The sequence below is a fragment of the Eubalaena glacialis genome, chromosome 13, assembly GCF_028564815.1.
Source record: "Eubalaena glacialis isolate mEubGla1 chromosome 13, mEubGla1.1.hap2.+ XY, whole genome shotgun sequence".
Taxonomy (NCBI): domain Eukaryota; kingdom Metazoa; phylum Chordata; class Mammalia; order Artiodactyla; family Balaenidae; genus Eubalaena; species Eubalaena glacialis.
This window is the reverse complement of record NC_083728.1, coordinates 46,151,048-46,641,716: the sequence shown is the minus strand read 5'-3', so window position 1 is coordinate 46,641,716 and position 490,669 is coordinate 46,151,048. Positions and strand designations below refer to the sequence as shown.

Sequence of the window (490,669 nt, the reverse complement as noted above, 5' to 3'; positions counted from 1 at the left end):
CTTAAAACAATGTCCATGCTCACTACTCTGGAAGTTCTAACCACTGCAATAAAGCAATAAAAATAAAAAGCGTACAGATTGAAAAGGAAGAAATAAAACTGACGGGGCTTTCCTGGTGGTGCAGTGTTTAAGAATCCGCCTGCCAATGCATGGGACACGGGTTCCATCCCTGGCCCGGGAAGATCCCACATGCCTCAGAGCCACTAAGCCCGTGCGCCACAACTACTGAGACTGCGTGCCACAACTACTGAAGCCCGCGCAGCTAGAGCCCCTGCTCCGCAACAAAAGAAGCCACCGCAATAAGAAGCCCATGCACCACAATGAAAAGTAGCCCTTGCTCACCGCAGCTAGAGAAAGCCCACGCACAGCAACGAAGAACCAACGCAGCCAAAAATAAAAAATAAGTAAATAAATTTATAAAAAAAGAAAAAAAACTGACCCTATTTGCTGATGACATGATTGTCTACATAGAAAATCCCGAGGAATCTACAAAAACAAAACCAAAAAAATCCTCAAACTAAATAAGGGAGTTCAGCAAGATCACAGGATACAATGTCAGCACATAAAAATCAATCACATCTCTATATACTAACTATGAACATGTGGAAACTGAAATTAAAAACACAATTGTTCCAAAGAAAATAATATACTCAGGTAAAAACTTACCAAAACATGTACAGAGCTTGTATGCTGAAAATTACAAGATGCTGATGAAAGATGATCTTTTTTTTTTAATGGCTGAAGAGTCTGCGGTGATATCCCCTTTTTCATTCCTAATATTGGCGATGTGTGCCTTTGCTATTTATTTTTGGCTAATCTGGACAGAGGTTTATCAGTATCATTGAGCTTTTGATCTATTGAACAACAAGCTTTTGATTTCCTTCATTGTTCTCTATCACTTTTCCATTTCCAATTCCTGCGGAAGTCTTCCCCCAGCTCTCCAGCAGCCAGATTCCTAGCATGTCCCATTAGTGTGGCACCTCGCCATCCAGTTGGCCACAGCTGCTCTCTTTCACGCAAGGTGTAGACCTCAATCCCAAGGGAGGAAGGGGCTCTTCCACATTTGCTCCTTATTTGAGTGCTGTGCCTCAGCCATAAGGATAGTGGCTGTAACCTACATTTGTGATTCCTGTGTCCTTTAGAGTTCTCTTTTTCCCTTAGTTACCCCCTTATTTGTCAATCCTGTTACTCTAATGCCCTGTTTCAATGATTAATTATTTAAACTTTCTTTGTTCAAATTTTCTCTCTTTTTAAAAAATATTTATTTATTTATTTGGCTACATTGGGTCTTAGTTGCGGCCTGCGGGGTCTTTCGTTGCGGTGTGCAGGCTATTTGTTGCAGTTTGAAGGCTTCTCTCTACTTGTGTCGCTCGGGCTGCAGAGCATGCGTGCTCAGTAGTTGAAGCACATGGGCTCTCTAGTTGTGGCGTGAGGGCTTAGTTGCCCCGCGGCATGTGGGATCTTAGTTCCCCGACTAGGAACTGAGCCCTAGTCCCCTGCATTGGAAGGTGGATTAACCACTGGGCCACCAGGGAAGTCCCTGTTCAAATTGTTTCTGTCTCCTGATTGGATGCTGACACCCAAAGATATTGTGCAAAGGGAATCTACTCACCAGAACCATATTGGGTCCTGAATGATCTTTCTACTCCTTTTTTCTTTTTTTTTTTTTTTGGCCGCACCACGCGGCTTGTGGGACCTTAGTTCCCCGACCAGGGATTGAACCCGCACCCAGTAGTGAAAGCGAAAGCACGGAGTCCTCCTAACCACTGGACCCCCAGGGAATTCCCAATCCTCCTATTCCTAAATCTATATTCCCATGCTCATGAGGCCCAGCTGTCTCACTCTTCCAGATCATGCAGGTTCCCTTGAGTCCTGACCATTCTGGTTACCTATTACTTTATAACAAACCACCCCCAAACTTTGCAGCTTGAAACAACCACAATCATTTAGTTTTTCAAAACTATTCACTTTGCATAGGGCTCAGTGGGGAAGGCTCATATATTCTCCATGTGGCATTAGCTGAGAACTAGAGGATTTGCTTCCAAAATGCCTCCTTCATGTGACCTGCAAGTCAGTGCCAGCTGTTGAGCGGGTAGCTGGGTTCCAAGGTGAGTGAGATGGAGATTCTATCACGTTCTATGATCTAGACTCAGATGTCACATAGTGTCACTCCTCCCATCCATACTTAATTAGTTAAGGCAGTCGAAAAGGTTTTCCCAGGTGAGGGGATATAAACTCCACCTCTTAATGGAGGAGAATGGCAAAGTCCTGGAAAAGTCTGCATGTCCAGAAATATTGTTGCAGCCATCTTTGGAAGATGAGACCTGCTGCACAGGCCACTTAATGAAAATCTCCCCCACACATTAAAAAATATGTATATTACAATTACAGTAAGTGCTCCATTCTTTGAGATCACCTAAATGAGTCTGTAGTCTTTGCAAGCATAAGAGTATAAGTAACAGCCCAAATCAGCAGAGAAAACTCTCCACCCGCAGTTGGACCATAGTAGACAGGATCATTAAGAAGGTCAGACCAGGAGAAAGGTTATACATGCTCCTCAAGGGACTTTAAGTGACTATAGATGAAACCAGTGGTTGTTTCCCAATGTCTGTTCTTTCCATCTTCCATAGTAATAGAATCCTTTAGTTGAACATAGGGCTTTCCAGAATAAGACAATTTTACCCATCCTCCTTTGCAGCCTGGTGTGGAAGCAAATTACAGCTTCTAGGGACCTTCCTTTGAAGTCATCAGACTAGTAAATTTTGCCTCTTACCTTCTGCCCTTCTTTCACCCAACTGCCTGGAATGCAGATGTAATGGCTTAAGTTCCAGCAGCCATCTTGGACCCTGAGGACAAAAGTCCATTATGTAGAAATAATGTTAAGTTCATTATGTAGAAATAATGTAGTCATAATAATAAATAAAAATTATGTAGTAATAATAATAAATCCATTATGTATACTGGTACATAAAGGATGGTAAGCTGGAAGGAGCCAGAATCCCTGAGGACTTTGTAGAGTACAGCCACCATATAATCCATAGACTGTCTTTTTTGAGACATCTATGTGAAAGAAAAATAAAATACTACCTTGTTTAAGCCACTGTTTTCTCAGGTCTCTGTTACTTGCTGTTCTACCTATATCCTAACACAAAGACGAATACAGTGGTGTTGGGTTATAGTCTTTATGGACTATTTTGCCCTATTTTGCAGGTCATTTCTCCATATTCTTAAGGAAACTCTTGATATTACATTATAGTCAGGGTGCTTGCAGCTTGAGAGTGCCAGAATAGGGTGCTCCATCATGTAAGTTTCCCAGATTTCTGGATATGGACATGAGTCAAGAGAAGTGAGACAAACCCCTTAGAAGGCAACTGGGACCCTTTGTTCCACAAGCCCCATTGACATTAGAGTTACAAACTCGATATTCAGCATCTCTGGGTTCACATTATCACTTCATTGAAAAGTTTATGAAAAAGGAGTTGCCAAGAGTAACCAGAATCAGGCACATGGGAAAATGAAAAAGTGTGAATGAAAGTCTGTGCTCAGCCTGAAGTATGGATTCTGCATTACCCCAAAATTGCCAAAATGTGGAGATGAGAACTCCACGCTGTAGACAGTGCCAAAGCAAATAGACTAACAGATTATATTATGTTGAGGAAAGTTGTGAGAAATGCCAGCTTTGGGGTTATGAGCTGTTTCCATGAATTTTTAAAAATTGAGTCATTATCTTTCATACTACACATGCTCTTGTATTGAGTAGCCAGTCTTGAGTTTTTAACCCTTTTTACTAATATCTGAAATTAATGAGAAATGTCTTTTCTTTTAGACTAGTAAGAAATAATATAATCCATCATATTTCAAAAAGTTCATCTGATGAATAAGGTAAGAAATGGCCAAAAAATTACACTAAATTTTAAAAATCTTTTTGGAAAAATCATTAAACTAAACCAAGAATTAGTTAGGAAAGACCTTTAAGTTAGAAATGGAACAACTCTAAAAGATAGAAAAAGTTTAATCTGACAGCAGCTCATTATTTGACGAAAGAGAAACTCTGAAAACAATGATTTGATTTACGTATGTTCTTCCATTTGGATCTATTATAAATATTTGTTCTAGGACAATTTTAGGGTTCTTCTGGAGAGCTCCAGCAGTATCAGAAACCACCTAGGAATTGTTATGTTTCTTCAGATTTCTTTGGATTCAACTGAACCTCAATTCTCCCATCCATTGCCTTAGGATTGTTGCAAGAAACGTAAAAGAATTCAAACTAATGTAAGCAAAAATTTTTTTAAATGTGAAGGCGGATTTTTTATTCCAAGGGCCCTGTGGGATCTCATAGCACTGAATCCAAAGGTGGAAAGCAATCAGTTCTCAGGAAGAGACTGAGAGCAGGAACTAGAGAATGTCCTCAGAAACTCTCCTTCGCGCCTCTATTTTCTTCTGTTCACCTTGTTTTACTCACAATGATACCAACAGGCCTCTCTCCTTAGCCCACTGGGTGAGTGGGATAAGATGACCCTGAGGCAGGAGATAGATGGGCTCCATGTTAGGCATTTACAACTGGCCTCCTGTTTACATTTCTTGGGGGCAGGAAAAAGGTGGGCTTCAAGCCGGACACTTACAACTAGACTCCCGTTTGCATTTCCTGAGACAGGAGCTAGGTGGGCTCCAGGTTAGGCATTTACAATCAGCCTGCTGTTGTCTCCTGAGGACACTTTAAGATAACAATCCTGGCAGGGACAGAGAGGGGGTAAACCCCGTTGGAGTAAAGATCAGGAGGTCATAGATTTCCCGTCCCTGGGGCAAGGGAGACACTGCACATGCGCAGAAAGGCCCCTTGTGGTCAAAAAGGAGGGGCACCACCCCGGAATAGGTGATGCCACGGCCTCCCATAGGCCTCTGGGCTGGGATCCATCTTGGAAAAAAGTTGTGCACGCATGGTGGGGAGGGTCCTAGGGCAGGTCAGGTGTGGAAAAAGAAACCAGATAATTGGTCAAAAGTAAACCCGGAAGAACCGCCCTGTATAAATGACTTAACCGTCTCTTTGCTGTGCTCCTCCTCATTAGGGAGGACGCCCACATCTTTCTCTCTGGTGTGCATCTCTGCCTTGTTTCTGGCTTAACTAAACAGTTTCTCTGTGTGCTTGCCCACTTGTTGTGCTGTGTCTCTAATAATAAACTTTGTGCCTGTTTTTACAGTTTTTACGTCCTTGAGAAATACATTTTTCAATGGGGCAAGGGCCAGGGGAATTTTGCTTCTAGCCTCTAGCTCCTGGTGGACTGGCTGCTAGGATTCCTGGTTTTCATCCAGGCTGCCCAGGTTCAATTCCTGGGCAGGGAACTAAGATTTCGCTTCACGCCATCGCCCACTGCTGTCTCTCCGAGGTCAACCCCATCAAAGTTTCCACATTTTAAGTTACAGGTCCATTTTTTATGTTATTAAAAGAAGAAGGTTTTGCCTTGTGTTCAAGATTCAAGAATGAATTTGGAATTTTTCATTGTGATACTATTAAAATAAAGATAAATTAATCTACATGATTATAAATAAAGATAAATTATATTATAAATATAAATAAAGATAAATTAAAGATAAAGATTATAAATAAAGATTATAAATAAAGATAAATAAAGATTATAAATAAAGATAAATAAAGATAAATAAAGATTATAAAGATAAAGATTATAAATAAAGATAAAGATTATAAATAAAGATAAATTAAATCTACATGATTATATAGAGTGCAGTATTAAGAATAGCTTAGTAAATTTACTTGTGAATATTATATACCAAACAAAACAATTAAAAAAAATGTTTTATACTATTATGAGTTACATGATAATCTAAAAGATGTTCCAAGCACTTGAAATAGCTAAACTACAAAGGATCCTTAATGTCTATAAATAGAGAGGAAAAGATTAAATCTATTGGCAATAGAAGAAGTTTTATCCTCTGTAAGTGAACAGTGATTTTGCATTAAAAATCTGGGAAAATGTATTCACGTGGAATCTTTTTTTCTTTAACCTTTGTCTTGATGGAAAGCAATAAAGTTCTAAACAGATATTCAGCATTTTTAAAGGAGGAACTTCTACATCTGATCTTATTTTTCCAGGAGTTAAAAAAGGAACTTAGACTTTAAGAAGTTGCACAAAATGCTGGTAACAGGAATTGCCTCTGGGGGAAAGGGGAGACTTACTTTCACCTGGATACCTTTGTATATGGCTTTGTTTTACTACACATCACTTTAAAATTTCTTTAAATAGTCCCATCCCTAATAAAGAGAAATGTCTTAATAATTCTGAACTGGACCCTTTTACTATAAAGGACATTATTGGGACGATGGCAGAACTTGAATGGCCTAAGGATTAATTGGTAGTGATGTATCAATGTTAATTTCCTACTTTTGATGGCTGAATTTTAGTTATTTAAGAGAATGTCTTTGTTTGGGTGATGAGGCATCTTGTTGGGAGCTTGCTCTCACATGATTGAGGGACCAACAAATATCTTTGTACTGTCTTGCAAATTTTCTGTAAGTTTGAGATTGTTTCAAATAAAGAATTTTTAAATTATTTTTTAAAAAGTCTAAGTTCCAAATTTCCAGAGAGACAATGTGATTGTGTTCCCAGCTTGTGTTCCCTGCTCACCCATCAGCTATGGTCAACAAGATCCAGTTTCTAAAACAGAAATTGGGGAATTGCTCCAGTGGACGTCTGCTGCACCAGCGATACCTGGGTCACGAGTTTTGTACTGTTGGATTTTTTGGTAACCCATCAGTATTTCTTAATTAACACTGTTAATTAACACTGTTAGTTATCTGTCTCTTTTCTCTTTGGGGAAGTGGGGAGGGGTGGGGACTAGACATGTGAAATACAACAAGAATCCAAGACTAGCTTCAAAGAAGTATCCAATGTAAAACTCCAGGCTGTAGACACAGTGTAATGACTGCTGCTCTCCTGCTGAAAATCCCATTCCAATGACTGCAGTGTTTCACCATAATTGTTTTGTTTGTTTATTTTTACTGAAATATAGTTGATATACAATGTTGTATTAGTTTCAGGTGTACAGCAAAGTGATGTGTATATATATATATATATATATATATATATATAAAACTGAATCATATATATATATATATATATATATTCTTTTTTTTACCTTCTCTTCCATTATAGGTTACTACAGGATATTGCATATAGTTTCCTGTGCTCTACAGTAGGTCCGTGTTGGCTATCTATTTTGTATATAGTAACGTGTATCTGTTAATCCCAAATTCCTAATTTATCCCTCCCCCCCCACTCTTTGGTAACCGTAAGTTTGTTTTCTATATCTGTGAGCCTATTTCTATTTTGTAAATAAGTTCATTTGTATCATTTTTTTAGATTCCACTTATAAGCGATATCGTATGATATTTGTCTTTCTCTGTCTGGCTTACTTCACTTAGTATGGTAATCTCTAGGTCCATCCATGTTGCTGAAAATGGCATTATTTCATTCTTTTTTATGGCTGAGTAATATTCCATTGTGTATATGTACCACAGCTTCTTTATCCATTCCTCTATCAGTGGACATTTAGTTTGCATCTGTGTCTTGGCTACTGTAAATAGCACTGCTATGAACATTGGACACCATGATGTTTTATCAAATTCTCTGCCCTGGACAAGAACTAGCCTTGACAGTAGATAGTTTTATTTTATTTTATTTTTTGTGTCTAATATATATATTTTTTTAATTTATTTTTTATTTATTTGGATTGTTTTTGAGTATTACAAAAATGAGAAAGTCACCAATGTTTCTTCATTAATTCATAGCACTTAGGTGACCATGGGTTGCACTTTCCTCTGCTACCCCATCGCCACTTAGGTTTTCTTTAAGGGCTTCCTTTTCACCTGCCTAGGAGGGCCAGACACCCCTGCACAGCAGGGATTTTCCTGCTCTTGGTTTTTAAAGGAAACTTTTCAGGAAATCAAAATCTTCACTTGCCATGTTTCATCACTACTAAAATATGTTTAAAATTATCTGATATAATCAGGTATGGCCATTAAAAACTACACGCACAAAAAATGTCTTTACAAGGTGGAAAGATCTAAATACCTTCTGAAGTGCTTCCTTCCTGTGACTTAACTGCAGAAAATTTTCAGGCAGTTTCTAGCATTTATATATATTCTCTTCACTTTCAGAAGGATGGGAAATGAAGTAAAAGTAGTGGGTACTTTTGTACCATCCTCAGAACCAAGTCTTTATCGTCCACAGGCCACTAAAATAGTGATCCTGGTCACCCTATTTCTGGCCCTCCATCTTTGGGGCACATGGCAATGAACTTTCCCGTACCTTTTGAAGTTATATGTGGCCATAGGACTTGCTTTGGTTAGTGAAACGTAAGCAGAAAAGAGAACCAATATAGAATCCACTACCTTATCTTCGCCCTTCCCAGGGTCATTCTAAGAACCAGATCAACAGCCAACCCATGTGGTTCATGTAAGAAAGAAACCATATTTTAAGCCACTTAGCTGGGAGTTATTTGTTTTGCAGCATGACCTCGCCCATCCTGTTGGATGGAGATGCCTCATTGCCCCAACCTTGACCCTTTGGGACTCAGTACCCTTCTTCATTCCGGTCTTTTATATGTATCTACAAGGAAGGCCTCTCCCTCCCCTGAGAACTTGATTAATGTTTTTGGTTTTTTGGGGGGGCATCACCTATTTATTTTTAATTTTTATTGGAGTATAGTTGATTTACAATGTTGTGTTAGTTTCAGGTATACAGCAAAGTGAATCTGTTATCCATATACGTATAGCAACTCTTTTTTTGATTCTTTTCCCATATAGGCGATTACAGAGTATTGAGTAGAGTTCCCTGTGTATACAAGGTCATTATTAGCTATCTATTTTATATATAGTAGTGTGTGTCAATCCCAATATCCCAGTTTATCCTTCCCTGCCCCGAGAACTTGATTAATGTTAAAGGTTATCCATTATTTATTATTGTTGTTTATATTAATTCATTTTTCTTATGCTGGCCTACTTGTAAGTTATCTACTGCTGTCACATCAGATTATATCCTTCCTGTTGGGACAACCTTGCTTGTGACTTGGAGTGAGGGGCTACGTTACACTCTGGTGGGCGGATGTTGGGATGTGCTCTCAGTGCTGCATCATTGCAGTACCATATCCAAAGGTTTGGAAAAATAGGACTCTGACCAGACCAGCAGTTAGCTTTAGGATCCATGACAGATAATGGGGGTGCCCACCGAGATGAGTGTGTAGGAACCAGTGTGGTGGTTAAGGGTATAGAATTTAGAGTCAGGAAATCTGGTTTCGAATCCCAGCTCTGCCACTTACTACTAACAAGTGATTTAGGGCCAGCGATTTAACCTCTTCGGGCCTGATTTTTCACCTTCAATGTAGTGTTACTCACAGTACCTTGCTTTTAAGGATTAAATGAAATAATGTTCGAAAATCCCCTTGAATATTGCCTGACACACAGTGATTGTTCAGGAAGTCTTAGCTGTTATTCATCTTATTATTACTGTCACATTCCAGAAAATAATCCCTCCTCCCCCCTCCCCCACCCCAACTCATTCCATTTTGACATAAAATGGGTAAATATTTTCTTGGAGTTGCCCTTGATTGGGAGCATGATTTTGCCATTGGTCAAAACCAGTGCCTCTGGAGGTAATTTTATATGAATCCAAATGTGAAACTGCTGGTCGAACTCATTTAAGATCTTAACTTAGTATTGTTGGATGGTACAAGATAAGAAAAAAAGAAGCTTTACGGGAATTCCCTGGCGATCCGGTCGTTAGGACTTGGCGCTCTCACTGCCGGGGTCGGGGAACTAAGATCCTGGAAGACGCGTAGCTCGGCCAAATTTAAAAAAAAAAAGAAGAAGCAGCTTTACATTTTAGATCTAGAAGCTAGTAATATGGACTAAATAATGGCCAAGGGCTCTACCACTGTAGAAATAAATATTTTGGAAGTGTATCAGAAGTAGCTCTCCCCAGCTCCTTGGTATCCGTAATTCGGCTGGTGAGATTTGGGAGCTAGAAAGACAGATTGCCAGGGTTGAAAGGTCTTTTCACTTATTGTGATTGGCTGTTCTGAGAGCTTGCCTTTCCTCTTTGACCACCTGGAGAGAAGCTCTCCTGGCCTTCTCCTATCTTCAGATGATGCTGATTCCCTCCAGTTCATCTTTGGGCAAAGCCAGAGGTCATTTCTGGTTCAGTTAGGGTTCCTGGGTTACAAGCAAATGAAGAGATTTATTGGCAGAATAATGCATAGCTCGTGGATTCAAAGGAAGAGCTAAACTTTCCAAATGATAGGACCCAGGTGCCTCTAGGAATCTCAGCAGTAGCTTGAGAAACATCTCCCAAGGATGCCGCTGCTAGTTGTCTCAGAAACAGCTGTCTTACATCTTGGCAACTCTACTCAAGGAGCAATTTTCTGGAACAGAAAATGTGATTGGTCCAGCTTGGGTCATGTGAGTCCATCTATCCCACTCTTTTGGACCCTACCCCTCACTCACTGGGGCCAAGGGCAGGTGGGTGAAGGTTGGATCTATTTCTAGCAGGAGAAGGCAGAGGGGCTGAGCAAACCAACCTGAGAGTCCCTTCCTTTCTTTCTTCCTTCTTTCCTCCCTCCCTCTTTCTTTTCTTTTCTTTTCTTTCTTTCTTTTTCTTTCTTTCTTTCCTTCTTTCTTTCTCTCTCCCTCCCTCCCTCCCTTTCTTTCTTCCTTCCTTCTTTCCTCCCTCCTTCTTTTCTTTTCTTCCTTTCTTTCTTTCTTGCTTTCTTGCTTTCTTGCTTTCTCTCTCTCTCTCCCTCCCTCCCTCCCTTCCTACCTCTCTCCCTCCCTCCCTCCCTCCCTTTCTTTTTCTTTCTTTCTTTCTTTTTTTCTTTCTTCCTTTTTTCTTCTTCCTTCCTTCCTTCCAAGCAAAAAAGGATGGGTCATTAGAAAAACAAGATGAAAAATAAGACTATGATGTTCTTCTTTGTTGTTTTTGATTAAACCTCACCAGCACTATGTTGTGTCTAGAGTCACTGATGCAGCTCAGGGAAGCAGTGTGACCAGAGGGGCTTGGAAAAGCAGAGACTACCTGAAAACATTCCCAAACTCCAGAGAAATATTTTTTGTACTTAAATATAGTTTAATGTGATTTTATTATATTTAAAAACATTGTTCTGGGGAGGGTTCATAAGCTTCACAACATTGCCAGGAGGCCACAACAGAAAAAAAGGTCAAGAACACCTTGATCTGGCATGTTGCAGAGGCCTCTCCACCAACTCCCAGGATCCACATGGTGTGCAGGGTCTACAGCAGCCCCCCGCTCTTGTCCTAAGCCCAGGCCCGTTGCTGAATGTGTAAGTCAGACATGCAGGATTATAAGATTACAGGTCAAAACCACAAGAGGCTTTGATTTTTAAAATAACTGAAAGAGATGAGACAGAGATGAACAGCTCCACATGATTTCTATCACTCTCGCCTTCTGAAATTAAACACATTGTTTCCAATTAATTGTGACCAGTTGGCTTTTGTCTTCCTTTTATACATTTGGGGATTCCAAAAATAACCTCACTCAGCAACACTGACACACATTTTTAATAACCAAGGTGGCTAAAGGACAAAATGCCTGGCTGTGTGATGTCCCTTTGGTGTGTGACTTGGAAGTCCATCCCGGGATTTCACCCTTTTTCCCTGTGTCTTTGGCAAGGAGGGAAGAATGGACAGGGTAGAAAGGAAGGAAGATGAGAAATGGAACAGCTTATCAGCTGTTGGCATTGATGGCATTGACTTTTTTTTTTTTAACATCTTTATTGGAGTATAATTGCTTTACAATGGTGTGTTAGTTTCTGCTTTATAACAAAGTGAATCAGTTATACATATACATATGTTCCCATATCTCTTCCCTCTTGCATCTCCCTCCCTCCCACCCTCCCTATCCCACCCCTCTAGGTGGTCACAAAGCACCGAGCTGATCTCCCTGTGCTATGTGGCTGCTTCCCACTAGCTATCTATTTTATGTTTGGTAGTGTATATATGTCCATGCCACTCTCTCACTTTGTCACAGCTTACCCTTCCCCCTCCCCATATCCTCAAGTCCATTTTCTAGTAGGTCTGTGTCTTTATTCCCGTCTTGCCCCTAGGTTCTTCATGACCTTTTTTTTTTTTCTTCTTAGATTACATATATATGTGTTAGCATACGGTATTTGTTTTCCTCTTTCTGACTTACTTCACTCTGTATGACAGACTCTAGGTCCATCCACCTCACTACAAATAGCTCAATTTCGTTTCTTTTTATGGCTGAGTAATGTTCCATTGTATATATGTGCCACATCTTCTTTATCCATTCATCTGTTGATGGACACTTAGGTTGCTTCCATGTCCTGGCTATTGTAAATAGAGCTGCAATGAACATTGTGGTACATGACTCTTTTTGAATTATGGTTTTCTCTGGGTATATGCCCAGTAGTGGGATTGCTGGGTCGTATGGTAGTTCTATTTTTAGTTTTTTAAGGAACCTCCATACTGTTCTCCATAGGTGAGCATAGAGTCAGAGGCAGATTTGCCAGGCACCTTTTGTGTCACCAAGGCCCAGCAGGAAACTATTCATCTCAGATGGTTCAGATGAGGAGGCCTCACCAGGGAACAATCAAGGGGCAGGAAAGCACTCAGAGCAAAGCAACAGTGGGGAGCTGTGACCTGCCATTTTCTGGAGGGTTGCGGGGAGGAAACGGAGTTACAGGAGCTCAGGACAGAGGAAGCCACGCAGCAGGGACTTGTCCCTGGTGAACTGCTGGTGTGGAGACAAGCCTGCTCCTAACATTCGTGGAACCCAGGCCGTTACAGACAGGTTAATGTTCAACAACCAGCTATCCAGGAAAAAAAATAGCCCTGATTTGTAGTGTTCGCTGATTTACCTGCTGTAAATACACCCACTATGACGATTTCAAGCTACCAACCTGATGTCAGAGAACATGGAATTGGGAAGAGATGCCTACAGTTGGTTACAGATCCGTGTGAGCTGCTCCAGCACACCACTGGGCTGGGGGGAGTGCCATGGGGCCCACATGCCATACACCTGAATATTTAAAAGTTACAAAGCAAGATTACACACTATGTGTGTTCTGCCCTCCGACTTTGATAGTCATAGTAAATATCCATAGGAAAGATCCATATTAAATTGATCCTAGTGCACCATTGAGATTTCGTGTATTAGCTAGGGTTCTCCAGAACCAATAAGATGTGCATATACAATAGAGAAATATATTTTAGGGAGTTAGTTCATATGACTATGGAGGTTGGCAAGCCCACAGTCTGCAGGGCAGGTCATCAGGCTGGAGACCCAGGGAAGAGGCGAGGTTGTGACTCAAGTCTGAAGGCCGTCTGCTGGCAGAATTACCCCCTTGCTCGGGGGAGTCAGCCTTTTGTTCTATTCAGACCTTCCACTGCTTGGATGAGGCCCACCCTACATTAAGGGGGGTCATGTGCTTTACTCAAAGTCCAGCCATTTAATGTTAGCCTCATCCAAAAACACCTTCACAGAAACATCCAGAACAGTGGTTGACCAAGTATCTGGAAACCGTGACCCAGCCAAGTGGACACAGAAAATTAACCATCACATAGCTCCTTAAGATGGAGGCACTCATTCTGGGAGGATGAGGTGCTGACAGCTCACAGCTGAGCCCCTCTCCGGGCACTGCCCTCTGCTGAAAGGGGCTCCCTGTCCAAAATCACACCACACCCTCCCCACCCAGGGTGTGTCGAGGTCTAAATGCCAGGCCCCTTTGCCTCGAGTTGGGACAAGACTAAAGGGCCAGCCCTGATACTGAGCTCCCCGTTGGGTCAGCTGAAGTGTCATTTGTGACCGCGTCCAGTTCAACTTCTCTTTCTGCCCAATCCTATCTCCCCCGCAGCTGTCCCCCGAGTGCCCCCCAGTAAACTTCCTGCACACAAATCTCCATTTCAGAGTCTAACACAGCCTGCTTCCTCTAACTCAGGGGTCAGCACGTTACAGCCTGCAGGCCAAATCCAGCCCACTGCCGTCTTTTGTAAGTGTTATTGGAATACAGCTCTGTCCGCTCATTCATGTGTTACCTATGGCTGCTTTATACTACACTCAGTAAGAGCTGCAACAGGAACTCTCTGGCGACAATGCCTAAAATATTCACTATCTATCTGGCTCTTAACAAAAAAGTTAACAACTTGCCCCCAAACAGCAAATATACCTTTATAACCACAAAATGAAAAACACGTGTAAACCTGTTGTTTTCATATAACTGAAAGTCAACAAAGTATTAAAGACAATTAAATTTAATTATGATTCCATATGATTGGTCTTGTGTTATGGCCAGGAAGGTTTGGATGAGTAATAAAATAAAGATACAATCAATTTATAAAGTATTCCCTATATATATTCCATAAAATTAATTTCTATCTTAATTTCAGCAAACTCACTATGTTTTATTATCTAGATTTCACATAATTTATAGTTTGTTGATAGTAAAGATTAAAGGATTAAAGCTAAAATACAATTGTACTTAACATGTCAACAAATTTTCATAAAACTTGCAAAGTAAATGTAAAATAAAAATTTTAAATTATTTTTTCATATTTTGCTTCAAAAACGTTTTGTTCTAGAAACTTCAAAATGTGTTATATTTCAAAAACTAAATGAATTATTAATTACTTTCAAAATTAAAGAAAAACCGTATAAAGGTCAAATTCATATTGAACGTTTTTAAGTTTAATAGAACCTTTAAAAATACTTTTATAACACAAGACTATTCGCAGTTTTAACATTTGACGTTCATCCAGTTGCCAAATGTAGAGAATCAGTATCATGCCTCACTCAGGTGACATCTAGGCTGTATATACACAACATGAAATATTCCTCGGCCACCAGGTGAAAGTGTTGTAAATACCATCCTACAAATACAGAGCAGGAATTGGAACACCCAAAGAGAAGCAAGAAAATACATACTGAGCACTACCAGAAAACAATACTTCGTTATTCAAAAACCTATTGCATTTCTAGGAGGAGAAGAATCTAGCAAGTTAATTAATGTGTTTTTTTTAACCTAAGGGCTCTGCCATCAAATTCTCCTGCACTTCAAGCATTGTCTGCACTGATGGTAATGCTCTCTCCCAAGAAACAGAGGTGCCCATGTGTCTTTTAATTTTTTTTTTTTTTTTTTTTTTGGCTTGTGTCTATGACCTGTGTTGCTCTATGAAGTATCAGGCCCCTGGGTCTGGGACTCGCCACTATTCCCTGGGTCTAAGGGCAGTACTACCAGTGGCTTCCATTGGCAAAACCCAACCAGAAGCAGCTACAAAGAACTCCCGTCAGCAAAGGCCAGATTGCCAGGCACAGAATAGGGCAGGGAAGGGTGAAGAATGGATGGAGTGGGGGTGGGGTGGTGTGGGCGAACACAGAATATCCTACAGCTATTTACCCTGTAGAGCTAGTCTGTGGGCCAGTGGAAATTGTCATATATGTCACCTCTGGAACGTGTGCTAAAGGTCATTGACCTGATCCTATTTCATGCTTCCATAGTAACCCACCTCTCATCACAAGAGAGTTGAGCATTTAGGTTATGTGTCACTTCAACTCATTCCCAAACAAGACTTAGACTTTTATTCATAGCAGAGTTAACACAAAAGGCATCCAAAGCCCTCACCCAGGTGCAGGGTTGTATGGTTTTTATTATTCTTTCTTTTACTATATAATAAAATCATAAATCGCAACTTTGGGGATATGAAGATAAACAGATTTTTACGGCCACAGAGTATGTTGATTTAAGAAACAGTAGTGACCTGGTTCAATCTTGTGGATTTGCCAAATCGGTCTGAGAATTTCTGAGGTCTTTCCAGAAGAGTGCCTTACCCAACTGGAAGTATTTTCTCTACCTTATATATGTGGAGGGCAGGGAAAAGATTATTGCTTCACTATCAAACAAACATTCTTTTCTACTCAAATGGTGTTCATTTCCTGAAGGGGAAAAGAAAATTAGTATTTATGAAATGTCTACCAAGTGATTCATGAGAATTTACTTTTATTGAGTGTCTACCAAGTAAGTTAATATTTATTATGTCTAAAAAAGCATCTCCGGGGAGAGAGAAATAAAGTCAATCAGCCAGGGTGGAGGGTCATCATATACTCAGCCCAAAGCCACTGTTTGGGTTGATTGGCAACATCCTGCCTAACAAGCAATTGGAGAGAGTCGGGCATCAAAGAGAAATGAGATGGAACAGAATAGGCAGAAAGCTATAGCCATGAGCCATCACGAAACTCTGTGGACAAAGTGGCTGCCAAGTTGTCTTTCCTGTAGTTGAGACCCTCAAAGTTCCCTGGCATCCTTACATAACTCCATCTCTCTTTTTATATATATATATTTATTTATTTGGTTGCACTGTGTCTTAGTTGCGGCAGGCGGCTCCTTAGTTGCGGCTCTCTGGCTCCTTAGTTGTGGCATGCAAACTCTTAGTTGCGGCAGGCATGTGAGATCTAGTTCCCTGACCAGGGATTGAACCCAGGCCCCCTGCATTGGGAGCACAGAGTCTTAACCACTGTGCCACCAGGTAAGTCCCCATAACTCCATCTTTACTTGAGTTAGCTCGGGGAGATTTCTCTTCCTTCCTACTCGTTGTTTTCTGAGACAGTCAAGTGGTGTCAGTTCTTAACAACTTTGTTGATAATTTTACCCATGACATGTGGGTTTATTGAAAACACCCCATTTTCACACACACACACAAAAATTGTGTAAGTCATTCTAGGAACAGATAAAACTTTGCCTTTAACAGAATTCTCAGTCACTTTCCTTGGATTCTGTACAATGAATCTAATTTCCTATAGTTTTTCAGATGCGAAAATAATAGTGAATAAAGCTGAAAAGTTAATTTAAATACCTACCTGTTTCCACTTTAGGGCTATTACAAATAGTACTGCTATAAACACTCTTGGTGTCTCTATGGTGGACATGCACAACGGTTTCTGCTCGGTACATACCAAGAGGGGATATGCTGGGTCCCTAGAGATACATGTTTTTAGTTACATCCCTCAGAGCAATGGAAAGTGATGAAAGCAGCCCCAATAATGGACAGAGGACAGGTGGTTAGCTTCACAAGCCTTGCCGGACTCTTGAGAGAAGCTACGTGAGGATAGGATTTAGGCTGATGCAGAAAAGATACAACTTTTTAATTTTTAAATTGTGAAACTTCACCAGGAGAAGAGATTCAGGAATCTCAGAACTGAGCTCTGCCTGGAACAACCTAAGCCTCACTTCATTTCACTGTACATCATAACATCCAAATTCACCATCAGTAGGTCCCATTATATTTACTTTTTCTGCTTGGAAAATTTAGAGCTGGGTGTTTGGCTCTCAAAGTCTCTTTCATTGTTTGCTTTAGCATCAGATTTTGCTCTGGAGAGCAGAAACTATTTTTCATAATTTATACCTTTCCTGAGCTTTTTGGGTCAAAGATCATAAGCTGGGAGTTGGCAACACAGAACTAGAAATACCATCTCTATTAGGGTTGCTGTGGGGTTCTGGAGACTCTGTGCTTACCGTTGGGTTTTATTTCTGTACTGGGTTCTATTTCAACATCCAAGCGTGCATTAGGCAGGATAAGCTGTTCACTGAACATCTCTGGAGGCACCAACATTTTTTCCTTCTGAATATTTTTCCTTCTGTATAATATTCATTCTTCCCTAAAAGACATCAAGCAGCCGCCCAAGAGAGCACAGTCCACTGATTTTTTAATAACTCTGAAAAACAAGTAGAGTAAGCATTTTTCTTCCCATTTCACCACGGGGGAAACCTGAGACTCAGAGAACTTATGTAAGTTTCCCCAGATCACACAAATAGTTCATGGCAGAAGTGGGATTAGAAGTTAGGACACCTCTCTCTTTGTACTAAACCACTGTGAAATGCCCCAAAACAGCATTCAGGCATGCTGGGTCCAGATTATCTCACCAAGCTACATCACTAGGCACGACCGTTTTGCCTAAATCAGCCGTATTATTTCACAATATTCATTAAGGTCTAACCATGGGCAAGGTACTGAGACCCATTTTAATAACTGCTCAAGGTGAGCCAAACCATCATCAAACTGTCATGTTCATAGACACAGTGATATCCGATCCCTCCCACAGGTCAGCTTCATTAGCTTCTCATGGGTGATAGTTATCTGTCTGGGTATGTTGGAGTCCTATTTAACAAAACAGCAACATTTCTCTTGAAAGCGTTTTTAGAAAAATGTTCCTTGAAAGTCCTTAAGGAAAGTTACCTTTGAAAATCCTCCAGAAACACGCCACATTGGAGACTGACCTACTCAATAAGTGCTGCTCTGTCAGTTCTTCCTCTAGCCATTCTGTTCCTTTTGTTGAGTACGGGTTACAGCAGTGGCTGGCGTAGGGCCATCTTAATGAAATGCATACTAGAATCATATTATGCATGGTGAGAGGTTCACACCTTGGGAGGCTGAGGGAAGAGTTTTCACTCTGGCATCTCCAGTAGAGAGTGGATTGGTGGACAGAGCCATACAAGCTCTGTTACTGTCCTCTTGTATAAGCTAGGTGTCCATGTGATGCAACCCCTCTGTGTTCAACCTCTCCCTGAAACTTAGGCCACTCTTTTCCTCTCATTCCTCATTCCAAGAGGATGCCTTAGTTAACGTTTTTTGGCTATAAGTAGCAGAAGCCAATGTATATAGATTAAAAAGGAGGAATTATAAAGATGTAGAGGTGTCTGGTCAAACAGGAAGATGAACATGATGAACATTAATTGGTTCCTTTCCCACTTCACTCTTGCCCACTTGCCTGTAGTGCCAGGTTTCTGCTTAGGGATCTGTGTGAGTCTGGGGACACTGACCTCAGCTCAGTCTCTAGGGGTGGGACACATGACGTAGACTCATCCAATCAACATAGTCCATCCTACTTCCCACCCCACTTGCCACAGTGACTGATGCAGAGATGGGCATGTGACCTATGTCTGTCCAGTCAGCAAGACTCAGGGGAATTTAGTGGGAATTCTGGATCTCTTTCCTTTTGGATGAAAGAAAGAAAGCATATAGCTCTGAGGGCTTGTGGTGACCGTCTTGATCTTGTCATAGAGAAGAGATGCAAAAAAGCCAGGTCCTTGGGGATACCATTGATCCACTTTATCAAGCCTTACCTGAAACATGTCTCTGTCTATTCAATCATATAAAGCAAGAAAATTTCTTTCTCTCTCCCTTCCCTCTCTTTCTCTTTCTCACTTTAACTCCCTTTCCCTCACCTCCTCTTGCCCTGCTTCTCCCCCTCCTTTTTGTCCTCTCCTCTCTTTTTATTCTTTAGACCATGTTCACCAACCCTATAGCCAAACATGGTTCCCCCAAATGACTGATGGTTCCTAAATTCACCTCAGTTCAAGTAAACAAGCCAGATGGAATTAGAATATCTTCTACCAAGGTCACATTTCTGGGAGTCAGGTATTTGATTGGCTCAATCCATAGCAGCCCCGAGGGAAGAACAAGAGAGTAAATAGATTTAAGAGGCAGAAGGAGATAACAAACTCCACTGTTTGATCCACCATGTCAGTTACACGGAGGGAACCTGGACAGAGCTCACACCAAATGTGTATCCTAATAAACCAGGTGAGTCAAAGACCCCAAGATTAAAATGAACTGAAGGTGATGAAATCTGTTTTTAAGTGGAAGATAGGCTGTCAGAAGATAAATTCTCCAATTACTTGGTTTTTCTTCAACAGAAATCAGATGAAACAATGTTCTTTTGAAGAAGTGTATGCAGTGAAGATTTCATCAAGTAAACCAAAGGCAATTCCTAGAAGCCTTTTGAAAAGAAAATCTGAAATTCCTATGACCACAAGAGCTAAAAGATGGATGGCAGGAAGCAAATGCTGAGAGAAGAGATAAAGAGCAGCATTTGTGTTTGGGGACTTCTGTTCAGATGAATCGCTAAAAATGATTACCCAATGATTTAGGAAAGATCTAGTTTTTAAAGTTTTAAGTCTTTCACAAACAAAGTGCTATGAATTTCTTTAAATCTGGCACATGCAAAAAGCTTCTGATTCAAGCCTCTGTGTTATGATTATCCAGTTGCGGTGGCAGACACAGCTCTCTGCTTAGCTGAGCTCATTCTTCTAGTTCAGAAATATTTCAGATTCTTATTTATTTCAAGTTTCTTGGGGACAGGAGAGCTTTGAGCTTCAAAAAATTTCACTTGGCTTTGTTTCAAAAAGGTATTCTTAATGAACAGATGTTTTTCCCCCATAGATCCAAAAGACGGCATTTTGAAAGATATTTTAAAGTTCATAGCAGTCAGGATTCTTTTAAGTCGACACAAACCCAACCCAGTCCAGCTCAAGCACAAAAGAGAATCTACTCATGTATCCGAGAAGTCTAAGTTTGGGTATGCTTCAGGCATGAACTTATATTTTAATGTCTATCAATAAACATGAACAAACATCAAGAATTTAAGTGTTTAATACATATACACCCATGTTCATAACAGCACTATTCAATTGCCAAAAGGTGGAAAGAGCCCAAAGATTTCTCAACAGATGAATGGATAAACAAATTGTCATATATCTATACAATGGAATATTATTTAGCCATAAAAAATGAATGAAGTACTGATACACGCCACAACATGGATGAAACTCAAAACCATTATGCTAAATGAAATAAGCCAGGACTTCCCTGGTGGCGCAGTGGTTAAGAATCTGCCTGCCAATGCAGGGGACATGGGTTCGAGCCCTGGTCCGGGAACATCCCACATGCCGCGGAGCAACTAAGCCCGTGCTCCACAACTACTGAGCCTGTGCTCTAGAGCCTGCGAGCCACAACTACTGAGCCCATGCACCGCAACTACTGAAGCTCGTGCGCCTAGAGCCCGTGCTCCGCAACAAGAGAAGCCACGGCAATGAGAAGCCTGTGCACCGCAACGAAGACCCAACACAGACAAAAGTAAATAAATAAATAAATTTATTTAAAAATAAATAAATAAATAAATGAAATAAGCCAGACATAAAAGGACACACATTGAATGATTTCGTTTATATGAAATATCCACAATAGGCAAATTTATAGAGGCAGAACACAAGATGGCCAGAGGCTGGGGGAAGGAAGAGATGGAGAGTAACTACTTAATAGTCACTGGATTTCCTTTTGGGGTGATGAAGTGTTCTGAGCTAGATAGAGGTGGTGCTTGTACAACACTGTCAAAGTACAAAATACCACTGAATTATTCCCTTTACAATGGTTATTTTTATGTTGAATGAATTACATGCCAATAAAAATGAAAAGTAAAGGGAAAGAAAGCTTTTAAAACAGATTTTGGGTGTTCTGCCCTTAAAAATTAGGTTTTTAATAATTAAAAAATACTATCTACTGGGATCATACTGATAGTAGTGCTCTTATGTTAGTTTACCTCTTTTTAAAAATTTTTAGTTTTGACATAATTTTAGAGTAAGTTTGCAAGAATAGTGTAAAAAACTTCCATATACCCTTCACCCATATTCCCCAGTTGTTCAAATGTTACTGCATTTGTGAACTCAGAGACACAGAGAGTAGAGTGGTAATTACCAGGGGCTGGGGAAATGGGAAATGTTGGTCAAAGGGTACAAACTTCCAGTTACAAGGTGAATAAATGCTGGGGATCTAATGTGCAGCATGGCGACTAAAGTTAGTAATTCTGTATTATATACTTGAAGGTTGCTAAGAGAGTAGATCTTAAATGTCTTCACCACCACCATACACAAAAAAGGGAATTATGTGATGTGATGGAGGTGTTGGCTAAAGCTTTGGTGGTAATCATTTTGCAGCAAATAAGGGTATCAAATCAAGCCATAGTACACCTTAACTTACACAAGTTATATGTCAATCACATCTCCCATTAAAAAATTTAAAAGTTTTTACCACATTTGCTTATTTTCTGCCTATCTATCTATCTATCTATCTGTCTATCATCATCATCTATCTACCTATCTGGTATGTGTGTGTGTATGTATGTATGTGTGTGTGTGTATTTATATATGTACATATATATACATTCACAGTATTATTTTATTTTTAAGGAGGCCTGCAACTCTGATATTCTATGATTCTAGGTATAATGGTGGAAATTGGGGTAGAGGTGCAAATAGGCCTGAAATCCTCCATAAATTATAACCCAGAGGCAATGGCCTCCGGTTAAGTGGACCCTAGATGCTGTGGTTTTGCGTAAGAGTAGTGGAAGGGGGGAGGGGTGAGAAGGTTGAGGGGAAGTTCCTGGCCATCTGAAACAACTTTGCAAGTGATGGGTCACTGCCAAGATGAGTGCTGGGGACCACCAGCACATGAAACAGAGGACGTGACGGCACCGGGCCAGCTCCCTAAGTAGAGGAACCTGCTAATCAAGCCACCAGCCCCACCTGCCCACATTTCTGGTTCTTCTTTGGACTGTGTTCGCTGTCCTCTGCTTTTGAAGATGACACCACCAGGAATGCTCCCCAGCTGGGGGAGCAAGTGTCACTGATAAGACCAGCGGGGCCCAGCAGTCTTCCCATACTAGGAACATCTGGCGATTCCTCTTTGTTTGGGGGCTGTGGTTGCCACTCACAGTCTCGTGTTAGGTGCAGTCAGTTTTTAGACTTGTGGAATGGCTCATTAAGAGGCGTCTCATCTCTCATCCTCCCATGTGCAAGAGCCTCTCTAAGCCACAGTAAATACTTTTCCACCCAACACAGTTCTGTGGGACTCTCAGTTGTCATGTGGGAATATATTCCAGCTTCAGTCACATTAATGCGGTTTATGTAATTGATTCTATAAATGCACACATACTTTCAGCTGTTTTTAAAGCAAGACAGTGTGTGTAGAAGTTCTTTATCCTTTTATCTGCAGAATCCATTGAGGAGGACATTTTCGGAGAGTTATCTTTAAAATACACAAAATTGTGTACAGAATAAAATGAAGAGCTTAACAACATTGCTTCAGGGTGAGAGTGCTTATCACAGATTTTATGTTTGCAAAAGTACTTCATTGTTTACTTGAGTTTAAACCACTTCAGCCAATCAAAATTCAGTTATGTCCTGGTCACAGGCAGATCACCCAGAGAGATTTGAGTTTACCAGCATTGGAAAGGTGTTACTTTCTCCACTTCAGCTCTCCTAGAAGCAGACTCTGAGACAGGAATCTGAGTGCCAGTAGTCTATCTGGGATGAGATCTCAAGAGATGCAGATGGGGGTGTAAGGAGGGAGACAGGGAAGGAAAGGAAACAAACAAAGCACAAGTCAGTTGATAGGCAGGTTACCACTGTGGACAACTAAAGCTTAACCTTACCGGGGAAATTTTGGGGACAGCACAGAAAACTACCTTACAGGGATCCCCCAAGGGCTGAGGGAGCTGGAACATTTATATACTTGAGGGCCACTCAGGGGCAAATAGAATGGGGCAGAGCCTGGCCTAGCTAAGAAGACTTCTGGCAAAGAGATTGAAATGCTGGTAGTTGGAATTCAGATGGCCCTATATTAGGATAGAAATGCTGGAGCGAATATAATAGTATCTGCCACTATGAGGTAGGCAGGGTTTATAGTTTTACCATCTTGCTACTTGGGAAACAAGTTTAGAAACATTTAGTGACTTTCCCAAGGTCTCGTGGTATACCAGTGTTCTTCTAACTACAAGTTCTTTTTTTTTTTTTATAAATTTATTTATTTATTTTTGGCTGCGTTGGGTCTTCATTGTTGTGCGCAGGCTTTCTCTAGTTGTGGAGAGCTGGGGTTACTCTTTGTTGCGGTGCAGGGGCTTCTCATTGTCGTGACTTCTCTTGTTGCGGAGCACGGACTCTAGGCGCACGGGCTTCAGTAGTTGTGGCACATGGGCTCAGTAGTTGTGGCTCATGAGCTCTAGAGCACAGGCTCAGTAGTTGTGGCGCAAGGGCTTAGTTGCTCGGCGGCATGTGGGATCTTCCCAGACCAGGGCTCAAACCCCTGTCCCCTGCATTTTGGCAGGCGGATTCTTAACCACTGCACCACCAGGGAAGCCCCTAACTACAAGTTTTTTATTGAAAACCCAACTCAAACTGGCACAAGCAAAATAGACGTATATTGATGCATGTAACTAAAAAGCTCAGGGTTAAGTCTTCAGGTTCAGCTGGATCCAGAAATTCAAACCACGACATTAGCACCATAGCCTGGCCATTCTCTTCTGTGTATATTTATTCATTAAATATATTAAATATTTATTTCCAGAAATTAAACCACAGAAGTGGTTGACAGGACAACTTATAAACACTGTAACTCAACTGATAAAGTAAATTACCTGTGGACAAATTTTAAGTTAATTTAAAATAATTAAATATTAGTAAATAAATAAATAATAATAAAATAATATGAGTGTATATATGTCTACAAGTTGAGGAATTGTGATAAGCTCAGAAATTCAAATGAATCTAGGCAAAAAGCAGACAATTTTGAAAAAAAAAAGTATCTTATTTCCTATCAAATTTCATCTGAGACCTCACAATTCTAGTGCCTTCTTTGGTATTTCAGCAATGGCTTAGCTGTTCAGAGTCTCACCACGGGATTTTAAGCGGTGCCTGTGTACACGGGTGGTGTGTCACATCTTCTGTCTTGGACTGTGGTTATCCCACTCCAGTGGACCCAATCAATAGCTATTTCAGGATGCTACCACCGTACAATCTCTATTCATCCACCCCAGACAGGGGGTGTGGTCCTCACCCTGTCCCAAGGCAAGAGTGTCAGGGCCCCCCAAATAGAGCCTTGGCTAGTAGGATTCAGCAGCTAACTGGAGGGTGTTTGCTGGTGATGAGTCCAATGGAGAACAGCTGGACTGTCAGGTTCTAGAAAACCCTGAACAGAAGAACACGCAGTCAAGTTAATTCTCGGGAAAGTGGGAAGAGGTGCCCTCAGCACGTCAAGAAGTAGGGAACCCAGCAGCACAGTTGAAACAAGAATGGGGTGAGGGAGTGTTCTGCAGGCTGGGTTCCCTGGGAAGCGGACTCTGAGATGGAGTTTAATGGGCAGAATGTTTACTGGGGAGTGGCCTTGGGATCAACGCCTGAGAAAAGGAAGGGAAAGAAGCAGACGTGGACAGAAGGCGAAGTCGAGCTGCAGTGTGGCACTAATGACAGACTCAGCCAGTCCATGGGAAGCTCAGATATAAGAGCGGGTCTTCAGGGTTGTCCTGAGTCAAGCTGAGATGGCCGGGCCTTTGTGCTCCGGCAGCGATTTGTCATTGGATGGGAGCTGCCCCTGGAAGGGGGGTGGCCCGGGATAAGCCAGCTCCTTGCCACTGAGAAAATCCCTGAGGCAGGAGGAACCCAAAAATATATCTCTGAGCTTCAGATCTCTGCACGCCACTGCCAACTTGACATCTCTTTCCTGTCTCAAAACATGTGACAAGATTGAGAGCCAGGAGTGGGAACACGAAGAGCAAGATGATGATGGTGGCCGTAGACAAGTCACAGGAGACGGAGGCCAGGGTATCAACACTTCTGTCACCCCTTTCACAGTTTTATCAGGGGCTGATTGTCATCCTAGAAATGGCTCCTTAATAAAGAGTGGATCCCAGACCTTCAAATGCTCCTGAGACCTGCAGTCTTCCGCCCAGCACCCCCCATGAGTGCACTCCTCACATTTCACACAGTTCTGTGGATGTTTTCTCCTTTTGCTTTGAAAGTCGATCTTCTTCTTCTTTTATTACATAGTTCAACGTTTATGAAAAGACCTTTAGGAGTTAATACCAGACCAATGTAATTTAAAGCTCTCAGAGCCAAAAGACTTTGGAAGAAAGAGTTTCAGGCCTTTGAAGCAGAGGTGACAGCCAGTAGCTTCAGCTATTGAGATTTTCTTGGGTAGGAAGACTCTGGAATACTGGAATGAGACTTACTTCCTCTCTCTCTCCCTCTTCTGTCTGAAAATTCTTCCATAGGTCAAATATTGAAATGGAGCAGACTTCAAGTTTGATCCCCAAAACTATGCTTTATCTCCAAAAATTTAGAAGTAGGAAAAACAAAGAGAAAATCTTCAGAAGAATAAAATTGTGCATTTGTGACGTTGGAAAGAGTATGGGATTGGAAGCCAAGAGACTTAGGTTTCTGATCCTGATTCTGCCACTAAAAGTAGCTGTGTGACCTTGAACACAACACTGCTGTTTTCATGGCCTCTTCTATAAAAGGGAGGGGTCTGGTTATCAGCAAGTCCCCCCCCCACCCCCACCCCCACCCCTCCACTTGCTTCTTTTTCTTTTCTTTTCAAACTTGTCAAACAGTTTTATTCTTGGTTCTCCTTTATCCCATTAAGTTTACTCAGTGGAGCTGGGTTGAATTCTGTCCCTGGATGAAAACTTTGGGCAGCCAGAATGACTTTTCTGATAACTTGTAAGTAATATAGTTTCTCAGTCTAACTTTCCTTTTAATGCTAAGATTCTATTATTTACATAATAGTGAGTAACAAAAGCACACATTGCAGAGTTATGTTGAAGTCAACCAGGTGCTTCCATATATAGTAATTCATTTGAGCTTCACAAATATTAACAGGTCTATAAGGGTAGACTGGGCAGAGAGTAATAGTTTTCCCCTTTTGCTACTTCAGAAAAAAGTTTAGAGACATTTAGTTACATAGTGTGTCAGAATTCTTTCAGTTGCAAGTTCCTTCTAAAAACCCAATACAAACTAGCCCAATCAAAAATGAAAGCTTATTGGCTCGTGCAACTGCAAAGCCCAGGGATACCAGGAGTGGTTCACCTGTCTCTTCTCCGTAATCTGATCACTCGCTTCTGTGCATATTTTTCATTAAATTAACAAATATTTATTGAACACTGCTATGTGTAAATCACTGTTGTAGACACAGGGGGTGGAGTGAATGAAACACTGTTATTTAGAACAGTGACTAACACACAGCTATGTTCAAATAAATTTTCATGGAATTTACATTCTTACCTACAAGGGAATATTCCTAGGACTTACCATCTACTGGAAGAAGAGGGTGTAAACAAAAACATAAATAATGTGTGTTATGTCATGTGGTGAAAAGGACTATGAAGTAAGAAAAACATGGTGTGGCTGAGCCATTGCTACAGCAACCTGCCCACAACAGGGTTGCCGTAGCGATGGCTGGATTAAAACAGTGGGCCAAGAAGATGTGAGAGGAGGCATGAGGTATGTTCGATATAGATAACATTTCTCAAACCTGTCTGCCTGAGGATCCCATTTTTCAAATGGTGACTGCCATTGACCCATATGCCAATGTGCAGAACACACCTGAGGGTGCATAGGTAGCTACTAAAGACAGTGTTATATCTAAGCAGTGATAAAAACCACCATCGCTCAGTTATCATGCCTGATTTCTTCCAGACTCTTCATTCTGACATTCTCGCTGAGCCCGTCTTAGCATTGATTGAGCATCTAAATGGAACACACCTCTACAGAATCTCCCTTCCCCATATACATGCTAGTCTGCCCTTCTGCCTGTAAGGATTCCAGCTTGTGGTAGACAGAGTTAACTGCATACATGGTCCCCATTTCTCCGTCTCTGCTCCTAACAGCATCCCATGTGTGAAGTGGTGACAGCGGTTCTACTCTCAGCTCCAGAGGTGAGCTATGATTGGTTTAAGGCAATCAGTGCATTCCATATTCTAGTCCTAGTGACTGGGTTAGAGACCACTGTCAGTAATCTGGATGTGGGTAAGAGAGTATGTCACCCCAGTTGTTATCGGTAGCCACCCTGTGACCACAGAGAGAAACAACCTTGGGATGAAACCAACACTGAGGGAGGTAGAGTTAAGGTAGAAAGACCCTAGAAGCCCTGGGTCAGCCAGCCCTTGCCTGAAGTTCAACTTACCTCCAGATTGCTCAGTTACATGGACCAATACATCTTCTCTATGGCTTGAACCAGTATGAGTTTGCTGTTTCTGTTGTTTGCAACTAATTAAATTCTACTTGATTGCTTCTTTGAAAAGGATGACTGAATTTCAGACTCAACCATATAAGCTTTATGAGATGAATTGCATGAAGCCTTGTATTTCAGGATATCCCTAAACTTTAGAAGAAATTAATATTTATTTGGCATGGTTTCACCATTTTTCCCTTAGCACATGTTTGCTCACAAGGGCAGAACCCTAATACCCTTCCAGAATTTGGGTTGGAGAAGTATGAAGGGGAGAGGCCATACTTTAAGAATAGATTTCCCAGTTTGAAGGGCATTCTGCAAAATAATCGGCCCAAAATAACTGACTCTTCAAAATTGTCAAAGTCCTGAAAGATAAAGAAAGATTGAGGAGAATGGTTCAAGATGGCAGAGTAGAAGGAGGTGCGCTCACTCCCTCTTGTGAGAGCACTGGAATCACAGCTAACTGCTGAACAATCATCGACAGGAAGACACTGGAACTCACCAAAAAAGATACCCCACATCCAAAGACAAAGGAGAAGCCACAGTGAGACAGAATGCATATATTTTGGGCCAAAATAAAATAAAATCTATCAATTATTAAAAAAAAAAAAAGAAAGATTAACTGTTCTAAACTGAAGCAGACTAAGGAGACATGACAACTGAATGCAGATATGATCCTGGACTGGATCCTGGACCAGAAAAAGGAGATTAGTGGGACAATTAGCAAAATTTGAATAAGATATGTAGATTATTTAGTAGTATTGAATCAATGTTAATTTTCTGATTTTGATCATTGATCTGTGGTCACATAAGTTGTCAACATTTGGGGAAGCTGGATGAAGGATATACAAGCATCTTTGTACTATTCTTGCAATGTTTTTGAAAGTTGGAAATTATTTCAAAATGAAAAGGTTAAAATTGTTTTAATTAAAAAAATAAATAAAAGGTTTGGAGTGGCCCTTTATTAATGCACTGATTAGAATTTCCACTGTCATGATATTTCATGAATACAGAGAGTGTATGGGTCTACAAAACAGCCCTGGAAATCCATGCATTTGTAAGACTTGGAATTCACAATTCTACCCTGGAAGATGCCAAACTGAAGGCAGATCTATTTCTTTTATGATGCCTAATTAAGGATCTCTGACCTGGTCTTGGAAGAATGCAAAAAATGTTTTGGTTTGAGAGTAAGACAGATGTCAATCCAGAAAATTTTTAAAGCAGGCAGTTGTTCAAATAAGACTTTAAGTCTCAGCTTGGAGAGCAAAAGGATTTGACAAATAAATGCAGAGAAGGCTCATCTGAGTGTGTTGTTCTGGCACCCACGAGCGAGCTGTAAGCCAACATTTAGAATGGGTGAGCATGGAAAATAGATTTGGTAAAAAAAGAGGATGATTCACGCACCAATAATAATAATGATAAATACTGCTGACAAGGAACTTTTAATTAGCAAATGGAAAATCAGCCCAAGACACATATGCTGAGTCCCTTAGAAGTGAGGTCAGAACAAATTCTTTTCAAAAATGGGAACATTTGTAGTAGCTTCTGGCCCTGAAGTCTACCATCTTGGGGTTGTTTTGTTTTGTTTGTTTGTTTGTTTGTTCTTCAGTGTGGAAGATAATGTTCTCCTCTCTTTCAGAGGAAATCTAATTACTTTCCCACTGAGTTAACATGAAGATTACTCTGAAATGCATCAGAAAAATCACTGCACAGTGTATTTATTTCTTTCTCCAAGTAAAAGAAGTATCTTAAGTTTTATTTTTTGGAATCATTAACTATGGATCTGATTCATACTCCGCACTGAAAAAGGAAGCCAGGACCAAATTCTGGGAAGTGAGCTCAATCAAAAGCCTTAATTCAGAAACTTGTTTGGAGGCCTTCTTATCCTAGAATGAGGCATTGACTGGAATGGAGGGAATGATACTCTCAGGACATTTATGGGAGAGAGACTGAAGCTCTCTGTGTGATGCCTCTACTTGAATTTCTACCTCAGTGTTGGGCCATCCTATGTTAGATTGGATCATCTCTGCTTTCACCTTTTTTCTACTTTCTGATAGAAAATTCCCTTAAATTCCCTCTTCTACTCCCTGTATTCTCCTACCTTCTTCCTTTCTCTTCTTCTCTTGTCTCTTTACTTCTAGGATCCATGACCTTGGTCTTCTTTGCCATCATCTGTAGACTTTCATTTTGCATGATTCTAGGGAATAAGATGCTGGGAATAGGGAAAAAAAAAAGGTGACAACCAGTAAGCCTTAAAAGTCTCCTTCCACTGAGGCTTTTTGGACCCTCCAACTCCAACTGCAGGTCCCATCCAAGGTTTGGTGTAATCTGTAATCTAAAAACATTATCATTTGTAACATTTCCCTTGAGGGCCAATGCTGGTTTCCAACATGGCCCCACCACTTGCTTAAGTCAAAGCCCCAGTTACCAACCTCCTGGAGGGCCTGGGGTTGATTATACCATTGTTCTTAATTCTTCAAGGCTTATAATAAGATTTATATATTGATGCCTTTGCCAGGTGACTTTCCAGTGCCTCCCAGCTGAATAGACAAAGTATACCACCCATCCATCATCTTTGAGCTTGGCCATGAGACTCGCTTTGGCCAGTGGAATGTTAACGGATATCATACAAGCAGAGGTGTTAAATTTTTTTTTTTATTGAGGTATAGTTGATTTACAACATTATGTTAGTTTGTGGTGTAGAGCATAGTGATTCAGTTATTTTTTTATGATTATATTCCATTATAGGTTATTACAAGATATTGAATATAATTAATTCCCTGTGCTATACAGTAAATCCTGTTGCTTATCTATTTTATGGATAGTAATTTGTATTGGTTAATCCCATACGCATAATTTGTACCTCTTCCTCAATCCCCGTTTGGTAACCATAAGTTTGTTTCCTATGTCTGTGAGTTTCTGTTTGTGTATAGATTCATTTGTATTATTTTTAAGATTCCACATATAAGAGATATCATACAGTATTTGTCTTCCTCTGTCTGACTTACTTCACTAATTATATTATTCTCTAGGTCCACCCATGTTGCTGCAAATGGCAACAGTTCATTCTTTTTTATGGCTAATATTCCATTGTATGTATATACCACATCTTCTTAAGCCAATCATCTGTTGATGGACACGGGTTGTTTCCTGGTCTTGGCAATTGTAAATAGTGCTGTTATGAACACTGGGGTGCATGTATCTTTTCAAATTAGAGTTTTCATTTTTTCTGGATATATACCCAGGAGTGGGATTGCTGGATCATATGGTAACTCTGTTTTTAGTTTTTTAAGGAACCTTCATACTGTTTTCCATAGTGGCTGAACCAATTTACATTCCCGCTAACAGTGTACAAGGGTTCTTTTTTCTCCACACCCTCTCCAGCATTTATTATTTGTAGACTTTTTGATGATGGCCATTCTGACCAGCGTGAGGTGATACCTCATTGTCATTTTGATTTGTATTCTCCAGTAATTAGCAGTGTTGACCATCTTTTCATGGGCCTATTGGCCATCTGTATGTCTTCCTTGGAGAAATGTTTGTTTAGGTCTTCTGACCATTTTTTGATTGGGTTGTTTGTTTTTTCTGTGTTGAGATATATGAGCTGTTTGTATGTTTTGGATATTAACTCCTTGTTAGTAACATCATTTGCAAATATTTTTTTTCCTGTTCAATAGGTTGTCTTTTTGTTTTGTCAATGGTTTCCTTTGCTGTGCAAAAGTTTTAAAGTTTGATTAGGTCCCATTTGTTTATTTTTGCTTTTATATCTTTTGCCTTGGGAGACTGATCTAAGAAAATATTGCTACGATTCATGTCTGAGAATGTTTTGCCTTTGTTCTCTTCCAGGAGTTTTAAGGTGTCATGTCTTATATGTAGGTCTTTAATCCATTTTGAGTTTATTTTTGTGTATGGTGTGAGAGAATGTTCTAATTTCATTGATTTACTGGTAGCTATCCAACTTTCCCAACACCATTTGTTGAAGAGACTGTCTTTTCTCCATTGTATACTCTTGTCTCCTTTGTCATAGATTAATTGACCGTAGGTGCGTGAGTTTACTTCTGGGCTCTCTATTCTATTCCATTGATCTATATGTCTGTTTTTGTACAAGCAGAGGCTTTAAATGTGCTCTCATGGTTTGACTTGGTCTCTTGTGCTTTTGCCATCTCCATGAGCACATCCTAGTTAGCTGTTGTTTCTAGAATGAGAAACACATGGAGCAGTCCTGAACTTGACCTGCAATCTGGAGCCAAGCTAAGCCAATTCACAACCTGGAGCAGAATTTCCCCAGCCAACTAGCAGACCAATGATTGTGAAAAGTAAGAATTCATTGTATTTTTTGTTGTTGTTGTTACACAGTATTATTTCAAGAGTAGCTGATTGATACAGGGGCCTCTAGTCCTCCCAGTAATGAACATATTCTTAAGCTTTACCTCTAACATTTGTCATTGTGTGGATTTTCATGGGAGGCAAGCCCTCTCTGACCCCTCCCCTTCCCAATAGCAATAACAAAGTCATGTGATTTGACTCAGCCAGTCAGATGCTGTCCCCCTCCTAGAGCCTTAAATCTGGAGTAAGTGATACAGGTAAGAAGGAAGAGTTTAAAATTAGTTTCTTTGGTGGAAGCAAGGAGTGACCAGTGGGAGTGACCTCATAACCACAGACTCTTTTTCCCTTGGTTGTTGCTCATTTTCAAAACTTCTTTATCAATTCTATGAGCGATCAACTAATTTCTGACTAATTTCTTTTCTGCTTCAGTTAGATCTTTGTATTTTTTGCAGCCAAAATATCGGACTGGTACAAATAGCTCATCTGAAATATAATCATTTGAGAACATAGAAGGCTTTTACATTTATTTCTAAGGCTCTGAAATCTCTGGAGCCCTGGAAGCTTTTCACCCCCCTGAAAACTGTATATTAATGATTCCATGAAACTCTACCAAGTTACCTCAACAAAGAGTGTTAATCAGATCCATAATTTTGGGAAAATCTTTCTTCCTCTAGACCTACATTAGCATTATCTTTCTAGAAGAGACCAGATTTTTCAACACAAGGAGTCTAGTATGCCTTCATAAGTGGCTCTTTGGCTTAAGCAAGGGGGTGGGACCAGGTTGGAAATCAGCACTGGTCCTGAAGGGAATGATTCAAATGATAATGTTTTTGCGTGGAGGTTCCTCAAAAAATTAAAAATAGAACTATCATAAGATCCAGAATTTCACTTTTGTGTGTATATCTGAAGGAAACAAAATCACTATGTTGAAGAGATATCTGCATCCCCATGTTCATTGCAACATTATTTACAATAGCCAAGACATAGTAACAACCTAAGTGTTCACCTGTGGGTGAACGGATAAAGAAGATGTTATTATTCAGCCACTAAATAATTCAGCTGTTAAAGAAGAAGGAAATCCTGCCATTTGCAACATGGATGCATCCTGAGGGCATTATGCTTAAGTGGCATAAGTCAGACAGGGAAAGACAAATACTTACTTGTGGAATCTATAAAACACACACACACCCCCCAAAGCACAAAGCCATAGAAAAAGAGATCAGATTTGTGGTTACCACAGGTGGGAGGTGATGGGTGGGGGAACTGGTACAAGTTTCTAGTTATAAGATAAATAAGTACTGGGGATGTATGTACAACAGGACGACTATAGTTACCACTGCCATGTGGTACATTTGAAAATTGCTAAGAGAGTAAACCCTAAAAGTGCTCATCACAAGGAAAAAAACTTCTCTTCTCTCTCCCTTTGTCTTCCTTGTATTTATATGAGATTATGGATGTTAGCTAAATTTATTGTGATAATAATTTCACAATATAAGTAAGTTAAATCATTATGCTGTACATCTTAAACTTATAAAGGGCTGTATGTAAAAATTAGAATTCAAAGACCCAGAGTCTTGGCTTACTCTCTGTGAACCTCAGTTTCCTTATGTATAAAATGGACCTAAGAAATTGGATAGGAAAAGGTTTTTAAACCCCAAACGGCTACACAGAAGGAAGTTGCCTAAACATATATCACTGTACCCATCTCCTCAATGAGAAAAAAACAAGGAAAAAACGCTATGGAAAGATTGATTGCTAGTGGCCGTTTCTGGCAAGTGATGAACATTGCAGTAAGAACAAAAAAGAAAATACAAAACTTGGGCTTCTTGAGGTTTTTGGCTTGGCCCCCAGCTAATCATGGTTCCAAGTGCTGGCCGGTAAAACAACACAGTCACACTGAGTTAAGCTCTTTTGCGATGTTATGGAACATGCGTTGGAAAGAGCAGGCTGGGGGTGTGATGCACCTGGGACTCCCAAGAATGTTGCAGAAGCTCAGCCAGGAGAGGCCGCTGAGGAGTTCCAATCATGTAAACGGAGTGATTATGTGAACCAACTGTTTCTACTTGGCTGGACATCAGAAAAATGGCCCAGCTAGTATGGTGGTGAAGGTGGTATTCGTGCAAATGTAGACTTAGGCTGAGTGACTTCTCCTCGGAAGTGCTGCCAGGCTCTTGGTAAATCATATAGCCTCAGACAGAGTTTGGCTATGTTAGCTGTTTTTGTCTTCTTGACTGCATCTTTCCAAAATAAACTCTCCTGTAGAACTACTTTAATGAATGAATGTGTTACTACAAACTAATGATGGAGTCATATTTAGAGCCAACAACCCCTTTCCTGATACACCCGCAGTTCCCGAAGCATGGCCCCCAAACCTGCAGCATCAGGGTTACCTGGGAACTTAGAAACGCAAATTCTCAGGTTCCATCTCAGAATCAGCAACTGTGTGGGTGGGGAGGGGTCCAACAATGTGTGTTTTTATAGGCCCTCCAGGGGATTCTGACTCACACAAAAGCTTGGGAAATACTGCCCTACAGCATCTCCTTTGGCCTATTCAAGAGCAGAGCTCCAACAATTCTGCCCTCTTCTCCGACTTCATCAATTTCTCCCTCTCCATTGGAGCTTTCCCATCAGCACACTTATTCATGCTGTTATTTTTCCTTCTATAAAACAGACATCTTCTTGACTTCACTTCTCTTGCTATAGCTTCGTTCTTTGCTTCACTTTAGTTCGGATAAACAAAGCTCTTCAAAAAAACTGTCTGCGTTTTCTCCCGGTCTCCTTTAAACCAACTCAAATTAGGTTTTGCCACGAATGCTCCAAGAAACTGCTCCAGTCAAGGTTAACCGATGACCTCCAATGCTACAAAGTCTAATAGACAACTCCCAGTCTGTATCTTTCTTGATCACTCCCTCTTCCCGGGAACATTTCCTCACTTGGCTTTCAGGTCTACCCACTCTACTGGTGTTCCTCCTACCCCATCGACTCCCTCTCAGTCTTCTTTGTGGGTTCTTCCTCATCCCCTTGGCTTCTTTAATGCTGGATGCCATTGAGCTAACTTTTTGACCACTTCCCTTCTTTATCTTCACCCTCTCCCTTAGGGGGGTCTCATTTTTAGTCTCGTGACTTTAAGTAGGAACTATGTTTATGACTCTCCAATATATATTTCCAACCCAGAAATGTCTCCTGAACTCTAGACTCATAAATCCTACTGCCAAGCTGATAGCTCCTCTTGGATATCTATTAGATAGAGCAAAGCTAACGTGTCCCAACTTGACCTTCTAATCTTCCCCTCCCCCACAGTCTTCCATCCACAGTCTGCCACATTTCAATGACTGAAAATGCCATCCTTCCAAGAGAAGCTTGGAGTTATCTTTTATCCTGCTCCTTCTCACATGACACACGTGTAGTCTAACGTGAAATCATGTTGGTCCCACCTTCAAAATATAACCAGAATCTGACCACTTCTTAGCACATCCACTGCCACCACCCTGGCACCAGCCACCATCAGCTCTCACTTAGATATTTGAAATCACCTCATGAATGGTGTCCCTGCTCTTCCATTGCTGCTCTACAGTTGATTCTCAGTGACTAGAACAGTTCATTTAAAGCATAGTAAGATCATGTCACTCTTGGTCTTAAAGTCATGTAATGGCTCCTGTGATATTGTGACTTTTAAGAAATATATACTTGGTCTTCATCCCCTTCCTAGAACAGAGCTCCTAAATCCCTTGGAATTTCCTAAGTGGTGAGACCAGTCCCTAAAGGTGGCTTTTCTTAGGTCAGTGAGGTGGCTTTTGGAAAGCACCTGAGGATGGGGGCAGGTTTCCAGGGGAATCAAGCTCGTGATTAGAGGGTTGGAGCTTTCAGTCCCACTCCCCAGCCTCTGCGGAGGGGTGAGGGTCTGGAGGTTGAGTTCAATCACCAGTGGCCAATGATTTAATCAATTTTACCTATGTAAAGCAGCCTTCATAAAAACCCGAAAGGACCGGCTTCAGAGAGATTCTGGGTTGGTGAACACTCCTTGGGGAGAGGGGCACACCTGGAGAGGGCGTGGAAGCTTAACAACCTTTCCCACATACCTTGCCCTGTGCATCTGACTGTTGCTGGGTTATATCCTTTTATAATAAACTAGTCATTGAGTAAGTAAAACATTTCTCTGAGTTTTGTGAGCTGCCGTAGAGAATTACTCAAACCCAAGGAGGAGGTAATTGGAGCCTCTAATCTACAAGCAGTGGGTCAGAAGAACATGTAGCAACCAGCACTTGCAACTGGTGTTTGAAGTGGGGGGAAGGCAGCCTTGTGGGACTGAGCCCTTAACCCGTGGGATGTGACACTATCTCCGGGTCAGAATTGGGTTGAATGGTAGGACACCCAGCCATTGTCAGAGAATTGCTCGGTGTGGAGGGAAAAAAAACCACACCTTGTATTTGAGTGCAGAATCATAGCTCTCTGTTTCATTCAGAATCAGAGTCCTCCCCTCAGTTGCCCCGGTGTCTGTCTCCTAACTCTCTCCCCACTTGCTCCTGCTCCAGTTACACTGATCTTTTTTTTTTTTTAATTTTTTTTTATTGAAGCATAGTTGATTTTATTTATTTACTTATTTATTTATTTTTGGCTGTGTTTGGTCTTCGTTTCTGTGCAAGGACTTTCTCTAGTTGCGGCAAGTGGGGGCCACTCTTCATCGCGGTGCGCGGGCCTCTCACTATCGCGGCCTCTCTTGTTGCGGAGCACAGGCTCCAGACGCGCAGGCTCAGTAGTTGTGGCTCAAGGGCCTAGTTGCTCCGCGGCATGTGGGATCCTCCCAGACCAGGGCTCGAACCCGTGTCCCCTGCATAGGCAGGCAGACTCTCAACCACTGCACCACCAGGGAAGCCCCAGTTACACTGATCTTGCTACTCCTTGAACCCTCAGGCTTCTTCTCGCCTCTTGGCCATTGGACTGGTTGTTTCCTGGGTCTGAAATGGCTGGGACCCTCAACTTATTGAAGTCCTTTTTTTTTTTTTCTTTTGGCCTCACCGAGTGGCTTGTGAGATCTTAGTTCCCCGACCAGGGATTGAACACAGGGCCATGGCAGTGAAAGCACTGAGTCCTAACCACTGGACAGCCAGGGAAGTCCCCCTTTGAGTCTTTTTTCAAATGTCACTTTTTAAAGCGAAGCTGACTTTGTCCACCCAATGTAAATGGTAGCACCATGACTCCATGTCAAATATCCTGCTCTTTTTTTTCTCATTGCATCTACCATCTTCATCATATTATATTATTTACTTATCTAGTTTATGGCCTGTCTCCCTGCACCAGAATATAAGTTTCTTCATCACGGATGAATCCCTAGCTCCTAGAGCAGTTCCTGGCACATGCTCAGCACTCAATAAATATTTATTAATGTACAGTTAAATCAGTAAATGAATGAATATGTGAGTAAATGCATGTGGAGTTATTTGGGGCCTTGGTGATACTGATGTCATCACTCCATGTCTTTGATCCTAATGTATCTTGTCCAGAGGAGTTGGAAATTTCCCTCCAGTTGTCCTAAAGCCATCTGGATTTCATTTTTTATTGCTACCATCATGGAACATCACATCTCCAAAATCTCAAATTAAACAGAATATAAAAATGGAAGGGGAAGCAGAAAAGGAAGCTGGGCATCCCACCTGTAAATTGCAGGGGCAATGAACACTTCTAAGCTTGAAAACATTCACGGTGGTTGATGTGAGAGGCCAGAAGAAAGTGATAGCACTTGAAACCTGACTGCCGTCGAGTTGAGTAAACAGAGGGTCAGGGAAAACACAGAAGACCCTGGTGACAGCCAAAAAGAATGGCAGGACATTTAAAATACAGGTCAGGGGAGTCAAAACTGAGTGAATGAGAATTATGGCTGTGACCCATGAGTAGGTTTTATAGTTTCATCAGAAGCTGTATTGAACCTGGAAAGCAGATGGTATATCAGTTTCCTATTGTTGCTGTAACAAATTCCCACAAATTTAGTAGCTTTAAACAACACACATTTATAATCTTATGATTCTGTAGTATGAAATGGGTCTCACTGGGCTAAAATCAAGGTGTTAGCAAGGCTGTGTTCTGTTTTGGAGGCCCTAGGGGAGAATCTGTGTCCTTGCCTTTTCCAGTTTCTGGAGGCCGCTCACACTCTTTTGCTCATGCCACCCACCCCCGTCCCCCCTTCCATCCTCAAAGCCAGCAATGGTCATTCAAGTCTTTGTCATACAGCATTACTCTGACATTGATGCTTTTGATTCTCTCTTCCACATTTAAGGACCCTTCTGATTACATTGAGCCCATCAGGGCAACCTAGGATAATCTTATTTTAAAATCAGCTGATTAGCAATCTTAGTTCTATCTGCAATCCTATTTCTCCTTTGCCTTGTGTGATATTGTGATTTTTAATAAGAGATGTACATTTGGTCTTTGACGCTGCTCCTGGCACAGAACTCCAAAACCCTTGGAATTTCCTAAGTGATGAGAGCTCGAAAGGTGTCTTTTGTTATTTAATGAGGCGACTTTTGGAAAGCCACTAAGGATGGGACTGGTAACCAGAGGAGCCAACTGTGTAATTAGACAGTTGGAACTTTCAGTCCCAACCCCCGGCCTCTGGGTGGCCAATGGATAATGATTTAATCAATCATGTCTATGTAATGAAGCCTCCATAAAAACTCAAAAGGTCAGGGTTCCGAGAGCTTCCGGGTTGGTGAACACATGGAGATTTGGGGACAATGGTGTGCCTGAAGAGGGCATGGAAGCTCCATGCCCTTTCCCCATACCTTGCCCTATACATCTCTTCCATCTGGCTGTTCCTGTGTTACATCCTTTTATAATAAACTGGTGATCTAGTAAGTAAAATGTTTCCTGAGTTCTGTGAGCTACTGTAGCAAATTAATGGAACTTGAGGAGGGGTTGTAGGAACCTCCAATCGACAGCAGGTTGGTCAGAAGCACAGGTGACAACCTGGGCTGGCGATTGGCATCAGAAAGTGGGGGGCAGTCTAGTGGGACTGAGCCCTTCACCTGTGGAATCTGATGCTATCTCCAGGTAGCTAGTGTCAGAACTGAGTTGAATGACAGGACACCCAGCTGGTGTCTGGAGCATTGGTTGTTGGTGTGGGGAAACCACCACACCCCAAACACATACATGTTGGAATTGGGGGTTTAGACCCCGTTACCTTGTAAAATAAAATATTCACAGGTTCCTGAGATTAGTACATTAGACATCTTATTCTACCTACCACAGATGGTATCTGAATCACAATAGTCTTTTGTTTATTTGATTAGAAATGAGTTCTAGAAGAAACAAAGACCAGCCTGGACAGCTGCTCTTTATCCCTGTTTCTTAGTAATATTTATTGGATGGATGACTAGAGAGAAGAGTGGGATTAGAGGTACTTTGACTGGCAGCTTCCCACAGGAGTGTTTAGGATCTTTGGGGCGAAATAAGACCACTTCCTACAACTTCCTATCTGCCATTATGTTTTATGTTTGCAAACCTTAAAGATAAGTAATAGAGACTAGAAGAAAATGATGTCAATAATCAGATAACAGTGTTTCAGAGTTTCTCAGTGAATGTTGTTGGATTTGGGTTAATCTACAGACAGTTTTCTACTGGCCTACTTTCCATGGGTATAGCTGATTTGCATAACTTTCCAATCCATCTTCATTAGGTTTCTCTCTTTCCCAGCTTCCATGAGTGTTGGTTAATAACTTAGGAATAAACATTGAAATGCAGGAGGGATTTCACACACTTGTCATTGGTGACACCTTCCCCTGGACTCTCACACCGGCCCTGACAGAAGATAACGTGGGCCCTGGGTCAGACGACTCTGTCATTTACACTTAACCAGAGGTCCCCTTCTCCATGCCTACTGTGTGCCCAACACATAATAGGCCTTCCACAAATATTTGTGGATTGATGGATTGGGGCAGATGAACTTCCTGTCAGGTATGTGTGGTTCTTCAGAAGCAGACCCTGAGATCAGGATTTGCGTGCAAGTAATATGTGAAGGAAGGACTTCCAAAAGAAATAGGTGAGGGAGTGGAGGAGGCAAGCTGGGGAAGAGGGAGAAGCCAAGCAAAGGAGTGATTTCAGGCAGAGCCACAGCTTCTGCTTGATCCCATGGGGAGGCTCGAGAGCCAAGATTATACCTCTGAGTTTGTACTTTCTCAAGGGAAGGAGCTGGGCTTTTCTATTCCAGTACCAGCCCTTGTTGGCCAAAGGCCACCCTAGGAGGATGAGTGGGCCCCCAGGCACTTGGAGCTCTCAGCAAAGTGGGCAAAGTGGCTCCAGCTGCCCAAGGGATGGGCTCTGAAGAGAGTCAGACCAGCTGGCTGGTAAAAGCAAGAGCACAGAAGCCAAGGGAGGGGCCCAGAAATGGTTAGAGACCTCGGAGGGTACCACCAGCATTCACCATGGCGTCTTCCGGCTCCACAGTTGTAGAAACATGGCAACGTGTTCACGTTTGTTATGTGCAAAAATTCACAGTTTGAGCGTTCTGAGAGACACCCCTGTAATACATTTGTCTTTAATAAATATGGCTTTGTTCCCAAGAAATAAATTTTTCCAGTGGTAAATCTGGCTTTAAATGACCATGGTATATATAATTTCTGCATTTAAAAAATTCCATGTGGTTGTTTCTAGGGATATTTGGACTTTTCTATTCCAATTCTACTATGCTATACTTGTAGAATTGGACTAGAAAAATGCAGTTAACTACATACTAGATCCAAATGTCCTCCCGATCAGTCATGGTATTAATTTCGTTTAATATTGATGTTTTGGACATTATTCATGGCATGGTTAAAAAGCCATAAAAATAAAACTTGAAGCATATGTTCCTGGGCTCATTTCTGAACAAATATCTCTACAATTAAAGAAAAAAATTACTGAAAATAAAAGAAACTAAAGAGGCCCATCTCCTCATGATCCTGGAACCACTGAGGGCAGAACAGTCCCTCAGATTAAGACATTTCACTTATAAAGCTTTAAGTTAATCTGGCTTCCACTGAGAGCAGGTCAAAAAGGCACTTGAAAGCAATGCAAAGTGTTGGTTTTGGACCATTTTAATGCTAAAACACATATTTAAACCATTTACACAAGATAAACTAACAGTTTTTTCGGCCAAGGGCCTGCCAATTAGGATGTTAAAAGAGCAGGCATAAGAAACCATGAGTTGTTTGGGATGTAATTTGAGCCTGTTCTCTGGACCAGCGTAATTGTGAAAGACCAGCATGTTCCTTTCTAGGACCAGGTTGTTTCTGTAGGCTTATGGGGCTTCTGTGTGTCAAAACTACTCTTGGAGCTGTTTATCTTTGTGTAGAAAGTGACTGGCAGGGTTACTGAGATACTGTTTGGCTAACAGAGTTACAACGAGATGTAATAATTCAATTCACCTAGAAACAGCAATGACTGATTATTAAATGTACCACAAATACTTCCAGTCCTAATGAAGATGTTGATGTTGATAAGGATAATGAGGAGGAGGAGATGGAGGATACTTGGCCAAGATTCTTTCTGTTGCTGGAGTACCCTGAGGGCTTTGAACTGGCTTTTCTTTCTGCCTGAATCTTGTTCCTCCAGATGGTGTCATGGTTGGTTCCTTTCTTCATTGAGGTATAATCCAAAAGTCACCTTCTCTATGAGGCTTTCCTAGGGTTGATCTAGTATTGTTTTCCCTGATACACAGACATGCACTATGACATTCTCTGCTTTATTTCCTTTATAACACTCATCACTAATGTTGTTATATTGTCCACTTATGCTTTTACTTATTTATTGTGGATCTCCCCTAGGCTCACCACTCTCATTTATGGAGGCTTCTGATTCACAAAACAACCACTTTCTCTTCCCATCCATGGTTTCATCGTGTACCATGAGGGGCCCTTGTACATGCATGTGGACAAGACAGCTTGCCCATCCAAGCCCCATCCAACACACCACCATCCCTGTAAACGCTGAGATATGGCACAACAAAAAGAACTGGTTGCAATTTACTTTGAAATTTATTTTTTTTAAATAGATAGGTTTATGTCCGGATAGAGAAATGGCTAGATATGTGATAAAGCAAGTACAGTGAAATGTAAATAGTATTGTAAAATCTAGGTGGTAGATATACAGGTGCTTGCTTCTTTTTATTTTTCAAGTTTTCTGTATGTTTGGAAATTTTCATCATACAAAGTTGGAAGAAACACAAAGAATAAAAGAACTGGTTTGGAAGTCAGGAGAAGTCAGGAGTCAGAGTTGATTGGGTCCCAGCTCTGCTATTCACTTGCCATGTAACCTTGGACAAATCTCAAACACCGTGAGAATTATATTAAAAAAATAGTTTGACTATCTATTAGTCAGGACTCTTTTGGTTGGAAGGGACAGTAAGCCATCTCAAACTAACTGAGAGAGAGAGAGAGAGAGAGATTGATTGGCACATATAACTGGGAGGGAGAGGCTTCAAACCAGACCATTTGAAATTTCTCCCCATCTCTTGACTCTGCTTCTCCTCATGTATTGCCCTTAGCTCTTCCAACTCCAGATGGACTTTCTCCACGCAAAGGGAAAGGGAATGGCCACAGATTTTACCTCTTTCAATTTAATAACTGAACATGTAAAAGAGGATCCTCTCTTCAAAAATCCATAATATAAGATTCTAGGGAAGAATTTGGATTGGCCTGAAATGAGTCATGAGCCTAGACTTACAGCCCCAGGTATAGTATGTAATTAGCCGGGCCTGGGTCACATGTTTGTACCTGGGTCAGGCTGCCAGGGCACTGACTGGAAGACCCAGCAAAGCCACATAAAATGGGGGGGATCAGTTTCCATAGTCCAAGGGACGTTATTACCAGGGAGAAAAGGGAAGGGATGCTGGTGAGAGAAAAGAAAACAAATGCCCACTATAGCCTGGCCCCTCTAAGGAATCTTTTAGAGCTAATATTTTGTAGGTGCTGATCAGACTGCTATGTACCTTATAGATGCTCAGAAAACCTTTGTCAAATGAAAGAATATGTAAAAAGAAAAAAGAAAAAGCCAGAAAAATGACAAATTATTTAAAATGTTAGTAATGGGAAAATTCTTTAGATATCAGTTAGCTTAACTCCTTCATTTCACAGATAAAGGAAAATGAGGCCCCAAAAGGTTAAGTGATATTCCCAAGGACATGTGGTTACATCTATACCCTAAGTTTTTTTTGTTGTTGTTGTTGTTGTTTTTATTTATTTATTTTTTATTTTTGGCTGTCTTGGGTCTTCGTTTCTGTGCGAGGGCTTTCTCTAGTTGTGGCAAGCGGGGGCCACTCTTCATCATGGTGCGCGGGCCTCTCACTATCACGGCCTCTCTTGTTGCGGAGCACAGGCTCCGACGCGCAGGCTCAGTAATTGTGGCTCACAGGCCTAGTTGCTCCATGGCATGTGGGATCTTCCCAGATCAGGGCTCGAACCCGTGTCCCCTGCATTGGCAGGCAGATTCTCAACCACTGCACCACCAGGGAAGCCCTGGTTACATCTCATACTCAAGCATTCTGATCCCCACCCTGCCTCTCGGTCTCTCTTTAAAGCATTCCTATTTCAAACAGATTCCTTTTGCCCTCAACTCTCAATAGATGAACCATCAGCTAATACCACCCAGGCATCTTGATAGCAAAGAAAATAGAGACTAAAAATTACAAAGAAAAGGAAAAGAAAAAAAAAAAAATCCACCTTTGTTTAATTGTTATTCTGATGAGTTAAGCCTTGGATTCAACACAGGCAGGCTCTCCTAATAGAAAAGAAGACAGATTCATTGGCTGCTCCCACAGTCAGCTTGTGGATAAAAGTGTGTTTATACAGCTGGATGGATCTAGAAGGAGCCAGGGCTGAAAATAGTCAGTGAGCAGGCTGATGGCAGGTGACAGCTGGGAGCATCTGTTTCCCATCAGAGACCCTAGGCTACAATCGTTCTGTCCTCTGACCCCTGGGCCCACCTTCCCTGGAGGCCTGGGTGTGTTCCCAGGTCTCAAGGTGCTGACAGCCAATTCACTTGCTAACACATCCTAAGGATGCTCATGGGTTAGAAAGCTCTGGTCTGGGATTTGGAAGGAAATCTCAGAATTCAGATTGGATGGATCAAGTTATTTATGTTCAACTACTAAATCACACTTTAATTCTGTCGTAGAAACTGTCAGAAAGAACAGGTCATCTATTTCCTTCCCCTTGCCTGTCCTTCTTTCCTTCCTTCCTTCCTTCCTCCCCTCCTTCCAATTTTTAGCTAAGCGGGAATATTGGAAGAGACTGCTACCCTTAATTTTTTGTAGAAAAGCAGAATTATGCTGTTCCTAATTTTTCTACAGCAGTTAGCCACCTTGGCCAGCATCTTGAAAAATATCTTGAGTCCTGTCTGCAAAATGAGCTTCATAGAAATGAATATTAGGCTTTGATGGTTACCAAAAGGTATGACTGGATGAAGGAGGTCAGTCTTAATTTGGGTTCCCCTGAATATAGACCCTGAGAGAGGATCAAGTGCAGGAAGTTTTTGGCAGGTGGTTTAAGGAAGTGGAAGTGAGGGACTATGAAGACTGAGGCAGGGAGGCAGGAAAAGCCAGTGAAAGGATGCTTCATCCATTGCTGCTGTGGGCAACCCTGAGAACTCTGAGAAGCTTACAGAATGCCTTCCAGATTGGCCTGAAGGACAGAAGGCTGGAGCCTTTAAACAGCTCTTTGGTTGAGTGTTGCCCCTAGGGGGTGTTACTGCCTAAGCACTTCCAGGGTGTGCTTGAGCATCAACTCAGAGCAAGCTACTGCAGCATTGGAAGTGACCCTGGACCAGAAAGCAGAAAGACAAGGAAGCTGACAGTGCAAGTTGCAGCTGCGTGCCGGAGATGAACTCAGAGTCAGCCAAGGAGATGAGGTACAGACACCAGAGGCATCTGCTAACAAAGTATGAGCAGCCAGAATAAATCCAGATAAACTATGGATTAATTAGTGATTGGAATATGGGATGACTTATACTATTCTCTCTACTCTTTCATATCTTTGAAAATTTCCATAATAAGAAGTAAAAAAGAAAAAGTGAAGCTTAACATAAAATTTCCTCCAATGTCATCCTCACACTTAAGAGAAACATTGGAATAGAAGCTAAATAACCTTGATTTCCCTGCCACCCACCCCTAATACTGTTAGGTGCATTCTTCCTTGTAAAGATTATAAAGGAAGGAAAAATGTTATTGGTTCTAAACTATATAAAATAATACGGGTTAATAGTTCCCAACAAACGATATGCTTTAAATTTGCTGAAACAGCATTGAATTTACAGAAATAGACAATATTGCATAGGTAGATAGTAAGAAAAGAAAACCATAGGGAGGGGGAAGATCCTGACTGGTCCTATTATTTTAGGCAAAGTTACACTCAGAGCATCCTGGACAATGAGTGTATTTTGTTTTTTGCAGTCTAGCATTCATGTCTCCTGCTCTCGGAAACGTTTCTCAATTTCCTCCCCTCATTTTGTGCAGTTTTTGTGGGATTATGAGTTTGAGGATCTTGTCTTCTCTTGGACAAGGTGTGAACACATGATCCAATTTATGCCATATATATGTTTTATCCTGGAATTTAAATCTTGAAGAAAGAGACACAAGTAGCAGAAATAGATGAAGTTGATTCATCCCATGGTTGTCCCTGGAAAAGCTTGTCCATTAGCAGTTGCTAGGTAGCTAGAACTTTTCTGGTTCCTATCTTTTCTGAGAGTTTTCCCTATGTTTCTGTGAGCTACCCCATCCATTTAATACATTCATTTTTTGGCTTTACTTAGCCAAAGGGGGTCTTGGCCACATGCAACCACTGAACCCTTACTGAGTATGGCAGTTTGTCTCCAAGAATGCTGCCCTCAATCCCATCCCCCTTTACAGGCATGGGCCATTGCCCCCATCCAAAGGTGGAGGGAGTGGCACACTCCTTTAAATCAGATCCGGCCTTTGACTGGCCTTCCATGTGGCGTTGTGTGGCACTCTGCTGGTTCTGGGTCTCATTTAAGAGGACTGGCAGTGCCCACTTCCTTTTTCTTAGAATGCTCATGCTCGGGAAAGTCAGTTGCCATGTATGATGTCCAACTGCACTGTGACCTCCATGTTGTGAGGAAGCCCAAGTCACACAGAGAGGCTGCAGGTGGAGAGATGCCCAGCCAGTGTCCAGCTGTTCCAGTTACACCAGCCCAGCCATCAGACATTGAGTGAAGAAGCCTTCAGGTGACTCTAGCCTCAGTTGCCATATAACTACAACTGCATGAGAGACCCCCAAGTGAAAACTGCTCAGCTGACCGCAGTCAACCTCTAGAACTATGAGCATTAAGAATGTGTTCCTAGGTATAACAAAAGACACGTACTAGGATGGTCTTAGCAAAACGATTTGTATTAGTTTCCTAGGACTGCTGTAACAAAGTAAAACAAACTAGGTGGTTTAAAACAAATCTGTTTTCTCACAGTTCTGGAGGCTAGAAGTTCAAAATCAAGGTGTCAGCAGGGTCATGTTCACTTTAAGACTCTGGGTATGATCATCCTTGCATTTTCTAGCTTCTGGTGGTAGCCTTGATCTCAGACATTCCTTGCCTTGCAGCTGCATCACTCTGATCTCTGCCTCTGTCGTTAGGTAGGAAGTGTCCATTTTATTACACTTATAGATTCTGTGGTCAGAAATTCAGACAGGACACAGTAGGGATGGTTTATGTCTGTTCCCCAAAGCCTGGGCCAATTTTCTGGCACTATGAACGAGAGATCCTTTCCTCCATTTTCCAACAATGTCCTCCTTAGCTTTTTCTGAGCCCTACTGCAGCTTCCTCAAGGCCTGTTAGGCTTCTGCTAACGTTCTCCTGTAGGATCCTCTCCCACCCTTGCTGCTTCACAGAGTCTCAATGCCAGTGCCATATGGTTTACTTTTGTTATGTTATTATGTTGTTTTGTTATGACAGATTCCACTTCCAAGTAACAAAATCTGTTCCAGTTAACTATTGCCGTGTAATAAATTGTTACTGTTACAATGTAATAAACTTTCCCTCCTAGCGCTAGAAGTCAGTGGTAGAAAATTAACAAAGGAAAAGCTACACAAGAGCTGGTAAGCTGTGGCAGTGCTGTTGGAGCCTGTGATCAAGTACTGGTAGAAGTATAAACATAGACGTGTAAAACAAAAACAATTTTATTATGCTCACGGGTTCTGTGGATCAGGATTTGGAAAGGACATGTGGAGATGGCTTGTCTCTGCTGATGACGTCTGCAGCCTACACTGGGAAACACACAAACCACCTTCCATAAGAACAGAAGGCTGGAAGTTAATCCAGGATTAGGGACTGGAATCTTCCAAAGGCCCATTCACTTACTGGTCCAGCAGTCAGTGCTGGCTGCCAGCTGGGACCTTATCTGGGGCTGCTGGTCACAACATCTACACATGGTCTCCTCGTGTGGCTGCTTGGGCTTCCTCAGAGCATGGTGGCTGGGATTCAAGAGTAAAGTATTCCAAGAGAGAACCACAAACTGCATTGCTTCTGTGACCTTTCCTTAGAAGTCACCTAGAGTCACTTATCCTACAAGTCAAAAGCCAGCCCAGATTCAAAAGGAGGGAACATAGACACACCTTTAGATGGGAGGGGTAGCAATATGCAAATATGATCATTGTCACTACTCTGTTCAAAATGATATAGTAGCTGCCCACAGACTACAGGCTAAAATCCAAACTCCATAGAATGGCATAAGGTCTCCATAATTTATTCCTCACATAACAGCCAGTACTTCCTTCCACTTTATGATCCCTTAGTTATGAGCTCTTTAGAGTTCCCAGAATTCAGTCTTTTGCAGGTCTTTGTGGTTTTGCATATGCTGTTCTCTCTGCTTGAAATGCTTGTCTCTTCTTTCCTGACTCTTCCTTCCCTATTCTTGTGCTTTCTCAAATACTTTTATATGTTACATCTGTTATAGTCAAGTACTAATTTCTTACTCATTGCACTTATTATTATACAATGCCAATATGCTAAATATTTTACATGCATTATATTAATTACTCTTGAACAATCCCATGAAGTAGGTTGTTACTTCCATTTTCCAGATAAGAAAAACAAAGTTAGGAAAGGTTATGTAACTTGTTCAATGTTAGGCATCTAGTAAGTGGCACATCCAGGAGATAGACCCAGGTTTATTTGATTTCAAAGTCCTTCCAAATAACTACTATCCTATACAGACTAAATTTATAATAATTGTATCAGCAGTTATCTGGCTTTTGGTCTCAGGACAACTTTGTGCTCCTAAAAATAATTGAGAATGTTCCAGATATTTTGTTTATGTGGGTTATATTTATTAATATTTACCATATTAAACATTAAAACCAAAATATAAAACAATATTTTTGTTTAAAAATAAAAATAAATCCATTGCATGTTAATATAAATACCATATTTTGATAAATAACTGTATTTTCTGAAAACAAACAAAAAAAGGTAGAGAGAAAAGTGTTCTCTTTTGCATTCCTGCAAATCTCTTTATGTCTGGCTAAAAGAAGCCAGCTATATTCTCCTTTCTGCCTCTGAATTCAATTTGATGTGATATGTTGTGCTGGTTGAAGTATGTAAAAAAAAATCCAGCCCCCCACAGACTGTAGCTGGAAAAGGAAAGAATATTTTAATGGCCTTATCAGATAATTGTGCATACTCTTTGTTGGATAGTACACCAAAACTGGACAGGTGGTGGTTTTTTAAAAGTTAGTTGCAATATGAAATTTGAAATCCTATCTATGAAATTTTTGCACATTTTACGCTTGTAAGAGAATGAGAATAGGAAGATAAATAAATATCTTAGTATTATTATAAAATAACAGTGTGATACTAATGATCCCCTGACATGGTCTGGGGACCGAACATACACACACACACACACACACACACACACACACACACGCACATATGCATATATAAGATTTAAACTGTACATTATCTGAGGACAAGTTGGCCTCTTTTATCCTTATATATGTACACCTGTGGTGGTATAGCTGCTTCGTTTTTATTTTTTTGAATTTTATTTATTTTTTATACAGCAGGTTCTTATTCGTTATCTATTTTATACATATTAGTGTATACATGTCAATCCCAATCTCTCAATTCATCTCGCCACCCCCTCCCCCCACCGCTTTCCCCCCTTGGTGTCCATACGGTTGTCCTCTACATCTGTGTCTCTATTTCTGCCCTGCAAACTGGTTCATCGGTACAGTGGTTTCTTGATGGTGTCACCTTTGGGGCTGGGTGTGCTTGGCTCTGGAATTGACTGTTTGCTGACCTCTCTGGTCCTCCATTCCTTCTTTCAAGCCTTCACACCCTCAGCACCTCTCATGTATAATGCATAAGATCTAATTATCTGTTCAATACATGAATGCCTGTATTATATAGAATTTACCTTCCAATTGCACAGTACCAACTTATTTTCCAAATTTTAATAACAGTTACTCCAAGAGCAAACTGGACATTTTTGGTTTATTTAATACCATTGTGTCATTTATTTGAGAAAGAAGTTTGAGCCTTTGCATACTTTATAGTAACAAGCCTGAACTTAATGTTTGGTTTTTTTTTTAAGTAACATTTATTGATTACTTATTATGGGCCTGATACTTTCCTAAGTACTTCACATACCTTATTTATTCCACAGAACAGCTCTATGAGAGATTCTATTATTTTTCTCATTTTACAAGTGAGGAAACTGAGTCACAGAAAGATTGAGTAAATTGTTCAAGGTGACTCAGTTGGTAGGTGGTAGGGCTGAGATGTGAACACAGATTCTCTTGCGTCTAGAATCCTTGCTCTTAACCACTGCACTACCTCTGTCTATCCTGACTTAAACACGGTTTTTTTCTTATTTAAACCACTTACTTTAATATAGGGTCCTACATTCCCTTTTAAATCTAAAATTCTGTTTTTATAGATAACTTTCACAATAGACCTTTTTATGCCCTTTTATTTTTGTTCATAGAGAAAAATATTAGCAGAAAAATATGTTGGAGAATACAAAAGTTAATAAAATGAATTTGGAATCACTAGCAGTTGAAAAGTCTTTCTTGTACAATTAACACAAATGTTTATCTAGGAATCCCAGGGGAATCCGTTCTGGGGTCTCCCATACTAGCCCCAAATTGCCTTCTGACTCTCATTCTTTTTTTTTTTTTTTTAATATTTATTTATTTGGCTGCGCCAGGTCTTAGTTGTGGTACGCTGGATCTTTGTTGCCACATGCGGGATCTTTGTTGCGTCCTGTGGGATCTTTAGTTGCAGCAAGCAGGATCTTTAGTTGTGGCATGCAAATACTTAGTTGCGGCATGTGGGATCTAGTTCCCTGACCAGGGATCAAACCCGGGACCCCTGCGTTGAGAGCACGGAGTCTTAGCCACTGGACCACCAGGGAAGTCCCCTGACTCTCATTCTTGTTTGCTGGAGGTACACATCTTGATTGCTTCCCCTCTTCTGAGGCACTCCTTCCATCACCCTCCCCAACCCACCTCTGCAACTAGGCTAAAGAGAAAGTCCCTCTGGTTCAGTGGTTCTCAAATTTTAGTTGTGTCTGATCCACTCAGACAGCTTGTTAAATCAAATTGTTGGGTCCCAAACCCAAAGTTTCTGATTTAGCAAGTCTGGGATAAAGCTTAAGAATTCACATTTCTGCTATGAGTCCAGGTGATAGGACCACACTTTGAGAGCTATCCAGAACTACTCCTTTCAATCTCTGCTTCCCAAGACAGGTTTAATGGTGGTTATGAAATGGAGCAGGACCCTATGGTCCTTGCCCCCATGTCCTCAGCCTGCCTTTTGTCTGTGGAAAAACTTTAGCTGAAGAATAAGTTTAATCAGAGAAATGAGAAAATGCAGAAACAAAGGAAAACAGTCAAAGGAGACCAAATAATAATAATTTAGTCATTAAGCATAGTCAGGAACCTTTAGTTCCTTCTCAAGGGCTATAGATAATATTCTGAGCCGTATCCTGTGAGCTGTCTTGTACATACTGAAACCCCCGCCAGGTGGAAGAAGTTGACTACATGATGACCAGACTGTAGCCATGACATAAGCTGCCACAATTCCAAGAACTGGCCTCAAGGAGATGGGAACAAACCGACCCTGTAACTGAAGACTGACTGTACTTAAAACAATCCAGATGAACACTGGTCAGATCACCTCATGGTTAACTTCAAGATGACTGCCAGAGCTGACTGTGCTGTTTCTGCATGTAGCCCCCTCCCTCACTGATTGTCAGTCTGGGTTAGTTGGCCTTTGGACAGGCGTTGCCCCCGGCCCCGTTTGCCGACATCCGACATCCAAAATAAAGCAAACTTTCCTTTCCACCAACTTTGCCTCTTCTTTATTTGCTTTTGGGCGGCAAGCAGCCGGATCCCACTTTCGGTTACAGTTACATGGTAACTATTCATGTTAATAGTTACAAGAAAACATTAAAGAGATTACATAATGTTACTAGGTCTTGGTCTTAGATGCTAGAGGCTAAAAGAAAGGCCACCCACATTTTCATTCTCCCCAGGGCAAGGCTAGCCCCTTCCTCCCACATGTAATCCAGGCAGAACTCTAGTTTTCCCTACTGTGGGGGGTGGGGGGTGGGCTGCAAGGATTGAATGAAATTAAGCTCTTAAGTGACATCTCAATAAATGATGACTAGTTTAACTTCATTCCGCATCACATCGCTAGTCTGCCAACCACTCAGATAAGAGGATCACATCCTTCCGGCTCATTAAGAGGCGGGGTGAGGAGAGAGAGGCAACGGCGCCTGCGCAGCTCACAACGAGGCTCCAGGTGGTGTCCTCCCTGCACCTCCGCGACCAGGTGAACCACTCGGGGGCAGAGGGAGGAGACCGAGCAGAGTGTGGGCGCCTGCTTCCGGCCACGTGGTTATGCTCACGGCCAATGGAAAAGCTTGACGTCACCCTCGCTTCCTCACCCTGGCAACGGGTGGGTGACTACTTCCGGTGCCGTGAGGGCTCGGGGCTGACGCGGGTGAGTGTCTCTCTTTCTCACGCTGTCCGCGCTCTTGCCGCCGACGTGCGCTGCCTCTGTCCGGGCGCCGCGCTCTCGCTGGGACGTCCTCTCCGGGGCCGGGTGCGGGCGGCGCGCAGGATACCCCTTGCCGGGGGCGGTGCTGGAGGAAGGGACTCGGGACGTCCCTCGTCCCCGAGTCTCGGTCGCGCGTGGGGCCCGCGCCGGCCCCTTCCCAGCGGCTGCAGCTTGGCGGCTTCATTCCCTCTCCCGGGAAGGGACTGTCTGTGTGTGGGGAGGGAGTCCTTGCAGTCGTTCGCCCACTTTGCAGTCTCGGGCTGCGGTTTCTCCGAGTTCGAGGCTCGTAGAGACCCGAGGGTGTGCGTCCTGGTCCTGCGTGGCAGGTGGGGGAAAGCAGCCCTATAGTATAATAGAGGCCTGGTTACTCCCGCGGAACGTTAGCATTTACTGCTCAGGTGGAGAAGGAAGAGGAAAGGACCAAGAAGATGGAAAAGGAGCAACTGGAGAGGAGGGTGGAAAACAGGAACTGGAGGTGCCCTGAAAATAGAGGGCATCGTGTTTCCGGAAGGAAGGAGTTCAACTTGATTCGCCTCTGTAGGGGAGGGGAATGAAAGGTATTTTGGGGACCACGTGACTGAGATCATTGTATACTAAGCTAAGGAATTTTCATACACTTGGGAGTTTAATAATTTGCTGTTTTGTTTAAATAAAGCTTTCCCCCCACTTATAAAAAGCAGTGCATGCTTACTAAAGAATATCTGGAAAATGTAGAAATATTTAAAAAGAGATCATCTGTGGTTCCACCAGCCCCAGCCCAACATTTTGATCTCTTTCTTTCTACTTTTTTTTTCTTTTGGCTGTGCTGTGTGCCTTGTGGGATCTTAGTTCCCCGACTAGGGATTGAACCTGGGCCCTTAGCAGTGAGAGCACTGGGAGTCCTAACCACTGGACTGCCAGGGAATTCCCTACATTTTTAAAAACAGCATATTCTTAACCTACTTAGGATCATGGTGTATATGTATAAAATGTGATTTTAACTAAAAAGCATGTTTTGTACATTGTGTCTATTACATGGATTTTTTTGAGATATAATTCATAAAATTCCACCCTTTTAAATTTAAAGTTCAGTGGTTTTTAGTATATTCACAGCGTTGTGCACCCATCTTCACTATCTAATTCCATAACTTTTTCATCACCTCCAAAAGAAACTCTGTACTGTTATAGTTACTCGCCATTGATCTCCCCTCCCCTTGTTCCCCCAGCCCCTGGCAACCACTAATCTACTTTGTGTCTATGGATTTTCCTATTCTGGATACTTCATGTAAGTGGAATCATATAATATGTGGCTTTTTGTTGTCTGCCTTCTTTCACTTAGCATAATGTTTTCAAGGTACATCCATGTTGTATTATGTATCAGTACGTCACTCCTTTTTATGGCTGAATAATATTCCATTATATAACTATGCCACATTTTGTTTATCCATCATCAGTTGATAGACATTTGGATTGTTTCCACCTTTTGACTATTATGAATAATTCTGCTATAAACATCCATGTACAAGTTTTTGTGTGGACGTATGTTTTCACTTTTCTTAGATGTATACCTAGGAGTGGAATTGCTGGGTCATGTGGTAACTGTTTAACTTTTTGAGGTACTGCCAGGTGTTTTCCAAAGTGGCCTGCACAAGCAGGATATGAGGGTTCTGATTTCTCCATATCCTTGCTAACACTTATTGTCTGTCTTTTTGATTATAGCCATTCCATTGGTTGTGGAATGGTATCTTGTGGTTTTGATTTGCATTTCCCTGATGTCTGAAAATGTTGAGTATCTTTTCTCTGTGCTTATCGGCCCTTTGTATATCTTTGGAGAAATGTCCGTTCAATTCCTTTGCCCATTTTTAAATTGAATTAAAAATTTTTTAAAGAAATTTTAAAGTTGTATGAGTTCTTTATATAGTCTGGACACAAGTCCCTTATCAGATTGCAATATTTCTTCCATTTTTTCCCATCTTGTGGGGTGTCTTTTCACTCTTGAAGGGTGTCCTTTGAAGTACAAAAGTTTAAAATTTTGGTGAAGTCCAATTTATCTGTTTTTTTTTTTGGTTGTTTGTGCTTTTGGTGTCATATGTTAAAACCACTGCCAAATCCAAGATTATGAAGATTTACTCCTATGTTTTTTTTTTCCCTAAGAGTTTTATATAGTTTTAGCTCTTACATTTAGGGCTTGATTTATGTAGAGTTAATTTTTATATATGGTGTGCAGTAGGAGTCCAACTTTATTCTTTTGCATGTGGCTATCCAGTTTTCCCAGCACCATTTGTTGAAAAGACTGTCCTTTTTCCATTGAATGGCCTTGGCACCGTTTTCAAAAACCAGTTGATCATAAACACATAGATTATCGTTTTCTTAACTATTTCTCTATGTTGGGTATTTAAGTCGCTCCCAGATTTTTGTTTTTCTAAATTATCCTATGTTAAACACAGCATAAAAGGCATAAAACCTTTTCTGTATTTAAAATTATTTTGGTAGAAAATGTTCTCAGAAGTGGAATTACTGGGTCAAAGATGAAATAAGTATGTTTTGGAGCTCATTTAATGAGGCATTAAACCTTCAATCTCATGATGTTAAGAGCAACAAAATGCTTCTTTGTTCATCAGTTGCTATAGCTTAAGGGCTGGATTTCTCTAAAAGCCTTTCTCTGTAAGATGAATGGATTCCATGACTTCCTTCCTCCTTCAACTGCTTCTAAAAGACTGAGTAAATCTACAGTGAAAAACTTCAACACCAGAGGCATACAGGACATGTGGTAGTGTTCTAAATGGCTTAAAGGGGAAAAAAAATAGTGTCATCACATGCAGTAGGAAAATGAAACAATCTTTGAGAGAAATAGGGTCAAGATTTAGACCTTAAATCAGTGCCATAAAAGTCCCTGAAGCAAAAAAAGTGTTTTATTCTGAGATTCTCTTCTGCCCTTCATAATCAAGTTAATTTAGATTCATCTTGGTCCCAGAGACAGTGAACTTAAATCTTTTCTTTTTAGTAAATAGTACCCAGTTAAAAAAAAAATTCAAATATGAAATGTTATTAGGAGAAAATCAAGTTTCCCTTTCATCCTTGCCCCTCCCTCTTCTCCAGTCTCCCAGTACTCTTTAGAGGAATCCATGGTACTATTATTTGTGTCTATATAGACTAGTTCATGTATAGAGTATCTCTGGGGAGCGGGTATATACAAAATTATATATTTTAAGGCTCTTGATACTTTCTGACACATTCCTTTTCAAAATGGTTGCATCAGTTTATGATGGCAATACAGTGCTAATTAGATTTCTTTCTTCTTTTTTTTTTGTATTTCTTTGAATATTCTTTCTTTAATATTGGATATCCAGTTTATATTTCCTTTTTTATGTATTGCCTGCTCATGTCTTTTGGCATGCTGTTTGTCTTGATTAGCATTGTCCTTTATGAGATTTATTTTGGCAGCCTTTTGTAGATGGTTGTTTTACGACAGCCTGGATTTGGGGAGAAAAGTTAATATGCTTTTTGTAATGCTTATGCTAAGAGGTATGTGAGCTGAACAAGGGTCAAGGCAGTAGGGAGAAGGAAGTTAAATGCTTGAGAAGAAATCTATAGGATTTGGAAACTGGGCGCAGTCCAAGATGACTACAAGGTGAGTTAGAAAAGGATGGTATATATTTGATGTCAATCTTTGGTCATGATTTATTTTTTTACTCCTTAGTCTTAACTGTAGAGATCAAATACTAATTTTATTTTTTTTTAGTTAGGATTATCTGGGGTTTGTGTGGCACTAGAAGTTAAGATCCAGAAAAACAAAACCAAAAAAGACCTCTTGGGCCAGTATATATATTTTTTTAAAAAATTAATTAATTAATTAATTTATGGCTGTGTTGGGTCTTCGTTGCTGCGCGCGGGCTTTCTCTAGTTGCGGTGAGTGGGGGCTACTCTTCGTTGTGGTGCGCGGGCTTCTCATTGTTGTGGCTTCTCTTGTTGCGGAGCACGGGCTCTAGGTGCACAGGCTTCAGTAGTTGTGGCACGCAGGCTCAGTAGTTGTGGCACACGGGCTTAGTTGCTCCACGGCATGTGGGATCTTCCCAGGGCAGGGCTCGAACCTGTGTCCCTTGCATTGGCAGGCAGATTCTTAACCACTGCGCCACCAGGGAAGCCCGGGCCAGTATTGTTGATTGGCCATGTTTTTGTCTATTCCTTCTGTAGGTGGGATGAGTGTTGAGAACCTTCAGAATATGGCATTTCTCCTCTTAGTGAAGGTTTGAAGTGGGATCTCATAGGCGTGCCCTATTTTGGGACTTCGACTTGGCTAGTTACCTGTGTTCTCATAATTAAATAAATGTATAAAAAAGCTTTTTATTTTTGTAAGTAATGCATTCAGATGGTTCAAAATCAAAAGGTACACAGTGGTGAACAGTGAAATTGCCATCCCTCCTTTGTCCACCAGTCACCCAAATCTTCTGGTAACCACTATTATGCTATATTTTGATATATTCTTCCAGATTGTACTTTGCATATATATATTTAACTGTATATTTTTCTCCCCTCCCTCAAAATATGGTACTGCATATACTTTTGTACCATGTCTTTTTTACTTGCTAAAATGTCTTCAAGACTGGTCATTTCATATTTGTATATTTGTATATCAAGAATATCATTTTTTCCAAGAGCTGCATATTTGTATATCAAGAACTGGTCGTTTCATATTTGTATATTTGTGTATCAAGAATATCATTTTTTCCAAGAGCTGCATTTATTTTTAAGCACTTCCATCAAGACATACTGTTGGTCCATATCTTTCCCATTACAGATAGTCCTTCAGTGTGTATTTATAATTTTGGTTTATTTTGCCCAATTGCCCCTGGTGAGTTGTGTTAATTTATGCTGCTACTAGCAATGTATGAGAACTCCTGGTTCCCTATATCCTCAAAACATGGTGTTATCTTACTTTTTTGTTTGTTTGTTTGCTAGTCCAATGATATGTGAGTGTAGTTTTAATTTGCATTTTTCTTCTGAGTGAGGTTTAGCATCTTTTTTTTTTATATAAATATATTTATTTATTTATTTATTTTTGGCTGCGTTGGGTCTTTGTTGCTGCACGCGGGCTTTCTCTAGTTGTGGCGAGTGGGGGCTAGTCTTTGTTGCAGTGCTTGGGCTTCTCATTGCGGTGGCTTCTCTTGTTGCAGAGCATGGGCTCTAGGTGTGCGGGCTTCAGTAGTTGTGGCACGCGGGCTCAGTAGTTGTGGCTCGCGGGCTCTAGAGCGCAGGGTCAGTAGTTGTGGCGCATGGTCTTAGTTGCTCCGCGGCATGTGGGATCTTCCCAAACCAGGGATCCTGTGTCCCCTGCATTGGCAGGCGGATTCTCAACCACTGTGCCACCAGGGAAGCCCGGTTTAGCATCTTTTGATCTGTTAGACTGTTATATAATTTTTCTGTGAACTGGGATTTGCCCACTTGCCCCCCGACCCCTTTTTGTCTTTTTCTTTTTTGAGACATTTGTTGGAATTCTGTTAGGAAGGTCAGACTTTTAATGGGTTCTGAGTTAAACAAAAACTGATATTGGAGTAGAAATTGCTTCATTTCTAATTGAATTAAAAATATTCCAGTAACCTTTGGGAGTTGGCGGCCAGAGTTGTACATTGGATAGCCTGTCTACTTCATTTCCTTTCCCAGTCCAGCAGAACTTTGGGGCCAGCATTTTTGGAGGAGTTTATTGAGATGACATGGTTTGCTAAATAGAAAAATTTCCGATAGTCTCTGAGGGATGGTAGATTGCTCAAGAAATTGCATATTGATTCATCTTCCACATTTTATTTTTTTCAGACAAGCTTGAGAAGCAGTGTTTTTAAATCTCTCACATGTATTAGGAGTGCCTATTACATCAAACCTTATTCATTGTAAAATGTAGATGTTCTAACTTGTTATTCATGAAAAAAAATGCATCTGATGACAGTGAGTCAGAGTAAGTTTTATAGCTCATACTGCTTGGATATGGTTTCATTTGAACTGAAGCTTTGAATTTTCCAAAACCTTTGTTTTCACACAACTATGTTTGTGGGACAAGTGGGCCCAAGCTCATTTCATGGCTAGGCCAGACCTCATGGCAGGTATAGACTGGCAGATGAACTGCTAATCATTTAAATTGACTTCGTCATCCGACGCAGGAATAAATAGTAACCTATGTCAGAGAAATAACCAAAGTCAAATAAAGGTAATTGATGCAGATCCTTGTGAAGTCGTTGGAAGAAAATCCATCCTCAGGGATGGAGCTACCACCTGAAACAAAAACAAAAACAGGCATTTTAATCCAGTTATTTAATTAACCTCAGCACTCTTTTGTAATCAAAATTTATGAATATATGTAAACATTTTAATACAACAGCATATATATGTGATTTAAAATTATTTGTCCTTTAAATGAAATGACATATAATAAAAATTAAATGAACTCTTTTTAACCAGGAATTAAAGGAAGTTAAAATACCATATTGCAGTGCTTCACAGACCATTTCTGGTGTGAAGGACCAACTTAAAAATTTCTTTCAATCCTTTGTTGACCATTTCTTTTGTAAAATGAAAAAAACAAAACAAAAAACCACAAAACCTCAAAACAAAACAGAAATATGGAACTGTGAATGAAAGATAAAAGTGAAAGCTTATATTTTTATTAGATGTAGCAGATAAAATTGTTTCAAAAATATAATTATAAACAAAACATGAGGAAATAGAAAAGAATTACAAAAACTGTACACATTGTTTATTGAAAATGTGCATGTAGATGTAGAGAACGGACATGTGGACACAGGTGGGGAAGGGGAGGGTGAGAAGAATTGGGAGATTGGGTTTGACATAAATACACTACCGTGTGTAAAATAGATAGCTAGTGGGAACCTGCTGTATAGCACAGGGAGCTCAGCTCAGTGCTCTGTGAACACCTAGATGGGTGGGATGGGGGGGTGGGGTGGGAGGGAGGTCCAAGAGGGAGGGGATATAGGTATACATATAGCTGATTCATTTAATTATACAGCGGAAACTAACACAGCATTGTGAAGCAATTTTACTCCAACAAAGAAAAAATAAGGCAATTAGTATATGAATAAAATAATAATCTCTTGCAGACTGGTAACAAACACTGGTCTGCAGACCACACTTTGGACTAGTTGGCTAAGTCACTCTTTATGTTACTATTTATGTTTTCTGTTAGAAAAGACTTGTGCTCCTCCTTCCCCATTTCTCAATTTAGAATAAGGTATACATTTTTACCTAACAGTGTGAATCTAGGTGTTTAAGTAGTTTCAACCACATGACTCTGGGATTTTCTTCAAATCTCTGTCGAGTTTTAGATGATCCACTTTTCCCCAGTCTGAAGTGTGTCCTGCCATCGTTATTGTTATTAAGCCAAGATTGCTAGAAGCTTGTGAATTTGTGAGAAAAATTGGAAACTTTGTGGTTTAAGTTGCTTGTAATTTGTTTTATTAAGTTTTGTATTTTATCATTTATCTTTTGAGAACCTCAGAAATAACGCTTTCATGAAAATTAACAAGTATATGCGCAAGTGTTATTTTAATTTCTTGGTTTAGTCATATAATTTTGTTAGCGTTTGTCTTTTGATTGAGCTGTGAAGTATTACACTGTTTTTCTTAAGCGGTTCTTCACAGGCAGATGTAAATCTGTATGTTGCTTCATTTCTTTAAGTAAGCAGCAATCTATAGCTCTTAAATGTTCTCACCACACACAAAATATTGTAATTATGTGAGGTGATGGATGTGTTAACTAACCTTGTTGAGGCAGTCATTTTGCAGTATATACATGTATCAAGTCATCATGTTGTACCCCTTAAACTTATACACTGGTGTATGTCAATTATATCTCAATAAACCTGGAGAAAAAAATAAGCAGCAATCTAGGCTTTATATCAAGGCTCAGTGATGTTGCCAGCACTGCCTGTGGTTCTAGAATGTCCCAGAGGTTATTAGCATTTGGTTTGGAGGGAGTAGAAAGTGATATTTAAGTTATGTTGTGGTTTTCTTTAATGTAGATAAAATGAAAGAAAAAATATCTTTGGACTCAATATGAAGTCTTTTTACAACAGTTCTTTTGTTTATGTGACTTCAAGCAAGTGCTGTCAGTGGACAGAGAGATTTAAATTCTAACCTTTGTGTATTCTTTGTATTACCCAGTTAAATAACTTTAAAATTAGGTTTTTTTTTTTTTGAAAGTTATCTGTGCACAAATTTGTATGTCATGTGTGTGTTAGTGGAAAGAAATGCAAACCCTCTTTGCCTGTTTTCCTTTAGAGTAATTCCTCTCCTGCAGTTACTTTTGGATGGAAGTATGCTCTTTTCCCAGTAGAAGATGGTAATCTTGGAGAATGACCATGGAGAAGGGGATGAGTTCTGGAGAAGGACTACCTTCCAGATCATCTCAGGTTTCAGCTGTTAAAATAACAGCTAAAGAGTTGGAAACAAAGCAGCCCCATAAAGAGAAGCGAGGGGGCTTTGTATTGGTGCATGCAGGTAAGCTCTAAGTGGGTGAGTTGGAAGATGAAAATAATGTTTTTTTCCCTTGCCTTGAAGTACACCAGGAATTGAATTTCATATCTGGAGGAGGCAAACTGCCAGAGGAGCTGGAACCAAAGAGATTGACTTCGATAGAGTGAGGGCCTCCCCCTAGCTCCCCACTTAGAAGATCTTATAATGATGGTTCTTCCTTTGTCTCTTTCACTCACCTACTCTATTACTTACTTTTACCCCATATTTAGGTATTGTTAAAACCAGACACAGTAATTGTTTAAACTCTGGTTTGTGTTTTTAAAAATAATGCTGCTGAAAAAATTTTATTGACCCCATTTTTGACTTTGTCCATCTTAGAGTATAATTTACACAGTCTTAGAGCTAGTTTGCCTTTTTAATTTTATAAAAGAAGAACCTTAAAACCAGACAGATTAAGTGGCTTCAGCCACATGGCTAGTTCGTACAAGAGCCAGGCTGAGACACCCTGAAGTGAGCCCTTAAGTCCCAGTATAGTGTTCTTGGCACTCCATCAGCCTGTAATCTCTACTTCAGAGTACCTTGAAGACAGACACAGTGAGTTCAACCCCTGAGTCCCCATCATCGAAGCCTCTAGGGTTTCTAAGCAGTGCAGCCCTACCTAGGTCTTTTTTTTTTTTCCCCCCCTTTTTCTTTAGTCATTTTTATTTGCCTGCATTTAGCATCTAAAGTTCATGACCTCTGTGAAGGAAGAAGGAATGGCTGGGTCTCTTTTTAACTTTCCTCAGACAGTCAAGCAGGATGGCAGCAAGATTAGCTTTGATATGGGGTGAGGAGTGGAATTGTTTCTTCTTGTCAAACTGGTGTTCTTCCTGGTCATTAACTTTTGGCTATATCTAAACTGCACAGACAACTCGGGAAGCCTTATAGAATCGAATCCAGAAGAATCTAAAAACAAAACAAAAACCAGGTTCAATTTCCTTTTCTTTCAAATGACTTTTCAAAGAAGTGAGGTAAATTTACAGAAACAACTCAGATTCCTAGCCCAGTGTTCTTTCTACTACACCATGGTGGTGGTGCATCTTTCACAGTACCCAGTGAGTTATTTCATTCAGAATGAGTATTTGAAAAATGTCCAAGAAAGGCCTGAGATGTGTAAAAGCAACACCATGGAGCTTTTGATTAGTTGGAAAGGTTTGCTTTCTATGACAGTCATTGTGGCCTCCCCACTGTCTCAGACACACACCTGATGGCAGTGGCTCTTAGAGAAAGTTGGTGCCGGGGGCCAGCTGTAATGGGAGGAAATCTGGGTTATGACAGGAAATTGTATGGATGAAGGGTGACCTTCCCCTTCTAAATTATTAGAAGTTCAGATAGAGTGATTGATTATGCAGCATTATATATCTTGTACATTTAAGGGACAAAATTTCAATTCCAGTGTAGAGATTTTAAAAGTTTTTTTTTTTTTTTTTAGCACTAAAGGAGACTTGCCCATGTTTTAGTCATTTGAGTAGTAGATTCTTGCTTTTCCCCAGATCTGTATACTACCTATGTTTTACCTAATATTAAAAAAGATAAACACTTTTTAACCTTAAAATTTTAAAGATGAAACATATTTAATTAAGTGGAATGTCAGTGTCATGTGCGTGAAGAGAAAATAATTTAAACACAGTGCAAAGAAAACCCAGTGTGATTAAATTTTAGTTAGGTTCTGTTGCTTGTCAGCTGCTTAGATCCTAAGCTTACCTTTCCTTTGTTAAGTAGAGGAATTAGCAAGTGTTAATCAGGTATTAAAGATCTCCTGGAGTCATGCTGAGATGGTTTTCCCTATTCTAAGTAGAGGATTGATATGTTAATGCTATTAGTGCTGTTATCCACACACTAAAGTTATCTATTTGGCTATAGTATCCCATGTTTTGGGAAACACTGCTGAAAGTTTGGGGCCTGCTAAGACAACAGACCTGGGATCATTTATTAGAGAACCATGAAGAGAGTACTGTTAAATATTGGCGCAGGTTCTGTGAAGTTTCAGAGTTTGCTTGAGAAATGGGACTAGCATTTGCGTGTTATTATGGATTCGTGTTGTTTGGGCATCTCTTCTGTTCTCTTGGGTCCCTTAACCATAGCTTCTTGGGCTAGTTTTTTGTCTCCCCTGATGAAAGGTGGGTTAAGTTCGTGTCATAGTCTGCAGTCTCACAGGAGAAGCCCTGAGGCTTAGAGATGTAGTTCTTTTTTTTTTTTTTTTTAACATCTTTATTGGAGTATAATTGCTTTACCATGGTGTGTTAGTTTCTGCTTTATAACAAAGTGAATCAGCTATACAGAGATGTAGTTCTTTAACCTTCCCTACTTTGGACTGGGATGGGAGCTGAGGGGGAGGTTCAGAAAAAGATAAAGAACTTTGATTAAGGGCTCTTGTCTTGGTTTCTTTCTTGTTTAGATTATTCTCAAATCCCTAACTAATCAAGTATTACTCCTTTTAGGGAAACAAATTTCAGAGCCATTCTCTTGAGGAAGTTGCTGGGTGTTCGATTAAGAGACAGGGACCACCAGGATTTCTAATACGCAGTTGTGAATATACTATCACTGAGATTTCAGAGACACCCTGAGCTACATTCCAGGGGTGAGAGGATGGAAAAGTTTGGGTAGGAATGGTGATATTGGTGGTGGTTGTTGACAGGTGGGGTATAACACCCCTCAACTTCAAGTATTATTCAGAAACTACCTAGTTTTCTGAAGTCACTCTTAAGAATTCTGGCAGGGACTTTCCAAAGGTCAACAGAGAGGAACTTAGAGGGACTCTGTCCTTGACATTGACTGGGTTATCAACTCCAGCTAAAAAAACTCCTAACTTTGGAGAAGTTTTTGAAAGGAGAGGTGACCTTGGTGAAGCTGCTCTGGGGACATAAGCTATTTCTGGTGCCTCTAGTAGGAAAATAGCTTTTGAAAGAGGAGATAAGGCATGGTATTAAAAAGGCTTATGGTGCAGAAAGAGAAGCTGTTAGGTTTTTAAGACTCCATACACTTAGGACAATAGTTTTATTGTCACTAGGAGAGCATCAGTTTATATGAGCTATTTATATAATATAAACAAGGTCTCTGATATCTTAATGACAGTTAACAATTGATTGTTTTTTCACTACAGGTGCAGGTTATCATTCTGAATCCAAAGCCAAGGAATATAAACACGTATGCAAACGAGCTTGTCAAAAGGTATGAAGAGAATGTATTCTGTCTGATTGAAACAGTTTAGTTTTGACCAAAAGCAGCTTTACCTTGAAATTCAAAATTTTAAGGTTTGGTTTATAAGACAGTCTTTGGTTTGGACCACAAAATAATTTTGCTTGTATTTGTGGGGTCTTTTTTTGTTTTGTGTTTTTTATTCTCCAAATCATGTTTAGATCTTTTCCTTCCTTTCTCAGATCAAAGTCTGTATTTTTGGAATTGTGGGCACATAATCATATATCTTTTAATCTTTGAAACGGCACTGAGCTCTATAGAAGGAGTAGGGAAAACAGCTCAAAGGCAACCAATGTGTCTTTCTATGAAGGGAAGAAAAAAAAATTAAAATGGGTGTTCTTCTTAGGGAGATTATCCTGTACTTTTTCCTTCTGTTTTTCCATCACGTAGTTTTTATCATAGCAAATTCATTGTCATTCCTGAGTTTAACTTTGCCCTTGTACTCAGTTGTGCTTTTTTTTTTCCATCTTTGGTTTTTGAGGTTTTGCTAAATTGTTGAATACTTAATGTGGAGGCAGGAATGGACTCAGAAGAAATATTGTTTGTTTTTATTTTGATCCTGACTGTATACTCTTGTAGGCAAACCTTCCATTACTTTTTATGCAAATAGAATGTTAATTGGACATTGCATATCAAGTAAATAGGGGTCTCTCAGCTCTTTTCATTTATATTTACATACCATTTAAAGAAGATTATACTTTATTAGTGATCCAAGATTTTTCTTATGAATGGAATCTCATAAATGAATAAGAATATTTGGTTACAGGGATTTCATTTTTTTAAAAAAATTTATAGTAAAGGTAAATATTCTTTAAGCTATTTTATATTACTTTATCTTATTTTTCAAAGTGTGAAATCTTTTTGTTATCTGAGAAGAAATGGTTTTATAAGAATATAGTTCTGTATATAATACATTTAGAGTGTGTAACCAGCCTCCTTAATTTACACAACAAATGAACTTCTTAAAAGTTTCATGAGGAATACAGTGCTTAGTTTTTGATCTTTGTTGACTAAATCGGAGCTTCAGTAATTCATTTAAAAATCAGTCTTCCTTCTCTTTCTTTCCTGTCTTAATTTATACCTAAGAAGCAAGGTGATTTTTGTGACCTTTACTCTCTATAGATTATATTACAAAAGAATATGGTATGTTTATCTTGATGTAGAATACCTTATAGAATCAGAAGTGCTTTTGTCAAATGTATGCTCCATCTAAGGATTCTGAAATGCCTCTGTGACTGAGAGTAACTACTTTTTATAGTTAGGGGTAGAGAGAGTAGTAATGGTGGGATGAGAAATTGTTAGCTTAGTCTGTATAAAATATGAATTCAAATTTCAAAATGGAATTCATATAATTTCTGTGGCTCTGTGAATTGCCCTGTGATGAATGAAGCCCTCTCACTTACTAAATTTCTTGTACTTTGTATTTAGTGGCTAAATTTATTCATTGTCTTAATTTGAATAATAGTAAGTGAGCTATATCATAAATTATCCTGAATAATTGCTTATTTTAAATCTAAGTCGTTTATTTCTTGAGGTATGGAATGGAACTCTGGTGATCAATTTTTATTAACTCTAAATGTCTCCTACACTTCTTCAAGCCTTTGGAAAGTTTCTGGGTATGTTTAAGAAGTTGTGGTTTTAAAATGAATAATCTTGCCCCTTGGTTTCATAGGCAATTGAAAAGCTACAGGCGGGTGCCCTTGCAACAGATGCAGTGACTGCAGCCCTGGTGGAACTTGAGGTATTTCTTTTCTCTGTTTCATTTAAAATATTTGTGAGTTTATTCTTAAATGACATGAAACTGTTGTTTAGTCAACCATCAATTATATGACCAGCGTTTCTCAACAATATTAACAAGGTATGAAAAAGCCTGTGATTTTGTTAGATTGTTCTCATTGGAGACTTCTCCGAATAATATTAAAAAGTTGGTTAAATTCATTTTTCCCCGGTTTTGTGAGATTCATGAATACAAGTTACTGGTGATTGGATGCTTGAATTTCCTGAATATTTTCAGAAGAAAAATTCCTGAAGTTAACACCTCCTGAAAGTAATATATGTTCTGTTGTTTAGAAAACAAAAAATTCCAACTGTCTAGAAGTGTCCAAAGTGGAGGAGGATGTTTCCTCACAAACTTAGCAGTTGGATATATATCCTGAAGCTGTGCTCTGTGAGGTGTCTTGTCCAGTGTGATAGGTTGGTGGTCTCCAGTTAATTGTGGACATTGAGGAATTCATTGAGGAGGTTCTCAAGTTCGCTGTAATCCTTTCTCCTCCAGAGTGAGGGTCTCTTAATTCTCTTAACCTGGAACCCTGAGGATGAGTTTGTCCAGGGGATACTGAGGGCTTCAGAAGACTGACTTCTGTTGCTCAAACTTAGAGAAGGTAGATTAGTGTAAGTCAGTTTAGAGCAGCGGTCCCCAACCTTTTTGGCACCAGGGACCAGTTTCGTGGAAGACAATTTTTCCACAGACGCAGGGAGGGGAGGGGATGGTTTTGGGATGATTCAAGCACATTACATTTATTGTGCACTTTATTTCTATTATTATTGCATTGTAATATATAATGAAATAATTATATAACTCCCCATAATGCAGAATCAGTGGGAGCCCTGAGCTTGTTTTCCTGCAACTAGATGGTCCCGTCTGGGGGTGATGTGAGACATTGACACCCGAAGTGTGTTGCTCATGTCCAGTCTACTTCGTAAGATGCAGCTTAATTGTCACTTGCCACTCACTGATAGGGTTTTGGTATGAGTCTGCAAGCAATTGATTTATTATGGTCTCTGTGCAGTCAAACCTCTCTGCTAACGATAATCTGTATTTGCAGCCGCTCCCCAGCGCTAGCATCACCACCTCAGCTCCACCTCAGATGATTAGGCGTTAGATTCTCATAAGGAGCGTACAACCTAGATCGCTCACATGCGCAGTTCACCATAAGGTTCGCGCTCCTATGAGAATCTAATGCCGCTGCTGATCTGACAGGAGGCGGAGCTCAGGTGGTAATGCGAGCGATGGGGAGCGGCTGTAAATACAGATGCAGCTTCACTCGCTCACCCACTGCTCACCTCCTGCTGTGTGGCCCGGTTCCTAACAGGCCATGGACCAGTAGCAGTCCATGGCCCCAGGGTTGGGGACCCCTGGTTTAGAGAACAGTGAACAAATAGTTATTTGCTTGAGAAGATTACTAGGGGAATCAAATAAGACATGAAGATAAAACAGGGATGAGTTTGAGGGAGGAGGTGTTAGAGTAGACTGTCCCAAATTGACTGGATTAGGCTCTCATATCAGGACACCTACCCTGACAGGCCAGGCCTTGCTTTTACCTGTGAAGATTGCCCAGGAGTTTACCAAAAGTCCTAGACATGTTTTCTGTATATTCCCCTGGTTAATTGCAGAGTTACGCTTTTAATCGTGCTCTGTAGATTGTACTCTATCTTGTTAACACTTTGAGCTTGGTCCTAGGGTATGTAGTCAAGAAAGGTGAATATATATGGTGGGCACCAGTTCCACTGTAGTTTGGTCCCTGAGGTGTGTGACTTGGGGATATGTGGTCTCCTTCCTATTGAGACTGATACATCTTTTTTTTTTTTTTTTTTTTTTTTTTGAAACATCTTTATTGAAGTATAATTGCTTTACAATGGTGTGTTAGCCCCTGCTCTACAACAAAGTGAATCAGCTATACATACACATATGTTCCCATATCTCTTCCCTCTTGCATCTCCCTCCCTCCCACCCTCCCCATCCCACCCCTCTAGGTGGTCACAAAGCACCAAGCCGATCTCCCTGTGCTATGCGGCTGCCTCCCACCAGCTATCTATTTTACATTTGGTAGTGTATATATGTCCATGACACTCTCTCACCCTGTCACATCTCACCCCTCCCCCTCCCCATATCCCCAAGTCCACTCTCTAGTAGGTCTGTGTCTTTATTCCCATCTTGCCACTAGGTTCTTCATGACCTTTTTTTTTTTTTCCTTAGATTCCATATATATGTGTTAGCATACTGTATTTCTTTTTCTCTTTCTGACTTACTTCACTCTGTATGACAGACTCTAACTCCATCCACCTCATTACAAACACCTCCATTTCATTTCTTTTTATGGCTGAGTAATATTCCATTGTATATATGTGCCACATCTTCTTTATCCATTCATCCGATGATGGACACCTAGGTTGCTTCCATGTCCTGGCTATTGTAAACAGAGCTGCAATGAATATTTTGGTACCTGACTCTTTCTGAATTATGGTTTTCTCAGGGTATATGCCCAGTAGTGGGATTGCTGGGTCGTATGGTAGTTCTATTTTTAGTTTTTTAAGGAACCTCCATACTGTTCTCCATAGTGGCTGTATCAATTGACATTCCCACCAACAGTGCAAGAGAGTTCCCTTTTCTCCACACCCTCTCCAGCATTTATTGTTTCTAGATTTTTTGATGATGGCCATTCTGACCGGTGTGAGATGATACCTCATTGTAGTTTTGATTTGCATTTCTCTAATGATTAATGATGTTGAGCATTCTTTCATGTGTCTATTGGCAATCTGTATATCTTCTTTGGAGAAATGTCTATTTAGGTCTTCTGCCCATTTTTGGATTGGGTTGTTTGTTTTTTTGTTATTGAGCTGCATGAGCTGCTTGTAAATCTTGGAGATTAATCCTTTGTCAGTTGCTTCATTTGCAAATATTTTCTCCCATTCTGAGGGTTGTCTTTTGGTCTTGTTTATGGTTTCCTTTGCTGTGCAAAAGCTTTTAAGTTTCATTAGGTCCCATTTGTTTATTTGTGTTTTTATTTCCATTTCTCTAGGACCTGGGTCAAAAAGGATCTTGCTGTGATTTATGTCATAGAGTGTTCTGCCTATGTTTTCCTCTAAGAGTTTGATAGTGTCTGGCCTTACACTTAGGTCTTTAATCCATTTTGAGTTTATTTTTGTGTATGGTGTCAGGGAGTGTTCTAATTTCATACTTTTACATGTACCTGTCCAATTTTCCCAGCACCACTTATTGAAGAGGCTGTCTTTTCTCCACTGTATATGTTTGCCTCCTTTATCAAAGATAAGGTGACCATATGTGCGTGGGCTTATCTCTGGGGTTTCTATCCTGTTCCATTGATCTATATTTCTGTTTTTGTGCCAGTACCAAACTGTCTTGATTACTGTAGCTTTGTAATATAGTCTGAAGTCAGGGAGCCTGATTCCTCCAGCTCCATTTTTCGTTCTCAAGATTGCTTTGGCTATTCGGGGTCTTTTGTGTTTCCACACAAATTGTGAAATTTTTTGTTCTAGTTCTGTGAAAAATGCCAGTGGTAGTTTGATAGGGATTGCATTGAATCTGTAGATTGCTTTGGGTAGCAGAGTCATTTTCACAATGTTGATTCTTCCAATCCAAGAACATGGTATATCTCTCCATCTATTTGTATCATCTTTAATTTCTTTCATCAGTGTCCTATAATTTTCTGCATACAGGTCTTTTGTCTCCTTAGGTAGGTTTATTCCTAGATATTTTATTCTTTTTGTTGCAATGCTAAACGGGAGTGTTTTCTTAATTTCACTTTCAGATTTTTCGTCATTAGTGTATAGAAATGCAAGAGATTTCTGTGCATTAATTTTGTATCCTGCTACTTTACCAAATTCATTGATTAGCTCTAGTAGTTTTCTGGTAGCATCTTTTGGATTCTCTATGTATAGTATCATGTCATCTGCAAACAGTGACAGCTTTACTTCTTCTTTTCCGATTTGGATTCCTTTTATTTCTTTTTCTTCTCTGATTGCTGTGGCTAACACTTCCAAAACTATGTTGAATAATAGTGGTGAGAGTGGGCAACCTTGTCTTGTTCCTGATCTTAGTGGAAATGGTTTCAGTTTTTCACCATTGAGGACAATGTTGGCTGTGGGTTTGTCATATACGGCCTTTATTATGTTGAGGAAAGTTCCCTCTATGCCTACTTTCTGCAGGACTTTTATCAAAAATGGGTGTTGAATTTTGTCGAAAGCTTTCTCTGCATCTATTGAGATGATCATATGGTTTTTCTCCTTCAATTTGTTAATATGATGTATCACGTTGATTGATTTGCGTATATTGAAGAATCCTTGCATTCCTGGAATAAACCCCACTTGATCATGGTGTATAATCCTTTTAATGTGCTGTTGGATTCTGTTTGCTAGTATTTTGTTGAGGATTTTTGCATCTATGTTCATCAGTGATATTGGCCTGTAGTTTTCTTTCTTTGTGACATCTTTGCCTGGTTTTGGTATCAGGGTGATGGTGGCCTCGTAGAATGAGTTGGGGAGTGTTCCTCCCTCTGCAATATTTTGGAAGAGTTTGAGAAGGATAGGTGTTAGCTCTTCTCTAAATGTTTGATAGAATTCGCCTGTGAAGCCATCTGGTCCTGGGCTTTTGTGTGTTGGAAGATTTTTAATCACAGTTTCAATCTCAGTGCTTGTGATTGGTCTGTTCATATTTTCTATTTCTTCCTGGTTCAGTCTTGGCAGGTTGTGCATTTCTAAGAATCTGTCCATTTCTTCCAGGTTGTCCATTTTATTGGCATAGAGTTGCTTGTAGTAATCTCTCATGATCGTTTGTATTTCTGCAGTGTCAGTGGTTACTTCTCCTTTTTCATTTCTAATTCTATTAATTTGAGTTTTCTCCCTTTTTCTCTTGATGAGTCTGGCTAATGGTTTATCAATTTTGTTTATCTTCTCAAAGAACCAGCTTTTAGTTTCATTGATTTTTGCTATCATTTCCTTCATTTCTTTTTCATTTATTTCTGATCTGATCTTTATGATTTCTTTCCTTCTGCTAGCTTTGGGGTTTTTTTGTTCTTCTTTCTCTAATTGCTTTAGGTGCAAAGTTAGGTTGTTTATTCGAGATGTTTCTTGTTTCTTGAGGTAGGCTTGTATTGCTATAAACTTCCCTCTTAGAACTGCTTTTGCTGCATCCCATAGGTTTTGGATCGTCGTGTCTCCATTGTCATTTGTTTCTAGGTATTTTTTGATTTCCCCTTTGATTTCTTCAGTGATCACTTCGTTATTAAGTAGTGTATTGTGTAGCCTCCATGTGTTTGTATTTTTTACAGATCTTTTCCTGTAATTGATATCTAGTCTCATAGCGTTGTGGTCGGAAAAGATACTTGATACGATTTCAATTTTTTTAAATTTACCAAGGCTTGATTTGTGACCCAAGATATGATCTATCCTGGAGAATGTTCCATGAGCACTTGAGAAAAATGTGTATTCTGTTGTTTTTGGGTGGTATGTCCTATAAATATCAATTAAGTCCATCTTGTTTAATGTATCATTTAAAGCTTGTGTTTCCTTATTTATTTTCATTTTGGATGATCTGTCCATTGGTGAAAGTGGGGTGTTAAAGTCCCCTACTATGATTGTGTTACTGTCGATTTCCCCTTTTATGGCTGTTAGTATTTGCCTTATGTATTGAGGTGCTCCTATGTTGGGTGCATAAATATTTACAATTGTTATACCTTCCTCTTGGATCGATCCCTTGATCATTATATAGTGTCCGTCTTTGTCTCTTGTAATAGTCTTTATTTTAAAGTCTATTTTGTCTGATATGAGAATTGCTACTCCAGCTTTCTTTTGATTTCCATTTGCATGGAATATCTTTTTCCATCCCCTCACTTTCAGTCTGTATGTGTCTCTAGGTCTGAAGTGGGTCTCTTGTAGGCAGCATATATATGGGTCTTGTTTTTGTATCCATTCAGCCAGTCTGTGTCTTTTGGTGGGTGCATTTAATCCATTTACATTTAAGGTAATTATCGATATGTATGTTCCTATTCCCATTATCTTAAATGTTTTGGGTTTGTTATTGTAGGTGTTTTCCTTCTCTTGTGTTTCTTGCCTAGAGAAGTTCCTTTAGCATATCTTGTAAAGCTGGTTTGGTGGTGCTGAACTCTCTCAGCTTTTGCTTGTCTGTAAAGGTTTTAATTTCTCCATCAAATCTGAATGAGATCCTTGCTGGGTAGAGTAATCTTGGTTGTAGGTTTTTCTCCTTCATCACTTTATTAGCCCCCTTCAGGCTGTGTTCACGCAGCCAACCCCAGTCCTCTCCCTGGGATCCGACCGAAGCCCGCGCCTCAGCTCCTAGCCCCCGCCCGCCCCTGCGGGTGAGCAGACAAGCCTCTCGGGCTGGTGAGTGCTGCTCGGCGCCGGGCCTCTGTGCGGGAATCTCTCCGTTTTTCCCTCTGCGTCCCTGTTGCTGTGGGATCCGCGCTGATAGCCGCGGCTCGCGCCCGTCTCTGGAGCTCGTTTAGGCCTCGCTCTGAATCCCCTCTCCTTGCGCGCCGCGAAACAAAGAGGCAAGAAAAAGTCTCTTGCCTCTTCGGCAGCTGCAGTCTTTTTCCCGGACTCCCTCCCGGCTAGCACCGAAGCCCGAGCCCCAGCTCCCAGGCCCCGCCCGCCCCGGCGGCTGAGCAGACAAGCCTCTCGGGCTGGTGAGTGCTGGTCGGCACCGCTCCTCTGTGCGGGAATCTCCGCTTTGCCCTCCGCACCAATGTGGCTGCGCTCTCCTCCGTGGCTCCGAAGCTTCCCCCCTCTGCTACCCGCAGTCTCTGCCCACGAAGGGGCTTCCTAGTGTGTGGAAACCTTTCCTCCTTCACAGCTCCCTCCCACTGGTGCAGGTCCGTCCCTATTCTTTTGTCTCTGTTATTTCTTTTTTCTTTTGCCCTACCCAAGTTCGTGGGGATTTTCTTGCCTTTTGGGAGGTCTGACGTCTTCTGCCAGCGTTCAGTGGGTGTTCTGTAGGAGCAGTTCCACGTGTAGATGTATTTCTCATGTATCTGTGGGGAGGAAGGTGATCTCCGCGTCTTACTCTTCCGCCATCTTGCCCCTCCCTCGAGACTGATACATCTTATACCAGCTCTACCAATCAGTAGCCACAAGTCCCTGGGCACCTCACAGACTCTCCTTGACTCAGTTTACCCATTTATAATACGGGGATGATAATTTCTACTTTACAGAGTCGTGAAGATTGAGTTAACGTACGATAATCACTTAGAACAGTATGAGGCACATAGTAAACACCTCGTAACTGTTGGTAGCTATTACTATTGTGAGGTGCTTTGGAAATTATATATATGAGTTGAATATTTATGTTAACTCTTTACATTGTCAAAGGAAAGTTAATTATATGTTGTGGGTAAAAGGGCAAAAGTGACACAAGGGAGAAGATTGACGTGCTTACCACCAAATCTTACCTTTACTCAAAACACACACAAGGAAAGCTTCATCTAACTTAATTCAGTTATTAATTGCAAATTACTCTTCTTTGTGTAGAAGACGATGTCCTGAGGTTATAGGTGCATGGAGCCCGTGTGGGTCTGGGGAAAGAAGATTAATGAATAGCTGGGTATATATTGTACCATAATGGCAACTATGAATACAACATTGAGTAAAATTAAGTTTTCCTTTTTCTTTTCATCTTAGAATAACTTTAATTTTCTCAGGTCCTACTTATATCATGCCCAATATTTCATTACATTTTTCCCATAATGAATCAATCCTACTTTTAAAGAGTTTACTTATGTATACTTAATAATGATTTAAAATACATTTTGGAATGAGTTACATGTGAGTAAATGAGCTTTATAGTTTTGAATGATGACCTGTGTTTTTTAAGAGTGTGGATATGAAGGTTTTTAAAAAAACAAATGTGTTCTCTTATTTTGATTGGACTATGTTATATGGCCTGAGTGAGTTTAGTGTACTTTCCTCCCTTTAATTATTAAGTTTGGGGAAGAATTTCAATGAACTATCTTGAAAAATTCATTTTTATGTGGGATCTTTGATTGAAATATACGTCAGTAGTTTAAAGGTTAAGGCTACACTAACTGGAGGAATTTGCCTGAATCTTAAGAATTATGTTGGAAGTCATGCATATACTGCCCCCTGCAGTTTCAGTCACCTTGTGTAATTGTGATTCATCACCTTTGAATAGGGTGAAGTCTTCAAATAAAGAGTTTAATCAAAGAGGTATTGTAATAGTTTGAGTCAATGGAAAGATATATAAAAATTGGATTCTTGTGTTTTCTGTACTTAGAGAAATATAAGTAACAATATTAAGTCCTTTCAGCCAACTGAAAATTCCCAGAGAGTCTGATTTATGCTGTGTTATGTTTAATTTGAGAGTAACCACTTATCTTTAGTTTTGATCAATCTATTTAGTAGAGCTAAGTTTTGTCCTAATTATCAAATAGATATGGGTGATCGTTATACCTTTGTCTTTTGACTTTGGGATATACTTTTGACTTAAAAAAAACCATACTTTTTAAACTTGTTTGTTACATTATTACTTAGGCAGATAACTAAAATTGGTTTGAGTTTCCTGAGGACTTTACTAACTGTAGATTGAAATGACTGAAATGGTTTAATGGCCCTTATTGGCTAGAAGGGGTATCTGGCCTTGTATTTTGGAAAATATGAAAATTTGCATTTACCCAAATAGTGAAAAGTACACTGACCTCAACTTGTTGCCACGGAGGTGGAAGAGACAAGGTGAAAGAAAAGAAAATTTATAATAGAAAAAAATGTGTTTCGGTGGCCTCTGTAACTTATACAGGCCACTTAGACAAATCATTTTTGAGCTTTTCTTGGAATCCCATTCCCTTGTGTAGTTTCATTTTTCTCATCCACCAGGACAGACAAGTGGTGTTATCATAAGACTACAACTTCTGGACACCAGAGGGAGTGTTCCCTTCATTCAAATAAGGGGTGGGGGGCATGCGCGTAAGTTCCTGCCAAGTAAACTGACTAGCTTCTCCCTTTGGGGTTTTGGGAGGGAAGGTGGTCACTTGTATAAGAGGTGTTCTGCAGTGTGGAGTTGAAAATGAGATGATGCCAAGGTGCATTTTGTTTATCTTCAAAATGTGGTGAAGGAAATGGAAAGGTCAGTTTTATAGATCATATTTTAATAATTTATTGTTAAAGTGATTTGGTCCCATTGTTTCATTTAACTATTTATAGTTTTTTTGAGATTCTTTTTATAACTGATGGGAGAGGGACTTCTATCAACCCTGATTTCCCTCACAGCAGAGAAGATAAATTTGTGAAACAATTTGATCTTCATACTTAGGGCTGTGCAATTGGAAGACAGTTGTTTTCATGCCTGCTTTTGAAATAGTTTTGGTTTGGGTAGTGACAGTAGATTTAAAATTCTAGACCATAATTGTGCACATTTCACATGTATAGCTTCTGATATGAATTTCTTATGTGAGAAAATTAGATATAGATCTGGGTGAGTCATGATGCCACTGCTAAAGTAGAGAGCGTTTCATAGATTCTGACAGAAAATGAACTCATAAAATGCTTACTGAAGTGCCCTTTGCACATCAGTATATTTTTCTTAAAAAGTACGAAGATGTGCTTTAAAAAGTTCTAATAAGGAATAATAGGTGAAATATGACTGACAAACTTTTGAGAGGTTACTTGTCGTTTTGTGAGGAAACTGATGAATCTGGCTGGCTGGCTGGTGTATCCTTTGAGAGATTTTGGTTAATTCATTTTGAAAACTTATTATTTTGGTAGGTAGAATACTATGCATTAGCAATAGTGATAGATATAGCTTTTAAATTTCATATAGTGAAAGGTAAATTGCACAGGCTCCCTTGTTAAAAATGTTTTGTTGAACTTATGTTATTCTAAGTGGACCCTGCTGTTCTTTGTTGACTTGCTTCATTCTTTAAGTCTTCGTATGGTCGGGGAGGTGGTAATTCATGGTTGAAACTTGTTTATTGTCCAAATGCTTTAGCATTTAAAGGGCAGTTTATATTGGGCACAAGTTTTTATGTCTGCTAAAAACGGTCCATTGTCTTTGGATCTCTATATAATCCAATATGATGCTTGCTTATAAACTCTAGAAATTCCTTTAAAAAGTAACTTCTTATCCAGATGGCTGATAGTTTGGGATGTGAGAGAAAAAATGTAGGCATTTGCATTACTGTATATTTATATTATTATATATAATATTGTTATGCATTTATCTGACCTCTACATCCTGAGATGTAGAGCCAGCTCTGCATGCATTTCTATAAAGCAGGGATCTCCAGAATGTCATCACCATTGAGTAGTCTGTTGTTGGTGGACCACAGCCCAGGCCTCTGTGCAGCTGCAGGATTAGGCCACACACCCTTCCCTTGGCCTTATACTTCTGGCTGGAATTGTTTGTGTGCCTCAGGAGGAGAGAGAACACCTAAGGCCTGCCAGTCCTTGGGATGCTTAGTGGTCATGAAGATGGTGTGGCTTGCTGCTGGCATATGGGCATATCTAGGATGGGAGGGAATATTGGGAAGGTCTGATATAACCCCCTTTCTCTCGCCAAGCCTGTAGCAAATTCAGTTGTGGGGTTTCTTTGTGATTAGATGCTTAACCACACCTGCTCCCTACCCCACTTCAGTGTTTGGTTTTTGCTGCAAAAAAGTAGGGGCATCTGCTTTACACTCATTTATGTTTATTTGAGAGGTTAAAAATTATTTAAATAAATGAGCATCTTTGTTCTTCTGCACATTTTTTTGTTTTGCAGAAATCATCTTTTCATATGCAAAGGGTAGCTGAGTATTTCAGTGGTTCCTTGCTTCCTCCTCCCCTGCCCTCCTCTCCCCTCCCCTCCCCGACAGGGCTGAACGCATTGGAAAGATAGCTCGATGTATTTAGCTCACATATACACAAGTGCCCATTAACCATGTGACTGAGGAGTCTAATTTTAGACCTACTACCCCTGAAAGTCTCATTTTTCTCTTCCATTGACAATATCTTTTATTCTCTGTAATGGGGAGGGGGTTCCTGTTTTTAAGTATGCGAAGCAAGGAGTTTTACCTTTTCTACTTTGTAGTACTTAAAATGTTTTCATTGCCTGACATTTGGATTTTGACTTCGGATGCTCTTTTTACTTTTTTTTTTTTTCCAACTTGGTATCATTGATTATTTCAGTCAAAGACCCTATTTTGCTGTCTGTTTAGCAGTATTTCCAGGGGTGCTTCAGTATTTCTGTGTATTCCAGCTGTTTATAGAGTCTTTATATTTCTCTGCATTTTTTTTTTTATTTATTTTTTTTATTTTTTGAGGTGTACACACACAGTTACACTTCACGGAGTTGCATCCAGCCAAGTGTCCATGTTCTTCTTGTGAAGAGGCAGAGAAAAATCACCTCTCCCAAGAATTTCCACCTTCTGACCAAGGGAAATGTGTCCTGAAGAGCTGTACGCAGATGGGAGGCAACTTGTTTGCTTGTTCTGCTGCTATAGAGCATTGAGTTAATTAGAAGACAGGCTGTGGGTGGCCAAGTGCAGACAAAGAAGCACCAGACAGAGCCCAGTTAGCCTGGGGCAGTAAAAGTAAGTTACACTCTTTTTAAAACACTTTTTGAGTACTGATGCTGATTCTTGCCTTTAGTACTAAGGGGCAACTTGTAACTTACTGTTTGTGTTTACACAGTAGATGCATCTGTTCTTTTCCTCAGACCCTAGAAACTAAACATGCTCTCTAGCACAAAGTACCCACTTAATTAAGAGAAAGCAGTGATTTTTTTTTTCTTTTAACTTTTTTTAGAATAAAAAGAGAACTGAATCAGTTATTACATTTCAGATTAATTTTTACACCGCATCAAAACTGTGTATTAGTTTTTGGCCAAGTCAAAACACTTAAGTACAGAGCTTGTTATGTTACAGAACTTTGTACTGATGGGAACATGAAAACAGTTTCACCTTTTTCTAGCCATTTCTTGATGAGCTCTGTGGAACTTATCAGATGAATTCATCTTGGCTGAATCTGGTAGAAGGTATGGTCTGAGACCAGACTTAGCAGTTCCTAAGGAGCTTGTAGCTTTATGTATGAGCCCTTGTTTTGCTCTGGGAGTTATTATTCTCCAAGAATATACTACATTTTAGAATTCAGCTTTGAGCTACTTAAAGCTACATTTGGTAGTGTGGTGGAATTGGTGGTAATTCTGTGTTTTGGTTATGTGGCAGCAACTTAGACTTTTGGATTGAGTGTAAAATGTCTTCTTCTAAATTAATAGAGATATTAGATTCATTGGCCCTTGGATTTATAGTGCTGTGATTATTGAATCATTTCGTATGTGTCGAGTGTGTGTGTGTGTGTGTATGTGTGTGTGTTTGGATCTATATCCTTTGGGGCATCAATTTTATAATCTAACATCTACTGGTTTTTTGCTTTTGGTAATGAAGGGCTAGGCTAAGAAGATTTTTCTGTGCTCAGCAAAATCACAGGCTGATATCATGAAGGTCAATCTGAAAGACTGCCTTTGATTTTAAGTCTTTGTCTATCTCTCAAATGTAGGACTGTATTCAGAATCTGGAAGGGAATGAGGAGGAACTTAAGTTATATAATTTTTAGGAATCTCATCAAGATCGTATCCTAAATCCTGCTGCAAAGCAGAACAAAGCATTACTTCCGTTTTTTCCCCGCTCATTCTCTCTGTCTACCTGCCGTCTAATTTTTATGTGTACAGCAGGCTTTACCTAAGTGTTAGAATAATGAAGGATTGCATCTCACTATAGCAGAGCAAACAGCTTAAAATGGAATCCTAGGCATCCCAGTTGAGAATAGTGCTTTGGCCATTCCCGCTGCCAGGGAGTTTTTACTGGCAGTCATTCCCACTCAGGGTCCAGCCTCCTGCACGGTACGCTCATTTCCTGACAGTTCATGACATGCGTATAACATAGGGTATCAACACTATAACATTTACTAGCCTTCTCAGAAAATTCTGAGTGGGGAACTTATTTTTGTTTTCCTCTTTTGGAGTATGTGCAGATGTTAACATTTTCTAGTGGGTTGGAAATCTTTTAAATAAAAAGCATAGTTATAAGTTACTACTTATAAGTTAGTGACACCCCTCTCACCCCTCCAATCTACCATGTCCTCACTTCACATTTGATAGAAGGATGGTTTACATTATTATAATTCCGTGGCCTGTTGGGTTCTTTCTGAGTGATATTTCCATATTATTGTCAACGTGGTTAAAAGGTATAGTTATTTAGGTTGAAGGGAAGTATAAGTAGATGCCAAGTTTGGCTTTACTAGAGAAACAGCTACATTTGTCTTTTTCTCTTGTAGCTCATGTGGAAAAGACAATTTCAGGTACCCTTTGTGCTAACCTCCTCCTGGACATCGTAAAGAATCCAACTAAAACAAAGTTTAAAACTATTTCAGATGTGCAGGTCTATGGAAGCCAGTATTTTATATTAGAGATTTGTGTTATGTTTGACAAGTAACTCTTTGTACTGCAATTCTGTGGCTTTCAATTAAAAAAAGAAAACCCATGAAAATAAACTACTGTGATGTGATTTTTCTGCTTAATTTTGCTATGTCTTTATTTGCAAATTAGGCAGATTAATAATGGAAAGGAGGTGAATACAGGTAGGCAGTGCTTTTTTATTAAAATACTTTTAATAATAAATTAGAGAAAAAACGTGGTTCTGTTTTTTGACAGAATATTGCATGCCAGATCAACAAATGCTCTAATGAACAAAAGCAATATTTGATGCATTTATCCTAACATTTCTATTCAATAGAAGAGCTAGGACACTTCAAGAAGAGCATTAAAAAGTCTTAGTTCCTAATACATATGCTGTTGTGTGTTAGTTTTTTTTTTTTTTTTTAATATAAAGTATGTTTTTTTTGTGTGTAATTGATCAGTTAAAAAAATGAACTGTCACATACTAAAACTGGGTATTCAACATACTATATTTGACTCAACTGTTCACAGAGTGTGATGCAAACAAATGTTCTCTCAACTTACATCCAGCATGGCTAAAATATTACTTTAACACATGTTAAAAGTAGAGCACTGTAACTATTTGGCTAGATACAATTCCGGGCTGTCTGAATTGAGTAATTTCCTCAGGCATTCCAACTTTGATCAACCACAGCACGAACTTTTAGCATGTCTGTAAAGCAGCCAGTGCATCTATAAATATGTCCCGAGGTAGAGAGAAAAGAGAGAATGCCAAAAAAGAAAGAATACTTTCTGTCGTTAAGGAGCAGTTACAGAATGAAAATGGAAAGTTTTTTGTTTCCCTAGGAACTCTTTTTAGATGATTGAGCCTCTGATGTCTAAGTATACCCTGTGCTTCTGTATTAATGAATGAAAGATACTTCATTTGGGCCTAGTAGAAATGTTTTCTGGTGAACTCTGCTGAAACGTACTGGTGAGAGTTCATTTATTCTTAAACTTTCCAGTCTTTATTAATATAGTATTCATTGGCTAAAAACCTAAACATAAGCAATAGCATGTATCTCAGTAAACCATGTCTTAATTGTTTATAGCTAGTATTTGGGTGAAAATATTCTTATATGACCCTGTTTTAGAGAATAACTCTAAGAACAGGCAGCGCCACTGCAGAAGTAATCTCTTTGCTTTCACCACATGGAGGAAAATAGGTTTTTCTGGGTTTTATCTTCAGTGATCTGGAAATGAATCTGCAAATATCTACTGGTTTCTGTACACAAACTAGGATAATTTATAATGGTAAATTGCCCTCTTGGACACAGCATGCTTATATCACATGGATGTAACTTCCTTGGAGATATTTGAAGGTGTAGTAAACAACTGTTTGCAAACTGGGTGTTAAGTTGGATAATTTGGCTTGCTTCTTTCTGACCTTGTTTTCTGTAGTCCTAGGATAACAGATACCATGACCTCCAATTAGCTCCAGTTGTGAAAATTCTGCTTTTTAGGTCAACATTGTACCACACATCAGGAGGAATCCATCATCTTGTAATTTCTATGTTGCAGATCTCTTCTTATTGTCCACAATGTCCCATTAGTCAGTCATGGAAAACACGGTTAATCAGTTAAGTAAAATTTACCAATAGTGGAAAAGTTTTATTGTAGTTTCATACTCTTTTCATTGAGTGTTTTTTCAGAACTAGACAAAGGGTAGTATAGTTCGTAGATTTACACCCTTTAAGCACATTCCCTGTATCCCAAAAGAGGTGCAGAGAAGTGGTGGGCAGGCAAGTTGGGGAGGAAGATGGAGAGGCAAGGCCTGGGTGAGCTAATGTGACTTTCAGAGGCAGGGACTTGAACGGATTGCTAAGTTGGTTACCTTGTTGCTGTTTCTTTGTTTACCCCAAATTTCTGAATGCCATAATTTCTTCAAAATTGAATACTTCTTTAATTTCATGAGCCTACTGCTTTGAATTTAAAATCACTAAAGTTCACGCTGAGAACATGAGAGCCAACTTTTACAAAAACTATGTGATATTTGGTATCCAGTTTATAGATAGGTTCTCAGTATCCGTTAATTATTTTACCTGATTATCTCTTTGTCAATTTTTTTTTTTGGTGTTACTCAACATTGATATTCCCCTCACCCCATGTAACTATATAAATTTTGTGTGTGTTTGGGTGTTTTTGGTTTGTTTGTTTTGCTCCAAATTACTAGCTCCAAAGAGAATACTGTGTTTTTTCTCATCATTTTGACAATGGCAATTCACCATTGTATAAAGTTGTAGATGAAGTTGTCTATACTAATGGTGATCAAGGTAGTCTTGAGAAAAATAACATGATATTTCATCATTCTTCTTGTGGATTCTGGGTAGAAAGCTTGTCTGACTCATTTTGGAGAAGCAAAAAAGTATTATAAATTCCAGTTGTCATAATATAAGTGTGTTGACACAGGGTAGTTAGTCTACAACACAGATTAAATGGCTTACTTCTGTATTTATCATTCTTCTTGTTTAAGTAGTAAGAAGTACAAATATTCAATATTTTCAATATTCAACAAGGCATGAGAATGAAATCATTATCTGTTGTTGGGACTGGCATTTGTGTCAAAGAGCTGCTTTGCCTGAAATCTGTATTATGTGGAAAACTGAAGACTTACCAAAGCTGAGAGTTTGTATCTGGAGAAGCATGAGACCTTATTAACCTTTACAAAGTGAGGTTGCAGAAGAGACAGTTTACAGATGTGTGTTGATTGGTCCATAGACAAATTCTTAAAAATTGGAATTTGTTGCCAACATTTAAAATCAGGAGACTCATAAAAACCTGGATTTCTAACTTCTTTTGAAAATAAGTGAGATCTGGTCACATGGAACATGCATTCTCTGAGGGTTGCAGTCTGCCAGGGCTGAGCGACAGCTGCCCCTTTTGAGTATAGGAAGCTGTGTAACTAAAACTATTTTTCAGCTCAAGGTACAGATGAAAATAAGGCTTGGACAGATAGGCCAACTTTTGTGTTGTTGGAAGGCCTGAGAAAATGAACTGATGATTTAATTGGCCTCAGTTTTTTGCTCTAGAGTTTGCAAATTGTTGCAACGGGGATTTCTACCAAAAGTAAGAATGAGACTGGAATGAGCCTTGATTTGATTTTTTAAAATTGGAATTGGACTAAGGTATTAACTTATTATTTTGAAAATGAACTTCAAATCAGACTAAAGACTTTTCAAAAAATTTCCCACTGAAGTAATTTGAACCAGAACCAAGGTATATCACTCCAAAGAGTTTGAGCTGGAGCAGAAGCAGATCAAAATACTCTGTGACCTGGCTAAGCATGAACTAAATTGTTCCTTTATTTACTTCTAGTTCCAGAAGTAAAATATTATTTTCAGTGATTGTGGTGAAGAATGTACCAGAAATGACCATAAGTACAAGCATGTTGCACTGATTTCTGAACTTTGTCTTGCTAACCTCCTAAAGGATATTTAGCTTCCAACATCATTTGTCTTATCTTGATTCCATTAATTCTTGATGGAAAACATACTAAGAAAAACCATTGATTTGTGCATAATATTTGTGGCTGCATCTGTGATGATTACCTGGAAACTTTTGTATGTCCTTTTACCATTGACTCACATTTTATTAATCTTTTTTCCAATTCATATCATTTTTCTCCAGTAAAAGTTGAATCCTGCTTCCCAGAGTGGTTAGCTTTTGTAGCCTCTCATGACTCACTTGTGCTTTCTTTCTCTCCACCTCCTCTGTGCTGTTGCTCACAGATGCCTTTACAAGCCTCCTCAAGGTAGGGTTCAAGGAGAAAGTGAAGTTAAGCAGCTTGTGGAGTTCATGTGGATTGGAGTTTCTCAAGGAGAGGGCCATGGTCCAGCTGAATCAGAATCACTTGAGGTAGCTTGTTCATAAAAACAAAACAAAACAAAACAAAGAGTCCCTACCTTCACCCCACATGACCTAGGTCAGAATCTTTGGGGACAGCAGTCTGGAAATTTTCATTTTTCTGATTTTTTAAAAAAAACTTTTAGTTTTGAAATAATTGTAGATTCACAGCAGTTGTAAGAAATAATACAGAGAGATCCCTTGGGTCCTCTACCCAACACTGATAACATTTAAAAAAAAAATTTGCCATTAATCTTTTATTTAAAAAAATTTACACTGTAGTTTCAAAACTTTTTATTAAAGTGTAGTATACGTATAGAAAAGCATACACATTTATGGTACAGGGGCAGCTCCTTGAATTTTTTGGAGTGAACCAGCACCCAGATTAGGAAACAACATTTGCAGCCCTCCAGAAGGCCCCTTCTGCCACTTCCAGTCACTCCAGGGTAAAGCCTGTTCTGAAATGGAATCATGCAGTACGTATTCTTTTGTGTCTGCCTTTTTTTGTTTAATTCATAGAATGCAAAAGGTGAAATTGAAAGAACACAAAATTAGTCATTTTAAAGTAAATAATTCAGTGGCATTTAAACATTCATAATATCGTGCCACCACCAACTCTGTCTTGTTTCAAAATATTTTTCACTCCCCAAAGGGAAGCCTGTACCCACTAAGCAGTTGCTCTGTATTCCCTCCTCCCCAAATCCCTGGCAACCACCAATCTACTTTCTGTCTCTCTGGATTTACCTATTCTGGATATTTCATATAAATGGAATCATACAACATGTGACTTTGTGTGTCTTCTTTCACTTAGCATAATATTTTCAAGGTTCTTCCACATTGTAGCATGTATCAGTGCTTCATTCATTTTTGTGGAATATTATTCAACACTATTCATTTATATACCACAATTTGTTTATCCATTCATCCATTGATGGACACTTGGGTGGTTTCCATTCTTTTGCTGTGAATAGTGTTTGCTATGAATAGTGAACAGTGTTCCTGTGAACATTCCTGTACAAGTGTTTTTTTATCAAGTTACTGGGTCATATGGTGATTCTTTTTTGGTGTGTATTTTATTTATTTATTTATTTTTTGAATTTTATTTTATTTTATTTATTTATTTTTTTTAAAGATATGGAATACATCAAGTTTGAAGAATGCAACTTCCTTTAATATCTTTTAATTTATTTATTTTTATTTATTATTTATTATTATTATTTTTTGGCTGTGTTGGGTCTTCGTTTCTGTGCAAGGGCTTTCTCTAGTTGCGGCAAGTGGGGGCCACTCTTCATCGCGGTGCGTGGGCCTCTCACCATCGTGGCCTCTCTTGTTGCAGAGCACAGGCTCCAGACGCGCAGGCTCAGTAGTTGTGGCTCACGGGCCTAGTTGCTCCGCGGCATGTGGGATCTTCCCAGACCAGGGCTCGAACCCGTGTCCCCTGCATTGGCAGGCAGATTCTCAACCACTGCGCCACCAGGGAAGCCCCTATTTTATTTTTAATACAGCAGGTTCTTATTAGTTATCTATTTTATACATATTAGTGTATATATGTCAATGCCAATCTCCCAATTCATCCCACCACCACCAACCTTCTCCCCGCCCCACTTTCCCCCCTTGGTGTCCATACGTTTGTTCTCTATATCTGTGTCTCTATTTCTGCCTTGCAAACCAGTTCATCTGTACCATTTTTCTAGATTCCACATATATACATTAGTAAACAATATTTGTTTTCCTCGTCTGACTTAATTCACTCTGTATGACAGTCTCTAGGTCCATCCACGTCTCTACAAATGACCCAGTTTTGTTCCTTTTTATGGCTGAGTAATATTCCACCGTATATATGTACCACATCATCTTTATCCATTTGTCTGTCGATGGGCATTTAGGTTGCTTCCATGACCTGGTTATTGTAAATAGTGCTGCAATGAATATTGGGGTGCATGTGTCTTTTTGAATTATGGTTTTCTCTGGGTGTATGCCCAGTAGTGGGATCGCTGACATATGGTAATTGTATTTTTAGTTTTTTAAGGAACCTCCATACTGTTCTCCATAGTGGCTCTATCGATTTACATTTCCACCAACAGTGCAAGAGGATTCCCTTTTCTCCACACCCTCTCCAGAATTTGTTGTTTGTAGATTTTTTGATGATGGCCATTCTGACTGGTGTGAGGTGATACCTCATTGTAGTTTTGATTTGCATTTCTCTAATGATTAGTGATGTTGAGCATCCTTTCATGTATTTGCTGGCAAGCTATATATCTTCTTTGGAGAAAATTCTATTTAGATCTTCTGCCCATTTTTTGATTGGGCTTTTTTCTTTTTTTAATATTGAGCTGCATGAGCTATTTATATATTTTGGAGATTAATCCTTTGCCCGTTGATTCGATTGCAAATATTTTCTCCCATTCTGAGCATTATCTTTTCTTCTTGTTTATAGTTTCCTTTGCTGTGGAAAAGCTTTTAAGTTTCATTAGGTTCCATTTGTTTATCTTTGTTTTTATTTCCATTACTCTAGGAGGTGGGTCCAAAAAGATCTTGCTGTGATTTATGTCAAAGTGTGTTCTTCCTGTGTTTTTCTCTAAGAGCTTTATAGTGCCCGGTCTTACATTTAGGTCTTTAATCCATTTTGAGTTTATTTTTGTGTATGGTGTTAGGGAGTATTCTAATTTCATTCTTTTACAAGTAGCTGTCCAGTTTTCCCAGCACCACTTATCGAAGAGACTGTCTTTTCTCCATTGTATATCCTTGCCTCCTTTGTCATAGATTAATTGACCATAGGTGTGTGGGTTTATCTCTGGGCTTTCTATCCTGTTCCGTTGATCTGTATTTCTGTTTTTGTGCCAGTACCATGTTGTCTTGATTACTGTAGCTTTGTAGTATAGTCTGGAGTCAGGGAGTCTGATTCCTCCAGCTCGATTTTTTTCCCTGAAGATTGCTCTGGCTATTCGGGGTCTTTTGTGTCTCCATACAAATTTTAAGATTCTTTGTTCTAGTTCTGTAGAAAAATGCCATTGGTAATTTGATAGGGATTGCATTGAATCTGTAGATTGCTTTGGGTAGTATAGTCATTTTCACAATATTGATTCTTCCAATCCAAGAACATGGTATATCTCTCCATCTGTTTGTGTCATCTTTGATTTCTTTCATCAGTGTCTTATAGTTTTCTGAGTACAGGTGTTTTGTCTCCTTAGGTAGGTTTATTCCTAGGTATTTTATTCTTTTTGTTACAGTGGTGAATGGGATTGTTTCCTTAATTTCTCTTTCTGATCTTTTGTTTTTAGTGTATAGGAATGCAAGAGATTTCTGTGCATTAATTTTGTATCCTGCAACTTTACCAAATTCATTGATTAGCTCTAGTAGTTTTCTGGTGGCATCTTTAGGATTCTCTATGTATAGTATCGTGTCATCTGCAAACAGTGACAGTGTTACTTCTTCTATTCCAGTTTGTATTCCTTTTATTTCCTTTTCTTCTCTGATTGTTGTGACTAGGACTTCCAAAACTATGTTGAATAATAGTGGTGAGAGTGGACATCCTTGTCTTTTTCCTGATCTTAGAGGAAATGATTTCAGTTTTTCACCATTGAGAATGATTTTTGCTGTGGGTTTGTCATATATGGCCTTTGTTATGTTGAGGTAGGTTCCCTCCATGCCCACTTTCTGGAGAGTTTTTATCATAAATGGGTGTTGAATTTTGTCAAAAGCTTTTTCTGCGTCTATTGATATGATCATATTTTTTTTTTTTTAAACATCTTTATTGGAGTGTAATTGCTTTACAATGGTGTGTTAGTTTCTGGTTTATAACAAAGTGAATCAGTTATACATATACATATGTCCCCATATCTCTTCCCTCTTGCATCATATGGTTTTTATTCTTTTATCCTTGCATCCCTGGGATAAATCCCACTTGATCATGGTGTATGATCCTTTTAATGTGTTGTTGGATTCTGTTTGCTAGTATTTTGTTGAGAATTTTTGCGTCTATATTCATCATTGATATTGGTCTGTAATTTTCTTTTTTTGTAGTATCTTTGTCTTGTTAAGGTATCAGGGTGACGGTGGCTTTGTAGAATGAGTTTGGGAGTGTTCCTTCCTCTGCAGTTTTTTGGAAGAGTTTGAGAAGACTGGGTGTTAGCTCTTCTCTAAATGTTTGATAGAATTCACCTGTGAAGCCATCTGGTCCTGGGCTTTTGTTTGTTGGAAGATTTTTAATCACAGTTTCAATTTCAGTGCTTGTGATTGGTCTGTTTATATTTTCTATTTCTTCCTGGTTCAGTCTTGGAAGGTTATACCTTTCTAAGAATTTGTCCATTTCTTCCAGGTTGTCCATTTTATTGGCATAGAATTGCTTGTAGTAGTCTCTTATTATGCTTTATATTTCTGTGGTGTCCATTGTAACTTCTTTTTCGTGTCTAATTTTATTGATTTGAGTCCTCTCCCTCTTTTTCTTGATGAGTCTGGCTAAAGGTTTATCAATTTTGTTTATCTTCTCAAAGAACCAGCTTTTAGTTTTATTGATCTTTTCTATTGTTTTCTTTGTTTCTATTTCATTTATTTATGCTCTGATCTTTATGGTTTCTTTCCTTCTACTAATTTTGGGTTTTGTTTGTTCTTCTTTCTCTAGTTCCTTTAGGTGTAAGGTTAGATTGTTTATTTGAGATTTTTCTTGTTTCTTGAGGTAGGATTGTATTGCTATAAACTTCCCTCTTAGAACTGCTTTTGCTGCATCCCATAGGTTTTGGATCATCGTGTTTTCATTGTCATTTGTCTCTAGGTATTTTTTGATTTCCTCTTTGATTTCTTCAGTGTTCTCTTGGTTATTTAGTAACATATTGTTTAGCCTCTATGTGTTTGTGTTTTTTACGATTTTTCCCCTTTAATTGATTTCTAATCTCATAGCATTGTGGTCGGAAAAGATGCTTGATATGATTTCAATTTTCTTAAATTTACCGAGGCTTGATTTGTGACCCTAGATGTGATCTATCCTGGAGAATGTTCCACGTGCACTTGAGAAGAAGATGTAATCTGCTGTTTTTGGATGGAATGTCCTATAAATATCAATTAAATCTAACTGGTCTATTGTGTCATTTAAAGCTTGTGTTTCTGTATTAATTTTCTGTCTGGATGATCTGTCCATTGGTGTAAGTGAGGTGTTAAAGTCCCCCACTGTTGTGTTACTATCGATTTCCTCTTTTATAGCTGTTAGCATTTGCCTTATGTATCGCGGTGCTCCTATGTTGGGGGCATATATACTTACAATTGTTATATCTTCTTCTTGGATTGATCCCTTGATCATTATGTAGTGTCCTTCCTTGTCTCTTGTAACAGTGTTTGTTTTAAAGTTTATTTTATCTGATATGAGTATTGCTACTCCAGCTTTCTTTTGATTTCCCTTTGCATGGAATATCTTTTTCCATCCCCTCACTTTCAGTCTGTATGTGTCTCTAGGTCTGAAGTGGTGTCTTATAGACAGCATATATATGGGTCTTGTTTTTGTATCCATTCAGCAAGCCTGTGTCTTTTGGTTGGAGCCTTTAATCCATTCACATTTAAGGTAATTATCGATATGTATGTTCCTATTACCATTTGCTTAATTGTTTTTGGGTTTTTTTTGTGGGTCCTTTTCTTGTCTTGTCTTTCCCACTTAGAGAAGTTCCTTTAGTGTTGGTTGTAGAGCTGGTTTGGTGGTGCTGAATTCTCTTAGCTTTTGCTTGTCTGTAAAGCTTTTGATTTGTCCATTGAATCTGAATGACATCCTTGCTGGGTAGAGTAATCTTGGTTGTAGGTTCTTCCCTTTTATCACTTTAAATATGTCAGGCCTCTCCCTTCTGGCTTGTAGAGTTTCTGCTGAGAAATCAGCTGTTAACCTTATGGGAGTTCCCTTGTATGTTATTTGTCATTTTTCCCTTGTAGCTTTTAATTATTTTTCTTTTTCTTCAATTTTTGTCAGTTTGATTACTATGTATTTCAGCATGTTTCTCCTTGGGTTTATCCTGCCTGGGACCCTCTGCACTTCCTGGACTTGGGTGGCTATTTCCTTTCCCATGTTAGGGACGTTTTTGACTATAATCTCCTCAAATATTTTCTCGGGTCCATTCTCTCTCTCTTCTCCTTCTGGGACCTCTATAATGTGAATGTTGGTGCATTTCATGTTGTCCCAGAGGTCTCTTATGTTGTCTTCATTTCTTTTCATTCTTTTTTCTTTATTCTCTTCCGCAGCAGTGAATTCCACCATTCTGTCTTCCAGGTCACTTATCTGTTCTGCCTCAGTTATTCTGCTATTGATTCCTTCTACTGTATTTTTCATTTCAGTTATTGTATTGTTCATCTCTGTTGGTGTATTGTTTAATTCTTCTAGGTGTTTGTTCTTTAATTCTTCTATGTCTTTGTTAAACATTTGTTGCATATTCTCGATCTTTGCCTCCATTCTTTTTCTGAGATCCTGGATCATCTTCACTATCGTTATTCTGAATTTTTTTTCTGGAAGGTTGCCTATCCTCCACTTCATTTAGTTGTTTTTCTGGCATTTTATCTTGTTCCTTTATCTAGTACATAGTCCTCTGCCTTTTCATTTGGTCAGTCTTTCTGTGAATGTGCTTTTTGTTCCACAGGGTGCAGGACTGTAGTTCTTCTTGCTTCTGCTGTCTGCCCTCTGGTGGATGAGGCTATCTAAGGGGCTTGTGCAAGCTTCCTGATGGGAGGGACTGGTGATGGGTAAGGCTGGGTGTTGCTCTGGTGGGCAGAGCTCAGTAAAACTTTAATCCGTTTCCCTGCTGATGTGGGGCTGAGCTCCCTCCCTGTTGGTTTTTTAGCCTGAGGCAATCCAGCACTGGAGCCTAGAGGCTCTTTGGTGGGGCTAATGGCAGACTCCGGGAGCGCTTATGCTAAGGAGTACTTCCCAGAACTTCTGCTGCCAGTGTCCTTGTTCCCGCGGTGAACCACAGCCACCCCCCGCCTCTGCTGGAGACACTCCAACACTAGCAAGTAGGTCTGGTTTAGTCTCCTATGGGGTCACTGCTCCTTCCCCCTAGGTCCTGATGTGCACCCTACTTTGTGTGTGCCCTCCAAGAGTGGAGTCTCTGTTTCCCCCAGTCCTGTTGAAGTCCTGCAATCAAATCCCACTAGCCTTGAAAGTCTGATTCTCTGGGAATACCCCTCCCGTTGCTGGATCCCCAGGTTGGGAAGCCTGACGTGGGGCTCAGAACCTTCACTCCAGTAGGTGGACCTCTGTGGTATAATTGTTCTCCAGGTTGTGAGTCACCCACCCAGCAGTTGTGGGATTTGATTTTATTGTGATTGCGCCCCTCCTACCATCTCATTGTGGCTTCTCCTTTGGCTTTGCATGTGGGGTGTCTTTTTTGCTGAGTTCCAGTGTCTTCCTGTCGATGATTGTTCAGCAGTTAGTTGTGATTCCAGTGCTCTCGCAGTAGGGAGTGAGCGCATGTCCTTCTACTCCGCCATCTTGAGCCAATCTCTCCCATGTGCTAATTCTGTGTTTAACTTTTTGTGAAATCAGCAAACTGTTTCCACAACAGCTGAACCATTTTACACTACCAACAGCACTGTACAAGTGTTACAATTTCTCCATGTTCTTGCTGGCACTTGCTATTTTTTGTTTTTGTGATTATAACCATCCTCATGGGTACGAAGTGGTACCTCATTGTGACTATGATTTTTATTTCTCTATGAATAATGATGTTGCACATCTTTTTACATGCTTGCTGACTATTTGTATTCTTCAGGTAAAAATGTCTGTTGACGTCTATTCAAGTCCTTTGCTCATTTTATAATTGGGTTCTTTTTTGGTTGTTGTTATTGAAAGTTATAGGAGTTCTTCATATATTCTTGATGCTATACTACTATTGCATTTCTCTGTCAGTCTGAAATTACATCAAATTAACACTTAAAAGGAAAAATATATTGTAACTACCCCTGTGGTTTTTTTGTCTCCTCCTTATAGCCCTCTTGCCATGCCCAGTACTTCCTATTTCCTGTCCTGTTTTGTTTTTCTTCATCATATTTACTGCTATCTAATATGCCGTCTAATTTACTTAATTTCTTATTGTCTGTCTCCCTTGGCTAGAATTCTGGCTCCATGTGGGCAATGATATTTTTCTGTTTTGTTCGTTTCTGTATCCCCGTGGGTTAAGTCAGGGATTAAGAAACCATGGCCTGAAAGCCAAATCTGGACTGTTTCCTGTTTTTGAATGACCTGCAAACTAAGAATGGTTTTGCCTTTTTTAAATGGTTGAAAAAAACTCCAAAGAAGAATAGTATTTCATGACACCAAAAAATTATATGAAATTCAAATTTCAGTGTTTATGATGAAGTTTCATTGGAACACAGCCATGCTCATTCATTTGTGTATTTTCTCTGGCTGCTTTTCATGTTACAGAGGCAGAGTTTAGTAGTTGTAGACTTGTCTCTGTGGCCAAGCCTGAACTATATAACATACCTGGCTCTTTACAGAAAGATTTGCCTGGCACATAGATGAACAATAATTTTTTGTTGAATGAGTGAATGAATGGATCTTAGCCTATACCACTACAGAGGAATCTAAATTGGAAATCTTTCAGCAATCCGGTCTTGAAAATTTGAGCTTAATTGGCTGCTTAATAAAAATATCCTCAATGATTGTTTGGTAATACATTTTCATTGGCTTCTATTCATCCTGTAAATAATGAGAATTGATGATGAAATACCAGGGAGTTTCTAATTGTTAGGATAGTGTCAGGTAGGATAGGTTTATTGTACAATTTTTACTAGTGTTAGTTTGAAAAAGACTATAACAACATGGAGTATACATCCTGTTTTTATTATTCTATTTAAAAATGATTCAAGAAATTGTTTCAAAAGCTGTTCCGTTTTTTTTTTTCTCATCAGCTTTAGATTAATAAAACTACCTGCTTATTAATGAAGGCAGTAATAAAAATAATTTTGATATCTTAGCATACTTAATTTTGAGTAAGAAAGTGTATTATCACGTAATTTCATTCTACTGTTGAATTTGCCCTTGATTAACAAGGTATGAATACTAACATATTAGTAATTTCCTGTAAATGTCTAACTTCTCCTTAAAGGAAGATTGGAAATTGGACAAACATAAATCATTTTATATAAAAATGAATTTACAATGTGCCAGTCCAGTTTTTGTACAACATTTGAAAACTAAATTGTTTGCATCTGTAAGCGCTGTTAATAGGGGTCTCATAATAGATCCCCAAAGGTACAGTATACCCCATAGCCTTGCAAACAGTTCTTATTTTATGTTTTCAGCAAAGGACATTAAATGGGTAATACAGGTTGTGGTTTAGAGTGAAAGAGTAATGCTTTGCAGATCTTTGCCTTGGCTCGGTGTTTCCAAATTTCATTAATAAGAAAGGGTTTCCATGTCATGGTGGGTGTGTAGCTCTTGATTCGCCTCTTGGCTTTCCTGCCCTCTCTTTGCTGGGTTAAGCAAAGTGATCTTGCTTTTTAAAGCTTTGTCTCCTTTGAAAGTTATAAGTAAACTTAAAAAATATTTTGCTTTTAAAATGTTATCTTTTAGAAACTGAAAATTCTGTTGCCTGAATTTATTTCATTTCTCTTGTTTCAACTGTGGAAAGATTGGATTCTTAACACTCTACTACATTTTTCTGGCATTTCTTTATAGCACTAACCTGTAGGAATCAGTAGGTATCAGCTTGCTTAAGGGCTTATAGTTCACAGTGATCAGTTATTCTATTTATATCTATTTGTAATTAACCCCTATTCATTCTGCAAATATTTATTGACTACCTACTGTGTACCAAGCATTACTTTAGACATTGGGATACAACACCTAAAAAGACAAATTATTGTACTTACAGGGCTTACATTCTATGGGGAGAATTAGACAATTACATATAATGTCAAGTAGTAAAAAGTACCATAAGGAAGAATAAGATAGTAAGAGAAAAAATCATTGGGGAAGGTTGGGGAAATGCTAAGTCAGTATGGGGAGGACTGACCTGCCCAGAGATGTCACATGAACAAGATGGGGGAGAAAGCCATGCAAACAAAGATGTCGGGGAAGGGAGTCTTGGGTTTGAAGGGAAAGTCTCTTCTTATCCCATTTTATTCTTCTTTCTAGTACTTACCATCATGGGATATCAGCTATTTATACATGCAGACATACATGTATGTGTATGTTTCTATATACACACACACACACGCAGTCTTTATTTACTGACTCTTTCCCCTACTATAATTGCTCACTAAGCTCAGCATTTCAAAATGTAAAAGCCCTCAGGTGGGAGTGTTCCTCTTGTGCAAGAATTACAAGGAGGCGTGTGGCTGGTGCATAGTAAGGGAGAGGAAGAGAGGGGCCAGATCACGTAGGGCCTTGTAAACCTTGGAAAGTAAGACTTTAGATATTATTCTAAAGTATGACAGGAAACCATTGCAGGTTTTTGAACAGGGGAGTAAACAGGATTTTAAAAGGATCGCTGGCGACTGATTGGATATAATGATTGCTAGTTGTACAAAATGATTCAGCTCAGAAAATCAACAACAAATGACCATGTAAAAAGCTTATGTACATTATAAGGAGGAAGTTAGTATATGGGGTGGTCAGTTTATACTGAGTGATAAGTACAATTTTTTTTCAGTTTTATTGAAATATAATTTATATACAACAAAATGCACCAATTTTAAGTGTACAATTTGATGAGTTTTGACAAATGTAACTACCAATGTAACTACCAATACAATCTTGACATATAACATTTCCGTCACCCCCAAAATTCTCTCATAATGCCTGTCTGCAGTGGATCCCCTCCTCTCAGCCACCCCTGGCAACTACTATCTGCTTTTTTCATAATTTGGCCTTTTCTAGAATTTGGTATAAATAGAATCATACATTATGTGGCCTTTTGTGAGTGGCTTCTTTCACTTAGCATAATGCTTTTGAGATTCATCCATATTGTTGGGTGAATTAGGAATTTGTTCCTTTTATTGCTGAATAGTATTCATTGTATTGATACATCACAATTTGTTTATCCATTTACCAGTCGATGAGCATTTGTGTTGTTTCCTGCTTTTGGCTGTTCTGATTAAAGCTGATATGAACATTTTCATTCAAGTCTTTATGTGGACATATGCTTTCATTTTTCTTGGATAAATAGTTAGGAGTAGAATTGCTGGATCTATGGTAAGTGTATGCTTAACTTTAAAGAAACTGCCAAACTATTTGCTATTTTTATTCTTACTAGCAGTGTATGAGGGTTACAGTTGCTCTACTTTCTTGCCAAAACTCACTGTTGTTGGCCTTTTAAATTTAACCATTTTAGTGGTATCTCGTGGTTTCAATTCGCATTCCCTAATGACTAATGATATTATGCATCTTTTCATGTATTATTTGCAATCTGTTCATGAAATTGTTTGCCCATTAAAAACTTTGGATTGTCTTACTGAGTTGTATGATTTTTTTATATATACTGGATACAAGTCCTCTACCTTTATGTTTTGTAAAATTTTTCTCCCAGGCTGTGGCTTGATTTTTTAAAATAAAATTTTAATTTTAGAACAGTTTTAGATTTACAGAAAAATTGAGAAGCTAGTACAGAGAATTCCAGTACACCCAATACCTCATCTTCCCCATCTTCCCTATTAGCGTCTACATTAGTATGGTACATGTTTCACGGTTAATGAACCTGTATTAACACATTATTATTAACTAAAGTCCATACTTTATTCGGATTTCTTTAGTTTTACTTAAAGAAATAGTTTAGTTTTAATGTGAAAATCTTTTTTTGTTCCAAAGTGTTTTTCACCTTAGATTATATTTTTCATCTCTAGAAGTTTGATTAATTTATTTTTTCATAGCTTCTTTTTCTTCTTATCTTCATGTTTTCCTATACCTCCTTGAACATATAGAGTATGTTTGTGAAAGCTAGTTTAACATTGTTAGTTAACATTAGAATTGTTTGCTAGTTCTATCGTCTGTCATTTATAGGTCTGTTTTAGTGTGGTAATTTCTTCTGGTTATGAGGCATAGTTTTCTGCTTTTTTGCATGCTGGTCATCTTTGGTTTTTTTTAAACACTGTGCATTTTACATCTTTGGGAGTTGGATATTGTAGTATTTCTTCAAATATTGTAGGACTTTGTTCTGGGACACTGTTGTGTAAATCATTTTGATCCTTTTGAGGCTTCTTTAAAACCTTGTTAGTGCGAGTCTAAAGTAGCCTTCTTTCTAGGGCTGATTTGGCCCAACTCTAGACGTTACCTGAGACTTTTCCTGATGTCCTCACTCTGGCTGATGGGAACATGACTTATTCTCTCCTCTGTGTGAGCTCCAGGGATTGCTCAGCTTACTCTTTTCCAGAGGTTCTTTCTTTGGCCTTGGTAGCTTCCTCACAAGTGTATGTAGGCTAATACTCATTTAAAGTCTCAGGGTCCTACAGGCCTCTGGCATTCTCTCTGTGTAGCTCTCTCCTCTTTGGACCCTGTGCTGCATATTCTAGCCTTCCTGGACTCCGTGAACTCATAACTTTGTCTCCTCAACTCTGGAAGAATGTTGGCTCTTTTTTGGGTTCCTCTTCCCTGTGCTGTGGTCTGAAAAGTATCTCTAGGAATTAAGTGGAGGCACCTGATTTGTGTCTGTTTTTCTCAGGATCACAGTCCTGTGCTGGCTATTGAATGAAGTCTGTTTCATATATTTTGTCTGATTTTCTAGTTAGGAGGACAAATATGATCCCTATCATGCCTTCATAGTCAGAAGCAGAAGTTCAGTAGACACACTTTTGAAGTTATAAATGTATTTTGAAGTAGGAGAAGTATTTTTGAAAAAAAATTGCTTCTAAGATATCCTTTAATTTTCTTATATCCCTTTTTCTTAGGTTTTTAAAAAAATTTTTATTTATTATTTATTTATTATTTATTTTTGGCTGTGTTGGGTCTTCGTTTCTGTGCAAGGGCTTTCTCTAGTTGTGGCAAGCGGGGGCCACTCTTCATCGTGACGCGCGGGCCTCTCACTATCGCGGCCTCTCTTGTTGCGGAGCACAGGCTCCAGACATGCAGGCTCAGTAGTTGTGGCTCACGGGCCTAGTTGCTCCGCGGCATGTGGGATCTTCCCAGACCAGGGCTCGAACCCGTGTCCCCTGCATTGGCAGGCAGATTCTCAACCACTGCGCCACCAGGGAAGCCCTCTTGGGTATTTTTGAAATGTCAAATTTAAACATCGGGCAAGAGTCATTTTTAGAATAATTTAGTTCACTTTGTGATTTCTAACTGTATTATATTGAAATTAATTTTGTAGAGCTTATTTGCTGATATATCCCATTTTAAAGATTGTTGAAATGGCATATATACTGTTACGATCTTGTACATATATTTTGGGAATTACTAAATATGGATGCTTTAAATTTTTCTCACATTTCAGTTCCTTTCTCACATACTTTGAAAGATATATGTGATTAGGCAAGGGAGGTTATGTAGAGTAAAAAAAAAAAACCCTTGTAATATGGTGGTAATTTACTTGTGCTTACTTGTACAATCTCTCTGTTCAGTGTCACAGAGGCTTCTGACCTGGGTCTTTATATGTTTGGATATATGGGTTCAGGCTTTTGAGTACGAGCCACCCGCTCTTGCTTGGCCCTGCAGTAAACCTTTCTCTGCCGCTCCCCCAATATACATACATACATACATACATACATACATATATATACATATATATATATATGAAATAATCCAGGGCAAGGATTCATTCTTTATCTGTTCTAAATCATAGTCCTTCTTTAGTTGTGATCTCTTTCCCAAGATTTAGTTGTGAATTGATTTAGGTTGAATATTAACTTGGAAGACCTTATTCAAACTCGTTACACTTAATTACGCACTTTCTTTCCTTCATCTTATAAAATGCCCCGTTTTTATTAATGGTTTTATTTACCTCTCAAGTTTGGAAGTTCTGGTCCTTTTCTCTCTCTTTCTATTTCTTTTTACCTGCTGCTGTCATCTCATATCAAGTGGTTAATGTTTCAAGCCTGCATTGTAAAATAGCCTCCAGTTTGGTCTCTCTGATTTCAGTTTCCTCCCCTTCCTTTTCATATATCAATAATATGTGAATGTCAGTTTATGTTTCCTTGGCCAATATACTCATCTTGACTTTTTCTTCTACAGAAAGCTTGAATGGCTTCTCATTATTTTCCCAATCAAGTCCAGATTCTGATGAGTGGCATGGAGCAATCTCCATATTTGGCTCCAGCCAACCATGTTTCCTAAATGTGTCTTCTGTGACTCTGACACTTTACGGCTGCCTACGTGTTGCTCCCTGCATATCCATCAAGTGGAATTTTCTAGCCCCCTGACCAGTCTTTGGTTTTGTTTTACATCCTTCAGGAAGTCTGCTATTAACTTCTTCATCTCATTCTGGGCCATTTCCTTTTGAATCCTCAAAGTACTTATTGTTTGTATCACTCACTTTCTATTTAATTATACAACCCTTTTGTTGTTTTCCAGTCTGTGATCTTACTTCTAAAATTCTGTGGACAATTAGATTTTCTAACTGCATTAGAACAAAAGCCCTGGACTCAAATACCTGACCCCTTTGCTCAAGTTATAGGTACACATTAGGGAGATCTTAATGTTGTGGTCTGTTTTCCTTGGATCCAGGAAACTGGGGACATTTGTAGATAATTTTGGGCATTTGGTGATCTTTAGGTTGGTAAAAATTGCCCTGGTTTCCTAGATAATATTGGTCTTAGCTTAGAACATAGTTAATTTTTCTGTATTGACTATGATTTCTGACTCAGATATTCTCTTGCGTTTGGATATCTAGTTGTCCCAGCACCATTTATGGAAAAGACTATACTTTCTTTTTTCTTTTTTTTTTAATACTGTAACTGAAACTTTATTGTATATATATTTTCACTTACTAAATTGCTGAACCCAGTAAAGTAGTATTTGTTTTCTGCTTTTTTAAAAAAATTAATTTTTATTGGAGTATAGTTGATTTACAATGTTGTGTTAGTTTCTGCTGTACAGCAAAGTCAATCAGTTATACATATACATATATCTACTCTTTTTTAGATTCTTTTCCCATATAGGTCATTACAGAATACTGAGCAGAGTTCCTTTTGCTATACAGTAGGTTCTTATAAGTTATCCTTTCTTTATTGAATCGTTTTGGCATCCCTGATGAATTGACCATAAGTGTAAGGCTTATTTCTGGACAATTCTATTGCATTGATCTATATGTCTATCCTTAGCTATATGTCCATATCACACTGTCTTGATTAATTTGTAGTAAGTTATAAAACCTAGAAGTGTGAGCCTTCAATTTTTAAAAGAAAAAAAGTGTTTTTCTTTTAAAAATTGTTTTGACTATTCTTAGTTCCTTGCATTTCCATATGAATTGTAAGATTAGTTTGTCAATTTCTGCAAAAAACGGCAGCTAGGATTTGATAAGGGATTGTGTTGAATCAGACCAATTTGGGGAGTATTGCCATCTTAAAGATATTGTCTTCTGTTCTATGTACATTGATGTCCTTCCATTGATTTAGGTCTTTAATTTTTTTAAAACATGTTTTTACTGTACACCTCTTACACTTCTTTTGTTAAATTTATTCCTATTTTATTCTTTTTGATGTTATTGTAAATTGAATTGTATTCTTAATTTCATTTTCAGATTTTTCATTACTAAGGTACAGAAATGCAACTGATTTTTGCATATTGAGCTTATATCTTGCAATCCTTTTGAACTTTTTTATTAGTTCTAATAGTTTTTTAGTGGAGTTTTTACGATTTTTTGTATACAAGATCATGTCATCTTCCAATAGAGGTAATTTTACTTCTTCCTTTCTAATCTAGATGCTCTTTGTTTTTCTTTCTTGCCTAATTGTCCTGTTCAGAATATCCACTATAATGCTGAAAAGAAGTGGTGAGAGTGAACATTGCTGTGTTGTTCCTGATCTTAGGGGAAAGGGTCTTTCACCATTAATTATGATGTTAGCTCTGGACTCTTGTAGATGCCCTTTATCGTGTTAAGGAAGTTCCCTTCTATTTCTAGTTTGTTGAGTGTTTTTCTCATGAAAGGCTATTGGATTTTGTCAAATACTTTTTCTCTATTAATATGATCATGTTTTAAAAATTTGTTTTATTCTTTATTTTATTAACATGGTGTATTACAATGAGTTTCAGATATTAAACCAAACTTGCTTTCCTGGAATCCCTCTTGTTCATGGTGTATAATCCTTTCATATTTTGCTGCATTTGCTTTCCTTGAGGATTTTCGTGTCAATATTCACAAGGTATATTGGCCTGTAGTTTTCTTTCCTTATGATATCTTTGCTTTGTTTTGGAATCAGGGTTGTACTGGTATCATACAATGAGTTGGGAAGTGTTCTTTCCCTTTCTAGTTTTTGGAAGAGTTTATGAAGTGTTGACATTAATTCTTCTCTACGACTAATGGTATTTTAATGTTTGTTTTTATCTTTTAGGATTCTCCTTTTACAAATGCAGGAATGGGGTCTAATCTAAATCTCTTGGGTGAAATTGAGTGTGATGCCAGCATAATGGATGGAAAATCCCTGAATTTTGGAGCTGTTGGAGCACTGAGTGGTATGTGAACATTATAACACATTATCTCTATTCTTAGAAAAAAACTGAATATTACCATTTCATTCCTCCTAAAGACTTAGCTCAGTTGTTTTCGTCATTCTTACTTGGAATAGTGTTGAAAACAAACATTGTTTTCTTTTACGGAATTTAAAACAGAAAATCTTACCTACAGGTAGAAAGAAAACAGTGAAATAGCTTATGTCCAAGTCTTTGGTTAGAGTTTGATCATTTTCCTCCATCTCCTCAAGAGATTACAGACATGTAAAATGGAAGTTAGCATATTCTATTAATTTCGCAATTATTTGAATACACAAATAATATATTTTTATTGTTAAAAAATTCAAATGACATAAATAAAATTTACCTTTGATCTTCCAAATCTTTCCTTCCAAAACTCTCCTTAGGAGGTTTAACCAGTAAAATAATGTGCATTTATCCATATTTATATGTAAGAGAAACATAGTTTTGCACATATTTTTAAAAAATCAATGTACATATTATTTTGAAACTTTCTTTTTTTCTTTAAATAGGATGTCTTGGAGATTTTTTCCACATCAGTACATATAAGATATAAATGTTTTGTAGTTTACTTATTAAAACAAAATATACATGAAGGGCACAGATTTTTAAAAAAAATATTTTATTGGAGTATAGTTGATTTACAATGTTTTGTTAGTTTCTGCTGTACAGCAAAGTCAATCAGTTATACATATGCATATATCCACTCTTTTTTAGATTCTTTTCCCATATAGGTCATTACAGAATATTGAGTAGAGCTCCTTTTGCTATACAGTAGGTCCTTATTGGTTATCTATTTTATATATTATATTGTGTATATGTCAATCCCAATATCCCAGTTTATCCCTCCTCTCCTTCTCCCTGGTAACCATACGTTTGTTTTCTACATCTGTGACTATATTTCTCTTTTATAAATAAGTTCATTTGTACCATTTTTTAGATTCCACATATAAGCGATTTTAAGTATAAAACTTCATTAATTTCTAGGTGTATATAGCCATGTAAACCACCACCAAATCAAGACATAAAACATTTCCATGTCAAAGTATAGAACATTTCGAAACTCCCAGAAGGGTTCTTTACGCCTCTTCCTAGTTTATACCTCTTGTACTCCCCTCCTACCCGCTCCCCCTTGTCCATTAATTCTGACTTTAGGCACCATAGATTAATATGCCTGTTCTTCAAATTCCTATGAATGGAATCGTACACCTCTGTGTCTGGTTTCTTTTGCTTATTGTTATGCCTGTGAGATTGATTTATGATTTGTGTCATAGTAGCTTTTTCTTTTGTGTTAGTAGCATTTTATTGCATGAATATAAAATAACTTATTCTCTTGGTGGATATTTAAATAATTTCTAGTTTTTGACTGTTACGAATAAAACTCCAGTGCATATTTTTGTGCATGTCTTTTGGTAGACATATGTACTTATTAATATTTCCCTTGAGTATAAACCTAGGATTTGGAATGGTAAGTTTAGGTACGTATGTACTTTGCTTTAGAAGATACTGTCAGACAGTTCTAGAAAGTAGTTGTTACAATCTATACTCCACAATGTATGAGCATTTCAGTTACTCTGCATCCTTGCCAATGTTTGATATTGGTATTCTTTTTAAAATTTAGTCATTTTGATATGTGTGTAGTGGTATTATTGTTTTAATTTGAGTTTCTCTGGTGACTAATGATATTGAGAACCTTCTCATATGCTTATTGGCCATTTAGATGTCCTTGTTGTGCAGTGTGTTCAAGTCTCTTGCATACTTTTTATTGGATTATTTTTTTTATTGATTAGTTGGAGTACCTTATATATTTTTCATACAGATCCTTTGTCAGATACATGTATTGTGAATATCTGCTCCCAGTCTGTTGCTCACTCTTCTAATGAAGTTTAAGTTATCAACCTTTAATGTTATGGTTAATTTTTATTGTATTTTGTTTAAGAAATCTTTGCCTACCCAAAGTTTTGAAGGTAGCTTCCACTGTTTTCTTTTAGTAGTTCTATTGTTTTTAACCCTTCACATTTAGCTTTCTTATCAAGCTCAGATTCATTTTAGTGAAGTAGGAACTGAAATTAATTTTTTTCCCTGTTATGGATATCCAAATGGCTCATTGCCATTATCAATAGAAAGGACAGTTCTTTCCTCATAGAATTGTGTTGGCAAATCAGGTGACTGTATGTGTAATGGTTAGTTTCTATACCTTCTATTCCATTAATCTGTCTATTGCCAGTCCCACACTGTCTTGATTTCTGTAGCTTTATATTGTATTTTGATAATTTGATAGTGTAAGACTTCCAACTTCCTTTTTCTTTTTTTTTTTCCTTAACAGTTGTATTGGCTATTCTTTTTTTTTTTTTTTTTAATAAATTTATTTTTGGCTGTGTTGGGTCTGAGCTTTCTCTAGTTGCAACGAGCGGGGGCTACTCTTTGTTGCGATGCGTGGGCTTCTCATTGCGGTGGCTTCTCTTGTTGCAGAGCACGGGCTCTAGGCGTGCAGGCTTCAGCAGTTGTGGCACATGGGCTCAGTAGTTGTGGCTCACGGGCTCTAGAGCACAGGCTCAGTAGTTGTGGCGCATGGGCTTAGCTGCTCCGCGGCATGTGGGATGTTCCCGGACCAGGGCTCGAACCCATGTCCCCCACATTGGCAGGCGGATTCTTAACCACTGTGCCACCAGGGAAGCCCCTGTATTGGCTATTCTAAGTTTATGGCATTTTCATAAAATTTTTAGAATCAACTTGTCAATGTCCATAATAAAACCCTGCTGAGATTTTGACTGGTATTGCATTGAATGTATAAAACCATATGTGGACAACTGACATCTTAACAATATTGCATATTCCTGTTCATGAACATGAAATATGTGCATTTGTATAAATATTATTCATTTCTTTCTCAGCAGTGTTTTATGGTTTTTAGTATAGATGTCTTATACACCCTTTTTATTAGATTTATTCTAGATATTAAGTTTTTTTGATGGCTATTGTAAATATATATTTTAAAAATCAATATCCAGTTATTTTTGTATTTAGAAATACAGTTGAGTTTTGTGTATTGGACTTATATTCAGTGGCCTTGATGACTTCACTTATTAATTCAAGCAATTAGAAAAATAGATTCACTTGTAATTTCTGTATACATAGTCACATCATCTTTGAATCATGGCAGTTTTTTTTTTCCTTTCTAATATTAAAAAATTTTTTTTTCTTGCATTATTGTGCTGGATCTGACACTCGGTACAATATTAAATATAAGCGGTGATAGTGTACATCCTTGCTTTGTTCCTGGTCTTAGAGGGAGAGCATTAGATATTTCACCATACTGTGTGCTGGTAGTTGTAGGATTTTCATAAATGCTCTTTATCAGATTGAGGACGTTTCCTTCTAGTCTTAGTTTGCTGATAATTTTTATTTTAAATGGGTTATTGAATATCATTAAGTGCTTTTCTGCATCTTTGGCTTTTCTTTTTTATTTTGTTAGATATGATGGAATTTATGGTTGATTTTTGAATGTTAAACCAACTTTTCATTCCTGGCATAATGTCAGGATTGTAATTTTTTATCTTTTTCACATTCCACTGGATTTGATTTACTGATGTTTAAGATTTTGACATCTATGTTTATATAATAGATTGGCTTTAATTTTACTTTCTTAAAATATTCTTTTTAGATTTTGGAATCACGTTATGGCTGGCCTCATAAAATGAGTTGGGATTTTTTTTCCCCTCTATTCTTTGAAAGAGTGTGTGTACAATTGGAATGGTTTTTAATTGTTTGGAAAATTCATTAATTATTTTGAATCATTGGAGTTTTCTTTGTGGGAAGTTTTAAATAAATGGGATTCAATTTCTTTACCAGTTATAAGATTATCTATATTTTTTCTTATGTGTGTTTCCCAAGGAATTTGTCTTTTTCATAGGAGTTGTCAAATTTATTTGCCTAAAGACTTTATTGACTTCCAGTTTAATGTCACTGTGGTCAGAGAACATATTCCGAATGGTTCCAACCCCTTGAAACTTTCTGAGACTTGCTTTATGGCTCAGCTTATGGCGTATTTTGATGAATGTTCCATGTGTACTTCAAAAGAGTATTCTGCAATTGTTGGGTGTGTATTCTATGTATGTCAACTAGGTCAGTTTACTTATTCATTGTTCCAATCTTCTGTATCTTTTCTGATTTTTGTTATAGGTAAGAACAGCATTTCAATTAGTTTTAATTTCTTTTATTATGAGATTTTATTGGTATTTAATGAAATTTCATATTTTTAAAGGCCATTAGCATTTCTCTGTGAACTGTTTATACTTCTTCTGTGGCTTGCCTTTTACCTCTGTTTATAATGTGCTTTATCATATTGGAATTTAAAATTTTATTTGTCAAACTTATTACTTTCCCTTTTGTGGCTTTTGTATTTTGCATTTCGTAAGGTTTATCTCACTCATAATTGTAACTACAGTCACTTACATTTTCTTCAAATACATGTGTAATTTATTTTTCATTGGCTTCTTGAATGCATTGTTTTTTGATCAATTTCTGAATTGATCAGCAAGTTGTCCCTGTATAATTTATTGAATAACAACAGTAACGATAATATTAAGTACCATTTATTGGGTGAGTATTACATACATACCATGTGATGTTCTCCAGTAGTTCATGTATGTTAAATCATTTAGTTCTCACGATAACCTTCTGAGGTCAGTACTCTTATCCCCATTTTATAGGTGAGGAAACTGAGACACAGGAGAGATTCAGTAGTTTGTCCAAGGTTACTGTATCAGTCTGGGTCCAACTAGGGGACAGAAACCACACAGCAGTTTAAACAGGAGAAGCTTAATGTAAAGGGCAGAGGGAGACTACCCAGGTAAGGATAAACTTGGAAGGGAGTTCAGACCTCACAGAAAAAGGTGTGGCTGCAGCTGACTGTTTGACAGCCCACTTTTTTGCTGGGTTACCCAGGCCACAGTCACTGTGAGAGCAGAAACAATCCTGGGGGCCTCAGGCTGATAGGTGGGCACACAGAGGCCAGGAAGCCATGGGAATTAAACCTTTGTTTGCAGGATGAGGATTGGGCTTTTGGCTCCCTAGACAGCCAGCCCCACAGGATGCTTTGCTATGGGGCTGAGGAGAAGGTGTGGGGATCAGTGACTTGAGCTGGGCCTGGTCCTGTTCTTTCTGGGGCTGTTAGCTATGCTGCTGTGGCCTGAATCAGGAGATGGGGAAAACATGGTAGCCAAATGCTGGAGAAAGCTGCACCCCGCAAGCACTTAGCACTGGAGAGAACCATGTGGACCAGATAGTGAGAATAACTGGTGCTCTCCTGGAGCCTGGCTGGCAGGCCACCTTTTCCTCCTGCACTGTGTCTCCAGTGCCCTCTACTGACAAAGCTGACCCGTGTGCCAGCTGGCAAAGGAAACATAGTTAAAAGGCCCATATCCACTTTCACCCATAAGGCAACCAAGGGTGAATTTATAGCTGAGAAGCGATAAATTGATAGCTGGTTTATAACAGTCTGACTCCCATCACTCTGTGTTCTTTCCACCTGTCATAGATAGTCCATCCTTTTCCTATTCATTTGAAATACTATCTATATCATGTATTAAATATCCACATGCACATGTGTTTGTGTCTCAACTTTAGCTTTATTCTATTCCATTGATATATTTGTCTATTTTGTACCCAAACCACACTCAATTAGAATAGCTTTTAATAAAAAATGGTTATTTTGTAAGGTGAATACCTCTTCATTTTTTTACAAAAAGTTTTTTTCATTTTTTTTCCTGATGAATTTAAGAGTCAGCTTGTCATGCATCATAGAAATCCTTTTGAAGCTTTGATGGAGAATTTATAGCTTTGAATTTGTAAGTTAATTTGGTAATTATTAATGTTTTTACAATATTGAATCATCACATACAGAAATAAATTTATTTTAAGAGCTAGTACAGAGATCTAAGCTTTTCCTTTCTTTGATACTTTATACATTCTTTGGGGGGGCAGAGAAGTTTTTGGTGTTTAGCTAAATATCTAGTTTTGTTTTAAGGCAATCTGGTGACCTTAATTTGAGGGTGTTTTTAAAATTTTTTTAAATTTTATTTTTGGCTGTGTTGTGTCTTCATTGCTGCACGCGGGCTTTTCTCTGGATGCAGCGAGCAGGGGCTACTCTTCATTGTGGTGCACAGGCTTCTCATTGTGGTGGCTTCTCTTGTTGCGGAGCACGGGCTCTAGCCACGCGGGCTTCAGTAGTTGTGGCACACAGGCTCAGTAGTTGTGGCTCGCGGGCTCTAGAGCACAGGCTCAGTAGTTGTGGCGCACGGGCTTAGTTGCTCCGTGGCATGTGGGATCTTCCCGGACCAGGGCTCGAACCCGTGTCTCCTACATTGGCGGGCGGATTCTTAACCACTGCGCCACCAGGGAAGCCCAATTTGAGGTTTTTAGTCTCTTTGTATCCCACTTCTGTTTTTGTTGTTGTTGTTGTTGTTAATAGTGTTCTGAAAGGCATCCACGGGTTAGTGGTTAAGGGCATGGTCTCTGGCATTAGCTGCCTTTGTTAAAATCTCAGTGTGTGATCCTGGGCAGGTAACTTAACCTGTGCAAATGTTTCCTCAGTAATCAGATAGGGTTTATAACTGTACTTATGTGATAGAGTTGAAGGATCAGTTAAATAATCTGATACATTTAAGGGTTTGACACTGGGCCTGGCGCATACTGGATCCTAAGTTTCTGTCACTGTCTTCTGTCATCATCATTGTCATGTTTGTCATTGTCATTGTCATGCTAGCAATTTTTTTCATGCTAATACTTTCTGTCCTATTTTTCCTCCTAGGTAAGCACCCTTTTCTCACTGTTCACATTTTGTTTTCCCTTCTGGAAACAATCCAAACCATATTTTAAGTCTCAATCTTGTATATACTTGGCCTCTTCTCCCCACCCTTACCCATTTGTAGGACTTTCTCTTTATTCTTTCTTGCAGGTGAGATTTAAAATTTTTGGCCATTAATTTTTCTCCCCAAGGTAAATTTGAAGCTGTTTGTAATCATGTTTATTCTTTAGAGGAAATTCATGGTTTTGATAATAGATGCCAAATTTTCAGTTTATTTTTTAAATTCTATACTGAAATCTATTAAAAAGGAACTTAATTTAAATTTGTATTATTGCAAATTCAGTCTTTGCTGCTGTAGCACATGACAAAATGAGAATATATGTTTTATATTTGTTCTTATATCTATAAGTATTCATATATTTGTTGATTTGATCCTTATTTTTCATGATAATTAATGGTTTTCTTTAGTATATTTAAAGAAAGTTTTCCATGATATTTAAAAGTTGTCGTATTGAAACAGCCACAGAATTGAGTGGGAAACTTGAAGACTTTTTGACTTCATTTTCTGCCAATTTTATTTTATAGGAATCAAGAACCCAGTCTCAGTTGCGAACAGACTCTTGTGTGAAGGGCAGAAGGGCAAGCTCTCAGCGGGCAGAATTCCTCCCTGGTAACTGCTTTGTTCTTCGACTTTCCCTGGGTCTTTGGTCTTTGGTGCATGCAGTGTTTGAAGGCTATTTTTATCCACAGAAGGCTGATGCAGTTGGTTACACACCAGCAGTAGCTTGCCTTTGAGAGGAAGACACGCTTTGTTCTGTGATCTTGGAACATTATGAATACTTGATAAGCTCCGGTTAGAATAGAATATTCTGGATTAAAGCAGAAAAGAGATCAGTTAATTTTAGGTTTTGTAGTCGATTATAGAGATGCTTTTGCTGTTAATAAGTGTTCAACTGGGGTCTTTTTATTATAAAACTTTAAAGTATCTTACATGTTTGAGACCAGAGTCTAAACTCATTTTTAATTTTGAGAAGTTCTTAGAATAAAAGTATGTAATTTTTCTTTTCTGGAGAAACATATTGTGACACTAAAATTAGTAAAATTACATCTTTTCTCCAGCATTAACATATAATTTTCATTAAAAGAAACTTTGAACTTTTCAAATATTTATGAAAGTAGAGAGAACATTTGAAAGAGCCCTCATGAACCTACCATCTAGCTCCAATAATTAACAATATTTTTGCCCTTCGTCTATCTCATGCATCTCTTTCCTATAGTGTTTTAAAGTAAATCCTCACCATCGTATTTCATCCTTAAATAGTTTTGTAAATTTCTCTGTTTGCAAAATGTAATTACCATCCTGTTAACATGCCTAATAATATTAACAGATATGCCTCAATACTGTCTTATACTCAACCATCTTATACTTCAGTACTATATGTGTTCAGCATACCTGAACACATTAAAGTTACATTAATACCCTCTGTTGAAAGTTGTGACAGTGGTACTATAGAAATCACTTTATTTGACTGTTATAATTTCAAGTCATAGAAAATAAATTAATATAGTTTTGAAAAATCTTGAAACCTTTTACCCAAATATATTCACGATATCCCTGTTTCCCATGTCAAGAAAATGAAACATGTTAAGAAATGTTAAGAAAATGAAACATTACCAAGAGATTTGAAGCTGCCTAGACTGGACCCTTTCTAATGGCATCCTTATCCATTTCACTGTCCCATACCCTTACCCTGACCCCATCTCTGGCCCTGCCCCTAGGTAACAATTGTCCTCAATTTTAGCTTTTCTCATTCTCATATATTCCTTCATAGTATTAAACATATACAGTACAGGCATACTTCGTTTTATTTGGCTTCACAGATGCTGCATTTTTTTACAAATTGAAGGTTTGTGGCAGTTGTACTTCAAGCAAGCCTATTGGTGCCATTTTTCCAATGGCATTTGCTCATTTCATGTCTCTGTGTCACATTTTGGTAATTCTCACAATATTTCAAACTTTTTCAGTATTATTATAGTTGCTATGGTGCTCTGTGATCAGTGATCTTTAATGTTATTCACTACTATGACTTGTTGAAGGCTCAGATGATGGTTTGCATTTTTTAGCAATAAACTGTTTTTCAATTAAGGTATGTACAGTGTTATTTTAAGCATAATGCTATTGCACACTTAATAGAATATAGCATAGTATAAACATAATTTTTATATGAACTGGGAAACCAGAAAATTTGTGTGACTTGCTTTATTGCAATATTCACTTTATTGTGGTGGTCTGGAACTGAACTTGCAATATCTCTGAGGTATGCTGGCACTCTGATTTTCTAAGTCTATATAAACATGTACATAGATATACAAAAAAGTTCTGGAAAGAAGGTTACCAGACTCACCATAACTACCTCTAGGAAGGAGAAAGGAGGGAACAAGATGAGGCAATTGTCAAAGGGGATATGTGCAATATTTTTATATTTTACGAAGATAAAATATATGCGAAAAAGTGATGGCCATCTCTGTATTAAAATTGTATCATAAAGTGATCCTACAATTGTCTGGAACGTGATCTAATTTTCTCACGTACATAGTTCTTCAGCTTTATTTTTTGTTTTCAAAATTGCTTTGACCATTTTAGGCATTTTGCATTTTCATGTGAATTTTAGAATTAGCCTGTCAATTTCTGTGAATAACCTGCTGGAATTTTGATTAGGTTTGTAACTTATCCATTTTTTAAGGTCTTCTTTAACCTCTGAACAGTGTTTTATAATTTTCAGTGTACAGATTTTGCACAGTTTTTATCAAATTTATACTTAAGTATTTCTTTTTGATGTGATAAATTGCATATTTTAAAAAGTTAAATACCAGTTGTTCCTTGCCAATATAGAAATATGATTAATTTTATTATATTGATATTCTAGCTTAGGAATTTGCTAAATTCATTTGTTCTCATACTGTTTTTACAGATTCCATAAGATTTTCTACATAGATAGTTCTGTCTTCTGGGAATAAAGATAGTTCTTTAAGTAATAAAGATACTTTTTCTTTCTAATGTGGACTCCTTTAGTTAATTTCTTTTTCTTTATTACACTGGCTAGCACCTCCTATGCAATGTGAAATCAAAGTGTGAGAGTAGACATCCTTGCCTTGTTTGTAACCTTAGGGAGGAAGCATTTGTTCTTTTACCATTAGGTATGATGGCTGCTATAGGTTTATCATAGATGCTCTTTATCGTGTTGAGAAAGTTCCCTTCTTTTCCTAGTGTGCTGAGAGTTTTTAATAGGAATGGGTATTGTACTTTTTCAAATGCTTTTCTGCATCTGTTGCAATGATCTTATAATTTTCCTTATTTTGTCAGTTAATATAGTGATTGGTTGATTTTCGATGGTTAAAGCAACAGTTGTATTCCCGGGATAAACTCCACTTGGTTATAATGTATTATCCTTTTTATATGTTATTGGATCCAATTTGCTAACATTTTGTAAAGAATTTTTGCATCTATGTTTATGAGAGACATTGGTCTGTAGCTTTCTTGTAATGTCTTTGGTTTGGGTTCATTTTGCTTCTTGAATATGTAGGGATATATAGTTCATCAAATTTGGAAAATTTTTGGCTATTACTTCTTCAGATATTTTTTTCTGATTCCCCCTTCTCTTCTATCTTCCAGGATTCCAATACATGTATATTTGACCTCTTGTAGTGGTCCTACAGATCACTGATAATTTGTTTACTTTTTCCATTCATTTTTCTCTTTGTTTCATTTTGAATAATTTCCATTGCTGTTTTCAAGTTCACTAATTATTTTTTGGCAAGATCTAATCACCTGTTAATCCCATCCAGTTTATTTTTCATTTCTGACATTATAGTTTTTATCTCTAGAAGTTCAATTTGCATCTTTAAAAATGTCTTCTATGTATCTACTTAACATGTTTCATATTTCCTGTAGCTTCTTGAGTATATGAATACAATTATAGTAACTGTTTTAATATCTTTGTTTCCTAATTCTGTCATCTTTGTCATTTCTGGGTTGTTTTCAATTGAATGATTTTTCTCATTATAGGTTACATTTTCCTGCTTCTTTGCATGTTTGGTAATTTTTTATTGGATTCCAGACATTGTGAGTTTTGCCTTATTTTGTGTTGGATATTTCTGTATTTTAATTCTAGGATGCGGTTAATTTATTTAGAGGCAGTTTCATCCTTTCAGGTCTTGCTTTATACTTTGTTACATGCAACTAGAGAAGCATTTAGCCTTTAGCTAATTTTGCTTTGCTGTCGGGCAAAACCTTTCTGAGTACTATAACAGATGCAACTAGAATGAGGTTTTTTACTTTGGTGGGAACAGGAGCTGTTTCTGGCCCTGTGTGAACTTGGGGATTGCTTCCTCTAAAACTTCCATGTTAGTCTTTCCCAGGCTTTGGATGATTTCCTCTTACACATACACTGATCTGTACTCAGCTGAAGACTATAGGGGGACTCTGTAGATTTCTTGAGTCCTTTCTCTGCACAGCTGTCCCCTCTCTGGTTCTCTGCCCTGTGAACTCGGCCACCTGGGCTTCTCTGGATGCCCAGCTCTCTGTCTTCAACTCAGAGAGACTGCAGGGCTCTGCCTGAGTTCCTGTTCCTGTGCTGTGGCCGGAAACTCTCCAGGCAGTAAGCTAGGGCAATCATAAGGTTTACCTTGTTTGTTTCCTTTCTTTAAAGCATCACTGTCCTGTGCTACCTACTGTCTAATGCCTGAAAACTATCATTTTCTGTATTCTGTCTGATTTTTCTTTTCCATTGGTTCAGGCAAGAGTGTAAATGTATTCCCTGTTACTCCATCTTGTCCAGAAGCATAAATCTCTCACATACCTGCAAGTTCACAGTATACCTGCAGTAGTTTAAAAAAACCCAAATTCCCTGAGTATCCTAAATAAATAAAACAAATTTATCATGTTTTTACTTTAAGCTTGTTTACGCACAACCCTAATAAGTCTAGTTATCTAATTTCTATAATGATAATAGCTAAAATTTATTGCAGTTGTACACTATGAGAAGCACTGTTTTATGTGGTTTGCGTGCATTATCTCATAAAATCATTATATGATTTATGAGGGTAACATACATTTTGCCAACAAAGAAACTGAGTACCATACTTGACACTGTTATGCTATTAAAAATTTATGGAGTCTGTCCTTATCACATTAGAAGCAGCAGATTAGAACCCATAGAGTAGAATCCTTTTATAATAGTAAGAAATAATGTTTACACCCATTTAGTTATTCATTCACTTACCCATTCCTTCATTCAGCAAATATTTTTTGTTTACTTCCTGTACGCCAGGCATAGAGGTAGAAGAACTATCAAAAGCAGATGGAGGACTTAGAAACTGTGGTCTCTGGTGTCATCTGTTGAAGAGGCAGGTGACTCTATGGGGGCAGCAAGGCACTGGGTGTTTTCTAAGAAGTCTTTAAATAAAAAGTTCATCTGTCTATGTATCTCATTGAGGAAGACAGGGAGTGTATTTGTTTCAGCTGTATCTAAATTCTGTTAGAGTTTTATAAACTCTTATTGCTTTGTTAGAAAAACCCTCAGCAGAACTTTAGGCAGAATGGTATTTCTATTAGCTGATAATTTTTTATGTTTTAATTTTCTGGTTATTGCCACCATGATATGATGTATTATTTAAGTATTGGTGTTTGGTCAGATTAGTAGAATATTTGATATCCTCATAAATTTGGTGGGCCTACTATCATAAACTGTGTCGTATTTTCCTAAGTTTATTTTATTTATAAAAGTAAATAAATTTTATTTATTTTTACTCTTTCCTCCTTCATTATGATAGGGTACAACTTTGATAGGCATAGCCATCTGGAACAGGGGTTGTCAAACTGTGGCATGTGGGCCAAATCTGGACTACTGCCTGTTTTTTGTAAATAAAGTTTTATTGGAACACAGCCATACCCATTTGTGTACATATTGTCTGTGGCTGCTTGTGCTCTGCAAAGGCCAAACTGAGTTGTTGCAGCAGAGACATCTGGTCACAAAGCCTAAACTGTTTACTATCTGGCCCTCTACAGAAAAAAAATTGCGGACTGCTACCCTAATATGTTATAGAATAAGTTATAATTTTTGGAAATTATGTTTCTTTTGGTGAAAAAGGGAAAGCTAGAAAAGCATTGTTGCTCATTAGACGCTCAGATTTTTTGAGATGCAAATTTAATTTTTGGTACATTGTTTATTTAAAAATACTATTCAATCTACTGTATTTCATAAATTCATTGATTTTAGTACCTTTGTTGTATGAATGTGAAAAGAAAATTTAAAAACCTATAGATTAAAAGAAACATAAGAGAGCTATCAACTAATCAGGAGGTATGGATGGGTTAGTTGGGTTCCCCTTCAAACAAAATAGTTTAAAAGGCAAAAATAACAATAATAGCAAAAATTTTATGAGACAATCAGGGAAATGTGAACATCGATTGAATAAACTATTTTGATTCTAAGGATTTATTGTTAATTTTTTTAGGTGTGAATTGGTTATGTTGTGGTTATGTTTTTTTAGAAAGTTATTTTTTGAGATGCATGCTAAAATATTTATATTTGAAGTTATATGATATCCGAGATTTGCTTCAAAATAATCTGGGTGGGAGTATAAATGAATGAGATTAGCAATGTATTAACAACTGATGAAAATGGGTGATGATCCTTTGGGTTCATTACACTATTCTCTGTAATGTATATGTTTGAAAATTTTTGTAATAAAAATTTTAAGAAGAGTTAAATCCTTATTATTTAATTTGGTCATTACGTGTTATTTCCACATACAGCAGGTTCTCCCTTATTTGCACTTTATGTGTTTGTAAGCTTTAAATAATCAGTAGCCACCAAATTGGTGGTCTTTCTTCAGTTCTGTGTATTTATGATAAAGAAGTAATAGGTAAAATATATAGAAATCCATTTTTAAGTCCAAAGAAGCAGCTATCATTTTCTCCTATATCTTTCTCATCCAGCATAATGCATTTTAAGCAGTTTTGAGAGCTTTCTGAATCACTAAATTGCACATTTTTAGACTGACTACATAGTGTCATGGTTTTTGAAAATTTCCCATCCATGAAATTGTAATTGACCTCACTGTGTTTTCGGGTGTTTGGCTATGCTGGCACTTCAGTAGCTCAGCTTGCTGAAGGTTTTAATAATCCCACTCAGTGCTGGTCTCAGTAGTGTTGCTTTTGTTTCTTAACACTTTAGACTTGCTTTAGTGTAAATTAAGGAGAGCATAACACAAGGAAAATGCTGTCCGTTAGAGAATTTTGACACGCTAGTTTATTGTTGAATATCTTGCCAATGTTTATCTAATGCTTAGTGTGCTTCAGGCACTGTTCTAAATGCTTAGCATATATGGATATCAATGAAAAACAAAGATCCCTGTTGTTGTGAAGCTTACAGTTTATTTGAGGGAGATAGATATAAACAACAGAGATAATATCATGAGTTATAAAGTATATGGTATGTGAGAAGGTAGAAAAAAGAAAAAATGTAAAAAGGACAGAATGAGAGGGATTGGGAGTACTGGGTAGAGGAGTGCAGTGTGTAGGGTACAGTTTTAAATTGGCCTCATCAGGGAGATATGTTTAAACAGATGGGGAAATTTGCCATTTGGGAAATAAGGAAGATCCTGACAGGGAACAGTCAGGGTGAAGGCCCTGAGGCAGGAGTGTCCTTGGCATGTTTGTGTTTTGTAAGAGGCTGGAGCAGAGTAAGCAAAGGGGCAAGAGGAAGAAGAGATGAAGGGAGGAGGGAGCAGAGAAGACCAGATCACTTGGGAGCCTGGAGATCCTGGTGAAGGCTCCAGTTTTCGTGCTAGAGTCCTCAGGAGGGGTTTCGCAGCATTTTGAGAAGAGAAATGTCACTACCTGACTTGTGTTTTACAAGGATGTCACTGGCTGGTGTGTTGAGATTAGACTGGGGCAGGGGACGGAGCAAGGCGAGCATGGAAGTGATGAGGCCATTGCAACACTGCAGGCAATAGATGATGGCGGCTCAGACCAGGGCGGTGGCAGTGGTGAGAAGTGGTCAGATGCTGGATGTGTTACCAAGGTGGAATCGATGGATTTTTCTAGTGAATTGAGGTGAAACTTCTGTGAAAGCTTTCTCCTTGGAGAGTCAGAAGAATATTTGAGAAAAATTTGAATTGGTGCTGCATTTAGTGTTCTGGGAAGAGATTTTTCATTTTTGATAGTGTAGTTTTTAGCGAAAGCTCACGTAGCTTTTTAGCATTTTAAAATGATTTCAAAAGCAGTTATATGCCATTTTGTGTGACGTCAAACTACCGGACAGGTAATTTTTGGTAGTAAGGAAAGGTCAGGATCTCAGAATTCTTATCCGTAAGATGGCATCCAAATATTCACCTTCCTGTGAATATTGTACAATGCCTAACGTATTTAAAACCTTGCATAGCAGACAACGGCAAACTAATTTTTTTTTAAATTAATTTATTATTTATTTATTTATTTATTTATTTTTGGCTTGTTGGGTCTTCGTTTCTGTGCGAGGGCTTTCTCTAGTTGCGGCAAGCAGGGGCCACTCTTCATCGCGGTGCGCGGGCCTCTCATTATCGTGGCCTTTCTTGTTGCGGAGCACAGGCTCCAGACGCGCAGGCTCAGTAGTTGTGGCTCACGGGCCCAGTTGCTCCGCGGCATGTGGGATCTTCCCAGACCAGGGCTCGAACCCGTGTCCCCTGCATTAGCAGGCAGATTCTCAACCACTGCGCCACCAGGGAAGCCCCGGCAAACTAATTTTATTTAGAATCAAACCTATGAATGATTAAGAAATGAAAAATAAAACTAAGCTTATGTTATAAAATACTTTCGATTCCAGATGCTGGGATAGAACCCCAAATGACGAATGGGAGTGCTGAGAATACTAGATTCAGCTCCAAACTTCTGTCCTGATCATTTAATTTAATACTTTAGCATCTCTTTTACGTCTTCACGTGAAGAGAGTTTATTTCTTATATCAAAGTCTTTTTCTAGCAGAAGGAAGTGCTACAAATGCTGTCAGGACAGCTCAACTTGCATCCAAGTTCCTACCTCAGTTATTCTTCCATTTTCCTTTATGTGACAGCTTTTCTTTGCAGTTTCTTTGCAGTGGTCTTCATTTGATACAGGAATAGGAGGAACTTTTCTATTTTTGGAGTCCTTTAGCATTTTTTTTAAAAATGGAAGTTTGAAGAGGTATTCTTGTTGGCTCTCCCTCCTCTCTTTTTTTTAATGCTCCCTCCATTCTCACCTTCATATATACTGGAAAATAGTTACTGGGCTTAACCAATTTGTTTCTCATTGGAACCATTTGGATATGTTTCTGAGTATCAACTTAGACTTTCTTCTTCTAATCTGTCATTGATCTTCTTATGAACAGTCAAATCTAAAGACTTCAATATGTATTACTTCGAGTTTTTAGTGTTGGAATGATTAGAGGAACAGAAACAAAAAATAGGGAGCAGGAAACTAATGAGTAGGCACTAGTTCAAGGAATCCATTACTATCTGGCTGAGAGCTTTAAGAAGTTGGCTGTGGAAAGAGATGGAGTGATTGATTATTATGGTAACTGCTTGCTATTACTGTGTTAGGGAATGGGGTGGTTAATTATCCTGCATGCTATTTGAAATCTTTGAAAGGAAGTCTTTTACAGTTAGCTAACAGTATCCTTTTATTCACTTTGTTATGTTAAAACTTGCAGTTTGGGACTTAAAAAAATTACTTTTGGGACATACCACACTGCTTTATTTACCACAGTAAGAATGATTCTGACAGCCATATATATATTTTTATTGCATTGAGGCTTAGAAATGTAAGTGCATATCATTGTGTTTGGGCATCTCTGGGTGTACCCCACTCATTTTGGGTAGATCCAGGTGTTATACTAGGCAGGAATACCAAATCTGAAGACATTCACTTAAGCTTTGACTCTTAATCTGATGAAATAGATCTTGTACATAAACTGAGAACCACAGTTGAGCCAAGATAAATCTTAATATTTTCCACTGGGAAATCAACTATTTTTACTTCTTATGTTACATTTTGCCAATTTTTACTGGTTAGTTATTGCAAATGATATTGTACCATTTCCACTTGTAAAATTTCTAACTTGGGGAAGAATTAAAAGAATTTTTTAGGCATATAGCCATTTTGAGGTATTGCAAAATTTTTTCAGTTGCCTTACTATATTACTTATATTACTTTATTGAATATGTAGGAGAAGATGACACAATGAATTTTTAAAAGAGTAATTTTTCTGTTATTAGCTTTTTAGTTGGAGAAGGAGCCTACAGATGGGCAGTAGATCATGGAATACCCTCTTGCCCGCCTAACATCATGACCACAAGTAAGTAAAAACTTTTCAAAATTAAGCTGTATTAACATATATACCTGAAAGTGTTACATTGCTTTTGATTCATATAGTACCTATATTTAAGGAAGAAAGCTTGTATGTTGAAATATTTTAGTTAAAAGATAAATAGAAAGTTATTTGATTTTAAGCCACCTTTATATTCTTGAGGTTCCCCCACTCCTGCTTTCTCATGCTTTTAAAAAAATTTTTGGCTGCATTGGGTCTTCGTTGCTGTGCGTGGGCTTTCTCTAGTTGCGGTGAGCTGGGGCTACTCTTCATTGCGGTGCGCAGGCTTTTCATTGTGGTGTCTTCTCTTGTTGCGGAGCATGGGTTCTAGGTGCGCGGGCTTCAGTAGTTGTAGCACTACTCAAGGATGAGCTGAGGAAGGCCTATCTAGGTACCAAGTGTATGAGAAGGAAGAACAAAAGTGTGACTGCAGAAGAGGTAAGACTGAAAAAACACTTATCATAACTATGACAATGGGATACATGTGCTTAATCTATGAAGAGTTTTGCCAGATTAAAAGTCACACGAATACATGTGATACCCCAATAGAAAAAGGTCAAAAGTCATAAATAGATAATATAACATAACTAATAGGGACATTCAAATTAAGATGAGTACATGTTAAATCTGTTCCCGCTCACTTGGTGAAAGAGTTAAAAAATATTGTATTACTGCTGGTAAGTGTGTGGTAAAATGAACATAATACACTGTAGGTACAAATGTAGATTGGCAGAACTTTTGGAGGACAGCTAAGTAGTATAGATCAAAAGCGTTAAACCCATTCTGCTTCTAGGAACTTGTCATTAGAGATACAGGCATAGATTTATGTAGAAGGGTAGTCAGTGAGCATTATTAAGAATGTAAAAAAAATTCTATTATATATAAAATAAGCTACAAGGATATATTGTACAACACAGGGAATATAGCCAATTTTTATAGTAACTATAAATGGAGTATAACCTTTAAAAAATTGTGAAATCACTATATTTTATACCTGTGACTTATATAATATTGTACATCAACTACTTCAATAAAAAAAGGGAAAAAAAGAAAAACATAAAAAAAGATTATTAAAAAATTTGAAAAAGACTTACGTCCAACACAGAGGAACGTGAGTAAACTATCACGTGGTCTTATAATGAAATGTTATGAAGTAACTGGAAATTGTTATAAAGACTGATCATGATTAAATCTAATAATGACTTAAAAAAGTGAAAAAAGAGGTTATAAATATGTATATATGTGTGTGTTATATGTCTATCTTAAAAAAGAAATCATGGCTACGTATTTATGCAAAAAAAATAGTAAAAACATATGCTACTTGTCTTTTAAATTTTTATCAAGTAATCTATGAATGTAATTTAAATAATCAAATGAAAAAGTGAGGAATCATTAGCTCCAAGGAAACCAAGTTGTATAAAAAAGAGATGATTACTTATCATAGCAAGTGTCTAATAAGGACCAGCTCTTAGTAACATTATAGTCAAAATGAATTCCATACTGCTGCAAGTTGTAATATTGAGAGCCTGGAAGGAGGAGAAATGTGTGTGTGCAGGGAGGCAGGGAGTGTGAGAGTCCTGGATCCTCGCCCTCGCCGCCACTAATGCTGCCTTAGAGTCTCCCCAGTGGAACTTGCTGTGGAGCTCTTATATCAGGCACACAAATCAGCTCATCTGCCAATTCCATCTTGTTTTTCCTTGGAGGCAGGCCACCTGGCAACCTGGGTCTAGAGTGGGCGCTCAGTAGGCCTGCTGTGCAGCTGTCATCTGGTCTTCACCTCCCCATCACTTTGGAATTCCCATTTCCTCTCTCCAGTATCAAATTGTCTGTTTCCGAATGTCTTTTTTTTTTTTTTTTTTCTTGTTTTACTCCCTCATTTGGTATATGTAAGGTGGGAAATCACTTTCGCTTAGGTTTCTGAAGAAATTGCTCTGTCTTCTGATTTCCAGTCTTGCTATTATGCAGTCTGCTGGCACTTTGATTCCCAGTTTTTTGTGGTGTCTTTTGCCTCTTTGGAAGGAAGTTCTTATTTCTTATTTCAGTGGTCTTATTACCTCAATGATAATATTGGGATGGGTCTTTTTTTACTTATTATACTGGGTACTCTTTTGGACTCTCCATCTGGAAATCCATGTGCTTTGGGGAAATTTAAAAAAATTTGTGTAATAATCTCTCCCCCTATCTCTCCTCTGTTATATTTTTCTAATTTCTTTGAATTAGATGTTGGATCTTGTGCTCTAATCCCATGTATCATTTTCAAAAGTTACTTTTTCTCCTTTTAAAAATCTCTGTCATAGGCAGAACACTGTATGACATAAGTCACAGCAAGATCCTTTTTGACCCAGGTCCTAGAGAAATGGAAATAAAAACACAAATAAACAAATGGGACCTAATGAAACTTAAAAGCTTTTGCACAGCAAAGGAAACCATAAACAAGACCAAAAGACAACCCTCAGAATGGGAGAAAATATTTGCAAATGAAGCAACGGACAAAGGATTAATCTCCAAGATTTACAAGCAGCTCATGCAGCTCAATAACAAAAAAACAAACAACCCAATCCAAAAATGGGCAGAAGACCTAAATAGACATTTCTCCAAAGAAGAGATACAGATTGCCAACAGACACATGAAAGAATGCTCAACATCTTTAATCATTAGAGAAATGCAAATCAAAACTACAATGAGGTATCATCTCACACCGGTCAGAATGGCCATCATCAAAAAATCTAGAAACAATAAATGCTGGAGAGGGTGTGGAGAAAAGGGAACACTCTTGCACTGTTGGTGGGAATGTAAATTGATACAGCCACTATGGAGAACAGTATGGAGGTTCCTTAAAAAACTAAAAATAGAACTACCATATGACCCAGCAATCCCACTACTGGGCATATACCCTGAGAAAACCATAATTCAGAAAGAGTCATGTACCAAAATATTCATTGCAACTCTGTTTACAATAGCCAGGACATGGAAGCAACCTAGGTGTCCATCATCGGATGAATGGATAAAGAAGATGTGGCACATATATACAATGGAATATTACTCAGCCATAAAAAGAAATGAAATGGAGGTGTTTGTAATGAGGTGGATGGAGTTAGAGTCTGTCATACAGAGTGAAGTAAGTCAGAAAGAGAAAAACAAATACAGTATGCTAACACATATATATGGAATCTAAGGGAAAAAAAAAAAAAGAGGTCATGAAGAACCTAGTGGCAAGATGGGAATAAAGACACAGACCTACTAGAGAATGGACTTGAGGATATGGGGAGGGGGAGGGGTGAGATGTGACAGGGTGAGAGAGTGTCATGGACATATATACACTACCAAATGTAAAATAGATAACTAGTGGGAAGCAGCCGCATAGCACAGGGAGATCAGCTCGGTGCTTTGTGACCACCTAGAGGGGTGGGATAGGGAGGGTGGGAGGGAGGGAGATGCAAGAGGGAAGAGATATGGCAACATATGTATATGTGTAACTGATTCACTTTGTTGTAAAGCAGAAGCTAGCACACCATTGTAAAGCAATTATACTTCAATAAAGATGTTGAAAAAAAAAAAAAAAAGAATATCCCATTAAAAAAAAAAAAAAAAAAAATGGATTTGTGCAGTCTCACATATGAAAATAGATCTTAATTGATGACCGTACAGAAAGTAGTAAAAGCTCAATATTTAAGATAATCCCATGTTGTCAGTTTGTAGTATTGTGTATTCTTCATGACAATGGGTCATATTTAGTTTTTCCATCAATTCTCGGAGGATTTAAATATGTTTTTGGCTCAAGCATAAATTCAACTTGCATATTATTAAGTAGTAAAACTAAAAGAAATGATCTGCTAATACCTATATGATGGGGATCATTTTATATGCTTTCAATGTACAACTAGCTTCTGTCATACACAGATAGCAATTCTCTGCTAATTTATACACCTTAAAACTCATTTGGAAATGAAAATGTCCCTGTAACACACATCTCAGTGTAATTCATGGTGGTCAGCTTGTGAGAGTGAGGATGAACAAATAATATTTTATAAATTTCTTAACATTCTCCTTTCTAGTCCAGGTCTCTTTACAACAATTACGTGGCTTTCTTTTAAACAAAATATTTCTACCATTAAACTATTTAATCCTGAAAAAAAAAAAAAAAAAAAAAAAATCTCTGTCTTTTGTCCTGCTTTTTGGGAAGTTTCTTCAATTTTATCTTCCAAATCTTCTAATGAATTTATAATTTTGGTTTTCATATTTTTAATTTCTAGAGATTCATCTGTGATTAATACTTTTAAAACATGGGGTTTTGTTTCATGAACTCAGTATTTTTACTCTATCTCTTAGGATACTATGGTTTAAAACTTGTTCTTATCCACTGTTTCTGCTTCCTCTGTCTTTGTGTTTGTTTCAGACCCTAATACATGTTAGCTAATTTCCTCAACTATCTAGTGACCCTCTGCGGTTTTCATATTCATGAGTGAGTTACCTAAAGACCTGTTGGCAGCTTTGTGTGTGAGGGCAGGTCTGTTTGACCTCAAGAGGGGAGGCGTTGATCATTTCTCTACACATTTTTATTTTGGATTAGACAGAGAAATCGTCCCAGCTCTGGCAAGGTAATAGCCAGTATTCTGGTACAGAACAAGGGAAGGGGCTGGAGGTGTCACGGTGCCTTTATCAGACTTTTACGTCAAACTCAGTTTTAGGTAGAGCCCCGTACCTGCTCCCAGATGTGCTTGGTGTCTGCTAATTTGGCGCCCATCTAGTTCAGCCTCTCCACGTTTTCTGCAAGCACAAGGAGGGGATTTGGGCATCTACATGTTCCTTATTGACATTTTCTGCCCATTCTCCTGTTTTTAGTGTCAACCTGGCTTTCAGAGACACCAAGTGCTTTCTACTTTGAGCTCTCTTGATGTTTCTTTGGCAGGAATTAGTTTACTTTGGCCGAGATTAGTTTGCTTTGTGATGTCTTGGCTAGTGGGCATTGGGGTTCATCTTCCTCCGCTCAATTAGTTACTGTTTGTCCACTTGCTTTCTATGTTCTAGAACTGTTGGTATCTCCCTTCTCATTATAATCACCCCTTGTGTATGTCAGTCTTTTCCCCCACTTAAATTTCTTTTTGGTAAAGTTTTAGTAGGGCATGGAGGTGAATTCATGCATTCAGTCTGCCAATTTTACTTCAGAACATTTATATAAAAATGTGTTAGAAAATAGTACTAGATTTTTTTTCAGGATGGAAAAATTATTTTTGACTATTTTTTATACTTGTAATAAGAAAAACATATTGTGCCGTAGATTTTTTTTATGACTTATATAACCAATCAACAAGAAATGTTCTCTGAATAAAGCGTTTGAAAGTTAAGTGATATATTCTTTTTTTTTTCCCAAAAAAGAATGGCTCTGACCTATGGGGAATTTAAAAGGAGAAATTATAACTATCATTTAGATTAAAAAAATTTTAAATACCATCTTATACTCAGCCATTTGTTTAATCCTCAATAGAAATAAAATGGTATGTTGGTGCTGGTTAATGATAATGTTTTATACTTGATTACCTTTTGGGGGGCATAATTTGTAGGTTTTTATTCCCCTTCAGCTTTTAGAATGTCTTTCTAAGGTTTATTCTAAGTTTATTACACATTTTCACATGTGCTTACATATTTCATTCCTATATGTAGATTTGAATTTCTTTCTGGCATCTTTTCCTTCAGCCTGGAATGCTACAGATTTTCTGGTAATGTGGTAGATGTAGTGGTGAAAACTTTTCTCAGCTTTCATTATCTGAAAAACATCCTTACTTTGCTTTTACTTTGAAAAGACATTTTTGTTGGATATAGACTTCTAGGTTGGCAGGTTTTTTCCTTTTAGCACTTTTTTTCTTTTTTTTTTTATTGTGGTAAAATATTCATAACATAAAATTTACCATTTTAACAATTTTTAAGTGTATAATTCAGTGGTACTAAATACATTCATAGTGTTGATTAACCATCGCCACTATCCATTTCTGTTTTTTCCTCAATCCAAACAGAAACTCTGTACCCGTTAAACAGTGATTACCCATCCCCCTCTTGCCTTTCCCTGGTAACCTTTATTCTGCTTTCTTTGTCTATGAATTTGCCTGTTCTAGGTCCCTCCTCTAAGTGGAATCACATAATATTTGTCATTTGTGTCTGGATTATTTCACTTAGCATGTTTTCATGTATATTGTAGCATGTATCAGAATTTCCTTCTTATAGCTGAATAGTATTCCATTGTATCCTTTTAGCACTTTTAAAGATGTTAGTCCATTATATTCTGGATTCCATTGTTTCTGCTAGGAAGTTAGACATGATTATTATTGCTTCCTTGTGTGTAATGTGTCTTCTTTTTTCTCTGACTGTTTTTTAAAAATTGTTCTTTCTATTTATTTTCACCTAGGTATGGTTTCCTTTGTGCTAGTTTTATTGTGCCTGTTGAATCTGAGGGTTCAGTTTTTAATCAAATTAGGAAAACTATTGGACTCTCTGCTTCATGCTCTCCCTCATCTGTTTCTAGGACTTCAGTTTCACTTATATTAAAACATTTGATACTGTCATGTGTTCCTGAGGCTCTGATTTTTTTCAGTCTTTGTTCTCTGTGCTTTCTGTATTAGTCAGGATTCTCCATAGAGACAGAACCAATAAGATACTTATCTATCTATCATCTATCTATCTAAAGAGATATTATAAAGAATTGGCAATCATGGAGGCTGACAAGCAATTATGGAGGCTGACAAGTCCCAAGATATGCAGGGTCAGTCAGCAAGCTGGAGGCCAGGAGAGCCAATGGGGTAGTTTCAATCCAAGTTCAAAGGCCTGAAAACTGGGAGGGTCAATTGTATAGTTCCAGTGTGAAGGCTGGCAGGCTTGAGACCCAGGAACAGCTAATGTTTCAGATCAAGTATGAAGGCAGGAAAAAGTTGATGTTCTAGTTGAAAGGCAATCAGGCAAGAGGAATTTTCTCTGACTCGGGGAGAGTCTGCATTTTTGTTCTATTAAGGCCTTGAGCTGATTGGATGAGGTCCACTTACATAGGGAGGGCAATCTGCTTTACTCCGTCTATCAATTTAAATGTAAATCTCAACCTTATCAAACATATCCTCACAGACACACCTAGAATAAAGCTTGACCAATATCTGGGCACTCTCTGGCCCAGTCAAGTTGTCAAATAAAATTAACCATCACACTTCTATTTGTTTGATTTCTGTTGAATTGGTCTTTGAGTTTATTGATCTTTCCTCCTGCAGTATCTAATTTGATATTAATCTGATGTTATGATTTAAAAAATATAAAATACTATGTTTTCAGTTTTAAAGTTTCCATTAAAAAAACAGCCTTCATCTTTGTCTTGAAATTTCCCATGTCTTCACCCATTATATCCATTGTTGGCATATTTATCATTGTTATTTTGAAATCTTTGACTGCTAATTCTAAAATCTAGGTAATCTGTGGGTCAGTTTCTATTGATAGATTTTTTTTTTCTTGACCTTGGTCACACTTTCCTGTTTAGTTGCATGTCTCAATTTTTTAAAAAAAAATTACACCTTGAGCATTGTGGATGATACATTTTAGAGACTATGATTTGTTATCATCCTTTGAATGATGTTGAGTTTGTTCTAACATGTAATTAAATTATTTGCAGTTCACCTTGATATTGTCACAGCCTGGTTTTTGGCTTTGTTAAAGTGAGTCTATTTCAGTTTTTTTCTTAATCCCAGAGTTGTCTCTTAGTACTAGTTTGTGGTCTTTATTCCTGAGATATGGCCTTTCTGGGGTTTCAGTGGAAAGTCTCAAACTTTAAATTTTGTCTCTCCTACAGTGGGTATTTACTAAAACATCTGTTCACTTTTCAGCTGTTATTTTCCTCAGTGGACTTTACGGAATCTTGCATCCTGTATGAATAGTTAAGGACTCATTCAGGATTTGAGGGGACTTTTACATAGATTTTTGGGCTTCCTTTTTTGTGGATTTCTCCTTTCCAGGATTCTTCCCTTACTTTCCAGTGGCTTCAGTAGCCCCAGACTCCTTCATCTCAGGCCAGTAAGACTGTAGTTTTCTACCTGAGCTCTATTTTCTGTGTATCTCACAGAGTGGGGAGTGCCTCATGGGGAAAGCTGTTTGAATTTGGATCTCACCCAGTGTGTTTCTTTTCTTTCAGTGGTTGAATCCTCTCCTATTTCTGCCAGCTTTTGGTCACTTGCCTTCAAATAGGCTTTTTTTTTTAGTTTGAAACTTCTGCCCAGAGTTTGTAATTATTATTGGTCTGTAGGTTAGTCTCATATAAACTATTCTTTCGTTACCAGGAGCTGGAACTGATGTTTTGTAAATGTGTACTATTAACAAATATAATAATAAAAATAATATTAATTAATAAATGTATCTAACCATTGTATTTATTACTTTTTAATTGTGTGGTAGAGGAATAAGTTATCTTCTTTTTTTTAGTAAATTTATTTATTTATTTATTTTTGGCTGCGTTGGGTCTTCGTTGCTGCGTGTGGGCTTTCTCTCTAGTTGCGGCGAGTGGGGGCTACTCTTTGTTGCGGTGTGCGGGCTTCTCACTGCGGTGGCTTCTCTTGTTGCGGAACATGGGCTCTAGGCGCGCGGGCTTCAGTAGTTGTGGCATGCGGGCTCAGTAGTTGTGGCGCACGGGCTTAGTTACTCCGCGGCATGTGGGATCTTCCCGGACCAGGGCTCGAACCCGTGTCCCCTGCATTGGCAGGCGGATTCTTAACCACTGTGCCACCAAGGAAGTCCAAGTTATCTTCTTAAATACTGAAGCATTATACATAAACCTGGTCTTCCTTTTTACTTCCATTCCCAATCCCAGACTCCTGCTCAGTCTGATAACCACAGTTACTTGTTTGATTTGCTTCTCTCTGTTCCAACAGAAATGTTGGAATATATAGTATTCCAACATATATAGTTGGAAAAGAATACATAGTATTCTTTTTTTTTTAGAATTTCACTTTTATTTATTTATTTATTTATTTATTTATTTTTGGCTGTGTTGGGTCTTCGTTTCTGTGCGAGGGCCTTCTCTAGTTGCGGCAAGCAGGGGCCACTCTTCTTCGCGGTGCGCAGGCCTCTCACTATTGCGGCCTCTCTTGTTGCGGAGCACAGGCTCCAGACGCGCAGGCTCAGTAGTTGTGGCTTACAGGCCCGGTTGCTCCGTGGCATGTGGGATCCTCCCAGACCAGGGCCCGAACCCACGTCCCCTGCATTGGCAGGCGGATTCTCAACCACTGCACCGCCAGGGAAGCCCCAGTATTCTTTTTTAAATAGATAAATGGTATCATACTGTAGTATCTTTAGTAAGTTTGTAGATAAGTAGTATTATAACATGGCTTTTAAAAATATTTTTTGTAATGCAGCAAGATGTATTTTGAAATCTGTCCATGTTGATATACATAGATGAATTAATTTTTAAACTGTTGAATAGCATTTTACCATATTTATTTAGCTGTTTCTTTATTGATAGGCATTCAGGTTGATTCTAGATTTTGCCATTAACATTGATAATTCCATGAATATTCTTGTACACATCACTTAATATATACGTGTTCTATTGGGGTAGATAGTTGGAAGTAGAATTGCTGACTCATAGAGGATGTGCATTTACTGTTTTGCTGGCTATTGCCAGATTCCTAAGAGGTTTGCTGTCTACTTTTGAGAAGTCTGGCTTTGTATAGTTGGTGCCATTGATGACCACATAGTAGCTCAGAGGACAGACTTTAGAGGCCTTTATGTGACCAGGGGCAAGTTACCTCCAAGACACTTTTCTCATGGAGACGTTGTGATTCCTTGAGGTAATGTATCAAGAATTCTTACTCCAATTTTTGGTGCATAGAAACACTCAGACGTTGACTATTAATATCATTCTCACTGTTACTAATATGTTGGATGTGAAAATGATCTTGGTGATATGATTTCATCGGAATTTAATAGGCTTAGCACTTTAGCACTGACTAATAAGATGATTTTAGTGATTGATCATATCTGGAGTTAGGCGTAACCAGTAGAGCAGTGGTTTTCTACTTTGTCTGCACATCAGAGTCACTGGGGAGCTTTGAAAAATTCAGAAGCCCTGGCTGCACTCAAAATCAATGAAAACAGCAACTCTGTAGATGGGACCCAGGCATCTGTAGTTTTTAAAGTTTTGTAGGTAATTTCAATGTGCATTCAGTTTTCAGAATGTCTGAGATAGAATGTGTACATTCTTTTGAATTCTTCCAGAAAATTCATTAAAGTTGAAATTGAAAGGAAAGTAATTTTGTTTTCCTTTGGTAAAGGACAACCTTAAATAGTTTGTGCTACAAAGTTGCTACCATCTGTTCCTTAATTTTCAGCTGTTTTATGCTTTGATTGGACCTGGGATACATCTTTAAATTAAGTAAAGAGTAGATTAAGGACGTTATTCTATCCTTTCAATTTATGGGCATGATTCCACCACAAGGAATCCTATTTTCTTCTTTTCTATTGGCTAGATTGTGTTCTTACAGTTTTTCTGCCTTTGTGTAAGGTACTTTGAAAGACAACATGATATTAAACATACTTTGTAATTGTAGAGTTTTATCATAACTGGTATATGATATATCAACACTTAATTTCATATGGCTAGTTAATATGGCCAGTTATGCTGTTTCAATTTTTTTATTTTGAAGTACTTATAAATTCACATGCAATCCTAAGAAATACAACAGAGAGATTCTATGTGCCCTTTGCCCAGTTTCCACCAATGGGAACATCTTGCCAAACTACAGTACAATATCACATTCAGGATAGTATTGACGGTCAAGATACACAACACTTTTATCACCACAGGGATCTCTCATGTTGCCCTTTTATAGTCTCCCCCACTCACCTCCAACCTTCACCCCTTCCTTGACACCTGGCAGTTACTAATCTATTCTCCGTTTGTATAATTTTGTCATTTCAAAAATGTTATGTAAATGGTATCATATAGGATATGAGTTTTTGGGAATTGGCTTTTTATCACTGAGTATAATTCTCTTGAGATTCATCCAGGTGGTTGTTCTTATCAATAGCTTGTACCATCTTATTGCTAAACAGTGGATGTACCACTGTTTGTTTAATCATTTATCCATTGAAAGGCATCTGGGTTATTTCCAGTTTGGGGCTATAATAAATAATGCTGCTATAAATAAATATTCATGTGCATTTAAAAAAATTTCGGTAAAATACACAATGTAAATTTTACCATCTTAAACATTTTTAATGGTACATTTCGGTAGCTTTAAGTATATTTACATTGTATAAGTATGACTACCATCCATCTGCAAAATCCTTTTCATCTTGAGAAACTGAAACTCTGGACTCATTAAACACTAACTCCTTGTTTCCTTCCACCTGGCCCTTGGCAACCACCATTCTTAGTTCTGTCCCTATGAATTTGACTACTCTGGGTACCTCTTATAAGTGGAATCATACATTTTTTTTTTCTTTCGTGACAGGCCTATTTCACTTAGCATGATGTCCTCAAGGTTCATCCAGGTTGTAGCATGCATCAGAATTTCTTTTTAAGGCTGAATAATATTCCATTGTATGTATATACCACATTTTGTTTATCATTTATACATTGAATGGGTTGAAGCAACTTGAGTTGTTTCCAACTTTTGGCTATTACACATAATGCTGCTATGGACACAGGTGTACAAATATCTGTTTCAATTCTTTTGGGTACCCAGAAGTGAAATTGCTGGATTATATGGTAGTTCTGTTTTTAATTTTTTGAAGAACCACTGTACTCTTTTCCATTGCAGCTACACCATTTTAAATTCCCAGTAATAGTGCACAAAGGTTCCAATTTCTCCACACCCTCATCAACACTTGTTATTTTGTTTTTTGTTTGTTTGTTTGGTAATAGCCATCCTAATGGGTATGAGGTGGTATCTTGTGATTTCAGTTTTCATTTACCTAATGATTATGCTGTTGAGTATCTTTTCATGTGCGTTTTGGCCATTTGTATATCTCCTTAAATGTCTGTCTCCAAAAAGGGAGACAAGGACTAGCCTTTTAAATTCCCTGGAGGTCACTTCAGCTGGAGGGAGAGGCATTGCAACAATGGCTGTCTGCTTCTGAGTCTGTACCTCTGTGACCAGAACCAGCAATCAGAGCACAGATTCTGGTATTTGGAGGAGAGGGTCTTTATTACCCACTCTGACTCTCACAAGCTATGTGCAAGCTGCTCTAGGAGTGTATGCCCAGCTGCCTGCCACAGGGTTGGGGATGGAGTGTGGGGAGGCTACTGTGCGAAGAGCTGAAGTTGACCCAGATTAACCACAGTTTACAATGAAGCTTTCCCCTGGAAACCTTCCTCTTTAATAGACTCCAGAGTTGTATAATACTTACATTAGACAGATTCTAGCAGGCCAGTTGTTGTCTAGGTGGGGAGACAGATTCCTGGTGCTTCTTACTCTGCCATCTTCCCTCTAGCTCCAACTTATTAATTTTATATCAGACTATTCTGATTCAAGGTTATTAATCCTATCTGTAACTATTTGCATATACTTTAAAATTTAAAAAGATGCCATTTATCATTTACCTTTGCATATGATGTCTTTTGCCTTGTAGACATTTTAAATTTTATGTGGTTTTATCAATGAACCATCCTTTTGATGGATTCTGGCTTTGATAACATTCGATGTAAAATATTCTACTTTAATGTTAAAACGAGTAAAAATAAAAAATGAAGTCTCTCTCAAAAAAGACTGATATAAAAAGACTGGTATTTATGCCTACTGTGTGATGGCTTAATCTTTTTGGACTTCTTTTTTTAGATTTTATATGTTTAAATCATTAATACTTATAAGGTTTCAGTTTTGTGTGTAGTGTGTGGTAGGAATTTAATTTGTGTTTTTTTCCCCAAATAGGTAATGTATTGTGCCAAGAAAGTTTACTGAATAACATATAGATTTCCCACTGGTATGAAAAAGCAGTGTTATTCTCAAATTCTATTAGGATATACATGAGTTTGTTTCTAAACTTGTTGGTCAGTTCCATTACTTTTTTTTTGTCCATTACTACACTATTGTTCTTAGACTTTGTCTTGAGGGCAACTCTGGTTCCTTTTCCACCTAATTTTCCTAACATATTTGTTTTTCCTTATTTAAAATTTTCTTGATTAATCTTAAAGGTAATATGTTAGAGTATCTTTGTTATTTTCCCACTGTTATTTTGATTAATTTACATCAATGTGGGGAAAATTAATATGCACTTAAAAACACTGTGACACTTTAATTATTGTTTTACTACAGTCATTTTCATTTAGATTTGCCTGCACATATATTCTTTTCTTTGCACTTAATTCCCCACCCCTCTCCCCTACCTTTTTTTTTTTTTTTGTCTTTGAGCTTTCACTTTGTATTATTTTGCCTGTTACTGAAGAACACCCTTTAATATTTTCATTAGTACAGGTCTTGCTGGTGATGAATTTGCTCATTCTTGTTCACCTGAAACTATTTTTATTTCACCTTCATTTTTGAAGGTTAATTTTACTGGATATAGTGTTCTGGGTGAGCAGATATTTCCTTTCAGTGCATTGAAGATAACCACCTTGCCTAAATGCACTTGGTATTGGGGTAGAGGGTAGGGGTGGACTTGTTTGGTTCTAGCTCAGCCTTCCTGTGGGGATGTTGGCCCTTTCAATCCCTAGCTTGCTGTGGGAAGTGTCTCCTATGAAACTCCCGCCTTTAATGGACTCTGGGTTTGACTTATGCCTCTCCTTGATGCCAGGGAATCAAATTCAGGTGTGCAAGTGTTGGCAAATGCTCACAGTGCAATAATAATAGCTTTAGTCTTCAGTTTACCCCCAGAAAAGCTTGATACTTTTTATAAGGTTTTTAATGCTTTTAAGGTGGTGTTTTTCATATATATATTTTCATATATATTTCATATATATTTCATATTTTATCCAATATTTTTGATAATATTTGGTGGGAGAATTGCTCTTAAGAATTTAGTCTGCCATTATCAGAAAACTTTGGTAATCTTTTCAGTGTTATATTCCAGTTTGTAATTTCTCTTGTCAGCTGAATCTAATTGTTTAAATCTGTATATCAAGTCTTAAAATTCCAGTTATTGTATTTTTTATTTTTAGAAGTTCTGTTTGGTTCTTCTTCAAGTCCGCCTGGGAATTTTATCATCTTTTCTTCCTTAGTTATATTTTCAATATCTTTTTTTATGTCTGTGAGCATAAACATGTTTTATATTCTATATATGATTACACTAGTATCAGGTCTTTGCTGGTTGGATTATACTTTCTGATGTTTGGCTGACTTTTATTTTTTCATTCTTGGTGATTTATTTCTCATTCGTCTTATGAACTGTTTTTTTAACTATGGGCTCATATTAATTGGAACATGGGAATTCTTTGAGGTCTGGGTGAGCTAAGGTGGGTTTTTCCAGGGAGTATTTGCATTTGCGTTTAATGGGTTTTTGGAGCATTACATCACCGAGATCATTTTTGGTTTTTTGTGTTTTTCAGGCCACGTAGGTAATACGAATTCTCCTAATTCTGCTTGAACTTTTTTTTTTTTTTAATTTTATTTATTTATTTATTTATTTATGGCTGTGTTGGGTCTTCGTTTCTGTGCGAGGGCTTTCTCCAGTCGCGGCAAGCGGGGGCCACCCTTCATCGCGGTGCGCGGGCCTCTCACCATCGCGGTCTCTCTTGTTGCGGAGCACAGGCTCCAGACGCGCAGGCTCAGTAGTTGTGGCTCACGGGCCTAGTTGCTCCGTGGCATGTGGGATCTTCCCAGACTAGGGCTCGAACCCGTGTCCCCTGCATTGGCAGGCAGATTCTCAACCACTGCGCCACCAGGGAAGCCCCTGCCTGAACTTTTAAATATTTTTTTATACTTTAATGTTATATAGATATGTATTTTGTTCTTATAATTCTAATTGTTCTTCAAGAGCAGCCCCCGCCCCCACCCCCACCTTGTGCGCTCATGCGCACACACATGCGCGTACACACACCCACACCCACACATGCGCGTACCCACACCCCCCACACACACATGCGCGCACACACCCACCCACACACACACATGCGCGTACACCCACCTACACACACACATGCGCGTACACACACCCACACCCACACCCACACATGCGCGTACACACACCCACACCCACACCCACATGCGTGTACACCCACACACCCACACACACACATGCGCGTACACACCCCCCCACACACCCACACCCACACACACCCACAGAACAGAACTCCCCTTCCCAAACCAGCCAAGTGTAACAGGACTTTTCTTCTCTTATGTTTACAGCCAAGGCTGTGACTTACAAGTTTCCTGATTCTTTGCATATTGCGGCATTTTCTAGTTTTCCCTTTCATTGGGCATATCACCCTTTGGGGTTCCCCCTTTTTATGTGGATGATCTCCAATACGTTTTCTCCTGCTGCATTGTCCCAAGTCTCAGCTCTTGTCTCTTATGCACAGAGACCTTCAAACCCAGGGCTGGCCATGGCATGCGTTTAGCAGACACTCCTGGAGAGCATCTACCTTCAGAACTCACTTGTCTCTCTGGATTTGGCCTTTTTCTTAATTTTTTTACTTTAGGTTATTTTTCTTATTCCCTCCCACCTCAGTGTACACTGAAAAGACTTTATAAAACCCTTTATCCAACATTCTTAAGGATTTTGTCCTGAGGAGGCTCTTCAGGATATCTCATCTGCCCCATTGCCCTAATATTTTTCAAATGTTATCTTTAATGTTTCTTTTATAGGATTCAGTTTAGCTGCATTTAAAAGAAACAAGAGGAAACTAGAGCTGGCAGAAAGGGTGGAAACAGATTTCATTCAACTAAAGAAAAGAAGACAATCAAGTGAAAAGGTCAGGAGGTGTTTGAAATATTAATAATTAATGTATCATAATGATATATTTAGTCTGCATTTAGATATATAAGCCTCAGAATAGTACAACCCGGTAGAAATATAATGCATGCCACATATGTACTTTTTAAGTTTTCCAGTAGCTGCATTTAAAAAAATTAAAAGAAACAGGTGAAATTAATTTTAAGACATATTTTATTTAAACCAGTGAATCTAAAATATTGCTTCAAAAATGTGATCAATGAAAAAAAATTACTAGTGAGCTAGTCTATTTTCTTTTTTTTTTGTATTAAGTCTTCCAAAAGCAGTGTGCATTTTACACTTACAGCACATCTCAATTATGACATTAAATTTTCATTGGAAATGTGGTCTGTATCTATATACCATAAAGTTAACAGTTGAAAAAGTAGGTTTACATAACAGGTTACATTACAAACATACTTAAGACTTTCCAGAAATTGAATTGAAACTCTGTTTTAAAATTAAAGTTTATTAAAATGTAATAACATTAAAAATTTAGCTTCTCATTTGTCCTCACCACAGTTTAAGTGCTCAGTAGCTCCATGTGGCTCGTGGCTGCTGTTTTGGTCCTTGCAACTCTGGATGAACATGGCTGTTTAGGGGATAGAGTGTTATAAGGAAATGTATATATTGGATTCATGTAGGTTTTTTTGTACATTCTAATTACATGTCTCTGTTTCTTGTTCTTATATTTTCTTTGTTTGCATTTCATGCATTTGTGTGCCATCATGAGTCTGTGGGTGGCATTTCTTAGGTGTTTTGGGGGATAGAAAAATTAAAAACCATAACATTCATGCTCAAACTATGGCTTAGGGGTCCGTTAGCACACAGTTCATGATGGAGTTCTCTTGTCACATCGTCATTTGATATAACTTGGCATCTCGTTAATATTCTTCATTGATAAGTCCTATAATTGCTTATGTACTGGCTAATGCTTTCCGTCATAGCTATATATGGTTTATTCACATATGAATGCATACTGAATCTTCTCTCATGGTGATAGATATTTTTCCACTATGTTGCCACATGGGACAATTAATCAAACATTTTGGTCCAAACCTTTTTATTTTTCTGCCAGAGAAGAGTGGAAATTTAGGAGGCAAATGAACAAATGAGTAGGTAGACCTTGGTGAAAGTGGCTAGTAGTGTGGTTGTGTTTCTTTGGTTTTTGCATCCCATGTGATATCTGAGTAAGCAAATTTAGGACTTCTGTTCTTTTAAAAAACTGACAAAATTTGCATACAGTGAGCAATTTAATCATTTTTATAAATATATATATATATGCCCATGTAACCCATATACCTATCAAGATGTAGAACATATCTGGTTCTTTTGTACTTCCTTTCAGCCATTCTCTAGCCTTTATAGGTAACCACTGCTCTGAGTTTTATCACCATAGATGTTTTGTGTTGCTCTTGAACCTTATATAATTGGAATCATACAGAATGTACTCTTTTCTATTTGGTTTCTTTCACAAAATGTTTTTAAGACAGTGTGTCACAGGTTTATTCTTTTTTATTACTGAATAATATTCCCATTTACTGTAAGTTTATCCATTCTCCTATTGATGGACATTTGGTTCATTTCCAGGTTTGTACTTTATGAATAAAGCTGCTATGAACATTCTTAGACAGGTCTTTTTTTCAGGGACATCAGTTTAGGGTTTTTATGCATCGAAATATCAGTTGACCTCATAGAGAATAGCTTCAGCTGGTCTTATTCAGAAGATTCATTTTTTTATTCAGAAAATATTTATTAAGCAGCTACTCTTGGTGCTGAGCTGGGTAGTAAGAAAACTGTGGTGAACAGGATGGAGGTTATTCCTGCTCTAATGAAATTTTACATTTTAGTGTCTAGAGACAGAAACATATAAACGTACAATCAAGTAAGATAATTACCATGTTTGATAACTGATATAAAGGAAAAAAAAAGCACAAGATGATATGATACAAAGTAACTTGGATATGAGCGATGGAGGGGAGACTCAAAAGAGGACTCCTTTAGTTAGGATGATCAACAGAGACCTCTCTGAGGGTGTAACGTTTGAGGCGACATCTGAAAAATGTGAAGTGAGTTTTATGAGAAGTCAGTGGAATAGTGTTCCAGGAAAAATGAACTGCATGTGCAGTGGCCCTGATGGGGACTTGGCATATCAGAGGAATGGAGAAGAGGGGCATTGTGCCTAAAGCAGGGTGGGCAAGAGGAGGATGGTATGATCTGAAGCTGGAGAGGAAGGTAGATGCTGGCTCCTTGAGGAGTTTCCACTTTTGTTTCATGAATAATGAGTTATTGTAAAAGCAGAGAAGCAACACTGCCTTATTCACATTTTACAGAGTTCTTTCTGGCTGCTACATGGAGAACAGGGGGAGGCAAAAACAAAAGTGAGGAGATTAGTTACAAAGTTATTACAGTTGGGAGATGGTGCCATATGAACTGTGGATGTTAGGGATGGAGATGGAGAGAAGTGAATATATCCAGGATATATTATAAGGGCTCCTAGAAAGACAGGAATTACTGATGCCTTATGGAGAGGGGATTTAAAAGTTTTAGTTTAGTCATAGTGTATTGCCATTTACTAAGGTGGGGCAGGGAGCTGGAGAAAGTATGGCTTCAAGGTGATGGAGGTGGGAAGTGGAAATCAAGAACTTTCTTAGTCCATGTCCCCTTAATGAACTCAGATTAACCAGTGCTTTTCATTTTCACGATAAAACATATTATCTGATGCCAAGGCACCCTAAACACGCAAAGGTAATAGACCACTTTTAGTGTGCTATGTTCCTCTACTCCTTTCAGTTGAATTTTGTGCCACGACGAGCTTCATTATGCTCATTGTTTTTTATCATTTTATCCTTTATCATAATTCATCGTCTCTCATAAAGTGATGAATATTGAGTTTAAAAAGAGAGTTGTCTGCTTGCAAACTGAGAAAATTGTTTGTTTGAAAACTAACTTGAAAAGCAGAGTGGGTCTATAAAAAGTTGCTGTAGAGTTAAGTATGGGCAAACCAGCTGTAAAAGATTGAGAAAAATCGTAAAAATCTAGAAGCTTTGTGCATTCAGATTGTATTGTGTTGTTAGTGTATTTATACTCTTGTTCTATTTTTAGATAAAGTAAAACTTGAAATCATAGGACAGTCCAGGGTGTTATAGGAAGATGATATGGAACATTTGTATGTAGGCTCACATTCAGAGAAAGTCTTATATGAAAAGATTGGCTAGCGAATGAATGAATTGGTTTTGTGTTTTAAATAAAAAGGAAATATTTACAATATGTGTCCTTCTTTATGATTCTGTCCTTCACCCAGAGAATATTCAATTTTTGAAAAATTTAAACAACCACTCATCAACCTGGTTAAGAGGATTTGCAATAAAAAGCTAGATGTGGCAGCAGGAAAGATTAACTGTGGAGTTGGTTATATGCATCTGAAGCTTAGGGGTAGGTCAGGAGGGAGATTCCCATTTGGCAATCATTGGCATCAAAAGGAATATGAATCCACGTGGCCAGATGAGCTCACTTAGTAGGAGTGAGTGAAGATAGAGGTCTGAAAACTGAACCCTGGGCCAGGCCAACATGTCTACGTTGGGAGGAGGAGAAACCAGCAAAAGAGAAAGATGGAGCAGCCAGTGGGGCAGAGGGGCCACCAGGAGAGTGTCTGGGAAGCAGAGAGGAGCGTTCAAAGTCAAGCGTCACCTGGGTCAAGTGCTGCTGACAAAACAGGTAGGAGGACAGAGGACTGGCCACTGGACTCGGCACCTGGAGACTTTGGACCTGGATGAGGACAGTTTCCATGACGTGGTGGATTGTAGAGCAGGTGGAGTGGGTCCATCAGGGAGAACAGGGTGGAGATAATTCTTTTGAGAAGTTTTGCTGTGGAGTGGGGAGGGAGAGGTGGGGAGATGGGGTCAAGACACCGTACCACTGTCAGTTACCTTCTGTGAATTCACTGAGTAATTTCACCTAGGAAGGCTCAGTTTCCTTATCTTTAACTGAAAATAGTGATATTCTGCTCCCGTAGCAGGGCTGTTAGGAGGAACAGATGTGTTAATGGATGTTCAAGTGTTTGGTGACTGTCACTGACTGAGACACCATCGTTTTTGCCTTTGCCATTGTTTGCCTTCATCTCAGCCAAAAAAGAAGGGAAACTGCTACTCTGGGTGCTACTCTGGGTGGAATCTTGTAATGGAGAAAGGGAGGGTGGTAATGGAGGTCACTAGTAGTGGGTGGAGAGGTGGAATTCAGGCATGATTCAAATGGAGTATTTTAGACCCCTGAAATGACAGGAAAATATTTTTAATATTCAGAATATATGAACTTTAATGTGTACAAAGCACTGTGTTTGACTAGGACCCAGCTTCTGCTTTTAGGGAAGGATGCGGGCCACAGGCTTTGTTTTGCAGATGTTTGCTGTATAACCTTGGCAAAGGTAATAAAAATGCTCCGAGAAAGAAAAGACCACCAGATAAGGAGCCAATGGTGCAGAAAATTATAATTTTTGAGAGGAAGTGTAGCAATTTTTTAGAGATGTGACAGGAAAGGACAAATAGCTATTTTCTAAATCAACCTGTATTTAGTTTATTTCTCCCTGTCCTGTGTGTATAGTTTCAGCATAGTTCTGGTTAGCCAGCATTGACTAAAGCCTGGAACTACTGTGTGTTGTGGCTACATAAAAGAAGCTGTGAGTTGGGTATATAAATATAATAAAAAGAATAGAGTTTTTGGTAACTTTCCTAATGTTCACTTTTTTGTTACTCAGTGCTGAAGGAGATAAATATTGTCTTGAAAGGAGTATACAGTAGAATAAATATTTTAAAGCCTGAAAATAAAATAAATAAATTTAGCAGTTTTTGTTGCATTGATATTTCTCATTTTTCTTAAAAAAGTAATTGATTGTCCAGACATTATCACAATACTAATAGAAATCAGAATTAAAGCAAGAAGAATATTTAATCAGCTTGCTACCTCAATTAATTAGAGTATTTCTGTTTTTCTTCGTCTTTGACCATTTACATTTGACTTAGTTTAAAATAAGAATGGTTAATTAATGGAATGCTTTTGGCTGCAAACAACAGAAAACCTGATGGCGACTTAGGAAATGCATATTTGTCCCCCTGCTCCCTGGCCCTCTGCCTCATAATAAAAAATTCTGGAGGTGGGCGGGTGCAAGCATTCATTAGCTCGGGTTTCCAATGATGCTGGAGCCAACATATCTGGGATTTCTCTTGGCCCTTTTCTCTCATGCCTTTTGTCTTATGGATGGAATATAGCTCCTATAATTTTAGGTGTCACATCTGTGTTCAAGGTGAGAAGAAGGTGAGACCATGGAGGGTGTGGGCGGGGAGACTAGTGTCAGATGTGTCTGTCACTTTTTAATCTGGGATGCAAAAGTTTTCCAGAATCTCTCTCAATAGATTTCTCTTTAGTTGTTTTTTTGGGGGGCAGTGGACAAGGGGCACAGTTTGGTCACATGGCTATTCCCAGTTGCAAAGGAGCCTAGGAAATTAAGTGGATTTTCCTCATTACTATCTCATAGCTCATGGCTTGCTGCTAGACACATTGTCTTCCCCCCCAAAATTAGTTGTTTTGTTGTCAAAGGAAGGGGAGGAGAGTGGTTATTAAGAAGGTAATCTACAGTGTGTAGCGTAAATGGAGAACTTTCTTTTATCGTCTTCTTCTGCACAATTAATATGTCCCTTGTTGCTACAAACCAGTAGTGGGTTAAGCAGCTAATCTCCCCATAAATCAAATAAAACACATTTTGTCCTCACTTTCAGAATACATGGGTTTTAAGATACAATATTAAAAAATAAGGAATAAATTCTGAGTAACTGTCTGTTCTTAATAATTGACATCTCTGTTTCATCCATGCTTTTTTGGTGTGACTTAGAGGGAAGACATGCTGGAGGAGGAAAAGATTATTATTTACCTGTAGTGCTGTGTAATATAAAAGTAGTAGTTATTTATGCTCTGTTCCACTCCCCTATCTGGGTAGACCCAACTGTTCTGGATTTTTCTTTACTTCTTTCTTTCCCTTGCAGTGTATAGATAGTCCACACTTTGCATGGTAGTGCTGGACCATAAAAATGACTGTGCAAACCAGAACTGTGCAAAGGGACCTTAATGGCAAAAAATTACACTTTTTCCATGACCTTTAAATATTTTTGTCAAAACATTAAAAACTCTTTTACTGGTGGTTATAAATGTGTAGAGAAACAAACAAAAAAGTAATTAAAATGAATATTTATTTAGTACACTAATTTAAAACATCAGAATTAAAGTAGGTTTTTTCTGTCTAAAAAACCCTTTATCAAGAGTAGTTTGAACGGTGCTTGCTTTCCTGTCATGTAAGTTATGATATGGAGTGAGCATCTGTTTATGTCATGGTGAATTGTCAAACTCTTTTTAACTTTGGATCAGCTTTCAACATTTTATCCTTTGCTCTTTCCATGTTGTACAGTATCTCTCAGCATTCCTTTTATGTCATCTTTTTTGCCAGTGTCACTTCTTCTGGGACATCTTCATCCTTTTTGTCACAACTACATTCCTTATTTATGTTGACAGGTTTGTCTTCACTAAGTTCCTCTGACTGCAGATCTTGAGTCTCTTGAACGGTGGCAGTGTTGAAAATTCCTACAGTCAATTATTTCTTCCATAACGTCACTTATTTTTTATTAGAATTGCACTTCCAACATTATCACTTTTTGTTTCTTTGCTTCACTTTCATCTTAGTTGGCTAGTGCCCTATTTTGATTATCGATATTTGTAAAATGTCATGTGGATTTATCACTGGGAGACAAGGAGGTAACACAACTACACACTTAGCTGTCTGTGCACAGTGACCCATCCGTGACAGACGTTGAGTGAAACGACATGATCGGTCACTGATCATGATGGGCATCTAACGTTTACATAGTTTACATAGTGATCTTTGAACTAAAGACCTAGTAGTGAAGTTTATACTTTATGCAATTACTCACAGTTACTATACCATGTAATTGAAGTTTGGACCAGGTTGTTGAGTGACTGGTATTATTTAACTGAGCTGTGGTAACTGACGTTTGTCTGTGTCAGAGCTAGGCAAATCGAGAACTGTGTTTGTGAAAAGGAATGGTGCGGTTCAGCATGCTCCTCTGTCCTTTGTAGTTCCCACACATGGGCATCTGCATTCTCCCCTGACAGGATTGCCACGGACTCTCATTGTTGTTAGAATATTTATCAATAATTCTTGTGGTGTACGTGATGAAGTGATGACACGTTTTAAGTTTATCTTTTGTTTTGATACAAAAAGTAAAAGGTAGTTGTGTTAGTATTAAGCATTTTTGAAAAAGAAAACTTTCTTTTGGAATGAAGTGCTAATAAACTCATCGGCCAATTGAGGTTCTTAGCTCGTGCTACAGAACTGACTGAATTGTTACATAACCTTGTTAGATAACAGAAAGAGTTGCTACAAAGAGGAGATACTTTGGGAAAACAAACAGACCCAATGCACAGGATAATCTAGATTTCATAAATATCAGTTTCAAACAGCTAGCCCTGGATATTACTAGAAGGGACTCTTTTATTCTTAGAGTATTAAAAGAGGTTGGGGGTATTGTTTGATCTAGGCATTTTTGATGTTTCAAGCCTTTTTTTTCCTCTTCATTTTTCACAAGCATATTGTCGAAATAGTTTCCATGTCTTTTTCTTTAATAACAGAGTTTACAGTTGGAGGTACATGAAATTCTTTGCCTTCTCCCACCACTTTTATGAAGTAATTTAAGTTTTCAATTAATTTCATTGGTTTTTAGGTAAAGCAGTACTTGTATAGGGTGGTGAAATGAAAGATAATCAGACCTTTTCCATTGTGTGAATCTTTCATTCTTCAATTTCTAATGAACAAGTTTAGAAAATCTTGTAATGCTTTATACAGTGTTGTGTGTTGAAAACCACTCTAAAGAGATTCTACAACTTTTAATTTTGTGTTCTTTAGCCACCACATAGGGACATCAAATTGGCCACATGTTTCAGAAAGAAAATGTTGGGCCTTGCGTTGTGTGCTTCACATAAATATATTCTATTCTTTTGAAGTATATTGTGGGTAACATTTTTCCCTTTTATCCACCATCTTGAAATTATTATATAAACGCTTAACTGTATCATACTAAATCACTGTTATTTTTTGGGTGAGAGGTAGGTTAAGATCAAAGGAAATAAATGCACAAAAAACAACATGTTTTCGTCAGATTGTTCTATTTGTACTTGTGTACATTTTGTGTATTATATGTGCAGAGGAAGGAGTAATTAGTCTTTTATAGACATTTACTTGATCTGGAGTCTTTCTGTGTTTCTCAAAAAGATGGTTAATGCATAGATATATGAGTAAACAGAAGTAAGAAACTTCTTTGCCTTCTCTTTTACATAAAGAAATATACTTTATATATTTGTGGATTTTTTTTTTAATAAAACTGTAAATTCATCCTGTGGAGTGATTATCTTCCATTTGAAATTATTTCTTTGAATTGTAAGTAATATATTAAAAATTATATTTTCCTGTCCTAAGACTATCTTGATTACTGATTAAGCCTATAAGACTTAACATGTAAATCAGTAGGTCAGTAACTTAAATACTTATATTACTAGATTACCACCACCTCATGCATTTATGTAGGTTATACAGTCTGATGACCATTATTCCTTTGCAATATAATTTGATGGGGTTTGTTTATTTGTTTATTTATTTATTTATTTTTCCATTTTCTTAAATCACTTTTTATTTTAATTAATTAATTAAAGTGAAAGCAAGTTTATTTAGAGAGATACACGTTCGATAGGCAGAAGGCAGACTCTTTTTAAACCTCTTTTTCAACTTGGAAGTTGGTCTTTTTTTTTTTTTTGAATTTTATTTAATTTATTTTTTTTATACAGCAGGTTCTTATTAGTTATCTATTTTATACATATTTGTGTATATATGTCAATCCCAATCTCCCAATTCATTCCCCCGCCACCATGGGGTTTCTTTAAATGTCTATGGTTTGCAGCACTTTTTGTCAATTCATCAGTTATCCAAATCCAGAACTTTCAACCCCTGATAGCTGGACAGTTGCAGTATTTTTTTTTTTTCTTCTGTTTCAGAAAAAGTTTCTAAGTTCTCATATAAAGATTCAATAGCTAGTAGGTTGGATTTCTTCCCGAGTCTTCCTTAAACCCTTACGAAGCTATGCCTTAAATTTATACTGAGTTTTAAAGTTATAAGTGAGATAAGAGTGAGGCAAGAAATCTGTTAACAGACCTTAACTGCTGTTTTTATTTTGTAAGGGAAGTAACCTGTGGTTTTCCAGACTTGTTATAGGTTGACATCATATGTTCAGACTTGTAAATCCTCCCTCCACTTTTACTGTTCATCAGCTCTGTAGAGCCTCCTCTAAATTTTGGTGTTTAACAGAATCAATGGAGGGGAAAAAAGAGCATTCCTTCATTATCATTGGGATAATCTCAGCTGATCTTGTATATAATGTGCAAATCACCATATTATAGCTTTCCTAAAAGGAAGTGTCTCCAGTGAATGGAATTTCATTGGAGCTACAGATAGAAGTCTTCCTGTCTGGGAATTGGCTCAGACCATGATGTTAAGAGCATCAGATTCTAAGTCAGAACTTTTAAATATGTCCTCATATGATATCACCATGTACTAATGACCTGAGTTGACCCATCACAGATGTAGTGGTGTTGACACATGTGTAGCTAATAAGGCCAGCAGAGTAGACCAATACATGAGAAGACAAATGTGTATACACACACACACACACACACACACATGGATCAATAACAAGGATATTTTAAGATCAGAAGAGAAGACCCACTGCTTAATTAGGTTGAAGGAAAACTGTCTGGAGTTTTCAAAGGCCTGATTGGCCCACCTCTTCCATAATCAGCCTAGAACATTTTGAATAAAAAGTCAGATGCCAGAAACTATTCAGAATTCAAGACCTGGGCTGGGATTACTTGAGGAGTGGAGGAAGTAGGGCAGGCTGAAATGGGGTACAGTAGACCAGGATTTCTAGTCTAGGTTTGCTGTTAACTAGTCCAGAGACCTTGGGCAAACATGGAGTCTCTCTAGACTTCAGTTTCCTCAGCAGTAAAGTCAGCATGCTGGATCAAGTGATTACCATCATTCTTTCCAGCTTGATAATTCTCTAATATATTATCATTGGCAGCATGGAGTTTGTCCAAACCTCTTGATCCTCTCATTGAGAGATCCTTTATTTTAGTGTATGCTAAACCTGGCCGGCCATTATCTTCATCTGGGTAGTTGTAAAACTCAGTTTTTAGGCTCTACTCTCAATATACTGATGAACATCTGCAGGGGTGTGTGAGGTATTGGGCCAGCATTTGAGACTCATTGCTTTTTCTACCTATTATGTCACAGTGGGCCTAGAAAAGCACCTGCTTAGTAATCATTGCTTAAATGAACATAGAACGTTCTAGAGGAGTTAGTACTTATATACATGATTGCATTCAGTTAATAACTTCATGTCCAGTCTTATTCATTTAGCTCTCCCGAAGGTACCCTAGAGCTCTTTTCTCCTTTCTCCTTATTCCAGAATTTGTCTCCAGGTCATTGTCATTTTCCACAGGTACCTGACACAGTGCCCATTTAATGAAACTGTGTTTGAATGGATGAATCTAAGTTTTTATTACCACCCCCCTCTTCAGTCCCTGAACTGTTCCAGTTGCTTATTATACATTTCATGTCATACCTTAGCTCAGCATGTCTAGAATCAAGCTTCATCACTGTCTCCTGGATGACTGCAGTAGCATCGCAACCGTCTGCTCTCGCCTTTCCAGTCAGTTCTATACCCAGCATTTGTGGAATCATTTAAAAGTGCAATTTGATTTTGTCATGACCCTGTTTAAACTCTTCAGTGACTTCCAGCTGCTCTTAAGAATAAAGTATAGGCCCCTTAACAGAGCCCACAGGACTCGATAAGAGCAGGTGCTTGTCTTTCTTTTCAGTCTTTTGCTCTTTTACTCTCAGTCTGGGTCACACTGTCAGGATTCTGCCTGAGTCAGGTCCTTTGTCCCTATGATTCCAGATCCCAGGAATATTGCCTCTCCCCCTCCCACCTGTCATTTAAACTGTCGTGCTGCTCCAGCTGCTTCTCTGAGTGTGCTTATTTGATGTCTTTCTCTTTCCCTAGAGTGCAGGTTCCAGGAGGACAGGGATTATATCTGTTTTGGTTGCCACGGTTTCTCAGCTTGGCATATAATAAGTACTCAATAAACATTGGTTTAATGAATACAGGCACTATTTTTTGTTTTGTTTTGTTTTTGCTTGCTTCTTTTTGATATATTTACCACCCTCAAGTCTATACCTTTTTACCTTGATGGCTGGATGGTTTCAGTATCTTTATAACTGGCTTCCCTGGTTCTAGCCTTTTTCCATTCCTCTTTCATTCTGTGTATTATCCCAGGATACATTTCCTTAAAAATACCTTCACTGGTCTTGTCCTTCTTCTGAGAGAAACTTTAATAGAATCTTTACTATCTGTAGATTAAAACCCAAAGTTTTTAGAACTGACTTTATGAACCCTCTTGAAACTTGAGCCCAGCCTACTTTTCCATTATTTCTCTTCTGGAATAATCTTTTTTTCTCTTACCGACTACATTTCTGTATTTGATTTTTCATGGAGTTGCTGAAAGTTCTTATTTCTAAGTTTTGCTCATGTCTCTTTCTCTTTGTGGAATAAATGATAATTAATAATGGAATACCAGCCACTTCTCCACCTACTGAGATTCTAATCCAAGTCCTTCTTTAAGGACCAGCTCAAATGCCACCCAGATCAAAACCAATTCCTTTCTTCTACTTAGTACGTGTAATGGGCACTCAATAAATGCTTGTTGAATTGAATTATCTACTACCTTTGACATTTTGAGATTGGTGTGTGATTATTTTATCATATCTATGCAGGCATATGGAAGCATGAGCATTTTGTTTTTTTATCCTTATCACAGTGCCTAGAAACAATGCCTTTACTCAGTTAATATTACTAACTTAAACATCTACAGTCAATGATTCTAATGTTAATTTTGAGAGAGCAAAGTGTGTTATTTTCTTTAATTGTAAGTCTTATGGTCTTTCAAGATAAGTTTGAATCTTTTATTTGCTTCAAGCATACATTAGTTCAAAACTATGTCTCACTTTTAACAATAAGCTTATATTTGGGGATATAATGAAAGAAGAGTTTGGTTATCTGAAATATTACTATTGATAATAATATTATTGAGTAAGTGAGGGAAATGATTGTTGGGAAATAATTTCTTAGAAACAGCTCACAGTTGCAGCTGACCATTCCAGAGGTGAGTCAGGAAGTGTCCACAAGGGGGCGTGCCCATCTAGCCATCTAAAGAAACGTGACCAAGTCCCTCTCCTGTTATGCAGGTAAAAATGCCTGTTTTACAAATGTACTCCTAGACCATGTCTCTTTTTCTAGGAAAAAGAATAGACCTTCACGATGACCAAAATTCCTACCCATTTTCTAGCACCTGTTTATTTTGGTGGTGTGATTTTCCGAGGAGGGACAGGGGACAGAATGGAAATGGGGATTGCCTTGCAAGCTAAGACAAGTCTATGATGCTTGTGATTGTGCTTTTTTTTTTTTTTTTTCTGTGTTGAGAGCATTTTTATTTTACAAGCATTGCCATCTCTTCTGTGGTCATTGTATGTCGTTTGCTCAAGGGATAGGCAGTGCTCCATTTTCATTGCTCCATTGATTTGTGTCACCTGAGGTTATGAGGAACTAGCAAGTGACCTTGAGGAGTGCACAGGCTTCGAGTGGAGTTTCTACCAGAGGTCATGGCCTCATGGGATCTTCAGTTTTTGTTTTTGTTTTTTTCCAGTACCTATCTTACCTTGACTTCAACATTATCACCAGCAAACATTTATTGAGTACTATCTATATACAGATTTTTAAGTAGGCTTTAGGAGTAAATAGAGAGGCCCTGCCCATTTGGTGCAGAGGAATTAAACAATAAAGGGAAATCATACCATTTGGTATGTGCTAGAAGAATGAAACCATCCGTGAGAGCTGCAGGGATTAGCAGGATGGATAAATTACCATAAGCACATGGTAGGCTTTATGGAAGAGGTGGAATTTAAGCTGGGGCTTGGATAAAGAGTAGGGCTTACATAACTGTAGAGAGAAAGAGAAAGTCCTAGTTTAGAAGAAGCCTGTGAGAAGCACCACAGAGTTTCTTCAGGACAGTGGTTTCAAACCCAAATGCTTATGGGGGCCAGGCAGGTAGCCTAAATATGTGAGACCATCTAGAGGTGTGGCGGGGATGGCAATACATGTTCCATTTTTAGGTATTCAAAAACCAAAATGCGCAACACCAAAAACAGTACACTTTGCTGGTCAAACCAAGCTCTGGTTTTGACAGCCTGTAATCCCCAGTGGGGGCATGACAGCTGATAGGATTCAACTGTCCACAGAATTTAGCAAAGTAAAATAGACCATAGAGGAAGTAAGTACACAGGCAGAGCTGCCCCTGAACGTCTGTTTGCACTAACTGTACTTAGAAGCAAATGAGGAGAATATTTTGAAATACAGTATGTGTGAGTGGGGCCTGTCCTGGTGGTTATTTGCATTAAACACAGGCTTTTGAGTGTTGGGAATCTCTGAAAACATCATTGCGGTTAATTTGTTTTTTTTTTTTTTTTTACAGATGTAACTTTATTTATTTATTTATTTATTTATTTTTGGGTGTGTTGGGTCTTTGTTTCTGTGCGAGGGCTTTCTCTAGTTGCGGCAAGCGGGGGTCACTCTTCATCGCGGTGCGCGGGCCTCTCACTGTCGCGGCCTCTTGTTGCGGAGCACAGGCTCCAGACGCGCAGGCTCAGTAGTTGTGGCTCACGGGCCCATTTGCTCCGCGGCATGTGGGATCGTCCCAGACCAGGGCTCGAACCCGTGTCCCCTGCATTGGCAGGCAGATTCCCAACCACTGCGCCACCAGGGAAGCCCCCATTGCGGTTAATTTGAATGGCGTTAGGATTTCTAAGATATAGTACTGTCATGATTAGTTTAGATTGTATTTTACATCCTAGAATATACTTAGCTCCTTCCTACTCTTTGTAATTCTTTGATTTATCTCTGATTTCTAATAAGATTTTAATCTGTTGAGGAACAAAAAGAAAATAAGTATATGGGCATTTTTTGGCTCCTTTTTGCTTTTTAATATGCTGATCTTTAGTTGTTATATATTTATGATTTTGAATAATAATTTTTATTTTTGTGAGTATACTCATAATTATACGGTCAAATGAATATTGCTTTAGAAGTCTCATATCAAATAAAATAACTTATTACTGTGTTATTAAAGTCGGTGTCAATTATTCTTCAATCTGGAGAGGGTGGAACTTAAATCCAGGTTAATGACCCATCCCAATTGTCATGGTGTTTCATTGGCAGGAATAGACTCCAGATTGTCCAGGTTACCTTCGAGTCCTTTATCTGTTATTCCCCACTGCTTTAAGACTCAGTTCAAAGGCCATTGGAGCTCTGGAATTTAAAAGAAAAAGTGTAATTTTATCCCGAGAAGGTAAATGTAAGCTCTGAAATGAAAGACCAGAGGTCCAGACCACGGCCAGGTGTTCCTGGAAAGAGCCAAATTGGACAACTAAATTGCAAAAGGTTGCCTGCTCTTATTAAAGAGACTTTGTTGCTGTCTATTTAATTAGCAAGGTCTTAGCTCATTTATTTATGTGTTTTTTAATCTGCCCAGGTAATGACATTCATAGCCTATTAGTGTGTGTGCTGGTAGCGTGTTGTGCTATCTATGTGGTTGAAGTCCTCTCATATATGCGCCTCTATGAAGTGAAACTGCCAAATAATCTCAATTCCCTCCTTCTCCCTTGAACATGTTTCCCAGACGGCAGTGACTGAGTTTAAGATAGTGAAGGATGACCAGTGGAAAAAGTGAAGTTAAGACTCAAATATTGTACGGGTATTAATTATTTAGAGCTTTTAGGAAAGCAGTCTGGAATTAAAGAAACTGAATTGGTTAGTCAAAAACGAGGAGTGTGATCTGGTGCCAGATGATTGATTTAAGGGGTTGGGAAGGCAGTAAAGAAGTGTTACCAAAAGAAAACATTGAACGGTGGAGTGTGTGACCAATATAAAGATATATCATTTCTTTATAGATAAAGTGAGAGGCTTAGTGTTTGATGGTAAGAGCCTTAGAAGTTTGTTTTGAACAGTAGACCAAAGGGCATGCACAACGTCCTGAAATAAAGATCACTTCCACATTGTGAGAAACGAGTCTGGACTTTAGTTTGGTTACTATGGGACCAGCGAAAGATTTCTCAGCAGTTGTTTAAGGATGTCATTTTGAGACAGAACCCATTTAGGAGTGATGTGCAAAAGCATTACATTCAGGGAAGATCTAAATATGAAATAATCAGAGAAACGTGAGGTTATAGGAAAACTACTTTGGATAGGCTGAGTCTGGATTGTGCATAAAAATTGAGCAAGATGCAGTTTCAGAGGACAGGAAGTTTGAGTTATTGATGAGGTTCAATGAAAAAGTATTTATCTTATGACACTTTGTTAGTTGCTGCTTCCAGGTGGAAGGGGGGGAAGACAAGCCACCAAAGAGCTTAGAACAAGCCAGTGTATAAAAGTCTTCCAGACAGGGGTTTAGGTTGTACTTTTAGGGCCAGGGCCCCCGTGTGGATGGGAAACGATTCAGGAGACCTTTTCTGGAGTTACTGAGGCCCTGGGACTTGAAGAAGGGCAGCATTTTGATGTGGGGCAAGGGTCGGGGAGGAGAGAGCAATATTTGCACTGGATGAAGTGCAAGTGAGTCAGGATGCCACCTATAGTGTGGAGTTTAATAGTATCTGCTGTTACTCCGGAAGAGACAAGGCTCATACTGGAGGAGAAGGCAGGAGGGCCGGGCCTTTGCTGAGGTTTAAAACAACAAGTTGTTTTGGCACAGAATCAATTTTGCCCTTCTTTTTCCTTTTTATTTATTTATTTATTTATTTATTTTATTGCTTTTTGGATCTTTTCACCTAATGTTTATTCCTCTTTCATTGATTTTTCATCTTATCTCTGTTTTTTCTCCTCGTGTTTATCTTATTCTCTTTCTAACTTGTTTAGTTGGACACTTAGCTTATTAATTTTGTTTCCTTTTCTAATACTAATATTTTGGGTATTAATTTCCCTCTAAGTGCCACTTTTACTATATCTCTCATAAGTTTTGAAATGTAATATTTTTATTATCATTCATTATTAAATATTTTTGTTTCTATTTAGATTTCTTATTTGATCCATAAGTTATTTAGAAGTACTTTTTTCTTTTTTAATTTTTAAATTTTATTTGCTTTATTGACTCCTAACTTAATTGTATTGTAGTTAGAGAGTGTATTCTGTTCGATAATGTTTCTTGAAATTTGTTGTGATTTAGTTTATGGATTAATGTATGGTCAATTTTTGTAAATATTTATTTGTGTTTGAAAGGAATGCTCCACTCTAATTGGTACAGAATTCTGTGAATGCCTATCTAATTAAGCTTTTTAATATGCTGTTCAGATCTTTTATTTCTTACTGATTATTATTATTATTATTATTTTGGTCATTTGACCTATTCATAGTTGAGAGAAATGTGTTAAAATATCTCATTGAGAGGTATTATGGTTTGCTGATTTCTCCTTGTTGCTCTGTTTTTGCTTTACATACATTTGAGGCTATTTTTTATTTTAGGTACATACAAATTTAGAATTACTGTATCTCCCTGGTGTATCTAAACTTTCAGTATTTATCACATAGAGACACTTTAGTTCTATTAACTTTTTGTCTTAAAACTTAATTTTCTTGATGTTAATATAGCTACATTGTTTGGATTGGTACCCGCTTGGTATCTCTCTCTGTTTTCCCTGTCCTCTTACTTCCAGCTTTTCCATGTCCTTATTTTTCAAGTGTATCTCTGATAAATAACATATAGCCAGATTTTAAAACCCAATCTTGACCTTCTAATAATAACCATTATTATTTTTAATTAATTTATTTATTTTTGGCTGCGTTGGGTCTTCGTTGCTGCGCATGGGCTTTCTCTAGCTGTGGTGAGCGGGGGCTACTCTTTGTTGTGGTGCATGGGCTTCTCATTTTGGTGGCTTCTCTTGTTGCGGAGCATGGGCTCTAGGCATGCGGGCTTCAGTAGTTGTGGCACGTGGGCTCAGTAGTTGTGGCTCGCGGGCTCTAGAGTGGAGGCCCAGTAGTTGTGGCACACAGGCTTAGTTGCTCCGTGGCATGTGGGATCTTCCTGGTCCAGGGCTCGAACCCGTGTCTCTTGCATTGGCAGGTGGATTCTTAACCACTGCACCACAAGGGAGGTCCCTAACCATTATTATTTTTAAAGACAATATTAATTTTGATTTACATGAAGTTTTGCCATTTTATTTGCTTACCTATTCCTCGTTTCATTCCTGAATGTCCTTTTCCTTCTTGGATTACCGTCTTAGTCCTTTCAGACCGCTATACCAAAATACCATAGACCGGATGGCTTACAAACAATAGAAATTTATTTATCACAGTTCTGGAGGCTGGGAAGTCCAACATCAAGGCATAGGCAGATTTGGTGTCTGGTGAGGACCCACCTCCTAGATGGCTATCTTTTTGCTATAACCTTACATGGCAGAAGGGACAAGGGAGCTTCTTGGGCTTCTTCTAGAATGGCATAATCCCATTCATGAGGGCTCTGCCTTCATGACCTAATCATCTTCCAGTGCCCCACCTCCTAATGCCATCACCTTGGGGATTAGGATTTCAACATGTAAATTTTGGAAGGACACATTCGGATGACAGCAGTTATTTTCCTTCTTCTTAAAGTATGTCATTCATTTGTTTATTCATTCATTATTCAACAGGTATTTATTGAGTGCTTAAGAGGTATCAGGTACTTTTCTGGGTGCTTAGCATATGTTAGTGAATAAAACATACAAAGATTTAAAAAATTTATTTCTTTTTTTTTTTTTTTTTTTTTTAATTTTTATTAATTTTATTTATTTATGGCTGTGTTGGGTCTTCGTTTCTGTGCGAGGGCTTTCTCTAGTTGCGGCAAGCGGGGACCACTCTTCATCGCGGTGCGCGGGCCTCTCACTATCGCGGCCTCTCTTGTTGCGGAGCACAGGCTCCAGACGCGCAGGCTCAGTAATTGCGGCTCACGGGCCCAGTTGCTCCGCGGCATGTGGGATCTTCCCAGACCAGGGCACGAACCCGTGTCTCCTGCATTGGCAGGCAGATTCTCAACCACTGCGCCACCAGGGAAGCCCAAAAAATTTATTTCTTTATTTTTTTATTTTCTTTATTTTTTTGGCTGTGGCGGGTCTTAGTTGCAGCACACAGGGTCTTCGTTGAGGCATGTGGGATCTTTCATTGCGGTGCGGGCTTCTCTCTAGTTGTGGTGCCCGGGCTTCTCTCTAGTTGTGGTGTGCAGGTTTTCTCTCTCTAGTTGTGATGCGTGGGCTCCAGGGCGTGTGGGCTCCAGGGTGCGTGGGCTCTGTAGATTGCGGCACGCGGGCTCAGTAGTTGTGATACGTGGGTTTCAGTTGCTCCGCAGCATGTGGGATCTTAGTTCCCCAACCAGGGATCGAACCCACGTTCCCTGCGTTGGAAGGAGGATTCTTTACCACTGGGCCACCAGGGAAGTCCCTAAAACATACAAAGATTACTGCCTTTGTCAAGCTTCCAGTCTTGGGGGAGATTGGCAGTTTAAATTATATGAAAATAAATGGTATATTTTAGAAGATGATGACATGTTATGGGAAAAAGATAAAGTAGAGTCAAGAAAGGAAGATTAGGAATGCCTATGAGTAGGTGGTAGGGAGGATTAGAAGGAGGGCAGTTTGCAGTATTAAATAGAATGGTCCTTTAGGATTTCATTAAGTGCAGGTCTCTTGGTGGTAAACAAATTTTATTTTTTTATTTATAAATGTATTTATTTTATTTTTGTTCCTAAAAGGTAATTTTGTTAGGTACCCACTTCTAGGTTTATAGTTACTTTTCTCTGAGTACCGTGAAAATACACCACTGCCTTCTGGCTCCCATTGGACTTCGGGAATTCTGCCTTCATTCTGTTGTGGTGAGCTTTCCTTTCTATCTGGCTCCTTTTCTCTCTCTCTGGCTTCCTAGAGATCTGGATTCTTGTTTTTCATCAGTTCTAGGGAAATTTGAACTATTTTCTCTTTAAATATTTTCACTTCTCTATTCTGTCTATTCTTTCCAGTCGGGCATACTATAGTAAACTATACTATTTACTATCTCTTTCATATTTTCCACCACCCCCACTTGCTTACAATTGCAATCAAATGTGTATTAAATGTTATATAAATATAACTGTATTATACTATTAGGAAAAAGCTGAAAAATTTGTTCATGACCTGACGTTTTGAATTCTTGGTTGTGTACTTTAAAATAGATACATCAGCTGTTGATTTCTTTTTTTAAGGTAAAACTTACAAACAGCAACACACACACAATCTTAAGTGTATAATTTGATGAATTTTGATATGTGTATACAACCATGTAACAAGATATGATATTGCTACTACTCTAGAAAGTTTCCTCATACCCCTTCATAGTCCACGCCTCCTTCCCAAGACAAATATTTTTCTGATTCTTTTTCACCATAGAGTAGTTTTACCTGTTCTAAAACTTCAGATGAATGGGATCATATATTATGTACTCTCTTGTGTCCAGCTTCTTTTACTCAGCATACATCTAAAAAATTATCCATATTGTTGTACATATCACTAGTTCTTTTTTATTGCTGAGCAGTCCTCCGCTGTTGCCTGTATCACAGTTTGTGTACCCATTCCCCTCTTGATAGACATTTGGGTTGTTTCCAGGTTTTGACTATTGCAGTTTGACTAAGGTGCTATAAACATTCTTGACAAGTCTTTTGTCATGTATATTTTGCTTTCTCTTGGGTAAATATTTAGGGGTGTAGTTGCTGGGTCATAGCTAGGTGTGTATATTTAATTTAGAATTAAATTTTTTTTGATTTAGAATTTTAAAATTGTGATTAATACTTACTCCAGAAAAACAAGAAGCCAAATTAGATATATTCATCATTAATTTTTAAACTGATTTTAAGTCATTGAGATGTATTCTATAAGTGTTTTTATCAAATGGATGCAATTTAATGATCTAGTTAATATTATCTTAAGGAACTTGTCAGAATTATCATCATTCTTAAATTCCTTAATTTTTATTTCAACTCCAGTATATCTTAGGTTGCTATCCTTAACCAGTGGTTCATTATGAGTTCAAATTAAATAATATTAATTAAACAACATATGAATAAGAATAAAAATGATTTAAAACTGTGTAAAGCTATCGTGGTGGTTTTTACTGTTCAATTGTGTAATAATCTAAGTCACGAGTATGTTCATCTGGTCTCTACCATCACTTACACGGGCTCACTCAACATGTACACTGAGGCTCTCAAACGGTTCCATTTTGAAGAGAAAAAAGTCCATAATTCATTATTTGTAAGATTATTAAAAAAAAAACCTGAGATTAGCCACCAGAACACTATATAGGAATTCTGCCAGTTGGAAAACATTGTCCTTTGAGAGTCTGGAATTTTGGGGTAATCCTCTGGAACTTTGTTATGATATGAATTTATAATTAAAGCTGTAATCCAGATATATTAAAGCCCCTTAAAAGCATTGTTAACACACTTTATTTTTATTTTGAACTGAAAAGGTTTCTGTTTTCGGTGTTGTGTGATTTAGGGAATTAATAACAGATTTTTATATAATATAATTTTTTTCTCTGTTGTAGATATGTTTGGCAGTAATTATATAGTGCTGCAAAAATTTTAATGCATATTTATTAAGCAAAGAAAATAAAGGATTATTTAAAAATAGACATTATGACTGTAGCTTACAGAAACATCATTTGTAGTATTGGACGTCAGAAGGGTGATTTTCTGAAGGGTCACTGGATATTCTTATCTCCAAATTTTCCTTGGTTTCAGCCAAGCCAGACACATGAAAGTAGATAATTCTAGCTAAATTGTACTTCTTTTACACACACAGCTGATATACTCTGAGCCCACAGTGGCCCCACTGTAGGGGGCTGGTTTTAGGAGATAGACCTGGAGCCAGATCTAAGTCTCTTGTAGCCAGAGCTATCGTTCCATCTTTAGGATGCTCGAAGGTGGTAAAGCTTTATGCTGAAGTTACTGTGCTGTCACAGAGGGCGTTAAGTCAGCTGCGTTTCTCAAGTGGAAGCTCAGGCCAATCATAATGCTGCTTTCAGCCTAACAAAGGTATACCGGGAAGGTTTGGTATCTTTAAAAAAAAACAACAACGTATTATTATTGTATTAGGATAATCCCACCATACATCAGTTTCAGGATGCACTTTTACACTTGAGCTATTATTCTTATATTTTAGCTATTTGATATTGGAGTAATTCTGTACAGAAGAAAGACCAAGTTAATGAGATAAGTAACTGATAGATGGTGTCTCTTGGCAGGTTTCAGAGTTAAGAGTGTAGGTTAGAGGCTTAATTTTCACGTGGAAAGTACCTACATTTTGTTCTGAGGGATTTATTAGTTTACATGTGTTACTTAATTTAATTCGTACAATAACTGTGTAACAGCCATCTCCAACTTGGAGCAAGAAAAATGAAAACTTTTGACATTAAGCCCAACAGAGTTTACTAGATCCTTGGTTACTTCAAGAAAGTTTTATTTCAGTCGTTTCCATAACACATGCAATCTCTATGCCAACTTTATATACATGTGTTTATTCCGATGGGAACTATAGTTTATGCCATTGCTTTTTAGTCACAATTTTATCTAAAAAATTAAGGCAACTAGCATGTTTCAGTCAGGGACAATAGGTCCATGTGTATCTATGTGGCGCATGTACTTCTAAGTATTTATGGAGTGTAAGAGTATAATAGCAGCTCTATATAATAACAGTCATTTGTGTGTTTTTTAGCCTTTCTTAGATTTCATTCTTGTACCAACGAGCTCTGTGAAATTATTATAGCCAAAATACCAGCGTGTGTCTTTCACTCAATTTATCTGCACTTCATAAAAATGCTTAAATGTTATTTCATCATCCTTCAAGTTGCTTTTCAGTATGTGAAATCTATGAACTAATTCTTGAATATTTATGAAGTAATTCTGATTTTTGCAGGTGTTGCAAGCCATTAGGAATATTTAGCTTAATTTGGAACAGGATTCTCTATTTTTCGCTTGATTTTTCATTTTTGAAAAACAAGTTGCAGTAAATCCATCTCTGTATAATCCTTTTGTGTCTTTCTGTAGTAGTTTGGTTAGGGATAAGAGTTATAGTTCACGATATCCTGATCGAAGTGCTAAGAGAATTGTTTTACAGATAACGTATATCATCGTGTATATGTTATGTGTCCCCTCAGTAAAATTCTACTGTATAGCATGTTTGAGTAGGATCAGCAGTCACAGTTAACAAAAAAAGAACTAATAAAGAATACCCTTTCCTGACTTCGTTGTTGCTGTTTTTGAGGAAAGTTATTTTACAGTGCTTCTTTATTTGCATGAGAGTTGTCTATTTCTAAAAGAACCAGCAAGATTAATAAGATCATACTTTAAAATACCTTGTAGTGTGTTCATGGTGTTATGGTTGTGGTGATATGCTGCCAGTTGGTAGTTGAACAAGATAGAGCTTGAATCTTTTATGCTGACATAATGTTGGTCTTAGGTGGTTTAAGTTTCTCCTTCAGCAGATTTGTGCCTATGAAGTTATTTGCCTTAGAATGAGTAGAGCAGACATCTGGCTGATAATGACCTTGTGGGATGCTGTCAGACCTTGTTTCTCAAAGTAGGGTCCATGGAGCAGTAACATCAGCATCAGCAGTACTTGGGGGTTTTTAGATGTACAGTCGTGACTGATTCTAGATTCCTCCATCAGAATCTGCATTTAAACAGATTCTCCAGTTGATTTGTATGCACATTAAAGTTTGAGAAACCCTCCTGTAGATGACGTAAGACTTGGCATCTGAACAAGAAACAGTCTCTATCTGGGGTTGCAAGGATATAAAGATTTAGGAATTATTTCTTAGAAAAATGAAACAAATGTTCATCTTAAAAGTACATTTGTCTTTAGAATTATCTCTCTTTTCTGGAATAAAATGTGTCCAATGCATTTCTTTACTTTGATAATTCCATCTTATCTACCAAAGAAGACAGACTCCACTTAGTCTGTACCAAATGAGTAAACCTGATTATTGTTAATCTTCCCTAAGATAGTGTCATTCTCTGGCCTTGTATGAAATTGAATCTTGAGAAAAGGAGATGGAAGACTGACGTTAGAATGGCAGGGCATGTATCGTCACTTACTGGGCTTGGTTTTGTTACACCAGGGATACAGATGTGCTTTATTTACTCCAAATTTATTTTATTTTTATTTTTAAAATTTTTATTGGAGTATAGTTGCTTTACAATGTTGTGTTAGTTTCTGCTGTACAGTAAAGTGAATCAGTTATATGTATACATATATACACTCTTTCTTAGATTTCCTTCCCATTTAGGTCACCACAGATCATTGAGTAGAGTTCCCTGTGCTAAACAGTAGGTTCTCATTAGTTATCTATTTTATACATAGTGGTGTATACATGTCAATCCCAATCTCCCAATTTGTCCCACCCCTTCTTCCCCTCTTGGTAACCGTAAGTTTGTTGTCTACATCTGTGACTATTTCTGCTTTACTGATAAGTTCATCTGTACCATTTTTCTAGATTCCACATATAAGCGATAATATACGATATTTGTTTTACTCTTTCTGACTTACTTCACTCTGTATGACAGTCTCTAGGTCTATCCATGTCTCTGCAAATGGCACTATTTCGTTCCTTTTTATGGCTGAGTAATATTCTATTGTATATATGTACCACATCTTCTTTATCCATTCCTCTGTCGATGGACATTTAGGTTGCTTCCATGTCCTGACTATCGTAAATAGTGCTGCAGTGAATATCGGGGTGCATGCATCCTTTCAAATTCTGGTTTTCTCCAGCTATATGCCTAGGAGTGGGATTGCTGGGTCATATGGTAGCTCTATTTTTAGGTTTATAAGGAACCTCCATACTGTTCTCCATAGTGACTGTACCAATTTACATTCCCACCAACAGTGTAGGAGGGTTCCCTTTTCTCCACACCCTCTCCAACATGTATTGTTTGAAGATTTTTTGATGATGGCCATTCTGACCGATGTGCGGTGATACCTCATTGTAGTTTTGATTTGCATTTCTCTAGTAATTAGTGATGTTGAGCATCTTCTCATGTGCTTTTTGGCCATCTGTATGTGTTCTTTGGAGAAATGTCTATTTAGATCTTTTGATTGGGTTATTTGTTTTTTTGATATTGAGCTGCATGAGCTGTTTGTATATTTTGGAGATTATCCCTTGTCGGTTGCTTCGTTTGCAAATATTTTCTCCCATTCTGAGGGTTGTCTTAAAGAATAAGGATGTCCTGAATGTCTGCTGTGTGCAGAATGAAACAGTGGATCAGACCTTTCCTCAGAGGTTTACAGTCAGGTTAGGAAACTATCCTTAAAAGTCAGACAACCTACCACCAGAAGAACTGTGATATTCTGGGATATGGCCATGTTGATCCACTGGCTGGTCTTCCCCAGCTGCTGTTAAAAGTGAGAGTAGAGACACAGCACGCATTTCAGTCAGTTACACCTGTTGTATCAAAGTAAGTACTGTCATAGTGGAACAGTATATTTAAGGGGAGTTAGAATTTAGAGCAAGAACCAAAGAAATGCAAACATCTAGATATACCTTCTTCTAATAGACTTAATATAATGTTCATTGTGGCATACTCTGCCTCTGCATTTTCTCGTTTGCTTTAAGGAAAAATCTTTTGTTTTCATTCTGCTTCCAATATTTCAAAACTCCCTTCAATGTTGCTCAACTTCTGAGGTGGCCTTGGGAGCCCATTGACTTTTCTGGGGCTAGCCTTAGTGTGGTGTTTCAAAAACCACTCAGGCAGGTACCCCCTCAGCACGAATGATGTCTTGCTCAGTAAGTAGTATGAGCATAAACCACACAGGAGGGAGAGCTAGTCTCGTTGAACATGGGCTTCTGCCTGACTCTTTCATACAGACTTGAGTGCTAGGGTGAGGGTAGGGGTCTCAGGTTCTGGGGCACCAGTGCCCTAGTGTAAGAATACCACCATGACTGACATGAACCTAAAGACCTGTAGTAGCCCTCCTTTTTAATACATAAAAAAGATAATTTTTCATGAAACTTTGTTCCCACTTCCTTTACTTCTGATCTTTATCCAGCAGTGTAAAGTTTGTCTGCCTTGCACAGGTGAACCAGAAATCTTTGAGGTAGGAGACAGCTGCTTGTGGTCACTATATGTGAAATGCCTTAAGCATGTGGGACCTGGAACAAGACACAGAAACACAAAGATGCCTCCCAAGAATGTGCAGTTTTCTGCCATATGATTGGCAACCATGTTATTAATATAGCAGAGAAGGGAGCTGGCCATTAAGTTTCTCACAAGGAAGGAATTATAAAAGAAAATTGTAGCATGGTCTACACCAAGACTAGAAATGTCACTCTCTTCATTTATTGTGCTGAATATATTACTTTTAGAAATTTGTATATAATATTTTAAAAATACTAATAAGGACATTTATTAGTTCACTTACATCATAGATCTTTTCCTCTATAAATTCTCAATCGTGAACTTAATTCTTGAGATTAAGGAGACACAGCGATATACTGTAATTTATATTAAATTGTTTTTTTCTTCCTCCCTTAGAAAGGCACATTAGGCTGATTATTAGAGAAGAGCAACCAGACACCCTTGGTTCAGGATCTTACAGTGGAAGATAAGTTTTGACTTGAACTGGATTAAGTGGCAACTTGATAATAAATAATTTCAGGAGATTGCTGAATGTTCCGGTTAAGGATTAGCTCAGATTTTGTTATGTCATGATTGTCCTGACAAGTGCTGTGTGGTCACATCATTGTCACACACTGTGCTTAGCGAATGCTCCGGCCACTTTTGCTCTGCAGGAGAATGACTCGGGCACTTTGGACACGGTGGGCGCTGTGGTCGTGGACCACGAAGGGAACGTGGCTGCTGCCGTCTCCAGTGGAGGCTTGGCCTTGAAACATCCAGGGAGAGTGGGGCAGGTAAGTGATTCTGGGGTTTTTAAACTAGCTTTCCAAGTCGAAACATGGAATTTTCTAGCCCGCAAGTTTTTGAACCAGTAGAGATATATTTTTTTTTCTTTAGAAAAAACAAATGATTATTGTTCTTAACACTTATGTAGTATAAATCATCAAATACCTGTTCAGGATTCTTTCTAAAATTAAAACCTATCTCACAGTAATAGGGTTCTTCCTGGTCTTTACAATTGGTAATCCTATGTTTGGCTACTTTCAGCAGGCTAGGTACTGGCCCGGGCGTTTATCAGACATTTAATAAATGTGCATCCATTTCCATTTTCTTTCTTTGTAAATGTCATTCTCTTTAGGATCCAGCACCTGACTATATGGCTGCTTGCTTTCCAGGTGGAAACACAGTTTTAGAGTTACATTTTGTATTTCCTCCATTCAAGGAACAGTAACATTTTGACCCTCTAATCCCTCCTCTGATTAAGCATTTCAGCTATTTTATAGACTGACTAGTAGTCCAAGTCACCAACACATGATACCACTTGAGAAATCGAGATAGAAGGGTCTAATTTATGTGCAACTGGCTCATTCCCTGTTCACTTGTGTATCTTCTTCACCCCTGACTCCCCATCTCCATCCAGCCTTTAGTACCCAACTGAGAATGAAATTTAACAATCCATTTGATCTAATAATCTTGCTGAGAATAAACCAATTTGGCACATTACTTACAGCCTTAATAAATATTTGTTGAGTGAACAAATGAATTGGACACCCTCACAGAATCTATTAAAGTTGTTGCACAGGGTGCGTTTAAGCTCAGTGCTTGGATCTCGTGTTGCATCTGTAGCACCGCTTGGCATGCTCTGTGTGCTTTGTCTCTCACGTTTGAAGAAGAGTCAGTGTCACAGTTGCTTTGGACACGGTGGTTAGCTAGTGCTTGGAGCAGAGTGATCTGCTTCGTGGAGGACATCTTTGCAAAGCCCCAAGTGATGTTCCCTGATCTGCCCTTTATTGTGGACAAGCCACTCACAGTCGTATGGTGGGAAGGGGAAGGGAAGAATAATTAATTTTGTGCTACTCTTTGCCTACCATACAAGGGGATTTAGGAGGAATGATTACTCAACATGTGGAAATGCTTTGAACTCAGTATAAAAAGCCTTTGTCTGGTCATGGTATTTTTCCACATTATAAAGCCCTGTGTATTTGTCAAGTTTGGAATAAGAAAACCAAGCTTGGCATATCAGATCTGGATGCCTCGGTAGAGAAAGAGAGAGAAAAGCCAGCAGAGGCGCCTTCATTGCATTGCAATTCCCATGACTTTCTTACTGGTTTTTGTTTGATTTCGTTAGCAAAATAGCAACAACAGAACCAAGGATAGTGCTGGACTACATTAGCGGGATATTACACCGAACCCTGGACGTGGGGTTGCCCTGGAAAAAGAAATACTGTAAAACTTAACACGTACACATTTGAAAGTTGCTAAGAGAGTAGGTCTTAAAAGTTCTCACCACAAGAAAAACAATTCTGTAACTGTGTATGATGACGGATGTTAACTAGACTAATTGTGGTGATCATTTTGCAATATATACAAATATTGAATGATTATTTCGTACATCTGAAGCTAACATAATGCGTGTCAGTTGTACCTCAATTAAGAAAAAAAAACCTTACATACTGATTTGCCCCACTTGGCTGGTTTATGAATGCATAGCTTGTGAGAGCTGATAAATCAGGAACGGGTGTGGAGGAGTAAAGAAAGGTGCTTACAGGGAAACACAGTTGCTGAATCGTGTTATATTGCTCAGATCGAGGAGAAGCAATAAGCCTAGAAATATGCAAGCATCAGATGGGCGGTAAAGAGCCGTTCTTCTTGATGATCAGGACAGAATGAAACAAAATGCTCAAGCAAACTATTAAAAAAAGCAAAGATTAATTATTTTTTTAAAATGTGCTGAAACTAGCTATTCTTATATACATTTTAAATGCACAAGTAACTCTTTAAAAATTTTAGCATATTACCCGTATCACCCAGCTGCTGAAGTGGCAATTTGAAGTAGAACTTGTTTGCTTCCTCAGTTTATCGTAATAGTTAGAATTTACAAACGGGACACGAGAGAGGAATTATTGTCATTATGTTCTACTCGCCCCCAGCCCTCACCCTACCCACACACAAACAGGCAGTTGAGTTTAGGGGCTAAGAGTGTGGATTTGGGATTTAGGTAAAACTTTATTCTGACCCCCCCCCCACCCCGCTCTCCAGTCCCCTCCCCATGGACAAGTTACTCAACGCCATTAAGTTCTACTTTCCACAACTACAAAATGGGGATAAATAGCTGCCTTACAAAGTTCGAGAAGGTTAAATGACATAATGCATTTCAATTGCTTATCATAGTACCTCCTAATAACAGCTGCAGCTGCCGTTTATTAATCACTGGCTCTGTGCAGCAAGTGTGTTAAATTCCCATGATCCTACAAGACTGTGAGGTGGGTGTTTTTATTACCCTCATTTTATAAAAGAGGAAACGAAGACCCAGAGAAGATTAAGTTATAATAATATCATCATTTGTATGACCTACTTTTACTGCATGATAGTAGCTTCGATAAAATTTTACTCCTAAAAAGAAGGAAGCCTTTTGCTGTTGCTCTTGTTTTTAAAGATCTGCTTAAGGTTGTTATGTTTTAGCCAAAGGAGTGGATAAGAGAGGGACAGTCTCTGATTCTTTCTTTTATCTTAGCCATCACTGTCTCAGCCCAACCAATTTCAGAAGGTTAAGAAGGAAGACAACTTTAGGTCATGAAATTGAGGAGAGAGAGCATAAAGGAAATTTTGCGTAGAGAGGAGAAACAAGAGTAAGAATAAACTTCCTTTTCATGGCCTCCACTGGGCTTCTCAGGGGTGTCCTCTTGGCCATATTTACTATTTTTTAGGTGCAGACTCCTGGTCAAGATAATTGTGGGAAATGGAAAGGGCAATGGGCTAAGATCCAGGGTTTCCAGTGAAGGAAGAATGGGCCCTTCCACGGAGGTCACATGTTCTCTGAGACTTCGGCTGACCCAACACCCAGCCTAGGTAGTACCAGTGGAATGGCTTATCCCACAGGTCTGCCATTTTATTCTGAAATCCATATGTTGAATTAATTCCATAGAGCTTTTAGTTGCCACACTCACCCATCTGTCTTGTGTGTTTTAGAAGCATGGTGTTTTCAATATGCCTGCCATATCAGGGGTGTTGTGTTCAGTTCTTGGTTCTACTTTTAAGAGGGGTATTGTCATTGACAGTGGGGGATGGCAACTGTGGATCACACGAACATGGTCCGACTTCATCTCCAATTATCCTGGACCCTGGATCATTTCTCAAGGAGGGTCATTAGGGAAGTGGGGTGGGTGTGTGCATCTCAATGTCTTGGGGAGCAGTTCACAAATTCTTTGAGAGAGAAAAGAGAAATCAGGGCATTAGAATAGGTGTTTTCAAAAATTTGGAGAACTTTAGGGGAAGGTTAAAGTATTTCCAGAGAGTAGACCTAGGATTGGTGGGTGGAAGTTAAGGAAGCACTTTCCACCAATGGAAAGTGTCCAGAAGGGGTATATGTTCCCACATGAGGTGGTGAGGTTCTCAGTATCAGAAGTGCCTGGGATATTTCACGAAAATCCCTGTTCTGGGTAGAATATTAGAGCAAAGTAGTTCTGAAGTCCTTGTAAAAAAGAATAAAATATCATAGAAAGCTGAAGTCTGTCTGGTCACCATTCTCAGTCTAAGCTTCTTCTTCCAGTCCTCACAAGTGAGTTTCTAGAATATAACTGTGCTATTTTATGGGACTATCTTTTGCCTTCATCAATCACAGAGAATGCTGAATGTCTTGTAGTTTGCTGTTTTGTTTTTTTTTTTTTAACTCAATAGGTTTCAGAGTTTCTTCTGTAATAGTTCTTAAAAATCTTTTTAAAGAAACTTAATCCTTTTCCACATATTGCTATGCCAGTGTTTATTTAGCCATTTCTGTACTGATTGAATTTATGTTGTTTTCAGTATTTCATTCTTATCAAACAGGTGATAATGAACATTCTTGACCATGCCTCTTGTATTTCTCTGTAATAGCTATCTAAGGGTTTTTCTAATTCTGCTTCTAAGGAATGGAACAGTTATCAATTGTGATTCCCCTTCCAAAGGCAGAGAAAATCATTGTGAATATTGAAGAGGTGAATCCAGACATTCTGGGTGGCACTGTTGGAAACAAAATAGGAATGATTGTCACACACTTTTATAAAACCACAGCAGCTTATTGTGTTCCTGGTGGTTTCAGACATATACATTTTTTCCACCACCTCACAAAGCAATTAGCTTGAACGGGCCTTTTTGTCTCCTTTCTTTCTATCTGGCAGAATCTAGCACAGTGGTGAGCAGGTACTGGGCCCTTCGGTGCATACCTGTTTGCAGTTCCTGTTGTGCCACCCCGAAGGAGGCAGGGAAAAGGCACTAAAACCTAAAGCAGCGTTTGCTAGAGCGTGGCAGGAGGACCACCCGCGTTCCGGGCTCCTAGGCCCGGGTTAATGATGCTGGTTCCTGGGGCAACCTCCAGACCATCAGGGTATCTGGGAACCAAGGTTCCTATCATCATGCTCCCCAAGAAATCGGACACACACCTAGTTTGACAAGTGTTATTTTAAGGCAACCACAGTGATTTCAAGGGGCCAGAAGAGCAACACCTGACAAACTACAATAGAGGGAAGATTTTTCAGGGAAGGAAAAAATTACTGTTGATGAGACTAAGAAACTTTCTTTTGCTATTTTCTGAAAAATTTTAGATTAGTACCTAGCTGAAAATATAGTTTTGTTAATGTTAGAACCATTGTTTGGGTAGGTCTTATACAACCTCTGGTTATCGCTCATTTGCTATACATCATTATTAGATGAGGCTTTATTAGATGGGTATGATTTCTGTCTTCTGTTGAAAGCTAGTAATTACGTGTAATAATCTTAAAATCTTGTATTTATCTATTTTTCCCCCCAGGCTGCTCTTTATGGATGTGGCTGCTGGGCTGAAAATACTGGAGCTCATAATCCCTACTCCACAGCTGTGAGTACCTCAGGTATTTGCTGCTTTCATGACCATTTTTCATAACTTCAACCTTGTAGGTCATTTAATGATTGAAAACTATAGTTTTATGTAAACACAAAGCATGTGCTAAGACGTCACATGGATAAGAACATTGATGCCTGAAAAATCTTTGATATTTGGGAGCTTTTGAGAATTGTTTTACAACGTAAGTATCACAGTATAAAGGCTTTGCTAACATTTTCAATACAACTTTGGAGTTAACTAAAATTTAATTGTATTTTTAATGGATTTTTTTTTCTCTCATGACTCATGATAGTACCAAATTCAGGTCAAAATGATATAAAAGTAGCAAGGCATTTCAAAAACTAAGAGGTCATTTCTTGAGTAAAATGTTGACATAAAACTTGCAAGGTGTGTTTCAAACTGTGTAGTTTATGACATCTACACTTTTGATAAAATGTAGGTCCTTTTTTTGTATTTGTATTAGAAGAGTCATTTTCATTTAGAAGTGTGTGTGTGTGTGTGTGTGTGTGTGTGAAAGTGAGTGTATGTTTGGGGGGAGTCGACTTTTTAAAAAATTTTTATTGGAGTATAGTTGATTTATAATGTTGTGTTAGTTTCAGGTGTACAGCAAAGTGAATCAGTTATACGTATACATATACCCACTCTTTTTTAGATCCTTTTCCCATATAGACCATTACAGAGTAGTGAGTAGAGTTCCCTGTGCTATACAGTAGGTCCTCATTAGTTATCTATTTTATATATATTAGTGGGGAGTGGATTTTAATGGGCAGAATGGTTGTTGTCTAGACCCAGGTTTTCATATGCTTTTGCCAGACGTACTTGAAGCTCTTCATGTAGTTGATATGCATGGTTGACATAATAATATTGGTTCATCCCCTTTGCTGTGCTGTCTCTCAAGTTACAGTCCTAGGCCTTTCTCCCCGACGTCCTCAGACTTTATCAGGAGGCCGGTAGACATGGCTGCTTTTCCTTTCTTTCTCTGTTCAGTTTCTTGCCACATTGTTTTCTGTCCCACCGCACTGACCACCCACCCAATCCAAGAGCCCTCCTCTCCTGCTCACTCTTGCCTCTCTGTGGTCTCTGGCACAGATGACTCTTTTCTTTCCATCTCTAGCGTAGATCCTGAACCTCTCTTGGTTTGTCCTGCTTCTCTGACCTGCTCCATCTTGTCCTTCGTCACGGACTCTTCCCATTGCTAATGACCCCAGTGTGGGCCTCCGCCGGCTTTTCTTCATCTCACTGTGTGCTTCCTCTCGGTGATCTGGTATTATTGCTGTTGTTCTCATGATTTCAGCGGTTATCTTTTTTTTTTTTTTTTAAAGAAAGTACTCGAACTGTGTTTTTTCTTTTTTTTTTAAAATTTATTTTTATTTATTTATTTTTGGCTGTGTTGGGTCTTCGTTTCTGTGCGAGGGCTTTCTCTAGTTGTGGCAAGTGGGGGCCACTCTTCATCGTGATGCGCGGGCCTCTCACTATTGTGGCCTCTCTTCCTGCGGAGCACAGGCTCCAGACGCACAGGCTCAGTAGTTGTGGCTCACGGGCCTAGTTGCTCCACGGCATGTGGGATCTTCCCAGACCAGGGCTCGAACCCGTGTCCCCTGCATTAGCAGGCAGATTCTCAACCACTGCGCCACCAGGGAAGCCCAGCGGTTATCTTTTAACATATTGGCTTCCACGTCTATCTCCACTCTGGACTTTTCACTTGAAGTCCACCTGAGTTCCTTCTGCCTTCCTGTTGGATACGTCCCTGTGGGTGTCATGTGTGCACATGAGATTCAGCAGCTCAACTGAACACCTTGTTCCTTATTCCCACGCCTTGGCCATCTTTCTCCTGTATTCTTTTTCTCTTTTATTGCCATCACTATCCTATTTGGTCAGACTTGAAATCTTGGTACCATTCTCATATTTGTAGCTTCTTTCCATTTCTACTGACCTGACCCTGTTATTTCAGACACCCAAGCTCCTGCCCGCCTGTTGTAGCAGCCTCCTGACTCAGATCCATTATTTGCATTGGTGGAAAAATTTGATTTTGAGCCACTCAGGTGAAGTCCAAACACAGATTAATGTTGAATCTAAACCATGCTAATATAATAGACAAAAAATTGTTTTTCAGTCTCTCCATTTTGAAGAAGTGAGCATAATGTAGTAATATGAGTTAAGTTTTAATTTAATATTGCTGGCACATGAAAATCTTTACACATAATACTTAGGAATTAGCTTGTGCATAATGAAGTATGGCCCATGTCTATGGAAAATTGTATTTGAACAAACCAAAGTCTAAAATAGGTAATTCATTGTTTCATTTTTATTTTCCTAAAGAAATATCAGTTGGTATCATGTGTTGTGTTGACTTTATTTTTGGTCAGTATGTGGTTCATGAGTTGGTTTGTTGCTATTTAAATGTTAGGAGACCTGAATTCTACTTTAAGCTGGAATCCTGAGTGCCTGTCTCACAGTGTCACTTTGGAAAAGAAATTCAATCTCCTTGGGATTGTCCACCTCCCTTTTTAAAATTTGGTGATGTGGAATAAGAGCACATAAATCTTTATAGATTTGATTCTATGAAGTAGATTGCAGTGGGTGGGTAAAGTTAAAATTGTAAAATTAAGGTCTTTCTCCCTTCCCCTTGAATATTTCCTTCTTTGCCCATCTTGTATCCACTGAAGATAGTTTTATATGACTAAAGATAACTTTAGGTTTCCAGTTTATGATATCTAGTGTAGCTTTTTAGCTTGGATGCCCAGCTCATCATGTTACACCCTTCTTAAGTTTAAGAACTAACCATCATCAGCCTACAGAACCTGAGGATAATAGAGCAAGTCTCCAGTTCCTTCTATCTGTGGGACTTTGTGTGATTGCTTCGCCCTTGTTTCTCCTGGGGCTGTTGCTATGAGGTTGACGATGGAAACACATGGCAGAGTTGGGTGACCAAGTCAGAAGAAAGGTGGAGCACAGAATTTTGCAACTGTTTGGTCAACATAAAAAAGACGTGTGCCTTAGGCTGTTGCAGAAAATCCAGAGACCTGGCCTACATTTTAGGTTTATAGTTCTTGGAAGGTGATAATTGAAAGACAGAGGGAAGATAGTTAGTTATGCTCAGGGTAGGGCTCTCCTAAGGCCAGACAGGCGATGTGGTCATTAGCCTGCGGGATAAACTCCAGCATCTTGTTCTCATCACGGCGGGGAGGAATGAATGGAGAGTGGGGAAGAGCGTAGTGGGGCAGGAGCTGACCTTGCAAACCCTGACTAATGTTCCTGCATCTTGGAGATTTGCCGAGCTAGGGAGGTTCTTGTTCAGACTCTTCCACTCACTGGCTGAGACATCCTGGCAAGGAGTTATTTGTACCACAGGAATAGTATCTATCTTAATATTTATGAGGATTTAATGAGCTGACGTATGGATCTCTAGAACTTATTCATCTTACACACCTGAAACCTTATGAATTTTGAATAACACCTCCCCATTGCTCTCTTCACTAACTCCTGGCAGTCACCATTACCCTCTGCTTCTATGAGTCTGACTATTTTAGGTACCTCATATAAGTGGAATTGTGCAGTGTCTGTCCTTCTGTGACTGGCCTGTTTCACTGAGCATAATGTCTTCTGGGTTCATCCATGTTGCCATATATGGTAGGATTTCCTTCCTTTTAGAGGCTGAATAATATTCCGTTATATGGGTATACCACATTTTCTTTTCTTGCTCATCTGTCAAGGACACTTAGGTTGTTTTCATATCTTGGCTATTGTGAATAATGATGCAGTGAACACGGGAGTGCAGGTACCTCTTTGAGATCCTGATTTCAATTCTTTTTGATAAATACCCAGAAGTGGAATTGCTGGATCATATGATAGTTTCATTTTTGTTTTTTGAGGAACCTTCATACTGTTTTCCATAGTAACTGAACCATTTTACATTCCTACCACCTGTGTATACAGGTTCAGATAACTCCATATCCTCACCAACATTTATCTCTTGTCTTTTTTTTTTTTTTTAAACATCTTTGTTGGAGTATAATTGCTTTACAATGGTGTGTTAGTTTCTGCTTTATAACACAGTGAATCAGCTATACATATACATATATCCCCATATCTCCTCCCTCTTCCGTCTCCCTCCCACCCTCCCTATCCCACCCCTCTAGGTGGTCACAGAGCACAGAGTTGATCTCCCTGTGCTATGTGGCTGCTTCCCACTAGCTATCTATTTTACATTTGGTAGTATATATTAGTCCATGCCACTCTCTCACTTCGTCCCAGCTTACTCTTCCCCCTCCCCGTGTCCTCAAGTCCGTTCTCTATGTCTGCGTCATTATTCCTGTCCTGCCCCTAGGTTTTTCATAACCATTTTTTTTTTTTAGATTCCATATATATGTGTTAGCATACGGTATTTGTTTTTCTCTTTCTGACTTACTTCACTCTGTATGACAGACTCTAGGTCCATCCACCTCACTACAAATAACTCAATTTCATTTCTTTTTATGGCTGAGTAATATTCCACTGTATATATGTGCCACATCTTCTTTATCCATTCATCTGTCGATGGACACTTAGATTGCTTCCATGTCCTGGCTATTGTAAATAGAGCTGCAATGAGCATTGTGGTACATGACTCTTTTTGAATTATGGTTTTCACAGGGTATATGCCCAGTAGTGGGATTGCTGGGTCGTATGGTAGTTCTATTTTTAGTTTTCTAAGGAACCTCCATATTGTTCTCCATAGTGACTATCTCTTGTCTTTTTGATAATAGCCATTTTGACAGATGTGTGGTGATATCTTGTGGTTTTAAGTTGCACTTCCCTAATGACTAATGATGTTGAACACCTTTTTCATGCACCTGTTGGCCGTTTGTATGTCTTCTTTGGAGAAATGTCTATTCAAGTCCTTTGCCCATGTTCTAATATTGTTTTTTTGCTATTGAGTTGTAGGAGTTTCTTATCTATTTTAGATATTAACCCCTTCTCAGAAGTATGGTTTATAAATATTTTCTCCCATTCCGTAAGTGTCCTTTTCATTTTATTGCTTATTTCCTTTGCTATGTTGAAGCTCTTTAGTTTGATGTAGTCCCACTTGTCTGTTTTTGCTTTTGTTGCCTGTACGTTTACTGTAATATCCAAGAATAAAATATACCAATGTGAGACACATACACTAGGGGGAAAAAGAGACTGCCAGTTATATTATGACACATGGCTTTCTCATCACTTAACACAATGGCTGTTGCTTTACAAGAAACTATAGAATTGGGGGTATTCTTCCAACGAGAAATATTTGCTTCCCTGGTAACAATGTCATGCCCCTTTGCTATTTCCATGCCTTCCTATGTATACAATCACTTTTGGTTTGAATCGTGTATCATACCGTAATCCTTTTGAAGACATTATAAATGGCAGTTACACTCAAAACACGTAGTTCCAACATGGCACACAACTCAACCGAAGGGTCAACAAATGGGAACAGCTGACCTCTAGAGGCAGTGATGGCTGTGTCACAGCTGCAAGCTGGAGGACAGCCATGGGAGGATGCCATCAATTACAGTGCACCTCCCGATTTCCAAAAATTTAAAATGTGAAAAAAAGTGTGCTTTTCTTATTCTCAGCTTTTTTGTGAAAATAAATAATTAGTTTCAAGCTTTCTTTAAGTGGTGACATAAGCTCTTGAGAAAAGGGGGCTTGTGGGACTTCCCTAGTGGCTCAGTGGTTAAGAATCCACCTGCCAATGCAGGGGACACGGGTTCGAGCTCTGGTCTGGGAAGATCCCACAGGCCGTGGAGCAACTAAGCCCGGGCACCACAACTACTGAGCCTGCTCTCTAGAGCCCGAGAGCCACAACTGTTGAGCCCGTGTGCCACAACTACTGAAGCCCAAGCGCCTAGAGCCCGTGCTCCGCAACAAGAGAAGCCACCACCAATGAGAAGCCCGCGCACTGCAACGAAGACCCAATGCAGCCAAAAATAAATAAATTAATTAATTAAAAAAAAAAAAAGAAAAGGGGGCTTGTGGGTGTATTTGTGTTTCCTGAGTGCCTGGCACAGGGCTTTGCACTTAGTAAATGCTTAATAGACAAATTAAAATTTAAAAATGTATATGCATGGACAATATTTTATTATAACCATCAAACTTGCTAAGAGACTGGAACATAGTTATTCCAACCATTAAAAAGAAAGAATAGTTATATAACGTGGTGGAAGTGCTAAATTACCACACAATGGCAATCATATTACAGTAAATAAATGTATCAAGTTAACATGTTGTACACCTTAGATTTACACAATGTTATATGTCAAATATATTTCAATGAAAAAAAAAAAACGGAGATGTGTATGTGATTCTTCTCTCTTCTAGAGGGATTCTTGTCTTTTCAAAAAGATTATTCATCATGGAATTTCTTTAACTAGCATTTTAAAATTTGATTTAATTTGACAAAACCAGATTCACACATAATTTTTCAGTAACACATCGGATGTGTAACGTAAGATACATCTGTGGTGCTTCTCTGGCTGTGGAAAGGAAGAGCAGACTGAGGATCAGAAGGAGGAACAAGCACGAGATGAAGTTTATGCTCTGCTGACCTTAGCATTGGTCTTCTCTTACTTGTCTGTACAGTCTGGTTTTTTTCTTAAAGAGAGACAGTTAAGTCCAGGGGTTTTATGGCAGCTGAGTAGAGATCAGAAGACACAGGCTTCTGCATGGAGAAAGGTCTGCTACCCAATAGGAGACCCAGTGATTTCTGATTTTCTAGGTTCTTTGATTTTCCAGGTCTTGGCTGATCCAGAAAATCAGGGTAGTGAGGGTGTGGCCATGGCTTGCTAAGAGTAGCTTCAAAGGTGGATGGGATAAAAAATGCAAAGAATGAGGCCAGGCTCTTGCTTTGATATTTCTGAGCCAGTGATTGGAGTCTCCTCCTCAAGGGCTGGGAGGTATGTCACCCCTTCTTGATTCTTCCACCTAACAGGCAGCCACAGGTCTTCCTCTGCCCCTCTGTGGGAGATTGTCTAACGAGTCTGTGCTGCAAAGCTCCTTCCGAGGTTCCTTTGTCAGGATGGCACAAGACAGCCTTCCTTGCGAGTCACATGACACAAGAGCCAATGGGACACCACTGCTGGGACATTGACATGTGCCTTGTGGTCACTGCTGTCTGGGGGCCCAGATGGGATGGGGAGGCAGGCAGGAATCTGTGCTTCTGCTTCCTTTGTAAGAGTATCCATTATTTCTCCTTAGTACTCTCTGTATGTCACAAGCGCTCTTGGTGGCTTAGTCTCTTGATTATCATGAATTAGATACTGGACCCTGGACCAGGGTCTACTCTGGACCCTGGGTGCAGGTCACCTAGGGGTTTGGCTTCCCTTCCAACACTCTCTTCCCTGTTCTTTTAGCAACTTTCAAGGTGACTCTTCGAGGAGCTCTCTGTACTCGAGGTCTGTTATTTTTCTTAGTTCTTTCCACTCATTGACTCTTAAATATACTTTAGTCAGGCGTCCTCCTCCACCACTCTACTGACGTGCTCTTGTCAAGATTAACAATCACCTCCAAAAGCCAGTGTCATCCCTTAGTCCTATAAGCAGCATTTGACACAGTTGCTTGAATGACTTGCTTCCCCGGAAATACTATTTTTGATCAAACTCAACTGGTCTTCTTCCTGACTCACTGGCTGCTGCTTCTTAGTCTCCTTTGTTAATTTTCTCATCTTCTTGACCTCTCAGTGTTGGAGTGCCCTGAGGCCTAGTCCTTGACCTTTTCTTTGTCTTTGAATACCCACTGCCTTGGTGTTCTCATCCAGTCCAGTGGCTAAGTACCATATATATGCTGACACCCACATTTTTATCTCCACCCTGGGCCTCTCCCCAGAACTCAGTTTTTTAACGGCTTGTTCAAAGCCCCCACCTGTATATGTAATAGGCAAGATATTGCCCTCTCTGTCCCCACCTGATTCTTCACACAGCAAATGGCACCTCCAGCCTCCCATTGGTTCAGGCCAAAATCTTAGAGTCATGCTTGACCCTCTTTTCTTTTATATATCACCCAATCCACTCCAGCAACAAACCCTGTCTACTCTCCTCTCTAAATATATTTAAAATCCAATGACTTCTTAGCACATTCACTGCTATCGGCAGATTCAACGTGCTGCATCTCTAATCTGGGTTATTGCAGGAGCCCCATAGCTAGTCCCTTGTTTTCTGCTCCTTTTCCCTTTTATTCAGTTCTCAACAACTCTTGAAGGAATATGTTCAAACCTAACTCAAATCATGTGTCATACCTCCTCTTTGAACTGTCCAACGTGTCCCATCTTACTCAGAAAAGCCGAAGCCCTTACGCAGGGCCCGCAAGGCCTTATACAGGGTGCTGCCCACCTTCCCCTCAGGCTGCAGCTCTTGCTTTTCTTCCCCTGCTCATTCACCCGCTTTGCTGTGCTTCAGACATGCCAGGCACACTCCCACCTTAGGGCCTTTGCCTGAGTCCTTCCTTTCCCTTTAACTCTCTACCCTTCGTATCTTATGCCCCTGCCCCCACCTCATCAACTCTTGATTCAGATAATTCACCTTCTCACTGAGATCTTCCTTGACCACCCCATCCATGTAACTCTTCCCTCAGCCAACATTCCCTATCCCCCTCCCATGTTTTTTTTTTTCCCACAGAATGTATCATGTCTAACAATTTATATCTTTTATCTGTTTATTTTATCTTTGTTTTCTACCCCACTCTACTATGAAATTGCATGAGGGTTGGGATTTTCCTCAGCTTTCCTCACTGATGTGTGAATGGTGCTCATCAGATAGAGCCTCTGATGTTTGTTGAATGAATTGATGTGAATGAATATGAACAAATAAATACATTGGGCTGGTGTCTTAGTCAGCTCAGGCAGCTATAACAAAATACCATAGACTGTGTGGCTTAAACAACAGACATGTATTTCTCAAAGTTCTAGAGGCTGGGAAGTCCAAGATCGTGGGCCAGCAGATTCAGTTCCTGGTGAGAGTTTTCCTCCTGGCTTGCAGCTGGCCAGCTTTTTGCTGTGTCATCACATGGTGGGGAGAGAGTGAGGGGAGAGAGAGAGAGAAAGAGAGAGAGAGGGAGAGACACACAGACACAGAGGGAGGGAGGGAGAGAGGGAGCACAAGAGGGTGCAAGCTCTGGTCTCTCTTCCTGTTCTTACAAGGACACTAATCCCATTATGGGGGGGGGCACCCTCATGACCTCATATAACCCTAATTACCACCCCAAAGACACCATCACCTTGGGGGTTAGGGCTTCAACATAGGGATTTGCCGGTGGTGGGGGGGCACAACAATCAATCCATAACAGGTGGAGTGCATTAGGTCAAGCCCAGATGAGTCAGGGCTGAGAGGAAGGTAAGTGCAGGGTTGAGAGCAGTGTGTTCTGATGAGAACAGAGGATCCCTGAAGAAGAGGGGTGAGTGCAAAGTGTGCGGATCTTAACTTGGGGTCTTATTGGGTGTTCTCTGGGTGGCCTTGACTAAGTATTTAAATTTTCTTTTGTATGAAGTGGGGACCCTTTTGAGGAGGGAGATGCTCATTGTTTTGGAAGGTAGATGAAGACAGAGCTTTTGTCTTTGAGTTCGGTCTGGAATGATGAGCGGTGATTCAGACAGAGAGAGGCGAGAGTGGTCAAGGGGTTCAGTACGCTGCTGTCAGTTCTGCTGGGTGGGATCCAGGCTCTTCAGCCCACTCTGCCTCCTTTATATGCCTTCCTAGGCCGTTCTTTCTCACTTACATGGCTGACAGCGTGGCTTCTCAGAAGCTTCTTGTCTTTATGAAACAATAAACTTCATAATCTTTCACACTCGACAAGATTCTTAGAGGGCAGCCACTTAGGCTGAAATCATTTGGGTTTTAATATGTCGGGTTGGGAATGATACTGTGAGAAATCTTTTTATGTGATTTATGACTTCTAGATGTGAGCATAGATAAAACCCTAATATATTTGTAAACATCATCATCTTAAAAGCACTTGACTCTTTGGACTGATTGGTTAGTGTGGGTGGGGAAGAAATATTGTTCATTTACAGATAACAGAGTAGATAAACTCCCAGCACATTTCCCAAAACTAGTTATGTGAGCTGAGAATTCTATTCCAAGACTGTTGCTTACTCTAATTAAGTCTCTTCATATCTGATGAAATATTAATATATTATTTCCTGCTTTTTAGATAACTAAGGTCACTGATGGTTCTGAATTTTGCTAGGTTATTTCCTAGGAAACCAGTTCAGTGTGACAGCTTTGGTTATCATGTATCTTGGATGTTTTAAATGAGTAGATTTTCCCCTGATTGTGAAATAACACATGGTCATTGAAAAGAAATTGGAAAATGCAACTGATAATTTTGCTGTGCTGTGATAGCGTGTTAATATTTTTTGATAGATTTTTGATAGATAAAACAAAAACGACAGTATCATTTAGCTTCTGTTAGTCTTTGTCCCTTTATATTATATGACGAACATTTTTATGATTCGTTATATATTCTTCAAAACATAATTTTAAAGGATATGAAGGATGTCTTTCCCACATAACACAAGTTCAGGCATTTTGCTTTTATGGAAGAAGACTTGTAACTGCTCTCAAGCTATTTTAGAGGCTCTTATCCTGTGCTCTAGTGTCTGGGTGTGATAAAGAAGACAGTCCCTGTCCTTGAAGGACGTGAAATCTATGGCCTTACTTGATGATACAGGGAAGTTTCTTGCCAGTATAGAAGTACATTGAAATACTGGCTGTAATAAAGGCTTGCTGCCCTGAGCCAGGCTCTGCTGCCCTGAGCCAGGCTTTGCTGCATCCCACACCTGAGGGACGTGCCCCACAGTGCCTCCCAAAGGGACCTCAGTGCACCTGGCCACCTGACTCTTGTTGCCGCCATCAGTACCTCTCCCTTCCTGCCACACACCCTCTCTCCAATGTCCCACCCAAACCTGTTGCTTTTATGCTTAGCACCACCCATCACACTCATACCCCCGCTGAAATGTCTCTGGCGCCCCAGGAGAGCTCAGGACATCATGAAGAAAAGTCAGTCTTTCTCTGAAAGACGCTGTAGACTTGGGTTACTGCGGATCAAGTGAGCTCCAAGATGTTCTTTTGATGTTTGTACTTTCTCAGCTTTTTTTTTTCTTTCTTTTCTTTTTTTTTTTTTGGCCAGATACTTATTTTGCATTGCTTTGTTGTTGTTTGGTGAAAGAACAGACTTCTAATTTTAAAACCCAAGGTAAAGAAATGGTAGAAACAGAAGCATAAGATCAAGTGATGGGTTAAAATGCCAGCGCTCTGATCCTTCATGTAACTCTCCCTTTGATTGTTCTCACTTGAAAGAATGCCTTTTCCTTCCCATTGTCGAGCACTACCTGCTGTCAGTCGGAGAGGGAGGAAGTCGAACAACTTGTCAAAGCCTTTCTGAGCTGCCTTCATATGGTTCGCAGAAACAGAGCTGGGTTTTCATTTCTTCTTTCATTCAACAGGAGTCCCTTTCATGTTTGCAAATTGAAAACGCGTGTTTTTCAGTGTGGAGTGAGGCTGTGTGTGCCCTCTGGCACACCTGTTTCTCATTTCCTGACTTGAAAGCATAACCCATCAAAAGGAGCAGAAAAACAATTTCTTTCTGACACGCTGCTTCGTGTTCCTTACTGGACCGAAGGCCTTCGTGGCTTTGCCATCTTCATTCACTCTGTAGAAGGTTCTCGTTAGAGGCAGAGTTCTCTCAATACCAGCAGCGCCTTTTATAGCACAGGGCTGTTTGGGGTATTATTTTGTTGTGGTGGTGGTGGTATTTTTGCAGCTCAGGAAATTTACTTGAAATAAGATTTATTTTTAAAAATACACAGAAAGGTCCTAAAATTTTTTTAATATTAAATTTAGCTGGGCAGTATATGTTGGAAGTGTCTATGTAAGCTGATAAGTGAACTGATTGGCCGGGAATAGGGCTTGGTGAAGCATACGAATGTTTAAATTCCAGTACACTGTTTAACATAAATCAAATATTTCCAACGCATTACTTCAGATTTGTGTGTACTTTAAAGTCCTGCCAGCTTAAATGACTGTGAGGCACAATATGTTGACTTTGAGTTTTGTAAATTGATAATTTGTTGCTATGAAGGTTGTACATGGTGTAATTCATCACTTTCTGAAGGTACATAGTATGTCTGATGTTGCAAGCTGTTATGAAAAAACGATGCTCAGGGAATTCAGGCCTTTGGCTCTCAGATGCTTGAAGCTGGACCTTTGGTTCCTCTTAAGGTTTCCCTGGACATTTTCAGTGTAAGGCACATGGTTGTTTAGACCCAAACTTTGGTTTAGGCTTTCTATTTCTGAGAGTTATTTGGGATAACAATCTTAATGATGTATCTTCAGAAACAGTTTCTCAGGTTCTTTTTTTTTAAACAGCCATTCTTTTCAAGTTTAGTAAGTATGAATCACCTGTTAAAATGCAGATTATGATCCAGTGGGTCTGGGAGTCTGCATTTCTCATAAGCTCCCAGGTGATGCCAGTGCTGCAGGTGGATACATCATACTTTAAGTAGCAAGACACCATTTTGATGGGTGAAGTGATGCTGTCCCCAGCTGTGCCTTGCCTATAACACTCACCCCATACAATTTACCAGTCTCTTCTCTCATCGTGTTCTGGTGGATCTAAAGCTAAGGAGATCTGATGTATATCCTTGACCCTAGGTATCCCTGAGAGCTTTAACAGATAGTTAACGAGTGACCATATAGGCTAGCATGGATAGAGACCACTGAGTCAGGATTATGGTGCTGGCAGGAATGATATTAGCTTTCCTGACTCATCTGGGATACACCTAACCCTGATACAAATTAACCAAGTTCCTGTTGCAAACAGAAGTGGATATAACAACCTGCTAACTCTAAAATGTACTGATAGAGGGGTTAGAAAGACAGAATGCTGAATCAAATGTGTTTTATTTTAACCAGCTCTGTCCATGGTGGCTGGTTAATTTGGGCCAAAAGATTTATTGTTGAATCATGGAGAAAAAGTGGAGACACTGAAGTGTAAAATGTAGAAGCAGTCAGTTTGCATTTTTATTAGCTTGTTATTGAATACATGTCATGGTTCTCATTAGTGAATCACAGCATGATTGAGCCCATAGTATAACACGTCATGACCAAAGGATACCTTACGTTTTTATTTTCAGAATGTTTTGTTCATGTCATGAAAAAGTACATTTACTTGTTTCTTGTATTTGTTTTTGGCTTTGATGAAAAAAAATTTTTTTAGCAAACATTGGCTAGTAGAAAACATGGATAGTCATTTAAAAAAATATGAGTTAGACAGGAAAGAATTAGAGAGTTCTTAAAAATTCCAGAGTTGTTATTTCAGGTCTGCATGGACCCACATTGAATGGAAGAGCAGGTGCACTCCAGAGGCGGTTTTGGGGTGTGGGATATCATGGGCTTGGAAATCAGACTTGGGCTGGAATCATAATGGAGGGAGCAGGTTGGAAGGGTGTGTCCACATGCTCCCACCAGGGCTGGAGCATCTTTCTTTATGGAGGAGAGACATACAGATATGCTAATTATCATTGATGTTATCACTTTGTACCATTGCACCTCCTGTTAGTTGGGATTCAGTGTTGTATGTTTTGTAATACTGAGGAGTTCTGTTTTCCCCATCTATTTCTCTGTATTCTAGCCGTAAATGAGAAAGTTTTCCTTGTTCTTCATAATTTCCTGGTAAATTGTATGTGTTATAATCTATCATAATAATCATTGTTTACTAATATTGATGATAGAATAATAAGCTTCTGATTGAATTCTGCTAGGATGATGTGATGATTTGTTCTCAGAAATACAGAAGAATATTTGCCCGATGTAGGTAAGATAGCTAGTAAAATTCATGTCAGAGGACAGTAAGGATTTAAAACTTACTGAGATTTCTTGCGTATGAGTTCTTCCTTATCCTTAAAATTTAGATTTGCCTCTGCTTTACTTGTTAAGCTTTCTGTATAATGTTAACATAAATTTAGTGGAATATAGAGACATAATATTTTTTCTATTAAATTTTTATATTTTATTTATTTATTTTTGGGCTGCGTTGGGCCTTTGTTGCTGCGTGTGGGCTTTCTCTAGTTGAGGCGAGTGGGGGCTACTCTCGTTGTGATGCATGGACTTCTCATTGCGGTGGTTTCTCTCGTCGCGGAGCGTGGGCTCTAGGCGCGCGGGCTTCAGTAGTTGTGGCTCATGGGCTCTAGAGCACAGGCTCAGTAGTTGTGGCGCACGGGCTTATTTACTCCGCAGCATGTGGGATCTTCCCAGACCAGGGCTCGAACCCGTGTCCCCTGCATTAGCAGGTGGATTCCCTGCACCACCAGGGAAGTCCGAGACATAATATTCTTAATGGAAATATTTTTCATATGTTTGTCTTACACGTCTTCATTCATCTGATTTGTCTTATCAGTTTTGATTTCATTTCACATCTTAGTAGCAATTCCTTCTTTGGAGCCTTTCACATTAGAATTGTAGCCTGTTTGCATCTGGAATAAGCATTAGCACAACAGACTTGAGTTTGTGCACAGCCCTGGGCTTTCCTCAGGACAACTTTTGTAAGTTAAACCCTGCCCCTGTCGTCAAGTTCACGGATATGTTTCAGAACTCACTATGTGCGTTGCACAGGTAAGTTTTATTTTGATCTTCAAGTCTGGGCAACTCTCATTAGCAAGTCCTCGATATCATCATTTACTTCATTTCTTTATATCTGTCTTTGTAATATAAACAATTTAGCACAATTTCTTGAGGAAAGAGTGCATGTTTCTCTTTCTGCTCCTGTTCAGAATGCCTTCCATCCTTATCACACCTGGAAAAGCCTGGCTCATCCTTCAAGGTTGAGCTCAAGTGTCTTTTCTTTTCTTCAGCCTCCCTCCTACCCTCTCTGCTTCCCTTGCCCAGTCCAAAGATTTACTCCCTTCGTGGTCAGTGGTGCCATGAGGTAGCGCATGTACCATTTATGGTTGTTCCCCTTTATAAAGCCTGAGAGCTCCTTGAGGAAGAAGCTGGTGCCTTAGAGATATGGTTGGTACTCAATAAATGTCTGTTGACTTGAACTCAGTAACCCTTTGCATATTTTGAAGAACTGTCAAACAGATTCTGATTGGCAAAATGACTTAATTGTTCCACATTGGAAAACCAGGGCTAGTGCTCCTGCTTGTTTAAGAGCTTTAGATATTCATGCTGAGGGCTCTGCTCTAAAGAGAAGGGTGGTCTAATTTTAGTTTAGTTTAGTTTTGATAAAATCCATTGCAGTTTTCACACCCTTCCATGATTGTGGTAATTAGAGTACTTTGAGCTCTAGGTAACAGAAATCACTACTCAAACTGGCTCAACAACATGGAGTGCAGTGGTTTCACAAAGGAGGAGGTTCCAAGGTAGGTGGACTGCAGGGTTGGTTGGTTCAAGGCTCCATTGCTGACATCAAGTATCCAGTTCTCCACGTCCCTTGCTTGCTATGCTGTCATCATTGCTGGCCTCTTCTTCAGGCTGATGGCAGAATGGCTATTGCATTGCCAGAAAAACTCATCACATGAAATCTCTTGAGGAAGGAAAAACAATCTCTTTGTGTAGCTCTCTTCTAGGAGTGAGGAACACTTCTCAGACGCTCCCCAGCTGTCTTTTCGCATTTTGTTGATTGACTAATGTTGGGTCACATGCCCATTCCTGAGCTACTCACTGACAAAGGGGATTACCCATGAACGAGTCATGAGCACAGGACATGCCCTTAGGTCATGTTCATGACTGTGGGCAGGGGTGGGGGTAGAAAGCAGAGCAAGATCAGTATTCTGTTAGGACCGGAGAAGGAAATAAATGCTGTGTGAGTGACCACCAGTATCCTGCTAAACTGATCACTTGTTGAGCATTTACTACGGTCAGGCACTGTGCTAAGTACTTTTTACATAATGATTCTCATTTTCAAATGAGAAAACTGAGGTTTAGAAAAGTCAAACGGTGCCTGAGTGCCGAAAGAATCTAAACAGTCTTCACTCAATGACAGTAGAGAAATGTGAAGAAGTAGAGGGGCCAAATAGAAATGTAATCAGCTATTGTTGTACTAGAGATGGTATAGGTAGGTATCTAGAGAGTTAAAAACATGTAGTTATCATTTAAATCTGTCCTTACCAAAGCTATGCCTCTTGCCATTATTTTTGGCCAACAGAAAGCTGGCTGTGGAAAATGGATGTTTTTGTTTTGAAAAATCAAATGCAGTAGATTAAAACAAAAAAAAACACCATGCCACCACAAAGTTTGTTTATATCTTCATTTCACTCAAATTGAATAGATGAAATGGGATCTGGCTGTTTTCATATTGTTTATGTTCTGCTTTGCTTCTTGATTCTGGGGCAGGATTCCTGGTTCTGCTTGAATCTGTGTGCCTCTCAAGTATCATTTGCAAGATTATTGTGGAAATTAATAAAGAGAAAGTATTTCTGTTCAGTAAGCATTGTAATTGTCCTGCTATGACATAATACAATGCTATTTTATTGGCATTATAAAATACCTTTCAAATGTGTGTTCTTGGAACCTCAGTCTACTTTGTTGTTCTTTTTTAGTCCAGAGGGAAGGAAAGTGATTTACATAAGTAATCACTGTAATATTTTATTTATTTTTATAAATTTATTTATTTTATTTTACTTATTTTTGGCTGCATTGGATCTTCATTGCTGCACGCAGGTTTTCTCTAGTTGCGGAGAGCGGGGGCTACTCTTCATTGCAGTGCTCGGGCTTCTCATTGCGGTGGCTTCTCTTGTTGCGGAGCATGGGCTGTAGGCGCGCGAGCTTCAGTAGTTGCAGCACATGGGCTCTGTAGTTGTGGCGCACGGGCTTAGCTGCTCCGTGGCATGTGGCATCTTCCCGGACCATGGATCAAACCCATGTCCTCTGCATTGGCAGGTGGATTCTTAACCACTGTGCCACCAGGGAAGTCCCTACCACTGTAATATTTTACATGAGGGGTCATGTGAGGGTCTTACTTCTTTTCATCTCATTTAATATAAGGGCAAAGTTAGATGCTTGATCTATGTTTCATTTATGTGTAATAAAAGGACCTATGTAAGTAAAGTACATGAAATCAAAGTAAAGTTGTTTTTACTCAATGAAGCTATTATATAAATGTCACGTGTGTGTGTGTGTGTGCGTGTGCGTGTGCATGGACAGGAATTGCACAGAGGACTGGGGAGTGATGTTGTATCCTCTGATGGATAGCTGCTGATTTTTGTTTCAGCCATCATATTGCAAAATATTAGGTTCTTAGGTGAGATTACTCAGTCTGAACTAGCAATGTGTAGCTGTTTAGCTACCTATTGCTCTTAAACAAATCACCCCCAAACTCTGTGACTTAGAAGAATAACCCTTTTCTTATTTCTTATGATTATATGTGTTAACTGGTTCTCAAGTGGATGGTTCTTTTGCTGGTTATGCTTGGGGATTCTCATGTGGCTGCATTCAGATAGTGGTTTAACCAGGTGTTTGGTGGGCACAGCCAGAAGGTTGGACTCAGCTGGTTTGCTGGGGTGTTTTGGCCTTGCTGGCTACCCATGTAGTATCAGGGCTAATCCTGCTCTAATGTGGCCTCTCCCTCAAGGCAGCTAGGTTCTTACATGGTCGCTCAGGACGCTCAAAGTACAAAAGCAAAAGCTATCAAGCCTCTTTAGGGTTTAGGCCTGGGACTGGCATTGCGTTAGGTAAAGTGAATCACAGGGTCAATCCAGATTCATCGTGGGAGGGGATTGCATATGAGTGTGAATACTGGGCAGCTTTGTTCATTGGGAGCCATCTTTAAGACTAACTACCTTAATAACTGTTTTTTTGGAGTAACCATTCTCTTTGAGAACCTAAAAACTATGGACTCTCTCCCTAGAAACATGCATGTGAACACAGTTACCTGCATAAGTGTACACACAATTCTAGAAAAATTTCATGGAATTCCTAGCTGGACAATCCATGATTGTCCAGGTAAGTACCCCCAGTTTAACTTATGCAGTTTAGGAATTTATGAACTCTTAAGGTAGTGATTTAAATAGTAACTTAATTATTTTGAAATAGCTGCATAAAATTCTATTCTATGATTGTTTTAGTCTCTTAGAATGACCAGTGCGTTATTTCCTGTTTTTTTTTTTCTGTTCTAAAAACAGTGATTTTCTTGTACATAGCTTTTGTATACTATAAATTCCTAGAAATATACTTTATGACTCAAAAGGAATGGCCATTTTTAAGGATTTTGGTGGATATTGACGAATTGTATCTTTTTTTTCTTATTAAGAAATAAGTTTTTAAAAATTGCATTATTGGATACATATAAAATAATGTATTATATATGTAAGTTATGAAACAAAATGAAATCAAATTCCTTGAACTTATCATTAGCTTAAAAATGAACACTAGTAATAGTACTGTATCCTCTTCTATTCTTTCCCAAACCCCTGCATCTTCTCCAGAGATAACTACAATCCTGAATTTTGTGTATCTTTTTTTTTTTTGCTTAAAAAAAAGTTTAATCACATATGTGTGTATCTCGAAACAGTATATTGTTTAGTTTTATGATTTTTTATTGAGCCATAGGAACATGGTATTATATGGTGTAGTCCTCTGTGATTTACTTCTTTCACTAAATATTATGTTTCCATAGTATTTGTCCATATAGTTGCTCTGTAAAATTAAAAAAAAAATTTAACTTTTAATACTTCATCGTGTATTGACAAATTGATACTTTTATTATTACAAAATATTCTTTATCTCTAGATAGTCTTCTTTGTTTTGATGTTTACTTTGCTTAACATTAATATAGTCACACCAGCTTTCTTATGTTTAGTGCTTGTCTGGTATATTATTTTCCACCCATTTTACTTTTAGTCTATCTTGTCTTTATATTAAAGTATGTTTCTTATAAACAAACTGGGTCCCTCCTCTTTTAAAGTTAATGCACATTGATAATCTGAGCCTTTTACATGGAGTGTTTAGTCCATTTACACTTAATGTAATTATTGATATGATTGGGCTAAATCTACCATCTCGCTTTTTGTTTTCTATTTGTTCTTTGTTCCTCTGTTCTTCTTTTCCTGTTTTCCTTTGGGTTATTTTTAATATTTCATTTTATTTTTCTCTATTAACATTTTGTTATACTTTTGTGTATTATGTTTTTTGTGGTTGCTCTAGAGATTACATATGCATCATTAATTTACCATAGTCTGCTTTAGAATAATAATATATTACTTCACAAACAATGTAAGATTCTTTTAACAGTATAAATCCATTATTTCTTTCCCACCCTTTGAGGTCTTGGCATATATTTTAATGTCCATATTATGTTATAAATGCCACAATATCTCATCATTATTTATTTTTGCTTTAAATAGTCAGTTGTCTTTTAAAAAAATTTACACCCACGTACACACCCATATACACACCCACACATGCCTAATAGCTTTAAAGTTTTTTTAAAAAAATTTACCCAAGTAGTTTCTCTTTCTGGTACTCATTATTTCTAACATCAGTCTTCTGCTGGTATTATTTTCCTTAGAATGCTCTTTAGTCTATTTATAGTTCAGATCTGCTGGTGATGAATCTTCTCATCTTATTCTATCAGAAATGTCTGTATTTCCCATTTATTTTTGAAGGATATTTTCTCTGCATAGGGAATTCTATATTGACTGTTTTTTCCTTCAGTAATTAAAAATGTCATTCCATTGTCCTTCTGCTGTTTCTGGTGAGAAGTTTTATGGTTGTCCCCTTGTATGTCTTTTTTTTTCCTGCCTCTTTTTAATGTCTTATCTTTGGTTTTCAACAGTTTGATTATGATGTCCCTAAATCTGTTATTTTTTGTGTTTATTCTTTTTGGGCTTTGCTGAGCTCCTTGGGTTATTAGGTTGATGTCATTTGCCAAGTTTGGAGGATTCGCAACCATTATATCTTCAGATATTTCTTCTGTCCTGTTCTCTTTTCTGCTTCTGGGATTGCCATTGTATGCATTATCCTGTAGATATGGAGAGCTTTGTTCCATTTTTAGTCATTCTTTACCTCTCTATGTTTCAGTTTGGATAATTTATTATGACTGTTATTAAGTTCACTGATCCTTTCTTTTGCTATCCTATTCGCTCTTAAGCCCATTGAATGCATTTTCAGTTTTGATACTATATGTTTTATTTAAAGTGTTTCTATTTGGTTCATATTTGAAGATTGTCTCTGCTGAGATTTCCCATATTTTTATGAAAATTTCCACCTTTTCCATTAGATAGTTACATAAAATAATTATTCTGGTTAGTTTAAGGTTTGTATCTGATAATTCCAGCATCTGGGCCATTAGTAGTCTGCTTCTGTTTACTGTTTCTTCTCTTGTTTATAGGGCATGTTTTTGGCTTTTTCATTTATCTCATAATTATTGATTGTATGCTAAACATTATGTTTGGAATACAGACAAGACTGAAGAAAATATTTGCCACTAAAAAGGGACACACTCCTTTTTACATACATCTGCAGTGTTCTTCGTAATTGAGTTGGGGCTGGGTATTCTTGCAGCAGTAGATACAATTCACTCCTGGCTTTCGATATTTCAGTGCTAGTATTAGGATTTACCATTAGGCAGAGCTTGGGATCTGAATACCAGCAAAACTCCTGATATCTCTTTATGTTATTTATTGTTCACCTGTCAGCTTTTGGAATCATGGGGAAACTTCTCTTTCTCTCCTTCTCCCTCTCCCTCCCCCTTTCCCTATCCCTCCTTTTTCTTTCTTTCTTTCTTTTTTTTTTTTACTGCCTTGCCTTGGGTGATAGCTCTATGCATCCAGGTAGGCGGAGGAGGCTGTCTTTTAGCTTTCCTGTTCTGTTCCCAGCCTTCAGCACGCTTCTGCTTTACACTTAGGGAGGACCTGTATGCCTGAGGGTGTGGATATCTTTCAGCTCCCCAGTCCCGCCCCAGGAAGCCCTGCTCTTGGTGAGGACCTACAGGAAGGAGTCAATGAGTGAAATCAGATTTGCTCAGTGAACGGGGCTTCTCTGGATTCTAATTCATCCTGTCAGCCCACATGTGGTCATTTAAAGTTTGTTAAATGAGTAGTTCAGCTAGTTTCTCCTTAACCTCGTCTGTAGCATTTCTCCTTTCCCCACTGCTTTCTGGGTGATAAAAAAGCCATTGGCCTCTTCTGTCATAGGAAAGGCTTGTCACTTTTGGGAACTTAGTTCATATTTTTGCATCGTTATCTCTCTGAGTTTTTGAAAAACTGTAGTGTTGTAGCTTAACTGGCTTATTGGTTCTCGTTGTTAGGGTGGCTCTTGTTGGCTTTTGTTGTTAGGGTGGGAGTGATAGACTCTTGCAGATTTCTTCGTCTTAACTAGAAGTGGAAATTCAAGTGATCAGTTTTGGTGGCTTGCAAGACATAGTAAAGAGCTTGGAACCTTTTTATTCTTTTTGCTGGTAAAATTGTTCCGTCTCTTGTCAATGGAAGCCGCTTTAAGCTGGCTTCTGTGGTCTTTGCCATGACTATCTTTGATAGCTTCCTTGCTTTTCAGTAGAACAAGATGCCTCAGGCTCCTCTTGGTCACTTCTTTAGCCAGACTCAGAACCAGTCATTTTCCCAAGGATCACTATTTCTTTTTAACCGGAAATGGTATGATTCTAATATGATAACCTAATTTTATTATTTTCACTGTAATTTCCATGTTAGCCTCTGGGTAATGATATTGTCACTGTTGCCTTTCTCACATGGAGTTCATGGTCTCAGCAGTAAATATTTTTATTGGAAATCAAAATGAAAGTTTAGCCTACTGGTTTATAACTATATGCTTGTAGATTTTTAAATAAAATGATAGCTGTGTGGGTTCTTAATCTGGGGTTTGTGGACCCTATGGAATCTATGCATGGGTTTTCGTGGAGAATTCTGTGTATTGACTGAAACTGTTTAATTTTAGGCAAAGATGTATCTTTTTTCCTCGTAACTTGGGGGAAATTAGGAAGCATTATCTTAGGTAATTGAATAAAATTGTAAATAAATTTCTTGGCTAAAATAAAAAGTTAAAAAGTAATACAAGTGTGTGTATTTCCTTCTTTTACTAACATTATTTCTTAGTAATAGTGTCAAATGAAAACCTTGAAAAATGCTAAATTTTATATTGTCTATTTATTTGCCTTTTGCTACATGTCTCATTTGATGTGGTCTACCTATTTCGCTTTTTCCTTCTTTTACCTGCTTATATGATGGTTATGCTAGTTGGTGGTAGGAAAGCTTTGGGACCATTTCTTTATTCTTATTCCTTAATTTCTACTCTGATGTAGACAAATGAATATGATTACCATTTTCCTTTCCACCTTCAGAACTTTTATGTCTTTCTCCAATCTCAGAACCACCCTTGATGCTGTGTTGAGTAGAGAAAGGGATAAGCAATGACTGGTGAACAGATTTAAAACTTTTTTTCCATCTTATTTCACAAGGCCTCTAAACACTGAATGTTGTTTTTAAAATCTGAGTACAGCTTTGAAACTGATGAAATGATTTATATATTGCCTCTCTTTTGTACAGAGGAATTTACTGAGATGTAACATCAACTCAGACTTCCCTTTTCGGCTTTTAAAGAGGCCCTGGCCATTCAAATCACCCTCATAAATCACTTCTAAATTTTGTCATTAGGAAAATTATTAATTAAATGTTTAATATATTGGCTGGCTTAGTAGTTATAGGTTAAATTTACAGTATAGTATAACTGTCTTGCTTATGTTCTTTCTGTCTGTGGGCTTCATACTACATATATAATCAATATGCGTGCTGAAATATTTATTTTACATTACATCACATCTACATTATTGTAGATGTTTACAGCTATGTCTTGGCTTTTTTTTTTTTAACTCATAAAATGCACACTATGGTTTTGATGCAAAATGAAATCTCCAATTTTAACATTATTCCTTTGGGACTGTTTAGTGATTGTTTTTAGGATGTCATGGTTAAAATTGAGGGCTATCTACAGTCCTAAGTATTGGTATCAGTATTTGTTGTGCTACTTATCTGCAGGTAATTATTATTTTGATCTTGATCATGGATTCAGGTTTTTGAGGCTTTTGAGTTTTCTTTGCTTGTATCTCCTTTATTTGCATGCTGATATTAGCCTTATTTCTGCAGTGGTGGACTATCTTGAAACAAGCATATTAGAGTTACAAGACTTGGATTTTAGACTCTTAGCTCTTCCACTTCACTTTTCTTATTTGTCAAATTGGGATGACAGTACCTTCCTTGCAAGTTAATTGTAGGGCCTTTAAGTGATGACATTTGTGAAAACCCCAGGTACACGGTAGTTGATCAGTTAATGGTGAATCAGTGAGTCAGTGACTTTTTCTCTTCCCCCTTAAAAAAGAAATAGATTAAAAAAATAATCTAACTGTACTATTTCATGAATTAACAGCTTTTTAAAAGGGTTTTCTCCTAAGTGGTCAGTTCATTGCAAGCCTCTTAACTAAATTTTACCGAAAGTTATTGAAATTCCAAAAGTACTTCCAGCTATAAAATTTTGTCCTGAGGAATTTGAAATCATTTAAGCTAAGCCATCTATTTTTTTTCCATTGAGGAAACTGAGATACGGAGATCTTAAGTGACTCATTTCAGGTTCCACAGCTGGAGGTGGTTCCCCTCACCTCCCTGATGGAACAGAAATCCAGATAGAAGATGTACAGGAGCAGCTACTGAACATGGCAAACAGTGCTGCTTCTGTGATGGCTGCTGCTCTAATGAAGTTCTCAAGTGGAGAGAAGTCTAATGCTCATATATGTAGTATGTTTTCCAGACAAATTCAATAGTAGCGATAGGGGCTCCAACGTAGCCAAAGAACACCACTCCTGCTGGGGTGATTTTTCTGATTCTTTCTGCTGCCTGGGACCATGTGTCCCTGGTGCCCTGATTAGAGTGTTGTATTTAGATAACTAAATTGAGAAAATTTAGAGCAGAAAGCAAGATCCTATTTCATCATCTGTATTCATGCTCATGAGTATTGGATAAGTTCCCACACTGAGATGTGACTTTGACAAAGAGAGGGGCCCAGGGAAAGAAGAAGTGACTCAAGCTTTGGGGTGGGCACCTCTATGTTGTTAACCACAGATCTCTGACACTCTGCTGTGACAGATTGGATCAAGGATTTTCACACTCATTTTTTTTTTTTGAAGGTTTTTTGTTTGTTTGTATGTCTTAGTTTCTTTGAAATAGGTTTCAGTCTATGAAAATATTTGCATTCGCAAAACTGGAATTCTTCCCATTTATGCAACTGCTTCTTGTTCAGATAAATCTTTTGTGGTTTGGTTATACCTTCTCAATAAAATTGATACTAATAAATAAATAATATAATAAATAATAAATATCAAGCATTTAGTATATTTAGCATATGCCTAGCACTGTGCTCTACATGAGAGATTTTCCTGTTTAATTGTCACCATTCTAGTATATTTTTCTGTATTTTAAATAATTATGAAAGGCTAAAGCACATATCAATTGCATCCTAGTTTGTAAGAGAGGTCTCTAGGAGATAGTTGTAAAATTGGTTTTTCTATTGGTTATTTATTATTTATAAAAAAAAAATCGGAAAAGCCTGAGTTGTTTTTGATTATTGTAAATATCCAAAGTATGCTGATGGGTTACAGGTTAGAGAGAATTGAATACTGGGGAGACACTAAATGTGTGTTGGTGACCATACCGTTTGGACTAGGCTGGATCAGACATCTTCCCTACTTATTCCATCTCTTTATAAAGCTCCTTATGTTTTCTTCTTGTATGTAATGGGTTCCAGGTTTGATAGCCATGGGGACACTGTGAAGACTGAAATCACGTGTGTTCTATCACTTTTAAGGCAGCCCTCTCTTTAATTTCACAAGACAGACTTGAAAACCAGAAGTAACCCAACTCCAAAATTGGCAGTAAATCCTCTGACAGGGAAAAGGTGACGTACTGTGTAATAAATTCCTTTGTTGAAAAAGAGATGTTGCAATAGTGGAAACTGAAGTACCAAATGTTTCCTTTTAGATTTGGAAAGGCCTTTCCTCATTACTTATCTGTCCCTGTGGACTTCTAACAGGGGATGTGTTGAAAGATTTTTCAGATGCCCACTCACCGCAGGGAGAGTGAGTGGCAGCATTTATAAGATGACATAAATACTTGAAAATCATCGGTAAGCCTTGGAGATGTGTAGTGTGCCAGGAGTACTGAACGTGAGCTTTTATTTCTGCCGATCCTGCTCTGGGATGCAGGCCGCCTGGGAATGTGGGTTATTTCTCTCCTGTGAATGCAGCTTCACTCTCCCTCTCTGGGGGTCTTTGTAACAGAACTGAGGTTAGAGTGGTTTAGAAGAAATAAAGTCTCCAGAAGAAGAGAAAGATCTGTGGGATTAGGATTTATACTTCAAAATCCTAATCTCATTTTGAGGTCCTCTGGAGGAATTATATCCTAATCCTCTACCATTTAAATGGTCCATTAAAACCCTACATTAAAAACTTGACACATAAGGGCCTTTTAATTTTCGTTTTGTAATAATCTGGCTCATGCCCACCACTGCTGCCACCACTAAATGAGATGAAGATAAAACAATTAAAAATGATCTTGAGATGCAAGGAAGATATATCTTAAATGTCAGCCAAGAGTTGGTAAGTTTTCATGTTTCTCTGTCCTTATTGCAAATGCTTTTCAGTTTGCCACTTAACCTTTTGGAACTAAAACGTGATTTGACAATATGACTTTATTGGGCTATTATGTTACATATTTTTAATTATCTTAATTTGGAGGCTGCATCTGTCACTAATGCTGAAGTGAAAATACCAAACGTGTGACAGAGGGCGGATGAAATAAAACACCTGGAGCATTCTTCACGAACTCAGATATAGGGCAGTGAAGTGTATGGGACCAAATCCCATAATGGGAGACCCTGCCTTGCCCTTTACTATTGTACCTGAAGAGAAAGTATGGTGAATGCAGGAGTGTAACATTGATGTTGGGCATCGAACCTCTCGGGAAAAGAAGATAGGCGTTTATTACAGAAATTGGGAAAAATAACAGAAGGAATGCATAACAAACAAAAATTGTGCATAACCCATAATCCCTGGATAACCACAGTTAAAATGTTTCCTACCAAACTAAGTGAAATCTTTATCATATTATTTGTTTTGTTCTGATAATAAAAGTTTTACCCATGTGATCATTTTGACCCTAGGTGAGAGCTCAGCTTTCTTGGAAGCAGCAGCTTTCAGAATTGCAAGTCAAAGGCTAAACTCCTCTTTAAATGTATTCTAGGCTCTCAGTGATGATTGTCAGGCTAGCTGGGAATCACCTTGTTCTAACAGAAACAAAATACAGAGAAAAGGATGAGGAGAGACAAGAAAGTGATAGCTAATGGTTTTTCGTAAGGCAGTCATTATCCATTGCAGTATGAAGTGCTTACTCAGTGCCCAGCCCCACGCTGAATGTTTTACGACTGTTGTCTCATTTTGTCCTTGAGAGGTAGTTACTACTCCCGTTCCCCATTTTCACAGTAGAGGAAACTGAGGCTTAAATAAAGAGTCCCAGACTCACTCAGCCAGATTCAAACGTCAGTCTGACTGCCGAATAGAAAATACTGACCCTTACTCTACAGGACTTTATGGCCTTAAGGTAGGGAGGGGTGTGTGTGTGTGTGTGTGTGACAGAGGGAGAGGGAGAAGGAGAGGGAGAGGGAGAGAATGAATGAGAGAATGAGAAAATTGAATACATAGAACACAGAAGGCGCGACCCTGCTGCTTAACCCACAATTCTCAGGTTTTTCCTTTAGTAAAGATACAGAAGCTCTTCTGTAATGTAGGCCAGAGTGTTCACTAGAGAAGTGATGGCATTGTTGGAAACATCAAGATGAGGAAAAAACAAAGATACTCTATTAACTCTTCTAGTTTCCTCAGAGTTGGCAACTTTTTCTGGATTCTAAACAAACCCACAAATAGGCACTCTAACGATGGCCTCCGGAAGTGGTTTCACGTGGCTCAGGGAAGTGGTTGTCTTTTCCATGGATAAAAGGGGCTCTTAAATATCTAAGACTCCGTTTTCAGGCATCATAAGGATTTATTTTAATCAAATCAGTCTTATTTATTCAAACAAATTAAAAAGAAATTTGGTTTTTGGTAGAAATTAAACATATCACGAATTTTCCAAAATAACCCAGTTAAGATAAATGTTATCAAGCCAAATAATCTTTTTCATGTCTTCCTGCTAATGGTGTCTGATAAATACATCTACATGAACTTATCAGAAATTGTATTTGACTCAATACAAAGTTGTATGTTTGAATGGAAGAAGTCGTCTTCTTTCAATGTAACGTTTTCTGAGCCATTTTCTTTCACCAGCAAATGGCTGTCTATATAGATTAAGAATGTATTTGGTACATGTCTCTTTTTGAATTATGGTTTTCTCAGGGTATATGCCCAGTAGTGGGATTGCTGGGTCATATGGTAGTTCTATTTTTAGTTTTTTAAAGAACCTCCATACTGTTTTCCCTAGTGGCTGTATCAATTTACATTCCCACCAACGCATATATATGGAATCTAAAAAAAAAAAAAAAATGGTACTGATGAACCTAGTTGCAGGGCAGGAATAAAGAGGTAGACATAGAGAATGGACTTGAGGACATGGGGTGAGAGGGGGAAGCTGGAGCGCAGCAAGAGTAACATTGACATATATACACTACTGAATGTAAAATAGTCGGCTGGTGGGAAGCAGCAACATAGCACAGGGAGATCGGCTCAGTGCTTTGCGATGACCTAGAGGGGTGGGATAGGGAGGATGGGAGGGAGGCTCGGGAGGGAGGCTCAAGAGGTAGGGGATATGGGGACATGTGTATGCATATGGCTGATTCACTCTGTTGTGCAACAGAAACTAACACAGTATTGTGAAGCAATTATACTCCAATAAAGATCTATTAAAAAAAAAAAAAGAATGCATTTGGCCCCAAATGTCGCTTGGTGGTTGAATGGATAAGCAAAATGTGGTATGTACATACAGTGGAATATTATTCTACCTTAAAAAGGAAGGAAATTCTGAAACATGCTACAATATGGATGAGCCTTGAGGACATTATATTAAGCGGATTAAGTCAGTCACAAAAGGACAAAAGTGTATGATTCCACTTACATGAGATACCTAGAGTAGTCAAATTCATAGAAATGGAAAGTAGAATGGTGGTTGCCAGGGCTAGAGGGCAGGAGGGATGGGGGTGTTGTTGAATGGGTACAGTTTCAGTTTGGGAAGATGAATAAGTTCTGGAGATGGATGGTGGTGATGACTGTACAACAATGCGAGTAAAAATGCCGCTGAATTGTACACTTAAAAAATGATTAAATGGTAAATTTCCTGTTATATATATATTTTACCAAAATAAAGAAAAAAAAAAAAGAATTCATTTGGGCTTAAAATGAGAACTCAATTATAGTGGCTTAAACAGATAGATTTTGTTTTCTTTTGTTTTAAATCTCATGTAACAAGAAACCTTGGAGGAGACTGGGTCTGGTCGGGCTACCCAGCAATGCTGTCTGGTACCTGGGTCTGTCCTTTGTCTCCCACCTTCCTCAATGGGTAGGCCTTCCTGCCCATGAATGTCACCCCCTGGTCACAGGATGGTGGCTGCACCTCATTTAGCTGTGCAGGTGCAGGCATGGGAAGTTGGATTTAGTCAGATGTTGCAGAGACATTTAATGTAGTGCTCCCCGAATATCCATACACTCCTCTGTGTTTCACAGCACCCCCCCCCCCCGCCCCCACCCCGTTGCAGTTGCCTGAGACCGTGTGGCTATTTCTGGCCAGTGGACTAGAGTGGAAATGATATGTGTGACTTCCAGGCTAAAGCTGTGAAGTGGCCCTGGGTAGCCCTCTCGTTCTCCTGGAGGGGGATATGATCCAGGAGGTGCAGTTGTAGATGATGGAGACTCCATTAGCCTGGGTTTGTTCCTGAGTGACTGTTGGAAGCACATTCCCTGGTGACCCAGGTACAACTTATAACATTAATGAGAAATTATATTTTTGTTGTGTTAAGCCACTGAGATTTGGGGGTTGTTTGTTGTTGCAGGCTCGTATAGTTATTCTGACTGATACTCCAGCGTGGGCTTTTGCCAGATAAGTTTGATGAAGTGAGCAAAACATGGAGGCTTTCAGGAGTAAGAGAAAGGGTATAAGTTGATGAAGCATGGAATTTTAGTTGGATAAGGAAGGAAGTGAGGATCTAAGGGCAGTGAGGGATAGTTAGAAAGCAGCAGAATTAATGGGATGGCACTTTTTGGTGAGGTAGAGGGAATGTTGGAATTAGAGTAGTCAAGAGATGAGCTGGAAAGATAGGAGGGGTGGGATGACTGCAGCTGAGACTATGGAAAAGTTAATGTTATTGATTATGGCAGAATCGTGGGAGTGAACTTACAAGGCAGTGTGGATAATTTGAAGAGAGGATTTCAGAAAATCCAGAAGCTAAGGTATTGGGTAATACCTAATATTTTAATATCTAGTAGGTATTAAAATCAGCAAGAACTTTGACAAGGTATAGTGTTGCGCAGCGTAGAAGTAAGCTGGGAGCTTAAATCTCAAAGAAACGAGTTTGTAAGTCTGAAACTGTTTCTATTCACCCTCACTCCACAATGGTAGTTTAACTGATTCTAGGTTGACAGGTTTTTTTTCTGTTTGTTTATTGCCTTAGCATCTTTAAGATATTAGCCTTCTGGCCTCTTCTGTTGCTTGGGAATATGTAACTTACCAGTTAAATTTTTAAATTAAAAAAATTTTTTTTGGAGATCACCTTTTTCTTTGTGATTAGTTTTTTTTAATTTTTTATGTTTTATTTATTGCTTTAATACAAGTGCCTAGAACAAGTACCTGGCATAGAGAAGATGACATTAGTGGCTTTGGGGATTCCTGTTTCCTCCTTTTCTTGGGGACTTAAGGAGTGGGGGAGGGGTGCATAGTCCCTGGTGCCGTCTGCTCACACTGACACCCACGGCGATGGCAGTCACTTGGACTGGGCTTTGAACATCAGCCGGGCAGGGTGCTGCAGAGGTGTCCCTAGGTCCCAGCTGTATGACTCCTTCAGGTCTGGAGGGCCCCTCTGTGACTTCCCCGCTTCTTTCGGGGACACAGAAATCATTTGGTTGCTCTCATGCATGAGAGGGCACAGCAACTCTTCAAGGCTGCCCATATGCCCAGGTGCTTGCTGAGACTCTCCTTACAGGGCTCTCTCTTTTTTTAACATCTTTATTGGAGTATAATTGCTTTACAGTGGTGTGTTAGTTTCTGCTTTATAACAAAGTGAATCAGCTATACATATACATATATCCCCATATCTCCTCCCTCTTGCGTCTCCCTCCCACCCTCCCTACCGCACCCCTCTAGGTGGTCACAAAGCACCGAGCTGATCTCCCTGTGCTATGCGGCTGCTTCCCACTAGCTATCTATTTTACATTTCGTAGCGTATATATGTCCATGCCACTCTCTCACTTCATCCCAGCTTACCCTTCCCCTCCCCGTGTCCTCAAGTCCATTCTCTACGTCTGCGTCTTTATTCCTGTCCTGCCCCTAGGTTTGTCAGAACCATTTTTTTTTTTTTTTAGATTCCATATATATGTGTTAACATACGATACTTGTCTTTCTCTTTCTGACTTACTTCACTCTGTATGACAGACTCTAGGTCCATCCACCTCACTACAAATAACTCAATTTCATTTCTTTTTATGGCTGAGTAATATTCCATTGTATATATGTGCCACATCTTCTTTATCTATTCATCTGTCGATGGACACTTAGGTTGCTTCCATGTCCTGGCTATTGTAAATAGAGCTGCAATGAACATTGTGGTACATGACTCTTTGAATTATGGTTTTCGCAGGGTATATGCCCGGTAGTGGGATTGCTGGGTCATATGGTAGTTCTATTTTTAGTTTTTTAAGGAAGCTCCATACTGTTGTCCATAGTGGCTGTATCAATTTACATTCCCACCAACAGTGCAAGAGGGTTCCCTTTTCTCCACACCCTCTCCAGCATGTATTGTTTGTAGATTTTTTGGTGATGGCCATTCTGACTAGTGGGAGGTGATACCTCATTGTAGTTTTGATTTGCATTTCTCTAATGATTAGTGCTGTTGAGTATCCTTTCATGTGTTTGTTGGCAATCTGTATATCTTCTTTGGAGAAATATCTGTTTAGGTCTTCTGCCCACTTTTGGATTGCGTTGTTTGTTTTTTTGATATTGAGCTGCGTGAGCTGCTTGTTAATTTTGGAGATTAATCCTTTGTCAGTTGCTTCATTTGCAAAGATTTTCTCCCATTCTGAGGGTTGTCTTTTCATCTTGCTGATGTTTTCCTTTGCTGTGCAAAGGCTTTTAAGTTTCATTAGGTCCCATTTGTTTATTTTTGTTTTTATTTCCATTTCTCTAGGAGGTGGGTCAAAAAGGATCTTGCTGTGATTTATGTCATAGAGTGTTCTGCCTATGTTTTCCTCTAAGAGTTTGATAGTGTCTGGCCTTACATTTAGGTCTTTAATCCATTTTGAGTTTATTTTTGTGTATGGTGTTAAGGACTGTTCTAATTTCATTCTTTTATGTGTAGCTGTCCAATTTTCCCAGCACCACTTATTGAAGAGGCTGTCTTTTCTCCATTGTATATTCTTGCCTCCTTTATCGAAAATAAAGTGACCATATGTGCGTGGGTTTATCTCTGGGCTTTCTATCCTGTTCCATTGATCTATATTTCTGTTTTTGTGCCAGTACCATACTGTCTTGATGTAGATTTGTAGTGTAGTCTGAAGTCCAGGAGCCTGATTCCTCCAGCTCCGTTTTTCTTTCTCAAGATTGCTTTGGCTATTCGGGGTCTTTTGTGTTTCCATACAAATTGTGAAATATTTTGTTCTAGTTCCGTGAAAAATGCCATTGGTAGTTTGACAGGGATTGCATTGAATCTGTAGATTGCTTTGGGCAGTATAGTCATTTTCACAATGTTGATTCTTCCAATCCAAGAACATGGTATATCTCTCCATCTGTTTGTATCATCTTTAATTTCTTTCATCAGTGTCTTCTAGTTTTCTGCATACAGGTCTTTTGTCTCCTTAGGTGGGTTTATTCCTAGGTATTTTATTCTTTTTGTTGACAATGGTAAATGGGAGTGTTTCCTTAATTTCTCTTTCAGATTTTTCATCATTAGTGTATAAGAATGCAAGAGATTTCTGTGCATTAATTTTGTATCCCGCTACTTTACGAAATTCATTGATTAGCTCTAGCAGTTTTCTGGTGGAATCTTTAGGATTCTCTATGTATAGTATCATGTCATCTGCAAACAGTGATAGCTTTACTTCTTCGTTTCCGATTTGGATTCCTTTTATTTCTTTTCTTCTCTGATTGTTGTGGCTGAAACTTCCAAAACTATGTTGAATAATAGTGGTGAGAATGGACAAGCTTGTCTTGTTCCTCATCTTAGACGAAATGGTTTCAGTTTTTCACCATTGAGAACGATGTTGGCTGTGTGTTTGTCATATATGGCCTTTATTATGTTGAAGTAAGTTCCCTCTATGCCTACTTTCTGGAGGGTTTTTATCATAAATGGGTGTTGAATTTTATCGAAAGCTTTTTCTGCATCTATTGAGATGATCATATGGTTTTTCTTCTTCAATTTGTTAAAATGGTGTATCACATTGATAGATTTGCATATATTGAAGAATCGTTGCATTCCTGGGATAAATCCCACTTGATCATGGTGTATGATCCTTTAATGTGCTCTTGGATTCTGTTTGCTAGTATTTTGTTGAGGATTTTTGCATCTATGTTCATCAGTGATATTGGCCTGTAGTTTTCTTTTTTTGTGACATCTTTGTCTGATTCTGGTATCAGGGTGATGGTGGCCTCACAGAATGAGTTTGGGAGTGTTCCTTCCTCTGCTATATTTTGGAAGAATTTGAGAGGGATAGGTGTTAGCTCTTCTCTAAATGTGTGATAGAATTCGCCTGTGAAGCCATCTGGTCCTGGGCTTTTGTTTGTTGGAAGATTTTTAATCACAGTTTCAGTTTCAGTGCTTGTGATTGGTCTGTTTATATTTTCTATTTCTTCCTGGTTCAGTCTCGGAAGGTTGTGCTTTTCTAAGAATTTTTCCTTTTCTTCCAAGTTGTCCATTTTATTGACATATAGTTGCTTATAGTAATCTCTCATGATCCTTTGTATTTCTGCAGTGTCAGTTGTTACTTCCCCTTTTTCATTTCTAATTCTATTGATTTGAGTCTTCTCCCTGTTTTTCTTGATGAGTCTGGCTAATGGTTTATCAATTTTGTTTATCTTCTCAAAGAACCAGCTTTTAGTTTTATTGATCTTTGCTATTGTTTCCTTCATTTCTTTTTCATTTACTTCTGATCTGATCTTTATGATTTCTTTCCTTCTGCTAACTTTGGGGTTTGTTTGTTCTTCTTTCTCTAATTGCTTTAGGTGTAAGGTTAGGTTGTTTATTTGAGATTTTTCTTGTTTCTTGAGGTAGGATTGTATTGCTATAAACTTCCCTCTTAGAACTGCTTTTGCTGCATCCCAGAGGTTTTGGGTCGTCGTGTTTTCATTGTCATTTGTTTCTAGGTATTTTTTGATTTCCTCTTTGATTTCTTCAGTGGTCTCTTGGTTATTTAGTAGTGTATTGTTTAGCCTCCATGTGTTAGTATTTTTTTACAGATTTTTTCCTGTAATTGATATCTAGTCTCATAGCGTTGTGGTCGGAAAAGATACTTGATACGATTTAATTTTCTTAAATTTACCAAGGCTTGATTTGTGACCCAAGGTATGATCTATCCTGGAGAATGTTCCATGAGCACTTGAGAAGAAAGTGTAATCTGCTGTTTTTGGATGGAATGTCCTATCAGTATCAATTAAGTCCATTGTGATTAGTTTTTAATATTTTCTCTTTGTCTTTCTTCCAGCATTTTTCACTATGGTATACCTAAGGATAGATTTGTTTTCATTTACTTTTTTTGGAACTCTGTATGCATCTTCAATTTCAGGATTTCCTTATAGCTTAAATTCTGGAAACTTATTTATTATTTCTTCAAAGATTAGTGCCCCCTCCCCCATTCTTTCTCTTCTCTTTCAAAATGTCTATTAGTATGTTGGATCTTCTCATTTTATACTTTAGGTTTCTTAACTCCTCATTTTCCTTCTCTTTATCATTCTAGGCTGCTTTTAAGTTTTTTCCCATGGATATATATTCTAATTCTCCCTCTTGCATTGAGTTTTAATCAAAATTTTTTTTAACATCTTTATTGGAGTTTATTAATTGCTTTACAATGGTGTGTTAGTTTCTGCTGTATAACAAAGTGAACTAGCTGTATCTATACACATATCCCCATATCCCCTCCCTCTTTCGTCTCCCTCCCACCCTGCCTATCCCACCCCTCTAGGGGCACACAGAGCACAAAGCTCATCTCCCTGTGCTATGCAGCTGCTTAATTTGAAAACTTTTATTTGATTCCTTGAAAAATCTGTACACCCCTCCCAACCCCTGGCTCCCAGATTGCCCTGTTTTTTAAAATGTTGATTTCCTCTTTTATCTTTGTACTACAGATTGTTCTATTACAAGCCTGGTCAAACTATGATCTGTGGGCCAAATCTGACCCATGGCCTATATTTGCATGCCCAATGAACTAAGAATGATTTTTAATTTTTTAAAGGGTTCTTACAAAAATAAAAGGATGTTTGACAGAGATCATATGTAGCCTGCAAAGCCAAAACTGTTTACTTATCTTTTTTCTTTCTTTTCTTTTCTTTTCTTTTTTTTTTACAGAAAATGTTTGTCAGTCTCTGTTCTATTACCACCACTTCTTGGTTTGGTAATCCCTCTGTTTTTTGCATCTGCCCATTCTGTCTTATAAGTGTGTGTGTGTGTGTGTGTGTGTGTGTGTTTTGTCATTTTTTATTGTGAATTCATCTTTAGTGTGGGTTGTGAAAGGTTGAGGATCCACACAAGAGAGGAAATGTATTATAATTTTTTTCCTGATAATATGGGTTTTTTGTATACAGTCTGGTAACCACTGCTGCAATCACTACATAGAACATTTCCATCACCTCAAAACATTCTTTTGTTCCCTTTCACAATCAATTCCCCAGCCCCAGCCCCTAGCAATCACTGATCTGCTTTCTCCTGTTAGAATTTTGACTTCTCTAAGTTTTCATGTAATGTAGTTATAGAGTGAGTGCTGTTCTGTGTCTGGCTTCTTTCACTCAACATAATGATTTTCTGATATTCACCCATGTTGTTGTGTTTATCAGTAGATTTTCCTTTTCATTGCTGAGTACTATTTTAACATATGAATATATTATAACTTGTTTATCCTTTCACCTGCTGATGGGCATTTGTGTTGTTTGTAAATTTTGGCTATTGAGAATAAAGCTGCTATGAAAATTCAAGTGCAAAACTTAATATTTTTCTTGGATAAAGTACCTAGGAATGAGGAACTATGGTTTTAGTAGTAAGAAATATTTATCTTTCCTATGTCAATTACCCTGGAAAAAATGAATAATACAAACATTTCTTAGTCATATTTCATAATAAAATTTATCAGCACACCTGTTGTAAGACAGTTGGACTCATACATTTTCCACCTCTGAAGAGTCACACACTATCATACATTCAACATATTCCAAGATAATGCTTACTAACATGTAGGAGGATACTGTTGCTTACAAACTTCAATATATTATGAATAAAATGCATTCATGTTATATATGAACAAAGAAGTCTTATTGATAACTCTGTTGTGATATTCTCTTTAGAGCAAAGGTAAGAGTTGCAAAATCTCTAATTTTAAAAGAGGATGATTTCAGTTAGTCCATCTTCAGTGAAATATATTTATAAACTGCCTACATGCTTCTTACACTAGTTATGTCTGCTTTAATTAAGGAAGGAAAATGTTCCTCATTTCCCAAGTGAGAAACATTTCCTAAAATCACAACATCCCCAGGGTTGTTCTTAGTCTAAACCTCCATATAGAAATGTCTGGAATAGAAATTTTTAAATATCAGAATCCAAGTGTGTAAGTTTTCACATTCAAAAGTGCAGAGAATCTCAACATCAACAAACTATATTTCTACAAAAATCAAAATTACAACTTATATATCCCTTATTTAAATAACAGTGATGTCACTTTAGAGTTAACTGTAGGTAATCACTGGATTGTAATGCATGCAGAGATTAAGAAAATTTCAAGTGTTCCTAAATATCATTATAAAAATGAATATTTTACATTATGTAAAATTATGATTATTATGATCTCTAGAGAAAGATATATAAAGATTATGAACAAGTAAACTTCAATAATGACAAAGTAAAATTTTTACCTTCATTTCCAGTTGCTTTCTAAAATTACTAGTGAGTCTCAACCTCATTGAATTAATGAAAATAAAATGTATCCCATGACAGATTTTTGTGGCAGAACCTAATCCTTTAAAAAACATATGAAACAAAAATAGCACGAGAAGTTTCTGGGTACAGATTATAATATTTAGATCCCCTCAACCAATTCTTGGAAACTCAACGTCATTGTTTGTAAACGAGTCATATAAAATGATTCTAAAAGTATAAATGAGTTTACATCGACCAATTGACTCTGACAAGCTGCCACCCCACCACCTACCACAGATAGCATCCAACAGAAGCTTGTGGTGCTTAAAACACATTTCACCACCTGCCAAGGAGGCAGACTCCACGGTGGGGAAGACTGGAGCTGTAAGACACAGGTGACTAAGTGCCACACAGTGGCAGTGGTGCTGGCCAGTGGAGCAGGGGTACGCATTGTGTATCCCCCAGACCCCAAGAAGGCTGCTCTGCCTGCATCAACGCACCCTTGTATGGCACAGAACTTCCAGAATTTTAGTTTCTGTGGAGTTCTCTGAGGACGAATGCGTGTACTGCCATCAGGCAGTTAGAGGTAAAGACATCAAGATGCTTTCAATCCTGGATCCTGGAGTGAAGAGGCTAAACTTTGTACCCCGATTGTACAGCAGGTTAAATTCTACATACTATCCTCTCCGGAGCTGCTGCCACAACTTCTCCTGGTGGGTGAAGAGTCATCACAGTGCTGTTTCACAGGGGGAATGTAAGAAGGAATGACAGCCTGGGCACAGCTCCGCACAAAGCGAAACACCTCCTCCTTGGAGGGAGAGTCAAGGTCATCAAAAAAGATACCCCCAATACCCCTCCGCTCCCCACGATGGGCTATAAAAAAGTCATTGTCACATCATTTTTAAAATTTTGGGTAGAGATCTGCACCATGTTGGTCACAAGCCTCCTTTAGAGTCCCATGAAAATGGACCGCATCCTCTGGGTTCAGGTATGTTGGGGTAAGGTCACATCCACCAGCAAACCACCACTGCTTGTTACCTACCAGATCAAGACATGTGATTCTGATGTGGACTTTGAGATGCCAAGGAAATGTATTATAATTCTGATGTCTGGGTATGGGGCATACTGGAGTCTCAGTAATAGGAAACACACTAGGAAAGAGTGAGCTGGGACTGGGCTAAGGTTTGGGATTTGAGGGAGAGACATGGCCATGGAGGTTGGCTCTCAGCAGGCTGTGGGAATGTCCAGGGTTTCTGATGAGTCCAGGGTTCTCAGCTAAATCCTCAAGGTTGGTCTGTAGAGCACACAGTCAAGGCACTGGCATCTGGACTGGCCAGAATGGCAGTTAACTGAGTGTTCAGTAGCCAGTCAGGGGTCCAACACCTCTGGGGAGATCTGACAACATGTAGCAGCACCTCCGCCAACTACTGTGTCCTCTGGTTCTAGCACCAAGTAGGTGCTCATAAACAATCTGTTGTGTGAACAGATGGGGAAAGAAATGAAAATAAAGTTCATATTTTGGGGACTGATAAGTACCAGGCAGGAATCTGCTTCCAACCTTTGCCCTAGACTCCTAACCAAATAGGAAGAATCTGGAGAGATACCTCTAGTGGTGGTTTTGTAGATTCCTTTGGGATTTCTACATAAACAATTACATCATCTGCAAATAGGAGCAGTTTTGCCTTTTTCTTTCTGATCTTTATGCCTTCTACTTCATTTTCTTGACTTAGTGCAATGGCTCGAACCTCCAGTATATTGTTGAATAAAAGCGATAAAAGCAGACATCATTGCCTTGTTCCTGATCTTAGGGAGAAATAATTCAGTCTTTCACCATTAAGTATGAAGTTAACTGTAGGTTTTTTGCAGATGTTCTTTATTTCTAGAAATTAATAATTGAATTTAGAGGCTTGATCAGATTGAGGTGTAATTTTTTTGGTGTGGGGCAAGACTACAAAGGTGTAATTTTATCAAGGGACATGTAATATCTGTTTGTATCTTTTTGTGATATTAGCAGCCATTGACGATTGTTGCCTATAGCAATTATTAAATTACAGGTTACAAACGGTTATATTCTAATTTTGTTAATTTCTTCTTCATTTATTAACTGGGATACTACTATGGAGAAAATTTTCCTTCATAAACCTTCTGGTTACCCTGCTACACAGTTCCTATAGGAAGGACAGAGAAATGCTTGATTGTTTTCTTTCATTTATCCATTTTCAGAATAGTGAATTGGTTCCATAGCATCTCCCAAAGGTGTTTTTTTTTTTTTTTTAATAAATTTATTTATTTTTGACTGTGTTGGGTCTTCGTTTCTGTGCGAGGGCTTTCTCTAGTTGCGGCAAGTGGGGGCCACTCTTCATCGCGTTGCGCGGGCCTCTCACTGTCGCGGCCTCTCTTGTTGCGGAGCACAGGCTCCAGACGCGCAGGCTCAGTAGATGTGGCTCGTGGGCCCAGTTGCTCCGCGGCATGTGGGATCTTCCCAGACCAGGGCTCGAACCCGTGTCCCCTGCATTGGCAGGCAGATTCGCAACCACTGCGCCACCAGGGAAGCCCCAAAGGTGTTTTTAAAACATAAACTATGAATTCACTATGTGTTTCAGTCTGTTTAGTCATTCTTATTGGTGATAAATAATTGTGTACTTTTCTAAGTTCTTTTAGAATTTGGTATTTATCACTTTTCCTCTAGGTTTGTAGTTAGGTCTTCATTCTTTGTATAATCCATGTCTTCTGCTAAGATCTGACAATATAAATACACTCTTGCTTGCATGATTAAGGACAAAAGGAAGATGTATTGAAAGACTTATTTCTAATATCTATGAATAAGGAATGGAACTGTTTGCCTCTGAGTCACACTTCAGCTATATGGCAGCATACTCTAAGAAACCTTGGAATTTTGTGGATAAAACCATAGAAATCAAACTTTTCTTTGACTGGGACCTGCAGAACAAGCTTTTGGTGTCAAGGCTCTTATGTTAAAGGTGATATATGTCAGAATAGAAGTCATAATTTTAAGTTTCTTGGAAAAAAATCAAGCATTGGAAAACCCTATATATTCTTGTATAACTACAGAGGAAAAAGTCTTTCTGACACATACTGTGTATTTTTGCTGTAATGTTAACTTCATGTGGTTTAGCTGTTTGCCTTGAGGCATGTGTACATAACCTTCTGAACACCCATTTAGCTTATAATATGCCAGTTTCCTAACAATTATTATTGTTCTAAAGTATAACATTTCACTGTTCAACATCAAATACGTACACAAAGGGAATTAAAATTTATGGAGTTTCCTGAGCTTACACAGTGTCTCTACATAGTAAGTGTCGAAAATGGTTTCTTTTCTATTAGCTTTATTTTAATTTTTCCCCTGATTATAAAAATAATATTGCAAACATTTAACAAAATAGGGATCACCATAATCCTGCCCACAAAGTAATATATTAAATTGGATACTTAGATGAATATCTAAGTGTAGATACTCACAAAGATCTTGAAGGATATTTACATTTACTTTACCAAAAAATACAGGGAAGTTATTTCTGACAAAACATAGGTGATTTAAAAAAAAAAAAAAACTTTCACAAGTTTTGAACAGTTTGTATTTTTGGCAATGAGTGTATAATGTATGTGTATACATAATATACATATATGTGTGTATACATACATGCATGTGTATATGGGGGGCAGAGGAAGGGAGGGGGGAAAGGAGGAGAGGTGTACATATGCAGAGAAAATTTCTGAAATGAATGGCACCAACATGATTTAACAATTACAGATAATATTTTTAAGGGAGATTTGTTGTTAGTGCCTAATGTCTGTCACAGTACATACTAGCCAAACAGAAAATGTGTGTTATATCAGCTTGTGTTGGTTTAAGTTTCATGAATTTAAGAACTTTTGATTAAAATATATTCACTACCATATATAAAATAAATAACCAACAAGGGCCTACCGTATAGAAATTATAAAACAGTTTTTTGTGGTTATCCAGCAATGGAAATGAAACAGAACCCTAGGTGGTTCCTAGGTAGAGAATCTAAATTCCTGTATTATGTGAATAATTCCTATGAAAAAGGGGTTTCCTTTTATTTTTCTTTGTTTCCTTTTAAGATTAGACGTGTGTTTCTTTAGTTTCTGTCAAATCTCTTTACAAAAATTACTAGATTGCTCGTAGAAATCATTTCATCCCTCACTGAATTATTCTCCAACATAACTACTTCTTCAGTGGTGCATAAGGGTGTTTTAATGCTAGTAAGACAAGAAGGATGTTTAGTACTGCCTTCCCTCAACCGTTCTTGGTTTCCTTGGCTTTGTAGGATGTGGAGAGCATCTTGTGCGCACCATACTGGCTAGAGAATGTTCACACGCTTTACAAGCTGAAGATGCCCACCAAGCTCTGCTGGAAACTATGCAAAACAAGTTTATCAGTAAGTATAACATTAAGAAAATTACTTCCTTGTAAATAGAGGTTGTTCCTCTGAGCTGTAAGCTTCATGAGTCAGGTGCCACGTTTGTATCGCTAGACCTAGGTCCAGGGTTTAGCGTGGACTTAGACCCTAAATTAACATTGGCTGTGAAAAGAAATTCCATCAAAATAGCTACTAGTGCATGAAATTTACCATATAACCAATGTAATGCCCAAGTTGTGAGACACTGTCCAGGATTAGAGTCATACACAGTAGAATAAAATTCTACTAAAACAAAATTCAAGGGACAACCTCATTTAAAAGTTTTTCTGTAATACAATTTGACTCTTTTTAAAAAGAAGTTAGTGCTGTATTCATGAATCCAGTGCTGCCACACACAGTTGTCTAGGGTTGAGTTGAAATCTGGCCTGGCTCCATTCGCCAAACCCATATAACCTGATGTGAGGCTGCATCTGCTTGGAGGAAGGGATGGCTTTTTCTAATCTGTAGGAAGATTTTGCGTAGCCTTGCAATGGCCCTGTAGATAACTGTTACTGTGGATTAAAACTATTTGACTCGGGTTTTTCCCATTATTTAACATTGAGCTTACCACTATGGAAAGGCTTGTGAAGTTGTATAAAAAATATAAAATGTAGTTAAAAATAAGTTAGGGGGACTTCCCTGGCGGTCCAGTGGTTAAGACTCCGTGCTCCCAAGGCAGGGAGCACAGGTTCGATCCCTGGTTGGAGAACTAAGATCCCACATGCCACACAGCATGGCCAAAAAATAAAATAAATAAATGAATGAATGAATGAATAAATAAATAAATAAAATTGAATTAAAAAAAAAAAAAGAAGCTTCCTCTAACTCCTCCCAGCAACCCTATCCCATAAAAAACAACAACAAAAAAAACCCCAAAAAACAAGTTAGGGTAATAAGCCATGAACACGTAAATGAGGGGAAGAGTATCACAGGGTTAATCTGGGGGGTGTCTCCACGTAGAGAATCAAGACAGGATAATATAAGGTGCTAATTATGTGGTGAGGACAACACAGACAAAAGCGTAGGAAGAAATCATCCGAAAAGGATTCATGGATGACGAACTCCTAGAACTGGCCCCAGGAGGCCGGGAAAGGTGGGGAAGAAAGGAGTGTGAGCACAGACATGACAGTGGGGTTAGGCATGGTGAGGGCTCGACACCTGCATGACTCTTACCTGGAGGGAAGTGTTCCTGACCTGCAGCGGGGCTGGATCGGCCAGGTGAGGCCAGGTCCCGAGGGCCTTAAAATCTCTGTGTAGGAGTTCATGTTCGATCTGATAGAAAGGAGAGAACCCTTATGTATTCTTAAGTTGATCAATAAAATGATGTTTTAGGGGAGGGTTTATAAAGTAGATCTCAGGTTGTCCAAGACCATCTCTATAGGAGACCAACATTAGGGGCTGGGAATGGTCCAGGCCATGGAGAGGAAATGGTGATTTTGAGGGAGGGGTCCATGGAGAAAGTGGAAATATTGATAGATTTTGCTGCTAGGAGTATGTAGCCCTCTGGGTCCAGTCAGGAGGTAGAAGCCATACATTAGGTTAATCAGGAGGAGTTTAATATAAGGAATTGTTAACTGTGATGAAAGAGTAACTGGAGGCTGTAAGGAAGCTCTCTGTGGTGCCCTAGAGCTGAGAGTGTCCAGGGAAGGACATGCTTGGGAGGGGCTCAGACCTTGTTGGGGAAGGTGTGGTTCGGCAGGTAGCAGAGAAGTTCACTGGTTTGGCCTGGCTGGGACTGGTCTGGAGTTGCTGGGCAAACAATAGGCCACCCTCCGGAGTGCAGTGTAGATGGGGAACAGATAATCAGCACCTGGTGGCTTGGTATGCCGTGGGAGCCCGGCATCAAGGGGGCGTGCAGAGGACACAGGACTGCAGGGCACACAGGCCACAGGGCCCCTGCAGAGGGGACGACTGCTCAGTGTGTGACCACCTGGGCCACAAGGGCTGTGTGCAGGCTGTGCAGGGCCTGGCCCAGGGAGTCCTGATGGGCATCTGTGTGTAAACACCGGGGACCTCTGGTTTCCATGTCGACAGGGCCCAGCCTGCCAGGTCACAGCAGGGCTGCGTCCTGGGCCTGTGTCTGGGGCAGACTTTACCAGATGTCCCACACCTACATTGACTCTTCTCCCCAGCCCATGGTGGACAGTGCAGGAAGGGTGCCTATTGTCACTCTTTTAATGTTCTCTAACTCGGTTTAATGCCTGACTCCTTGCCTTCGTTCTGTTAGTCCTCTCCATGTAAGCCTGGTCTCTTTTTACATGGCACTTTATATTTGTTTTGCTGCCATTTTGTCTTCGTTGGGTGGCATCTGGATTCCAGGGACTTTGTGTCACTGTGGAGGGACCATCTGGCTCATGGCCGCCCTCTTCCCTCTGTTGGCTTGTGCTGGGATGGGGCTTGCCTTCCACCTCCCCATGGGTCACTGGCCTCTCTCCCTGATGAATTCACTATGGTGTCCGTGGTCTTGTTGTAACCTCTGGCTTCTGCAGTACACATATCATCCACTGACAGCAGATGCTAGTGGTAATGGGGTCAGGTGGTCTGAAAAAATAGAATAATAAGGGGATTGTCAAGTCCTCTTGGCCCAAGCATATCAGGCTACTTTTCCACTCTATTCCTAGAGAGCCTTACCGGCCTGAGGGTGGCATGGCAATGGGCAACGTCCCTACCTGGCTTCCTGTTCCTTTAAGCCTCATCTGTTCTTGGGTCCTCTGAATCTAGGGCTTTGTCACTGGCTTCTCTTTTTCTTCCACCCTCACCAGCTTGGGAAGAGGAACAGAAACCTATACCAGGAATCAATGCTTTTCTTCTAGTTTTCCCAAAAATGTCAAGGTGTCCAGTCACACCCCTACCCCAGCCCTACCTTTAGGATACTGGTGGGGACCTGGCTAAGCAAGGGTTGCCCCAAACTATTTGCCAAAATTTAGGCTTTACCTATTTAAAACACTTTTCATCTCAAAGCTGTCTCTACTTAGAACTTATGAAAATCCACTCAAGGATAAAATATAAGTTTTATAATATAAGCATGCAACTGATGGGATAGATGGGGCATTCCAGGGATGGGAATTAAACTGAATTACTGGACTTCCCTGGTGGCGCAGTGGTTAAGAATCCGCCTGCCAATGCAGGGGACACAGGTTTGAGCCCTGGCCCGGGAAGATCCCACATGCCGCGGAGCAGCTAAGCCCGTGTGCCACAACTACTGAGCCTGCGCTCTAGAGCTCACGAGCCATGACTGCTGAAGCCCGTGCACCTAGAGCCTGTGCTCCTCAACAAGAGAAGCCACTGCAATGAGAAGCCCGCGCACCGCAACAAGGAGTAGGCCCCGCTCGCCGCAACTAGAGAAAGCCTGCACGCAGCAGCAAAGACCCAGTGCGGCCAAAAATAAAAAATATAAATAAATACATAAATTTATTAAAAAAAAAACAAACTGAATTACTTCCTCAGATTTAAGCATTGTTGCTTAGGCCTTTAATACGTATCATGCCCTCTTAGGAAAGATTTTTAGGGTAGAGAGAGAAAGAAAAACAGATTATAGGCAAGAAACAGCTGGATTTATCTGAAGGAAGAACAGAGTGAATAACTAGAAAAAATTTCAGTATGAAGAGATTTTGTACAGGTGCTTTCTTCCAGTTATTTGACCTGAGGTCATGAAAACATAAATAACGGTATGAACTACATGCATGCTGGTAAGAATTGCCTGATGGCAAATTGTGAGCTGAGGAACACGTTAGGAATGGACTTTGAGGTCTGCCTTGGGTGATTTTTCAGAAAAAGGTTGATGATGTTCATGTTACTACATCTTCAAATATATCAGAATCAGCCTTGGGTCTTCTTGTTCTTTTGTTTTAACAATTACCATCGTGGAATGCTGTTTTTAAGGGAAACCTTGGCCTGAACAGCCTGTGTAATTTATGTAATTTGCTATTAGTTGCCCAGCTATACCAGTTTTCACCAGAGGTGAAAACTCAACACTCAGGAGAAGTTCACTTCCTGGGAACCCTGCGATGGGTGTGTGATGACGGCACATGGTAGTTTTCTCCTTGTTGAGAGTGACCTGAACTCTTTACTGTGTCTGAAACCACAGATTCACTAGCTAGTTGGACATCTCCAGATTTGGGTCCATGCTGAGGAGTTCCTGAGCTCCACCCCTTTCTCTTCTGATGCTTTGTTGTTCTCTCCTTTGTATAACTCCCGAAACTCCTCAGAGAGTTGGGCTGTAGTACTTCATTTTTCCACTGAATCCCATGACCTAATGCATATTGAACACTCATCTTAAAAATTCTGGACTCTTGGAAAGGGAATCAGAAATTTCAGAACTCATCAACCCTGCTCACTAAATCGTTGAAGAAACTTATTTTGCAATAGTTCAGTGACTTGTCCAAAGTCACCTGGTTAGTCAGTGAGTGTTCATTCTGCAAGGTCACATTGCCTCTCCCCAGCCCCTTTTTAAGCAAAATAAAATGTGGAATACAGAAAAACAGTGTCCTGGGAGTTAAGACAGCTGGGTTCCACTCTTAACTCTGTGTCTGACTCACTGAATCTATCAAGTTACTGAAGTTCTGTTTTGTTTTCTCAAAAAAAAAAAAAAAGACAAGAAACAGTTTCTAAATTCCTCCACCATGCTAAATTTTATGAATTCTGTACCGTATTACACCTGTAAATATGTGGTTCTTTTTAACCAGGTGATTTGGAATTGGAAAATCAAAAATTTCTGGGACCACTTGGGAACTATCAAGAAGCATGGATGATATTTACAAAGTGGTTAGAATGAAATAAATTGAATTTACCAGGGACCTGGATGAGAAGCAAGGTCTGGTTCTTTCCTGTTTTAACAGTGATGAAATTAGTTGTTGGTTTTAGGACAAGCCTCTTTGTTCTCAGTTTCCTCCTGTATAAAATGAGGGGGCCTAGCTCGATGGTCCCCAGAGTCCTTTCTAGCTCCAAAATTCTATTTGGTCCCTGGTTTGTTCACAGGCCAATCTAAACTGTGTGTGTGAAAGTACAGTTGTAAAGCAATTTAGTCCTTAGTTGAAACTATAAATTAAAGCTATTAAAGGTAGATCGCAAGCTTCTATTGAGGTGATTTGGTCAAAATCCTTTCTGGTGATGGCTGTGGTAAGCTAGCCACCACTGCCTTGGTTTTGTGGAAAGGCATCATGATACTCTTCCTTTCTTGCTTCCTTTGTTTTTTCTTAAAAAAAAAAATTTGCATAAATAATATATCTAGAGATTCTCATTGCAGTGTATACTTAGAAACATTTTATATAATAATCAGGACAGACTTATTCCAAGACTCCGGTGGTTCTTCAGTCACAGTTCTGGTTTTCCTGCCCAGGCACTGGTTCCTGTGGCGGTTTCTGCTCATGAGGCTCTGCTCTGGTGCTGTGATTCTCTATATATGACTGTCTGTCTCTCCAACTGTAGGGGAACTTGTTTACCTTGTGACCTCACTTTTCTGACGGATCTAAGAAGAGTTGTTGATTTTTCAGTTTGTTCAGCTTTTTACTTGTTAGGATAGAGTGGTGACCTCTGAAGTCATTACATGCTGGACCAGAAACCAGAAGTCTCCTCCACAGTCTTTTTCCAATGGTTATTGTCATATTAAAATTTTTTTTCTACAATCAAGGATTAAAAAAAATGGTTTCCAGTTTTAATTTGTCTTGTTCTGATGAGTAAATTTTCAAATATAACTTGGCCTTTTATATTAATGTGTGAATTATCTGCTCATAGCTTTAGACCATTTTTCTGTTGTACTGTTTGGGTGATTTTCTTTTAATTGACATTTAACTTTTATTAATGGTAAAATTACCTTAAATAAAATATTCTAAAATGACACAGCAATAACCATTTGTACAGAATTTTAAAATAACCCTGTCTTTTTGAGTGGTGTTATGTTTGATAACTGTGACCTTCTGCAATAGTAAGGGATTTAAAAAAAAATAATTTTACACTATGATTAAATAATTTGTTTTTATGTATTTTTTCTAAAGTAGTCAGCAACTTATTAAAATAAAGATTTTTCCAGTTTTTTTTTGTAGTTTGAAACAAACTCTGAAATTATCTTAAATGTAGGGTTCTTTTAAAAATCTATTTTTGATAAATGAGGCTTTAATGTGATAGAGTAAAATTGAAAGACATTTTGAAGATTAAAATGTTCTTGTTTCCACTTGTATTACCATTATGCCAAGATCCAGAGCTTTGGTTTGACTTAATGTAGGAAGCATAAAACAGAATAACGAATTTGTGCATTTTTTTTAAAAAAAACCACTGTTCCTGTAACATACAAAATCCATAAAAATGGGTACTGTAAAAATAGTTCCTTAATAATACTTCATGCTAACCAGCTGATTATAGACTGAATGCTTAATTAAGTAAGGAAAAGAAATAAATAGATTTCCTTTTTAGTTGTGCTTTTTAAATTACACACACACACACACATAGACACACATATAAGAGCTCTTACAATGATTCAGATGTGACTTTTCCTATTCATAGTTATTTTTGAACAAACTTGGTTTCATGAATTATTCTTTTTTCATGCAAACTGTGGCTGCATGTGTGGTATGTGAACTTCAGGGTGGCATTATAGCTTCCTACCCAGTTCTCAACAAGTAATGTCATAGTACTTTTTTAAGGTGGTTTGGCTCTCTACTAAATATAATGGTTGATAAAATGTTATCTGTAAAAATCAAATTTCCCTTTTCTTCTCTTTGAATTTCTAAGCTAACTTGTTGGTATCATCAACCTACAGTCTATGTGACTATTATTGAAAAATTCTATGTGGTATATAGTATTACGATTAAAAAAAGAAGCTTTTGCTCTATGTTCTTTTATTTTATCCCTTTGGAGAATGCTTACACTCTTTCTGACATCATAGGTTTACCGTCAAATGCAGAATGCCATCAAAAATTGAGATTGAAGGCAGTCCACTCTTATGGTTTTCTGCCAACTTGAGAAATTATATTTGATAAATATTTTCTTTTAATGACCAAGTTCTTAGCTAAAACCCTGATAATTCATAAGCATTAGCTTTGATAAGAGGAACAAAAGTACATTGTCATTACACATTTTAACTTCTTATCTGAGGTCATATATTATTTTTCATGAGTTTCTTTATAATTTAGAAAACTTAAAATATATACTGGTCTCTTTACCAGTGCATTTTTGGATTTTTACAAGACTTTTCTCCTATTCTTCATGCACATTTCTTTTTTTCAAACACTAAAATCTTTGTCCTAAGAGTACTTATTTTTTTTAAGCCAATTCAAAAAATCAAAGATGTTTCTCCTTCATTATCATAAACATTGTGATATATAGCCTGTTGTACTCACATGTCCAAATTGCAAAATAAGGAAAACAATAAATTAGGCATCCCAAAGCATTATTTATCACTAATTCTTGGGCCTTAGGGTTTTATAAATACTTTCAGAATTTTTAACGTGTTTTTATTTAATAAATATTCATGAAAGTCGTGAATGTACTTTGCTGGCTACTGTGACAGATACACAGATAAATACACCATATCAACCTTACTGTCAAGGAACTTGCAATCTAGGAGAAGAAAAAAGGCAAATGTACAGTAAATAAAAAGTAAGATGCAATAAGTTTCATACTAAAGTTCAGGAAATATAGGGGACTTCCATTCCTGGCAGTTTCATCAGATGGAGATCCTGGAACCTTTGACTGCAAATAATCTAACAATGCTGGACAATATATTAATGGCAAAATCACGTATTCAAATGAATGGGTGAGAATCTTCGTTTAAGATTGTCCTGGTTATATGAAGCTCCCAGGGGCTTGACAGAAGTAAATGAAAATCCTTCCTGAAGCAATACTCTTTCAACTCAGATCTCAAAGAAGTGCTCGACTATGAATTCAAAATAAAAGCTTAAGTTAAAATGAAACACACATGAAGTAGAGTTACCATGAGAGAAAGTATGTCAATAGAAACTTTAACCAGACTACCAAAGACTTTAGGTATTAGAATCACTAGGTAGAAAATATGAAATAAATATTTTAGACATTGCTGTTTTTAAGTAGGTATAATCATTTCGGAAAAATATTCATGAGAAGTGGAACACGTGCATGCCCCACAACCCAGAAATCCTAGTCCTGACTACGTACATGTGCCCTGGGTGACACACACAGGAACATGTACAGCATGGCTTTTTCTTAACAACAAAAAATGGAAACCATTCTAACGTCCATCAGCAGGAGAATACTGTGTGGCAGTGAAAATGAATGGATTACAAAGACACACATCCATATGACTAAACCTTAAAATCATAACACTAAGTTAAAAATACAGTTCGCAAAGGACTCTGCAGTCAGTGTTGCCACCATTAATGTAACTTTGCAAAACCAGACACTATTTCATTATACATGCACATATGGTAAAACTATAAAAGAGAACAGGAAGTTATTGGAAAATAATTCAAGGTAGTGGTTTCCTTTGGGAGAGAAGTCCTAGGGAGTCTCAACAGTATTAGTAGTGTTGGATTTTTCTAGTCGTTCGGTGGATTAATGGACATTTGTTCTATTAATATGCTTCATAAATCATATGTTCCATATACTCTTTTTGTGTTTTATGAAAAACTTCATAATTAAACTCTTAATATGATAAAGTAGGAAAAGCAGAGTTCAAAAGAAGCAGAGGAAGAGGTGTCATATCTGGTAGATCGAGGAGAGTGTCATGAATGAGGTACCTTCGGGAGGGAAAATCTAGGACTGGTTTTGTGAGCAGCAAGTGATCTGATTTAACAAGTGGACAGAGTATATTAGGGAGAGTGGTGTAATTATAAATGAAAAAGAAAACCCCCAAATTGGACTTACTGTAATGGAGAGAGCCACATAAGGCTTTGGCAGTGGAGTGTTACAGTAGGACGTGGGATGGATTGGAGGAAGGAGGCCCTTTAGGTGAAGCTACTAATTTGAAGGGCATGGCAATTAGAGAAGCAGAACTAGAGTGGATCAAAGGAGAGTCAGGTGCCAGAGACTACTCTCAAAGAGAGAATCCTTGAGATTCTTGATGTTGACTGAATGGGATGGATGCAGTGAAAGAGGCATCAAAGTAACTGGAGTCTGTTTTTTTTTAAACTTTTAATTTTATATTGGAGTATAGTTGATTAACAGTGTTGTGTTAGTTTCAGGTGTACAGCAAAGTGATTCAGTTATACATATACATGTATCTATTCTTTTTCAAATTCTTTTCCCATTTAGGTTGTTACATAATATTGAGCAGAGGTCCCTGTGTTATACAGTAGGTCCTTGTTTTGAGTCTTCTGGACTTGGAATTACAAGGCCAATAAGAAATTATAAGAATGTCATGCATGGAACATTGGACATGTAGAGAGCATGGGGTTGATTTTGACTCCTGTGTTGGCATAGAGGTGTTTGTAGGCAAGACAGTCAGTTGGATATATGGGCCTGGAGCTTGAGAGGGAAGTTGAGACTCTGGGCTTGTCTTCGGAATTTATGGTGTCTTTCACAGAATGAATGATCCCGCTGAGGAAGCCAGATCTGCTTGCACATCATCTCCTCAAGGAGGTCTGTCCTAACCACCCTGCCTAAAATTTTAACTTCTCTTACTCTGGTTTATGTTTCTTCTTGGCACTTGTTTTATTCTGTACTTTTTTATTATCATCTATCTCTCTTCAGCACGGCATAAACTCTATGAGAGCAGAGATTTTGACTGTTATTTTCCCCCATTTCTGTCTCCCCAGCAGCTAGAAGAGTGTCTAGCAAAGAGAACATTTGTGGAATGAATGAATGAATGAATGAGAAGGTAAAAACCTTAGAGGGTGTCTGCCTTCAGGGTGGGTGGAAAGAGTATCCTGTGAGGAGATAGGAAAGAGGGAGAAAAGATGCGACCGAGGAGGACACTCATCTGGAAGCCAAAGACAGAAGGAATTTTTTGAGATAACCAAGGAGTTTCCATGTGTTTAGAGATATAAAGGAATATCAAGAAAAAGCTTTTAGGTCTAGGCATTTGGAGGGTATGAATCAACTTTCAAGCATGTGCAGTGGCAGGGTAAGAAAAGAACTTCTCTCAGCAGCTGGAAAGAAGGAGGACCAGAAATGATGGTCTTTCAGCCTTGGTGACAAGCTAGATGGGTTAGACTTCCATAGATGACTGGCATCGACAACTTGGCATGTAAACTATGCACCAATAGCACACAAACTTACTGAAGAACAATACTTTGCCTTTCATCTTTTTTCCTCTTTAACAGGAGTATATCTCATGGAGGGTCACCAAGTTGCAAAATCAATCATATTTTTTTTTCCCATGTGACGTAAGATACATATATAGAATCCCAGAATATCTTTAAGTGTATAGAGATTTTACAAATCAGAATAAACTTGAGTGAGTGGAGTGGGGACAGAAGGAAAGATAGCAAGTGACTACAGGGTTGACAGTCATTTTAGAAATGTGTGTGGTTTTCTAAGGGCCTTCAGGAATGTTCTTTAGGAAGCTAATGGCAGAATTGAATGCTTTTTGCTTGTCTCTTTTTGGGGAGTTGTTGTGCTGAGCTCTGAAATACCTCTTAGAGTGACATCCTTTTTTTTTTTTTAATAGAGGCTTAAGAAATAATCATATATCTCATTTAAAACAATGTGCAGAAAGCTTGTGCTGTAAGCTAGGAGGTTGGAGAATAGGAAGAGTGATTGGTTAGATTATACTCAGTGGAATTGTTGAAAGTGGTAAGAATCTGAGATATTATTTTCTTTCTTTGGCTAGAATGAATGGGTAAAACTCCCATTTATTGACCCAGGTAATCATCATTTGAAAATAAATAGTTCATCTGCTTGTTAAATTGAATAACTCCCAAATTTGTGTTTTCAGTGTGTGTTGAGTGTCATAAAGAGAATCATCACAATTTCCAAGAAACCCAGAGGTTACATTCTGTGATGTGGCTTATGCCTTGTTCCTAAAGGAGAGTCTTGAGATAAAGCTGGGTCATCCTGTCCTAGGGAGCTCAATCATTTTTCTCTTCTTCCTCTCCTCTTACAAATAAGAAAAAAAGAAAAACTTGTGATTGTATTAAATTACTAACAGAATTGATCAGCAGCAGATTAACAAAATGGACTTATCAGAATAAGTGGAAGTGGGTAGCCAGCAATAGATGTGTGACTTTGTAGGGCTTTGTGCATTCACAGCCTACGTTGGTTTTCTCCCTCTGGCCTAGGTTTCCTGTTTACACAAGACCCTCTAGCCTTCTCTTTGAGCCTGGAAATCCCATATATTTTGGATACTTGCAACTTTTGAAATAGCAGGGGATGACTGTGTCAACAACAGCAAATGTGTTCTTACTCAAGCTTTTTGGGAAACAAAGAAAAGACCATTTCAATTAGCTACCAAATTTTGATAACTGGAAATAATTTGGTAATATTATTTGGTTGGAAAGCAACTAATAAGCACAGTACTAAAAGCGGAAAAACAAAACAAAACAAAACAACTCTGTAAGCAGTGTCACGTTACTTTTAAAAACCCCATAGTTTTGTTGCTGGTCTATTTGATTTCAAAGGTGTCCAGATTTAGGGACTGTGGACTTGATTATAAAGGTTGGTGCCATCACAGAATTAGGAGCTGCTGAGCTACTCACAATACGTACTTTATTTTGAATTTTATGTTAAAAGATGTTTATGAAGTATTAGGATTTAATTAAAACCACTCAAAGAATTTGTTTCATCCCATGCATGCTGAAAAAAAAAAAAAAGAAAAAGAAAGATCTTTGTTTCCATATCAGAATTCTTTGTTTTTCCTCCAAAGGGTACTGATTAGGTGATCAAAAAGGGTTTTTGTCTGTTCCTTGCGCTGTGAGCACATGGAGAAAAATCACTAATATTAGTTACAGTAAACTCAGAGCACATAATTATAATGTTGCAAGAAGGAAAGGAAAATTAAATCATATGAAGCTGAAGGCTGAGTTGTACATATACTGACTGATTAGTTTGAATAGGGCTTAAGTTACATTTGGTGGATGTAGGTAAAATAAAGAAATCCATAATTGTTATAATAGATTTTAGAATTGTTTCTATGGTTGTGAAGTTGCTTCCCCTCACTGTAACCTAATTTTTAAAAGCCATCAGATATTTGAGAGTAACCATGATTTTTGAGCCTGTGAGAACCACATATTCGTGAGGGAAGACTAGAGTGCATGTAAACAACATTATTCTGAACCTTCTGTGAATGTGGTAAAACCCAGTCCATTCATTAGCATTAATCATGGGCAGCTCATGCTGAGGGCTTCTCACGTGGACCATCTGAGGCTCAACAACACTGATGATTTTCTGGTATTTACCTCATTTCTGGGTTGATTTTCAGTTTCAGATTGGGTAAGCTCAGAGTATCTTCTCTGTTTATTTGTTTTAAGTAGCAGATTTTTATTTATTTAAAACACTTAAATCAAGTAGCAGGCGTCATTATTTGAATTTGTGATAAGGAATTCTGTAATTGTATTTTGGGGGTAAATTTGGAATGGGTTTGCTGTTAGTCTGTGTGTGCGTTTTAGAGGGTTTTTTTATTAAGGTCAGAAACAATCCTGCCTGTCTTCCTTCCCTTCTTTTCTTTTTTTTTTTCCTGTAAAATATAATGCTTTGAAGAGCTCCTTGTTGTATTCCGTAACTATTTAGATACAAAGATGCAAAACAAACGGCCATTTTATAAATATAGAAACCTATATTTAAAGAATCGGAACCAAATACCAAATGACTGATAACCAATAAAAATAATGTAGTTTGAAATTAACTCCCTTTGGTTGAATGATTTTGAAGCAATAGCTTTTAAACAAAAATGTTTGGGAGTGATTAGCCTTTGATTTTTAAAAAAAATCCTTTTTAAGACGATTGGAGAAATTTTAATAGACTAAGTGATAGTACTTATTATTCATAAATGTTGTTTATAAATACTAAAACTTTATAAACATTAGTCTTATTAATTAGAATTATTATTAGTTTTAGATATAATTATTTTTATTATTATTATTTTATTTTTTTATTGAAATATAGTTGATTACCATGTTGTGTTAGTTTCTGGTGTGCAGCAAAGTGATTCATATATATATATATATATATATATGTGTGTGTATATATATATATATATATATTCTTTTTCATATTTTTTCCATTATGGTTCATTACGGGATATTGAATATAGTTCCCTGTGCTACACAGTAGGACCTTGTTGCTTATCTTTTTTATATATAGTAGTTTGTATCTGCTAATCCCAAACTCCTAATTTATCCCTCCCTCACCCGCTTTCCCCCTTTGGTATTGGTACGATTTATATAGGAGAATGTTTTGCCTATGTTCTCTTCTAGGAGTTTTATAGTTTCATGTCTTATATTTAAGGCTTTAAGTCATTTTGAGTTTATTTTTGTGTATGGTGTGAGGGTATGTTCTAACTTCATTGATTTATGTGCATCCGTCCAGCTTTCCCAGCACCCCTTGCTGAAGAGACTGTATTTTCTTCATTGTATATTCTTGCCTCCTTTGTCATAGGTTAATTGACTGTAGGTGTGTGGGTTTATTTCTGGGCTCTCTCCAATACCACGCTGTTTTGATTACTATAGCTTTGTAATACTGTCTGAAATCGGGGAGGGTTATGCCTCCAGCTCTGTTCTTTTTCCTCAGGATTGCTTTGGCAATCCTGGGTCTTTTATGGTTCCGTATAAATGGATTGCTTTGGCAATCCTGGGTCTTTTATGGTTCCATATAAATTTTAGGATTATTCTAGTTCTGTGAAAAAACACATGATAATATTATTGTGGTTAGGTAAGAAAGTGTCCTTGTTCTTAGGCAGTATCTTCTGAAGTATTTAAGATGAAGGGTTGTAATGTTTATCATATACAAATGGCTCGGAAAAAAGTATTTATGACTGTAATGCTTTTGCACTGAAGGCTGATGGTGACTGTGTGGGGTAATTGACTTTCTTTGTAGGAAAGCTTTTGAAAAAAGTAGCAAATCTTTGAGACTTAAGTTACAACAGAACTGTTTACTATTTAACAAAGCTGAGGGAACAGAACTGGTTTGTAGATGCTGAGAAATTAATTAAAATTATAACATAGTTCATTAAACAGATGAAAACTTATATTTAAGGAGAAATATACAGAAAATAAATGTGTTTAACTTTTAGATGTGCATTTATTTGACAGGAGAATTAAATTTTAATAGGGAAGCACATAAATATAAATATATGACTAATAGGTTAATGTTTTATTTTTGGATCTATGAAAAGCCCTTAGTATTTCCACTTCTCAGCTTATGCATCCAATCTAAAATCCATTATATTGTCACATTTAAAAATATTCTTAAGGCAGGCAATAAAGAATATAAACTGTCAGGGGTAACATTTCATTAATCACCTCTACGTGCTAACTTATGCACCCTATCAGAGTACACACACAGAGTGGCACACACTGTGGGCTGGCTTGTCCTGTAGTCATTCTCAACTTCCTTTGCCCTTCCATGCCTCTACTACATAGACTGTAAAAACTATTTACATTTTAAGGCTCCCTTGCATCTAGGAACAGCCATACAATATGGGTAACAGCCATACAATATGGGTCAAACCAACAAGACACAAGCATCTGTTTGAGGGTTTCTGGGAGAGCCTTTTGTCTTCTTGATGAAAAGGGCTGACATCACCTCTTTTCCCTTCTTCCTGTCCTGAATGTGAATGTGATGCCTGGAGTAAGAGCAACCATCTTGTAGCCCTGAGGAGACAGATCGGAGAATCACAGAAATCATGGCCTTGACACTGTAAACTTGCTGCTGCAAATGCAAAAGCCACTTTCCTCCAGACTACTTGTTCAGTGGGAAAAGTAAACCCCAAGTTGTTTAAGTTACAGCAGGTCTGGGTTTCTGTTAGTTGTTGCTGAATACACTCTGTATCTGTGAAATGGAGAGTGTGTTGAAAATATGGCCACTCATTTATTTTATGTGTGTGTGTGTGTTTGTGTACAGCTACATACATATATACATCCTTACATACTTAAATGAGGGGGATGCTCTTGTTTGAATACCTATTTGGTCACCTTATCCATTGTCTGTTTTTGCTAATAGAATTATGAATTTGCTCAAATGTTGGATGGCCGTGTGCTTCATGGTGCCCACCATGAGGCTGGTAGGGGATGATGGGGTAATTGTTATATTCTAGCCACTACCTTATGTGAACACAGCTATTGTGTTAGACTATTAAGCTTAGAGTTGATTATTCTGGCAGCCAAGTGCGTCAACCTCTGTGGTTAGTTAATAGAGATCTGTATGACCTGGTGGTATGTTTGTCCTTCCATAAGGTTTATGCTGTATTATCCCATCAGTCTTTTATTTATTTGGTGCAAAGGTAATATGTTCACAGGGTGCAAATTCAAAAGATACAAAAGGATAAACAGGGAGAAGTCTCTCCCACACTCTGTCCTTCAGCCAACCTAGCTCCTCTTTGTAGAGGCACCCAAGGTACTTATGTATCCAACCAGGGAAATCCCATGGATTTAGGTGTAGACTGGTGTGAGTGTTCTTTTCTTGCCTTTTACACAAACGGTAGCAATCTCTATACCAATCCTTCACTTTCCTTTTTTCACTGATTATATCTAGGCACTCCTCTCTGAATCAGTGCCTAAGAGTTTCTTTATTCTTCTTAACAGCTGCATAGTAACCATTGTATATGGATGTGTCATAATTTTATTATCCAGTCACCTTTTAGTGGACGTTTAGGTTGTTTCAGTCTTTTGCTATTGCAAACAGATGCCACAGCAAATGACCATGTATATGTCAATTTATCCAAGTCATTTAAAATTTGAAATGATATGTATATTGTTACTTTAGAAAATTATTTCGATTCTTAAAGATCAGCAGAGTGAGGAGGTATGACTGGAACAGGGTTGGGGGAAGAATGAGGCAAGTTGTTTTTGAAGGAACATGAAGGGCCTGTTAGTCGTCCCAGGAAGGTGGGGCACAGGAGAGCCTGTCTTTGCTGTCTGGGAAGATTGCAATCTGAGGCCTTTTCTGGTGCTTATCACAGTAACAGATGTTTTAAAGATTTGTATAGGTTTGGATGGTTTTTCTATTTCTTATTTTCTTTTCCTTTTGTATCAGTTGCATTTATTCACTGATTATAATAATCCTACATACTTATATAGCACTTTATACTTTTCAAAGACGTTTCAAATGCCCTGCTTCAATCCATCTTTTAAAACTTAAAGCTAATGTTGTATAAGTTATCTTCTTTTTGTACATGATTGGAAAACTCAGAACCAAAGGTCATGTGTCAACCTGCTGACCTGCATCTAGTCAGAGAGCTAAGCCTGCAACCCACATCTCTTAATTTCCTGGGGTAGGCACACACACAAATGATATGTGTGTGTGTGTGTGTGTGTGTGCGCTAACGCGCATGCGTGTACACACTTCAACACTCCCCTCCCCGTGTCTTCTGATGTCAGAGCCCTTGTTTACTGGGAGGAACCATTCAGACCCCATTTGGGTGGGGCTGACCCATCTCTCCTGCCACAGGGGTGAGCCTGTAACCCAGTTTAAAAAGATCAGAATAGTCGTCCTTCTGGCTGTAGTGGTTGGTTCAAGGATGAGCCCAGTACCCAAGTCAGGCCGATGAGAATCCTGCCTTGGGCTTTTCTGCCACAGCTCTGTGGAGGAACCATCTCTTTCTGCTTAGGTTGCAAGTGATAGGATGAGCAGTGTGGCTCCAACCACGTCTGAAGCTAGATAAAATCTCCAGAATTCCAAGTTATTTGAGGCTGGGAAATGATCTTTTGGGGATAGGAGCAAGGCTTGTCTAATTCACATGTCGTCTACTTTGGATGAAATCGCATTTTGTGTCTTTTATTCTGGGAGAAATTTACTCTGAGGGGAGCGGCATGAGAGGAAGGCTACCGAAGTGGGGGTCAGGGTCAGTTCAAGTCTCTATTCTCTTTTAGGGTCTTGGATAATTCATTTTCTCTCTTTAAAAGCTACTTATAGTGGCTTAACCAAAGATTTATCTTCTCTCTTTAAAAGCCTTCCTTTAAAAGCCACTTATCATGGCTTATCCGGAGATTAATTTTTCCTCTCATCGTAAGACATCCAGAGGGCCTGCCCCACTGTGTCTTCCACGTTCCTGCCCTCTCTCCTCTCCTCCTGCTCTGCTGCCCTTAGGGTGTGGCTCTCACCATTCCCTGGGATCACATTTGCATTTTAAATAGGAAGAGGGGAAAAGGGTTAAGAGCAAAAGGAGTGTGTCACCTGCGAATTAAAGGACTTTTCCTAAAAGGCCCTCTACTCAACTTCTCTTTGTGTCTTCTTGGCCAGAACTGTGTCCTGTGGTCACTTCTAGCTACAGAGAGACTGAGAAATTTCTGAGCTGGGCCCATCACTGTCCCCTCAATAAAATTGGACTTGTTTTAATTAGAAAGAAGGAGAGAATGGATACTAGGTATACATCTACTGTCTGCCACAGGGGTTGGATTAGATGATCCTTGGTCTAGATGGTCCTTTCTAGCTCTAGAAGTTATGAAGTCTGTTTAATAAATTCTGGGAGAATTGGTGGTTAAGGCTTTAATGCTCAGTGCAGCAGATCTAAAAATCTACATCAGGGTTTGGCAGACTGTGGTCCACAGGTCAAATCCTGCTAGCCACATGTAGAAAAAAAATTTTATTAAAACACAGCACCACTGATTGGTTTACATACTATCTATGACTGCTTTTACATTACAGTAGTGAAGTTGAGAATATTTACTGTCTGGGCTTTTACAGAAAAAGTTTGCCAATCCCTGGCCTAGATGATCCAGTAGAGCCCTTCCATCTTGATAGTTGCAAAAACATGCATTTATTTATTCATTCAGTAAGTATTTGAGCATACACTACATTTTAGGCATTAGACCAGGCCCTGGTGGGGGGTGTATAGAAATGAATAAAGCAAAGTCCATATTCTCATGGAATTTACATTTTATCAAGTCAGGCAGATAATAAATACATAGTAAAACTTACAGTCTATGGTATAGTAATAAGAGCTACAGAGAAAATGAAGTAGGAAAGATGGATAGTGAGTGCAGGTGAGGAACTTGAGGTTTTTAAAGAGACATTTAAACAAAAATCCAAAGGTGAGGAACAGCCATGTGGCAAATGAAGGGAAGAACATTCCAGAATAGCAGGTGCAAAGGAGGTTGCAGTGTGTCTGGAGAGGTTGAGAATATCAGGGTGGCCTGAGCAAGGGGGAGAAGGGTTGGGGATGAGCTCAAAGAGGTGGCTCGGGCCATCATGTTGGGACTTACAAGCCATTGTATGATGGGAGCCATAGAGAGTGTTGAGCAGAAGAACAGCGTGACCTGACGTACATTTTAACGCGGTCATTCTAGCTATGGTGCTGTCAGTAGACTGTGGGGGTCCAGAGTGGAACCTGGGAGACCAGTCAGATGCTATGAGGCTATATTGAGCAAGAGACTGTAGTGGCTTAGACTGGAGTGATGCTGGTCGAAGTGAAAGAATTGGTTGAATTCTGGTAGGTTTTACAGGTAGAGCTAACATGATTTGCTAATCAGTTGATACAGGGTGAGGGATAAAGAGAGTCAACGATAACTTGGTTTTTGGCCTGGGCAGCTGAAGGGATGGAGTTTCTTCTTATTGATGTGGGGAAGCTTCCAGGAAGTTGAAGGCTTGGGGCAAAGATCAGGAGTTTCAGGTGATGCTCTTTGAATGCGCAAGTGGAAGTGTTGATTAGGCAATTGCATATTCAAGTCTCCAGTTCCAAGGAAGGCCTGGGCTCAAATAAATGGGAGAATCAAGAGTGTGCAGATGATATTTTAAGGTGATGGACTACATGAGGTCGTCAGAGGAATGGAGGTAAATAAAAGAAGATGTTGAATGGCTCTGGCATATTTCAGAATTAAGGTCAAGGAGATGAAGAGGAACCAGCAGTGAGACTGAGGAGGAGCAGCCGATACTCTTCCTGGAGAAAGTCTAGGAGTTTGTGAAGTCCTAGAAGTCAAGTAAAGTAAGTGTTTCCAGCAAAAAAGAGTGATCAGCAGGTTAAATGCTGCTGACAGGTAGTAAGATGAGGCCCTGGGGATAGATCTTTGGCTTTAGCACCCTGTGTAGGTTGTGTGGGTGACCTCGCAAAGAGGGTTTGGGTGCAGTGATGGGAATAAAAATCTCAATTTGAGTGGGTAAGGAAAGAGAATGAGAGGAGAGAAATAAGAAATAGTGAGCACAGACGAATCTTTCAAGGAATTTTTCCTTTCTTAAAAGGAAGAAGAGAATGAAGTAACAGCTGGACAGGGAAGTGGGTTTTGTTTTGTCTATGTAGGAGACAAATGATATGTTTTTCTGTATAGGAGAAATTAAGAACAAGTCATCTAGGAGAATGATCCAGGAGAGAGACAAAAGAATGCTGTGTGTGTTTGGGGAGGGTGAAGGTGGGGGGTGAATCACTGTTGTGAGGTCCTGGGGTGAGTGGGAAGGGATGGACCTAGTGAATGGGCAGAGCTGATGACCTTGAACAGTTTTTATCTGTAGTAACCAGAGGAAGTCCCTGTGCCCGAATCAAGGGGTTGTGGGAGCTTGCCGAGGTTCTCTCTGGTTGCTTCCATGTTTCTCAGGGAATTAGGAAGCAAGGTCAACTGCAGAGTTAGGATGGAGGAGGAGATATTGGAAATTGGAGGAGAAATGAGAAAGTATAGGTCGGTACTTGGGAAATGTATGATGAGTACTGGGCAGCATTAAAGGCCCAAATTGAGGTTAGTGCTCATGAATTTAAAGAGAGTGCTTAGCATGGTACCGCTATTCTTCAGCCAAATTCAGCTTATGGATGCAGGCATGGGGTAGGGTTTAATTATGGTTGGAGTTTTGCCAGGGGAGTGTAATGGGCAAGAGTAGACCACGATAGCTGATTCTGCAGGGAGTTAATGATCATGATGGACCATGGATGTTAGCCCACTTAAGGACCAAAGTGAAGATTTGAGGCTGTGAGGGACAGGTTGAAAGATGGTTGGAGTCTGGGTACTAGAGGGTGTGCACTGAAAAGTCAGGGGTAGTGGTTAGTGAGATGCTTGCTTGGCAATCACAAGGACTAGGGTACGATAGCGGGAGTGAGTGGCTGACATTGAGTAAAGGGCAAGATGATTGGGAGAGAAAAGGTCGAGGAATTGAGAGGTCAGAGAGTTGGAAGCATACCCTCCACACCATGAAATCACTGGGAATTAGGGCAGGATGGGTGTCAGAGAAACATTGATCCAGGGGCATAAATCTTTGAGGAGTGATGGGGAGTGACCTCTGGGGGCCAGTAGATGAACTGCCACATGGACGAGTCTGATGACAGGAAACTCAGATCCGGTTAAGGGTCTGTGGGCAGCCCTGAGGAAGAAGGAAGACACTCCCCTGCTCCAGGCACAACATATTTTATTGTTTCCACAAAACTCATTTATGTTAGCATCCCTTTCAAACCTTGTACACCCCAATAAGTGTGGAAATGCCAGCTGTTTGTCACAATTAAAACAGAAAGGAAAATGCACTGTCCTCTGAACCCACACGCACTAACATTATATGTTGGCAAGTCAACCTGCACGTCCTCAGATCTGCTGTTTTTTGTTGAGCTGTGGCATTAACTGACAAGAACATGAAACAGCCACAGGGCTCAGGGGTCCTGGGCCGGAGCCCAGCTGCATGGGTACAGCAAGTGAGTGGTTTGTCTCTTCTTTAGCCCAGAAATTGATGCATAAACTTAAGTATGAAAATGGAAAATCTGAATCACTAGCACTGCCCCCTTTCCTTCAGGGTGTTCATTATCAAAACAGCATTGTTTACTCGACTGTCTGCGTAGATCTTGCTCTGTTGAAAATGGCTCTAAAATAGGTGTGCTGTTTTGAAACGTCTTGGATTGACTGCTGTTTCCTGCGTCAGCCCTTTGGTTGCTCACTACGATTAAGGTTTTGTGCCACCACTGACCGGGCTGTCTTTAGTTGTCTGTCTTGGTGGAGATGCATAATTGAAAATGTACAAACGAAAACATGCCTCTAGCTTCTCTTCAAATTTAGAATTTTGTATGAGTCTCACAGTGGTACTTCACTCAATTTCCATGTTGTTGGACAATTTTGTGGGTAGAGGATCTTTTTGCTGTTTAGTAATTCTCTCCTTCTGGGAAACAGGTCCAAAATAGACCTTGCTTATATGGAATTCCCCCAATTCTTAGAGTGACATTTTCGTGTTTATCTCAGCTTATTAACATAAGCTTTATGAAATTGTGAATGTGTGTCTATCTGTGTCTCTGGATAAACTTGCTAATCTGTAGGTGGAGTTCCCAATATTCATAAGAAAAAAATCTCAGCTTTATCCCAGAGTATTATTGGCTATTTATGAAGTTTTGATACTTTCATATATTCATCTATGTATATTTATACAGAAAAATTATATAAAACTGTTTTCTTCATTTAATTTTAGATTAATTAAACCCTTCAAGTAGATCTGTAGTATGGTTTCCTGGTTTTTTTTCCTTACAAAAATTCTATTAAAAAGTTGTTTTTGAACACAAAGCATTTCTTATTGATTGATAATTTCCTAAAGCCATCCTATTATATATACACCATTCTGTTTTTCAAATTTTATTTATCTGGATGATGGGGTTTCTCGATGTAGATAACTCATAGAACTCCATTTTCAATTTTTATCCCTCTTCTCCTACGTTAAGGACAAAAATATAAGTTTTCCTTGTGGGTTATATTGCTCATTTCTTTCTACTAAGTACCTACTTTTGTTTTGGGCCCTTTTCTCATTACAAAGCTTTTAAATTTTATTTTATCTTATTTTATTATTTTATTTTATTAAAAATTTTTTTCTTAGAGGTACTTAGGTTTGGTGGTTTCCTGCCATCCTTCTATAAATTAAAACGAAGATGACTGACAAATTAATTTGGTCTTTCAATGCCATTGATGTCATATGAATTCTAGTAGAGATACTTTTACAAATATAAATTAAGGAAAGGAGTTAAATTTTTTTGTTACCTTTGCTTTCTTTCTAGCTGTTATGTAATGGTAAGATTTCACTCTCCAAAAAATGTTTTAAAAGATTAAAAAATTTACAGCTCTCATTTTTGCCTATCGGCCGGTCTTTAAGACATTTATGGTTTACTTCTGCAGTTCCTTTTTTCATTTTACTTATTAGACCTCTAGTAAAAGGTTACCCACAGCCCAAGGCTTCTAGGCAGGTGTAGACTGTAAAAATCCACAATTAAATCAAACAGGGCAGCTAAAACTCCACACTGAAGGTGAAAAAAAAAGTTCAGGGCTTTATTTAGTAAAGAAGGACATGCTGAAAAATAGATCTTTCCCAGCTGCTAAGGTTAACAAACTAGAGCTGTGCTGAGTGGGGCCAGGGAGGGAGTCCAGAGATGAGCAAGGCCATGATGGATGGAAAGGGAAGGACTCAGAGCCTTGGACCAGGGAAGGAATTTCACAGGAAGCGGTGGACCGTGCTGCGCCCAGGATTCTCTGACAGCTGTCCTCGGGGCACTGCCATTGATCTTGCATGATGACGAGGGGACATGTAAATAGCCTGATTGAAATGACACGTTGAGGTCAGGGACCCCTTGCACGTGTTCCAGTGTGGTGCCTGGGCCTCCTCGTGGGGAACAGTGACCCGGGTGCTCTCCTGGCAGAGCGCCTGCCTTGCGTCCCCAGAGCGCTTTCCTCTTGTCCCGCTTCTCCTCTAAGCAGCATCTGCGGCAGCGTGTGCTCAGCCTGATGGGGAGGGTACGGGCCATTCAGCCGCCTCTCTGGGCCCAGGGGAAGGGAGGCCGTCCAGGGGCACAGGTAATCTCTCCACGCACATGGAGGAACTCTCACCTGGACCACACCAGCCTTCTCCGCAAGCTTCCTGTCTCTTCTCTTCTCCTGACACCACCCCCAAGCCTGTCTGTTCTCCACAAGGCAGCCCGTTCCAGTTTCTTCTCTAGCCCTTTGACGGTCCTCCACTGTAAAGAGGGTAAAATGCAGACATGACCTCATGGCCTCTGTGATGTGATTCCTGGTTGTCCCCTCAGCTTCGTGCCTGGTCACTCTCCTCCCTTGCTCGTCATGCCGGCCTCCTTGGTCTTCTTTTTGTTCTTCTAAATTCCCAGGTTCTTTCATACCCCAGGACCTTGGCACACGATGTTTCCTCAGTCTCGAATATTCCTCTTCCCAGTCTTTACCTGGTTCCTTTCTCCTCATCTTTTAGTCTAAATTAAAATGCCACCTGCTCAGAAAGGCCTGTCAACAGTGGGTTCTGCTCGCCCTCATTAGTCTCCATCTCATCCCCTCCAGTGTTTCCTCTGCGGCACCGTCACAACTGTAATATCGTGTGTATATTTACTTGTTTAGCCATCACCCTGCTCAGCATGTAGTCTCGCTGTGAGCTAGGACCAAGTGAGTCTTGTTTACCACTGTAATCCCAGCACCCAGAATAGGGTTGAGTATATAATGCATGGGTATGCAATAAATCCTTGTAGACAAATGAAGGAAAAGTAACAGTGATATCCACACACTCTTATAGATGATAGGTCATCTTTTGGTTGTCCCCCGTCCTTTTTCAGTATAGCCTTTTTTATTTTCCTTAACCCAATTCCTGCGTGCAACACTCCCAGCAGGAAGGGAACGCTTACTCAGCTCTCGCTGTGGGAGCTCTGGGTGGAGCTGTGCTTGCTTGACTTTTTGAAACAAATAAAAATATTGTTGGGGCTCTGTCCTTCGAAAGTTCTGTCCCTGGTTAATGTGACCACTGTCATCAGCTTGAAGTTCTTAGAGATGACACCAACCTTCTTGACTTTCTCGGTCACCGATTGCTGCCTCTTATAGCTGTCGCCTCATCCTTCTCTTTTGCTACACGACCCCACAGATCTTTCTCTTCCTCTGCTGCTCCCATTTCAGCAAGTTGACCAGTTCTGGACACTGTGGTTCCTTCACACTCCCCCACCCCCCGCCCCCTGATCTTTTCAGTTTAGTAAGTTTGCCCTGTTTCTCCCACCACATAGTCCCCTGGACACTCTCTGCACCATTGTCCCTTGGATCTCCAGGCTCTGCTCCTGTCCTTCCTCTTTGCTCCTCTTATTAACCTCAACTTCTTGATTTGGCAAAACTGCCCTCTGTGTCCAGACTCAGTGGTCTCTTTCCCCCGGGTTGCCTGTGCCGGGGCAGCATCCCTCCACACGCTCATGACCAAGCAGCCGTTCAGCCTTTCTCTAGGCCTTAGAACATCTGGCAGATATTAACCTGCTGTATTCTGAATATTCTGTATTCTTCTTTCTGACCTTTCTCAGGGTTCATCTTGTCCAAATAGTGAAGAGCTATGACCGCTCATTCTAGTGCTTGCTTGGTGCCATGATATTGATCCAAGTTTGACCCATTGTCCAAGGGCAGATTTTTTCTCCTTTTCCTCCACCCTGAGGCCCTTTTCTAATAAAGTGAGTGTGCCTTTATCAAGTCCTAAACCATTTAACACAAGGCCCACTATTGGGCTATTCATTCATTCATCTAAAAAGTATTTATTGATCACCCGTTATATGTCAGACACTATTTTAGGTCATGGATGGTGAACAAGATGTTCTAGTTGCCATTGCATTCTAGTGGACACATGTACATATTTATAGTGTGTATGTAGTATAAGTATTTATATATATGAGTCTGTCTGTATAAAATTTAATATATACACTGTTCTCTAGCTCTTATCTAAGTAAATTGTATCTCACCAACAGGGTTGTAAGTTTTTCAGAAACAATTTTTTTTTTTTACTATTTTGTGTACCACACTGCTTGGGAGAATGCTGAGTACAGAGTAGGTATTTAGTATGTTCAATAACGTCACAAAAAATGGAATACATAGACAAATACATTCAAGTGAGATACAAAACCTCACATACTATTGCCTTGATACAATTACGGTCTAGCCTTCTGTGTAAATCCCCTCCTGTTATGGGTTCAAGATACAGTAACTCAGTATATATGGATACATGACAACTTCATTTATAGTTCACAATGTAAACAGTGAAGTGTTTCTAGACCTACAGTCGTAAACTCAAGCACTAATAGACAGTTGATAACATGCATTTGTAATTATCTAACTGTATACCCTCTCAATACGGTAACAAATATAAAAAATATTGAGGCATCCAGAAACTTGATAGGAACTTCAGTATCAGCAGTCACCATTTGCTAAGGGAAAACACACTCCTGTGTGTCTCCTCTGCTCTCAGTGCTTCACTTCTGCCACTTCCGGTCACCAAATGTGTTGCGGGGTTAGTTCCCACATCAAGCAATTCTCTGATTCTGTGGACACCATCTGAGTGTCCCACAGTTGAACTCAATTTTGACACTCTCTACCTGGAGATAGCATCACATCCCACAGGTTAAGGGTTCAGTCCCACAGGATCGAACCTCTCCCACCCACTCCAGATGCCAGTCACAAGTCCAGGCTGTCACCTGTGTTTCTGACCCACAGCTGAAAATTCTGAGGTTCTCACCACTGCCTCCTTGGGATCTCTTAATTTGCTAGAGTGGCTTATAGAACTCAGGAAACAGTTTACTTACTAGGTTACTAGATACAGCTTTTGATATAAAAAGATATAACTCATGAACAGCCAGGTGGAAGAGATGCATAGGGCGAGGTATGTGGATCTTCCGTGTCTTCTCTGGGCTCATTGCTCTCCTGGTAACTCCACGTGTTTGCCAAACTGGAAGCTCTCCAAACACCATCCTTTTGGGGTTTTATGGAGGCTTCATTACATAAGCAGGATTGATTAAATCATTGCCAATTGGTGATTAATTCAACCTCTAACTCTTCTCCCTGCCCTGACATGGAAGGTGTGGGGCTGAAAGTTTCAACCCTCTAATCACATGGTTGGTTCCCCGGCAACCAGCTCTCATCCTTAGGTTACCTAGGGGTTTTTCAAGAGTCACCACATTAACGTAAACTCTGGTGTGGTTGAAAGGGGCTTATTATGAATAACCAAAAACGTTCATTTCACTTTTATTGCTCTGGAGCTATTTCAGGAACTGGGAACAAAACTAAATATTGTAACAAAAGATGCACCTATAGCTCTTACATAGGAAATCACAAGGGTTTTAGGAATTGTGTGCCAGGAGACCTGAATCAAGATCAAAATATATATTTCTTATTATATCAAAATATCACAGCATTCTGTCAGGCTTTCCAGACAGATACTGTATGAAGTCATTCTTCCACGGTAAGCTAGATAGATTTATTTACTTAAAGGTAAAGTTTACAAGAGCACAGCAAAGTAGTTGCTACATTAAACTGACTCTAAGTTTGAATTAAAAGCATGATGGGAAGCCTCAATATCATGTGCTTCTGCACAGTCGGTGAGCAGGATCTGACCTTACAAAGTAAAAGTGAACAAAGTTTGTTCATAGGGCAAAACGGCATATGTGAGGAAACAACTCCGAGAAGGAAAAACTCACAAGGAACAGCAACAGATGAGTGTATAATGTTGTAAAGGTCTGTTGTCCTTTGATGGTCTTTGTGCAGTAATGGGTGGAGACAGTCCCCTGCACTCCCAAGTGCTTATCTGCACTATGCTTATCTGCATTATTTGATCACATCTTTGTTTACCAAGTCAAATGGAGATACTCAGAAAACTATAAGACACTGATGAAAGAAATTGAAGACAACACAAACAGATGGAAAGATATACTGTGTTCATGGACTGGAAGAATTAATATTCTTAAAATGAACATACTGCCCAAGGCAATCTACAGATTCAGTGCAATCCCTATCAAAATACCAATGGTATTTTTCACAGAACAGGAACAAATAATTTTAAAATTTGTATGGAAACACAATAGACCCCGAATAGCCAAAACAATCTTGAGCAAGAAGAATGGAGCTGGAGGTATCATGGTCCCTGACTTCAGACTATACTACAAAGCTATAGTAATCAAAACAGCATGGTGCTGGCACAAAAATAGACACATGGATCAGTGAAACGGAATAGAAAGCCTAGAAATAAACCCACACACTTATGGTTTATGACAAAGGAGCCAAGAATATACAGGGGAGGAAAGACAGCCCCTTCAATAAGCGGTGCTGGGAAAACTGAACAGCTACCTGTAAAAGAAGGAAATTAGGACATTTTCTAACACCATATACAAAAATAAACTCAAAATGGATTAAAGACCTAAGTATAAGACCAGAAACCATAAAACTCTTAGAAGAAAACATAGTTGGTACACTCTTTGACATAAATTGTAGCAATATTTTTTTTGATCTGTCTTCTAAGGCAAAGGTAACAAAAGCAAAAATAAACAAATGGGACCTAATTAAACTTAAAAGCTTCTGCACAGCAAAGGAAACCATCGACAAAACAAAAAGACAACCTACTGAATGGGGGAAAATATTTGCAACTGATATGACCAATAAGGAGTTAATATCCAAAATATGTAAGCAGCTCATACAATTCAACATCAAAACAAGCAACCCAATTAAAAAATGGGCAGAAGACCTGAAAAGACATTTTTCCAAAGAAGACATACCGATGGCCAACAGGCACATGAAAAGATGCTCAACATTGTTAATCATCAGAGAAAGGCAAATCAAAACCGTGGTGAGATATTACCATACACCTGCCAGAGTAACTATCAAAAAAGATCACAGGACTTCCCTGGTGGCGCAGTGGTTAAGAATCCTCCTGCCAATGCAGGGGACACGGGTTCAAGGCCTGGTCCGGGAAGATCCCCCATGCCGCGGAGCAGCTAAGCCTGTGCACCACAACTACTGAGCCCGTGCCTGTGCATTCCCTAGAGCCCATGCTCCACAACAAGAGAAGCCACTGCAATGAGAAGCCTGCACACCACAACAAAGAGTACCCCCCGCTCGCCACAACTAGAAAAAGCCCACGCACAGCAACAAAGACCCAACGCAGCCAAAAATAAAATAAATAAATAAATGTATAAAAAAAAATGTCACAAATAACACATAGTGAGTATGTGGAGAAAAGGGAACCCTTGTACACTGCTGGTGGGAATGTAAATTGGTGTAGCCACTGTGGAAAACAGGTTTCTCAAAAAACTAAAAATAGAATTACCATATGATCCAGCAGTTCCACTCCTGGGTATATACTGAAGAAAACGAAAACAATAATTCAAAAAAATATATGCAATGTTCATAGCATTATTTACAATAGCCAAGATATGGAAGCAACCTAACTGTCCATCCACAGATAAATGGATAAAGAAGATGTGATACCACACACACACACGCACACACGCACACTGAAATACTGCTCAACCATCAAAAAGAGTGAAATTTTGCTATTTATAACAACATGAATGGACTTGGAGGGTATTATGCTTAGTGAAATAAGTCAGAAAGAGAAAGACAAATACTGTATGATATCACTTACATGTGGAACCTAAAAAATAAACTAGTGAATATAACAACAACAACAAAAAACAGACTCACAGATATGGAGAACAAACTAGTGGTTACCAGTGGGAGTGGGGATGGGGGAGGGTAAGATAGGGGTAGGGGATTAAGATGTACAAACTACTGTATGTAAAATGAATCGTACAGCATAGGGAATACAGCCAATATTTTATAATAAGTATAAATGGAGTATAACCTTTAAGAATTGTGAATCACTATGTGGTACACCTGAAACTTATATAATACTACAAATCAACTATACCTCAAAAAAATAAAAAAATACTAGCATTGTCCTCCTGAAGCAAAAGGCCTTGCTCACGAACACTGGTGCCTTGGATTATATTGTAAATACTATATGGTATTTAGCACAAATGGAATCTAGAATTTCATGAGCAATAACTTTACCCAGAAAAATTTTTTTGCACGTTTTAAACACTTTTGTATACTTACGATTGATTAGTGAACTTAAAGATTTGCAAATCCAGAGTATTTTCACTTCCCTCACAGACAACTTGCCATCCAGTCTCATAGAATTGAGGGGTATTTGTTTTGTTTTGGTTTTGTCTCGTTTCGTGTGAGCAGGCCGAGGGTTGCTGAGAATGATTTTCTTGATTTGGGAATATTATAGATGGTGACTATAGCCTGCAGTAAATCTGATAAGATGGATCAGAAGAATAAGAACTGACCATGGAGAAAAAGTAATTTGTTGATTTTTCATACCAAGTTTACATCTCAGAAGACGTTCTGTAAAGATACTTACTTGATCCTTTTAAACTATAGAGAGGTGTGCTTGCAGATTTTGTTTTAGGGGTACCATGTCACATTTCCTTGTCTAAAATCCACATGGCCCCAGCATTTGTAGGTGTCAAGAATGTAACTAACACCATCTGTAGGCTTTCCTCAGAGAAATTTATTAGGACACCCTGACTCTAAGCAAAATCACAATTAATTTTATTAAAGTATGTTCATATGAAAATTCCAGTGACAGTAGGAGGCAAGAATACTAAACAAGTCTATTTTTAAGGTCATATGAAAAAATCACATGAAAGTAAAAAAGAATATTGTGCAAATAATGAATAATGGGAAAATAATGAATAATGAGAGGAAAATAATGAATAAGCAGAGGCCCAGTCAGGTAGAATATACTATAAAACTATAATAAAGCCAGTTGGTATCTGTATGGGAATAGTTTCATCAGTGGAACAAAGGACAATCTAGGTGTAGATGCACATATGTATGAGAATGTAATATGTGATAAAAATGCATTTCAAGTCAGTGGGTAAGAGATGAATTTTACAACAAATTTATATTGGTCAATAAGGCAGGATCTCCACTCCAGTCCTTACACCAAAATTAATTCCAGATGGACTGAAGTTTTAAATATAAAAGCTGAAATTTTAAAGCACTAACAGAAAACATGGGCAACTTATTTTCATAATTTTGGGTTACATAAGGCCTTTCTGAAGAACTCCCAACACAGAAGCCATAAAGGAAAATGACTGATAAATTTGACCACATAAGCATTAAAAACTTCTCTATTACCAAAAAAAAAAAAAAGTCATAGACAAAATCAAAAGATATATGATAAACCGAGGAAAAATATTTACAATACATATGACCAAGGAATTTAACAAATTAGTAAGAAGAAATCCAAGAACCCAGTAGAGAAATGGGTAAAGGAAATTTTCGGTTTGGGATTCTGTTTGTTTTGTACGACAGAAACCCAGCTATAGGGGCTTAAAAGGGGGCTTTCCTTTTCTCACCTAAGAAGTCTGACAGCCCAGAGGTGGCACAGTGGCCACACAGTGCACCGGGGGTCTAGACTCTCTTCCTGTTTGGCTGTCTTTATGGGTGGCTTCATTCTTTGTTCCACCTCTAGGCACCACATCCGAGGCAAATGGCAGCAGCCAATAAGATACATGCTAATCAGGTCTGCCCTTTAACAAGCTCTGCTAGCAACTCTGCCCCTTAGCCTGCCAACTGCAAAGGAGTTTGGGAAGCTGGGCAGACTTCTGTCCCAAACAAAATTAAGGTTTGTCTGAAAGGAAGAAAGGGAGAATGGCTAATGGGTAGGCAACCAGTTGTGTGTGTCACAGATCTGAAAGCAACTCTCAGATAAGGAGATACAAATGGCTCATAGACATTGAACATTTTTCATAATTAAATAAATGCAAAACAAGCAACAATCAGATATCATTTTTCATGTATAAGATTAGTAGTAATCAAAGAATTTGCTGATGCCTAGTTTTGGTAAGGTTATGGGGAAATGGGCACTCTCAAACACTTTCCTATGCATATAAATCTTCTTAGAAGGCCGTTTGGGAATCTGTAGCAAGTAATTTCAGTGAATATGCTGATTGATTCATCAACTCTACATTGAGAAGTATATCCTGTATATTCATACATGTATGAAAGGTAAATGTCCAGATGTCTACTGCAGCATTATTTGTAATGGCAACAAACAAACAAAACTAGAAATGACCTAAATGCCCACCACTAGGCAACTAATTAAAGAAGTGATAGCATATATGTCCAAGAGTATAGTCATTGTTTAAAAGGGTGAGCTAAATTTGTGTGTGCTGATATGGAAGGATCTCCAAGTTAAATTATTGAATTTTAAAAGCCAGAAACAGAATAGTTTATGTAACATGGTCCAATTGAGTGAAAAATTGAAAAACGATGTGTGTGTCAGTATGGATAATTTCAGAAAGGCTATACAGGGGGCTCTTGGTGGTACTCACCTCTACGGAATGGCACTGCAGTAAGGCATGCTTTCATTTACAGTCAGTGTCTGCGGGGGGGTTTGGTTCCAGGACCCCCTGGTGATATAATCCTCAAGTCCCTTGTATAAAATGGTGTAGTATTTGCATATAAACTTATACACATCCTCCTGTCTGCTTTAAATCATCTCTAGATTACTTATAATATGTGATATAGTGTAAAAGCTATGTAAATAGGTGCTGGAGTGCAGCAATTTCAAGTTTTGGAATTTTTTTTTTCAAATATTTTTGATCCACGGTTGAATCTGTGGATGTGGAACTTGTAGATACAGAGAGCTAACTGTATATTATTTTGTTTGTTTGTTTGTTTGAGTATTTAGAATCTGTATGTATAGTACATTTTTTTAAAGTACAATAATAAATTGAAAATGTGCCTTTTGTCAGGGGAGAGTCAAGAGAGTTAATAACCAGTAGGGACACCAGCCATTAACAATCAGCTGAATACTAGCCCTTCCTTCTCTTGACTTGAAATGAGGAATACCCTGGTGGTCTGGCATGATTATATACGGGGATAGATTTCTTTACTACATTGGAAACATCATTGCCCCAAGGCCCTGATACCTGTATTGCTGTTTTCTCACTTGCTTAGGTTTTTTTTTTTTTTCCTTCAGATGTCTCGCTGGTCATTTATTTATCATTATCCCAGGACAGAGAAGCTATCCCTGACCATCCTGATTAAAATGCTGTCTCCCTGTGTACCCACCATATTACTGTTATCTCCCCTATGCTGCTTGATTTTCCTTTCTACCACTGGTGGTATTTGTTTATTGTCTGTCATATCATAGATGACTTGGTGTCTTAGTCCAGTTGCGCTACCCACACAAAATACCACATACTGGGTGGTTTATAAACAAAAGAAATTTATTTCTCCCAGTTCTGGAGGCTGGGACTTCAAGGTCCGGTGGCCCGTATTGTCAGGTGAGGGCCCTCTTCCAGGTAGCAGACTTCTCATTGTATCCTCACATGGCCAGAAGGGAAAGGGAACTTTCTCGGGCCTATTTTATAAGGACACTAATCATGTTCATGAGAACTCTGTTCTTATGACCTACTCACCTCCCAAAGGCCACACTTCCTAATACTGTCACATTAGTTATTAGATTTTCAACATATGATTTTGAGGGGACACAAACATTCAGACCATGTTGGATACAGACTTTGCCTTAATCATCATGTACCCAAGGCCCCATAAACAATGCTTGGCACAAGGTTGATTCTTAAATATTTTAAAGTGAATATTTACAAAATATGAAGCATTTGTTGAATGGATGTCGTACTTCTCAAATTCATGGCTTCTAGTCTAGCACTAATAAGAAAGTATGAACTGCGCCACCCACTGTACCCTCACGGAGGACACTTTACCTGGTCTGGACCCCTGTCTTCTGCCACTATCACCATTTCTGCCTTGCGACACTCCTGGAGATGGAAGTTCTGGCAGCTGTAACTGGTGGGAATGGTGTTCTCTACAACCCCCAGCAGCTTGGAGGGACCCCGCAGAGTCTGAGGGCAGAGGATCTTTGTCTTACTTGTTAACGTTAACATGTAAAGTTCTAGGACCAGGGCTGGTAAACCAGCCCTTTGGCTTCCCCTCCCGTGAGTCTTCAGTTCTCTGTAGGCTGCTCTAACCTGCTTCTCTGTCAGGGATTCACATTCTCCTCCTGTCATCGTTGCTTAAGGGTGAGTTTGTGGAATCCTTGATCCTTCCACATACAGGTAAAATGTTGGGCTGGAATATTCAGAAAAAGAAGGTAACCCCCTGATCCTGCTTGAATTGCTTCGTGATTTTTGAAGTATGTTGTCTTTTCTCCTCAGCTGAATTGTTCCCTTGAGGACAGAAACCTTGTGTCAAATTAAAAAAAAAAAATCTCCTGTCATTTCTAAAACAGTATCAGGTGTGTACATCCTATGTTTGGTTAAACCAACAAGCAGAGGCTTTAATGGAATCCTTAATTTGGTTTCTTGCTCCAAATCTTTGTGGCAGAATCAATAAATTTATTCAAAGACTGAATGTCTCTCTGATATGTTTAGGTTCTGATTATAATTTAGAATTTTCTGTTTTGAAATAAATTGACTTTTCTTGTATTTCAGATTTTGTTAGGTAAGGGATTTCAAAAGGGTCATTGGCCACACTTAGCTCTCTTCAGCTCAACTCAACTAAACCCAACTCAGCTCTCCTCTCTAAGGAGTTCAGTTGGAGTCTTTAAAACTATGCTTATCACCAGAAAACCACACATAATGATGACACTCTAGAGCTGTGGTAGAGGTGGGTTTTTGAGGGCAGGTGTGTCCTCAGGGTTTGTAGTGAGAGGATCTGGATCAGTCATCTGGTGCCTCGCTCCCCTCTTCCGGAACCTTTGTGTTTTCGTAGGTCATTTACCTTCCTGTGCCTCAGCTTCTTCCTTTCATTCCTTCGGTTTCTCATCTGCCAAATGAAGGTAGTAATAACTGTCCCATTGGGATTTTTGTGGGAGCAGGAAAGGAGAGAATGCAGTTAAGTTAATGTACGTCTTATAGGATGATGGCAACAGTCTTGTAGACGTCTCCTCAGAGGTAGGATACAGTGGCACTTCATTAATGGCACTGTCACCTCTGAACTTAGGTACTAGCTCCTCTCGTTATGTTATGTGGTCTTCATGTCATTCTGCTATACTTCACATCCATGAAAGATATGGTAACTGAAGTGCATCTTTAAAGGAAAGGTCCTTGATCTTTCAGGAAGTATAAACTGTTATCCTGCTTTTGTGTCTAAGGAATATTTATAATCTCTCTTGTTTTTTTGAAGTTAGAGGTATATGTTTTCAGTAGGGAACATTCATTATTCCCTAGTCCATTTTCTTTCTCACTTGACCTCCACACAAACCATGTCTCTCTCTCTCTCTCTCTCTCTCTCTGTCATTGTATCTCCTTTTCTCACTATATGTATAATTCCTTGAAGAGAAAATGCCATTCAAGTGGTTTGTCATCTAGACTTTAAAAAGAAGAAAGCAATACACAGAACTGTATTTAAAAGACAGAGATTCTTTGTTAAATGTGATGGGAAGGCAGAAGAATAGCAGCTGCCTTCTGGCTACAAAATTACTCTCTTGATAGGTTCTCACATGTTGAAGAGGAAGTGTTGTATCACGTTTTGCAAAAGGAGCTCCAATGTTTTAGCTTGCTGGCACCCAGTAATGGCTGGTTGCTGCTGGTGGGGAGACAGGAATCTTTAAAACTGAAAATACTCCTGCCCGGTAGAACTGTTAGAGACATTAGAGGTTACTAGTCCAGTCTCTCAGTTTTTCAGACGAGGGAAGAAAGCATGGTTCAGAGAGATAAAGTGGCTTGTCCAAATTCGAGTAGACAGCACCAATCTCCTGGTTGTGTAGCCCAGTCTTCTATCCATTTGTGTTTTGTGGACATCTGTGGATTTGTCTGTCCATCCATGAGCCCACTCCACTGGACTCTTGGATAAAGTTGATTGCTCTAGGCTTAACCCCTAGGCAAAGCCAGGCCAGTCAGATTTCCCTATCTTTCGAAGTCTGATGGCCTCTGAGAATGTGAAACCTGATAAAGAGAGGAAGTCTCTCTGGTGGTGAAAGTTGTATCAGGTATACAGCTCTGGACCTATCCATAGATGGCCATTACCATCCATACAGAAGAAGCCGTTTCCAGCTGTTCCTGAAACCCATCACATCCCCACCCTTCCAGAAGTTTGTTTTTTTTTTTTCCTCTTGGATTTTATGAGCCAGTGAATCCTCCTTTTTACTTAAAATCATTCTAATTGGGATTCTGGCACTAACAATCAAAAGAATATGGATTAATATTCCCGCTAACTTCTCTACTTTAATACAGGGATTTTCTTTTCCAATTTCTTCAAATTCTTCATTCTTAAAGATATGGCACAAATACAGTAAGCAGGTGTCTCATTTGTTTACAGTCTGGATTTACAATCTTAATGAATATCCAGATACACACATTTGATCACAGTGAATATGTTTCTTACCATCTGTAATTATAATTTCATTCCATAGTAGTTATAGATTTGGGCATTTAAAGAATCAATTTGAGATATTTTAGTAGGGTGAATGAAGCTTAATTTTTATTATTTCTTTGTTTCTATTAATCTTCTTTACTTTGTGCACCTACTTGCACATGGAACTTTGGATTGTCTTAGTTAATTTTTGCCCCCCCCCGCCGCCAATTCCCTATTTGATTATAGAAAGCACTTATCACAGAGCCCAACATGTCACTCTATGTTAATTTTTCTTACTGGGAAGAACAAGAAAGTGTTTCCTTTTACACAGACACTGTTTAACATTTTAACTTGGGAAACTGATACTCTATCACCACCACCATACTCGATCACCACCACCATCCAATCACCGAATGTCAGTTGAGCACTAGTTCCAGCTGATGTAGGAGGTTAACCAGGTAAGTACAGTAATAGATCTTGTTCAACATGATAATCTTTGAGAACCAGCGAAATGCTGAAGTGTGCTCCTACCCTTAACATTACTACCACCAAATGTTTAAATAGCACCTCAGAGGTTACAAAGTTAATATATAAATTCAACCCTCACAACAACCAAGAAAGATATCTTTTAATATCCATGATTTATAATTGAAGAAACTGAAGCATAGAATTTTTTTTAATATGTCTTGCTTAAGACCACACAGTTACTACCTTGAGAGTCAAAACAGGGGTTTTGGTCTGAGTCAGTGTCATTTTTTTAAACACCACAGTGATAATATGAAATCTGACTACTTTCCATGAAAATTTTGGAATCTTCAAATATAGTACTTTAATCATTGTTTCATTAAATCTTTGAATGAATGCATATCAAGGGTGAGGAGCCCTGATTTAAGCTTCCATGGTGCCCAGGGGCCCTACCCCCTTTGAGCACGCATGTACTGTCTTGCCATCTTTGATACTGCACTTCAGTGGTGTAGGCAGGAATGTGTGTGTGTGTGTGTGTGTGTAGGTTGGGGTTAGGGGAAGGTGGTGAATAAGTAGAAGTACTCCGTTAGTCTCTAAGAGGGCCTCAAAGGTGAATCAGATACTCTCACCCCAAAGAGCTTGGGTCTGTATACAAGGCACTGGAGCTGAAGAATAGATTTCAGTTCATGGAGGGGAGGAGGAGGGAGCTGGGAAGGACAGTTCACAACAATGGGCCGAGGGGGAAGTCTTGGGGAAATGGAATATAGGAAGTCCAATTTGGCTGGACCACATGCTGTGCAAAAATAATAGGGAGATAAGGTTGGGAAGAGAGAGGAGGTCTGGGCCCGGCTAAGGAGTTTAGACATTATTCCATGAGCAGTTGGGAGTCATTGAAAATTTCTGAATGGTTTAACGGTATGATCATAGCTGGGGTGCGTATTTCTTATTAGAGTAAACTTTGATGTCAGTTTCCCATGCCCATACCCATCCTATGAACAGCCATATTGGTTCTGCTTGCAGAACGTATCCCAGACCCACCCTCTGCTGACCATCTCCACTGCCACCAGGCTCACCCAAGCCACTGGCATCTCACAACCAAGCTCTTTTAGTGGCTTCCTGCTTCCACACTTGCCCTGCCCATCTGTTCTACACAGCAGAGTAACCTCCTACAAACACAAATAAAAACACCACTGACCTGGTTAAAGCCCGCTGTCATCTTTTCATCACACTTGGAATAAAATCCAAACTCCTTGCTGGGCCTTCTCTAACCTAATGTGAGGTGGCCCCGCTTCCCTCTGAACTTAGATTCTACCCTCCCTCCCCCTCCTTCACTTGGCTTTGCCACTCTAGCCTCCTTTTATTTCCTGAACTTCCAGACTCCTTCCCACCTCTGGGTATCTGCATTTGCTGGTTCATCCGCCTGGAATGTTCCTTCCCCGGATCTTCACATGGTTAGCACCTTATCAAAGATGCCTTCCCCGACCCTTGATGTAAAGTATTAGCCCCAGTCATGCCCAACAACACTTGCCTGGATTCATTTTCTTCACTGCACTTCCTACTAACTGGCTGGATTTCCTTGTTGATTTGTGACTTTATTACTTGTCTCCCAATCTGCTCAACTCGATGTGAGCAGATACCTCATTTGTTCACTGCCGTGTCCCCAGTGCCCGATGAGCCCTGGCGCATCGTACACATTCATTGAATTAATTTCTCTAAGAGGTGAGTGACTGGATCAGGAAGGACAAGGAGAGTGCATGGGGTCCTGTCGGTGGGAATGACGGGGCGGAGGCAGGCACAGGCGCACCCACAGAGAACTGACAGGACTTGACATGGTTTGAAGAGTTGAGTCATTGGAGAGGGAAGAGGTAGAAGGTTCTGAGCTTGGGTGAGCTGTGAGGACCCCAGGAGAAGTGACCAGATTTGGTGACAAAGGAGCAATTGTAGAGGTGCCAAGACTTTGAGTGCAGGTGGGGTGGAGCTCTCCAGCAGGCGGTTGGGACGTAAGCTTATCCAGAGTTTCCTGTTCCTGAGAGGCTTTGCTGCAAAGCAGGCAGAACCATGGGCTTCAAGAGACAGGGGGGGAAGCCTTCCTGCTCAACTGTGGCGTGGCTGTGACTTGTCATTGAACCCCTCTGAACCTCAGGTTCTTCATCTGTAAAGTGATCATAAAATGCCTTCTCGGGGTGGTTCTGAAAATTAAACTACAGAACATGAAAACATGGAACTAGGGCCTGACACAGGGTAGTTTCTCAGTGACTGTTAATTCCCTGTCTCCTTTCCCTCTTGTCTAAGAGGCTGAGGAGTAAAAACTTTACCCTAGTTCCGCAGTATAAATCTGTGTTGCTTTTCTTTGCAAAGCAATGTGTGTGTGTGTGGTTTAAAAAGACAAGCAGTACCCCCAGGCTTACACTGAAAATGAGTAGTTCCCTGTCCCAACCCTCCACAGCGCCCCCGTTTTCCTCTCCCTGGAGGCTACTACTTTTAACTCTCTTAGCTATTTTTTCTCAAACTTACATCTATAATTCAATATAACATGCTTATACTACTATTTCTTGATTTTTCAATTTTAAATATTATTTGGATATCAGATTTAGATGTTATCATCTTCACTTCAGGGAAGGCAAGGACTTAGTAGTTCCTTTATACTTCCAACTTCAAACCTACACTCACCCACACAGGCCTTTTCTCCTCTTAATGTATTATATCCCTATTTTTCAGTTCATCAGTATCGCGAGTTTGTATTTTTTACTCTAGCTATTGACATCTGAGCTACATAGTGGGCTGTGATTCTATTTCATTTCCTGTAAAAATTTTTATTTCTTCTGCAGTTAATATTTGCCTCACTTTTTTTTTTTTTTTTACCAATCACTCTTTCATTCTCAGTCTTCCCACAAAATCTGAAACATTTCTTCTCAATAATTTCAAATGCGACATGTATCTTGTATGTTTAATTTTTTCCCCTCCTTGGAAATACCTTTCCAGCTTCCTCTGGCTTTCTGCTGTTTTGGTCTGTTGGCTTTCCAAGCCTGTGTGTAGCCGTGCTTCACCCAGGAATACTTTTGTCTTGTTTTGGATCCCCTGTTTGCAGCTCTTCTTTTCTTTCTCATTATTTTGCTCCTTCATTTTGCTGAGGCACATTCATCCTACAGCTTTCTGAGAAAGAGTGCACAGGAGGTGAATTCTTTGAGACTTTGTTGAGCTTTATTCTCCTTTCACGCTTGATGGACATTTTGGCCAAGGGTAGAATTTTAGGTTGGAAATAATTTTCTGTCAGCATTTTGAAGATAATACCTCCTAATCTTCTAGTTCCCAGTGTTGCTGTTGAGAAATCCGATGCCATTATGATCCCCTTGCCTTCCCTGTGATCTTTTTTCCCCATTTGGAAATTTTTAGACCTTTCTCTCTTTCCTCAGTATTTGATATTTCATAGTGATATGTCTTCATGGCACTCTTTTTTTTTTTTTCCCATGAGTTGTGCTGGGAGGTTCATGAGCCTTTTCAGTCTGAACACTCATCCTTCAATTCTTGGAATTGCTTTTTAATTATTTTTTGAAATTTCTTCCCTTTCATTTCTTTTATTTTCTCTCTTTGAAATTCCTCTTATTCAGATATTGGATCTTCTGGCCTGTTCTTCTGATTTAAAATTTTTTTTTTCTCTCATTTCTCGTTCTGTCTTTTTTGTGTTTCTCTTTTTTCTTTTTCTTTTTTTTGGCTGTGCCATGCAGCTTACAGGATCTTAGTTCCCCGACCAGGGATCAAAACCGGCCCTCGCAGTGAAAGCGCTGAGTCCTGACCACTGGACCACCAGGGAATCCACCTCCCCATTTTTTTTTTTTTTAATTGTTCTTCTGATCAAAGTGTTTGCCTAAGTTTTCCCTCTGTTACGTTTTTGCTTGTTTGCTTTCTGTGTTTCCTGGAGGCCTAATGGAAACAAGTAGTGATCCTAGGTTGTCTAAGTACCAAGAAGCTGACCTGAAAACCTTCTGTGTATGAGTCACACTTGTCATCTGGAAGCCCTCCCCATAAGGCAAGGACAAGCTACGTTTTTAGGTTCTCTCAAATAGGTCTTTACTCTTGAGCTGGTTGGAACTGAGATTGGAAATACTCTTGAGACTGGAAAGGAATTATCCAGTCTCTTGCTTGGAGGATATCAGCCTACCTTCTTGCATCCTGAGAGCCTGTGAGTGAAGGGAGCTGGTTATTTCACTGTTTAACATAAAGGCTCCCCTTTAGCCCCTGTTTTCAGCGTGGAGCCTCCCGTCTGCCCTGGGCTGAGCCTGATGACCCCAAGTCTCAAGTCCCTCTGGTTCAGCATCTCTAGAGAGTAAATGTCCTGCTTTCTCTAGGGTTAGGGAGGAGTAACTTCCTCTCTAGGTAGGAATCTGGGGCTCGAGGTCAGGGGTCGGCAAACTTTTTATGAAGGGCCAGAGAGTAGATTTTAAACTTTGTGGGCTACACTGTGGTCTCTACCACATATTCTTCTCTTCCTCTTCCTTCTCTTTTTCTCTCTCTTAAAAAAAAAAAGTTTAAAATGTAAAACACTCTTCGCTTGCAGACAGCACAAAAACAGGCTGTAGAGCAGGCAGGTCATAGTTTACCAACCCCTGATCTAGAGGATCCTTTGGGACACTCTCACCCAACCATCTTTATTCCAGGCCCACCCTGCACCCCTGCCTTCAGAAGAACTTGATGCCTCCAATTTCTGGTCCTTTTTCGGTTTTATGACAAAACTGGATGGCTTCTTACAGGTGTCCCTCGACTCCAACCAGCCTCCCTGCCCCCCCCCCCCACCCCCACCCATGGAAGCTTAGGTTTCAGCTTTCCCAGGTCCACTAGGTGAGCAACTGCTTGTCTGTCTTCTTTCTGTTTTCTAAAAGGTCAGTTTTTTTCTTGTCTCTCTCTCTGTCCTTATTAGGCCATGCCTTTTTTCCCTTCCCTTTCCCCCAGTTTACTGGGATTTGAGAAAGGAGTGGAGATAAATGCATGTGTTTAATCTACTGAGTTTAACCAGAAGCTCCCCCCAAATCCAATTTGGTTGGTTTTTATTTTTATTACTTTCTTTGATAGTGCTTGGACTCATTTTGCATTTGTTCTCCACGTGCTCACTTGCTATGCCAGATGTTCGAAGAAGATGTCCTTGGGGAGGAAAAATGAGGGGTTTTAAAAAGCAGCGTTCCTGAAATGCTCACAATGGTTTAGTTTGTGTGAGATCTCTGCGAAGCATGGTTGTTTCTAACCACCAGACTCTCATGATAGAAATACAGTTTCACCCTTATTTGTGTGAACCATCAGGAGCATTTTTAAATATCTGTAATAAAGTTTGTGGCTTATTGTTTAAAGTTGAATTTAAGGTAGTAAATCAAAGCTTTTGGTGGCATGCCTCTGACAGCAGGGAGAGCCTGGTAAGTGATCCCTAAGAGCTGATCAAAGGGAGCTGCTGAGCATTTTTTCCTGTATTTGTGTTTTGGGCCTTTAATCTGGCAGCGTTTCCAATTCCATTCTGAATACGGTCATGCACACTTCACCCCCAGTCAAGTCTTCTTGGAGGCATCTGGCACTGTCTTTGCCTGTTCGGGCACAAGCCTGCCTTTGCTATCCCGCCTGTACAAGGTACGAACAATGGCGAGTGTCAGAAAGTGGGCATCTTTCAAGAACTTATTCATACCACACGTTTGTTCCAGTAATCAAATGAAAATTGAAAGGGAAAAGAGTAAAATTAACTGAAAATGACCACTAGTCATTTCTGCCTAGGCTCACCTTTCCTGGCCAGCGAAGACGGCGTGCTCGGAGGAGTGATTGTCCTCCGATCCTGCAGATGTTCTGCAGAGCCTAACTCCTCCCAAAATAAGCAGACGCTTCTGGGTAAGTTAGACAAACACATTACGTGGGTGTCTTTCTCTTTCATTTTTTCCAAGAGATGGAAAGATTTATATCCTTAAGTCGATCATTTTAACCTATGGTTGGGCCAGGTTGCTCTATTGATATGTAAACATCTCTATTCCACTGCCCTTTTTGCCTAGGTCAACATCTACAAGGTGAATATTCATTTCGGAGTATATGCTTATAGCATATTTTTCAAATGGACTTAGCACCTAGCACCTTTACTAAAGCCCAATATTAAGACTATCGGACCATGTATTTATCCCCTGCCTTATTTGACAGAGCGTTTGAGATGACCCATAACAATATACACAGTAACATAGAGAGAAGCTTCTTCCTGTTCCCCTCCCCAAAAGGAATCAGAACCATGTGAAGAGCTACTGGCCTAGAAGTCCACCCTGGCTCCATGGCTTATTAGCTGTGATGCCTTTGCGCATCATTCTCACTGTTCTATGCCGCTTCCTCATCTGTACAATAAGGATATCTGCCCTGCCCTTCTTATGGAAGGGTCCCATGAGTATTTTGCAGATTTGCAGATGTCCATCCAGATGTGTGATTTCGTGTCTAGCAAAGCATACCAGTGGGGATGGAGCCCAGCCCACCCTCCGTTTGCCATGGCACAAACTTGTGGGGCTGCCTCTGCCCATGGGGGTGCCTTTTTCTAATTCATTCATCCAGAGGGGCGCACTTTAAAAAATCTGCATAAAGGTGCCACATATGCTAGCAGGGAGCCCTATATGTTATTTTTTTTTTAGTTGACTTTTTAATCGAAGTGTACACGCAGAAAAAATTGTTAACTACAACTGCATGGCAAATATTACAAACTGAACCCACCCATGTGACCAGCATCTAGATAAAAAATAGAACTTTACTGCAACCCTAAAAGCTCCCACATAACCCCTCCCAGTCTCTACCCCTTTCAAAGTTAACTACCATGCTGACTTCTAACACCATGATTAGTTCTATTTGATTTTATATTTTGTATAAATGGAATCATAGAATATGTATTCTTGGTGTCTAATGTCTTCAAGGAAATGTTAAACCTGTTAGATTCATCTGCGTTACTTGTGACAGTAGTTTGTTCATTTTCATTGCTGTATAGTATTACATTACGTATGGTTATAGCACTCTGTAGTTATCCATTCTTCTCTACATATTTTTTTTTATATATATATAAGCACTACAAATCATTCTCAGGGATGTGGTACTTCAGCTCTTTGTGTAAAGTTCCTTTTATCAAGTATGGTTGGTACCTGATCTGTATTGTATGATTGTTGTGAATTGCTGTAGTACAAGTCCCTACATATCTTGAGGTTTTATAAGTCTGTAAAATAGAAGACTGAGCAGTTCTTATGAGAATAAAAAGTATTTTTTCTATAAAAGCCCGAAGAACTTTCATAAAATCTCTCCTCTCATTTGTCAAAGAAAAAAAAAAAATGCACTTTTATAGCAAATGCCTCTTTCTCCACCTGGACTCTCATCACCAACTTCATTGTTTTTCATGCTATATTTTCTTTCTCTTTCCATCCACTACACTTAGTACCCAGGTTGCTCCTGGCAAATGTTTTGTTTGTTTGTTTGTTTGTTTTTAATGGCCATCGTTTGTTAAACTGAGGCAAGCAGCCACTTGCTTCTTCGGTATCTTAATCATTGTCAAAACCTTTGAATATCTTCCACAGTTAGGTAGCAGGGAGTTTGCTTTTAAAATATGCAGAGGAGGTACCTGGGCCTTCCATAAAAACTCAGAATAAGTCTTTAGTACTGGGAGGCAGGGTGGGGGACAGTTATTAAAACTGCTTCATAGACTGTTGCTAGAATAGAGTTTCTGTACTTTACTGAGCCTGGACTCTTGTCCATTCAAGTTAATCCTGAAAATTGTAAGGGTTTTTTTTTTTGGTTGTCCTTTCATTTTTGGTGGTGTAGTATAGAAATGCATATTTAAGGATAAGTCATAGAATTTTAGCTCATATTAAATAGTTTTTATCACCAAGGTAGTAATTTATAAACTGATTCCTACTCTCTGTCTCAAGGAGAAGAATGAAAACTGTCAATTTATGAAATAAGTGAAATCTTGCCATTTGTTAAAGTTAGCTAGAGGGACTGATGTTTGTGAAGTTTATCTACTAAAACCTGGTGAACTTAGGCTCCTGTCAACTTATAGGTGCTACCAATGACGTGGGTTTTTACATATTTTGCTTTAAGAAAGTTACATATGTTCAGTGGGTGGTGAGAAAGTAAACGTGGAACAGAAGGATAGAAAGAAGATGTGAAAGTCACCTTTGCCACCCAGTTCCCAGAGCCGCCAGCTTCTGATTCTGGTTCTTCTCACGGGATTCACCTTCACTCTATAGAATGTGCTTATGCTTCTGTTTCTCAATCAGTAACTAGTGACTCCTTCGGGGGAAAAAATTATGAACATAGCTCATACCATTCCCCACCACCTTTCCACATGACTTTTTTTTCTTTCATTCATTCATTCATTCATTCATTCATTTATTTATTTATTTATGGCTGCGTTGGGTCTTCGTTGCTGCACACGGGCTTTCTCTAATTGCAGCGAGCGGCGGCTACTCTTCGTTGCGGTGCACGGGCTTCTCATTGCAGTGGCTTCTCTCATCATGGAGCACGGGCTCTAGGCACGCGGGCTTCAGTAGTTGCAGCACGCGGGCTCAGTAGTTGTGGCTCACGGGCTCTAGAGCACAGGCTCAGTAGTTGTGGCACACGAGCTTGCTCCGCGGCATGTGGGATCTTCCCGGACCAGGGATCGAACCCGTGTCCCCTGCATTGGCAGGCGGATTCTCAACCACTGCGCCACCGGGGAAGCCCCTCCACATGACTTTTGTGAGAACTCTAACTTGAAGTCGTATATTTATTATATTTTATTTCAACTGTAATGCACTATTTCTTGATTCATCCACTTTCTATCATCTCTGCCAACCATCCCTCACCCCTTGGACTATGTAAGTTTCCTTTCTCTTCCTCCCTGACTCCCAACCCTCACCTCAACCTCTAGCAACCATGCCATTATTGTCATAGATAGTAACATTTGCATTCTGTCCTACAGGCAGCTTGCCTTCTATGCTCTGATTAGATATTGATCCCAAACAGTGACAATTAGTACCAGCATTGACAGTATCAAGATTATATAAATATTATTCACTGCAGATTCCAGTAGTGGAAGATTAGACCCATCAGAAGGGAAGTGTCTGCCATAAGCCTCTGCCTGTAAAGGGAGAATGTTTCAAACATCAAGCTCAAGTGGGTTCTCCTGTGCTTTACCAAGTTAATTGCTCCAGATCAGGCCGCAACTTAATTTGCTTCATGTTTGGACCATGACTTCTCATTTATCACTTTATAAAACTCTCATGAAAGTATAACTTCATAAACTCGTGGTTCCTTAATGTTTGGTAATATCTAGTAACCAGGAGGCTCAGAATCTTTCTTTCCTACACATCCAAATAAAACAAAACAATTCCCCAAATTAAAATTAAAAAAACAACACACAAAACACTTAACTGCTGTATATTGTTCGATCACTTTTTTTGTCCCAAGAATAGTATAATCAAAACAATCTCTAACTTGAGCTTTTTCCGTATTCACTCTTTTCTGAAAATCAATAGCATTTCCATTACGCCACAAAAGCAGTTTCAATCAGACCCCATCGCTACTTGATGGAGTTTCCAGGAAGCCATTACCCAGCCTACCCTCTTGACAAATACATCAATTACAAGGGCCCCAGTGGGCTGCTTCTAGAGTGGGATGACTCAAATACATGCCCTTTCAAGGTTTGTCCTTTGTTTACTGATTCATGAATACAGTTGGAGAATCTCAGGTAGAGAGGAACTTTCAAAGTCCTCTTGTGTGACCTCGTTATGTCCATAAATTGTTCGAGAGAGATGGAGCTTAATTCCTCTCCACTTGTGACTCTCTTCCAATATGTCAGAGTGACAATGTGTGACTTCTGAGGCGAGGTCAGAAAAGGCAGTGGACCTTCCTTCTCGCTTTCCTGGTTGGATCACTCACTTCACGAAAGACCAGCTGCCATGTCATGAGGACACTCAAGCAGCACCAAGGAAAGGCCCCTTTGGCAAAAAAACTATGACCGCCTTCCAACAGCCAGCGAGGTGCTGGGGCTTCCTGCCAACAGCCTCAGCTCCGAGTGAGCCTGCAGATGCCTGAGGCCCTGGGCAGATTTCTAGACTGAAATCTCATGAGATCCTAAAAAAGAACCACCCAACACAGCCACTCCTGAACTCCTCATCCACAGAAACTGAGATAATAAATGTTTATTGTTTTAAACCGCTACAGTTTGGGGTAATTTATGTATGCAGCGATAGATAACAAATAAACCTTTTAAATGCTTTCACTGCCAAATGGTCCTCTGGTTTGTCTAAAGAACTACAGTGACAAATCAGGAGCTCTGTCGCATCTTTAGGCAGCTCAGGCTGTCAAGACTTCCGTTTGCATCAGTGATTCCACTTCTCTGCTTTGGGATCCTCTTGGACAAATGTGATCGGTGCCCTTTTACTTTGCAGGCCCCTAATCACTCTTTTGCAGACTGTCTCCTAAGCCTCCCCAACCTCTAGGCTCCCCACCTCTATCTGTCTCCCACCTCCATCCTGCCACCAGACGTCTCTCCCTCTATCATACATCTGTAGTGGCCCAGAGAACCTGACCACGGGCTCAGAAACAGGGGCAGTCGGGGGAGAAGCAGGCTGCCCTGAAGCAGAAAGAGCCAAAATGAGGACCTGACCGAATTGTGGCTTAGAGAGCCACACCAACCCCAGGATCAGAGGGATGGTGGCCAAAACAAGAGCCGCAGAAGTATATGTAACTAGTGTAATATAAGTTTAAACTAAATGTTGAATAACTTTCTATGTATGCTAAAATAAAGCAAAGCATGTATCTCTTACTATCGCTCCCATGTTCCCTACATTTAATTCTTCAATGAGGAAACACACACACGGTCACACTCACTCCTACCTCTGCTGGACATTTCCCTAGAAGATAGATGGGAAATGCGCAAATCACTTGCTGGGAAAAGCCCTTCCTGATCTGGCTCCAGAACATGCTTTCAGTGTCATTTCCTACTAGTCCTCCTTTTTCTCCACTCATCTCCGATGACCTGAGTTCTGGCAACTCCAAATTGCTTGGTCTTCTTCCAAAGGGTCATATTTTTCCCCCAGTAACTTTCACATGCTATTATTACCTGTGCTAGGAAAGCCCTGAGCTAATTACATTCCTTCTTTAAGACCCAGGACAGATAGGAATCTCGTCAGAATCCTTTGGAAGCCCTTTCCCCAGGTGATTTGTTCCTTCCTCGTGCTCTTTTTGCAACATATAATTTCTGTCCTTTGTAACAGTCACCATGACATCTTAGACATGTATTAAAATGTCTGCCCCTCCCTCTAGGCCAGTACTTATTAACCTTTTTTTTGGAACTCAGTTATTTGAAAGAAATAGATCACAGGTCTTTGAGCCCCAGTGACTCACATGGAGGGTTTCAGAGGTTGGAAATATCTTAAAGAAGTTTCCTCTGTCTCTGAGCATCACACCACCAGATTGTGAATCATTGGAGTGCAAGGACTGGGTCATATCCAGCTTTGTACCCACCCTCCATTGTAGGCTCCCAGGAATTATTGGAGGAATAAATTAAGTGCCACATGGAATTTCTTTCGCGATTATTTAGCAGATATTTTTAAAGAAATTGACCACTATTCCAGAAAAGTGAAATGTCACATAAAATATCCTCACATGCTCTTAACAAACAAACAATATGGGTCGGAAATGTTGGATAATGATGAGTGTCGGGGAACAAGAAGATTTGGAGACAGTTTAAACGGATCCCAGAAGACAGCCTTTGCAAACAGCCTTGTAAAAGGACAATTTGGACGAGAATGTGTTTGCAACACCCATCCCACCAACTCCCACCCCCCAGATCATGAGATGCTGGCAAAGCCCAGCCTACAAATCACTGCTTTAACACAAAGCAAATGCTTGTTCCTGGAATGAAACAGCTGAAAATCATTAATTTTCTCTCTGCTTTTAGAGAAAAAAAAACAATATATTTTTACCTGCTAAAGTACAATTACATGTTTTCCAGGCCTCTACAGAAGTGCTTTATTGAGGCTGCTGTATATAGTATGGTTAATAATTGTGTAAACAAAGGCATATCAAGCCTTCCAGTGGAAAAAATTAATTCTTTTCCATTTTAAGCTTATGAGTCAATACAAGTAATTAGAATATATGCAAATATATGGCATGAACAACCCATCTCACTGTATGGGTGCATTTTTTCCCTTGTAGCTTGCCCTCACTGTGCTGATGGGAAGCCTGACAGACCCTGTGAAGTTCAGAGGTTCCTACCTTAGAGTGGTTAATAGGAAGCAGTGAGTATGAGGATCAATGCGAAATAGACTCCATATATTTAAGGAAAATCTTAAGCAATTCAAGATAGGAGACATGGGGCTAGTAAGGGTGAAAACGCTGTATGTTCGGCCAGCGGCCTTCGCTCCAAGCCTGTCTGTGTTGCAGGCCTGCTTGCTAAATAGATTGAAGGCCCACAGTTCAGCTCGAGCTTGGTCATCTGATGAGCACACGTAATAATCGTTACTTTCCCATCAAGTCACCCTCACCTCACTCAGGGAGTAACTTCAGGTTCTTTGCTGCCCAGGAATATGTTCATGGTATTGATAATTAAGTTTTGTACATGATATTGTTTCTGCTGTCCAGCTACTCCTTTTTTTCCCTGGGTTTTCATCTTTATTGTGAAATGTTTCATGTATTTTTAAAAGAATGTAATAAATTTGTAAGTTATAAAGGATAATAGTGAAATGAACACCTGTGGACCCACCACCCAGCTTAAGAAATTGCCCATTACCCATATCTCTGAAGCCCCCCTGTGGGCCTGTCTGAACTTTATATCAATGTTGTAGCAGGTGATTTCTTCTGTGAGAATTTTTGCAGTTTCTTAACATGATTACCTGAAAGGATAATGAGTCCCTTTATCATTTTAGACTTAGCTCGATCAAATCAACTGTTCTTCAGTTACCAATGAGAACTGAAATGGGCATTCTCCTCCCTTCTTTTCAGATCAGGCAAAGTTCTTTATCCAGTATTCTTCTTGTCACTGTTATGAAAACTTGCCATGATTTAAAAATAAAAATTGTTAGATTGAATTGATGCTTCCTGGAACATTAAAAAGATAAAAGGTCATTTTACTGTAAGTTAAAATTCCAAACCGCCTTTTGATTTTACTGGCATTAAAATTTTGGTGAGCACATATAAACACATGTACTTCAAAGGAGCTTCGTTCTTGGGGCCCAGCAATATCCCTTATTTCCATTTCATGGCACATGCCACCACGAGCACTTATGACTAGGCATTCTGCTGGGCTTACACGATCATAAAAATAACCCTCAAAGAGAAGGCAAATTAGTTATTAGACTGGTAGTGGGAAAAGAGGTACTTACTGTTGGTTACTGATGTTAATACCTTGTCTTAAAAATATAACTAAAACTTTGTTCTGTAAGAGGGTCCAGTGTCATGGTTGGAAGCTTATTTCTTTAGCGCTTCAGCAATGCTTTGGGATTGTTACATCTTCGCTATAGTCTTAAGAGATAGGCTGACATTTTGGTTCTTATTTAAGGATCAGATGGAAAGAAGCGAATTAAGTAACATTCTTAGATGCAAAGTGAATAAGGCAGACATGATATTTAAACTTTTCAAGAACTGAGTTGCATTAACCTGTTGAGGTAGTGCTCTGAGATTTATATTTTTCAGAACTGGTTTTCATTTTTAAAATACAAAAATGTTGATTACAAAAAGCTATCATTTGCTTTGTTTGCTTTATAACAGAACTTTTCTTCTGTTAAATATTACTAATACACTTTAAAAAAATTGGAAATAGATTTTCATCTGTAATTTTTTTCTTCATCATGAGAAGTATACTTCTAGCTATAATCTAACTATATAGTATCTTTTTTTTTTTGCCACAAAGTTTTCCATCTGAAATAAAGAATACAAAGATTTATGAGCAGAATTCTAGTGATTATGTAATTCTTATTACTTTGGTTCTCCTAAAACTCTCAGGAAAACATTTTGACAAATTTTATAGTCAGTTTTCATCTGCTCAAAATGTAATGTAGATCACCTTAGTATGAAACAAATCCTAAAAAAAATTTGTTGAATGAATGAAATCATGTTTCAATATAACTTGTTTCACTGAATGCTTTTCTCTTCAGCAGAGAACTTCCAAGTCCCAGCCATTGGCCACTTATTTCGTCAGTTTCTAATACAATAAAATGATAAAATAGGAAGAGAATTGAAATGTCCTTTGGGGCTTGTTTTACTCTTTGACCCACGTCCCTCTCTTCCTTTTTCAGTCAGCATCTTTCTTAAGTCTTGAACAAATGGAGTGAGCCTTGGAAAGAGGGAATAATTATTTTCTTGGCTTAGCATAAGTGGAGTTCTATAGAACTCCATCCCCATAGCTCCCCAGACAGTTCAGTGGTGAAAGTTTTTCAGGGCAGCAAGCCAACTCAAAGCTACTTCATGGCCATAATGGGACATGCATTATATGAATCTTAAGGATTCCATGTCAGGACAGTAAAGCATCCTTGAATGAACCCCCTACTGGGTTATAAAGAACCTCACCACCCGGGGGAAATCTGCAGAGACAAGAAGAAATTGTTCTATTTACAGTTCCTCTTCCTTCCCATTTTAAAAATGAATTTATCTTTATTTAATAAGGAGTAACTTAAACACTATGCAAAATGTCCTAGGGTAAGCCATTTGACCTAGGGCTAAGGAGTGGCAGCTGACTTGGCAACTGCCCAGCCCAAGACGGTTCTGATTTTAGAGTTTTGTTTTCCTTGCAAGAAAGTCTGGGATATGAAGCCAGGCAGAGAGGTTTGAAATGGGTGTGGGAGCCAGTGCAGCTGGGGGTTGTTAACAACAATTGGAGAACAACTTTTTTTTTTTTTAAAAATGGTGGCTGAGGGCTTCTCTCTGGTCAAAAAAAGAGAATCTGTTCGAATAGAAAAAACTTGCTTTGCAACTCTGGTAAGGAAATTTTGTTTGACTTAATTTAAACAGGATGACATGTGACTCAAAATGTCTCAGGCAGTGGGGGGACCCTAGACTGAAGTGGGGCTGCTCTCGGACATTATACCCCTAGGTGAATTCATTTGTTCCAAAGCATTAAATACAACTTTCCAGACAGGCTGGCCTCTAAGATTATGTACAAATCCATTCCAACTGTCCCTGTAAGGCCATTAACTTGCCATTCTTGAGGAACACACGTACAGCACATCCACACCTAATCTGTTCTCTGGCACTGGAACAGGATCAGTAGTGTTGACGGTTTTTCACATCGTGCTGTTGTGTTGGTACATGATGTGAAGTCACTTGGTGGAGAAGAATCCTGCCAAATCCCCGTGTCCATCTTTCATATGTTAAACCCATAGCTTTAGGTGTTCTTAATGTTTTCTGATGGAGGTCTTTTCATGATCTGGACATTTCCAGTAGCCTCACCATCCCTGGGCTTTGGCTTTCTAAAAAACAAAAGCCTTTTTCAAATCAGTAGTTGAGGTGTAAATAGTCACCAGCCACTACCAAAGGAGCGTGGTCATTACCGAGAGGCCAGGGCTTCCCTAAATGGAAATCAGCTTGAGCTTGACCACACCAAACACTATTTCAGACAGCACATTCACAGGCTCAGACGTGCCACTCCAGGCCACTCATAAACCCTGCACGTTGCTTGAGTTCGTGGTCCCCTACATGTAATAATTACACAAGGAAAAATTCTGGTACTATGATATAGCATCTGCCCAGTTTGTATTATTATTAGAATCGTTTTTTAAATACTGTTCCATAAAATTCAATTTTTTAGTGTAGGAGACAATTTTAGATTGAAAATTAAGAAATAAATTATAGACTTCTAGATATCACTGATGGTAAGAAATGCTACTTTTGTACTGAGTAGGGTTTAACATTTTAGTTTTTCTTCTATGTAATTGTATTTGAGCAAACTTTGTACTACTTTTTTTTTTTTTAAACATCTTTATTGAAGTATAATTGCTTTACAATGGTGTGTTAGTTTCTGCTTTATAACACAGTGAATCAGTTATACATATACATATGTTCCCATATCTCTTCCCTCTTGCATCTCCCTCCCTCCCACCCTCCCTATCCCACCCCTCTAGGTGGTCACAAAGCACCGAGCTGATCTCCCTGTGCTATGCGGCTGCTTCCCACTAGCTATCTATTTTACATTTGGTAGTGTATATATGTCCATGACACTCTCTCACCCTGTCACATCTCACCCCTCCCCCTCCCCATATCCTCAAGTCCATTCTCTAGTAGGTCTGTGTCTTTATTCCCGTCTTGCCACTAGGTTCTTCATGACCTTTTTTTTTTTCCCTTAGATTCCATATATATGTGTTAGCATACTGTATTTGTTTTTCTCTTTCTGACTTACTTCACTCTGTATGACAGACTCTAACTCTTGACTAGGTTTTAATTATAAATTGACTTAATTAAACAATTTTGAGAGATCTTTGTGAGAGAAGCTTTACCCTTGAGACAAATAAATGTTTTCTTATTTTTAAAAACTTATGATGGTTTTGGCATTTTTTATTTCAAATGGAAATAAGTATTTGCTTTGTTTTGTTTTGATAGCTCTTTGAACATAGCAGGTTTCGTTCTATATATATGTGGCCAGTATAAATTTAAGTAGGGGTTTATTCATGCCCCTTCATAAGATTTGTTCATGTTTTAGGGAGTCACAAGACATGAAACAATTTGAAGGCATCCAATCGGTTTCACATCATAATAAAGCATTCTCATGAAGGGCAATTAAAAATATATGGTAACATGTCATTATGTCAAATTTCAGTGTATTTCAGAATGTCATAATCTAAACAGGGAAGAAATTAATTCTTCATAGATAAATTAGATTAACAAGGTAATTGAGATTCCTAGGTGTATTTTTTAAAAAATAGGACATAACTGAGAACAGGGCAAAATTCAAAAGTTTCAGAAGGGATGTATGGTGAAAAGTAGGTTGCCCCCCTCTCAACTTCCTTAATCACAAGTTCCCTCTCTAGCGGTAACTGCTGTTGCTGCTTCCCGAGATTTTCTTCCAGAGACATCTCATGTATTTACAAACATTGTCATCCATGGTGCCCTTTTATTTTCTTTCACAAAAATGGCAGCACCATCTTTATATGTCTTTCTCCACCTTTCCTTTTCTTTTAGATAAACTATATATTTTGCAGATTAGTGTTTTTTCCAACTGTAGCATGTCACATTAATGAGGTCTAATTTAGTGAGTCACGAGCAGAATTTTTTAATTGTAGTGCATAGAATATAAAGAACCCATGTACTAAGTGACAGTGTGTGGGGCTTTTTTGGTTTTGTTTTGGTTTTACTGTGGTTCATGGCAAAAAGTTTGAAAAAACACTTAGTGTGGATGGTTCCATATCATCCATGTAGAACTTTCTCTTTGTTCTTAATTACTTGAATAGTATTCCATTGTATAGGGTACCATTGTTCTTCATATATGCTCCCACCAAAAGGCAACCATGCTATTTCCAGTTTCTTCCTAATTAGAACTACTTCAGTGAATCTCTGTGTAAAGATGTTATTTTGTACATGTAAAGGCATATCTGTAGACTAAATACCTAAAAGTAGAATTGCTAGGTCAAAGGGTATGTCGTTTTGAGAAAAAGAGTCTATTCTCATTATTTGCAGATTCATATTTGTGAATTTTCTTACTTTCTGAAATTTACTTGTAATTGAAAGATCAATACTCCTGGCACTTTCCCAAGTCATTTGTGGGTATGGACAGAGTGGGGAAAAATTTGAGCTGGAAAAGTAGCAAAACTTACGGATTCATGAGATGACAACCGATAAAAAGAGCATAAGGGACAGCATTATTGTGAGGCTGAAAGCCAAAGAAATTCATGGGCAGGTCATCCAGGGTCAGGAAAATGTTAAGCTCTTCTTGGCTAGTGTATTATTATAAAGAAATACTGCATAAAATTGATTAGTTATAAAAACATATATTAAATAAGATGTCTTTAAACAGAAACACACATAAAATAAGTTTACTTATCGATTGAAAATGCTGTGACCAGAGACTTGCAGGAGCCTAACCCTGTATTTCCCTTGGGAGCGGTGGCTCAGTATTTGCTAATTCAGTGTTTATGGTGAATTTATAGAACATAACTACTGCAAATTATAAGAATGTATTTCCATATGGTCATACTCACACCGTTATTATATGAGAGTGCTCCTTCCTCAACCCCCAGGTAACATAATGCTGTTTTAACCTTTTGGTGTCTGATAACCTGAATGTTGAATTTCTTGTAGTTTTAATTTTCATTTCTTTTAGTAGGAGAAATGTAGAACATATTTTCACGTTTTAGAGTGATTCATATTCCCTTTTGTTCATATCCTTTTTGCTTTCTCTTTGGATATTTGTCTTTTCCTTATTGATTTGTAGCAGATCTTTATATACTAAGAAAATTAGTCCTTTTTCTATAATATGAATTGCAAATATTTCCCCCAGCTTGTCACTCATCTCTTGACTTTTTTCCCATATGGCAAAAGGTAATACTGTAAACATTTTTAATTTAGTCAAATGTATTATCTTGTTACAGTTTTAAAAGCTTACTTTAAGAGATATTTAAGAGTTGTGTTTGTGTTCGATGCTGTATGATTCTAAATCCTTTTCAAGCTGATTAGATTTCAGAGTGAGAAAGCAATGGAGAATCACAGGTTTTAGAATCTAGAAGTCCAGTCTGAGTCCTAGGTTCTGCACTTGCTCAGATGGCCTCAGCCATGTTACCTCCCTTCTCTGAGCCCCAGGTTCCCCATCTAGGCTTTGCCGAGGTCCACTATGAAAGGCAGTGCCTGGCGGATGATAGATTCTCAATGTTAGTTCCTCTCCTGCCTCCCTGAAGTCCTCCACCAAGAAATAATTTGTTAAATTATTCATTAATAATTTATTAAATTATTGAGTTGACATACACTAAAAGAAATAAAATAAGATTTCTTTTCAAAAGCATTTTATAATTTAAATTTTAGACAATCCTGCTGAGTTTCTGAAGTCTGAGGCTGAATGAGTGACTGATTTGAATTTTTGGTACTAAAAATAATGTGTCACATGAAAAGCTGCTCGACATCACTAATTATTAGAGAAATGCAAATCAAAACTACAATGAGGTATCACCTCACACCAGTTAGAATGGGCATCATCAGAAAATCTACAAACAACAAATGCTAGAGAGGGTGTGGAGAAAAGGGAACCCTCTTGCACTGTTGGTGGGAATGTAAATTGATACAGCCACTATGGAGAACAGTATGGAGGTTCCTTAAAAAACTAAAAATAGAATTACCATATGACCCAGCAATCCCACTACTGGGCATATACCCAGAGAAAACCGTAATTCAAAAAGACACATGCACCCCAATGTTCATTTCAGCGCTATTTACAATAGCCAGGTCACGGAAGCAACCTAAATGCCCATCGATAGACGAATGGGTAAAGAAGATGTGGTACATATATACAATGGACTATTACTCAGCCATAAAAAGGAACGAAGTTGGGTCATTTGTAGAGACGTGGATGGATCTGGAGACTGTCATACAGAGTGAAGTAAGTCAGAAAGAGAAAAACAAATATCGTATATTAATGCATATATGTGGAACCTAGAAAAATGGTACAGATGAACTGGTTTGCAGGGCAGAAATAGAGACACATGTAGAGAACAAATGTATGGACACCAAGGGGGGAAAGTGGCCGGGGTGGTGGTGGTGGTGTGATGAATTGGGAGATTGGGATTGACATGTATACACTAATATGTATAAAATGGATAACTAATAAGAACCTGCTGTATAAAAAATAAATAAAATTCAAAAATTCAAAAAAAAAATGTGTCAGTACAATGCACCTCCTTTGTTTGTTTGTTTGTAAAAAGAGTGAATGAAGACTGAATTTCTAGACATTGAGTTACTTTCTTTAAGAACTCCTAAATTCTGTATCTAGAAACTTTATTGAACACCTTTCAATAGAAAAATATTTAATGTGGTCAATCAGCACACCCAATTTATCCTGTTTTGTAAGTCTAAATTTTTCATGTGTTACATTTCCTTAAAGCAGGCTCTATTTTTAGAGAGAATAATGCAGTTTGAAATTGTCAAAATTGTGTCTTAAAAAAATAATGTGCAGTGTTTTTATCCTTCCCTTTCATGATTAGATTGACTGTATATTTCCGTGTATTTTTCTTGGCTAATTCATGAGCAGTTACCACCTTAATATTTGGGGAATAAGGAGAGTGCTTATTGGGGAATAAGGCTTGAGTGCCTTTGCTCTATTAGGCAATTCAGAATATCCCAGACCTTGCTCTGGACTTCAAGGTTTTTGAAGTTCAAAGCAGATGTGTTAGGAAGAAAAAACATCTGGCAAAGAGAACTTGCTTCATTGCGTGACGCTGTTTTCCTGCACTCATCAGCGGAGCGTCTGTGGAGCAGGTTGGCAGGTTTGAGAATTAATTAATGATGAGGGAATGAGCCACTCTATGAGGAACTCAGTGTCGCCCCTTCTGCTTCTTCCTTCCCCATGTGTCTGGCAAAGCCTTCAGAGTCTAGGACCGCTGAGCCACAGTTGTGTCTCAACTCACACACTTGTCTTCAGGCTTAATTAGCTCAGAGATGTAAACAGATGGATGGCCCGGGACCCAGAGGGTTGGTGTTGAGCAAGGCAGTTTTATTACTGGGGACTTTTGAAATTTTTGTGAAGTGCATCAAAACTTTAAAAATGCCTTTAAAAAAACTTAGAATTTTGAAAGTAAGTACTTGAAGGTGACAAAGCTTTGTGTGTATCTCAGTATTTTTCTTTCTGTAACTTTTAATTTATATATAATTTCAAACTTACAGAGAAGTTTCGAGAACAGTGCAAGTGACACCCGTGATTTCTTTACCCAGATTCACTCATTTTCATTTCCTCCATTTGTTTTTCCATCTCCACTTCCTCCTTCCTTCCCTCTTCCCTTTACACACACACACACACACACACACACACACTTAAACATGTACATTTTTTTTTCTGAATGACTTGAGAGCAAGGTGGAGAGATCCGGTGTCTTTACTCCTAATACTTCAGTGCTTATTTCTTAAGAACAAGGTTGTTCTTCTAAATAATCACAGTATAGTTGTCAAAATCACAGAATTTAATATTGATGCCACACTGTTACCTAATCCATAGTCCATTTTCAAACTCCATTAGTTGTGTCCCTTCAAGCACCCCCTGTCCCCATCCAGGCTCCATCCCAGGAGGACACATTGCCTTTAGTTGTCATGTTGCCTTTGTCTTATTTATTTATTTTTTTGGCCACACCACGCAGCTTGTGGGGTCTTAGTTACCCGGCCAAGGATTGAACCCAGGGCCTTGGCAGTGGAACCGCTGGACTGCCAGGGAAGTCCCTGGGATGCCTTTAAATGGGAATAGTTTCTCAACTCTCTTTGTATTTTTTGACTGACTTTTTTTTTTTTTTTTTTTTTGATTTATTTTATTGATTGATTGATTGATTGCTATGTTGGGTCTTCGTTTCTGTGCTAGGGCTTTCTCTAGTTGCGGCAAGTGGGGGCCACTCTTCATCACGGTGCGCGGGCCTCTCACTATCGCGGCCTCTCCTGTTGCGGAGCACAGGCTCCAGACGCACAAGCTCAGCAGCCGTGGCTCACGGGCCGAGTCGCTCCGCGGCATGTGGGATCTTCCCAGACCAGGGCTCGAACCCGTGTCCCCTGCATTAGCAGGCAGATTCTCAACCACTGCGCCACCAGGGAAGCCCTTGACTGACATTTTTTGAAGAGTTCAAGCCAGTTATTTAGTAGTGTTCCTATATCAGATTTGTGTGGTGTTTCCTCATGCAATTCTGGTTCTGCATTTTTGGCAAGAACACCACAGAAGTGGCAGTGAGTCTCAGGAGGCACGTTGTGTTGATTTGTCCCTTAATTGATGATGTTAGCTTCCATCGTTGGATTAAAGTGGAGTCCATGGGTTTCTCCACAGTGAACTTATACTTTGCCCCTTTATACTTCATAAGAATTTTGTGGAGAGATCACACTGAGATTATGTAAATAGCCTGTTCCTCTTCAGATTCTCCTAGTTTTAGGAAGTGTGATGGCTTTCTAACTCTGTTGTTTCTTCTGTATTTATTAGTTGGCATTCTGCTACAAGGAATTGCTTTCTCTTCTCCCCCATTTTATTTATTCCTTTATGTGTTTGCATTAGTATGGACTCGTTGGTTTTAATTTTGTTCAGTGGTGGTAATTCTTTACTGTTATTATTTATTTTGATACTTAGATTGACTCAGATATGGCCAGTGTGAGTCCGTGCAGGCTGACCCTGGGTCCTTTTGATAAGTCCTCCTCATTCTTTGAGCACTTCCTTATTTTCTGGCACAAAAAGATGTTCCAGATTCATTTAATATTTTCTCTGCCCCAGCCTTGGAATCAACATTTCTCCAAGGAATCCTGGTTCCTTTTCATGGAGAATGGTATTTGAAAACCTAGACCCTGGGGGGGGGGGTGTGTGTGTCTGTGTGTGTTTTAAAGGAAACTACGTTATAGAATATTATATTTACTAAATCATTGTGTACTGTATGTATGAGTGTGTGTGCATGCATGTGTGTTGTTTAATGTTACAAGTTTCAAACAGAAGAGCATTAATTTTACATGTAATAATCATAAGTTTTGACAAGTAAGAAATACATTTTTCATTTCACAGTAAACGGTATTACACGGTTCTGAGTACTAAATCATCCTGACATTTATGAAGGAGCGAATGAAAAGTAGGGAGCCCGAGTGTGTTAAATATAAAGCTATCTTTAACTGTTGTATTAAAAAGCAGAGATTTATTTTCCATCTGTGATCTGAATGTGCCTATTTGTGTTCTCTTCCATGGCAGTGGAATTTCTGTGGAGCCACACGACGGAGAGCATGTGTGTTGGATATATGTCAGCCCAGGATGGGAAGGCCAAGGTAAGCGGGAAAACGGGGGCATAATTGGAAAACCTTGCAGCCACCGTGTGAACCTCTAACCAGCCAAGTGGACACAATGGAATTTTTTCAGCCTCTCTTGGCGGTAGCTCTGTGATCTTTATGAGAATCTGATAAAGAACAGTTAACGGTTCCAAAGAAAACTAGCAGATCTTTCTTGCTTTTCATGATGGAGCAGGAGAGATTAGGACAAACCTTTTATTTTTTTTTAATCTTGTTCTTCTTCATCCACTGTGAATAATTGGAAAAGAAGAAACTGGGGATTGGAAAGAGAAAATGGGTGTGCCACTCATGGCTGGCAGGGCTGGGTGATTTTGCAAGGAGGATGGGAATAGCTAAAGGAGACCGAGGCAAAGTTAGCTGAGCACTTGGACCACACCCTGTGTGTGTGACGGCAGAGATGCCCAGCGTCCTTGCAAGGACTACCTGGCTCGTGCTCCGGTGTGGTCTGACACGGCGTCCTCATGGCAGAGTCAAAGGTCTGTGCCCCGTGTGCCACGCACCCTGGGCCCTCATCCCCCAGTGAGTCACAACATTCACAGAGAATGTCCACGCAGCGCCCCTTGAGTCGCTTGGCTTCCTTGCACTCAAGAGGGGTGAGCCTGGGAGTCAGAAACATAATTTGTGGATTTATTTTATACTGGCCTCATGTTCTTCTTGTTCATAAAATTTTTAGGAACAGCTGTGGCATATGATGTTTACTTGGCATTAAAGTACCTCAATTAGAAAGCTGTAAAGCCTCTCTTTCAAAGGGCATGATTTATTTTACACATTTGGAAATGCAAGTAAGGAAACTTCTGATGTAAACTGTCTGATACAGATGGGATCATTAACAAATTAAGGCTACAAGTAAGAAAGAGTAACTTCTTGCTTATTGGTCATATAACACCCATCCAGGCTGGCCTCTGAATATTACCCAGCAAGCCAGTAGCATCACAGGGCTTTGTGAGGACAGTGTATGAGAGCTTTGTTCCATAGTACATAGAGAAGAGAATTATAATGGCTCCTTTTTAAATGGAATTAAAAAAGGTGATTTAGAGCAACAGCCAGCTCTACCCACCACCAGTCCCTCCCATCAGGAAACTTCCACAATCCTCTTAGATAGCCTCATCCACCAGAGGGCAGACAGAAGAAGCAAGAAGAACTACAATCCTGCAGCCTGTGGAACAAAAACCACATTCACAGAAAGATAGACAAGATGAAAAGGCAGAGAGCTATGTACCAGATGAAGGAACAAGGTGAAACCCTAGAAAAACAACTAAATGAAGTGGAGATAGGCAACCTTCCAGAAAAAGAATGCAGAATAATGATAGTGAAGATGATCCAGGACCTCGGAAAAAGAATGGAGGCAAAGATCGAGAAGATTCAAGAAATGTTTAACAAAGATCTAGAAGAATTAAAGAACAAACAGAGATGAACAATACAATAACTGAAATGAAAAATACACTAGAAGTAATCAGTAGCAGAATAACTGAGGCAGAAGAACAGATAAGTGACCTGGAAGACAGAATGGTGGAATTCACTTCTGCGGAACAGAATAAAGAAAAAAGAATGAAAAGAAATGAAGACAGCCTAAGAGACCTCTGGGACAACATGAAACGCAACAACATTCACATTATAGGGGTCCCAGAAGGAGAAGAGAGAGAGAAAGGACCCGAGAAAGGACCCGAGAAAATAAGAGATTATAGACGAAAACTTACCTAACATGGGAAAGGAAATAGCCACCCAAGTCCAGGAAGCACAGAGAGTCCCATACAGGATAAACCCAAGGAGAAACACTCCAAGACACATAGTAATCAAATTGGCAAAAATTAAAGACAAAGAAAAATTATTGAAAGCAGCAAGGGAAAAATGACAAATAACATACAAGGGAACTCCCATAAGGTTAACAGCTGATTTCTCAGCGGAAACTCTACAAGCCAGAAGGGAGTGGCATGGTATACCTAAAGTGATGAAAGGGAAGAAGCTACAACCAAGATTACTCTACCCAGCAAGGATCTCATTCAGATTCGATGAAGAAATCAAAAGCTTTACAGACAAGCAAAAGCTAAGAGAATTCAGCACCACCAAACCAGCTCTCCAACAAATGCTAAAGGAACTTCTCTAAGTGGGAAACACAAGAGAAGAAAAGGACCTGCAAAAACAAACCCAAAACAATTAAGAAAATGGTCATAGGAACATACATATCGATAATTACCTTAAACGTGAATGGATTAAAGGCTCCAACCAAAAGACACAGGCTTGCTGAATGGATACAAAAACAGGACCCATATATATGCTGTCTGCAAGAGACCCACTTCAAACCTAGGGATACATACAGACTGAAAGTGAGGGGATGGAAAAAGATATTCCATGCAAATGGAAATCAAAAGAAAGCTGGAGCAGCAATACTCAGCTGCATATCAGATAGAATAGACTTTAAAATAAAGAATGTTACAAGAGACAAGGAAGGGCACTACATAATGATCAAGGGATCAATCCAAGAAGAAGATATAACAACTATAAATATATATGCACCCAGCATAGGAGCACCTCAATACATAAGGCAACTGCTAACAGCTATAAAAGAGGAAATCAACAGTAACACAATAATAGTGTGGGACTTTAACACCTCACTTACAGCAATGGACACATCATCCAAACAGAAAATTATTAAGGAAACACAAGCTTTAAATGACACAATAGACCAGATAGATTTAATTGATACTTACAGGACATTCCATCCAAAAACAGCAGATTACACTTTCTTCTCAAGTGCGCACAGAACATTCTCCAGTATAGATCACATCTTGGGTCACAAATCAAGCCTCCGTGAATTTAAGAAAATTGAAATCATATCAAGCATCTTTTCTGACCACAACGCTGTGAGATTAGAAATGAATTACAGGGAAGAAAACGTAAAAAACACAAACACATGGAGGCTAAACAATACGTTACTAAATAATCAAGAGATCCCTGAAGAAATCAAAGGGGAAATCAAAAAATACCTAGAGACAAATGACAATGAAAACACGACGATCCAAAACCTATGGGATGCAGCAAAAGCAGTTCTAAGAGGGAAGTTTATAGCTATACAAGCCTACCTCAAGAAGCAAGAAACATCTCAAATAAACAATCTAACCTTACACCTAAAGGAACTAGAGAAAGAAGAACAAACAAAACCCAAAGTTAGCAGAAGGAAAGAAAGAAATAATGATCAGAGCAGAAATAAATGAAATGAAACAAAGAAACCAATGGCAAAGATCAATAAAACTAAAAGCTAGTTCTTTGTGAAGATACACAAAATTGATAAACCATTAGCCAGACTCATCAAGAAAAAGAGGGAGAGGGCTCAAATCAATAAAATTAGAAATGAAAATAGAGAAGTTACAACAGACACCGCAGAAATACAAAGCATCCTAGACTACTACAAGCAACTCTATGCCAATAAAATGGACAACCTGGAAGAAATGGACAAATTCTTAGAAAGGTATAACCTTTCAAGACTGAACCAGGAAGGAATAGAAAATATGAACAGACCAATCACAAGTAATGAAATTGAAACTGTGATTGAAAATCTTGCAACAAACAAAAGTCCAGGACCAGATGGCTTCACAGGTGAATTCTATCAAACATTCAGAGAAGAGCTAACACCCATCCTTCTCAAACTCTTCCAAAAAATTGCAGAGGAAGGCACACTCCCAAACTCATTCTATGAGGCCACCATCACCCTGATACCAAAACCAGACAAAGATACTACAAAAAAAGAAAATTACAGACCAATATCACTGATGAATATAGATGGAAAAATCCTCAACAAAATACTAGCAAACAGAATCCAACAACACATTAAAAGGATCATACACCACGATCAAGTGGGATTTACCCCAGGGATCCAAGGATTCTTCAATATATGCAAATCAATCAATGTGATACACCATATTAACAAACTGAAGAATAAAAATCCTATGATCATCTCAATAGATGCAGAAAAAGCTTTTGACAAAATTCAACACCCATTTTTGATAAAAACTCTCCAGAAAGTGGGCATAGAGGGAACCTACCTCAACATAATAAAGGCCATATATGACAAACCCACAGCAAACATCATTCTCAGTGTTGGAAAACTGAAACCATTTCCTCTAAGATCAGGAACAAGACAAGGATGTCCACTCTCACCACTATTATTCAACATAATTTTGGAAGTCCTAGCCATGGCAATCAGAGAAGAAAAAGAAATAAAGTAATATAAAGAAATTAAGGATGACATAAACAGATGGAGAGATATACCATGTTCTTGGATAGGAAGAATCAATATTGTGAAAATGACTATACTACCCAAAGCAATCTACAGATTCAATGCAATCCCTATCAAATTACCAATGGCATTTTTTACAGAACTAGAACAAAAAATCTTAAAATTTGTATGGAGACACAAAAGACCCCAAATAGCCAAAGCAGTCTTGAGGGAAAAACACGGAGCTAGAGGAATCAGACTCCCTGATTTCAGACTATACTACAAAGCTCCAGTAATCAAGACAATATGGTACTGGCACTAAAAGAGAAATATAGATCAATGGAACAAGATAGAAAGCCCAGAGATACACCCACGCACCTATGGTCAACTAATCTATGACAAAGGAGGCAAGGATATACTATGGAGAAAAGGCAGTCTCTTCAGTAAGTGGTGCTGGGAAAACTGGACAGCTACATGTAGAAGAATGAAATTAGAATACTCCCTAACACCATACACAAAAATAAACTCAAAATGGCTTAGAGACCTAAATGTAAGACCGGACACTATAAAACTCTTAGAGGAAAACGTAGGAAGAACACTCTGTGACATAAATCACAGCAACTTATTTTTTGATCCACCTCCTAGAGTAATGGAAATAAAAACAAAAATAAACAAATGGGACCTAATGAAACTTAAAAGCTTTTGCACAGCAAAGGAAACCATAAACAAGATGAAAAGACAACCCTCAGAATGGGAGAAAATATTTGCAAACAAATCAATGGACAAAGGATTAATCTCCAAAGTATATAAACAGCTCATGCTGCAGCTCTATATTCAAAAAACAAACAACCCAATCCAAAAATGGGCAGAAGACCTAAATAGACATTTCTCCAAAGAAGACATCAGATGGCCAAGAAGCACATGAAAAGCTGCTCAACATCACTAATTATTAGAGAAATGCAAATCAAAACTGCAATGAGGTATCACCTCACACCAGTTAGAATGGGCATCATCAGAAAATCTACAAACAACAAATGCTGGAGAGGGTGTGGAGAAAAGGGAACCCTCTTGCACTGTTGGTGGGAATGTAAATTGATACAGCTACTATGGAGAACAGTATGGAGGTTCCTTAAGGAACTAAAAATAGAATTACCGTATGACCCAGCCATCCCACTACTGGGCATATACCCAGAGAAAACCATAATTCAAAAAGACACCTGCACCCCAATGTTCATTGCAGCACTATTTACAATAGCCAGGTCATGGAAGCAACCTAAATGCCCATCGACAGACGAATGGCTAAAGAAGATGTGGTACATATATACAATGGACTATTACTCCGCCATAAAAAGGAATGAAATTGGGTCATTTGTAGAGATGTGGATGGATCTAGAGACTGTCATACAGAGTGAAGTAAGTCAGAAAGAGAAAAACAAATATCGTATATTAGCATATATATGGAACCTAGAAAATGGTACAGATGAACTGGTTTGCAGGGCAGAAATTGAGACACTGAAGTAGAGAACAAACGTATGGACACCAAGGGGGGAAAGCGATGGGGGTTGAGGGTGGTGGTGTGATGAATTGGGAGATTGGGATTGACATGTATACACTGATGTGTATAAAATTGATGACTATTAACCTGCTGTATAAAAAAATAAATTTAAATAAAACAATAAAAAGGTGATTTATGGGTTTAGAACAACACTATCTAAAAGAATTTTCTGTGTTGATGGAAATAATTTATATTTATATTTATATTGTGTCGTCCGATATGATAGCCACTAGACACATGTGGCACTGAGCACTGGAAATGTGGCGAGTATGCCCGAGGAACAGAATTTAAAATGTTGCTTAAATGTAAATAGCCACATGTGGCTAGTGGCTACCATACTGAACAGCACCGGTTTAAAGAAAGAGTGGAAAAGTGGCTCTCTAAATAAATATTTTCAAAACATTCTTTTTTTCCCAATGCCAAAACGGTTCCAAAATATAAAATAAGCCTGATAAGCCATAAGAATCCTTGCCCAAGAATAGCTTGCAGCCAGTTAAGTTTCTCTCACCCTTGACTTGTTGAATCTGAGCTAAAATTGCTTTTTAACAGAATAACATGGAAGAGGTGGACTTCAGTAGTTGAGCTGGTCTGAAATCTGTCTGGTGGGGACGGTCAAGTTATTAAGTCCCGTTTGCAGAAATGTTCCTGTTATCCCTGCTGGTGGCCTGTGGAAGACACCTTGCTATTTAACATGAAATATGGGAAGAAGGAGAGTGGAGAGTCCTGCCTTAAGCCCAAAGATATTTGGCTTCCATTTGCATCGCTTGACATCTGGTGGACGTGGTTTTCATATTGCTGGTAAATTCTCCAGCTGTGGTATTGATGGGCCAACAGATACAGCTGCTCCTCTTGCCTCACTTGTAAATTATGTGTTCGACCTTCCTTGCAGAGAGTTCATCCCTTTCTCTTTCTTTCTCCTTTGAGCCTGTGGCTACAAATGTTTTCCCCCAAAAAACCAACCAAACAAAAAAACCCCAAAACACTAAAGCTTTGGTTGCTGAATTCTATTGATAAAAAACAAACAAACAAACAAACATCTCTTCTGTCATAAAGCCTGGAATTTTATTGTATTGCAAGTATGACAAAGTTATAGATCAGAAGCTGAGCTCAAAAGAGGAAAGAGGGGCTATAGCAAAGTTTATATTCTTTTTAAGAGAGCAAGCCTTTGGCCTACCCCCTGGTTTCCTGATTTCTGTGAAAGAATTATTGAATTAGTGGCATACCCATTCAAGCATGATGATGGGTTTGTGAAACATGCTCTCATATGATATTGCAAACCACAGTAGCAAAATGAGAAAGAAGGCATCTTTATTTTATTTTACTTTATTTTATTTTTGGCCGTACCATGTGGCATGCAAGATCCTAGTTCCCTGACCAGGGATCGAACCCATGCCCCCTGCAGTGGAAACACGGAGTCTTAACCACTGGACCGCCAGGGAAGTCCCAGAAGGCATCTTCAAAAACTGAAACAACAACAACAACATTTTTTTTAATTTAAAAACTACTTCTGAAAAGTTTTTTTTGGTTTTTTTTGTTTTTAATTTGCCCTGCTTTCCAAAAATTGCCTTCTTTCTGCTTGTTACCAAACTCAGAAACTAAAGCCACTGGGCCATTTGAACATTTTATATAAGCTAACTATGTTTAATCCAGGTTAATACCTTGAATTAAAGTTCACCTCAAAATTGTACTGCTTTGAAAAGGCTGGATAATAACTAATATCATTATAACCAGAATCCATATATAACTTGAATAAATAGAGGTAGGTTGTTTTATAAGTTTCTTTCTTTTTTTTTTTTTAATAGAATGTTCTTGTAGTTGTATATCTTAATTTAATTTCTAAACCCCTTCTGTAGCATGAGTTAAAGAGATTTCTTTTTATTGAACCAAAATTAGGGCATTGATACCAGTTGGATTTAAAAATCAGATTGCCTGTATCCTACCCAAGATAGCAGACAGTTAATGAATGGTTTTTAATAAACACCCAGTGTGTATGGACTACTATAATAAAAACAGATGTTAACATTGGCATGGAACTTATTCAGGTATAATAAGTGAAACCTAGGTTTCTTTTACTATGTAGAGGTCATTTTTTATAACACAGTGAAAATACTGTTATAAAAATTAAACCTTGAGTAGGAGCAGGCTATTTTATGGTCTTAAGGTGTTTCCCCACAGATTCTTATTAGTTGCAGGGGAAAATAATAAGTACATAATGGAGAAACCAGGCAATAACTTGACCATGTGATCAAAATTAATGTCGTGAGTGAGGGGCAGATGGACATATCATGTGCCTCTGGATGTGAGAACCTGAGAAAGACACAACATCACTTTTGCAGTATCCCATCTGGAAGTGCACAGACTGAATCTAACCACAAGGAAACATCAGACAAATTGAAAATGAAGAACATTCTAGGAAGAAAGAAAAAGGGGACTATATTCTTCAAAAATGTCAATGTCATAAAAGACAAAGGCTGAGGACATGTTCCAGATTAAACAATGTTAAAGAGTCATGACAACTAGTATATGCAATAACTGGTCCTAGGCTGGATCCTATATGGGAGGGGAAAAATGCCAAAAATGTATTTTTAGGTCAATTTACAAAATGGGATATAGATAGTAGAAAATGTTGTATCATTTTAAAATGTACTTGTTATAACTATACTGTGGTATGCAGGGAAATATTCTTACCTTTAGTACAAACTGAAGTGTTTGGAGGTAAAGGGCCGATGGGTATTGTATATATATGGCCCTTCCTCCCTAGATACTTGCTTGCCATTTGCAAAATTCTAAATTCTACATTGCAGATTAATAAGCATATATGTTGCTATTCAGTTTTTGGTAGGATTTTTGCAACCCCAAATGTAGTATCTACCATGCTTTGTTTTTATGAAGATAGTTTCTGGGGCTTTTAAAAAATCTCAGTAAATGTCTGTGTACAAGGGACAGCACGGATGAGATTTCTGAGAGCTTTTTAGTAGGCTTAACATGTGTCTCAAGGAAAGCCATGGGAGGAAGACTTAAATATAAAACATGAGGTACATGGGACTTCCCTGGTGACACAGCAGCTAAGACTCTGCGCTCCCAATTCGGGGCCCGGCTTCGATCCCTGGTCAGGGAACTAGATCCCACATGCATGCCGCAGCTAAGAGTTTGCATGCCACAGCTAAGAAGCCCACGAGCCACAACTAAGGAGCCTGCCTGCCGCAACTAAGACCCGGTGCAACCAAATAAATTAATTTAAAAAAAATGAGGTCCACAAGAGGGAGTTACCAAAAGAAGTGAGAAAAAGACTTCCACTTCCAATTAGGATGAAGAAAGTCACAAGAGACTGTTGCGCCTACTCCCAATAATGAGAATGAGCTGGATAAACTATAAAGTCATAGATTTTAAAAATTATCCCAAAAGCAGAATATGGTAGAAAAACTTAAACGAACTAAATTCCAGAAAGAGATAAGCCTTTCCTAGGAGAGAGAAAAGCTCTGACTGCTTCATCCCTGGCAAAGCAGCAGGAGGAGGGTTTTTTTAAAGGTGTCAGCAAGACCATCTATAAAGAGGCAGTGTGATATAATAAGAGAATGGGCTTTGGGGTTAGCCAGACTTGGATTTCCATCCTGAAGCCCCTGCTTTGTAACCTGGGGCAGGTTGCATATCTGACCCTTGGTTTCCTTATCTTTAAAGTGGGAATACTACCGATGCTTTCCGAGCATTCTGAATATTAATTGAATAATACAACTAAAGTGCATATAATAGAGCTACATACATTGTGATGGGTGATGGTGGTGGCGGTGGTGGTAGAAGTGGTAGAGAGTTTCTCAGGGCTGTCACCTTGCAGCTCCGCAGCCTCATTTACACTGTAACCGTGTTCCCAAACATGCCGTGTCCATTGCCTACCACAGGAGTGACACTTCCTGGATTTTCACCCTGCTTTCCTGGTGGAGATGGTAGGGGTTATTACATTTTGACAAAATGCAACTCTAGCTTGTAAATATAAACCAACTGCCAAGTGAGTTCAGAGATCCCAGAAGAGGAAAAAAAATTGTTTGAAGCTGCAAGAATAGACACACACACATACACACACACACACACACACACACACACACACACAACCCTGCAATTCAGGCCAATATGGTAGTAACGGAGCCCTTTCAAAAAGCTTTCTGACTAGATGTCTACCAACTTGACAGCATCACAAACTTAGACTTTTAAATGAAACCTAAGTTGCCTGCAGCATTTCTGATAAGCTCACCTAACTGAATAATTTTCCCTTTAAAAGTAAGAGGGAAGAATATTGTTTACTAGCTACTGTTGAGTATCTCTTATGTGAACGCAGGCAGCCTTCTCAGATTCCTCTGAGCTCTAGACAGTGGAACACCTTTGGGTGTGTTGACCATGAGTTCCTTAAAAGGGACTTTAGTTCCACGATAGTGGCCAGTGACACTCAGTCACTGGGTGGATATACTGGATCATATTGTAGATTTATGAAGAACCACTTAGACACAAGTTGGCCTTGGTCTAAGCCAAATTTTAACTGCTTCTGATAATCTAGTCCCCATGTTACTCAACAACTGAAGGAGTCTGATCCCTGGCAGGAAGCCCACTGCCCCGAGATGGTGTTAGGTGCCGCCAACAAGCTATGTACTAGGAAAACATCCCAGACAGCTAAATTTGGCAAGTGTGCTTTATGGAACAGAAGGAAAAGTGGCTAATCAGTGATTTTACTTGTACCTTTTAAGCTTGCCCAGAATTTCAAATATAGAAAATTGCATTTCTTTTCCATGCTCTTAGGACTTCCAGGAGGATCCCGTTGGGTTTATTTAGAAAGTTCTTTAGACAAACAGGAGACGATTGTAGAAGGTTGAGTATGTGAAAAACAAACTTTAAGACCCAAGTTTCCTCAGCCTCAAGTTTAGTTCTAAGAGTAGTTGGTAATTTTATTTTTGCCTAATTAGTCTTATGCCATCAGTTTCTTCCAAATGATTCATTTGACATAGCTCCAAAGCAATACATAGAATAAACACAAAGAGGGAATTCACTATGTTGGCAAGAGCATAAATCTTCCCAGAGGTATTAACCATATTTATCCAAATAAATCTCATTTTAATCATGGTGTAGGGTTAGATCTCTGCAAAGATACATATGTCTATTGCTTGGACTTGTAGACATTCCATGTTAGTTGGAAGGAAGTGAATAAACCTTTTTTTCTGGTTATAGCAACATAGAAAATAATGAAAACATTAATTTCTCTACCTCTATATACTTACATAGCCATCAGCTTACATAGTTCACATCAGGTGTGAACTTAACATTAGAATGTGACCTTGTTACCTTCTAGTACCCAACATTTTAGGTAAGTATGTACCTTCCCAAAGCAGACACGTGCCTGCATTTTACACACAGAACAATGCATAAGTGTGAGATGTAACTGAGACAAGCATTCATGAGAATGGTCGGCCTTATTACCCACAGTGAGTAAGTAATGGTTACAGGATGGTCATTTCTTTCTCTTGGTTGAAAAGCAGTGGACAAATGATGAAAGGAATCTTTTCTTGTTTTTTTTTTCAATCTTAAGATAAAAAAGGCCATAACCTTGGTCATGCCATTCTTGTTTCTTGTTAACTTTCTAACTTGAAACAAGGTATTGGTTTCTTTGATTGTAAAGATTCAGGATCACCCATTGATTTTATGTTGTAAGAACTTATATTATTTTCTTAAGTAGGTGAGTAGTGATGGGAACTGAATCTACAGGTATGCAGTCAGTATACACGGAGGTACTAATGGCCCCGCAGGGCCCTGCACACATGGACATTCATTCCATAGATACGCCTTCTATGAGTGGCTCCCTGTTGAGGTTGAGGGTAGAACTTTGAGTCCAGATGGTTGTTTGGATACAACATTTTATCCCCACTCTCCCTCCTCCCCAGTAACCTGCAGATTTGAGCTCAAAAGCTGAATTCATCAGCAGATCAGCCTTTTTAAAAAAATTGAAAATGTTTACATAAAAAATTTGAACTTACATAAAATAGAAATTTTGAATAAAATTTTTATACAAGATTTAAATGTTTTAAGTTTTACGTAAAGGTACAATTTTCTTCCTCCTGGCTTGTTTTCTCTCATAAGAGTAGATTTGGCCACACTGGGACCCACTTCCTACATGGCCGTGATTAGTTGGACCCAAGTGGTAGCCACCCTGTTTGGTGGGGCCTGGACATTCCACTCTGACAGTCCTACACCTGGCCTGTTTCACTTACAGGCATCGGAGACTGACCCGTGTTGTAGATTTTGAATGCTAAGCAAAGTCTATCTGCTGGAATACATTTTTATTCCAGTACCATTCATTCAAATAATATAGTTTCTGTCTTCTTTAAAGCCTTCATCTTGGAGCGTCCATTCTGTCTAATCCTAAGGATTAAACTTCTTCTCTGATGATTATCATGTATGATTTTTATGTCTTATAAGTAAAGCAGTGCTGTAAATTGGTGAAACTTTAACATTTTAGTAATAACTAATTGAGACATTTGGATACGGTTGAGCTACTCTCTCTATTTGCATTCTTTTCAAATACTTCTGGATGCAATAAGTGGTACGTATGACGATTTACTTTTATGCTCTTGAGCTGTCATCACTGCACTGTACGTGTTTGGGCTACACCGTCTGCTGCAGTGTTGAAGGCATGAAAAGAAACTTAATTTAGAATGAGGGTTGTGTTAATGCTTCGCTATTAGGAGATGCTCAGGGTACTTGGAAACAGCTTTTTCTTCACTTGAAATAGAAAATTAATCGTATTTTGAATGTACCTCCTGTAACAGATGAAAACCCCAATAATCCCGATTTCTTCCATTGATAGGTTTTGTGGATATTATGGTAAAATTTTGAACAGTTAGAACCTGCTAACAGTTAGAACCTGCCCTGTTAAAAATGGAAGATCTTGGCAAAACAAGCTCTTACTAGGCAGTTAGTAATAAGCCCCAGTAGCCCCTGAATAAAACATGCTTCCAACCCAAATTTCTACAAACTTCCAAAGCCAGGTCAGACAGGAAGGACCTGGTCTTTAAGGTGATAACCTCTTAGGTACAACAAGTTCCTGAATCTAGCAATTTATGTTTTTGTTCAGTAGGCCATACTTGGGGCAAAAAAGAAATAAATATAATCTATAAGTTTGTCACCATCAAAGATGACAAAAATTCATTTCTTCGTAACCTCAGTTAATCAGTATTAGAGCTAATCAGGGATTTATTACAGTGATTAGTAATGATTAACTGGGAAGGAAGCCTTGATTCTTTGGCTTTGAGATTTTAGCTATTAGAAAAACTCAGTTTACTTAGGAGTACAGTTTTGATGAAACATAGCGGCTCATTTTTTAAAACGAAATATTTATTAAACAAATGCTATTGAGTGCCTATTATATTCAGGTACTTTCCTGGAAACATAATAGTGAACAAAAAAGCTAAGAATCTTTGTACTCCTGGCCTGACACACTAGTGGGGAAAATAATAACCAAGATAAATAAGGCATATAGTATGTCTGTGATAAGTGCTAAAAAGAAACGCGAAGCTGGCAAGGATTTTAGGAAGTACGAGGGTTCCGATGTTAGGCAGGTCTCACTGAGAAAGTGACATTTGAGTAAAGCCTTGGAAGATTTATGGGAGCAAGGTAAGAACGTCCCAGCATGGAGAACAGCAAGAGCAGAGGCCTTCAAGCAGGAGTGAGTGTTCCGGGTGTGACAGAGGGACAGTCAGAAGGCTGGTCTTAGTGGGACAGAGTAAGCCATGGGGGACCAGACCACGTGGGTTCTTACCGGTCACTGTTGGGATCTGGGCTCTTCCAAAGCCACTGGAGGGTAGTGAGCAGAGGAGTGACAATGTCTGGCTCACATTTGAAGAGGTGACTCCAGCTGCTGAAAGGGAGGCAGAGTGGACGGCTGTTGCCACCGTGAGTGACGATAATGAGTTCGACTAGAACGTTAGCTGGGCAGGCGGTGAGAGCCAGTTTGCTTCTGTGTCCATTTTAAGAGAGAGCCGACAGGAGCTGCCGATGGATTGGACAGAGGCACGGGGGAAAGAGAGAAGGCAGCAATGAGAATGGAGTTGCCATTTACCAGCGGGAGGAAGAAGGTGAGGAGGGAGGAAGCAGGCTTGAGGGGAAGTAGAAAGAACTCAGTTCTGGATGTGTTCATCTGGAGATGCCTGTTAGGCATTGAATGGAGATGGTCAGTGGGTGGTTGGATATATGTGTCAGGAGAGAGGACTAAGTTGAAGATGCATATTTGGGAATCTCAGCATATAAATGCTTTTTTAAAACTACAAGGCTAGATGTGATCACCAAGAGAGGGACCACAGCCAGGAGAAAAGATTTCTGAGGAATTGCTGTGTTGATAAGTCAGAGAGGTGAAGAACCCAACAAAGGAGACTGAGAAATGGCCGTAGAGGCTGGTGGAGAACCAGGGGAGGGTGGGGTCTTAGAAACCAAGGAGAGAAACTATTTCAAGGCCAAGAGAGTGATCAACTTTATCAGATCCTGTACTCTGGGCCCATGAAGTTAGGTCTGAGGACAGACCACTGGATTTAGCATTCGGAAGTCATTGCTTACCTTGTAAGAGCCGTTTCAGTGCAGCGGTCAAGGCAGAAACCTGAGTGGAGAGGGTTTAGAGAGAATGGAAGGAAAGAAGCTGCGGAAACAAGAATAGAAAAGTCTTTTAAAGAACGTTGCTGTAAATGGAAGCAAAGAAATGAAGTGGCAGCTGGAGGAGGAGGTAGTTCTGGAGAGTTATTATTCTTTCCTCTTTCTCCAGTGGAACCAGATGCTTCACTTTATGTCCAGAACACTGCACAGATAATTTTCTACAAAATGAATTGAGGAAAAATGGCCCAACTCTTGAGTCCTGGGGTACCCCAACATTTAGTGGCTGGGGAGGTGAGGAACTGAGGTCTCAGTATTAGAGTAAAAGAGAAGGGAGGTTTCATCACACTCTCTATAGGAGTTTGGGTGCAGCTGGCATTGAAGGACGGCATCCGTTGACTTTTGGGACAAGCTGGCTTACAGAGTCTGCAGGTTCCTTTACTGACGAGTGTCTGAACTTCACGTGCTCACGTGCCTGGCTGGCTCTAAGAAAAGTGGGCTGGGGCTGACATTTGACCAGGCTCCTTTTTTTCAGAGAGCCTCTCCCAGGACCAGCAGAAGCCAGCCTGGGAAGCTTTGCCCTCTCTCGTCTCAACACCTTAATAGTTCTTTGGTGTCGTGTGGGTCAGATCAATAAGAAGTCAGGAAGCAGATGGTTTTGACGAGGAGAACTTTCTTCAAAGAGTTTGTTGGCGGTTTTTATTTTTACCCCTCCCAAATTCCTCACTGACAGATCAACTGAAATTCTCAGGAAATAGTCCATTACACAAATAGTAGTTTCACTCTTTATGGTAGTTTCAACATTAGCCTTTCATTTCTTTTCAAATACAAGATGCTCTTTTCAAGCTATAGTAAAATCCGTGTTATCTGGCAGCTTACCAACCAGAAGACTGTTACTGACATTTTGGGTTTTCACTCAGTACAAATCATCTGGATGCTGAGGCTTCCCCACCAGGTTCTCCAAGAAGGGGCCACCTGGTTGTCTTTACCAAGGACATGGCAGCCCAGAGTTTACCGTTATAGGAGCGAAGGTAAACCCCCAGCCTCCATGCTGCACGTGGGCCTGCAGGGCTCGGCTAGATCTCCTCTTAGCTTCACACCTCTTGCTCCCATTAGCCCCTCAGAAAGAAATATCTGAAATATGAAGTTCCTTATGTAAGGTGGCACAGCTACCAAGAGGTGGAGCCAAGATTCAAGCCAGACAGTCTGAACTCCAGAACTAAAGCTTCTAAGCACGTAGTTGTCGGGAGAGGCCTAAGCTGGAGATGTTTATGTGGGAGTCTCAGCATATAAATACTTTTTATAAAACTACAGGACTGGATGAGATCACCAAGGAGTGACCACAGATGGGAGAAGAGGGGCCTGAGTCCCAGGTAACTCCCATGCATTTAGGGTAGGGATATGGGGTGGGGGGACCTGTAAAGGGGACTGGGAAATTGTGGCCATAGAGGTTGAGGAGAAACAGGTGACGGTGGGGTCCTGGAAACCAAGGAAAGGAGGCATTTCAAAGAGAAGATGGTGGTCGTCTTGATGCAACTGCTGGGTCCTGCACGGACAGTACAGCTATTTTGTTCATTCTTTTTTTTTGGCAGTGCTCAGGAGTGACGTGGGGACACAGCCATGCCTCCCAGAACGGGTCTTGAACAGTTAGAAAGGACATAGATTAATTTCTCAATAGATTATGTTGCTGCATTAAACACTCACTAAATCACTCTGCTGCATAATTAAGAAAATACAGAAAAATGACAGGGAGAAAAAAAAAATGTAATCCTGGCCCTGAATGAATCCTTCTGGAATGCAGTGAACTGCCCCACATTAACCACTGTTAACATTTTGATATAGTTCCTTCGGCTTCTGCAATTGTGATTTTTTTTTTTTTTTTACACAATTGTGATTGTTTGGACTACATGGAATGGCATATTCTGCTTTATTCTTTTTTAAAATCAATTTTTAATAGAAAGATAGTCATGTACCTCTTTGAACATTTGAGAAAAAGGGTAAAGAAAATTTTAGAAATCAGAGTAAAGACTATAAAAGGTCTCCACAGTCTCAGAATGCACCATTAACGTGATTGTGTCAGAGGTGTGTTTCCATGTTGTCTGTATGACACGTCTACTGTCCCTCTCACTGCCTGCCTCCCTCCTTATCCAAAAGATAGCCTAGGGACAGGCTTTGTTCCTGCAGAGATGGGGGTGCAAATCCTAGGGGCGAGGGTGGGGTGAAAATCCAGCCTCCTGGCCTCCACCCTCAGATACTCTGATGTACTGGGTCTAAGTAAATGGTCCTAACACCACTATCTAAGAGCTCCACTCTTAAGTTAGTCTGGGTCTAAAGAGAAGGTGATACAAGTCCTAGGACCAATTGGGATTTCAATTACTTGTTGGGGCTGTTTTAAAAAAAATCTATAACCTGAATTCTAGGAAAATTTACACATGTTGGGTTTTTGGAAAAAAATATGTAAACAGCATTTAGAGGGCCATTCTAACGCAAAACTATAAAGAATGTTAGAATCAGAAAGAACCCCCAATATAATTGAGTCGAATTTTTCATTTTTATCTACGAAGATGCTGAAGCCCAGAGATCTAGTGACCCCCAGTTCAGAGACTCTCCAGTCCGTCTGCAGCAGAGTTAAGGCTCAAACCCAGTTCTCTGAATCCCAGAATCATCCTGAAATTTTTTGGTAAAATGTGTGGCAGTAGCTTTTCTGAGCAAGCCCTATTTCACCCTGAAAAATAAAGTTGTGTCTCTTAACAGAGCCTGATTTAGAATCCTTCACGCTAAGGCTTTGTGGGAGTAAAGAGAGCCCTAAATTTGGGGTCCAAAAGCTTTCATTCAAGTCTCAGTTTTTCTACTTCCTCTGGGACCAAAAGCAAACCACATAACCATTCTGAGTCTGGCCTTTTTTCCACCTGAAAAATAGGTATAGTGTACCTCTGTCTACCTGAGAGGGTATTTTGAGGCGATCTCATCGATGCAAAGGCACTATGGAAACTAAAGCATTATGCAAATCTAGGGGCTTCCTATTTTTATTAAGATTTTACAAGGAACTAGTTTCACAAGGAACTGGCTTCCGCATCCTACAGAGACCTAATTGCCTTCAGAGCGAGATCCATGTGTGTTTCATTCTTCTGTCCCCTCATAATAAGTGCAGAATAAATATTTCTAAATAGCGGAGAGCTTTTATCACCTTTAGCAGAATGGAATATCCATGATAATTCTTCACGTAAGTGGTGATATAATAGGTACTGTGGGCTTTCCCTGTTTATGTGGATGCCTTCACAGGGCTTTTAAGATAAAAATAAGGGGCAGCGTTGTCTGATGTTGCCTCTGAAGTGTGGTGTCGTTGCGTGGTAAAAGAAGTAACAAAAGTTGCCGAGAGACTGGAACAACATACTGTTCTCATCAGACCGCATTTTCGTCTTATTTTAAGGCTCCTTGGACATGATATTTCTATGTGAGAACAGTAGAACTTTCCCTTTATGTAGACTTGTTTCAGGACTAACAACGAAATCTGCCATAATGCTGTCTTTGTGCTTTGTTCACTTTTGCCAATGGTCTTTTATGGCATCCTTGTTCTAAATGTGGAAAACAAGGTAGGGGCGACATGGAGTAAAATAACTAACATATGGCATTAATTTTTCAATCTGTTGATATTTCTGATTTGTTGGGTTGAACTTGGGAATTACATCTTCACATTGCTCTGGCCCATTTATTACTTTCAGTTTAAGACAATGATGGGATAGAAGTAAAACGCTTGTTTTTAGACTCATTCACAGTGTATGCAAAAGCTAAAGGAAGTCAGTGTCAGAGAAGGTTAAACTTTGCGAGGCTCCTCTAGAGACCGTCTAACCCAGAGTCCTCGTTTTACAGCTCTGAGATTTTCACTGATTTGCCTGATATCACACAGGCTAAGGAAGTGAGCACCCAGATCTTTTGACCTGTAGTTAAATGGGGTTTTATTCTATAAAATATACACATTATTCTGGATTATATTAAGCAGGTTCATGTGAAACTGTCAACTAGTTGAGTACATCTGCTTTCAGGATGAAGTCTGAGACCAAACTCTATTTTTAGAGCAGTAAACTACATTCCAAGCTTTAATGCTGCACACAAAGAATGCTCAGAATATTCTTATTCACAAGTTGTGTCTCCTTGAAAGACAGCTCTTGAAAGCAATGGGGAGGGAACTTCTGGGAAAAGGATGGGGGTTGGGGATAGTGTCTCGGGACTCAAGTCATTAAGGAAAAAAAAAGCCCATAGTAGAAACAAAGCAATAAAAACCAACCAGACACACTTCCTCAGCAATCCTCTCTGGAATTGGTCATTTAAGGTCTATCACGTTTGTGCCAGTAAAAGAAAGCAGAGAGTGACTATTGTCACACCAGGTAAGAATTCACTATGTAAGGGCACAAGGTGTGCTCAGCCAACGTGCCACCTCCAGCACCAACTCTACACACCCCGAGTAGCGCAGTGATGATGCAGAAGACAAGCTGAGCCTGCAGCTAAATGGATCTGTATTCTACAAAATATACACATCATTCTGGGTTGTTTTAAGGAAGTTCATGTGACACTGTTAATGGATTGAAAAATATAAGTTACCTAGGACTCAACAATTTGAAAAATAAGGCAGAATTAACAAGAGAAGGGAAAATGGTAGGGAAAGGAATATCTGTCTCTTCGGATATTCATGGTAAGTTGTAAGATTGAGTGTGAGACACTCTTGTCCCGCTCTCCAGGAGGGAAATTGCCCTGCAAACAAGGTAGCCCTCCTGCTTTCCATATTCCTCTGAGTGCTGAATTCTGCAGTTTCATTCATGCAGCAGGACGCAGCAGACCCGCCAGGCACGCAGCCCACACCTGACCGCTGTCGAGTTGCTGCTGCCCCCGACCATCTCTCTCTGAGAGAGGATAATGTGCATGTAGTTGTTGAGATGAATGAACAGATAATGTCACATCATATTATTTCTACATTTTGTGTCCGTCTTGGGAAATACATAGACTTTTATTTTCAGAGTTTTAAGGTTCACAATTTCAGTGTCACTTTGAGTGTTTGATTTATACAAATCTCTTCAAAAATTTATAACAGACTTACAAGCTATAATCAAAAACTACAAAACATAAAACTAAGAACTATAAAATGTCTAATTTGCTGTTTGCTCTCTTTCATTTCCTAAATCCTCATTAAAGAAAACAAAATCCTCTATTGGCTTAGCAAATATACAGAGCCCCTTCCATGGGCCAAGCCATCTTTTAGGTAATGAGGGAACAGCAATGAACAGATAAAACTCCTCGCCCTTGTGGAGCTTTTGTCCCAGTGGAGGAGACAGGCAATGAATGGGATAAAGGAGCAAAATGGATGGCTGGTTAGATATGGTAAGGACATAGGGAACGTTGAGGCAGAGAGGGTGGTAGTGAAATTCAGGTGAGTGGCCAGTGTAAACCTTCCCCAAAAGGCGGCTTTTGAGTAAAGATCTGGCAGAAATGAGCAAGTGAGCCACCTGGGCATTGGATGGAAGAGCTTTCTGGGCAGTGAGAACAGCACATGTAATGGCCTTGAGGCGGGAATGTGCTGTGTGGTTGAGGAACAGCGAGGAGGCCAAGTGGAGACGGAGAGGAATGAGCCAAAGGAAGGGCAGGAGGATTTCAGCCAGAGAACGAATGCAGCCCACAACATATGGGGCATTGTCGGGTTTTACTCTGTATCTATTATGGACTGAATTCTGTCCCCACCAAATTCTTATCTTAAAGCCCTAACCCCCACTGTGATTATATTTGGAGATGGGGCCTTTAAAGAGGTGATTATGGTCAAATGAAGTCATAAGGACAGGGCCCTAATCCAATAGGACGTCTTTATAAGAAGAAATGCCAGGGATTTGCACACACAGAGAACAGGCCATGTGACGACACTGGGGGAAGACAGCCATCTGTGAGCCACACAGAGAGGCCTCAGAAGAAACCAGCCCTACTGATGCCTTGATCTTGGACTTCCAGCCTCCAGAACTGTGGGAAAATAATTTTGTTATGGAAACCCTAGCAGACTAATATGCTGTGCTAACCCTCGATTATCTTTGAGAAGAGAACTTTCTGCTAAAGAGTAAAACTGATCTTGAGCAAACTTAACTAGTTTAACTGACAACAATACTCATTTTGTGTCAGCCCAAAAGGAGCTACTCATCCTGCAGGTACTATATTTGACTTAAAACAGGAGAGCCTACAAATTAGTCATCAGAAACACAGCTAGCAAGTCAGTCCAGCCAGTTTTTTTCATAGTGGCAGTTTAAAAGCAGCTCTCAGAATTCTTTTATTTTTGTCTTTTAAACATAGAAGAGTTCGCCTTTGGCTGGTGTGAATGAAGAAGATGCTGTACCTTCTTCTTCCATCCCTATTTTTTCCCCAAAGTGTGCTCCCTCTGTAATCTCTTACCATCTTCCTTCAAACAAAACTGCCTTCTTAACATCACAAAAAATGATGAGGGGAAAGCATTTGGCTGCTTTTGGAGGTTTATTATTCTGAACCCTGAAAAGGAAGAAAAAGAATCAAGTGTTTATCCTTCCTTTCTTATATGCACTTTATTGTGGAATACCAAAAAGTTGAGAAAGTTCTTTATAGAAGAATTCCAGCTATTAACGTATTGACAGTGATAGAATTAGGAAACCACCCGTTGGTAACTCTTGAAATAATGGAGTCTAGGCAATGATTATCAGTGGCTGCTAAAACTGTTGGAGAAGCTGATTGCGAGGTTGACAGGCAAGGAGACAGGAAACACAGCTTAAATTTGTCTCCCCATCTGGGGTTCAGTCAAAGTTTTATGAGTTAGGGGAGGAGGATTGGTGTGCAGAAGCACTGGTGGGGCAGGATTTTATTTTTATTTATTTATTTTTTCACATCTTTACTGGAGTATAATTGCTTTACAATGGTGTGTTAGTTTCTGCTGTATAACAAAGTGAATTAGCTATACATATACATATATCCCCATATCCCCTCCCTCTTGCGTCTCCCTCCCACCCTCCCTATCCCACCCCTCTAGGTCATCACAAAGCATCGAGCTGGTCTCCCTGTGCTATGCAGCAGCCTCCCACTAGCCATCCATTTTACATTTGGTAGTTACGTCAATGCTACTCTCTCACTTCGTCCCAGCTTCCCCTTCCGGTGGGGCAGGTTTTGATTGGAGGGCTTTGGAGCCTGGCCATTTATGGTAAGGTGTGGTAGATGGGCTTCAGCACTGGACCTTCCTGGACAGCAGACCCTTTGCTTCTGAAAGGGCCCTGGAGTTCAGGTTCAGGTCAGGCCCTGGTCCTTGGAGGGGTGGGGGGAACAGCTTTGGTTCCAGGTTGTTTGAGGTCCAGATCTCCTCTACGTGCTTCTGCTGCATGACTTGAGGTTTTGTTCTGTTGTCTCTGAAAAACAACTCAGTATCTTGTTAGAAATAGGATAGGCCCAGTCTGGGACTGATTCTATGGTTACAAAACCATCAGGCAAAGGTTGATGGGAGGATCGGGCTGCCACCATCTGAACCCAATGGACCAATAATAGTAACCGCACTGAAAGATGATCACAGATGTTAGGGCCATCTGAGCACACAGCATAGGCAGAACACAGCCCCACCAGTGGGAAGTTGTTGCCGAAAATGCCCTTCTAAAGAAGGTAGCTGCGACTTTACTCTGGTGAGGGAATGCAAGGGTTGCCAGATTTTTCAAGAGCATCTAGAAATCAAGATGCTTGTATGCAATTTCCCCATTTTAAAATATTTTCTATTAATATTATTAGAAGTTGGAAACACTGTGTGGCTCAAACCAAGCAAACTTGTCAGCTCTCCCTTACTCAGGCCCAACACTGCCCTCCAGTCCTATTTGCCGTCCAGTGCCATGGCCTCCGGAGAGCCTGCCCCACCTCCTTGATCCACATCCATGCTCGCTCTCTCTTGACTTCATTAGCATTTGTGGTTGGGTATCTGTGATACTGTGATTTAGCATAAGAAGTACATATTTGTTCTTCTTCCAGGGTTCCTGACTCACAGCTCCCCAAACCCTTGGAATTTCCCAAGTGATAATAGCAATAAGAACATCTTTTGTTATAATATTTGTTCTCTAGTCCTCAGTTTCTGAAATCATTTCAGAGCCGTAAAGGTGAAATGGGTATCTTGTTACTCATAGCAAGCCCCTTTCAAGCACACCTGGGTTTATTTTAATGAGGTGACTTTTGGAAAACCCTAAGGTAACCTGAGCTTGGGGTCTAGTTACCAGGGGAAACAACCGTGTGACTAGAGGGTTGGAAATTTCAGCCCCACTCCCTGACCTATGGGGAGGGGAGAGGGACTAGGGATTGAGTTCAGTCACCAATGACCACTAATGTAGTCAATCATACCTATGTAACAACACCTCCATAAAAATCCCCCGAAACACAAGGTTCAGAGGGCTTCTGAGATGGTGAACGTGTGGAGATTTGGGGAGTGGTGCCTTCAGAGAAGTCATGGAAGCTCCAAGCCTCTTCCTACCTTCCTTGCCTATGCATCTCTTCTCTATCTGGCTGTTTCTAAATTATATCCTTTTACAATAATGTAAACTGTTTTCCTGAATTTCGTGAGCTGCTCTAGCAAATTAATCAAACCTGAGGAGGGGGTGGTGGGAACCTCTCATTTATAGCCAATTTATAGCCATGGGCCAGAAGTGCAGGTGACAGCCTGAACTTGGGATCGGTATCTGGCATGGTGGGGAGACAGTCTTGTGGGACTGAGCTCTTGACCTGTGGGCTCTATCTCCTGGTAGATGGTGTCAGGACTGAGTTAAATTGTAGGACACCCAATCAGTACCCGCAGAGTTAATTGCTTGGTAGTGTTGGAAAACACACATTGGAGTGTTATACCCTCTGAGTGTATGGTCACGTGCCTTTGTTAATGGTTTTCTAGTCATCTCATATGGCCTTACTTGTCTTCCCAACAACATGACATGTTCTTAGAAGGTAATTTGACAGTATTCGACCACTTTGGTTTTCTCTGTAGCATCCAGGCATGCTGAGCTGATTGTTTTTGAGCCATCGAAGATTAATGATACAGCAAGCAGGTATATACAAAGCCCTTAGTAGTCAGTAAATACTCAGCAATTGTTAATTATTGTATCAGTGAGAGCAAAACAGCAGCATCAAAAATATTGGCCTAAAAATGTCCATTTTCTTCAACCTTACCTTTTAGCATGCAGCTAATTTTTCATTAAAATATCTCTTTCTATATTTGAAGACTATCAAACATTTCAAATAGAATTACCCAATTCCGGGACATCAAATAATGTGTAATAGATATTGTGCTGCATAATGTTTTGTGCTATGGCTATGTGTCTGTTTGAATAATAAGAATCTGATGTGTTGACACGTGCTCTCATTGCATGCAGCCTGTCAACCTGATGACAAATGCTCTTACAGTAAGTCCCCTACATATGAATGAGTTCTGTTCCGAGAGCGAGTTCGTAAAGTCCACCTTGTTCTTAAGTCCAACAAAGTTAGCCTAGGTACCCAACTAACACAATCGGCTAGATAGTACTGTACTATAATAGGTTTATAATACTTTTCACACAAATAACATAAAAAAACACAAAAAATAAAGAAAACATTTTTAATCTTACAGTATGGTACATTGAAAAGTACAGTAGTACAGTACAACAGCTGGCATACAGGGGCTGGCATCGAGTGAACAGGCAAGAAGAGTTACTGACTGGAGGAGGGAGAGGAGGTGGGAGATGGTAGAGCTGAAGGATCGTCAGCAATAGGAGATGGAGGGCAAGCTGCAATTTCACCCACGCCTGACGTTGATGGCACAGGTTCTGCTTCCTTGCTGGATTCAATTCTACCTACCCTCTTGCAAAAACGATCCAGTGATGTCTGGGTAGTAGCTCTTTTTTTCTTGTCATAGAAGACACAGAGGCACTGGATTGCATTCTGAACGGCTGCTGCAGCCTTCTTGTACCATTCTACGTTCGGGTCCTGTGCCTCAAAAACTAACAGTGCCTCCTCAAATAAAGAAAATCCCCTTGCCATTTCCTGCATTGTGTATCTCTTTGGTTCGCCAGAAGCATTGCCACCAAACAACAGAGTTAGCCTATCCTTTGCTGCTTTATAGCTTGGCATCAACTTTTCCTCCTTACTGATGTAACTTTGGTCTGGCATCCTCTTGCAGTACAGTCCTGTCTCATCCACATTAAAAACCTGCTCAGGTAGATACATGCCTTCATCAATAATTTCTCGAAGCGTTTCAGGAAATTCCCAGGCAGCTACCAGGCAGCTACCGTATATGCACTTGCTGCCTCGCCACTTACTTTTACGTTGTGAAGGTTGGCTCTAGCCTTGAACCGATGAAACCAGCCATGGTTGGCATTAAAAGATGCGCCCTCTGATTCTTCACCATGTTTCTTCTTCAAGTCTTCATAAAGGCTTTTGGCTTTCTCTTGAATCAACATTAAGCTGAGCGGGACTCAACACTGATGCTGATCCTGCATCCACACACTGAGAAGTTTCTCCATCTCCTCCATCACTTTTCCACGCTTCTTCAATATTATTGTTGACATCATCGGCACAGCAGACTTCACATATTCCATGATCTTGTCCTCATTCTTCAGAATCGTGCCGATGGTTGAATGATTCATGTTATAAGAATGAGCGACGTCTACCATCTTTTCGCCTCGCTCCACTCTCAATTATTTTCACTTTTGTTTCCATTGTTATCGCTTGACGCTTCTTAGCAGTACAAGCTACATCACCGCTGCTTTTACACTTGCTTCTGGACATCCTGGGCTTGAAATAAAGATACTATACTACAGTACTCTATACAGTACTGTACAGTAAAGTACACAAAAACACAACCACTTGTAGAGGATGCACGCATGTGACAATGTACGCCAGACGCATGAACTAACTTATGTGATTACATGCGAACAGACGTTCGCATCTTTGAAAGTTCACAACTTGAAGGTTCATATGTAGGGGACTTACTGTATAGCTATTTTAGAGGTGGGGTCCCGAGAAGTTAAGTAACCAGCAGAGGTTACATAGCTAGTAAGTGCGGAGGCCTGGATGGAATCATTGTTAAAGATAACTCCAGCTGCTGTAACAAGCAAACCCCAGAATATATGTGTATTGTTGTTCAAACACAATAAGAAGCATGTTTCTCATTCACATAAAATACAAATTGGGGTTTCTGATTGGCAGAGGGCTCTTATCCAAATTATGATTCAGGGTCCCAAGCTCCTTACATCACCTAGGCCTCAGGTCATCAGAGAAAGCGCATGGAGAATGGTTTGTAAGATTTTCTGCCGGGCCTGGTAGTGGCACACATCACTTCATGTGCTATTTCTCATTAGTTCCAAATTCCAATAAAAGTACACTGCTACTTAAATGGTTTTAAAGACACCTTGTTAAGGTCTTATGCTTGTAGGACACCCTAGAGTCTGCACAGTCCTTACACACCCAATATAAAATACTTTATTGCACTTTTAAATGCTGGCATACAAGTTCATCGTAGACAGTGGTGAACTGTCCACAGACATTTTTAGGCTCAAGGAATTCAAACCCACTTCTCCAAAAGAACTTTTAGAGATAAACACTCATGTAAAATATTCTCTTAAACAGCCCCCACTGTTTATAATATGATTTGATGCTCCATTGAAATTTCCACAGAAAGCTTCAAATACATCTTGGCTCAAACTTTTTCAGGCCAATGTTACTTATTTTCCGATGAGTCAGAAGACCATGTTGATTGATGAAACTGGTGAAGTGTTGACATACATTTGGATGGTTAACCATTCTATTCCCCTCAACACCAAAATCATGCCAGTGTGTTTTGTAATTGCAAAATCCCCCTTGACTAGATGATAATTTAGGGAAGCAGTAATCCTGAGAAGTTAATCTTAACAACTTGTTTGTCTGGTTGAGCATTTCTGTCTTATGTAAACAGCTCAATTTATACAAATCTCAATGTATTTTTGAAGTATTTTGCCCATGTACCCTTAATAAATATCTCAAGACCTTTGTCATCTTTTCCAGTTCTTTTTTCTTTTCCTTCCTAACTCTCCTTGACACTTTGTGGTTTAGCTCAGTTTATTTAGATGTTTTTCTGTCATAAACTTGGTGGGGATAGGAGTGTTAGAGGTAAGTTTGGATTGGCCATCTGTGTTTTTGTAAATCTCAGAGGATTGCTATCAAGTCCCCTGGTCTGTGGGACAGCAGTTTCTTCTTTCTAGTCCTGGGTGTTTTTCATGCTCAGCAGAAAAATCAGTTGCTTTAAGACTGACATCCCCCTGGTCAAGTTGCAGGCTGTCTGCTTGGACATATGGTCGCTCTTTGATCTTTTAACAATTAATTTATTCTCTGTTGCCTCTGGTGCCTGGACCACCAGGCCTGCCAGGAAGTCTCATTGTATTCTCTCTGAATCTCTGGGAAACGTGAGGATGGAGTTTCCTGTGAGCTTCACTTTTAGGGACAGATATCTTAAGTAACCTGATTGGAAATTTTCAACCTATGTGTGAACAGAACCTGGTGTTACTGTTTCTCCATTGGGGTCTGCATGGATTCATTCCTAGCTAACCCCTTCTGTTAATGCCATCTTATAGAATACAGTTCTGGACCAGGAAGAAAATGGTCATTTCTGCTTTCTTCTTTTTTTTTTTTAATTGTGCTAAAATATACATAACATAAAATTTACTATTTTAACCATTTTGGGTGTACTATGCAGTGGCATTTAGTACATTCACATTGTTGTGCAACCATCACCACCATCCATCTCCAGAACTTTTCACCTTCTCAAACTGAGACTGTGTGCCTATTAAGTAATGACTCCATAATTCTACCTACGCCCAGCCCGTGGCAACCACCATTCTGCTTCCTGTCCTGTGAATTTGACTTCTAGGTACCTCATATAAGTGGAATCATGCAATATTTGTCTTTTTGTGTCTGGCTTATTTCATTGAGCTTAGTATCTTCAAAGTTGATCCATGTTGTACCATGTGTCAGAATGTCATTTCTTTTTAAAGCTGAATAATATACCACTGTATGTATAGACCATGTTTTGTTTATTTCTCTGTTGATGGACTTTTGGGTTGCTTCTACTTTTTGGCTATTGTGAATAATGCTGCTATGAGCATTGTGTACAAATATATGAGTCCCTGCTTTTACTTGTTTTGGGTATATACCCTGAAGTGGAATTGTTGGATCGTATGATAATTCTATGTTTAATTTTTTGAGGAACCACCATATTGTTTTCCACATTCTTGATCCCTGTCCTGTCCTAGCCTTGTGACTGTTTCGTGGCTGAGGAGGGTGAGATGAGAGATGAGATAGACTAAGGGGCTTCTCCTCTCTCAGGGATTGTCTTTGTTTAGAACTTTTTTTTTTTAATCCGATGAATGATGCCTGAGGAAAAAATTCTTTGACCTCATGTTGATGAATCCCTGAAAGAATAAAAGGGCCCCATCAACACTGAGCCCTGGGAGTTGTGGATCTGAGCGTTTTGTGCCTGATGTGACAAGGGCTGCTGGGTAGCAGAATCAAACAACACGTTCTCTTCAAACTTCTCCTGCTAGGTTAATAAGACATCACAAGAAATGAAAGATCCACAAGTGTGTCTTACTGTGGACTTCTCGGGTATAATATATCCATACTTATAAGATGTAATAAGATGTACTAAACAGCCTTCAGATGCAATAACAATGCCAGATTCTGGGACAGGGTGCCCAGAGGCGTGAGCCTGGCGACGAAACTCAGTGATACTCACCTCCCAGGAGATGCCACATGGACTGCCTTGCCCAGCTCTCCACCCCAAAGTTGACGGGCCTCCCTCCTGGAGGTTACAGGTGGCTTCCTGCCTTGCGCACAGAAACACTAAGTACCCAGAGAACATTTTCTGTTCTCCAGAGCTTTCCAAATTGCTGACTTATGTCAGCTCCTCTAATGGGAATTGTGCAGTGAGACCCGAGAACAGTACCCACCGTCAAACTAAAACCAGGTAGCTTACCTGTTGCTCCATCTAAAGCATATGCTTGCTTTATTTTTGGTTGCGTGAGAGGATGTCAGACCCACCCCAGGCTTGGCCACCTCACCAGCTGCATCCAGCAAGTTCGCTCTGGGACTTGAACTCCCTTGGGTTCAGTCCTCAGGAAAAGCTTGTGTGGAGAAGCAGAATCAGAGAGGATTACCTGAAGGATATACAGTCTCTCTGTTCTTCTTAGAAACTCCGACATTTATCTATCCCCGGATTAAGCCAGATCATCAAAAAAAGGAATTCCTGGCTGACGTGGTTCTGACCCCTTGTGGAAGAGCTTTTCCTGCTGGCCTCCTTTGAGTGATGCTGTAATGCTCAGCCCTACAAAACTCCTTGTTATACAACCGCTGTCTTCACTCATCCACTATACACGGTACCTGCTGTGGGTGAAGCCCTACAAGAGGAATGGCTCCTTGGACTCTGTGCCGGGAACGGTTTTCTCCTTTGAGCGGTTGTTTTGTGTGATCCCGTTATACCATGTGGACCCCTGTCTGGTTTTGGCCACTGGGAAGCTCTGAGACAGGGCAGCAGTCTGCCTCCAGCACGGGGACAGAACTCAGGCTAGATTTTGTGTCTTAACTCACGCCTGTCTTTAACTCATTTTTGTAAGTTCTTATTTTTCTTTTTTTTTCATTGCCTCATTTACTTGAGGTTGTTGAGTGATCTGATTTTTGTAAGCTATTTAAATCCTTTAAGGAGTAAATTGAGGGAATAAACATGAATCGGGTATTCTTAGTTGCTTTGAATGTTTAGAGGACAAAATGTATATCAACTGGTAGTTTTCAGGTAACTGGAATATGCTCAATACAGTTGGCCTTAAAACCACTCTTGTTCTGAGTGTGAGTAAACTATAAGCTCTGTGCTCCTGGGGGCCTGGGCTGTCCCGGTCTCTATCTCCAGCTACCAGTGCTGTTTGGCAGGTAGTAGGTACTCAGTTAATATCCCCTGAGATTTGGACAAACAGGATCTGTCTGCACCTGAGTTACCTGCCAGCACAGCCTGTAGATGCTCAGAAGCAAAGAGAAGCCAAGATGCTCTGGTGTTTTCTCCGCCTTTGTCGCACGTCAGGGCGACACAGCTGGCACCTCTAACAGTCTTCCGTCTCTTCCTCTGCAGACTCACATTTCCAGACTCCCTCCTGGTGCGGTAGCCGGACAGTCCGTGGCGATTGAAGGTGGGGTCTGCCGCCTGGAGAGCCCAGTGAGCTGAACCTTCAGGCTGAACACAGAGCATCTGAGCGGCATTTCAGAACCCGAGCTTCGCAGGGTTTTAACCGAAGTTGGATGTTTTATCTCCCTCGTTTTATAATTCCTGTCGCAGCCTCGTGCATCGCTCGCGACACTAGTGCTGCTGTAGTTAGCGCTTGGTGACACGTGCGTCTTGGGCAGATGAGCGGGACTCTGTGTGTGTGTGTGTGTGTGTGCGCGTGTGCGTGCGCCCGTGCGCACGCGCAGTGCATATGCTTGCTTCTCCTTCGATGAAATAGAAACTCCTCCTTATTGTGTAACCTCAGACCAGGAATGATTAAATCATCTTCCCAAAATGTGTGCTTTAACTGTTTACAAGTAAAACCTAAAGTTGCAGGAAATATTGTTGATTTCACAAAGAGGTACCAACTGTCTTTGATATAACGTGTCGGAACTGCAGAGTAAATCTACTTGTTGAAATGACTGACAGTGGCCATGCTCCATTTGATAACAGTGCTAGTAACAAAGTGTTTTTATTTGTTAGCCAGTTTAAGTGGATCCTATGGTAACTTAAACTGTTGTTCTCATCCCTCATGTGGGGCATTTTTCTTTAACAAAGAATGGTTTCAGTGAAACAATCTAGCAGAGAATTAAGGTCAGAACCTTTTTAAGTAATAGTCTTATTGATAAGGTTTGTACTTCTTTCCTCAAGCTTTTCTAAGCTTAAATACTGCATAGCTTCGAGCTGTGTGTACTATATTATGAAAGAATATGTAAAGAGAACATACAGTAATGCACAGTCCTTAATTTGTGTATAATGGAATGTTATTTACAATGTAACACTGTAAATAAGAAAGCAAAATTTATGGGAAAATTCAATATTATCTTTGTTTCTTGTTTAAATATATTTTTAAGATAAAGGCACAAAAATAAAAGAAACATATTACTGGGTATAGTGTGTGACTCCTCTTCTCAGACTAATAAATTATCTTTTGAATCATAGATTGGAGAGCCATTTTTTGTTTGTAAAGTTACTTCTTCCGGAAATCATACCTTTATGCCTCTTGCTGTGGTTCTGAGTATTCAAAATTCAGTTTCATCTCTATGTAATTAGGCTGGACACCAGCAAGATGAAAGATGAACTTAGTACACGATTGAATGGTCAATACAGAAGTCCCTAAAATTTTCATTGTATTTTGATAAAAAATAACCAAGGGAAGGAATAAGAACACTTTGCTTTGAGAAATGCAGTGGCATTCAGTGGCAGCTGAAAAGTCAATGGTTTCAGTTGATAAATTGCTTCTAAATGTTATGTTTAGTGATTCTGGAGCCACATAAGAAAACCAAGACTTTCCTTTTGATTTTACATGTAAGAAGTAGCTATTAAAAACATACTAAAGATAGACTCGCTCAGGGGGATGAAGTTCCCTGCACCATATAATCATGGCTCTGGGCAGTAACTGATAAAGCCCCAGATGAAATTATACACTTGACATCGATGTATGGGCAAATTATAAAGGAAAGACAACCAAAATGGAGTGGGTGTAAATATGAATGCTTTGGGAGTTGCTGACTTATATTCCTCGTACAGGCAATTACATTTGTCTCGCTGTGTTCTCGTAGACAGGTTGGTGCCGTGGTATCTGTTTCTCATTCTTAATGAGGCTGAGAACTTAGTAAGAGATGGGCTGGCTGGTGGGGAGCCTTTGGCTTCAAAAGCTTTCAAAGACCTGTTACCTGTTGGCAGGGTTTTTTCAGGAACTGGATTGGATCACATAAAACTATCAGGACACTTTGGAGTCTGAAAATCATCTGACCTATTTCACCAGGAATGCCATTTCTTTCATCTCCTTTTGACTTTATTCTGTTCATATTTAAAAGTTTGGGCTTGTTAAACACCCCTTTTATGAAGAGATTAAAATGGTCAGTATAAAAGAACACAGCCCCTCCAAAAACAGTTTGTTAGGACTTTAGTCTCCAATTTCTAATTTTTTTTTTTTTTTTAATTTAAGGAATATTATGAAACCAGGAGGAAAAAAAAGTCGAAGGGTCATGGAGGCAAGAAATCTTAATTATAAGATCAGATGTTAAAGAAGAGATACTGGAACCAGAAGGTATTGACAGATATAAAATCAACTTCGTTTCACACAAAAGTAAGAAAGATAGAAACAGATAAGAATGTAACCTCATTCCCTAGCCTGGCCTGTATCACCAAGACTCTGAAGCTGTGTCTGAAGATGCCCACTTTTAATGTGGATGATCCTAACTATAGGCCTGTATTCTATTTCATTTTAAGGCCTGAGCGTTGGATGTTTGGTTCTCTTGGGTACAGTTAAGCCTGGCCTGGATTCCTCAAGGCTGTCGCTGTGATCCTGCTCTGAGTTTGGAAACAGGGGTGTCTTCCGCACTTGGTGAGGAGGCGGAGGGTGTGTACTCTACCGTAAGGAGTCCCTGTGCTGACTGACAGGTGTGGCAGCCTTGTCTGGGCTCTGTCCTCGCTTGTCACCTCTGCCACCTCTCCCTGCTTCCTGTGTGTCTGCCTGTGACGGGCCCTTTCTTAGCGTCTAAATGCCTCTTCTAAATGTGAACTTGAACGCAGATGCCAATGTCTGTTAGAACTGTGTATGAAGAATGTATAAACAAACCCCTGATGCTAGTCTGAGATGCTTGTCTGTGAGCAAAATGGATGAGTTTCAGTTTATAGACGTGAGGACATCTCTTTTGGTTGCTCAAAAGCCTTTTGTGCCGAATTCTTCATCTTCTCCCATGTTTGAGAGTGGTGATGTTCACACCAGTTACCTGAAATAAGTAAGGTTACTCTGTTGTAACAGATGGAGGGTGTGAGGGAAGGAAGAAAGGAAGATTTAGAAAAGTGCTGGAACTATTCTCATATCTTGAAATTATATTTAATTATTGTGAATTTTAAAAAATCTGGTCATGGTTATAAAAGCAATCCATTCTTATTACAAAAACTTAGAAAATAAAGAAAAGCAAGAAAAAATTTAACTCATAACCCCACTTCCCTAGAGACGACAGTTATTAACACTTTAGCTTGTAACCTTTAGCGTCTATTCTTTTTTTTTTTCTTTTTTGGCCAAGTCGCGAGGCTTGTGGGATCTTAGTTCCCCGACCAGGGATCAAACTCATGCCCCCTGCAATGGAAGCGTGGAGTCTAAACCACTGGACCACCAGGGAATTCCCTTAGCTTCTATTCTTAAAGACTCTTCTCATATATAAATTTTCTGTGCTTTTAACACAAAAATGGGATTGTATTGAACCCCCAAGTGGGGTTATATAACCTTCAGTTTTCACTTAATAATGTCATGGAAAGCTGTCCAAACCTATAGGGTTACACATACCTCATTTACTGCTTCCCCATACAATGCTGGTTTAGCTAATTCATATATGAATATGAATACATATATTTTATCCTAAAACTTTTATAAACTGATCACAGTTCTGACTGTACATTTTCAGCATCCATTCTCTGAGGCCACAGGTCCATGCAATGAGCACTGAGGTAAGGTCTTAGCCAACTCAGCAGGTGTCCTGGAACAGGTCACTGTCATTGCCCATGGATCTTCTGTTTCACAGAGCCCCAGACAACTTTTACAGGCTCACATCTGCACCTCTGTGCCCGAGGACTTTCTCTGGAACCGTGGAAAGCTGCTCTGTCCCCCTGCACGCAGCGGGCCAGAAGTCCAGGGAACCAGCGCCCCCAGAAGCAGCTCTCAACAAGTGATGAACAGAAGTTGGTGTATAAATGTACAAGGAGCTCCCTTGCTCCTTGGGTGGGGTAATTCCGAGGCATGTGTTGCACACTGTTTTTGAGAGATTTTAAACTTCAGTTGCCCCCTGTGGTCACTGACTTATAAATGCACCTTGTATTGGCTTTCTTCCCTTCCCTATACACTTCCCCACCCCCAACCTGTGTTTCCTGGAATCATCTCCCAGATGGACTACTTGCTCTCGACTCCTTGTCTTAGGGTTGCTGCTGAGGAACTTGAAACTAAGCTTCATTCTGTTCCATATGCTTTTGGTCATGAAGCCTCGGAGGGCCTTCATACTCTGTCCTGCGGAGGGTAGACTCACTGGTCGCCAGTGCATCCGCTGCCACGCCCCCACCCCGGGGACTCTCCTCCTGCCTGTGCTGCTCATGATCTGTCTTCATCCGTAACATCCGGTGGACATTCTCCAGGTGATAAGGCTGGTAGTACCACGAAGGTGGAAGTTTATGACTAAGTCAGTGCTGACAGTCATCAGACCCCTGGAGGCGGGAGAAAGCTTTTAAGGAGGTGGGAATGAACAGAAGCTGAACAGCAGCAGGTCGTCATGGGTTGATGGATGCCTTAGGGGAGATGGCCTGGAATTGTGTTAACGGTAATTGGAAGAAACCATGGCCAAAGGTGTGTTATGACTTGAAGAGACCAAAGCAGTGTTGTCAGCGTCCCTGTGTTGTGAACACATCTACATGTTGACCAGGCTATAACAACCTCATATGACACCTGTTTCCAAGATGCCATCTCTCAAGCCTGGATATCCTTAACATAATTTTATGGTTAAATTTCTTTTTCACATTTCTTTTTTTTAAATTGAGGTATAGTTGATTTACAATGTTGTGTTAGTTTCAGGTGTACAGCACGGTGATTCAGGTACACATATATTCTTTTTCAGATTCTGTTCCCTTACAGATTATTACAAAATATTGAGTATAGTTCCCTGTGCTATACAGTAGGTCCTTGTTGGTTATCTATTTTACATATAGTAGTGTGAATCTGTTCATCCCAAACTCCTAATTTATCCCTCACCTTCCTTTCCCCTTTGGTATATGATTAAATTTTTAAGCATTGCCTCCTAACATTTTTCTTAAAACAAAATGTTTATTAAGTCAAACCCATCAACTTTACTCTGACATAAACCCTATAATTGCTCAACATTGTGAATCCCTTTGTGCCGTGATGCCTCAACTCCTTGCCCTGCTTAGGGTTGCAGTGGTGGGTCACGGGGTGGAGGATCTACAGAGGGATGATGGATGGAAGCCACTCCTCCCTCCCAGGAACTGGCCCAAGAAAAGGTTGAACCCAGAAGATAAGCCTTTGTGTGTACGGTGAATTTGACTTTAGCTGGTAAATGTGGGAAGGAGGTGTGGGTGGGTGAATGTCGTGGGCTACAGGTGGGAGTGAGTGAGCAGGAGGTTGGCAACATATACAAGCAATCCTTTTACATTAATATTTATTCTGGGAGAGTTAGAATTCTTAAGCAATACATTGCCTTTCCCCAACACTTCATTTGCGGAAAATTCACAAGGTATTAGCCCAGATGTGTATCATCAGAGACCCACAGGCTAACCAAATTGACCAGACAGTTTTTCTTTTCCCACACGCTGCTGTCTCTGAAGTGTACGGCCACAGGAAGGATTACATCGAAAACTGGCAAGGGCCTTCCTCCAAGGCTGCACACTCAGCTTCCAGAAGCCCATCAGCCAAGCCCAGGGCGGTTCTTCGTGACCAGTTGTGGAAAGCGGGAGGGAAAGCAAGCACCGTGGTTTTTCCTTTACATGGTAGAGTCGTTGAAGCCCTGAAACCACAGTGGCAAAGCCAGAAAAACTGGGCGAGGGTTTCTCTACCTCAAACTGCCATGGGGGTTTCACTGATTGTCAACAGAGCTTCAGAAGCTGGAAAGAAAAGAATCTAAACAATTCCTTTACCCTCTGCTGTGGCTATTATCTTGAAGATCCAAAGAGTTGCTCCTAAAATGGCCTTTTCTGGCCTTGGAAAATCCAGCAGTGCTTCAGAGATAGAGGATATTGTTCTTCTACTCTATTAAGAAAAAACAAACGTTCTTTTCCATTTAGAAGTAGTAAGATTTTAATCTTTCCACCCAAGATTTCCCCTCAAACCTGTTAACTAGCTGCCTACTCCATCTAGCTAATGCTCACTCTATTCTTCTGGATACTCAGACCAAAATTCTTGGGTTCTTTTTTTCACGTATCACAGAATAACAAACTGCCCCAAACCTGAGCAGCTTTGACAACAACTGTTTTATTTGCTCACAACTCTGTCAGTGAGACTTGGCTTCTCTGAGTGGTTTTCCTGCTACTCTCACTGGTGGTCACTGGTGTGCTGAACTTAGTTAGAGGGCGAACTGGGGGCTGGGCCAACTGAGCTTCCTTCCCCCATCTCAGCTCAGGGCCTCTCCTTCGGCATGAGGCCTCTCAACATGTTCCTTTCAAGACATGCTACATCCAGGTTCCCAGCAACACAAAAGCAGAAGCTTATTATTATTTTTTTATAATATTGAGCTGTATGAGCTGTTTATATATTTTGGAGATTAATCCTTTGTCCGATGATTCGTTTGCAAATATTTTCTCCCATTCTGAGGGTTGTCTTTTCGTCTTGTTTATGGTTTCCTTTGCTGTGCAAAGGCTTTTAGGTTTCATTAGGTCCCATTTGTTTATTTTTGTTTTTATTTCCATTACTCTACGAGGTGGGCCAAAAAAGATCTTGCTGTGATTTATGTCAAAGAGTGTTCTTCCTATGTTTTCCTCTAAGAGTTTTATAGTGTCCGGTGTTACATTTAGGTCTCTAAGCCATTTTGAGTTTATTTTTGTGTATGGTGTTAGGGAGTGTTCTAATTTCATTCTTTTACATGTAACTGTCCAGTTTTCCCAGCACCACTTATTGAAGAGACTGTCTTTTCTCCATTGTATATCCTTGTCTCCTTTGTCATAGGTTAGTTGACCATGGGTGTGTGGGTTTACCTCTGGGCTTTCTATCCTGTTTCATTGATCTATATTTCTGTTTTTGTGCCAGTACCATATTGTCTTGATTACTGTAGTATAGTCTGAAGTCAGGGAGTCTGATTCCTCCAGCTCCGTTGTTTTCCCTCAAGACTGCTTTGGCTATTTGGGGTCGTTTGTGTCTCCATACAAATTTTAAGATTTTTTGTTCTATTTCTGTGAAAAATGCCATTGGTAATTTGATAGGAATTGCATTGAATCTGTAGATTGCTTTGGGTAGTATAGTCATTTTCACAATGTTGATTCTTCCTATCCAAGAACATGGCATATTTCTCCATCTGTTTATGTCATCTTTAATTTCTTTCATCAGTGTCTTATAGTTTTCTGCATACAGGTCTTTTGTCTCCCTAAGTAGGTTTATTCCTAGGTATTTTATTCTTTCTGTTACAATGGTAAATGGGAGTATTTCCTTAATTTCTCTTTCAGATTTTTCATCATTAGTTTTTAGGAATGCAAAAGATTTTTGTGCATTAATTTTGTATCCTGCAACTTTACCAAATTCATTGATTAGCTCTAGTAGTTTTCTGGTGGCATCTTTAGGATTCTCTATGTATAGTATCATGTCATCCGCAAACAGTGACAGTTTTACTTCTTCTTTTCCAGTTTGTATGCCTTTTATTTCTTTTTCTTCTCTGATTGCTGTGGCTAGGACTTCCAAAACTATGTTGAATAATAGTGGTGAGAGTGGACATCCTTGTTTGCTCCTGATCTTAGAGGAAATGATTTCAGTTTTTCACCACTGAGAATGATGTTTGCTGTGGGTTTGTCGTATATGGCCTTTGTTATGTTGAGGTAGATTCCCTCCATGCTCACTTTCTGGACAGTTTTTATCATAAATCGGTGTTGAATGTTGTCAAAAGCTTTTTCTGCATCTATTGAGATGATCATATGGTTTTTATTCTTCAGTTTGTTAATATGGTATATCACATTGATTGATTTGCATATATTGAAGAATCCCTGGGATAAATCCCACTTGATCATGGTGTATGATCCTTTTAATGTGTTGTTGGATTCTGTTTGCTAGTATTTTGTTGAGGATCTTTGCATCTATATTCATCATTGATATTGGTCTGTAATTTTCTTTTTTTGTAGTATCTTTGTCTGGTTTTGGTATCAGGGTGATGGTGGCCTCGTAGAATGAGTTTGGGAGAGTTCCTTCCTCTGCAATTTTTTGGAAGAGTTTGAGAAGGATGGGTGTTAGCTCTTCTCTAAATGTTTGATAGAATTCACCTGTGAAGCCATCTGGTCCTGGGCTTTTGTTTGTTGGAAGATTTTTAATCACAGTTTCAATTTCAGTGCTTGTGATTGGTCTGTTTATATTTTCTGTTTCTTCCTGGTTCAGTCTTGGAAGGTTATACCTTTCTAAGAATTTGTCCATTTCTTCCAGGTTGTCCATTTTAGTGGCATAGATTTGCTTCTAGTAGTCTCTTATTATGCTTTGTATTTCTGCGGTGTCCATTGTAACTTCTTTTTCATTTCTAATTTTATTGATTTGAGACCTCTCCCTCTTTTTCTTGATGAGGCTGGCTAAAGGTTTATCAATTTTGTTTATCTTCTCAAAGAACCAGCTTATTTCTATTGAACTTTGCTATTGTTTTCTTTGTTTCTATTTCATTTATTTCTGCTCTGATCTTTATGTTTTCTTTCCTTCTACTAACTTTGGGTTTTGTTTGTTCTTCTTTCTCTAGTTCCTTTAGGTGTAAGGTTAGATTGTTTATTTGAGATTTTTCTTGTTTCTGGAGGTAGGCTTGTATTGCTATAAACTTCCCTCTTAGAACTGCTTTTGCTGCATCCCATAGGTTTTGGATCGTCGTGTTTTCATTGTCATTTGTCTCTAGGTATTTTTTGATTTCCTCTTTGATTTCTTCAGTGATCTCTTGGTTATTTAGTAATGTATTGTTTAGCCTCCATGTATTTGTGTTTTTTACGGTTTTTTCCCTGTAATTGATTTCTAATCTCATAGCGTTGTGGTCAGAAAAGGATAGTTGATATGATATCAATTTTCTTAAATTTCCTGGGGCTTGATTTGTGACCCAAGTTGTGATCTATCCTGGAAAATGTTCCATGAGCACTCGAGAAGAAAGTGTAATCTGCTGTTTTTGGATAGAATGTCCTATAAATATCAATTAAATCTATCTGGTCTATTGTGTCATTTAAAGCTTGTGTTTCCTTATTAATTTTCTGTTTGGATGATGTGTCCTTTGGTGCAAGTGAGGTGTTAAAGTCCCCCACTATTATTGTGTTACTGTCAATTTCCTCTTTTATATCTGTTAGCAGTTGCCTTATGTATTGATGTGCACCTATGTTGGGTGCATATATATTTATAATTGTTACATCTTCTTCTTGGATTGATCCCTTGATCATTATGTAGTGTCCTTCATTGCCTCTTGTAACATTCTTTATTTTAAAGCCTATTTCATCTGATATGCGTATTGCTACTCCAGCTTTCTTTTGATTTCTGTTTGCATGGAATATCTTTTTCCATCCCCTCACTTTCAGTCTGTATGTGTCCCTAGGTCTGAAGTGGGTCTCTTGCAGACAGCATATATATGGGTCTTGTTTTTGTATCCTTTCTGCGAGCCTGTGTGTTTTTGTTGGAGCATTTAATCCATTCACGTTTAAGATAATTATTGATATGTATGTTCCTATTACCATTTTCTTAATTGTTTTGGGTTGTTTTTGTAGGTTCTTTTCTTCTCTTGTGTTTCCCACTTAGAGAAGTTCCTTTAGCATTTGTTGTAGAGCTGGTTTGGTGGTGCTGAATTCTCTTAGCTTTTGCTTGTCTGTAAAGCTTTTGATTTCTCCATTGAATCTGAATGAGATCCTTGCTGGGTAGAGTAATCTTGGTTTTAGGTTCTTCCCTTTCATCACTTTAAATATGTCATGCCACTCCCTCTGACTTGTAGAGTTTCTGCTGAGAAATCAGCTGTTAACCTTATGGGAGATCCCTTGTATGTTATTTGTTGTTTTTCCCTTGCTGCTTTCAATAATTTTTCTTTGTCTTTAATTTTTGCCAGTTTGATTGCTATGTGTCTCGGCGTGTTTCTCCTTGGGTTTATTCTGTATGGGACTGTCTGCACTTCCTGGACTTGGGTGGCTATTTCCTTTCCCATGTTAGGGAAGTTTTCAACTATAATCTCTTCAAATATTTTCTCGGGTCCTTTCTCTCTCTCTTCTCCTTCTGGGACCCCTATAATGCGAATGTTGTTGCATTTCATGTTGTCCCAGAGGTCTCTTAGGCTGTCTTCATTTCTTTTCATTTTTTTTCTTTATTCTGTTCCGCAGCAGTGAATTCCACCATTCTGTCTTCCAGGTCACTTATCTGTTCTTCTGCCTCAGTTATTCTGCTATTGATTCCTTCTAGTGTATATTTCATTTCAGTTATTGTATTGTTCATCTCTGTTTGTTTGTTCTTTAATTCTTCTAGGTCTTTGATAAACTTTTCTTGCATCGTCTCGATCTTTGCCTCCATTCTTTTCCCAAGGTCCTGGATTATCTTCACTATCATTATTCTGAATTCTTTTTCTGGAAGGTTGCCTATCTCCACTTCGTTTAGTTTCTTTTTCTGGGTTGTTATTCTTTTTCCGAGGTCGTGGATCATCTTCACTATCATTATTCTGAATTCTTTTTCTGGAAGGTTGCCTATCTCCACTTCGTTTAGTTGTTTTTCTGGGTTTTTATCTTGTTCCTTCATCTGGTACATAGTCCTCTGCCTTTTCATCTTGTCTATCTTTCTGTGAATGTGTTTTTTGTTCCACAGGCTGCAGGATTGTAGTTCTTCTTGCTTCTGCTGTCTGCCCTCTGGTGGATGAAGCTATCTAAGAGGCTTGTGCAAATTTCCTGATGGGAGGGACTGGTGGTGGGTAGAGCCGGCTGTTGCTCTGGTGGGCAGAGTTCAGTAAAACTTTAATCCACTTGTCTGCTGATGGGTGGGGCTGGGTTCCCTCCCTGTTGGTTTTTTGGCCTGAGGCAACCCAACACTTGAGCCTACCTGGGCTCTTTGGTGGGCCTAATGGTGAACTCTTGGAGGGCTTACACCAAGGAGTACTTCCCAGAACTTCTGCTGCCAGTGTCCTTGTCCCCACGGTGAGCCACAGCCACCCCCTGCCTCTTCAGGAGACCCTCCAACACTAGCAGGTAAGTCTGGTTTAGTCTCCTATAGGGTCACTGCTCGTTCCTCTGGGTCCTGATGCACATACTATTTTGTGTGTGCCCTCCAAGAGTGGAGTCTGTGTTTCCCCCAGTCCTGTCAAAGTCGTGCAATCAAATCCCGCTGGCTTCAAAGTCTGATTCTCTAGGAATTCCTCCTCCCATTGCTGGGCCCACAGGTTGGGAAGCCTGACGTGGGGTCAGAACCTTCACTCCAGTGGGTGGACTTCTGTGGTATAAGTGTTCTCCAGTTTGTGAGTCACCCACCCAGCAGTTGTGGGATTTGATTTTATTGTGATTGCTCCCCTCCTACCGTCTCACTGTGTCTTCTCCTTTGTCTTTGGATGTGGGGTATCCTTTTTGGGGGGTTCCCATGTCCTCCTGTCAATGACTGTTCCGCAGTTAGCCGTGACCCCAGTGCTCTCACAAGATGGAGTGAGAGCACGTCCTTCTACTCCACCATCTTGAACCAATCTCCTCACTTTCTAATTTACCATGTAACTAACATATTTGTTTGGTTTATGTGTCTTCCTCCATGTGAAAGTATGCTCCCTGAAAACAGGGCATTTTTGTGTTACTCATGCTATCCCTCCAGCACCTGAGACAGTGCCTGGCACATAATAGGTCCTCAATAATTATTTTTTAAATGAGTAAATGAGGGCTCCTCATGGTGACATGGAAGAGACAGTGTGGAGCAGTGTAGTAGTTTTCTATTGCTCCCTAGAAAATTACCACAAACTTAGCAGCTTAAAGCAACACAAGATTATTATCCCACAGTTCTGTCAATCACAAGCCTTTGGTTGATTTCTTTTCTCCATCTCCCATGGGTCAAAATCAAGATGGTGGCAGGGCTACATTCCTTGTGAGAGGTGCCAGGGGAAAGTTTGTTTCCAGCTCATTCAGGTTGTGGGTAGGATTCTGTTCCATGAGGCTATAAGTATGAGATCCCCATGTCCTTGCTGGCTGCTGGCTGGAGATTGTTTTCAGCTTTCACTGACATTCCTTGGCTCCTGGCCCCCTTCCTCCATCTTCAAAGCCAATGACAGCTGGGTTGAGTCCCTCTCATGCTTTGAATCCCTGACTCATCTCCTTAGCCCTGTCTCTCCCACATACTTCTTCTGGCTACAGCAGGGATATGGTCTCCACTTTTCAGAGCTCTTGTGATTAGATTGGGCCCAACTAAGCAATCCAAGATAATATCCCCATTGCAAGGTCCATACTGTAATCACATCTGCAAAGTCCCTCTTGTCATGTAAGCGACATATTACAGGTTATGGGAATTAGGGCATGAGCATCTTTGAGGGCCATTATTCTGCCTTCCAGAAGCATTAGAAGTGCAGTGAACTGAAGGAAGGATATCAGATGCTGGCCCTGGCATGCTAACCTCCTATGTAGTCTTGAACCAGTCCCCTAAATTCTTGGGGTCACAGTTTCTTCATGTGCCAAATTAAGGATGTTGGATTAAATCAGAGCTCCCTAGAGTTTAGACTTCCTTAAAAAATAATGGGTCTGGTAATGCTGAGCCACAATGATGCCATAGTTCCTCCAGCCTCCTTCATACCTTTATATGACCTACTCTGAATACCATGTTTTTTACTTGCTTGTTAAGCAAATGTCTAAAACTTTGATATACTGTGTTGAAATAGATGCTCTCAAATATTGCTGGTAGAAGTATGTAATACAGCACTTCTGAGGGCAATTTGGCAATATCTATCAAAATTACATGTGGATTTACCCTCTAAATCAGCAACATACTTCTGGGAATTTATCTTATCAATACACCTACACACATACCAAAATGACATATGTGCAAGGATATTTGTTGCAGCATGTTTGTAATAGCAGATTATTGGGGATAACCCATACTTATTATAAAGATGTTAAATGAACTGTTATTTATCCACAGAATGGAATAGTATTAAGCTGTTGAAAAGGAAGATGAGTTTCTCTTTTTGGTGGCGTGGAAAGATCTTCAGGATATATTAGATGAAAAGGGCAAAGCACAGGTTAGTGTGTATAACATCCTGTCTTTGGGATAAGAATTAGGACAAAGACTATATATAACTATTTTCTTATATTGCATACATAAATTCTAGAAGGATACATAAGGAAGAAAGATTGATATCTATAGGGGTAACAACTCTAGGGATGAGGAATGGAGCAAAGAAGGGACTGGATGAGAGAAAACATGTTAATGTAACTGATCACCTTCTGCTCTAGTCTCAGGAAGGCCTCTTGCTCTTGGATATGCTCTTCTATCCTCCCACTTTTTAAAAACTTTTTATTGGAGTATAGTTGCTTTACAATGTTGTGTTAGTTTCTGCTGTACAACAAAGTGAATCAGCTATACGTATACATATATCCCCTCTTTTTTGGATTTCCTTCCCATTTAGGTCACCACAGAGCATTGAGTAGAGTTCCCTGTGCTATACAGTTCTCATTAGTTATCAATTTTATACATAGTATCAATAGTGTATATATGTCAACCCCATTCTCCCAATTCATCCCACACCCCTGCCCCCCCGGTATCCATACGTCCGTTCTCTAGACATTTGAGTGAGGATTACCACCATTTGTGACCTGGCCTCATCCAGCTCCCCTGCTCAGGACTGGTCCTGAGCAGCTGTCCAAATCAGATGCCCTGGCCAGACCAGAATCCTTACCAGACGCAAAGAGTGGATTCAGAGTCAATTACCAAAAATCTCTTCCATTGCCTCAGTGTTTGGTCATATTTTCCATGTTTTACTTTAATTTCATTTGATTCATGGTTACAGTTAAGGGGCTAATGGCAGCTGGTTGACTCCAAAAATATGAAACTATTATTTAGGGCAATACTGGCTGTAAGATAGATAACCCCCCAAATCTCAAAGTCTAAATATGATAAAGCTTTCTTGCACAGATGAAGTCTAAATGGCAGCCATCCTCCAAACAGTGATTCAGGAACTGAGGTCCTTCCATCCTTTGGCTCCAAAATATTCCATGCATGGCTTCCAAGGTCTCTGCAGAAAGGGAAAGGGAGAGGCTCATGTCTAGAAGAGTAGACATGAGAAGAAAGGGTTGGGGCACATGAAGCAGCAGGAAATGTGAATGTGAGTATCTGAGCAAGTGTCTTCACTGGAGCTCAAGGACTACACGTCTTTCATCTCTTCTATTTTTTAAGACCATTTTTATAAGGATATTGATTTCTGCATTTAGAGTCTTAAAACTTCATAGCTAGACAAGGCAACAAAGATCATTTAGTAATTACCAACAATTAATATTTTAAAAGTTCTCAGAAAGAGAATGTGATGTGCCCCAAATCACAGGGGAAATAGACTTCACCAATATAGTGTAGCCGTTTCACAAATCAAATAAGCAATCAAACAACAGCAAAAACAAACCCCAGAGAGGGGAGAGAGAAATCAGTAAGCAGAGTTGCTATATCATCTAAAATGTCCAGTTTTCAACATAACATTACAAGACAGCAAAAAGGATAGGTACATGTGACCTAGCCTTGGAGGGAAACGAGCAACAGAAACTATCTCTGAGGAGGGCCAGATGTCAGATTTAACAAAGACTTTAAAGTAGCCATCACAAATATGTTGTGGACTGAACATTTGTGTCTCTGCACCAAATTCAAAATTTGAAATCCTAGCCTCTAATGGTGATGATAGTAAGAGGTGGAGCCTTTGGGAGATAGTTAGGTCATGAGAGTGAAGCAATCATGAGTGGGATTAATGCTCTTATAAGAAACTTGAGAGAACTAGTTTCCTCTCTCTGCTCTTTGCAATTTGAAGGCACAGCAATAAGACAGACATCTGCAAACCAGGAGGAGTGCTCTCAACAGAATCCAATCACGCTGGCACCCTGATCTTGGACTTCTCAGCCTTCAGAATGGTTAGAAATAAATGTTTGTTGTTTAAGCCACCCAAGACAGAAATGCTCAAATAACTGAAGGAAACCATGCTTGAAGTAGTAAAGTGAGGTATGAAGACAATATCTCATGGAATAGATAATATCAATAAAGAGAGAGTAATTATAAAAAAAGAACCGAATGGAAATTCTGGAGTTGAAAAGTACAATGACTGAAATTTTTTAAGAAATGTATTAGAGGCGCTCAACAGTAGATTTGAACTAGCAGAAAAAAGAACTAGCAAACTTGATAGATCGATAGAGATTAGACAATGTGGAGGACAGAGAGAAAATGAAGAGTAAAGATCCTCAAGGAAATGTGGGACACCTTTAAGTTCACCTGTGTATGCATAGTGGAAGTATTTGAAGGAGAAGAGAAAGAGAAAGAAGCAGGAAAAATGTTTGAAGAAATAGCAGCTAAAAACTTCTCAAATTTGCTGAAAAACTTTGATCTACACACTCAGGAGGCTCAACGAACTTCAAGTAGGATAAATGCAAAGAGATCCACAAATAGACACATCATGATAAAAGTGCTGAAAGCCAAAGACAAGGAGAACACCTTGAAAACAAGAGAAAAATGAATTATCTCTTATAAGGGAACCCCCAGAAACTTAACGGCTGATTTTTGATCAGAAACCATAGAGGCCAGGAGGCAGTGGAACAGCATATTCAAAGTGCTTAAATAAAAACTCTTAACAAGAATCTTATACCCAGCAAAATTATCTTTCAAAAATGAAGGTAAAATTAAGATATTTCCAAGTAAACTAGAGAGAGAGAGAGAGAAAGAGAGAATTTGTTGCTAGCAGACTAGCTTTACAACAAATATTAATGGAAGTTCTTCAGACTGAAAGCAAGTAAACCCAGATGGAAATCGGAATCCACACAGAAAAACAAAGAGAGTCAGTAAAGGTGATCATGTATTTATAAAATACAGTATAAGTGCATATTTTTTCCTTTCTTCTATTACCTGATTTAAAAAGCAAGTGTATAAAATAGTATGTTAAGTAATTGCATTGTTGGACCTAGAATGTATAATGTAATATATTTGACAGCACAAAGGATATGAGTGGGAGCAGAGTTGTATGGAGTAAGAAAATGAAACCAGATGGTAACTTGAACCCACAGGAACAAATAAGGAGAACCGAAATGGGTAAATCAGAAAGTAAATGTAAAAAATGTGCAAATATACACTTGCCCTTCTTTCTTATTGCAGCTTCTTTAATAGATATAAAATTATATTACATAATAATTATAATGATGAATTGCATTTGCAACATCTATAGATGTAATATATGTGATAATAATAGCACAAAAAGGGAGTATGGTAAACAGAGCTATATAGGAGTAGCATTTCTATTTCTTGTTGGAATTATGTTAGAATAAATTTGAAGTTGATTTTTATAAGATATATATGGTAAACCCTAGACCAACCACTAAGAAAATAATGAAATAAATAGTGAAAAAGATCATTAAAGGAATTAAAATGTTACACTAGAAATAGTCAATGAATGCAGAATAAAGTAGTAACTTTGCTGTACACCTGAAACAGTGTAAATCAACTGTACTTCAATCAAAAAAAAATAAAGCAGTAAATGAGGAATAAAGGAACAAAACAGACATAAGACATACAGAAAACAAAAAATTAAATGGCAAATATAGATTTAACTGTATCAATAATAACATTAGACAGCTCAATATTAAAAAAACAAACAACCCAATCAAAAAATGGGCAGATGACCTAAATAGACATTTCTCCAAAGAAGACATACAGATGGCCAAGAAGCACATGAAAAGCTGCTCAACATCACTAATTATTAGAGAAATGCAAATCAAAACTACAATGAGGTATCACCTCACACCAGTTAGAATGGGCATCATCAGAAAATCTATAAACAACAAATGCTAGAGATGGTGTGGAGAAAAGGGAACCCTCTTGCACTGTTGGTGGGAATGTAAATTGATACAGCTACTATGGAGAACAGTATGGAGGTTCCTTAAAAAATAAAAATAGAATTACCGTATGACCCAGCAATCCCACTACTGGGCATATGCCCAGAGAAAACCATAATTCAAAAAGACACATGCACCCCAATGTTCATTTCAGCACTATATACAATAGCCAGGTCATGGAAGCAACCTAAATGCCCATTGACAGATGAATGGCTAAAGAAGATGTGGTACATATATACAATGGAATATTACTCAGCCATAAAAAGGAATGAAATTGGGTCATTTGTAGAGACGTGGATGAATCTAGAGACTGTCATACAGAGTGAAGTAAGTCAGAAAGAGAAAAACAAATATCGTCTATTAATGCATATACGTGGAACTTAGAAAAATGGTACAGATGAACCAGTTTGCAGGGCAGAAATAGAGACACAGATGTAGAGAGCAACATATGGACACCAAGGGGAGAAAGTGGCGGGGGGGGGTGGGTGGTGGTGGTGTGATGAATTGGGAGATTGGGATTGGCATATATACACTAATATGTATAAAATGGATAACTAATAAGAACCTGCTGTATAAAAAAATAAATAAAATAAAAAAAAATAGCATTAGATGTTGTATTAGTCAGGGTTCTCCAGAGAAATAGAACCAGTAGGATAGTGCATATCTGTGAAAATTATTTTTCATAAGTAACTGGCTCACACAATTATGGAGGCTGACAAGTCCAAATCTGCAGTGTGGGCTGGCAGACTTGAGACCCATGAGCCCCAGTGGTGCAGTGCCAGTCTGAAGGCCAGCAGCTTGGAGACCAAGCAGAGTCAATGTTGCAGACGAAGTCTGAAGGAAGTCTCCCAGGGAATTCTCTCTTGCTCGGGGAGATCAGTCTTTTTTGTCCAATTCAAGACTTCAACTGATTGGGTGCAGTCCACCCACATTATGAAGGATAATCTGCTTTGCGTTCACCAATTTAAATGTTAATCTCATCCAAAAACTTTGCCTTTCAAGTTAACCCATAAAATTAACCATCACAGATGTGAATGGATTAAACAATCTAATCAAAAGGCTGAGATTGTCAGACTGGACTGAAAAACAAGATCTGATTATCTGCTGTCTACAGGAGACATACTTTAGATCCAAATATACAAATAGGTTAAAAGTAAAAGGATGGACTAAGATATATCATGCAAACAGCAATCACAATGCTTTGAAACTAGATTGGTTATAATAATATTGTCTAATATTATTGTCAATAATAATATTAGACAAAATATACTTTAAAACAAAATATGTTATTAGAGATAAAGAGGAGAATTTTATAATGATAAAGGGCTCAATCCATTAGGAGTTTATAAAAATTATAAACATACCTGCACATAGCAGCAGACCCCGAAAATACATGCAGCAAAGCTGACACAATTGAGAGGAGAAGTAGACAATACGATTAGAGTCAGAGACTTCAATACCCCATTTTCAATATTGGATAGAACAACTAGGCAGAAGATCAGCACAACAGAAATAAAACAGAACAACTTTATTTCAACAGAAATAAAATACTCAAATAACACTATACGCAATGTGCACCTAACAGACATTTTTGGAACACTGTACCCAGCAATAGTAGCATACACACTCTTCTCAAATGCACATGAAACATTCTTCAGGGTAAACCTTATGCTTGGCCATATGTAGATGGCTGTCTTCTCTCTGTCTTCCTCTGTGAATATCTGTGTCCTGAGCTCCTCTTCTTATAAGGACATTAGTCATATTGGATTAGAGCTCTCCCACATGACCTCATTTTACCTTAATCAATTTTAAAGGTCCTATCTCCAAATGCAGTCACTTTCTGAGGTACTGGGGGTGAGAGCTTTGACTTATGAATGAATGTTGTGGGGAACAATTCAACCCATAAGACATTATAAATAAACATTTGCTTGTTTGAGTGAGGACCCCTTGTAAAGGAAAAAAAAAATCATTGTTCCCTGGCGTTAATATAAATTATTTTAAAATGATGCCACTTGTATAAACATAAAACTAGGTAGAAACTTCTTATGTGTATAATCTTTTATAATCATAATCCCAGTAGATTTCCAAGTGAATACAACAAAATCCAAAATCAATAAAGTTCACATTAACAATGATATAAGATAATGAATTATATTACATTGTTTTTTGTTATTGTTTTACCTTAAATCATTATTTAACTTTGGTTACTGTGGTTTTTAGTTCTAAAATTTCCATGTGTTTTTTCTTTATATCTTGTTTCTTTGCTGAGACTTTCTATTTTTTAATTTTTTTTAAATTTATTTATTTATTTTATTATTTATTTTTGCCTGTGTTGGGTCTTTGTTTCTGTGGGAGGGCTTTCTCCAGTTGCAGCAAGCGGGGGCCACTCTTCATCGCGATGCGCGGGCCTTTCACTGTCGCGGCCTCTCTCATTGCGGGGCACAGGCTCCAGACGCGCAGGCTCAGTAGTTGTGGCTCACGGGCCTAGTTGCTCTGCGGCATGTGGGATCTTCCCAGACCAGGGCTCAAACGCATGTCCCCTGCATTGGCAGGCAGACTCTCAACCACTGCGCCACCAGGGAAGCCCTCTATTTTTTATTCATTTTTTCAAGCATGTTCCTAGTTGCTTGTTGAAGCATGTTTAAAATAGCTTCTTTAAAATCTTTGTCAGACAATCCTAACATCTTGGTGTTGGCATTTGTTGACTGTCTTTTGTCATTCAAGTTGAGATCTTCCTGATTCTTGGTATGAGTGGTGTTTGATTGAAACTTGGGTATTTGGGATATTATGTTATGAGTCTCTGGATCTTATTTAAATCTTGTCTTTTAGCAGGCCTCCTCTGACACCACTCTGGAGGGAGAAGGGGAGCACTCCCTTATTACTTGCCAGATGGAAGTGGAAGAGTCCAGGTTCCCCACTCAACTGCATTGACACCCATGGGGGAGCGGCTCCTTATTACTGCTTGGTGGGGGTGAGAGTTCAGGCTCCCACTAGGTTTTTGCAGACACCATGCCAGCTAGGATGGGAAGGGGTACTTTGTCTTTACTCCCTAGAGGAGATGAAAGTCTCTAGTGCCTGCTTGGCCTTCTCTGACACCACTTGGCAGAGGGGGTATTGGGACAGCTGTCACAGCCTGATGTGGGTGGAAATCTAGGCTCTCCCGTTGACCTTCACTGGAAAGAGTGGGATTGGAGATGCAGACATTTAACCTGTGATGTTTGGCTGGAATAGAGCAGTTATTGTCTAAAAGTTTCCTGTTTTGCTAGGCTGCCCCTTTTCTGGTCCATTGGAACTGAGAGAGCAGACTTTTCTTGGGGCTCGTTTTGTCTGTGCCCATTGGTGTTTCTGGGTTGCTTGCTTCTCCAGGACCCAGTCTGGACACATGAGGCAAAGTGAAAACCTGGCCAACTCATGCCATGTTGTTCTTCAGGACCCCAGGTCCCTAACTGGTCTGACTTCTTTTCTCCACCTTTCCAACTTTTCTTATTTTTTTTTTTTATACATAATGTCCCATTTTTTTTAGCTGTACTTAGTGGAAGAAATAGGGGAAAGTACTACTCCATCTTTCCAGAAGCAGAAGCACTGATTTTTATTATAGAAGCATTTATTTGTAAACTGAATATTTCACTAGTTGACTTGATTCTCTTGCTTTTGAACTTGATAGCCATCATCTAAGTTACCAACACTATTGGCATTATACTTCCTTTGGATAATAAACTTGTCTTTACCTACCCATTATTCTTCTAGCCAATCCACTTAAAAGACACCCTGGGAAATTATGATTTAGGTATTTCATGAAAAATTCCTAGTTGAGAGTTGACCACTCACTGCATTTACTGCTGACAAAGATTGATGCATAGACTGCTCTATGTACCATCTCTGGTCAACCCTAAACAATAAAGATAATACCACTCCGGCTATTGTTTACACGCAACGTACCTGATCATGCCTCAGTCCTCCCACTTTCTCTTTTCCAGCTACGCAAAATCTTTCACCATTACTACAACCTCAAATACAAATGCAAATGAAGTTGCCTTTCATGAATTAGTTGCAGGGTGATCCTGAATATGTTTGTATTAATTTATTTTAATTTGTCATCAAAATGAAAAAATTTTTAATTGCAAAATTCATTGAATTCATGGGTTCTGGAGGCTATATCTATAAATTCACAAGAGCCCACAAACTCTAGTTTGAGAAACTTAGGGCTTGATTATTTCCAAATCTAGCTGGTTAATGAGAAGAGTTACAATGTACTGCAAGCTAGCCTGCAGGTGGATGTTAACTATCGGGGCACATGGATGGGGGAAAGGGACAGGCAGGCACCATCTGGCTGGTGGAGGAATGATGATGATAATACGTCTGTATCATTCGCTGACAATCCTCCTCTGTATCCCTGGGCACTATCATTTCCAGTGTGATTCAGCTGATTTCCAACTACCAGTATCTGCATCTCTGTGCCAAAGGGCTCTCTCCAAAGCTACATGTGGCAGGCCAGAACTGCCAGGGAATTAACACTTCCTGGAGCAGCCCTCAGCTCATGATTCTCAGGATATTGGGGTATTCATCCTCACTCTGGAGTGGGATATCGTTAAGGCTTGTGTTTGCACCATTGCCCAGAATGTCCATTTGGTATTTCCAGTTTCCCACCGTGGTGACTTCCTCGCTAATACATCCTTTATTGGCTGCCTTCTCTTCCTGTCTCATATCCCCACCCTCAGTGTTTCCTGTACCTCCCAAATAAAGTCCTTGCACTCAAATTCTTATCTCAGGGTTTGCTTCTGGGAGAAAAGCACTTTTACTTATGATACCTCGTTTGACCCGTACAACAACTCTGGATGATAAGAAGTTAGATTACTCAAGAACTGCGAAGGAATGTGAGGCCCATATTCTGTTTTGTTCTTTTATGTGTCCCAAGAACAGCACCTGGCACATTACAGATGCTCAATAAATAATTGACGAATAAAGGAAGAAACTGATGCTCCTCTAAGTAATTTGATCAAGTTGCCAGTGAGAGAGCCAGGACTCCAAACACAGTGCTCTCTCCACTCTACACTCAGGATCCTGTTCCTAACACTCTTGTCTCCGATCATGGTTTGTGGTGGAACTTAAAGATGATTTAAATATGCCAGTATCATCAGCCGGTTCTAAACCATAGCAATGTCAATGTTTTCAGGGTTGGTGGAATTGATCTGTTAGTGAAAATATCAAAGATATTTATGGCTCGAATTGCCAAGTCTGCTTGTTGATATCACACAGACATTTGGGATCACATCATTCCCACGGTGGCCCTCTGGAGCAACACAGCCTCATAAAATAGAGGCAACTAGTCTTTTTCAGCTCCAAAATAGTTAAACACATCCTAGTCCAAGCCTTGTTTTTATGTTCTCCTCATCAGTGGTGTGAACATCTTAAAGTCACTTCACTTGGAGGAACCTCATTCTTTAATACTCTAATTTGAGCTTAAAAAATCATTTTATACCTCCTTTATGCATTCTAATGAGTCCTGTAATAAATGGACATTTGTAGGTAAAACCATATGCGGGAGTAGAAACAAAGAAAAAATATCCATTGCAGTTGGCTATTAGATTAGATACTAACTCATTAATCAAATTTTACTTAAATCCTGCATCTTCCCCCAAATGAATGGTTATTCTGTGAAACCATTTTGATCCCCGGGCACTGCTTTCCCTAAACTCCTTAGAGTCATCAGGCACATTAAAGGATATCCGATTTCATTGGTCTAAGCTGAGTGATCGCAATTCATCAAGGCATGAAAAGTCTGTCCAGTCTTGTGGAATATCATTAAATGGTTCAAGGACGTTTCTAATCTTAATGATGGCCAAGGGGGAACAACTATTATGATGATGAATGGGAATGAATATCTGGAGAAAGTTCAAGGCATGTTATACTTACAAAGACTAATACACGTTGTTTATCTAAATCATCCAACTGATTAAAGAAACACACAAAGCCCAAGACAGTTAAAAGCAGAGAACCAAATAGGGTTTGACCTACCCTGGTATATTTATCGCTGACCATGTCATGCGTGTAAAATGTATTGCTCCACCAAGATACTGTGTATATAAATTGGGAGGGTCTTTTGAGGCTGATGTTGAGTAACATAGGCTGTCCAGTTTATTGCCTGGCTAAATATTTATATAAAATGAGTTCATTGATGGTGGGGAAGCCTCCATAAAAGGAGTCTTTCAATGTTACTAACTGATTAGCTACAACGCCCATGGCTTAGCAAGAGCTAGGTGGTGGTAACTTAGGTACTTTCGCTCCTAAAACCAATTCCTGAGCAGCTTAATGTTTTTAATCCCTGACCTGAGTTAAACATTTTTGTGTGTATGGAGCCAAGTAAGGCACTACCCTCTTGGTTCTAAGAGCAGTTCAGAATCTGCAAGGAAAGGGAAAATGCTTTTCGGTACACATCCAGAAGAAGAATGCTCTTTGGAGCCATCTCTTGCTGGGAGAACATGGCTATTAAATGCACACCATTTTTAGCACGGGGCAGTCAGTGCTGGGTTAAACGAGGGAAGACTCATTTCATATCATAAAGGCCAGAGAAAAAAATCTCTTACGCACGGGGACTTTGTTTTGGCTGACCTTTCCCTGGGCAGGAGGAGGAAAAAATCAACCATATAGGTGGCTGGGAGGATGTTGGGCCATGATCCAAAGACTTAATCATAGTAAATATCTTTTCAGTAGTTCTGGGAGAGGTAGATTATAGGGCTGAAATAGTGCAGCCATTGCTTAAAGGATTGTTTAAAGATAAGCTGGAACAGTACAAGACTTAGAATTAAAGACTTTCTTCACTTGAAATCTGACACAGCTCGTACTTCTGGTTTTCCTCATACCTCCCTGGTTTCTCTTTCTCTGTATTCTTTCATGGTTTCTCTTCACTTCCTGTCCTCTGAACATTGGTGGTCTCAGGGCTTGGTTCTCAGCCCTCTTGTCTCCATAGATGATCTTATTGAGTCTGACGGCTTTAAATATCATGCCTCCCAAATCTCCAGCCTGAACTGCACCTGAACTCCAGACTATTGACTTGCATCTCCACTGTGACATCTAATAAAGCATTTTCAGAATATGTCCAAACCTTTAGTTTCTGTCACTCCATCCCCTGACCCCCTCCCCCAGAATTCACCATTTCAGTTGAAATTGTTCTCATTTACTCAGCTGCTGTGTTAAAAATCTAGAAGTTGTCTGTTTTTTTTCTTACCTCCACAAAATATATTCTGAACTGCGGCATAAGGAGTAGGCTAACTTAGAAAGATGCATTCTAATTTGGTCTTGGGAGATGTAGTAGGTAGGGCATCTGATGAACAGCAAACTACTCCAGGTCACTTCACATCCTTTTTTGTTTTGAGGGGCATAGGTATTTCAGCAGAGATGCCAAATTGGCCCATCTCAGGGCTCAGATCTGTAGACTTCAAATCCTGGGTCTTTGTTTTCAAAACTAGGAGTTTCAGTCCAGATCTATTAAGCTCACAGGCAGGAATACAGGGCAAATTGTTGTATGTCAAGTGGATCTTTGTTATCTGTCCATCTTTGGTTACTGTAGGCACAAAAGATGTGAGGAGAATTGATAAGACCAAATCAGCACCTGCCCCTCCCACAATGGCCATGGCACTATTCATCTCCATCTTCTGGCATCTTTTCTTCCCTAAGAAATTGTCTCCCCTTCTTAACCTCACTTCACTCTCAGCTCACTGCTGTCGAGAAGACATGGCCCGTCCTCTGCAGACTCCCAGACCAGCATTTTCGTATTTCTTACTTCATTTTTCATAATCAAACATTTTATAATGAAGAAATGGAATTCTTTACTTAAATGATGATGAAAAACATTTCTTTCTTATTAAAGGAACTAGAAAATTAATACATTGATATACTAGAAAATTTTTAAAATATGGACAAAGAAGAAAATTAAATTTCCTTACAGTCCCATCACTGAGAAATAATCACAACTGTTAACATTTTAAAAGGTTTTCCTTTCATTTTTTTTCAGTGCATTTATATTCAGAATAAAAAATTGTCCCAAATCTTATATGGAATGGAACTTTTTTGTGAGTTATTATACACACAACTTCTCATGGGAAGAAACTGGCATTCGTAGTAAATTGCATAAGCAATTTTCTGATGGATTCTGATGGGATTGAGAAACTCATCCTCCCAGTTGACTTTCAGCTGACTGTCAGTAAATATTCTACAGATCTTTAACTAGACAATTTTTCTTTTTGTATCTGGTCATAACAATGATTATCTAACCATTTCTTTTCTTATAAAATGTCTCCATTAAGAATAAATCCTTGAATTAGCCTGCTATAGTTCCTTTTCCTGCAGCAGGATTGTCATAAAACTTTGGCGTATGCTCTTAACCAAATTATCTTAAAAAGTTTTTTTTTTAATTACCATACATGAGACCATATTGCTTTGTAATAAGAATAAATTATTTTAACACCAATTATATATTCCCCAAATGCTCTGCCTCAAAACTCTGGATGTCCTGTCCACGGGAGATACCTCTGGTGGATCCTATTTTGAGAAGGCGCAGGGAATGTTCACTGGAAATCAAGTAAACAGTACACACCTTGAGAAGCAGCACTGTGCTATATTATACTTTTATCCCAGGAAAAGAACCAAATGCCTACTGCGAGGGTAGTAAGTATAGACACTAATAGGTCATAGCATCATCAGAGGGACCATGACCAAATTGCTAGAATGGTCACAGCTAACACTTACATAGCTCTTAGTATATGAAAGTATACTTTAACTCTTAGAATAAAAGCACTTCATTCATATTAAATAGTTTAGTCCTCATAACAACCCTTGGAGGTAGGAACTATATGTTCCAATGGAGAAACTAAGGTACAGAGAGATACTATGACTTTCTCAAGGTGATATAGTTAATGGCAGAGCCAGAATTTTAATCCTACTTGAGCCCCCATGTCCTAACCCTCTACTGATCCTCAACACCATAAAGATAAAGGCCAAGAGACCCACATTCTTACTCTGCTTCCATCCTGCTTTTGACCAGCTGTGGACCCTTGGGTGTGCCATTCATCTATTCCACAAATATCTGTTGAGCACCTACGTAAGAGACAGTCTCCAAAAGGGGCTGCCATCAATTCCTTCCCTCTCTGTATATGCGTTTTGTTTCTCCTCCCTTTGAATCTTGACTAGCCCAGTCACTGCTTTGACCAACAGAATGAAGCACAAGGGAAATTATAGGACTTCTGAGCCCAGGCCATGAGGGGATTGGAAACTTCTATTTTCTTCCTCTTGGAACATTCCTTTTGGAACCCAGCTGTCCTACTGTGAGGAAGCACAGCAGGCACATGGAGAAGCCCATTTAAGATAGCTTCAGTGAGGCAACTAGCCAGCAACCTGCATCAAATGTTAACTGCGTGAATGAGGCCATTTTGGACCTTCCAGTTATCCCATTGTCTGAGTCATTATCATGTGAAACAGAAGAACTAAAAGGTGAACCCACAGAATCGTGAACAGTAACGTAATGTTTCAACAGCTAAGTTTGGGGCGGTTAGTTAAGCAGCAACTGATAACCGAAACAACCTACTATGTGCTTATGACACCTCATCTTTAAAATGTGGACATTAAGACCTATCTCACTGGTCTTTCAGGAATGCTGATGAAGTAGAAAATTCCAAGTATAATTGTACAAATGCAGTATGGAAACTTCAGCCCAACATTTGAATATGTATTTTTAATTATACCCAAAGAATACTAGACAACAGATATGTTGTCTCTTCTCTTTGGTTCTCTTCTTATTTGAAACATATTTGCTTTCTTTTCCATTCTGTGAAAGAGAAGTGGCCAGAAGAAACCAAATAGTTATCTGATCCTGAAGATAAAGGAATTGATGAGAATGCTAATGAATTCCTAGCCTGATAGGGGTGAATTTATCCTTCAGCCTGCAAGGCTTTCCTTCTCCATTTTCAGCCTCTTACCTGGCAATTACTCATTCCTCCTATCTCAGCCTGAGGGGCTTAATCCTTTGCAGATTTCTCACAGTAGGCCCATTAAATGCTTCTTTGGCACCACACAGCCTTCGTTTACAGCACTTAGCACAGTTTATAGTCATTCATATTTGTGGAATTAGTTTATTAGTGTCTCTCTTTCTTACTTTATGGAATGAAAACTAAACCTCTTTATATCTCCTGGTTCGTAGAACTCAAAAAGAAAATTGAATGAATGTATAAATGAACTGGAAAAGGGGCTACCAGAACAAAACTGCCAAGCCAACAGCTGTGGCTTTACAAATATAATTGAAAATCTGCATGTGTTTGTCAACTGCCAACTCCCCAAAAGACCACATCAGTACTCCGTTGATCAAGCAAAGTTGTTTAGTACTTACTGCCATAAGGGAGAACCCCACCTTGACAAAGTTTTAGTAGTAGCTTAAAAGGGACTGGTCAAGGGCAGATATGTATAGGTGAAACAGGAGGGAAGGGGGCAGGGCACAACTTTTAAAAGGATGACAAAGCCATAAGACATGACATAAATGGTTAGAACCAAATAGGTCCAAGATGGAGGACAAGACTTCCACTAGACTTTGAACCTCAGTATATGCTCATTGTAACACATCAGCACGCTAAATGACACACCCACAGGTGCCATGACAGTTCCAAGGCTGACCATAAAAGGTCAACAAGTGGGTGGTGGCCCAATTCCTGGAAATCCCCACCCCTTCTCCCAAATAGCTGGAATGCTCCTCCCACTCATTAGCCTATGAAATTACCCACCCCTATAAAAACTGTCAACCCCAAACCCTGGTGCCTCTCGCCTTCTGAGATGGCCCACGCTCTGTCTATGAAGTGTGTTTCTCTCTAAATAAATCCACTTCTTACCTATCACTTTGTCTCTCACTGAATTCTCTCTGTGACGAGACATCAAGAACATGAGTTTCACTGAGTCCTGGGACCAGGTGTGTGATTTCAATTAAAAGACCATGGGGGAGACCTTCAAGATGGCAGAGGAATAAGAGGTGGAGATCACCTTTCTCCCCACAAATACATCAAAAATACATCTACATGTGGAACAACTCCTACAGAACACCTACTGAACACTGGCAGAAGACCTCAGACTTCCAAAAAGGCAAGAAAATCCCCATGTACCTGGGTAGGGAAAAAGAAAAAAGAAAAAACAGAGACAAAAGAATAGGGATGGGACCTGCATCCCTGGGAGGGAGCTGTGAAGGAGGAAAAGTTTCCACACACTAGGAAGCCCCTTCACTGGCAGAGATGGGGCATGGGTGGGGGGGAAGCTTCAGAGCCACGGAGGAGAGCACAGCAACAGGGGTGCAAAGGACAAAGCAGAGAGATTCCCACACAGAGGATCGGTGCCGACCAGCACTCACCAGCCTGAGAGACCTGTCTGCTCACCCACTGGGGCAGGTGGGGGCTGGGAGCTGAGGCTCGGGCTTTGGAGCTCAGACCCCAGGGAGAAGACTGGGGTTGGCTGCGTGAACACAGCCTGAAGGGGGCTAGTATGCCACAGCTAGCCAGGAGGGAGTCAGGGAAAAAGTCTGGACCTGCTGAACAGACAAGAGACCATTGTTTCTGGGTGCGCGAGGAGAGGGGATTCCTGCTCCGTGTGCCCACAGAAGACAGAGCACTGCCTAAGTGAGCTCCAGAGATGGGCGTGAGTCACGCCTATCAGCTCGGACCCCAGAGACAGGCATGAAACACTAATGCTGCCACCGCTGCCACCAAGAATCCTGTGTGCAAGCACAGGTCACTACCCACACCCCTCGGGAGCCTGTGCAGCATGCCACTGCCAGGGTCCCGAGATCCAGGGACAACTTCCACGGGAGAACACATGGCACGCCTCAGGCTGTTACAATGTCATGTGGCCTCTGCCACCGCAGGCTCACAGTGCTTTCCAGTTATTACTACCGTACCCCTCCCTCTCCCTGGCCTGAGTGAGCAAGAGAGCCCTAATCAGCTGCTGCTTTAACCCCCTCCTGTCTGGGTGGAGAACGGACACCTGAGGGCAGCCTACATACAGAGGTGGGGTCAAAACAAAGGTGAACCCCAGGAGCTGTGCAAAGAAGAGAGAGGAAAATTTCTCTGTGCAGCCTCAGGAGCAGCAGATTAAATCCCCACAATCAACGTGATGAATGCTCCATCTGTGAAATACTTGAATAGACAATGAATGTTCCCAAAATTGAGATGGTGGACTTTGGGAGCAACTGTAGACTTGGGGTTTGCTTTCTGCATCTGATTTGTTTCTGGTTTTTATGTTTACCTTAGTGTAGTTTTTAGTGCTTGTTATCATTGGTGAATTTGTTTACTGGTTTGGTTGCTCTCTTTTTTTTAAAATTTTTAAAATATATATATATATTTTTTTCCTTTTTTCTCTTTGTGAGTGTGTATGTGTATGTTTCTTTGTGTGGTTTTGTCTGTTTAGGTTTGCTTTTACCATTTATCTTAGGGTTCTGACTTTTTGGGTTTTTTGCTGTTGTTTGTTTGTTTTCTTTTTATGAGTGTGTTTATGTTTCTTTGTGTGATTTTGTCTATTTAGTTTTGCTTTTACCATTTGGTTTGGGGTTCTATCTGTTCGGTTTTTTTTTTTTTTCTTCCTTTTCTTCTGAGCCGTGTGGCTGGCAGAGCCTTGGTGCTCTGGCCAGGTGTCAGACCTGAGCCTTGGAGGTGGGAGAGCCAAGTCCAGGACGTTGGACAACCAGAGACCTCCTGACCCCATGTAATATCATTTGGTGAGAGCTCTCCCAGAGATCTCTATCTCAACACTAAGACCCAGCTCCACCCAAAGGCCAGCAAGCTCCAATACTGAATGCCCCATGCCAAACAAATAGCAAGACAGGAACACAAACCCACCCAGTAGCAGAGAGGCTGCCTAAAGTCATACTAAGTTAACGGACATCCCAAAACACACCACAAGATGTGGCCCTGCCCACCAGAAGGACAAGATCAAGCCCCATGCACAAGAACACAGGCACCAGTCCCCTCCACCAGGAAGCCTACACAAGCCACTGAACCATCCTCACCCACTGGGGACAGACACCAAAAACAACAGGAACTACGAACCTGCAGCCTGTGAAAAGGAGACCCCAAACACAGTAAGTTAAGCAAAATGAGAAGACAGAGAAATATGCAGCAGATGAAGGGGCAAGGTAAAACCCCACCAGACCAAACAAATGAAGAGGAAATAGGCAGTCTACCTGAAAAATAATTCAGAATAATGATAGTAAAGATGATCCAAAATATTGGAAATAGAATGGACAAAATACAAGAAATGTTTAACAAGGACCTAGAAGAACTAAGGAGCAAACAATGATGAACAACACAATAAATGAAATTAAAAATTCTCTAGAAGGAATCAATAGCAGAATAACTGAGGCAGAAGAATGCATAAGTGACCTGGAAGATAAAATAGTGGAAATAACTGCTGCAGAGCAGAATAAAGAAAAAAGAATGAAAAGAAATAAGGACAGTCTCAGAGACCTCTGGGACAACATTAAATGCAACAACATTCGAATAATAGGAGTCCCAGAAGAAGAAGAGAAAAAGAAAGGGTCTGAGAAAACTATTTGAAAGATTATAGTTGAAAACTTCCGTAACATGGGAAATGTAATAGTCAGTCAAGTCCAGGAAGTGCAGAGAGTCCCATACAGGATAAATCCAAGGAGAAACATGCCAAGACACATATTAATCAAACTCTCAAAAATTAAATACAAAGAAACAATATTAAAAGTGGCAAAGGAAAAGCAACAAATAACATACAAGGGATTTCCCCATAAAGTTAACAGCTGATCTTTCAGCAGAAACTCTGCAAGCCAGAAGGGAGTGGCAGGACATATTTAAAGTGATGAAAGGGAAGAACCTACAACCAAGGTTACTCTACACAGCAAGGATCTCATTCAGATTCAATGGAGAAATTAAAACCTTTAAACACAAGCAGAAGTTAAGAGAATTCAACACCACCAAACCAGCTTTACAACAAATGCTAAAGGAACTTCTCTAGGCAGGAAAAACAAGAGAAGGAAAAGACCTACAAAAACAAACCCAAAACAATTAAGAAAATGGTAATAGGAACATACATATCGATAATTACCTTAAATGTAAATGGAGTAAATGCTCCAACCAAAAAACACTGACTGGTTGAATGCATACAAAAACAAGACCCATGTATATGCTGTCTACAAGAGACCCACTTCAGACCTAGGGACACATACAGATTGAAAGTGAGGGGATGGAAAAAGGTATTCCATGCAAATGGAAATCAAAAGAAAGCTGGAGGGCAATACTCATATCAGACAAAATAGACTTTGAAATAAAGACTATTACAAGAGACAAAGAAGGACACTACATAATAATCAAGGGATCAATCCAAGAAGAAGATATAACAATTGTAAATATTTATGCACCCAACATAGGAGCACCTCAATACATAAGGCAAATGCTAACAGCCATAAAAGGGGAAATCAACAGTAACACAATCGTAGTAGGAGACTTTAACACCCCACTTTCACCAATGGACAGATCATCCAAAATGAAAACAAATAAGGAAACACAAGCTTTAAATAATACATTATACCAGATGGACTTAATTGATATTTATAGGATATTCCATCCAAAAACAGCAGATTACACTTTCTTCTCAAGTGCTCATGGAACATTCTCCAGGATAAATCATATCTTGGGTCACAAATCAAGCCTTGGTAAATTTAAGAAAATTGAAATCGTATCAAGTATCTTTTCTGACCACAACACTATGAGGCTAGATATCAATTACAGGAAAAAAACTGTAAAAAATACAAACACATGGAGGCTAAACAATATGCTACTAAATAACCAAGAGATCACTGGAAGAAATCAAAGAGGAAATCAAAAGATACCTAGAAACAAATGACATGAAAACACGATGACCCAAAACATATGGGATACAGCAGAAGCAGTTCTAAGAGTAAAGTTTACAGCAATACAATCCTACCTCAAGAAACAAGAAACATCTCAAATAAACAACATAACCTTACACTTAAAGCAATTAGAGAAAGAAGAAGAAGAACAACAAAAAACCCCCCAAAGTTAGCAGAAGGAAAGAAATCATAAAGATCAGAGCAGAAATAAATGAAAAAGAAATGAAGGAAACAATATCAAAGATCAATAAAACTAAAAGCTGGTTCTTTGAGAAGATAAACAAAATTGATAAACCATTAGCCAGACTCATCAAGAAAAAAAGGGAGAAGACTCAGATCAGCAGAATTAGAAATGAAAAAGGAGAAGTAACAACTGACACTGCAGAGATACACAGGATCATGAGAGATTACTATAAGCAACTATATGCCTATAAAATGGACAACCTGGAAGAAATGGACAAATTCTTAGAAAAGTACAACCTTCCAAGACTGAATCAGGAAGAAATAGAAAATATGAACTGACCAATCACAAGCACTGAAATTGAAACTGTGATTCAAAATCTTCCAACAAACAAAAGTCCAGGACTAGATGGCTTCACAGGTGAATTCTATCAAACATTTAGAGAAGAGATAACACCTATCCTTCTCAAACTCTTCCAAAAAATTGCAGAGGAAGGAACACTCCCAAACTCATTCTATGAGGCCACCATCACCCTGACACCAAAACCAGACAAAGATGTCACAAAGACAGAGAACTACAGGCCAGTATCACTGATGAACATAGATGCAAAAATCCTCAACAAAATACCAGCAAACAGAATCCAACAACACATTAAAAGGATCATACACCATGATCAAGTGGGATTTATCCCAGGAATGCAAGGATTCTTCAATATATGCAAATCAATCAATGTGATACACCATATTAAGAAATTGAAGATGAAAAACCATATGATCATCTCAATAGATGCAGAAAAAGCTTCTGACAAAATTCAACACCCATTTATAATAAAAACTCTCCAGAAAGTAGGCATAGAGGGAACTTACCTCAACATAATAAAGGCCATATATGACAAACTCACAGCCAACCTCATTCTCAATGGTGAAAAACTGGAACCATTTCTTCTAAGATCAGGAACAAGACAAGGATACCCACTCTCACCACTATTATTCAACATAGTTTTGGAAGTTTTAGCCACAGCAATCAGAGAAGGAAAAGAAATAAAAGGAATCCAAACTGAAAAAGAAGAAGTAAAACTCTCACTGTTTGCAAATGACGTGATACTATACATGGAGAATCCTAAAGATGCTACCAGAAAACTACTAGAGCTAATCAATGAATTTGGTAAAGTAGCAGGATGCAAAATTAATGCACAGAAATCTCTTGCATTCTTATGCATTAATGATGAAAAATCTGAAAGAGAAATTAAGGAAACACTCCCGTTTACCTTTGCAACAAAAAGAATAAAATAGCTAGGAATAGACCTACCTAAGGAGGCAAAAGACCTGTATTCAGAAAACTATAAGACACTGATGAAAGAAATTAAAGATGATACAGATGGATATATATATATATATATATATGTATATATATATATATATATATATATATATATACACACACACATACACACATATACATATATATATATATATATACCATGTTCCTGGATTGGAAGAATCAACATTGTGAAAATGACTATACTGCCCAAAGCAATCTACAGATTCAATGCAATCCCTATCAAACTACCAATGGCATTTTTCACAGAACTAGAACAAAAAATTTTACAATTTGTATGGAAACACTAAAGACCCCGAATAGCAAAAGCAATCTTGAGAAAGAAAAACGGAGCTGGAGGAATCAGGCGCCCTGACTTCAGACTATACTACAAAGCTACAGTAATCAAGACAGTATGGTACTGGCACAAAAACAGAAATATAGATCAATGGAACAAGATAGAAAGCCCAGAGATAAACCCACGCACATATGGTCACCTTATCTTTGATAAAGGAGGTAAGAATATACAGTGGAGAAAAGACAGCCTCTTCAATAAGTGGTGCTGGGAAAACTGGATAGCTACATGTAAAAGAATGAAATTAGAACACTTCCTAACACCATACACAAAAATAAACTCAAAATGAATTAAAGACCTAAATGTAAGGCCAGACACTATAAAACTCTTAGAAGAAAACATAGGCAGAACACTCTGTGACATAAATCACAGCAAGTTCCTTTTTTGACCCACCTCCTAGAGAAATGGAAATAAAAACAAAAATAAACAAATGGGACCTAATGAAACTTCAAAGCTTTTGTACAGCAAAGGAAACCATAAACCAGACGAAAAGACAACCCTCAGAATGGGAGAAAATATTTGCAAACGAAGCAACTGACAAAGGATTAATCTCCCAAATATACAAGCAGCTCATGCAGCTCAATGTCAAAAAACAAACAACCCAATACAAAAATGGGTGGAAGACCTAAGTAGACATTTCTCCAAAGAAGACATACAGATTGCCAACAAACATATGAAAGGATGCTCAACATCACTAATCATTAGAGAAATGCAGATCAAAACTACACTTAGTTATCACCTCACACCAGTCAGAATGGCCATCATCAAAAAATCTACAAACAGTACATGCTGGAGAGGGTGTGGAGAAAAGGGAACCCTCTTGCACTGTTGGTGGGAATGTAAATGATACAGCCACTATGGAGAACAGTATGGAGCTTCCTTAAAAAACTAAAAATAGAATTACCATATGACCCAGCAATCCCACTACTGGGCATATACTCTGAGAAAACCATAACTCAAAAAGAGATATGTACCACAATGTTCATTGCAGCACTATTTACAACAGCCAGGACATGGAAGCAACCTAAGTGTCCATCGACAGGTGAATGGATAAAGAAGATGTGGCACATATATACAATGGAATATTACACAGCCATAAAAAGAAACAAAATTGAGTTACTTGTAGTGAAGTGGATGAACCTAGAATCTGTCATACAGACTGAAGTAAGTTAGAAAGGGAAAAACAAATACCATATGCTAACACATATATATGGAATCTAAAAAAAAAAATGGTTCTGATGAACATAGGGGCAGGACAGGAATAAAGACGCAGACTTAGAGAATGGACTTGAGGACATGGAAAGGGGGAAGCGTAAGCTGGGATGAAGTGAGAGAGTAGCACTGACATATATACACTACCAAATGTAAAATAGATAGCTAGTGGGAAGTAGCTGCATAGTGCAGGGAGATCAGCTCGGTGCTTTGTGACCACCTAGAGGGGTGGGATAGGGAGGGTGGGAGGGAGGCGCAAGAGGGAGGGGATATGGGGATATATGCATACATATAGCTGATTCACTTTTTTGTAAAGCAGAAACTAACACACCATTGTAAAGCAATTATACTCCAATAAAGATGTTAAAAAATAAATAAATAAAAAGACTGTGGGTTCAAGTCCCAATCTGGCTTTAGCTGGGTTTGAATCCCAGCACATGGGTTCAAGTCTCAATCTGAGTTTCACAGTTTCATAGGGGCTTAGATATATTTTGAGTGGTTTAAGGCAGGCTTTTAAATGTGGGGATTCCAAGTGGGCCAGTTTCATGATTTAATAGAGACTGATGGACACAGAAAGGTAAGGGTTCTGGAACAAGTCATGCTTTGATAAACAAGAGGTTCTGCTCCCGGGAGCAATCTTTTGACCTGAGAAAGGGGCTGGTTGAGTAAACCATTGTTTAAAAATAAATAGATTTTCAGGAAGCTCCTGGAGCAAACACTGAAGACATTTACTGGGCAAGAATATTCTGAAATGAATAGTAAAGTCATATTCATGTAGGTTTAGTTCTGATAATTAAGTTATGAGGCTGCTGGCAGCTCCCCAATCCCCAAGCCCATTGTCCTAGGACTGAGTATAGAAAGGCAGGTGATTTCTCTGACCTTTATGTGCTGAATGAAGAGATGGTGCTTTATAACAATTGCACATACCGTTGACTGTTAAATCTGGGAAAATCTGTAGGCATGCCTGGGATACTAACTGCTGCTTTCCCACTTCTTGAATTTAAGGCATAAAGCCTTATTATTTAAAATAGTAGCATCTTGGGAATCCCCTGGCAGTCCAGTGGTTAGGTCTCGGTGTTCTCACTGCCGTGGCCCCGGTTCAATCCCTGGTTAGGGAACTAAGATCCTGGAAGTCACATGGCCAAAAAAAAAAAAAGTAACATCTCAATAGCCTGAGGTCGAGAGATATGGATTTGTGATGCTTCTCTCTTTTTGTCCTTTCTCTGACTTTATTTTTTGATTCATGGTTGCTTTATAGGACAAAGTGTTAGCTTTCCTGTCAGAAATCCAGTGGGAATGAAGAATGAAAGGAAGTAGCAACAGCACGTTAGTATAACAGTGGATGATTCTAAGGAGGTCTGATCATTTAGGGAGCAGTAATTGTTGGGTTACGAGCATGTTTGCATATGGTATCAACATGGCTACTTTGCTGCCAATGTGAGGAATGGTGAGGTCTCCAGAAGACTCTTTGGGAATGGGGGATGTCCTTGGCCAAGATAAACAGGACTAGGAGGTTAGCAGGAAGGAGAGCAGAAACAGTTACACAGAGGCAGTTAAGTGCAGCTAAGTTTTCATTTCCCTATCAATCAGATCCCCAGTTACATCAAGAACCATTCACTGGAAGACAGAGCCAGTCCATAAAGCATTCCAAAGGCACCATCACCATCACATTATATAGAATTTGTGGCCAAGATTTGACACACCAGTGTTGAAGGAAGCAAGCTGGGGCTTGTGCAATTCCTCAGCCACATGTATGGCAGGTAAGGATGTAGGAAAATTTCTGGCCGTGGGAAGTAAACATCTCACCTCCGAAAGGGTGCAGTCTTGCAAACATCATGAAACAAAGGCTCAGTATTGTGAGTTGAGCCAAGAATTTCCCAAAAGGGAGGGGGGAGCTTGGGCATGGCTTTTCTTCTCTTCCCTTGTGTAGTATCGTCGCATCATCTGGGGGTAATGTGTGCAGAAGGGAGCCTTTAGAAAGTTGGTTGTGCTCCAATTTATGGTTCCCCTCAGCAACTAAATCTTTGCTCTCTGATCTATAGCCCAGCAACTATAATTCCTCTCTTCCTTTTTGAAAGTTATTTTTTTCCATAAAATATATGGTCGTAATTTTAAAATTAAATACTATGCTCCCAAACAGCAGGGGCCTTACCCCTTTCTACCCCACAAGTCCTGTTGCCCAAGACCCACTTTCATTTCTTTCAACTGTTTCTTCTGGTATTTATCTCCATTCACTTATACTCCTTCTGGATTTATTCATTTTAGACCCTGTGAGTTGACTCCTGCTGTGTTGAAGACACAATACCTTTATACACTCCCTCCCCCTTTCCTTTCTCCCTATTCTCATAATTACACCACAATTTTTAGCTCAATCGTCACTGTTTATATGAACATGATTGGTAAATATTGTTTAGCCCGCTAATATGGTTCAGTTTTCTCCATCAGGTTTGTTAATGTCCACTGATAGTTTTTTTCCAAAAGCTCAAACATATCTGATAATTTATCTAGTCTCCTTTTTTTCTCTGAAGACTCCCTGCCAGACCCCTCTGTTCTCCTGTTTTGATACAGTCTTTGGGGCTGCTGCACAGTTGTTATCCTGGAATTTTTCTCCACCATCACCCTGTGACCTCCCTTTCTGGATGCCCTGTTTCTGGATGTCCTGTTTCTTCCACTTGATTGGCTTACTTCCTCCTTTTGTATAATTATCTTCTCTAGTGGTTTCCTAAGAGAGGGCACATGGAAGCAATTATTTTTCAGTTCAGGGATGTGTCTGAAATGTCTTTATTCTCCCTCTTAGAATTATTTATAATTTGGCTGCATATAGATTCCTGGTTGAAACTCGACTCCTTCATTGCTTCTAGCATACGTATTTCTGTGACTAGTCCAAAGCAAATTTCATTTCTAATCCTTTGTAAGTGATGTCCCCCCCTCCCCACTCTGGGATAGGTTTTAGGATCTTCTCTTTATTTCGATGAGCCACAGAGTACTGGTCACTCAGTGGCCTCTTTCAATTTCAAAGCACGTTCTTCAATTATGGAATTTTTCTTTTATTATTTCTTTGATAATTTCCTTCCCTCTTTTTTCTCTAAGTCTCTGGAATAACTATTACTTGGATCTTGGGTCTCCTAGATTGATTCCCCAGGACTCTTCTCACTCTTTAAGAGAAATCTTTTCCTATCTGTTCTTGAAAGTTTCCATCTACTTTATTTTCTAAATCTTCTACTGATTAAAAAAATTTTTAACCATCTTATTTTAAATGTATAAGAGTTCTTCCCTATAAAGCATTCTCAATGAGTATACATGCAATGAATTTTGGATTTTTCATCTTTCAAGATATTCCAGTTTTCTGTAACTGCACTGCTCAACACAGTAGCCGCTAGCCATATTTGACTCTTTAAAGTTAAAATAATTTTTAAAAAGTTCAGTGTCACCCAGTGGCCACATTTCAAGTGCTTCCTAGTCACATGTGACTAGTGACTACACCACTGGATATCACAGATAGAAAACATTTTCATTACCAAATGTTCTCTTAGATAGCACTGTTCTATGATTACACAAAGCCTATTCTTTTTTATTGAGATATAATGGATACATAGGCATACAACATAATTTGTACTAATCCTACTTTTAAATTAAAAAATCTTTTTAAAAGACTTTTTAAATTAACATACTCTAAAATTGACATTTTTTGTGTGTGTACAGTTCAGAGCTTTAATACAAGTACAGATAAAAGTAACCATTACCACACATACACACTACTATATATAAAATAGATAACTAATAAGAACCTACTGTACAGCACAGGGAACGCTACTTAACACTCTGTAATGACCTATATGGGAAAAGAATCTAAAAAAGAGTGGATATATGTATACATATAACTAATTCACTTTGCTGTACAGCAGAAACTAATACAACATTGTACATCAGCTATACTCCAATAAAAATTAATTTTAAAAAAAGTAACCATTATCACAATCATGATACAGAATAGTTCCATAGCCCCCCAAATTCCCTCATGCTACACTTTTAGAGGCAAATCCTCTCACCATCCCCAAACACCCACTAATCTATTGCCTGTTCCCCTTGTTTTAACTTTTCAAGAAAGTAGTCTAGATAGTATCATATAGTATGTAACCGTTTGAGACTGTCTTCTTTTGTACACCTTAGTGCCGTTAGGATTCATCCAATTTGTTGCATGTACCCTCTTCAATGCTAAATAGTATTTCATTACATGGTTGTACCAGAGTTTGTTGGATGGTTCACAGATGTCTACTGAAGGGCATCTTGGTTATTTCCAGTTTTGGGAGTTTATGAATAAATCTGCTAAAATGTGATCAGGTTTCTGTGTGAATATGTTTTTATTTCTCTAAGGTAAATATCCAGGAGTAGGTTTGCTGTGTCATATGTTAAGTATATTTTTAATTTTATAAGAAACTTCCAAACGATTTCTCAGAGTGACTATACTATTTTGCATTCCCAATAGCACTGTATCCAGTAGCTCTGAATCTTTGTTAACATTTGGTATTGTCTTCTTCTTTTTTTTTTTTTTTTGCCATTCTAATGTATATTAATATCTTATTGTGATTTTAATTTGCAATTCCTTAATGGTTAATTATATTTTGCTTCTTTTCAAGTGCTTATTTACCACCTTTATATCTTCTTTGGAGAGGTTCAATTTTTTTTGCCCATTTTGAAATTAGGTTATTTCTTTTCTTACTGCCGAGTTTTGAGAGTTGTTTATATATTCTGGTTATAAGTGCTTTGTCAGATGTGTGATTTGCAAATATTTCTCCCAGTCTGTAGCTTGTTTTTTGTTCTCTTAATAGCATCTTTTACAGAGTAAAAGTTTAAAATTTTGATGGTTCTGATTACTGTTGCTTTATAATAAATCTTAAAATTAGTGTGATTTTCCAATTTTATCATTCTTTTTCAAAATTGCTTTGAATGTTCTAATTGCTTTTCCATATAAACTTTAAGGCAAGTGTTACTATACTACAAAAGAAAATCCTAATGGGACTGAGATTGGAATTTAGTCAAATCCTTAGATCATTTTGGGGGAAAATTAACCTCAGTTATGTGCGTCTTTCAATCCATGGATGTGGTATGTTTCTCTATTTACTTAGATCTTCCTTTGATTTCTCTCATTAATGTTTTGTAATTTTTATCACACAGATTATACACATTTTTAGAGATTTCTACATAATTATGTCATTTTTGGAGCTATCGTAAATTGTATTCTTAAAAAAATTTGATTTCTAATTCTTAATCTAATATGATTGATTTTTAAAGTGTTGCTCTTGTATACTGTGACCTTGATAAACTCATTTATTTATTTTTAAAAATAGATTTATTTATTTATTTATTTATTTATTTATTTATTTATTTATTTATTTATTTATTTATTTTTGGCTGCGTTGGGTCTTCGTTGCTGCCCACGGGCTTTCTCTAGTTGCAACAAGCAGGGGCTGCTCTTTGTTGCGGTGCGCGGGCTTCTCATTGCGGTGGCCTCTCTTGTTGCGGAGCACGGGCTCTAGGCGCGCAGGCTTCAATAGTTGTGGTGCGTGGGCTCAGTAGCTGTGGCTCGTGGGCTCTAGAGCGCAGGCGAAGTAGTTGTGGCACACGGGCTTAGTTGCTCCGCGGCATGTGGGATCTTCCCGGACCAGGGCTCGAACCCGTGTCCCCTGCATTGGCAGGTGGATTCTTAACCACTGAGCCACCAGGGAAGCCTGATAAACTCATTTATTAGTTGGAGGAGCTTTTTTGGTAGATTCCTTACAATTTTCGACATAGACTATCATCTTATATGTGAAAGGGCAGAGTCTTCTTTCTAATATCAGTGTTTTGGTAAGAATCTATTGAGAGATCAGATAAAAAACTCAAGTCATGTGAAACAAAGCTGGGTTTTCCTTACCCTTTTTCATTTCTATCTTCCTGTTTTAAACTCCTTCTGGATTATCTGCATGTTCTCCCTTCCACACCCCCAATCACAGCGACTTTTATATAAATACTCTGCCAATGAAATGGTCTTATGGCCAAAGATTTTTAGTGACATGGTCTTTGTGAAACATTAGCTATTCTAAAATTGAAATCAACTTTCCAAGGTGTTCCTAAGGGCTTATCACTTCATACCCAGCAACCCCCTCGAATAAGTTATTCCATAAAGTTACTTGGTGGTAAATGTTGCATCTTTAGCACCAGTGATGATAAAATGGAACTGGAACCCGACATCTCAGAGGCCTCATCAGGGACTTCTGATAAAGGAATGGGGAAGCATTAGTCCCAGGATGGAGACAGCCTGTGGAGCCAAGGAGGAAGGAGGCTGCCAGTTCTGCCTTCTCAAAAGGCCCCCGGAACCAAACCACAGCTGTTGTCTTCCAGACATAGAGGTTCCATCATTTGTTTATAGGAAAATGGTCCTCCCACCACTGGCTGACCCCTTAAGGATGTTTCGAACAGCTTAGCCCACACAAATGACAGGCTGAAGTTAACTGTACTGCTCTAATTGAGGACTGTCAAAAATACCAACACGCAGGAGGTGGCACTTGATCTGCCATGGGTCCAGAATTGTCCTAGGGAATAAGAAGGAAGGTGAGAAAAATATTCCTCGTGTGCTGCCTTAGCTTACACATGTTATGTCATTAATCTGCCAACAAAATAGGAAACAACACTGTTGCTCAGAGCCAAATATAGAGCCCAGGCGCCATGTCCAGAAGTCCTAAAGACAAGATGAAGGGAGTCTTTTAATTAGGACCGACCAGCCATAACAAACCTATGGAGACAGAATACATGCTCCGTGGCTTGCACTACACCACCCATACAGCGGTGTCCGAAGCTAAAAATTCACTTTATGTGAGTGAAAAGAAAAAAACAAGCCAACATGAAATCCATTAGGCCCCTAGGGATGGGTTGACTTGCCAAGTTTTTTCACTAGTAAAGCACAGCTATGCAAAGACTCTGTCAAATCCAATCTCTCTGCCTCCTGGGCACTACTGCTGTTCTAGGGGGGCTTCCTAGGAGTGACCAGAGCTGTTTGCAGGAGCCAGGTTTTTATTTTCATCAATAAATACCCACCAACATGTGGCCACACCTGAACTTTTGATGTGCTACAGCCACTTTATCTTTTTTTTCTAATTTTTTCCTCTATTGAGATATAATTGATATGGGACATTGTTTAAGATGTACAATATAATTATTTGAAACATGTATATATGACAGAATGATTACCACAAGACATTTAGGTGTTCTTGGTGATGTTGAGGCAGGTCTAATCCATCCACTGATCCACGGTTACGCGACATCTACCATATGCCAGCTACTCATCTAGGTGTTCAGAATACAAAGTGGTATAGAATATCGATGTCCCTGCCCCAAGAAGTTCATAGGCTTACCCTTTTTCAGAAGCCATATTGTTCCTCCCATCATTCATTCATGCCACAAATCCTATTTGTGATACAGCCATTTTATCTTAAAATTTAAAGTAACTTTTATTTTTTTTTCTTACTACTAAAGCAACATGGAGATACTGTAGAAAAATAAGAGGATACAGAAAATAGTAGACAAGTTGTTGTCAGCATTTCTATATGTATCCTTTTTTCTGGGGTGGGGGGAGTATTTTTTTTTATTAATCTTTACTGGAGTATAGTTGATTTACAATGTGTTAATTTCTGCTGTACAGCAAAGTGAATCAGTTATACATATACATATATCCACTCTTTTTTTGATTCTATTCCCATATAGGTCATTACAGAGTACTGAGTAGAGATCCCTGTGCTATACAGTAGGTTCTTACTAGTTATCTATTTTATATATAGTAGTGTGTATATGTCAATCCCAATGTCCCAATTTATCCCTCCCCTGCCATATGTATCCTTAAGACCAGGGTTTCCCAACATTGGCACAACAGACATGTGGGGAGGATGATTCTTTGTCGTGGAGGGCTGCCCTGAGCCTTGTGGGATGTTTAGCAGCATCTCTGGCCCCTACCCCCTACCTCCTGGATGCCAGGAGTGACTCCCTTCCTACTCCCCAGTCCTGTTGGAACAACCCAAAATGACCCCAGACATCACCTGTCTCCTAGGCCCCAACAGCCTTAGGCTATTCCATGTTTCGGAGTAGAGTTTGTTGACTGAATTCTACCATTCACACTTTTCCCCTCTGGGGGTCTAGTTGACACTTATAAACACAGGGAACTGAGCCAAAATGGAATCAATGTTATCGGCTTTATTAATTACTGAAGTTGAGGCAACTGGACCCTATGTGATCCTGACTGGTTTCACTCATCCAAAGCAATCTGAGAAGCTTGGGACCAGAAAGAGGAGGCCTGGTTGGGTCTCTCTAAGGCAGGAAATGAGCCTACGGCCCATGTGGGAGCACGTCCGAGAGGCTAAGAAAGGAGGAGGCTCTGTTTTAGGGTTTCGAGGCAAAATGACCCCCATCTACTTGTGTGTCGACTTGGCCAACTGAGATAAGCCACTCTCTCTAGGATGGGGGTTGGTGCCAAGGCTGGGTGCTGCCTCTTCAGAGCTGTTGAGAAAGCCGCAGAGTTGGAGGGGCCTCCTGTTTTATGAGTCAAGGCAGGAATGTGGGGGGCAGGCAAAGAAAACAGAGTTTTCTTTCTGTGAAGATATAAATACACATACATAGTTTAAGAAAAAACAGTCTCACACGGTACACAATGCTTTACAACCTTTTTGGTATCACACTATATACTTTTCAGTTACCATAGCAACACCTCTCACCTTAAGTTATTTAAGACATAATATTTTAAAAAAATTTTTTAATTTTAATTTTTTTTTTGGCCATTCCACGTGGCTTGCAGGATCTTAGTTCCCTGACCAGGCATTGAACCTGGGCCCTGGCAGAGAAAGTGCCGACTTTCTAACCACCAGGGAATTCCCTAATACATAATTTTAAACGGCTGCATATTGCTTACTTATATATAATGTTTTTAGCCAATTCACTTTTCACTTTTGACTTTTGTTGTTTTCAAACTTCTATTATGAACACGAGCATCTAAGAGGTTAAGACTGCACATTTGTCTCTGATTATTGCCTAAGGGCAATAATTATTAGATTATTAAAGAAACAGAAGCATTGGTTCAAATGGCATGTATTGCAATGCCCTCCTGGAAAGGGACCCCAAATTATATATAGCTTGAGGAGCTAAGATAACGGGAGCATAAATAAAGAAAGGGCGAGTTAACAGATGCACTGCATATTTTTCTGTCTTCTCTGAAGTCCAGATGACTGCTGAAGTCTGGGGCCCCCAGTTTCAAAGGTTTGAGCCCCGGATGTGGGATTTGCTGCCCCCCAGCCGCCAACAGCTCTGATGTCCCTGGGAAGACTCTCCTCTCCCATCCCCGGGTACATGTAACTCCTGGCATAGTGCTGTGCACAGAACTCTGTTGTCTTCGGGATTTGGCATCCCTGAAGAGGTTAGGTGCATTTTCATTGGCTGTGATCTCAACTGGAGAAGGCTGTTGTGTACTGTAAATATTTGTAATTTACTGTATATCATGATGTTTTGACATCTTAGAAAAATCTTTTTGACTGCCCCTCCCTGGGCTAGCCAATTCTTAGAGATAGCAAAAGACCGAGCCAAGAACATGCCCTTCATACGCAAACTAACCAGTCCAGAGCTCTACCCAGCCCGTGCATCCCAGGAGGGTGCCTTAATCATCCCAGGGCCAGGGCCAGGTGCCAGGCACCTCGGGACCACCCTTAAAGCCCAAAGCCTGCTGGAGAAATTCAAGCTAGCCAGTCCTAAACAGCTGACCCTGCCCTGCCTTGCCTTTCCAGCAGAACCCCCAGGAAAGGCCATGACCTGAATGTTCCCCTCATTCTTGTCTTCTACCTCCTGACCACCCTGGTGCCTTTCCCACGTGGCCCTGCGTGGATGCCATGCCTCCTGTCTCCAGGATCCATGAGTGTAATAAACTTTGGCTTTTCCTGAGCCTCCCCTCTGTGTCCTCTCGGGGCCGTACCTGCTGACCATCTCATAAACGAATATACGACACAATGGCGCAGGACAAATCTTCAAGCTTTATGAAGTGGATTCCCAAGGCTTCCAGTCTTGAGTTGTTGGGACTAGTTGTCAATCTTCCAAGAATCCAGGCACTGACATTTTTATCTTCGTGTCTCCAGCCTGAGGATCCCATCAGGAAGAGCTGCTGGGCTGCACCCACACAATCCCTTCTGCTCTGGAAGTTCCTAGAAAAGTAACTTTTAACCAGGGTGGATTTTAAACACTAGTACCATTTAAATACTGTCTAGAATTCAAAAGCTCACTTTGTTCCAGGAGACTTTGTATCTTTCTCCTTCATCTCTCTCTCCCTCTTCCCCAGCTTCAACATGACCCCCAAAAGCGCCTTCTAAGTTGTGAAGCAGGAGACTGCCAGATTGCCAAGAGTAATATTTGTGTTTGGAAGCATGGCCCCCGTGGAACGGCAGTAGCCCTTGAGCTGCCTCCAAGGTTTCTCTTAGCCAGCGTGTTGGCCAAACAGTCCCGCTCTTCATTCGTTTTTTTAAGTTTGGGAGGGAGCTGAGTGTTTTCATGGGAAGAGACGGACTAGGCACTGAGGAGGCGGTGGCAGCGGTGCGGGTCCGTCCCCTGGGCCCTGCGCAGCATCCCCAGCTGCCCCCTTCCAACCCACCTCTGGCAGAGTCAGGAAAACCCGCTGGGTTTGTGGAAACCGTGGAATGGATGGGGTTGGCGCACTAACAGAAGCCCAGTGTTCCACGCACTGTGAACCCAGTGCCAAGGTCCATCCTCCAGAGACACTGACGACTCTGTTCTGCAAAGCACCAGCCTTGCGTCACCCATGGGGAGAAGGTGCGTGCTCGACCTCCATCTTGCCCAGTGTGGACCCGCCAGGGAGCGGGGCCAGAGCCCCGACACGGACACACCAGGGTGTTCAGCTCAGGAAGGCAATTCGTCTTTCTCCTGGCACACTGTGGAGGTCAAGGACGCCTCACGTTCTCATAGGGAAAGACGAGGAGGGCACGGTCAGCCCTTGGACGCTGCCTCGTGAGCGGCTCCTGGGCCCCATCCTGCCACGGTGGACTCCAGGGCCCAGAGGCCTCCTGGGTCACAAAGGGCAGCCCAAGTGGAGAAAAATCAGTCAACAGAATTCCCTACATTCTGATTACTGCTATTAAAAAAAACAAAAAGGACAAATCCACAAATGAACTTATTTACAAAACAGACATGGAAAACAAACTTACAGTTACCAAAGGGGGCAGGGGGTGGGGAAGGGATAAATTAGGAGTTTGGGATCAGCAGATACAAACTACTATAGATAAAATAGATAAATAACAAGTCCTCTGTATAGTACAGGGAACTATATTCGATATCCTGTAATAAACTATAGTGGAAAAGAATATGAAAAAGAAAAAAAACCCATATGTGTACAAATAAGGACTAAGCAGAAATAAAAATAAAAATTATAACTGCAGTTTCTTCCTTTTTGGTAATGTGATTATATTGTCTTCACAATTTAAAAAATAGATGGAAAGGAAACGACTCAAAAATTTTCACCAGGGCTTCCCTGGTGGCGCAGTGGTTGAGAATCTGCCTGCCAATGCAGGGGACACGGGTTCGAGCCCTGGTCTGGGAAGATCCCACATGCCGCGGAGCAACTAGGCCCGTGAGCCACAACTACTGAGCCTGCGCGTCTGGAGCCTGTGCTCCGCAACAAGAGAGGCCGCGATAGTGAGAGGCCCGCACACCGCGATGAAGAGTGGCCCCCACTTGCCGCAACTAGAGAAAGCCCTCGCACAGAAACGAAGACCCAACACAGCCATAAATAAATAAATAAATAAATAAAAGACTTTCTATTTCACTGTCTTTAAAAAAAAAAAAAAAATTTTTTTTCACCAGGTTTTCTTTTCTTTTCTTTTCTTTCCTTCTTTCTTTTTTTTTTTATTTTGTTGAAGTATAGTTGATTTACAATGTTGTGTTAATTTCTGCTGTACAGCAATCACCAGGTTTTCAATGGTAGAGTCGGGGCAGGTTGCAGGCGTCCAGCCCGGTGAGTGTGTGGAAACACCTGTGAGCCAGGGGAGGTGCCGTGTGGACTGGAGTGGGTGGGGGCGCTTTGACTGAACACACTTACCTGTGTGAGGCCTGATCTCCTTACATGGATTCGAGGGCAGTAGACTCTTGGAAGACTTAGGGCCTCTACTGTGCCTCAAGCCAAAAGAATCTTGGAGACGTTGTGGCTGTTTCCTGGGCCTGCCGTGGCCCATTAATCATGTCAGCTGCTGAGAGAGCCTGGAGGGGGGTGAACGCAGGGCCGGCACAGATGGAGAGGGACATGGGACGCTTGGAGACGACACGGCCCTGGGGAGACAGGAGAGGAATAAAAGATGCTGGAGAACTTGGCCTCAACAGACATCCTCTCTAACACTTGGTATCGACCCCATGGGCTAACCTCACATTTTCTTCCCAGGAGATTGGATGTTACCAAGTGTAGCCAGGAGATTGTTGAAAGAATAAAGCTTTCATTCCAGAAAACCTCCCCTGGACACAGAGATATCTACTGGCAGATCTTTCTGCTAAATCCTGAGAATCTCTGATTTATCTGCGAATCTCCCCCATCTCTCCTCTCCCAACTTCCCTTCCCATTATGTAGACCCTAACCCTTCTCTTTGCCTCCATTTACTTGGATTAACTGCACCCTTTTATCAGAATCTGAAAAGTCTAACTCTAAATTTTGTGTTGAAGGAAACTCTGGGGATCCAATCTGGGCAGGTGTATGTATATTCCAGACACTGTAGACTTGAGGCCATCCCCAAGACCTGCCCCCACCAGGGCCTGGAGGTCAAGGCCAAGGGTACTTCTTGACCTTCATAGGTCATGCTTCTCCCTCTCAGGGGGAGATTCCTGCTAGTGTCACACAACCAGAAAGTCCATTGGATACCAGAAAAGAGGATATTCCTTAAAAAACAAAGAAAGACGGAATCAGCCTCGCTGGAGCAGTTGAGAAAAGGGAGGAGTAGGACATCCCCAAGCAGAAGGGCTAAAGTGCGAACATTCCTGAGTGGCTGGTGATGTGGAAGTGTGCAAAGCTCATGGGCAAAGCTAGCCTGGCTCTCGTGGTGGCTCTTGGAGCTGCCCACTTAGGCTTGGGAAGCCTCCTAGGTTCTGGATTCTGCAGGAATGGATCCTATTTGTTGGGGTCCCTAGTGTCTTTCTCCCTCCAGGCTGGATGCAACCATCTGCTGGGAGACCTGGGCAGGTGCTCAGCAAACTGAGTTGCAGGTGAAGGGAAAGGGTGTGAGTGGGAGGAGGGGGGATTGCAATTCACCGAGGCCTGGGGAGCAAGAAAACCTGATGGGGGGGGGGGTCCCGCATCTCAGGACCGGGCTGAGCCATCCTCAGATCAGAAGGACATTCCCACTAAGTAGGGCAAGGAACCACAGTTGCTTGGCCCAGATCCACTGCCCCCAGGCTAGGGTGCCTCAGCCAGCAGGGAGAAATGCACAGAAAGAAAGCAGACGTGTTTCTTTCGTTTGTGACCTGGTCCAGGTATGGTTTGAGGAGCCTCCTTGGTTTTTTGATTTGGAAACTTTCCTGCGGGTGAGAACTGAACTTAGCATTGTCTCTGGAGCTAGAAAACAAGTACTTGGGGAATGTAGCCCAGCAGGGCCATTTCCCAAGAGCCACGCCGGGCCTCCTGCAGGCGCTGCTGAGCATCTGCCCTCCGGAGAGAGATGAATGAGGTGCCCACACTTGGTTTTGGTGGAGGCTCTGGCTTCCTCATGTGGCCTCCAGGCAGGTCTGATCCTGGCCTCCTGCCGGACCTCATTTAATACCTACGTGCGAGCAGAGAGGAGTGATGGTGAAGTTTCTCATTTGCCCACACACGCAGGGATGCCACCACGCAGGACTCTGCCTGAGGGAAGACAGGCCAGGGAAGGGATATTTGCCCCCCACCACCTGGGACCCTCCCTGACCCTGCAGCATGTCAGCCGTGTTGCAAGATTTCCTTCCGAGAAGGCCCTGTTCTTAGAGCTTCTGCCAGCAAAGCTCATGAGCGCAATTTCCCCCTCTTCTTGAGACATTCCTTCCTGCGTCTCTGCAGCCACAGCCTCGGGCTTCTTCTTGTCTAGGCCCCAGATGGCGAGAAGTGACCCAAGCTGGGTGAGCACCCACGCCCAGCACGCACACGCCATCAGGAGGACGCTGTCGGGAGCACGCGACCCCGCTCATCCTCCTGCAAAGGGGCCCGTGGGTGATTTCATCAAAGGGACATTCCAAGGCTCTCTGCCCCCTTTCGTGTCACTTGTGCAATCTCCAAACTTGAAAGCAGAGGAAGAGTGAACCAGATATTGTCATCTGAGGGCCAGAATTCCGCAAATCCATTAGGCTGGGAGTGTCTCTGACCAGCTGGCGAGGTGAACTCGCCCTGTCCCCCGGGCAGGGCAGGGGAACACCGCTCAAGATTTTGACTTGCAAAACCCTGGCTGTGGTGCAGCTCCAAGCACCTCAGAAGGACACCATCGTCTTCTTATTTTGAAAGGGCGGCCTTCGGGGCCCCGAGGAGCCTGCCTCGGGTCTCTGCTGACTCTGTCCCAGGTTCCAGGACCTGTGACCACAAAGCAATGCTCCGTCAGAGCTCCTCTCAATCAACGAGGTGGACAGAACTGAGCCATTCTCCTCTCTGAAAGAAACATCCTGGAAATAGCTAAAAGTCAAACCAAACACAAAAACAAACAACCCTTCCAGACCTGCAATCTGTGTCCCACTGGAAAAACAAACTGTCTGGGTTTTGGGGCAGAGAAAACTTGAGAAGGCTGGCCCACATGTGTGGCTCCGGAAAACTGGCCGAATGTGGTCACTGATGGTTAAAAAGGCCACACACCCTTCCTAACTGTGCATGTGAGTTTGAGCTCCTCTCATCCGGGGTTGGGTCTGTTTCCTCACCCGCTGAATCTGGGCTGGCCTGTGACCTGCTTTGACTAATAGGATATGGAGGTGAGCATGTACCAGCTGTGAGCTTGGGCCTTGGGTTTTACATATTTTCTCTTTCTTTTATGATCACCATGTGAACGAGCCCCAGCCTGCTGCAGTCTGAGACACGTGGCTCATCACCCAGCTGCCTGACCCACAGCCATCCAGCCCCTGACATATGACTGTGGCCCTTCTAGAACCACCGGCCCCCAGTTGACCCCCCTCACTGGATCCCATACACATGGGAGAGTCTAGTTAAGCCAGCCCAGATGAGAAGAACCATCCAACCCATCGTAGAATTCTGAAAAATAATTAAATAATAAACGGTGTTTGTTTTAAGCCACTAAGTTTTGGGGTGGGTTGTTAGGTAGCAAAAGCAACTGGTACACCCACTAGGTCCATCGTCAGGAGAAGGGTGGAGAGAAGAGGAGGTGAGAGAAAGGACTTCAAAGAGGCGGTGGTCATGGCTGTTTGCTGAACCTGTTCATAGATGTATCATCTCCTTTGCCTTACCATCAGCCCTAATTTTACAGGCCAAGTTCAAACAGAACAGACAAGTTGCTTCAAGTCCCATAGAAAGTGCAGATTGAAGGCTCAGCCTGAGGTCTTCTGACCTGTCCAGTGACCTTTCTAGTACTTGTACCATAGTTGGACAGTTTGCTTAGTGGATTTGCTCCCCAGCCTTAGAGTCCGACAGACCCCAGTTCAAATCCTGGCCCTTCTCTTCCCCAGAACCACGATCTTAGGCACATGATTTAATGTCTCAGACCTTCTGTTTCCTCATCTGCAAAAGTGGGATAATGGCACTGGCCTAGCAGAGAGGTGGGAAGGAATAATATTCATAAAGTATTTCTTATACTTAATGTTTAGCACAAGGAGTGGTGTTATTATGTCACTTCTTTGGGCCACAGCCTCTATTTTTCTCAAAACTAAATTTTCTGGTACATACCAATAGCGATAGTCAGAGGCTGGCATCTTTGATAATTACATATTTCCTTAGTTTCTCATCACCTTCTCCTGCTACTTGGCCCGTGTTAGACTGTTATACTGGTGACTCCCAGTGAACAATGCCTCCCAGTACATACAGACACACAGTGGCAATATTGCAGGTTTAGTAAAGACCACCACAATCAAGTGAATACAATAAATTGAGTCACACGAATTTTTTGGTTTCCCAGTGCATATAAAAGTCCTGTTTACACTAACTACAGTCTCTTAAGTGTGTAATAGTGTTATGTCTAAAAAAAAGCAATGTACATACCTTAAAAAAGATTTTATTGCTAAAAAATGCTAACCATCATCTGAACCTTCAGTGAGTTGTAATCTTTTTGCTGGTGGAGGAAGGTCTTCCCACCCTGATGGCCACAAAGGCAGACACACACCAGATCCACATCAACCATGAATGAATCGGCAGCAAACAAACCAGTTTATAAGAGGAGAGGTGCTTGTTCACAATAGCCAAAACATGGGAACAACCTAAATGTCCATCGACAGATGAATGGATAAAAAATATGTGGTACATATATACAATGGAATATTACTTAGCCATAAAAAAGAACAAAATGATACCATTTGCAGCAACATGGATGCAACTAGAGATTATCATACTAAGTGAAGTAAGCCAGAAAGAGAAAGACAAATACCATATGATATCACTTATATGTGGAATCTAAAATGTGGCACAAACGAGCCTATCTACAAAACAGAAACAGACTCACAGACATAGAGATCAGACTTGTGGTTGCCAATGGGATAGGGGTCGGGGGAGGGATGGTCATCAAAAATATGCATAAAGCATCTTACATATGAGCTTCACATTCTCAAGGTCACATTATCTCATTTAAATCTCAAAACTCCCTTGAAATATTGTGAATATATTATTCCTGTGTTATAGACAAGAGGACTGAATTCCCAGGAAGTTAACTTGTCCAAAGTCACACCTAGTAAGTAGTGGAGCCAGAATGGAATTCGGCTCTGTGTGAATACAAAGTCTAGTTTCTGAATTACTGTGCTGTAGAAAATTGGTTCTTGTATTTAAAAACCAAATTTGAGGTGTGCTCACCCAAGCAAATGAAAGGTATTGGAAAAGGAAAGATGAAGGTATCCTATTTCTGGGGGACTAGGAAAAGTTAGCATGCTTATTCTCTGGTTTGTGATGACATTTTGGGAAGTGCCTTAGTCAGATCAGGCTGCTATAACAATATACCCTAAACTGGATGACTTAAACAATAAGCATTTATTTCTCACAGTTCTGGAGGTTGAAAGTCTGAGATCGGAGTATCAGCATGCTTGAGTTCTTGGTGACGGCCCTCTTCCTGGTTTGCAGATGGCTATCTTCTTGTTGTATCCTCATATGGCAGAAAAGAAAGCTCACTAGCCCCCCTGGCTTCTTCTTATAATTAATTCCATTCACCAAGGCTCCACCCTAATAACCTCCCATAGGCCCGACCTCCGAATACCATCACATTGGGATTAGGGTTTTAAAATATGAATTTTGGTGAGACACAGACAGTCACTCCATTGCAGGAACCAAGTCCTACCTCACACAGTGATGGGCCACGGGGCCACCAGGCTCTGTCTGGGTGACCTGCTTAGGAAATGAACCTTGCTCTGAACATGGTTGACATCTCAACTGGCTTTTAGAATTGACCTTGGGCAAACTCCTGTTTATCTCCAAGCAGTAGGTTTGAGTATTTGCTGGAACTCCCTGGAGAAAACCCAGCACATCATATGACTGAAAGAGGGAAGTATTTGCAGCCACAATACTTGAATTTAAGTCCCAACTACTTCCTGAACAACTTCAATCTCTTCTGCACTTCAGGTTTCTTTCTTTTCTTTTTTCTAGATTCATTGAGATATAATAGACATGTAACACTGTATTAGTTTAAAGTGAATAACATGATTTATGTATTTGCAAAATGATCACCACAATTAAGTTTAGTTAACATCCATCAACTCACATTGTTAAAAATTTTTGTTTCTCATGATGAAAACTTTAAGAGCTACTCTCTTAGCAGCTTTCAAATATAGAATACAGTATTGTTAACTGTAGTCACAGTTTTCTTACTTTCAAAGTGGGGATAAGAGGGGACTTCCTTGGCGGTCCAGTGATTAGGACTCAGCGCTTTCACTGCCGTGGGCCTGGGGTTTGGTCCCTGGTCGGGGAACTAAGATCCTGCAAGCCGCGTGGCACGGCCAAAAAAAAAAACCAAAACAAAATGGGGGTAAGAGTGATGAGATAATGAAAGCTAAGTTGCCATAAGAACATCAGTTGTTATTATTTTTATTATTACACAAGTAAAGTTATTACTGATGTTGATTTAAATGGCAAATTTGAAAAGTTTTGGGTTAAACAAAAAGACATGTATTTTATCTCTTTCAAAATGAAAGCCCTTAGAACAATGTATGCTGATAAAATGAAGCTTTTTCTAGGTGATTGGGTGTACCATTTAGGAATACTGCATGTAGCAGAAAATGCAATTAACAGTGGCTTAAATAAATCGGCAGTTATTTTCCCACTTGATAAGGAGTCTGGTGGTGGGAGGTTGCTGGCATTGGTTTAGTTGCTCAATGACGCCCAGGTGCCCACTTTGTCACCCTTCACATATTGGGTTTCATCCTCATGCTGACTGTCTCAGGGTCCCAGGATAGATGCTGCAGCTCCAATCAAGGGAGGAAGATGGGAGAATCCAGAGTTTTCCCAGAAATTCCCTTAGGAGGTTTTTTTTTTCTATTTAGGTCTCATTGGCTAGAAATGTGACATATGACCACCTAAGTTGCAAAGGAGGCTGGATAATATTTATCTTCTTTAGACTCTGCCATAGAGGCATCCAAGTGAGAAAGTGTTGGCCTAACAAACAGACAGTGATCCCACAAGAGAAATTTGAGTATTTCCTTTTCTTAAACAACTTTTTGCTCCTTTGTACTTCCTGATATTTACGTAACAGACACATTTCATGTTTTTATAACAAGAAAGAAACTGCTTAGGGCTATTATTTTAAAAGTAATCAAATAAGAGACCTCAACCTACTGTTTTCCTATTGGGCATGATGTGGGAAGGGCTTGATTACACACATATTGCCTGGCTGTGGTGTCTCCTCTTATCTTGCAAACCAAGCAGAAGATTCATGTTCAACTCTTGTAAAAGGTTGACAAACCACCACTTGTGACTTTGGGAAACAAGGACCGTGTCTAATTGAGTTATTCGCTATTACACCCTCTGCAGATCTCTTTTTGGACTTGTTGTTCTCTTATATGCTCCAAAGTTCACATATAAGGAAAGAACAAAGTTCAGAGACACATGGAAACAAGTTCAGAAGCCATAATGGCCAAATGTTAAACTCTGGTCAGGATGAGGTATGCAGGAAAAGTTTATAATCAAAGTTGGTTCCCTGAATAACTGTTATTGACAAAGTGGCTGGTAAGCAAGAAAAGAAGGTGACAAATGATGGCACCCGGAGATGTTGCAACCTGCAACATGTTACAGATTAGCTGGTGTTTTCCTTGCCCATGAGACCAGTGTTAGGGAGAGGGGGAAAATGTGGCTTGATTTAGAGCTGATGATATCATGTGTCTCATCATTGGAGATCAAAAGAAAGCTTGTCTATAAAACACTGCTAATGAAATTGGAGCAAAGGGTAGGCTCTTCCCTTGGGTGTGTCAAAGGGAAGTTTTGCTCTGCACCGGGCCAGCGGGATTTGAGTTGGACTCCGTTCTCTGGGATGTGGTCGTGGCCACGTGACCTCATGTTCAACCCCACCAGCCTTGAATTCTGCAGTTATCAATTATGTGTAATCAGCCCTTTTAATACTTGATGATTTGGGGACCAGTCGGTTCTTTTCATTTTCTATGATGTGTGACTAGAGACTGCAGGTACTTTTTTTGTATTATCCTAGAAAGTGACACGTGTGTGTGTGTGTGTGTGTGTGTGTGTGTGTGTGTGTGTGTTGGTAATGCTGGAGGGGGTGGGGGAGTGAGGAGAAGCAACTGACTTTCATATTCTCACTCTGTAAGGCCAGATTTTGAACAACCCACCTGTGATGACTTAGTATCTTTTTCCTGAAACTAGAAACTAATACATGGAGGGTGAATTGACCTGCATCTTCTTGGATAACTTGAGGAATGCTGAGGGTGCTATAAATTCAGGCAAGTCCAAGAAGTGAATGTCACTGTCTTTGCAGTGTGGAATTAGTGTGAAGGAGGACCAGATATCTTTAGCATGAAACCCCAGTGAAAGAAAACTCTACTGTACCCTTCAGCTCAGCAGAACTTCCGCCAGGTAGAACTTCTTATCCTGCGTAAGGACAAATTTTTTCTTAAATACAGTGGGAACCATTGGCCCTGCTCAGCCACCTTCCATCAAGTCCCACGTGCCCGAATTTCCAGAGAATTCCAATTTCTAACACCACAGAGGCACTGAGAGCTGTCAGAGCCACACTCAGAGCTTAACTGAAGCCCTCACGTTTCCTTTCCTTCTGGCCTCTGGTTACTGAGAACACGTGCTGAAAATTGCTGTCCCACTCAAGAACTGTCAAAGGTAATTGTGTTGCACAAAATTTCCCGAGAAGCATGAAATAATATGGTTACCACCTGGCGACCAAGTAATAGAACCTGTCTGATGAGGCCCAAGCCCGCCACATGTGTATATGCCAGTGTCTGCCTGGAAATCACGACAGCAGAAATTTGTGAGTAAGACAAAGACGTGTATCAGAGGTCTCTTAGTGGCAATTTACGATACGAATCCCTGTGTAAAGGGCAGTTGTCAGGTCACCAAATCCGGTGAGGCCTGAGGCTACAGGGGTGGCAGCCTGGGGGAAGATGGGGGGAGAATTCAGCACCTCGGGAATGTGGATCTTTGTGAAGCAAGTAGCAGTACTGACTTCAAAAGCAAGGTCTGACTTGGCTATTCTCACAGCTGGCAGTGACTTTGGTATCTAAGAAAATGAAAATCGAAGACTCAGGAGGTAGGAGGCCCTGGAGGGTCTGTCTGAGTTTCCCACCCCCTCCGCCCTTTGCTTCTGACACCAACTATGCCTGTCCAGATGAGCAGGAATCTTTTTTCCTCTTAAAACTCCCCAGACCAGGAATTCCTTTTCATTCTTGGTGGCCATTTTCAGAGTCTCATCCTCCTTGAGATGGTTTTGCCTTAACTTGAATTTCGAAGACCCCAAGATACTCCCCAAATACAGGTGCCTCTATTTGTATGGCAAAAACTCCGCTGACCCCCCAAATTCACTCACAGATTTCTTTGGGAGAATCTAGTTCTGTCTGAAACTGTCTTTTTTTTTTCCCTTTGGTCAGAAATTGTCCTAATTTGAGTCACATACCCAGTGTCAGCACCCTAATTCTGTAGTCAGGGTGTGGCTCAGAAAAGACACATTGATACCAGGAATTTCCAAACATAGGATGCCGGTCCACAGTGGAACCATCCTGACATCGTTATAAAGTCAACCAATGTTAGGAGTACCTGCTCTTTTTATCTTTTGGTGATATTCACGGTTGAGCTTTTGAGATACAAAAAAATTCTTGCTTCTCAAGCAGTCGCTAAATTGAAAACAGGACTGGCTACATAATTATGGGGCCCAGTGCAAAATGAAAATGTGAGGCCCTTTTTTTTTTTCCCAAAAAGCAGGAAAAAAGCTTTTTCCTTTCTTTTGTGGCCTTTTTCTCTCAACCTCTCATGGTGTTTTTTCTTTGCTGTTTTAAAGTCACACTCCCTCAGGCATGGGGATACTTGTGGGGTGAGTGTAGTAATCTCTTGGCAGGGGTCAGGGAACAGATAGCAAGGAACCCACGTCAGGGAAGTGAGGAGGTGCCAGGAGACATGCAGCACTGTCCTATCAGACTCAGAAGAGACAAATTCAAAGATAAAATTATTAAGATCTAAAATTATTAAGATCTAAAATCCACAACATTAAACCCCAGTGTGAGGTGGCCTTCTGAGTTCAGAGCCCTGTGTGACTTCCCGGGTAGCACAGACATGAAGCCGGTCCTGGTTGAAACTCATTCTTTCTCAGGATTGCAAAAGCCATGACATAACTCAATGTCCATCTGGACCCTTCTTAAATAATGACTGTTTGATTGCCATTCTTTTCTATATAATCTGTTTTTAGTTCCTGGAAGCTTTTCACCCTACTGTTCAGACATTTTCCACTTGTGCACTTTGGTGTAAAATTTTCATCCTTTATTGTCTAGAATCTTCAGAGAACCCTTTCAGTAGAAACCTATGTCTTTCTGTTTTGGGAACTTGTACTGTTTCTTTGATAATTTTCTCTTCTCTCTTTTCTTCCATTCTTTTTGCAACGCCTATTGGTGGATGTTGGGTTAATCCTCTAATTTGCTTTCCTTTCTTTTCTTAGTTTCTATTTCCTTGACTTTTGGGAATTCTCTTCTCTCTGGGAATTTTCCTCAACGTTGTCAACTTTCTATGAAGTTTAAAAAATGTCTGCAAACTTTTTTTTTAATTTTCAAGGGCTTATTTTTTGCTTTAATTGTTTACTTTTCATAGCAACCTGCTCTTTTTGGATGAAATCTTTCTTTTCTTTTCTATTTGAGAATATTAATATTTTCAATTTTTTATTCATTCCTACATTAATTCTGTTCCATTTCTTTTCCTCTTTGAAATGAGGTATCTTAGGTAGCTTCAGAATAGTAGCTGATCCCCAGGAGGATCAAGCCATGGTTAGAGGGTTGGGACTCTTAACTTCACCCTCTGACCTCTGGGGAAGGGAGAGGGGCTGGGGATCAAGTTCAATCACCAATGGCCAATGATTTAACCAATCATGTCTATGTGATGAAAATTCCGTAAAACCCCCTAAACCACAGGATTCAGAGAGCTTCTGGGTAGGTGAACACATGAAGGTGCTAGGAGGGTGGTGTGCCCGAAGAGGGCATGGGAACTCTGTGACCTTCTCCCCATACCTTACCCTGAGCATCTCTTCCATTTGGCTGTGCTGAGTTGTATCCTCTATAGTAAAGCACTAATAGTAAGTAAAGTGCTGTCCTGTGTTTTGTGAGTCGCTCCAGCAAATTATCAAACCAGAGGAGGTGATTGTGAGAACACCCAATTTATAGCTGGTCAGTCAAAAGTACGGGTGGCCTGAGACTTGTGATTGGCATCTACAGTGGGGCGGTCGTGTGGGACTGAACCTTTTAACTTGTGGGATTGGACCTTAACTCCAGGTAGATGGTGCCAGAACTGAATTGAGTTATTGGACACCCAGTCGATGTCAGAGAGTTGGAGAAACGGTGTTGGAAAAGACACCATGTATTTCGTGTCAGGAGGAAGAATACTGCTCAGTCTGTATTCAGAAGTGAGGCACGATGATTGGTGGCACTGAGACCGTGGATGGGGAAACTTTACCCATAGGGTAAACTTTACCATATGATAAAGTTTACCATAAGGTGATCAGGATGTGAATCACTGGTTCATTGAAGAATTCCCAAATGTCGTCATCTGTAGGTCGTTTCTCTGGGCTGTTTAGAGGGTAACCTGTATCTCCTGTGTGTGTGTGTGTGTGTGTGTGTGTGTGTGTGTGTGTGCCTGCATGGGTAAAAGGAGCTCTGGAAGCCAGGTGGGGAAGGGGGGTTGGGGCATCCACAGTATGCCACACAGACTTTTACTTTACCCTTACTTCATCTCTGCATTTCTCGGGGCCTGCTGACCAAGTCCAGCTACTTTGAAGAATAAATCTCCAACTTTCTGCCCCGAAGCAAAGAAAGCATACTTGCATGGATGCACATGATGGGAGAGGAGACGTTATGGGCTCAACCACGCTATGGGCAGACTTCCAACAAATGCCCTTTTCCACATTGGGCTTTATTCTCGCCTTCCTTTTAGAATTTTCATTGCTTATAAACCCTGAGCCACTCAGAGTTTCTTCAGGGTGAAGCAGCTCTGTTCCCACTTGTCTGCAAGCAATTGGCTTTCTCCTTTCTTCTTTCTGCCAAGGTAATTACCATTCCTCCATCCATTTCTCACCTTCCAAAAATTTGTTGAAAGCATTTATAACAAATTGTCTCTCCTTCTTTTTAACCTTGTTGAGTAATTTGTTTTTTAAAATTCCTTGGCTGTCATTTTAATAAGATTTGGGTAGGAAGAAAAGATAGTCATTTTCTATTCCACTATTTTCAATCAAGCATTTCCTTTAGAAATCTTTGTTGGAATTGAAACCCATGCATTAAAAGGTGAATCCTTGCTGTTTACCAAGTGAAATAATAAACAATCTGGAGAAATATTTAATTTCAGTCAATTACTCATAGTCTGTTTATGCTTATTTAAATACAATTCTAATAATCTTGGCTATTTAGCTTTTAGTAGACTAGAAACAGAATTATAATAGAAAGTTAGATCTGAATGTACTATCAGTCATATATCCTGATAGTATCGAGAATAGCTGGCAGACCAAAAAGTGACAGAAAACTTATAATAACAAGTAAAAATAACACATAGTAGTACAACAGTTTTTATAAGTACAAACAGTCTTACACATTTCAAAAGGCATACCTGCACTAAAGTGTAACCCTGAGGCCATCCTTCTATGACAAAACCTTCTATGGCTCCCCATTATATGTAGATATGTTTAATATTCTCTCACTGTTTCATATATTGCCAAACATATGACCCGAGGTTCCAACAAAACACCCTGCTCTATTTCACACTTGGGAATTTCCATTTCCTACCTGTGAAATTCCTGTATGGCACACCCTTTCTTGCTATCACAAGTCATCCTTCAAGACACTTTTGAATCCCATAATGTTCTCTCCCTCTCCTTCTGTGTCCCCATGGTACTTGTTTAGATTTATGTAATAGCACTTGCTGTGTTTTGAGAGGAAGTTTAAACTTATGCATCTGCCTTACCTCTCCAATTGGATCATAAAAACCAAATAGCAGGGCCATTGCAATGGACTGACTGTATCCCCCCAAATTTCATAGGTTGAAACTCTAACTCCAATGTGATGATATTTGGAGGTGGGGCCTTTGGGAAGTAATGATGTCATGAGGGTGGAGCCCTCATCAATGGGGTTAGTGCACTTATAAGAAGAGGCTGGTGAGCTAGCTCGTCCTCTTTCCACCATGTGAAGATACAAGGAGAAGTTGACTGTCTGCAAACCAGGAAGAAGGCCCTCACCAAAAACCTCACCAAAACCCACTGGCACCCTCAGATTTCCAGCCTCCAGAACTGTGAGAAATAAATTTCTGTTGTTTATAAGTCACCCAGTCTGTGGTATATTTGTTAGAGCAACCCAGACTGACTAAGACAGCCATTAGTCTTGGCATAATGCCTTGCCTATAAATGCTCCTGAATAAATGTTTGTTGAATCCCATTGAAAGTATGATAACTGATGTTTGACATGACAATCCTTAGTCCTCTAGGAAAGGTCAAATAGAATCTGAATACTCTTTTAAAAGATTTCAAAAATAAAAATGACACAAGAAATATATTTGTATAATGTATAAAAGGTATATTACCTTTAATATATCATAAGATTTATTTCTTGTTGATAGAACAATGAGGTACTGTTTTCCACGTGGACTACAATCCAGTTATATCACCAAGCTGTTTAAGTTTGAACGTTATAGCTTGCATATGGAACATCAACTATGTCTTTTTGAAAGGAGGCAGGGTAAAGGGGTTGTAGCAGGTGAAAAAATGTGAATATTTTCATTTCAAGATGTTTTGGAGAGCAGCTATGTGCTCCTTGACATAACTGACCTGTCCCCAAAATGTTTGGGATCAAACCCTATCTTGCTATTGACTCATGTTGTAATTTCCAAGGTGCTTTTATCTTGGTTTTGGATTGATCTTTGATTAGGTGTGACTCCTGACACATTTGCTTTAAATTTCTCTCTCCTCCCCTGTCAAGCGGTTAATGATCTCAAAATATCACACTGGATTCTGCAGATTTCCCAGGAGGTCAAGTGTGAGTAGAGCAATAAAATAAGTAAAAGATACAGAATCATCTTATTGGCAATTTCTACAACACCCATGCCAGGCTAGATTCATGGGTGTGTGACTCGGGCAGCTGCATGGGTCTGGGCTTCGAAGGGCCCCACGCTTGGTTGAATGCTCTGCTGTTGCTATCTTGACATTCTTAATAATTTTATCTTTTAACCCGTGTAAGTGAAGTCTGGCAGGGTAATGGAGCATGTACGTGAGCAGAAGAGGTGTGTACAACATGTGGGTCTCCTGTTCATTCCCATAGAGTGTTTGTGATGGCCCGTGAGCACAGAACTCTGGTGGGCCCGTGATGCATGGGAGTTCAGCTAGACTGGAAGCATGCATGTCTACAACATACAAAGCAAGTCAGAGCACCGACATCCTGGGAGGCTACACTTGCCGTTCAAACCAGAAGCTGCTTAGAATGCATAAAGAAGAAAATGGCATTGTAAGAAACATGCATGATCAAGAAATCTTATCACATCCTCTATTAGCCAACTGCATATGCTGAACGTGACATGAAAGGGAAGGGAAAGGTTGGACAATGTATAGCTCCTTTTCCTCTTGTCCTTCCTAACTCATCAGTAAGCCCCAAACAGAGACTGTAGGTAGAACGTGAGTATATGAAGAAGTGAAATTAAACGTTTGAGTTAGTTTTTGCAGCATTTCCACTGTTCTGATAAGAATGAAATATATACACATGTACAAGTTATGAAATGCAAAATGTGTAATTTTGGTGATTCTTCACACAGGTTAAATGCTCTTATATTTGTACTTAAAACTGGTGGTGTGCAATGAAAAGATGAATGGTGAAATTCATGCTAATGACTTAAAATTTCAATTTAATTTTTCTTTACTTTGAATAACATTAAACAGCAAATAAAAAACACCATGACAAGTCAAGAATTATTGTGGAAGAGAGGGAAACACTTTATAGCTTAGTAGCTTTAATGGCACTTTTTCCCTGCTTTTTGAACAAGGACCCTACATTTTCATTTTGCACCGGGCTCCCCAAATTACGTAGTCAGCCCTGTATACAAGTATGGACTTTGACCCACAAAATCACAGGCTAATGCAATTTTGAAGTAAGTGAGCTCTGTCTCAAGAACTACAAAGAATACTGTCAGAAGTTGCCCAGGATAGGATAACATTTTTTGTGATCTCTAGGGACACAGTGAATGAGTGTACAGTTATGGCCATGGCCCAAGGGAGGAAGTAATGTGGGGAATTACCTTTATACTCAGATCAGCCCACTCATGGTCAGGAAACATGTCCCAGCCTCATTACCTTCAGGGAGTCCACCAACCATTTGCACCCTGACACCAACTAACTCCAGTTGAAGACCAGTGGCCCTTCATTTATTCCACAAATACGTGCTGGTCATAAACCATTGTATGGTGAACAAGAGAGCCACAGTCCTGGTCCTTGTGGAATTCACAGACCCGTGTCATGGAATGTAGCCAATAAAGAAGTGAGAGTAAAGTAAAAAAAAAAAAAACAAAAACTTGAAAGCACAGTGGAGTTTCCTATGTACAGGAATTTGTATTCATCATCAGGGCTCTCTCTTTGCAAGTGACCAAAAGAAAAAAAAAAAACTGGCTTAAGCAAAAATTAAAAAGTGTAGGTTCATACAACCCAAGTCACATGAACTATGGGCGGGCATAAGTGATTCTCCAACAGAAAACAGAATCAATTTTATCAGAACAGGGGGACTGGATATTCCACTACAGACTCTTTAAATAATTTTTTTTGATAATGTAAGTAATCACTCCTGTTTCTATGGGAATATGTGCTTTAAAATGTGGGCATGGTGGCTTCTCATAAAGCAGGAAACTCCTGAATGTTCTTGTTATTTTGGGCTGTGTTTTGAGTCGGGAGGACACTGGTTTGTTGGGAATATCTGTCTGAGATGTGGGTAAAATGTCTTGGAACACTGAAAAGGTTCAGTCAAAAGAAGGCAGGAGAGTAGAAAAAGAGGATTGAGGAAACAGAGGAATAAGGAAACAGAAGAGACAAACAGAGAATTAGTAGGTATGTAAAACATAACAAAAATGAAAATACAACATATCAAAATTGTGGAATGCAAATAAAGCAGTTCTTAGAGGGAAGTTTAAAGCATTAAATGCTTATACTAGGAAATAAGGGAGGTCTCAAATCAATCCAAGTTTCAAGGTTAAGAAAGTAGAAACGAGGGCGAGGAAAACAAACTCAAAGCAGCAAAAGTAAGGAAATCATATAGATCTGAGCAGAAATCAATGACACTGAAAACAGAAAAGCAAGAGAGAAAATTCATTAAACCAAAAGCTGGTTCTTTGAGAAGATCAATAAAATAAAGCAACTCTAGCAAGACTGTTAAAGGAAAAGAGAGAGAATACAGAAATGACCTATGTCAGGACTAAAAAAGGTTAATACAGACTCCACAAACATGAAAAAGATAATAAGGGAATACTATAAGCAACTCAATGCACTTAAATTCTACAGTCTACATGAAATGAAGAAATTTCTCAAAACCCACAAACAACCAAACTCACCCAAGATAAAAGAGATGCCTGAATAGTCCTATAACTAGTAAATCTACTGAACCCATAGTTTAAAAGCTTCCACTAAAGAAAATTCCAGGCTGGATTTTTCTCACTGGCATAGTCTACTAGTTATTTTAAGAAGACATAATCCTAATTCTATAAAATCTCCTCCAGAAAACAAAGGAAGAGGCAACACTTCTAACCTCACTTTATGTAGCCGTTATTATTCTGATACCAAAATCAAAGACATTTGAAGAAATGAAAACTACAGACCAATATCACTAATGAATACAGATGCAATGATCTACAAAAATATTAGAAAATCAAATTTAGCAATGTATATAACTAATTGGGGCTTTCTAGCAAATGCAAAGCTGATTCAATATTTAAAATTAATCAATGTAATCCAATGTTTTAACAGTTGAAAGAAGAAAAACCACACAATCATATCAATAGATACAGAAAAAGCATCTGACAAAATTTATCATTCATTCATGATAAACAGTCTTAACAAACAAGGAATAAAACAAACATCTCCAACTTGAGAGTGATATTTTACAAAATCCTACAGCTAACATCATATTTAATGGATAAAGACTGAACATTTTTCCTATAAAATTGGGAACAAGGCAAAGATATATACTCATATTATTCCTCTTCTACATTATCCTGGAAGTCCCAGCCGTTGCAATAGCAAGAATGAGAAATAAGGGGCATTCAGATTGGAAAGGAAAAAATAAAACTGTCTCTATTTGAGAGGACACGATTGTCTATGTAGAAAATCTCGAGGTATCTCTAAGAAAAAGCTCATAGGACTAAGAAGTGAGCTTAACAAGGTTGTGGAATATACGGTGAACACAACCAATCATTTTTCTATATACTAGCAATGAACAACTGAAACTGAACTGTGAAAAAAAAAAGGGTTGTATTAGTTTGCCGTGGCTGCCATAATAAAGTACCATAGACTTGGTGGCTTAAACAACAGAAATTTATTTTCTCACAATTATGGAGGCTGAGACCAAGGTTTTGAAGGTGTTGTTGGTTTCTTCTGAGGCTTTTCACTTGGCTTGTAGATGGTTATCTTCTCCTTGTGTATCTTCACATGATGTTCTCTGTGTGTGTTTGTGTTCTAATCTCCAGTCCTATTGGATTAGGGTCCACCCTAAATACCTCATTTTAACTTAATTACCTCTTTAAAGACTCTATCTCTAAATACAGTCACATTCTGAGTTACTGTGAGTTGGGACTTGAACATATGAATGTTGGGGAGACAAAATTCAGCCCATAACAATTACTCAAAACAATAGCTCAAAAAAAAAAGAAATGCTTAACTTATAAACCTAAAAAAATGTGCAGAATCTGTATGCTGAACACTTCAAAATATTATGAAAGAAATCAAACATGTCCTAAATAAACGGAGAGACATATCATGTTCATGGATTGCAAGATTAAACGTAGTAAAATGTCACCTCTACCCAAGTTGACCTATAGATTTAATGCAATTTTAATCAAGATGGCATCAGGATTTTTTTGTAGATAAGGACAAGCTGATTCTACAATTTATATGGAAAACTAGAGGAATTAGAATAGCCAAAAAAAATTCTGAGAAAAAGAATAAAGTTGGTGAACTCAACCTGATTTAATGATTTACCTTAAAGCTACAGTAATCAAGACCGTATTGATCTATAAGATCAACAAAGCAGAATAGAGCACTTGGAAAAAGACCCTCACAAGTAAACTCAACTGATTTTTGACAAAGGTGTAAAGATAATTAAAGGGAGAAAGGATAGTTTTTTCAACAAATGATGTTGGAATAATTGAATATCCTATGCAAAAATGGGATCCTTAACCTAAAACTTACACTTTATAAAAAAGTTGACTCAAAATGAATCATAGCTCTAAATATAAAATGCAAAACCATATACAAATTTTAAAGAAAACAAAAGAGAAAATCTTCCTGACCTGGGTTTTGACAAAGACATCTTAGACATGACACAAAAATCTCAATAGATTAAAAAAAATTGACAAATTAGAATTCATCAAAATTAATAACTTTTACTTTGCAAAATATACTCTTAAGAAAATTAAAAGAAAAACTACATTCTGAGAGAAAATATGTGAAAATCACACATCTGACAAACAACTTGTATCTGGAGTATATTAAGAACTCTCAAAATTCAACAGAAACAAAAAACCCTTTTTAAAGATAGGCAAAAGACTTGCAAAGACATTCCATTAAAGAAGTTATATGGGAGGCAAATAAACACATGAAAAGATGTTCAACATCATTAACTATTAAGGAAATTCAAACTAAGAACATAATGTGGTACTACTATATACCTATTAAAATGGCTAAAATAAAAACTACTGACAACATCAAGCATTGACAAGGATGGATGGCAAGGGGAATGCTCATATACTGCTGGTGGGGATGCAAAATGGTATAGTCAGTCTGGAAAATCATTTGTTAGTTTCTAAAATGTCAAACATAGACTCCCGTATAACCCAGCTATCTGACTACTAGATATTTACCCCAGAGAAATGAAATCTTTTTATTTTATTTTTTTGAATTTTATTTAATTTATTTTTTTATACAGCAGGTTCTTATTAGTTATCCATTTTATACATATTAGTGTATACATGTCAATCCCAATCTCCCAATTCATCACACCACCCAGCCCCCGCCACTTTCCCCCCTTGGTGTCCATAAGTTTGTTCTCTACATCTGTGTCTCTATTTCTGCCTTGCAAACCAGTACATCTGTACCATTGTTCTAGGTTCCACATGTATGCGTTAATATACGATATTTGTTTTTCTCTTTCTGACTTACTTCACTCTGTATGACAGTCTCTAGATCCATCCACGTCTCTACAAATGACTCAATTTCATTCCTTTTTTATGGCTGAGTAATATTCCATTGTATATATGTACCACATCTTCTTTATCCATTCATCTGTCGATGGGCATTTAGGTTGCTTCCATGACCTGGCTATTGTAAATAGTGCTGCAATGAACATTGGGGTGCAGGTGTCTTTTTGAATTATGGTTTTCTCTGGGTATATGGCCAGTAGTGGGATTGCTGGGTCATATGGTAACTCTATTTTTAGTTTTTTAAGGAACCTCCATACTGTTCTCCATAGTGGCTGTATCAATTTACATTCCCACCAACAGTGCAAGAGGGTTCCCTTTTCTCCACACCCTCTCCAGCATTTGTTGTTTGTAGATTTTCTGATGATGCCCATTCTAACTGGTGTGAGGTGATACCTCGTTGTAGTTTTGATTTGCATTTCTCTAATAATTAGTGATGTTGAGCAGCTTTTCATGTGCTTCTTGGCCATCTGTATGTCTTCTTTGGAGAAATGTCTATTTAGGTCTTCTGCCCATTTTTGGATTGGGTTGTTTGTTTTTTGAATATTGAGCTGCATGAACTGTTTATATATTTTGGAGATTAATCCTTTGTCCGTTGATTCGTTTGGAAATATTTTCTCCCATTCTGAGGGTTGTCTTTTCGTCTTGTTTGTAGTTTCCTTTGCTGTGCAAAAACTTTTGTTTCATTAGGTCCCATTTGTTTATTTTTGTTTTTATTTCCATTACTCTAGGAGGTGGATCAAAAAAGATCTTGCTGTGATTTATGTCAAAGAGTGTTCTTCCTATGTTTTCCTCTAAGAGTTTTATAGTGTCTGGTCTTACATTTAGGTCTCTAATCCATTTTGAGTTTATTTTTGTGTATGGTGTTAGGGAGGGCTCTAATTTCATTCTTTTACATGTAGCTGTACAGTTTTCCCAGCACCACTTATTGAAGAGACTGTCTTTTCTCCATTGTATATCCTTGCCTCCTTTGTCATAGATTACTTGACCAGAGGTGTATGGGTTTATCTCTGGGCTTTCTATCCTGTTCCATTGATCTATATTTCTGTTTTTGTGCCAGTACTATATTGTCTTGATTACTGTAGTTTTGTAGTATAGTCTGAAGTCAGGGAGTCTGATTCCTCCAGCTCCGTCTTTCTTCCCTAAAGACTGCTTTGGCTATTCAGGGTCTTTTGTGTCTCCATACCAATTTTAAGATTTTTTGTTCTAGTTCTGTAAAAAAAATGCCACTGGTAATTTGATACAGATTGCATTGAATCTGTAGATTGCTTTGGGTAGCATAGTCATTTTCACAATATTGATTCTTCCAATCCAAGAACGTGGTATATCTCTCCATCTGTTTATGTCATCTTTAATTTCTTTCATCAGTGTCTTATAGCTTTCTGCATACAGGTCTTTTGTCTGCCTAGGTAGGTTTATTCCTAGGTATTTTATTCTTTTGGTTGCAATGGTAACTGGGAGTGTTTCCTTAATTTCTCTTTCAGATTTTTCATCATTAGTGTATAGGAATGCAAGAGATTTCTGTGCATTAATTTTGTATCCTGCAACTTTACCAAACCCATTGATTAGTTCTAATAGTTTTCTGGTGGCATCTTTAGGATTCTCTATGTATAGTATCATGTCATCTGCAAACAGTGACAGTTTTACTTCTTCTTTTCCAATTTGTATGCCTTTTTATTTCTTTTTCTTCTCTGATTGCCATGGCTAGGACTTCCAAAACTATGTTGAATAATAATGGCGACAGTGGACATCCTTGTCTTGTTCCTGATCTTAGAGGAAATGCTTTCAGTTTTTCACCATTGAGAATGATGTTTGCTGTGGGTTTGTCATATATGGACTTTATTATGTTGAGGTAGTTTCCCTCTATGCCCACACTCTGGAGAGTTTTTATCATAAATGGGTGTTGAATTTTGTCAAAAGCTTTTTCTGCATCTATTTTGATGATCCTATGTTTCTTCGTCTTCAACTTGTTAATATGGTGTATCACATTGATTGATTTGCGTATATTAAAGAATCCTTGCATCTCTGGGATAAATCCCACTCGATCATGGTCCATGATCCTTTTAATGTGTTGTTGCATTCTGTTTGCTAGTATTTTGTTGCAGATTTGTGCATCTATATTCACCAGTGATATTGGTCTGTAATTTTCTTTTTTTGTAGTATCTTTGTCTGGTTTTGGTATCAGGGTGATGGTGGCCTCATAGAATGAGTTTGGGAGTGTTCCTTCCTCTGCAATTTTTTGGAAGAGTTTGAGAAGGATGGGTGTTAGCTCTTCTCTAAATGTTTGATAGAATTCACCTGTGATGCCATCTGATCCTGGACTTTTGTTTGCTGGAAGATTTTTAATCACAGTTTCAATTTCATTACTTGTGATTAGTCTGTTCATATTTTCTATTTCTTCCTGGTTCAGTCTTGAAGGTTATACCTTTCTAAGAATTTGTCCATTTCTTCCAGATTGTCCATTTTATTGTCATAGAGTTGCTTGTAGTAGTCTCTTAGGATGCTTTGTATTTCTGCGGTGTCTGTTGTAACTTCTTTTTCATTTCTAATTTTATTGATTTGAGTCCTCTCCCTCTTTTTCTTGATGAGGCTGGCTAATGGTTTATCAATTTTGTTTATCTTCTCAAAGAACCAGCTTTTTGTTTTATTGATCTTTCTTATTGTTTTCTTTGTTTGTATTTCATTTATTTCTGCTCTGATTTTTATGATTTCTTTCCTTCTACTAACTTTGGGTTTTGTTTGTTCTTCTTTCTCTAGTTCCTTTAGGTGTAAGGTTAGATTGTTTATTTGAGATTTTTCTTGTCTCTTGAGGTAAGCTTGTATTGCTATAAACTTCCCTCTTAGAACTGCTTTTGCTGGATCCCATAGGTTTTGGATTCTCGTGTTTTCATTGTCATTTGTGTCTAGGTATTTTTTGATTTCCTCTTTGATTTCTTCAGTGATCTCTTGGTTATTTAGTAACATATTGTTTAGCCTCCATGTGTTTGTGTTTTTTTACGTTTTTTTCCCTGTAATTGATTTCTAATCTCATAGCGTTGTGGTCAGAAAAGGATGCTTGATATGATTTCAGTTTTCTTAAATTAACTGAGGCTTGATTTGTGACCCGAGATGTTATCTATCCTGGAGAATGTTTTGTGCGCACTTGAGAACAAAGTGTAATGTGCTGTTTTTGGATGGAATGTCCTATAAATATCAATTAAATCTATCTGGTCTAATGTGTCATTTAAAGCTTGTGTTTCCTTATTAATTTTCTGTTTGGGTGATGTGTCCATTGGTGTAAATGAGATGTTAAAGTCCCCAATTATTATTGTGTTACTGTCAATTTCCTCTTTTATAGCTGTTAGCAGTTGCCTTATGTATTGAGGTGCTCCTATGTTGGGTGCATATATATTTATAATTGTTATATGTTCTTCTTGGATTGATCCCTTGATCATTATGTAGTGTCCTTCCTTGTCTCTTGTAACATTCTCTATTTTAAAGTCAATTTTATCTGATATGAGTATTGCTACTCCAGCTTTCTTTTGATTTCCATTTACATGGAATATTTTTCTATCCCCTCACTTTCAGTCTGTATGTGTCCATAGGTCTGAAGTGGGTCTCTTGTAGACAGCATATAGATGGATCTTGTTTTTGTATCCATTCAGCGAGCCTGTGTCTTTTGCTTGGAGCCTTTAATCCATTCACGTTTAAGGTAATTATCGATATGTATGTTCCTATTACCATTTTCTTAATTGTTATGGGTTGTTTTTGTAGGTCCTTTTCTTCTCTTGTGTGTCCCACTTAAAGAAGTTCCTTTCGCATTTGTTGTAGAGCTGGTTTGGTGGTGCTGAATTCTCTTAGCTTTTGCTTGTCTGTAAAGCTTTTGATTTCTCCATCAAATCTGAATGAGATTCTTGCCGGTTAGAGTAATCTTTGTTGTAGGTTCTTCCCTTTCATCACTTTAAATATATCATGCCATTCCCTTCTGGCTTGTAGAGTTTCTGCTGAGAAATCAGCTGTTAACCTTACGGGAGTTCCCTTGTATGTTATTTGTCATTTTTCCCTTGTTGCTTTCAATAATTTTTTCTTTGTCTTTAATTTTCGTCAATTTGATTACTATGTGTCTTGGCATGTTTCTCCTTGGGTTTATCCTGCCTGGGACTCTCTGTGCTTCCTGGACTTGGGTGGTGTTTTCTTTCCCATGTTAGGGAAGTTTTCAACTGTAATCTCTTCAAATATTTTCTCAGGTCCTTTCTCTCTTTTTTCTCCTTCTGGGACGCCTAGAATATGAATGTTGTTGCATTTAATGTTGTCCCAGAGGTTTCTTAGGCTGTCTTCATTTCTTTTCATTCTTTTTTCTTTATTCTGTTCTGTAGCAGTGAATTCCACCATTCTATCTTCCAGGTCACTTATCCGTCCTTCTGCCTCAGTTCTTCTGCTATTGATTACTTCTAGTGTATTTTTTGTTTCAGTTATTGTATTTTTCATCTCTGTTTGTTTGTTCTTTAACTCTTCTAGGTCATTGTTAAACATTTCTTGTATCTTCTCAATATTTGCCTCCATTCTTTTTCCAAGGTCCTGGATCATCTTCACTATCATTACTCTGAATTCTTTTTCTGGAAGGTTGCCTATTTCCACTTCATTTAGTTGTTTTTCTGGGGTTTTATCTTGTTCCTTCATCTGGTACATAGCCCTCTGCCTTTTCATATTGTCCATCTTTCTGTGAATGTGTTTTTTGTTCCACAGGCTGCAGGATTGTAGTTCTTTTTGCTTCTGCTGTCTGCCCTTTGGTGGATGAGGCTATCTAAGTGGCTTGTGCAAGTTTCCTGATAGGAGGGACTTGTGGTGGGTAGAGCTGGCTGTTGCTCTGGTGGGCAGAGCTCAGTAAAACTTTAATTGGCTTGTCTGCTGATAGGTGGGGTTGGGTTCCCTCCCTGTTGGTTGTTTGGCCTGAGGTGACCCAACACTGGAGCCTACATGGGCTCTTTGGTGGGGCTAATGGCGGACTCTGGGAGGGCTCATGCCAAGGAGTACTTCCCAGAACTTCTGCTGCTAGTGTCCTTGTCCTCACCGTGAGACACAGCCACCCCCCGCCTCTGCAGAAGACCCTCCAACACTAGCAGGTAGGTCTGCTTCAGTCTCCTATGTGGTCACTGCTCCTTCCCCTGGGTCCCGATGCACACACTACTTTGTGTGTGTCCTGCTGGAGTGGAGTCTGTGTTTCCCTTGGTCCTGTCAAAGTCCTGCAATCAAATCTTGCTAGCCTTCAAAATCTGATTCTGTAGGAATTCCTACTCCCGTTACTGGACCCCCAGGTTGGGAAGCCTGATGTGGGGTTCAGAACCTTCACTCCAGTGGGCGGACTTCTGTGGTATACATGTTCTCCAGTTTGTGAGTCATCCACCCAGTAGTTATGGGATTTGATTTTATTGTGATTGTGCCCCCCCCGATCATCTCACTGTGGCTTCTCCTTTGTCTTTGGATGTGGGTTATCTTTTTTGGTGAGTTCCAGTGTCTTCCTGTCGATGATTGTCCAGCAGTTAGTTGTGGTTCCGGTGCTCTCACAAGAGGGTGTTGAGAAATGAAATCTTATGTGCCCACAAAAAACTGTACATAATTGTTTATAGCAGTTTTTTTCATAATTTCCAAAACCCAAAAATAACTTAAATGTCTTTTAATGGGTGATGGACAAACTGTGACATATTCATGTGATGGAATACTACTCAACAATATAAAAGAATGACACACTCACACACACACAAAACAACTCGGAGGAATCTCAAAGCATTATGCCCAATGAAAGAAGCCAGTTGCAAAATGTATCATGCTTTGTGTTTCTATTTACAAGACACTTCAAAAAGACAAAACTATAGTGATCAGTGGTTGCCAGGGGCTGGTAGGGTGGGGGTGGAGGAAGTGGCCACAACAGGTGTTAAGAGAGTTTTTGTGGGGTTGATGAAACTTTTTTATCCATAAAGAAGCCTCCATTTCAAACTGCTGGGTTTTCTTTGAAGGTGAATGTTAAATACTTGTCTCTTAAAAACTTCTTTTAATAAGCAGCTCTATGAGTAGCTCATGGCAGGTAGGAGAAAAATCATGCCCAAATTCCCAGTTCATCAAATGAATTATGAATGAATACATATTAATCACACTTCAGTGTTTTGATGCAGGTGGGATTCATTGAAGGGCTGATTATTTTGGATCTGGCTTCTCCTGGAGGGAGTTTTGTCCTCTGATGGCAGCAGAGGGGTTTTGTCCACCGACATGTCTCTGGGGACAACAAGATGACTATTTCAGGAAACAGCTTGGGGAGCAGTGAATTCCACTGGAGCCCTCCGACCCCATCTCTTTTCCCATAGCAGACCTGTGAGCCCTCTCATAGCATCTAATCACAGCTCTCTTCTGTCTTGTTTGGGAATCAAAGTGACAGGTTTCTCCCCATTTTATTTATGGAGACAGATATCAGAAGAGCAAGCAAGCAAACAAGAGCTCTAAACCTCAAGCACAAGGTTTACATATGTTGCAGATTTGCGTTCCCAGTACAGATGTGCAACCTTGCTTTTCAGAAGGGACCTGAGACCTCTAACCCCTCGCTAAGAACAAAAGATAATAGTCTCAGTTGTGGTATCACATGTGTTTCCCATGAGAAGGGAGACTCTCTAGGGTCACCCCCCAGTGGCCGGGCTGTCCTGTGCGCACCCCCTGGTGGTCACTTAGATGGAGTGTCTCTCTGTTCCTTGCCTCTAGCCGCTCTCAGGCTGGAACCCTGGTATAAAACAAAGAGAAACATTCCGATTTATTTATTTGGAGTAGCAAGAAAGAAATAGCTGACCACCAAGAGAAGAAGCAGCAGAAAAAAACAAAGTATCATCTGACCAAATGGTGTTAAGTGTGATCATCAGAGCTAGGAGTCCTTGCGTTTTCTTCAGCTCCATGAACAGGACTCTTTGCCACCCCCTGCCCTTGTGCTTTAGTTTTCTCATCTGGAAAACAGGAAATTTAAACTAGGTGGTTTCTAAGGGTGCTTCCGGCTTTAAATTGTCTATTATCTAACATATGTATATATGTGTTTAGGGGGTGTCTTCTGCAGAGGTGTTGGATGCTATTTCCACCACCTGACTTGGCACCAGCCAAGAGATCAGTGCCTGGAAAATTGAAGAAAATGGAAAGACATCTTGTAGATATCTCTTTGACCTCCATCATCCAGCCCTTTCTACTTGTGGCAGCTCACACTTTCTGATGATTTGAGCTAGATGATTGTGATTAGAGCATAATTAAAGCCAATTGAAACTTAGTTTACTTTCTTCCAAAAGGCTCTCATCCAGTCATGATGAAAACACACTAGTCTTCAGAGAGAACTGAGGATGTAAGTCTAAATCCAATGCTCCTGCAAAAAATGTAGACAAGACCCTCTTTGCACACCTTTGGATCCTGTCCATCATTTTAAGTCTTCATAAGTCCTGAAGTTAGAAGTTATATTTTACAGATATGCCTCACATTTACTTACATTTCACAGAGAGCGAGGCAATTGATCCCTACAATGCCCAGTGTATTTTTAATCCAGTCACCTAATCGCTCTCACCTTTCATCTCCTTACCTGTGAGTTGGGGCCGTGGAAGTCAGAGATAGCCCATGGGGACATGCTTTGTAAAGTGTTACACAAGCTTTGGGGAGTGGTTTTTTTTTTTTTTTTTTTAATAATTCTCCTGTGGTTTCTTATAGTGCTTTTTTTTTTTTTTAACAACAGCCATTTATTTATTTTTTATTTATTTATTTATTTAAAATTTACTTATTTTTATTATTTATTTATTTTTGGCTGTGGTCTTCGTTTCTGTGAGAGGGCTTCCTCCAGTTGTGGCAAGCGGGGGCCACTCTTCATTGCGGTGCGCGGGCCCCTCACTATCGCGGCCTCTCTTGTTGCGGAGCACAGGCTCCAGACGTGCAGGCTCAGTAGTTGTGGCTCACGGGCCTAGTTGCTCCGCGGCATGTGGGATCTTCCCAGAGCAGGGCTCGAACCTGTGTCCCCTGCACTAGCAGGCAGACTCTCAACCACTGCGCCACCAGGGAAGCCCCTGGGGAGTGATTTTAAAGCTGATTTCACAGCCAGATCCCAGAGATGGTGCCTGAAAGTTGCACTGTTTTCCTACAGAACATCAGTCAATTACTTCACATGTTTCTTAGCTTAAAATGATAATTCCTCTTCAGTGCAAATTGTTGTCCTTATTAGAAGGAAGAAACAGAAAACATTTCTTAGAGAAAAACTCATCCTAAAAGTGATGAACTGACCACATAGAAACCCAGAAAGGCTCACAAGAAATAATGCATTTCTCATCAATTTGGCTATTAAAAAATAAATTTTGTCCAGAGGAGGGGACAGAAAAAGGTTTTTCCATTCTTTTATGAGGAAGCCTCCATTTCACGCTACTGTGGTTGAAGAACAAGGTTTTCTCTCAAGATGAATGTTAAATTCTCTTCTAAAATATTTATTTTAATAATCAACTTTAGGAGCAGTCCACAGCATGTGTAAGAACAATAAGCTCTTTCCACCTTTGTAGTGTGATTCCAACTTTCCTGTCCTATTTGAGCCACTGTATTTCTGAGAAGTGACCCCATTCCCTTTGGACCAGTCCCCAGTCTCCTCAGCACCTATCTTTTCAGCAGGCAAGTCTTAGTGTGTCTCCTGCTTTATGTGAATACACCTCCCCTCGACCATGCCCATCCCCTCCTCCTTTTGACCAAGGAAGATTTGGGGACCATAGCTGTGCTTCCCATGTCACAGTCTGATTGCTCCCCCTTAGTGCCTGCTTTTCCTCGGAGTTGTCCTGACACAACGCCTGGCAGGTTGGGGAAAATGCTTGTGACAAGTGGCCATGTACCTTTCAGGACTTTGATGGTGGGTGGCAGGGAATCTATGCAGAGAAATGAAATGGTGCCGCCTTTTCCCAGAGTGTACACCTAGTTGTTCCGAGGAGCCAGGAAGGACTGTGGCTTCGCTAAGCGTTTTCTGCCCTGGCTTTATCAAATGTTGTCTCTTCCTACAGTAATCCCGGGGACTCTTTTCATCCCAAGGTTTTATTCCAAATGGAATGTTAAGAGGGTTCAGATGTGGAGAGACAGGTCAGGGCGGTGGGGGTAGGGAGAGGTGTGAGCTTGTCCAGATCTGTGGCTTTGCCAGAACTGTTTTTAAGTTGACACAGGGCTAAATAAAAAGCCCCCTGGCTTTGATCTCAGGGACTTCCTGGGTAGACTGTCTGATTAGATAAAGATCACATCTCCAGCCCCACCCCCATCATCTTTTAGGCAGTAATCTAAGCTCTGCAGCCATTCCTCGTCCTGGGCTCCTGTCTCTTTCTCAAAGTATGTCTCTCTCTGTCTCAGTGGGTTCCTTCCTGGGTCTTGGGTTTTTCTTTCTGTTTGAGCAGGAAAAGAAGGCTGAGAAAATAGAGCACTTCTTCTCCTTTAATTCTTCTTAAGTTGTCTAGAAACAAAGCAAAAGCTTTGTTCGAGAGCCTCATATGGACCTCGTCTGGTCCTGGGCATCAAAGGGAATTGGTCTCTGTGTGCAACATGGTCAGCTGCTGGGATGCTATGGAGAGAGTGAGTTGGCAGGTGGAGGATTTGGAGAGAGAAATACCATCAGTCCCTGCACTGGGTTCATCAGTCAAGACAACAGGCTGTGAGGGGTGTGGAGGAGAATGTCTTCTCTGTGACTCTTTAACCTAGAGCTGGTCACCCAGGAGATGCAACAGAAACCATCTTTGACGATGATGAAGTAAATTGCTCTTAGGAGTCGGGCAATTTTAAGAAATGCTTGAACCTAAAAGCTACCAGGTTGAAAATCTTCTAGGCTGGATCACAGCTTTTTAGCTTTGTTCAGAGGAGAATCTCTTTATGACATTAAAAAATGAGACTTTGCACAAGAGGATTTGCGCTTTTAATATTTTATTTTACTTAACCATCTCTGCTGATCACTGTCTTAAGTGAGACACACACACACACACACACACTCACAGTTTACATAATATAAATATTAGCTCATTAAACCTTCATGACAACCCGATGAGCATTTGCTGTTAGCATTTGCCAACAGTTCCATTTGCTAATCATATTTGATAAACTAGGAAACTAAGGCACAGAGAAGTTAAATATCTTACTCAAAGTCACACAGCTAGTGGGGCAGCAGATTAAGGATTCAAACTCAGGCAGTCAGGTCCAAGAATCTGATTCTGCTGCCTGCCCACACCCCCCTACTCCCCAATACACGCACACTTAGAAATTCACTAAGAAAGCACACATGGATAAAAAAGTTATGAATTTATGATTTCAAGAATATTTTAAAATATTTACATACACATGAAAAATAGTCACATTTTTATGTGGGAGGCAGTTGAATGTAGCGATTTATTCATCAGCTTCACAAACATTTCTTTGACAGCCAACCAGGCCCTGGGCTCAGTGTTGGGGTTTGAATGGGGACTGGAACGTGGTAGGTCCCTGTGTTTAACTTAGGCTTCAAGACACCAGGTCTGCGCCAAGAGACAAGAATCACGTTTACGCTGCAACATTACTGAGGGCTTTAGGTGCTGTGGGGCCAGGGTTCTGGAACTTCCTGGAAAAGAGCATTTCTCTCCTTGGATCCAAGCAACCATCATCACTTCCCCAGAGAGAAGCCCAGCTCCAGGCGGTGTGCTGCAGAGGGACCCTTTACCTACAATTGTCACCTTCAGGGTTCATATGGTTAATGCACCTGTGGCAGAAACTGCTAATTTTCTCTTCAGCATCTTCTTTATTCATCATAGAATCCCTATGCGTTAGCTGGGGCACATGGCTGCCACACATGAAGATGGTATTTATTCCCCATTATCTCTTGCAACTAGGTGTGGCTGGATGACTAAGTTCTGGTCAATGGGATGCAAAGAGAAATGGTGTCTGCAACTTCTGGGAAGTCCTGTTTTACTTCTTCCTCTTTTTTGCTGACAGGAATATGGACGTGATGGCTGGAGCTTGGGACGTCATCTTAGACCATGAAGTGAAACTGCTGGCATAGAAATGTAAAACAGTGAGATTGAGGGATCCTGGACCCCATACCTACCTGGGACTATTTTCCTCCTGATGTATTTTTCACAAGAGAGGAATAAAATTCTATCTTATTTAAGCCATGGTTACCTTGTTTCTCTCTAACCTAGTGCAGCTAAACCTAATCCTAAATGGTATAGCATCCCTCTTCATTAACATGTGATGTGATTTTATTCATTTGAATCTTTCTAAAGCTACGTAGTATCCGCCCAATATGCTTTCATTATGTTTAAATTAACAGAGTTGAGTTCTCGTTTTCAGCCTTGAGCCCCAACTGGTACCATCTGTCTCTAGGTTCTGCCTTAGGGTTTGCAAACACAGGATGATGCCAATGATTTTAGGGTTAAAACACCTCCTTAAACACAAAGCCAGTGTACCACACACAATTCTGCTAGTGAAGTCTGAACTCTCTTGGGAATTTGGAAAGTAGTTTTGCTCTATCATCCTTTCCAAGGATTTGTCTTCGCTCCTAGAAAAAAGACAACTTTGTTTTCAAGAGCCCCTGAGCCCCTCAGCAGTGGTGTTGGGTGAGTGGGGTGAGGGCTCTCACTGCAGGGCCAGATTAGTGGGGCTAGTGGTCCAAGTACGGGTCACTTCCCATGGGAAGGGGAGCCCCGGGCCCTTTCCCTGCAGCGCCACCTACTGCTACCCCACCAGCTTCTGACTTTGGGGACTTGGGCCACCTCCTCACAGCAGGCTGGGCAGATTTTCTAGCCCCCAATCCTTAGGTGGGGTTTTTAGAACAGCCAGTGCTTTCACTGGAAGAGCCCTGAACCATCTCCATGTGAACGATGCTGGTGAGAGAGCCCCTTCCTCTAAGCCGACTCCAGCCAGGCCCGTGCCAGGCCCCCTGCTGGGGCCACAGGCCAGGGGACGACAGGCCTTGATGCCCTTGTGGGCCTCTCCCACATCTGTGTGTGTGTGTGTGTGCCCACGCGCGTGTGTGTGGTAGGGAGGGGGTTAACTTGTGGTGATCAGTTTTCTGTAGATAACACTTAACCCCTTCATATCTTCAGGCACTATAGCACGCTTAGAACTCTGAAAACCAGCCCTCTTTTTTTTTTTTTTGACAAATAGATGAGCTAGAATGTGGGATGTTATTTTCAAGGCATGTTTCAACTTTTTTTGCCTTTAGTTCTCTCTTCTCTACTCTGTGCCTTGTCCATTTCTCCTCTCCCACTCTCCGAGGGACTGTTCCCTGTTAGGATTAAGTGAGGCTCAGTCCTCAGCCCTTGGCCTCTGGGAGACCCAGACATGCTGTGGACCGGCAGTGCCTGGTATTCCTATAACTTCCAGTTTCTGACTGGAAGCAGAAACACCTGCTGTGCGGGGCTCATGTCTGGTTCACCCAGCAGAAGCCAGAAGGTGCCCATAGTCTAGTTCTTACCCTGTTTGCCTTTCTGCAGTTTGATTTTCAGGGGAGCAGCCTGTGGGAGAAATCTGTGGGCAGACTTGAGTGCTGAGGCCACGATGACCTGTGGGATGGGCGGCAGGAAGGCCCATGGGGGGCAGGGGCCTCTGCTTGAACTTGGAAGGTGCTCAAATGAGAATCAAATCTCATTGGCTCACATTCCAGCCAGAGGTTGGTTTGGTGCAGGCAGGATGGGGCAGAGATACCATCTCCAAGTTTGAAGCCCAAATGGTGAGAAGAAAGATGGATTTGGAGCCACACACCCAGGTTTAAATATGGATCTACGTGTGAGATGGAGGGCGCATCTCTCCAGGGTCCTCAGGGTCCTCACCTGTGACATTTGTAAAAGGTGATGGAGGTGATTTCCCACTCTGGTATCCAACACGAAAGAAATGCTCAGTAACCGGGCGTTTCAGGCTCAGGTGGGAGCCCATGGCTCCAGAGCTGGCGATTTTATCGTCTCCAGGCTCCTCCTGGAGCAGGGCAGCAGGGGGAGTGGAAACGGGGGCTCAACTAGGCGGGACAGGCTCAAGGCCTCCGTCCAGAAAATGCTGGATTTGGGACCAGGTTCCCAGTCCAGGGTTCTGTTTACCCCAGAACATTCGTGTGAGAGAGGAAGGGAGAAGTCGGCAGAGGAAGGAAAGTGGGAGCAGGTGAATGCAGCATCCCAGCCTCAGCATCATTGCCGTCAACCCGCACAGCTGGCCATCTCCTGCTACGTGTGTGCACCCACAGATGCCAAGGGGTGTTAGAGTCATGAACGTGTAGGAAGTCTTCTAAACTCACCACTTCATTTAGTTTTCCTTCTCAGTTTTTTGCTCCTCTTTAGTAATTAGTTTTTTTTTAAATTTTTTAATTTAATTTTATTTATTTTTTTATACAGCTGGTTCTTATTAGTTACCCATTTTATACATATTAGTGTATATATGTCAATACCAATCTCCCAATTCATCACACCACCACCACCACCCCGCCACTTTCCCCCCTTGGTGTCCATACGTTATATCTCTACTTCAGTGTCTCAATTTCTGCCCTGCAAACCAGTTCATCTGTACCATTTTTCTAGGTTCCACATATATGCATTAGTATATGATATTTGATTTTCTCTTTCTGACTTACTTCACTCTGTATGACAGTCTCTAGATCCATCCACGTCTCTACAAATGACCCAATTTCGTTCCTTTTTTATGGCTGAGTAATATTCCATTTTATATATGTATCACATCTTCTTTATCCATTCATCTGTCAATGGGCATTTAGGTTGCTTCCATGACCTGGCTATTGTATATAGTGCTGAAATGAACATTGGGGTGCATGTGTCTTTTTGAATTATGGTTTTCTCTGGGTATATGGCCAGTAGTGGGATTGCTGGGTCATATGGTAGTTCTATTTTTAGTTTTTTAAGGAACCTCCATACTGTTCTCCATAGTGGCTGTATCAATTTACATTCCCACCAACAGTGCAAGAGGGTTCCCTTTTCTCCACACCCTCTCCAGCATTTGTTGTTTGTAGATTTTCTGATGATGCCCATTCTAACTGGTGTGAGGTGATACCTCATTGTAGTTTTGATTTGCATTTCTCTAATAATTAGTGATGTTGAGCAGCTTTTCATGTGCTTCTTGGCCATCTGTATGTCTTCTTTGGAGAAATGTCTATTTAGGTCTTCTGCCCATTTTTGGATTGGGTTGTTTGTTTTTTGAATATTGAGCTGCATGAGCTGTTTATATATTTTGGAGATTAATCCTTTGTCCATTGATTCGTTTGCAAATATTTTCTCCCATTCTGAGGGTTGTCTTTTCGTCTTGTTTGTAGTTTCCTTTACTGTGCAAAAAATTTTAAGTTTCATTAGGTCCCATTTGTTTATTTTTGTTTTTATTTCCATTACTCTAGGAGGTGGATCAAAAAAGATCTTGCTGTGATTTATGTCAAAGAGTGTTCTTCCTATGTTTTCTTCTAAGAGTTTTATAGTGTCCGATCTTACATTTAGGTCTCTAATCCATTTGGAGTTTATTTTTGTGTATGGTTTTAGGGAGTGTTCTAATTTCATTCTCTTACATGTAGCTGTCCAGTTTTCCCAGCACCACTTATTGAAGAGACTGTCTTTTCTCCATTGTATACCCTTGCCTCCTTTGTCATAGATTAGTTGACCATAGGTGCGTGGGTTTATCTCTGGGCTTTCTATCTTGTTCCATTGATCTATATTTCTGTTTTTGTGCCAGTTCCATATTGTGTTGATTACTGTAGCTTTATAGTATAGTCTGAAGTCAGGGAGTCTGATTCCTCAAGCTCCGGTTTTTTCCCTCAGGTTTGCTTTGGCTATTCGGGGTCTTTTTTGTCTCCATACAAATTTAAAGATTTTTTGTTCTAGTTCTGTAAAAAATGCCATTGGTAATTTGATAGGGATTGCATTGAATCTGTAGATTGCTTTGGGTAGTATAGTCATTTTCACAATATTGACTCTTCCAATCGAAGTACATTGTATATGTCTCCATCTGTTTATGTCATCTTTAATTTCTTTCATCAGTGTCTTATAGCTTTCTGCATACAGGTCTTTTGTCTCCCTAGGTAGGTTTATTTCTAGGTATTTTATTGTTTTTGTTGCAATGGTAAATGGGAGTGTTTCCTTCATTTCTCTTTCACATTTTTCATCATTAGTGCATAAGAATGCAAGAGATTTCTGCACATTAATTTTGTATCCTGCAACTTTACCAAATTCATTGCTTAGCTCTAGTAGTTTTCTGGTGGCATCTTTAGGATTCTCTATGTATAGTATCATGTCATCTGCAAACAGTGACAGTTTTACTTCTTCTTTTCCAATTTGTATTTCTTTTTCTTCTCTGATTGCCGTGGCTAGGACTTCCAACACTAGGTTGAATAATAGTGGCAAGAGTGTACATCCTTGTCTTGTTCCTGATCTTAGAGGAAATGCTTTCAGTGTTTCACCATTGAGAATGATGTTTGCTGTTGGTTTGTCATATATGGCCTTTATTATGTTGAGGTAGGTTCCCTCTATACCCACTTTCTGAAGAGTTTTTATCATAAATCGGTGTTGAATTTTGTCAAAAGCTTTCTCTGCATCTATTGAGATGGTCATATGGTTTTTCTTCTTCAATTTGTTAATATGGTGTATCACATTGATTGATTTGCATATATTGAAGAATCCTTCCATCCCTGGGATAAATCCCACTTGATCATAGTGTATGATCCTTTTAATGTGTTGTTGGATTCTGTTTGCTAGTATTTTGTTGAGGATTTTTCCATCTATATTCATCAGTGATATTGGTTTGTAATTTTCTTTTTTTGTAGTATCTTTGTCTGGTTTTGGTGTCAGGGTGATGGTGGCCTCATAGAATGAGTTTGGGAGTGTTCCTTCCTCTGCAATTTTTGGAAGAGTTTGAGAAGGTTGGGTGTTAGCTCTTCTCTAAATGTTTGATAGAATTCACCTGTGATGCCATCTGGTCTTGGACTTTTGTTTGCTGGAACATTTTAAATCACAGTTTCAATTTCATTATTTGTGATTGGTCTGTTCATATTTTCTATTTCTTCCTGGTTCAGTCTTGGAAGGTCATACCTTTCTAAGAATTTGTCCATTTCTTCCATGTTGTCCATTTTATTGGCATAGAATTGCTTGTAGTAGTCTCTTATTATGCTTTGTATTTCTGCGATGTCCATTGTAACTTCTTTTTCATTTCTAATTTTATTGATATGAGTCCTCTCTGTCTTTTTCTTGATGAGGCTGGCTAAAGGTTTATCAATTTTGTTTGTCTTCTCAGGGAAGCAGCTTTTAGTTTTATTGATCTTTACAATTGTTTTCTTTGTTTCTATTTCATTTATTTCTGCTCTGATCTTTATGATTTGTTTCCTTCTGCTAACTTTGGGTTTTGTTTGTTCTTCTTTCTCAGGTTCCGTTAGGTGTAAGTTTAGATTGTTTATTTGAGAATTTTCTTGTTTCTTGAGGTAGGCTTTTATTACTATAAACTTCCCTCTTAGAACTGCTTTTGCTGCATCCCATAGTTTTTGGATCATCGTGTTTTCATTGTCATTTGTCTCTAGGTATTTTTTGATTTCCTCTTTGATTTCTTCAGTGATCTCTTGGTTATTTAATAACGTATTGTTTAGCCTCCATGTGTTTGTGTTTTTTTACGTTTTTTTGCATGTAATTCATTTCTAGTCTCAGAGTGTTGGGGTCAGAAAAGATGCTTGATATGATTTCACTTTTCTTAAATTTGCTGAGGTTTGATTTGTGACCCAAGATGTGATCTATCCTGGAGAATGTTCCATGAGCACTTAAGAAGAGTGTAATATGATGTTTTGGGATGGAATGTCCTACAAATATCAATTAAATGTATCTGGTCTATTGTGTCATTTAAAGCTTGTGTTTCCTTATTAATTTTCTGTTTGGATGATGTGTCCATTGGTGTAAGTGAGGCGTTAAAGTCCCCCACTATGATTGTGTTACTGTCGATTTCCTCTTTTATATCTGTTAGCAGTTGCCATATGTATTGAGGTGCTCCTATGTTGCGTGCATATATATTTATAATTGTTATATGTTCTTCTTGGATTGATCCCTTGATCATTATGTAGTGTCCTTCCTTGTCTCTTGTAACATTCTTTATTTTAAAGTCTATTCTATCTGATATGTGTATTGCTACTCCAGCTTTCTTTTGAATTCCATTTGCATGGAATATCTTTTTCATCCCCTCACTTTCAGTCTGTATGTGTCCCTAGGTCTGAAGTGGGTCTCTTGTAGACAGCATATATATATGGGTCGTATTTTTGTAACCATTCTGTGAGCCTGTGTGTTTTTGTTGGAACATTTAATCCATTCACGTTTAAGGTAATTATCGATATATATGTTCCTATGACCATTTTCTTAATTGTTTTGGGTTTGTTTTTGTAGGTCCTTTTCATCTCTTGTGTTTCCCACTTACAGAAGTTCCTTTAGCATTTGTTGTAGAGCTGGTTTGGTGGTGCTGAATTCTATTATCTTTTGCTTGTCTGTAAAGCTTTTGATTTCTCCATGGAATCTGAATGAGATTCTTGCCGGTTAGAGTAATCTTGGTTGTAGGTTCTTCCCTTTCATCATTTTAAATATGTCATGCCACTCCCTTCTGGCTTGTAGCCTTCTGCTGAGAAATCAGCTGTTAACCTTATGGGAGTTTCCTTATATGTTATTTGTTGTTTTTCCCTTGCTGCTTTCAATAAATTTCCTTTGTCTTTAATTTTTGCCATTTTGATTACTATGTGCCTCGGTATGTTTCTCCTTTGATTTATCCTGTATGGGACTCTCTGCACTTCCTGGACTTGGGTAGCTATTTCCTTTCCCATGTTAGGGAAGTTTTCAACTATATTCTCTTCAAATATTTTCTCGGGTCCTTTCTCTCTCTCTTCTCCTTCTGGGACCCCTATAATGCAAATGTTGCTGCGTTTAATGTTGTCCCAGAGGTCTCTTAGGCTGTCTTCATTTCTTTTCATTCTTTTTTCTTTATTCTGTTCTGCAGCAGTGAATTCCACCATTCTGTCTTCCAGGTCACTTATCCGTCCTTCTGCCTCAGTTCTTCTGCTATTGATTACTTCTAGTGTATTTTTCATTTCAGTTATTGTATTGTTCATCTCTGTTTATTTGTTCTTTAATTCTTCTAGGTCTTTGTTAAACATGTCTTGCATCTTCTCGATCTTTGCCTCCATTCTTTTTCCAAGGTCCTGGATCATCTTCACTATCATTATTGTGAATTCTTTTTCTGGAAGGTTGCCTATCTCCACTTCATTTAGTTGTTTTTCTGGGGTTTTATCTTGTTCTTTCATCTGGTACATAGCCCTCTGCCTTTTCATCTTGTCTATCTTTCTGTGAATGTGTTTTTTGTTCCACAGGCTGCAGGATTGTAGTTCTTCTTGCTTCTGCTGTCTGCCCTCTGGTGGATGAGGCTATCTAAGAGGCTTCTGCAAGTTTCCTGATGGGAGGGACTGGTGGTGGGTATAGCTGACTGTTGCTCTGGTGGGCAGAGCTCAGTAAAACTTTAATCCAGTTGTCTGCTGATGGGTGGGGCTGGGTTCCCTCCCTGTTGGTTGTTTGGCCTGAGGCGACCCAACACTGGAGTCTACCTGCGCTCTTTGGTGGGGCTAATGGCGGACTCTGGGAGGACTCATGCCAAGGAGTACTTCCCAGAAATTTTGCTGCCAGTGTCCTTGTCTTCACCGTGAGACACAGCCACCCCCCACCTCTGCAGGAGACCCTCCAACACCAGCAGGTAGGTCTGCTTCAGTCTCCTATGTGGTCACTTCTCCTTCCCCTGGGTCCCGATGCACACACTACTTTGTGTGTGTCCTGCAGGAGTGGAGTGTCTTTTTCCCCCAGTCCTGTTGAAGCGCTGCAGTCAAATCCCGCTAGCCTTCAAAGTCTGATTCTCTAGGAATTCCTCCTCCTGTTGCCAGACCCCCAGGTTGGGAAGCCTGATGTGGGGCTCAGAACCTTCACTCCAGTGGGTGGACTTCTGTGGTATAAGTGTTGTCCAGTTTGTGAGTCACCCACACAGCAGTTATGGGGTTTGATTTTATTGTGATTGTGCCCCCCCTATCGTCTCATTGTGGCTTCTCCTTTGTCTTTGGATGTGGGGTATCTCTTTTGGTGAGTTCCAGTGTCTTCCTGTCGATGATCGTTCAGCAGTTAGTTGTGATTCCAGTGCTCTCGCAAGAGGAAGTGAGAGTACGTCCTTCTACTCTGCCATCTTGAACCAATCTCAGTAATTAGTTTTAAATATGTCACATATACAGAAAATAATGTAACAGTTTCACTTTACCCAATACTCAGATTTAACCAGTATTAACATTTTGCCATATGTACATATACATGTTTTAGGTTATATATATGGTTTTATATTAGGTTTCTTTTTTAAAAAAGAAATAAAATATTATCCGTAAAGTTTCTCTCCTTCCCCACCCACTCACTGTCAGCCATCCCCAGAGGTAACTGTTATCTTGAGGTTGGTTGTTAGTCCTCCCATGCATAATTAAAACTTTAATTCCCTGTGTCAGTGTCCAGTCATAATACAGTAATTTTTTGTGAATTTTTAAATGATTGAAGACTGTATAATACTTTCATATCCATTTGCAATTTGCTTTTATACACATTATATTTTTATGACACATCTGTGAGCCTATGCCTAGCTCTAGATCATTTAATAGCTGGATGGCATTCTATCCTATGAATGTAACATGGTGTATTTGTTCATTCCTCTGTTGGTGAACAATTTTACTTATTTCTAATTTTTTAAAAAATTTTATTATTTTTTTTGGTTGCATTGGGTCTTCATTGCTGTGCGAGGGCTTTCGCTAGTTGTGGCGAGTGGGGGCTACTCTTCATTGCGGTGCATGGGCTTCTCATTGCTGTGGCTTCTCTTGTTGCGGAGCATGGGGTCTAGGCACGTGGGCTTCAGTAGTTGTGGCATGCAGGCTCAGTAGTTGTGGTTCCTGGGCTCTAGGGTGTAGGCTCAGTAGTTGTGGCACACGGGCTTAGTTCCACCACAGCATGTGGGATCTTCCTGGACCAGGGCTCGAACCCATGTCCCCTGCATTGGCAGGTGGATTCTTAACCACTGTGCCACCAGGGAAGTCCCTCTTATTTTTGATAATAGAAAAAAGACCCTCTGGAGGGAAATTAGTGAATTTTGCTACATTTCAGCTTCAACTCTACTAGGTATAGTCAAATTATTCTCCAGTTTACATCACCACAAGCAGAGGTGATAAAGAGTTTCTGTTTTCACACCCTCTTGCCAACACTTGGTATTATCAGACTTGTTTTTCTAAATAAAATGTGGCCACTCTGGCTTGTTAGTTACAATCGCCATGGTTAATCATGTCCTCATCTGTCCCCATAGCACCTATCACAATGTATTATAGTCATCTGAGTTAGTCACCCCCACGGGACAGGGTTCCTGTCCGTCTTTTTTTTGTATATCCAGTAGGTACCCAGCAGGTGAATGGTGACTGGCACACACTTACTTAGTGTTCAGTACACATGTGTTGACTTAAATATAAGAATAAAGAGATCAAAGAACAGAACAGTCAGGGAAGACTTAGTGAAAGGAGTAGAACTAATATTGGTCCAAGAACCAGAACCTTCAAACACTCCTGGATAGAGTGTCAACCAATGTAACCACTTTGGAAAACCCTGGAGCAGTATCTGCTAGACTGTGCATGTCCTCTGACCTACCAATTTCACTTCCAATAGAAATGTTGTGTGTGTGAGCCCCAAAGACACACCCTGGACTGTTCATAACAGCACTATTTGTAAGAGCTCCAAACCAGCAACCACCCACATGCCCACCCGTGGTAGAACGGTTAAATAGACATGTGCCATACTTGGCAATGATGGGCATGCAAGACCTATAGCTGCAAGGAGCAACGTGGGAAAATCTTACAATATGATGTGGAGCAAAAGGTGACAGATCTCAAGGAGCATATGCTGTGTGATTCCACTGACTTGAAGTTCAAAATCAGGCAAAACTAATCTAGTGCAGAAGTTGATACTGATTACTTTTGGTGGGAAGTGGGTACTGACTGGAAGGGGACAGAGTGCTGGTAATATTTTATTTATTTATTTTATATTGGGGTAAAATTTACATACGATGAAATTCAATTTTCTTAAGTGCACAATTCAGTGAGCTTTGACAAATGCATACAGTGGTGTAGCCACCACCATAGACAACACTTAGACCATTTCTATCATCCCCGAAAGCCTCTCATGAGCCTTATGCTCCATTTCTTGACCTTTGTCACAGTGTTGGTTACATGTGGTTGTTCACTTTATGAAAATTCACTGAGCCATGCACTTATGATATGTGTGCATTTTTTTCTGAATGCATGCTTTATTGTAATAGTGTTCGAAGAGCATCTTTAACAAAAGATTGGCTACAAAAATGGCAACTGGCTGCAAGGTGGCCAACTGGGTGGCAGAGGGGATGGGAGAGGAGCAGTCAGGAAGGTGACTGGGCTGTGCAGTGTAGAAAAAGCAGTGAAAGGGAAACAGTGAGTCTGCAGTTTTATCTCAAGCTTTAGCTTCTTACCTTTGCTGCTGGTAAGTGGTGAACCAGCCTTTATATTTCTAGCACTGGATCACTGCCCTCCTCCTTTTTTTTTTTCTCTTTATAATATCCTGTAATAGTAGGAGGGAGAACTCAACAGTGGCTCAGAGGCAGGCTTCTTCCTGACTCAGAGGAGTCCCCAGGAAAGGGGACTTGAAATGTTCCTCTCAGAAAGTTCTACCCTCCACAACCAATCAGCATAGGACACCTTGCTCTCTTCTGACTGGAGGAATCCTGGTCATGTGACTTTAAGTCATGAGGTCTTTGGAAATCTCTTCTTGGTCTTGTCTGGGCAGGACCCAGCCATCCCTGAGGGGAGATTGGAAGGCTCTGTGGGGTCAGGAGCATCATTGGTGTGGGTCTCTCCAATCCCCTGTTTGTGAAGATCCCACCTTAGTTACGTTAATAACAGGGACAGTGAGTTATTTTAGAGGTTTCAAACAGACTTTCATCCTGGGTTTTTCTTTTCTTTTCTTTTCTCTTGCCTTTCTCCTTCTCCATTTGTTCAGCAATCCAAAGATTAAAAAAAGAAAAAAAAAAAACCCAACTCCCCAAACAAACCAAAAACACAGCCAAGCGGGGTCTAAAAGGGGTTACAGCTAACCAAATAGAAACTCCCTGGCTAAGGGTGTAAAATTTTTAAATGGTGCTTTTCAAGATCTGCTACCATTCCCGGTCACTAAAGAATTAAAAGTTTACTTCACTTAGACTGTTCTCTTCCATAGCAAATAAACCTAACATTTAGCCATGACCTTTGTGAAAAAATAACTTAGGAACTTGCATAGAAAAGAGAATTCCTCTTTCTTTTTTAAAAGTCAGGCTTGAAATTTTTATATACTTTGAGTCATATTCTTGAAGCAATTGGCTGATTAGTTCAAGAAATGTTACCTTCCCAATTCAAACATGACATTTTGAAAATCATCCATGAATTACATGCCTCGGGAATGAAAGGCTTTTCTGTGCCATTTAAAAGTTGTTTTTGTTTTTTTTCATTTTAAGGGCAATCATGAATATCTATAAGGGTACATTTATGACTCTCAGAACAGATAGAAAATTAGCAAAGTCATAAAATTTTTACCCAGCTTTGCTATTGCAGCTGTATCTCAATCCAGTCTCCCACCAATTCCCCTGCCACTAAAATGGTTAAGGATGATGTTATTTTTGCCATTACAGGCAAGGCACTGGTCTTTGTATGTTGGCTTTCTAAATCTCTACATGAAGGTCTGGAAAAAAAAGGATCTGTTCTTCTGGTTCAACAAAAAGTTGCTGGTCCCATAAATTTGTTCCTGACAAGTCTTACCTTCTGGTCCCGGAAAATGCCCCTCTTCTTCTAATCCCATAGAGTAAACCAATGCTAAACCTCAGAAAATCAACTGGCTGTAAGCTTTCTGCCTTCATTTACACTACTGTATTCAGGATCTGTAGACATGGATGTATGTTTCTGTATATACCCACCCAGTAATTACTGAGGCAAGCCTTTAATTTGTCTGAAACCGTGCAGGCATAATGGTGACAACCCACACATTTTTCCATTGGAAATTGTAAATGGATGACAAAGAAAGAACCCAGGCCACCCCCCACCCCCCGTCCCTTCCTGGGAAGCTTTTTCATGACTCTTTGTCCATCAGGCCAGAATCAACTCAATGCTCATGGGTTGTTGATCACTGTCGCTCAGATAATTAGAACAGTGCTACTCAAAGTGTGGTCCTTAGAGCAGGACTGGTCTTTAGTCAGCAAGGAGATGAAGTCAAAAATTAAGAAAAGACGTTCAGAAATGTTTAGAGGTATTTGGTGGAATCCTTTTCTGCCTGTTGAACCTAATCATAAAAACTGGGGGTTTATCTTTATTTTGTAAAAACTAAATGGAATTGAAATCTAATAGAGTTTCTATCTCTGGCCAGGCTGAGAGTGAATTTTCTTTTTTGGAAGAGCTGTCAGCAACACAAAACCTCGTCTCACATGAGCTCGATGGCAATAATATTACTATACACTTATATTTGAATAACGAACTTATATTTGAATATTAAAGCACGAAGTGATGTCTTGGTTTGGGACCACTCAGAAGCAAATCCAGAGAGAAGGATCTGGGCAAGTAGCTTATTTGGGAGACAATTCCAGTGAGCGACAGTAGGGGAGTGGGGAGGAAAGACAGGGAAGGGAAGGAGGCCAGTAATTGGCGTGTTAGCAAGCAGGTCCCCACCGAGGGTGGCAGGACCTCAGTCTCACTGGGAACTCGGGAATGGTATAAAACACGCTTCAGAATTGCCCCACTCGAGGGATGAGAGAGATGGGGTATTCATCCACCAAGGTCCTGTTAAGCCTCCTGGGAGGCACTGTTCACTCCCTGGCACTTCAGCCCCATCTGTGCGAGCTGCGTGGCCCCTGGTTAGAGAAAACCATCAGGGAAGGACTTGCAGGAGCTGCCAGTTGAAAGTTGAGCTGGTCTAAATGAGATGAGAAGGATCGCTCCCTTTGATCACTAACTTTGGGCCCATCCAGAACCCCTTTCACTAACTTTCTCTCTTGCCTTGTGTAATTAATTAGTTGGTGGTCTACCTATGTGGCAGAGACTGATCGGGTGCTCACACAGCCGATCTCTGCTTCCTGGGCCCTCAACTGGACTCCATTTCCCAGTCTCCCTTGTAGAAGAGTGTGGCATGAAACAGCTGTACTTCCCTGGGCCACCTATATAAGTCATTGCCCATATTCTCCCTGCTCTTTACTCCTTAAGCCTCCTGGAATAGAGATGACCCGCAGGGCACCCTAGAGGGTCAAGCCTTGAAGATGGAAAGTTTGGGTCCTTGGGTCATCACTTAGAGGAGAGCCACTTGACCAGAAACATACCTTTAGAGGTTTTTGTGTTAAGCCATTGTGATTTTGAGGCTTATCTATTACAGCAACTAGCATTACTTTAAATAATGCAACATACACATGTGATCAAATAATTTATTTTTCTTGATATCACTTACCATTATTTCAGATTATGTACTTATTTATTTATCAGCCGTCTCCCCTCCACCAGGAAAACTTGGATTTGTACACTGCTGTATCTCTGGCATCTAGAACAATGCCTGGCAACTAGTACACGCTCAATAAATATTTCTCCAATGACTCAACACCGACGCACATGGTACATGACAGGCCCTATGCTAGGAACTTCATATCTCTTATTTTATTCTCTGAACAACTGTATGGGGAAACTGGAATACACGCAGGCTGATTAACTTATCCAGTGGTACCCAGCAGGCAACTGAGGGAGCCACGATTGGAATCTAGGCAGTCTGACTCAACCCTCAAATTCTTCCACCCTCTGTACCTTGCCTGATGACATCTGCCAGGTACAGAGCTAGGGGCTGGGGGTGTAGAAAGCATGAGACATGGCACCTGCCCTTCAGGTCGACCCAACAGGTGACAGTTTGCATGGGGCTTGAGTGCAGCAGGGAAAACAGACCAGTCTCATTCTTAACCATGGAGCAGGCTATCTTCTAGAAAGTTAGGCTCTGCTACTCAGCCAACCTGAGCAAGGGCTCAGATACAGGATTCAAATCCTCTTATGGAATACGAGAGAACTGAGCAGACTATACAGAGCTAAAGCCAGATCCACTGTCACCAATGCGAGACACGTAAAGGGTGGTGCAGGGACATTTGGTGGATTTGAACAATTGGAGCAAAGGCAGAGTGAGTCGGAGGCAAAATCCTGATCCTGTGTGTTGGGAAGAGTTAGGAAGAGAGTTGAGTAGAGGGTGAGGTTAAGAACACAGTCTTCAACCAGCTTTGCCATGTACAGAGCCTTATGACTTGGGCAGGTTAGAAAACCTTGTTGGGCTTCTTTTGCCTTATCTGTAAAATGGATGTAACCTGCTTGCCTCCCATGGTAAAGTGATTAGCACAGAGGCACAAAGTGTGTGCTCAGGAAGGGTGGCTGGTATCGTACCTATTCTTTGATCCTTGCTCCCTGGTCTTAGGGTGGGGAAATCTACCCCCTGGCCACTGAGCTACAAAGATGGACAGGCTTGGAGACTAATCATGGTGGATAATAATTGAATGGGGTGAGGAGGATGCCCAGCTCTTCTGGGGCCCTGCCCTCATCCTTCCCATGTGCGGCCACTAGAGGGCCTTGGCTTCTCTGTCTGCCACTATTGGCTTGCTCAGACGTGGCACCTGAGAGGCCCAGTGGGTCACTAGAAAAAGGGATCTCTTTCCAAGGAGCAGCAAAGGAGCAAAGCATTCGATGAGAGGCATCTGTAGAGCAGTTGCTGAGGGGTCCTATAAACAGGTGCTGCAGGTGAGGGGGCAGACAGCCTACTCTGCGGTGGGCAAAGTTGGCCCTTGCTCACATGATCCCCTTTCCATGAAGGAATTACCCAGGGTTACCCTGGGGCTGGCTTGGGGCCCTATAGTAAATGAGATACATCTGCATAGAGGCAGGTTATAGTTCAGCAAATTTCCGGAGGGGTGGCACCATCTGGATGATGGATGGGAAACTAGCGGTGTTCTCGGTAGGCAAAGAGCCCAGGAGCCCTCCCCAGCTCCCAATTCACCCCACCTTCCAACTCTCAGTTCTTTATGTCAGGAAGGTCTGATATAAAGAGGCAAATAGCCCATTGGAAACATGGCTCATATCAGTCATTCTCACTGTATTAGGAAACAGCTTTAATTTTCCATGCTAAATCCTTAGCAAAAACACCTTAGACACAACTCCGTAACTTGCCGTTCTTGTCCCTCTGGCTCATCACTGTAAACATCCCAGTTTTCGGAAAACACCAAGCTCTTGCGTAGTTCCTTGCCTTTGCCCATACTGTTTTCTTACTCCAAATGCATCTACTTGCCCTCCCTCTTCTCTGCTTTGTGAAATACCACTCCTCCATTAGGTCTAGCAGGTACTTCCCTGATTCCTGCCTCTATTTTCCCAGAGTACTTTCCACTTACCCTTTATAGAACACTTATCAGAGGGGGTTATTGCTGTACATTTTTGTCTCTCCTGCTCACTAAAATGAGCTTCTCATGTGATTCATCTCCAGCTCTGCTTGAATACCTGTCCTGACAGGGTACTCACCATCCCAAAGGCAATGCATTCCATTGCAACCAACTCTTTTGGCAAAAATGGTTTTCCTATTATTAGGAACCAAATCTGCTTCCCTGATACACGGACCTACTGATTTTCTCCTTACCAGTTCAGTTGCCTAAACTTCCTTCAGGTGTGAATAAGGATTCTCATTCCATAATTAGAAATAGGTCTTAAATATAAATATCCTGAGAGTGGGCAATACATGGATAACTCATTCTAAAGTGTAAATGACTGATAAGAGCTTTTCCATTAAAACAAGATTTTATTATGAGAACCTAAGGGTAGGCTGATATAGTAGATAGAGCACTGGACTAGGAAATGAATGATAGATCCAATGTGATCTGTTTTTTTCTGAGCTTTGGTTTCCTCATCTGGAAATGGAATAATTTGCACAATGAGGAGTTCTACTTATTACTGTAATTGCAGAATTTTGTCTGGAAGCAGTCCCACTCACCTGGGCTGTCTTAAGCCTTTGCTCTGGCTTGGATTTCTTAGCTCTTTCTTAGCTCTGGGTGGGCAAAAATTTGCACGTGTATCATCGAGCTCTAGCCTCCTGGGGGCAGGGTTGATATTATTGGTGCCAAAGATGCTATGACTTATACCACCCACCATCAAATCAATCAATGAGCCTTTTATTCTACGTGGTTTGAACCTTCCTCTCCCCTGCCTTGAAGCCCTGCTTTACCAGGGCTATTTATGGAATTCGTATCATAAATATTTGCAGGTAACACATTTACTGTAGGTAACACATTTTATTATGATTTTATTATGTAATCTCTTTTCCTGGAGTTTTGCAAGTAAAGATTGCATAAGAACCAACTTTTTATTAGTCCTAAGTTCCACCCTACAGAACCAGGCCATATTACAATTGCTTGATGCACAAGACTCAGTGACTCAATAAATACTTTACAAAAATAATGTATTTTTTTTCTTTCTTAAAACATAAAAAAATTAGGTTTTCCTAGACTTGAGTTCCTCTCCTTGTTTTTATATTTATTTACTGAGACTATATTGTGGAGAAAAAAATTGTTAAGTTGGTATTAAAATAAAATAGATGAAATGAAGTTCATGATTTCTCCCCATTTGTTTTGCATTTTTTCTTTGGAAAAGTGCTACTCCTTGTTTTTATGTCTGACCTTCCTGTAGCCTTCTGAACCTATTAAGGCATGAGCAGAAATTCTATTCTGGGGTCTTTTAGTAGAATCATAGCATTGTGTTAATACTGGCCTTTGTTTTAAAGTCCATTTAAAACCAGGCCTCAGATTTTCTCCTAAAATACCCATTTGACCCCCACTCCCTACCCAGGCTGAGGCAAGGGCATTTTGGAAGCTGAGACTTCATCAAGGTACCTCACTGGCTAACTAACACTTGGTTTCAGGTGGGTGTTTCCTTGTTTTGATATCTTTCTGTTGAATTCTTTATTTTTAAAGAAGTCATTACTACAAAATTCCCTTTCTCTTCCATCTCCCTAAGCCCCTTTCTGAACTCTCACAGAAGTGATTAAATAGTTTCACGATGACAACTCCAGAGAAAAGGTGACGTATAAGTCACATTCATATTAAATAAGTTATATATAAAAACTGCTTATCATGTTTACAACTTCGTTCTCTTCGCCCCTTTGCTTCTCTCGGAAACGCTGGATCCGGGGTGTGAGTTGAATCCCACCTGCTATGACCTCCAGGTTCTTCTTCCAGCTTCTTTCTCCCCATCCTCCTGAGGACATCCCCCCTAGGAAGAGTTCCAAGGAAGCCATTGGCATTGAAGAGGCAACGGTGGCTTCAGATGGCAGTCACAAGGGCCTGGCGCACACCCCTAGTGTAACTTACGGCAAATACTCACGTGGTATATGTACATATACATGTATGCGGGTAAGAGGGACTCTGTGCCAGGTGGCGGATCAGTGCAGTGCGTTTGTGTCATGAACAACAGAGGTGGTGTCTCTTTAATACTCTCTGGCCTCTTGAAACTGCTTGATATAATCTTCGTCCGAGGGGCTCTCTGTGCACTTCTGTCCGTTGTTTGGAGGCCGGGCCTCGTTATACCTGCTCCAGTCGCCCTTGCAGATAATCCAGGGCAGGATGTCCACTTTGTAGTGGAGCTCCGCTGAGAACTCAGTGCTGATGAGATTGGGCGTCCCCGCCCCTTTGCCCCTGGTGATGAGCTGCATGTTGTCGCCATAGCAACAGTGCTGGGCGGCCAGTGTGGTGCTCTCCAGGGACAGCATGGAGCGAATGCAGTACCGGGCCGTGGGCTTGTAGATCTCCAGCTTCTCCTTGGGCCCGCTGGCATCCTTCCAGCGGAAGTCCTTGCGCTTGATGCGGTCGAAGATGTCGGCCGTGCTGTAGGCCACCTCGGTGGGGTAGGAGCAGGGGCAGCTGGGCAGGTCGTTGATCACCTTGTGCATGTACTTCTTTAGGAACTCGCTCTTGCAGCTCATCCAGCGCTCACAGCTGTCCGTGTCTGAAACGGGCCAGAGAAACCCTCTGATCGCATGCAAAACCGGCTGCCTGATGACTTTAAAGTCAACCTCTCCCTTCCCTGACTGGCAGCCCCTGGAACCCCCAGGCCATGGGTGAACACGATCATGGCCCTTGAACTTGGGAACTTTGTTCTCGGCCCCACCAACTCCTTAATTTATATTATGAAAACTTTTCACATACATAGAAAAGTGGAGAGAATATACGTATACAATGACTACCCAGATGCCATCATCTAGACTTAATCATCACTGTATTTCCCTCATTAAAATTTTTTGTGGAAAGATATGATATTATTACCCCTAAGTTTTAGTAGGCGTCTACAAAAAAAGGAGGATAATTAAACCATATTTTCCATGTTTTCCTAGATAACTGTAACCCCATTTTCACCCATAACAAAATGAACAATAATTCAGAGGGCCATTTTGAATCTTCTCTCTAAATAAGCGATGAGTGGCAGAAAATGCCTCAAAGGGATATTTGTAGGACTAAGTTTTATTTCTGCCACTCACTGACTGTTTTAAACTAGGCTAGTGGCCTAACCTCTTAACCTTAGGCAGGAAACCGTTACATGCAAATCCCTATGAGAAGAGGTCTCAAAGAGGAAGAGGCTGGTGGTCCCTGCTTTTAGGGAATTTAATATCTAGGCCAGAGGACACTGACCTGTAGACTTTGAGCCAGAACCTGCCCCAAGAGGTGTGTAGTGTTTGGCCTTACAGTATTAAAAAATATTGAATTAATTGCCAACATTTAAGAATTATGTGATGCCACTTATTAATGTAGATTCCTGGTTTCATTTGAAAAACCCAAAGATAGGTTGACGTCAGTCCTGCATTGCCTTGTGAACAGGTAACCAGTGACCACTTCTTGGTCAAGACAGGAGGTCCCCAGTTCACCACAGTCCCTACCTGATCTCGTCACTCATGGGTGTTCGCTCTTGGTCCCTTAGTCATGAGAGTTCAGGACCTCTGGTTTAGTGAATGTCTCAGTTTGTGTTTTCCCAGACCCTGAGACAAAGATGCCAGTGAAAATGGTTCTTTGGGAAGTGATTCTGGGAAACACCAGCAGGGAGCAGGGAGGTGGGACAGGGAAGGGAGGGTGGCAATATGGGATGTGGATCAAACAAGTAACCACTGTAGAAACTGCAGCATCTTCCCCTTGGACCTGGGAAACCCATCCAGTGACAGGGTGGAACTTTACCCAAGCCCCGTGATTCTGGGAAACAGCCAAGGTTAAGACTTTCCCCCACCCTTGCGCATTCTGGAAAACCACTTACTGTAAGAACCCTCTTCCCCGCAGGACTTGGTAAGACTCACAGCTGCTGCCTTGTTTACCTATGACAAAACCAGACACAGACCCTCCAGATTCCCTTTCTTGGTCTCATAAATGATTAGCTAAACTGCTCATTCCCAATCAGAACAAAACGCATCCCAACTAAACTTTAGTTAATATTCTCCCCTTCTTTCAAGCCCCTGAACTTTTTTTTTTTAACTTTTTATTTTGTATTGGAGTAGAGCCAATTAACAATGTTGTGATAGTTTCAGGTGCACAGCAAAGTGACTCAGCCATACATATACATGTATCCATTCTCCCCCAGACTCCCCTCCCATCCAGGCTGCCACATAACATTGAACAGAGTTCCCTGTGCTCTACAGAAGATCCTTGCTGGTTGCCCTTTTTAAATATAGCAGTGTGTACATGTCAACCCCAAGCTCCCTAACTAGCCCTTTCCTCCACCCTTCCACCCCTGTAACCATAAGTTCATTCTATGAAAGTCTGTGAGTCCATTTCTGTTTTGTAAATACGTTCATTTGTATCATTTCTTTTTAGATTCTGCATGTAAGCGATATCATATTATATTTCTCAAGCCCCTGAACTTTGACCTACCCTCTGCCTGGGCCAGCATATAGCCTCTCCTTAGGGGTCCCTACCGAAAATAGGCTGGTCTCAGGGCAGAACATTCACTGATGCCCTATCTGATCTCACCAGCCTTCCATCCCACTGCCTCATGTGGGGTTCTTCTAACCTTATTTACTCCTCTGTAAAAGAAAACCTTTTGCCTAACCCTTGAGATGCTTGCAGGCCTATAGACACAGTGTTTTCTCTATTGCAAATAGGCCCTTTCCCTTTTGCAATAATCCTTTGAATACAGTCTTTGAAGAGAGATGTTTTATTTTATTTGGCGGGGATCTGGGTATTATCCACCAGTTCCCATCAATCACTGATAGGGGGTTGCTCCTGGACTTCTGGATGACCGTGGATTCACGGGCTGGTGGCTCTGGGGGCCAGAGCACGCCGTCAGGCAAAGAACCACAGGGGCTGCTGGGGTGTAGGGACGTGGTGTGGGCAGTGGCAGGTTTCCCACCGCGTGTGGCTCAGGAAGCTGCAGCGGGTAAGATGAGCCATATCTAAGGCCTCCCGCCATGGTGGAATGTGGGGTGCGTTAAGGGGGCCAAAGCAAAAAGTCCCACCGGTGCTAAAAAGTGTCATTTCTATCAGTGCAAGTCAGGGGGTGCTTCAAGGAGTGTGTGACACCGGGCTGGCCCTGGGGCTCTTCAGGGCTGCATGTTGGCTACAAGTGTCCTGCTCAGAGCTCCGGCAAGGAAGCCTGCTGGGGGCACTTTGCTGCCTGGTGGCCTCCAGCTGTAGCTGCCGTGGATCTGCCGTGGTTTTCACATCACGTTGTGCTCCCCCGGGGCTGCTCGCGGTCGATGACTGAGCCTGGCGCGGGTGCTGCCCAACGGGGGACCCCTTTGTCAGGCAGCCTTTGCTGGGGGTCCCCGTTGGCATGGCCGAGACTTCCTCAAGCTGCTCTGAGGCCCTTGCTTCCCAGTCCTCCTTCCTTCCCTCCCTCCCTTTGCAGGGGTCAGGCCTGCATCTTGGTCTGAAAGCCTTCCCTGCCTACTCCTGCTGCTTCCCCTCTATCCTTCCCGGGCGCTTCCCCAGTGACTCTCTGGAATGTCCAGTCCCATCTCAGAAGGCTGGACCTGACTCAGACTGCATACAAGAGCAGAGATGGGGCCGGGGGAGGGGAGGGCCATCCAGGCTGGTATTAAGTGTGCAAGCCACAGTTATGCAGAAGAAGTCCGGGGGCAGGGTACACGTTCAGTTTCCCTGGAGCAGAGGCTATAGGGAAGGAAGGTTGTTAGTGTCAGGTCATGGGGTCTTCAGTGTGGTTTAGGCTCGTTTCAGAGGGCACTAGGGAACCACTGAAGGTTTTTGAGTGACGGTGAGCTCTTCACTGAGCTATGCAGTAGGAAGAAAGATTCAGTGCTGATGCCAGTTGTAAGAGCCCAGGTGAGATACTCTGGGAGGGAACAGCGGGTGGGATCAAGAGTAGTCGGGGAGGTAGGGCTGCCAGGCCTTGGTGGGCTTGGGGGGAAGGGAGGAAGGTATCAGAAGTGACTCTCCAGCTCTGACCCAGGTGCCTGGGAGGCTAGTGGTGTCATGAGTGAAAATCAAACGGTCGGGCTTGGGGGGCAGCTTGCAGGGGTGCTCAGGTTTCTCTTGAGGGATATGAGAAAGAGAGAGCTGGGGCACCTCCCAGGAGCTCGGAAAGGCCTGGCCTAAGATGAAACGCCTGGGCTCTTGTGCCAGACTGCCTGGGATCGAATCCCAACTCAAGTATTTAGTGGCTCTGTGACCCTGAGCAAGGTATTCTACCTTGCTGTGCTTCAGTTTTCTCATCTCTAAACTGGGTATAAAAATTGCACTGATCTCAAAAAGTGCAATGAGGATAAAACCAGAGGGAAAGCAGGGAGTACACAGAACAGGGTTGAGGATGCTGCCTGTGGGGATGGGCTGAGTGCTATGATTCTACCCCGAGAGCCCCTGACTGAGCAGTTGCATAGAGATTGGAGGGTCCATCCTGGGAAGTGTGTGTCTGCAAGCCAGTGGGGGTCTCCCTCAGAGGGCAGGGTTTTCAGAAACAAAATTCAGCGAGGCCCCAGAAAATAGCTTTGTATTTTTCCTCCAGAGTAGAAGGTCATCATAATTCATGTACAGGACATAGGTCCTTTGACTTATTTTTTATCAAATTTACATGGAGTATTCAGTGTGAACGTTCTCAATGCTTTACAAGTATTAACTCATTTCACTCTACAATAGGTCTAGGAGGTAGGCACCATTACCTTAGACCATTTTACAGATCAGAAAACTGAGGCAGAAGTAGGTTAAGAAACTTGACCTTGTGCTAGTCAAGCATTTCTCATCTCTGCTGGGCATCTTCCATTTGTCTTCTACATCCTTATTCCACATTTTTCCTTGCCATGGAAGGCTGCCCTGTATGCACCAGATCTGTGGGCTCCCTGAGCCCTGGTTTCTAATTGGGGCGAGCCAATGGCGGGACCGGGTCAGGGACCAGAGGGAGGGAGGAGCGAAGTCAGGGTATTGTTCCGGAGGCTCCTCCCTCACTGTTACAGGCTGGCTACCTCCTTCTGGGAGCCGGAAGTGCTGTCAGGCAGCCCTCTCTACACAGTGGTTCTGGGAACCACTCCTTCCCCTGGTCCCTTCAGGCCAGTGGGTGGTAAGGGCTCCCCACGCTTGCCAGCCCCAGGGTTCTGTACAAGCCCTTCTTGGTTTCCATCCACCTGCTCACACCTTTGCCAAAAGGCCCTCATCAAATGCTCCTCTATTACCTGATCTGCGTGTGAGCCTTGTCTGCTCCTGCCCAGAACCTGCCTGACCCGCCATCCCCCCTCATCCCTGTGTGTCCTCAGCTGTCCATTGGATGCAGCTGGTCCCATCCCCTGTGAAAGGGCAAATAGCTGCCTGCCTGTGGGGTGAGATATGGGGGGAGGCCTGAGACGCTCTCTTCCCCAAAAGCCCATCTTGTTGTTTTATCATTTTATGCAAAATTCCCGCAAATAGTCTTTAATTTTTTTTTTTTTTTTGGGTCAAATGCATTGTGTGTGCAGAAGGCTTCTGCTAACGGCGTTTTGGTTGCACGTGAAGGACTGTGATGGAAACCCCGGGCAACAGAATTTCCAAACTGACTCCAGTGTGGCTGAGGAGGGCAGAGTGAAGAGGTGAGGAAAGGGTTTTGGGGGGTGGCAAAAAGAAATGGGGCAGAAGGAGTCTCACCGCTCTGTAATATAGAATTACATCTAGAAGCACGTGGAGCTATTTTTATTCAGCAAGCTTTCCCCTTGCTGAGTAGACACTTTCAATTTTGTTTGGTCCACGTTCATTGTACTTGCTCTAGCATTTTCAAGCAGATGAGTAGCAGGGTGTACCAAAGGGTTACGAAAGATTCACGTGGCGGGGAGTGAGATGGGGGAGGCATAATGTCGAGAAAGTTCCCATTCTCTTCCTTCCTCCCCCCCGTCCTTCTGCTGGAAAACTGACATCACCGTATCTTGATTTTACTGGGGACACTCGGTGAGAGTTGGGAGAAGAGATGCCCTGAGGCTCGAGGCCCGAGCGTGGACGGATCCCGAGCTAGGGGCAGGGCGTCCCGCCCGCGTGCTATGGATGCTGCGTGGCTGGCGGGGCAGACACAGCAGGGCTGCTGGGCTCCATCTGGTGCAGGGGGAATGGGGCGGCTGCTCTCTCTTGCTTGGTGTATATTCAGCGAGCAAGAAGTATGCTGAGAAAATTGGACCCCGTAAGAGGAAAACGAAACATTTAAATGGATCCAAGGATGGCACGGCAAAGGCAGAAGGAATCTCCAAAATGCTAGATCAATATTTGGATGGAAAAGAAAAAAAAAAAACAAAACTTTCCTTACCAACTTCGAACAGTTTGGTGGCATTAAACTCTTCACTTCCCGCAAGCAGACTCACTTCGGTGGCAGCTGTCCTGAAGGTGTCTTCGATTCCTAAACACAGACAGGAGCTCATTTTCCCTAGTTATATGGAAAAAGTCAGCCCTCCACCCCCTACCCCACCCCACCCCGCCCCACTGGCAAATAAAAAAAACAAATACACTTGAATAAAGCCTTTTTTGTATTCATTACTACTCATGGGCAGAAACTTGCCAACAGAGGAAACAGTAAAAAGCAGGTAGAGAGCATAAAATATATTAAAACCCCAGATACCATTTGCAGCGTGAAATCAGATCCAAATGTGCCTGAATGTGCCTAAGGAACTCATTCCTTGGGCCTAGGAATGGGATTTTGGGCGGTGCGGGACATGCGTCAGGATGGCTGTCTATCTAGAGGTGTCAGGATGGCAAACTAAACTAGAGGCTGTAGAGAGTAGTGGTTAACAACTTGTCTCGTGGCCAACACCCGTCTTGAGGACTGACTCACTGGGTCCAAATCATTACTAGCTGTGTGACCTTGGGCAAGCCCTGGAACATCTGTGTGACTCAGTTTTCACATCTGTAAATGGGGAGGACCTATGACCCACCTCATAGTGCTGAATGAGTTAAATGAGTTATGTGTAAAGAAAGCACATAGAGTACCAAGTGGTAAGTGTTGGCTGACATTTTCCCCTTGAATATTTGTCTAGTTCATTTTGAGGATGCAGCGGTCCGTAGCTAAAGACCAGATCTCTCATATGCTGGGACTTTTAGCATTGCTGATGATGTTTCAAAAAGAATAAGCTGGGGGAGCGATGAATTGGGAGTTTGGGATTAGCAGATGCAAACTATTATATATAGAATGGATAAACAACAAGGTCTTACTGTGTAGCACAGGGAACTATATTCAATATCCTGTGATAAACCATAATGGAAAAGAATATGAAAAAGAATGTCTATATATATATGTAAAACTGAGTCACTTTGCTGTACAGCAGAAGTTAACACAACATTGTAAATCAACTATACTTGAATGAAATAAATTTTTTTAAAACCCCCAAATTCAACATTTAAGAAAAAGAATAACCTGGGCTTGTTATTACTTGCTCTGAGCGACTGAACCTAGCTTGCCTCAAACTTCCTGGCTCCCTCCCCTCCTCAAATGACTACCCCCACCCAGGCTTCCTTTGCAAACAGGAATCCCCTGTAAATGGGGGCAGTCAGGAGAGGAAGGAGCGTGGAACGTGGATTATTTGTTGGAGAACCTTGACTGTCTTGCTAAGCATGCGTTGATTTCCTTTAAGGGGCTCTCTCTGGTTTTATGTGAGGCCCCTAGAACTTATTTGTATGGTCAGCCTAAGGGACAAACTTTTACAGTGTAATCACTGCCAGGCCAGGGAGATGGCCTGTTCCATGAGTTTTTCCAGTAGACCTGAGAATCAAGACACCAAAAAAGGAAAGAGATCCTGCAAAAGGAGATCCTTCATGTTCAAGGGAGCCCTGAAAAGCTGGAAGAGTCAAGAACAGAAAGGCAGAAAGGATGGAAGGAGGGCAAGTTCAGATGAGAAGAAAATGTATGAACAGGGCTGCTGGCCATGCTGCTCTCAGTGGTGAGAGAAAATGAGAAGGAAGCATTCAAAATGGCGGCAGGGAAGATACCTGCTATCAAGATATCTAGGTCTACTGCTTTAGGTCTGGGTGCCAGCTCTGGGAGAGAAAGCAACAAGCAAGCCCGCCCAAGCCCTGACATTAAATGCTGTCTGTATTCACGTGTGGCTGAGCCCGATACCCTTCCCCTTGACAGAGGTGTAAGAGTCTAATGGTTAAGAACATGGATTCTGGAATCAGACTGCCTGGATTCAAATCCCAGCTGGACCACTTGCTGCCTGTGTGACACTAGGCAAGTTAGCCTGTGTGCCCCAGTTTCCACAGCTGCCAAATGAGTACCATCATCAATAGCTAGGTCATGAGGTTATTGTGAGGATTAGATGAAGTAACACATGCAAAGACCTTAGAAATTTGCTTGATACTTAAATACTCAAAAAGTCCTACTCTTCATGAACCTTGTTATCATTTTTTTCCCTTCTTCATCTTCCCAATCTACACCTTCATCTTTATCTTCATTTTCTTTTGTTTCATCTTATCTTCATCATCATCTTCTTCTTCCCCTCCTTCTCTTCTTCATTTCTTCCTGCCTTCCTCCTCTTCTCCCTTCTCATATTATTATTATTTATTGGTTTATTTCTACCCATCCAAATCCCATTCCACCAGACTTCTAACTCAGCTTCATTATGGTGAACACTGGAAAGATCAGGACAAGCATCTTGATGGTTGTTCCACTTTTGGAAATCCACCTGCATGGCTGACGGGGGCTAGAACTGCCTCTTCTCATACCATCAGCCCTGTTTTCTGCATACACCCCTTTGCTATCACACACATCGCCAATCTGATCTCTCTCCGCAGAAATCCCTTTGCTCTTCCACTTTTTTGTTCTAAATCTCAGCCTGAGAGATTTAGAACAGAGTTTCTAGGGGTAGAAAAAGGAAGTCTGGGGTGTGGGGATCAAATGTTCTGCCTCTGAAATTTCTTTCGGAGGAAGCCATCTGGAGTGTGTGATTTCTTGGAAGAGCCTGAGATAGTATTTTAGGCTGGTTTTCTACCTGACCATGGGGAACACATGGTAGATGGAAAACTATAGACCAGGAGTTGGTAAACTTTTATGTAAAGGGTCAGAAAGTAACTATTTTAGGCTTTGTGGTTCACATATGGTCTTTTTTTATTGAAGTATAGTTGATTCACAATGTTGTGTTAGTTTCAGATGTATAGCAAAGTGATTCAGATATATATACATGTATATATATATATATATATATATAATTTTCCGTTATAGGTTATTACAAGATATTGAATATAATTCCCTGTGCTATACAGTAGGTCCTTGTTGTTTATCTATTTTATATATAGTAGTTTGTATCTGTTAATGCCAAATTCCTAATTTATCCCTCCCTGTTGGTAACTGTAAGTTTGCTTTCTGTGTCTCCGAGTCTATTTTTGTTTTGTAAATAAGTTCATTTCACATACGGTCTTGGTTGCATATTATTCCTCCTCCTCTCTCTCTTCTTCCTCTTCCTCCTTCTTCATAACCCTTTAAAAATGTGTGGGCCATACTGACATGGGCAGTGGTTTGATAACTACTGCTATAGACACTATTATTTTTCACCCCAATATGGCCTCTCACCAAGTTTGTAATTAGTTAAGTTTTAAAAACACTGACAATGCAGTTTAAAGTGATACTTAACTGCCAAGTTGCCCCAATTTGCTCCCTCTAGAGCCTTCAGCAACTCCCAGGCTAACACATGGTTTTTCTGTAGACAGCCATTAAGCCTCTGGTCCTGGCTTTCTTATTAGACCATGAACGCCTGTCTTCATGTGTCTCTTTAAGGTACAACCCATCCCACATCAAAGGCTCAAATTAACCAGAGTCCCTCCTTTAAATTAAGTACATGGTGGCATTGTCTTCTAAGTCACAGTTACTGCAATTGTGTATAAGGCTCAGAAAATCCATCTTTTCATCCACTAAGCTCATTACTTGTCTCTTGTCCCAGTCTGGTCAGAATTCTTAGGAAAATGGTTGCCCTGTAAGAAGTCAATTTCTATAAGTTTTTAAATATAAACTAAAAGCTTCCCCAGACTCACAGATATAGAGAACAAATTAGTGGTTACCAGTGGGGGGGGGGCGGAAATATAGGGGGCGGGGGGGTGGTAGGTACAAACTGTTGGGTATAAGCTAAGCTACAGGGATGTATTGTATACAACATGCAGAATATAGCTAATATTTTGTAATAACTGTAAATGGAGTGTAACCCTTAAAAATTGTATAAAAAAATAAAATAAAAAAAAAGCTGCCCTTGAATGTGGAGCCACACCCCTGCGTAAACCCACCTGGGCAGTTTGGACGGTCACACGTCCTAGATTCCGTTGCAGTGCACGCGTAGCCACAAGACCTGGTCCGTTTCTGGTTGCCGTTCCCACAGGTGACGCTGCAAACAGACCAGAGACTCCAGTCTCCCTCACCGTCTGTGGAATCTGGAACAGAACCAGGGAGATGGTCACCAGCCTTGGCCAAAGAGTCCCCAAATCTCCCCCATTGAACTGCCAGCCAACTGTCCATTTCTGACATTCCCACCGTTAGAGGGGGCCAGATGCCAGCTGGAGTCGAAAGCCTATGGCTCTAGGGTTCATTTTAGGGATTAGCTTAGTAATGGCAGGGACTCTGTCTGAGGTTTTGGGCACATGGCCAGGGCCTGCCCCCTAGAAGGTGCCCAATAAGTGCTTGTTGAGAATGTGTACATTCACAGAGTGTGGAGCCATGGAATAATATGGTAGGGATTTTCCAAAATGACCACCATCAGTTCCTTCACACACAAAGAGAGGAGTCACATGAAGGGCCCCCAAAACACTACACATGGGAATGAAGCCTTCTTGGACTTTCCAGGCACTTCTCAGTGGACAGCTGAACTCAGCTGATGCCATTGGCAGTAGAAGAGATGCCCAGTGGGGCCCCACCTGAACTCCTGAGCCACAGAATCATGAGAAATAATACACTGCTGATGTTTTAGTCACCAAGTTTTGGAATGGTTTGTTATGCAGCAGTAGATAACTGATACATAATGGTAAAGCTAGAAATGGTCCTTGAGGTCATCACTCAACATCCATTCAACAAATACTGAGCCCCTATTATGTGCCAGGCACAAATCAGGGTATGTGAGATATATCATTAAATAAAGCTTTCAAAGATCTCTGCCCTGTGGTACCAATATTTTTGTGAGAAGATTCAGACAATAATCAATAAACACAAAAAAATGAGTAAATTATACAATATATCAGAAATCGATGAGTGGTATGGAAAAAGGAGAAGTGGATCAGACTAGGGGGGCCTGGGAGTGTGAGAGCCGTGAGACAGGTTGGTATGTTATCTAGACTAACTTCCTCTTTTTAAAAGTAAGGAAACTAAGTCCTGGAGTGCTTGGGTGACCCATTCAAGGTCATAAGGGTAAGAGGAAGGAAAGCTTGGGCCCTAGTGCTAAATCTTTGATCTCTAAAGCTTGACCCTTTCTGCAGCATCTCCCCTCTGAACTACTTTTTCCTGCTTTATCCAAATCTTCCTCCAGACTTGGGGCCTCTGCCAGGGCCAAGCACAGAGCCCCAGACATGTGCCTTGCAGGGAAGGGGTCCGCTCTGCTCAGAACAGGTCGCGGTGATTGTTATTACGAAGGCCTGGCAAGAATGCAGTCCACACATGTTTCTACCTGAACCGCGGGCCCCGTGCCAGGCTCCCAGGCCGTTGTTTACAGGGTGATCACACTGAATGCCGCTCAGGCAAACCCAGGGCCACCGAGTCTCAGCCCATCATGCAGAGTTGGTGGGGGGATTCCTGGTCCTCTTCCCGAACCCAGAGCCAAGAGTCTGCTCACACCTCACCTGCTCCCAGGGGCCCCATCCGTTTCTCCCCACTTCCCCAGAGGGATTTTTCCAAACTTTGATTTCCTTCTAAGACATGGTTTTCCAACCACAGGGCCAAGCAGATGTTTGAAACTACTGCCTCTTGTGAGGGAGGTGGGCCTGCTTCCCCCCATCAGCGGCCTCCGTCTCTCCCATCTCCTCCTGGGCATCAACGCAGTGGAACTGGACAGACCGCTGAGGAGGGAGCCGTGGTTACTCCCTCCCAGACCTCTTGGTAAACTCTGCGAGAACACGAGGGATGTGCCTGGAACAATCACAGGATAGCACTCCTGTCAGCCGGTGTATCCATGTGTAGTGGGTTATACGCTCACGTGAACACACTCAGGGCCTCCTGTGTGAATCACCTGTACCAGATTTTGTTAAAGGGAACAACCACCAGACCAAAAAGTCACCAGTAAAGATGGTACTGTTTTTAGACTCATAAGAAGGGGGCAGTGGGTCAGTCGGAAAAAGCTGATTAAATCACACAGGTAGAGTCCATGTCACCTGTGGGGTGGGTACCGGCCTAAGACATGATTCAATGATGCCAAGAGGTGTCCTGCTTGGCTCAGTAGAAGCAATGGGGCCTCAACCATCTAGAAATTTCTGGCGACCTTTCCTCCCTGTTGCAATAATTTTGGGAAATATCATCCCTGAACTTTGAGATTTTAGCATTAAACACACCATTTTGGAATCTCTGCTGGAGGTAATTTCTTGTTTTGGTTTCTTGGATCTGAATTACTGAATGCTAATACTGTGTCTGATGATGTGAAAAATGACTTCCATAATTCTTCTCCCTGTATCCACCCCCTTGGTTACTACCTTTTCACACCAACCCCAGTCTGGGCCATGTGACTTGCTCTGGCCAATGAGAAAATAGCAAATATAATGCAAACAGAGGCTAGAAAAGTGCTTGTGCATTAGGGCTTGCCTTCTTACTGTAGAGAAGTCTTCCACCACCACATGAAGAGCCCGGACTAGTGTCCTGGAAGGTGAGGGACCAGAAGGAGAGAGGCCCAGATATCCCAGCACCCCCCGCTGTCCAGCTGGGACCCCATCATTGTGAATGAAGCCATGCTAAACCGTGCGGCCCCAGCCAAGCCAGCCCTGGGCAGAACAACAGTCCAGACAATCTGCAGACTCTTGAGAGAGAAGACATTTGCTCTTTTAAGCCACTAAGTTTTAGGGGCGGTTTCTAAAGCAGCAAAAGCTAACTGTCACAAATACACTATAACAACCCTCCCTATGCTATGCTCTCTGGATGGCTAGCAGACCCTGGAACCATGACGGATTTATTACTTCACTAAGTGGCTGTCTCCGTGTCTTTATTTTATTTTATTTATTTATTAAAAAAATTTTTTTTTCTTTTTAAAGACCCAAATCACATTTAATGAGATTAAAAACTACTAAACCTGAGGTTTATTTATTTTTTTTAATGGATAGGATTAATGGCAGATTCAACACGGCAAAAAAAAAAAAAGATTGGTAAACTTTAAGACATAACAATAGAAACTATCCAAAATGAAACAGGGAGAAAAAGATGGATTAAAATGAACAGAACATTGATGAATTGTGGAACAACCTAAAGCATACAAATACACATGTAATTATAGTCCCCAAAGTGGGAGGGCAGGGGTGGAAGTGGGGGTAATAGAAAAAATATTTGAAGAAATAATGGCCCCAAATTTCCCAAATATAATGGAAACTGTAGACCCACAGATCCAAGAAATGCAACAAACCCCTAGCACAAGAAACATGAAAAAGACCACACCAAGGCCATGTCTTTATTTTAAATGCTCACAAAGCCATTTATTTTCCAAACATTTTAAAATACTGGTCCCCCAAAGTTAGGCACAGAACATGTATACAGCCATGTGGCTGATCATTTCTATTGGGCTAGCAACGAAGTGAAACAACCTCTTGGGGAAAAGTGGGCACGTCAGCCCATTCTCCGGAAGTGTCTGTAGCATGCAGCCCCCGATGAACACCCCATCCAAGCCCCTCCTCGTGGGGATTTCTATCTGTTTAATGTGTTTGCAGGAGAGAAAGGGAATTTCTGACTGGGGGACACAGCTTTGAGGGCAGTATTCCTTTCTGCTATAATAAAATAAGCCTGTTCTCATTGGCTCACCTACCAGCGCATCACTCAGAGCAGAAGATGAACTTGAGCAGCAGTAATTACAAAGATGACAACAAAGACAGCGGAAAACAGTCCCTGTGAACATTTACGTGGTGTTTGGACAGCCCCTATCTGTGACATCAAAGAGCTTGGTGAGGGCAGAGAACAATCCACAGGGCAGTGGGCTGAGGGCTGGGTTACAGGGATGTTGTTTGAAATTTTAAAGTGGTCATTATATACTTTCAGGGCACTAGAGTTCTGTGGGCCAGCTATAGTGTTTGGGCAACTGAAATGACTTGGGTCTTGGCTCGGCCACTGGAAAGCCTCTACCCTAATCCTAGATGATAGTGGCTGCCAGTTATTGAGGGCCTGTCTTAACCAGCTCCTCTGTCTACACACCCTGATTGAACTCCTATAACAATCCTGCAAGGTAGGTAGAAACACTCTCCTTTTATGGATAAGGAAACTGAGGCTCAGAGAGGTTAAGGTACTTGATTAAGGTCACACAGCTCAAACTTGGCAGAGCTGGGAGTAGATCTGAGATCTGCCCACTCTGGCCATATTCTGTTCTATATCCTGATATTCCAGCAACTTTGATTCCGGCCCCAGCAGCCCTTCCTTAAGATACTCACTTATGTGGCCATAATTTAACATTACAAAGAAGAACCCTTGCAAAAAATCACTGTGGGATCTATTAAAATAAGACCATGACCGGTCAGAGAATTGCAAAGGACTGAGTCCCAGCCCAGTTACACTAAGCCGTGTCCACCTGATTTCATTATGCAGGTTATTCAGAGCAATCTGGGGAATGGTATACTACTATGTGAAAGAAAAATATTTATTTGGACTCTTTCTTTGCCCTGGATGATACCTTAAGTATCTCAAACACATACCGTCCAAAGTTGAGCTGACTCAATCACAAACTAGGTCTAACTATCTTCTGTTGTGTATTTTATAATTTATTCTAAAGATGCTGTTACGTGCTACTTATTCATCTACGATTTTTTGAAATACTCTTTGGCCACAGACATTTACATTCTTATTAAAAATCCTACCTTCAAATATTTGAGATCAACATCTTCCACTAAGCCCAGTTCCTGTGGCAATTGTAGCTGGTCTCAGACGAGGAAGCAAGTCCTCAGGTTCAGTGACGTGCACTGCTTTGCCACTGCATGGACCTCACCTTCCTGGGCTGTATATTCTCTCCTTGTATCCTCCACAGCACCCGACACAGGGATAAATACTTAGAAATTGCTCTATACTTTCTTGTTGATTGAAATAAAAGAGGACTTAGCTCATCTGATGCTGTAAAGAATTCTGGAAATCACATGTTCCCTGTGAGTCAGACTGAGAAGCAGTAATTATTCATCCACGTTGCAAATGCTACTGAGTTACTGTAGCATGTAAGCTACACACCTACGGTCTCGCTTCTAAAAGTGTGGTCCAAGGGCCAGCAGTGTCAGCTTCACCAGGGCTCCTGGCCCTTTCCGGCATCTACGGCTTCAGAAGCTGCCTTTACCAAGAGCCCCAGGTGATTTGTGTGCACATAAAAGTTTGAGAAGCACTGCTTTAGAGGTATCATAAGGGACAAGATTTTCTTTATAAAGTAGCAATCCTGATGTCTAGTCTAATGATGGTGACGTTACTAAGAGAGACTCTAAAATCATCAAAGATGGGAGTTTCTCCATAACCCAGGGATGCTGTAAGATCCAGATGCAGGGCACTCACTCCCCAGGTATTATAGATCTAGAAAGCTGGGGTGAAGTTGGCTCTGGTAGCCACAGTAACTGCCCCAGCAGAAGCAAATTCTACCCTCAAGACTGAAATGGAGGGAGTATTCTTAATGTTCATAAATTTGGCAGAATATATTCTGTGAAAGCTTTAGATGAAAAAGTTGTTTCTAAGTGGTGGTCTTCAAACTTTAGTAAGCATGAGAATCACCTGCTGACCTTGGTTGAAAAAAGAAAGAAACAAAGAAGCCAAGAAAGACCCCAGGTCTCACTCCTGCACATTCTGATTCAGTAGAAGGACCGTAGTGACCCTTGACCTGGAATGCACATTGGAGTCACCCACAGAGCTTTAAAAAACACTGATGCTTGGGCCCCACCCCCAGAGATCCCAAGTTAATTGATCTAGAGAGAAGTCCAGCCATCGGGATTTTTAAAAAATTGCCTAGGTGAGTATGAGAAACCATACTAAGAAACACTGGTGCTTTGGACCCCACTGTTCCAGATCAGAGCCTGCTGGAGGGCTTGTTCAAACAGATTTTTGAGACCCACTCCAGAGAGTCTGATTCAGTAGGCCTGGAGTGGGGTCTGAAAATTTGCATTTCTATCATGGTCTTGGGTGATGCTGATCAACTGGCTTGGGAGCCACACCTGGAAAACCACTGGTATATAGGGAAGGGGCTGGGGCCCAGGATGGGTGTTAAATTTTAACAGGCAAAGGAGGGATTCTGAGGTCCAGGGTCTGACCCCCACTCAGAGAGACCTTGTTCCATGTGGTCTGGGCAGACAGGTTCAGCTTTACTCCTGAACCCAGGTTCAGTTCCACCCTGGCCTTTTCCTCCCATTCCTATCTTCCAATCTAACTGTTCCTTTCTAAATACACTTTACTGTCCTAAAAGATGTGCTATTTATTTATTTTTCCAGAGAGGCAGAATAACATAGTAGTTAAGAGGACAGACTCTGGACCCAGACTGTCTGAGATGGATCCTAGGTCTTGACCCTTGAGGTCAAAGTTGCTTAACTTCTCCAGGCTTCAGTTTCCCCATCTGTAAAATGGGTCCCTGCCTCAGTGAGCTGATTAAATGAGCTAATCTGTGAGAGCTGCTATGAAGAGGAACTGTGAAAGGCAAGTGCTGTAGAAAGGTTGGCTACTGTTCCCAATCCTTTGTCTTGGAAAATAAATTGGACTTCTTCTGCGAAAGGAGAAGGTTTTATGAGCCTCCTGATTGGGTGGGGTCTGGGAGCTCTCTTTCTGCTCCCCTAGCATTTGATGTATATCTCTGCTGTGGCACCCTTTGCTCTATCAGTTAACTTTTCTCCTTTTGTCCATAGATAGGTGAGATGCTCTTTAGGGAAGGACTGTGTCTTAATCATTTTTGGATTCCCACCACCTAGCACAGTGATGGGCATAAGACATGTTCAATGTCAGTTGAACAACTAAATGATGTGGCTGGGAAAAAAATGGTCTTACTCTTTTGGAAGTTGCCTAGGATCATCTATTAGCAGGTAGAAACAACTCTCCAATATACAACTGGTCTTTTTGCTGAAAAATGGGGGTAAGGGTGAGAATGCAAATGGTGCTAGACAAGTCATCCTCATAGAGTGTTCGCTTAAGTCTGCTAAGGCTGAACCACAAGAACATCACGATGGTGGATGCATTTGTAAGATACCAAATACTCATTGTAACACAAGGCACACTGCCTGATTCCTCATGAAGCCTGGCCAGATGCTTTCTGAATCTGTTTCCTCTTCATCTAGGACACACAGAAAACATTTCCCAGCCTCCCTTGCATCTACATGGGGCCATATGATGAGGTCTTGCAGATAGAATTTGAGCAGATGTGATGTGTGTCATCTCCAGGCTGAAGGGGTTAAGAGCGTGTGTGCCTTTTCTAGGCTCTATCTCTCTACTGTCTGCCAGCCAGATGCAGAGCATCCAGTGGATAATTTGCAGGCCCTCACAGTTGGTGGAGCTTCAAGATGGAAGGAGCCTGGGTCCCTGAATGACTGAGTGGAGCAGAATTCCCCTGACCCTGTCTCCCATCCCAGCTTAAGTGAGAAAAGAACTTTGATTATTTTAAGTCATTGAACTTAGAAATTGCTTGTTATCTCAGCTATCCTATTCTAAAAGCAGGGGAAACTGTAAGTCCCAATTTGGGGTCTTGAAATTTATTGGTGGGGAGGCCTCGCTTTGACAACTCGTGACATACATGTCCATGAGGGTTTCCAAGGGCCACTCCACTGCCTACGATAAACATAACACAGTTGCCTGGTCAAAGGAGACAGCGGGGTACATCTCTTTTACTAAATTGATTTTTAGTATGAATTTTTACAGTCAAACATATGAGGAAGTGAACTCAGTGATTTTGTCATTTTGGAAAAAAAGAAAAGAAAATTTTTGGGAAAAATAAGGCAGAACCTCTAAGACCCCTAACTGAAAAAAAAAATTCTCTCCTAGGATAATTGGTATTATTTTAAAATTATAGTCTTTCTAGAAAAATGTGGCTTTGGGGGCCTCTCAGGGCTTCTGTGGACAGAGCGGACAGAGTCTGTATGAGGTCTGCCTCATTGAAGACCCAAAGCCACATACTGTAAATGGGGTTTTGTTTGGCTCCACGTCCGCTGGGCCTCATCGTCTCATTTATTCTCCCCACCAATTTTATATTACTGGGTGGTAGACTCACCATATTCTGGCTGCTCTGTGGATTCAAAAGTCCGGTGGCCTGGGGCCGGACGGTCCCACCCCCCAGGGGGGTTGAGGAAGTTGCTGTCGTCTGAGGTACTGTCGTACTTGTAGTCCTGGTCCCCGCCGTTGGCCCTTGCCAAGGACAAGGACCTCTGCCACCAGGCCCGCCAGTCGGGGGATGGGACTGACCAGCTGGGCTTATTCTCCGGATGCTGATCTTTATCTGCTTCAGAGTCAGGACCGTCCACCACCTCTATGGTGACCTGAAGAATTCAGAACAGGCCAGGGTCAATGAGGAGTCAACAGCCTCTAAGCCGGGTGACCCTTGGAAGACAGTCTGAGAGGATGGAGGGAAATGTGCATCCCTCACAAAGGAAAGCTGAGGCTGCACGGTGACACAGAATGGAAAACCTCCAGGGACGCCCAAAGGAACTGATGCACACGGGCCTCGGGTTGGGAGGAAGCAATGCATCACTAGGGTCCCTGATTTACTGACGACTGTGTTGCTGGGAAGCCTTTAATTCAAGGAGTAAACACGTACCGTGTATGTTCTTGAAGTGGCACAAGAATAATTATAATGAAACTGAACACTTACTGAGTACTAACTCTGCACCAGGGACTGTTTTAAATGCTCTACATATATTAATTTATTTAATCCTCAGAACAGCCTTATAAGGTTGGTTCTATTGATTGGCCCTTGTGGCTGCTGATCTCCAAAGATGTCCCCGGCAATTCCTCCCATTCTGGTATGTGTGTGCCACCCCTCTCATCAAGAGATGGAGTTTGTTTCCCCTCCCTTTCAGTTTGGGCTGGCCTTGTGACTCACTGTATCCAGTAGAATGTGTTAGGTGTGACAATGTGACAAGCCTTACCAGGTCTTGCAATTTCCATTTTCATTCTCTTGGAATGTTCCTACCATTACGTACAGAAGCCCAGCCTAGACCACTGCTCACAGAGCCACCATGTGAAGAGGCAGGGCACACAGAGGAGATCAAAGAGTCCTCTCAGTCACCGGCCAGCTCTGAGGCCCCGGTCTTGTGTGGGGGGCCATTTTGGATCCTCCAGCCCAGTTGGGTCACCCTGGCTGATACCACGTGGAACAGAGGCGAGCTCTCCCGGCTGAGCCCTGCTCAAACTCCTGACCCACAGGACCGTGAGCAATCCAGTGGTTGTTGCTTTAAGCTATTAAGTTTTGGAGTGGTTGCTAGACAGCTTCTTATAGACAGGGAAACTGGCACACAGAGAAGTTAACAACTTGCCTAAGGTCACACAGCTAGTAACTGGCAGCCATGGGTAGTCTAGCTCCAGAGCCCATGCTCTTACCGACTTTGTCGTACTGCCTCTCAAAAAGTCAGTCACCGAGGTAGTGTCCCCTCCTGTGACCAAGTGAGCAAAGAGGCCACTGATGCTGGTGGGGCTGGATGCCACAAGTCGTGTAGAGATGTGAGCACAAGGTCCTCAAGGTCCAGGATGTCACAGCTGTGAGTTTCACTCATCCCCTAGTCCAGACCCAGCACGTACTCCTTAACCGACCCTCAGGGTCAGAGCAGATAGTCCCAGAGTCAAGGTCAAAACTTGCTCTTGGATTTATGGAGCCTAGTTTGGAAGTCACGGGGCTGAAAGAATGCAGCTTCTTGGCTCCGAGAGACAATCAACATAGAGAAACTTGTTTAAAAAACATAATAAAAGACTCCTTGGGTTCCTTTGGACATCGCATAGCTCTTGCAACACCCCCTGGATGAGTTATGTGCAAATGAATAAGAAACATGCGCTCCAAGTAATCAGCGCAAGATGTACTGGGCAGATGCTTTTCCAGTTTTGCCCTAACCGGACATCTGAGAGATTTGCTGACATACTCTGCCACATTGCACCAGGTCGTGCCAATCCCTGAGACAAACAGACCCTTCCTTTTGTTTTAGGAATGGGAAGGTTTGAATTCTACTTGCTTTGACATTGAAAAGAAGTTGCCCAGCTCATGGTGGGCCTCGGCTGTGGCCTTGTGTGGTCCAGACACAAAGTTAAGGGTGTGGCCCAGACAGAAAGTTAAGGGTGTGGCCTTCCATCCCAGAGTATACTTGGGCCGTGGCAGGCCGAGTGCATCTCTTCCTCTGGTGTGGGATGCCTAGAAGGGCACCACTGGCTTGCTTCCATGCCACCACCATTACCCCAGTCTCATAAGCATCCCTTGCATATTTGTAAATAATTATGGAACGTTTAGTAATCCCCGAAAAGGAAAAAAGAAAAGAAAGAATTACATCATTTGCCTTGTATCATCGCTGTTTGCTGGAGGGATGGTTGTTGGAAAGGGATGGGGACCTGGACCCACACGCAACGCTGTAAGGGCAATGCGGAAGAAATACACAGCTGGGCTGCGCAGACCCGAGCTGGGCAGTGACGCGGTGATGCCGAGCCTTTGAAGACATAACCCTTCTCCTCTGCAGTCCAGGCCCCCTGTGCCTGCAGACAGAACAACTGAGCCGCAACAATCATCTGCAAGGCTATTAAGGGTTTTGGAGGGGAGAAGCTGCCAAGAGCCAGGCAAGCCTGCAATTATGGTAATGAAATCAGATTCTGGGTAGGAGATAAGGGGGAATGGGCTGGACAGTTTTGGTATTCCATTTGTATCCAGACTGGAGTCAAAGGGATTGCCTAAACAAAACGTGCCCTGCAATTTCTCCAAGCTGGGAATCAAAACAATTTCATGTTTTAAGCTATTACCGTCAGTATGATTTTTTTCCCCCCGCAAACTACTGCTCAGATCCAAACAAAATAGATTTGTTGCCTGGCCAGGCAATGAGTAGCAAAATATGAATTTACTCCAAAAACTATATTGATGACTAAATCTCATCAGTTTAGAGGTTTCTTTTTCCCCTTTCATTTTTAGCCACTACTCCAACTGAATTAAAAAAAAAAAAAGAAAACAAAAAACACACAAACCTTAGGATCCACCCTTCCCTGCAGTTAAGAATATGGAAACCTCATACAGACATCAAATGAAGAAATGTAATCTTGAGCCTGAAATTTCATAGGCATCCAATTAAAAAGACTTAATGAGCACGGTCATGACTTCTCGAATGGTGCGGATTAGTTTTATGTTTCCTGTTGCTCTTATTATATTTACATGTTCTTTAGCATCAAAGAATCTGTTCCTAAAAATGTCTTGAACAATAATAGGTGTGATGAGCTGAAGGTGTGGTAGTGAGCACAGCAGATTTCCAAGCTGATAGATCTTACCATGCTTTTGCATCCTTAATACACAGAATTGAAGCATCTTTAGTACATTGGTTTCTTCTGGACTTTTCTGTACCATGAATCAAGATAGTAAAAGAAAGAGAATTTTTCCAAAAGACCCAACTCCAACTTCTGGCAGAATCTTGTCAGCTCTAAGAAAGAGAGTCTAGAATAGGTGCCAATTTGGAGAGTTCCATCCAAAATTAGGAAAGGAGGATAAAATCCTTTGCAATATTACCTGTTTCTTTCTTCTTCTTGAGAGTTTAAACATTTATTAGAAACAAACTCTACTCTTGCTCTGAAAAGCACTTTCCACTGGGAAACTAAAACAATTCTTAGTCTAACTGATAACAAACTAATGACACTGGGAATACAGAAGCCTTGACCTTCTGAACTCAGGAGAATCTTCTAGAAGCTTCTAACTTGGTCCTCTAAGCCTTGAGAGCTATGGTGACTAGGCAGATTTGGGTTCGTATTTATTTCCCAGAGAGGAAAATGAGGCCTGGGAGGTGAAATGATTCCTCAAAAGCACAGAGCATCCGGGGACAGGACGACAGTCTCCAGCAAAGGGTTAGACCCCCGATTATGTACCCCTTATTCCTTGACAATTGCAGAAGAAAGAACACAAAGGACTAGGAAGATATATAATCCCTCCCTCTCAGACCCACTGATGCTCTAAAAACAACTCTGGCAGCTCCAGTAAGTGTGGTTAATGCTTTGAGATTTGCAGCGTGCTCGTTCAAATATCAATGCTTGTTCTACACAAGTTAAACCCACATTTCAGGCATAGAAACTGCCCGAGAGAATTCACGTTCCTGAGGTGAACAGCAAGAAAGGTGGAGAGCTGGACTCAGAACTCCTGATTCTTAATTATTTTATACGTTTCCTCTGTCATCTTCATGCTCACTGACATCACCAACCAGCATCCACCAGTCTGGGGAACCTTCCCATATTCCTGTCTCTGTGCTGAGTGCTTCACATGGAGGATTTCATTTAATCCTCACAACAACCCTACTACTACAGAGTATTGTACTGCAGAGGTACTACTCACAGGTTGTGTTATCATTCCCATTGTATAGACAAGGAAACTGAGGCATAGAGAGGTCGAGTAACCTGCATGCAGCCATAGAGGCCAAGCCTGGTCAACAAAACAGTGGTACCAGAGCCCAAGGGCAGGTTGGTGTACTCTAGCTCATGATAGGGACTGCAGGGCCCCCATGAGAATCTGGACAATACCGGCTTGTCCCCCGGAGTGTGTGGGCCCATCTCTTGGGCACAGAGATTTCTTGGTTCTTACTTGGCCAGGCCTGCCATTCCAAAAGGATTTTAGGAAAAACGGAGGAGGGGAAATCAGAAGTAGAGGCACGTACAACACCTGCAGCCCTGGCCAACTCATCTGATTGTATCAAGAAGTCTACGGCCGTGTAAATAAGTCTGTGCGAGGGGGAAAAAAAGGCCTTTAGATGACTATTTTTGAGTCTCCCTCAATGGAAGAAAAGAAATAAATACATTGGTTGAAATGAATACAGATCTCAGATTGACCCAGAAGAGAGAACTATTTGGTGGTGAATAGCCACTGTGGTCATGAATTGATGCAGTGAGCCTAATAATGAGTTTATTTTAGAGACTTCTGTCTTTGCTATCTGACCATCAGCTGCAGACCAGAAACTTAGCCAAGGATACCAAAGTTCAAGTTGAATTTCTCCTGGGAGATTTACTTTCTTTCCTGAGTGATTTATTTATTTATTTATTCGTTGCCAAAACCCCCAACTTCTAGTTTTGTTTTAAATTTAATATGGAGATTGGGTTCAGGAGTTGGAGGCTATTTCTTTCTCTTCTGTGCATTGTTGTTGTTTTTTTTTTTTTTTTCCCCCTCACTCACTTCCACAGCCTGAAGCCAGTCTTCAAATGGAGAGCCCAATCCACTTGGGACAGAGGCCACCTGGCTTCAGGGGTTTAAAAAAAAAAAAGCTCTAAAAAGCTGGGCTTTTTAAAGGATTTCCCTTCCTAAAAGTCAAGAGGCCCAAGAGCTCAGCATTGTCACTTTGGAAAGGTGTGGGCGGTTTGGCAGGGGGGGGACAGCAGACCCCAGCCTTGGAGCGTGGGAAATGCTTGCAGACACAGGGGGGCTGGGGGAAGTTCAGAGAGAGGGGTATCAGATTCCTGGGCAGCTCCCGGCTCCAGTGAGGGCTGGCTAGGTGGGGGTGAGGGGCAGGTTGCCAGGGGATGGGGGGAGACCAGGCCAAGGGCCCCGGCAGCGGAAGCCGACCCACTGATATGCCTTCACCTGTTTTCAGTCCGCTCCCCAGGGAGAGACAATGCTTGGACGGCCCGGGGTGACCGGTGGGACTGTCTGCTTGGCTGAATCGGCCCTGTGTCAAACCAGTGGATTTCAACAAAAGACCAGAGCTCTGAGGAAGGGGCGAGGGCTGACAACGTGAAGATCATCACCCCCTTTTAGAAAGTACCTCATCTTTTAAAGGACCACCGGGGAGCTGGTTTACTCAAGTGCAGTGGGGCATGAGGCTACAGCGGCCAGTGCTGCATGTGTGTGCGTGTGTGTGTGTGAGTTTGTGCGTATGTATGTGCCCTCACACACACTCACACTCAGACCTAGGGCTGGGGCTTCCAGGGGTAGCAGCTGCGTCAGTCTCTCTTTGAGCATCTTTCTGAGTCACTAACGCTCCCCTTTCACATCTTCCAGAAAGAGAAAGGACAGGAATGCAGTTCAGTGTTCCATCATCAGATCAATGAAACATAGGCTCCCTACCCCCCAAGACGGCCTGCGGAAGGTTACCAGACACAGGCCCTACCCCCCAAGACTACCTGCGGAAGGTTACCAGACACAGGGCTTGCGCAAGGCAGAAATGGGATGAACCAACTGGCCGGCGGGCAACAGGACAGCACTGGCCTGCTCTTTGATTCTGATGGCATCTGGTTTGGAGCCTCATTCGTTTCGAGTCCGTTTTGCCAGAAACCCTGATATTTGGAGCTACGGGGAAACCTATACTCTTGGGAGGTATAGTGATTTCTTCTGTCCAAAGGGTAACTCAAAAAACATATAGGGACCTCATAGGAGTGGCCTGGTCCCCTTCCCGCCTTGTGCTCCAAAGCATCCCTTTCCGAAGCAGCTCCTGGAGGCAAACTTCTTGTATGTGCTGGGGCATTGCTGAGACGGAGTGAAGACAAAGTGGGGATTCCTTTGCACCTGTTAGAAGTCTATACAAACAGGTGGCTGTGGGCTCAGAGGGGACAAGGACGAATGATTTCCATGTGTCCCATCTCCGCTGCCATCCTTTGTGACGGCACAAGGGGAAGCTGCGTTTTATAAAAGTCCAAGAGGCTTTGTTGGAGAGTCTCAAGTGTGGTGATCTCATAACTCATCCTCCACTTATCCTCTGTTCCCTTGTCTCACCTTATAGTTCTCTCCACACCCATAAACTCCAACCACCCTCTCATCCCTCAGGAAGCCCAGTGGAACTGTTCCAAAGCACTCTTCACTTCGCGTCTGGCTAGACAACACAGCTTATTCTGATGAAAAATGGATTGCGAGCTCGGGGGCTTTACTGAGCTCGTGCACAAATCCATCGCTTCATGGTTGCCCTTTTCTTTTCATGGAAAAGTCATTTGGGTTCCCCAGATCTGAGGATCCCAACCACTTTTGCACCACTGTTCTTTCCTGACAGTCAGGTTAATGTTTTAAAAAGGCCCAAGTGGGGTCTGAGGACTTCCTGATGGATGGATTTATCTGGGAGAGAGAAAGGGGATCTTGAGAAATTCTGTTAGAAATTCGGTTCTAGGTGGAGCTCCATGCGCTTAGTAAATTTCTAATGAGGGGACTGCAGCCTTCCAGGTCTTTTCTTGTAAGTTTATATTAGTAACTCTTAAATCGATTACATTAATAGCTCAGCATTAAGCCCCACAACGACATTTCCCATCTCTGAAAAAAGAATGCAAGCTACAGCAAACCTAAAATTGTTGCGGACATGATCTAAGCATCCTTGGGATAAGGGGGGTTTAGTCCTAGAACGGTAAAATCTATCAACAAGGAAAAATCACTTCCTGTCAATGAAGGCGTGATGGGGAGCCTCTTTGAGCAACAGTAAGGAGATGTCTGTGCCTTTTTTTGCCAGTCTGCACCTCCCCCAAGTGGATCCTTTGTTCTTTATCAGAGAGCCATGTGGCCAGTTCCCGGAGAGAGGGCAATGGATCGAAAGGCCCATTTTCCCCATTAATCAATTAGAACAGTACAAGACCTATTGGAAATATTAATTGGTCCATGCAGTGATTTCAGCACATGGGTTGTCAAAGAGTGACCTCCGAAACATTTTTCACTTATGTACCCTCAACGCTGCCCTGCCCTAATCTTCCCAAATATCCCATCTATTCAGATCTGTCCTCTATGGAACGCAACGCTTTTTCTGCCTCTGTCTCCACAATCCTTCTGGCACTGTCTTGGGTGGTAGCCGGGATCTTTACACCTACGTCATTTCCTGGAGGGAGAGCACCTTGCATTTCTTAACTTCCCAGAAGCTAACACGGCACTGAGGTGTATTCTCAGGGACATTCAGTAGTCACAACAACACTGGTGTCAGAAGCAAAACAACTCTGGCCAAGGAAATCTGATCTAAAAGGGTATCACGCAGACAGCGTTAGTCTTGCAAGAGAGACCACTAACCTAATTATGGATCAATTGTTCCAAGGTCAGGTTCAGGAACTTTCTGCCATGGAAGCTAATTGGAATTTGATGCAGAGAAAGGATAAGGACAAGCTGCCCTTCCTCCAATGACAAGAGTTGAGGATAAACTTAAAAGAAGTATGGAAGCAGGCACCGGAGGACTCGGGCTGCACAGGGCCAGGCCGCCCAGGGGGACGAGCTGCCCTCGGCCGCCATGGGTACCGTCTCTGGGAAGAAACAGTGGGAGGCACAAGCAAAATTCAAAATGAGGAGTTTTTGTTTTTGAAACACGAAATGGTAGGGTGAGTATTCTTGGGAGCCTGAGAGACTGGATTTGAGCCCCAACTACTGTTTACTAGCCATGTGGCCTTGGGCAAACCAAATGGGAACTTCCTGAGAGTCAGTTGCGTAATTGATAATATTGAAGGAATGACGTGGGCTCCATGCGGGTATTGGGAGAATCAAATCGGATCCACCTTTACTTTGTAAAGTAAATTGTGCTATTTCAGTGCAGATGAGAGTTCTTATTTTCAGTTCCAGGTACCTCTTTCCTAACCTCCCATTTCCTTCAGCTTCACCCCATCCCATCTTAGTGATATGTATTCCTCTCTCTCCTAGGAACTTCCGTTATCACCTCCTTTCCTCTTATCAAAAATTTTTTATCAGTCATTTACACTTTAGAGCAGCTGAAGTGTTGTCAGCGCCTAAAGGAATTTCTGGTGTCTAAGGCAAGCGAGAGAGGCATTTGAGAGACCGTGTCTTCCTGAGCATCTTAGAAATCACACTATGATCTGCCTCATCTACTTATGTGTCTGATTGGCCTTTCCCTATAGCTAACATATTTCATCAACTTCAGGGCGTATTATTTTGTTTTGTTTTGACATTTCTTTTTTTTTTTTTTGATGTAGACCATTTTTAAAGTCTTTATTGAATTTGTTACAGTACTGCTTCTGTTTTATGCTTTGTTTTTTTGGCTGTGAGGCATGTGGGATCTTAGCTCCCCGACCAGGGATTGAACCCGCACCCCCTGCATTGGAAGGCGAAGTCTTAACCACTGGGCCTGCAGGGAAGTCCCTGTTTTTACATTTCAACAGTTCTGAAATCAGGATGTATCTTATAATCACTGGTGTGTCATACTCTAATTAGCACTGTTTTCTTTTTTCAGTGGTTGATAAAATAATGCTGCATCTCACAATCCAGGGTGTTACACAGATGAAATACAACACTGCTCTTATAGAGATAACATGCTTGTCAGCAGGATTCATTAAGGGGTCAAGGAGAAAAGTGAGGTAAGGCAGCAGTTGCTTTGGAATCAGATCAGTAAACAAAGACATGGGCTGTTTCATTTTCTTTCACCTTTCAGTTGCTAAGCATTACCTGGATATTTGGATTCTGCCCATTGATATCAGCTTTGGAAAGATCTGGAAAGTTTGGTAGATCAAGGAGAAAGGATCTGGGGCCATCTCTTTGTAATGAAGGGGGCCCAGCCTCTTGCTGGAATTGCTGTCTGGGGAATGGTTGGTGTGCATCCTGGTGGTCCGAATGCTCCCCTGGTGTTTCTTTGGAGAGAGGAGAGTTGGTTTCTGATGTCGAGGCACTTTCCATGTTGAGGTTATTCTAAAACAAACAAACAAGCAAATGAACAAATAAATAGGAGAAGCATGATTTAGAAATGCCACCCTTAAAAATTCAGGACAAGGACAATTCCAGGGGCTGGAATTAAGCCAGGATGGTATTCCCAACTTGTTTTCCTTCCATGGCTTAGTTTTTCTATCTTCAAAAAGCTAAATCATCAGGAAATTTTCCTAGCCTGCTACTTGGGAATTTTCTGAGGGCTAACGTGTGATGGGATATTAATCAAACATCAAAGCATATCAACAAAAAGTGCTAATTTGAAGGAGACTAGGTGCTCATTTAGAACTGGAATCAAATTATTGTTTCCTTATCACAGCTTCAATTGATTAACCACTCTGGCTTGAGTTATAGCCCCAGTATCCAGTGTTTGTTTCTTTGTGTGGGTCAGCAGAAGATCTGACTAAACTGGGTAAAATACTTTAGCCAAATCGTTGATTATTTCTATCCATCCGTCCATCCATCCATCCATTTTTTCATCCATCCACTCACTAACCTATGTAACTTTCCTTCCTCCTTCCTTCAATTCTTTCATTCATCTACTCATCCATCCTTCCATCCATTTATCCATCCATTCATCCACACAATCAGCAAGTGTCAACCACATGCTAGGCACAGGAAAGCCATGAACAAGACAGACACGGGTCCTATTCTCTTAGAGAGTACATCTAGTTGGGGGGAATAAACAATAAATACACACATAAATAAGACCAGGTCAGAGAATGGTGATTGCTAAGAAGAAAAGGAAGAAGAAAATGACAGAGAGTGGTCAGGGCAACATTAGATAGGTAGCTGGGGAAGACCTTCCTGAGAAGGTGACATCTGAAGTGAAACCTGAACACCTGTAATTATCTGGGGGAAGAACATTCTAGCAGAGGGAACAGCAAGTAAGACAGTCCTGAGGTAGGGATGGCTTATCTCATTTGAGAAACACAGAGAAGGCCAGTGAGGCTGGGATGGAGTGAAGGAAGGGAGAATGACCCAAGATGGGGATGAAGAGGTGGAGACAGGCCAAGAAAAAGTGACAAAAAGGCATTCTGAAATTGAATGTCTTTATCCCGGAAAGAAAAGTCCAAGTCTGTTGTTCTTCCAAACTAGCAAAAAATGTCTGTGTTTAGTTGTCACTAGGGGAAATTTTTTCCAGTGACTGAAGAGTGTAGTAGTTGCTGGACTTCTTTCTCAAACCAGCCCTTCTTCTGCTCTCATTCTTCGTGGACCTCTTGTTGGATGTTTCCTCCATCCCTTCAGGGATAGCATTTTCATGTTTACTGGTGGAGGGAGATGTGGAGATAGAATTTCACCAGTGTTTGGGTCAGTGGTTAATGTTCTTGTTATTCTTGGGCATGTTTGGGGGTTTTGGAGTGAATATTCCAGCACATTGCCTCCACACACACTCCCTGCCCCCTCTCACAGCAGCGTCTTTGACCCAGTCAAGGGGTTACACCTGGTATCAAAACACTCCCGACTCTGAGTACCCAAGGTCAAGAATGGCCTGAGGATGAAACACATGCAGTGGGTAATGATCTTATTAGAGAGCTGACCTAAGGGGATGGATTTTTCTCTCTTTAAACAGACATGGGACTGCGAGGAATAAACTCACTTGTGCAGAGACCATGTTTGTGAATGTTCCCAGAGGCCAAGAAGAGGCTGAGCTAGAAAGAAGCATGTCTGCTGTCTCTTCTTTAACATGTGCAGTTACGGCAGGGGAAGCGGGCTGCTCTTCATCATGTCTTTGCTTGCCCTTCTTCTTTGCTCAGGAGATGTGGCCAGGGGCAGTGTCTTTGTTCACCTCTCCTGTCACCTTTCTGCCATGTTTTCATCTCCTGGCACATCCTCCTAGGGGGAGTTGCCCTGCCATCCCCAGGCATTGTTCAGTGCAACAGAGGCCAAATGTATTATGCTGAGATTGTATTATCCAGCACATGGAGAGAGAGAGAGAGAGAGAGAGAGAGAGAGAGAGAGAGAGAGAGACATGCTAATTCTTTCCTCAACATAAGACCTCTCTATCATAGCCCAGGGGAAGATAACTGAATGCAACTCTTCCCTTGTTTTTCTCCCTGGATCCTCAACAATGTTAGTAAGGACAGTTGACTTCTTATGGAGAATTTCTTGCACAGGTTTTGGGAATCTAAGTCTCAGAAGGGACCCAGGATTTGCTTGTCCATGGCTTGAGGGATATCCTGCAAATCCAGCCCTCACTTCATTGTACCAACAGGGACATACTGTCTAACTGTGTTAAAAATGGAGCTCTTTTTCCTTTTCCCTGTGATGAAGTACTTTCTACTATGAAAACTTATATTTTATTTTATATTTGGTACTTTTTTTTTTTTGGTCACGCTGCATGGCATGTGGGATCTTAGTTCCCCAACCAGGGATTGAACCCATGCCCCCTGCAGTGGAAGTGAAGAGTCCCAACCACTGGACTGCCAGGGAATTCCAGAAAAACTTGTATTTTAGAAGAAGAGATAGGAAAGGTATCTGTGCTGCTTATTTGGCATTTCACTTAGATGGCTGAAAAAACAAGGACTGAATCTGATGGGTTTCTTGATCTGATTCTGGAAATTTTCCTGAGAGGAGATACACCACTCCAGAGTGATCCTGGCTTAGACAGGGACCAAGAAAACCCCTTAAACTCTCTGTGGCTCAATAATCCTCCATGTAAAACAAAGCAGACAATAAGGAGAATCCCATGCTGTCCCAGCAGGATGGTCAAGAGAACTCAGGGTGGGTTGTGACTACACTTGAAAAGAGAAATGTAGAGTTAGGGCAACTGGGCTGGACGATTCAGGCCTCAAGTGCCTCTGCCGCGAAGACGGGGGCTAAAGTACGTTTTGGCTTGAATTATGCACACAACTGTGGCATTTCTCCATCTTTCCCCGATCCTCATCCCCCCGCCCCTCAAACAAGCTCAGTGTTTGTAAAGTATTTGGAAGATGAGAATGGGAATAATAAAAAATGCTAATCACGATCTCTGAATATCTGAATTATTCTTGCATTTTTACCAAAACATATTTATCTGGAAACCTTGGCTCCCTCCAAACCGTGGCATGCTCCCAAACTGTTCAGAAACTGGAAGCTCTACGGTAGGGGGAGGGGGCCTTACAGTGAATCATATAAAATGAAGCTCCATTTTATTCAATCAATGACCAGATTCAGGGAGTAACCATTATTTTGGTAATCAAGAATTTAAATCTGGGATGGGAGACAGTAGACAGGGTCTGCTAACAAGGCAGGAAAACGCCTCTTCATTCTTTCTCAAAGACCCACTGTACAGCTTCCTTGTAGAGGCCCCACTGGAGGTCTTGGTTGATGGACCAAGCTCACTCACCAAGAGTTCCACTTAATTAGTCTAGCAGAGTAAAGATTCTCAGGAAGGGTGGATCTCAAAATGAAGATTTAAACAGTTTGTATGTTATTCAGAAAAGCAGACATTCTTCTCTGAAGACGTGAGCTTTGGACAGTCCAGGGATTGAAGAAAAGAAACATCACCATTCTTTCCAAGGTGCTGCAGGATTCATTTTGTTTAAATTCAAGTGACATGAGGGCATCTGCTCAGTTTGGGAAAATATTTCTTTACCCACAATGTGTCTTTGAGTTGACTTTCAATCTGTGACAATGCTGCAGCTCCAGGAGCAACGTTCTCTCTAATCTGTGAGCTGTGATTACTAATAAAGAGAGATAGAAGAACTAAAGCTAGTTAGTGGTTTATACGCATGCAGTGTTCCACTGCCAAGGAAGGCGACCTATGGTGGCCAAATTATCCAGCTGCTGCTTAACGCTCCCCATCTTTGGGCATAGCTCCTGTCCCTCCATTATTTTACAACTTATTCTTATTTAAAATAGGAATAAAGTAATAATATTGTAAAATGTTAACAATAATAATACAATTATAAAATAGGCTCCATGCTCATGCAGCCTGGTGTTTTGCCTTAGATGGCAGTATTATTGTGGCAGATATTGCAGTTTCCTCCCCAATATCCATTCCCCACTTTTTTTTTTTACTCAATGTTTATTTCAGGTGGCAATGTGCCTGGCTAAAACTACATGTCCTAGCATCCACTGCAGCTAGGGATGACCATGTGACACGGTTCTACCCAATGAGATGTAAGTGGAAGGTGCCTGATGGTACTATTGGACAGAAGGCAGAGTCAGTTTGCCTTTTGCCTCTTTTCTGTCTTCCATTTTCTCCTGGCTGAAGTGTGGATAGTAGTGTTGGAAGTGAAATGATGCCACTGGCAAGAGGTTGAAGATACACGCTAAAGGTGGCTGAATGGAAAGATAGAGGAGCCGGGGTCCCCGATAGCATGGTAGAGCCTTCATACTAGTCCTGGAATGATGACCTCTGAACTTCTTGTACCCTTGATACAAACAGTAGTATTGACAATACTGCAGCCCTAGTAGCAATGTTCCCTGTTTGATTCTAACTTGAGAGCTGTGACCACCAATAAAAAGGGAAAAGCCCTGTTCAGCAAACTGACTCAAGATTGGGTACCATCCTCAGCTGAAGGAGGTACCAACAGGGCATATAGTGAATCATCACCATGACCTTCACAATGGCAGCCAGCTCAGCTCTGTTGCTAATTTTCATAATATCCTTTTCCAAATCTGCCCTCTACCCCCTTCTCTGCATACATATAGAATCTTCTATTGTTTCAGCATCTATACCTTACATTTCTCAAATCTATTACTCACTGGGTAATGTAATATTTCCTTTAATTTATCCAAAAATACTATCATTAAAGTTCAAGGACTTTGCCCTCAAAGAATCCAGAGCTCCTTGGACAAATGGCTGATTCCAGAGCTTGGGCAGGGAAGTCAAGGTGAGTTTGGGATATTTTGCTGTGTCAGAAAGCAAGGAAGACTTCAGTGATTAATGGTGTCCTCTTGAAAGAAGACGGGAGCCAGAATGAAGGGCCCACCCTGCACCAGGATTAGACAGTTTGGGCGTTAAAACAAAAAGGTTGCCGTTGACTGCCATACATTGCATCTATGACATTCCATGAGCCTATGATGATACTCATAAAAGAGAGGAAGCGAGAAAAACCATCACCCCCATTTGAGGTAAGGATTATAAAACTCCTTACTTTGAACCTTTGTATTAAAAAGAAGTAGAGTTTTGTCTAAGGAAATAAAGTTTGAACTGAGATTGAAAAACACAGGTAAAATGAAGCCCGTGAAGCAGGTGAAGAGCACAGAGCAGAGGGGGAGATGGGCCAGCGAACACTGCGATCCTGGCAAAGGATACGGTGGGTGCAGACTCCCTGAGACCTCCCAGGGCCTGGCGCAGAGGCCCAAAGGCTATCAGAGCTGGAATGGAGTGGGTGTTAGGCTCAGTGCCAGTGTGCTGTCTTAGTAAAGCGATCACTGAGTAAATAATACAAATGCTAGGCCCAAACCCAGACATCTGGACCCACCAGCCTTCGGTCAGAAAGCTTTCTATCCTAGTGTACTGTGACTTTTCCATTAGGTCCCCACTTCCCCAGTGGCATTCTCTGGGTCATCTGGAGGCTTGCTAAGCTTTATGTGTGGGGATCGCCTCCCTGGCTCTCATCGGCTGGCCCTGGATGCCCCTGGGAAAGCTCTGTGAAGATGAGCTGAGAAGAGAAAACCTCTCATCTGCAGACCGGGTACAGTTTCTAAGATAACAAGCCCAGGCACTTTGTCATTCATGTCCTTTCTCCCCAGGACATCCCTGGCCCAAGGCCAAGGATGCCCAGCAAATGCCCTTAGCCCCTGCGGCGTGGACTCGCTCATTTTGGCTGTCCTTGTGACCAAGGTGGACTACCACGGCCACATCAAGATCAGCATGGTCACAGTGGACAGAGTTGCCAGCTGGTCATTTGACATAGGAGCGAGAGAGAGGGAGGGGTTCTTGGGAGAACCAAGTCACAGGGGAAATTAGGGCGATCAGCTCGAGGGGGACAATCAAGGTGTGAAAACGGGCGATGGGTCCACCTTTGGAAGAAGCATGCTAAGCGTCATTGTCCCAAGTCTGCAGCCAGCCACCTGCCCTGTTCCGCAAACATCAACCAAAGGCTGGAGTATGAAAAACCGGGCTGATGTGACCACTTGCAGAACCTCCAGAAGAGGCACAAGCTAGCACCAAATTGTGGCTGGCTTGGACAGTTTTAGTGCTTTTTTTTTTTTTTTTAAGGCTGTGGTAACTACTCCCAGATTAACACAACAAGGCAGACTTCTTGGAGGCAGAAGGGATGGCAAATTTCTGGAGGGCAAAGACCAGTCCGTATCTACAATCTCAAACCCCACACCCTCCAATTTCACAAGCTCGGGGGGCACCCAATAAGTACTAGTTGATGATAATGATGGCCACGGGCCTAGTTAGATTTTGTTTTAATTAGGCTCAGGCTACAGGCCTCATTACCCCTAATGTGGCTTTTATGTGGGATTCTAAAGAAAAAAAAATCCAAGAATCTTCTATTGAAGATATTAAAGAAGATATTATTAGCAATGCTTTTGGTCTCATAGACTTTGAACAACAAACAACAAAGATTATAATTAACGTCACTGCAGCCTCTCTCCTTAAAATATATTAACAATATAGCTAATTAGCAATATGTCCTCATTTGGGGCTGGACATCTGCATATTATTATCGACAATGCTTGTTTCCTTTTTCCAGATTAAAGGCAGCCATGCTGCACCCAGGCATATGGCCACACTCCTTCCATATTAAAACACTCGATATTCTTCTCCCCACGATAAACACACTTGGGGCTTTATCTGTGTCGGGCATCGATTTTTGTCTGGAATATTTCCACACGTCTAAAAATAGGTTCAAGAATGCCATGGGTGGTATTTCCAAGGGAAGAGCAAAAATTTCCCTGTTTGGGGAGAAAAAAAGAATAAAAGGGTACTCTGATTATCTTTACACATGGCTAGGGAGCAAGCGCTCCCAGGAAGAGAAAACCAGGAGAATGAACAATGTGAATTTCAGATGGGAAAACCTGCTTTCTCAGGGGGTGCGCTCGTTCTTAGGGCTTGGGAAGGTGGCAGAGAGATGGTGATCACAGGAACGGAAGCAGGGGGTGGTGGAGGCTTATTCAGTGCAGTGTTGGAGAGGAGGAACCAGGATCCATGGGGAGGTCCCCGCACTGTTGAACACACTGATGGTGAGGTCAGCTACCTTCTTTTCTCTCTACCGGTGTGTGATGGTAATCACACCCCTTCAGGCAGCAGGAACAGAGCAAATATCCGTGGCTCTATTTTATGGCAAGCATGAACATGCAATGCCCCTTTGCAGGAATATACAAATTCCTGGCAGAGGGAAGTGGCCAGAATTGTGCTTCAATCTTTGCTGTTGGATCCTGAAGACAATCCTGGCAGCTAGTGACATAGGCACATCGTGTTTCAAGAATGCAGGAGTGTTTCATCTTGGTTGGGAATGGAGCCCTCTGTTGAAAGTCTGACTAATAGCTGAGGAATCTTCTGTTATGGGGGCAGAATGTATCAGAAGGCTGTTTACTCTAGGGCTTGGGAGTGACCTTGCTTATGATCTCAGGCGATGCTTTGGAAGGAATGAAGAATGGCCGACTCCTTGCACTTGGGCAGGGAGCTGGCTCCACAGGGGAAGGGGTCGCTGGTGTGGGTCTCCCACCCCTGTGCTTCCTTCTTGATCGAAGTCTCTTGGGGCCGGCTGACAAAATGGAAGTCAACGCCCCACTAGCTCGTCTCGGATACTTCTGTAAACAGCTTTGATCTTGAAAATGTGCGGATTATTGGTGATTTTTCAAGTTGTACTTTCTCCACTGCTGGCAAAGAAAACAGAGTGAGAACCACCCAGGCCCCATTTCCTTTATGTCCTGTTAGGCTAAAGAATGAACAGAAACGAGACGCAAATTATTCTTTTAAGTCTAAGAAAACATGCGAGAAGTAGAGTTCAAGGCTGGAAAGCAAATTTGGCTAAAGAAACCTTCAGCCATCATCTAAACCATCTCTGCCAACGGAGGGGGATGGAGAAATTATATTTTCCAGACTCCTTCTCCGGGCAAATGGTGGAACTGTCTAGAAGGGACGCTTGTATAAATTCTCTTGGGGTGTGAGACAAACCTGCTCCCCAGTAAGCTGAGGGAAGATTTTGTCTGCTGAGAGGGGTATTTGAATTTGAAGGCAGCACTAACTTGCTCAGGGCTATAAGGAACAGGTCAAGGGTGGCCACCAGGGGGCTTCAGCCACGTGGAGCTCAGCCTCCCCTCTAGGTCAAACTTTGAGCAAATATTTAATGAGTGTGGATTATTGTGGATTTTTCAAATTGTGCTTTCTCCATATCTGGGAAGGAAAACAGAGCGGTAGCTATCCAGATCCTTTTCTGGGGCCCAGTTTGAAGAGGTACCAAATAATTAGCGTGCCTAAATGGCCCAACTATCTAAGTCCTCCCTTGGAGGACTCCTTGTCTCCTCCCTTGGAGGACTCCTGGGGACTCTCCTTGTCTCCCAGGACAAGGAGACCCCGAAGGTGAATGCCCCCTGCAGTGATTCTGCGCCTCTGCACATGGCCTGGGGGGCACCCGAGGCCAAGTCAAGGCTGGCGTCCGCTGTCACGAGGCAGAACCTGGAAGGCAAGTTGAAGGGCAAAGACTGGCAGAGTTCAGACTGGCCTGGGGGGGGGGGTGGCCTTGGGGACCCTTGCCCAGCTTATTGTTTTAATTAAGAAGATGGATTTCTCTCAACACCCAAAGTTAAGACCCATCACTGAAACCTACCACAAATCTTTCTGCTCCAAGTACCTCTAAACTAGGTTTTAAAGGGAACTGGACCTTAACCTTGGAATCCTAGAGAAGGGCTCATGGTGTTGAGGAAGGGTCCTAGGCTAGGAGGTATGAGGCCCAGTCTATGTCTCAGCATTGCCCCTACCTAGTTTTATAAGCTTAGGCAAGTTCCTGTACCTTTGCACCTAGATTGGTAGGGTTTGTAAAAACGTCCACAGATTCTCTTTCTGTAAATATCTATGCATTGGGTAGTTGTCTCCTACACTGCCTTTGCATCTGGTCATGTGACTTACTTTGGCTGATGGATAAGCAGAGATAAGTGTGTCTTGGGGCTTGCTTTTTTTTTTTTTTTTTTTAAACATCTTTATTGAAGTATAATTGCTTTACAATGGTGTGTTAGCTTCTGCTTTATAACAAAGTGAATCAGTTATACATATACATATGTTCCCATATCTCTTCCCTCTTGCATCTCCCTCCCTCCCACCCTCCCTATCCCACCCCTCTAGGTGGTCACAAAGCACCGAGCTGATCTCCCTGTGCTATGCGGCTGCTTCCCACTAGCTATCTATTTTACATTTGGTAGTGTATATATGTCCATGACACTCTCTCACCCTGTCACATATCACCCCTCTCCCTCCCCATATCCTCAAGTCCATTCTCTAGTAGGTCTGTGTCTTTATTCCCATCTTGCCACTAGGTTCTTCATGACCTTTTTTTTTTTTTCCTTAGATTCCATATATATGTGTTAGCATACTGTATTTCTTTTTCTCTTTCTGACTTACTTCACTCTGTATGACAGACTCTAACTCCATCCACCTCATTACAAACACCTCCATTTCATTTCTTTTTATGGCTGAGTAATATTTTTTTTTTTTTTTTAATTGCTCTTTTCAATCTCAAGTTCTGGGCTAGCCTGTGGGATGAGGACAGACATGTGGAACAGAGACGATCTACCCCAGACTGAACAGCCTGCCAATGACCAGTCACTCAAATGGAGACCATCCTAGACCATCTGGCCCCAGCTGAGCCGGTCCAGACTAGGAAAGCCACCCAGCTGACCCATGGAATCGTGAGAAATGATAAACATTTGTGCTTTTAAGCTAATGAATTCAGAGTGGTTTGTTACATGGCAAAAGCTAACTGATATCAGTTAGCAAAAGCTAACTGATAACAGGACCTCAGTTATTTCTTCTGTAAAATGGGTGTGGTGACATAGGATGGGAACTAGAGAAAACCTCTCAATCCATCTAGTTCTGACCTCCTAGGAATGGAAGCCTCAAGAGATACTTGTCCTGGAGAAAATGTTTTCAAACAATTAAAGAAAAAAACCTGATACCAAATGCTAAAAACATCAAACTGAGGGTGGGGAAATTAAACAAAAATGTGATGGTTCTAAATGCATGAAGTGCAAATACTATCTTCAATGTCGAGCACGCTTCCTTCTTTCTCCCATCCTTCTACCTGCTGACTCAAAGCTGGGTCAAATCTGTTGGAAAACATCCCCCTGCCTACTGCTTCCATCATTTACATGTGCTGCTCTGTTAACAGCTCCAAGGTCAGTGTTTCAAAGATTCGGAGCTGAGACTTAACAATTCTCCCTCACACATTCATGATGCACCTGTATGGCTTTGTTGGCTCTCAGAAACTAGTAATGCTCATTTATTAGGGAAACCCTACTGACACTATAAAACAATTATAGAGCCATCATAGACCAACTATAGCCTGGGGTGAAGAGAAAGCTGTACACCACCAGGACCGGTTCCCTTTCCCACCTGTCCGTACAGATTGTTTTTATTTGGACTCCTGTTCTGTTCTCCTCCAGGGAAACTGTTTGATCCCTGCTTGGAAAGCTGGCAGCTGATGTGATTGTGGGCCCTGGACTTAGCTTGGCTAATCTTTCTCTATAAATGGATGGAGTTTTGTTCTGTTTATAGATTCACTCAACAATCACTTTCTAGGCATCTATGGGTTGGCCAAAAAGTTCCTTCAGTTTTTAAGTAAAAATAAAAGACATGTTCTTCATTTTCAACAAGGACATTATTGAACAACGTATTCACTGTTTTGTTCCACTACCTTCTGCCATTTTTCAGGCAACTTCATAATTCCATCTTCCCAAAACTTTTTATCTTTTTGAGCAAAGAACTGTTCCGGGTGCCTTTTACAGTCTTACAGGGAATTGAAATTTTTTCCATTAAAAGAATTTTGTAAAGCCCTAAATAAATGTAAACTGAAGGTGCAATGTCTGGTGAATATGGCAGATGAATCAGAACTTCCCAGCCAATCTGTAACAGTTTTTGCCTGGTCGTCAAAGAAACATGCGGTCTTGCGTTATCCTGATGGAAGATTATGTGTTTTCTGTTGACTAATTCCGGACGCTTTTCATCAAGTGCTGCTTTCAGTTGGTCTAATTGGAAGCAGTACTTGTTGGAACTAATCGTTTGGTTTTCTGGAAGGAGCTCATAATAGAGGACTCCCTTCCAATCCCACCATATATACAACATCACCTTCTTTGGATGAAGACCAGTCTTTGGTGCGGTTTGTGGTGGTTCATTTCGCTTGCCCCACCATCTCATCCATTCCACATTATTGTACAGTATCCACTTTTCATTGCCTATCACAATTTGTTTTAAAAACGGAACGTTTTCGTTATGTTTCAGTAGAGAATAGCATGCGGAAATACGGTCAAGAAGGTTTTTTTCGCTTAACTTATGTGGAACCCAAACATCAAAGTGATGAACATAACCAAGCTGGTGCAAATGATTTTTAACGCTTGATTTGGATATTTTGAGTATGTTGGCTATCTCCCGCGTGGTGTAACGTTGATTGTTCTCAATTAATGTCTCGATTTGATCTCTATCAACTTCAACTGGTCTACCCGACCGTGGAGCCTCGTCCAGCGAGAACTCTCTAGCACGAAACTTCGCAAACCACTTTTGACACTTCTGATCAGTCACAGCACCATCTCCATACACTGCATAAATCTCTTTTTGTGTTTCAGTTGTGTTTTTACCTTTCTTGAAATAATAAAGCATAATATGCCAAAAATGTTGCTTTTTTATTCCATCTTCAATATTAAAATGGCTACACAAAAATTCACCACTTTTGATAAGTTTTTTTTAAATGCACGCTAATATGACAGCTGTCACAATACAATCTAACAGAATTGTTTTGAATGAAGTTAAAGACAACTAAACGGTACCAGAGCCACCTTACGGAAAAAACCAAACGGATGTTTTGACCAACACAACACTTTGTGCCAGGTGCCTTGCTGGGATGAGACAGTTGAACAGCATATACCTTGTTAAGAGAAATGATCCAAAACTTGGAAATAAAGCAAAAGGATGATTGCAAGTTGATTAGTTCATAGCAGGGCATAGTATGACAGGCCTGTCCTACTTTTCTAGGAGAATGGACCTTTGTTTCACTTATTATTTACTATTGCTTAGGGCCTAGGCTAAAAGTTACATGCTAACTTGGAGATTTTCACCCTGTAGAAATATAAAATTTTTTTTTTGGTCTGGTAGAAAAAATAACTCATTAAAAGTTCTCATCACAAGGGAAAAAAATTGAAAGTATGTGAGGTGATGGATGTTAACTAAACGTACTGTGCTAATCATTCAAAATATATCATATATCGGGACTTCCCTGGTGGCGCAGTGGCTAAGACTCTGCGCTCCCAATGCAGGGGGCCTGGGTTCAATCCCTGGCCAGGGAACTAGATCCCACATGCATGCTGCAACTAAGAGTTCGCATGCCACAACTAAGGAGCCCACATGCAACAACTAAGACCCAGCACAACCAAATAAATAAATTAATTTAAAAAAATATCATATATCAAATCATTATGTTGTACACCTGGAATTCATGCAATGTTACATATCAATTATATTTCAATAAAACTGGGAGAAAAAGAAACAATAACTCAAAGCTTACTGTTTTATTTCCCTATAGGACATTAACCAGCTTTGCTTCTAACTCACAAATTTACTTTGTCATGATTTTCCCCACTAATTTTATAAATATCTGTTCCTCACATGTTCTGAACTAGAATTAGCATGTCCCTAGTTCCCTCACTAATTAGTTAAATAAACCTTTGACATGTATTCATTTTATATGAGACATTTTTAACATTATGAAAATCATATTTGGAGAAGGTTTTGTCTTGAAGGACTACAGACTCCAGTGGGGAAGTTAAGAAATGCTTACATATAAAATGCCAGGTAGAAAGTGGGAAATTCTCTAGGAGTGAAAGAGTTCAGTGTCAGGAAGTAAAATGATCCATACTTCTAATTATGATTCCACAACTCATCGTCTACTGAATCTTTAACAATCACCACATATTCTTCTTTCATTTTCTCTAAAAGACCCCTATCTATCAATAGATACCGGTCCAATGCACTAACAAGCTGAAATAAGTATGGAGAAGAACAGTTTGTGAGCAGGACTTTTTGTGGGTTTCTCCTTTTACTGGGGAGGGCAGAAGGCCAAGTGTCAGATGGCAGAGGGCACACCCCCCCTCCCCGCTTTCAACCATTTTATTACCTCCCTTCCCCCATACAATTTCCTACTCTGACCTTAGAGAAACAAAGCACCTACTAGTTTTTTTCTCAACAAAGATCATTCTTCCACTAGAACTCAGTTAGCTGAGCTTCAAAGAAAGAGAAGAGCAAGTTTCTCAGGGGCTTTCTTTTGGGGATGGTCATGAAAGGGGGGCACGATAGAGCACGTGCTTACATGTTACTACTCTCCCCAGGATAAACATCACGGTACTAGGGTGTATCCATCTGAATCTGGGCAGCAAATGGATGGCACTGAGGTATGTATGGGTGACCAAGGGAGCTTAATGAAAGAACAATTGACAGATGTCTGGACAAAGAGGCTGGAAACCACCAAAGATGCTACAGTATGGCCAGGAAAGCCAGGGAGATCTTACACTCCCAGGCCTGAAGAGGCAAGGAAAGGGAGAGGTTACTCTTCCCCAAAGGGAGAGAGAGGTGAGGCTGTGTGTGTGTGTGCACGCACATGTGCATGGGGGCCTTACTAAATACTGCAACCTCCCTCTCCTCTTACTCTCCTCTCTTGCCACCTTCACCATTGGCCAAGTCCAAACAGAAGCTCAAGAGTAAGGGAGCCCGTTGATGGGATACATTCCGATCACACATCTGAGGCACAAGTTAGGATGGAGAAGGGTGAAAGGTGGATCTCGAGAGGTGAATGGAAGATACTGAGCACACAGGACATGTCTGGGAGAAACCACACTATCACCCAGGCCAGGCACTGGAAGTTAGATCTAATCTTCACAACATCCCTTTGAAGGAGACATGAGCACTCATGTTCCAGGGAGAAGGAAATTGAATCCCAGAGGCCCCTGGTTGGCAAGTAGGCACCACAGCCCCGTTCCTTCCACTGCACGGTGCTGTCCTAATTTCTCTCCTGGAGGTGTTATTTAGAGTAAAAGGTTCTGCAGCCACCTTGGAGTTCCCATCTTCCCCCAACTGCAGCCCTCACCCAGGTAACAGGTCCAAGAGGCCTGGTTCAGGCACACTGGCCTGCAGTGCACTGTTGATTTAATCCTCAACTCTGCTCCCCTACTTTGTTTGGTAGGGGGGTCCTGGCCGCATTTTCTTAGGAAAACTCCTGTCTAGATACCAGTCCAGCCCAAAGCTGCTTGGCTTGTGCAGGCTGATGACTTCGCAGGTCCAGTTAGTGCTGGTCAACAAAAACAGTTGGTATAATGAGGCTGAATTACAATAATGGCAGCAAACTAGTGATGGAAGAAGACGGGAATGAAATGGCACATAGCACTTCATGCAAACGTTATGGGAGTTATTTCGATGGGCCAGATGAGGCAGAGAATGGAGAAAGTAGGTCACAAAGAGCCAGGTTCCAAACTATCGCTTTGGATATTAGCTTTTGGGGTCATCACATTCCTCCTGAGATTTGCTAAGCATTTGGGGTGAACTTTGAAAGTGACAGGGACCCAAATGGCCATCCACAGTAGAATGTTTAAGGAAGGTGTATGCATACGATAGTTATAGAATTAAATATTATCAATGAAGTTCTCAAATGAAATGTTGAACAATCCAGATAAAACATATGATTCTATTTATATAAAGTTCAAAAGCAGGTAAAACTAACCAATGTTGTTGGAAGTCAGGACAGTGGTGACCCTGGGGGTGCTGGTGACCAGAGGGGAGCCCGGGGAGGGGGATGTCTGGGAGGAGCAGCCATATTCTGTTTCTTGATCTGGCAGCTGGTTACGTGATGTGTTCGCTTAGGGGAATTTGTTAAGCTGTACACGTATGATTTGTGCTCCTTTCTGTATGCAGGCGACTTATCTATGGAACTTATATAACTACCAAAACCACAAGGGAAAATAAAATAGAAAGGGAATCATAGAGAAATGGCAGTTGGCAAGGTCACAGAGATTTCTTAAAGACACCAAGCTTCTGTTACTGCTATTTTCTGAACAATTAAACGATGCAGGAAAATATGGTATTTGAAACACGAGGGCCTCCACTCTGCCCGTTATTTCCCTACGACCTAGTGTTCTCACCTCTAAAATGAGGAGCATCTCTGTAATAAAAACACTTCTTTTCTTCCCTTTATTATCTCCTCTCCCATTGGTCTTTCCTAGGACTCACTCTTACCTTGTTATCTTTTCTCTTGAATGTTTTCTTCTCAGGCCCAGCTCCCACCTTCCCTAGTCCAAACCTCCACCTCCCCCATCTTTTCCAGTGTTGTCCCATAGTCTTGTCCAATCACTCTTTATGGATCATCTCAATCAATGTCTCCCGAAGCTCCCCACCAGATGGGTACAATTATCATCACCCCCATTGTACAGATGAGAAAACCAAAGCTGAGAATGTTACCAAAGTCACCAGCTCCTAAAAGGTCCAGTGGGGACTGACCATGACTGTGAAATCTGGCCGACAGGCAGGTGCTGATGGGGTTCATGCTGGACCAGTGGAGACAAGGGAAAGCAGCCTGTGTTGGCTGAAGCCACGGGAAAGAATGTCAATACCTCTTTCAACCACCCCAGTGTCAAGAGTGGCCAGGATACAGAAGGAGGACAGAATCTGGCCAGCAGCCTCTCCAAAGAGGCCCGACTTTGGGAAGGATGGGGAGGCCGGTGCATTAGTCTTTTGAGTTTTAAAGCCATTTTCATCTCTACAATCCATATTAAAATACAGCTAGTCCTGAGAATAGTTACACCAGACCTGCCGGGCAGGAGCAGGACACAAGGTGGGTCCCAGGATTCAATGCCCATCTTTACAGAACATGGGGCAGGGGTTCGTTGGGCGGGGGCGGCACATGAGAGGGTATCTGGCCTGACCCCGGAATACAGGGTTCCTGCCTCCCAGCCTGGTGCTCTTCCTATTGAACTGGCTGCTCCGGCTGTCCCATTGCCCTCCACACTTTACCAAGATTGAATTACAAAATGTTAGCCTTTCCCTTTAGAATTGCAGTCACATCAAAAAATCTGGACCTCGCTAAATGCTCTCTGAGTGAATGGATGGATGGATATCCATCCATGGATGGATGAAAAAACAGAATTTCAAAGCCTGATGGGTGTGGGCACAGCTGACTCCCTGTGGTTTCATTCAGGGCCACCGTGCAAGTGGTGTAATCTGTGCATGGAAGAAAAGAGTCTGGTGAGGGGCAAGTAGGGGTTGAAATTGAGACTGGAGGAAGGGGTGTCATCTGCCCAGACAGAGTGCCTTGCTGTAACTCATATAGAGGCTAAGAGGTGCTCATAGTTGCCTTCGGGTCAAACCTCTCTGTCTCCTCTAGATGCAAAGACTTTCTTTCCCTTGGCTACATAGGAAACTCCTAAGCATCCTTAAAAACCCTGTTTAGATATTGCCTTCTTTGTGAAGCTTCTCTGAGCTTCAGCAGAGTTAGTCTCTCCTTGCTCTGCATTACTTCCCATACCTTATACATACTTTTTTATTGTATTTTTATACGTTATTAGAATTTTTTCATTTTTGTCCAGTTTCTGGCTAATAAAGGCACACAAAAAGTGACTGAACTGCAAACTCAGCTGCACAAGGGGTAAATTATATTAGCCATGTTAGCTTCTTCAAGTCCATTCATCCCTGCTGACAGCGCAAAGAGTATTTTGTCTATTTCTGAAATTCCTCTGCCATTGTCCTAATCCAGCTACCATCATCACTTTCTCCTCCGTCTTTCAAATCTCAGCTTAAATATCACCTCCAGAGAGGGAGGACTTCCCTAATCATCTAAGTAGTGTCTCTCCTCCCAGACAGTTCCCTTTCATCATTCTGCTTATTTCCTTTATAGTATTTGTCACAAGCCAAAACATTTCCATTTATAGGCTTTCTACTTTGTTGTCGGCTCCCTTCAGAGTGTCACCTCCTTGAAGCAGGGATTGTGTCTGTTCTGTCACTTCCATATCTCAGCACTTAGCCCAGAGCCCGGCACACAGTAGGACCTCACTGCTGCCCTCTGAATGAATGGATGGATGGATGAGTAAATGGACAAACAGGATTTCAAAGTCCGATAGGCTACGGACACTTTACTCACCTTACATGTCTGGAACCACATCTGGGTCCCGGGGTGTGAGAGTGAGGAAGGTCTCCCTGGCTTGGTTCCTGGCTTGGTCTGCACTTGCATGGTGACTGCAAGTCCTGGCACAGTCACTTCGCCCCAAGTCATGTCATGAGCAATGCCTGGTGCCTCCCTTTGCCCAGAGAGAGAATGTGGAGACTGCGCTGGGGTACCAATGGCGGCAGCCACCTGGGTGGGACCGATTCACCACTCAACACCCAGCCAGCGCAGCAAGGAGCAGCCCTGGTGGAGCTCAGGGGACAGTGGGATTGGGAAGCAGGGGCCAAAAGGAGACTCCGAAGTAGACGAAGCACAGGGATCCAGGTATTTTGCTCTTTGGAACTCATTTCTGACCCTGAACATTCTCTGAATCTACTTGCTTCTCTTCAATGTCAAATAATTCAAAGACTTTATATAGATGTATATCTATATACATATTTATTTATAAATGCACATTCTTATGTGTACATAAGTGTATATAAATATATATTTGTGTATATAACCATGTATATAAGTACATATATGTGTATAAATATACACACATATTTATATATACACATATGGATATGTGTGCTTTAATTTTAATTTGTTTTAATTTTTAATTTAAAGATATCCTAAGTAGCCCATTCTCTCCTAACCAAGCTCAGAGAAAATATGGTAATAATGCAGAGTTATCACTTTAAGTTAGTGGTTCTCAAAGTGCCGTCCTCAGAACAGCAGCATCTGGCCACTTGTTAAAAATGCTGATTCTCAGGACCCACCGTCACCCTGCAGAATCAGAGTCTCTGGCGTAGGGCCCAGTAGCCTGTGTTTTAACAAGTTATCCCAGTGATTCTGATGCAGGCTAACATCTGAGACCCTCAGCTCAAACCAGGAGAAGACGAGGAACGGGCGGCTGAGCAGTAGTTAGGAGCTGTTCTTCTGAGGGTCGCTTTGGCAAAGGGAAAGATTTCCAGAAAACAAAGGGTTCTCAAAGGGTTGGTGTACTTTTTTTAGGGGAAATGTAAGCAGGGAAAGAGCAAATGAGCCCCAAGCACCAAGTCTGGCCTGGGGAGACCCTCTGAGCAGTCAGGGATCCCCCCACGATGAGGACACTGTGAGGGGAAGGGCAGAGCCCCTCGCCCTCCAGGGTCCCTGAGTCAAGTGACATTCGACACCGACACACAGGGTGAAGAGACCAAGCCCCGAAGATGGAGGGTGAACCGCACAACTCGACCGGCTTCCCACTTTCCCTGGCATCCGTGCCTTCCTGTCTCATCACGCTCGCTTGGGTAGCAAGTGCCCCCCATGGGGCAGCAGAGGGCTTCTGGCTGATTTCTCCCTCACTGTGTGTCTGTCTCCGAACCAGCCGCATGGGTCTGTGGGGAAGGACAGGCTTGTGTCCTGATTGGCAACTGAATAAACTTTTCTAGCTCAGGGGGCTGGCAGAGGATTAAACAAGGCCTGGAAAGGGGCCCTCAGACAGGCCTAAGCGAGAGAAATTATCCATCAGTTTATGAGACATGTGGAAGAGAGATGGTGGGAGATAGAGAGTCGGACAAAGAGTTTCTCCAGGTGCCCCGATGCCAGGTGACTGTTCCCATGGTTTGCAGATGGCTCCTCTTTCACCTGAGAGCTCCATGGTGCCCATCAAGCCCTTCCACCCGCAAACCCATCGGCAAGGATCAATCAGAGACCATCCAACTCCTAACTTGCAGTTTTCCGGGAGATTTAAGCAAAGATTCGTGTGAAGTTGAAGAAGCAAAATCTATCTGTCCCCAACACATCCACAGCAGTCACCGTCTAAGCCAAAGGTTCCTTCTCGAAGGGAGAGCGTTCATTCACCAACTTGCACACCTGCTCCTGGTTCTTCAGGGTGGTCTTCCGGAAAACAGAAGCCTGATGGATGCTTTCACCCTGGGGGTCTGAAGTCCCTGTAGGCAGTGTCCACTCCTGCCAGGAATCCACCCCTACAAAATGGTCTCTTCAAACAAGCCACACAGGCCCCAACTGGAAAGGCTCATGTAGCAACCAGAGCTTTGCTCTCCGCTAGCAAATTTATCCCTTGTTCATTGACAACGCCATGTATCTGCTTTAACTCCAAATCTTTCCTATTTACTCTCCACGTCTGCACATAGAGGGACTGGTTTTTAGATAGAGCCAAACCCATTTTTAACCAGAGCCCTGGGTATTCAGTCACTAAAAGCTCCAAACACCCTCTCCAGGGCCTACAGAAAAGGCACACTGTCGGCAGAAAGTTCTCCACCGTGGCCCATTTCATGAACTTATGAATGGCTTCTTTCAAAATCCTGATTTTGAAAGCAGCCTCCAGAAGGTCAGGAGACAGTTTGTTACAAGTGGATCTGTTCCCTCTCTGACCAAAGGAAATAGTTTCTAGCTTTTCCAAGGAGAAAGGAAGCATCTTTTGCCCGGTCCTGGTTCCCTCCCTTCCTCACACCTTGCTCTCTCTCTGCCGGATCATGATCTCAGGCCTGAAGCCCCAGGAATAAAAGATCCTTGTCCTCGGAATTCTCGTCCCCGCCCCAAGCAGAATTTTGCTCGTTCCAGGTCTTGAACAAAGATTCCCCGGCACACGTTTGATCTCTTCACGCTCCGTTCTCATTAGTCCTTCACACTCTCCATCACTTGGAAAAATACAAACAGCATGGTTCAGTTTTAAGGTTAAGAACTGACAGTCTCCATAAACATTGTTACAGTAAAAGCCGACTTATCCACTGCCAGCATTTGGTGTCTGCGGGAGGGGGACGTGGAAACCCTGAGCATCAGGACAAGAGAACAAGTGCTGAACGTCCAACTGCTGGGTGAAGGATGCCCCCATGGCGTGGCTGGCAAAGACCTGCGTGGATCCATCCCTGGATAGTTAAAGGATTACAGGGAGAGACAGGGAAATTCAAGGAGCAGGGTAGCTCAGGTATAAATTCCTGACCTATGAAAAACACAAAGCCATCAATGGTCTTAAGTTATGAGATCGCAAAAATTAAAAGTGGTCCATGAAGAGGTTATACAATCATTCTCAGGATGCTATAAGTAGGAAGAAGCAGAGGGTGAAATAGATGGAGGCAAGGAAGACCTTGAACTTCAGCCACACTCCACCCTCAACCATGTCAAATATTTACGTGCTGAAATCATCTAATTAGCTGGGATTTATTTTGATGGTGTGTGGGCAGATGAGCATCAGAACCCTTATTCATTTACTCACTTATTCATGCAACATATAATCACTGAGAGCCAATTGCTCTGTTCCAAGTGCTGGGAATACAACAGAGGGGAGACAGGGACAGTCCTTGCCCTCATGGGGTTTAATAGTCTCCAGCAGCAGTTCTCAAACTTTGCTCACCTCCTGATGTCCGGGTCACACCCCACGCCATTTAAATCAAGGTGTCTGGGTAGGATCCAGGTACTAGCACTTTTAAAAGATCCCTAGGGGATTCCAATGTGCAGCAAAGTTTGGGAACAACATAGGAGTTTTAACTGTGTTGACACGATTGGCCTGATCAGTGAGCGTGGAAGCCTGGCCCGTGGTTCACCTTAGCAGCTCCTGCTCAGCTCTGTGAAACTACACGTGCCCGCAAAGACTGCATCCTAACATCTTCAGTGCAAGGGCAAAATTCTCTGTCAGCTCAATCCTCTCTGAGCTCTCCCCAGGGAGTTTCCTAACTAAAAGGACTAGCCACATCCTCACACACTGGTAGGGAAACTTCCTTAATCCAAACCCGAAATCAGGACACATTACCCTGCACCTGATCTGATAATGGTATAAAATATTTGAAACCCAGGCCATCCCAGAAGCCCTAAGCCCCCTGGCTGCCGTATTGACAAGGTCATTTCATGGCATGAATCCTGGGAGCAGACTCCCAGCAGGCTTAAATCACACGATTTCTTTGTTAAGGTTGAAAAAGAGAACTTGCTTCTTAAGCCTTTGCCTTCCGTTCTCTCTGAGCTTTGATATCCTTCAGGTGATCAATGGAAATCCATTATAGACTTTCTTGGACCTACTCCTGGATTTTCATCAATTTAGAAAGGAAATGTTACATTAAGTTTTTTTTCTTTTTTCCTGGAAGTCCCCAAGAATTTTAAAAAATGAGAATAAAGGAAAAGAGAAAGAAAAGAGGCGTCGGTTTTGAAGTTGCAATGACCACGCCAGAAAATAAAATAAAACAAAACAAAAAAAGATGGATCTTGAGAAAAATGTTTTAGGAGAAGGACGTCCCCCTGCTTCCCATCGCGCCTTCTTAAGGGTGAAGTGGTCTCCACTCAAACCACCAGAGCCTGCCAGTTGGCCAACTCAGCAGCATTCCACTATAGAGATTAAAACCAACTTTATGATTGTGGTGCAAATAATAAAGAGCCTGGCAGGATTTCCTTCCAAAATGAAAGCTCATTTATTTTCTGAGGTGTATAATTTGGTTGTAAATGTTTCCTTTGGGCCCAAACATCCTAGATTGGGTTTTTGCCTGGAACACATCACTGCTTTGCTGGGGAAGAATGGACTCTGTGTGGTCCCTCCGTGTCCATCCACTCGGGGCATGGAGGGGTTCAAGCAGGCCTGCTCTTGCTTCACGTCTGGTCTGGCGACAGCAGTCTAGGGGACAGAACCAGGGATGGGGAAGCAGGAGGCGCTGGGCCTGGACTGGCTGCACCCACTCCCAAGTCCTGGTCCATCTGTGAAATGGGCTGGTTCACCGCTGGCTCCCACTCAGGCCTGTTCCCATCCCTCTCAGTGGTGGGCAGAGTGGAAGGGTCTTAGGAACCCTGTTCCCTGTGAGACGTGGCTTTTTTTCCGGGTCTTTTCATCCTTATTTTATTGATCTTTTCCAAAAAAATCATCCTAAAAAAATCCACCCAGAAATGACTAATATTTGGATAAAGGCAAAGCCAGCTTCTTTCCAGGGCTCATGGGCTTACCACACGTACTTGGGACCAGAGTTTGGCCCATGGTGTTAAGCCAATCTCACCCAAATATAAATAGCTTCCTCTCCTATACAAGCACATTAAGAAATAACAAGGTTTGCTACCATTTTCATGTTTATCAACCCTCTTCCTTACATCATATACTTTTAACCTGCCTTCCATTTGCATCTTCATGTCAAATTCAAAGCCAGTGCTATGCTTTGTAGAGGAAAATATATTTATTCCACAGTTTTTTATTCTTTCCCTTCCAAACAGCTGGTAATGCAGAACAGGAAAACATCTTGTGGGATCTAAGGGATGGCATCAAAAGTCATCATGTGACATCCCTTTAGGATATCAGAAGTTGTTCCTCTAACACTGGGATTGGGTGAAGGAGGGGGAAAGAAGTGGGCTGAAAGGGGAAACAAAATCAGTGCAGTTCACCCAGGGAGCATGAGAAGAACAGTGGTAGAAATTATTAGGGTTACGGGACCTGGCTCAAGAGGTGAAGTTCAATGGTGTCGTGTATCATGAAGTCACCTGCCAGGAAATGATGGAGCATACTTTCGCTAAACCTGAGATCCTCCTGAAACAGACATCAGCAGTATGTCAGGCAAAAGGTAACATAAAAATAGCTTCCTATGGCATGTAGATGTCTCACTGCTAAGATGAATGATCCACCCACTCGTCAAAATCATATCTAATTTGCCAGTTGGCCATGGCCACTCTGAGTCAGTTCATACACCAGCTACACAGTTCATGCTCAGCTTTTTGGATAATCACCTGCTACTGGACATCAGGCCCCTAATTCAAGTGGAGCAATAAGAAATGTTCTCGAAGGAGAATGGAGTGAAGAAATGCTAGAGAATAAAGGTTTCTGACGATTCATGTACAAAAAAAGATTCTAATATGGACTGGGCAGCCACAGCCTCAGTCTCCGAGTAACCCAGCGACTCTAGATAATTCCTTCAGCACTTTCAGCCACTGCCATAAGCAACACATCGCCCACCTGCAACTTGGAAAATCAGATTCACACGGTGTTTGGAAACCACAATACTGACACAGGATGAAAAAGTCGTAGAGGAAATTCCGACTTTCCTCAGTGTCAGACGCACAAAAGCAAGGGATTCAAACCACGCCTGCTGCATGAATGTCAGTTCTGCACTGTGGTTAGAGGGTTTTATTCTAGGACACACACATCATACTGCAATAAAAGAAAGGCCAAGAGCGACTTCTTTTTGAAAACCATAATTCTTTCCTACTTCACTACCTTATGTCAATACATCTGAGCCTCTGGGGCTGTAAGTCACTTCCTGTCGTGGTCAAGTTTCATTTCCTCTAGAAGCTTTCAATCCTTTTCACAGTTCCCAGGTGCAAAGATGACTTGACTGAAAGTCATTTTGAATTCAGAATGTTGCCCACAGAGTCTGGACAGTGGGGTTTAAGAAATAATTATCCCTCATGCCTTAGTCCCCCTTTTAAATTACTCTTCCTCCTGTGAACATGCATGCACACACAATCACACACACACATACATCAACAGACACATGCAGACACACACACACCAACAGACAGACAGACAGACAGACACACACACACACACACACACACCACTTTCCTGCAAAAATGCCTGTGGTTCCTGCCAAGGTATCTGGCAAAGGGATCCTAAGTCGCTAGAACATTCCTGACCTGTGGAGGCTACAAGCTGCATGACACCTGACTTCATCTCATGGTCAGAAGTGAGTCAGGGGACAGCAAGAGACATACAAAGTGACATTTTAAAACATGATGTTTCCTGACATTGCTTTTTTGGGTAAGTCGCAATGGTTAATTCACAGAAGAACAAGAATTGCAGATCCAGGCCCTCCTCCTGCCCTGATGGTCTTTTATTTATTTATTGAAAAAAAATCTCTGTTCTACTCCATCCTTTGCCCTGGAGTGGTTAAAAAAAATCAAAGAGTAGGATATTCATTGCAGTGCAGGGGTTGGTGAGTGACTGAACTGTTCCATTAAAACATCAGGTCAAGTTAGGTGGTTTTACATTTAGAAGAAAAAAACAAATATGAACAGAGAAGCCCAAACTAGTCACTTCCTGCTTACAGGCCAGGCCACTGGGAGATTGGGTGATACCTTGGAACTCGGGAATTTAATCAGGGCTCTGCCGCTGTCTGCTGTTAGCAAATAGGTAAACCTTCCAGGTCTCAGTTTCTTCATCTATAAAATGAAGATAACAATATCCACTCCCCAAATGTGGGGAAGGCATTTTGGAAAGCACAACACTAAGTGACATATCAGATTTTACCAAACAGGTGCTATATGCCGGAGGCTACAGTATGTGCCGTGGGGTATGAAAGAGAAGTAAGTTACCATCCTGTTCCCTTACTCCATTCTGGCAGGCAGAGTGGGGAGTAGGGATGTTTTGTATATTTTGTCTATACACATATATATGTATATATACATATGTATATATGTATGTATATACATATATATGTGTATATATACAACTATATATACACATATATCTATAGCTATGATTGCATTGTATAGATATAGATTAGACAGATAGATAGATAACTGTACATAAGGAGGAATGTAACCCTCGCTTAATGGATGTGCAATGCTTTAAGTGTTAGAAATGAGCCATTTCTACGTCGACAGTTCACAGGAAAGTTTTTGTGGCTTGTCCAGAATTTTTGCAGCTGGAAAGAGGGAGACGTTAGTTGTAGCTTGAGCAGAGAGGCAAAAGAGCATGGGGAGGCCACAAGGACTAGTAAGAGTCTAATTTGGCTGCAAATACAGCCTATAAAGCAAAGGGCAAGAAAAGTTGATTAATTCCAGATACGCAGCTCCTCAATACATGTTTTCAGGCAAGAAATGGGGCGGGGGGAACCACTGGACTTCTTAAGCAGGGAGGGCAACAACTTTTAAGAAGATGAAGCTGAGTATTTATTATATTTTGATGAGTGTGAGAAGAGAGACACTGGAATTGAGAAGGAGATCTGGGAAAGTAAAGACACAGGTCGCCACACCAGAGAGCGAAGGGGAATTGTCACCATTGGGACAACAGAAATGGGTAGGGATCGATGTCTGTTTGGAGGGGAGTATGACTCCATCTCCTGGAATTCACACCTTTGTGCAGTTCTCTCCCTTTGAGTGTGGGATGGAGCAAGTGACTTGCTTCTAACAAACAGAATGAGGCAAAAGTGATTGGAGGTCACTGAGATTAGGCAGCAGAAAAGCATGGATTTCATCTTGCTAGTACTCTCTGGCTCTGATGAAGCCAGCTGCCATAGTTGGGCTGCCCCATGGAGAGGCCCACATGGCAAGGAGCTGAGGGTACCCTCTGGCTAACAGCCCTCAAGAAAATGGAGAAAATGGAGTCCTCACCCAACGAGTGAGCTCGGAAGCCAGTCTTCCACCAGCCACACCTGGACATGACTGCAGCCCCATCTGATACACTGGATCAGCCTGGGAGAGGCCCCGGACCGGGGCTGCCCAGCTAAGCTGTGCCCCAATCCACAGAAATTCTAAGATTATAAGTGTCTGTTTTTTAAGCTGCTAAATATTGGAACAAGAGACAACTAATACAGGGAGGAAGACACTTAACCGACCTGGATGTTGAGGAACAGATGCTCTCTGAGATTAAAATCCCAGACTCATGGGCCAAAGTTGTACATACTCTTTCTTCTAGGCTTTGTTGATTTTAGAAACTTTTCATAAAAAGAAACCTCTCCACCACCCCTTTTTTTCACTGTTTCCTAGGGCTGATTAAAGAAACATGACTTGATTTTCAATTTCAAGCGACTCAGGGGGGCATTCCAATAGAAAAGCGTCAGGAAATTAATGCCATACAGGCAAGGCAGATGCTTCTGAAGCTGACACATAGGTGAAGCACACCTTTGTACACATCTTACACTCTTTTGATTTTACACTGGTATTTGTTTTGGGGGGCCTGGGAAAGGGGGACACATCCTCTCAATATAAAATGAGTCATTCCAGAAATGCATGAGTGGCACCAAAATACTTGAATGAGAGTTAAAAAAAACTTGGCCAAGGGATTTTTAAGAAATCTCATTATCTCTTCATTTATGTTTGAGTTGTGGACGTATTTAGAAAATATCGTGCCTGTGAACTGTGAGATAAACCTCCATGCTAACCTTTCTATTACATTTTTATATGAAGCATGATTAGTTGTAGTTAAGTTCTTTTCACCCATCTTTTTGCTGTGAGTAAAAGAAATTGAAGAACTGTCTTGCCACATAATTTGTAGAACTTAAAGATATGTAATTCCAAATAATGAACCACACTCTTTTTATCAGCTAAGGCTGGTTTTGCATGGTAGTGGAAAACGGAGCCTCCGTACTTGAGCTTGACACCTCAGTGACATTGGTGGTCCTCTCAGTGCTGAGGGACTGTCACTTGCAAACCAGTCAGAGGAAAGCTGTTCTGAATCATCTCCTGCTCCTGTAGACTTTTCAACCTTTGAAAGGGCGAGCAGATCTTTGCATTTAGTCCAAGACTGTGGCCAATTTTCTCTCTGCCTGAGTTTACCTCCCCTGTCCGTGAGTGAAGGAAAAGAGAAAAGTACCCTGTTTGCGCTTGTTCATAAGTGTTACCTTTTTAAACTGGCTAAGGGGGTATCTCTCTTCCTGACCTGTGGGGGATGAGCACTGCCTCCACTGCAGCTGTGGTAACAGATAAACATTGCCTTCTGCAAACACCGTGAGCTCTGAGGCTTCTCTCCATTCCACTAAAGCAAACCTATTATCTGGATAATTGAGGAAATAAGTCCATCTTTCCTTCAAACACCTGACTAATTCAGGGAAACTGCACCTGCTACCCTAACCGCAGAAATACTGTGAATTTCCAAGTCTTGTATTCCCTGTCAAATGGGTTATAACAAGTCCTACCCAAACTGTGTTTTGCTGATTAGTGTCCGGATAAATATTCACAGTGCAAATAGCTGCTTACAGGTGATGAATATTGCTTCAAATTCTGGGCATGCTTAATTTCTCCCCTGGGTTTTGGCACTGGGGAAGCACTAGGTTTTTTCTTGACTCAGGCCTTGTTTTCTGAGAAGTGATGGGCTGCATGGCAGGTAATAGTCAGTTATTGGTCATGTGATGAGAAAACCGAGAGGTGAGGCAGGAAGAAGGCAAACAGATGACAGCCCAGGCCCAGGTGTGGTACCCAGAAGTATACATACAAAGTCCTGAAAGCACAAGCCACCGTGAGCAATAAGGCAGAGAGGGCCAATTGTCCACCAAACACAGGCGCTCCTGCCCCAAAATAGAGGCAGCCCCCCGCCCCATCCCCCAGGGAATGAATTTCCCAGCCACCTTGCCTCAAGTATGATTGATGTGGGCAGAAGTGATGTGTGTCCCTTCTGAGCTGATATTGTTAAGAAGACATCGGAGGCTCTATCAGCTCATTTCCCTGGTTTTCAAACTCAACGAGATCCTCATTCCACTACCATTTTCTCACCATCCTTCAGCTTTCTCTTACTTGTGCTTACACAACACATGTTCTTTCATTGTAACCATTCCTTTGCAACTGCCCTGCCCTCAACTCTCCTTGCCCCCTTCTCTCCCTCTGATCTATTCACCAGCAAAACTTCAGTTCTGGTTGAACCCAATTATTCAACTTCTCTAGGTTAGTGGGCAAGCAGATGGGTGATGGGAAAAATAAAATAGCCCAACTTGAAAACCTCGGTCCATTTTGGATTCATGTTCTCAGACCTCAGGTGAGCACTCAGGACTGTTCCAAAGCCCAATGCCCTTTCCTGAGAACCTCGCCTTCTCCAGTATCCAAGATGACTGCTTAGTATCTTCTGTCTCCAAATTTCCTACTCTTCCTCATTGTTCTCACTGCATATTCATTGAAGGAACAGGAGTCACCCATTGGATGGTAACGCTCACATTCCCGCCACTAGGTCTGCACTCCCAGCGGCATCGCTCACCTTCTCCCTCATCCCAACTGTTACATGGAATGATCATCCCTGCTTCTATCAAAGGCCAATTCCCACACTCACGATCTTGCCTTCTTGAGGAATTTACTCCCCAGCCCTCCTCTCTCTATCTGGCATCATTAATTTCCCCCTTTCTACTGGCTCAGTTTCATCAGCATCAATGATGCCCTGGTATCTCTGATCTTAAAACAAATGAACCAAAAACCCCTCCTTCAATCCCATGTCCATATGTTTCCCCTTCATAGCAAAACTTTCCTAAGACTTTCCTTTAGATTCTATTTTTACTTCCTCACTTCCCATGTGCTCCTTTACCCAGGAGAGGCTGACATCTGGTCCCGTAATGCCTCTGAAACCGCTCTCATCAAGGACGCCAGCCATGGCCAAGCTGCCCACGGGCACCTCTCTATCCTCAGCTTCTTTGCTCTGACAACAGCATTCAACGGGAGGGCTCTTTCCTGAAGGCACTCTCCTCCCTTGGTTTCTGTGACACAACCCTTGGTTTTCCTCCTACCACTTTGGTCATGACGTCCCAGTCTCAATTCCTGGTTCATTTGACCACTTCGCTGCTCATTACCTTCACTTAGACATCCACAAATATCTCAAATACCATATGTCCAATATAGATCCACTAACATGTACGCCCCCCACCACCCCCCATAAAACTGCAAGTTATCTGGGACTCTGAAGTCCCGATTCATCAGCACATCCTGTTGGCGCTGCGTCAGAACTGTGTCTTGCATCTGTTAGCCATCGACTCCTCTCCACCCTGGTCCATGTGCCTTCCTCTCTTGCCTACTGACATGTCTGCATCCTTCCTTCCCATTCTCCGCAAAGCAGACAGAGCCATCACTCAAAATCTCTTTAATGGCTCCTTTCTTGCTGATCTCAAAAGAACAGGCAGATTCTTCACCATGGCCTACAAGGCCCCACCCTCTTCTGCAAGTTCCTAAACCACTTTCTCCCTTACACGGTGTTCTTCAGTCTCTCTTCTGTCCCTTAGTCAAGCTGAAGTCCTTTCCGCCTTAAGGCTTCAGTACCTGTGATTCCACCTGCCTGACCTGCTCTCCCCCTTGTTCTTTGAAGATCTGGCTCTTTCTTATTCCCCAGCTCAGGACTTAGGTGTCACTTTTCCACCAAGTCCTTCCTTAGCCACCCTCTTTTAGTAGGTACCCCCAGGCATTTTCTATCTTTGCTCCCGTTCATGTCCTGATAAGCACCTATCACAATCTATAATAATTACATATGAATTAATTTTTTTCAATCTCCCCATCTGGAACATAAGCTTGTTCTCTATTAATCTCCAGCATCTGGTGCAACACCTGCATACAGTAGGTGTACACTCAATATGTGAGTCCTGAATGAATGAACGGAATCGTGGAATGCTTACTATACGGGCTTACTATACGGTTGGGTCGTGTCCTATACTTATATGTACATTATTTCATTTACTTGACTGCCACCTGGTTGTCTCTGAAATAAGAGACACAATTCATGTTCATTTAATTTCCTTTCAACACCCTTAACAATCAAACAGCAGCTGTAACATGGCAGAATCTGGGCATCTGAGATGGACATTTGCTCCAATTCCCTTTGTTAAAAATAGACCATGAAAACTCTTACAGATGTTCAGAAATGGGGTTGTGCAGCTTTGTGAAGAAGGAACGGGGTCAGTCACCCTGGAATGAGTATTATGGTCTTGGGCAAGTCCTTTCATTTCTCTGGGTTTTTGATTCCTCGTATATAAGAGATGTCCGGACTCAGTTTTCCAGGTTTCTTGCCAACGACGAAATTCTAGGATTTGGTGAGTGTCTGCAACCTGCCTCCTAAGCAGAGTGCCTCACTGTGGTTGTGGGGATGGCGTTGAGCTTAGAGGAGTCCGTTCAGCCCAGAGAGCAGGGCGCTGAGCGTGTGCACAGCCGTGTGTAGTGGCCCTTGTATACACGAGCACCTGCCACGTGCCCACATGTCCTGGCGACACAAAAGGCATCCTAGTCATATTGTAGGACCAAGACAGAAACTTCCAGGGGCACAGCCATAGCCCTTCCCTGCCAGCATCCAGCTTTCCTTGGATCTCAAGGGGGAGCCCACAGATGGCCCCCGAGGTCACTCCAGGCTGAACACGTGGGGTTTTGTGGGCGCCGAATTTTTCTTTTAAAGGGAGTCTGTGTAGTGTTCTGGCAGCTCCCGGCATCCAGGCAGCCCCCACTGCACTGGCAGGTTTCCACAGCGCTTCTTTTATACCCCATCCTAAGTGGCACGAAGAACCCCAACCCAAAGGAACAACGGACACACCCGGGAGCCCTCCGAGCAAAGTAAATTGAGTTAGTGGTTTGAGCAATCTTGGAGCAACGATTCAGAGGCCCAGGGAAAAGATGCATCTCCTTAATGAGAGGGTAGCTCTTTGAAGCTGCGATTCTATCTCTTTGTTTTCCCCTGTGTTCACATCCCCGTCCTTCATTCACATGAGGAAGATGTGAATCATGCTCTTCCTGGCCCCGTGGCACCCACGTCTCCCCTGACTCGGGGCCACATCGTTCTGTAATTGAGTTTGCTGGGTCTGATCAGGCCCACTTCCCTTCTCTTATTCCCCTCCTTCCCCATTTCTGAGCAAGTTTAAGGCCAAGGACATTGACGTTCATTTTGGGGTTATCGCAGAGCCTAGCATGGGGCAGAGAATAAATACGCAGTGACAGAAGCCCTGTGGGGCCTGGGGGCCGCATTGGATGGCGCTTCAGGGCGGCGAGGCCAGCGGGGAGAACCTGGAACAGGAAAGCTGCCTGCTCAGGTGCCTTCCAGGGAGCCTGGCTCTCATCACTCCCACCTGAAGTTCAACATCACAGTCACTTTCTTGGGATTCCACGGCCTCTCCAAATATTTCCAATGTCTTCCAGTTGGTGCTCATTCTCATTTATAGGTGAGACTGATCTCATTTCCTAGGTGTCTTTGGAATTGAGTATTTGGCCTCCATCAAAATCTCAGCAGGAAGATTGCAGCCGTTCATACGGTTGGTGTGTCTTCCTGAACGTGCCAACCAGGGGAGCAGAAAGCAAAGGTTCTGCCCAGTCATTAGCCTTTTTCCAGCAAAGTGTGGCGTGCTGAACTTTTCAAGAGGAATGGATTAAACAGAAGGGGAAGCTCCGAGCCAGGTTGACTTGGCCATTCTTTAAAATGCTGTATCCTCCGAGGACGGATTCGCTGCTGTAATAAGTGATCGCATATTGGAAGGTCCGTTCCGGATGGTTCCGTTTGGGCTGGTAATGTTGATTGCAGATGCCTCAGTCTCCACCACCTGGAGAAAGACTCCAAGTCAAGCCAAAGACATCCTTTAAGTTATAAGTCATTTTACTTGTATGCTTGGAGCTATTTTCCCTCTATATGTCCCTCTTAAGGAATAAGGTGCTTCATTTTCTGAGAGTCGTACAAACAGCTCCATTCCTTCCTCGCCCAGTTCTAGTATGTGTAAATGCTAACAACTCCCTGAGATTTCCGCACCAGGGTGATGTAAAGAAATGCTGTCCATGTAGATATTGGGGGACTGCATAGAACTGATCCAGGAGCTTAGTTTGGCCTCAGTCCTTAAAAAATGTTTACTCCATGAAGGATAACTTCAAATAAGTTAATGAGTAATGGGATATGAACTTTGCCATTTTGCCCAAGTTGGGTGAGGTGGTCCTCTGATTTGAGGCAGACCCCTCTCTTGAATGACTTTCCCAAGACCTTGCAGACCCTAGGGAAAGGGTTGGAGCATAAAAATATAGCTCAATTAGTCAAAAGAGTCACCATATTGAATAGAAGGCTCTCAGACCAATGGTTAGACTTTCGGGAGTGTTTGGGCACATGTAACCACAGTGATGGAATGCCCATCTTGCAGTGCTCTCAAAGGTATTCTTTTTAAAAAAAATTTAAGTTACTGCCTCCCTTTATTGTACACGGTGTCCTATAAAGAAGATGTATGTTCACAACTGAGCTTTGAAAGAGGACCGTGGGGCCAGTTCCATTTAAAGGGAGTGAAGTCAAGCAGTAAATTTGCTGGTCACTCTTTTCATACGGACTGTATCTTAGCCAGCAGTTGGTCTTTGATGTCATAACAATAGCCCTGGGCTATGGAGGCAGAGGAGGATGCCCCCTAACACTGAAACTAGTCCACACTCATTAAAATTTGGAGACCAGTCTGCGGGGTAGCACACATGAGGGAGCGCGGGGAGTGGACTCCAGGCTGCCCGGTGCCTTTCTCAGTGAAAAATGGCCATCTCTTCTCTACTATCTACCCTGCCTGCTGCATTCTTTGCTGTATTTTTAATTGAAGTATGATATACATACAGAAAAATGCACGTATATAACCATACAGCTCAATGAGATTTCACAAACTGAACACACCTGTGTAACCAACACTCAGATCAAGAAACAGAACATTACCAGCACCCAGATGGCCCCCTTGTACTCCCTTCTAGTTACTTCCTTGGCAAGGGTAGCCGGTGTCCTCTCTTCCAATAGCATAGATTAGCTTTTCCTGGTTATTCAACATAAACAGAGTTATCCTGCATGTTCTCTTTTGTGGCTGGCTTCTTCCACTCGACACTACATTTGTGAAGTTGTACATGTTGTGTGCAGTTGTTTGCTCTTTCCCAGTGTTTACACTTACTGCCTTACTAGCCATTCTACTGTTGATTGGCATTTTGGATGTTTCCAGTTTGGGGCTATTTTAACTAGCACTGTTATGAGCATTCTTTTTCCAGTTTTTAAGTCCAGAGATGAATACATTTCTATTGGGTATGTACCCAGGATTGGATTGCTGGGTCAGAGGGTATGTATATATTCTGTCTTAGTAGTTACTCTGGAAAAACAATTTTCTAAAGTGTTCATATCAGTTTATATTCCCTGTGGGTGCTCCACATTCTTGCCAACATCTGGTGTCTTCAGTTTTTGTTTTTGTTTTCAGTTTGCCATTCTGGTGGGATAATATAGTGATTTCACATTTCTAGCAGTCATACGGTATTAAAAGTTATTTTTTCTATTTTAGCGATCTACCCAGTCAGTGCTCAAATCTGTGACAATCACAAAATTAATAAGCTATTAAGATCGTTGAAATGAGACTGGTCCCAACTCAACATTTGGGGAGCAAAGGGAGAAGAGAGAGGGTGTTATAGAACATATCCAAAGTATGAGACAAGTTCTGTCAGAACCAAAGCAAAAGAAAGGATAAAATTCACTGGGGGTACAGGGCAGTCAGAGACTTGGGAAGAATGACAGAGAAAGATCTAGAACCAGAGTCGCCCACAAGCTGATCAGATATTAGCAATGTAATGCCATAACCAAGAAAGGAAATATGATACTCCTCTCAACTATGGGAAACATTTTAAAAACCCTGACCACTTGTTCCTCAGAAGACCTTGAGGAAATAGACTTTGTGACACACCGAGGAAAGGGAAAATCTGATTAGTCACAAGGAAGAGATTCTTCTGGCCAGCAACCATAATTAGAAAGCAGAATATACAGCTCAGAGAGCTTGTGAAACTCCTGTCCCCAGGCATGTCCTGTTTCTCTTCTTATGTCTGGGAAAGGAAGGTAGGAAAGGGTGCCCCTTCGTCAGGGAAAGTGGTTGCAGGCTTCGATTGTTAAAGCTCAGTGGGTGATGAATAACATATTTGTGGCCACGGTTCCATCCCTACCATGCAACACACGATTTTTAAGCAGTAACACTGCACAAGAGAAACCATTCAGAAGGAAGATGGAAAGAGAGGGACGTGTGTATCTTGACTCAGAAACAACCTTTGGTGGAATCCAGTGCTGACAGAGCAACCCATGGTCTTTCTGGGTCTGATTTCTCAGAGGCAGGGTCCTTTGGACCCCACCCTTCCCCTCGGCTCGACTCCAGCCCAGAGTCAGGCTGAGCAGCTCCACAACACAGCCCTGGGCGATGGTTGGCTCCCACTGGAGATGTTTGCATGTCCATCCGGCATCCGCTTCCTGGGACGTGGACTTGGATGTGGCCGCATGGTGGGCGGGGTGGGAAGGGGGGCTGTTTAACCAGGAGGCCAGCTCTTTCCCAGTCTCTTCTCCTTAGCTGTCCCTGCGCTTTCCTTTCCTTGTCCCATATGGGAGAAGAAGCCAGGAATAACCTTTTTTAGAAGCATCGCTGATTGGCATGAGGCACAATGTGTGTCAGCATCCCTTCTGTGATATGTTTCCCCGCATAGAAGGTGCTCAGAACAATCACACATTAAACCTTGATTTCCTGACATTGCTCTGCCTCAGTTTCTTCAGCTGCAAAATGAAGAGAATCTTCATTGGGCTATAATGAGAATTAGAGGTGCAAATACATTTAAAGTTCTTACAGCGGTGCTTGGCACAGAACAAATGCTCAACGTTAGCTTCTGTATCACCATCACCATCATTATCACCAGGTTTGAAGGTGAAGTTCAAAAATCAGTAGAATTATCCCATTAGGATGTCTCTTTTTATTTTTTTATTTTATTTTTTTAGGATGTCTATTTTCAGATAAGGAAAATGAAATGCAAAGAGTTGAAGTGACTTGTCCAAGGTTTCACTGCTCTGTAATACCAGCATCCATGAGTTAAACCATTCCTGTGCACCAAGGATGGTCCTTACAACATTATAAACTCCCAGGGATATAACTTTCATTATCCCATTTTTCTGAATAGGACACAGAAGCCCAGAGAAGTGTGAGACCTTTGCCTAAGGGCACACACATAAGAAGCAGATGTTGAGTTGAAACAAATCCAAAGCCCATGCCTTTGGCCACTTTATTGGGCCTTGTGACTAGTTCTGGCTGATGGGATGCTAATAGGTGTGACCCAAGCAAAGGCTGGAGTGTGCTTGTCCATCGGGCTTGCCTCTGCCTTTCTGTGATTTTCCATCACCGTGAGAGAAATGCAGGACAGGTAGCCTGCTGGTTGCAGGAATCTGGGAGATGCACAGAAGAAACCCAGACCCAAACCTCAGCCTGGAACCCAGCCCGCCTAGATCTACTGAACCCCAGCCACCCATAGACCCACGAGCGTGAGAACACATGTTTATCGTTACAGGCCACTGAGTTTTGGGATAGTTTGTTGTGAAGCATAATTGGATAATAGCTAAATAATACCTGATCTGTACTGAGTGCTTTCTGGGACTTGTAACTTGCAAGAAAAGCATGCATCTCAACCAGTGCTTCTTAACCTGTGTATATGTTTCACCTGGGACTCTGATTAAATTGCAGATCCTGATTCAGTCGTTCTGGGTGGGGCCTGAGATTCTTATTTTCTAACAAGCTCCCAGGAGATGCTGCCGCTGCTACTCCATGGACTACACCGTGGGTGCAAGTGTGGAGAAGTCATCCCGAGCTCCTCACCTGTACCTGTGGGTCATGACTGCACCTGGTGGGCTCGGGGCAGTGGATGAGCCACCTTATGTGTAAGGGAAGGACAGTTCTTGCCCTCCAGTGAGAATCCTCTGTGGGTTTCTAATAATCATCACTCTCCTCATGTCTATTGTGGTCAGGGGGTCAGCTCACGTTAACATTTCTGCAGCCTGTTTCATGGGCTAAGGATTAGGAACACCTGATGAGATCTCCCCTTTGTAATTTTTGCCCCTCCTGGAATTTGAAGGTTCCCAGCAATAAACCTGGCTTCCAATTAATTTTGGGCTCATAACCAATACCAGATTTCCAGGTCACAATGTAATTGAGTCTCTAGGCAGGAGAGATACAAAATCTATTTCTGGTTTTCTTAATTTCCAGTCAGGCAGGGCTTGGGACATCAGACAGCAGCTTACGGAGGAAGCCAAGTCTTCTGCTGGGAGACTTTTCCAGCTGGTTCCAAACATAGTCCCGCAACTATGTTTCTTTCCACCATCACCATCACCACCACCAGCACCACGATCACCTGGAGAATTGAGCCCCATGAGACTTTTGTACTTGGAGAATCCTGAAAAGATAGGAGAATTCTTTCCAAGGAAACAGTATCTTCTCCCCTTCCTTCAGCGTTTCATAATATATTATAGATTATACACCTATGTATTAGCTGTAGGAAGATATCATCCTGAGACTCAACTTCCAAATTCTCTGAAGTTTTCTAACAGTGTCTTTGGTTGTTGTAGATCCTAAACATGCTATGTGAGTACCTTTAAAAGATCACCACAATTTTTAATAAGCTAAACATACACCCAGCCATTCTGCTCCTAAGTATTCACACAAAAGAAATGAAAGCATATATTCATGCATGGACTTATACCCGAACGTTGGTAGCATCTTTATTTTAATAGGCCCAAGTTGGAAACAACCTAAATGTGCTTCATTGGGTGAACGGAAAAGTATATTGTATGTGCATACAATGGAACAATAACTGGCAATAAAAGGATCAAACTCTTACGCACCAAACAACATGGATGAATCCCAAAGTCATTATGGTGAGCAAACGAGCTCACTGTACTGTACGTTCTGTATGAGTCTACTTATATAAAACTCTAGGAAATGCAAAAACCAATCTATAATGGCAGAAGGCAGATCAGTGGTAGAGATTTCTGGGGAATGAAGGAGGAATCCCCAAGGAGCACAAGGAAGCTTTTGGAGATGGTAGATTTATTCATCATCTTGATGGTGGTGATGGTTTCACAGGTGTCAACTCCTCAGACTGTTCACTTTAAATATGCACAGTTCATTGTATATCAATTACACCTCAGTAAAGCTGTAGTTTAAAAAATAATAACACAACTGCCATTTTCCACCTCATTGTCTCCCCATCGCTATCTCTAAGAGGTGGCTGGGAGCCAAGGCATGTGTTTTATTTGTTTCATTGGCTTTGGTGCCAATACTCTCTCTGAATGCTGGTGGGAGTAAAGTAACATCTGGGTGGCCTATGACATCATTTCTAGCCTCCCTGTATCCTTCATATAGATTCTAGCCACACCTTGTTATTTTTAAAAATAGAGATGAGGTATCCAGTAGAAAGTAGCCCCTTGAATTCACAGTTGACTTCCCCTTTTCCAGGTCACTTCTGGTGCACATCTGGGGATCAGGGTGCCCCAAACTGTGAGTCTGGCAGCCCAGAGCCCCAAACTTGAAGCTGGAATTCTCCTATTCCATTGGCCCTGCAGCACTGTTCCTTTCAGGGGGCGCAGGGGTGTTGCTCTCTAATGGAGGTATATCAGCCACAGACAATGCTCTCTGTGAGATGACTTGGTTTACTAAAATGTGCATAGGTCAGGTCAACAGGAAGAAGGGGTAGTTAACCTGCTGTTTTTACTTCTACTCAGTTTACAGAAACAACTTTCCAGTGACACATGCTGGTCTGTGCCTGGGGAGTTGATGCAAAGCTACATTTATCAAAGCACCCTGGCCTCTGCCTTTTTTAGGCATTAGAAGACAGTCCCACACACCATTGATGACTTCCCATCGTCGCTCATCCTCCCACTTAAAATAGCAAACAAGCACGGGATGAGGCTCTCAGGAGAAAAACAACAGTCATCTCTCTGAACACCAGCAATTCGTAGGCTTTCCCTAGGCCTGAACTTTCTCATTCCTACAATTTTGGAATTCCTCTCTTCCCAGCTGCTCTGGGAGAAGATGGCATAACCTGATTCTGTTGCTGCTGCAGCACATCCCTTTCTGAGGCTAACAGACTTCAGCTTTGTTAACAGCGACAAGAAGCAGCAGGTGCCTCATGGAAACTCCACCCTGTACCTTTCCTACGTCATCACTACCTAGAGAAATGGCCATGTTCCCATGGCGAATGTTTGAGTAGTGCTTTGTTTAGTTTGGGTTCACCCAGAAGCAAACCCTGGGACAAAGAGGAAGTGGTATACTTGGGAGATGCCCCCAGGAAGCTCTGGTAGGAGAAAGGGAAAGAGGGTAGGGAAGGTAAAGAGCCATAAGTTTATGTTATCAAGTCAGTGACTAGAGTGGGCCGTGAGTGCTTAGTCCCAAGGGGAACACTGGGCACTAGCATGTTGACTTCATTTTATTAGCATTGTGCCCCATCCAACCTTTGCACTGATACACCACAGAAAGAAAGAAATTAAGCTTTATATCTTTTATGTTCAGGGCATCTTATGAAGTTCTTATGGAAGAGGAGTACAGACAAAGTTTAAATAAAATGCAAAATGAGACTTTTTCAGTAACACACTCCCTTGCTATTTCTTTAACATCATTGCATACAATCCCAGGAATTAAATGGACAACCCCATTCCCACGCCCTAAATTATCTTCTGTCTTTTGGGGGATGAGTATAGACAGAGGGACACCCTTAGCTGTCACTGAAGAAAGGGGCTTCATCACCATCCTTTTCTTTATAAATCATAAAATCTTGAGCCAAGGATTGCAGAAGAAAGATGTTCTCAGATGAGAAAGAAATAAGAGGACTGCAGAAACCATTAAAACGTTGTAAAATAAGATCAGTGAAGACAAATGAAAAAACTGAGATAGTCAAATCTGGAGAAGACAGAGGAACTATTAAATGATAATCTTCAAGTCCTGCATGAGATGTGTCTTGAAAAGTGAATGAATAGTGGGAAGAAAAAAAGCAAACATGAAATTAAGATGTATCATAAAAGATTTAAAGGACACATCAGAGAAAAAAATGTTCTGTCATTGAAGGTTGTTAAAAAGTACTTGTACAGGTACTGGGTTGGCCAAAAAGTTTGCTCAGGTTTTTCTGAAAACCCGAATGAACTTTTTGGCCAAATCAATACAAGTGGGATTCTTTCCTTTGGAGGATTTAAAACCACAATAGATTCTTCTTTACTGAATGGATAGTTCTCATGACTTCTGAGGGTGTCCCCAGGCCTCAAAAATCAATGCCTTTTAGAACATGGCTGGAAAAGAATGAATGAAGCAGTTGCACAAATAATAGAAATTTCTTCTGGTTTGTATACAGGAAAATAAAAGGAAGGAATAAAATTATAGTGTTTCTGTTCAAGGTGGCAGACTAAGCATTTTTGTTTACTTCTTTTCCTTCTCCAAATTCTACTGAAAAAGGAGGTGAAATATGAAAATAAACCCCCAACAGAAGTGGAAAGCTGAGAGGGGAACATCTACAGAAGAAGGAATGATTTCTGGTAGATATGAAACCAATGGTAACCAATTGAAAGTGAAACATTACAGAGCTGAGAAAGTGAGAGAAAGATCACCAAAAAAATGAGTTTCTTTAGAGGAATTCCCATAATAATATAAAGAACTGAGCCTGTGTCAGTTTCACTAGCAGGTATTTACTCACAAGAAATAAAAACCTATGTCCACAGAAAGGCTTGTACAAGAAAGTTAACATGATCTTATTTATAATATCCAAACCATTAGAAACAACCCAAATGTCCATCAATGGGGAAATGGATAAATAAATTATGGCATACTCATACAATGGAATACCACTCAACAATAAAGAAGAGAAATCTGCTGATGTACACAGCAATGTGAATGAATGTCAAAAATACTACATTAAGAAAAAGAAGCCCAGACACACACACATACATACACACACAAATGCACACAGTATGATTCCATCTACATGAAGATTTAGAAGAGGCAAACTAATCCATGGTGATAGAAGTCAGAGACTGGTTGCCTGTGGGAGGAGTAAATTACATACAAAGGTGCACTAGAAGACTTTCTGGGATGATAGAGATGTTCTATATTCTAATTTTGATGGTGCTACATAGGTATATATAATTGTGAAAAACTGGAACTGAATCTTTAAGATGCATTCATTTTATTGTATGTAAATTATTCATAATTAAAAAACTTTTAAAAATGTAAAGAGAAAAAAGAAGAGGAGGAGAGGAGGGGGAGGGGTGAAGGAAGAGAAAAGAAGGGAAGAAGCTATAGAAGCTGGGTGAAAAGGATGAGGACAGGAAACTGATAAAGAGTGAAAAAGCTAGCACTAGGGTGGCAAAAGCTGGAAGATTAAGCTAAGACATAAAACACATTAGAAAAATGCAAAGAGATAAAACTACAAGAGAAAAAAATTGAGACATGGAAGACTGATAGATCTTGAAATATCAACATTAGTTTCAAAGTCTAATAGGAGTTCCAGAAGGAGAGGACAAGGATATTGGAAATAAGCAAAGAAATTACTGAAGAAATATTCTTAAGCTGAAGACAACCTTGAGGATTCAGATTGAAAGGGTCCACCAAGTGCTGAACAGGACTAACAACTAAAGCCTTAAATCTAAACAAAAACAGATAAAATTTCTGAACATTGTGAATAAAGAGAAAAATCCTAAAGTCTTCCAGTTAAAAAAAAATCACCTGCAAAGAAATAGCATCAGACTTTTCACTGAAACATGAGACGGTGTAAAAAAAAATGCATTATATCTTCAAAATTCTAAGGGGAAACAAGATAGAACATAGCCAACTGCTAAATTAGCATTTAAATGTGAGAAGCAAATAAAGATGTGCTTAAAAATTTAGGATCTCAGAGAGTTTATCCTTTGATAAAACCTTTCTGAGAGAACTTTTTGAGAATGTATTCCAGCAAAATAAAAGATGAGAATATGAGATTCCAGAAGCAGCAGCAGATAAATAAATAAATAAATAAATAAATAAATAAATAAATAAATAAATCTTATAGTTAAGTCTAAATAATTATTGGGAGAATATACTACTGCTAAGAAATTGTTCCTAAGATAGATATAATGAAAAAGAATGAAAGAAAAAAGGAAGAGAAAAAGAAACAAAGAAGAAGGAATGATCTAGCACTAAATGTTCAGATAATGTGATTAAAATTGGAGAGAGAGACACAAGAGAAAAAAAAAGCATGTTAGAATCTTGTTTTGGGGAGGTTTAGGTTATAAATACTGACTGACTCTCAGCATTGATAGAAAAGTGTAAGTTCAAGTCTGTTTGTTAAAATGTTAAGAGTTAGAGAAATAGAACAATTTCCAAACTTGAGGGGTAATGAGCAAAGTAAATAATATTTAAATACTTATTAAATGTTTAAGTGCCAAGTTCTAACAGTGCACTTACATGCATTCAGTGTTTTAATCCTTACAACAACACTGGGAAATAGTCTTTGTATACCTATTTTACAGATGAGGAAATTTAGACATAGGCTAACTCTCTTGCCAAAGTGAGAGATAATAAATTGGAAGGTGGGAGGCAAAATGAAGAAAATTGGAAATTTGAAAACACCAAATAAAATTGAAAATACACATTCAAATTTATTAGTAATCACAATAAATATAAATGGGTTATATTCATTGACCTATTACATGGCAAAAGAAAATTTGGCTATTGGTTATTAATAAGAGAGATATTCAAACAAAAAAGGCAGAGAAAAGTTGAAAATAAAGGTTGGAAAAAGACACATAATGAATGGCAAGAGAAAAAAAATAAGCAGGAGATGCAAAATTACTATCAAACAAAAAAAAGTGTTCAAGACAAATGTCAATAAAAAGATATATATAAAGGAATTTCACCTTGATAAAAATATAACCATCAAAAAAAGAAATTTTACATCCTAACACCATGGATTCTAAACAAGTAAAGCGAAAATTAAGGGGATAATAAGGAGAAACAAACAAATCCACAATGGTAGTGTCAGAATGCAATTAAATTTTTTGAGGAATGAGCAGATTAAGTAAACAATAAATAAATCAAGATTTGAAGGGTTTTCATAATACAATTAACCATCTTGATCTGACAGGTCTTATAAAGAGATTTAAGACCATACATCATAAACAATATGCAGTCATGAAATAGTTTCAAAATATGCTTGCATTACATACAAACTTTATACTGATAAAGTAAAAATCCAGTAAAATATATGATTTTCTGAGAAGATATAAATTATCAAAAATGACTAGAGAAAAGTTATAGTATCTGAATAGGCTATTGACCATGGAATAACATGGAACATTAATCAGAGATCTCAACCAAAGAGGTACCAAGCCCAAGACAGCTAAAATGAGTGAATTCTAACAATCTTATAAGAAACAGATAATTCTTATTATTTAAAGTGCAAAAGTGGAAAAAGAAGTGTTTTCAATTAATGCCATGGAACTATAATGATATCACTACTGAAATGGATACTGTTAGCTCTCATGTACACACCAAGAAAAATGTAAGCATATATTGCTAAGTATAGCTTTCCCGGATTCCAGAACTAACAAATTGGAGAATATAACAGAAAATAAAACAGAAAATTCACAATAGCAATCAAACCTAGAAAACAGCTTGTCAAAAGAAATGTGAAAAGATGAAGAAAATTCTAAAACTTTACTCAAGAAATAGATACCTTAACCATGTCCTTAATGAGAGGATTAAATATTATAAAATTCTCAAGTCTTCTAAACTTACCCCCTCAATATATATAGCAATTCCTATTAAAAGCTCAATGAATTTTTAAACAAAATAATTCTAAAGTCTGTTTGAAAGAAAACATTTTATAAAAATTTCTAAGAAAAAGAATGTTAATGACAGGGCATTTGCCCTATTAAAAAATACTGTGAAGCTACATGAAATAAAAGAGTGTGGTGTTGGTACATGAATAGAAAAATGAAGGTCAAGAAATAGACTAACATATATGTGAAAATTTTAATATGTGATAAAACTGGTATTTTTTACCAACAAATATAGAATGGGGTATTTACCAAATATGATGGGAGAAGTGGCTACTCACTTGGACAAAAACCAAAGTTATATCTTTATTTTAAACCTAAAACCCACAAATAACTTCAAAGTAGATTGTAGTTCTAAACAACAACAACAACAAAAACACTATAAAACTGTTAGAACAAAATATATTTAAAGATTCTGACAATCCTTATTTGAGTAACCCTTTCTCAAGTAAGGCAAGAAAACAAAAAGTCATAATGGAAATGATTCAGATTTGATTATATTTAGAGTGGAAAGTTTGTGCATGGCCAAAAGCAGCATAAACAATGTTAAAAAATGAGTGAAAGATTGGTTCAACATTTGCAAAGTATATGAGATAAAAGGTCAGTATAGTAGCTATTTTGCAAAGACAGCCACAATGACTCCTCCCATCCCTGAACACACGCTCTTTTGCAATGTTATTTTGCTGGTCCTCCCATCAAGAGGAGTCTATTTCTGGTCCTCTAGAATCTGAGCTGACCAAGTGATATGTTTGGCCAATAGATTGTGGCTGAAGTTGTACAAGTTCATTAAGAGGCCTTGCAATTTCTACTTTACTCTCTTGCTGCTCTGAGTCCACCATGTAAAGACATGTGGAATAACTTCCTTGAGGATGAAGAGAGAGCATAGGTGACAGCCAGCACCAACCATCAAACATATGAGTGAGGCCCTTTTATTTTATTTTTTATTTTTATTTTATTTTATTTTTTTTAACATCTTTATTGGAGTATAATTGCTTTACAATGGTGTGTTAGTTTCTGCTTTATAACAAAGTGAATCAGCTATACATATACATATATCCCCATATCTCCTCCCTCTTGCATCTCCCTCTCCCCTCCCTATCCCGCCCCTCTAGGTGGTCACAAAGCACCGAGCTGATCTCCCTGTGCTATGTGGCTGCTTCCTACTAGGTATCTATTTTACATTTGGTAGTGTATATATGTCCATGCCACTCTCTCACTTCGTCCCAGCTTACCCTTCCCCCTCCCCATGTCCTCAAGTCCATTCTCTACGTCTGCATCTTTATTCCTGTCCTGCCCCTAGGTTTGTCAGAACCATTTTTTTTTTTTAGATCCATATATATGTGTTAGCATACGGTATTTGTTTTTCTCTTTCTGACTTACTTCACTCTGTAGGACAGACTCTAGGTCCATCCACTTTACTACAAATAACTCAATTTCATTCCTTTTTATGGCTGAGTAATATTCCATTGTATATATGTGCCACAACTTCTTTATCCATTCATCTGTTGATGGACACTTAGGTTGCTTCCATGTCCTGGCTATTGTAAATAGAGCTGCGATGAAGACCATGGTACATGACTCCTTTTGAATTATGGTTTTCTCAGGGTATATGCCCAGTAGTGGGATTGCTGGGTCATATGGTAGTTATATTTTCAGTTTTTTAAGGAACCTCCATACTGTTCTCCATAGTGGCTGTATCAATTTACATTCCCACCAACAGTGCAGGAGGGTTCCGTTTTCTCCACACACTCTCTAGCATTTATTGCTTGTAGATTTTTTGATGATGGCCATTCTGACTGGTGTGAGATGATACCTCATTGCAGTTTTGATTTGCATTTCTCTAATGATTAGTGGTGTTGAGCATCCTTTCATGTGTTTGTTGGCAATCTGTATATCTTCTTTGGAGAAATGTCTATTTAGGTCTTCTGCCCATTTTTGGATTGGGTTGTTTGTTTTTCTTGATATTGAACTGCATGAGCTGCTTGTAAATTTTGGAGATTAATCCTTTGTCAGTTGCTTCATTTGTGAATATTTTCTCCCATTCTGAGGGTTGTCTTTTCATCTTGTTTATGGTTTCCTTTGCTGTGCAAAAGCTTTTAAGTTTCATTAGGTCCCATTTGTGTATTTTTGTTTTTATTTCCATTTCTCTAGGAGGTGGTTCAAAAAGGATCTTGCTGTGATTTATGTCATAGACTGTTCTGCCTATGTTTTCCTCTAAGAGTTTTATAGTGTCTGGAGTGAGGCCCTTTTAGACCATCTAGCCCACGTCAAGCCAACAGAAAGCTATAGCCACATGAATAATCCTAAGCAAGATCAGCAGAAGAGCCACCCAGCTGGGCCCAGAGTAAACTGTTGACACACAAACTCATGAGCAAATAAAATGTGATTGTTTTAAGCCACTGTGTTTTGGGATGGTTTGTTATATAGCAATAGTTAAGTGGGACGGTTATTCATAATTTACAAAGAATACCTGAGATAAAAGCAGACAGCCTGCCTGGAAAATGGGCAAGGCAAGTCATGAAACAAGAAACACAATGGCTGTTGACTTGTATCAGAGCTGGAGGCATCTTGATGAGCTGGAACAAGAACTCCAGCCTCCCTGGGTCTGAATCCTGGCCCTGCCAACCATGGTTGTGTGGCCTTGGGCAAGTTACTCAAATCTCTCCAGGTCTCAATTTCATCATCTGTGAAATGGGTATACAAATACTATCTATCTCATAGGGTCATTGTAAGGAAACTCAGTAGCATTAAGTACAAATAAATGTTGCTTTTGCTTTTACTGCTATTAATAGCTCAGATCAACTCGTGAGTCTGAAGCAATGAGTACAAGATGCTAAGCAGTTTTGTTGAAGGCAAGTACAGGGATGAAGGAGGAATGTACTGATAAAGATGGTAGTTAGGAATTAGAGAACAAAGACATTTAGTTACATTTCAGAGTTTGGTTTGCTTTAATGTTATTGTAAAAATGATCAAAGTGATGATTTCTAACACTTCCTTAAATCTCATTGTTTTAATGAGTTCTAGCTTTACTATATAAAATCTGTAGAAATTCATGCTTCTGAATCTGACTGAGATTTAGTAGAGGGACACTCATTTGAATTTCAAGTAAAAGAGATACTATTATTATCATTATCATTATTCTTATCATTGCCTGTGGTTCTATATTTTGGGGTATTCTGTCTTCCAGACTACTTTTTATTATATATAATTGTTTTCTTACTATTATCAATTAAAGACATATGAAAGAACTAATCTGAGTATCTGATCAACATGACACAAGAGGAGATAAGATTTCATTCAAAAGTGAAAAAAGTTGATTTTTCTGTGCATTTTTATACAGCTGTTGCAGACCACTGTAAAATTTCTTATTAGATGTTTTAAAATACTGAAAACAGTACAAAGACTAACATCATTATTTATTATTCTTATGAGCCACATAACCAATAGAAATAGTGTGTTCAAAGCATTTTACTACCACCTCATAACAGCATACCTAACAGTACAGGGACAGCCACTTACAGAGTCAAAAAACCTCTCTCCTACTATGTTGAAACTACAAAAAAAATCATGTTAGATCATGTTTATATATGTGTGTTTATGTATGTATATATAACTTAGATAGATAGATAGATACGTTCATATTTGACACAATAAGACTGTCAAGATGTGTTTGAAAATGTCAATTGTTAGGGACTTCCCTGGTGGTGCAGTGGTTAGAATCCGCCTGCCAACACAGGGAACACGGGTTTGAGCCCTGGTCCGGGAAGATCCCACATGCCGCCCAGCAACTAAGCCCGGGTGCCACAACTACTGAGCCTGTGCTCTCGAGCCTGCGAGCCACAACTACTAAAGCCCGCTCACCTAGAGCTCGTGCGCCACAACAAGAGAAGCCACCACAAATGAGAAGCCCCCGCTCGCCGCAACTAGAGAAAGCCCGAGTACAGCAACGAAGACCCAATGCAGCCAAAAATAAAAATAAATAAATTAATTAGTTAATTTAAAAAACCCCAAAAAACCTAAGCCCTGAAAAAAAAAAAAGAAAGAAAATGTAAATTGTTAAAAGCCTTTTTCTCTTTTGTAGCCAGCAGGATGACTTTCTCAAGAACTTGGAATACAAATATTCTTCAAAGATTTTTACACTTGTAAAATAACAACAACAAATTAAGCAGCTTCCGGCTCTGCAACTGTGGGCAAGTTACCCAACCTCAGTTTTTTCATTTGAAACAGGGATAACGATAATGCCTAATTCACGAGATTTTTGTGAGGATTTAAAAAGAAAATACATGAAAAGTGCTAAGAACAGTGTCTGACACATAAAAGGCACTTGACAAATCTTAGCTACTATTGTTATTCTTACTATTTTATTGGGTGCCCTTGATATGCCAGATCTCAAATAAAGGTGCATCTCTTTTAAATGTTCCCAAATATACTACAATTTGGGAAAATAAAGCTACCATTGTGTATTTCTGACTCCAACCTCATATTTCAGAATATTTTAAGCAGAGATAACAACACAAATAATGCAATATAAGGATTGATGAACTTTCTGGTTACAAAGAATGATTTTAGCAGCTTAAGATATCCCAGAGGCAGCAAACTTAAGTTTAAATGTAGTTGGTTAAGATAGGTTATGACTTCCCTGGTGGCGCAGTGGTTAAGAATCCACCTGCCAATGCAGGGGACACGGGTTCAATCCCTGGTCCGGGAAAATCCCACATGTCACAGAGCAACTAAGCCCGGGTACCACAACTACTGAGCCTGTGCTCCCGAGCCCGCGGGCCACAACTACTGAGCCTGAGCACCACAACTACTGAAGCCCATGCGCCTAGAGCCCATGCTCCACAACAAGAGAAGCCACCACAATGAGAAGCCTGCGCACCGCAACAAAGACCCAATGAAGTGGAAAAAAAAAAAAAAAAAGATAGGTTAAACATGACCAGTAAACAGAAAGAATATGGCACCCACAGTTTTGTTTTCAAATACACCTGCTACTAGCTAATTCACATCCTGGGCCCTGAAAACGATACACTAATAAAGGTCTTTTGCAGACCTCCTCACTTGAAGGAATATATTCTCTCCATTTGAATCATAATACCTTTGGAGAGTCAGAGGGTCAAAGAAATAACTTTAGTCAGGAAAAATATAAGACTTTTATAATAACAAATTACAAAAGAGAGTAAAATTATGAACTAAACTGTTAAACTCATCATTCTGCCTGAATAAGTTCATTGAGTGGACAGAATAACCAAACACGATTACAAAACAAGCTGAAAGCTGATGGATTAGCAGCTACTTGCGACCCAAGATACTCCTAGGAGCATTACTCTTTCTAAATCCCCCATTTCTTCTGCCCTCTTGGGACAGTTCTTCAGCCACAGGCTCTTTTGAGAATTTAATCCACTTCCCCTTTGCAGTTGCCACTTCCACCAGCTGCTTCTCTCATCACCTTACCAGTCAAACGGAAAAGGCCAAGCCTAGGTTATTCTAATGATAGCAGACACCTCATAAAGGAATCTGCCAAATTTACTTTTCCATAGAACATCGTTTTTACAGCTTTTCATGAGTCCACGAGGAAAGAAAGCATCATGTATAAAATGTGACTTCCAGAAATCTCGACGATATTAGGAATTGTTCTTACAGGGTTAGAGTGGGTGGGTGTACCACCATCTACAGAATGGGGTGTCTTCAATTCCCCCAAAGGAATCCCGTCAGGCTGTCACTGTACCTGTTTGCCCACAGGAGAAGAGAAGAGGGCCTCATAAAGTTAGGACATTTTCAGAAATGTTCCCAATTTAAAAGAACTTTAGGCTCTGGGGTGCATACTTTTTCATTCCTGGTTTTGCATTTGGGTGTAAGGATCACCTTGCTTTAGTCTATAACATCCTGGCAGAGAGAAAACATGGTGTAACTAATCAAGAGTTTGGAATGTGTAAACTTTGCAAGTTTCTTAACCTCTGTACCTCAGTTTTTGCATCTATCAGGGGAGGATATTAACAGCATAGTACATCATTAAATCGGTTAAGTTCTGTAAAGCACTTAAAACTAGCACACGGTAAGCACTGTGGAAGTGTTTAAGTGAATTCCTTCTCTCTACAACAGTAGGGTTTTCAGGCAACAAATTACATAAAGATGTGAGAAATGAACTAATAGGGGCAATGGTCTTAAAGCCCTTTGGGAACAATGAATAATGTTTATCTCGACATAAAGAGTTTTAGAGGGGCTGGTTTGAGGAGGAGATTTTAGGAGAGAATTCCCGCTGCTTCCTGGGAAAATCCCTGCTGACTTCTACCCATGCCCCAAGTTGACAGTTGTCACAAGGAAAGGCACTTCTTCCCAAGACAGCGGCAGGAAATCCCTACCTGGACAATCCTTTATTTGGAAACCAGAGAATTCCTCTTGTGTCTGACGCCCACTACCCGCTCCCCAGTTGTGACCCCCTCCCCTGCCTTGGAGCTGCACAGATCATTAGAATTCCATTCCTAAGGCGACCTTCAACAGGGGCAGAATGCTGGAAGAAGTCTTTGCTGTAAGTTTAAAAGCCCCAGGTAACGCCGGGCCAAAGTACAACGGGTGGCTTGACTCCACGCCCTCCGCCCGCCTGGGGAGGTATAAGGGAGGCACGGGTACCACGTGGGCGAACAGGGGATGTCTGGCCATTCTCTTCGGGAAATTATTTCCTGACCTTTGCGTAGCTTTCTGAGGGGGCAGAATCGCTGGGGTTCTTCCTCCCAAACCCAGTTTGGGGATTTATCCTAAAGTCTCCTTCCGCTCCCCCCTCCTCCCAGAGTAACGTTACTCAGTCTCCAAAGGGTAACCAAAGAGTGGCAGCACCCCAAAGCAAACCCAGACATACTCCACACTTCCTGCGCCCATCTCAAGCTAGCACCCTCAGGTACCTGGTGACAGACCACCTGGAGGAGCATGCCTGCCAGACCTCGAAAGCGGTCCAGCCTCCAGGCACGTACCCCGCTCCGCCTCAGCCGGAGATCGGTGGTCCCGGCAAAACTGCTGCCAAAACAGATGCTCTTTGGTGGGGCGGGGACCCGCCTCCTCGCTACCATCAGGTGCTAGCTAGGTCAGCTCCCCGCCACCCGGGTCTCCGCGGCCACGCGCGCCCCTCTCCGGCAGCGCACTCACCTGCAGCTGCGTCCGGCTGGCGTTGGCCGCGGCCGCGTCCGGCCCGTCGGCGGCTCCCGAACCGCGCAGCACCGTGATGTGCAGCGTGAGCAGCAGCAGCCCCAGCAGCAGCAGCAGCTCGGCCGCCAGGCGTACCATCCTCCTGAGGCGCGCGGCTTTAGGACCCGGCGCGGCGGACGGCGGCGGCGGCGGGGGAGGAGGAGTCGGAGCCCGGGAGCCCGGCGGCGCGGCTCCCGCCTCGGCCCCCGCCGGGGCCCCGCTCCCCGAGCCCGCGGGGCTGGCCCTGGGCGCGGCGGGGCGCGCCGGGCTGGGGGAGCAGGAGCCGCCGCCGCCGCCGCCGCCGCACCACGGCGGAGCCACGGCGGGGCCGGGGGCGTCCAAGCTGGCTGCGGAGCAAACCCCGGCGCTCCCCGGCGGCGGCGGCGGCGGCGGCGGTGGGGACGGCGGGCCGCCAGGGGCCCGGGTCGGGCCGGGGACCACCCTGCGGGCAGGGGGCAGCGGGGGCGACGGCGGGGCGGGCGCAGCCGAGCCCCCGAGCGCACATGGGCGCCCCAGATGTGGCCGCGGCGCCGCAGCTGGAGCGGGAGCGGCCGCCAGAGGAGCGCGGGGAGGAGGAGGAGGAGGAGAAGGAGGAGGAGGAGAAGGAGGAGGAGGAGGGCTTCAGTGGCGGCCCAGAGTTACCTCCACGCTGGGCTCCCCCGCCCTTGCCGCCCGGAGCCACTCACCCGACGAACCACCTCCCCTCCTCCCTGCGCTCCTTCGGGCCGCGGGCCGCGCCGCCCCGCCGCCGAGTCCTAGGGTGAGCCGGCTCCGGATGGGGGCTCCGGGACCCGCGGGCTGTCACTGTCTGGAGGTGACCTGCGCGCTCCTCCAGAGTCCGCGTCCGCCTGCCGGGCTGTGCGCCACCGCTGCCGAGGTCTCTGTGGGCGGCGAGGGCCGAGCCCTGTGCGCACTGCGTCTCGGGGCTGTGGGTAGGGGGCGGGGGGGGGGTGCCTGGACGAGTTTAGAAACCTTTATTGACAAGGTGGAGTTGGGAGTTGTGGTGTTGGAGACGGAGAGGGTGCCGGACCAGCCAGGTGTCTGTCTGCGACTGTGCGCCCCTCCCTCAAGCTGGCGTGCGTACGTATGAGGTTTTCGTTCCAGAAAGGTCTTGACACTCGCTGCCGCACGGTGGGCCGCCCGCTCTCTGAGCGCCTCTGCTCAGGCGCCCGCGGCGCGGGGTAGAGCCTGGGAAGGCAGGCGAGTCCGATTCGCTGGGCGTCCGTCTGGTCCAGTGCGCAGGTGTCTCGGCGGGAAGCTGCAGGGGCCGAGTGCCCGCGGGCTCGGGCGCGCAGAACGGAGGTGGGGCACTGGGGGTAAATCTCAGCTCAGGCAGTCGCGTGTCGGGGGGCTCATCCCGGAGGCGCCGCGCCCGGAGGGGACCTGGGGGCTGCCGTCGCACAGCCGCCGCTCCCGCGCCAGCGCCTCATGACCGCGCTGAAGCCTCGGGCTCCCGCGCGCAGCTCATGCCTTGCAGGGGTCAGCCGGCGAGTGGAAGGGCTCGAGGGTCGAGCAGAGGGCAAGGGGTCCTCGCCTCGGATGCAAGAGAGAACCGGGTCCGGTGCCGGGCTCAGATCACCGCAGCGGCACCGGCGCGTCCCGCTCGGGCTCCCGCCTTCTCCAGGAGGCTCGGAGTGGCTGGCGCTCGCTCTGGCTGGGGCCTTTTATACTACTCTTCCTCCGCCTCCCCCTCGGTTTCCTCCTTCCCTCCTCCGCTGTGCCCGCCCAGTCCTTTCCTCCCCGTGAGCGGAGCCTTCAGCCTAGGCATTCACAAATTTCGCAAATTTCCAAGCCCATCTCGCATTCTGGATTCCAGTGTCCCCGGAATGGATCCTCTCCATTCTCCCTTGGGGACTGAAATGAAATAAATAAACAAACCTTTCTCTCCGGCACGCCCCCTCCCCCCGCCTCCATCCCTACAAACTGAAGTAAGATTCTTAAGTCAACTACCTTCCGAGTTCACGTCTTTACGCAAGGCACCTCATCCAAGTCTTACCCAAATTAAGACAAAAATACACTTCCATCATTCCGAAAGTTCCTCGGGCCACCGTGGCGGTGGTTAAAGTATGGTATGCTGGTTGGTTTTATTTGTGTCAGGGTCAAGAAGGGCTAGTTGCTGCTCTAGAGATGCGTTGTGAGCATCTTTAAAATCCCAACCAACCCTAGCATCTTATTAAGAAATTGACAGCTTTTAAAAGCATTCGGTTTCTTTCCTTTTCAGTAGTTTTTTTTGTGGGGGACGTTGGGAAAGGGGAGATGTTTGGAGGGAGTGAGTGCTTTAAATGTTTAGGCAGCCGGTCCTGTCAGGCATCTTACTGAAGTCCCCAGGCTCTAAGATGCCAATAATTGTCAACTGCAGCGCTGGGGAAGAATTTGAAACAATACACGGTCCCTGGTTCAGATGGCAGATCAAAGAGGAGATCGCAGCGGTTTTGCGATCCCACAAGGTTCCTCCTGCGTGTTTTCTAATTAGAATCACTTAGAAAAGGGTGGGGGAGTGCAGGATAATCAGCACATGGATAGAATATATAAATTAAGATGGCAAACTAGAATCCTGTATGCAGAGAGAGTTTAATGCTGGCTCTAACCCCTAGTTGTGCCAGATTGTGATGTGGGCACACAGGGACAAATGACTTTCCTATTGCCTGAGGCAGGCTGGTCTAAATTAGAATCCAGGCGCTGCTGCTGTTATCCTGCATTTCCATCACACACAGTCCCCACATGTTAGCCTCAAGGACCTCTACTCTCATCTAAAATTCACATTTTTCTATCCCAAGGAAAAATAACTTTAAAAAAAAACCTTGGAAAGAAATCCTTGCAGTGAGTGTAAATTCTTGTAAATTTATAAAAGGAGGGCTGGAGATCAAAGTCTTTGTAAAAGGTTGTAAAAATTGTAAATTGAATTTTGGGGACAGAAGTCTTTATAAAATGTTGAACAAATGTATGAATGAATCCTATTAAAATTCTTACATGCTGTGAGATCCAAATTCCAGGTGAGTTTATGTTCTAGTAAGTACACATAAGTAGTATTGATAAACCTCCATGCTCTGTGACTACCATTGCCAAACAAGGCTACCAGCAGTGCTCTGCTTTTGAGGAGTTAGGGAAAACTGGATTGCAATTTTTGGGAAAAAAGAATTACAAATTTAGTAGCCCAAGCAACTTAAGTTTCAAGCACATTTAGGAAATCATACCAATAGCTGATGAAAGTTTTAAAAATCCTACCTCCTTCTACAGAGTTCCCACAGCACCTTATTCATATCTTTATTATTGATCTTACTATGCCCTAGTAGAATGGGTCTGTTTGCATGTCTGCGTTTTCACCAAACCTGTATCACCTTTATGGTAGAACATTCCAGAGTACGTCCCCCTTACCCCAGTATCCAGTTTTCTTCTTCCTGTGTTCACAGCTAGAGAACATTTTCCAGCAACACTGGGTCTAGGTGGGACTGTGGAGAGCTCTGTCACTTTCAGGTCTGGCCATAAAACATCCCGAGTGATCATCTATCACACTCTCTCTTTACTTTCTACATGGCAGAGGACTCTGAGGTGGAAGGAGCCCAAATCTCTGAGTTACTGCTCAAAAGAGAGCTACCAGGAATACCTGCATTTAACCTTGCACAGTGAGAAATACGCTTTGTTGTTCAAGGCCACTGTGATTTGGGGATGTGTGCTACGCAGCTAGTTCAACCCGTCCTGACAAGTACAATCCTCAAGACAGGGACAGCTGCCTCCTCATCATTATATTTCTAGAGCTGAGCACAATGCCTTGCATGGAGTAGATGCTTAATCCATGTTTATTTAATGAATGTAACAAATGTGGTTTTTATACAGACGCTACCCAGTAAATTAACTCTTCTTAAACTGTTCCTACTATAAGTAGCTGACCTATGAATATTAACTCTTCTGTCTTGATTATACTATTCTCTCACAGATGTTATCTTTTATTATCAGTCCATTTCTTTTGCAGACAAGCTTATTTGACTGGAATGGTTGGGTAAAGCAAGAGAAATTAATAAGCCAGTGTACCTATAGTAATGTCATTGAAGAGAATCTTGTAGTCTATTATCGTCAGGATTTTATTGTTTTTACTATGTATTTTTTTCTAAAAACTGTTGGAAGACAGCAAAGAGTAGTTTTAGTGTACTCTTTAAAAAAAAACCTTTTTTTTGTGGAAAATTTAAAAAATATATACAAAACTAAAGAGAATATAATAAATAACCCAGCTTCAACAAAACTCATGACCATTCTTGTCTCATTTGTATTCTCACTTTCTATTCTCAGATTATTTTGAAGCACATCCATGACATCATATCATTTCACTGGTACATATTTCAGTATGCATCCCAAAAAGATAAGGACTGAATCAAAAAAATGTTAAACACATGCATACTCTATGTGAGGTGTAAAACAGATTTGAGAAGTCAAAACCAGAGACTTTTTCTGGGTGTAAGAATAATTAGCATTTAGGGATTGTGGTGGAGGCTGCTAGGTGTTCACCAAAACCTGTTTCCTCTTCTTCCTCGACCTAACAGTAGACTACATTGCCCAATATCCTCTGCAGTTAGATACAGCCATGTGACTGGGTTCTGACCAATAGGATGTGGGTGGAAGTGATGGATGCCACTTTCATATGTAGCCCATAAAAATCTCCTGTGTGTGAGCCTCTCTTTTTTCCCTTGTCTGCTGGCTGGATGTTTCTGTCCGGGATGACCTGAGAGGAATGATAAGTTGGAACAGGCATCCGATTCCAACTCTGCCCAGAACACCCTAGCTAGGCTATTTTGTGATTAGAAATACGCTTTTTTTTTTTTAAACTGAAGTATAGTTGATTTACAATGTTGTGTTAGTTTCTGGTGTACAGCAAAGGATTCAGTTATACATATATACATATTCTTTTTCATATTCGTTTCCATTATGGTTTATTGCAGGATATTGAATATAGTTCCCTTTTCTATACGGTAGGACCTTGTTGGTTATCTATTTTATATATAGTAGTTTGTATCTGCTAATCCCAAACTCCTATCCCCTACCCCCTTTCCCCTTTGGTAATCATAAGTTTGTTTTCTATGTATGTGAGTCTGTTTCTGTTTTGTAAATAAGTTCATTTGTATCATATTTTAGATTCTACATATAAGTGGTATAATATAGTATTTGTCTTTCTCTTTCTGACTTACTTTGCTAAGTTTGATAATCTCTAGGTCCATCCATGTTGCTGCAAATGGCATTATTTCTTTCTTTTTTATGGCTGAGAAGTATTCCATTGTATATATGTACCACATCTTCTTTTTCCATTCATCTGTTGATGGACATTTAGGTTGCTTCCATGTCTTGGCTATTGTGAATAGTGCTGCTATGAACATTGGGGTGCATGTATCCTTTTGAATTAGAGTTTTCTCCAGATATATGCCTAGGAATGGGACTGTGGGATCATATGGCAACTCTATTTTTAGTTTTTTAAGGAGAAATAAACTTTTAGAAAAATATGTTAAGCCACTGAAATTGGAGGGTTTGCTCCAGGTGCTTACATTGCCCTGACTAATAATGTTCTGTGAAGGAGGGGTGACAAATCTTTTCTTTGGAGGGCCAGATAGCAAATATTTTTGTCTTTGTGGGCTGTCAGGTCTCTGTTGCCAACTACTCAGCTCTGCTGTTGCAGTGGGAAAGCAGTCAAAAAAAATGTGTGAATGAGTGGGTGTGGCTGTGTTTTAATAAGACTTTGTGTACACAAACAGACAGCTGGACCACATGACTTAGTTCACCAGTGCCTGTTCTAAGAGATGGGCATACTTTACCACCTCGTCTCAGGGGCCATACATGGAAGAATTGTAGCAAAATGGGGTTGAATGGATTCTACTTACTAGCCGTGTTAACGTCTCAGGAAAGTTATTTTAGCTCTCTGAGTCTCAGTTTCCTCATCTGTAAATTGGAGCTAAGAATGCCTCCTCTAGGACTGTTGTGAACTTCCACTATCACTCCCACAGAAGACAAGATGAGTGGTTCCAGGTCTCTGTCCAATAGACAAAGGACGTGAGCGCAGGGAGCTGGTCTGTCTCATTCACTTCTGAAGTCACATCACTTCATAAATATTTGTTCCATGGAGGCAACTTTTAGAAAACTGCTGAAAAATGTAGCTGTAAGGAGCCCAAGAGGTAAACTCTAAGCCCTCAAGGAAACACAAAAACTCCAAAATGTTGTTCCATTAGAGTCCTTTGAACTGTGCAGGGGTCACAGTGCTCACAAGTGAGAAAATCACCACCCTCAGAGGCTCAGAGGTGCTCCTGGGGACTCTACCCGCTAAAGCAACAGCTAGGCTGGTGGGACACCTGGACCTCCGGCATCGTTCCAATTTCTGAGGCTGTAACACACACACACACGCACACACACACAACATGTGAGAACCAAGGGGATGCTTGTGTCTCTCTCTACTTCATCATAAAAGCCCCTATGTACAAAGGACCCATGACTCCCCTGAGTGTATGACCTAGGAGGTGGAGAAGCTGCATTCCCGGGTGAGGGCTGTCCTTCCCAGGCACGGACAGTAGTGGTGGCAAAACAGGGTTGCTTTTTGAAAGGGTTCATGATGGTTCTTCCTTATGTGGCAGGGTCCTTTACTGCATTTCCAGCGTGATATTAAAATGTGATGTCCTGCCTGTCCACTGACTTCTTCTGCAAATAGCTAGCCCTTGTAGCTCTCATTTGTACTTAAAAGAGACACCTTTAATACTTCTGCTTTGCTATAATTATTTCTGTGCAAATTCTGGAAAGCAAAATAAAATCTCAGGGACGTGTTATAGCTGGAGGAGAAAATATATAATTTGTATAATTATGAAGTTATATATTATATATCCTGACAAATAATTTCCAGGCAAAAAGAGAGCAAACTATTCAGTCAGAGTTGAGTCTCAGAGTCTAGAGGATGGAAGGGGCCAACCAGAGTTCATCCAGCTTCCTTTTACAGATGAGGAAACTGAGGCCCAGGGAATTAAATCGACATTTTCAGTATTGCAGAGGGACTTGGTGGCAGCATCAGGTTTCCCAGCTCCAAGGCCATTGCTCTTTCTATTTTCCAAAGTAAAGTTTAAAAAACGAAAGTATGACATACATACAGAAAAGGGTGCATATCCTAAGTGTATGTAGCTCCATGGAATTTTTACCATTCAGATCAAGAAACAGTATAATACCAGCACCCCAGAAGCACAAATGTTACCAGTATTCTGACTTCCATCACCATACATTTGAATTGACTTAGACAATTAATATAAATTTAGTTTTACAGAATATTCTCTTGGTATCTGGCTTCTTGTGCTATCTTCCGTCCCTCTCCCCAACTTTTTATGTTGAAAACTTTCAAACCTATAGGAACATTGAAGGAACACCGGTCCATCCTTGTGGTAGATGGCACAAACAACCACAGTTTTCCCTTCATCATATCCAGGCCCTTTACGATGTGACTTCTTGGCTTTTCCCTCTCTGCTGTGAAGGCGTCCACCCCTTGACGCTGTGCTGGCCTTGTGATTGGCTTTGACTAAGAAAACGCAGCACGAGTGAGGCTGTGTTTGTTCTGCCATCAGGCCTCAAGAAGCCTTGCAGACTTCCTCTCTCTCTCTCTCTATCTGTATTGGAATTTGCCTCTGCCATGTGAATAAGCCAGGACGAGCCTGCTGGAGCGACAGGGACAGGGTCCTAGTCACTGCAGCCAATGACCAGCCTAGTCCCAGAAGCAGAGCCACCCAGCTGGTCGGCTGCTGATCACATAAGGGACCCCAATAGAGATCACAGGAACCCCCCAGGGGAGCTGAGTCTAAATGGAAAAATAAACTAAATACATGTTTGCTCTTGTGGTGGTTTGTCACACACAAAGGTGCTCAATACAACCCTTTACCGCAAATATTACAGTGCATATCTCCTAAGAACAGAGATTCTCCTACATCGTCGCAATGTAATTATGCTCAGGACATTTACCGTTGATACAATTATACTATCTAATTCACATCCATATTCAAAATTTTCAAATTGTTCCTACAATAGCCTTTATAGCTCATGTTTTTCTATTCAGGACTCAGGTGAGAATTCCTTATTCCATTTAGTCTCATTATCTCTGTCTTGAACAATCCCCATTTCCTCCCCACCCCCTTTTTCTTTTGGTCTTTTGTGTCATTAACATTTTTTAAAAATTAATTAATTAATTAATTTTTGGCTGTGTTGGATCTTCGTTGCTGTGCGCGGGCTTTCTCTAGTTGTGGAGAGCGGGGGCTACTCTTCATTGCAGTGAGTGGGCTTCTCATTGCGGCGGCTTCTCTCTTTGCGGAGCACAGGCTCTAGGCGCGTGGCCTCAGTAGTTGTGGCTCGCGGTCTCTAGAGCGCAGCCTCAGTAGTTGTGGCACACAGGGGCTTAGTTGCTCGGCGGCATGTGGGATCTTCCCAGACTAGGGCTCAAACCCGTGTCCCCTGCAATGGCAGGCAGATTCTTAAGCCCTGCGCCATCAGGGAAGTCCCATGTCATTAACATTTTAAAAAGTCTAGGTCAGTTGATTTTGCATGAATGGTCTTCAGTTTATACTTGTGTGGTTGTTTCTTCAGGATTAATTTCAGATTCTGCACTTTGGGCAGGAATACTGCCCCAATGGTGTCCTCTTCTCTGTACATCACATCACAGGGTCCACGTCCTAATTGCCTGGTTGTTGGGGAATCCCTCTCAAGATGCAGAGGTCTTGATTAAATGGGAAGAGTTCCTGACTGAGAATCTGTTGGTGTGTTACTTGTGTTATATTTGTCCTATGTGGAAAGAGAGTTCATCTAATTTCCCGGGAACCTACTCCACTTTGTTTTAAATTGTTTGTCAACCTTGTCTAGCCCCCTTGTGACCATATTAGAAGGTGACTTTCCTGTATGACTCAGTTATTTATGTATTTGTTTATTTAGTCAAAATATGCCCTTTAACGGTCATAATCAAACATCTTGAAAATTCTGTGGAATATAAAGACACTTGTTTGGAAACTGCATAAAATAAGAACTTCTTCATGTAGTAATGTTGACTGGGTTTTTTGCGGGGAGGGGTACAGGTTTGATTTTTTAAATTGAGATATAGTTGATTTATAGTTGTGTTAGTTGCAGGTGTACAGCACAGTGATTCAGTTATACATATATATAGAGAGATATATATCTATTTTTGAATCAGTTATTTTTTTGTTTGCTCTAATCAAAAGTCATTATCAATTAATTCTTAATAGTTTAGCTTCAATCTCTCTCTCTTTCTCTCTCTTCTCTCTCTCTCCCTCTCTCCCTCTCTCTCCTTTTCTTTTTGTTAGTAAGCCAGACTTGATATAAGGCAAAAGAGAAATAAACTTTTTATTCATCACCCTTGACTTCATTGATGACTTAGCTTTATGATGCATTTTTTAAAAAATTGCAGGGAATCTAAAAATACCTAGGGAAGTTTAAAAGAAATGAAGAAAACACCAACAGATTGGTCATGTTAACTCTTTTTTAACAACTACAGAGTAGTTGAAATATTTTTTTCAACAGCTCCAGGTGAGGTTATATCTGCAAGAAAGCTAAAACTGGTTAATTTGCATTTAGAAGTGAATTTAATGACAGCAGTTCTTCAGCAGAGAAAGATCAAGCTGACACCTCTAAGAAGCCACATCAGAGACCTCTCCACTGAAAACAGCTTTGCAACCGACTGGTTCTCACATCTTTACTAATAAACACGAGATCTCATCACTAATGCTTCTGGCCAGGATTTCACAATGATTGGGGATGTCGTGGCTCATTTGTGAACCAGATGTGTCTAAGCTGAAATCTGAAAATTCTCACTTGGTAAACAGGATGATGAAAGCTAGATATGAAATGGCCCTGTGGAGGAATAAGCATGGAAAAGCTGTTTACACATTTTGGAAAAGCTCAAATTTGGGGCGGTTGTCATTTTACGAAGATCAGGATTTTTCCTTTATTTACCTGGTGTCTAATTTGGTTCTCAAATTGTAGTTCGGTTTTATCCACGGCGACAAAAGCAGCATTTGGGAATAAAGCTTTTATTTGTTGGGGATATGAAAGCCAAATAATCTTTTCAAGGGATGTTTTGGTTACTCACAAAGACTGAAGGATAAACTATTCTCACATTTGTATGTGTGTGTATGTGAGTAAATACATGCCACGGTGATATCAGGCCCAGCAATATTGAAAAACAAAAAAAAATCTACATATGCCGGCCAGGTATAACCAGCCAAAGTAACATTGGCTGCTGTAAGAAACACTCCCCCAAAGCTCAATGACTTAACACAATAAAAATTTATTTTCTTGCTTGTACTGTAATACTATGAATACCTTGGTATTCAGTACTATGAACACTATGAATACCTTCCTTTGATTAAAGGGCCCAGGCTCCTTCTATTTGGTGGCTATGCATTTTCTAGAACCTTTATCCAGCAGACAAGGGAAGAGAGAAAGGATACATGGATGATTGCTCAGGAAGCTTTAAGGGCCAGACCTTATGCCGTTGGCCAAAACTCAGTCACATGGCTCCACCCAACTGCAAGAAGATCTGGGAAATGTAGAATTCCTGTGTGTCTAGGAGGAAAATAAAATGGCTATGTTGAATGCATGGTGCTGTTTCCATATAGAATTATCTCTGCCAAAATACCACTCATTTTCACCAGTATGTGAACAAAAGCTTGTAGTGTCATGGGTGGGTTACATAGAGCAGGGGTTAACATTTTTATTTAAAGGGCTGGATAGTAAACATTTTCAGCTTTGTGGGAAAGGAAGAAATATTAAGTACATTACGTGTGTACTTTTATAATCATTTAAAATGTAACTGCTTAAAAATGTGAAAACCATTCTTATCAGTGACAGTACAAAAAGAAACAGTGTGGGCTTGTTGTGGCCTGTGGGCCATAGTTTGCTGACCCCTGGTCTAGATAAACTCTAAAAGGAAATATTCAGCACTGCAGGATTTTCTGTTTCTCAGATTCTTCCTAAGCTGATTTTGACTTTGGTTGAGTTTTTCAGATAACCTTTTATGGCAAATTATAGGAGAATATAGACTTAATTGAGGTTATGAAGATTAGGCAGAATTAAACAACAGTTTTATGTGACAACAGTTACAGGAGATAGCAGTTAAAAAAATTTACTCTAAACTGGATAATAATAGGAAATATTCGATTATATTTCAAAGTATAGTAAACCTGTAGGTCATTATAAAACTGTAACATAATGCACAGTTATATCATGCTACGATTTTCTAGGCACTTTGTAATGACTATGTTTATTGAGATTCATCTACTAATCTGTGATCTCAATTAAGCACTCAGATGTTGCCTTTCTTCTTGCACTTCCTTCTCTCCTAGTGTTAAGATGGTTATTTTTCCTGGTTATTATACAACTGTATAATAAATAATGAGAATCTGGACTCACAGAATAGTCTAGGGAGAGCCACGGAGGATGATGTCTGCTTGGCTTGACCACATCAATTCTGACTCATTAGCTGGTATGATAACGGCTAAGATTTTATATATCATTTAGATTAAGTAAATGTAACACATATAAAAGAACATTGCAAAAATGTGGTTTGTAGTACAAGATTTTACTAATGAGTAGATTTCTGTTCTTACTGTTAATCATTTCTTTTATTAAGCATTTTTGTAATTATGAAAGCAATATATTTTCACTGCTGAAAATATGGAAAATTATAAAAAAAAGGAAAATTGAAATTATGTATATTTCTGTCACCTAAAGATGATCACTGTTAGCCTTCTGGTATAGATATTTTCTGTTTACACACACATATACACACACCAAACACATACACATATATGCACACACAAATATACATAGCCCGCATACCTATTTAGATATTTTTACATAGTTTGGGGACATGATTGAAACAATATTGCATATGGTCATTAAAAATCCTCTAAAAGAAAACTTTTAATGGCTGCAGCATATTAGCTTGTATGAATATATTGTAATTTAATTAGCCTAACTTCTAGTTTTGGACACATGTTGCACAAAATCCCCTTAATTAAAATGCCCATTAAGAGAGATATACCCAACAAAATAAGTGCTTATATCAACAAAAAGACATATGTAGGAATATTCATAGCAGCTTTGTTCCTAATAATCTGCAACTGGAAACAATCCAAATGTGTATCAATTTTAGAATGGATAAACAATTTTCAATATATCCATACAATGGAATAACATTAGTGGCTGGCTGCTGCACGTAACAATATGGGTGATTCTCACAGACATGATGATTAATGGGAAAAATAGATACAAAAGAATACATTCTATATCACTCCATCTATATGAAATTCAAGAATAGGTCCAACTAATCTAAAGTGATGAGCTATCAGAATAGTGTCTTGGGAGGAGTGTAGACTGGGAAGGAGCACGAGGAAAACTTCAGAATACTAGAAGTCTTCTATTTTTTGATCCGGGTGCTGATAAGTTGTACCCCTAGAAACAGAAATAAGAATAAAAATACTGTGTGAACTGGGACTTCCCTGGCAGTCCAGTAGTTAAGACTCCAGCGCTTCCTCTGCAGAGGGCATGGGTTCGATCCCCGGTCAGGGAACTAAGATCCCACATGCCGTGCGGTGAGGCCACGCACACACACAAATAAATACATAAATACATAAATACATAAATAAATAAATAGCTTAAACAATAAAGGTTTCCTAACACACATAGGGAAAAAAAATACTGTGTGATACATCTTTGAAGATAGGTTGTCACTACATTTCTTATACATTCCTTAGTATACAGTAATCTCATAATTTCTTAAAAAAATGCTATTTTGAATTAAATAGCATATTTTTTTTCTAAAAGTCTATAGTTTCTTTTTCTATTACGCACACTTTAGCCGTGTGACTTGCCTTGGTTTGTGGCATGTGTGCAGAAGCAGTGGTGTGTCAGTTCTGAGGTCGGGCCTTAAGAGATACTGTGTGTTTCTTCTCACCCTCTCGTGCTTCTGCCCCGGGGCAGCTACTGTCCTAAGGGGGATGAGAGATGTGAGCGGAGCAGCCCTGGGGCTAGGGCCAGCTGGGCCTGAGTAAGTCACGCACCCCCCCACCTGCTCTGCAGATATGTGAATAGTTGATTATTGTTTTAAGCCACTGAATTTTAGGGAGATTTTTATCCAGCATTAGCATAGAACTAGTTACCTGATTCCTAAAATTTCCAGAAAAATGACCCGAATTGTTTGTCGTTGACTCAGGTTCACAATTACTGACACAAAATTTGAATAAACAAATTAGATGTAAAATTGTATAGCTGGAAGATAATGGTATCCCACCTTTACAATTTGTCACATCTACATAACTCCTCCATCAGTATTAACCTAATCCCTTTCTTTGACTTAATTTTAAATCAATCATTTAGATCAGCATTTCCACCTACCCATATCCAAGCAATAACATTCATGAAATTAAAGTTTGATGTGTTAAATTTTTCATATCTATATCAGTACCTGTATCTATATGTGTATATGTATCTATTGGTACATACTGTGGCAGTTATCATTCTATGTGTGCATTCATCAAAGCTCATTTGTTATTTTCCTGGGCACATAGAAAGATTGCATTTCCAAGCTAGCTGGGGCCATGTGATTGAATTCTGGCCAAGAATGCTTAGATCAAGAATAGTCAGGATCAGCGGTACTGATTTATTCATTTCTAGACTCACTTCCCAAAATCTCCTGCACTCTTTCTCTCTCTCTTTTCTTGTGTACTGCCTGGATACAAAGAATGTAGTTTAGGACTCTAGGGTCCTTGAAAATGGCAGAGTCAGTAGAGGGAAGGAACCCTGAGTTTTAAACCACCTTGTCGATCACAGGTCTTCCCACATCCACTCCACCCCTCCTCCCACCCCACCAGCCTGCCCTGGACCATCCAGGAGTGAGAAATGAATGCTTACTGTGTTAAGCTACTGGGAATTCAGGAGGTGTTTGTTTTAGCAGTTAGAGGTACCTATCTAATAAAAATACATAACCCTTAAAATGAGAACATATCCATCCATCTATCACCTAAGCTTACCTCTGTGCCACCTGTGATCCAAATGCCCCACTTTCGAAGCACCGCTTGACAGTCAAAGAAACTGAGCCCCTGAGAGGGAAGGTGCCACCCAAGCATGCACAGTGAGTTAGAGCACGAGCTCAAGTCGCAGACTGGCTATGTTCCAGGAACGCTGTCCATGGATTTAGCCCCCTCAAGATTAGGGAAGCGTCGGTCACTGACACTGCCAATGCCCCGTATTTCCTTGGTGCCACTGATAGATGCCAGGGACTCCCCACTTTGATCCCCTGTGTCTCTGGGAGCTGCCCTCCTCCAAAGCACACACAGGAGGTGGTGGGCAAATACCACCACTTCCTTCCTTCAAGGCCTCTTATACACAGTGTCCCAGTGGGTGCTCAGAGGGGCTGAGCCCCCATGGCCCCCAGGGGTACCTGCCCTCTAACACCACTCTCCACGCCCTCCCCTCACCCTCACTCCCCCCCTTCCCCACAGGCCATGGCAGACAGCATGAAGGAAGGCACCTCAGAGGAGGTGACTTTTGAACAGAGTCGAGAATTTGAGGAGAGACAGTGTCAGGCACTTAAAACGGTCCTGGAGGTGGGAAGGGCCTGGCACGCCCAGGGCCTAGCAAGGAGGCCTGTATGGCGGAAGCAAGCGGGTGGACGGTGCGGGGAGCTCTGAGAGAGGTGGGTATGGGCTAGACTGCTGCACAGAGGTCTGAATGTGCCCTAAGAAAGATGGGAAGCCAGCAAATCTCCTCAGGTTAAGCAGAGGAGCCATTTAACTTGATTTACGTTTCCGAAGTTCAGTGACAGACCTTTTCAGAAGATGTGGGACCCAAGGCATTGGCCCTTTGGATGGGAGGCAGCCCTCGCAGCTCCACACATGCTGACAGCCCCCCGCCCCCTGTTCCTTGTCTGCCACGCTCACCGCGGTCTGTCTGAGGCTCCTTCCAGACAGAATAGGCAGTAAAAGTGCCCCTGGAGGGGGAAAGACACCCCAACTGCTTTCTAACCTGATACCTTGGGCCCTCTTCTGTCTTAAGCCCCTTGAACTGCAAGCTACCTCATACCAAATCCAAAGTGGGCTCAATTCAATGGGGAAGAAAATATGAGCCACGATTAAAAAGGCATTTCCCCCACGCTAGGCCTCACAAGATATAATTATCTTTTTGTACCACACCCTGTTAAAATTATTAAAGCAGGCTCCGGCCATACTTCCATGCCCAGGGGAAGAATTCTATTACAAAGGTGGACAGAATGGGCCCTTGAAAACTCCAACAAGGGATCCTGGAGATGACGGGGGTGGGGGTGGGGGGGAATTGTGAGCTGTAGATGTAAAATAATTGACTAAAAGTGGCCCAGACCGACTTAGTGCTCTGAGGGGAGCTTCTGTCACCCCACTCCCTTCCAAGGTGGGGAATTCTGTTATGAAAGCAATTAGGTTGTTCAAGACTTGGAAATAAGACGTCTCAAAATTAAAATAAAACTATGGAAATCCAAAACCAATCAGTACTCAAAAGATGGATTAAATCTGTCTTTAAACATATAGATGCTGGGGTAATATTATTTGAGTTATTATATTCATGAGGATTCTGAGAAGCCTTATGACGCTGTTAAGGTTTATGCGAAATGATTTTGCAAAGCTGTTTTTGGTGTGAGCCAAAGTGACAAGCACTTGGATAAACACTATGTTTCCCTCTGAGAGACCCATTTATTGTCGTTTCAAAATGGATTTAAAGAGTTGGGTCAGAAGTTGTTTTAAAAGGTGAGCTTATCCTTGTAGTTCTTGCATTTCTTAGTCTGAAGCTCCCAGCCCCCAGCCCTACTCTGAAGTTTAAAAGGATGGTTTGACAGTACAAATTACTTTCTTTGTTTTCTATGGAACAGAGCTTCTGGTTTTTATAGGCATATAAACTATTTTTATAACTTAAATCTCTACAAGTTGTGGCATGAAGAGAAATAGTCAAAGGCTATAAAAAATGTATGATAAATCGCTGCTGATTAAAAATGCAAGTATTGGCCATGTTAACTGAATCCAATAACTGGTTTTTCATATTGTCATTTGACTAAATTCTTTTTTTCAATCCGTAAAGGCACATTTTATGAAAATAGACCACTATTTCAAGAGCACTGAGGCAGTTAAAAACGCAAAAACACTTCCAGTATCTGAACAAGATAGGAAAGTTTGACCCATGGACATTAAGATGAGTGTTTACATATGAAATAGATACATATGCACATGGATCATCCTGAGATTGCTGAAGGAGAGATTTTGCTTCATTTTTATTTATTTATCTTAACTTTAGAGAAAGGGTTCAAACTGTCATGTTTTCAACCTACTGACATCTGTGCTCCAATTTTCCTCATAAAATGGGGACAATAATAGTATCTGCTTGTAGTTACTATGGTTGCAGGTATTAATTCAGTTAAAAATCTATGCACAGTAACATTCAATATATGTCACTTATATTCTCCATCACCTAGTTATTGAGCATGTAGCTAATGCTTAGTAATTGCTTATTAATGAATATTCAGTTAGGATAGATCTTTTCTAGAATTTGAATGAGAAGATAGATGTTTTCTTAGTCCAGGGAGGCCAATGGTCATTCAACACACTTTCATTGGTATGTGTCATGAGTTACAGTGAACGATCAGTGCTGTATTGGAGAAAGACAGACTGACGTGTGACAGTCAAGTGTTAAATTTCCAGGAATTTTGTCAGCTTGCTTTTAAACACGGCCATTTTTAAGAATTTAATTACATAAATGAACAATTAAATAAGTTATATTAAAAGCAAAGGTAATGCTCAAAATTTATTTCCTCATTATTTTCCATTTTACAATTACCTATGGTCTTGAATTTATTCCTATCTGTTGCAGCTATATGGTGGAAATACTATATAATGGTGTGCTTTTGTACATCTCCTCCCAACTCTGTGTTCAGTGACATTATTTATGTTGGTAACTGAAATCAGCCATGGAGAGCATATTTATACCATAGAAATCAGCAAATATACAAGTCAGGGCTCCCCCCATTCTCTACTCTCCCCACCAAGCCTCCCTCCCCCCCAAAATAAATATTTATCAGCACACCACTGGCTCTGTCTGGGCTGCAGGGGGAATTGGGAGGATATCTTCAAAAAGTTTATCATCTAGAAGAGTCTACAATGTTTTATTGCTTCATCCTTAATTTTTCTTCACATTTAAGTTTTCACAGGTCATTACGTCAGGGAAAACTGAACTCATATCATGATATTTCTGATAACTCAGAGTGAAACCTGCATGTATATTCCCTTATTTTCTTTCTTTGCACATAAACATTTAGATAGTTAGCTTTTGGTAGCATATGAGTAGCATTTTAGGAATTCAGAGGAGAATTGGATATTACATTTCTTTCTTTTTTAATTGATTGATAATGTTTAAAGCTGTGTACTAATACAGGGAGCTCTGTCATGGAAAATACAAAATAACATCGAATTAAGCGCCACCATCCACCCAGGTACTCACATTTATCCTTCCCCTCACCCTCCACAGCCTATCCATCAGCAAGCCTTGCTGGTTCTTTACCTCCAAAAATACATCTGAAACCCACTGACTTCTCACCCCCAATGCCAGCCCCTCAGCCAGACCTCCATCAGCTCTCATCCAGGCTCCTCCAACAGTCTTGACCTCATTTTCATTCTTCCGCTTCTCCAATCCCCTTCTCTCATAGTAGTAGGAATGACCTTTTATTTTTTTCAGAATACATTAATTCTATTTTTTCCATTAAAAATCACTTTATTGAGTAATCTCTGACATACAAAAAGCATAAGTATGCATTTGTAAAACCATCACCACAATCTATGCCATAAACATATTCATCATCTCCGAAAGTTTCCTCCCACCCTCTTGATTTATTATTATTATTATTTTTTGTGTGTGTGTGATAAGAACACTCTTGTGATCTACCCTCTTAGCAAACTTTAAAGTCTACAATACAGTATTGGTAATTATAGGCACTATGCTATATAGTAGATCTCTAGGACTTAGTTATAGGAATGCCAATCAGGCCATGTCACTCCCCTCTTAAAACCCACTGGGGTTGTGAATTGCACTTAGAATAAAACGCAAATTCCTTGCCGTGGCCCACAAGACTCTACAAGATCTGATCTTTGCCTGTTTGCCCCACCTCATCTTGGGCCGTTCTCCCCCTGACTTTCTAACCTCCAGGGTCATTGTTCTTCCGACAGGTCCTGGAACACATCCATTCTCTTCTGTCTTGGGGCTGTAAAAATTAATAAACAGAAACTTCAATTAAAATAGAGTTGGAGGCCAGAAGGGGGAGCTCTCATGCCCTAGGACAACAGTAACCGAGCCCAACAGAAAGAAGAAAGACTTCCTCTCCTTGCCTGGCAAGAGCTCAGCCAATGAGAGACTGTCACAACCCAGCCAATGAAAAGCCACTATACTTCAAACTCTCAATTCTGAAGTCCTGCAGATCTTAGCTGAAATGTCACCTCCTCGGAGGGGTCTTCCTTGATCATTCTGTATAAAATATGTCCCTGCTCTGATATGTCTTCACCACAAGTCTGTATCTCCTTCATTTACAGCAGTTTTCATCATTTGTCAATGTGTATTGGTTTACTTACTTGTCTTTTGTATGGTTCCCTAACTAGTCTGTAAGCCCCATGAGCTCAGGGGCCACGTCCGTTCCATCCGAGCCCACCCAAAGCTGAGCACAGTGCCGGAAGCACGGTGGGCACTCAGAAACACTTCCTGAATGAAAGATGGAAGTGTAGCCACGTGTGAAGATTTCTTTAAGCCCAGAGTTACATGTTACTGTAACTACCACTTTCAAATGAAAATAACCCTCATTTTGCTTTTTTCTCTTCTGACAAGATAACAAGAATTTGTTTCCCAACACTTGCATGCATGTCTTCCCACTTTTGTATCTCTACTTGTCGGCTGCCGCCCCACCCCCTGCCGTCCACAAGGTCCCTTCTCAAATGCTTTCCTGTGAGCTCACCTCCATGAGCTTTCCCCTGGTCTTCCCTGAGGGTGTGCCCTTTATCAAACCTTCCTCCTCTCTCTGGTGCCTTCTTAAACGCTCTTACCTTGCTGAATGCAATTGTAAAGTGGACCAGAAACTTTTCCAGAGCCCAAACAACCCTACATCCCCGAGCAACCTAGCAGCACGCTTTGTAAATAACCCTGCTCTCAGTAAAAGTTGATCAATTAATTTGTTTATGATGAAAAACTGAAAAACTTACTGAAAAACATTTGAGTTAATTACCCAAATGTTTCCAAATGTCCAGGTGTTTATCTTCATGGAAGAAAAAAAGAAAACTCTGAATGAATGATTAGACGTCTTCTTTTCATCTTGGTGGTTTAGAGCTGTTTAAACACAGTCCCCTGGTTTGTTTCTTTTCAGCTTCCCTTGCTCCAGGAGCACAAATTTGCCTCGGTCTAGTGCTTCCTCTTTAAAAACCATCTTTAAAAAATTTAGGGTTTCCTCTTTAAGGAAAGGCTGAGAAACACTACAAAGACTAATATTGAATAATAAATGTCATGAAGTGAAATTCCTTTTGCACATTTTGTAGGAAGAGCCAAGGCAGACCCGCTCAAAGGCCTGGCAGTCTCTCTATGTCGGGATCAAAGGGCAGGTGACCTAGATTCCAGCCTGACGTTTGCAGCATAATGTGTTTGCTGCTCTGCCTCTAAATTCCAAAGAAGGTCACCGTGAAATGAGTGGGGTTGTGTGACTCCATTTTCTTAACTTAAAATGCTTGCAAAAGTAACTTGCCTCTCATTTTAGAAGTTCCAATATCCCTTTTTATTTTGACCTTTTACAGAAATATCCTATACCTTGGCTACAAAGAACGGGGCTGTGAACTTCCTGGGGTGATGGCAATGATCTCCATCCTGATAGGATTGTGGATCACCTAGGTGCATGTGTTTGTTAGAACTCATAGAATCAAGTACTTCAAGACCTATGTACTTCCCCCTACAAATATCATACAGCAATTTTAAAAGGAAAAAAAAAAGATAACACATGGGTTCTGAAAATAGTCAAGTAGTACAGAATGGGATGAAGAAAAAAACTTAACAATTAAAAAAAAAAAAAAACTACAGAGGCAATTATCACACAATGTGGTCCAAGGCCAGCAGCATCCATCGGCATTCCCTGAGAGCTTGTTTAGACGCGAAGACCCTCAGGTCTCACCAGGGACCTGCTGCATCAGGATCCATAGGTTAGCAAGGTGCCCCAGGAGATTTGTCTGCACGTTAAATTTAGAGAAGCCTCGCCTTAAAAAAATGAGGGCCAGTGGTCTAAATGCTGATGTCCATCTTATCAGCTGAGCTGCACTGCTTACCTGTGACTTCGGTTAAAATTTAGCCGTTTCCTCGCTTTCCCTGATTTTGCTGAATCTCTCCTACCTCCCCCCCACCCCCCCTCGCCCCGAGCCTCCCTTGCCTGAGACTGGCTTGGGAAGCTGCCATTCAGACCCGATTTTGTTCACAGCTATGCAACCGGCTGGCCCTGGCCAAAGGAGCATAGTGAAACCACTTAACTTCCTGCACCTCTGTTTACTCTTCTTTACAAAAGACATAATGGCACTGAGCTACCAGGAGCTTAAATTAATTAATGTTTATAGAGCACATCAAGCTTTGGGGATAAAAGCCTCTTTGAAAGTGCATGTAATTATCATTATGGCTAATGAAGCTCCATGCCAACCCCTCCCCCTCACTGGGGGCGTGGAGAGCTGCCCTGGTAACATAATCCAGAGAAGGTGGCAATTTAACTCAAATGTCACTTTCCTTCTTTGGTCACTCTATTAGTATTTTCAGGTTTTTTTTCTTCTTTTTTTAAGTACACATTGGATGTAGCTGAACTAACTGGGTTTATGGTAAAATAAGCAAAACATGTTCTAAACGCAGTGCTTTTCTCCAGCCTCAGACGCTGTGATTCCACTGTTTCCTTGGTTGGGAAATGAGATCCAAAGAGCCAGAGAGAGAGAAAGAGAAGGGGTGGGGGGGGGGGAGGGGGGAGAGAGAGAGAGAGAAGCTTTTACTAGAAGGTGACTTGGAGTTTATAGTGATGGTTCTCATCATATTGAGGTTTATTGTTTAGTCTTGGGGTTGACCAACTTCTGGGAACGTATTTAGTGCTGGTTGCAGTAGAGAAGACACCCTCAGTAGGTCTCTACTCTGGGAAAATTACAGTTTAACGGAAAAAATGTATCATCTCCAAGTGGGAAACTCAACAACCAACAGCATTCACAGGGAGCCCTGTTTCCTTAACACAGATTATAGTGCAAATGACAATTTTAAATTACCCTCTTCATTTCTACTCTTTATGTCCCAGCTCGTTTGCTTGATTTTGCAGATCACGAAGGATGCAACTGCAAAAATGTCAGTGAAGGAGCCACCGTGCCTTTGTGAATTTATTTTAAAATGATTTATTATTTGAGTTTTGGGAAATCAACTCATATTTGTACAAGTTGGAGAAACTTGCTGCTTTCTCTATTTGCAATCATTTTGAAGAGAGACACTGGAGTTTAAAAGGATCTTGTAAGGATAAATTCACATGCTTGTGAAACTGGGTTTTATCACTGCCGGTAAAGCTGCCTAAGTGTTAAGAGTTCTCGAATTGGGCCTCGGGACTGGGCCATGCACAGAGTGGCCTTTAACACCCTTGGTTAAAGGAGTTAATCTACAGCACAGGCCACCCTTGCTCAGAAGAGGAAGAATCCCCGAAACTGGAGCGCAGGCAATGTCTTGACTTGTGAATCCCTAGACTGGGCACCATCTTGGCGGCTTCTTGAGGACAGCCTCTCCCCTCTTCACTTCCTTTGTATCCCCCAGAAAGGTTGAGGATGCTGCCTCGGGGATGGTGGGCTACCGTTCACTGAAAACCAGAGTTGAGTCATAGAGGCAAACACACATGTCAGTTATCAACATAAATATCAAATTCACTTACAGGATCTCGGTCAATTTAAGAGGCATTCCTCAGAATCTCCTCTGTCCCACAGAATGAAAAGGATTTAAGAGGCATTCCTCAGGATCTCCTCTGTCCCACAGCATGAAAAGCGTTTCTCGCCTCAAGGGGCTGGTGAGTGAGCTATGGAGTTGAGATAAATATGTTCATGTTTGTCTCTTCCACTAGAGAGCTTTAAGAGGGCAGGAACCAGGTCCGTTTCACTCACTGTTTGGGTCTTAGTGAATAGTAGAAGCTCAATACATATGTTTTTGAATGCATGGAGGAAGGGAGTGAGGAAAGAAGGAAGGAAGGAAGAAAATGAATTAAACTATCCATTCCATGCTGTTGTTATTCAAATAGAAGCCAGTTAACATGGGCAGGTTTCTAAGGAGGAAGGCGATGAATAAGCGTCTAATGGCAGGATGGAGAAACAGATGGGAAAAGGAAGAACATTCTAGTGGAGGAAAATGACAAGAAAAAGAATGAAAATTAATATGTAGGTTTGTGGATTTGTGGATGAGGTGGAGTTATTGCCCCCCAAAAAAGAGAGCATGGGGCCAAGTTCCAGGCATTTAGGTATGACATAGGAAGAGAGAGTTGCACTTTATTAGGTCATGTCTACTTAATAATGAGAATCTAATTAAAACCGAAAAATTTAAAAATGCAGACATTCCCAAGTAACTGAATATTTGTGATATATGGAGAATAATATCAAAATATTAATTAGGCTGAAATTTTCCAGGCTTTGCTATTTATGTATTCATGCTAGATGATATTTTCAATTAATTTTTTGGAAATAATTTGTATCTTAGGAAAGGTATAATTATTACATGAAAATAAAATTCTTGTTTTTTTTTTTTTTTCCCATGGCAACTGAAGTAGGATCTTATGCAAAAACCCTAACGAACTTTTTGGCCAATCCAAATTTTGGTGTGGGCATATCCAAAATCAGGAAAGAGAAACAGGAAGGGGTTAAAAATGTGTTTAAAACCTTCCTGTAAATCATTGGCCAGGATAAAATTTGAACCCTAGACTCTCTGGATCTGAGCTGAAAACTACACACCTTCTCTGTTCTTTGAATATAGAAATCTCTATTCTAGGGTAATAAGGAGAAAAAGTTCAATTTATCACGTAACTTGTAGAGCATGATGGTTGCATGACGGTTGCCTAACTCTTGACTTTCTGTACAGGACAGAGCCAATTCAGTGAACAAAGGATAAGTAGGTTTGACTTGGTCTGGACAAAGTCTTTGAGTCTTTAGACAGGCAAATCTAAAAATAATAGTAGTGAGTAAAATGTGAACTTTCCCATTCATCCTAATGGGGTTGTCAACTATGAAGTTTAATTATATCACTGGTAGCCATTTGATGGCAGTTATGGGACTTAGAGGCCAGCAATTAGCGGTGACTTCTAGCCCAACGAAGTACCTCCAGTTTCTTGATTGTTGTAATGATTGTTCGCTAAGCAGAAGGTCAGTTAAAGTCTTTTTGATCCCAGTCAATAGCCTTAGTTACTGAGCCATTAGTTTCCTAATAACCGGCAAATCCTCTGCTCAGCTAGGTCTGTCTTGGATGTGTTGGTCATTCTTACCAGATGAGCCAAATGGTCTTGTATTTCTGATTGCGATTTTATAAAGAAAACCACAAAATAGAATTGAGAAATGGCCAGCAAGCAAGTTCTGTTTCTTTTGTGTGCCTGCCCTTTCTCTCTCTCCAGGGGGATCTGGTCTAGCTCATCAACCTGGTAGGGACTGAATGAAGTTGGGTTGCTATTGACAGGGGAGCTCTCAGGGCAACATAGTGCCTGGTCCACTCATTCCTTTATTCCTTCATCTATTCATTTCATAAAGTATGTTTTCAAGTCTCCTGTGTGCTAGGCACTGGTGTAGGGTAAGCTTGGCTGACAAAAATCCTTGGAGCTTACAGTATACAAGTAAACAATTTAGAATGTACTTGTATAATTCTAGTATACAAGTAAATAGTTTATTTTTTAAATTGAAGTGTAGTGATTTACAATGTTTCAGATAAACAGCAAAATGATTCAGTTATATATATATATATATATATACACACACACACACATATAACTTTATATAGTACATATATAACTATACATATATAGTTATATATATATATATAATTTTTTCAGATTCTTTACCATTATAGGTTATTACAAGATATTGAATATAGTTCCCTGTGCTATACAGTAGGTCCTTGTTGGTTATCTATTTTTTATATAGTAGTAAGTATCAGTTAATCCCAAGCTCCTAATTTATCTCTCCCCCCCTTTCCCCTTTGGTAACCGTAAGTTTGTTTTCTATGTCTGTGAGTCTATTTCTGTTTCGTAAATAAGTTCATTTGTATCACCTTTTTAGATTCCACATATAAGTGATATCATGTGGTATGCCTTTCTCTGTCTGACTTACTTCAGTTAGTATGATGATCTCTCGGTCCATCCATGTTGCTGCAAATGGCATCATTTACAAGCAACTAGTTTAGAATTGGCTTGTGTAAGAGTGATAAAGTGCTGTGATGACAATAAAGCAGAGTGCTGAGGTTGGTGTGGGCCTGACTTTAGGTCATCACTGAACAGCAGAAATATCATGTGGGCCAAAATGTAAGCAGCATATGACATTTAAAATTTTCTGGCAGTCACATTAAGAAAAGTAGAAAGAAACAGGCAAAATTAATTTTAATAATATACATTTAACTCAATATATCCAAAATAGCATTTCAACAAGTAATCAATATAAAAATTATTAATGAGATGTTTTATAGATTTTTTTCATACTAAAAGTCTTTAAAATCCAGTATATGTTTTATGTATATGGCACGTATATGGCACCTATGAAGTGCTCAACATCCACATATGGCTAGTGGCTACTATATGGGACAGCGTAGTTTTAGATAGTGGGTGAAGAGGGACTTTCTACCACCTAAATAAGGGGAAAGAGCCAGCCATGCAAAGATATGCACTCCAGATAGAGGGATCAGAAAGTGCAAAGGCCCTGAGGCAGGGTTAAGTTTTGAAACAAATTTGAATTCAACTGGAAAATAAGAAAACAAATATAGCTAGACATTCAATTTATAACACTTGTAGGCAGCCCTGCTAAATGGTTTAAAACCAAGTTATTTTTTCAAAATGCTCACATAACACAACAGGCCATCATTTCTTATGAGCCTAAACGAAATGGTCTGTTCAGCTCAGTTTAATCACTTGATTATAATAAAAATGAACTCAGTGCAAAACAAAACTTTAAAAAAAAATGTAATGGGCAAGTGGATGCATATTGAACATATTTTTTTTTCTTTTGCCTTCAAACATGCAAATTCATCACAGTCTAGTGTGTCTTTTACTGATAAATATACTAATTATAGATTCTGGGTTCTAATAGCATTATCTATCTTCAGGACAGGACTTTGTAAAAAATACATCTGGGGACCATTGCTTGTGTTTCATCTTTCTCTGGAGTCAGGCCATGTTTGACCCCTCAGTGAGCCTGGCAACATAATGAATTCATTAGCAACAAGGGTACACTATACATAGAAAATGAAAACTCACACAGAAATCACTTTAAAAGAATCATTGAATGTATTTTAAAATACAATGTCTGGAATATACTTTTAATGGCATATAAACATTCTCGTATTTGCGTGATATGAATTTGATATATGTCTTCATTTGGATTCCTCTAGAAGGCAACTCTGAGAAAAGGATATGAGTGCATGGAGTTTATTTGGGAGGTGATCCCAGGAAGCA

The 490,669-nt window shown here is 40.4% G+C and overlaps 2 protein-coding genes across 5 annotated transcripts; one reads left to right on the top strand and one right to left on the bottom strand.

The window, feature by feature from the left end:
• The first annotated feature begins 52,094 nt into the window (after window positions 1-52,094).
• TASP1 (taspase 1) lies at window positions 52,095-293,543 on the top strand. 3 transcript variants are annotated; one of them, XM_061208371.1, is made up of 14 exons: window positions 52,095-52,183; window positions 60,505-60,723; window positions 63,842-63,909; window positions 65,609-65,677; window positions 99,467-99,587; window positions 106,999-107,083; window positions 116,707-116,786; window positions 132,563-132,669; window positions 158,753-158,872; window positions 163,864-163,942; window positions 204,563-204,673; window positions 246,037-246,147; window positions 263,141-263,214; window positions 292,756-293,542. In XM_061208371.1, exons 2-14 carry the CDS (start codon window positions 60,579-60,581, stop codon window positions 292,846-292,848), a joined length of 1,263 nt encoding a protein of 420 aa, XP_061064354.1. In that variant the 5' UTR covers window positions 52,095-52,183; window positions 60,505-60,578; the 3' UTR covers window positions 292,849-293,542. The 3 variants fall into 3 exon arrangements, 2 of the variants coding, with proteins under 2 accessions (XP_061064354.1, XP_061064355.1); XR_009703188.1 differs by lacking the exon at window positions 292,756-293,542 and having other exon boundaries at window positions 163,864-163,929; XM_061208372.1 differs by lacking the exons at window positions 52,095-52,183; window positions 60,505-60,723; window positions 63,842-63,909; window positions 65,609-65,677 and adding an exon at window positions 77,008-77,270 and having other exon boundaries at window positions 292,756-293,543.
• Window positions 293,544-387,351: 93,808 nt separating this feature from the next.
• On the bottom strand, window positions 387,352-466,550 carry ISM1 (isthmin 1). 2 transcript variants are annotated; one of them, XM_061208224.1, is made up of 6 exons: window positions 465,618-466,550; window positions 415,021-415,260; window positions 405,733-405,997; window positions 397,643-397,786; window positions 393,687-393,776; window positions 387,352-387,941 (listed from the first exon to the last, which is right to left on the bottom strand). In XM_061208224.1, the coding sequence occupies exons 2-6, from the start codon at window positions 415,246-415,248 to the stop codon at window positions 387,424-387,426; spliced, it is 1,245 nt and encodes a 414-aa protein (XP_061064207.1). In that variant the 5' UTR covers window positions 415,249-415,260; window positions 465,618-466,550; the 3' UTR covers window positions 387,352-387,423. The 2 variants fall into 2 exon arrangements, with proteins under 2 accessions (XP_061064207.1, XP_061064206.1); XM_061208223.1 differs by lacking the exon at window positions 465,618-466,550 and adding an exon at window positions 464,893-465,150.
• Between the last annotated feature and the right edge of the window lie 24,119 nt (window positions 466,551-490,669).

Excerpts from the sequence above, each read along its gene's own strand:
- ISM1 (XM_061208223.1), bottom strand. The coding sequence starts at position 465,030 with ATGGTACGCCTGGCGGCCGAGCTGCTGCTGCTGCTGGGGCTGCTGCTG. Across the intron at positions 415,261-464,892 it reads CCAGCCGGACGCAGCTGCAG|AATAACCTCAACATGGAAAG; the intron begins GTGAGTGCGCTG and ends TGTTTGTTTTAG. Across the intron at positions 393,777-397,642 it reads TGACCGTCCAAACTGCCCAG|GAATCGAAGACACCTTCAGG; the intron begins GTGGGTTTACGC and ends GTCTGTGTTTAG.
- TASP1 (XM_061208371.1), top strand. The coding sequence starts at position 60,579 with ATGACCATGGAGAAGGGGATGAGTTCTGGAGAAGGACTACCTTCCAGA. Across the intron at positions 63,910-65,608 it reads GCAAACGAGCTTGTCAAAAG|GCAATTGAAAAGCTACAGGC; the intron begins GTATGAAGAGAA and ends TTGGTTTCATAG. Across the intron at positions 99,588-106,998 it reads AGCTGTTGGAGCACTGAGTG|GAATCAAGAACCCAGTCTCA; the intron begins GTATGTGAACAT and ends TTTATTTTATAG.